The 496,834-nt window shown below is 43.5% G+C and overlaps 4 protein-coding genes and 1 long non-coding RNA gene across 10 annotated transcripts; 2 read left to right on the top strand and 3 right to left on the bottom strand.

Moving 5' to 3' along the window:
* Positions 1 to 24,548: 24,548 nt before the first annotated feature.
* On the bottom strand, positions 24,549 to 341,992 carry Maml2 (mastermind-like transcriptional coactivator 2). 2 transcript variants are annotated; one of them, XM_008765997.4, is made up of 5 exons: positions 341,492 to 341,992; positions 113,169 to 114,773; positions 36,570 to 36,773; positions 31,811 to 31,922; positions 24,549 to 28,450 (listed from the first exon to the last, which is right to left on the bottom strand). In XM_008765997.4, the coding sequence occupies exons 1-5, from the start codon at positions 341,990 to 341,992 to the stop codon at positions 27,441 to 27,443; spliced, it is 3,432 nt and encodes a 1,143-aa protein (XP_008764219.2). In that variant the 3' UTR covers positions 24,549 to 27,440. The 2 variants fall into 2 exon arrangements, with proteins under 2 accessions (XP_008764219.2, XP_038938154.1); XM_039082226.2 differs by lacking the exon at positions 341,492 to 341,992 and adding an exon at positions 245,507 to 245,637.
* LOC120094078 (uncharacterized) lies at positions 33,981 to 47,511 on the top strand. The gene is made up of 5 exons (XR_005487962.2): positions 33,981 to 35,484; positions 38,158 to 39,232; positions 40,039 to 40,124; positions 41,050 to 41,110; positions 45,758 to 47,511. It is a non-coding gene; the product is annotated as an uncharacterized LOC120094078 (long non-coding RNA).
* Positions 114,889 to 170,681, bottom strand: LOC134480140 (uncharacterized). Its single transcript, XM_063266368.1, has 2 exons — positions 130,195 to 170,681; positions 114,889 to 130,150 (listed from the first exon to the last, which is right to left on the bottom strand). Exon 1 carries the CDS (start codon positions 165,414 to 165,416, stop codon positions 164,301 to 164,303), a length of 1,116 nt encoding a protein of 371 aa, XP_063122438.1. The 5' UTR covers positions 165,417 to 170,681; the 3' UTR covers positions 114,889 to 130,150; positions 130,195 to 164,300.
* Ccdc82 (coiled-coil domain containing 82) lies at positions 229,464 to 385,179 on the bottom strand. Of its 5 annotated transcripts, XR_010053938.1 has the most exons (11): positions 385,035 to 385,132; positions 384,250 to 384,405; positions 382,969 to 383,052; positions 379,675 to 380,402; positions 379,100 to 379,292; positions 368,997 to 369,089; positions 364,326 to 364,450; positions 361,494 to 361,664; positions 356,837 to 357,022; positions 343,943 to 344,310; positions 342,791 to 343,284 (listed from the first exon to the last, which is right to left on the bottom strand). XR_010053938.1 is itself a non-coding variant. In XM_063265043.1 (10 exons), exons 4-10 carry the CDS (start codon positions 380,386 to 380,388, stop codon positions 344,281 to 344,283), a joined length of 1,512 nt encoding a protein of 503 aa, XP_063121113.1. In that variant the 5' UTR covers positions 380,389 to 380,402; positions 382,969 to 383,052; positions 384,250 to 384,405; positions 385,035 to 385,132; the 3' UTR covers positions 229,464 to 344,280. The 5 variants fall into 5 exon arrangements, 4 of the variants coding, with proteins under 4 accessions (XP_063121113.1, XP_006242581.1, NP_001007661.1 ...); XM_063265043.1 differs by having other exon boundaries at positions 229,464 to 344,310; XM_006242519.5 differs by lacking the exons at positions 342,791 to 343,284; positions 343,943 to 344,310 and adding an exon at positions 346,875 to 348,152 and having other exon boundaries at positions 385,035 to 385,179.
* A 588-nt stretch (positions 385,180 to 385,767) lies between these two features.
* On the top strand, positions 385,768 to 388,664 carry Jrkl (JRK-like). Its single transcript, NM_001108122.1, has one exon. It carries the CDS (start codon positions 385,768 to 385,770, stop codon positions 387,340 to 387,342), a length of 1,575 nt encoding a protein of 524 aa, NP_001101592.1. The 3' UTR covers positions 387,343 to 388,664.
* The last annotated feature ends 108,170 nt before the right edge of the window (positions 388,665 to 496,834 follow it).

Genomic DNA, 496,834 nt, shown 5'->3' with positions numbered 1-496,834 from the left:
TATGTGTTCAAAAAATTTCAGCCTATCCCACATCAAACAAGAGATGCTGCAATAATTTATGGTCTAGGCACATATGTAAAATGGTTAATTTTAAAGTTCTTCTCCAAAGTTAATTTCTAGTGTTTAACTTGCAGTGTTATTTCTCAAACTGCCTGTGGAGAAGACCATTAGGGTTTTAATTTCAATTATTAATCAATACTTTTAAAAATAGAAAAATCAATTGCTAACAAGCAAAATTTAAAACACTAACAGTATGCAAAAATATAAGGTTAGACTTCTTTCTAAAAGTATCTAGCACACTACTTCATGAAAAATTCACAAACATAAATACTCTTTCATTATATACTAGATGGCATTTTCATGATATAGACACTGGTTTTCTTTTTAAATCACTATTTAGATCTATAGGTGTGTAATCTACCAGCTTGTCAAAGGTGTTAGTTAGATTGCCAGAATCTAAATAAGGAAATAAGTGTCTTTTTTTTTTTTTTCGGAGCTGGGGACCGAACCCAGGGCCTTGCGCTTCCTAGGTAAGCGCTCTACCACTGAGCTAAATCCCCAGCCCCAGGAAATAAGTGTCTTTTGAGACAGTAATATGTTGAACTGTGAATGGAAAAGCATAGGGGTAGTAATATGTACTTCCCTCAAAACATAAACACAACCTTTAGAAATGTCAAGCATGCATGAACCTTTAAATTATAATCGCTACCCCCAATCTTGGATCTTATATCTCACAGTTTCAGTCAACTGCACTCAGCCATACTGAAAACACTGCCTGGAAAATTCCAGAATGGATACATTTTAAAGTACATGTTATCCTGACTAGCTGATGGAATCCCATGCTAACTTCTTCCTACAAGAACAAACACATCACTGGATAGTCACCTTGTAGCTATCTCCATTTTCAAATAGTCTCACAATATCACTACTTCAGTCCACGTGTTCAAGCAACCCTCAGAGAGTGGACCAGTGCTTCACCACAGTGTCTGTCACTCACGTCCATTTCATCATAGAGACATTACAGTGTATCATCACAAGAAGAATGGTTGTAGGCTACAGGGGTATGAGAAAGATCATATGTATTGTAGAATTTTCTAGATTAGCAATGCGATTTATTCAGCTTGACTGCAGCACATTAGTTACTTTTGCTGGGATCAAATTCCCGACAAAGCAATTGAAGGGAGAGGAACTTACAGTCCATTGTGGTGGGAAGGTGCAGTGCCAAGGAAGTGTTAGTGAACCCCAAAGACCAGCCTAGCAGCCTGATCCAATGCAACCACATCAGGGCCTTTATTCGAGCTAGCTTGGGCTCAGCCTACCACGGATATGCAGGACGGATTTGGTGGAGAGGAGCCCTTAATACGGGAAAAATTTTATAGAAAGCAGCAATTGGGGTGGGAGGGGGTGAGTGTGTCTAGCCTGGCAAGTATCTGATTGGAGAGCTCCTGTGGCCTTTAGCGTGATTGGCTGCTGCTGGTAGTCAAACCGTAGACTTAACTTCTGCTTCCCTCTGCATTGGTGGTTGTTAGGCAGGGGGCGGGCTTGTTGGGGATTAACCTGGAAATGCTGGATTTGTTGTAAGAGTTTAACCTGGAATCTTGTTGGGGTTAGCTTAGAAACTGGAGCTAAGCTCAGGGCTTGTTGGGGGGTAACTTGGAGACTGATGCCAGATACTGACCTATTAGTTTACTTGAGTTCAAATTCAGGTCAAGTTCTCTAAAATGGAGTCTGAACTAAAAAAATTTGGTCTCACAAAGGAACGGCAACAGGAACAACTTGAGAATGGGACTCCTCACCTTCTTACATCTGAGAGAAACCAGAGGCAAAGACGGAACAGGAAACAAACCAGGGCTCTAAGGTCCGATCCTAGGGACCCACTTCCCCCAGTGAGACTCCACCTCCTACAGGTTCATGAGGAACTAAGGAAGCAGTGTCAAAGGCAGCTGGGATGTGAGACCATCTTCAGGAAAAGATTATACCATGGACCAAGCCCCTGCAATTTCTGGCTAAGCCCTACTTTAGTTTGCACGACAAGAAGGCAGAGTATACGTGACTTGGGAGAACTAGAAGTGAGAGGGCTCCAGTCACTTCCTGTTAGAAGAGCTAAACAAGATTTAACTGGTTACCTAAATAAGACAGAGTTAGTGTTTAATCAACTTAATCCCCCACTAAACAAAGGCCCTCACACTTTCCAGAGGATTAGAACAAAACTTAGAGCCTCTAAAAGAAATGTCTGGGACATAATCCAAAATTGCTCCAAACACACTCTCAAAGGAAAAACAATCAAAAGAAGTTAAACTCCCAAGTCCGACATGTTGGAAGTACCAGGCTTCAAAGCAGCTGACATTACTAGGTCCACTGAAGTAAAAGAAAACACAATGATCCTCAGCAGAAAAGCACACGTTTTTAAAAATATAAAAATGTAGATATAAAATAATATATATATAATATAGTATGATATAAAAATATTGTAGTATAATAGTTGATGGAGGGTCTGTATTGTTGTGACAAAATGCCTTGATGTCAACAGAGCAAGGATAGCATTACATCACAGTTTTGAAGGTTTGATTCCGTCAAGACCAACTCTGTTGTTTCCACCAATGGTAGCTGGCAAAGAGCAGTGACAGTTAGGTCACATGACCACAGGCAGGGATCCAAATAAAGCTGCTCATGTCACAGAAGACAGGAAGCAAAGTGGACTGCAGAAAGGAGTCAGGGCAAGGCAGAGCCCCTCCTACCTCTCAGTGACCTAGTGTCCCAACTGGGCCCTCATCTCTTACTCTTGACCATCTCCTACTTGACACTGCCTCCCAACAATCTCATCATGTTAAGAATCCATGAAGGAACTAAACCACACATTATGTCAGACCTTTCATTATCCAATAATCCCTAAAGTAACCTTACAGACACAGCCAAGGATATGCTTTTTATCACAGATATATTATGATCCAAGATGAGATGATTATTCATCACAAGGCCAAGTATAGATTTTCTAGCATGCAGGAGAGCCTGGGTTCAATTCCCTGTACTGAATAAAACCCCTTTACAGTAGGGGATACTTATAACCTCTGGAAGTGAGGTCAGGAAGATCAGAGTTCAAGGTCATTCTCAACTACACAGGAATTTACAGACCATTCTAGGATATAGACTCAGCATCTACTACTTACTTACTAATCTATCTGTCTGTCTATCTGTCTATCTGTCTGTCTGTCTATCTGTCTATCCATCCATCCATCTATCCATAAACCCAACCACCCATCCGTCTACCTATTCATCTGTCTATCCATACACAGAGATAGACAGACACACACAGAGATACAGATCAGTGAGTGACCCTAGGGATGTGAGGAAGGAAATGACACATTGGTCAGCTTTTACTACATAGCTCGCACTGTGATACCAATCTCTGAATCTCAGAACGAGTTCACTGAGAATGTTTTGCTTCTCTCTGTAATTATTTGGCAGCTGCACATGTGCTGTGATTCTGCTCTATAACATATTTATGAGATACTAAATAAAGGAGTATCACTTACTGAGACATGACAAGTTCACCTTTCTCATGGCAGAATGAAGGGGTTCTTAAAACTTCTTGGATAGGAAATTCATCATTTCATTCATATTTTGGCATAAGAAGTATATTCCACCCTGGAAGAGGAAGACCTAATATAACCATGCCCAATGGACTGGAGCAGTAAAAAGTTTTGAATAAGTAGTCCACTCTCACACAATATTTTTCATAAGGAAGGCTTTTACCACCAGGAGAAACAGAGGCAAAATGTAAACATTGACTCAGATAAGGAAATAAATCAAAGAAAAATGTTATATTATATAAGCAACATGATTCAATGAGCAAAGTGAGGACTTGGGATGCTGCCACGAGAACTGATGCAGTTCTATAACAATGTGGGGATTGAGAAACAGACTGTCAAGGTTAAAGCCACGTGGCAAAGTGGTGCCCTGCCATACTTCCATTCCCACCTGTGCGGGAGTCTGACTGATGCAACTGAAGTCGTATCTAGATTCATATATTCAAAGAAGTCTGGAAAATGTATTTCTGCTTTCATCCTCTGCAGATTCAGAAAGAGTATATACAATACTGGGTACCAGGCCCTGTATCCACTCTGAGTCATTCCTTCCCCTACTCTACTTTCGTAAGCACCATCCTATTGATACTTCAAATTCCAAATAATAATGATATATGTTACCAGCCATAATTAAATTACTCCAGACACAGATAAAAACATACTTTCTAAAGAGGGCACGCTAGGTCCTAGGATCTGTATCTCTGAGTAGTATTTATTCCTTTTCTCCATAAATCAAAGTGGCAACATGATGCCCCAAGGAGATGAGATGGGATTGATTAATGATATTATTGAGTGATGAAAGAAAGCAGCCATACTATATAACACAGTAAGGAAAAGATACATGAAGCAAGTTGGAGTGTGTGTGTGTGTGTGTGTGTGTGTGTGTGTGTGTGTGTGTGTGTATACCTTCATATGTTTGTGCTCATGGAAGTCAACTTGAGTGTCAGCTCCCTCAGAGTCACACTGAGATTTTGTAAATTATTTGTGACTATTATGAAGGGTGTCGTTTCCCTAATTTCTCTCTCAGCCTGTTTATCCTTTGAGAAGAGGAAGGCTACTGATTTGTTTGAGTTAATTTTATATCCAGACACTTTGCTGAAGTTGTTTATCAACTATAGGAATTCTCTGGTGAAATTTTTGGGGTCACTTAAGTATACTATCATATCATCTGCAAATAGTGATATTTTGACTTCTTCCTTTCCAATTTGTATCCTTTTGACCTCCTTTTGTTGTCTAACTGCTCTGGTTAGAACTTGGAGTACTATAATGAATAGTTAGGGGGACTGTGGACAACATTGTCTTGTTCCTGATTTTAGTGGTGTTAAATTTTGTCAAATGCTTTTTTGGCATTTAATGAGATGATCATGTGTTTTTTTCCTTTGATTTTGTTTATACAGTGGACTACATTGATGGATTTCCATAAATTGAACCATCTCTGCATCCCTCAGATGATGCCTACTTGATCATGGTGAATAATCACTTTGATGTGTTCTTGGATTCGGCTTGCAAGAAGTTTATTGAGTATTTTTGCATCGATATTCATAAGGAAAATTGGTCTGAAATTCTCTTTCTTTGAAGGTCTTTGTGTGGTTTAGGTATAAGCATAACTGTGACTTCACAGAACTAACACTTCACAGGTAATGTTCCTTCTGTTTCTATTTTGTGGAATAGTTTGAAGAGTATTGGCATTAAGTCTTCATTGAAGGTCTGATAGAATTCTGCACTAAAACCATCTGACCCTGGGCTTTTTGTGGTTGGAAGACTGTTAATGACTGCTTCTATTTTTTTAGGGGTTATAGGACTGTTTAGATAGTTAATCTGATCCAGATTTAACTTTGGTACCTGGTATCTGTCTAGATTCATTTCCTTCAGATTTGTTGAGTGTTGTGGTTTGCCCTGGAGTTATCTGTATTTTGATGCCAATTCCACTGCTCCAAGGACAGCTGCCTAGTCACATACTCAGGACTCAGGTGACTTCTCCAGAACCTTCTCCCCATTGAATTTGTAAAATACAAGTGAGGGGCAGATACAGGATAGAAGGAGGCCTGTCATTGGATGAGATGGAAGGATGGGCAGGAGAGAAGTTTGAAGGAAGAGGAAGAGACTGGTAGAGAAAGGAGGAAGAGACAGGAGGGAGAGGGCGAGAAGCCAGGGCAGGTGATGTTAAGATTCTGCTCTGTGTATTTACAGGTTGTTATTAATGTTCTTAAGGGATGGATGGTACTGGGCTTTGTATGTTTAGGTAGGCAATTATATATTACCAATTGGGTCAAAGATTATTGTGTGTTCTTTTATGTGACAGTTTGAGTGTAGGAAAGTGTGCAGCGGCAGGAGACACTGGGCTGCTGTGGAGTTGGGATGTGTTTCCGCCAAGATACCTAGCAGATATCTTGGGGCACTGTGGTGCCGGACCAAGCAAGGTAAAAGACAACCATACTTTTTTATCTTTTATTATATTTTACAACAACAGTTGAGGGTTTTTGTAGTAGGATCTGATAATTTTTTTTTAATTTCCTTGGTTTCTGTTGTTATGGCTCCCTTTTCACTTTTGATTTTGTTAATTTGGATACTGTTTCTGTGCCCTCTGGTTAGCCTGGCTACGAGTTTATCTATCTTGTTGATTTTCTCAAAGAACGAGCTCCTGGTTTTGTTGATTCTTTGTATAGTTCTTTTTGTTTCTACTTGGTTGATTTCAACCCTGAGTTTGATTATTTCCTGTCATCTATTCCTCTTGGGTATATTTGTGTCTTTTTGTTCTAGAGCTTTCAGATGCACTGTTAAGCTGCTAGTGTATGCTCTCTCCAGTTTCTTTTTGAGGCACTCAGAGCTATGAGTTTTCCTCTTAGCACAGCTTTCATTGTGTTCCATTAGTTTGGGTATGTTGTGCCTTCATTTTCACTAAATTCTAAAGTCTTTAATTTCTTTCTTTATTTCTTCCCTGACCAATTTATCACTGAGTAGAGCATTGTCCAACTTCCATGTATTTGTGGGCTTTCTGTCATTTTTGTTGTTATTGAAGACCAGCTTCAGTCTGTGGTGATCTGATAGGATGCACGGGATAAATTCTATATTCTTGTATCTGTTGAGGCCTGTTTTTTGACCAATTATATAGTCAATTTTGGAGACGGTACCATGAGGTGCTGAGAAGAAGGTATATTCTTTTGTTTTAGGATGAAGTGTTAAATTCATTTGGTTCCTAACTTCTGTTAGTTTCACTGTGTCTCTGTTTAGTTTCTGTTTCAACGACCGTCCATTGATAAGAGTGGGGTGTTGAAGTTTCCCACTATTATTGTGTGAAGTGCAATGTGTGCTTTGAGCTTTAGTACAGTTTCTTTTATGAATGTGGTTGCCCTCGCATTTGAAGCATAGATATTCAGAATTGAGAGTTCATCTTGGTGGATTTTTCCTTTGATGAATATGAAATGTCCTTCACCATCTTTTTTGATAACTTTTGGTTGAAAGTTGAATTTATTTGATATTAGGATGGGGACTCCAGCTTGTTTCTTGGGACCCTTTGCTTAGAAAATAAAATAAAATAAAATAAAAAGCCTTTTACTCTGAGGTAGTGTCTGTCTTTGTCATTGAAGTGTGTTTCCTGTATCCAGAAAAATGCTAGGTCCTGTTTATATAGCCAGTCTGTTAGTCTATTATGTCTTTTTATTGGGGAATTGAGTTCATTGATGTTAAGAGATATTAAGGATCAGTGATTATTGCTTCCTGTTATTTTTGTCCTTAGATATGGGATTATGCTTTTGTGGCTATCTTCTTTGTTGAAAGAAAATAACTTCTGCTTTTTCTAGGGTGTAGTTTCCCTCCTTGTGTTGGAGTCTTCCATTTTTTATCCTTTGTAGAGATGGATTGGTGGAAATAAATTGCAGAAATAAATTTGGTTTTGTCATGGACCATCTTGGCTTTCCATCTATGTTAACTGAGAATTTTGCTGGGTATAGTAACCTGGGCTGGCATTTGTGTTTTCTTAGGGTCTGTATGACATCTGCCAGGAACTTCTGGCTTTTATAGTCTCTGGTGAGAAGTCTGGTGTAATTCTGATAGGTCTGCCTGCATATGTTACTTTTTTACTGCTTTTAATATTCTTTCTTTGTTCTGTGTATTTTGTGTTTTGATTATTATGTGACAGGAGGAATTTCTTTTCTGGTCCAATGTATTAGGGGTTCTGAAGGCTTTTTGTATTTTAACGGGTATCTCTTTCTTTAGGTTAGGGGACGTTTTCTTCTATACTTTTGTTAAAGATACTTATTGATCCTTTGATTTGGGAATCTTCTCTCTCTTCTATTATCTATAACCTTTGCTTTGATCTTCTTATTGTGTCCTTGATTTCCTGGATGTTTTGGGTTAGGAGCTTTTTGCATTTACATTTTCTTTGACTATTGTGTCAATGCTTTTCTACTCCTGAAATTCTCCCTTTTATATCTTTTATGTTGTCAGTGATGCTTGAGTCTATGACTCCTGATTTCTTAACTAGGTTTTCTATCTCCAGGGTTGTCTCTGTTTGTGGTTTCTTTATTGTTTCTATTTCCATTTTTAGATCCTGGATGGTTTTGTTCAATTTCTTCACCTGTTTGGTTGTATTTTCCTGTATTTCTTTAAGAGAGTTATTTATGTCCTTCTTAAGGTCCTTTATCATCATCATGAGGTGTGATTTTCAATCAGAATCTTGCTCTTCTGTTGTGTTTGGGTATTCATGGCTTGCTGTGTTGGGAGAACTGGGTTCTGATGATGCCAAATAGTCTTGGTTTCTGTTGTTTATGTTCTTGCTCTTGCCCCTCACCATCTGTTTATCTCGGATGTTAGCTGGCTTGCTGTCTCTGACTATAGTTTGTCCCTCCTGTGTGCCTGTGAGCCTGTGATCTTAGGTGTGCCAACATTTTTGGGAGACCAGCTTTCTCCAGGAGAGATTTGGATAGGAGAGCTGTGGCACAGGGGTGGCTCCAGGGCACAGATGGAAACCAGAAGGATCCTGTCCCCAGATGCTCTGTGGTTCCAGTTTCCTGTGGGCTCCAGGCAGCTCCCACTTGGGCCAGTAGTGCTGATCTCACCTGTGATCTTAGGTGTGTCAGCACTCCTAGGAGACCAGCTCTCCAGGCAGGATTTGGTACAGAGAGCCATGGCAAAGGTTAGCTCTGGGGCACAGATAAGAAACCGGAAGGATCCTCTGACTATTCTTCTTTATTTATTTTAATCAGCATATGTTAGTGGTATAAAACAATGGGTTTTCTGTTGACTTTTCATCTGTTTCCATCTACTCAAATCATGTGCATGTAAACACACGCATGTTCAAGTATGAGCATGAAGTAAAATGGCACATGTAAAGGCACTGAGTATCTGGCAAAAAACATTTATAACTAATTTATTTGCTAACACTGTTGGCTGCATTAAGATAGACATAATGTGGGGCAGACAGAAAGCAGATTAAGCATTGTTTTGGAATTACCTGAAGATTCCTGTGGGTATTTTTTTTTTATAAAAAGAGAACCCAGGTACATGTTAAACAATATTTAAAGACAGAACCACTTGACATGCATTTTATATGTTGTGTGTGTGTGTATAATGTTTTAAATCAGATACCATTCTGACAGATTTAAACAAAGAGTGTTTCTGTAACTCTTCTTCCTCTGCATCTTCCTACCCTTTGCTAACCCTATTTCTACCTTATGACCCATCCCCCACCCTCTGTCTTCCACCTATCACCCACCCCATGATCTTTTCATCTTTTATGATGTACATGTATTTTAGAGAAACACTCTTTCTGGCTTTAAATCCATTCATTTCATCTTCCCAGGTAATGCGATCTGTATGACTGTAATTTAATTGAGCAACGGCCATTTCTTGCATTGAGGAAGTGATTTATCCCAGTTTGATCCCAGTTACTAAACTCCACAGCTGTGCTAAGGCTGCCATCTTCCTTTGATTCATTAAAATGACTTTCACATTCACCGCCTCCTCATGACTTCTTGATATATTGCTCCAAGCACTGAGAAGTAGATAAAAGATTGCTTGCATATTGGGAAAGATGAATTTGTCCAGGAAGAGATTACATCTTGATATATTGTCATTGAATCTCTCGGAGAGTGTTATATGACCTGTCAAGCGTCGGTACCTGTTGTAAGTGTCTAACATTCGCTGCCTAATGCGCATTACATTTATGTGATGTGAGAAGCCTCGCATGTCTGTTACCACCAACAAAAATGAGTAAGAGCACACAGCAGTTACCTCTCTCTGACCTTAAATGAAGTTTCTTGTTTTGAGCTGAAAACTAATCAAAACACATATATCTTCACAAAAGGCTGAGATCAGTTTGAAACATTCAGAAATGAAGATAAAATTGAGTCAAAATAATCTAAAGCTTATTTTTGTTTCATTCTCTCTTGACACAACCAGAGACTGTGATATACCTTTGCTAACAATAATTCCATCCTTAATGCTCGAGTCTAACCAGATATCCCCTTCCTCCTGCCTACCTCGAGTATCCTGTTTAAAGTCTTCACATTCACTCTACACCCATTTACGTTTGTCTTTGTTACGCCTCCTGTAACCTATTGATGATATAATCAGTATATTATTATCTAGTGTTTATTATATCTTCGTATGAACTCTATTTGTATATAACAGAGCCTACCAACTTCGCCCACTAGTCTTTTCTAAGCATGTACAGGAGGCCATGGCATGAGATAGGAATTCAAGAAGATATTGGGATGAATGAATGGATGGATGTCATTCACAGTTTAACATGTTGATAGGGTTAGGTAATATTCATGAAAGTATGATCTAAGCACAAAGGTAGCATGTTTAATTTAAGTTCCTGAATAGCGTGTCTCATGTTAGAATGCACTCATGGGTCCTTCCTTTTCATGGAGTCTGGCCATGAGCAGGTCTCATTCTAGAATTCACACTCATTTCTTCACAGCGCTTTCACGACGTTCATAGCGATTTTAATCAGTTCAAAATATAACATCTGTGTGCTGAGATAAAGTAAAAAACCTGGCCAATCTTTGTATTGTATTCTAAAGACCTTTGAGCCTTGTTTAATCTCAGAGTTCAGGTTCTAGAATCACAACATTGTATTATTAAATACTGTTTTTTATATCCATAACATTTCAAGGCAAATTAATACTGATTTTAGAGTGCATGTGTATTTGTGTGTGGTGTCTATGCATATATGTAGACACATGTGTGTGAGTAGTTGTGGAGGCTCATGACAGGGTTTCTATGTTTTTCTTTATAGATCTCCAGTTGTTTTTATTGCTACAGCCAAAACTGAAGCTCGCCGATTGGCATAGCCTAGCTGGAAACTGCTCAAGGGATTCCTCTCCCACTGCCTCCCATGTGCTGGGCTTGGTTTATTAGCTGGGCTCCATTTCCCCTCTATCCCCCCAACATTCTCACTACTGCACAGCCAGCCTCTGTTCTCCAAACTTAAATTCCATCTAGAGTAAAACCTGACTCTGTGGTGGAAAGCTTCTCAGCAGGCCCCAGGGTCTGGGTTCAATCTCAACTAGGCAACTACAACAACCAAAGTCTATCTTCTTGGAGTGCCATTTGTATTATGAATGTCTTGACAAATTAATATAATGACTGTGAATCCAGATGGAATGTAGAAATTTGGGCTAACAATTATATATTTAGGAAATCTTAATACAACTTTTAACACAATAAATGAAATACTTGACCACATAAAGGAGGAGAGACACAAAGACTTTAAAAATCTAGTTCATAACATGCTGTGACTTTGTAACCTAAGCATCATTGTTAAGATCATGGGGTAGTTGACTTAAGCCTGACTCCACTATGTGTGCAGTACCCAGAAGATGGTCCAACCTCTCTCTGCATCAAAAGCAGTATAATATTCATCATAAAGCCTCCGGACACATTGTATGCTTCCAATAGTGTTTGTGACATGGAACACAGCATTTGTTGTGGTGGCAGTTAGTAGGTGGAAAAGCCCTCTGAATATAGACCCTCTCGTGTGTCACAAGACTAGTACACGAATGATGCTTAGTTAGGTGTCTGCTTAACATAAAACACCTTTCATATTGCTTAAATGGACTTTTATAGGTATGTATAGGCTCAAAGAATTTCAGTGTTGGGCAGAATGAATACTAAAGTCTTCTAAGGAAAGATGGAAGGATGAACTAGTGAAATGAGGAAACAAGTCTAGCTTCAGCTACCCAGGATGGGCAGTGCCTGAGCTTTTGCTCACACTGCTGCCAGGCACCTAACACGTTCCAGAGCAGAAGGAAATAATCAGTGATATATTTATGAATAAAAAGATCACACAAGAGCTTGAGAGATGGCTCAGCGGTTAAGAGCACCCGACTACTCTTCCAGAGGTCCTGAGTTCAATTCCCAGCAACCACATGGTGGCTCACAACCATCTGTAAAGAGATCCGATGCCCTCTTCTGGTGTATCTGAAGACAGCTACAGTGTAACAACCTCCATGTTATCCCTGGTGGGCAGTATAGGGGCTGTTTCAGCAAGAAGTGCAAGTAGATACCTCTGAAATGTCTTTCAACCTTCTCTGCATTCCCTGATGAGTGCCAATGACATCTGGTAGCATGAATGGCATCCTTAGAAATGAAAACTCTGCTGGCAGAAGAGAGGGAGGGCTTCATCCTGGTACATCTGGGCATGGTCAATGTGGAGAATGCCAGGTGAACATTATAAGCCTGTGCATTTAACTTGAATAGCCTATAATTACTCTATTTAGAAGGAATAAAACTCCCAGAGAGCATCCACCACTGCTGAAATGCTAAGGGTCAAGAGTTGAAATGGGTTTTGGTGGAGGTTTTGAATAACTCTTATCAGCACACCCATAGGTGACATGTTCCTTTAAGTTTACTATAGAATAAACAAACCACAGCCTTAAAGATAATTTAATATTAGATTCACTAGAGTTCCATATAACTTTTCTTAATACTTAATAGAGAACATCTACTTTGCTAAACATGCAGCCTCCACACCATTCTAACCTCACCTTTCACTATTTCTGTCACTATATGCAAACTTCATTTGCTGTTTACAGCTATTTCAAAGCTATATGCAAACTCAGTCTGCTTGGTATTTAATAAAACAGATCCCCTTTTATTCTTATGTGATATGAACAGGCCTAGCAGCTAGTTAATTTAAAATACAAAAGTAAAATTGGATAAGGAATAGAGTTACTTACATGTAATATGTAATACGTAATGTAAATGTTTCAATTCAAAACTTTCTTTTCAGTCAAAACTTATGAAGGCCATTATCCACTGTTGTGATTTTGTGAGGCTGTGTCCTTTCTTTCAGCTATGACTTTACTCTCTGGTTCTTGTGCGGGTCACTGTATAAGGCATTTTCTGTTATTCCCAAAACACAGGCTGCAGTAAAACGAATGCACACCCAAGACACTTTAAAGCAATCTGAGACACTAATGCAAATCTTCAATGATTGAAATATTGGTCTGATGCTATCTCCACCCCAATTTTCACATATATATCCGCTAGCACTTATAAATTATTTATTGTGAAACACATAACACATGCACAGCACATATGTGCTTCCTTCCCTGCTGAGTGAAAATTAAACATCTTAAAGGGATATCATACACTATTTTCAATACATATATAGAATTTTATCTTAAAATGGTGTGTGTGTGTGCGCGCGCGCGCGTGTGTGTGTTTGGTGTATTCATGTGTGATGTGACAACTGTGTGTGCCTATTCAAACACATGGAGACCAGAGGAAGATATTGGGTTTGTCCTGCTCTGTTACTTTTCTTCTTATGCTCCTGAGATAGGGTCTTTCACTGAACCTGGAGCCAGGCTTACAGCCAGTGAACCTCACTGGCCCTCCAGTGTCTGCTCTTCACAGTCCTAGGATTACAGATACAGGCGGTGCGGGGATCTGAACTCAGGTCTCATGCTTATGTAGCAAGTGCTGCTACCCAGGGAGCCATCTTTCTAGCCCCAAAGTGTAATTTCAATACCAGGTTTATCTATCTCCTCAAGAAGTTAGCATGTCTACACTTATAACCTTCCTCGTAGTTTTTGAGATGTACAACACATTACTATAATCTATAGTTATCCACTCAGAGCACCAGAAATCTGTATGCTTATCTGATTGCATCTTAATACCTTTGATCAGCCCTTTCCCACCCTCTTCAGCTCTCTCTGGCCTTGATGACTGCGATGACTAGTGCTGTCAACCTGTGGAATCTGGGAATATCTAGGCGAGAAGCTTCTAGGCATGCCTGTGAGAAACTCTCTCAGCTAGGCTTACGCAGGTGGGAAGACCCATCCTAAAAGTAGGCGGCACCATTCCATAGGTTTAGGTTCTGTACTGCATGAACAAGAGAAGGTAGGTTGAGCCCAGAGACCCATCAGTCTTTGCTTCCTGCTTCTAAGGCACCGTGACCCCAGCCACACCTTCCACTAGGATTTCTGTGCTGGGGGACTGTACTTTCCAGCTGTAGGCCAGGGCATGTTTCCACAGCAATAGGGAGCATGACTGATGCAGTACCACCCCCCTGTGCGCAGCCTTTATGAGACAACTTCTGAGAGCCCATATAGAAATGGGATCATGCAGTGCTTCTTTGTCTGGGCCTGGCTTATTTCACTCAACACAATGATCTCCATTCCCATCCACTATTTCAAACATCAAGATTCTGTTCCTTCCAAAGACAGAATAGTATTCTGCAGTGTCTATGGACCACATTCTCTTGATTCTTCCATTAGTATACGTCTCAATTGTTTCAAATTCTTGGCTATTGAGAAAAAACGTCTTTTCAACATGGTGTTTTCATTTCTTTGTGATACTGGAACACACGGTGTTTATTTTCATTCTCTGAGGACCACTCATGCTATTTCTATGGTGGAGTGCTACTTCACATTCCCCCCAAAGTGTGCAAGTGTCCCCCTTCTTCACGTCCCTGCACTCGTCGTTGTCGGCTTGGCAATCTCCATTCCTTTTGGGTAAGGTAACATCTCACTGTGGTTTGGGCTTCCATTTTCGCCCACGAATGTTTCATGTAGATGTTGGTTATTTGTCCCTTTTTACCCATTTTAACTTGGGTTGTTATATTTACTTCTCGCTGTTGAGGTTTTGGGGTTCTTCCTATGCTCTGGATATCAAGGTTAGATGTCTGTAGTCGGCCATATTTTCTCCCATTCTGTAGGATGGCTCCTGTCTGAGGGCTGTTTCCTTTGTTGTACTGAAGCTATCTTGTTCAACACAGTCACCCATATCTACTTTTATTTTTAATTTTATTTATTTTACATGTAACTTCAGTTTCCTCTCCTCCCAGTCCTCACTCCAGAGCTCCCTCAATCCACTTTCTCTTCAGAAAAGGGTTGGCTTCGATGGATATCAACCAGCGATGGCATGTCAAGTTACAGTAAGACTAGAAACCTCCCCTTTTATTAATGTTGGACAAAGCAACCCAGTAGGGGGAACAGGCCCCAGAGACAGGTATCAGAGTGAGAGACAACTCTTGCTTCCAGAAGATCAAGTTACACAACTGTAATATATGTGCAGACGGTCAGGGTCAGGCGCATGCATGCTCTCGGGTTGGCAGTTCAGTCCCTGTGAAGCCCACGCAGGCTCAGGTTAGTAGATTCTGTGGGTTTTCTTGTGGCATCCTTGACGCCTTTGGCCCCTATGATCCTTCTTCTCCCTCTTCCGAGGGATTCTCCAAGCTTCACCTAAGGTTTGACTGTGGGCCTCTGCTTCTATTTCCACCTGCTGCTGGGTGTCACCTCTCTGATGACAATTGGGGCAGACACCAATCTATGAGGATAGCAGTTTATCATTAGGAATCATTTCATTGACTTTATATTTTTATTTTTATTTTTTTGCCATTTGTGTTTGGTTCTATTGTGGAGCTCTGAGCTCTCCAGCCTCTGGCTCTGGACCCTCTGGGCAGTCAGCGTCATTGTGGGCTCTCTCTCGTGTCATGGGTCTCAAGCTGGACCAGTTATTGGTTGGCCACTCCCACAATTTCTGTATAACCTCTACCCCAGCACATCTTGTAGGCAGAATTGTTGGTCAAAGATTTTTGTGGCTGAGTTGGTGTCCTAGTCTCTCCACTGGAAGTCTTGCCTGGTTTAGGAGATGGCCAGTTCAGGCTCCGTATGCCCCATTGCTAGGAGTCATAGCTAGGGTTACTCTTACCGATTCCACCTACCTATTCTTACTATGGTTCTTCAGGACTCTTGTCCCCAGTTATCTTTGTCTATCACCATGTCACGAAATGCTTATATTTTCTTCTATGTAATTCCTAGTTTCAATTCTTTGATCCACTTTAACTGGCTTTCTTAACTGGTGGGAGTTATGAGTCTAGTTTGAGGACTCTGCAGTGGACACCCAATTTACTCAGCCATGTTCCCTGGCAACACTGCTCCTTACCCACTTCATGGTGATTGTGGATGTGTGGGCTTGCTTCTAGGAGCTGTTTCATCCGCTTGTGTCTGTTCATATATCAGCACCATGCTGTTTTGATCACGATATATTTGCAGAATGTTTTAAACTTAGGCAGTATAATGACCCTTGCTTTGCTCTTTTGCCTGAAGAGTTTTTCACGATTCCATATAAGTGCATAGGTTTGTCTGGTTCCATGAATGTTGTCATTGGTATCCTGATGGGAGCTACATTAAATCCGCAAGTCACTTTGGAGAGTAGGTATTTTTTAAAAAACAAAATTGCTATTTCGACACATGAAAGTGTGTGTGCATGTGTGTGTGTGTATGTGTATGTGTGTGTGTGTTTGTGTGTGTGTGCGTGTGTGTGTGTGTGGCCGTTCATGCGTCCTTTCTTTTTTTTTTTTTTTTTTTTTTTTTGAGCTGGGGACCGAACCCAGGGCTTTGCGCTTCCTAGGTAAGCGCTCTACCACTGAGCTAAATCCCCAGCCTCATGCGTCCTTTCTAATTTCTTTCCTCTCCTCTTCCTCTCTGCTCCTCCCCCCCTTCACCCTCCTCCTGTTTTATTTCTCTTTCTCTTCCCCCTCCTTCAGATTCTTGGCTCTTGAATAGAACGATATTTCATCAACATGGCAAGTTTTGCTTTTTGTCGGTCTCCCCGTTCACGTGGATCGTTGACTGGACAGTCCCTGAGGGCAGTGGGAGCCTACGGGGTTGGGGCGCTCAGAATCCCTGCGAGTACCCAGTGAATAACCACATGGAGACCAGCTGTCAGGAGGCAGATCGACTTATTTAGGGTAATTCAAGACTTATAAAATTTTGGGAGGCTGAGAAGGTCAGAGAAGGAGAAGCCCCACTAACAAAGGGAGTACCCCATTACATGCTGAGCTGCAGAAGGCTTTCTGATCAATGGTAGACTTTGACCCTGATTAGCAGAGTTTTCCCACAGTTTTTGTTTTTGTGACTCCTCCTCGTCCTTTCCTTTCTTCACACTGGGGATCGAAACTATCAAGCCCGTGCTAGGTCAGCGCTCTTCCACCCAGCTATCACGTAGCAGCGTCTCCCGATCGTTCCTGCTAGAATCAGCTGTCTCTAGCTGCATCTGCCTTGGGCCAGGAGTCTTCCTCAGTAATAGGTCACTCATGACAACGTGCCCTTGGGCCAAATTTAGCACTGTGCTGATCCTACTGCCTTTAGGTCGTGAGAGCCATAGTTACACTTACCCTGAGAGCTTGGGGACACTCTCTTTACAGTAGCGTGGTTGTGCCGATGGCCGTCCGGACTATCTCCTTATGTGGACGATAAATGTGGAGACAGACACTAAGCTGGAGGCGCCTGAGACCTAACACTTGCTGAGGGCTGCAGTCTGTTGAGGAGGACGCAGACCTCACTACCTAATGCGGCCACCAGTCTATGATCTCTACCTGTGAGCCCTGATCTGCATAAAAGGGCTTCAGTTTGTGACAGGGTTCTTGCCCCAGCAGGCTAGACTGAACTCCATGACAAAATCTTGGGTTGACTTTTGAGCGCTTCTCCCCAGCAGGTGGCGATATACTCTTTACTCTGGAGCCGAACCCTGGAGAAAGGGTGGTGGAAGAAGACTTTGGAGTTGCACTTGAGTTTCGGCTGCAGGAGCCTGCATGGTTGTGAAGGAGGGCAGGTGTGTCCCAGGCCTGCTTCGGGGCTAGGAGGAGCCTAGACACTGGTATGGAGTCAGGGTGCTTACCTAGCTCCAGATTTCACCCCAGGAGACCTGGTGCCAGGCTTCTGGTCTGCACCCTGGATTTCAGGATTTTGGTAAGGGATGGGATACTGCTTTTCCTTGAAGCTTTGTGGGAACTTTTGAGCCTTCTAAGAGGATTGGTGCTTATTTCTGTTTCAGGGGACACTTCACATACAGTTATTTTCACTTGGGATATTGCTTTTGGACATTTTCCTTTTAAATATATTTTTATCCTCTGAGATTTTATGTATACATACAAAATATTCCATCATATTTACCACACAGCCTTCTCCCTAACTCCTCCAAGATCCACTTCTACCCTCCCTCCCAACTTCAAATCTTTTTTCCCTTTCTCTTCCAGTTCCTCTTTCCTGCTCTCCCTCCCTCCCTCCTTCCCTCCCTCCCTATCTCTCACCCTCCTCCTCTTTCTCTCCACCTTCTCTCTGTTTCTCTATTCTTCCCTTCATTCTTCCTTCCCTTCTCTCTCTCTCTCTCTCCCTCTCTCTCTCTCTCTCTCTCTCTCTCTCTCTCTCTTCCTCCCTATGAGAGTCCACTGATGGAACGCAGACTCAAACTCACACGAATGTCTTGTGTTCGCCTGACTTCAAGGTGGGGTTTTCCCCTCTGTGATAGCAAGGATTGAATTTATTTTCACTGTCCTTAGATGGGATCATGTGAAGTAGCAGTCCTATTCCATTTTATGTAACAGTGATTGGTTTCCATGGGGAACCTTGATGTTATAGTTCCTGTCGGGAGCAAGTCCTACACAATGTTGCCTGTGCAGTTGCCAGGTGCACGTTTAAGGCCTCCTAAGCCCAACCGTGAGGAAAAACCAACACCCACACGTGCTTACCTCACACTCTGGCTTCCACTTCATCTCTGGGTTTGTCTTGTCTTTACTTCAGTGGTTGTGTTTGCAGACACCTTTGTTGTTGCTGCTATTTTTAGAACAACCTTTATTGAGGTATAAATTACACACCATAAAAATGTATCCCTGTAAAGAACACAATTCAAGTGGTACACGTTTTTAATTCCAGCACTGAGCAGAGGCAGGTAGATTTCTGAGTTCCTCCAGGTCAATCAGGAGTACACAGAGAAACCCTGTCTCAGGAAAAAGAAAGAAAGAAAGAAAGAAAGAAAGAAAGAAAGAAAGAAAGAAAGAAAGAAAGGAAGGAAGGAAGAAAGGAAGGAAGGAAGAAAGGAAGGAAGGAAGAAAGGAAGGAAGGAAGAAAGAAAGAAAGAAAGAAAGGAAGGAAGGAAGAAAGGAAGGAAGGAAGAAAGGAAGGAAGGAAGGAAGAAAAAGAAAGGCACTTTTCAGCCCGGCATGCCTTTCTCCCAGAAGAACACAATCCAGATAGTTCAGTGGGTAAAGTTCTTAGAAGCCAAGCTCAGGGTGCACACCTCCAGCCACAGTACTGGGGGCAGAGGCAGGGAGATCCTTGGGACCCGTGGGCCAGCCAGTCTCACTGGAGACCCAGTCCCAGTGAAAGACTCTACCGTACAAAATTATAATTCAGTGACTTTGAGTCTTTTTCAGACTTTTGCAACCTTTGTCACACAAGTCTAAGACATTTCCTCAAGAAACATCCGGAATCTACTTCCCAAAGACTGTTTTGGTTCTCTTGAATTGCTTTGGTATCTATCACAGGTTCGTTCGCCATAAACACAGGTTTTACTTCTATCCCTTGGTCTCTGCTTGTGTGATGTCATGTCATCTTTGTGTCTGTCTGTAGATTTTCAGTAAGTTTTATGTTTAAATCTAACTCTTTAATTATTTCTATTAGAAGGTGCTTCTATTATATGCCATCCTCATACGATTACAAGTCCAGGATGATGTCTTTACTCACAGCAGAACACTTCTGATAGAATTCAGAAGCATTTGGCTCAGCTATGTTCTCATGCCTCACAATACGCTAAGCCATAAAAATGCACCATCAGAGAAGTCTCCATGCAGCGGGAAGCAGGACAGAGTTCCGTTGAGGGCCCGGTGCTTGCCTTCCCATTGTTCTGCTCGGAGTTCCTTCTCAGACATCAGGATCTAGAGTTTATGGCTTTCATCTCCCTGGAGTCTGCACATTTTGGTTCATGGTCATTTACAACCACCTTCTCCTTTCAGCCTTCACTATAGCAGATACAACGCTAAGTACTTGCCACGCAGCCTCCCCCCAAAGATCCAAAAGACCACACAGCAGCCATGGCTGACTGGGTATATTTACACGAGTCTCTGGGTTCACCCAAATAAAAGGCAAAGGTTTTACAGACAACAGCACTTTTCCCTCTTCATAGTGTTTTCTTTTCCTCTTTTCTAGGTTGGAGCAGAGAGAGAGAGAGAGAGAGAGAGAGAGAGAGAGAGAGAGAGAGAGAGAGAGAGAGGGAGGGAGGGAGGGAGGGAGAGAGAGAGAGAGAGAGAGAGAGAGAGAGAGAGAGAGAGAGAGATTGATTTTCTCATGTAGCCCAGGCTGGCCTAGTCCTCAATATGGAGGTGAGGATGACCTTGAACTCCAGATCTTCCTGCCTCTGCTTCGAAGTGCTGAAGGTCAGACTTGGGGCTCCATGCAGCTAGGCAAGTATCTACCAACTGAACTCCTACATGAGCATCTTCCCTTCTACCTTGGGAACTGTAATGGCTTCTGACTTTGCTATGTCTGGGTAGTACCTCCCACACCCACTGTAGCTTTCGACCTGTCTGTCGTCTGAGCACCCAACTTCTTATATTAAAATCTCTCTGCCATCCAAACACAGAAGGAGTTTTATTTCCCTCAGTAGACTTTTTCTTTAAAGCTTGGGCGCCAAGTCTTAAGCTGAAGGTTACCACACCAAACCAGAGAAACAGAAATTCTGCCAGAAGATATGAGTGCAACTGGGAAGAACTCAGGCTTCATCCCGAGTATGGTGACAGTAACACCTAAGAGGACAGTCATTCCCATAGAAAAAGCTGGCTAGCATGCTCTGTAAGCAATGGGGAGGGGAGAGGCCCAGTGCCTTCCTTTGTTGGTTGTTATTGAAGGTGAAACCTTTTTTATTCTTGTTCAGGAGGATGGGGTTAATGTGTGTAGCCTTCTCATCTGTCTTACTGTTCTGTTACTGTGACAGAATGCCATGCTCCTTATAGCAAAAGGTTGATTCTAGAGGTTCTATGGTTGGTCCAGAGGTCGATTCTATGTTTCCAGAGGACACGGTAGGGCAGCACAGCAGGAAGTTCAGAGCTGCTATCCTCAACCATGAGCATGAAATAGAGGCAGTGGTGGAGACTTTAAATCTCAAAGCCCAATCCCAGTGACATTCTTCTGGCAAGGCCACACCTCCCACACCTCCTTCAAGCAGTGTCAACAACCGAGGTGCAAGTGTTTGATGCCTACAACTATGGTGGACATATTGTTCAAACCACATTTTCCAAGGAGAACTCTTCATTTTTCACTTACATACATGCCTGCCGTTACACTGCTGTTCAGGAATCTTTCGGGCTCAGGTCCCTGGTTCTTCCCAGGCTGGCAGAACAGTTTGCCTCAGGTGACCTGAGTTAGAAGGTGGATGCAGGAACCAGATGAGATTTGAAAGCTGTTCTGGCAGAAAGTAGAGCCGTCGAGATTATCAGTGAGACAGAAACTGGAAGTATGGGGAAAAGTATGAGTGGAAATGGGCAGCCAAAACCGAAAGCAAACATTTGGGATGTACGTGTTTTTGGTTGTTCATTTTGCTTTTCTGACAGGAAAACATTGGTCTTCCTTTGTGAGGTCACCCTTCTCTCTCTCAGTCCATGGGGTTTGCATAAGGTTAACACAACCTAGTTCAGGGGAGGAAGCAATCAGCTAGTGGGTGACCAGGATAGCTTTGTAAGAGAAGATTCCCAATTGTCGGGGTTGACTGATGCAAGGATGTAAATCTGGAGCTCCCAGCAGCCCATCAGGAAAGGAGTACAGTCAAGGCTGTAGCGGAGACACAGGAGTCAGAGGTGTCCAGTGTCCAGGGACCCCGTGGAGCTGCTGGATCAGTGAGGCCCCAGCACACGACTATCTTCTAGGAATTCCATGAGTGCCTCTCAGTAAATCCTTTTCTCTGAGCCTATGTGAGATGTGTTTACTTCCCTTCTCTTTATCTCTTGCACTGATAGATGCCTGTGGGAGGCATCTTTGTGTTCATGTAGAGTTGTTCATATACTGCCTCCCCTTCCTTCTCCCATGAAAGAATTGCAACCCCTATAAACTACATCCATGCATTGACTTACATCTCGGTACTAAAGAGTACTTGCGTCTCTCAAGAGGGAAACTTAATATACTATTTATATAGATGGAAGTCCTCTGTCCTGATTGCAGGCAGGTCAGGGATGGCAGCATATGGTTTCCAACGTGCTTTCTTAATTCTCATAGTGCAGGGTGTTACGTATATTGCTGCTTTGAATCAGACTGATTCTAGGGTGATCAGACCTATACAATGTCTGCTAAGGAACTTAGGAATGATACTTAAAAAACTTTTTTTTTTTAAAAATTAACCTCCAAAAGGCTAGTAGCTCAATTGGTAGAGTCAGCATGCACAAGGCTCCAGGTTCAATCCCTAGCACTGAGAAAACCTAGACATAATGGAGCATGCCCATAATCCCAGCTTTTGAGGAAGACGCATAAAGACCAGAAGTTCAAAGTTCAAAGTTATCCTCTGCTTGTACCCTAACTGGGTTACAGACTCAGAATGCAGCAGAGCAGACTAGAGTACAGTGAAATAGCTTACACGGTTATTGAAAACTCACAAATGTTTATACTACTTAACTCGTAGAGTTTACTACTTAGTATGTGTTGGTGAGTGACTGTCACATAGATGGGACTGAGAAGCACCTAGGACATTGGCAAAGTTTACCTGTAGGTGAGGATGTTGATGACAGGATGAGCAAGGATGGGGCTGGGAGGAGTAGGAGGAAGGCAGGCTGGGCGTTCTCCTCCTGAGCTTCCCGGCTGCCACTAGTGATCTGTGCTGCCCACAGCCCCTCCTCGCAGGTAGAAACTTGTCACTGTGAGCGCTACAGACCTTTCCTTCTTAAACTACGTCCTTGGGTGTTTTGTCATAGGGATAAGAAGTCCTTCTCCCTGGTACTGGGGTAAACTTTAAGTGATTCTGTGACGTCACAGGAAAATGCACATGACCTCCTACATATGCTTCAGACTTGGTCAGTGGCTAACGCTGTGGACATCTACACAGTCTTTCTGTTTGTCTGTGCCTCTAGCTGGCCTTCTTGAGATGCATTCTTCCTTATGACCCAACCTTGAAGGGGACGTTTGCTGTGTTGCAGGAACCTGACTGACAATCTGAAAGTTCCTTAAGAAGAATGCTCACTTTTTGGTGGACTCTTTAGTGTCATGAAACGAAAACAAATCGCATAGTTTTGGAGCTGGAATGTTCTGTTTCAATCTCAGCCATGCCCCCAACTTTCTCAGGTGATGAGACATACCTAGATATGAAACACATAGATATAACGTGGCCATCGTCGATAAGATGATAAAAGTCTGCCCTGCCTTCAGCATCCACCACAGGAAGAGCCTGCTGTCACCTGCACCCCCATTCCCACTCCCTCCTCTTCAGATCCCTTCTGAGGCTGGAAGCTGGAGTTCAGAGGTCCGTTCTGAACTGTGTGTGTCTCTCTGCTAATGTGTGTGCATAGTACTGATTCTTGTTTCTGTTGGTCTTGTTTTCCACCCAACCTTCCTGGTTCTTTGGGACCAGGCCGCATAAAATATCAATTTTGTTATGGTTCCATTGGTAAAGCTAGTGAACATAGCAGTATCATACACTTCCATTTTTGGCAGAGGGGAAAGGACATGGAACCTTACCAGCATAATTAGCGGGGGTGGGGTGGGGGCTAGGGGGTGGGGGTGGAGCATTTCTTTCTCTTTGCCACCTTGGTTCTGCTGAAGGCTGTGGAAATATGTATAGTCAGGTGTGTTTACTAAGCTCTGTGTTCACACAGCCTATGACCAATGCCACATATCAGGACAGACAAATGATCATGGTGCCTCAGAAGTAATCCTTGGCATTTAGTAGATGTTACATATATAAAATTTTATTATTTTATTTTTATGCCTGAGTGTGTATGTGTGCTTGCATGTGTGTGCATGGTGATGTGTCTGTGGGGGGTGCTCATGGATCTCTCTCTCTCTGTGTATGTGTGTGTGTGTGTGTGTGTGTGTGTGTGTGCGCATGCACGTGTGTGTGTGTGCCGCACTATGACATCAGATGTCATCATCAGGAACACTACTCACTTCTTTTCAGACAGGATCCCTCACTGGCCTGGAGCTTGGCAGTTAGGCTAGGCCGGCTGTCGCTGCTCCTCCATCAATAGTGTGCATCACCACACCCAGCTTTTTACGTGGGTACTGGAGACTGAAATTTCTCATTCTTTTACTGCGGTCTCTCTGCCATCCTAGCCGTCTGCCTGGCCCTGCATATATAATCTCAAGTGTAAATTAAGACACACGCTTTCTTAGTGAACAGATGACCGTTGGAAAGAGAGGAGTCTGCATTTTACTATTGTCTAAAGCTTCCTGCACCATACAGTTGTCTGGGGCCTGAGAGATGCCTTAGCATCTGAGAGTGGTAGTCACTATCTTTCAGAAGACCTGGGTTCAGTTCCCACAAAAGTTGGCTCATCATAGCCTGTGACTCCATCTCCAGGACATCCTCTAGCTTTGGCGGGCACCAGCACCCACAGATACATACCACACATACACATAATTTTAAAAAGAACAATTTGTGTAAATGAGCCCGTTACGGTTAACATTGGTTATCCTAACTGTAATCATGTTATTGGTGACTGACAGTACGACTTCACAGAAGAAAACCACTTGTGAATTGTTTTTAAACTATTTTTTTTTACACATGGAATTACACACAATACAAACTGCCTGTATTACAAGTTGAAATCTTTACATTCGTGGGTTCAGGACAGCAATGCAGGTGACATCAGCATTTCACGCAGTGACTCCATTCATTGGGCTGAACACAAAGCCAAGAAGTAATTATTTACCTACATTACTTTCTAGTCTCTTAATTAGAAGGAGGAGGAGGGGGAGGGGGAGGGGGAGGAGGGGAGAAGGAGAAGGAGAAGAAGGAGAAGGAGAAGGAGGAAAAGAAGGAGAAGAAGGAGAAGGAGGAGGAGGAGGAAAAGAAGGAGAAGAAAAAGAAACAACTCTTGCCTTCTCTGTTATATGTCAGAATGATAAACAATGTCAGGAATTAAGTGGTCTGGCACGTCTGTAAATGGGAGTTGGTATCCCAGTATCTCTTACGTTGTAGATCCTGAGGCCCTTACTGAGTTTGTCTATCAAATTGTCATTATCTCAGCTTTCAGGAAAATTACATCATCTTTGGTAATAGGCTGCCAACAAACAGAAAAACGACAGATCACACCACCCCTCCCCCAAAGAATCCTGTATTTTAGTGAATAGCTGAATAAATAGACATTAATTATGAAATTCACATTAAGATAGAAAGCCAACCGTTTTGTTTCCTTTGCCTCTTCAGTTGGACACCTGGACAGCTGCTGTAGAATGTCCTATTTGTGTTAGGGTGGGACGAGCTGAGTTACAAAGCTGGAGACTGAGAAGTGCTGCAGATATGTACAGCAATCTGGAGGAGTCACGAGATCATGGCGTTTATATATATATATACATTGTCCTTCCTCTCTTCTCTTCATGGGGAAACACTGTTTTGTATAATGGAGACACACAGTAGGACACATGCAGCAGGGACTGGTACAGTGTGCACAGTAGGATCACCAAATGAGACATGGGAACTGTGGGCTTACGGAAGGCTCTGAGCAGGAAAAGAAGGCGACCGGGGAGGGATGGGAACCTGGAATGCTTTCCGAGTGAGGTCTCAGGATACGCATTTACCTGACAAGCCTCTTGGTGGTTTTTTCAAAGTTTCCACTCAGTCACCTATGGTTTAAATGTGGAGCTAAAAATAAACCATCGTATTATACAAAACTCTGTATATTAGCATACAAAAGGTAACAATTTACTTTTTGTATAAAATATAACCTTTCGATAGTATATTTATTTCACATATGTATAAATATAATCCAAAGAATATGTTTTAAGTATTTCTACCAAAATATTCTTTACAAAAGTTTACAAAACAAGTAATTTATTAATATTTACAAACCAGCCCAGAAAAGATTCTGAGCCAGTAATATTGGTGCAGTGGGAAAGACAGAGCCCAAAGGCATCATAAAGATGGGAAGGGGATTTTGCAGAGCTTTAAAAAGAAAGTGTCCCTTTTCTGGACAGGTCTGTGAAGATTGGTTGCCTAGATGACTTGAAGTCAGTCACACTTGGTATTTTAGTGTGTGGATGTCTAACTCAAAGGTTGAGAGTAGTCTTTGTTTCTCTGGACTTAGGAAGGTGGTAGTGGTCTTTTAGAGCCCTATCAAACCTGGACACCTGCTCCACTCTGCAGTGTACATAGTAGTGGACACTGAGGCTCAGTGACCCAGACACATCCACTTTTGCTATAATACTCAGCCCTGAGGGAGGAAACCTGGGTAAGAAGGCCCAGCCACCATATGGCAAGGACTTACTGCATTGTGAATAGAGTGACTGAACAGAGACCACACTGGGCTCAGCTGCTCACCTAAGTCCACGTAGTGTGTCTAAGGAAGGCCTACATTGTCTGTCAGTTTCCTCTGAGCTCTGTGAAAGAGCTTTGTGCCCTCTCATGCCTCTCCCTGTTTCTTATCTCCAACCAGAACTGGATATTCTCTAATCTGATTCTAATTAACTCCTTCCTTCCTTCCTTCCTTCCTTCCTTCCTTCCTTCCTTCCTTCCTTCCTTCCTTCTTTCCTTAAAACCAGTCTCTGGCTACCAAAAAAATAGGACAAGACTCCATTTCACTCTGCTTGGGAACAAACCAGCGGCTAGCAACCACAGTGAGTGACATCGCTGGTTATCCTCAGCCATGTTTTTCTCCTACATGGGAAGGTTTAATGTTTTATTTTTTGAAGTGAAATTCCATGGAGGCAGTTGTGCACTGATATTTCCGTGTGATCAGGACCAGTCTTGGTTATCTACAAAAATTAGGAGGGAAGCCCCAGTCAGGTTGTAAGCCCTGCATTCCTGTTTTATCATGAGACATGGCACCCCACCAAAACACAAAACGTGGGAAAAATTACAAAAATGAGGAGTGCATCTAGGAAAAAAAATCAATTAATCTGCTGGATAGCTTCTAGGTTTTCTGGTGCTCTCTTTCGTAGGACACCTGTGGGTTACTCCAAACAACCATGGAACATTTTCATCTTTCCTGCAAGCTTTAGGACAAATAACCACAGAGAAGTCAAAGCGTATTTATCTACTAGGTGACAGCCGGTTGCCCGGTGCTTAGAACAAGCACCTCTCTACGACGTGGGATTGAAATAGGTCTCAAGTTCCATTGTACATCCTTCACTGAGAAAAGGAACTCGGGAAGACCATTTTACACAATTAATTACACATCAGCATCACAGTTGTGTTTGGATAAACTGCATAACACAATCCCGAAGTTCACGCAGGAAGAAAAACGATCTCAATGTTTCACTCTCAGGCTCAGGATTTTTAAAATCAAGCATGTGAACCAAAATGTTCACAACTGTGGCTCCTGCCGACCTTCTGTTTTGATGTCTGTAGTCCAGTTGGACATCAGCAGTTCGGCGTTACAGTATCCTCGGAAAACCCTGCTTGGAGCCTCCAGGCCACGGTCCTCCCACCTTAGGAATTGCTCCCCAGGATCTCATCGAGGTTGATGTCTTTCATCCAGTCGTCATTGCCGGGCTCCGTCTTCAATAAAGAATCGATGAAATCAGCATCACTGTTTAGGGCAGGGCCCATGCTGTCGCTCTGTTGGCTGAGGAAGTCAAAAGCTAAATCGCTGCCATGGTCGGGTCCTTGAAAAGCCCTAGAACTTTGGTTGGATGAAGGAAATGTGTTGGGTGTCAGGGACGGAGGCTGGTTGGCGCCTGTCCTCGGCGGATTCAATCCTGTCCCTGGTGGGTTCATATTAGACAGATTCTGGGTGGTCAGCTGATTGGGTCTGAGGTTCAAACCCCTGAGCGGACCCAAGGTTTGCCCATTTAATGTCTGGTTCATTTGGTTCACAGGTCTCATCTGTACTGCCGGCGTTAACTGGCTAGGGGGCGCCACTGCCCTCTGGGAGAATGGCTGGCTCCCTACTCCTGGTTGCAGTGACTGGTTTGGGGTATAGGCAGGTGTACTCGTTGGGAAGCGGACTCCTGTGGGTTTGAGGGCTTCCTGTTGTTTCCCTGTCACCTCTTGAGAAGCCCAGTTTGTTGCTGTCGTGCTGGCTGTGATCATGACAGTTGATGACCTCTGGGCTGTCATGCCTGCCAACCCGTGAGCCAGATTTGGCCTTAACTGCTGTGGACTGCCAGCAGGTCCAGCCCCAAAGGCGGCCGCATTGTTACCGGTACTTGCCCCCAAGGGAGGTGGCCGTGGCATCAGAGGGTTGTTCTGATTTGTTATCAGTTGAGTTGTATTTCTCTGTTGGGTCAGCTGGTTCATTGCTGAAGTGACACTGTAGGTGCCAGGCTGGTTACAAGGCAGGTTTCCATACATCCCTATGTTCTGAACTGTGGATAGCAATGGCATTCTCATGCCATGAGATGTAGACATGAGGCTGGAGTTCGAAGTTAAAATGGTGTGTGTTGAGACTGGGTTTGTCAACGCCTGGTTAGAGTTTAAACTCACGGAAGAGGGGCCACCTAAGATAGAGAAGAGAATCACAGTCATTCCTGACATATCAGCATCGCTTACCAAAGCCTGAACAACTTACCACCTCCAGAACTACTTTCATATGCAAGATAATATAGACAAAAACATATCAAACATACTGCAAAAAAAAAAAAAAAAAAAAAAAAAGAACAGAAGAGATTTGGGAGAAGGCATTGCCCTGAGCCACTCCTGGTTAAAAGTCAACACATTACAGAAAGCAGAGCGAAATAGAATGGCTCCATTTTACAGTTTTTATTTGTGTTCTGAAGTCACTGAGGTAATAATCAATCTTTTGTTTTGAATTATTTTTATTATGTTCCAAGTTCGAAGATTACAACTTTGGTTGGCTAGCTGTCATGAAATCCGGGTTACTCTTCACCCCAGTGTCGCGATGAGGAAGTGAAGGATAAATCCTCTTCATGGCTACCACACTAATATTCCTAACCCGTGACCTAGACAATCAAGATTAATTCTTTATCTGCATCGCCCTCTTTCAGGAAGCTGCTGTAAGTGGCTTTCCTGTATCCAAAGGGCGAACAAAGTCTCAGGAATCTGGACTTTGATGTAATCTGATCTGGTGATTATTTCCATATGGGAAGCCTGCTGGAGGATGCGCAGTTCCTAGGGCACTGCTGTGGAACACACCACCAGCCACCTTTGCTCATCTGTTCCCTGCTCCCATAATGGCCGCTAAGCCCCTGAGCCTTATATTTTCCTCAGGTTTCAGGCTGAGCCTGAAGCTCTGTTGGGAAGCTTTTCCTAATGTGTCTTGGTTTTTACGTCTGCCATTTTTCTGTTTGACCCTTCCACTGAGCACTCAGGTAATCCAGCAAGCCTTGAAAGGGTTACCAGTTAAACTGATGCCTGTCAACAACTAATCGGGGGTGGGGTGGGGGTGCAATAACTGAATCCCAAGTTGATGAACAGGATGGCTCCATTCAACAGACAGTGACTAATCCATGCAATGAGATATCCCTGGCTTAGTTAGGTTTGAGGTAACCCTGGGCAATCAGATTGTGAGCAAAAATGGAGGGGAGAAAAGTACCTTTAGATGACACATTCTGCAAGGGAAGACCTTTTCTCTTGTTTGTTTTACAGCTGTATTCCAAGTATAATGGTCGACAGAATTGTTGTTCAATTGAATTTTGAATGATTTAATGAAAGAGATTAATGAAGGACAAGGCCCAGAGAAAGATAATCCTGTGATAAAGATATTGAAACAGAAACACACACATGCACACACATGCACACATGCACATGTATGAAATAAGAGTAAAGAGCATGCCCACAAGTGACCCCTGCTGGTTGAAGATGATGCGTTATGAGGTATAACCCAAAAGACAGGGCCAAGGCAACACAGTAGCTTTGCAAAATGCATCCCTAAGCAGACCACATGTTCTTCCAGTGCAGGAAGAGTCTCTCCTACCTCCTCCCCCAAGATCCTCTATGATGCACTACACATCGGTATATGATGAGGCAAAATCAGATCGAGGGACTATGGATTTAAGCAATGCCATCTTTGCAGATGAAGATTTTTGTGGCAAGGGAATTTGTTCTGTGCAAGTAATGTGGGGGGAAAATAAGAAGTTTTAAAGCTAGAGTGCTACTCAATGGGAGAATGCTTCCCAAACACAAGACCCTGGGCTCAATCCCCTCCCAACCAAAACCATATTCCGCTGTCTCGTTAGAATGATACACCCTAAAAAGACATGTAAAGAAGGCAGGGTTTTTTTTTTTGTTTGTTTTGTTTTGCATTTTACATTTGATTACTTTTGTGTGCATTTGTGTATGTGTGTTGGGCATGGGAGTGCCACTACACACATGAAAGTCAGAAAAGTGTTTGTGGGAGGTGGTTCTCTCTTTCCAGTGTGGTCTATGAGGTAGACCATAAGTCATCAGGCTTGGCAGCAAGCTCCTTTACCCACTGAGCCATCTCGCTGGCCTGGAAAAGAGCATTTTAAAAGAACCAAAGCAGAGAGAATTTCCATAAAGCTTACAAAACAGCAGTTAAGATTTAGATGCCGCTAATGTGCAGTGGATGTAAGTAAGGACAGATTCTCTTTGTTCTTTACCCTGATATGATAGCCGGGGAAGAACTGTTTCCAGACAAACATTAAAATTTAAAGCAACATGAAGGGGGTTGCCTTGCTCTGCTGCTGCCTGTTTTGTTCTCAAAAGCACAGGAAGGGAAATATTCACTTGGGGTCAGCAATGATATGCAAAAGACCGCTCTCAGGAGAAGCATAGACTTTCCTTGGAAGGGGCCATTGGATGGGTGTCCTTGTCCTGTGCCTGTATTCCCCTCAGACAGAGCCTTGATATTTACAGCAATGTGGTCATGTGACAAAGCATGTACTATTGCGTTTTCTTGCTGATGGAAGCCCCATAGGAACACCTCTGGCCAGAGATAAAAGTGGGCAGAGGCCCCAGCAGACTGCTTCGAGAGGGGGCGTGGCTCCTCCAGGCATTTGCTAACCTGTTCTTCCTTCCTCTTCCTGCCTGGAAACAGATATGGAGGCTACTGCTGTGGTGGCTAAGGTGCAGGCCTCAGGATGGGAGCCACATGCTCAGGAGGCAGAAAGAAAACAGAAGCCTGTGCTCTGACGACACTGTTAAGACTCTAGGCTCCCATCCTGGGGATACAGAAGACAGATTTCACTGCAGGTCCTTACCGTCCATTTCCTTCTGAGAAACAGTGTGATTAAAAAGGTTGGTTCTGTGACTTAAACAGAATTCACCTTTGGTCAAGGAAGGCTTCATAAAACATGATCTGCCTTTTAATAATTCCTCGTTGGCAGGGTATATTGTCTTTGGACGAGAATACTTGGGGAGATGGGCTCAAAGGCTGTGCGAGAGAAGACTTTATGAAAGTTGCCAGCCGATGTTCTAGAAGGGAGATGTTTCTACTTGACCATCAAAGAACACGGCGGTTAGAAAATACTCAAATTTTTAAGGTTCTCACAAGAGATCATGTAAGCACGGAGCAAGGACAAGCAAGAACTCGCTAAAAGACTAAGTGTGTGTGTGTGTGTGTGTGTGTGTGTGTGTGTGTGTGTGTGTTTAGGATGATGGAATAAAGAATCTCATACTATAATCTGGGCTATCATGGAACTTACTATGTAGCCCAGGCTGAACTGGAACTCGTAGTGCTCCTCCTGCCTCAAGAGTGCTGTGAATACAGGTCTAAGCCATAACACTGACTTTTAAATGTTTGGATCTGAAAGCTAAGTGGGAGCTAGAGAAAGGTTTAGGGTAGATAAATCCTCTAAGACGGGGAAAGGAAATGGCGGAAGTAGAATCGTCTTCCTTTTTCACAGTCATGATTTGTATTTATTTCAAAGAACTCTTACCAGAATACTGAGCAGCTGGCTGCAGGCTGCCCGCATTTCTTCTTTGGTCTTTGTAGTCTGGGGGCGGTCTTGTCAGATGTCGGTTCATCTGATCCTGAGGGGAAAGTTTCTCCTTGAAAACACAAGTGAAAACATATTGAATTGAGCGAACACTTTTTCCGCTTAAAAAAATCTGCATGATGTTCAAAAAGGTAGAAGTATAAGAATAATGTTGTCTAAGCATGGCGGTGTATACCTGAGCTCCCAGTGCTTTGGAAGTAGCGGCAGGAAGACCACAAGCTCGAAGCAAGCCTAGGCTGTACGGTGAGGACTTGGTCGGAGGAACAGAGCGACTTCGCTGTGTGGGTTTCAGGTTATGCTTTATGTGGTGGTGTAAATTCAGAGACAGGACTTTGAGTTTGCATCACTTCCGGTGTGGAAGTTTCTGCTCCTTTATACACTTCCGCACCTGCCTTGTGCCCACTGAGCATGCTCCCTTCCTCCATTTTCTAAATTTCACTCCTAACTGAATGCCTGTGGGTTTGTTTTTTGTTGTAGCCTGTCTGATGAGCTTTCTTGTCTACTGACTATGGGAAATAGTTGGCCAGCCAGATAAACAGAGAACATCTGGGCTGTCAGTAATTTGATCTGGCCATTCTGCCAACTCGCTGTGGAAGAGGTATCCGGAGACTTGCTAACCGTTCAGCACCACAGACACAGGACTTCTCTACCTGCTCTTAGCCAATGTTTGAAGATAACGTGGTGGCTAATATCATTTAAAAGAGGACATGCAAGTTTCATTAGGTTAAGTAACTGGCCCAGGGTCACACAGAAATAACAACGGATACAAATTCCACAGTCAGGAACTCAGAATCTTTCATGCCACTGAATACAAAGACCTTCTCAGTGTCCTCTTTGAAAAGTACAGAAAGTTCCAGAACCAGCTTCCTTTAAATTTTTTTTTCCTAGTAAGTGAATTTGGGCAGTTGTCTCCTGAGGGCTGAGAACGACCCTATCACAAGACTTGGGCGTGGGTGACCTAGGTAAGTGGATTATTTTCCTAGATTGATGAGAGAGGCAGCTATTGCCCATTTGCAGGAGAGGATAACATTTAGTATTTATACTTGGGAGGGTCACATATTTACCTTGTTTGTTCTTAGAAAATATTACCAAGCAGCCTATTTTGTCTTAGTTTATCATGACATCACACTAACCCTGTGTGAGGTTGGCGATGAGACTTTGTTATATAGAAAACGAGAAAGTTCAGCTGTGCGCTTGCTATCAGCTCTGGACAGGGGTGACTGCTTCTTTTCTCTCTTGGTGCGCATTTGGGAACTTTCTAGAATTGCTTTAGTGTAATTCTGTTTGCACTCTAAAGCAATATCCATTTCTGAAGATAAGAATAATTGGCATAGGTAGAGACAGAAAACTGTAATTATAGGAAAGTCAATAAGTACAGAGAAAACTGTAATGGATGAGGCCATTAGCCAGAGCCAATGCTGCATTAGTGCCACCCAAACTCATAGCTCTGAATTTCCTAGTGGGATGTGTGTGTGCTGAGCGGGCAGGGAAGGGCCTTAAAATAACAACAAACCAAATTCATTTCTTGTTTCTAAGAAAAAATAAACTTGAAAGACTCATAGAGTGTTTTTGAACACCAAGTAGTTCATATAAAACACAATTTCGATGAGCTAAGTGTAAATGAATCAGAAACACATGGATTGCATTTTGTTTTAAAACAGGGGTTTACAAATTAAGGGAAAAAGTGGTCAGTGGGGAGTGGTTTTGTCTAAACCCTAACTGTTTAAGGAAGGACCTGGGGTCCTCCACCAACCCAGTGTGGCTATGAGCAAGCAACCTTGCTGTAAACATGTGTGTAAAGTGACAGTTTCAACTTTTAGGCCAAGAATGGGATTTGATGAAATCTCTTTTCCAAGAAGCATTTGTGCATTCGTGCGTGTGTATGTGTGTGTGTGTGTGTGTGTGTGTGTGTGTGTGTGTGTGTGAGAGAGAGAGAGAGAGAGAGAGAGAGAGAGAGAGAGAGTCTGTGTGTGAGGAGAATTAGTTCCTTGATTCCGAATCACGTACTAGATTTCAAATCCAGATTGACTTAATGTATCTTAAGCAACTGGCATTTTCTTTCTCCAACTGATCAGCCAATTTGCTCAAAGCCTTAGCATATAGATCTCTGGAAACCTGAGTTTCTTAAAACTCTGTTTTAAGGTACATAGATGCAGCACAGATGTGCAGATACAACGTATTCTTGCTGTGCTACAAGGTCAGAGCAGATTGGACTACAACACCGAACAGAAGAAGCTACAGCGAGGCTCCAGTCTAAACGCACACCTATTGTGGAAATCACCTCTGTGTCAAATGAACTTTTCATCACAGCCGGCCCAGTGTCTCTTGCTTCAGTGGTATCTGTCTTGCCCTTAGTCATAAAAGTGTAATATTTGGGAGGTTCTAGAATCTCTTTCAGAATCCCTGTATAAGGATGGATCCTTTTATTCTGTAGAACCTCAGCATGACGCCTGGCACACAGTAGGTTTACAATGTGTGTTCGTAATGATGATGATCACGGGAGTGAGTGTGTCCGGTCTCACTTTTTTTTTGTGCCTCACTGGTGGGAGAACAGTAGAGAGTAAGACTAAGGAACTTTTATGAGAAAACGCCTCTATTTAGGTGCCTGACTGGCCTTGCCAAGGCCTTGAATGACTACAAAGCGTATGCTAATGTAAAGGGGCATCAAAGACTGCTTCTTCCTGGATATGCTAAAAAGCATAGGCACCCTCAATGGCATCCAGACAAAGAGACGTGGACTGCTTTGTAAGGACCACAGAAAACGCGGCTCCGTTTTCATTCATCCTACCACTGCCCTTTGCACCTGTCCAGGGAGACTCGACAGGGCACCAGTGGGAGTCGGGCCAGCACCATCACCAGCTCCTCAAGAATGTGTGTGTCACTTTTAATCAGGGTCTTGTAAGGGAAGCAGAAAACCCGGAAACTCCACCGTGTAAAACTGATCAAATTTGCAGTGTCAATAGGAATAATAAAATCTTGCCAGTAAGTCAGTTGGAAATGATGCTTTCCTCCTCACCCTTGTTTCTAGACTATTCCGATTATAAAGATAAAAGACAGGGAGGATCAGGTTTGACCACAGATTTCAGACCCGGTAGTTAAGGGCTCACTTCCATATGCCACCTAAAGACTCCTGTGCTTGCTACATTGTTACTAGTTTGACGTGCGACTAACCAGTACAAGAAACCAGGGCTGCCTCCTTTGGTCTGCCCTCTGCTTAAAACTGTGGCTTCCACCGTTTCTATCAGAATGCTGTAGTCTTACCAGGTCAAAGCCAAATTTTACCTCATTTTGGGAGATGATTTGCCATATTTTCAAACTGGAGCTGGACAGTCTCTCCTACCAGCCTCTGTCTTTGGTTGGATACAAATCTGAACACAGTGTTACTTTTTTAAAAAGTGGCTGCTTTTTAGACAGTGTGACTTAGCAAGCTCCTTCCCCTGGCCTCCATGTCCTGCCCTTCTCCATCCCCGACCACACTCTATGCCTTGACAGAACGTGTGTCCTCTGTGTACCCGTGTCCTGAGTGTGCTACATCTTTGGATTGGGATGACATCCGCATCTCCACACCGGCCTACTCTTCCTCCAACTTCCTCTGCACCTTCTGATCCTTGGAGGTAACTTCTGCTCTGCATACATTTCTAGCAATTCCCACAGCACAGCATTTAAGCATACACTTTACAATAGCCTATTTATGTGATTTTTTTTCTTGTGATTTTCCTGTAGGAGGGTCCATTAGGACAACGAGAGGAGAAGGGGTTCTTTCCTTTGCAGCTTGTATCTTCATGGTCTTTCAGGATTCACTGACTATTCATAGTGTTTGTAACACCTGACATTTCTGGCTGTTTTAAAAAGTTCCTTGAATATAAAATGATTTAGTTCGTCTTCCACATCTTGCACTGTTGGGCTCGAACCCAGGACCTCAGGCGTACTAGGCAGATAGCCTCTCACTGAGCTGCACCGCCTGACCTTGCTCTCCCTTTTTCTGTATGTCTATTGACCCTGAACTGTTTGGCTTTGTCCCTTTGATTTCATTGGATGGGACAGGCTAACGGGAGAGGGTGCTGCAGTCTTAGGAAGCGGAGTTTGGGTTGATGTGTGTGCTGATGTCTAAGGATACAGAGGAATGGGCACATAAATATGGGACCAAGGCTCTGGTGGTGTTTGGGAAAAACAACCCTGTGGTTCTTAGGGGTCAGGCAAATATAGTGAAATGGAAATTTATTTAAAAACAGCTCCCATTCTGAGATGCTTTGCTTTTTGGGAAACCAAATCTTGGTGGTGAAACTCCATGCTGGCCTTTAAAACTTTCCTTTAAAACCCATTTACCTCTAAAAATCAGTTTGGAGTTGGGGTGATTAAAGTGCAGGTCACTATTTCCACCCCTTGAGACTGGGAACAACCGAGCTTTCCTCTGCTCCCTTCAAATGCCCTGCTGGCCACAAACATTCCTGAACTGGGCTGGGCTCGTCATCGAGGGCTGTGTACTTCCTTCCATATGCGTAGCAGCTGGTAAATCAGGCTTTCTCCTGCTCCCCTGCAGTTTAAATCCATACAGTTTAATGCCTGCTGGATTCACTCCACCCTCCCTGCTATCACGTAAGTAAATGAGTTGAACACGGCAAGAAACAGAAGGACAGGGGACACGTTATCCCTCCAGGGCCAACAAGTGTCCACAGTAGAAGTTCAGAGAAAGCTTTACCGCGTCAGCCAGCATCTGCTGCTGGAGGAGAAGTTGCTGCTTCTGCTCCATGGTTGGCCTCTGCAGGGTCTGTTTCTTCCCCATCATCTGCTGATTCAACAGGGACTGCTGGGAGTTCATGTAACCACTTCCAGTGTTTGGATTTGAGCAGGAGTTGGGACTTGGACTGGGGCCTGTGCTCTGGCCTACCACAGAGTGTTGATCCTGTGGAAGAGAGAGGAGGAGGGGAGCTACTGTGAATTAAATAAGACACGAGGAGTGCAAAGATGATAAGCTTAGATTCCAAATATTTTCATCCCCTCGGAAATCAAATTTGATTAGAAGGTTGGACATCTGGAGAATTGCTTTTGAACAGGCAGCAGAGCGGGAAGGAGAATGGTGGGCTTTGGACTCCTAGTAGTCTCCTCAGTCCAGAGGTGTTCATGGGACCTTAAAGAAAATATTCAGTCACACCCTCAACTTCTCTGAAGCAAAGGCATTAGAGAGTGGCAGCCATTTCTTTTCTCTCACAAGTCAGTGTGCATTTGTTATTTCTGACCCTACAATGAAAATGGAGTTTCCAACCATGTGTTTAAAGTTGGATAGACGTTCTGGACAGAAGGCAGGAGGCATTTGTCCTCTACTTAGAGACTCATTAATCCCACAGCAGTTTATGCCAAGGGGACACCCCATGCACTGACAGTGATGAAGAAAATATCGTCATGTATCAAATAATACTGGATATTGGGGAATTACCACTTTGATCTGAGGAATCCACCAGTTTTCAGGCATTGATACATTCATTATAAGAACCCTGCAGGGACAAGAGCTAAGCCCTCTGAGGTGTCATTATGTCCTACTAGAAGGACACCGAGAAGACTGGAAAACACAGTCTCCTTGCAGAATTCATATCTAACCAATGGTTGGAAAAAGCTCATATCACAGAGGTTAGGAATTGTAAGGCCAGCCTGGGTATAGTGAAATATTCTTGTCATTCCAACTCTCAGAAGGCGGAGGCAGGAGGACTATGGGTTCAAGGTCATCCTCTGATATATAACAAGTTCAAGGCCAACCTGGGATAGAGGAGGCAAAGTCTCAAAGTACAACACACAACAAACGAAAGATAGTAAAATCAAAATTTGGAAGTACATCAAGAATCTTCACCCACGAAAGATAGTGATCCGGGAGACAGGCTGCTTCACACACGTACCAGGCCGCTGTCATGATGCCTTTGGGAAACATGAAGTACAGAAGCAAAGCAGTTCAACTCTTACTCTCCAGGGTGATGGCAAAGGGCTTATGGCAGACTAAGACAGGAACTCACGATGCCTGAGTAGTTGGGGTGGTCCACCAGTCTTGGGACTTGCCTTCCCATTTATTCCATTAAAAACTGTGTTATCTACTAAGCCTTTTTATTTTTTAAGTAGAAAGCTGCCATTCTGATATCCATTGCAGTCAGAAACTGTATCTTAATAGCATATCAAACAGCAACCTTTGATCCACCAAGGGATCTAGAATAATTGTAAGGACAGCCACACACCAAAACTGCTTTACACCGTTTATCCAATCCTCCCACAAAAACGATCATGAACTAGTATTCTTATTTCAGCTTTGCAGATGAGGTCTCTGAGCTGAGGGAGACCTGGGAGCTGGAGGTGTGAACGTGGAGGAGGCTTTGGAGCCAGGCCAGTCTGACTGAAAGATGCCCCTCCCTGTCGAGGTACGGTGCTGCTCTAAGCTGAGGCGGTAAACATGGAAGATGGGATTTTGTATGAGCCATCTACCAATACAGCCATCTTCTCATGACATTCTCTCTACTTTAAATCCCCAGAAGTCATCTACCCCCATGTGTCTTAAAAGCCACTAGGAATGTGGACTTGAGGACAAGGGCTTGCGAGTCCCTGGCAGAGTGGAATAGAGAAACATCCATAGAGTTGATTGTCTTGGAAGGAAAGCAGGGTAGGAAATACTGGGGGCAGGGGGTGGGGGAGGGGAGGACTGATAAAGGAGACAGAAGCAGAGTCTGCTTGGGTGGGAGGAAGGAGGCAGGGTGGGAGGGGTGGGAGGACTATTGGAAGGGAAGGAATCAAGCAGGGACAACACTGGAAGCAGTACTTGTGCCTGTGCTCCATTTCAACCTCAACAGTCTTTTCTAAGATACAACCTGAAGCTTTGTGCAAGGCTTTGAGATAAAAAATATATTTCATGTTTAAAGGAAATGATGGGCAGACAGGTAGACAAAATTCCAAAGGACTTGTTTTATCTCCTTGCATGACAGTAGTGGACTTAAGCAGGAGCTCTGGGGTGTGGTGTGCCCATGCCATGCCCTGGTTCTAGCATTTATTAGGTGGGAGTCCAGAAGAAGTGAGTTCGCTTTCCTCATCTGTAAAATGGGAACAGGAAAAATGCATGCAGTACTGAGGCACCACATCACCAATGACCCTGACCATCAAATGGCTGCTCCAACGAATGGCTTTAACAATGGCCACTCATCGCTGTTAGTGCCATTTCAGGCGTGCATTTTTATTTTTATCTTTCCCCTTTGGAAGCAGATAAGTTAGCCGTGCAGGCCACTGCAAGCTGTTCTATGAAAACTTGACCAGACGCACAGAGTCCCTTTGGAACTGGGAGGGGACACACAGATCTACACCCTCAGCCAACACACGTGTCTACAAGCTACACGGGTAGGTGTCCATTCCCCAAGGCATGGTCCCTCATGCACGAACGCATCCACAGTACCAATCGGACTCAGAGTTACTAATAACCCAGAAAAGAGAGAACCCGAGGTTGGGAAGGACTGGGAGGCGTGAGGGGAAGCTGGAAGGAAGCAAAGGCTATCTAGGAGCAAACTACATTGCAGTAATATATGAAACTTCTAAAGAAGAAATAAAATATAATTTAAAAAATATCTACAAGAAAGGAGATGGACAGCGTGTTTAGTGTTGGCAGAACTGGTGAGCTTCAGAATGATTTCCAGAGAAATCTGGAACGACGCCCATCTCTGAGATTTAGAAAGGATGTGCATGCCAAGAAAACGCAGCTCTTTTTCTCTCTAATCAAGCAGATGGACTGTTCTAAACTTAGTTTCATTCCTAGACAATACCAAAAATATTCTAGGACCTTTTCCCCTAAAGTCTCAAGTGTTGTCCAAATTTGAAAGCAGTGCCGGAGTGGAGGCACATGTCCTGGTGTGGAAGAGAGAGAAATGCATTCTCTGGGAATTTTGTTGGTTTTTACCTTTGAACTTGCAGCCCACAGACCTTACCATGGTACTCTTACACACTCCTTCAGTTCGTGATTGAAGTCACTTTTAGCTGCTGTCATATTTTTTGCCCTTATGTTAGCTGTGAAACACAAGACACCTCCTTCACAGACATGCCTTCATTGCCAAGATGTTGTGCAAACTGCAGTACATAAAATATTTTGAAAGAAAAATATGCTCCAATGCATTGGCTCTGGTTTCCACATCCAGCCTCATTGCTACCCCCAGACTCAGCCATGGAGAGCTCAACACTGCAGACATCGACTGTTTCTTCCCCACCCAGGACAACTTTCCTCCTGGAAAATTGAACCGTGGTAAGGTTGGCTCATCCTTACCTTCCATGATTGTGTGTGTGTGTGTGTGTGTGTGTGTGTGTGTGTGTGTGCTTGCGTGACTGTGAATGACTCATGTCATTCCCACAGTGTGAGTGCTGAAGGCATGGAAAAGCCAAGGTTCTAGAGTAGCTGGAGTCAAAGATTGATTTGGTAACAAGTTTCAAACACACACCCGATTAAAATAGTTGAAGTACCTTTCGTTTATGTTTTTTCTTTCTGTTTTAAGTTCTAATGCTGTAATGTTTGATGCTAACCCACCCTGTCTTCATTTACATTTAGTATGTAGTCAAGTTTTCCTACCTGAGGTATGTATGTATGTTGAGATTATAGGTGTGCATTCCCTCATCCAACTTTAGAATACACACACACACACACACACACATGCACACACACAGAGAGAGACACACACATACACACATATACACATACACACATATACACATACACACAATACACACATACATATACACATACGCATATGCACATGCACATACACACAGACACGCACACACACACATAAACACATACACACATACACACAGACACACACTCATACACACAGACACACACAGACACATAGACACACACACACTCACTCACAGACACATACACACAGACACACACATACACACACACATGCACACACATATCCACACATATACACACACATCCATGTATACATATACATCCACACACACATCTACACAGACACGCACACACACACATGCACACATATCCACACAATACGTGCACACACATATATCCATACACACATCCACACACATACATGCACACACATACATCTACACACATACATGCACACACATACACACACACACACTTTCTACTCTAAGTTCTTTGCTAATGTAACTTAATTACTTTTCCCTCTCTCCTTTTCTCCCAGACAGCCCTCTCTACTCTACTTCAAAGTCCTGACCCTTTTCAGCATGTTATTGCATGCACAGGTATGTTTGATTATACATATATGCCTCTAAATGTAACCCGTTAGCTCCGTATAGTTTTACTTGTATGCATGTTTTCAGGGCAACTGTTTGTCACTGGACAAGGGATTGGTGTACTGTTCCCTGGGGAAGAGCACCTCTCCTACCCTCAGGTGTCCTCAGGTGCCCAGAGCTGTGGTGGTTGAGGCCTCAACTTAGAATATATATTTAATGAAACAGTTTGTATGAAAAGAATCTTCGGATCAAATGGAAGGGACAGAGGCTGGCAGGTGGATCTCAGTGTGTCGTGGCCAGTACGTGAGTAATGTCTCTAACAGATGCTACAAAAGAAGAACGATATGGTTAGTTATTGTGTTCTAATGTGAAACAAGGATTCTTCCTGTCATGGAGAACTGACTTCAGCCAGAGGTAGGAAGCTAGCGTATTAGACATGTCAGAAGACAGCAAAGAAAGGAATCTGCCAGTTCCTTGAGAGATATTTGATATGGTGTGGCTCATTGAATTTAGTCATTGTTAAAACAGTTTTATGAGCTGTACAGACACACAGCAGCTTTCACAAATGACTCCAAGCTTGTAAATAAATACCGTTCTCTTGTTACTTAAAGACTAGCTAGAGAAATGTGCTTGCTATTCTACACATCTGAATGAGATGGCTCTCTGTGTCTCTATTTAACAAGGAGGAGATTTAATGATTTTCCCCCTCACGAAACAAAGTCCTTAGAGTTCCTAGATGCCTCTGGGAGTATTTTGGGTGGTTTGACTACTCTTGCTTTTTCTTGGCTCCTGGAGCTAGACATCTGCAATTTGCAAAACAAATTCAAGGTAAAGTACCCAGCTGGGCAGGCCTGTACAGTACATGTCACGAGCTGGTTTGCTGTTCAATCTTTCTTCTCCTCTCCCTTCTGCATTCCCTGTCTAACCGCTCAACTGTTCCGCCAGGCTCTGCGACTTCAGCACCGTCTGCAGATAAAGCCATTTATTTATACCTCTGCCTGAGAGACGAACTGCCTGAGCTGATAAACCAGACCCTTCAAATCATTTATGCGGGGGTTTGCTTGGGGAGGCGGTGGAGGGCAGCTGGCGTGATTGAATGGCCCTCGTTTGACACAAGGACAATTGCTGCTGCAGAGGGATCTGTCAGGGATCTGCATCAGATGGAGTGAGGAAACCTAAGACATTTTTGTCTCTGGCTGGAGGCGTCAGGGCTCAGTTTCAAGGGTCCATAAATGACAGAGAGGTTGTTCCGCATCCCACTCGCCACCTTTTCTTAGTAAATAGAATGTCATCAGATTAGGATCCTGCACATTCACTTACACGTTGTCTGTAACTGCTTGTACATTAGAATGACAGAGTTCAAAGGCTGTGACTGAAACCCTGTGACCCAAATATATCTGCCCTTAACAGAACAAATCTGTTGGCTCTTTCCTGTTTATTTATGCTAGAAACTTTAATCTTTTGCATTAAATTGGGTGGGGTTTGCTTTAGGGAAGGGAGCCTGAAATTCTCGGAAGTAATTGGCAAACTAAATAAGGAATGCTATCATGGTATGTGTACCCATTAATGTCTTCCTGATTCCCCCCACCCCGCGCTGCCCCATCACCCATGGCGTCCATTGGGAATGGAAGGAACTTACAAAGTCCCTGTCCAACTCCACATTTTAGATGGAGATAGAACCCCCAATCCTTAAGGACTTCAGTTACACAGGGTCGCGTATCTGACTGAGAGAGGGAGGATGCATGTCTAAATCCTGAGAAATGTATTATATAAAATATTCACTGCCTGACAGACATGGCCAGTGGCTAAAAGCATGTACTGCTCTTGCAGAGGATCTGAATTCAGTTCCTCGTATACACATGGCTGTTGACAGTGACATGTTACTCCAGCTCCAGGGGACTGACACACTATTCTGGTCTCCATGTGCCATGTGTGCGCGCGCGCGCGCGCGCGCGCACACACACACACACACACACACACACACACACACACTTTAAAAGATGTAAAAGAGAAGATTCATTTGCTTACGAGATTTTTCATCTTGCCTGATAGAAGTGTGTGTGGGGGCCTTGGCATTGTCTCTAGGTATGGGGAGGATGGGGCCTTGGAGGTGGAATTTGATAAGGAAGGAAAAATGTTGTGATTGTAGCATTTTCCTCTGAGGTAGATCACCAGGTGGATGTGTTTCTTTACAGCACTCGCTCAGCAGGGAAAGTCTGAGCCTGCAATGTATATTCTCTCTGGTTCCACCAATGGAAATGAGGTTTTGTCCAGAAATTGCCTAATATTCAAGTCATCAGGACACTGTGTCTATTCTTAGGCTTTGGGGTGGACACCTATTATGGGTTGGCTGTGAGAGCCGTTCCATGAGGAGGCATCTCTGGGGTGGACTGTGGCCAAGAACAGAACATCAGTGGGTCAGGGCGGAGTGGGAAAAATGTACTCACTCAGAGCAAGGAACGAGACATTTTTCTTAAATGAGAAATTCTTCAGCTTTAGAAGGTTCTTTGTGGTGGACCTGAGATTTCTGCTCTGCAAGTTGGCCTTGAGTTCTTTGTCTCTAGGGCCAAATGTGCTATTGTATTATGATGCTCTGAGAAGATTGCATAAGGCTATCGATTCTGCCTCTCTTTCCATCTTCACAAGCGCACAGAGAAACCAACAACTTCGTCTTTTGTTTCAAGAGGTTTATAAATTCCCTAAATGTGTCCAGACCATCTTCAGACCTCAGCCTGTGAAGTTCACCCTCTGCTCATCAAAGATTTGTTTGTGAACATAATGATATGTCTTACAGACAGAACCGCCAGCCAGGGACTAGGTATTTAAATACAGAGCATATGGGGACATTCTCATTCAAACCATAATAATTCTATCTGTCTGGAACATTCATCTTCTGCTTCCCCCTCCCAGCCAGCTGAGGCTTCCTTTTCCTGGGCTCAGTTAAAAATGTCTATTAGGCAGTCCTCTCAGAGTCCCTAAGGTTGAAGGTCTGTGTCTGTGACAAATGGCACTAGCCCATGCCAGCCACAGCTTTTGTCAGTGCAAGAGCTCCATAGTCTATACCCATCTGTCTCCTAGCAACATACTTGGATGACTGAGGTACAGTAATCAGGATAGTGCTTGGGTATGGTGGACTCTCTGTGTATTAATGGTTCTTGATCTTAAAGATTTCCATGAAGGAACAAGAAAGCAGAGTAGAAACAAGGACAGACCTTCCTGTCAATGAGACACAGGTGTTGAAGTGCTAATCTCTTTGGGAGTGAGTAGGAAACCACAGTAGAGGAGAAAGTAAGTCAGGCAGGGAGCCACGTTCCCAATTCCAGTGTTTGCAAATGGGTGTGTTACCTCACAGAGCCCCCATGAGATGATGCTTCCAAGGGTGGGAGATCAGGAATTTCATGTTGTCACCAGCAATGACCACAGAGAGAATGGCAGTGCTGTGCAACCCAAAATATCCCATTAGCAGGTGACAGGGTTTGAGAGCTAGAGGTCACATATCAAAGGCTTGACATCTTGTTTAATCCCTACTATAACAATATTTTCATTATTGCTCCAAATTTAAATCAGAGGAGATAAGAATAAAGGAACTTGTTCTAAAAGGCAAAGAGAGAGGGAGAGAGAGAGAGAGAGAGAGAGAGAGAGAGAGAGAGAGAAAGAGAGAGTTTGTTAATACACAGAATGTTTAGAAAATATTCCCATGTCCTAAAAAGCAATTTGAAAGGTGGGCAGCAGACATAATGAGCTAAAATCCCCATTCAACTATCCAACAAGCTGTATGGGGTTAAAATGGTATTGGAAGATTTTTAAGACCAAGCAGCATGCAGTGAGTGGAGTATAGTTCAGTAGAGCACGCATCCAACTTCAGATTGGTACTAAGCTCTCTGCTTCAACTAACCCGGCCGTTAACAAACATTACTTAGCTATGTGACAGCACAGTAAGCGATGCAGGGTTTGTATTAACACTGTCGATACGCCAATGAGCAGTAACCACTCAGTCCCAGGCACTTATGGAACTAAGCATCATCAATACTGCTTCTACCAAATGAAAATGACCAGGAAGCAGTATTTCTGTGCAGTTTGATCGGTGGTAGACTGTATCTCATCAATGGTGTCGATGCCATCCCTTAAGTAATAGTGCCTTGTACGATTGCTGAGGGACTCCAGTAATATCATGTCAGTCAGAGCCTTTGCCTCCCAATGAATGTAACGTGTGTGTGTGTGTGTGTGTGTGTGTGTGTTTTCATTTTATGTGTCTAGTTGTCTGCTAGTATGGCTGTTTACTATGTACAAGCAGTACCAATGGAGGCCAGAAGGGGGCATTGCATTCCCTGGGACTAAGTTACAGGTCACTGTGAGCACCCTTAAGGGTGCTGGGAATCGATCCCAGTTGGTTGATGCTCTTAATTGCAGTGCCATCTCTTCAGCCTCATGGTTTCTGTTTGTTTGCGTGTTTTGTTTTCTTCTGTTTAGCTGGAGTCAGGCTGGTGTCAGACTCAGTAGGTAACTAAAGCAGACCTTGAACTCCTGGTCTGTCTGCTGCCACATCCTGGGTGCCAGGATTGCAGACTTGCGCCACCGTGCCCCGCTAACACAGGCAGTGTTAGCTGCGGCTGAATAACCCTCCAAAACTCACACTGAAACTTTATCCTCACGCAGGAATGAACAGGCAGGGCCTTTAAAGAGACTCTCCGAGCGCCTTCGAAGAGGAATCACCTCAGTCTATTCCACCTTCTCCCGTCTGCCTGGGAGGAAGAAGCCATTGATGAAAGAGGCCTCTGCAGATGCGGTGCTCGCACCCTGACTTTGGCTTTCTCAGGCTGCAGAATCCAGAGAACTGCTTTTCACAGACTTTGTAAGTGCCGGGGTCTGTGGTGTTTTAATATGCAGCACAGATGCACTCAGCGCTGAAGGAAAGCTAGCATTTATTTTTAACTCTTATCGACTTACAGTTTATATATACTTATACATAAGTACATTCTTCTTGGAGTAGGCCCCTGTGACCTATGGACCCAGTCAATAATGGGTTCTTTGTGACTTTTGGGACCTTATGCCCTCCAACTTTAAAGTGTGGAATTTAGATTATAATCTTAGTTCTAATCTGACCAAATAGTTGAAATTCCTTTTGTGTTTGGTCAAGTGAACAATACACACCACAGGAAGAAAACAATTCAATTCCTGTTTCTCAGCTGAGTCTAAAATATGGTTTAACAACTCAGCATGCAAAACCATAATCTCTTGCCTCTGTCATAATGAAATGAAGGCTTCAGGCCAGGTGGGGTAAAGGATGGGGTCTCAAAGTGTTCCTTATCTTCTGTAAATGAGTGGAAGCTTGCGATGAAAACACCGGAGAAATGTGTAGACTGAACGTCAGACATATTCACACGCATAAGTGTCAGAAAGCACAGTGCAAAATCGTGAAGCTCTGGTATAAGTTCACAAGTGATTCTGTAAGAAGGTCTATCTTTTCCTTAGTTCTGAGCAAAAGAAGAAAACAAAAAGGAAAAACAAAGGCAAAGAACAAACAAAAACAAAAACCCTTACAATTTCCTGGGACTAACTTCTAAGCCTTGATTCTCTGTTCTGTACCAAAATGTACAAAACAAATCTGAGCAAAGCCACTCCTTTTAAAAGAGAAACAGGAAATATCCAATGTCATATTCCGTTTAGTGCCTTGGAACTACAGAGTAGCAAGCAGTGTACACTGCCTGGTTAATGTCTTCAAACGACTTCGTGCTCTCTGACCTTTCTGAGAGTTTTCGAGCGCTTCATTGTAACGGCCACACGGGACTTTAGGAAGGAGCCATGTGCTCTCTGTAGTACACAGCACTGAAACGTTTGCTGGATTAGGATACAAGCCACTAAATGCTTCAGTTGGACTTCAAAAGAGCCCAGTTCTCCTTATGACTGTAAGGGAAAAATTTTTCAAAAGGGTGGGGATTTCTCTTGAATCAGTACCCAGAAAATTAGGCTACTTTCCAAATCTTATTTGTGTAAACTACACAAATACATTTTTATGTGGAAGGTACCACAGCAACGTTTCAGAAAAATGGTAACAGTAAATAAAAAAAATCTACTCTGAGAATGAGGCAGGTCAATGAGGTTTTGGCCTTACATTTTCTAGCTGTTTTGATTACATCAGCTGCACAAACGCCCACTCTGCAGTCACCTTGTAGCCACGACTGAGGAGAAGGGTAGTGAGGATGTTGAGAGAGATTTGCTGAGTAGTAGACTGAGGATCTCTCTCGGAGAGACATTATTTCACACTTGAAATTATTTGTCAAATAAGTCACAGGTGTTTGATTAAAAAAATTGAATAAACTTCACTTACAAGCTTTTTTGAAGTCCATGTGTTGAGAAAGTAACGTGTATATTGAATACCTTTAATCCAGTTACAAATACCCAGTGTCCCACCTTGGAGTGCCAGTTGTTAATCAATGCAAGAGCCCTGCTCGCCATGAGAGCCCTGCTCGCCATGAGAGCCCTGCTCTCCATGAGAGCCAGGGCTGTAAACTCCACAGTATGGATGGACAGGAACTTGGGAGCCCTGTTTCTCAGCAGTGTGGGTAGGGTGGTTGCACTGGGTTCTGTTACTTGTAACTGCGTACAGACTCTCGATTGGAACTCCAACTGGCCAGCTATCTTTGAATTGGGTAAACATTTGTGGCTTATTCTTCTAACTGCTGATCGGTCGAGCAGACAGGAGGAGATGGATATGTGGTGCAGTCTCCAGGGTTTAGATGGTCTTGTGCTTTCCAAAGCCATGTGGCACTTCTTAAGGGAGTACACACCCGGGTCCACTGCCACTCCTTAGTAGCTGCCTGACTCCAAATAACCGCTCCTCTAGTATACATCTAATATTTAAGTCAAGACTATGACTAAATTTGAGCCAATTGGATCCCTTTAGAACTGAAAAGTATTGCTAGTCAGCTATTCTGAGAAGGAAATGAGACAAAAGTTTAAAAACAACGGCTGGTCACATCCCCTGTAGGTTTAGCAGAGCTTGGGCCAAGCCTGAGGAATGCCACACCATTGGACACTATGCAGCTTGATATCAACTGCATATGCATATTGCAAAAGAAAAGAGATTTTTGAAAAGAATGTTTAAGTTGACAACATTGGCTTCTGTGTCTGCTTTGGTATCAGCAAGGCGCAGCTGGATCATCTCACCCGAGGGCCTGCTTTGCCTAATAGATTTTCAGTTCACTGTGCTCGTCTGACTCTCCCACGGCACTCACTTCTGCTTTTCTCCTATAGAAACCGCTTCTCCTACACCACGGAGGGGTCAGCGTTGTTTTTAAAAGTTGCTGCTTTCAAGGTTCCCGGCCAGCTTTAGCACTGTGTGATGCAGAGCCAGTCTCCGAGTATTTGGAGAGTTAATTAAACCTATGCGCTTTAATACAAAACTACACTGTTAGGCGTGGTGTTAAGGTGAGCTCTTAACTTACTGTGTTAGGGAAAGTAATTCAGCTGGTTACAGGTAAGTAAACAGCACCGGGCATGACAATGGTCGAGCCCGGGGACTGCTGTCCTTCTGCAGTGAGTGTCCTCCCCGTCCCAGTGCAGGTGAACGCTTCCACCCAGGGTCTCTGCTCTCTGTCTCCAGTGTGTCTCTGGCAGCTGGACTTACCGTCCTCTCCTTGGTGATTAGGATGCAGCTCCCGTCAGCACTTTGCCTTGTCCTTACACTGTAACCTGTATGGCTCATAAGAGCTGGTGGGGCAGTCACTGTTCGCACGGGAAAGCACGGTGTGAGTTAGGTGACCCCACCAATCGTGCTGTATTTGTCACTCATGAAGATCAGAAGGAGGCTCTTGGTATGTGGCGGATCTATTCAACGGTCAAATCCAATATTCCCAGAAACAGCCATTACACACACACTTACAAGCCTGCAAGCGTTCAGCGGCTGGGAGGGAAACACAGACTTTGATAGACACAGTTAGGGGAATCAGAAATGTGGTCAGTCACCAACGCGCATTTGTCACAGTAAGGGCAGGCTGTGGTGTTTCTATTTAAATGCAAATAATAGCTCACAGTGCTCTGTATAAAGTGATTTATTTTGATTCGTCTTCCAGTTCTCCTAAAGAGTTGAGCTGCTTCAAAATAGTGTTCAAGGACATGCGCTCAGGGACCAGCATCGCAAAATGGTCAAGCTCCTTCATGTAAATACCTGTGGTCAAGGCTAGGGAATCCGTCAGGCCTACCAAGATTAATGGAGCTTCCCGAAGAAGAGCGGGGACACAGGGTAGCATCAGGGTTGATCTATCCTCCGACAGCTCTAAGGTCTCAACCAGTTACGGCGCCCACCATCATGGCGCTTTTCTTAATTACGTCGTCATATTATAAGAGCAACAGATAATTATGGTCAGAAAAGAAAACTTTCTCCCCTTTTCTTTACTCATGGGTTGTATTTGAACATAGCCTCAATATAATGAACACTGCAAGGTTTACAGATCAAGAGTACTTTCCCAAGGAAAATGGATTCTATTCAGATACTTAAATGAAAAATGGATTTCTCTTGTTTGGAGGAGACACTGGGACTGCGGGATTTGCTGTCCCCAGCTCTGAGTCACTGTGATTACAGAATCTCCTTAGATGTTAAATGGAGAGCTGGTGGCCACCTGCAGAGCAGGCAGGGACAGGGAGTCCCCCAGACAGGCATTTTGGATGGGTTTTGAGGCCCAACCAGTTCTTACTCAGCTTTTCTGAGTTCACTGTAGTTGTGTTAAGGGAAGGGATGACACTTAGAGCTTTGACACTAACAGCTACAATCCAGCTAGAAAACACAATGTAAGTTCCATTTTACAGACTCATCAAGACAATGGTAGCCACGTTTATTTGTTGGAGGAAGGGGAGAGGGAGAGATGGAGAGAGAGAGACAGAGGGAGAGACATCACTCATCTGAAAGTCTCACCCACACTCTCTAGTCTATATCAATGCTTCCGCCAACACATAGATCTTAGATTAACGATACAATAATGCTTATAAAGATTCCATTAAAAACGCCATAGCTTTGTAAATCCACATCAACACAGAAGAATAATTATTTGAATTTTAAAATACTGCTTTCCTCCTTTAAAATGCATCTTGTTAGTGAAACGAAGTTTGTAAATGCCAGTGTAAAAGTCTACAAGCCAACTAATCAACAGTAAGATTATTTTTTCCCTTAACTTTAAAGAAAATGTCAAGAGAGACTCCGGCCTTTTATGGAACCTGGCAAGGAGGAATTTGGCTTGAAATTCACGATTCAGTTCTTATTGCTAAAAGGAACGGTGACATCAGCTTACATTTTGCTTTCTGAAAAGCCGTGTGTGGGCGTGTTTATGCGCTGTCTGTGTACTTCTGTGTACACTTTAGGAGTGTGTCTTTGTCCGTTCCTTTATAAATCACCTTGATCTATTATTTCACTTATTGTCAGTTTCCTAGAATTTGTGAAAAATTTCACGTCAACTAAGCCAAGCCTAGGGTTGGTCTTACTGTCCTTTCTCGGGCTCTGGATGCCGGGAGGGGATCTTCCCAAAGCCTCTTCCTCACCTCTAGCAGGCACTGTGCGTGCACTTTCAAGTTGCCCCACTGGGCAAAAGCACACTGAGCCTTCCAACCACTGAGGAGCGAATGCAATCTCATAGCAACAGACTCCAAACAGACCCTCGTTATAAATCTCGCGCAACCACCGAGTCTTTAGCCAGAACAAAGGTTGACAGTGATTAATCATTAAGTGGCTCCTTGTTCCCTGCTGCACGTGTGCCTCCAGTGGAGGCAGGCTGGCAGGTTTCCTGTCTCTGAGCTCTGCCTGAAGGGATCCCGGGCAGCCTGCTCTCAACCCTCATTTCCAATGCTGCGGGCATCGCAGTTGCTCTGTGCAGTGTCCTGGCTCTGGTGCTGAGCCTGGCAGACTCGGAACGGATACAGGGAGCCCCACAATAAGTTGTTCACTTCACATCTGCTTACTAGATTATGCTCAAGCACGGCTGAAGAAATCGATTAAACACCGTTTTCTAGAAACAACCTTGGAAGTCTGATCTCTTAACCTACCACCGATGAGTTGATACTCTTCAGACCTGTGGTTGGTGAATATGGCGGCCTTCAGTGATATTTCTATACGGAAACAGCTGGGAGGCTGATAAAAACATCATGCTTAAAAACAACGAAATAATTTTCAGGAACCCTCTTTCAAATATTCTTTTTCATAAGGCGGCTAAGTTGTAGGGTAAATAAGCCTCACGGTGAGTGGCCTCAGGTGATACAATGTTATAGTGACATTGTGGTCTCCTTTCTTTCTGAGTTTCTGGTCCTGGGCTTAGGCACTGTGGATCTGTCTTGCTAGGTCTTATGGGGACTTAAAGAATTGTTTGCCCTCACTTTTAACTCTGAGCTGGGAGTCAGGTGAGGCGGGACGATGGGTTACAAGATACAGTTTTCTAAAGGAGGAGGGACAAAGACTATAAAAATAATGACAAGAGCAAAAATGAGCAGTGACATTTGACTATGAAAGGAGTTGATCCCTGAGGACTCTCTAGGTCTATTCAGTTCTCTTTCCAAATGAACTGGAATGGACTGACAGATATACAGAAAAGGAAGGAGTTTTTAATACCTCCATCCCCACTGTGAAAGCTGAAACCCGACACTAAGCAGCAAGTATCAGCCGTGCACTTGGCCCTTGAGTACAGAGCTGTGATGTGACAAGACTGGTACCAGATCAAGCCAAGCTCCAGTGTGAACAGAGGAGGCACTCATGAGACCCACCCCTAACTGAGAAGCTTTGGGCAGGTCCTGGCTGCTGGGGGAGGGAGAGTCCCACTCTTCAAGGGTGTGGTCCCTCCTAAGTTGCTCATACTGTACTGAACGGCCCTGCGCACATGCGCACAGCCCTGCGCTCACGCACATGTGCATAGCCCTGGCTGAACTCAGTGACTTGTTAAGAAGGAAGAGGGAGAGAAGGGAGAAAAGGTGGTCTTAGGAGGCGCTGGAGGTCTGGGACAAGAGGGCCGCGTGGATAGGAGTCCAATCCATTGTTTCACATCTGAAATTGCTAAAAATATTTAACAAAAAAAAATTAAAGAAACCAAACAGAAGGGCTACGTGAATACTGGAAACTTGGGTAAGAGGGATCACAAGGTAGCCACAGACTCAGGAAAAGCGAAGGAGTCTAATGAAAAACCCTGCTCAGAAAGCAAACTTCTCTCAATCCAAGCCTCCCAAATCTACCTTTAAAACTAATATCCGAGAGCTTGGGCTGTGGGACAAACAAATAAACAAAACAGTGGGGGACTGTAGAAGGATGCAGTTAGGTTTCAATATGGTCATGGATGATATTTTAAAACCATCCAAGCTGGGTATTTTGAGTCAATTCAGTTTACTGTTTCATGTTGTAACTGGTGAAATATGTCTCTCTAGTTAAGGCAGATTGGCTTATGACCATACTTTAAAACAACGGTTGATTGATCTGATCTTCCTAGTCTTTTCCAACTAGCGCCCAAGGCTGGGTGTGGTGGTTAATCTTCAGGGTCAATTTAGGTAGACTTAGGATTACCATGCTGACACACCAGTAGGTATGTCTGTGTGGGTATCTCCACACAGTTGAACTGAGGAGGGAAGTCCCCAGGATAATGTGGGCAGTGCCATCCCATGCATTGCAGTTCTAGAGAAAATAGAAAGGAGAAAGGTTGCTGGGGACCAGCATTCATTCGTCTCTCTGTGCTCCCTGACTGTGAAGTACCCAGTGGCTCACAGTCTGGCTGTCATGCCTTGCCTGCTGTGATGGACCTTACACTCAAACACTGAGCCAAAAGAATCCTTTCCTGCCATAAACAGCTCTTGTCAGATGTAGTTTTAAATAACAATGAGAACAATTACAAACAGTGGCTTAAATCAGTCTTCAAACAAAGATATAGAGCAACCATGATGGAGACTCTGGAACTATGGTCAGCTAGCACAGAACATCAAAGCAAATTCTAAATCACAAGTAAGCAGATCTTGCCTTCAAATACTGGTTCACTTGAGCTGTTTATCCACAAGCGCTAATAATGGCTGTCACATGTCGGAGATTTACAGATTGGTTGCTACTGACACTTTGCAAATGATCACACTGCATGATCAATAAAGTCTATGAGCGATCCATTAGTGCTCCCTTTGCACAGATGAGAGAAGTGACACTTGAGATATTATTTCATTCACTTAGCAAACATCACATCAGAGATGCCAACACGGGCAACCCTGTGCTGGGGTAGAGCCCAGAGAGCTGTCTTGTAAGACAGGAGACAATAGAGTCCCTGTTGTCAAGCAGAGGACCTACATGACAGGAACATATCAGGGAATGCAGAAATATGAAGCCGTGTGATTGAATGACTGCAAATGCAGTCGGCATGCAGCCTGCCTTCCATACTGGAACACTGTAGCCCTAGGTGGATTGCTTTGCTTTTCCAAATCTTAGCTTCTTTATCAGTAAAGCTGAGGAGATCCTGAATCTCCAGGTAGCAGCAGAACAGTGTTTTCTTTTTCTTTTTCATCTTCTTTTGTGACACTGAGGTTGAGCCCAGGGTCTCGTGCTTCATGCTTCAGAGCAGAGCTATGTGTCCAATCATAGTAGCTGGCTTTTCTTTACTTTGTGAGTTCTTCTCTTTCTACCCTTCTTCACCCCTTTTCTTCCAGCCTTTCAATCCCCTGACACTAGATAAGAGAGAAAGGGGCTAGAGAGGAAGGGGAAGAGATCCCTGGACAAAGTCAGGGGCTTGAAAGGGGGTGAAGTTGTTAGACTCCTTCCGGCTGGCTAGGGGCATCAAGTTCTTTGGGGCATGTTTGAAGCCACAGTCATGCTGATGTAATCTTGGCTGCCACCCTCCATTTAGAAACCGAGTTGAATATACTACCTACAGATTTCTCTGCTAATACCCAGCAACAACGGGTAATGGCTTCATTGAGAGTCCTCTGGGTAGAACTCCAGCAACCACAAAGTTTTCTATTGACTACTTAGAGGCACACATGGAAAAGGTTTTGGAGGGAATCCGCTTGCTTCAGAACTAGCTCTTGGATTTTCTTTGGGCTAAGGTAAGACAACTTGCTAAGTCCTGGATATAAATTTCAGTCACCCGTTACACCAACTTCAGCAGCCAGATGCTAATGATAACGTGTAAGTGAAAGCAGATGCCTGGGTTGATAAGCTACTAGAAGCTGAAGGCACGGGCCGTGTTTAGGAGATGATATTTCTTATAGAATGTAATGTTGGTTCATCTTAAGTAGTCAAGCTGTTGTTTAAGACAACAGTCTGGGGCTGGTGACATGGCTCGGTGACAGAAGCCCTTGCTCCGAGGCTTAATGAGGTCAGTTAGATTCCAGAATCCCGCCTGGTGGAAGGAAAGACCCAGTTTCTGAATTATCTTTTAATTTCCACGTGTACCCCCTGCCTACCCTCAAATACAACAACAAAAGCCACCCACAAATAAATGGGAGAAAGAGAAGTCGAATTGCTAGAATGTAAATTTCTCTCCACAGTTGTGACAAAGGAACACAGACCATACCTGGTTCTTTATAAAGTTCTGTGCCACAGAGCACTCGTTAGTGAACAGATCTGTTTATGGCCAGGGATGGAGGGACAAGCCGGTGAACCTCTGGAGGAGGAGGCAGTTTGACTTGCAGATTAGTAAGGAGAAATGAACACAGTCAAGAAAGACTCTCCTCGAATCTCACTTCACCACCAAAGTCTGGCAAAGGCTAGCTAACCTTAGAAAGCTCTTCCCCAAGCACATGTGGGTAAAAGGCACATGCTACGGTGTCCTCTTCCATGCACCTTTTTTCTCTGCAGCAACTCCCGCCTGTCCCCAACTCCGGACTCTTCCGTGTGGTTCTGGTCTGATGCCTCCAGTCTTCCCAGCTGGAAATACATGACTCAGACTTATAAAGGCCTCCTTTTCCATATTAAAATCGTCTATCTTACAGCCAATTTCTCTTGCTTTGGGCCCATCGGTCTTGGCGCCTCAATCTTAGGGTGCACCACAGGAAGCACTTTATGATCTTGTTATAAGACAGAGTTTTATCTGATGGGTTTTGGTGAACAGGGCTGCTGGGGTTCAAACCACTGAGCTTCTGACAAACTCCCATGGATGTAAGTGCTGCTGCCCTGCAGAATACACTCAGGGAGTTGAGACACCAGGGGCTAAAACTGAGTGGATGAGCTTTGCCATGATGCCATGGGTATAACCACTTTCTAGGACTGTCTGTCTATATAAATCAACCAGAAAGGTGACCAAAATAGGACGTCTGGGAGAGCAGTCACAGCTCTAGTTTCTCTTATACTTTATTCCTCTTTGGTTCAGGTCAGCTTGAATGTTAAACTTTATTGTGCTGACTGAATTGCCACTCCTCTTGTCTGTCTGTCCCGGTGGTCTTCATGTCATGTCTCTGCCTGAAGCCCTGAACGCCTGTTACAGCGAGTGAATGTGCCCTAGTTTCCTGCCGTCCCCATCCTATCCTGATTCAGTACAGTTAAATGGGCCATGTGTACCCATGTCCCGAGCCATAACAGATGGCATCCTGGGATTAAGATACAGAGAGCAGAGGAGCTGTAGAAGGATTAGGCCTTTTCCCTCAGTGGGGAGGGCTGGCAGGGGATGGGGGGACCTGTTTGACAAGAGTCACTGGGCCCTGTCAGCGCATTGACAGTTGTTGGATTTACTTTCCCCTCACTGTCTCTTGACTCTTTGAAGTTCCCATGAAACTCCATAGAGGGAAGAACTCTAGAGTGAAGAGCTCAAAGGACCTCATTTGGAGTGCAGCTGTGTGACCTCAGATAGATCAATTAACCTCTCTGTGCCTATTTGCTCAGGTGTGAAATTAAACTGGGTATCTAATATTATCTACAATGAGGATGGCAGTGCCTCACAGGAATCTGAGGGAGGAGTGTTAGAAGAAGCTTTCAGCCTTTGGGAAAGGCTTAGCTAAATGAGGTCATATGGTGGTAAGAAGGAGGTTTGAAACCACGGGGAAGGGCTAGGCTGGTTAGTATTAACTTAACTCATGATTATAGTGTCTTTGTAGTCAACTAGAACCAGGCACCCATCACATCACAGATAAAGACTCACAAGATTGTGCAGAGAGCAGGGATACAGTTAGAGCTGCAGTTCACTCACTGAGGTAGGGAGTTCTGGAAAATCTAGGCTGGAGCACCCTGCAGAGGCTGGGCAGAATGCACTTATGCACTTGGGAGGACTCTCAGCTAATGAGGACACTGATGAGAGGTGCTCCACGCATATTCATGGGGCAGGTTTCCTTCAGTACTGCCCTCTTGGTCTGCAGCCAATGAGGCAGATCAGGTCGGCCCCAGATAGTAGATGACAGAGTTTTCCCTCTGGATGGGGTCGTTATTTGTGCATTTTGTCTTTGGGTAGTGTAGAAGCACCTGAAGAATGGTTTTATATTTGTTTCCGTGCACCCCCTCACCCCAGCACTCAAAGACAAGATGGAAAAGCCTGAACCACCGTCCTTCAGGGGATGGATTATACGGGCCCTCCCACCTGTGGAGCAGGATCTGTGGGGCTGTGATGGATAATCTCAGTTGTCAACAGGAGGAGAGCTAGAATCATCTAGGATTTGGGCACACTCCTGAGGGATTCTAGAATGATCCGTTCAGGTTCACTTTCTATATGATTTATTCAATTCAGGATCCCCCGCAGTGCACAGATCTCCCCACCTTAACCACCCCAGGCAATATTATCCCTCACCAACAGTGTGTCTGACCGCTTTTATCAAAACGGTAGAGAGCCTCTAAAATGGGCGACCAAGGAATTCTAGCTGACCGTATAAGCTTCCAAAAGAGGCCCTGGGGAGTGCACAGGCAGCCACTGGCCACAAGGCTGTTTCTTCTATCACTCACACTTGCAGGCACAGCCCATGCATGGCAGATAAGCCTTGAGCAGGGAGGAAGGTGAGAAGGCACAGAGGGGAAGTCGGCTTCCTAAACTGAGCTAACTGAGACGGAGGCCAGACTCACCTCTAACGTGGACCCGCCTCTCTCAGGAAATTGACAGATTAATTAAGCTGCCAATTCACTTGGTTATTCAGAGTTGAGAAGAAAAGACACAGGAAAGAGTGTAAAGAGTGGGAAGCCCAGCTATCAGAGGTGCCAACCACTGAGGCAAAGACAAGAGACAAGCTGCTTAAAGGAGATTTGCAGTCTGCAGAGGAAAGATAGCAGAAGGGGACTTCAGAGACATTGCGCTGACCTGGAGGAACTCTGCAGAGTGCAGTTCACCGTACCTGCCTTTATCCTTCAAATTGTAGCTCAAATGCCCCCTTCTCTGGTGGCCTTCCCAGTCCCTCAGTTAGGATGAGTCCTGCATCAGTGTCCCCAGCTTCTTCCCACGATGACATTCCTCAAAACTTTGCCCCCCATATTTCATTGTATTTTGTCCCCTTTAACCACTAAACTCCATTGGCTAGTTTTTTTGACTCCCACATCCTCGGTGGTCACCAAAGTATTCAGAATATAATGCACACTCAAATCTTTATAGAATGAATGAATGAGTACATAGTTAACACACGATATTTTTTCTTCTAAAAGAGAAAATTTTAGTACTTGGATTTTTTAAAATCTAGGCCATAGAATTAGAGTGGAGACAGGAGACAGGTTAGAGCGGTGGAGAGAGGAGACAGGTTAGAGCGGTGGAGAGAGGAGACAGGTTAGAGCGGCGGAGACAGGAGACAGGTTAGAACATCGGAGACAGGAAGAGAAAACATACGTGGAAGAGGGAGACTGTACCGTGACATTGGGAAAACGGCCTTAGTCACTGTGGGAGCAGTGCCTCCCAGGCTCACTCACATCAGCATTGCATTTCCATAGACTGCTAATACCTGGACCATCTCCTATTCATCACATGGAGGGCAGTATCTACTAGACTGATGGACTCTGAACACAACAGAAGAGAAATCCTCAAAGCCAAGGCCATGGTCTGTCCAAACTCCACTTATTGTATTCTAAGCATTTTTTAAAATTGAATTTTACATCTTTAAGTGGATCAATTTTTCATCCCAGTCTAAAGACTCTTGTCTGTTTCTGGAATCTGTAACATTTGCTAGGCAAGTGAAGAGTGAAGATATTTTTTTTTTAAAGATCAAGTAATGAAAAAGATCTCTCTGTTGAAGGACTGTGGATTTTCAAGTTGTTCCACATGAGACCGTTTCAGGAAATTACCTTTTAACTGGTTTTCGTCTTGTCTGTGCAGCACCTTTCCCCTGGTCAGGATGGACTGTGATCTAAGCGGTTGCTTTTATACCATAAAAATTCTGCTGGTCTAAGGACAATAGCCAGATTTCTAACGTTACATTCTGCGGACTCTGTCTACATGGGAGACCTTTTTTTTTTTTCTTTTTTTAGTTTCTAAAATGGGCCATAACTAAGACAAAACTGTTCTTTCCTGTGAGCATACTGTAGAGGATTACTTAGACGGTATAGTTTTCCAGCTAGAAGACACAGGTTAAGGATGGGATGAGAGAATAGCTCTCAGAAATGGACTGTGTTAGGAGGCATCGCTCTTATTCCTGGTCCTAGACTCACAGTGGATGGCAAACTCCTGCTGGCACTCATTCACTGGCTTAAGGCTCCTGCCTTCTGTTTTCAGTGGAAGCTTAGAGACTCGTGATGCAGCTGTGGGAAGGGAAGATTTCAGGGTAGAAGACAAGCTTGTAGATAAGAGCTCTATTAACCTGGCAGAAGGGAAGTCACTGTGAGCTTAAGGGTGGACAGGGCTAGGTCGTGAGCTCAAGGCCATCTTGGACTTTGTAGTGAGTCCAAGGCCATCCTGGGCTCTATGATGCATTAAAGATCATTCTGGACTATGTAGTGAGTTCAAGGCCAGCCTCAGCTACGTAGACAGTTCAAGACACCCCACCTCCCCATGTAAGAGAAGGAAGACGAAAGAAGTCAAAGAGTCACAACTAGATAACTCCACCTACAACAGAAAGGAGGCAGTGTGTGCTGATATGGTGATAGGACAACAAATTGTTATGTCTGTGTTTTCTAGAGCTCTGCAATTAATATTAGTAAACACTCTAAGATTCATAAAGAATAAATAAGGTCAGAAATAGCTCATATTTCCTAAAAAGGTAAAGTAAGAAGGGGATGCTTTTTGCCAGCATTTACAGTAGGAATCACTGTGATTTATAAATGTGAATCAGTTTTGAGAAAAAAATGAGTAGGTCACCATAATGGCAAAGAACCTACACTCCAGATATACAGTCATAAATATCAGGACAATTGTCACATGCAACTAAGGGAAGGGCAAATCCATGAGGGAAGAAGAGGATGTCAACACAGGCTGCTCTGATGAGCATCCATGCACCTCACTGAGCCCGGTGTACAATAAAAGCAGGACCCAAGGGCACCTGGAGCCCTTGGTGATGGTGTCAGAAGCACCATAGATCTCCTAGAATGATCCTGACTTTGACTTATGTCCTATAAGGGTCAACAGTAGAGGGTTACCATACAGTCTGTTCTCCCCCTTTCTGAACCCCACGATACTGCAAGTTGGGGAAACAGAGGTCATCAGAGATGAAGAATGGGTTTCGTTCTGGATCTGACACTCTCTGTGGCAGGGAGACAATGTTGACATGGCTTAGGGTTATCTGAAGTACTTAGCAAGATAATCTATGCCAAAAGCAAAGAGTCAGTCTTTTAAAAACCGGAGCTATTACCATTCATCTACCTTGTCCTCCACATTCTATTTCATAATGTTCCCTTTCTCTCTCTTAAGATATGACCTTGTGAAACGTTCAATCTATGAAACTTGTTAGTGTCCCTGTTCACACTGGTGTGTGTGTGTGTGTGTGTGTATGTGTGTGTGTGTGGTGTGTGTGTGGTGTGTGTGTGGTGTGTGTGTGGTGTGTGTGTGGTGTGTGTGTGGTGTGTGGTGTATGTGGTGTGTGTGGTGTGTGTGTATGTGTGTGTCTGTGTGTGTGTTGTGTGTGTGTGTGGTGTGTGGTGTGTGGTGTGTGTGTGTGTGTGGTGTGTACATGTGTTGTGTGTGTGGTGTGTGTGGTGTATGTGGTGTGTGTGGTGTGTGTGTGTGGTGTGTGTGTCTGTGTGTGTGTGTTGTGTGTGTGTGTGGTGTGTGGTGTGTGTGTGTGGTGTGTGGTGTGTGTGTGTGTGGTGTGTGTACATGTGTTGTGTGTGTGTGGTGTGTGTTGTGTGTGTGTGGGGGGTGTGTGGTGTGTGTGTGTGGTGTGTGTGCGTGTGGTGTGTGCGTGTGTTGTGTGTGTGTGTTGTGTGTGTGTTGTGTGTGTTGTGTGTGTGTGGTGTGTGTGTGGTGTGTGTGTGTGGTGTGTGTGGTGTGTGTGTGTGTGGTGTGTGGTGTGTGTGTGTGTGGTGTGTGGTGTGTGTGTGGTGTGTGTGTGTGGTGTGTGTGTGGTGTGTGTGTGTGTTGTGTGTGTGTTGTGTGTTGTGTGTGTTGTGTGTGTGTGTGTTGTGTGTGTGTGTGTGCATGTTCTACTTTCGTTGAAACTTCTAATTAGTGTTTTCAAAGCTGTGTAAAAGAAAAGAAAATGTAATACCAGTATCTTCACCGTGAAACATGTAAAGGCATCAGTGCGTCAGGGTGGGTGTCTGAAAGGGAAGAGTATTCGCTCCTTAACGGTTTTGATAACCAAAATGGTTCTTAGTGTTTTTTTTTCATAGAATATATCACTCAGGAAAAATTATAAAAATGTTCACTAAATAAAATGACTGCTTTGAACACAGACGGCAGCTGCTTAGTTTCTGTCCTAAATGGCATAGATCTTTGCACATTAGAATCCTCAGGTGCAGAAGTGCTCTCTGTGTACCTTAGTCCTCCTGTGCGTTTCATTTCCTCAGATTAAGAATGTCTGAGGTTGGGAGTAGTGATGTTCACTTATAATACAGGGACTTGGAGTGTGTGGCAGGAGGGTCTCATCCTAGGTCTCACAGTGAGACCCTGTCCCCAAATCCTACAAGAATAAGGACTAACTGGGCTACTCAAACAAGTAGGTAGGAAAATGAGATGGTGCAACATTGGAAGTCTGAAACTTTCTTATCAAGTTACCGTATGATCCACCATCCCGCCCTCATGTATTTCATTACCTACCTATGTAAAACAAAAATCTGTGCTCTCACAGCGCTCAAATTGGCAAACAACATGCACATCCTTAGGCTGGTGAATGGACCAAAGCTATACCACAGTCATACAGTAGAATATCTCCATACTAAAAAACACCGAGCCACTGGTATGTAAAAACACAGGCGTGAACTCCACGGAGTCTGTGTAATCACAGAAGCAGGCTACACACTCTCATTCCTGTTGTGCAGAATTCTACCCAATACTGTAGGAGTTAGAAGCCTGGCCAGTGGCCGAGGCCACATGATTGTGTAGCAGCATGGCGATGTTCTTGGTGTTGAGAGTGCTCTCTGCCTAGACTGTGCCTGTAGTTGCATATTTGTATAGGTGCCAATACTTGGGAAATGATATTCTCAAAAGGTGAACTTCACAGTATATAAATGACAGCAGTTCTAAAAGCAAGGGGATGCCCCTAAATTACTTACAAGCACATTCTACTTGTAAAGATAAAAATCAGTACGTGTTCTGCAAATGCTTTCTTCCACCTGCAAGGACTATGTCAGAGTAGCCTGGAGTGTTCTGCTGTTCAGTTTTGAGCTAACTTTTTCCATTCTTACCTGTGCTGAAGGCAGTTCTATCTATCTAACACCTTCCTGTACTATATTAGCCTACAGCCATCTCTCCATGGCCTTTCATTTTTTAGGTTGTAAGTTCTTGACATGGAGAAGTTTGCTCTCCCTTCCCCCACTCTTTCCTGCATGATATTAGCAATAAAAAGAAGGTTTGCTAATAGCTTCCAGGCTATGAGTCTGTGGGCTCCTTGAAGACAGGGACATGATCTTCAATGAAGTCAGTGCTCAAGAAGGGGTTTGAAACATGGGCCCCTGGGATTGTGACTGCAATTTCTGTTTTGGATGGTGTATGGGGAGAGGGACAACTAGGGGCGGGGCAGAGCTATGTCCTAGTAGAGACAACTGGACCACCTCTTAGAAACCCTGGTGACACAGGGCTGTGTCAGCCTCTGGCTTCTGCTGGCTGAGTCCCAACTCCTGTCATGAGTGTTATTCAGAGCACTTGGAAGGGAGATACTCAATTTGGATCCAGTTGGAATCACCAGCAGGGGATGGGCTACAGCACGGCAGGTTTCCGATTGTTTCTTAGGCTTGACACTGTTCCCAGAACCAAGGATGATGAAGGCTGCATTTGTTAAGCAGAACAGAGCACACTTTGCAAAGGGTTTAAGGCAGTTTTGCCTCCCTGTTATTCTTAGTCCTGCCCCTCCTGTGCTTGACCCTCTCCTGAATTTTCATTTCTTTGGGGAAGAGCAATATTTCTTTTGAGCTGTTTTTCTTAAATCAGACTAAGAATAACCACTTAATCTACTTTACTAGATGTATTTATAAACTCAGTGTAATAATTACAGTCAAATAATTCGAGTCCCCAAATGCCCTGTTGCTTAAGTAGCTTGGGGTTGGGGGCAGCGGATTGGTGGTTTTGGATCTATGACAGAATGATCACTTGGGAAGTCAGGGTTTTATCCTCTATCTGATGACTAACACACTAGCTCCAAGAAGTGGAGAGTCTGACTCCCATTGCCCTGTTCAGATAGCTGGAACTCATTAGTGCATGTGTGTATTCATGTGTGCATGCAAGTGAATGTGTTCCTGTGTGCATGTGTGCCTGCATGTGTGAGTGTTCCTGTGTGCATGTGTCTGTGTGTGTGTGTGAGCACATGTGTATGCTCATGTGTACATGTTTTCTGTTTTAAAACTTAGACAAATACATTTTAATTGAACTGTTTATAAGTTATTTCATTACTGGCACTACTTCTCGTTGAACACAAAAAGGTTTCATACAAAGTAGAAAAAGTCATAGGAAAAAAACCATAAAACTCCTCACAGGCACCCAGAATTCCATATGTCATTTTTGATACTTGTTAAACATTTAAGAATGCTTTAGGCATGATGAGAAAATGTAAAGGCTTGCCTAAGGGCACGGCGGATGATATTTGTTAGGATTGGACTTGGACTGTTGTGAATTTCCAGTCACATCCAGTCTAGTTAGAGTACCAGGTGAGCAGAGCTCATACACATTTTGATCTTAGGGCCAGTTCCTTCTGTTCATGTTTAACTACATGGACTTCAATATTTGCCCTGGGCAACAAGAGGGACTACAGCGTACCTAAAGGACTTAGTTAATTGGATTCTAAGTATTATCTGCCTTTTTGAATTGCTTGAGCCATCCTCAATGGCGGGGTTCTGCTTTAGGAGACTCTCACCACGAGTGATGGAGCTAAGACTTCAAGAAGTATCACCCAAGTTTCAGACATTATCACCCAGATAATCAGAAGAGTTTGCTTCACAGAATCATGTGCTAGCCAGCAAGGAGACCCAGGGTGCAGAACTGGGGAGACAAGCACACATAAGCCTCCGCCACTCCAGATCAGAGACAAGCAGCTTGGCAAAGTCCTGTGAATGTGCTTTGGGCATGCCCACTGTCTTGCGACAAACCTCTTTAGGAACAATGGGCTCTAGTGAAGAGAGCGAAATTCTCCCGTGGAAGGTGTGGATTCTATGGAAGACAGAGAGGCTGGGTCCCTAGTGTTAGAGCAGCTCAGGCTCTGTGTTGGCTGAAGTCACTGGGAAACAGCTACAGATGCACTTGTAGAGAAAACTGCAGCTAAGAATTTAGTAAAAGGCCACGAGGCCTCACAACACAGAATCACAGAAGACGATGCCTCCCCGCCCATTCTCTCCAGTGTCTGTGTTTCCTCAACACGAAGCTCTCAAAGACTCCATGTATCCATTAAGGAAATCTTTCTTTATCCAAGAGAGCTTGAGGGGTTTCATTTGTCCTGCAACCTAACAGAGAAATGCAAGGGAGAGAGATGAATTGGCATCAGAACACTCAGGATGGGCTGGGCAGGGATAGCTCAGTGGTAATGTGCTTGTCTGGCACCTGAGAGGTCCCAGGTTCAATCACAGCACTGCAAACAAAAGCTATGCTTGCTTTATGAAGCTATGTTGGAGTCACAAGTCTTCATTCTGTGACTTCAACATAGACTGGTGACTCTGAATAGGTTTTGTGGGCTCTCTGGTTTGCAGCTTTGCTGTCTATGTGCTGGTGTTAACAATGCAGGCTTCTCAGCAGTTCCACAGGTGGGTTAAATGTGGAAAGGGTCATGCAATGCGTGTGTGCAACCCAAGGAACCGTCAGAAAAAGGAACTGTCTGAATACAGTCATGAATCTGGTTGTGCTTAGGGTCCAAAATTTGGGCTGCTGAGACAGGAGAATCACAAATCCCTGGACTACCAAGGGAGACTTTGTCTTGAAACACAAACATAACAGAGGGCAGAAGGGTTTAAATAGGATGGAAGCAGAGAAATTGGGGAGGGGGAGGATAGGAGGAGGGTCCACCAAAACTAAGTATGTATGAAAATGCCACAAAGAAATTCACAAGGAAAAAAGCCACACACACACACACACACACACACACACACACACACACACACACATACACATGAAAGTGCCCTGAAAAAAAATCACCATAACAATTCTTTTTGCTTTAATACAACAGTACACTTATTTGAAGGATTTTATGGAAAATGTAGCTACTTCTCTGAGAGGATGCACATACAGCAATCAGGTAACTGACAGCAAATCTGTCATCAAATATGTGCCTCAAGCCCTGTTGCAGGACACATTCACTGGGGAAGCACACAAACATGGTAAAACTGTTGTGTGTGCGCTATGGCTACAGAAAAAAGAGGACATGTTGAGGCACCCTGGAGGGCATGCTGAAGCATCCTGGAAGGTTTAGTTCCTCTCATGTGGGGAGTAGTTAAGTACTGGCTGAACTTCGATACTTGTAGGGCAGCATTGACAGGGAGGACACAAGCATCACTCATTTCCCTGGGATGGACTGGGTCATGGTGGCAATGGTGGTGACCAAACAAGACCAGGAGAAGGTTTCAGGTGCCCATGACAAGGTTGGCAATAGTGGTAGCCTGTGGATTTTGGGTCTAATATGACCCCTTTCTTATTTTGCCGGTGAGTAGAGAATTTCATATCAAAATTCACGAATATTACCTAAGAAGTCCAGTTATAAACACAACACAGGCTGAGATGCTGAGGCATAAATCACAAAGCTGTAAGCCTCCAATATTTTGTCTGCCCTCAATTCCCCACAATGGTAATACACGTCTGACATTGCTACTTCCAGAGGTGTTTACCAACATTAAAGAGCTATCTTCCCACCTCTGTTCCCAGCACAGGGGACTGTAACTCTCAGCACAAAGCCGGGCCTTGGATAAATGAAAGCAGAGCAGATAATTTCGAATCTGATTCTGGGAATTTAATCAGAGCTCAGCACCAGCTAGGTTGCTCCTGCACTGTCACAGGGAGCCAAGGTACCTGGGTCCATGCCAGGGCTCACTGCCTGCCCAATTACCAGCTGCATGATGGGATATCTCTGCCCACAAACCAAACTTTGGCTTGTTTTTCTTCACAGCAACTGATGTCTCAGGAAAAATTGGCTTTGTAATTTCTGTTGCTTTTAAACCTGTAAAGCTAAATGACACACCCGTAATAACATAAGAATCATTGCTCTTTTCTCTTTTAAAATCACCAATGGCTACAGGATCTTTGGCTAAACTTTTCTAAATATCCAGATGTCCCATCTTGGCTGCCTCTCTCTTGTACACACATGCATTTAGAAGCAAAAGTACATTATACATGGTTGTAAGACAAGACTTTATTGGATAGCTGCTTACAAGTTTAGCTTTGCTTCTGAAGCATGCATCTGCATCTGTATACACTGGAAAGCAAAGAACCGATAAGCACTTAGAGTTCTTTAGTCAGGCAGCAAAGACCCATGAGCTGCAACTTCCCAGGCTTCAGGCTATTCTCAGTCATCTAGTGCAGGACAGTTTGCAGAGTACACACAAGATGGAAGAGACCAAAAATACCCAGCTAGAAACAGTTGCATAAATTCTTGCTCTCAGAGGGAGTGTGGCTCACTCCCGTGCAGTCCACCCACAGATCCCAGACACACAACCATTGAGATCTCTCTGGGCATTTGAACCTTGTTTTTCATTTATTGCAACTGTATAAACACACCCCTTCATATTATAACTCCCAATACTAACATGACAAAATATGCCAAGAGGCAGCTTGGTTAACAGTGTGAAGATTATTAGATTAAAACAAGTTGGTATGGGACTGTGTTAAAGACAGAGTAACCGAGTAAAGAGAAAGGTAAACAAAAAAATCTGTATTTTAGCTAAGAAGAACACTGGGACTGACTAATACCTAGATTTTACCAGTAAAACTATAAGCGTCTATTAATACCCAAGGATTTGTGCAATAGAAAAAAATAAAAGAATTCGAGGCGAGCAGTCTAAATTGAATTCTATGACATTCCACTGTCTCACCAGCAGCAATGTATGTTATAGCAAGAGAAAATAAAATGGGCTTTTAAAACTCATTTATTTATTTTATTGAGACTTGACAACGTCTATATTATACAGTGTATGACTGAACATACATACACTTACCTTTATAGCTGGTTGTGGAATTATTCATAGTGGGTATGCTCTAACTAGATTTTGTACTATTCAGTTCAGGACACATTGTCCTAAACACATACTAGAAAGTGCTGATCCGAGGAAAGTGTAAGATTTTAAAAGTGTAACTAAATCTTGGATAAATTCAACATTTAAGCTTGGTCCTTCAGTTATTCCTGGCTTTCTCTATTGTGCAGGTGACACAAGAGGCACCTCTGTTGCAGCTCTGAGGTCTCCTGCAGTATCCATATGAAATGCACACCCAGGCATGCTCCTGCCGCAGGGTGCTTGCCGCAGCTCCTACCTGCAGTGTTTTTCCCCTGGTCCTTACTCTGTATTCCTCCCAGCATTGACATGACAAGAGGATTTCTTTATATCCCGCCGTGAGCAGGAGACCATCATTATAAAGTGATTTGGGGGAGGTTCTATTGCCCCTTTTATCTCCCAAATAAGTGACACAGAGACCCAATACATTTATTAACAAACTTTAATCACCATAGCTGGGCGGATGCTCATCTATTCCAATGCTCTACGGCTGCCCACTTCCCAGCCACATGCCCCATCACTGGCCATCCTAGTCTTGCTCTGGATGCTCCTGCTCCCTCCGTGTCCTCACGCTGACTCCCCTGGCGACCTGCTCAAGGCAACTGCTCATGGGTCTATCTCCTGGCAAATCCTCTCTCTCTGGTTCTTACCACAGACCCCTTTCACTGAGACTGGAAGTTCTGCCCTGCTGTTGGCTGAATCAGCTTCTTATTAACCAGTCAGAGGTGATGGAAAACAGTTTTCACACAACATGGAGACACACGATGATTCAAGGATAGGAATACTGCCAGCCTCTGTACTGCAACCCCATCTCCGGGCACAGTGATCAGCATCTGGACCATGGCCCATGAATGCACAGTGCACACCACCATGCACACCTTCCAGCACATCCTCCTCCCACCCTCTGTCTTGCTCACTTGCTTTCAAACTAGCCCCCACATTTTGCATGCACGTCTCTATTAGCATATAGTCTCTCCTTCCCAAGGAAACGTGATAGCCCTGCAAAGACACGCATGCCTTCTTCACCCTCGCATACCCAGCGCTGAGAATAGTGCCTAGCATTTGGTAGGTGCTTGATAAGTCTACGTTGAATGAGTGAATGAATAAAAAGAATTCCTTGAGGATGTTATTCTCAAGTTCTGGGATTTATGGAGAAGATGGTATTTGAATCTAGGACTGAAGCTGCAACGCTTTCTAGCACAGAATCTAGGGTAAGAAAAAAAGGTTAAATTGGGCTGGGGAGATGGCTCAACTGGAAAAGTGCTGGCCACTCAAACATGGACTTAGGGTCCATCCTCAGCACACATGTAAAAAGCTGCCACGGTCGCATTTACCTGTAACCCAAGAGCTGGGGAGGCAGGGAAAGGAGGGAATATTGGGGTTCCTCATGCGTGCTAGCCCACCTGGCTTTATGTGGGTTCTGAGGACTCACACTCAGGTCGTCTTTCTCGTGCTTTACCCATGGAGTCATCTCCCCAGCCCAAGCTTGCCTCTCTGTGAAACCATTTCTCCATCTCTCTTTTCGTTACCGAAACCACAAAGCTCAGTTAAGCCCTGGATAATGCAATGCTCATTATCACCTAATTCTGAACATTCTGTAACCCAGGGGCAGCCTCCGATTTAGAGCTGGGTCCTTGGGTTTACAGGAAGACAGTTTTCCCTCAGACTGAGAGCTTATTACTTCACCCTCAGTTTGACCTTGGAAGAGAAAGGGAAGCAGACTGCACTGGCGTCCTTTTATGGGCAGGGACACAGGAAGTCAGGCGTAGATTAGCGTTCTAACAAATCTTGCTTTCTCCCGCAGAATCAGTGCAATGAGAAGAGACCATCGACACAGAGGTGCAAGCAGAATGCCCCCTCTGCCGAGAAACAGGAAAGTATTTCAAGGGACTGGGGCTGGAGGACCGGCTCCTCAGGTAAAACACACTAGCTTTGGCAGTTTGAGGAAGCTCCCTGGAACGCATACATTAAGAAAGACACTCAAGGTGGCTCATGTTTATCATGCTAGGAGAACATAGGACAATTGTGTGGACTACAGAAATCAGCAACAGAAAATGAGAGCGAGCCTGAATTAATAATGTGGCAGGCAAGAACTGACTCCGGGAAGTTGCTTTGTCATCTCTCCAGGAGTTCTGAGGCACACCTGTGTCCACACACACACACACACACACACACACACACACACACACACACTAAACACACACATATGTATGTTTTAAAAAGGAATGCCATAAAGAATCCGTGTAAAGTTCTTAAGTGGCAGCAAGGAAAATAAATGTTGCCACTTGGGTGGGACACAGAGGAAGAGCCACTGGGAGGCCAAATGGACTTTACTGGCCATTGGTGGGAGACAAGACTCTGGAATCTGTGTGCTGCACAGATGGTAAAGGAATTGGTGTGAAACACAGAAGGTTCCCCAGGCGAGGAAGAATAGAGTCGTGAGAAATCCCTCTAACTCCTGGGTAAAACAACAGACAGCATACAGATAATCAACTGTCTGGCTGAATACTCCGGGTGTGAAGAGGTGTCAGAGGGCGACTGTTGCACACACAACACTTTACGAAGCAGAAACAGCTCTGGGTGATGGAAGCAGATGCCTTCTTTCTAAGAACCCTGAGTCAAGGCAGTATTCAGATGAACCCAACCCTCTCAGGAATCCTCACAGGAAGAAAACAAAGGGACTTCCCACTGAGGCATGCAGATGGGGACTCTAATCATCTTTATAACTGTGGATTCTCTGTTTGACACACTATGCGTGTGTAAGCCACTCACTGTGGACTTGTAATAAGCAGCCAGAGGTGACCATCATTGTCTGAGAATGAGGAGATGAGGAAGCGGGATGGGGAATAAGGATGGATGTGGTGTCTGGAGGGAAGTTTCTGAAGTGATACTTTGTAGACGAGGAACACTTAGTTTTTGTTACAAGTCCAGGACAGTGTTGCTAGACAAGAGTTTGATAAGCAGTAGGATGCAAAGAATCTTCAATTCTAGAAATTCTGAGGTATCTGGCCGAGAGAGCCCTTCTCTACTGCAGAAGAGTTTCAGATGTCTGCATCAGGTTTTTGTGGGGTCTCACTGATGGCCTGGTTATCGCATGACTCACTCTCTCTCCCTTTCAGGCCTGCTGCCTGACCCATCGTCCACGGATTGTGGGCCGTTTGCATCCTCCCTTCCCTTTGCTCATCATGTAGTTACCAAGTATGTGCTGTGCTCCAGGCATTGAGCTAGGATTTGGAATTCTTTGGAGATTCTCCTCTCATGCCTTCGAAGACTGAGACCTCCCCCCCTACCAAGCATTTCTTTCTTGTTGCTAATAGCTAGTTTCAAAGAGAGATAGCCACCACCTGACAGCCTTCATTCCTGTGTATAAATACACCGGTGAGAGTTGCCCGATCGTACTGTACTATCTTTCTAATTGTTTTGGAAAGTAACCCAAAAGTGAAATCACAAATCAAAAGCTCACACACAAAACAAAAATGAAAAAAAGCTGCAAATGGGAAGCTTCTTTTGGGGTACAACAAGATTCTGTGATTCAGCTGAATTCATAGAGAGTGCACTGGTTCACAGAGCTAGCAAAATTCGCCAAGGATCCTCCCCTCCCCCATAGCCCAGATAACTGAAAGTGTTCACCAACTGAGCTACCCTTCTTGGACAGGCTTAAAGATGAATCAAAATTGAAACTGGTGACTCAGAGAAGTTTCTGGAGCAACCTAGTGTGAGAGTTTCCCCCAGTCAGCTCTTCCCCAGTCAACTCCCTTTCTTCTTTCCTCCTGTCTGCAAACTTCTCCTTTCCCTGTTTCTGAGAGTGTATTTGGTTTTACCAGGGGTTGGGCTTGGGCACAGCCCTGATTTAAGAAAGAACAGAACTGCTTCCTTCCTTGTACAGGTAGCACAGCTTGATGAGGGCACAGCTAGCTCTAGAGCTGTGGTGTGGAGAGAGGGGCAGGCAGGGGGTGGGTGGGGAGGGACAGGGGTGGGGGGGCAGGAGCACCCAGCCTGGTCAGCACAGCAGGGAGGCAGGGCCCAGGGGGAGCACATGCCCGAAGCTGTGCTGAAAGCTGGCAGAGCCCTGGGATGTGCAGGCATGTGTTAGTGCTCTTGTGAGGAGCTGGCAGAAAGAGGCCAGCTACAGGACAGGGCTGGAAGATTGTTTTGTTTTTAGAACTCAGGCTTAAAAATACATTTTTCTTTGTCAGCAAAATATTCTAGTTTCAAAACTATGAATGGTGCACTGCTTGTGCCAGAATAATGTTTTTCTTTTCACCTTGAATTCTGTAACTCACAGCCTCCCTTTTAATTGAGGGACTCAGACCCCAGCTTGTAGAGGACCCAGATGATGGCCCCGCTCCCTGAATGCTGGGCCGTCCCACCCTCCAGATTTGCACTAGCAAACAGTCATTCTGTTTACACGGGTGTGTGTGTGGGGAAAGTGTCCCTGGGGAGGACAGACAGAGGGACTCTGAGCACAAGTCCAACAAGCCCGGCTCCTTCCTTCCCTGGTTCCTTCCTCCACTACCCCTCCCCCATTTGTCTGTCTCCCAAAATCAATTGCAAAATATTGTCTAAATGAGAGAATCTTTGTAAGGGAAAATTTGGTGGAAAATGTGACACTCAGTAGCTGAAACGCCTATTTTGTCACATCCTGTCCATCCCCCACCCTCCTCAAATGCCCGAAAGGCCAAAAGGAACTCCACTTTAGAGCCTACACTAGTATTCTCTCTAAATGTCTAGCCCCCGTCCCTGATTTCATCAAGTAATGAAGGTATTAGGTTTTACTCTTGATAAAGAACCTTTAAACCGCGACAAAGGCTTTACAATGAAAAGATGGGGCGGGGGCTAGAAGAGGACCCCACGTGGCACCGTGTGTGTTCACTTCCTTCCTTGGTCACTGCTACTTCCCCTGGTGCCTGGCACAGGGATGGCACTTGATATCTAATAAAAAAAATGATAGTTGCTAGATGAAAAAAAATGCTTTCCCACCAAACACTCCTTTTCTAAATTTCCTTTCATTTTTGCTACTTAACTAATGCCCCTTCCAATTCAAAGTCTAGTCAGTTTTACCTCAAACTCCTGCTCTGCTACTGTGGTAGGAAACCCTGGACAACTCGTCTCCATCCCAGAGCCTCAGTTTCCCCACTTTGCAATAAGACTAAGAAACGAGGAGTCAAGCACTGAAGCTCATTCTTAGCTGAGCACGTGCTAAACATTGAAGCCATTGGCGGGCTCCTTTTCTTCATCCTGAGATGTCTCCATCAAGTACAGACAGAAGATTTGGTTAAATCATTAGTAATGTGGTATGAGAAGAATGAGTTGAGTCGTTCATGCCCATTTTAGAAAATGTTGACCTTTCGGGTACACAATTAGATAATCTGGGATCTTTCAGAGTTTCTTAACTCTTCTGAAAGGACTCCAACCTCATATCCTGCCTGGGACGACCTCAGCTCTCCATGATAACAGACCAACTGTCATTCGAAAAGGAGCCCCGCTTATTAGTGTGTGTGTGTGTGTGTGTGTGTGTGTGTGTGTGTGTACACATGTGCATGCATGTGCATGTGCAGGCCTATACCTACCATGATGCACATGTAGAGGTCAGAGGACAGCTTTTGGAAGTTTGTTCTCTCATTCCACTCAGGGGATTGAACTCAGGTCGCCAGGCTTAGCAGCAAGCACTTTTATCCTCTGAGCCAACTCACTGGGCCAGCGTCCCACATTTGAAAGGCTACTAAGTCATATACACACTGCATTCATATTATTTTACCTTATTTAATGGGCAAGTCAGATTAATTTCTGTAAGTTAATGGAAAACAATAAAATCTGGATTGAGAAATAAGAATGTATGGGGCGGGGAAAGTACTCTATAAAACAATACCGTCAAAGAAAACACAGTAAAGGCGTAAGTGGGTGGGTACTCTTTGATGTTTCAGGAGACAACATTTGGGAGGATGGCACTGTTCTGATGAAATCCATCCCATCTCTCTGAGAAAATGAGTCTTCTGCACTTTAACTTAATTCGGGCATCTAAATTATTTTAAATATATTTTTTGAACATGGAGGTCATTTTATTCATGTGGTTTATTTCCGAGAGAATGTGTTAGGGGCGCTGAAGGAAATGAAGCTAATTAAGATTTTATTGTGTTCACCTTCATAGGATAATTATATGATTGAGTGCATTTCTTCACGTTTCCTAAAGAAACAGTCATTTTTATCTGACGGAACTGGAGTGTGTTTTCTTTCTTACCTTGTCTGAGACGGGCGTGGATTCCGAGGGAGTGCACATTTATGCCTCCTGCAGGCAGCATGTCTAAGCCCCTCTACACCCCTCATGCAAGTCTTAACATTTACTTGACAAAAAAACTTCCTAACTTAGAGCTTCGCTTGCTAGTTTCCAATGCTTTCATGGCACAGAGAGCTGAATTAATCAGAAAGAAGTGGGAACGTGCTAGCCATGGTGGAAGGATTTAGTTTGATTTTTTCCATCTTGGCAGGAATACGCGTTCAAGAATGTTGTAAGTAGACCAAACATATAGTTGAAATTTTTGGAAAGGCTATTAGACCTTCCGTTACAATGAACCAGGGATGTGTCTAAGATCTCAAACGCTTCCCACCGATTTGGAACCTATTTAGCGTGTCTTCCAGATGGGTAATGAGTTGTAATTACTAGTTCCTTTAAAAGGGCTGTGACAAGAATGGTGACTCTGGAACCTCTATTTTCTTTACTTTTCTTTGTATTTTAGAATCTTTTTGGGAGAGGGTCATTCATATTATCAACTCCATTTCAGAAAAGGTTATAAAACGGGAGAAATTTTTCAGATGAAATGGAATTTGCTCTCTGTCTAATGTATATGTTCATCTAACCTTAGCACTCTTTCAGTGAGGCGCTCTCTCTCTCTCTCTCTTTCTCTCTCTCTCTCTCCCTCCCCCCCCCTTAGGAAAGTAACTAAACATAATTTTAAAAGCTAATGAGAAATCTTCTGTGCTTGCAGATGGGACACTTAGGGATGCTCTACTCCTAAACTGTTTCCCCAAGGCAGGATAGAACAATAACACCGGCCTCTAGCTTACACCATGTTGACCTACTTGTGACTGTACCACACACCTCTAGGGAATTCAGGTAGGGCTGGTAGCTACTGTGAAGTTTGGTTCCCACTGAGAAATAGGGTTAGTTTTTCTTTATTAACTTTGTGAGCCATACCTGTAATCCCATCACTTGTGAGGTTGAGTCGGGAGGATTACTGTGAATTTGAGGCTGGCCTGAGCTGCAAAGTGAAACCCTGTCTCAAAACAAACAAAATAATGGTAATTGTTGATGGTTAAACTGCATGCTGGGAAATGATTTGCTACGGACACGTGTTTCTATCACCTCGTGCATGTTTAGACGGTCAGATAATTTGCGCCTCTCATTTTGGGATTCTCGGCAAAACAAACAAACGACAGACAGAAAAGCCTCCTAACTATTCCTGAAGACACTCAGTGGCTAATAACAAGCACCAGGCAAGTGAGGACTTCTCCGAGTTTTGCACTAAGTCAATGGGATTCCAGCCAACAGCATTTGGCATTCATTTACACTCTATCAGAACAGTTAAATCCATCTTAGATCTTCTACTGGGATCCTTTCAACTTCCTAACATTTTGGTCTCATTTCATTTCCCTCTCCCCCTGCGGCGGCAGCAGCTAGAGAGGGGAGACTAACATGTTCTTTAGGAATGAGGCTCAGGATGAGCTCCTCTGTTCAAATCAAATAGAACAGTGGAAATGGAATTCCATTGTGTGTTTACGCACTTGGATTGGTGCTAAAGTCATTCTTAACCTGTGGGTCATGACCCCATGGGGGGGGGGTCACATCTCAGACAGATATCCATCCTGCATATCATATATTTACATTACAATTAGTAACAGTAGCAAAACTATCATTATGAAGTAGCAATGAAATAATTTTACGGTTGAGGTCACCACTACACGAGGAACTGTATTTAATGGTCATAGCATTGGAAAGCTTGAGACCCACCGTACAGGAGGGTCAGCTACTCTTGGGCTTTAGTGGTGAGACTGTTCATGCAAGGCTGATGTGAAGGGCAGGCACGGTGCCGAGTGTCACTGAATGTCACTCTTGGTTAACTGGCAAGCACAGCCGTATCTATGCCAGTCTACTTGTGGACATATCTGTGGAAGCTACAAGACGAAGATAGAATTCTTCCCAGGGGCTTTTGATGGCTTTCTCAGGTTTCAAATAACAGCTTAATCCAACAGACAAAGAGTTAACCAACCGGGGTTGGGGATTTAGCTCAGTGGTAGAGCGCTTGCCTAGCAAGCGGAAGGCCCTGGGTTCGGTCCCCAGCTCCGAAAAAAAGAGTTAACCAACCATCTTTCTGTTGGTGCTTAGCTTCTTAGTTAGTTTGCTCCAGAAACAGACAAAGATGATGTGTGTCAATTATGTTACTAGGCAACACTGACTGTGGCAAAACTGACCCCTCATTAGTAGAATACATTTGGATGGGGGACTACTATGCACTGTAAGTCCTGATAGGGAGATTATGCTTTGAACTTCCCTGTGTGCAGTAAGCCTCTACAGAACACGTAGAGGGGACTCTTCAAGGTATATCTCACAGGAGTTTTGACTGTGAGGCCTAACTTTCTTAAAAGTCAGGTCCTTCCCTTGCCTAATGCTAGCTTTATCCTCTGGCATAAGAACTTTCAGGGTTCTAACTACAGACGAGCATCTGATGTTTCTATGCTTGCCCTTCTAAGAAGGCTGGTGTCAAAGGTGGGAGCAGCAGTCTTGTGAATATAAACATTTACTTAAGCCCAGTGAATGGATACTGCAGATGGGTCAGTGTCTTGATTAGTATTGTGTTGCCTGTGAGGCAGTACTATTTGGGAAGGACCTTAAATGTTGAGATTTCTGTAGAGTTTTATCCACTAAGTTAAATTTATTCACCCATGCTAATGTGTATCCAGGGATCCACACAGGTACTCATTCATCCATATATTCATCCACCAGTCTATGAATCCATCCATCCATCCACCCACCCGTCCATCCATTCATCTATCCATGCACCTACCTGTTTGTCAAGCAACTAATTAGAACATACAATATACCCCAAACCATAGGATACTACATAGAAACAGTCAAGGCCTCTTTTTTCATACAGTCCTTGGAAGGAACAGAGTGTTACTAATAATAGCAGATAATACTTATCAATTGCAGATACTGTATTGAGAAATATATATATATACATATATATATATATATATATACATATACTCATTTAATTTTTGTCAAGAATCCTGTGAAGTAAGTCTTAATGTTTACATATTATAGCCCCTGAAGTTGAGGTATGGGGAAACTGCCTCAAAGTGGCCTGGGTGAGTTATCTATACCCGCACAGCTATCTAAGCTTGCTTTTTAATGTGCTGTGCTTTTAGCACAGGCTCACGCTACGGGAAGCCTCTGTGAATGCCCTTGTGCCAACTCTTTCTTATGGTACCACACTTCAATGTTTTAACAACATCAGGGAAACCAGGGAGGCACCAAAGGGTAGGAAAGCGGCAAGGTCTAACTGGGTATCAGTCCTGTGCCTCCATCCCCAAGAGAGAATTATAACTACTCTTCCTAAGTCCACCAGCATCCTTTTCTAGCTGTGAGGGGCTTAGCTCACCAAGCAGACGTGAGCTCTTTGGAATTTTATATTCATGCGATATATGTTAAGTGAGCACAACCTCACTTACATAAGCTTACTGTGTCCTAGGCACACTGTATGCAGGCACTGGGTGCAATATTTCTGTTTCTTGACCTATTGATTTTCATCGCTTGCACACACAGGTGTACACACACACACACACACACACACACACACACACACACATCTGGGGATGTAGCGCAGTGTAGAGTGGCTCAAGTGAACCCCTAGCTCAGTGTCTTACATTTCCTCCCTGTGGCTGAGGTACTCCAACAAAAGCAGCTCAGGGGAGAAAGGTTTTCTTTAACTAGCAGTTTTTCATTACAGACCATCACTGTGGGAAAAGTTAAAGCACCAGGAAACTGAAGTAGCTGGTCACATTACATATACCTCAGAAATGGAGAACAAGGATCAGTGTATGCACACCAGTGGTCACCTCTCTTTCTTTACTCTTCTGTAACCCAGGATTTTTCTGCACAGCAAATGGTTCCACTAACAATTAAGATGGCTTTCCTGTGTCAACAAATATAGTTAAGACAACTCTTCTGGGGTGCTCTCAAAGGCTAACTTAATATAACCATTTCTCACAGGTGTGTTCAGAAGCACACCTCCGAGTGTTCTATCATGCTCTGTGCCACAAAACAACAGCAGCAGCAAGCCTCCCTCAAACTACCAGAAAGACTTCTGTCCCACCATTATTCAGTGCAGTTTTTATGTGTCCATCAGGAGCATCTATCTGCTAAGTACCTGCCGAGAGGAACAGCCCAGAGGCATCACCGAGGACCAGGAGCAGGATTGAGGTCATTGGTACACTCATGGCAGACGTGGCAACACACACTGGAAACTTTCCATGTCTTAGAGTCCCCTCACCCCCCACTAAGAGATACACACCACACGGACATTGTCGGATGTTGAGAATTTGTTCCTACACAAGAAATTCCTCATTATTCACACTCAACAAGATATACTCACACAGAAGTAAGCAAGGTGGTCAGGAGTGGACCCCCTGTTTGCCATACTCTAGAACCTCAGGGATAGCTAACTGTCCCACCCTGCCCTTTTCCAGTGTTCCTGACCATGGCTCTGACCTGTGGCCCACTTAGTTCAAAGCTGCTTTGCATGACATCACATTGATAGTGAGGTAGAGCCATTTGAATCTTGTCTGGATGTGTGGTCTTAGATGCATTTCCCATGTTCTAAGTGTCTTCCATCACTTAAAAGAACGACAGTGCTGGCCACACTGACTTGCATGTCTGCTTGGGCCTCTCTGACACTCCAGCACCTATTTGACCCCTTGCTAAAAGATCTTATGAGATGGCTTTCTTCTCTGCTGTCCCTAGGATGGGGCTTGAAGCTGAATGTAATACAAGGTGGTTCCCAACAGAGCAAAGCAGAACTCCACACAGCTGTGTATTCTGATCAGCTGAGAACCCTGACTGAGCAGGTCCTGTGCTGATGTGAGCACAGGAAACCCATGAAGACAAACTGTCTTCCCTGAGGAAATCCAAGTCATTTATTGTTCAACTGACACAGAACACATTCATCCTTTCAATAAAACACAGAATGTTGATTCTAAAACTCTCATAAAAGAAGTGGTCACCACTTCCTCTAGCCTGGAGTTCTAAGATGTCTTACTCAATGAAAAAAACCACTGATGGCTACCAGAGGCTTCTCTGATGAGAGTTCTCCCAAAGAGGAAATGCTGATTATCTCAGAAGAGGAAGCAATATAAATAAACACAAAACAACATTGAGGTGCTGGGACACAATAAACTGCTCTGCTTGACTCTTCCCATCATCCAGGGCAGAAACAGGTTGGTCTCTGTGGCAAAGAATAGACCATCAGCTGTTGTGTATCCTGCCAAGAGCAGAGGGAGTTATTATAAATAATCACCAGCAGTATGTCCTTTGGGGCTGGGCAGTGTGTGTGTGTGTGTGTGTCCGTGTGTGTGTGTGTGCCCGTATGTGGTGTTATATGTGTGTGTGTGTGAGTGAGTGTGTTATGGTGTATGTATGTGAGTGTGTTATGGTGTGTCTGTGTATATATCTGTGTGTGTGTTATGGTGTGTGTGTTTATCTCTCTGTATATGTGTGTTTATATGTGTATATCTATGTGTGTGTGTATGTGTGTGTAATCTATGTGTGTGTGTATGTGTGTGTAATCTATGTGTGTGTGTATGTGTGAGTGTGTGTGTGTTATGATGTGTGTGTATATCTGTGTGTGTGTTATGGTGTGTGTGTTTATCTCTCTGTATATGTGTGTTTATATGTGTATATCTATGTGTGTGTGTATGTGTGAGTGTGTGTATGTTATGGTGTATGTGTATATCTGTGTGTGTGTTATGGTGTGTGTGTTTATCTCTCTGTATATGTGTGTTTATATGTGTATATCTATGTGTGTGTGTGTATGTGTGTGTGTGTATGTGTGTGTATGACATGGAGGGTGCCGGAGGGATGGAGATGCGGCCAACATGGCCGACGATGAGCTAGAAGAAGTTTTCCTGTGTAGTTATGTTCCTGTTACTTCATGGGTGCGATGACGTAATGCGCCTCCATTTGTAACCAGAGGGAAGAAATAAAGGGAGCATTCTCATTAACGGCGACATAGTAAGTCACGTGACATGCACTCAGTCCCGCCCCTTTCTTTCTGCATCTGCCTGGCATTTTGTCAACTCCTTGCCTCCTTTTGGGCATGTACATGTATTTTTAAAGTGGAAAACGAGACAGAGCTTGGTGCCCTCCTTATAAGGTCTCCTCGTGGAAGAAATGTATGGTGTTGACTTTACAACTTTATATCCTATTATAAGGTGCCTTTTAAAAGGAACTATATTATAGCAATATACAGGTCTCCCCACCCTTCCCGTGTCAGATCCCCCTCCCCAAGGGACTTTGTAGCCAGATGCAGGCTGTAGTTCTTCATTTCACCCTTCTGGCCATTCTTCGGAACATGGAGAAATAGCATTCTAGTCAAATCGAATCTAAGCTGGAACTCAACTCGGATATGTGTTAGAGGGATGCCACCTGGGGAAGACTATTAATCAGTGTCTTATATTTAAAACTCACTAGTGTGTGTGTGTGAGAGAGAGAGAGAGACAGAGAGAGAGAGAGAGACAGAGACAGAGAGACATACACACAGACACACACACACGCACACAGGGAGAGACAGAGAGACAGAGAGAGACACACAGAGAGACACAGAGAAGGAGACAGAGAGAGACAGAGAGACATACACACACACACACACACACACACACACACACACAGAGAGAGAGAGAGAGAGAGAGAGAGAGAGAGAGAGAGAGAGAGAGAGAGACTGCTTTGCTCTGTGAACCTGCAGTTTCCTGAGCTGGTGAGCCTGACTGGCTAGCAAGCTCCAGCCATCCATCTGCCTCTGCCCCCGCAGCCCTGGCACTGTGAGCGTGTGCCGCCATGCCTAGCTTTTCCTGTGGGTTCTAGCTCAGGTTTGTATGCTCCCTCCCATAGCAACCACCTTGCCAGCTAAACCATTTCCCTGGCTGTTTCCTTTTTTAATTACATTTTTGGTAGTTTACATTCAGTTTACACTTAATTACATTGAGTAGTTTACAAGAGGGGAGACGGAGTCTCCAAAACTTGAAATGATTTAGTCAGCCAGCTAAGGGAACCCAAGGCTGGGCCACGGCTTAACAGGTGTTCCAGCCGATATGACTACAATAAAAAACTCTAAGACAGGCCTCGGAAGGCATTCCTTATCATGGCTCCCTAACAAGCGAGCAGTGTGGAGAGCATGGGGTGTCAAGAGTTCAAGCCTCAGAGAAAGGTCCCTCAGAGGGGGAAACATCTGCTTAGGCTGTATTTATGTTTTCCACATGGTTTTGATTTTGTTTGCCCTTTAGGCCCACAGAAGCCCGTGCTCCCCCTCCACGTTCGCTCTCTCCATTTTTTCTTATATTGCCCCTAGCTTTAGTCTTAGAAGCTTTGAATTCGTCTTTGCGGAGTTACTCCCTCTTGCCACAGGGGCAGGAATCTTACCTGTGTTCTCATGCCTGCAAACTAAGTGTCAAGTTCGGGGATCTAACACTGAGCACAGATAGCAAGACAAGTTCTATTTTAATCACAAAATAAACTTCAAATATTGACACTCCTGAGGTTAGAGAGTTTCAAGCCTACCTGGGGACAGGGAAGTTATCAGGCTGTTCATTGTTAGGTTTTCTGGCCCTATAAATTTGGGTTGTAGTACCTTACATATCCAGCAGATGGCGTCTGCTCCAACACCGAAAAATTCCACTTACATGTTATGGCAAGTAGGGACTAGACACAGAAGCCTTTCTCTTCATTGACTTCTATACTCACTCCCTAGACAGGGCTTCTGGAACATTGAGGGTAAAAATGTACAGCTACTGCATGGTGAGAACCATTCTCTGTGCACGCCTGTGGGAGAACCGCAGTAGTCTAAAAGGGAAATACAGTCAGCCTGATGCATTCCCCCAGACAGACAACCACCACTTCCAGCTATTTTACTAAGTGAAGTAAGAGAGGAATCTCAGTGTCAGAGTGCGGTGTGTGTGCTGATTTCAAACCTTCCACGAAGGACAGACAGGCAGAGGAAGCACAGCGTAGTATCTTCAAAAGGAGCCAGCTCCTAGCTCCTCCAAGAAGCCAGGACGCAATCCCACGACAGAAGCCTCACGGAGCTTCGCCTTCTCACTTTGTGTGAGGAGACGATCCAGGATGCGATTGAATGACTTCTAATGTTTCGTGACACCTCTGCTCCATAGCTTTGTAAAGCTTACACATGAGTGCACGGACCCATATCCAGATGAACCAGGGCCCCCATCCTTTTGTGTCAAGCACAAAGAGGGAGGCGAGTGCAGCAGAGACAGAGACAAAGGAGCAGCCCGTGTAACCGAGCACTGAACATGATTTAAACAGCCAACTTAGTAAACATCAATTCTCGGGACGTGTTCTGTGAATTGGAGTCAAGCTCCAAAGGAAATGCAGGCTCACACTGAAAAGATCGCTTCTGCTAAAGACAATGCCAAGCTGCGTCTCCATGCGGTAAGTCATCTCCCTGAAAGATGCTGACAAGACAAAAGCCTCAGAGTGAAAAGGTGAAACCGGCTCTTTCGAAAAAGGGAGAAAGGAGCCGCGTTGTAGCTCCTTTGTTTAACACTCTGGTACCCATGTTTTGTATTGTCAGAGATCAGTGCGGCTTTGAGAAGAGAGAGGGCTTAGAGATGGGAAGAATGTGCAGCTTGCTGTGTGACTTTCTGTGAATCGCTTTACATCTCTGGGCATCAGTTTCTATCCTGGTTGTGTAAGAAGGTGGGAGCGAAGATTGCTGTGTTTTCCACATTGTTGTGACCAAGCTGCCTCCTCACTTTCTCACATGGTGACTGAGAGTCTTAAGACCGGGTGATAGGAGCTTTGAGAAGTGGGGACTGGTGTTGGCTCATCAAAATGGAACCGTGGGGAAGGCACTGCACATAAAACTATCTTGGAATCCTTTGAGCCTCTCATTTGTATGGCCCTCTCTTAGGGATAAAATAGAAGCTCTGGTGTGGAGGCCGAAGCCCCGGAAATGAATGCATTTTTGTCTTAAATGTTAACCTGAAAATAATGTGCATTTTGACTGTTTGCTTTTACATATACAGCAGGGTCTGAAGACCTTCCCAAGACGAGAATTTGGATCTGCCTGATGTCTCCTGCCTCAAAACACACTAGATTTCCTCAGAGGTGTGCGTCTAGAACATTCAAAGTGGATGGACCCTTAAGGCGGAGTGTATACAGAACCGGTAAAATGTATCTTTGACATCTTGACTTCTGGAGAAACACGTTTCCTTTGCTGATTTACAAGTCAGATTTGATTATGTTCCGGTTCTCATTTGCATAGGCTACCATCCACTCATACTATGTGGAGTCCTATGTGTGTGTGGGGGGTGCACAAAGCTCCCATTTAAAAAAGAAGAAAAAGAAAACAGAACGGACACTACAGACAAACTGCTTCTCCTGCAGTGCCCTTAGAGAGCCCTTCCCTGCTCCCAGCAAGGGTGCATGTATGCATCTACATCTTCAGAGCTCTACTGTGTGCTAGATACATCAGAGAAATGGGCTCATTCCATTAGACACCTGAAGTCTGTTGGAACTGGGAGGGACATTACAGAACCGACTAGAGTCACCCCTTCAGTTTACATATGAGGGACATGAATCTCATTGGTGTAAGGTTGGCAGAGGTCACCCAGGTGGTGGGATGATGCTATGCCATGATCCTTATTTTCCTTTATAATTCCCATGCCCAATCCAGGTACATGGTCATGGTTACTCTGGTCTCAGCATCTCTCTACTGTCCTGAATTATCTCTGTTTCTTCATCTCTCAGATTTGTGATTTTGCTTTTAAGATAGGGTCTCATGTAGCCCCACACTGGCCTTAAACTTTCTATGTCACTGAGGATGGCCTTGAACTTGTAATCCCCCTGCCTCCACCTCCCAAGTGCTGAGGTTGCAGGTTAACAAGCCCTGTTTATGTGAGGCAGGCACTCTACCAACCGATTTATAGCCCTCACCCTATAAATGAATTAAAGGAACTTTTTCTTTGAAGCTAACACTCCAGGAGAGACTTCCTGCCTGATTCAGGAACTTAGATTCCTTCTGGATTCAATGGGAGTCAGGATGACCTTGGTACTGAACATTCATCTTTCTACCACGTCTATTCAGCCTGCTGTCCACTCACTCGTTCATCCAAACATCTTTCTATGGTTCCACCTAAAGCCAATGACCTCAGAGGGTCGAGCCCTCATCTAGGTGCGGACAGACATGGAGCCAAACCTTTGACCTGACATCTCCTTAGAGACACCCCATACATCCCCAGAACACAAAGCAAAACTAACTTAGCTTGCTTTTAGCCTGTCCCGGCGTAAGCCCTCGCACACAACCAGGATCACTCTAGACAGCCACAGGGTCTTGGGTCGTGTTTTGCAGGTTCGTCTTTTTAATGTCGGGCAGTTGACAGTTCTGAGCATGGGCTTCCCTTTCTTCTAGCAAACCTTCTTGGTTCTTCTCACCAGCAGACTGAGGAACGGCACTGGAGAACTCACTGAATTCTGTCTCAAATGTGTGTCAGAGCTAGTGTGTTTTCAAGAAAGACAAGAGGTACAGTTTCCAGGGCTGTAATAGGTGGGTGTGGGGATAAACACACACACACACACACACACACACACACACACACACACCCAGACACACACAGACACACACACACACACACACACACACACACACACACACACACACCCACACACACTTTCTTGTGATTACTTCTGAACTTATGTGGATGCAGGGAGGACCAGGATGTGACAAGACTCTGAGGGAACTGGTTTGGGCTCCCATCAGCTTCAGCTGAGAGCCTTCCGTCATAACCCCAGAGTAGGAACAAAGCAAGGACAGCTATGTCCAGACATTACCAGAGCTACAGGCTGCCTCTGAAAGTGTCTTGTTCAAGCAGAACTCCGTTCTGCTCATGGGTATCTGCTAGAATTTGTCTGCTGGTCTTTGGAGTTACAGTGGAGGAATCCAGCTCTGATTACAGTGTTATCGTCTGCCAACGCCAGAACCAGCCTTCTTATAACAGGGTCTCTCACACGTTCCCAACAGCTCTGAGAAACAGATGCCACTAGCTCATGTTAGGGGACGTGCTCTGAGGCATAGGGAGTTTAGACAGTTCCGTTCAAGTAAGTCAGTGACTAGGGTTAGGACTTTGTCATCTACTGCACATGCCTGCTGTGTGGCTATTTCCTACAAATGGACACTCCCTTCTGGAAGAAAGAAGGAGAGACCTAAGACCCAGAAAGCTAACTAGAAAGGTCACAAGATCCACAATGTCCTGCCCAAGGTTCTAGAAGCAGCAGCCAATGGCTGAGGAAGAGAGACTTCCCCATGGAGTCAAGCAGGGAGCTGCAGAGGCTCAGGTTTCTGTGTTGTCGCCTGTGCTGGAATGGGCCTTTGGTGACTTGGAGGAGTCATCCATGCTCCTGTGAGTAACACTCGAAAACTCACGGGTTCTCTACTCCACACTCAGGCAGAAGCATATCTTAGTCTGTTACAGGGGCCCTGTCAGAAGAACAGTTTTCTGCTGTCTCCCCAGGAAGTCAAACAACTGTCCTAGATGACAGTTTTGTACAGCTGTGACTGAAATAGACGGGCGAGTTTCCTACTCATCTTAAACAGACTCCTGATAATAGCCCTAGGTTATAACTTGAAGGTTGCGCGAGTAGAGTCTGGATTTTAGCTCATTCCTTGTCTGTTTTCCAGCTTGGTTCAGATTTTTTTTTTTAAAAGCTCTTACTTCCATAATCCCTGTATATGGTTTATAGTGACTGGTAATGTCAGAGAAAGCAAAAACCAGGCCCATGTTATGAAATAAACAGCCAAGTAAGTGATTCTACTCATTTTCATGCATTCTAATAACATTTGTCAGTTGAAAGATAGAAATTTCCTAGTTGTCAGGGTCTTAAACACTGACAGTGAGGCAGGAGTCAGCTCACAGTAGGGTCAGCTCACAGTAGGGCCAGCTCACAGTAGGGAAAGCTCATAGTAAACTCAGCTCACAGTAGAGTCAGCTCATAGTAGGGTCAGCTCACAGTAGGGCCAGCTCACAGTAAACTCAGCTCACAGTAGAGTCAGCTCATAGTAGGGTCAGCTCACAGTAGGCCAGCTCATAGTAGGGCCAGTTCACAGTAGAGTCAGCTCACAGTAGGGCCAGTTTACAGTAGAGTCAGCTCACAGTAGGGTCAGCTCATGGTAGGGTCAGTTCACAGTAAAGCCAGCTCACAGTAGGGCCAGTTCACAGTAGGGCCAGCTCACAGTAGAACCAACTCACATGAGGCAGTGAGGGATAAGGATCCAGAGTGAAAGTCACACATTGCCCACTTACATTGCAATCAGGAGGAAGGTTAGGACCAAACAGTGAGACCAGGAGCACTGAGGATGAGAGACAAAGATGCCTGCATCTGACTGCAAGACAGCCAAGCTGACCTGGTAAGAGACAGACAGACTCAGAGGAGCAAGCTGTGATGACAGGCTCCCTCCTAGGGGAACATATGCTGGACACTATTGCTTGTTACATATTCTTGCCCTTAATATATTCCCTCTCATACAGTTATTGTAATAGAATAGGTTGTGCGTGAGAATGGTTTCTAACCATCTGCCTCATTTTAGGAATAGACCAGGATGGCAGCCATCTTAATGGCTCATGAGATGCCAGCAATGCTGCAAAAGGCAAGACCACACAGTATCTAAAGTCTAGTGGGTAATGGAGAGCAGCAGTTCCCAAAGCATGAGTCAGAGATGGGCAACGTGGGCTTCAACTGACTTGACTGGGTGCACAGCATGTGATTATCCCCGTAGCTTGGCTATGCTCATGCCTACAGCCTGCAGCTGGCTATGCTCATCCCTATAGCCTGCAGCTGGCTATGCTCATGCCTACAGCCTGCAGCTGGGCTACGCTCATGCCTACAGCCTGCAACCTCCATTGGGACAGCCTGTTGCAGTCCAGAGAATGAACCAGTCATAGAGAAGCCCTCAGTCTTTGTCCAGTTTCTGCCATTGCCCTGAACATCCCAGACAAAGGGAATTCAAAAGCTTCTGTCTCTCGGCAGCTCTTCCCACATAGGAGCTTCTCTCACTTTGCTCAGATTTCCACCTTTTCTGTGGCGATTCTTAACACAGCCTTTTCTTCATCTTCGCTTTCCATTGGTATAAGACAGCAGGCTTGGAGCTGCTGTCCCAGGTTGGTTGTTGATGACAATGTGTCCAGCATCTCAGGTCCTTGGGTCATATACAACTGGGCCATGAAAGGGCCTATCGCTCTCACACACACACACACAAAAAAATTCCATTAATAGAAAGTGGTCCCTGAGCCTGCACACCACAGAGAAAGGTCTGTGGAGAGACAGGATGATGCACAAGTGAGGGTAGTTTGTGTCTTTCACACTAACAGAAGGGGCTGCTGAAAGTCACTCCGGAAGCAGATGACAAATGACTGTGGTGGGCGGGGCTAAGCTGGGAGGGTGGGGCAGTATTTCACACATAGCATGACACAGAGCCAAGGATGATAGGAATGAAGAGCTTCCTGGGGCATTCAGCAGGTGGAAGCCACAAACTGGTGTGCTGAAGCCAGGTAAGAACTCTGTGTGCTGAAGTTTATCATGGTTTTGTAAGTGATCCCACCACAACAATGACACTTTTATATGTGCAATGACCGAGTCAACGCATGACTAAGTTTCCTGGCATGGCTCTACGTAGACAAAACAAGTCATTAAAGCTTTTGGAAAAAGCGAATAAACTTTATAGAATGATGACCCAGCAATGCCGCTGCTGTACATGGAATTCAGATGACCTGAAGCCTATTTTCCGTTACTTAATGTGGCTGCTTCCGTTCACAAATTTCGATTCCTACCTCTCCACCAGATCTGAGTCTTTCAGATTGTATGTCCTGAGTTTCAAAAGAAATTTGCAATGTTTACATTGTTGTCCAGGACAAAGTCACCCACACAATCATTTTGTGACTTTTGAACTAGTAACGAGGAAACAAAACAAACAAACAACAAGAACAACAAGTAAGCAAACAGAGAAACCCAAAGGAGAAAGAGGAGAAGTGAGAATGGTTCAGACTGAGGTTTCCTCTGAGCATCAATGGCTGTGACTCCTTAGAGCCGAGGCCCTTTCAGAAAGCTACAGCACCACAGTCAGAGCTGGCCCTCCTTGGGAGAACATCTTTGCTATTAAAACCACCTAAAGTTGAGGCCAAGTGTTTGTTTATTGGGTGTCTGTCTTGTGACTGGAACCAAGAGAAACTGTTTCTTTCAAAACATCGACAGAGCTGTCGGGCACCAAACAATGCAGCTGTTTATCGGAAAAACTGGACTTGCTTTTTTAAAATTAAGTTTACTTTGTGCATGTGTATCTATGTGTATGTGCACACATATGTGTAAAAGGCTAGAGGAGGACATGAAGTGTCCCCCTTCATTGTCCTCTCCCTATTCCCTTGAGAAAGCCTCTTCATTGTGCCTGGAGCTCATGGTTTTCTAGCTAAGCTGGTGGCCAGCCAACCCCACTGATTGTCCTGTCTCCCTTACCTCCGATGCTGGGATTGCAGACACCTGGGGACATAGAGGGATTTCCCTTGGGTGCTGGGGATCTGAACTTGGATCCTTATGTGGCATAGCAAGCATTTCCCCCTCTCAAGCCATTTCTCTAAGCCCCTAGAGCTTGCTTTTATGAGACAAAACTAAACTTTCAGTATCATGAAGAGGGAAACACAGACCACCACGAGTCTAATGAATCTGCAGTTCAATGAAGTTGGACTCTAAAGCCTCTCCCGAGTCACCCGTTTTTCTGCCTCTGAAATACTCAGAGCCATGTGGATGAGAGAAGCTGAGGAAGGGGCAGCTGTGCCCTATGTTTCTCTCAGGATTCTTGAACATGAAGCATTTGATCTTTAAGAGCTCATGACCAGTTTCCAAGAAAACACTCATATACAAGTTCATTTGGGACAGCCCTGCCCCAAGTGTGTAAAAACACAGGGCTACGGCTCTCAGTACTAGAACTGAGTAAAGGAGCAGTGTGCTTTAGTTGTTGTTCTACTCTCGGTTTCTGAATAAAGTGAGATTTCAACGTCTGGGTGAAGGTAGAAGTTCCCTCTCTTCTGTGAGCATGGGGCAGGCGAGTTCCCCTTTCTGAAAATGTCTCCAGAGAAAATACAAGCAGATACATACAATTCCATGCTAGAAGTATCGTTCAAATAGAACACCTGGAAGAGGTGTCGTTCTAGGGTGCAGGTGTCTGCTACTGGCTAGTTTTGATGTCAGAATGTGAGGAAGTTAAGGGCACAAATCGGGGGAGGTAGGGTCCAAGTCCTACAAGAGAAGCCATTTGCTTCCCAGGTAGAAATTCAGAGTTTCAAAAGGAAAAGTCTTTCAGACAAGGAATTTCCACTTTAGGCAGAACATACCTTCTTTTATCCCTGTTTTCCTCCTGGCCCCTTTCCTTTCCACCCCTTTTCTGTGCTAAAGCATCTCAAATTATTCCTAATTAATAAGTGTAATACAAAGAAGAGGTGGTCCAGATCATCTCCATCTTTCTAGAATGTCGACGAGAAACGTCTTTGCTCTCAGCCTGTCTGCTCCTCTGTCGCTCAGACGCTCGCAGCAGTAGCGCAGTATCCTGAGGGCAGATGGGCACTTTCTGATTGACTAACTGGTCTCTCCTGTGGTAAAAAGTAGTGCTGACTGGAAACAGCAGACCAGGATGTGCCCGCACGACAGGAATGTCTTCAGTTAGCATGGCTCTCAATTCCTGAAAACCCGCCATGTTCCCAATAAGGTGAACCAGGTGTTCTCCCCCAGCAAGGACCAACAAAAGAGGGAAGGAAAGTTCCACGTTCAGCATTATTTAAAGGAAAACTTCTATTCAAAAGGAAGATGACTAAATAATCACAGGTTTAGAAAGTTCCTTCTGCGTCGGTAATCTTCTCTTTCATAAATTTAATAAAATAGGGTAAAATGAACAGAAGCTTAGGGAGGGGTTGGAGTGGGGCAGGCTTGTACCACTTAAAGGGAACAGAGACGGACCGCACTGTGATATAGCTTTTGTAAGTAGCTCAATGGCACGATGCCCAGACACTAGGCCATTTTAACTGCTAATGCCATTGAGATGAGGTAGTATTTCCTGCGCTGTTTTAACTTTTCAATAAGCATCCAGACACGGCAGGGAAGCCCAGGTAAAAAGTTCACAGTTGGAGGGGGCGTATGCGTGCGTGCTCTGCATGCTCTCAAAACACAGCCGGTGGAAATGACCTTGTGAGAACTCGGAAGGGAACGGCACATGGAAATAATTTGAAACTTGCAGAACATGGGTTTTAGGGCCATGATAGGGTGGCAGAAATTTCCCTCAAAGGAATTCTGCAATAGGCAGCGGTGGGAGGAAGGGAGACGTAGCCCTAGTTATCCTTAAGTTGGGAGTCCTTTGTGAGTATGCTTGCTAATTCTGCTTACAGTACAATTACAGGAGTGCTGTTATCTTCATCCGAATTGTGCCCATAGCTGAGTAAACTAAGCCTACAGGCTGGATGGTCTGGGTGGGCTCATTTCCTTTGCAAACTTCTCACCCGTGTCTTTGAACCTAAGGGCATTGCTCTTCGTGGTTTTCTTTGCCTTGGCGACCCTTGGTGACCCTTCCCCACAACCCTTCGTCTTTTTTGTACTTAAGATGGTTAAGGCCTCAGTGCTAAGGTTGTTGCCTTACTCACCCGTATTGCATGGAAACCAAACATGATCGTGCTGCTTCCCCAACCTCATCCCCTGAAGAATGCCTTTTAGTGACTTCCTAGTAACTTAGGGAAAAACCCAAATTTACTTCATACAAAGTTTCCTAAAAAGGCTCCCACTCCTGTCCGCCATCCCTGTGTCTGTCTGTCCCTCATGTCTCACTGATCTCTCTCACCAGCACATTCCTGGTCTCCTTTCGGTCCTGGTCCATTCTGTTTTCTGCACATCTCCAGTCCTATCTGTCTGTCACTGGCATCTCCGAGGGCTTCCAATCTTAGGGACCCCTCTCTTGGTCCTCATGGTAATGCACCCCTTCCTAGCTAATGCTCCCGTCTCACAGTTCACCCTTCCTGTCTTCTTTCTTTTCCTGTCTGTCTTCTCTGATCAAGTGCAGGCTCTGGCAGGTCAGGGATGTCTCTGCCTTTTAGTCTACGCACCTACAGGGCTAGCAGCTACAAGGATGCTTGCGTCTCTTAGAGAAAAACACAATAATTTTTTTTTCAGCAAGTGAATGAACAGTTTCTATAACGGTAACCACATGGACCTCGCGCTGGCTCTGCCTCAGTCAAGGTAGAGGCTGCTTTATGGACAGCACACCACCAGATCTTCACAGTGGTTCCATTATGACCTGTAGTAATGTTGTTATTCCTGTTTGCACATAAAGATTTATCCACTTTACCTACTCAAAATGCCGGGATTTGAGTTTGCTGCATTTTCAAAAGCCTATGGCCTTTTCGGAACCTCATAATCTCTTAAGTAGTTATTCAATCGAGAAGAAAACAAGCCGAGTGGTGGTGCTGCGGCCTTTAATTCCGGCACCTGGGAAGCAGAGGCAGACAGATCTCTGAGTTCGAAGCCAACCTGGTCTACAGAATGCATTTCAGTACAGCAAGGGCTACACAGATAAACACTGTCTCAAAATAAACAAACAAACAAACTAACAACGAAACAAAAGGAGAACCACTTGGAAAAATCTTAGCTTCTTTCAACTTGTGAATCTCTTTCAAACTGTATTTGTTTTCAGTTCATGTTATTAGTTAGACTCCTAACTCCAATAAACAGATGTCTCTAAAGGCTGTCTCAATCCCCTCCCCCTTGTCTTATAATTTACCAAAGGCTCTCAATACTTCGAATGTGTCTGTCTGTCTGTCTCTTTCTGTCTATCTATCTGTCTCTCTGCGTCTCTCTCCCCCCCCCCGGGTGTGTGTGTGTGTGTGTGTGTGTGTGTGTGTGTGTGTGTGTGTGTGTGATTCGCTCAGTGTAGTTCTGTAATGGGTGTCTATGTTCTCAGTCAGATGGATGACAGCATAAGCTAGGTAGCCACTGATCAAGTCCAGCCTAGAAAATAATTTGTACCCCGGTCATGTCTACTCCAGAAAACACTGAGAGTCTATGAGAAGAGATGTTTGGTGGGACGTGGGTCTGACTTACTCTGCTGACTTGTATGAACACTAAAATAAAAAGTCACAGAGCAAATATTTAAAGGGTCCAGGCTTTGGCTGTCTGGTGTCTTCTAAGTCAAGTCTCTGGTCTGCCCTTGTAGTTTGTGCCATGGGGAAATCTCTGGCTCCCCCAGGGTTGATGTCCTGTTTTGTGTATAATCGTATTGGCTATTACATTTGTAGAAGGTAAGGTGGGGGACCGTGTGACACCTACCTTACCTTCTGTGTAATTTGTGTGAGAATTACCCTCCTTGTCCTTCATGTATTGTGATATGTGGCAATAATAGTATCTTCTTCAAGATAGTAATCTTTGTGAGGATTAAATGAATTGAGGCTGTAAAGTACGTGGGGCAGTGGCCAGCACAGCACAGTGTCTCCCTTGGCTTAAGTATCACTGTGCTCTTAGAACGTTTTGACTCTCCCACTCTTCACACAGTGTCTCGTATTTTATACACTCCACCATAGTTTATCGTTTCAGTTGAGTTCTAAGTGTGGACCAAAGTCCAGAGTTTAGAAATGATGAGAATTCATGCCTTAGACCACGAAGTCACCATCTCAACAGGGACTACATTCTTAAGAAACAGGAAGGAATGTTTTGTGTCACAGTGAACAGGAAATAGCTGTTTGTGTAACCTAAAGCATCTGCCTTTAAAAGTGGAAGATTTGGGAAATGCCGGATTTCATGCCTGACAGCTTTTAAATGCCTAATAACATTTTTTAAAGTATGTGAGCATGTGTGCATGCCTGTGGAAGCCAGAGGCTGACATCAGGGCCCCCCTCAATTATTCTTCACTTCCCTTTATGAGACAAGGTCTGCCTCTGATCCCAGAGCCCTCTAATTTGGAGTTACCTAGACTGGGCTGGCCAGCAAGCCCCAGGGATGGACGGTCCTCCTGTCTCCACCTCTCCAACACTGGGATTACAGGTGTGGGCCACCTTTGAAACTGAGTTCTAGGGGATTAAACACAGGTCCTCCTTTTTGTGCAGCAAAAATGAATAGGCAAAGCCACCTCCTTAGTCCCCTATGACATTTAAAAATTAAGCCCCAACAAAGTTACTAAAAAAATTGTCCTGCTTTTATGAAGCATTTATGCCAAACCTAAGATAACACACCCAGGATAGCAACTGGCATTAAATCTTAGGGCAAGGCAGGGAAAGGCATGCTAACACTTTCATAACCCACGTGTGCATCAGGTCTTATATATAGTCACCCATGTTTCTCCTTTGCTCTCACATCCACACAGGTGCCCACACTCAGTAAAGAAAATGAAGCGAAGAAGCTTAGCTTTATTGTTAGGTCCAAAGTTCTTCATGGGACAACAGAGAGACAGCCATCAAAAAGAACCACAATGCATTGCACCAGTATGTGTAAAGGGTCTCGTGTGATTTGGAGAAGTTGCCATTCATTATGAACTGCGATGTGCCAGGAGCTGTGGTAACTACTTAACATAAAAGGCATCGCTTAAGCCATATAATTACCACATGTGATTCTCATTTTACAGTGATGAATTCTGGAATGTAGGCGCTTTGATGACAACCACTCAGCTAGGGACTGACAAAGCCAGGATTTGAACCAAAGTCTGTCTGTCTGCAAAGTTGATGCAGTTGGAGACTCAAAGTTAGCTACTTGTGTCTGTGGTTTTGACCCAGATAGAAAGGAAGGTTGGTTAGCTTGGCCCTGGACTAACCATGATGCCTGACTCCACTCTATGTCCTCCCTTTCTTTTTCCAAAATATAAAAAGTAAACATAAAATAAGATTGAAGGCAAAAGTCAGCAACAAGGAATCAAATTGCCACTATCCCATTCAGAAGAGCTTGAAGAGAAGCAAGCGCCATGGCCCTGTTTTAGAAAACTGGCCCACAGGGAAAAGCAGGCCCCCTCCTCGGATATGCCGATAGCTGGCACTTTCTAGACCTTACTGTTGGTCATCAGTCCTAGTGGTAACAAGTGTGTACCTCCTGTCTCTATACACTGTGTATTGAAAGCTCACAGAGACTGGCACAAAGCTGAGTTCAGGAGGGACAGTAGCTCCTACAGCAGGAGTCGGTTAGCATCCCGATATTCACACAAGTCTCTGCTCATCTCTGAGTCCCTAAGAGTAACCAGTGTATGCTGTGATACAGGTGTATGTTGGAAGTCAGGCAGAAGGACCTGGCTTTTAAACGACCTGGACAAGGTGTACCTTATTTGACAAGAGACGCCCATTTTTAGACACAGCATATGCTCTTATTGATAACAGGCATAACGATATTTCCTCAGATAAATGTTGACCTTAACTGAGTCAAGATTCCACAAATCATTGGGACCAGACTTCTAGGAATGGACTCTGTTAGAGAGGATGGTGAAAAGTCTTGCGTTTATCCAATGAACATTGGTTAATCGGTAGCTATCTGCCAAACACCATCTGAGGTGCTGAGTATGTATTAGTATATAACCTTAAGAAGGAATTCCAGCAAGGGCAGATTGACATAAGCAAAACCATTTGTGAGCAGCATGCTCAAAGGAGGTAAGAGCTATGGAGAAGAATTAACCTAGATAACTGTGATACAGTGGTTCAGAAAGAATCAGAAAGACACAGGGTCTGAGTTGGACATATAGCTGGTGTATTCTGTGAAGGCATGCATGGTCAGGGAGTACAGTAGAAGGCAAGATGGGAGAGATGGGTTAGTGTGTGTGTGTGTGTGTGTGTGTGTGTGTGTGTGTGTGAGACAGACAGACAGATAGACAGAGACACAGACACAGAGAGACAGACACAGAGACAGACATAAAGACAGAGCTCATAGGCTGGTCTAGCTAAGATGGGGGCGTCTGGGGTTTTCTGTCTCTTCCTTTCCAATAGACATAGGCAGACTGGGATCACAGACACATGCTGTTGTTTCCAACTTTTATGTGGGTTCTGCATTTAAACTGAGCTGTCTAACCAGCCCTTCTTGCTTTGTTTTTAAAGCACCCTTTGACTTTATTGTTAGTAAACAAGATGTAGAATAGGAAAATTGCTTTAAGAAGGCCCAAGAGAAGAACTGTGTGTTTCCTGGAGTCTATGGAGTTCTCTGAGCAGCAAACACATTAATGTGGATGTCTGCTGAGAAAGCACATATTGACAATTGTGCCTCTTGTCTTAGATTTTAATTCAACCCCGTTGCATATTCCTCAAGAACAACTTCAGATACCTTACTTTGCAAACTCATGGTTTCAAGGTCCTTGTGACCTCTGTACAGACTTTTAGCATTTTCCCCTACTTTGCTGACTCGAGGGAGACAAAATCAAACATGCTCATAAACGGCCAAATGGATAAAAAATTTTCTCTTGAGAAAGGGGTAGTTTTATGAAGAAAATACCAGCAAAGTTAGGCTTTGAAAACAAAGACAAAACTAAAGAAATCCTTTTACCTACTGACTTTTCTGGCTGACCAAGTTTTCTCCTAGATGTAGTTAAATGTCAACAGAAGTGTCACTTGTTAATTGTATGAGCAGCCTGACTCATAATGAAAAGGCCTACGTCATTTCGGGAGGGGGATGTTTTGTTCTCAATCACATTGGTTCTTACAAGAACTCTCACTCAGCCATTGGCAGGAAGATGGTTTTTTCCTTGATGACTTTCTCCTTAACAGTAATTGACCTGGGTTGGTTTTCTTTGATGTTCTAGAAGCACTGACTTTTCAAAGGTACAGACAAGGCAGTCTATGACAATTCCTGCCCTGGCGCCTGCCTTACAGTGACAATGTTAAGCTCTGACACATGCAGACCCTTTCTGGAGAAGAAGACTAAATGCTGATGCCAATCTCAAGAAACTCAGCCATCTCTTTCCCTCCCACACCTTCTTCTCTCCTCTATTATTTTTATGTGACTTTTTCTTAAAGTTTATTTTATGATCTGGTTTTGAATGCAAGCACTAGACATGAGTCCACTCTTATGAAAGAGGACATAAAGCTAAATACTTTTAGTCATTCTGTCATTGTTTTTTGATTGTTTGTTTGAATGGTGGATAAGTACATAAAATATATTCAGTACTGAAATTTGTATTAAGAAGTTTCACAGTTTATGCGTTGAATGCCAATTCTAATTGTGTTCATTAAGCGGTATAGACCTTGAATCTGGCTAATTTTAGTGTGTGATGTTATTTTTTTATTTGCAGGTTTCTTTTAATAAAAAGGCTTATTAAACCATATCAAAACGTCCCTTTAAGGAAGATATTTGTTTGAAGTATCTCCATTCTTTAATTAAATAGGCAGAGAAAATTTCAGAGAAACCATATGTCCATTTTAGGAGATGTAAAAACGTACCGCTCAGGAGGCTGAGCGAGCCTGGGATACACGTTCAGACCCTGCCTAGAAAAAAAGTCGCGTTGCTTAGACCAGTAACAGCTGATTAATTCGGATCGTAGGTTCATCTTGCAACTGCAGGGTACACAGGATGTCAGATCAGTGCAAAGGGCAAGATGCAGTTCATTGTTTAACCTCGGGGTTGATGATGGTCTGTGACTTCATCGTTTACCTTCGTCTTCCCTCACTCACTCATCTGGTGTCCGTTACATCTGTGTTGCGTGTGTTGCTAAGACTTGACTTTACCTGTCAGGACAAGCTTCCTTTAGGCATTTACCTGAGGGTTCAGAGGCCCCCTGAATGGAGAGGGTGGGTAGAAGCTTGAGCTATACCGCTAGGTTATATTAATTATCCAGCCATATTTCAGAATAGTAGAGTCAGAATTTAACTCAGTCCTTAGGAGGTCTTCTTGTGGGTGGGGCCAATTGGGTTCTTTATGGAGAGCTTTATTATCAAGTCTATACAGGGTGATTGAACAGGAAGACCAGAGGGGCTGGCTTTGCCAGCATAGACACTGCCCCTTGGCAGTATTTTCAGGCCCACTCCTGACTGTGGGAGACCTAGGAAATGAAAGGCCTTATGAGAAGTAGTATAGCCCTTTGGAGCTGTAGATCTTGGTGCTTGACCAGTTAGAGTCTTAGGGCATCTTGCAATGGTGTCTGGTGAAGTTCTCTTCCCCGTGTCTGGGGAACTTTCAAGATCATATCCTCTAGGACAGTCAGGCCGCTGCTAGGAGCAGCACAACCCTGGGGTTCCCAAGTCAGAAGGCAGTGGGGAGAAGTGAGTGGGATTCTGATTTTGACGTTGTACATTTACATCTTTTGTTCCGATGTGTGGAAAAGACCGATAGGATTCTATTCGACCCTTTTTACTTCCCAGGCATCAAATCTTGTCTCCTCCATCCCCATTTGTCTCCAATTGTTAGTTTCTTTGTGGCTTCTCCTGTGTTTGCCTGACATCCAGAGTTGTATTAGACGAGTCTATCATGACACTTACACATGAAGAAGTGTCACTGGACACTTGAAGATTGTCAAGCAGTTATAGACTTTCTCAGCTCTTTGTTGGGTTTCGCAATTTCCAATCTCTACCACTAGGACAATTCTAGCTACAAAGTAAGGGCCACAGTTCTGTGCAGTTAAAGCCTCATATAGTGTCATTGGCCTGTGCAGCTGCCGAGGCCCAGCGTCCAGAGGCGCAGTACAGTGTAGGTGCGGCCAGCACTGACCTGGAGTAGGATCGCAGCCCTACGGAAGCTGTTTGTAAGTGAAAGGACTTCTCTGATGTATGTTAAAAGGAAGCAATACTTTTATTGGAAAGGATCTCCAAGACTCAGACTACCTCAGAACTTCTGAGCCTACATTTGAGCATTTTCATCTCTAAATAAGCCACTGTACTCCAACTGCCAGAGTTGAATACTGCAAGGAAGAAAAAGAAAGAGACAAAAGGGAGGGGATTTCCACAAGGCCTGTCTCATCGTAAAATGAGATTTACTACAAAACGAGCCCTAAAAGGGACCAGGAGTCCCATCTCAAGCCAAAGTGACTGTATTTAAAACGGTGGCTGTGGACACGCACTGCCAAAGGAAACAAGGAGGCAAGTCTGAAAGCCTTCAGCACGATTGGTTCCACTTCTTTCCCTCTCACTTGTGTCTCCAAGATTAAACTTGTCTCTCCGTGGCTCCATTTCAGTTAAGTACTTTTAGACCTCAGTCCAAACCTCTTCTCTTAGGATTTGGCTCAAAATATTGATAACCATAAATTTCCATATTTTATATCCAATCTGTGAGGACTTAAAAAAACTATTATGGAAACTAAATACAATCTTGAGGAACAGAATGTGTATTTGGTTTCCACAATGAAATCTGACTACAACATTAATACTCTCACAATACGTTACGTGAAGTGTGCTGTATTCTTTGTACTGTAAACTTTACACATCTATGTTTTGGGCAAAGCACATTAACTCAGCCTTGGTTTTTTAAAAAAAAGCCTATTGTTTTTGGTTACTTAGCTGGTAGTTCTGGTACCCTGTCTACAACGGTGTGGCGTGGGCAGAAGAGCCACACAGATCCCGCAATCTCCGAATGGTCTGCAGACCTGTTTCCAGGCTGAGGATGTTTTCCTGTGCTAGAGGGACTGAGTAACACTAGGTTCCTATAAACAACTTAACATGTACCTCAGTGGCTCAAAAAACACTCGTGTTCAAAGGCCGTCACTTATTCTGTGGCTAAATTTTCAACCTTTGAAAATGCTAATGAGTATCCCCCCTCCCCCGAAGTGGCAGTATGACTAGGCAGTAACTATTTTGATTTTTATTACGCTCACCTACAAAAATGGCATCTAGCTCTCCCGTCAGGAAGCGGAAGAGTGTGTTGGAGCACCCATTTTATGGCACCTTTAGACAAATCGAGGCAGAGTGGTAAACAGCTTGATGGAGACAGTTAATGGTGCTGAAGCCACATGGCCTTGAGAAGCTTAGATTTTCTAAACGTAGTGTCACATGACCTACACTCCCCACTGTGCCACCAAGCCCAGAGTTTACAGAAACTAAGTCCATGCTCTTTTCTTTTCGTAGAAAAAAATCTCTTGTTGACTGGTCCCATCACAGTCGTAATTGATATTTCAAAATGTAACTTCTCCCAAAGGACAAAAATTGAGAAAAATGATTTACCTCTTCAATAGACTCTGTCCTTTGCAAGGTTATTATATGTTCCTCCTGTAAAGGTCACAATGTCGGGTTCAAGGTCACTTAAGGTCATTAACCTTTCCACATACTCTATTTGGGATACTATACACTTCACAGACCCCCTTCTATGATTATTTATTTTTAATGCATACACGTGTGCATCATGTATGTACAGGTGCCCACAAAACCCAGAAGGAGGCGTCAGATCTAGCACTAAAGTCACAGGCAGTGTGAAGGCCCCTTTAAGTATGGTAAGTGCCCTTAACCACTGAGCCATCTTTTCAGCTCCCCTTCATCCCCCTCCCTTGAGTGTAGCTGTGACTAGAATCCAGGTCATCCTCAAAGTCCTCCTGCCTCAGCCTCCTGAATGCTGGGATTATGTGCATGTGTCATGGTACCTGGCTGGGCTCTCCATGGAGAGACATACCCTACAAGGCTATTGATGGTCCACTGTGGTAAAGATCTCCAATGGCTTCTCACTCTGGTACGCAAGCCAGAGTCCTCTATGTGAGCTTTCCTGTTATCTTTCTAAATGGTCTCTAATTGAATCAGCAGCCCCCCAGGGAACAGCCTTCACTTCCTTCTCACTGTCTGTCAGCCAAGCACACCAGGGGTGTTCAATAAGTAATGCTACCAGGAGCACAGCTCGGAGGAGTGGGGGGAGCACATTTGCTTTTGATTATTCCTTTGTGGTTAATCGAGAGTAGCAGGGATAGGCAAGGATATCAGCACCAAGAGAAACAACGGCCTGGCTCTTAAAGAGCGAACGCTCTTTACCCCTAAGCCAACTGTGGTCTTGCATTGAGTTCTGAAATTTAGATTTATAGAATTATTTATATAAATAGATTTCCCAAGAGGATACTCATAGTATTTTCTGTATTTCTCCTGACGCACTCAAGGTGAAACCTTCGCCTAGTGGTATTGATACTGTGTTATCTGTATTGGTACTGGCATTGGTAGCAAACATCAGACTTTAGGATTCTATTTCCTATTTGCAGGAGTCAGACACGCACCTAACATGGTCTCCATTTTGTTGCTGACGTACCTCCCCTTTGCAGTCCTTTAAGGAGGCTGTGCTTACAGGTGTTGCACGGCTTGGCAAACTGTAGATTGCCTTATCGTTACCCACAGACAAGGCAGGAGCTCTGCCTCGTTCATTTTAGTACCCTCCAGGCCCGGACACAAACCTCAGGGCTCCATCTATTATTGAACACTTATCTAAGTGCCTACGAAGTGGTGGGGATTGTGCTGGGGACTGGGGACTAGGGCTTGGGGGTGAAAATCATTCTGGAAGGGATGATGTAATAATGAGTGAGAAGAGCTGAGCCAGGGGAAGTCGGTTGGGGTGAATCTGTCTGACTGGCTTCCTGAGAGAACTGACGTTTACGGGGAAACCTGACAGAAGAGCAGGGCTTTCCCCTGGTTCTCTTTTTTTCTTATCCTATTACTGTAAAAGTGACTAGGTTTGTGACTGAGAACGGAATGATCAATATTATCTGCCTCAGTGGTCAAGGTGAAAACTGTCTCCACTCTCCTTAACTGGTGTTCAGGGATGGGGCACCTCCCATGGTAGAGACAGGTTAATTCTCCTGTGCTCATGAGAATGGTCAGCTTGGCTTGTGGGCCCTGTCTACCTTCAGAATCTCTGTGTTGATGCATTTTCTTGCCGGCCATACTGTGATGACGCCACATGGAAAGTGTTCGGCGAAGTCTTTGAAATACTCCCTGGGCTGAACCTTGGAGCCGATGGTGAGAGTTAAAAACATGGGTGTGAACCACGCACCCCTCATAAAGCATGAACTCAAACCCCAGTCACCACAGACACACTAGTAATCTTTCTTACTTGATTAACTATTTTCTGCCTGTAAAATTGTATATGGATTCCACGCAAGCAATGCTAGGGGCTGATTTCAACTGGTGGATGTGTGCACGTGCCTGTGTAGGCCTTATTCAGCTTGGCCAGGTTTATGTCTTGTGTCTTACACAGTCACAGTCAGCCATACTCACACACAGAAGGAGGGAAAGAGGAGAGAGAGAAAAGAGAGGATAGAGAGGGAGAAGGGGAGTGGGGTGAGAAGAGGGGAGGGAGGGAGGGGGAGAGAGAGAGACAGAGAGAGAGACAGAGGAGAGACAGAGAGACAGACAGGGGGCGGGGAGCGCTAAGCCCCCGGTCTTTGGAGATCCCTGCTTTAGCTTCTCACAGCCATTTCCTGCACTTGAGATGGGCTGCAGTCCCCGAGGGGACCTCGGTATCTGAATTTGGCAGAGAGCTGCATTCCCATGGAATTCAGGGCCGCCCTCACACCCCAAGGAGCAGCCTGGCAAGGTTCTCACATACTCGAGAGGTGCCATAGAGGGGTCTGCAGTCATCTGCAACTCGGAGGCTGCAGCCTGAGAGCCACATGAGTGTTCACCAGCCAGTTCCTCACTCACTGCTTGGCCGCATAAGAAATTCCTGGCAGCACTTAAACATCACAACTGTCGCACTGGGGCCTGGCCTTTGGGCCTGGAATCCATGTTGAGTTCGTGTCCATTTAGACATGGCCCTCTTTCAAACATTCAGAAAAAAAAATGTGGCAGAATTTAACAAGAACAGAACTGGACCCTTCTATTCTCCTTCACTCAAAAAACACTGACTGTTGCATAAAGAGGAAAGAAATGGAGCCCTTTGTGGCAACTGCTGACTTGGTCTGCCTCTGGAGCTGGTGACAGAAAAGTGGTCAGCCGTCTTATAAAGCATCAGTAAGCAGGGCAACAGCTGATCAGAAATGGACTTTTTGGCCCAGTTTTCCTTTCATTTCTCTCCTGGGATTTCTCTTCCTGCCTTTCCCTCTGTCTTCCTGCTCCCCTGCCTTTGTTCTGGCGTTACATATGCAGGGCTCCAGTCGAGCCATGCACACGGGCAAAGCCTCCCTGGGGCCATCTTGGCTGTGAGGTAACTGCTACTCTCTCAGGAGGGAGTGGTTCGGCTGATTGCGTTCAGGGATGTGGTGCATTGTCTATCTGGTTCCGTGGGCAGTTGAGTGCAGCGCGCCACGCTGCTGGGTCAGGTGACCGGTGTCTGCTGACTGTTCTTTTTATAGACTGTGGAAATACGGTGGAGGGCTCCAAACTCCTTAATCTCAACAAATACGATACACAAGAGCAGTCTGCCACACCACGCATGCTCCCTTTCCCACGGGGTGACGTGGGTGCCAAGCCGAGGTGGGTGTCCCTGCCCTGTGATTTCTACAGCGTCCTGTGCGCATCTGGAGCCCACGTTTCCCCCTATTCTAGAAATCTCCATTGCTCTAAAGAAACCAAGTTCTTATCTGCACCAAGGTTCTTAGATCAATCAATGTATACTGGGAAAAAAAATATCTTTGAACACTGAATATTTACAGTTCGCACTTTAAAATGTCACGGTCCTCTGAGTTAATGACATTTGTGTAGGGCTAGTCTGAGAACCCAGTTGACTTTCTTCATATGGTTTCTAGAGTAAAAGAATGTTTGGGGTGTGTCAGAATTTAGATAAGAATGAGCCTTTAATGTAAGCAGAGCCAGGTGGACTGCTGAGTTCGAGGCCACTCTGGCCTGCAGAAGGAGAAACCTTGTCTTAAAAACCCCTCAAATAAACGAAGAAACAAACAACAACAAAGCAAAACAAGAGGAAAGAATGACTTCAAAGTGAAGGCTGCTGGAGGGCAGGTATGAGGAGTCTCAGCTCAGAGTCAATGGCAGCACAGCAGCTAGGACACAGCAAACTCTCCCCTGCCAGGGCTTAATGAGAGTGTGAAGGAAGGGGTGGATGACATTCACTCCTTAAACAGAGCAGTTGATCCATTGTCCTTCATCTTTAAATGACCCTATGCTTCTTCTCGGTTTGCTACCCTGTTGTTTCCAAGAAGCCGATCAGTCAGACTTCAAGGCATGGGAGCCTGAGAGACTGGGTACTTCACTTCAGAGCAAAAATTATGCACCGTAGCTGCTCGGTCACTTCCTCCTCAGTAACCCTGGGTGTCCCTTAAGCAGGGCCAAATGTGCCCAATCTCAGTAAATGAACGGATCCTCACGGTCTCTCAGGAAGAACAGTAAGAGCGCTAGCAGGCCTTCCACTTAGAACCAGAGTAGCTGCAACTGACTAACACTTGAGAAATAGGAACTTGGGGAACGGTAAATCCTGAAATCTCTTTTAGAGACAATTTGGTTCCTGGATTTCATAGAAAAACGTGATCTAGAAATCTGATGAACACAGAATAGTTACTGCTTGAGTCAAAGCAAAACACGAATGTGTGCGTGCATGCACACACACACGCACACACACGCACATACACACATAAGCACATACACACACACATAAGCACATACATACACACACACACATAAGCACATACATACACACACATAAGCACTACATATACATACACACAGAAGCACATAACATACACACACAGACACACACACAGACACACACACACTCACACACACACACACACTCACACACACATAAGCACATACATACACACACAGACACACACACACGCGCACATGCACACGCACACACACACACTCACATAAGCACATACATACATATACATACACACACAGACACACATGCACATAGAGACATGCACACAAATACAGACAGATACATACACATACATATGCACACACAAACATACATATGCACACACATACATACACATGCCTACACATATACTCGCACACATGCTATAAGGAATCAGAGGGAGCAGTAGAAACAGCGATCATCTGACCCTGCATCACTGTTACGCCTGAGCTAACTCACAGGCAGAGATATGAGAAGATGTTTACAGGCCTTTTGGCTATAAGAAGCCATGTGTGGGACTCGGTGAAAATGAGACAAACATATCCAAGTCAGTTAGCAAGCTCCTCTGTTCTTGAAGTCTTTGTTAGGGGAAGCAACTGCTCTGGCTTTTTAGGAATGTCTCTCGGAGAGTGCACTGGGCACTCGATGCTCTGTAAGTGAGAATCATCATCGCTTCCTTCTCTGCTGTTTTGCATAATCTGCATCAATGAACCTGCAGCTACATACAGTCTATGCTAGGTCGTGTTTTGAGGCTTCAACTGTTTCTTTTTCCTTCCTTTTCAAAGTTTTACCTCAAATGAGCTATTACTTCTCTGCAGTCATCATTATTATCATTGTTATTGTTGTTGCTGTTGTTATTTTTTTGAGACAGATTTTCTCTGCATAGCCCTGGCTGCCCTGGAACTCACTGTGTAGACCAAGCTGGCCTTGAACTCGAGATCCACTCTCTGCTTCCAGAGTGCTGGGATAAAAGGTGTGTGCAGCACCACCTGGCAAGTTATTGAGAACTTTTTTTAATCTCGGTGTGTGTGTGTGTGTGTGTGTGTGTGTGTGTGTGTGTGTGTGTGTGTATGAGAGAGAGAGACAGACAGAGACAGAGTGGGAGAGAGACAGAGACAGAGAGAGTGGAGAGAGGAGAGAGAGAGAGAGAGAGAGAGAGAGAGAGAGAGAGAGAGAGAGAGAGAGATCTCGAAAAGGCCAGAAATGAATGCCAGGACCTCCGAGCTGGAGTGTCAGGTAGCTTTGACCTGCCTGATGTGGATGATGGGAGCTGAACTCCAGTACTCTGAAGAGATAACAAGCAGTGTATCCTTAACTACTGAGCCTTTCTTTCAGCGTTTTATTTCACTTTTAATTTTAAAATTATTTAAGTGCTGGGGCTCAAACTCAGGGTCTTTCACCTGACTACATGAGATCTCTAGCACTGAGCAGAAGCCCCAGCCTTGAGTTTTAACACTTACTTCTCCATTCCACATGCCCTGACCAGTGAGCCACCAGTAGTCACAGTCCACCAAAGTAAGGGTCAATTTAAAAGGCAGAAAAACTCCAGAGATCCAGAAACAGAGCATCCCACGGAGGAAATGCACACAGCGGTGCAGACCGTGGCAGGAAGTGGTAGCATTAGCTGTATCTGCTGGTCTAGAGAATACAGTCGGGGTATTGCTGGAGACCACGGGCTGCCAAAGAGATGCATGATGGGAGATAGTTTCAGCTCACAGGAGACTTGGCCAATTAGCAGAGATAACTGGAGCCCAGCCCCTGCCTCATCCCTAAAGAATATGAAGCAAGAGAGAATTGCTTATTGTCCAGATACTGTGGGGGAGGGAGACAGTAGTTGTAAAGGAGGTTGAAGATGGAGACCATTGCAGAAAAATACAACTAATCAAAATGCAGAAAGCAAATGACCAATGCGGCACCTGTCCACAATGGATGCATCTGCACTGCAACTCTTGCACCTAAGCCTCATGGAGCATTGTGGAAGAGGAGGTGGGGAGATTGTAAAAGCCAGGGAAACAGGAAGTTTGCTGTGAGACTGCGTTTCCTAGAACTGTCAGAGAAGCTATACTCATCAACATGGCTGCCTAAACAAGTCCTGAGCAAGGAGATACCAATAGAAGACATGATACTGTGGAAGGAAGAAATCCCACAGGGCCCCAGTCACAAAGAACCACAGGCAACTAAGGAATGCTGAGATCAGGAGAAATAGACTTCAGGAAGAACAAACTACTTGGTTATTGGATGCCAAGTAGCCAGCCTTCAAAACACACACACACACACACACACACACACACACACACACACACACACACACACGTAACATTATATCAACCAAGAGGTTGTAGTTAAATATTTCTAAAGGGATTTATGTAAGACAATAATTAAAGAGACAGAGGCTATGAATTTGAGAAAGGAGGTGGGGTTTGTCACAGAAAGGGTCCATAGGAGAACACGGAAGAGAAATAATGATGCAATTATATTTTAAATTTAATTAATTATATTTTAATTTCAAAATAAGACAAATATTTTTAAAAAGAAGGAAGGAATCTGAGGGAGAAATGAAATAGCCCACAGGGAACAGCGGCAGCGACAGAGGAGGGAGCGATGGCTGTGCAGTTGTACGATGACTGCTGACCTTCAGATCCTCATTCAAGGTGGAGTTGAGAGACACAAAGGATTGGTAAGAAGTGGGCTTTGAAGGAATTGGTTTGCCATGTCTAGAGATGGACTAAAAATACACCAGGCACTATATGCTGATGAAACAAGCCTTTCCCGGCTAGGGCTGGAGCCCCGCATTGGGGCGAGAGGCGGGGTATGGGGCTAATGGAGAGAATGGGGGTACATCTGAGTTAGCAGGCGCTGCCCAGACACAAGGCAACCGCGCATCACAGTCTCAGGCGCACGGTGAGATCTGTGCCGCTAACTCAAGCCCTTGGGAGTCCTCTAGACTGTAGCAGCTAGAGTGAGAACAAGTCTGAGTGACCTACCTGATGAAGGACACACCTGAGGCCTGGATATACAAACAACTGTTTGTTCTTTGGCTTCTCGTTGCCTTCAGTATGTCAGAAAACAATTGCCTAAAACAGTCCTGATAAAACTCTTTTAAATGGTACTTGGATATAGATGGGTTCAGCCTTCATTGAAAGCTCTCCTTCAGAATTTACACATCAGCTTAGCACGTGGGACAGATGAGAGGGGATGCTTTGGTTTCCTGGTCTGAAAACAGAAACTGGAAGGCTAAGGCTGTGGGTCGGGGCTTAAGGGTGACTCAGTGCGGAAGAAGATGCAACGGCCAGCTATCCGAACCTTCCGGAGACCAGGGTGTCATGTCTTCTATGAGAATAGGAGCCGTAAGTCAGGGACCTCTGGGTAGAGTTGGGTCCTACAGGGCTTTGGGATTTAATTTAAGAAATTAAAATTTATCCCAGGAAAATAAAGACATTTAGGTGTTTGTAAATAGCTGTCCCAACTACTACTTTAAATGCTCACGTTCTGGCAAGACCGGGAGGAAGCCGTATAGCATTTAGCAAGAAGGGAGATCGGCCAGAAAGTATTCAGGGTATGTGTGCCCATGGGCACAGTGCCTGAGCTTTGTGGGACAGGGTGCAGGCCTGGCAACTCCTCACCCTCGTGACTTTCCCTAACGTGGGTCATACCCCAGGGAGCATCTCTCGACCTCCGCCAATAAAGAGGCCATTGTCCATGCCTCCCTGCCTCTGTGCCTTCTGAGGGCTGCCTTGGGGGAAGTTTCAGGAACGTCTAGGCCAAACTTGCTAAATAATAAAGGCTGAAAGAGAATTGGAGGACCAAGGATGAGGACAGTTGGACAAGGACCCAGAGTGCAGTTGGGAAACACAGAGGCACGGCCCTCCTGTGGTACCCATGAAGTAAGCACTGCTTCACCCCCGAAGCACCAAGGAGGGCTGCCAGAGCTCCCTGCTTGCTACGGGTAGAGTTGAAATTCAGGTTCCAGTGCGAAGACAGTGAAAACAGTGCGGGGCTCCCTGTGATTCAGGAGGGATGGAATTCACGGATGAATAGGAAGAAAAAGAGGTCAGCTCCCTTACTTGCATCCCAGGGGAGTTTTGATTTTGTAGGTCACTCACAGGACAGCAGCTATTGGGTTTTCATTATACATGCCACTAGATTTATTTCCTGGAGAATACAATTCAAATTTACCCCACCAAGTTCCATCAGAATAGTCTAATTAGTGTGTTTAGATCTCTCTCTCTCTCTCTCTCTCTCTCTCTCTCTCTCTCTCTCTCTCCCTCCCTCCCTCCCTCCCTTCCCCTCCTTCCCCCTCCCTCCTTCCCTTCTTGTCTCTCTCCCTCCCTCTCTCCCTTCCCCTCCCCCCTCCCCTCCCCTTCCTCCCTCCCTCTCTCTTCTCTCCCTCCCCCCCACTCTGTGTGCGCACGTGCGTGCATGTGTGTGGGCACGTGCACGCATGCGTGTCTCTGTTGTGATGATGCACATATAAATCTGATTTTCCATGGTTAACATAAACAAACAAGAACAGTAAGATTACCAACTCATGTGACACCTCTCTCATCCCAACCAGGCTGAACATTTTTGCAGTTTTATTTCTAACTTCGAATGCTTTATTATAAAAACCTTCTAAGTCTCACATCTTTCTGTCTCTAACAAACCTTGATTGTGCAAATTCGCTGATTACTGCTCTGAATATATATTATATGTATGTTCCTTTTTTTTATTTCTTTGGATTTCACCAAAAGAAACCGAGAAGCCCTTCTAACAAATAAATAACAGCTGACCATTCATTAGAAAAGGCAAACCTATTTGGAATACGTGCTGCTTCATGAATGCACATCGCACTGACGTATCTGTCAGGTTTTCCACTAACCCTTTTGCATCTGCATCTTTAGGATCAAATCTATGTCTTAACCCTGCACCCTTTCTTTTCCAAGTTCAGAACTTGGTGTTCAACAGGCTGAATGACCCCCTAATGCATTAACCATTCCTGTGGATGCATGCCATTCACAGGGGCCTCCGAAAGAGAAGAATGACGCCATTTCCCTGACTGTGGAGTTGGGCTTGGCATATCATGAGTGAGTCAAGGCTGACATCCTTCCCTACTATGGTGTTTATTTCCTTATCAGTGCATATAGGAGTTGGTGTTCTGTGCTAATACACTCTGTTTGCCCTGAGCAAAAATGCCAGAATAATGTAATAAAACTGGGTGGAAATGGGGTACTCCACAGATAGACCTTGCTCTGTCGATGGGTAGACTAGCATGTTTAAGAAGAACCCTGGTGGCTTAGGCACATACTTGTACTTTGAGTCATGCAGGAGTATGAGGGGTCAGGATGAAGCGGTGCATACGTCCAGGGAGAATCTATGAAGCTGGTAGCTATTCAGCCTTCTTCCAAAAGCTCACCGATGGGGAGGACCATGCTGTCCTGGGAATTTAGGCTTAGTGCATGCTCAGAGGGTCCTCTAATCTTTAACCCCCAGTTTCTCATGTGCTGTAGGTGCTTGACACATGTTCACTACATGAGTTGATGAATTCAATTATAGTTTTTCTTATTGTAAAACTGGGAGTGAACAGATTCTTAAGTCCTGATGCATGAAGCAAAAAGACGAGCTTATTTTATTCACAATCTTTGCATTAAAAATTACACTGTGTGCCGAGGAGACAGTTCAGTTGGTAAAGGCTTTGCTGTGCCAGCACCAGGACTTGAGTTCGAATCCCAGAGCAAAAGTGCTTGGAATACTAGTGTTGTGGAAGTGGTGACAGGTGGGCCCCTCAGGCTTTCCTGCAAGCCAGCCTAGGGCAGGACAGTGCCTGAGGGAAAACACCAGGGATTGACCCCTGGCCTCTGAGTGCACGCACACTGGCACACATATCCCACACATGCACACACAACTGCTCTTTTGTCATCTTTATTTGAGATGTGGCTCATGAACCTCACAAGGAACCTAGCAACCAGAGCGGGATATATCTGTACTATGACAGAATAGCTCCTTTAAAATTTTACTTGATTATTTAGTTTTAAAAAAGCAAAACAGAAGTTCAGAGTTACTGACTCTAGACTTTGTTTTTTTCTTGGTGTTTCTTCTGTGTAGCCTGGCTGTCCTGAACCTTGCTCTGTAGACCAGGCTGGCCTTGAACTCAGGTCTGCCTGCCTCTGTCTCCCACATGCTGGGGCTAAAGGCGTGCACCACCACTGACCATCTCTACACGCCGTCCTTTCTCTAGCATCACACCCAGAACTGTGCCTGGCACACAGTAGGCATTCCGCATTTTTTGAATTCATGAATACATAAAATCAAGGTAGTGCCAACGTTCAGACTGAAGCAGATCTGAGTTTAACCTGGAAGTTTTGTCTCTGGACTTCTGGTGGGACAGACCAGGAGACTGAAGATGTCCATGGATTTGGAGAAGGCAAGGCAGTAAATTCTTCTGAAACTCTGAGAGTTTAAAGCACTTGCTCAGAATTACAGATAAAAATTCATTTTGTGTCTTGGTCTAAGCATTCACTTCATGAAGTATTAAAACCAATCGCTTTTGTAAATTTCAAAGATGAAATGAAAATGAAAACGTCAATGTTCTGGTCTCGCGCTGATAGCCCATTACTGGCCTGTATCAACCTTTTCCTTCTTGGCAAGATGTAGCCAAGGAACGTCATAACTGAAGCCACCAAATGGCCACAGGCCGTTGGAAGTAATCATGTAGCTTCTCTCCTGCCTTCTGTCTAGATTTCATGCCCTTTCCTCCCCTTTGGCCGTAGGCTCGTCTCCTCCTCTGGTCTCTATACTGATTGCTTCCTAGCTTTCCTAGGCTGTCGGCTTTTTAAATCTCTTCCTTCTCTAACCCCGTCTCATCCATTAACCCAGTTCCTGCTGCTGGCCCAGTTTGATGATCCTTCAGTAACTTGCAGCCTCCAGCATAGGCTTAGGTGTTATATTCTAGCAAACTTTGAATTCAAGATGATTTTTTTCCATTAAGAAAAGAGTTTTATCCGGTACAAAATTTCTATCCTTGTCTGTACCTTCATTGGCTAATAATGTTTAGAACTATTGACGGAATATGAGAGCTAAGCTGATTTCCTCGCCAGTGTTTGCTGCATCTTGAAAACAATTTTCTGGGTGTTCGGATTTAAGGCAATTACCCTAAGAAGGTGGGAAGGAGAGCCGGGTATTTGCTTGATTGACAGCAATGGTTGAAATGAAGGATCCTCTTGGCTAGGTGTGGGGAGTGAGTTGAGCTCTTAAGATTTGATTGAGGAACTTGGCTTTCTACTAAGGGGGAATGTATAAATCTGTGTTTCAGTCACAACAAACCATCCATTCACTGGCTGAATTCCCTCCTAGGAGTTTCAGACATGGAGAATTCTAAACCAAATATAGAATCCATTTGAGTTGCTTAGATCCAATGTTAGGACAGAAATATTCACACTTTCAGGCATCTGGCCATATGGCTTTGAAAAAGAATGCATTTTTAGTTCAACAGGGAATATCTTTTGGAAATAAAAAAACATTTGAGTGCTGATAAGCCAATACGTTGGGATGAACCATTCCATAGAAAGGCATTGGCTGCTGCGTATAAGAGACCTGTAGCCTGAAGTGCTCTCAGCCTGCCAGCCACTTCTTAAGGCTGCTGTTAAAAGATGAACGCTTTCTTGGCATACTCATTGCGATAGGTGGAAATGGTCTCGACCACTGGGAGGTGTTTTCTGATTTAGTGATCGGCATACATTGATGGGCTTGAGTTCTAGAAGCTGGGATAAAGATCCAGATACGTGTGCAGCCCATGGTACCAGCAGTGGGTCTAGACATAGGATGAAGGATGCTGGGGGTGGGAGCGCCATAGTTACATTTCCCCTGTGAAATGGGTATTTTCTTAGGCGCACAGTATTTATCATCAGGAAGCTCAAGGGTGGCACAGATTTTTAAAAAGTCCTTTTGTTAACAGCTCTGAAGGCTAGAAGTCAGAAACATTCTGTCCCACAAAGACCTTAACATTCTATACAGATTGTTTTACTAGGGATTAATACTAGGAAAAAGTTCCTTGACAGTCCTTACAATGATCTGCTGTGGCATTCACTTCCTAGGAAACCCTGCCCATGAGCTCTATTTCCTAGGGGTTGATCGTGCAACTCTGAAGCTGCCTCAGACTCCCAGCTCTGCTTTGATCACTTGAGTTTTGGAAGATGTTGAAACTTGTCTGTGCCTCAGTTCTCTGACCTGTATGATAGGACAGATTCCCTTATAAGAATTCAATGATGTACTTCAAGTCAAAGAGATGGAAGTCAGACTCTTTGTAGAGTAAGTCATCAGTACATGATATATATATCAGTACATGATATATATATATGATATTTTTATTTACATTTCAAATGTTATTCCCTTTCCTGGTTTCCTATCCATAAGCCCTCTATCCCATTCCCCTCCCCTTCTTCTTTAAGGGTGTTCCCCCTCCCTAACCATCCCACCCTCTACAACCATCCCCCCTTCCTGCCTCCCCATCCCGACATTCCCCTACACTGGGGGAGGGGTGTCCAACCTTGGCAGGACCAAGGGCTTCTCCTCCCATTAGTGCCCAACAAGGCCATCCTCTGCTACATATGCAGCTGGAGCCATGGGTCTGTCCATGTACAGTCTTTGGATAGTGGTTTAGTCCCTGGGAGCTCTGGTTGGTTGGCATTGTTGTTCTTGTGGGGTTGCATACCCCTTCAGCTCCTTCAGTCCTTTCTCTAATTCCTCCAACGGGGTCCCTGTTATCAGTTCAGTGGTTTGCTGCTAGTGTTCGCCTCTGTATTTGTTAGTATCTCATTGTTGGTGGTCCTCTCTGTAGAGTAAGTCATCGGTACATGTATTTATTACTATCTCACTGTTGCTTGTTTCCACGGTTGTAAATCTAGGTCAGAGAGACTGACCTGCTACACGTGTGTCGCAGTACTCTTTTATGTCTGCAGCACTATTTACATGTTAGAACTCACATCCCGTGTATAAATCTCAAGCTTCCTTTCCACAAGCGCTTGCACTGTTAAAGGGAACATTTTGATTATTTATGGCACTTTCTATGAGAATCTGAAGAATCCTCACTTATGATGTAGTCTGGATTGGGAATTGCCTTGCTCCATTCTCTGTACAAATCCAAAAACCCAGCAGATCCCGTTTTACCACCCGTGATCTACTCTTAGCTTGAAGGACCAACTGAGAGAGCTTCAGAAAGTTGCTTGAAAAGGCACAGCAAGGAGTATCCAGAGAGAATTTGAACCCGTGCTCGCCCAGAAAAAAATGCTTACATGTGTCATTGGAAGGACGTTTTATGATGTATTTTTTAAGTCATCTAAATTTTTTTATTTTATAAACAGACTATATGATTATTATGTCATATTAATGTTGTAAAATGTATACTTGTCTACCCAAATCCCCTCCATCTCTCATAATTAGAATGCATATGTGCACACACACACACACACACACACACACACACACACACACACACACACGGGGTGCTGAGAGGTTTTTACGTCTCTGGCTGTCACTCTGTGGCATTCCATCCTCTACCTCACAGCTTGCTCTCCTATGGTGACACACACCTACCAACAACATGAACAATGTAATATTCAAACATCCTCCCTCCCTCCCTCCCTCCCTCCCTTCCTTCTTTCCTTCCTCCCTTCCTCCCTCCCTCCCTCCCTTCCTTCCTCTCTCCCTCCCTCCCTCCCTCCCTCCCTCCCTCCCTCCCTCCCTTCCTTCCTTCCTTCCTTCCCTTCCTCCCTTCCTCCCTTCCTTCCTCCCTCCCTCCCTTCCTTCCTTCCCTTCCTCCCTCCCTCCCTTCCTTCCTCCCTCCCTCCCTTCCTCCCTTCCTTCTTTCCTTTCTTCCAGAAAGAGGTTCCTCTGTCAAGTTTCCCAGGGATCAGCTCTTACTCTGCAGTATGTGTTTTGTAAGAATAATACATTTCTTGACCCTGCTTGCCAGGTTAAAATTAAACCTCTATTTAATGTAAAACCAGAAGGCATAAAACAGCCGTGGATTTATTTTTATTAGTAGTAATTAGTCTGCTATATTCATGCTTATCTTTCCCAGTCGTATCATTTTATGGAAGTCACTCCTGATTTCCACTCACTGGGGAAGACCTTTGAGTCTGCCTGCCATTGCTTGTGTAGTATTAGAGTGCTTGACCCTGCCTCTAGATGGTGTCTGCAGATATTGGGCTGATGAACAGATTGAGAGCATGGAGTCAAGTGAGATCCTTCAAGGTGGCTGAGAACTAAACACAACAGTTAGTCACATCGGAGGCCGCTCTCAGTATCACCTCTAGCCTTATTCCAATGTGCAACCATAACCACAATGTCTTCACGGTAGCGCGAACCCAATGCATATCAATCTGATTTTCTGGTTGGACGAATGAACACCAAGCATATCAGGATATGACTGACAACTGGATATATCACCAAGGCAAGAACCACTGGTCATTACACAACCCAAAAGCAATGACAGTGTACAAGGACCCATTAGCGCTTGCTCTACGTGTACCAAGAGAATAGAGCCCCTGTGAGCCCACCAGGACAACTGGGTTTCTGGTATTAATCATGTCTCACCAAAAGCATAAGAGTATTCAAAGCACAATTACCAAACTAATCGCTGTGAGAGCTCTGGGGTGAAGTATTGGAGTCCTTACCTGTCTGTGCTGTTGAGTGACTTGATATCCCAGGCCAGCAATGGACTGATTCTGCATTTTCTGAAGCATGATCTTTTGCTGAAGTGGCAAGGGTGACCTTAGCAAAGGCTGGCTTGATAAAGCTTGGGTGGGTTGGGATGGTTGCTGCTGCTGCTGCTGCTGCTGCTGCTGCTGCTGCTGCTGCTGCTGTTGCTGCTGCTGTTGTTGCTGCTGAGCTGCCAGTGAACTCTGTGCCTGCTGCTGCTGCTGAGCTGCCAGTGAGCCTTGCTGCTGTTGCTGCTGCTGCTGCTGCTGCTGTTGCTGTTGCTGCTGCTGCTGCGACTGCGGCTGCAGCTGCGGCTGCTGCTGCTGGGTGTAATGCAGGAGAGAAGGCTTGCTCTGGGAAGGCATCTGCTGGTTTGCTTGATCTGAGTTAAAATGAAACAAAGGCTTGGTGTTGCCATGCCGGGGCTCCAAGGTCGGGTGTGGGTTGTTAATAAAGCCGCGACTGAGATCCTGGGGCTTTTGATGCAGAAGCACATCCAGGTGTCCCGTCTGGGCGGAGGGGCTGGCCTTGTACGTGTAATTGCCCGCTGCTTTGGACTGGTTGCTACTGCCAGTCACCCCAGGCATGGGCGATCCCTGTGGGCTGAATGGTTGCTGGCCAAAGGAAGGGCTGGGGATTTTTTCCTGTACAAATGCCCCTGGGGATGGCCCAGCAGAGGACTGCAAGGCTGGCCAGCTGGGAGGTGGCTGCTGCTGCTGCTGTTGTTGCTGCTGCTGCTGCTGCTGCTGCTGCTGCATCCGTACATGCTGCTGGCGGTTTGCAGCTATCTGCTTGAGCTGTTGAGCATGGGACACTTCTTGCCAGCTTGGCGGGGCCCTGCTTGCTCCTGATACTGTCTGAAGCTGAGGCTGACTCTGGGGAACTGTGGGGATTGGGGAAGAAGTGGAGAGTGCAGAGTTGGCCAAGGAAAATGCAGGGCCAGCTGATGGGGGCCTCAGCTGGGGAGAGCCTGGTGTCAAGCCGGGTGAATATTCGCTTTTGATAATGATCTTGTCCATGGGCAGGGAGGGTCTTGGTGTGCTCCTCTGGCTCTGCTGACCCAAGTCAATGCCAAACGGGTCGTCCTGCTTAATGGTAGCATTGATCATGTTCTCCAGCTCCAGGTCACTCATGGGAGGCACTGATATGTTGGTCAGTTCATTGAACAGTTCCTGCAGCTCAGGGTCCATCAGTTGATCTCCAGGGTCATCCCCAAACCTGTTAGTAAAAACACTCTCCTGCGTCAGTTGGTCATCCATGTGCTTACTGCAAGACAGGGTCTCCCCAGGTTCTTTCTTCACCTCTTTTAAACCCATGTTAAACAAGTTGTTGCCAGGAGAATGTGCAGAAGGTGGTAGAGCATTAGTCTTCCTCAGGGGTGCTTGATTCATGGGCAAGGGCCCTGGCATCATATGACTTTGTCCATTATTCACCGGGAGGGACCCCTGACCCGTCGAAAAGTTCTCCCCAACTCTGATCCTTTTGATGTCAAGAAATGAGCTGTCAGGGAAGCCATTGGGCCTCTTGCTGTTGGCAGGAGACAGGTTGACTATTTGTTTTCTTTTTAAAGAGCCCTGGAGCTGAAGGACAGAAAGGAAACAAAACAGACATGTTTAAGATTCCGATCTAATTGTACCTTTAAACAAGAGCAATGCTATACTTAATTTTTAAAAGTCATTGTAAAGGTATTATTCATTTTTATTTTATGTATACGGGTGCCTTTCTTTCATGTATGTCTGTGTACCACCTGAATGGCTTATATCAAAGGAGGCCAGAAGAGGGCATCAGATGCCCTGGAACTGGGGTCAATGCTGGTTGTGAGTCACATGATGGTGCTGAAAATTGAATCTAGGTCCTCCTGGAGAGTAGCCAGTGCTCTTAACCCCCGAGACGTCTTTATGGCTTCTAAGCTCAACTTTTAAACCTTTAATTAAAAAAAATCAACTTGATTATTTTTCTGTTGTTTTGGAGGCAGGATCTTATTATACCAGGTTGGTTTCAAAGTTTCTATGTACCTAAGGGTACCTTGGTTCTAGAGAGAGGAGTGTTCCTACCAGGAGCCACAACAAACATTCCATTGAACTGGAAGCTCGGACTTCCCCCTGGTTATTTTGGGCTTCTAATGTCCTTAAATGAACAGGCTAAGAAAGGAATAACAGTGTTAGGAGGGGTGATAGATCCGGATTACCATGGGGAAATTGGATTGCCTTTTCACAATGGAGGTAAGAAGGATTATGTCTGGAGTGCAGGAGATCCCTTAGGACATCTCTTGGTACTGCCATGTCCTGTGATTGAAGTCAATAAGAAACTACAACAGCCTAATCCAAGCAGGATGGCGAGGGATGCAGATCCATCAGGAATGAAGGTGTGGGTCACTCCTCCAGGAAAAGAGCCAAGACCTTGCAGAGGGTGGAGCAAATACAGAATGGGTAGTAGAGGAAGGTGGTTATAAATACCAGCTAAGGCCATGGAACCAGTTGCAGAAATGAGGATTATGAAGTACTATGAATGCTTCTGTCATATTTTGTTAATAACACATTTGTCTAACAATTTCTTTAACATCAATTGGTATTTAAGTTGAGATACTAAAAGAATGTTCCCAAGGGACATTGCCCCATTGCAAATTTACAAATGTGTTTGCTATTTGTATTGTCTCTGACCTGGATCGTGGCATGGAGATCTTGAGGCATAGTGGCTATGAATCCCAAGAATCTAAGACAAGGAGATCTCTGAGTTCAAGGTCATCTGGGACAAAGCAAGTCCCAGATCCAGGTGTTGTGGTACCCACCTTTAGTCTGGGACACACCTGCTGGAGACCTACGTAAGGACATTGGAAGAAGGAAGATTCTCTCGTCTTCACCTGCCTGCCTTGTGGGACTGAGCCACTGCTTGGACTTCCACACAGCTGCCGCAGATCATTGCTGGGGAGTTGGACTCAGACCGTGAGTCATCAGCCAATTCCCTTACTATATAGAGACCACCTGTAAGTGCTGTTACTCTAGAGAACCCTGACTAATACATGCTTTGACCTGCTTAGTAGCTGTGGTTACAGGTATCTAGCACCATGCCTAGTTTATATGGTGCTGGGGATCTAACCCAGCATATTAGGTGAGCATTCTACCAACTAGGTTACAGCTTCTGCCTTCAGCATCAAGTTTAAATATCTGCTCCCCCAGTGAGACCTAGCCTGGAATATAATGGAATACACAGGAGAAAATGAAATTAATTTCAAGGTTACAGCAATCCCCCTGATTGATTAATCTCCATGATTGGTTAATAGGGGAAAAATTCTTCTAACATGTAAGGAGTTATGACTTTTTTAAAAACTGGAATAAAGAAAAATGTCTCATGTGCGTGCACATAAAATGCTAGGGTAGCTACATACTCAGTGTGCTCACACTTTGACCAAGTTGGGAACACCAACAAATTTAAGGAAGCCCGAAATTTCTATCTTCTTTAATATTTCTTCCCAGGTTCAACCTTACCCTCTTTGGCGTCCTCTAAATAGGTTAGAACAGCTCTCTGTCCTCTATAACCCCATCTCTGTCTTCTGTAACCCCATCTCTGCATTGGGCCTGTGATGGCTCAGATGACAGGAAACGTCGCTGCCTTTTGCCACATCCAGGTTGTTTGCAGATCCTCTTCCTCACTTAAGATCTAGGATGTCTGGGCGCTTGCTATCCTTGGTCCCCTCATGCTGGAGGGACAGTGCTATGTGGGCAGGACTTATTAAATGAGACAGTCAAAGCGCAGGTTTCCTTGGAGACCTTTTTCTTCTGTTTCTATCTTTGTGAATGCTCTACAGTTGTGAAGAGACACCATGACCATAGCAACTCTTATAAAAGAAAGCATTTATTTGGGGGTTTGCTTATAGTTTCAGGGGGTTAGTCCATTATCATCATAGTGGGAAGCAGACATGGTGCTGAGAGCTTTGGATCCTGATCTGAAGGCAGCCAGGAGTTGCAGGAGAGAGAGAGAGAGAGAGAGAAGGGAGGTGACTGGAATGGGCTTTTGAAACCTAAAAGATTACTACTAAGTAGCACACGTCTTCCAACAAGGCCACACCTCTTGATCCTTCCCAAACACTTCCATTAACCAGGAACCAAGCATTCAAACACACGAGCCTATGTGAAAGTTGCCTTATTCAGACCAACTACACTCATTAGATCTTGTAACAAAACCAAGTTGTTGAAAAACAGTACTGCATATGTGTTATGAGAAAAGGTGCTGGGATCAGGCTGAGCCAAGCTTGCATTGCAATGCTGTGACCGACAATTTACCAGGCTTGTTTGAGCCTCCATTTCCCAAACTGAAAAAGTCTCATGGGATGGAGCTAGACAAGTCATATAAAAATTTCTCACAATGTTCACAGTATAACTCTACAACTATAGTTTATAAGAAAGTCCACGGCTTTCTGTTTTGCACATGTTCTGTGTATGTTTTGTGCATCTCCACAGCAACATATCTGTGCGGGTCACAGTGCCCAAGTGAACAGACTGAACTTTTGAACGACCATGCAGCCATACCAATAAATGTTTCAAAAGAATAAAGCGTTCATCATTGGTTCCCTGAGCCAATAGCTGCTTCATCTCTAAGGCAAGAGCTGTCTCCACCACGCTGTGGCCTCCACGGCTCTGCCCACAGACCCTAATGATTTAATGTCTACTCAAGGTAATTGTGAAGTAGCTGAGGTCGAAATGCTTTTCAGAAAGTCTTATTTCTCCTCTCCCTTCCCTTTCTTTTGAATATCTCTGAATCAAGCAAAGGGAATTCATAGTAGTGTATATACGTTCTATGCCAGGGATTTAAAACACGATAACTTTATTGCCCTGCATCTGCCTAACAGCTCATTAGATATACATTAGGCATGCAGTTTGCAGACCAGGGAACAAGGCTCTTAGGGCTAACACTTTTCCAGGTCAAACAGCTATTAAGTGTAGGTCTGGGTGGGCCCAAAGCCAACCATTTCCATCCTGTTATGTTTCAGCCAGTCAGTCTAGGATCAAGGTTTACCTGGCAGGAAGACGGCCAGTGGCAGCGAGCTCAGGGCTTCCTTAGACCTCAGGAAAAACGTGGTAGAATTGGGAACGTCACAGTGCAGGACTGAATGTGAACTGCATTCCTTGTCATGTTGCTCATCAAAATCTGTTCCAGCCACACACAGGTGGCATGTGACTGTGATGGAGGTGAGGTGCTGGTGGAGCAAGTGTGACCCTATCACAATGGCTGACTCTAGCATGAGAGCAACGTGACCCATGCTGGGCCGGGGGATCTCCCATTAAAACTGTAGCCTTGTGGGAAGTGAGGTCAGAGGCACAAGGCTAGCTGGGTAGTGATTTACCGAACCTGGGAGCTAGCTGTACAGGCACAGCAGACATAAGTTTTAGAGAGGCAGAAGCAGAGTGGAGAGATCTCTGTGTCACTCTGCAGGCTTTGATACTCTGGAGCGTCTTTATAGTGACCTCCTGACTGCTCAAGTTAGTGTGGATGAGACTCCTGTTACTAACCAAGCAATCTGACCCCGTCCTCCAGATGTCCAATCAGTTATGAACAGAATTCAGCCAAGGGTGGGGCTTCCCCATCCCTTTCTCTGCTCTCTGTCTTCTTTGCTCCCAGAAAAATGACAGCCTGTCACCAGCAGAGACCCCAGGTGTCCCTTGTCTGTCCTAGGGTAGCAAAGAGGCAGGAGCAGAATCGGCCACGTGGCTCGTGACTTACTTCAGCCACAGGCAGCATGTGAAGGGTCCTCCCCTTGTAAAGAACAATGGAATAATTCTTTTCTAGGCTAGTTTTCACCTTTGATTTATTTTCTACTGCTTTGAAAAAGCAAAAAACAGAAACCTACTAAAAACTCGTTCTGCCAGATTCTCCAGCTACTCTTCTCTAGGCCTGCACTTGATGTGGGATGCAGCCCATCCCGTACGTTCTCTGTGGGCCACCAGGGTTGCAGAAGCAGGCCCAGAAGGAACAATTGATACACTGGTTCTGGAAATTACAACACTACCCGTCATTTACTCAGGGCCTAAGTACCAGGCCTTGAGCTGAGCAAGCTCTTCCTCTAGGTAAATAAATCTTAGTGCTCCAACTCTTCCAAACAACACACATCGCTGTTCTTTCGCATTGCACACTTTCCCTCTTCTAGATGACAAAGGTGAGTTTAAAGACTGTGTAATATTGTGACTAGATCACACATTCAGTCAGCAATGAAGCCAGGAGCTCAAGCAAGTGCTTCCTCGGAGGAGTCAGAGATAAATACCACCTATATATGGATACTGAGGGGTCAGACACCTAGAGCTGTTCCTCACATCGACTCACTTTGCCAGTGTAGCCTAGAGATTTCACTTCTGTGCTCTACAAAAAGATTATCTTTGGGGTCATTTCCTGCCCAAGCCTAGAGAATAGTAAACACCAGGAGAGCGGGAATTGATGGTAGCCACTAACCATAGCTGAAGATACCTCAAGATGGGAATAGAAAAGGAGACGTGTAGCTCCATGGAGACAGAGAAATGCCATTAGAACCCCACTGAGGGTTAGGGATGCTGCTCATGGTAGAGTGAGCATGTAGCATGCAGACAGCCAGGTTCATTTCTACACACTCATGCATGCATGCACACACGCATACACACTCCAAACCTTAGGAGGCATGACACTATTGACAGATTTCTGGAGAGATTGTGTTGGAAATAGGCTGTATCCCATCTTCTAGAAGTTTCTAACCATAGCCATATCACCCCATCAAACACACAGATGTAGTAGACATGGATTGAACTACTGGGATCCTACAATCTAAATGACACTCAAAGCTCTTTAAAGAGCTTCTATTGCTGGAGTAAGATTCTTCCTCCAGACACATGGGTTTGAATTATGATATGGAGCCTCTAAACAGTTCCAGTCAGACACGGATGAGAACAGATGGACATCATCATTAAAACCTCAATGTGAAAGAGTTTGCCAATTTGCCAAAAGGAGAATCAAGACCTAAGAAAATGTGACTGAGAAGTGGGTGACCTGTAGTGAGGGTGTGGCTTTAAATGGAGAAGGGTAGAGGTCAGAATAGAGAAACTGAGAGCTACCTGGCTGTACCTTCTGCTAACTTGGGTGGCATGGGACAGGGGAGGGGAAGCATGTCCCGAGGTGCAGAGATGACAACAGGTTCTAGAAAGCAGTTCATTATGTTGACAAGTTGGACGAAGCATTTCCAAGATGCATCTGCTACTGAGGGCTGATAGATTCAGTACACAGGGTCACCATAGCCCTAATGCCCACTAAAACGTGTTAATTCATTTGACTATGGAAGAGAACAGTAAGCTTTGCAGCTGTATGAATGTTTTTGTATATCATGATTATTAGCATTCATTGTAAACTTGACAGAATCTAAAATCACCCAGGAGAGGAGCCTCTGACCATATAGATTATAAGAACTTTATGCAAACCTGTTGCAAAGTGAAATTTTAATTTTTTTCTTCAGGAAAGAAAGTGTTCTTTAAAATAAGAAAAAAATAATCATGAAAGGCTGTCATTAGATAAAAATGGCAAAATGAATGCCCATCTCCCCCATTCTCTTTCCCCTTCTCCCTTCCTGGTATTGCTGATGGTAGAACAGGTTGACCTGTGCATGCTGAGCAAGGGCCCCGCTCCTGAGGGCCAACCCCAGGCCTGTGTGCTTTCTGGACTGAGATTCCACTGAAGAGTCTCACGGAATCTTCTCCTGGAATTACTATTACATAGGTGTCGCAGTGCACCCTGGAGGCTGAGGCAGGGGAGTGTGAGGTTAATACCTGCCTACTCACTGAGACTCCCTTCTGAAACAGAAGCTAGCGATGCCAGGAAGCAGTGTGCCAGCACAGGCCAACTTGGCCTGCACTCTGCCTCCTGATTGTTGACGTAGTTGCCTTTTGGCCTTTACCATGTCTCGTCTGCACTGTTCTGGACACAGTGTGCAGAGGCAGTCGGGAAGAAAGAGCTGCAGGATGAAGATGCCCAGCACGTCCAGGGTAAGGACATCTGGGAACTCTTTAGGATGGACTGCAGGGAAAGAATGGTGCCATCATTGGTTAGAGGTTCATGGGGAAATCACATGTCAGTCTCGAAGCTTCATTATCCGAGAGAGAAGAGACAAGAGGTCACTTCACCAGTGAATGGATTTATTAACTACATAGAGAAAGCTCTAAGCCACATCCTGTCCTGTCACTCAAGGCTTAAAGGAGATACTGCCAAGGGCACCTTGAATTTTTCACAAGAAATTCAAAATTGCTATGCTGGTTGTGAGATGCTGTACTGAGTACACACACTGGCTGGTCATCTGAAGGGCTTCTTTGCAGTGTGGCCTTCCACACAACAAGTCTAGTCTGGTTTACATGAGAATCCTGACTTTCTTCTGTTAAGATCCAGCAGGCTCTTCAATCCCCCATCCCCGTTTCTCAGTCCTCTCTGAACGTCCCTTGCCTTTTGAGACATATGGCCTCTGCTGGGGTAGGCACAAGCCTGCTTAGGCTAGATAGAGTCTACAAGCAGTGACCTGTCATTCTTGGAGCTGCAGTGGTGGTACCAAGAGCGCTTATGGGGGACTGTGGCCCATCAGTAAACAGCTCTGTTTTAAACAGCTGTGCCCTACTCTTCCAAAGGCCTTGAAACATAAACTTCCTGGAGGGATTTGAAAGCGCCATGGTTGCACAATCCTCTGGTTTCTGTTTCTTCCCCTGCCCCCATCCTTTCCCACAAACTAAATGTACCCTTTGTCTCCTGTGCTGCCTTAGAAACAAGGGATGTACCTCACAAAGGTAACAATTCATTCCATAGGCCACAGTACCCCCAAGTAGATTCCTGTCCTCTCAACCAGGCATGCATGCAAGATCGAAATCTGAATCTGTAGCTGCCTGGAGGTGTGTGTGTGTGTGTGTGTGTGTGTGTGTGTGTGTGTGTGTGTGTGTTTTGCTTATCTGGGTCCCACCATCTGTGAGCTTCCCTTACAGCCCATTAGAGATGTGGTTGTTGCTAGAAATTAGGGATGATCTAGAAAGAGACTGGCCCAAACGATCACATATGACTTCTCATTGGTTATTCCAGTGAAGCGTTTGGGATCTTGGAACAATACATTGGAGCTAATCACAACTCTCAAGGCGAGAGCAATTCCCCCTGGTTTACATTTCCTCTTGCAAGTGTCACTTCCAAGTTTATCATCAGCAAGATCCTTTGCTGAAAGAGAGAAGAAACTGGAGGTTTGGGTCCTTTTCCACAGATTATGAAGCTCCCTTTCCTTCTTTGGCCTTATAGAACTATGGACTTTTTGTGGCTTAACGTTGCTGGATTGATTATGTCCAACCTGACTGTACGTTCTCTAAGCGTGGGCCTTGGGTCCAGGCCTTCACTGTGCATGTGCTTGCCGTGATGCTTGCTGTGGCTGAATTGCTTCCAAAAATAGCCATGTGCTTGTCTCAGTCCCCAGGACACTGACCCTTTTAGGCACTAAGTGTCAACTGACAAGAAGTCTGTAGCTGGGGGAGCTTTTTCACGCCCAGCGCACATCCACACACGTGTGAAGCCCTGAGAACTGGAGCCAAGAGGAAGATGAACATTACCAAAATGAGGCAAAACTGCAGGGAATGCGGCGATGGGCTCATGGCAATGGCACACCTCTGCGCTGATCCCAAGCTGGCACACAAGGCGGAGGCTCATTGTGACCGACTCCGTGCCAGGAGGAATGTACAGGAGCAACAAGGCACACTTTCTGTGCGAATTTTAGACACGGACTTTCACTCTTTTAAGAAAGACTGTGGGGTTTGTGTTGGTTGAAGGCTTTGCTGTTGCTAGACCAGGTGGGGAAAGCATACCAGATGTGCCTGGAAATTCTGTCCATAACTTTGGCCCTTAAGATTCAAGCTCCAAGACAGGATTTCAGTATATGCACACACACACACACACACACACACACACACACACACACACACACACATACACACATATTTATACATATAGGTTTCTGTATGTAAAACTCTCATGAGACATGCTATTTTGTACGCTAACTTTAAGATTAATTTTAAGATATTCGAAGTAGATATCTTTCCCACGTAGTCACCTACTACATTAAATAATGTCATTTCAGATCCAGTCCATGATAACGATATCCTCAGTCATCCCGGCTCGTCCCTGTAATCCCTGCAAGGACTTGACTTACAGGAGCCTTTCAGAGATGGACCCGCTGTGTTGAACACAGAAAAGAACACAACAGTCTATAAAGGCCCGAAGAAAAAAAAAAGAATAGCTGCTTTGTGCATGAAATACTTTATCCGTGACTCACTTTTTGCCCAAAATATATCGAAGTGAATCCAAAGTAAATGCTATGTCTAACATGCTGGCTGTGCTCCTAAAGCTCTAAATGTCCGTCTCAGCAGAATGCACAGTGCATTAAACATCATTAATCATAACACTGCTCTCTCCCACTTCACTTGGGGTCCAGCTCCACAGGGTTCTCTTCAAGGCTAGCTCACAGCATCCTGCTTCCCCTTCAACTCGTTGGCTCTGCTATGATGCTTTTAGCACTTTCTGCCTTGTATTGTTCTTGGCAACTGGTTCAGGTATGCGAGTTTTTTTCTTCAGTATGATTTCAAAAGTCAACAGGAGACAAGCTTCTCATGACTCTGCTAACCCACCCCAGCTCTAGCCCAGGGAAACGCTCACTGACTAATTGGTCATTAATGTTATTGGGCATCCAGTTGGCAGTGCATAGGGCATCTTCTCTGCCTAGGTTCATGAACGAAGCCTGCCTTTGGAAGCCTCACTGGCTGGTAGTGTTTCTTGTCCAGGTGTAGAGCGGTTACCTGCTATGGTACAGCCGAAAGGTTTCGGAGAAGAAGAGAAAGCACAGATGCTTCAAGAAGCTGCTGCTGCTTTGGTGGGAATTATACCTGTTCCAAAGTGTCGGCAAACATCCCCAAACTGGAGAGAACCAGTATTGTCTGTTCATTGTTTGGGGCTAAAGTGTGGCTATTGATATATTCCATGTTTTCAAAACACAGTATCAAAGCCTCTCTTAGCGTCACACCAGTCCTCTGCTCTTAGTAGCTTAGGGGATGACAGTAGGTCTTAAAAGTCCTTCCCTTCCCAGTTCCTGGCTCTACATCACACACCCCACCCCACCCCTTTTTCAAATTTTCTCCGCTCTCAGAACATTCCAAGGCCCTGACCTCCTACCTCATGTCTTCTTGACTTATGCAGCAACAAAAGGTGTGTCCTATTCAGAACAACATACAACCTTTGCCTTCCTCCCATTTCCTCTCCCTCCTTCCTCTCCCTTCCTCCTCCATTCTCCTTTGTGGTTCCTCCCTTCCCTGTCCCCTTCTGCCCTCCACCTCTTTTCTGTTTAATTCTAAGAATGGAAACAATCATTTCACTTTAGGTTCTCTGCATCCATCCCCTTCCCCTTGCTATGCACTTCCTCCCAGGACTCCCCTCTCTTGCCATAGCCAGCTCTTTCTCCTTTCATCTCTGAGGGTGGACCCCCAGCAGAGGTCTTCCTCAGGACTGCCTCATCTAAGGGCAGTCTGTCCGCAATTCCTTGCCGATTTCCTTTACAATATTTGTCATTTCAAATAACTCTACTAAGTAACTTCCATTTTTTTAATGTCTGTCTCTCATGTTATAAAATAACTCATAGGGAACGACTTAGAGGACACAGCTATTTTTTTGACCAGTGCATATTCTCTTTAGTGTGACTTAAAGAACTGCCAGGGAGAAGAGTGTTTAAAGCAAAAAGAAAAAAAAACAAAAAACAAAAAACAAAAACAACAACAACAACAACAAAAAAAACACTTATAGGAAACTTTGAGATGCTGAATGACATTCTGATGGTAGAAGGGGTTTTCTTTTCTCTTCGCTCACATGCCAGTATTTTCTCATTTTCCTGAACTGAATGCATATTGCTTATAAAGCAGACTGAAGTGTGTGGTCATTATGTATCTCTGCCCTTGTTAACCACACCCCACATTCCAGGGTGAAATGTTCTCAATCTAGAACATTCCACTTAGTCAGCCCCAGTAGAAAGGATCAAGGTGGACAGTGGGCTCAAGCTGAGTGCTTTAACTACTCGTTTAGCAATGGATAATTAAGACAAGGACTCCTCCTGCCCTATAGTCATGAGTATTTGAGGTGAGAGACTTGGCTACTCTGGTGCTTTTGAAGAATGGACCCCATAGGCTCATATGTTTGAATGCTTAGTTATAAGGAGTGGATTAGGAGGTGTGACCTTGTTGAAGGAAATGTGTCATTTCTTTGAGGTTTCAAAAGCCCATGCCAGGCTCTCTCCCACGCGCTCCCCCCCCCCCAAGTCAGGATGCAACTCTTAGCTATTCTCCAGCACCACACCTAACTGCCGCCATGCTCTCTGAGGTGATGGTGAGTGGACTAAGCCCCTGAAACTGCGAGCAAGGCACCAGTTAAATGCGTTCCCTTAAAAGAGTTTCCTTGATCAAGGCGTCTCTTCACAGCGACAGAACGGTGACTAAGACAGCTGGTCTCCTGTCTATGTCTCCTAAGACAGTCATCCTTAGTGACACACAGGAAGAGATGGAGAAAGCATGGCTCATCTACAGGATGTAGGAGAATGGAACTGACCCAGACAGCAAGGCAGGAAGAGAGAATAGACAGGCATGTGTGTGTGTGTGTGTGTGTGTGTGTGTGTGTGTGTGTGTCCAGCTTTCCAATACTTAGGGGGACTCAGTGATATCCCTATAATTTACCTTTCCACACTTGGTCACAGACACACTTTAGATCCTTAGTGTGGAGCCTTTTTATGACAGTGCCTGCTGCTTGCAGGAAACTCCTCCCATTAAAACAAAGGCAAAAACAAGCTAACAATTGCATTCAAATTAATGTTTTTATAGAATAAATAAAAAAAGCTAAGCACACACATTTATTTTGGTGTCCCTTTTAACTTTCCAAGTTATCCCAGCTCTTCTACAGCCTTTATGGAAGACGAACATTACTGATCAAGACTGTGACCTGTTCGCCTCAGCAGAGGTCTCTACATGTCTACATGACTATTGCACGGGAGATCCCGAGATTACAACGCCACCATTCTCCTCTCAGCGCCAAAGAACAATCTGGAAATGAACCTTCTATGGGAACTGTGTTTGGACAACTGACGATTGTAATGTGCAAACTGGTTTGGGAGCAATCACCCAGATACAGAGGCAAGACAAGCTCTTTAGGACCCTCAGGGCCAGGCTCATCGTTAGCTGGATCCTGTGAGAATGGAAGGCTGTGTTTAGAAGGTAGGTTGGCACACTCTCTGAGAGCTCCGAACATCGCCTTTGATGTTTCTTGGCATTGATGTTGTCACCCTCTTGAAAGTTTGGGAGAAATGTTTTTCTTATAGCAACTGTATCCAAGTTCAGTGTAGAGTGTTGATGTGTTTTCTCTGTTCTAAGCGTCAGTGAGAGGAGGAACTGAACCATAGGGACAGATGTTCTGACGGAGACCTCAGCTCTCCAGTCTGCTTCTTTTCACTTCAAAGACACGTCTGAGCGGGAGTCGCCTAATTGGTTCTATGAAACATGAAGAGGTTTGCAAAGGTACTTTGTTATGATCGAAACAAACAAACGAAACCCCCAAATCTGTACTTCAGGTAAGTTAGGTCTTTTAGACCAGAAAATGAGACCCACGAGCAGATAGAAAGCCGCTTTGTTTTCCAAAAAAATGCAAACTTTTTCTGGGAAAACACTACTTGTCATGTGTTCATGGGAAGTGTTTCTTGATCATCTAAACGACATTAAATGAGAGACAACGAAGCCTCCGTACTGCCTGCAGTAGAGGTATTTTTTGAGATGTTGTCTTATGGTGATACAAATGCCCTAGCTTTGATGTAACCTCCTCAGTCTGGTAATTACAGGATGGAAGTTGATTTCTGTACCTGACAGAGTCTAGCTCTTCATGTGTGGCCAGCTTCTTTGAAGAGGAAAGAAAAAAAATTAAAACCACCTATATTGAAAAATAAATCTTTTTAACGAGCGAAAATGAAACCAATTTTCTGTGTCAAAGCAGTAGGCCGGGAGTGCGAGGACAGTGAGGGTCAGCAGATGCTGCTGGGCTTCTTGAACTTGTCTCCACACAAGAACACAGTACAGTGCTTCTCCATGAAGTGTTTTGAAGATGAACGTGATTGAACCGAACTAGCTCCTCAGACCTCATTCTGCATCGTTCCTTAAATGAAAACTGCACCGTGTGTCCCTTGGTCTGCTTAACATATCTGGGGTACAACTTGGGAATCTTAGGATCCTCAAAAGTCCCCTAGCTGTTGCCTGTATTTGCCGTTTAGACGTGAGTGAGGCAGGAGGTACATCATCCACCACCACCACACAAACACACCAGCTTCCACCTTGTGAACTGAGGACTAAGGCCACTGGGAACACACACTTCTCCGCTGTTCCCTGTGTAATTAACATTGTACCCACTTGCTGCATTTCCGGAGGATAAAATGCCTCCTGTCCAGATCCCTCATCAAACCAGAGTCCTGCTCCCTGACTGCTGTGTTTGGTTTGCTAGCATCCAACCCCAGCCCACAGCTCTCTGGTGGGCGAGGAGATGCCCAGTGGAGAAGGGAGCTTGCACAAGCATGAAGACCTGAGCTTAGAGAGCCAGATGCATCTGTGCACATCTGTAAACCCAGTGCTGTAAGGGGCAGAGACAGGATGATTATTGTTGGGATTTGCTGGCTGCCAGATGAGAGAGAGAGAGAGAGAGAGAGAGAGAGAGAGAGAGAGAGAGAGAGAGAGAGATAGAGAGAGAGAGAGATAGAAGATATCCGGGAGATCTGGGAGATCCTGAGAGTGGAGAGTGTCGGAGCAGCGCACGTGGGTGTGCACACCTGACACACGGAATGCAAACACAGCTGTCTCCCTCCTAGAGCAGGTGTATGACCAGCATTCTGCTTTTCAGTCCCGCTGCCAATGTTTGACTTCCCTTGTGCGTTTAATATCTTGTAGTTACACTTGCTATTGTGTCTTTTTCAGTCCCCCAGCAAAGTATCATTTTGTCTTCTGATGCCCCTGGGGCAATTTACTGTTCTGGTTCAGAGCTCAAGCTAAGGCATCAGGGACTGGATTCAAGTCTTTACTCTTCTCTCCTCAACACTGACAATGGAGAGGCAACACGGTGGAGTTTGCTTATTCCCTCTTTTGCTTAGTTCGCCTGATCCATAACCAGGATAAAAACTTCAACTCGGTAGATGTATGAACAGACACTCAACTGTGACAATGTCTATAAAATTTACAGTTCACACTGTGGCAAATAATAGAATATTAATAAACATAAGTATGATAGTGTGATACCATAAAGATACAGCTAGTCCCTGCCAAGCCTCCAGCAAGAGGAGAAGGGCTGCAGGCTTGTATGTACACAGGTGGCTAATTATTTGATAAATTCCATATTCATAATGGAGTGTTCATAAGAACCAGACAGCCAGGACCTAGAGAGTGTTCGGTCAGCGAGTACTGGGGTAATCCGTAGAGGTTGGCAAGGCCAGGGAAGGCTAGAATTTCCCCTCCCTTTCTCTCCGAGAACTCCCATCCGGCTTGTGTATCAGCACCCTCTATAACAGCGTCTATAACAGGTTTGTATATATGCTTGTTGGGTTCTAATGAGCTACTCTATCTAGTAAATTAATAGAACCCTAGTTCAGAGTCAGATCATCTCAAAACCTAGCACACAATTTTAGTCTTGTGACTGGCATCTGAGGTGAGAGGTAGCCTTGTGGGTCTGAGAGCTTAGCCTGTGGTGACTGGTGTCAGCTCCAGGTGGATTTGGTTGGTACCATGTTTATCTAAGGATCCTTGGGTTGGAAACTTGCTCTGCTCCGTTAGCTAATGCTCTGGTGCGAAGAGATAATGGGATGCTGAGACAGAAACTAAGGTAGTTCTTCTGGGTAATCTTAGGAAGGGGTTGTGATGGAGAGAGAAAGCCTAGCTTTTACTGCTGGCTAAGTTCCACTCCACCTTGAATGTTCAGCCTCCAAAAGTGAGCTGGATACGCCACTCCATTTCTTTCTACATTACCCAGCCTTGAGTGTCTTGTTACAGAAATGAAAAATAGAGAAATACAGTTGGGGTGTGTGTGTGTGTGTGTGTGTGTGTGTGTGTGTGTGTGTGTGTAAAAACTCTCTCACATGTTTGGTGTTCAAAGTGTTCTGTGATCAGACTGGGGCAAACACTGTGGTTTTTCCTAACTTCACCATTCAGCTATTGTCTGTATGCAGCCTCTGAGTGTCTTTCTGAGGAGTGAGTAAACAGAGGGAAGGAGAGGGACAAATAGCACCGGTAGAGTGGTACTCCACGGATGGCTGTCTCAGTGAATCGGGGCTCCCTTATCCATAGCATAACCTGTGGTGGATTCTTGCAGTTCTCTACCTTGGTTTCTCCTCTTTAAAACGCACAGATGTGGCTCAGAGATAGAAAGTTGGACTAGCGTGCTTGAGGTCCCAGGGTCGATGCCTAGGATCTCCAAAAAGGAGAAATAACTACATAGTTATCATAAACTTAATGCAAAATTAAATTAATATATGTAAAGTTATTAAATAGCCTTTGGTACATAGAAATCTCCCAGCAGCACCAGCTACTATTATGGTTATACGTTCCTTTTGGCAACCTTGAGAAAGGTTATATATATGTGACAAAATATGATCCTAATAAAAGTTTCAGCAGTCGCTGGGGAGATGGTTCAGTCAGCAAAGAGCTCAGTCTGTGGGCCTGAGGACCAAATTTCATCCTCAGCACATATGTGAAAAAGCTGGGCACGGTGGTACTAGCTACGAGCGCCAGCTCTGTCTGTGGAGCAGCCGTGTCTAATTAGCGAGCTCCGGACCAGTGAGACCCTGGAGCTGCACCTGAGGCATTGCACGTTAGGTTTTCCTTTGCCTCCACATGCACAAGCACACACATGCATATGCCTCTCTGCCGTGCAGTGTGACCTACACACACACACACACACACACACACACACACACACACACACACACACACACACACACACACGGTGGCGGGGGAACTTGATAAATATTGCCTGGGCAATAGATTTTTTTTTCTGAATATTTAAAAGCCATGCTCTTTACCAAAGTGTATTCACTTGGGAGAAATTTGTACCTCAAACACGGGGTTATTTCCAGGGAAACACTGCAGCGACAAGGAGGCCCTCGGGGATTGTACAACAACAAAGTCTCAGTCAGGCCAGGCCTAGAATGATGGTGAGGAGTGAGCTCAAGAAGACGTAGGAAGGCTTCCGGGCTTAGAGACCATGTGAGAAAAGCATGAACACAGTGTTTCCAGCAGGGCAGTGACATGATCTGCTGTGGACGTTGTCTTTTTAGACAGTTGCTCTAATGGACTAATGTGTGCCATAGATGGGACAGTTTAGGCCCAAAGACCAGTGAAGTCTCAGCACTCAGGGAGAGTTAGAATGAGTCTTGAGCTAAGTTTCTGTGAGTGAACATTGTACTACCCCTGGGGATAAACACAGCAACCAGGAACTTAGTGAAGTGGTTAATTATATGTCAGATGTGTGTGTGTGTGTGTGTGTGTGTGTGTGTGTGTGTGTGTGTGTGTTGAAGGACAGAGAGAGAGAGAGAGAGAGAGAGAGAGAGAGAGAGAGAGAGAATCAATTAAGCCCAAATCCACGTTCTGGATTAGTGCCTAGATAGAAGTAGGTCTCATTCACTGAGGAAAAGAATGCAGGGAGAGGATTGTGTTTCATGACTACAGTGGGTGGCAGCCAGGCAAATGAGGAGCTCAAGGTCGGGCATGCTGAGTCTGAGATGCTGGTGGGGTGTGGAAGTGGCCGTATCCCTTTGCTGGCTAAATGTTTGGGATGGTTAGTCGGGAGAGAGCCCTGGATTCTTGATGAACAGAGTAGACTCACTGAAGGAGTGGCCACTGCTGAGAGGACAAATAGGAGAAGAGCAAAGGGGGTGGGGTGAAGCCAGGGACAGCAAAGGGATGGGTGAACCCGCGGCTGTGAACCAGAGACTCAAGGAGTGATGGGGGTTGAATCAGAGAGAGGAGATGAACAGCTGAAAGCATCAAGGTGAAAGAGAGCAGCCTCTCCAATAGTGCCCTGTCACCTGTGGCAAGGCCGAGCCCTGTGTGATGTGTGTACGCTTGGTAGTGATTAGGGGCTTAAGCTAAAAGCTTGACAGGAAAGAGCAGAGCGGCTGGAGGGACTAACAGGGAGGATGCTGTCTGGTCACTCCTCTTTAAAATATCCTCATCTGACTTGTACCCTCCTTGGCATTTGGAGGTAAACAGTTAAAATGTTCAGGTCCACGATCCTGTTATTCTGCCTAACTCCATCCCTTGATCTTATGCTCCCTCCTCCCACCTGTTACCTCCTCTTCTCTGGCACAGTAAGGGATATGAGATGCTGTAAGCCTTTCTTCAGACTCTAAGTGGAAGGCAAGAAACTTGCCTGGGTTCGGAGTAGATTGGTGGGGTGCTGGCATTAGCAATAGGGACTTGAACACCCGTCTGAAGCAGAAGAAACAAGCAAGAGGCCAAGCGATGAGAGACATGGACACCAAGAGATATAGGTCCTGAGCTCAGACATTGTTCTTGGTCAGGATTTATTCCTAAATGAGCAAAGGTATACAGCCAAATACTGTTTAGGGAACAAAAACCCACCCCAGGGGAGCCTCAAAAGAGTAATGGATGCCGTGGATGACTTCTGTGGAAATTTCTACAGCACATAGCTCTTTCAGAAACCAAGGGACAAGAAAAACCTGTTTCCAATAGTATTGTACCTGATCATAAAGACCAAAGGTATCAAGAAGCACCAGGATTGGGTCCAATCATTTGATAAATTAAGGTCACATATGGGAATTGCTTTTGACCTGACAGTTTTGTGCCACTGGATCAGAACCTATCATTTTCTCAGTCAAAGACAACATAATCAGATGGGGAACAATTTGACAACCCTTGATCTATCTTTGCATCAATTCAGATCACTCTCCATAATCTGAATTCACCCAGCTAGTGCACATCCATTCAGTTCTGGCTTTTTATATTTCTAAACTTTCAATGTCATTTAGCAGCATTATTTCCCCCACGAGAGCAAGTGCTACAGGTGTCGTATCCCTCGCTACAATCGGCGATAGAAAGAGAAGTGTTTTCTTTCTTTTTTCCCCTCCAAATGACCTTTATCCATCCCTAGCAAATTCATAGCTTTCTGACAGGCGACAATACGGTCAGAGGCAGACGTGATTTATCTTTGTATGTGGCTTCTCTGTGTGCACGTGTGTGTGAACGTTCCTCATCCCCATTGTCTGACTTCTTTTAACTGCGCTCTGATCTCTAATCACGGTTTGGAATCCACCCGAATTTTCCAGCTGTGGCAGCTGAAAAAGCTGACATCGAGGCACCGAGTTCTGAGTCACAGAGACTGAACTCTGCAGAGGAAATGGCACCTTTTCATTGGTGCGCAGATGAAAAGATGTTGAATGTGAGTTTTTTTTTTTAAACAAGATGCTGCATGCATGTAACCTCTCTGTGCTTGAGAACGACACTGCCTCATACGCTGGCCATCTCCTCCATAATTAAAGAAAGGGCTTTGAAAAGGAATAGATGTGTTTGATTTTTACAGAAAAACATTATTCTTGCAATTCAGAGCCCCCAGCTCTCTGTGCCCAGTAGCCAAGGCATGGAAATTGTTCATACAAATCTTTCAGGAGGCTCTCCGGACACATTTTTCTCTGAGGAAGAAAAAAAATTTAACTTCTTACAATTTTCCTTATGCGTCCATCACAAGTTTAGGTCTTTTTTCTTTTTTTCCCCCTTAAGAAGTTTCTATAGCAACAATGGCCCATCACAGAGGGCCATTCTATCCCTTGAGTATTTATAAATTCGGTTTCTGAAACCAGCAAGTCTCTCTGCTACATGGAAGGCAAAAGGAAAACATCAGTCTGTGGGTTGGAAAAGATTGGGTTAGGAGTGGTGTCAACAAGTGATTTCTAAAACATGGGAAAGCATGCAGAAAGCTGTCCTTCCATTTCCCGAAACAACTCAGGAAAAGGAGTTTGCTCAACCCCTAATTCCAGGCCGAAGTTCCCCACCGAGGGAAGTCAAGGCGGGAAGACAAGCTTGCTTGCTATTCCACACACCATGACCTCCACAGAAGGAATTCACTGCACAGCCAAAAGTTGCAAGAACCACAACGGATGCCGCTGCTGCTACCTGGCTTGTTGTCTGGCTTGCACTAAGCTTTCTTATGGTTCGGGACCACTGGGCTGGGCTGGTCAAGATAACCACCTGTAGATATCCCCAGGCAACCCGACCAGGCAATTCCTCAACTGAGGTTTTCCTTTCAGATGATTCCAGGGTACAGCAAGTTGACATGTACAAATAACCAGCACAGAAGCCATGTGGGTATATAGTCCTGGGGCTTACCCTAACCTAAAATGAACAGTAAGGAGGAAACAGGACCCTGGTGTTTCTAGATGTGGGCCTGAAGATCAGGCTTCTGATTAGAACTCAGTTACAGGGACCACTATGTGGACCAGAGTTTGCCATCTTCAGGAAGTGGCCTTGACCTCTCTGGTCTTGGGCTCTGGAGTCTGTCTACTGCCCGGCTTTGCTAGAAGCAGCTGGACCAAAGAGCTGAGTGTGTCACTCGTGTTCTTGTTTTCCCTCAAATGTCAATAGGAAAAATGCCGCACAAGCATGCTCAGAGGTCTGTCTGCAGTCTGTCAAACTGACCCTTAACATTATCCTGGGGAGTGAAGGAGATACAATGTGATACCCTAGAACTGAAGGAGGAAGCCAAAACACCCTTCTGGCCGTCTCTTACAGGGAGCTCCTGACCCTCACTTCGCTGCCTCCCCCTCCCACCATTATCACACGCCTCACGTGCGTGTGCTCTCCTCAACCCTTCCTCCCGTAATCTTAGCAGACTTAGAGGATAACCTGTTGTACATCCCCAAATTTGGTCCAACTCATTGATTTTGGTAACCTAAGGAGCATCCTGGGCCTAATGGGACGTGTTCTCTGACCAAAAACTAAGAGAGCCGAGCGCAAACGTGTCAGAGCCAGTGAGCCGGCTGCTGTGGAGAAGGCTGTTGTGTTCCTCTGTGGGTCTGACAGCTGAGGGAAAACTCTGTGCTCTGCACTGTGGGCACATTCTGTTTGAATCATGGAAAATCAGACAGCAGTGCCCAAAAATGCATAGTATCTGTGCTCTTCTTTTATGAATAGTCTAGGTCTTCCTTGCCGTTCCACAGTGCAAACTGAACCATGGCGTTTCTAGAAAATGAAGGGGACATGTGGGGTGGGGGCCAGGCAGCAGAGTACAACGGAAGTTCCTTAAAAGAAAAAAAGCCATATAAGCCATACGCTTCCTCCCCTCTCTTCCTGACAAGCCAGGGTCTCATGCTTGACACGCTGTGCAAAGCAAAGCCTACATGACGAGAGTGCCACCACCTGCATCGCTTGACTTTAGAGCATTAGTTACTTCAGGCCTGTACTCTAAAACACTTTCCTTGACTACTTAAGCCCTTAGGAAGACATATCAGCTTGTTAACTGTGAGCCTCTCATTCTTTCATGTAAAACTAAAACCCCAATTCTGAGGCAATTCTTCCCCTTCAACTGAACTCTTATTTCAGTCTCCCACCAGCTTTTCTGACGTGGCTTTGCTGCAAAGCTAGAATGTCATTGTAGATTGAGCCACTCAGCCTAAAATTAAAATTAAAATTAAAATTAAAAAAGAATTGATCACAGGCTGAAGAGATGGCTTAATGGTCAAGAGCTCTGATTGCTTCTGCAGAGGCTCTGAGTTCAGTTCCCAGACTCACACATGGTGGTTCACACTTCTCTGGTTTCCACAGGTACTAGGCAAACACACAGTGCACCTACATACATGTAAGCAACCCTCTCATGTATAAAACAAACATTAACAAATCCTGTTTTCGTTCTTTTCTTTTTGGGGTTTGGGTTTTGTGACAGTTTCTCTCTATGAAGTTCTGGTTGTCCTGGACCTTCCTGTATAGACCAGGCTAGCCTTGGAACTTGCTGTGTAGACCAGGCTGGCCTCACACTGAATTAACAAATCTAAGAAGTTGACAGACCATTTCAAGCGTTGTAATGTTCGAAAAAAACTAAATGAAATAGAGAGAGGGAGTACTGAAGCAGATCACTCTCTGTTCAGACTTTGCTCTGGGGCAAATGATTTTCCAGAGGGAGACTATTTGCCAGTCTTGGTGAGGACTCAGATTTTTAACTACTGGCATCTGGAGTCATCTTTCATTCTCATCATTCCCTCACCCTCCTCCTCTCCCCGCCCACACCTGACACTCCCATCAACCCATATGCTTTTGAAGCCATGATTCCAGCTCTCTGTGCCTTGGCCTTCTTGGCTTATCACCTCGAGCACTCACAGGTCCTTACGTTACAGATGACGTCTACAGTTGCCTGTGTTGATGTACAAGCCCTGAGTATTTTTAAATATTTATTCTTTCAGAATTTGGTCTCACACATATAATACACTTGGATCATAATCTCTTATCTTCTAGCCCCTCCTCCTCCCCCTCCCCTTCTTCCCAACAATGTCCGTGCTCTCTATGCCTTTCCTATCTGTTTAGTGTGGCCCACTACAGTTCCTAGGATTGCCTGCGTGAGCGTGGGTGGTAGGATTGTTCAGTTGGGCAAGGTCATCTCACCAGTGGCTACGCCACTAAAGAACATGATCTTGGTTCACACAGCAAGCACCCACTGCCTACATCTCCTCGGGGACGAGTGGGAGCTTATGGGGAAAGCCCCCAGATATTCTTAGAAATCAAGAGGTAACATCTAGAGTTTCACTAATCAGAAAGGCTCCCACCATGAAAAGGAATTGAGAATACTGGAGTTTTGACTGTTTCCTCTTGTCTTTACTGGATAGTGCTGGGGGTGAGGAACAGCTCAGTGGCAGATATGGGGGGTCCCATTCAGTGTCCTTGTCAAGATATGCAGGGCTAGGTTCATCCCCCAGCTAGCTTGACAAGGCTGAAGCACACCTTCAGGACAATACAGAGCCAGTGAGTCTGATCTTAAAATGGCAAAGCAGCAAATGGGAGGGGGGTGGAGCAGGCATGCGACAGGAGGTGGCACAAAAGCCATAGCTATTAGGATCCAAAGTGTAGCAGAAGCAGATGTATTATGGGAAATCCAGGTGTTCTATGACGTTCTGACTGGGGTCCATGGGCTCACAGGTAGGTCAGAACTAAACATTTTACTCAGGGGGTCGATAAGGTTGAAGTGGGGACATTTGCTTAACCACAGGCATCCTCCAAACAAGCATGGACCAGAAATTAAACAAAGTAGATGGGCAATGCGTGCGTCACATATTACCCTGGTGAAACCTGGCCCACACAAGCAACCTATAGGCACTAGCAACTATGTGTCAGACTATCCTATATAGAGAAGATTTTGTTCTCATAAACTGCAAGGCACACTCATGGCATCTACGGAGTCACTGGCATGGACTAGGACAGGATGACAATGGGTGACTATAAACATGTCTAGAAGTGATTGGTTCTTGGGGAAAATGCACAGTGCATTAAGGAGCAAGATTTAGTGGGGTGGTCAGAAAAACCTTCCTGGAGGCTGGGGTTTGGGGACAGGTGCCAGTCTGCAGAAAGGGCAGCTACAAGTTTGTCGGGCTTTGGGGGCTTGGGGCCTGGGGAGGCAGAACAGACTACTTGCTTTTCTTGCTGGAGGCCGATTGTACGTTTTGTCTCTCCGTATGCTGCTGTGAGAGCGCTTGAGGACATCTGTATTCTACATGCTTTTTATTCCTGGTCAGATTCTCTCTCTGTGAATGTATCTCTTTTGACTGGGTAGGTTTCTGACAGGTACTCGAGATACAGCATATGCCACCCTACGGGGATGAAAAGCCAGAGACGGCAGGCACTCTTGGGGAAGAGCCACACTGTAAAACACAATTCTTATTCATTTAGCCTCCCTTAAACTGGAGCAGGACCCTGCCAGCCAGCCCACAGCATAGTGTACCTTTCCTGTGTTCCATGCTGCCCTAACAGCATAGCAAGTAGGAGGTCCTGGCTTGTGTGTGCAATTTGGAGACAGGTTTTGTGCTCAGCTGCTAAGCCTTCTGGTGTTCAGCCATGGGGACATACGGTGCTGAACCCTCAGAATCTGTAGGATTGGGAGGAAGAAGGTGGAAAAAATAAAATGGGTTTCCAAATTGCTTTCACCCAGTGACTGACTCCTTTAGTTTGAATGCATTCTGCTTGGTAGGGTGTGGTACTGATCCCTAGGTTTATGGAAAGGAGAAGAGGCTTTCAGACTCAGCTTATCAGTGTTAGCCACTCAACAATGGCTGCGTCAAGGGCCTACTAAGTACAGCGTGCTGTGGTATTGTATAAGAGAAACACAGAGAAATAAACAGGGGAGGACTAATGAACTGTTTTTAGAAGAACAAAGGCAAAGCTGTCAGCAAGTAGTTTGTAAGTAATAACAATGTATGGTGAGCTGAACTGATAGCCATTCATCAAGGTATCTGAACAGATTGCATTGGCTGCAAAGGGTAAGGCCTAACCTTCACACATACGATAGCTCACAGACAATGTAGGATAAGCTTGAAGTAAGAGCAGATGTGAGAGCAGGGCATTCTAGAGGGAAGAGAATTCAGAGAAAATGAGGAATAAAAGAAAAGAAAAAAATAAACATCGGTGAGGTGTGGATTCAAGGCTAGTTCTGCAAGTTCCCTGACTTCACTGCCTGGCCATGGACTTACTGACGCCCCAGAGCATGCTCTAGCATTGGCGCATCTTCAGCAGGCACCTGAGCGAGGGACGAGAGCGGAGGAGTGCACGTAAACAAAGCTCGTGAAGAACAGTGGAACGTCTGTCTCCTCGCCGCCTTGACATCACGTCACCCTTCTCTTCGAGAAGCTAAGACTCTTAGAAATTAAGTGGTCTGAAAGCTTCCAGAATCCAACTACATCCTGTTGCCAAAATTACCTTTCACCAACAGCGAGTAAACTCTGTGATTGATGAATAACAAAAGTTATAATGAGTCTGGACAAGACCTAAGGAGGTTAGCCTAGGATGTCACCTTTTGCCAGTCCATCCATCCCAGAGAGACTCCCACTGTCTTCTAAAATTCATACCAGAGACTTCTACACTACTCTCACTATGCCAAGAATTAACATTGATGACTAAGAACTGCCATTATGTGTAACTCACCCAACAACTGTGAAATCTATGTTGTGAGACAGACTGTGTAAGTAGAGTTGAGTTACAGAGGATCCTCGAATGCAGGAGGTGAGCAGCCACCGTGGGATGACGGACAAGGTTTTGAATAATAAGGGTTCTAGGAAAGCACACTAAACTATGTGCTTCCGGGGGGGTTAAGGTTGACTTCTCTAGCTTAAGAGTCATGAGGCTAGCACACTGCCTAGTATGTGGATTAACTCCTTAAGAAAGGTCTGTTGTGCTGGGGAAGGCACAAAGGCTAGAAAGAAAATGGTGCAGAGGGATGGGCTCACAATGAGCAATGAAGGGACCTTGTCTATTGTGTCTGAAAGGACAATGTAAGGGTGATACAGTCAAACGTCCTTCCTCTCAAGTACTCCTGCTCCAGGACAAGTTCGTTTGATACATTCTTGCCCTTTTTCCAGATGGCCAGTCGGAGCCAAGGAGTAGACTTTCTGGTTTGCCCCTCTAGGTGGAACACTGTGTCCTCTCTTCTCCAGTGGTTTCTCCAGATCCAAAGGTCATCATCACTCTACGTTTTAAAACATTAATTTTAAGTTGTGTGTATTTGTGTTTTTCTCTGTGGAGGTATGTGCACAGGAATACAGGTGGCTGAGGAGGCCAGAAGATGACTTCAAATCCCCTGGCGTGGAGTTACAGGAAGCTTGAGTTGCCTGCAATGGGTGCTGTGGACTGAGCTTGGGCCCCCTCCAAGAGCAGAACATGCCTTTAACTGCTGAATCATCCTCCACCCCCGCTACTGGCTTTTAAACCTTAATGTTACCAGACTGATTCTTAGAACTATCCTGAGCTGTGGGGACTTCTTAGGCTGGGCGTGGTGAATAAGAGGCCTTAACTGGAGGTGGAGGCTGAGGGTGTGGCTTCCATAAGGCTCCTGAAGGGAGGTGGTTTTCCTGCTTTCTCTGAGTAGAACTGATGCAGTCACAAAGTCCCCAGGAGTGAGAATGGGATGCATAGGAGGCAGAGAGCTGGGCTGATTCTGAGGATGGCAGGGATGTAAGCCCAGAAAGGCCTGTGAGAGCAGGAAAAAACCTGGGAACAGACGCCCTTCTAAATGCACCAGACAGAACATGGGCTGCCAACACACTGTCTGTAGCTCTATTACACAGTTCCGAGTTAATCGCTTCTTTGAAATTCGCACATCAACCAGTTATGTAAGCTACCAGGTACAGCGGGCCACTCAGCGGGTGGCTTTTTCTTATCTCTCTTGTGTAATTAATCGGTTGTGATGGGTTCCACTATGCAATAGGTTTGTCTTGACTTCACAATGCCTCAGGAGCTCTACAGTGCCAGGATTACAGGTATCTGCCAGCACACCTAGCTCAGCTGGTTCTTTCTGGCAATTGACTTTTCTCCTAACACACACTTGTCTCTCTTACGGGACTTTGTGTGTGCCCTTCAAATTCGCTATAAGCTGTAACGACTTTATTTATCTATTAGTTGCATCTATTTCCATTGGAATACAAGTTCCTTCAGAAGACGTAGGCCCTGAATGCACTTACCATGGAGTCCCTACTGCCTATAACACTGCCTGGTGAACAGAAAGTGGTCCCATTTCCCCAAAGACTCACACCTTCTGCTGTGACTACACTGCAGCTGAGGGAAACCAGAGACCAAAATGGTGGTCGGTGTCCATGAAGATACTAAAGACGGGAGGTAGGATGGAGAGGAAAAGGACAGCACCCTCCCTGACGCAAAGATCCTTCTCCTCCATTTTCCCGAGAAGCTGGAAGCTCAGGTCCCTTACAGAATCCACCATGAAGCTGTCTGGCCTCTCTGTTCTCCTTTTCAACAAGCCTGGCCCCCAGTCCCTTAAGCACTTTGTTTCCTCCCTGCATCTAATTGCTCTTGGATAATTATATCATTAACTCTTTGTAATGAATAATAAAAAATAAATCACGTTGGTGGAGAGCCGTGAAGCAAGATGCCCGAGTGAGCAGTTCTCGGCACCATTCCTTTCCTTCTTTGTCCTCACTCCCTGCTTTCTTGTAACCCTCAGAATTAGAATGCCAGCCAAGTGGGGACACAGAACACAGATATTTAAAGTGTCCCTGGGTGACAATGATCTGTGAGGTTTGGAAATCACTGACCTAGAGGATCAGGATCCTCAGAGACCAACAGGGAAACAAACTACAAAGCACTCATGTTGACTTACTTCTTGCCTCTGAATTGCTCCAGGGAGAGCTTTCTGGCTCCTCAGTAATTTTAGGGCTGGTGCTATGATTTAGAATCCATAGGATGGGAGGATGAGGGGACGGATGTTAGCTGGGAGGGGCCCGCATTCATAACTAATGAGCAACCTGAGTTAGGGAAGTGGGAAGGAGAGCGTGGGTGCCACTCTAGAGCTCAGGCCAATCTATAAGGGAAAGATGGAGCCAGGCACAGGTTCCCTACACTAGCTCTGTAGAGATCCCAAGTCTTCTGTGAGGCCCTGGGAGAGCACGTCTTCCCAAATCACTCCCAGATAAGAAGGTCATGTCCACTGAGCATGGAGCCAGCTTCAGTGGTCTCAGATCTTTGTGAGAAATGAGCAGCCTTCCACGGCTGTCGGCATACGTGTGGTTTGTTTCTGACGACACATGGGAAATGTTCAACAGGCCAACAATTATGAGCTCTCTGCTACAAGGCAAGCCACCAAACAAGCTTCCTTCACTAATGGGAAGAAAAGCCGTGGGTTAGTCCGGAGTCTGTCGCTGGCTAAAGGTAAAAGTATTTAACAGGCACATATGCACATGTGTTGTTGGACCAAAATGACAGTGAGTATGTTCCAAGGAAGCACTGCCTTATTGTCTCACTTCCAGTTTAAATCTCAGCTTCTCACAGTCTCTTGTTAGTCACAGTGTCCTCATCCAGTGTATAATCATGACTGGTGGCCTCCACTCTACACACCGAGGTATTCTTCAGAAGAGACTGCTGAAGAAAGGAGGGAGACTGAGGTGCCCTTCATTTTGTCCTCAGTTCATATTCAGGTCTGCAGAGTATTTGACTGACTTAAAAGTGGCCTGTGAGGTGAGAATCCTGCCCTGGTTGCTGCTTGGACCAGCACTCTGTTTCTACAGACAGCCTTGCTTTGGCCTCCTGACTCCCACATTTCTCTGAATGTTAAGATGTCTTTACTAAAATGGAAGATAGTCTATGGAAAGATAATCTACAGGTTTGTGCCCTTCCTGTTCTCTTGGTGGCTCAGCAGGCAATGCTTAACTCTCCTCGTTTTTTTGAGAAGTAGATCTGAAAGCAAGAGGAGAAAAGGAGGCAAGGAAGAGAGTTGTCTAAGAAAGGAGGTAGGTGAAATGTGGATTTGGGGAATCGACAACTTTGTTTTTTGTTTTGTTTCTAAAGAAAGTGTAAGCATTCAGTCCTAAGAACTCGATCTCCTAGGCTACAGTAAACCATCGTATCTGTAGGCTCCACCTCTCACAAAGGATCCTGCAAACTCCAAAGCAGTGAATTGGGATTCTGTGCAGCAATGAGGGAAAGCACTCACAGGTTCTGGCCAGAAGGAAAGGATCAGTTCTCCTATTCTCTGTGTGCCCAGTGTCATACTCAGTGAAATGTGAGCTGAGATCTCAGCCAGGGCAGGGAAACCAGACCTCCAGGTCTGCATTATGCATAGTGATATCCCCCATGGCATCGTGCTGGCACAGTTGGTCCTATGGCCACTCACTTGCCTAATGGGTGTGATGCTTGAGAACTTCTGAAGGAGGCCACTCAGAGACCTGAGCTGACCCACAGGGAGCTGAGTTCATCCTGTCTAAATCACTCACTGCTAACGGCCTTGCCTTCTATTCTTGGACACGCTTGTGCACAAGGACAATCAAGGAAGATTTTGATATCCAAGATGGTGAGATAGATGCCCATTTCTGACTCTCATGATCTCTTAATGACCTCATGGCTGGAAGTAAACCCTTTCTGGGTTCTTGCTTCACTATACCAGTGCCAGTAGCTGTCCACCCCACAAAGTAGGGACAACGGTATTTTCCGAAGGCAATAAGAGAATTTATGTGAGTGGTATACATGCTCAAGAGACACTGAAAGTCTTTTCCTAGTAACCACATGTCTGCCAGCATCTGCACATGATTGACAACCTCTGAGTCTGGATGTTCCCTCATGTCCTGGTGTCTACTAAGAGTTCAGTGATGTTCTATGAACCAGGAGCAGAATTTACCCCTTGGCTGGGACATTCTCAATAGTCCACGTCACCCTGGTTCTGTGGCCATGTGTGATCCCTCCATATGTGCTCATGGCTTCCATCCTGAGGAGGGAAGACTGAATTCTAATATCGTGTCAATTTTAGAGCTTGGTTCACAGTAAGGCCTATAAGAGTGGCTGTGATTTTCTCCAGAATCACTCAGTGGAAAAGGGCAGATAAGGAAGAGTCACAGTGACCCTAATGAGCAGCCCTGATTTGGGCTGAGGAACAGTGTGCTACTCTGAGAAAGGGAGGGAGGATACCACATGCTTCACAGGTAAACACGGGATAGGAGTAACGTCATCAACTGTCACAATCCAGACATGACTGTTGTAATCCTATGGGCCGCTGATTCCCTCCCTACTAAGATGCAGGCAACCCTCCTTTCCTGTCCCTGAATCCCGGCATTTCTGTGTTGGACACTGAGTTAGGGTGGGGAGATAGGCCATGTCTGTCCTTGGTTGGAAGGAGGACTCTATAAACCAGTAATTATGCCATAGTGGGCCTCACACACAAGAACCATCCCCAGAAGAGTGGAAAGAACGTCCAATCTTGACTTTGTCTCTCAGGGAGTCAACTCCAGGTTGCTCCTCCCTAGAGTGTTGACAGTAACACATACTTTACTGAGCAAATATGTTTGAGCTCTTTTAAATGTTTACTGAGATAGGCCTTGGGGCAAAACTCAAGAGGACTCCATTGCCTTCTCCTTATCATTGTGATTGTTGTACACATTCGGCAAGAGGGGAGGAAAGAGAAGGGGGAGGGGGAGGGAGAGTGCACATCCGTGTGCACACACTAGTGGAAGGAAGAGGGAATGAAAGGTCACAGATCAAAGAGAATCATGTGGTGCCAGGAATCTCATGCAGAATCCCCCATGTTTCATAGGCGTCATTAAAGTATCAAGTCTGTAGGCAGCTTCCTCAGAAACTCCATTTTGGGTTCCTTTCCTCCTCTATGGCTCCTTTCCCTCTTCCAGTTCTCGGGAGAACAGGTGATGCTGATATTTGCCGGGTCCCATCCCTTTATTGGGCCCTGAACTCCCTGTCGCATGGGTCCATTCTCCTTAATTTATCAGTGCCTCTTGATAAAGCCTTCTGCTTGAGGCCATTAAGCAATGATTAAGGAAGAGATGGCCTCAGTAGCTTTTCTGAAGGAGGATAACGACTTGTCCTTAAATAACCCTAAAAAGTCACTGTTCCTACTGATTTCTAGGCATACAGTGAAGAAAGCAACTAACCAGAGAGGAGGAGGGATAGGTCCAGACAAACTTCATGGGTATTCGAGCAAAAGCCCCTCATCTATGACATGGTCTCAGCTACACTATGGAGAGCCTGTGTGAAAAATCACCCTACATCTCCAAATTTGCCTCTTGGGCATTGGTAGGGCAAGGGACATGGGACAGATGAGAACTAGGTGGCTGTGACTGGGGAAAGGCTCTGACCATAACTAGACCAATGTATTCCCTTTCCAGGTCATGTCTGCAGGTTGGAAGATGGAAGGCAAGGTCTCAGGACCCTGTGCTGGGTTATCATTCATGTTAAAGAAATCTAAGTAGATGGATAGTTTCTGCCTGCTCTCTATGGCAGGAGCAGTTTGCATTATTTACGACCCCCAGCAGCTCTTGGCATGTTACTAATGGTGACATTTGAGGCAGTGTGTAAAGGTCCTCCAGAGAGAGAGAGAGAGAGAGAGAGAGAGAGAGAGAGAGAGAGAGAGATACAGTGGGACCCTCAGTCATCTTTGCCTGTACATAGTTCAGAATGGGTTCTTGTATCATATTAGACCCAGAAATAAAATGAGTCTAGCCTTGAGACCAAAGAAGAAAATAATGAGTCCACGGCTTCTTTAAGGGACACCTTAAAGAAAGGTTGAGATCAAAGGGCTTAGGTCATGGTTGTGACTTCCCTGAAGGCAGACTTAGAGTAAGAATACTTTGTGTAGTCTGTGTGTAGTCCCCTTTCATTTGCGAAGTGTACAGGAATTTCCAATCTCATCACCCAGTGGGAATGCGGATTCTAGGCTCCCGCTGGGAAGCAGGAGGAGCCATCCTTCTGCTGCCATGCTGACTCCAGAGCTGTGCCTTTGGGGGACTAGCAGTGTCTATGGGGAATGAGCATCTGCAGTGTTCAGGGGTTTCTGTTGGGAGCTGGAAGACACCTAAGGGCTGTCTCTGTGCTCTAGGGATGTACAGTCCAGTTGCAAAGATAAACTGAGACAAGCATGGTTGTTCACGACCCTCTTGAGAGGCTGAGACAGGAGGATTACTGTAAATTTAATGCAGCAGGGCTATTTGATGAGTGAGGACCCACATAGCCTGGACTACACATTGAGACTCTGTCTCAAGAATAAAAAAGATGAAAATCACAGCAGCTGAGGGAACAGTAAGCAAGCAGAGTCAGCCTTCCAAAGGTGAGGCTTCTGGTGGGAGGCAGAGGCACGCACATCTGTGAGTCTGAGGCCAGCTTGTCCTACAGAGCTAGTTCCAGGTTAGCCAAGGCTACACAGGGAGACCCTATCTCACCAATATCCCAAAAGAAAGTAATTGAAAAGCTTTAGAGGCTGGAGAGATGGCTCAGTGGTTAAGAACAGTGATTTCCCAGAGGATCCAGGTTCAAATTCCAGCACCCATGTTCACATGGGTGCTCACAACTATAACTCTAGTTCCAGGGGAACTAACACCCTCTTCTGGTCTCTGTGGACACTGAAAATATGAGGACCACTGACACATATGACGCCAAAGCCCCAGACGCATAAACATTAAAAAATAATAAATCATAAATGAAGAAAAAAATTAAAAAAAGAAAACACTCGAAAGACTTTACATCAGTATTAAGCAGGTATATATTCCTTTGTCATTACTTCCTAGCCAGTATGGCTTATGATTGATATAGTGTTAGCCGTGAAGTACATATAAGCAATCTGAAGATGGCAAACTGTACAGAGGATTGCATAGGTTATGTAGAAGTGATATGCAAATGTCATGCCCCTTTCATCTAGGGAATTTGAGCACCTCTGGAGGTTGGTGCTTGCCTTGGGAGGGAAGGTCTGGAACCAATGTTCTTTGCACGCTGAGGAAAGAAACTGCACTCTACCAGGGGTCAGATGATGATTTTTTAAAAAGACTTTAAAGGTTTTGTTTATGAGTATATGTTTCTGTGAGTGTGCATATAGGTGCAGTGGTCCATAAATGCCAGAAGAGGGCGCTGGGTCCCCTGGAGCTGGAGTCACCCAATTGTACCCTGAGTGGGTACAATCCATTTAGTGTGGGCAGTGCACACTTACCCACTGGACCATCTCTCTAGCCCTGGGATTTTGTTTTAGAATGAAAATTAAAGATGGCTTCAGGCAGAATATTCTGCTTGAGTCAGACCTTGGAGATAAGAGGACAAGTATCTCAGATGGGCTAGACACACATTATACATACATACATACATACATACATACATACATACATACATACATACATTCAGTACCACAGAGCCTGTCTCACGGGCAAGGTTCTAAGGATGGAGGGGGAAGACTGAGCGCAGACACAGTCCCTCCCCTTAAGAGCTGAGAGTCTCACTGTGGTCCAGTTCAGTGTGTAATTAGCTGTTACCCTCAATGCTTGGGGAAGCAGCTGAGCCTGCTGATTAGGAAGAACCTCCCAGGAAAGACGCCATCGCGGTGGAGCCTGAAGGATTCCGATATGGGAGATGAGATGAGTGGTGGATCATGGTGCAGGATGGACACCAGCAAACTCACAAAGGAGGGTCAGGGACATGGATCTTAGGGTGAATGGTTCTGACACCACATGATGAGGTTGGCAGAGAGGTGACCAGACCCAGATGCCATAGAGACATTTTGTGGAAGCTGGGAGCTGCTGAGAAGCAACTGAGCTCAACAAGGGTGGATGAGGACAAGGGCTTCCCACTCTAGCAGGGGGTGGATGGAGAAAGAGGGTGGGGCAGTGCAGCCCATTGGTCACAGCAGGCTTGATGTACATACAGGCCGTCATACAGTGCCTGGTGTCTTGACAGCTGTGTGTTCCCATCTACAAAGTAGGGAGTTAGAAGCACTGCTTGTTAACTATTCTATGAAGTTAGCCCTGACAGGTACAAAGTTTCAGTAGGCAAATATGTCTAATTTTTGGTGATTTCTCTTTATCTGTTTAAAGTGGAGAGGTGAGGTTTCTTTCTTTGTTGTTGTTGTTGTTGTTGTTGTTGTTGTTGTTGTTTTCTTTTTGAATACTACTCAGAAAATCATGCTATCAGGTCAGCCTGTTGGTAAGGCCATAGGTTTCCCTTGAGGTGCCATTTCAGTGAATGCCCTGTAAACAGAAAGGCTTCTCTAGGTGGAATCGCACAGTGATGTTGGGCTCCTTATGAAAGGGTTCTGATAGGTGTTGTTTTCCTTTGGGGGTTTGCATTGCATGTTCATAGCTGAGATGGAAAGTTGCCATAGTTACCTGTGAGAACTGATAAACAGAGCAGTTACTGCTAAAAATCTATCTATCAAGGTCAGCTAGACATTTCCAATTGCTGCCAAATGATTTCCGCCCAGGGGAAGTTAATGAAATGTCGAAAAGAAGTTGAAAATAAGGTTACCGTGGACACACTTCGAGTATATTTATGTAACCAGCCATTTGCAAGTGGATCTTACCCGCTGGAAACCCCGCAGTACAAGGCATCTGGAGGGGAAGTTCAGAGTAACAACACATTTGGAGTTTGGCACTGATCACTGCCCTCAAATCCAGCCCTTCATTAACAGCTTCTGTAGAGTGCTAGTCCTCCTCCAGGGGCTACAAAAGCAGACCAAACCTTCCTCGTTAGAAACTTCCTTTCTCGGTCAGCTGTTCTTACTGACTTCCCATCCTGGGGGCCCTCTATTTTCACTGGCAGTGCTGACGGTGAGAGCAGAGCAGACCACTTGCCTTAGAGTGGTCCAAGAAGAGGAAGGGGAGACAGTCACCATCACATGACATCATCCTCAGCTCGGTGCTTGTGCAATTGTTACGTGCATACAGGTCACCTGGAGGTCTGGTTGACCCAGAGACTTTGATTCACAAGGTGTGGGGTGAGGCTACAATCTGATTCTAGAACATTCTCACGAGCTTTCCAAACTGCTGGCTCACAGGTCATGTCTTCGACGGCCAGGCCCCAGTTTCTCTCTTTATGTTGGAATCAAGTTCACTCTTCTTCGTGCTTGGTGCGCATTTGACTTTTCCCATTCACAAGGCTCTTAGAGCTTGGAAAGATGACTCCGCTCTCAGGCCCACCAGTGTGCAGCATAAGGGCTTCCTCAACATCTTTTTAAAGACCCACACTTTCATTTTACAATGACCACACCGAACAAACAATAGATCAGCAAACAAGCATTCAGGCGACATTTGGAGTGAGTGACATGTTTTGTCCCATGGCAAAATAGCATTGATCTTTGGCCCATAGAAAATGCTGGACACCTCTTTGTTCTATGAATTAAATTAAAGCAACACAACATATGTCTTAGCTTCTAACATTCTTCTGATAAAACATCAAGTTATACTTTAAGATTCCAGAAATATTTAATTGCTTTGAAAATCATACCTATTATATATTTGAAATCAACCAACCTTTTGTCCAAATATTATGACCTCGAGATTTTACTTGTCTGTAAGTTAACCTATATATATATTCTCCTCCAATTCTATTTGACATGTTATCAGTCTATTCCTGTGAATGGCAAGTAGCAATGCACTCAGCCAGGGTTGGTTTTATTTCCCCTCACTAGGAGAGGTCAATAGAATGGTTACTAAGATGTCATAAATACCATTGACTCCTATTTCTTCCTGTACCACTCAGGCATTAGGAGACTAAAGAGCAAACATTCTTTTTAGTTGAATTTTAGACCTCGGTAGCCATTAGCTCTAGAGGTCATGGACATTTATACAATGGCAAATATTGCACTGAAAAGTTATATATTTTATTTTATCACACCTTTACATCTGTGCCTATGAGTTAATCTGTATTAGCACATTTTAAAGAGAATGGAATGGAGACTGATGCTTGTTTTCTAAGCTGCCGGTTTGCAAGGTGAGTTCTTTTTGCTATTTATTTTATTTTTAACTTCTTAATACTGCGATCAGGGCCTTATGATATTTTTATGCTTGGGACAGAAATATAGCTGAAAAGCAGGAGATAACATACCACAATGTGCTTAATTAAAGGGCAGCTTTACTTACAGTTCCCGTAGCCTTTTCTCCCCTTTAGAAATTGCCTTGCTCTCTTTCTAACTCTGGAGGAGTGACTCTTCCGGTTCTCTGCTGCCTTCTCCATTTCTGACTGTGACAAGCTCCGCTGGATCAAAGCGGCCTTCAGCACATTGGCTTTCTTTGTCTGGTGCCCAGGGCTGAGGTTCGTGAAACACAGCGCAACAGTGCTTTTTCACCCCCGAGTTGGAGAGGGAGTGGCATTTTCCTGGCCTCTTCTACCACAGTGTCTATGAGAATCCCCCAGCCTGGGATTTCTGGGCCATTTTTAAGACAGACTTTCATGGGTCTCAGGCTGACCTTGGCCTGTATATGTAGTGGAGAATGAGCTTGAACTTTTTGTGCTGCTGCCTCCCTGCCTAGACTTACAGATATGTGTTTACCATGCCCCAGATAGAGGGTGCCGGAGAGCAAATCTACGTTTAGCCATACAACGCAAACGCTGCCAAATGGCCCTTTTGGCTGAATGCATCCTTTTGGATGTACCTGAAACCAAGTGGCCCCACTGGGTCAGGCAATGCAGAGCTCAGGAAGTTTCGATTTCTCGTTTTGTTTTGTTTGTTTCAAGACACAACATAGCTCTGGCCGAACTCACTGTGTGGCCTGGGCTGGACTCAGACTCAGGGATTGGGATTAAGCGCTGGGATTAAAGGCAAGCATCACTACTTAAGCTTGCTTAAGAGGCTTTGCGTTGCTCTTTCCTTCTTTGGATCTCAGAACAGAGGAACCATTTAACCGCCACAGCCACGGTCCAGATCACACTAAAGAGAGCCATAGACCCTGAGTCTGATTGCAGTAACTTTAACATTTTGTTGCCTAAATCATAACAGAACTAAATTTCAGTAACTAATATAGAATGAGAACCAGTTTATGACCAAAGTGTTACTGAACTCACTGAAACGTGGCATCCAAACACGTCCTCAGAGTCAGCTTTCTGACTCAGCACAGGAAGGGACCCAGGACTCATAGATGGACATCTTTTAAAAGAATCCAAGCCATACCGATCTGGGAATCTGTAAAGCAAGCTATGCCTTTTCTTTTTCCTCACCAACAGATCCCTCCTCTTCTCCTTGCAGAATGAGCCCTATAATTGCTTTAACTCACCACTTCCTTCTGACAGATACAGCTACATGTGTATGTGCAATGCACGCACGCACGCACACACACACACACACACACACACACACACACACACACACACACATACATAAACATGAGTCGGCTAACAACTGACAAGAAATTAAATATTTAAAGATGTTGCCGGTCCTGTAGCTATCACAAGAGCCCAGTTAGCATCTCATGTTGGAAGGAAACCCCCTGATTAGCTCTTTTCTACCTGCCCCCACTGCGCTTCCAAGTAAGGGAGTTTTAAACACACAGTGTTATTTCCAGCTTTCACATCCAATGTTGGGGGGAAGCAGACCTTGGTGAATTTTAAAGTTTCAGGGTTGATAGGCTAATTCCGGAATGGTACATATTTATTTTGCTTTTACATAAGAAAATGCAAGGATTTGATTCTCTTCGGACAGATGACACAGTTCATTTTCCCCTGATAATAGGGATATTTAAAAGTGCACGAGAGCCCACTTTCTGCTCCATTTCCTGTAAATAACTTTACACTCACTTCAAAGCTGACCTTTCACTCAGTTCAAAATTCATGTTGCTAAGAAGTTGCGGAGGGAGGAGTGAATCAGTGGGGGTGGGCATAAAATAACTGTATCGTGTTTTATTTACTTTGTCCTGAACACCTTTGAGGGTCTATAATTTCTGGGGATGTCCTGGCAGGCTGAGTGAAGTGTCTGCCAAAACTCACATCAGACTAGCGCCCTGTTATTTTTTTTCCACTGCTGTTTTAAAAAGTGCCTTTCCGGAAGCTTAGTTACAATAGTTCCCTCCCAGTATCATCAATTTTCCATGAGTTCAGGCAGGCCACAGCATAGATCTCAAATACACAGAAAATTCTACATGGAAACTGGCTTCCAAGGAGAGGAAATTTACATCTACCTACTACCACAGGAAATCTACGAGTTAAGTATAAAATACTAACCAGTGCGTTGTAGAATGAGATCAAGCTAGCCCTACTCACCAGGGGCAGAATTAAAATTATCGTGCACTTGCTTGGTTACTGGAGGGGACCTTTAAAAATAAGACACTCTTCTTTCTGGCCCTTGTTTAAAATTCTGATTCTCAACACTGAAATTTCTTACTATCTCTAACATGCCTGAACCCAAAAAAGCACATCCGAATGTTTTAGGGAAAATTTAATTCTATTCCCTTCTCAGCAAAGCCTTTGAATAAGAGGCCTAAGTCTACTTTAGTCTGTGTGTTTTGAGAACTGAAGACACATTTAGTGGGAGCCAAAAAGAGTTCCTTCACATATTCTAGGCTTTGGAATTCCTTTGTTTCTTGCTTCTCAGATGAGAGAAGATTAACAAGTATTGTGTTGTTAACAGACTCATTGGGCATTCAGGCTCCATTTTAATGTACTATGAATGAGCACAGTGTGTGTGGGGGTGGGGGTGGGGGAAGTCACGGGTAGAGAGAGGGGAGACAGAAGAAGAGCTTGGAGGAGTGGGAAGTGTGGATATTTGTGGTCAATATTAATCACCTAGATGAGAAATATCATTATAATTAATTTATAAAATTTCAGGGCTGGCAAGATGGCACATTAGTTAAGAACACATTCTGTTTTTGTAGAGGACCTGGTTTCCATTCCCAGCACCCACAGGATGGCTCCTAACTGGCTGTAACAACTTCAGTTCCTGGGATTCGATGCCCTTTTCTGGCCTCCGAGTGAACCAGGCATACATTCACATGTACACACAAAACAAATAAACCTTTAGCGAAAGAATGGAGCTAAACCTGAAATATTAAATGCATTGGTCTTTAGTATTTGACAGACACCTTTTTTTAAAAAAACATTAAAATCAAAAGAATCAAAGGCAATTTCTCCCCACGAAACTAACAGCTCCCAGAATTCCAATTCATCAATTGTCTTTATGGCTGGCAGGCCGTTGGTTTTCTGACATCTTATTTTTAAAGAGAATGGGTAGGGGATGGGTATGGTAACTGTGGTCTAACCTGGAAATAAGAAACCTTTCATACATCTCTGCTAATAAACAAGGGAGTGTCCCTTTTGTGTGACTTCAGAACCTTTACTGCCATCAAACAGGGCACATCCCAAGAGGTAAAATGAGGGAAGACAGAAGAAAAGGATTCTGGATTCCACTGAATACCAAGGACATCCATGTTTCTCGAGCCCATGGGAATGTGTTCCTCTGCCAACCTGTGCAAGTACTGGTCCCCACGTGGCCACCTGAGCTCATTAGGGTCTCTGCACCCAGTCTGGTGTTTCTGATGAAGGGCTGTGGTCAAGGGAGTTATTTACGGGGTCTGTAGAAGGGGGCACAGAATGACTGCTCTTTATCTTGTCTTCCAACGGGCTGCTCAGGAAATGTATGGAAAATCCATTGAAGAATGCCCAGCTCTAATGGTTGCTAATGGGAGATGTGAATGCTGTCCCACCCATTGCCCTACCCCTAAGTGGGCAGCCAGCCTCCAGGAGAAGATGAGTTCAGGGGAACTGGTGAAGAGTACTTGCTAGGTGACCTACCAGTGTCATAATGTACCGTCACTTGGAGACACATGAACCAAATGAACCTCTCGTCCACTGTCCAAGGAGGACCTCAAAAAGGGTTCTCTGATAGGAACCAGCAAGGTGCATGAACCCCTCAACCATGAATCTACCTGAAAAATTTAGAATTTACGTATTTAGTGTGTATATGTGCCTCTCTATGCACGTGCACTATTTGCATGCTGTTATCCTCAGAGGTCAGAAGAAGGCATAGGGTTTCCTCGACCTGGAACTATAGTCTGTTGTGAGCCATGGACGGAGACCCTGGGAATTGAACCGGAGTCTTCTGCAGCAGCAGCAAGTACTCTTAGCTGCTGACCTATCTTCCCAGCCTCTTCCTAGGATCGTCATCCTAACGTAGTGCTCCATCTGTCTGACCATGCCCCTTATCTTTACATAGGCCTCTTCTCAAAAAGCATGAAGTCAGCATACTCTTCTCGGCCACAGAGCGCTTCCAAGCAAGAGGTCACAACACACTCTAAAAGATAAACTCTCTTCAGTCTTTGTAAAATGGGACTGATAGATACACCATTTTATATGGCGACTTCCAATAGTCTTGAAATCAGTTCTTTAAAAAATTTGCACCTTTCAGAATCTAGGATGTTGTCTAATGTCCAGCTTCCTCCAAGGAACGTATGCCTCTCCCATGTGCTAACAAACTCTTCTCCATGAACGACCTAGCTTCCTTCCTGCTTCTTTGATAAAATACTCTGACTCAAAGCAACTTGGGGGAAGAAAGGGTTCCTTTAGTCCTGCAGGTTACAATGCATTCCTGAGGGAAGTCAAGGCAAGCCTGCTTGTTCTTCCACACAGTATTACCCCTGAACAAGGGACTTATTCATAGCCAAAGAAACGCAGCAGGAGCTGTGAAGGATGTGTGCTAACTTGTTGGAAGAGCAGTTTATACTCAAGTAGCTTCCTCACGCAGCCCAGGACAACCTGCCTGGTTATGTCATCACTCGCAAGGTGCTAGGTCTTCCCACATTAGCTAATAATCAAGATGACTCCGCCTCCCCCAGACATGTCTACAGTCTAAATAGTTCTTTTGGATGATGCTATACAAGTGGCTCTCAACCTGTGGTCACCACCCCTTGGAAGGGGGATCTAACGACCCTTTCACTGGAGTCATATATTCTACACATATTTTTATTAAAATTGATAACACTAGCAAAATTACAGTTATGAAGTAGAAACAACTTAATTTTATGGCTGGGGTCACCACAACTTGAGGAACTGTATTAAAGGGTCATAGCATTAGGAAGGTTGAGAAACACTGCTCTGGGTTGTACCTATTAAAGCTAAAAAGACAATATGTGCGTTTGCTGTCAACAGTATAACTTTATACAGACATCATATTTATTAGACCACATGTGCTCATATAATTCATCTAACAATTATCACTATAAATACTGGATTCAAAATATTTTCTTTCTCTTGGTATATATAGAGATAAAAACCAAACCAAACAAAATTCTTTCCAACAGCACTACGCTCTCTGACAAGAGTTGCAAGACTCTTACACAATTTTTCCTGATACCTCTTCCTTTTATCACCACATAATCATTTATTGTTTTGTTTTTATTAGAAGACAGCACAGAAGATTCTTCAGAGCTACTCCAGATGACAGCAGAGGCTAAAATGGTAGCAACTGCTCAAGCAGAGGCAAACATGATGGCCTTTGAAGCTCTCATCTCTGTTGTCTATTCCCACTCTTCCCACCCACATCCACTTTGCGATGCAATGAAGACCTGGGTATGTGGGCAGGTAATGACTACATAATTCTATAACTTCAAAATGAAACCCATTGAACTAAGAAAGCCGGGAAAACTTAAGTGAAAAACCTTGAGAACAACAAGTTCCTGGACCTCAGTCAGTTGCTCTGAGGCCCATCATGGGGGATGCTTCTCTTCTTTATGTGTTTAATTGCTTCCTGATTTCATGGATGACTTCATCCCCCTTGATTTCCTTTGGTTTTGTTACAAGTGCCTGGGCATTGGCATGGCTTATCTGGGGCTCCATTAGGCTCCTGGTAAACTAAAAAGCCAGGGTGGAGACAAGAAAAGCAACAGTCTATCTACCCTGTTCACAACAATTCCCATGTTCTTGCCTTGGGCTAATTTCATTATTATTTTTTAAATGTACATTGATGCTTTGCCACATCATGTGTGTGAGAGTGTCTGATCCCTTGGAATTGGGGTTACAGTTGTGAGCTGCCATGTGCATACTGGGAACTGAACCTGGGTCCTCTGGAAGACCTGCCAGTGATCTTAACCACTGAGCCATCTCTCTAGCCCTGCCTTGGATACCACTATTGAGAAATTATATATATATATTTTTTTCTTCTTTGCCATTCAATTCTCAGAAAGTTTAAAATCAACCCAGGTAAATGAGGGACAAATTATTCTGGAAACCATGAATCTCACTTCAGATGAGGAGCCGCTGAGATGGATCTAAGCCATTTGTTATGAGAAGATGGCTGGCAAAAGACAAGAGCTTTGGTTTTCCTGGAATTTCTTCTCTCTCTCTCTCTCTCTCTCTCTCTCTCTCTCTCTCTCTCTCCTTTTCTTTTACGAGACAGAGTTTCACTCATCATGTAACCCATCTGACCCAAACCTGTAATCCTCCTGTGCCCTGCTGCTGGTGCTAGAGTAACACTATGGTAGTTTCATTTCCTCTCTGGTACCTGACCACTTCATACACAAGATCCACATACGGTCATATGCAGAGTCCAGAACCTGCTGCACAGAGATAGTCAGGACTGGTCGAACCTGTGGGCTAAAGAGGTCAAAGGAACTTGCCTGGATTCATCTAGTGCAGGAAAGGCCACTTGATGGATAATAACAGAAGGAACACACGGTTTAGGACTTCTGATTCAGAATTAGTAGGTACAGAAGCAACAGATGAAAATACAGGGTGCTCAGCAAAATCTGAATTTCACAGATATAAATCAAGCAACACTGGCCCAGTTTTACTGTATTACTGATGATTTGTATTTTTATGGACAGGTATTCAAGAGTTGAAGCTAATACTAATATGTGGAAATATGGGGTAATAGCAACAGTGTTACTGTCTGGTGGGTACTTAGTTTTGGGTTAATATATGATGTTTTAAGAATATAAGTATGTACCATGAAGTATTTGGGGCATTTATACCCCAATAACACCACCACCAAATCTGGGTTATTTCTATGGTCAAGTATAATGGTTTGCCCTGGTTTTATTTGGACAATCATGCCAGGAGTCTAAGCAGCTGTCTGGAAGCACAGGTTATAAATTTGTCTGTGAGCAGACAGGCTCCCCCTACTCCATCCATCCTACATGAGTAGCTCTTGGTAGACTTTTGATTTGGTTTCTCTTCAGAATGGGGCTGACTTAAGTAAACCGGATAAGCCAGAGGAAGCCATTGACAGTTCACTTAACACGGGAGTCAAACGACATTCTGAGAACACTTATTCCTTGAGAAGAGGGCCAGGGTACAGTCTGAGCCACTGAAGGAAAGGAAAGGAGAAAGACCTTGGCCTTCATCCTGTCTTCTTCCCACAGTCTAAGACACAGCCAATTCACCTAGTGACCAAGGTCACCAGGGACAAAATAAGCAAATAAACACAACCATGAAACAGTGGAACTTGGGGCTTCTGCAGGGAGCCTGGGAGCTTCTTGACATTAGTGAGTGCAATAATATCACCAACGGTGCTGCCTCTGAGGGTGCAGGCAGGAACTACCGTCATAGCAACCTCCTACGGGCCTCGAGAAAGCTGGCCAACATGGCGGGAAAAACACGGTAAGTAGTCTAACAAGGTGTTCACTTAGTAAACATTTTCTCAAGACCTACTGTGTTAGCATGCCTTGTGGTAGACATGGCAAATGCTACAGTGAAAAGATACGGTACTGTATTATGTATCTCATGGTCTACATGGGAGACTAACAAATGTGTAATCACAGTGTGATGCCTCTGGGGTTCCAGCACATAGGCTGGGTACCTGCCTTTTCTTTGGCATGCTGGAGTAGGTTTCTTGGAGAGATGACTTCTGAACTACCGAAGACCCGCGAGATAATCCAGAGGTAATCATTTCTGTTACTGTGATAAAAGTGCTTGGACAACAATCAGTTCATCGTTTCTGAGAAGTCATAGCACCAGGGGGGTAATAGACCTGGTTACATCACATTCAGAATCATGGAGTGGGGAGATGAATCATATGTGTTCACTTTCTTGCTTGCTTGCTGACCTGTACTCAGCTCAAATGTCAAATCACTCTGATATGGGTCAAGACCTTCTGCTTTGGGAATGATGCTGCCCATACAGACTAGTCTCTCCGTATAAAGGTACTTCATTAAGACAACCCTCACAGACATGCCCACAGCCAAGTCACCACAGACAAACCCTAGTTCAGACTCCTCCCAACCGTGTCAAGTGGAAAGTGTTCGCATCATATAAAATTCTCCTAGATAATTTCTTTTGCGATTAATATGTTAATTTATTTTATGTGTATTTACACTGTTTTGCTTTTCTGTCTATCTATGTATCACATATGTGTCTGGTCCCTGCAAAGGGTCAAAGAAAACATAGGATTCCTTGGGGTTGGGGTTACCCAGCTGTGAGCTACCATGTGGGTACTGGTGATCAAAGCCAGGTCGTCCACAAGAGCAACAAGTACTCTTGGCTTCTGAGCCATCTCTCCAGCCCCAGCCCCTAGAGAGGTTCTATTTCCCCTGGGTGAAATCTGAAGAGGCTGGAGTGTACACCATTGTGTATGATGAGACCATTAGGTCATCTCGAGGCACTGCTGCCCTCTTGGCTATTTGTTCGTGTGACTGGAGCAAAGTCCACCCATTGCTTCAGCGGTGGGTTTGAAAACCCACACTGAGAAGATACTGGTGAAGCCTGAATAACAGGGCCCCCAGATCCAAGCAACTCCATTGAATGTAAGTTGCTGGCTTTACAAAGCAGAAGCTACTCTCCCTTTCAAAGCCCTCTCACAGCAAAGTGGGAACTGCATAGTCGAAGATGTGTAGGCCACCTCTCTTCACATCCTAGGGAAGAGCAGCCCAGTCAGTGCAGAGGCGGCTGTGTTGCTCCTCTCATAGCATCTCTAGGTCAGGTTTTGTAAAGATTTCTCTTCCTCTGGTCAGCATAGCCTCAAAATAATAGGTTTTGAATAAGAAAACAACTATTTTTTTCTATTTAATCTTAATAATAGGGTATTTCAGGTTTGTCTAATGAAAGCCAGACACTGATGATCTAATGTAATCAAACACTAGTTTTTGTGCAGAAAGAAATAGTAAAACAGAGTAGGGCCTCGTCTAAATACGACTCATACAGGATGGCAGCTAAATGGGAAAAAATAGCAGTAACCTTTTAAAACATTAATTTAAACTTTTATTGGAATGCAAAGGGTCTCTAGTGTTTGAAAGCAGCCATTGTCACCCTCTTTTATTTCAATAGAACCATGGCTTGAATAAAACTCGGCAGGGTGCGTGTTTTCTAAAGTCTGGCCATTAGCAGAGCGCTCACCACCATTTGCCAATAAGCCTTTATTTGGCAAAGTTTAAAACTGCTGACAAACGGGATTCTTCCTGTAGCCTGATAATATGGTTCAGCTAAATATGCCTAATTGGAAAAAGCTTCCAGGGCAGTCAAGAAGAGAAGAGTCGGATGGTCAGTCCTCCAAAAACAAAAAGGCATGTCAACCCTTGGTCATCTCTCAACAAATTCATTATGGGTTTTAGGTTGTAGAGACAGTGAGGGTATTCATAACGAGGGTATTCATAACGGTACATGGTTTTCTCCAAAGCTGCACGAATCTTTCATTTTTCATCTGGAGAAACTTGAGAGTTAGTGGGAAGGTTGGTCTTCAAAATTCTAATATTTGGGGACTGAGGAGGCAGCCCAGTTGGTGTAGTGCTTGCTCTGCAAGTGTCAGGTTCTGAGTTCAGATTCTCAGTACCCATGTAGAGAGACTGGGGTGGCATGGTATGCCTGTAATTTCAGAGCTAAAGAGTCCGGCACAGGACGATCCCCAGGCTCACCGGCCAGCCCCAGGTTCAGTGAGAGACCCTGCCTCAAAAAACAAGATGGAAAAGTGATTGGGAGAAACACTTGACATCAGTCTCTGCATTGCCCATGCACAGATGTATATGCAACGCACACGTACACAGACACAATCCTCCTCACAACCCCCCCAAACACACACACCAACACATATGCACACACACACAAACACACACAATCCTCCCCACAACCCCCCCAAACACACACACCAACACGTATGCACACACACACAAACACACACACAAATACACATGCACACACACCAACACGTATGCACACACACACAAACACACACACACAAATACACATGCACACACACACAAACACACATGCACACACACACACTTTTTTGTATATATCTTGTGCCTTTTAGACTCATAGAATGAGCATAGAGAGCACTTTCAAACTGGGGCGGAGGTTACTGTCCTGCCATTTAGTCATAATCTCCAGCTCCCTGTTGCTCCTCTAAAACCCACTCCTCTCTCGAATTACATTTCTTGGGGGTGGGGTGGGGTATTCTGTGAGCCTTGCTGTCTAATGACAGATGTGGAAACAGGAAGGCAGCTTCTATAGTGTATTGACACATTTTATTTCAAACACCTAACTGCACAACTGCCTTGGACTTCTTGTGAAGGAAGAAGACAGTCGCTGACGTGATGGGTTCCTGAGACCCGAGTCATTTTAGGTCTGAAGGACTGTGTAGAAAACGGATATGTGCTGCCAGTGTCAGCGGGGCAGGCCCTAGTAGGCTCGAGAAGGACGTTTCAGGAAGCGTGCTGTTAGGTGGATGCTGAGGAGCATGGTTGAAGGCCTCAAATCACATCCGATGACTGGACATCCCAGAGACAGAGCCTCACAGTATTGTGTAGGACCCTTCTTGAGAAAGAGAGAATCTGTCTACTGTGCATGAGCGTGAGTGCAGGGAGTGTTGGATGAGTCCTCCAGTAAGCCAAGACCAACACATGAGAAAGAGTGGGATGTAGGCTGGAGTGGAAGCAGTAAGACAGTGGCTTCCAGCCAGCGATGTGTGCAAGAATTAATCACGTCAGCTCCATAGATTTAAGGTCCTAGATGTCTCCACCACTCTACAGCTAGCCAACTGAGAAGACCTTGAGAGCCTCTGGCCCTGGGAGTGGACTTAGTAGTAGATTACCCAGCATGCATAACACCTTGGGTTCTCACAAAGCCACACACACCTGATGTTGAGTCTCCTCAAAGGCCCATGAGTTTGGTCCCCAATTATTGGGAGGTAACAGAACTTAGTAGGATGTCCTTGGAGGGAGTTGTGTGATCCCAGACTCTTCCTTCATCTCTTTAGCTACTGCAATCACAAGGTGCACAGTCTAGCAGTGCCATCCAGTTCACCCACAATGAGACTGAAGATCCCCATACGGACCAAGACATCTCAAACCCATTTTCTTAATAAAAAATGGACCAGCTCAGTTATTTGTTAGAGCAATGTTAAGCTGACTGACACAGTCTCTGCTCCCTTCCATGTACTTCACTTTAGGAGGGGAAACATAGTACTTATTTGCTGAGAATATTAGCCATTTTCATTGTGATTGGTAAGCACAGAATGATAAACTGGTTCTCAGTATCAAGAACATGTTTCATCCTATTTGTGTCATCTGACAGACTCAGGAGAGGAAGGTTTCTCCCCTAAAAGTTTGCAAAAGAAATTATGTGTGGGTCAAGCAGTGCTTTGGATGTGGAATTTGCCCCTAGGCTCGGGTATTTGAACCCTGGTTCTCCAGCTGCTGGTGTTGGCGAAGGCTGTAGAATCATTAGGAGGCGGTGCTTCTCTGCAGGAAATGGGTCACAGGGGAAAGGCCTTGTAACTCAGCCCCACTTCCTACTCACTTCTGCTTCCTGAGTGTGGACATGTGGTGACCAGCCAGCCTCTGGTTCCTGCTGCTGCACCTCTGCAGCCAGCTGCCCTGTCCTCCCTGCCAGGGTAGACGGTGTCCCCTGGAACTGGAAATAACCCACATCTCCCTTGAGTTGTTTTGGTCAGGGTATTTACTGCAGCAACAAGAAAGTAGCTACGGCAGCCTGTAGCCTTGGTTCATGCCGCTCTTCTTCAAGCCTGGGCAACGAGTTGCTTTCCTGAAAGGTGCTTGGCAGCACACGTCTCTAATGCCAGCACCTTGGAGGTGAAGCCAGCCTTGCTTTACAGAATAAGACCCTACCTCTGAAAAACAAGAAAAACAAATACACCAGAGAGCTCCATCTCCCATTTTCTTCTTCTAGAGAATGGCATGGAAAGGCAAAGTGTAATTCAGAGCAAGGCCTGCCTTTGTCGGCTTTCAGTAGAAGGCAGTCCTTAAATCATCATTTCTTGGTGCCCCATTAACCACATCAGTAATGGCCCTGGACATGCTTGTGGCATTTGATACAAATGATTTTCAAGAAATGTGAACATCTATCTCCTCACTGGATCCCTGAAGCAGGTCTGAGAACTATAGGAAGTGGTAGCTACTAGCCTGCATTTTAGCAAGCTGCAGTGGAGGCTTGGATAAGACATGCCCTGTCCAGGGCCAGGCCAGGGAACCAGCTTTGGCTAGAGCAAGGCCCTGTTTCCTGTTTTGTCCCTCGAGACCTTGAGTGAGACCAGGAGCGGCCAAATAGCTACCATCTCATTGCTAAACCCTGCACCAACTTGTGGACACTAGCCTCATTTGATTGCTCAAGATCTTTGGATGGGAAGCAAGTTGTATCATATCTCTGCTTTTTTCTCTCTTTACTCCTTTCCACTCACGTATTGACAGTGACAGGCCAGATAGCATGCTGCTGCTGCTGCTGCTGCTGCTGCTGCTGCTGCTGCTGCTGTGTGTGTGTGTGTGTGTGTGTGTTGTCTGTGTGTATGTGTGTGTGTGTGTGCATGTGTGTGTGGTGTGTGTGTGTATGTGTGTGTATGTGGTGTGTGTGTATATGTGTGGTGTGAGTGTATTTGAGTGTGTGTGTATGAGTATGTGTGACTGTGTGTGTGCGTGGTGTGTGTGTGTATGTGTGGTGTGTGTGTGGTGTGTGTGTGCGCGTGTGCATGTGTGTGTGTGGTGTGTATGTATGTGTGGTGTGTGTGTATGTGTGTGTATGTGTGGTGTTTGTGTGTGGTGTGTGTGTATGTGTGGTGTGTGTGTGGTGTGTGTGTTTGAGTGTGTTTGAGTGTGTGTGCGCGTGTGCATGTGTGTGTGTGGTGTGTATGTATGTGTGGTGTGTGTGTATGTGTGTATGTATGTGTGTTGTGTATGTGTGGTGTGTGTGTATGTGTGGTGTGTGTGTATGTGTGGTGTGTGTGTGTATGTGTGGTGTGTGTGTGTATGTGTGGTGTGAGTGTGCGTGCGTGTGTATGTGTGTTGTGTGTGTATGTGTGTGATGTGTGTGGTGTGTGTTTGAGTGTGTTTGAGTGTGTGTGTGTGTGTGTGTGTGTGTGTGTGTGTGTGTGTGTGTGTTTTAATGGAAGAGATGAGAAGCTAGGATAAGGCTGGGAATTTTCCACTGCCTGGCACAGTGGAGGGAACACTTGTCTAGGAGTCAGGACATGTAGGCTCCGGTTGTATCTCTTCCATCTGTTGCTTGCATAACCTATCTCTTGTTACTTTCAACCCTCCAACACCCAGTCTTTTAGCAAATCAGCGGGACAAGCATGATGAAATCATGATGTGTAAAGAGTTTTTAAAACTATCCACTTGCATGGAGATGGAGAAGATGCTACTGGAGAGAGCAGTTTGTCAGACACGTGTATGGTGATATACTGTTTAGTCACATGGAGTAATTTTCAGTCCATTCTCTTAACCTTCCTGTGAGGGGAAAGACTTGGATGTGTTAGAGACAGCCTTATAGACTAGGCGTCATAGTAATTCTACCACACTGAAGTCTGTAAGAAGGCTGTATGTTGTAGTACAGCTTGGGCTTCAAAGAAAATTTGCTTAAGATTTACATCATGTTCATTTTAGTATCATATAATTTCAGCTCACAGTGTTTGGATTATTATAAATATAAAACTTAAAGACAATTGTAATAACTAAGTGCTTACATTTATAACCAAAGAAATGACAGAAGTCATACTACAAAACTAACCCATTTTTAAAAATAGTGCTTTCTGTCCTATAAAATGGTCTATGTAATCATTATCCCAGGTACTTTCAAGTCTCAGAATGTCTGTTTATGGGTTTATTTTACATGGCAGAGATATAAACAGGCCTCCGAGGATTGCAGTGTGGAGAAATAAAGGTTGACTGCATGACCTTATGCACTTATTTTACAATTCTTACACTAACAGTTCTTCTCTCTCTATCCCAAATTCATGGTGGCCTCAGGAAATGATTCATGAATTCATTGATTACTTTAGCCAGGTCTGTATAAACTGTGTTGTTACTTGAAAATATGTCTTATTCTTCATGATGTTCACACGTGTGTCTGTTTGTGGGTATGTCTGAGTGCAGTGACTTTGGAGGCCCAAAGAGGGCATCAGACCCCCTGGAGATGGAGGTGCAGGAGGTTGTGAGCCACATGCCATGAGAGCTGGGAACCTGCCCCAGAGCATCTGAAAGAGCAGTGCGTGCTCTCAGGGCAGAGCCACCGCCGGCCCCCGTCATTTCATTTTGAAAGGAAAATCACAGACATGCATGTACGCTCTCCTGCTCCTTGGATTCTGCTCAAACCACCCTTGAGTAAATAGTGTTCCCAAGTAAACAGGCAGCAAGGGGAGCACAGGAGCTAAGAGATGAAGTAGGTTTTTGCACTCTGGTCTCATTGCCAAATCTATCAAGCACTTATTCTGGGGGTGTTGCCAGCCAAGAGCAAAACGTGTCTTTGAGGTGCTTGGATCTTATGTCTTCAAGAGACAGTTGCTTTTGCTGCACGACCTAGACAAGAAGGGTCTGGTGCACTCCCTCATGTCCCCTGCCACTCACAGAGAACTGTGAAAGGCTCGAAGCACAAGGCAAAGGAAGAGTAAAGTGCTCAGCGTTTTATCTCCGGCATTCCAGAGAGCTCGATCTCCTCTCAGGGCTGCTGCACATTCTTCTCTGCAGCACAGCTCATCTGTCATGGCCAGCCATGTTAAAAGGAGCGTTCTTCTCCTTTCTCCCCTAAGTATGTAATTATGAAGAACAAACCACGTTCCTGTTACTTTCTTTTCTTAGTCTTCCCAGGCTTGGCCTGTCTGTCTCCCCGGAACATAAAGAATTGTACTATTCCTTCATATCAATGATTTTCTTGGGGCCGTTGTTACAGATGAAACAGAGGGGGTGGTTTGGTTAGGAATGCAGCTCTGAAAAGCTCTGAGTATTTTGGGGCAAAACATCATCCTCTGATGTAAATGTAGAAACCCCAAGAGGAGTCTGTTAACACAATGCAAGGGGCAGCATGACACCTACTGTGATCCTTTCTGAAGGTCCTGTAGGTGTCAAGCCCTACTGTGATTTGAGGGTGTGAGACTATACTTGAATACTTCTTTCTGTTTAATATACTTTTCTCAATCGTACTTAAAGTAGAAAATTCCCTTCCTGTCTGAGGATTGCAATTCTTAAGACACATACAAAGTGCCAGGTAGGAAAAGGTGGAGAACTGTGTGTCTGTGTCTGTGCTTCTGTTTCTCTGTCTGTGGACATGTGCACATGCACCTGTGAGACATGATAGATTATTCATTCTATGAAGTGGTGTAGAAAACAAAGGTTGACAGAGTTGCAACCAACCTTTAAGTGCACTTCTATTATCATGAATGGGAGTAGCACCTCTTTTTATGAATGGGAGTATCCTCCCAGGCTAAAAGAATAGAAGAGTGGAAGAGTAGAAGAGTGGAAGAGTGGAAGAGAGGAAGAGTAGGAGAGAGGAAGAGTGGAAGAGTGGAAGAGAGGAAAAGAGGAAGAGTGGAAGAGTGGAAGAGTAGGAGAGAGGAAGAGTGGAAGAGTGGAAGAGAGGAAAAGAGGAAGAGTGGAAGAGTGGAAGAGTGGAAGAGTGGAAGAGAGGAAAAGAGGAAGAGTGGAAGAGAGGAAGAGTAGGAGAGAGGAAGAGTGGAAGAGAGGAAGAGTAGGAGAGAGGAAGAGTGGAAGAGTGGAAGAGAGGAAAAGAGGAAGAGTGGAAGAGTGGAAGAGTAGGAGAGAGGAAGAGTGGAAGAGTAGGAGAGTGGAAGAGTGGAAGAGTGGAAGAGAGGAAAAGAGGAAGAGTGGAAGAGTGGAAGAGTGGAAGAGAGGAAGAGAGGAAGAGTGGAAGAGAGGAAGAGTGGAAGAGTAGGAGAGTGGAAGAGTGGAAGAGTGGAAGAGAGGAAAAGAGGAAGAGTGGAAGAGTGGAAGAGTGGAAGAGTGGAAGAGAGGAAGAGAGGAAGAGTGGAAGAGAGGAAGAGTGGAAGAGTAGGAGAGTGGAAGAGTGGAAGAGTGGAAGAGAGGAAAAGAGGAAGAGTGGAAGAGTGGAAGAGTGGAAGAGTGGAAGAGAGGAAGAGAGGAAGAGTGGAAGAGTGGAAGAGAGGAAGAGAGGAAGAGTGGAAGAGAGGAAGAGTAGGAGAGAGGAAGAGTAGGAGAGAGGAAGAGTGGAAGAGTGGAAGAGAGGAAAAGAGGAAGAGTGGAAGAGAGGAAGAGTGGAAGAGAGGAAGAGTGGAAGAGTGGAAGAGTAGGAGAGAGGAAGAGTGGAAGAGAAGAAGAGTAGGGGAGAAGAAGAGTGGAAGAGAGGAAGAGTAGGAGAGAGGAAGAGTAGGAGAGAGGAAGAGTGGAAGAGTGGAAGAGAGGAAAAGAGGAAGAGTGGAAGAGTGGAAGAGTAGAAGAGAAGAGTTGAATAGTGGAAGAGTAGAGTCCAGGCCCGTGGGACGTGGATATGAAGCCTAACGTTTAGAGCAGGGCATCTCAGATCTCTTCCCTTTATGGTTTTCCTCTTGAAGACTCCATGCATCTCCCCGATACTGTGACATTGTCCTGACAATGGTATGGCAGGAGATCCTTAAAACTGAAGGACCGGGTTTTTCTCCATGTGGCTTTGTTCGCATCAGCTCTCCATGTCCTTTTTGTGCATCTGCATCCCTGCTGCTCTCTCCCTTTGTGCTACCTTTGCTTTGCCTGTCTTTATCTTGGTATTTACCTGTCTCTCAGCCATGACTTTAACTATTACCTCTATGCAAATAGCTCTCCAGGCATTGTAGGGCTGTCTTTTAAGTTGTTTAACACTTGTCTGACTTCTTCACAAAGGTATTTTGCTCCTTCACACTACCTCACACCAAATGTAGTTAAGGCCCTGTCCAAACATCTTTCTGCTTTGCTATGTCATTAGCAACGAGGAAATGGATGCCACTAGTTTCATAGCAGATAGTCTCCTGTCTTTCTCAACATTCAGTGTTCAATCAGGTTATCGTCACGTTTCTTCTATGTGGGGACAGTAGAGTCCAAAACATACAAAATGAAATCCTTTCCAGAAGCTCCGAGGTAGTGACTGGACCATAGCATATCATGTTATAATAGGAGACCTCACAGGATGTCGGTGGAGCATTTAGAAAGGATGCCTAACTCAGACCAGCAGCAGCAGGTTGTGGACAGAGGCACCAGGAGCGATTTCTGGTAACAGCACTCGACTTGGGATCAAGAGTTGTATGGATGCCATTCAGTCAGTGGAAGGACAATGGCATTAATATCTCAGGCAGAATCACCAGCAAGGCACAAAGCAGGATAGACAGCTTGGAAACCAGGGAACTGCCCAGGATGACTAGAACACAGAGAGTTAGGGTGTGTACACGCTCCCAGCAGACACTCCCAGAGCCTAAAGGTCTCATAATCATTCATAATGGGCCATACCCCTCATCCTGTTCAAGCCATATCAAGCCAGAAAATGTAACGGTCAGAAGTCCCTCAGCTTTGTTCACAGCTGCTACCCAAGTTCAGACCTGTTATATGCTTGATGGCGTCTAGGTAATTCTGCCTCCAGTGTCCAGGCTCTCTCACTCTAATTTATTCTGTCCCTGGGTATAAAACATTCTGAAACCTTTTCTACTCACTGACATCCTCTGTAGGCAACTGAGGAATGGGGGTTCTTAGGCCCCTTCCTAGGCCGACAGTATCCCCCAAAGCATCCTGTGTTACAGGCCTGATCCCCAGGATGTGAGCTTTGAGAGGGAGTTGGAACCTTTAGGAGGTTAAGGCTATCAAGGGTGCTTCAGGTCACTGGGTGTGTGCCCCTGAAAAGAGATAGTGGGCTCACTACCCCACCTACCCCAAATCTGATATGCCACCAGTAGTCCAAAGCAACAGACCCAACTAGTCATGGACTGAAACCTCCAAACTGTAAGCCCAAATGAATCTTTTCTTTTTTTTTTCTTTTCTTTCTTTTTTTTTTTTTTTGGTTCTTTTTTTCGGAGCTGGGGACTGAACCCAGGGCCTTGCGCTTCCTAGGTAAGCGCTCTACCACTGAGCTAAATCCCCAGCCCCCCAAATGAATCTTTTCTGCTCATAAGTTGATTATCTCAGGGATTTGTTACAGCACCAGAGAGCTGGACTAACAAAACACCAAATGCCAGAGAATACTGGGTTCTTTGCTGTTGATACTTATTTATCTGGCAATGCAGGAGAAGCCTTTGGGATTGGTTTAAAAGAAGAAATTGGAAGAAGTATGGAGAAACTGGTTAGAAAACTTCTAGAATGTCTTCTGTACAACATAACTATGATTCTGGTCCAGAATCTGCATTTTCACTAGAAAAGGAGCTCGCATAGAGTGTTAGCAAAAAACTAATAGAGTGTTATTTCCAGAAAGCCAACTGGCCCACAATGGTTCAAAGGCATAAAAACACAAATTTCTTTCAGTCATGAGATTCAAGCAGAGAGTCCTGGCCAGACATGGTGGTGCAAACTTTAATCCCAGCACTTGGGGGGCAGACATATGTAGATTCTGTGACATTGAGACCGGCCTGATTTACATACTGAGTTCCAGGACAGCCAGGGCTACATAGTGAGACCTTGTCTCAAACAAAACAAAACAAAACAAAACAAAACTGGGAAGAAAAGTAGAGTCCTTTGGTGACCTGTTTTACCCATGACCACTTAGGTTCCTCATGTTCAGCTGACCAGCTAGGCTCAGGTCAGTGAGTCACGTGTGCCCTGGGGACTGCTTAGGCTGGTGGCAGACCTTGGCATCATACACATGTGTTTTACAGTCATGTAGACTGTTATGGGATTAGGCAAGGAAGTCAAAGAGACCGGGTAGTGTGCTGTGGGATGAAAGGCCCCATAAGCGATCACTGACAGGGCGACACATGGAGCTATGAGGGTGAAGTCAAGTCGAGAGTGGGGCCTTGGGGAATTACTGATGGCAACAAAGAATCTGCCAGGAAGAGCTGTAGGCATCATGTGGGGCCTACCCACAAATAGCCTGTGTGATGGCATCTAGCAAAGTCGAAAGACAGGTCTGCCCCTGGAGCCAACATTCTGCCTAGTGGATCCCAGTTAGAGAAATGGAGGGTTAGGGTGCACTAAATCTGCCCTGCTTCCTCACTGTTTGGTGATGTCTGCATCTTGGACACCCTGTACCATGCTGGTACCCTGCTGAACTTAGGGTTTTGAGCAGTGTTGATACAATTAGGACTCTGGGGACTCTTGACAATGCACTGAACATAGTTTGCATGTTAACATCTTGACATCTTGAGGACCAGGGGCTGAACACTATGCTTTGTGTGTCCTCAGGAGTCCTGTGTCAAAGGTCTGGCTGCAGCCCTCGGCACTGCTGGAATCTTTTAAAAGGTATACTTAGTGAAAAGTCTGTTGGTCACCGGGAATGTGGCCTTGAAGGACACTGGGGACCCTATCTCTAGTCTTTTCTTTCCTCTGCTCTCAATTCCTGGTCATTGTTTTCTCTCCCTCTGGGCTGCTGTAACAGACACCAGCCCAAAGTAGAGGAAACAAAACTCAAGAGTATGAGCATAAACTTCTCTCTGCAAGGTGAGCTCAGGTGTTTGTTACAGCAGTGGAAAGCCGGTTGACTAAACCCGCGCCTGAGTTTTACAAACCCTTGGTGATCTGAGTTCAGATGAGAGTCTGAAAAAGACGGTTTTAAAGCTGAGCTTCGGTTTTCCCCACCTGTGCTAGGCACAGAGCTGCCACTGGCTCTTGATGCCCAACAAATAGATACCAAAATTCTCTCATCAAATCCCCCCCCTTTTTTTTTCAGTCTAACAGAACACTTTTTTTTTAACGATATGCTTGACTCTCTGGCTTTGCCTTGTGTGGGTCATTTGTTCTGTCTGCCTTTATCTTAGCAATCTGCTAGGTGGACCTGAAATGCTGAAATGTATCCATCCTCTCTTGAGAATCTTAAATATTCCTACAATTTCATTTTAGGTGGAAGAAAATACTGTGTGTTTTTGTCTGTGGTGGAAGAAGCTGGGCATAGTGGCCCACAACTCTTCTCCCAGACCGAGGTGGGATTTTAAGGTCAGCATGGACTACACAGTGCGTTCCAGGCCAGAGCTACATAGAAAGACTTGTCTATTGGCACCAGATGCATGAAGTGAGGACGTGACCGCCCCAAGGTGTGGTTGAGGAGAAGGTTTTTACTGTAGACACGAGGAGGAGCAGAGCCGAAGGCAGCTGGTAGAGTCCAGAGTAGGGAGAGAAAGTAGTGGATTAACATGGCCACTAGAATGGCCCTGGCCATGGCGGGAGGGGAGAACGAGGGGAGACTAGGAGAACAGTAAGACAAACAGGAGAGGGAGAAAGAGCGAGCAGAGAGAGGGCATGGCAGAAATGGTGGGGTTATGAGAAGCTGGGGGAAGGGAAGTCCATGAGCTGGAGAAGTTTTGAACAGGAGGTGGGTGGATGTGGAGGATGCCAGCATGGACTCTGTAAAAAATATTTGAGATGCTGACAACCTGAGGCCAATATATGCTTTGGTATGCTAGTAGACACCACAAATAGCCTTTTGTCACATACATATACATACTTACTCTGCATTTATTTGGTAATATCTAAAAATTATTCCCATTGGCTTTATAACAATGAATCTAAGAAACAGTTTCATAAAAAATAATCCTTCAGCTTCCCAAACATGTAACAGAGAAAACCAACTAGTCAATCCAACTTCTGTGCAAATGGCTACGGCTTAAGCCTGACAGCCTTTACGTATATAACACATCAGCACTAAACATCCCAGGTGAACAAACACGTTCTCTTTCCTCTCCCAGCTAAACAGAGGGAATGTGTGGTTAGCCATAAACCCGTCCCATCCGTCCTTCCCCTCCTGGTATCACATAAAATTCATTTCAGTTTCTGACACATGAGCATGCTAGTCAGAGCGACTCTTTAGAGTCACTTAGTGTAAAACAAGGAGGAACCCTGATGGGTGAAATAGGAATCTGCAGAGTTTCAGGTGAGGGAAGCTCATGTCCACAGAATGCTGATTGGGTCCAGGAAGGAGAGGAGAGTTGCTGGGAGAATACTGGATCAGTTTAACAACACAGCTTCAACCTGTCAGGGCATTCCTGGTAATCAGCTCTTAAGGACGAGCCCTCAGCTTGCCTGCCTGCCTGACCCTCTGTCTGCCTGCTTATATCACATGGGACAGACTCAGGGGAAACACATTCTCTCCAAAGGTGTAGGAACCAAGAGGGGAGACTGAGCTTTCAGTGATGGACTCTTTTGCACACAGCCAATATGCAGGGGAGTTTCAGCCACTGATTCTCCCAGCAGGAGACAGAACAGTTGGCAAGCTTCCCTGGAAGTTTGGACTCTAGTGGATCTTCTGCTTCTGTTTTTAGATTTTTTTTCTTGCATGAGTTCACAATGGGTTTAGAACAACAAGACATCTCTTAGCCTCAAATAGGGCTTCCATCCAGGCCTTAGCTTTCCTTTCCTCAGCAGCACAGTGACTGGTGGAATGGAAGGTCAGTGTGTGGTACAGGCCAAGGTCTGTGGAGTCAACCTGCTTAGATTTGAGTCTTTATCTCTGTCTCTTGCTAAGTGCATCTCTGGCACCCTGTTAAGACAAAGATGTCTATATGCTCTCCCTCTCTCTCTCCCTCTCCCTCTCCCTTTCTCTCTCCCCCTCTCTCCTTTTCTCTCCCTTTCTCTCCCTTTCTCTCTCTCCCTTCTCTTCCTCTCTCTCTTCCTCCCTCTCTCCCTCTCTTCCTCCCTCTCTCTCTGCCTCCCTCTCCCTCCCTCCTCCTCTCTCTCCCTCTCCCTCCCTCCTCCTCTCTCTCCCTCTCTACCCCTCTCTCTTCCTCCCTCTCTCCCTTTCTCTCTTCCTCCCTCTCTCCCTTTCTCTCTCCCTCTCTCTCTCCCTTTCTCTCTCTTCCTCCCTCTCTCCCTTTCTCCCTCTCTCTCCCTCTCTCTCTCCGTCTCTCTCTTCCTCTCTCTCTTTCTCTCTCTCTCCCTCTCTCTCCCTCTCTCTCTCTCCCTCTCTCTTCCTCTCTCTCTCCCTTTCTCCCCCCGCCCTCTCCCTCCCTCTCTCTCTCTCTCTCTCTCTCTCTCTCACACACACACACACACACACACACACACACACTTGACATGTGGAACCCCATGCGTTTCTTATCACTACTTCTAATTTTTAGAAGTGTTACATTGAATATTAATAAACGCTTTTGGAATCTGCTAAGATTTCTCACCAGAGGCAAAGCAAAGTACAAGCTTTGTGTTTTAGTTTCTTCATCAATAAGAGAAAGCTAAAAATAGTAACCATATTGCTTGATTGCCTCAAGGAAGAAGGGGACGACTCACACATAGACTTTACAACAATGCTTTGCAACAGACTTGAGCTCAGCCTGTCACTTTCTTGACTTCGTACATCTGGTCTTCCCACACCAGCAGAAGCAAAGTCTAACTCAGTGAGCCAAACGCACTGTAAGGACTTCAGTGGTGCAGGGTAGACATATGCCCCCCAAGAGTTCCAATTCAGTAAGTAGGGGAGAGCCTGAATGTTTGCATTTCTAACACTCTTCCATGCACACCCACAGAGAACATAATTGTACTGCTCCCGATCAGGACTTGGAGTTCCAACAAGTTACGCGTGTGATTAGTCCGAGCACACAGACTTGCTGTCAATGTAGCTGCTCATCCAAACACCCTCAGGCACCACTGCAAGGTTCTCTCGGAGAAATGCAGTCGGCTGCCAGTCCCTCTGCAGCTCTTCGTCTGCAGAGGAGGCTTTGCTCTAGGACTTGGAGTGTCTTGGTGGCCTGTGCTGACTCTGTGATGGATGCTTACGATAACAGTGAAGACGTTTCTGAGACACCCAACAACCAAGTCTTCCCAGGATTATCCGGCAGTGGCGGCGGCGAAAGTATAGTGTCTCAGGTCAGTTCAGTACAGGGGGCTACTACCAGAGGACGTCCCCCATCCTGGGTCTGCACTGAGCCAGGACAGTCACTCCCAATGCAGTGACAATGAAGACATAGTTAATGTTAATGCAGGATTACATGTGGACACAAGGACATGGAAAGAATGCTGAGACAAGCAGAGGACACTTTAATCTATCTGGCAGGCTCCAAGATTTCTTGGAGAAAAGATGCTTTTGAGAAAACTTGAGGTGAAATGATCCTTCTTTGCTCCTTAGGTTTACCACTATTCTCTGTGGTGACCTGGTGACCATTTGGGCCCTGGATGTATGCTGTCAACAGACTGTTGATTCTCCCTTTCTCACTGGGATCTTTATAGACTACCCTGGTTACATTAGAAGGGAATCCAGTTGCTACCTTAGATCTTTATTTTATGAATGAGATAATTGGAGAGTTGCTCTTTACTGGGCTCCTTTACAAAGTGTAACATAGGGTGGTCCTGCTGGGGGCTCAGAAAGGGTGCAGAGCAGTCAGATGGAGGATGGGAGGGCAGTCAGATGGAGGCATTAGACTCCTGAGAGGAAAATACTTCTGCTTCTGGGACTACTACCCACAGGAACCAGCATGGCCTTCTTGTTGATCCCTGAAAGCATTTTCTATCCTCAGACCTCATGTCTTCTTAGAGCCCATTTGTGTGTGTGTGTGTGTGTGTGTGTGTGTGTGTGTGTGTGTGTGAACCTGTACTCACACACATGTATATGGTGTGCAGGCCGGAGGTTGATATCAGTCGTCTCCCTCAATTACCCTTCCCTTTACTTTTTGAGACAGGGTCTCTCAGCAGACACAGAGCTCTTAATTATGCTCGGCTGGGTGGCCAGCAAACCTCAGGCAAACACAGATCTAGGGAGAGACCCAGATCCTCATGCAGTGTGACAAGGACGTTACTGAGTGATCCTGCTCCGTGCTTCCCACCGTCCATTTTCCTCCTAACGCCCAATATTCTAATAAGGAAACACGTGAGGAACTCTGGCTCACTAGAGCATCCTGGGCCAGTAAGTGTGGTTGCTACTGTCCATGTCGCCACGCACGATCTATCTACATAGATGCAGTTGCTCAGTGACAAATATTTCTGGCAGGTGACAGTTTCTCTGAGCCAGGGAGCGCAAAAGAATCATGAGCTCTCTACCTCACCCTGCTCTCTCTACAACCCTCTTGATTTGCAGGGCTGGTGAATTAAAACCCACCTGTCTCAACATTTCTAGCCCCATTTCCAGTGCTGGGCAGGAGGATTGCGGGAGGAGGAATAGTGGCTGTGATGCACAGAGAACCATCCCTGCAATGTGGCTCCTGTGTGTTGAGAAAACAGTGCATAAACAAGCTTGGAGGACCCGACCCAACAAGCACATTCACTCTGCTGCTCAAAACCTGCAGAGGAAACGGATTGTGCTGGCTGCTCCCCCGCCCCCTCTGGTTCCTATTTCCAGCTCATCGAAGAATTGGCCCCGGGCCTGTCTGCAACAGGAAATGCTCCTCCTTGGCTGACATGCCTCGCTTCTGTCACACAGGGCTTCCATATGTGCTCATGCTCCCGCTCTTCCCTGACCACACAGAGGCGACCGTCTTCCTCTGACCTCTCCGGTGCTTTTCTCACCCCTGGCACCTTGGATCAGACAGAGCTGTAACTGCCGCCTCCCTCTCCCCTCAGGCACTAAAGGTTCATTGAATTAGTCACTTGGACTTTCCACGGCTTAGCTTAAGGTCACTTGCTAAACTGTCAGCCAGGGAAAAGGCACCTCTGAGGACAGCCTCAGAGTCTCTGCCTCCTTGAGACTCTGGGAGTTTCCCCTCCCCCTGGATGGCTGCTTGTCACTCTCCTGAGGAAATACTAGGCAAGAGTGCCCTCCATGCCATCACTGAGGAGCTTAGCTCCCTGTGACAACTCATGCTTCCATCCCAACAAAGTGGGCAATTGCCTAAGCTCTGCGTGCTTCACTTTTTCCAGCTTGAAAAACAAAGGTACTCAGTTTCCTCACAGGGGTGACTTGAGGACATATTAACTAACCACTTGGAGAAAAACCACCTTAAGAGTTTAACCAGAGGGGGTGAAGGATGATTACCACTCATCCAGACATAGCAAGATCAAATCAAATCACAACAGCGGTGCTGCCTATGTTGTTGGAACCAAAAACCAAATTATCAATAGACTCGAGCCCACTCTCTTTACACCATGCTTCATCTCTGGGCTGGACACCTTCAGGATTATGAGGCAAGGCAAACAAAACACAACAGACTCCTAAATTTGCTGTTCTCTTGGCCCTGTGTCTGGCTTATAGTGGTGGGTGGACTCTATAATTACAGGGGTTGGTTGTAACATCCCCAGCCACATCTGATCCCTAGTCAGGGCAGGGAGCAACACAGGGTGAGGGAACAGCCAGTGGCTGGCTGAACACAGGGTTTAATTGTTTCCCATTAGAGCTTCCATGAGTCAGCTGAGGAGGAAGGTGTTAGAACAGCAGACCCTTACACGGCAAGACTGAAAAGACAGGAACAGTCCGCCTCATAGGTCTTTTGAAGTTGGTGTTTGGATAATCCAGTGATGTTTCAAAACTCTAGGAGTGAATGTTTCAGAGCCACAAATACAAGGAGTGTCACCTGGAGAGGAGTGAGAGGGTGTCCTTCTCCAAGATGATATCCAAAGCAAGAATTTTCCCAACACCCTCACATTACAGCCCACAGATTTGACCGCAAACTTACCCAGCGACCTTATACATACAGCGTGCGCGCACGCACACACACACACACACACACACACACACACACACTCACATGCACATGCAATCACACACATGCATATGCAATCACCCATGCACTGACACACACACACTGACACACATGCACTGACACACATGCACTCATACACACATGCAATCACACATACAGACATACTCACTGACACACACAGACACACAGACACACTCACATGCACATGCAATCACACACATGCATATGCAATCACCCATGCACTGACACACACACACAGACACACATGCACTGACACACATGCACTCATACACACATGCAATCACACACACAGACATACTCACTGACACACACAGACACACACACACACAGACACACTCACATGCACATGCAATCACACACATGCATATGCAATCACCCATGCACTGACACACACACACAGACACACATGCACTCATACACACATGCAATCACACACACAGACATACTCACTGACACACACAGACACACACACATACACACACCGACACACATGCACTCATACACACACACAATCACACACACAGACATACTCACTGACACACACAGACACACACACACATACACAATTTAGTTCATCACCTCATGGCTTCCACTAGTGGGGCGGAGGTACAGTGTGTGATGCGAATTTTCATGACAAACCTTGAAACTTTGTTAAAACACAGTCAGTCAGCTAGCTTGTCTCGTCCCCACTCCTGTCAACCAGAAAAAACAGCAGCATATGTGTCCAGAATGTACTGCAATAATTAAAACAGCTACTTTTAAAATATCTTGTGATTCCCAATTTGATTCTTGAAAGTAGCCGCATGTCTTTATCTCTAACTCCTCCTACCTTTACAACAGCCTCAGGCCCACTGATTTTCTACACAATTTAGGTCTAGACAGATGCGGCCTATGCATACGGCTTACAAAAGACTGCAGTGACTGGAAGGGAGGAGAAACCCTTTAGAAGCTGTCCACCTGCTGCTTGTTTCATTTGTGTTTGACAGTGTCTATAAGCTCAGTGCCTGCTAATTTAAGGTCATCTCCCTTCCTCTCCCCCTTCCTTGCCTTAAAGTTACCTATTTTGAGCTTCAGGGAGGGTGGTCCCTAATTCTTGTCTCCCATCCCTCTGTAATTCAGTTCAAGGAGAATCATCTATTGTGTTTCCAAGGCTGTGGTTTGGGTTTTCAAAAGAAGTATAAATTGCATTTCCTGTTTTCAAGGTATCCAAGGCCTGTGCGGGAAGATGAGCCTAAACAGAAAGTGCTTGCCTGAAAGAATATGGCAATCACTTAAAAAGAATAAAACAGACAAAGTGGGCATGCAGAGAGACAAACAAAGAGGACACAGAGAGACAGAGGGCACGCAGAGAGACGTGCTGTGGATCGTGATTCTTACAGTCTTCTTTGTATGTGCTGGTTTCCCTAACACAGTGGACGGGCAGGCCTGTTGTCTTTCTCCACATTGCTTTTGTTCATCCTCAGCTGACCGGATCCAGTACAGAGATGGACTCTGCCAGCCTGGCCCTGTCCAGGTTGGGCAATCTGTCCATGTTTCCCAGCATGACACGGAAGAAACCCAGAGCAATCTCGAATGCTCTCCAAGGTCAGTATGTGGTAAAGGTGCTAGGGAGAGTCCAGAGCCTCTGTGAGTCTCTACCAACGCCTCTGGAAACTAGCAGTGGGTAAGAAAGTGTTCCTGACACCACAGCAAATGTCCCTCAGCTACCCAAAGACAGTACTGACTGTAGTTTATACATATTTTTTATTTAGTGTGCATGCACGCTTGTGTGTGGGTGTGTATGCATGTATGTGTGTATGTGCATGTGTCTGTATGTAGAGACTAGAAAACAGCTCCTATGTGCTATTCCTTACTGACCTGGAACTTGCCAACGAGGCCAAGGGTCCACTGGACTCTGTCTCACCAGCTCTGGCATTACAAGTACACACCCAGATGCATGGGTTTTTGGACATGGGTTCTGGGATTTTGACTACACTTGCAAGCACATTTCTGTCTGAGCTACCCTCTCCCCTGCCCTGGAGTTTACGTTTTAGCTTTAGAGCGGAGTTGTCACCAGACTCCAGGGAGACTGGTGAGGAGCGAGGCTGTCCCATGGGGAAGTAGGTGGAGGCAGGCCTGTAGCTCACAGCTCCGCTCTCCTGCTCCAACCTACGAGAGCGATCCAAAGCACAGGTATAAAGAGCTGGTGCAGAGAAGTGACCGAGGCTTCGTTCTCCCAGGCTTCCCTTTCAGGAATGGAAACAAGATTTGGCTTGTTAGGAGAAGAAAGCCTGCTTTACGAGAATTGGTAACTGGTACGGGAGGAAAGTGTGAGAGTTCCGGAGGGCGTTTCTCTGACCATTTCCAGTCACCTTGGGAGCAAAGTGCCCCTTTCTTTTCCTGTTTATAAGAGGGTAGAGGCCTGCTCTTGGCTTCTTATGATCCACAGATTCGGAAAATATTGATTTTCATGGAATCCCTGAGGCTCTAGTGAAATTAACGTGATTTTCATAAATACAAGTTGTATCAGAGCTGTTGTCATAGAAACCGGAATGGAAAGAACAGCAGGAGTGTGAGCAGGAGAAACCTGTGGCCGGCGTTTGGGTTTGGACGGCATTGCTCTTGGATCCTACAGCTCCTGCCAAGTGGGTTCTTCTCAGCTCTGAAGCTGGTCATCCACTGTTGGGGGAGCCCTCCACAGCAAGATGCTAGTGTTGCACTGTCTGCTCCAAACACCTTCCCAGGCTAATTCACCGTGTGTCCTCTCTCTAGCCTTGTGTGAAGCCATGCCCAGTTCCTAGCCACGCCTTCATCTGTGTACCTCAAGCTCCAGGGAGCGTCTTAATTAAAGTTAGGGCTGGGCTAAGCCCTGGGCCAGCACCTCCTCTACAGAGAACCTCAAAACCTGAGCTGCTTCTAAGTTCCCAGAAATGGTGGCACTCACGTCTGCCAGTCTTTGCACCCCACTAGATCCTCTCCATTTGAAATACTATCCTATTCTGGGTGTATTGTGATTAATTGCACACAGCCTGTAGTATTTGTTGCCTTGAGTTCGATGAGGACGTATGTTTTAATAAACTTTGTACTGCTCTTTCCTGCCACAGCACTTTTCCCCATTGGAAGAAATCGATGAGTGCTTGCATGTCAAGTCAGCAGGAAGCCAGACAGGAGCAATGGGGTCTTTGGGGCCTACAAAGTCCTGGCACGATCATGTCGGTAGGACTTCACAGAGCCATTTATATCAAGGCAGGGGAGTAGCCCCTGATTCATTCTTTTTAAATCACCCTTCAGGTTGCCCTCTTCCTCCTCTCCTTCCTCCTCAGTCCCACACCTATACACATATACTTTAACACAGGGTCTGATGACTCCCAGGTGGGCCTCAAACTCACTATGTAGCTGGCAATGACCTTGCATTTCTTATCCTCCTGCCGCCACCTCCTGAGTTCTGGACCAGACTGTTGGTGAGTAGGTTGACTACGTCTGTTCTTCCAGTTGTAAGTTGAGGACTAACATTTCCCGAGTTAGAGATTTGTTTAGAAAATTCGGCACAATAATGATTATCTGGGTATCTCTGCGCTTAACACACAGTAGGGCCATGCGGCGGACCAAACATAGATAACAGCACACAGTGTGGTTTGACTTGACAACTCCTACTTGCTACCAGACTGCAAACAGTCACCCATTTGTCACTTTCAAGTTTTGACAGATACCTGTGGGGTAACTTGAGATGCACAGTACCATTTCCCCAACATCAGTGACCCCAAATTCTGCTGGGCAGATAAATCTCACATAATATAATGTCTCGAGTCCACAGGAAGTATGAACACCATTGAGAGAAGTCTCTGGAAACTGCATTGGTAAGTAGAGTGGGCAGCTTCCCTGGGGACCAGTCTCAGAGAGGACACCGCAAATTGGAACTTTCAGACCCCCAAACAGTAGGGATATGGTGGGGAAGTCAAAGGAATTCAACTTCCTCAGCCTCCCCCACACAAATCAATCGCAGAGGAAATGGGAATCGGAGGGAAAGGTTCCTTAGAATGCTTTCTATTTGTACCCAGTGACCTCACCTCATAAATCTCCCTGCCTCCTGGTGGGGCTTCTTGAGCAGAACCCCAGAGATGCTTTCCAGTCTCTTTATAGGTTCACTTTTGAGCCTGTGAGATGGATAGTGGAACCTTGGGTCTGGGGAAGGCAACACATAACGGGGAGGACACTGAGGAAGACCTTGGGGAAGACCTTGTGGTTGAGAAGCTGATTATCTAAGTAACTTCAAGCCACTGGAATTATTCCAGGAGATAAAAACACGACTATGAAGTTGATTCTATATTTTGCCTAGGATTGTGTTGTCCCTTGTTCGTGTGCCCTGTGTCCTGAGCTGCAGTCAATGAGCAGGCTGCTCATGTCTGATTTCACCCTTCATGCAGCATACCCAAGAATGGCTCACATGTTAGCCTTCTAAGCCTCTCCCGGCTTGCCCTGTCTCCTAAGTCACAGTTGCTACAGTGCGTGCCTTTCAATTTGCAAATGAGGAGTGTTAGATCTTGCAACAGGTACAGGAAAAAAAATCTGTAGCCTGAGATGTACCCTTTGGACCCTCAAAACGCCACTTCTTGTGTTATTAGCCAGACCTTCCTTTCAGCGTGACCTCAATGCATCGTAGGTTTCCTTTTTCCATTTGGTAAGAGGGGAAATAAATGAATGTACAGAGCATGTCCGTGACTGCACCACAGAGGAGGCTTTTGTTATCAATCTCATTTTTCTTGTTTTGCAACCAACATATCCAATTCATGCAAAATCAGTTTGACTCTTTTTTTTTATTATATATATTTTTTGCTTTCATAAGAGGCTCATAAAAGCAAGTCTTGGCAAATGTACGTGGTGCAAGCCAGAATTTTATAGGGCTAATAAAACACCCAGCCATGTTTAGAGCCTAGCTCTGGCACTCGCTGAGCTGTAGTGACTGCTCTGGGTACTGGGTTTTAGAAGATAAAGACCCTGTCTCCAGGGATCTTCTAGGTGAACCCAGGCAGGCACCCAGAACAAGAGAATCAGCAAAGGCTGATTCTAGGCTGCCTGAGATAAAAAACAAAACAAAACAAAACAAAACAACAACAACAACAAAAATGAAAACAAAACAACAAAAACCCAACCCTCAAGGTCTGGCACTGTTTAATAGCATCACCATTCTTCCCAGTCGGCCATGAGGAGCCCTGTTTCTCCAGCGATGTCATTGTGGAGCCTGGCTTGGATTAGTGTAATCCACAGCATGCAGGCCTCCTGGACTCCACCATTCCCTCTAGGGATGTGTGGCACTTACAGAACTCAGCTTTAGAAAGGCTGGCTGAAGCCCAGACTTCCCCACTCACAGTGCCAAGCAAACTTCACGTGATTCCCGCACCCTGGAGTGCACACAGTGAACGTCCCGTGGTTTAAAGCGATGCATAGAAATCTCTCCCGAAACCCACGCTGTCTCAGCAGTTGATGAATATGCTTCATTCCAAGCAAAGATTGGCAATTGTCAGCCCCTGACGACATGTGTGTTCCTTCCCCATTCCTCGTGAGGTGGGGAGCAGGTGCAGGCCCGGTAGGATCAAGAGGGCCCCATGCTACAAAGTCCTAGAGCTTTTTGCCGGAATGACTGAGATGCCAATTGCCTTTATGCCTGTACTGAACTCATCAAATCCATATTTTCAGAAACAATGAAATCTTGAATATCAACTATTCCCAACAAGAGGAAAAATGTGTGTAGACACAGTGGCAGTTGAGGTTAGAGGTGAGGTCTTTTAATTGACATAGAAACTTCTGTCTTCTCTAATCAACAAGAACTTCAGTTAAGAACTCCCATGACCTACACACCATGGCATTAGTGTAGAGATCCAAGGGCAACTTGTTAAAATCTGTTCTGTCTTTCTACCGTGTGGGTATCAAAGTCAGGTTGTCAGGATTGGCAGCAAGCACCTTTATCTTCTGAGCCACCTTGCTGGCCCATCTCTCTATTTTCCAAAGTGACTGTTGTGCTGTTATGGATGACATCCTGAAAACACGTTGCAAACATCAGTGAAGCAACAGGTAGGTTGGTTTTCAGTGCCAGAGCAGGAGAGAAACCCGTTTACGAATGGTCTGACCTCTGAAGAAGCACAGGATGTTCACAAATCCAAGCTGCACACACAGAGCAAAGCGCACCATATCACCTTCTTGCTGTGGTTACAACCTCCATAAATCCAGTTATAGGAGCAGAAGTTTAGAGCTGGAGGGAACTTCAAATACGGTTTTATTAGCTCTCACAGTGAGAGGTAAAGGAAACTCAGAGAGGATGTGAGGCTCCTAGCAGTCACAGCTACTCTTCTTTCCCCTTGCTCTCTTCTAACAAAGGTCTGGCACTGAGCATCTGCATAGCCCTTCTTATAGAATTACCAAGGAAATAGAAGATATCCTAAATTATTTCTTTAAGTGATAGCGTTTAGGACAGAGCCTGTCTTAGTTAGGATTTCTATTGCTGTGACAAAATACCGTGACCAGAGAGCAAGTAGGGAATGAAAGTGTTTGTTTGCCTCTCACTTCCACAGCATTATTCGTTATTGGAGAAAGGGCAGGAACTCAAAGCACGCAGGACTCTGAAGGCAGGAGCTGATGCAGCGGTCATAGAGGGGTACTGGCTTGCTTTCCCTGGCTTGCCCAGCCCACTTTCTTACAGAAGCCAGGACCACTAGCCCAGGGATGGCACCACTCACAATGGGCTGCCCCATAATTTATCACTAATTAAGACAATGCCTTACAACTGAGGCTTCTTTCTTTCTGAGGACTCAAGCTTGTGTTAAGTTGACACACAAAACCAGCCAGTACAGAGTCCCAAGCTCATTCTCCTTCCTTCCTTCCTTCCTTCCTTCCTTCCTTCCTTCCTTCCTTCCTTTCTTTCTTTCTTTCTTTCCTTCTTTCTTTCTCTTTGTATGTGGCAGCAAGCAAAGCCATATCTTTGCACATGGCAAAGAAATCAAAAAGAAGAGCTCTCAGAAACCCTGGAGCTGACAGACGGATCTCACAGGAGTTTGCCATGCATACTACTTAATAAGAAAAATGGTCTATAAGGGAAGATGGTGCTGCTGCACACCTTTAATCGCAGCACTTGGGAGGCAGAGGCAGGTGGGTCTCTGAGTCTCACACCAGCCCGGTCTACAGAGCGGAATCCAGGACAGCCAGAGTTACACAGAGAAACCCTGTCTCAAAAACAAACAGAAGACAAATGGTGTGGCACTTCATGATTAAAGCAAGCGCAGATGGGTAAGCTCTCCCACAGTGATGTAAGCCTTCCTATAGAACTGAGGGGCGGGGCTGCCCACCTTCCCACCGCCTCCTCAGAACCTGTGCAAGAGCTTCCTTAGTGTCCGACTTTCCAGAACTACCAAGGGCAAGAAGTCATACAAGCAACCTGTTTTCTTATTATAGAATAGCCCATAAACATCGTGGACATGTCGGAAAGTCCAAAATGAAAGTAGGCTTTCTATGCATGAGCTGCTATGTGCAAGTCTGGGGTTTCTTCAGATGTATCTTAGCCATGCTTCTCTCTCTCTCTCTCTCTCTCTCTCTCTCTCTCTCTCTCTCTCTCTCTCTCTCTCCCTCCCTCCGTCCCTCCCTTCCTCCTCACCCTGCCCCCCCACGATTCTTACAACAGGATTTCTCTGTGTAGTCCAGGCTGTCCTGGAACTCACTCTGAAGAGCAGTCTGGCCTAGAACTCACAGAGATCTGCCTGCCTCTACCTCCCAATTGCCGGGATTAAAGGTGTGCACTACCACCAACAGGGTGTATAGACAGTTTTCAAATCCTCTCTTCCTTTGTGCATTAAAGTTTATGAGGAACATTTGCTTTCTTAGTGGCTTTTACACATCTGCAACTAAATAAACTACCTGGAAGGTGGGTGAAACCCCCCCCAGCTCAGCCCTGGTCTTGGATATGGTAGGGTTGAAAGTGCACAGCTTGCAATGCATTTGCACAGACTCCTTTGAGGTCATACCTCTGAGCAATGTATCTTAAGAACAATGGCTGTTCCACAATGCCCCTTACAACAAGAAGTGACTGAGTTTTCCTAAGTGAGGAGAAGGTAGACAATAGAACTTTTCCATTTCTGTTGCTATAAATAAAACTATAATAAATAAATAAAACAGTTACAATATAACTGTTGTAAAAAGTAACAGTTTAATAACTATTTTAAAAGATTTTTAAAAATTTAATTTGCATACATCCATTCATGTATGTGATTCTTTGATTATTTTTTAATTATAAGTTTTAAAAAGGATAATTAGGTCAAGATCATAAACATCCTAATGGTGTTTGATACATATTGACAACTCATCCTCTGAGGTCACACACAGAATCACTTCCTCACATAGAGCACAAGAGTCTCACTTCCTTACATCCCAGATAACCCAGAGTAGGAATTTTCACCAGCTCAAATGGAGAAAACCAGCAGCTTAGGATTGCTTGCATTTCTTTCACATCAGTTGAAGTTGTCTATTTCTGCCTTATACTTATTTGGCAATCATGTGGTCTTGTAGACCATCATGTTCTAAGTAAGATATCTTTGCTTAAACATAACAGGTACAACACAAAAACATGGGGCACCAGTCACCTCAATGGTAGCCAAGTAGACATAGTATTGGTTCTCTCTCTCTCTCTCTCTCTCTCTCTCTCTCTCTCTCTCTCTTTTCTCTCTCCATCTCTCTTTGTCTGTTTGTTGGTTTCTCCCTCCCACCTTCTCTCCCTCTTTCCCTCACTCTCTCCCTCCCACCTTCTCTTTCTCTCTCTCCCTCCTTCTCTCCCACCTTCTCTTCCTCTCTCTCTCCCTCCTTCTCTTCCCCCCCCCTCTCTCTTTCTATCCTCACATTATGAGGAACTTTCTGGCTGTGGGAAGTCCCAGGGCAACTCCTACAATTACTGCAGAAATACAGTCTTGAAACTCCAAACGGGAACAGGTCAGTGTGTGCTAAAGCGAGCTCCATCAGAAACGGAAGGGCAGGCATGATTGTGTTTTTTAGTTAATTTTCAGAGTGGTCGCTTTATGATAGTGGAATGGTTTGGGGGTTTTCTGATTTGTTTTAAATGCAGGACTTGAACTCATGGCAATCCTTCTGCTGTAGTTCCAAATGCTGGGATCCCAGGTATGTGCACTGTACCTGGCTAAGAGCAATCCCTTTATCTAATCTGGTTTTGGTATGCACAGATATGGGCTGCTAGGTGTTCTTCACATAGGGAAAGCTGGAAGAAAGAAGATACAGGGGCATGTGTAGCTGCCTCGTGATCCTGACTGGCCCCACACAAGTCCTAAGGTCATACATAACCCAACAGCTGGAGCTGTGGTGGAGAGTGCTGGATTCTTGGACTCTGTGGTACTCAGTGCAGGGAAATATCATATGAATTTTTATAGGGGAAAGTGAATTTTTATAGGCGAAAGTGAGTTGATGATCAAGGCCTCTTACACACACACAGAGAGAGGGGGGGAGAGTGTCTGTTTTGCTTCTATCTATCTATCTATCTATCTATCTATCTATCTATCTATCTACTATCTATTTCATTTATCATCTTCCTGGTTAAAGACTATATGGTTAAAAAAATAAAACCCAAGTGGCATAGGTCTCATATGCTTAAGTGTGTTTTCAGAACTCCTAGAGAGCCTATAACAAATTCAATTCGTTCTCCTTAGTGATTCAGTACTTTTGGAATATGTCTTAGAACCTGCATTTCTACTAAGCAATGTGTTTATAAAGAAAGAAATTCTAGGCTTCAGGGATCTATTTTAAATGCCCTTCCTGATGAGGGCCCCACAACTACACATTGTTCCCAAGCAAAGACACTGAAGTGATTCTTTTGGATAAGGTATACCAGTATCCCCAAGACAGGGAGGGGAATGGAGCCCTTCGGATGTACTGTGTGGAGATCAGCTGCAGAATGCTGTGCTGGTAGGCACGGAGAAATAGTAAAAGAATGTGTGAGCAGTTCCCACCTGGGCTATTTCCCAAGAACTGGCAGTGCAGTCTCAGTGTCTGGGGTCCCTGGTGCTGTTAGTCAGGTTTAGGCTGCTCCATAAATGTCATGTTGGTTTAATATATTATTATGAATACATTATAAATTATATTGTGACACCCAATAGGCCACTGCCCTTCCAGGGAACTAGACACCACCCACTGGAAATCAGAAGGGTTTATGCCATTTCTCAAAGAGAAGAACGTTTATTCTGTCCTAACCACAGGATTAGCTTCCAAATGTCAGTCAATAGCAACACACCTGGAATTTTAAAGGTGTGGAGAGAGTTCCAGCTCTACCGTGCATCCTGAGCTCTCATAGGAATGAGAGAAGCAGGAAGGAAACAAAGGTTCGTTCTCTTCCCTCCTCGCTGCCTGCAGAAACCCACATGTCCTTCTAAGGCTGCAATGTCCCATTCACCAGGACAGAGTGCACAACCCTGGAGTGAGGGGTGCGATGACTTAAAACATTCTTTCTCATGTTACCAGCACAGAGCGCCTGGTTTTCTCCTTGCCACAGTTCTGGTGGTGCCGCAGAAGTGCTTGCCTTGCAACCACAGCGGCCTGAGTGAGGTCTCCAGTGTCCACATAAAATCAAAGCTGGTCCTGGAACCCTAGCACTGGGGAGGGAGACACAGGGAGCTCCCTATGGACTTACTAGCCAGCTAGTCTGGCTTGCTCGGTGATTGCCTGTCTACCAAGAGACTCTTTCCCAAAAACCAAGGTTGACAGTATAGATAGCAATGGAGGAATGGCACCCAGGGTTGTCATGTGACTACTGCTATTGCCGCTGTTACTACTACTATTACTACTACTACTACTACTACTACTACTACTACTACTATAACAACACACTAACACACACACATGCACACACACATGAACACATACATGAATACACACTAATACACACATGCACACACACAAACACACACATGAATAACACAGACACACACACACTAACACACATGCACACACACACCACTTTTGCTTCTGTGCTTCTAGCAGAGGGACAAGATGGATGAAAGAGAGAGAAAGTCAGACTCTCTTTCCATTTTGCTCAATGGGCAACAGCTTCACCTTTACTCCCCAGTTATTCTGCTGTGTATCATATCAAGAAAATGCTCACAGTGAAAGTACACTCTGGCAATGTCCTGACAGTATGCTTTTCTTTTTTTTTTCTTTTTTTTTTGTTCTTTTTTTCAGAGCTGGGGATCGAACCCAGGGCCTTGCGCTTCCTAGGTAAGCGCTCTACCACTGAGCTAAATCCCCAGCCCCGACAGTATGCTTTTCAAAGAATGGACATAAGCCCAGCACAATAGAGTCAGTTTCTCTGTCCCCCCCTCTCTCCTCCCCCCTCACACACATTGTGTAGCTACAATAGGTGGCCCCCATAGACTAGGGCTGGTAAGATGACTCAGTGGGCATTTATCACAAGCCTGATGACCTGAGTTTGATTCCCTGGACCCACATGGAGGAAACGAAAACTAATTTCTGATTTCACCTGTAGGCTAGAGCATGTGTGCACCCCTCAATGCAATAGCTAAATAAAGGCTAATTAAAGATTTCAAAGGATATTCCATCTAATTATTGGTTCCTTTTCCAGCCCTCCCAGTCTACCCTGTACCTCTAGTCTTCAGGCCTCCACACAACGCCTCTACAGTATTCCACGTTTTTCAAAGCAAATTAATGAAAAAATGTATACCTGAAGGGTAGTGCCTCTTCTGATGGTCTATGTCAGAGTGGGAGCAGTAAGACAGAAAATCGGCACTCCGTCGTTTAAAGGACAGAGTAAATAAAGCCTTAAAACCCTGCAAAGAGAGTCAAATCAGAACTCCTGACCCTACAATGACGTGAAGCCAATAGTGAGTGCAGGTGCCAAGGTGTGGGGAGGAGAAAGGACATCACGTATTCTCCAGCATGGGAGTGATAGCATCTCTCTGTGATGCCCTTGCTCGGGGTTTCCATCCCCAGAAGAAGCTTGGGAGAAAGGACAAACACTAATGTCTAAATCCGACAACCCCGGCTTTTATTGGTGCTCTGAAGGAGAGACTGTGCCTGTAGCAATCCATCATTTACTTATTGTGTACAAAGAGGTAGTTGGGTATTAAGTGCAGATTTGACCAAAATGCAACAGACAAAAAATCTCGAGAGCTTTATTCTACACAGAGATGTTTTCAGAGAGTGCAGACTGCATCTGAGGTTGGCCAAATCACTGGGGCCCCCGTAAGCAATGTTGAATGATTTGGAATGATAAAAATCTCAAAATAAGCCATCTCTCTCTCTCTCCATGGACACAGGTAAGTGTGTTTTTTTTTTAAATTGTTTTGATCAATCCTTCCCAAGGCATTGCTTTGCTCATCAGCAGAGAAACTGTGAGCAATGGACCTGGTTGTGCTGTGACAGTCACCTGACAAGGAAGCCTGCAGACGCGTCTGCTGGGAGGTGGGCTGAAGGCCATTTAACTTGGAAACTTGTCTTGATTGTTTCTAAAACAAAACAAGCAGCTCCTTTTCTGACACAGGAGTGGAAGGAGCAAGCCTGCTCTCCAGCTGACCTCTGCTTTGGTCCTCTCCCATGGGAAGGGTGTTTGTGTCTCATACTCCATTCTGAAACCTAGAGTAAAACTCCCCCGAATCTTTGCTTCAGTGTTCCCCTTGAGAACAATGAGAAGAAAAGCCAACGGTAGGAGTGGGCTAAAGGTCACATGAAGTAGAACATGTTAAAGACATTTACAATCCCAGAGAATGGGTGAGTTTTCGTTGCATGGCCTTCCACAACATGCTATGGATTTGTTCGGCTGGTTTTAATAATAATAGTTTAGAAAGGAGTGGTGGGAATGTTGTCCTGTGTGTACATGATGGAGTGAGTGACTCCTAGAAGAATTTAACACCAGTGGACAGATGGGAAACACCACTAAGTCCCTTTCATGTGATTCCCAGCCTCTCAGTATGGAGAACACCACAGGCTGAACTGGATCCGCGACACCTTTTCCAATGCATGTGCTTTTAGCCAGTTGTCATGGACGATAAGACTCTATTTTCTTTCTAACTTCCTTCCCTTTCTTTTACCCCAGCACAACAATTTTGGGCATTTACCAGCCATCTCTTGCCAGGTTCTCACCCATGCAAGCATACCCCCACCTTCCTTTTAGCCATGGGACTCTAGAGCCCAGGAGGATGATGGAGAAACGATTCCCAAAGCAATAGGACACATGCTGGAGCCATCAGCCTCACAAACGTTTCAGCTAGCGGGCTGGGGCAGAGAATGATTCTTACATCTGTACTGGGATGCTCAGTACAAGGGAAGAGAAACACCTTGGTGAAAATCCCCTGTAAACAACAGTTTTGAGAGAGGGGATGGTTTTCACTGGGATGCAGTTGCATTTATGTGAGTTATTTGAGCAGACTGTGAAAACCGGGAGAACAGGCTGGAGCTCAGAGCAGAACACAGATCTGGCTTGGAGAGCACAGGATTGAGAGCCATCTGTGCAGAGGTGGAGGTCTGACAGAGGGAGGAGGGAACTTAGGGCTGAGACCAGTGCTCATGGTATATCCTCTGTAAGGTGCTGAACCAGCTAGGGAGAGAGGTTGCTCAGGGAAGAGGAGGTGGATGGAGAGTGTCAGAAGTAGGGGAGGCACTGGAAAGGCAGGGGGAGCTGCCCTAGCATCTTCTTTTACTTTCTCCTCCAACTTCACAGCTCACTCCCCCTCTTTCTCTATCTCCTGTGATTTTCTGGTTAGAACTGATTCTCCTGGGAAAGACAGAGAACACATTCCTGGTTTGGGGTGGCCCTTTTACTTCTCAGAAATACTTTCCTGCCACCTGGGTCTCTTTAGGATAAGAGATAGAAGACCAATGGTGCCTGGACTGCGACACAATGTGCACAGTGCTAACTTGAAGTACAAGGGACTGTCAAGGGAGAAGTGTGGGAGTAGGAGGAGGCAGCCAGTAAAGGCCACATGATGCCATGGACAGAGCACATAGGGTTAGAAAGCTGATGAATGGAGAGGAAAACACCCAAGGTATGCTTGCTTTTTCTGCCCTGACAAGCTCAAACCAGTTGATCTTCTACATGAGAACTTTCCTAGGATACTACACTATAGTCCACAGTGATTTCTCCTCTGGAATCCAGTCAGCAACTTAGATATCAGTCTTTTACTTTCTTATTTAAGTAATCCAATCCCCCCGTGAAGCAGTTTCTTGGAGAAAAGGGACCATGTCATACACACCTGGGACATGCACACAGGTCAGAACATGCTTAATTGATAACTTGGATTGAATACCTCTCATGACACCAAGCCCATTCAGCTCTCTTGCTACTGTTTCTTTCTGACAGTGGATTTGTTTAAACAAATGTCTTGATTAGACCTTTGGATAGAGTGATATTTATTAGTGGGTTCCCAAACCCTACAGGGCTGCTTGGTACTCACTAATCAGCACTTCCAAGCTCTTTGGAAAACACAGGGCAAAGCAGATCTTTCTAGAATGTTATACAAGCAAGCCTGAACAAGGAAACAAGGAAAACGAGAGGGAAAGATGGCTCGAGCTCCTGGGGCTGACATTTCCTTAACGCAAGCTCTCTACTAACTACCACAAGGGGATGCTTATTTTATGAGTCTTGCATGCACCTTCATTTCTTCCTCCCCTGCTTCTTTTGTGACCCAGAAAAAATTTTACCATCCTTGCAAGAATAAAGGCATGTCAGGTTTTCCTAAGTCGGCGATGCTCTTCCTCATCGGGGAAATGGAATCTAAATTAAACTTTGTTCTGCAAGTTAAAAACATCTCAAATTCAAGCCAACAAAAATGTCTCTGGCTCTACTTGAATTGTATTTGTTTTTTTCATGCCATGCAAAACAAACTACAGTAGCAGCCCCTGCAGAAAGCGGAGTGCAGACAGTCTTTGTCTGTGACTTAGAGACTCAGGGGAGTCCCGGCTTTCCCCCTAGCTCCCTCTACTTCAGTAGCAGTGGCCCCTAGTGCACGAGGGGAACCGGAAGCCCATTTCTCATGCTGGGACTTGTGTTCTAGGTTGTGCAAGTCCCATATCCTACCACCCACTGTCAACAAACACAGGCTGTCCCAATTCATATCACCTACCATTGGAGAAGGGGGGAGCACAGGAAAAGCAACGTGCCTCACTTTGCATAATATTTTGCGTTCATATGCACGCCTGAACATGTGAATGTGTGCAAGGAGATGCCAGGGCACACGTCAGTGGACAACCCTGAGTGTGGATCTTCACCGTCCACCTCGTTCGGGAAAGGCTCTATTGTCATTTGTTCTTGTAGGCCAGGCTAGCTGGCCTGTCAGCTCCTGGGTATTCTGCTTCTGCCTCGTATCTTGCTGTAGAGTGCTGGGGTTATAGACATGGCTATTGCTTTCAAAACAGAACTCAGGTCCTCATACCTATGTAGCAAGTCCATTATACATTGAGCCACACAGACCTCACCCCCAGCATGGTGCTGAGTCACAATTTATACACAATCACAAGTGGCCTCAACTTTACTCCTTATTCCTATCCAGTGAGGCAGCTTGCTAACTTTGGGAAAACTGAGATTTCACTGATGGAAACAAGGTTCTGATATCATGAGCCATTGCTCAGTGTCCTGGTATTATATGTTCCTCCTAATCACAACACTCTCTCAAAATTCAAACATTTGATCAGGAGCCTGGGGGGTAAATAAGAGGGACACAAATGTCACATATCTGGGAAGAAAGTTTAGAAGATTCTCGAAATCCCCCTCCACCCCCAACAGAAGAGAAGGGAGAAAACAGTTGCTGGAGTGGAGACTCTGAACAGTCAACTTGGAGGAAGTGAGATGTTGGGATTGTGGATCTGTCTGCAAACTGTAGAGAACTCCAGGACTGCAATCTCATGGAGCTGTCACACACGTTGGGGTGGGCTTTCTGCTGATACAGCTGCCTTTGAGTTATCCCTGATCCATGTAAATAACTCCTCACCCCTGCTCCTGGTAGTAACTGCAGTAAAAACTCATTGGCTTGCCAATTTCGATATTGGCGCAAGTGTTACTTTGGTCTGTCATGAGCTCCATTTTGGGGGTGAGTAGATTTGTGGTTATCGCAACTGCCCAAGAAAGATCTGTCACACAACACGTGTCAAAGCCTAGACTTGAAGCCAGGTTCAACTCCCTGGGAAACTGACCTTTGCTTGCCTCCATGATGACTCCACACAGGTGATAGCTTAATATTTACTATAACTCATATTTATGGAATGACGTATTTCAAGGTTTAATTCAGAAAGTGAATATATCATTAATTACTGAATGCTTATTGAAATATACTGGATGGCATGCCGTGTGTGTGTGTGTGTGTGTATCTATCTATCTATCTATCTATCTATCTATCTATCTATCTATCTCACAATTCTAAAGACATGGAAGGAGCAAAATTAGCCTTGAGGCACTAAGACATGGCTCAGTAGGTGAAGTGTCTGCTGTGCAAATGTGAGGACCTGAGTTTGATTCCCCAGCACATGTGTGAAAATATGGGGATAGCAGAATATATCTGTAATCCCAAAGCTGGGGAATGGAGGCACGAGAGTCTCCTGGGCATCTCAGGTCAACCAGTGTAGCAGAATTAGTGGGGCCAGGCTCAGTGAAAAACCTTGTCCCAAAAACCCAACTGGAGTTTGATTGATATGGACCTCTGGACTTCTCATGCACTGTGCGCATGTGCAATACTCCCAAGCAAGCACTCCTGAACTCACAGACGGACACACACACATGCACAGATCAAACTGTGGCTCTCTGAGGATGCCTGTGAGAAGTCAGAAGTGAGGTCATATGAGCTGTACTCAGGAAAAGGGCATTTGTGGAAATGTCTCACAAAGTCCTAAACCATCGGGGAGTAGGAAGGAAGTAGCTATCCACACTGAGGCTGCATGAGTGAATTAGTCATGTTAATCCACACAGGGCTTACATGGGCCTTAGAGAATGTGATTGTCATGATATTGATAGGCGGGGGTTCCTGTCAACGACTGTTTGCCCCAAAGACATAGGAGGCGGAGAAAACGATGATTGAGCGCACTGTGTGCCAAGGTTATATCCTATAATGCAGACTGAAATTGCAGAGATGGGAGAGGAAAACGTTCCTGTCTATAACGGACTTACAACCTAAGGAATAAGCACTCACAGCTCTATTGCAGGCCACACAGAGCCGAGGACACCAGAGTTACATATGTAAAACTGATTCAGAAACACAGCACCGGGCTGTCATTTTACCGAAAGGCTCTCCAGATATACCGTTGCTTTAATGCTTGATCCAGCCATAAAACTGAAGTCGCCGCCAAACTGCACGGTGTTCTCAATTATGAGAGTTCAGCTGTCAGTGGCGGTGGCAGGAGGCCCTTTGAGGATTATGAGTCATTACCTAGGCCGTGATATTAAATGGGGGAAATGTTATAATGGAATGTGACTGTCAATTTTCAGGGGCACTGCGGTCCCCTGGGAACTGAACTGCATCCCAACAGGACAGGAATGACATGGGGAGAGAAGCAGAGAGGCTGGTGATATGTGAGTTCATTTTTCTCTCCCAACTCATGCAGTAATGAGGGATTTTTTTTTATCTGAAATAGCATTAGGAATATTTGAAGACAACCATCCAGGTGACAGGTCAGTGCTAAAGCTACAAGGTGTGTAGATGCTAATCCCCAAATTCTGCCAGGGTGGGGAGATGGGTTTTAATTTGGGCCTGAGGCTTCCAAGGCCATAAAATAGGCCTAGAAATAATACACGCCTTTTAGAAAGGAGAGTCCAGAATGTGAGATCTGTTTCTATTACCTTAGAATATCTTTGTGCGCATTGGGAACATTTAACCTGAGATTATCAGTAACCCAAAGCCCATTTCTTTAAAAGTGTATACAGGGAACAATGAAGGAGTAAGGGATGGGAGAGAAAAGAACATTTCAGACAGGAAACATTGTTTGGGAATAATTACTACCCTTGTATTGAAGGAAGTGGGGAAAACCCAAATATTCCGAGACCTTGGTTTCACTTTGTGTGTGTGTGTGTGTGTGTGTGTGTGTGTGTGTGTATATGTATGTGTGTACGTGTGTGTATGTGTGTATATGTATGTGTGTACGTGTGTGTATGTGTGTATATGTGTATATGTGTATATGTATGTGTATGTGTAGTTATGTATATGCTTAGGTATGTGTGTATGTGTGTGTATGTGTGTGTATGTGTGTATATGTGTGTATGTGTGTATATGTATGTATGTGTGTATGTGTGTATGTGTGTATATGTATATGTATATGTATATGTATATGTATATGTATATGTATATGTATATGTATATGTATATGTATATGTATATGTATATGTATATGTGTGCACACATGTGTATGCTTCGTTGTATATGATATGTCTGTGTCTATTTCTTTGTGTTTAAGTAGAAGCCTCATCTGATATGCAATTTAAAATGCTGATGAGGCCCAGAATTGTGATTGCTCCAAATTAAAGAAAAATAAATGACACTATTGAAGTAGGCTTCTTTTATGGGGATTTTTATTTTTCTCCTCTTTTTGCTGACATGCTAGACTAGGACATCAAAACCTATAGACATTGTGGGCAAAAGTTCAAGGTGCTTAGAAGACCAATGGGAGACATCGGTGGGCCTGTGCAATTCTACCAGACAGGGTTAGAGGGGGATCAAAGACACACCACTGTACTCAGGGATACTTGGAGGTCGCTGCCACTATCAGGGCACTTTCCCCATCAGTGAAGTGTTTCCCATGCCTGTGGAGCAGAATCAAGCAGAAGTGACATGACAAAGTGAACCCCACCTCTGTGAAACCACTCTGACATCCGTCAGATGGCAGAGTCAGTGGTGGGATAAATAGTTTTGGTTTGAAAAGTAAAATTTATCTCAGTGAGTTTTCAGGGATGACTAGTGCAGTAAGCCATCAGCGTCTGAGAAACATCAGAGGCCCTAGTGAATGTTGGCAAATGGCTGCAGGAGTGCTTTCCCTGTGAGAGGACAGTGGAGGCCCCCAGTCAGCAGCTGGAGGTGCCTCCCACAAGCCCAAAGACAAGGAGACATGAAGCCAGCTTTAATCAAGTCTGATTGTAGGAAACATGAAACACACCAGTTACAACAAGGTTTCTTATTAATCACCACCAGCATTCTGAGAGGTAAGTGTCAATTGTCCCTTGTGCCTCTCTGGCACAAGGTTTGGGGTGTATGGTACCCAGTTTTGATGTGAACTCTAACACAGGTTCGATTTTAGGAAGAACAGGAGGACTGGAGGGATTTCTAAGCAACACAAGCTCTTACAGAATGACAAGCCATGAAACTGCATGGAATTCTAACTAACACTCTTCTGAACAAAGAACCCACTTTTAATAATTGTTGTCCAAAGGAATGATCATCTTTCCAGGACTGCGGGCAGTACATGTGCCTGAATTTGAGTAGACGGCACCCAGAAAAAGGCATTGTCTGCTTTTGTCCCGGAGCACTTAAGTCTGTGTGTCTGCCACGTCAGTACTGTTTTGCCTAACGTTTTATTTCTGCCCAGCAACAGGGCACTGCATGTTGTGACAATGACCTTACCTTTAAAATAAAATGTCTGGCTCACCAGGGCTCATTAAAACTAGACACGCCAACTGCTATCCTTCCATCTACAGAGACAATTGGTTCAGACATCCAAAGAGAAGGCTGAATAGATGTTACAGAAGCCAAGAGGGAGACTAAAGTCAGGTCAAGTGATAGTCATGAAAAAAGCTAGAGCTCAAGGTCCTTTCCCTTCTTGGTTTGGTTTGTTTGCCTCTCATTGGCTTTGCCTCCCAGTGCTTATCCTTATTTCTTTAACCCCTTACTAACTTCAGGATGACTGCATCATCCTACAGGAGCCTACATAGAGAAAAGAACCTGCAGCAATGACCAGGACACAGACCCTTGCTCCATCTACAGCTGGATTGTGACTTTGGACAAGTCACATGCCTGCTCTGTGCCTCCAGAAGTCAAGTGATGTTTCAGGTGTTTGAGGGCTCAAAACAATAATTAAAAGCAAAATTCTAGGGCAAGTGAGGAAGTCTAGTTGATAAAGTGACTGCTGTGTAAATGGGAAAGTCTTGGCTTCTGCCACTCATAGACAAGCTGTGCACTGCAGCATATGTCTAACCCCAGCATTGGGAGGCAGAGACAGGCAGATCTCTGTAGTCCATTGGCCATCCAGGGCAGCTAGGTCCATGAACTCCAGATTCTGGAGAGACCCTGTCTCAAAATTAAGGTAGAAGATATTCAAGGAAAATCCTTAATGTTGATCTCTGGCTTTCACATACGAACTGATGCACACACGCACATGCCCCTACAAACATACACAGACCACACACACACACACACACACACACACACACACACACACACACACACACACACCACCTTTCTCCTTTGCCATCCTGTTCTTTCTTCCACTTCTCTTTCTCTTCCATGCCTTCTGGTCTCTTACAGATCAATCTTTGCTTCTTTTGATGTCCTTGTCCTTTAGTCTCAGAGACATCTCGTAGTTGTCTTAGACAACAACTAAGACCCCGTGTCTTTGAGGAGCAAGGGTTTGAGTCCTCTCTTGAGATAACACTCAGCAAGAGATGAGGTGAGCCATGTAGAGATGCCTCAGAAAGTAGTTGACTATCTAGTGTGGGCCGGAGAGCTATGGAAAAAGAAACAGTTGCTGCAAGAAAGTGGCATAGTCCATTCTTAAAGGACCAGGACAGCAATACCTACCTTATACACTCCTCTTGGTCTTGTTACAGTGTGACTTGGTCACTTCACTGCTTGAGGTGTTCACCTCTGTGTCCTCTCTCCTCAGAGTCACAGCATTTGCTTTCTCTGATCAATGGCGGAGAGTGCACAGGATGCTATGTGACATCCAAGGCTGCTCTAGAAAGCACACGATGGTGTTCAGCCAACAGCTTCACTGAAAATCCTAGGCAACACCAACAGGCAACAGTGAGTGCCTTCAAGTGACTGTAGCTCCAAGACTTCTGTGCCCCACCAGAAGCCAAGTGGAGCCAACTCACACCTACAACCTGCCCAGATTATGGGCTCAAAGCAAAAATAAATGCTGTCGTTGCTCTAAGGCACATGTGTTGAGGTAGGATGTTATGCAGTTACAGCATTTTGTGCTTCTGCTGTCTATTGAAACTGCTCTGAGGAGCAAATGCTTGGCTAGAACGTTTACCAGGCTTGTGGTTAATACTGGAATTTAAGGCAGAATCTACACAAGATTACTTTGTCTCATTCTTGTCAATGCTTTGCGTTCTGAGGGGTAACTAGGAGGTGGCCAACCTCCAGATCAGGATTGTATTTACAACAATATACATTTCCCATTTTTTTGGTTGGATCTATACAAACATCAGCTGGTACATTCCACATGACAAGTGAATTTTAGGTATGTAAAACTTTCATGTCTGAGACTTCCCTTCTCTCTCTTCTGTCCTTACCTTACCATATGATCATAACATGTTAAGAACAAGGCAACAACACAAAGAACTGTACCTCTCAGCCAAGCATCAAGACAGAGCTCACACCACTTGGAGGAATGATTACTGAAACTAAATTTATGTATGACGGCCTTTCTTACTAAGTGACAAGCTGATGGTCATGTGGGACTGGCACATTCCAGTCTGAGGGAAGCATAGTTAAGCTGCTAGGAAAAGAGCTGCTAGGATCTGGACTGGAGAGAGGGCTCAGTGGTTAAGAGCACTGACTGCTCTTCCAGAGGTCCTGAGTTCAATTCCCAGCAACCACACGGTGGCTCACAACCATCTGTAATGAGATCTGATGCCCTCTTCTGGTGTGTGAAGACAGTTACACTGTACTCATATATAAAATAATAATTGATGATGATGACGATGACGATGATGATGATGGTGACAGCAGCATGGGATCTGTGACCACTAGTCACTCTCCATGCCTGTTCTCAGCCATCTTCTCATGACATCCCAAGAAAGTACTATCTAATTCAAGTAAAGGATCGAAATATTCTCTTATAAATTTCTTAAAGTCAATTATGGGCCGTCTTATTCATATTCTTTTCAGTGGTTAGGATTTATGATATCTTCCCCAGTGGGTGGAGTGGTGGAAGGAAGGAGTGTGTACTGACCATATGTACAAGACCTGGCTTTTGTTTTGAGTTTTTACAGATTTATTTTTATTTTATGTGTGCGAGTGTTTTGACTGCATGTATGACTATTCCACATGCACGCTGGCTGCCCTCAGAGGCCAAAGCAGGTGTTGGTTCCCTCTGAGCTGAGGTTAGAGCTGGCTGTGGGCTGCCCTGTTGGTGCTGAGAACAAAGCCCTGGGCCTCTGCAGGAACAGTAAGCTCTCTCAGCTGCTGAACTCTCCCTACAGACCTGACTTGAGTTAATTACACTCACATTCTCAAGTTTCTCTTGTGTTTCTCTACGCAACTCATTTTTTGTTTCAACAACACAGAATCTGAGCTCTGCCTTAGCTACCTGTCTGTTCATTTAATAGCCGTTAAAGTGCTTTGTTACGTCTATAAACATCTGAGTAAGGGGTCTCAGGATTAAAGCATTAACTATATGAAATTCTACTTATTCCTCGTCCAGACCTTCCTCATTTAACAGATGTCTGAGGGAAGCCTACTGTGCGTCACGCCCTTTGCTTCTGCAGCTGGGCACTTCCTCCTTCGGTCGATTCCCTTCCCCACAAACTCATCTCCTTTCTCACTAGCATACTTCCCTCCTTGTACAAACCCCAAAGCAGATCACTGCGGCTGCAAGCTGGTTCCTGTTGGCTAATGTTTTCTAAGCACAGAGCAGAGCTGGTTCTCTCCGGTACAACACTGCATCGCATCCTTGCTGTAACTCCATTAAGCAAATGCCTGTATTTTCCCTTGATAAATGAGAACACTCAAGGTCAAAGTCACTAAGTAGCCTGCCTAAGACCAGAGGGAGGAAGAGGGTGAAGGTGGGGCCCAGACCTGCAGCAGACTCTAAGACTAAGGTTTGCTCTCTGAGCTCCCGTCCCCACGTATTGTCTCTTGACGGTTTAAAAACAAAAACCAAAACAGCAAAGCAAAACAAAACCTAAAACCTAAAAAGAGGGTTTTTTCAGGATTTTCTTTTGGCACCAAATCATTTGATATTTGTCAGCACCTCTGAAAAAAAAAAAAACTGTCCTGACGAAAATGTGGAAGTCCAGAAGGATGCTTCAGTAGGTAGAGGTGTGACTGCCTGATGACCTCAGTACTGGGGCCTACCGGACGGGAGGGAGGAGCAAGGGCCAGAGCTGTCTGTCCACCACGTGTATGCCATGGGGTGTGTCCCCACCCAACCCCAGATATCTCTGCCTCTCCCGTCTCTCTCTCTGTCTCCCTCTCTCCTCCTTCTCCCTCTCTCCCTCTCTCCCTCCCTCTCTCTCCCCTTCCCCCCCCCTCACACACACACACACACATCTAACAACACAGACACCCAGACGTCTAACATACACACAGACACATAGAGACATATACGCACATACATACAGAGAGACAAACACGCACACACAAACATATACACAGCAACAGCCAGAGATACAGACACACACAGACATACACATAGAGACACATACACACACATACACACACAGAATCACACACACAAACATGACACAAGGAGGTATACACACACACAGATTCACAGACATCACACACAAGAGAGAAACACACACAGAATCACACACATCACACACAGACATAACACACAGACACACACACACAGACACACACACACACACACTAAAAATTCTTTTAAAGAAAAAAATTGAGGTTTACAATCTTGCTTCGGTGTCCTTATCTGTGTTATTGGACCAACTGACACCCTGAATTCTATCTGCCATGTGAAGATTCTTCCCATGTGATTTAGTGAGGACGATGAGGTAAAGCACCTAAGAAGTGTCTCACAGAAGCAGTCTGCCTGGTTCAGTAGGTACCAAGCTCAAGGAAGGCCCCCACCTCCTATCCCCCGGGGTCTTCTGGTTGCATGAAATTGTCAGAAACAATGGGGCTTGGAGAAGTGGGGTGGTGGTGGTGGTGGCAGTGAACTGTTAAAGCCCAGTGCTCTCACACAGATGAGCCAGGTGTCCCACTGCAGGCTTCTCCCCAGGCGCCTTTCCCAGTCTGTTTATACAGGTGCTACCTCTGAGGAAGGTCTGCCGCATTCATGTCGGAGCCCTAGCTCTTCCATGGAAAAGCAGCTGTCAGGGAATTTGCTGCTGTCTGGCAGGAAGCACTCCAAGCTGGCTACCCAGCTTTCCCTTCCAGTCTTAGATACTGGTTTGATGTAGAAAACAAGATAGGCGCTGCAGGTCTGAAGCCCTCGTGCCTCCTGGGAGTTTGTGAGAAAGGCAGGAAGGCCAGTGTCACCCAAGCCCACTGAGTGAGGAGTGGAGTTTAACAAGGCTTTCGGATGGTTTGCATGCTAGTGCTTCCTGGTCCTCCAACTTGAATGAGTGCTTGGCATCTAGAACCTTGGAGATGCTCCGAGACTCCTCCTTCTCGTCTTTATTTTGGTGTCTTTCTAGGTCTTAAAACTCACACGTGTTTGCTCATGTGCTCTCATTTAGAGAGTGTAAGTGCACTACGGACAGTCTTATTACACTGTACCAGATGCCCCAGCCCAGGCGTCCCCTGAAATCATTTTAAAGGTGCAGATCCTCCGCCTCTTCCCAGACCTATGTGAGCAGAATCTGTATTTCTAACAAGGCTGATCAGTCATGTGTACATGGTAGTGTGTATAGTCCAGATGGATGGACCACACGAACTCCTTCTTTCTGAGAGATGACAATCTATTTTCCTCACTTCAATAAGTGGCAGTACCATGTACCAGGGAAAGTTATACAACAATATAGTATAATTAGGTCTTGCCCCTAAATTAACTATATATTAACTTTTACAAATTGCTTGTCAGATTGCTAAAGGCCCCTTTAGGGCCTGTATTAGGAAAGTGGTTGGGGACAGAGAAAGGAGCTGACTATATGCGGGCTGTGGGTGCTCGAGGCTGCACTAAGCCTTTCACATTTGTCCTTCATTGCCACAAACCCACTGTGTAAGAACATCTGACAGTTATCGCTTCTCGGCCTTTTGGCTAAGATCAAGTGTAGAACATCTGACAGTTGAAAACTGGGTGCAGAGAGGCCCGAGTCATTCGCCTAAGGTCACACAGTGGTTGAGAGTCAGAGTGGCGGCAATCTGAACTCATAGTACCTGGTTTCAGAGCTTGAGGATTGAAGGCCGTAGAAGACACTATAAACACACACATCACAAGCCCAGCCCCACAGGACAAAAGTGGCAGATGCAAAAAACCTCGAAGGTTGATATCCCCGATTTAAAAAGGTGACTCGAACGAACAAAGGTAACACACAGCCAGAGGCCAGCCTGTGTGCAGCCATGGTCTGTGTTCAAGCTTCTGACGTGGGAAAGAACCTTGAGCCTTACCCATGTTCTCTGGGAACCTGATGCTTCTGTGTATTCATCGCCTTCCCTTCCTTTACATGTGCATGTGACAGCCCAGCCTTCCCTTCCCTTACATGTGCATGTGACAGCCCCGAAAGATAATCTACCAAGGAGAGCGCATAACAGCTGGTTAATAAAAGCTACTGCTGTTTTAGTCACTGTCAATCAGATAAAAATTTCAAGTCACTGTTTCTCTGACTCTTGAATGAACCATTGACTATGACTATTTCGTACTGACTCGATGTGTCATACACAGTTCAAAACATTTGTATTTTTAAGTGGATGAGGTAATAAACAAAAGAACAAAGAGAGAAATATAGATATTGTCTGGGAAGTACATATTTCAATTCCCAAAGTTCCTAAGATTGTTATTTGCATTTTTCTGTCTGTCTCTGTCTCTCTCAGTCTCTCTCTCTCTCTTTCTCTCTCTCTCTCTCTTTCTCTCTCTCCCTCTCTCTCTCTCTCTCTGTGTGTGTGTGTGTGTGTGTAGGTACACAGATCATGGTGTATATGTGGAGGTCAGAGGACAGCTTGAGGAAAACAGTTTTCTACTGTTATGTGAGCTCTGGGATTTGAACTCATGTCATCAGCGGCAAGCTCCCTTTCTCACCAAGACATCTTAAAGGCCTAAGAATTTTCAAGTTGTAGTGTTTTGCATAGGAATGGCTCCAGCCACTGCCCTTTCAGTTCTGAGATGGTTCCTACAGGCCGTGAAGCAAAGTTTGTCTTGATCCCAGCATAGCTCGTGCTGCTAAACTCGACAGGCACTCAGTCTGACACTCACGTGTCAGAGCTCTCCCCCCCCCCCCTCTGTTTAAGTGAAGTTGTTTCGATTCTAGTTTGGAAATATGCTCTTGGTAACTGATGTCCTCACTGCAATGCCTTCTCTTTAAAGTCCTTGCTGGAAAGTTCAGGAAAGGGTCTTCACTGGTCTGGGAATCTCTTAGATTTAGGAGAAGAAATTGAGCGAAGATGCCCAACTGTGTGCTCAGAAGCAAGCGTATGTTTAAAACTTTGGCTTTCTCTTGTAATGCCAATTTAAAGTCTGATTTTAGAAGCCCCTTAAGCTTTTCCATGCATATCTGGTTTTGTCTAAATAATAACTAGGAAGACAACAAATATTACCCTGCCTCCATCCTTCTCCCATGACCCAGATGCTTAGGCAGTCTTTCCCTCCCTGGGGGTGTGACTTTAGAGTGCTATTTTATTGACTCATAATTAAGAACTTCTGATGGGAAAACCAGTCAGCAGGCACGAATGGCCTGGTGGCCTGGGGGCGGGGGTGTCCCACCATCAGAAGTGGGAGTCGTTTTTATTATGGCCAGAGCAGTGTGCAGGGTTGAAGAGCCTTCCAGAAGACCTTCTCAAAACGTTAAACCCTCTGCACGAACTTTATGCCTTTTTGAGGAAGTCAACCCCTCTTCTTTCCTGCCCCTTATCTCTTTAAGTCAGAGTGAGTGAGTGTAGGAGTGAGTGAAGTCATAAGTGGGAGGGGCCGGCAATGGAAATTTGGTGGCAAACACAGAGCGTGGGTAGAAAGGAAACACACACGTGAAACATATTGAGAGGAAAAGGTTACAAGGCCGCTGTCTAAGAGAAGCATGGAGACCGTGCTCCTGTGTTCAACATTAAAAAGTCTACTAAACCAACAAGGAGAGAGTTTCAAACACCGGAAGAAACCCGCCCCCCATGAGAAACAATTACTACCCTTTTAACCGAACAAACATTCTTGGAATTCAGTCGCATCTTATTAGCAGAGAAGATTCAGGTTCAGTGCTAGGCACTGAATGTTTTCCACATCTGGTTCCACTCATGGAAATGAGCACTCAGACACTGTTATTCTCCTGACATATCTAGTTTAATACACGAGGCAATGCCCTGCTTGCTGCCCTGCGGTATGGTTTGACGAGAGATTGGTAATGCATATAAAATGGATTTCCATTATCCGATTAAAGGATCTAATCCAGTCTTCTTATTGAGTTAGATTTTTTATTTTTAAAGTGAAATGAGGAGCCGTTTGGCACAGCACAAGTTTTGGGCTCATCATTTGCTACCTACAAGATCTTTATGTATTGTTTTTAGTGTTTTCAATTACCATGAGTTACTCCTGAGAGAAAGCAGACTTTTAAAAGCTCATTTAAAATGGACGTTTTAAATTCTCCTGTGAAATCATAACTGAGCTTTAGACATTATTGCGGGACGGACAAGAAAGGAAAGTGGCCCCTCTCACTGTGACTAATTTCAGATAATTGAAAACCTACAGCTTTGAAATTGGGACTCAACTGTGAGCATGTGACAATAAGCTCCTTTTCCTCTGATAGATCGACTAATTCCTGTCATATCTAGGCACAAGCATCCTGTGGATATAGCACTGTTGGCTATGGCTCTTCAGTGTGCTTGCTGTGTTCACTGTCCTTGTTGGCTACTCTGCTTCTGTTGTTCAGAGGTCCTTACATCTGCGGGAACTGATTCTTCTTTCAGGAGTGAACCCTCCACAAGGGGAGAGAGATGTAAAGATTGGTGTCTGGGTCTTTACATTTTCATTCAACTGGCTCCATTTGTTTTCTTTTTTATTATGTAAAAATGTGAAAGGTAATGGAAAGAAATTTTCTACTGAAGGTCAGCAGGCTAAGATTGCATATGATAAAGGCTAAAGATTGCAAGTTACAAGAGGATGTTAAATATAAAAAAAACATTTTAACATATTTTCTTCATCTCTTTTCTCAAGGAAATGATTCCCCATTGGAGAATTGTTAAAAGGAAATAAAAGAATACATGAATGAATTTCTTGGTATCCATGTGTTGTACACAGATGCACACAAAGGGCAGAGGTTGGAGTTGTGTGTCTTCCTCTATCCTTCTTTATATCATCATTATCTTTATTATTTGAGCTGGAGTCTCTCTCCTGGATCTCCCATCCTCAGCTGGGTTGGTTGGGCAGCAAGCCTCAGGGATTGATCTGTCTCAGGGTCCCAGTGCTGGGATGACAGGCATGTGTCTCCATGGCTAGCTTTCATGTGGTTGTTGGGGACCTGAACTCACATCCTCCTGCTTTTGTGACAAGCACTGTCCTAGATGGCTCATCTCCTTAGTCCTCAGATGAAGCTGCCTTAAAATGGAACATTCATTGTTAATCTTCAGTGATGAATCAAGTCTATACAATCCTAACATAAAAGATAGAGATATTGTATGTGCTGGAGTAAGGTGGTCAGAAAGGGAAGAAAGACGAATTGTGTCAGGCACAAATCTGTATCCTCAGATTTATCTCACAAAAGCCTACTTAGCCGCCCCCAATCAGGAGTCCATTTCTGAGAAAATTTAATGAATCTATCCAAGGCTAGACCATCGCTGAAGAAAAGAGTGAACTTTGAAGTCCAGATTTTCCTGATCACCATGATCTGGCCACCTGCTCAGGTGGATTTCCAGAGCCATTCGTAGAGGAATGCAGCCCCCCAGGACCTTTGTCACAGAGCTGATCTTCTCTGCATCTTGTTAAATAACTTATACCAATAACTTTGTAAAAAATTATAAAATCAAGCTTAATAAATTCACCATGCATACAGATCAATGAAAAATATGTGGAGAAAGTGAATCAGAATAAAAATGATCTTCCCAAGCTGGAACACTGAACCAGTCATACAATGACAAAGTGTACATGCTAAGTCCTGCTAAGTCCTGCACTTGGATGCCAATTATCAATGGTAGGAAAAAACAATCCAGTTTGCAGAAAGACAGTCTAGAGAGGCATTATATGTGAGTGAATGTAAGTGGGTTCAAGTCATCAATACCCTGGCAAAGGGCTCTTTGGAAAGAGACAATGGTTTATTCAACATTAATATTAAGCCCAGCCAATCATAGGCAGCTGCCAAGATGACTGAAGTTATTTGAAGCTTTGGTTATGTGGATAACTCCCCTCTACTATATTCTTGTCAGACTCTACTGGCAGCTTACTGTTTAGATTTGTCCATCGTCTTTAGAGGGGGTTGAAGGGCATGCCTTCCTATATGGGAGTTGTTCTAATATCAGAAAAATAGGCTTAGATCGAGAGTTAATGTCACAGGGACACGGATTCCCTAAAAGCACAATGATCTCGCCATGCTCCCATCCATCAAAAGAATGTGTGATGTAAGGGGGTGGTGGACTGGAGAGGAAACACTCAGGGATTTTATAACCTTACCCCTGGCCTTTCACCTACTGTCTTGCTGGCTTAGCTGAGCTATTCAGAGAACACTGCTTTCAAAAGAGCAGGAAGGCTTTTCTGTTGGAAGACCACTCCAGCTACACTTAGCCTTCAAGTTACCTGGAAGCAGAGAAAGCCACCGTATGAAGGGCAGGCGGGTCGTCCACCCTGGGATGGCCTTTGCTTAGGATGTGTGCCAGCTCGAATCATCAATGGCAACTACATGGCCTGATGACTATGAGTCATGAAGACCTGGCTGGCTTTAGACAGGCCATCTGACCCTGCCTTTGTGAGCATCTAAATGGAGTTATTTTAAAATCAAATTCTAGTGGAACATGTGCCTTAGACTAATTTACCAGAACGTGAACTCCAGGAATCACATCTAGTACGTGCTATTAATACTCAGGTGAGTGTTTCCGGGACCATTCTATTCATCCTCTGCTCTGATGATCTCCTATGGATGGAATGATCTCCAGAGAATGGAATTAGTGAGGCATTGCGCTTCCCCAACTAAAAAGACAACGTCGAATTTGATCATTTCACAGAGAACTGTGTTAAAGGCATGCTGATGGATCGCTTTGTAAACTATCCTCTTTCCATAACATCTTCAGACACAGAGAAACAAGAAACAACTACTAAATACCCAATCCTTTATCTTCAGAACCATAGGCAAATCAGCAATATAGTCACTCATTCCAAATTAGAGGGGACCCTCCTGTAAGAAGGCAGAAATCTCCCTTTGAAGAGCAAGGTGACTTATGTTTCCCCTTATTTTTTATCTTACTGTTTAGGAGATGGAGGAAGTAGATTTGATCTCGAATTAACTTGAACTAACTGCGCTTCCCATTTTCAGTGCCTTCGTTTACTTCATCTTGTGAAACACAACAAAACAGCTGACAGATTTTGTGTGTGTGTGTGTGTGTGTGTGTGTGTGTGTGTGTGTGTGCACGTGCACATGTGCTGGTGTATGCATGCAGATGCACATGTATTTGGGCGTGAATGTATGTGGAGAACAGAAGTAGACATCAAGCATTGTTCCTAGTTCTCTCTGCCTTCTTTCTTGAGACAGGGTCTCACTTTCCACACAGCTCACCAGTTCAGCTGAACTGGCCCGCCGGTCAGTGAGCTCCAGGGATCTTCCTGCCTCCACTCCTTCCAAAGTCCGTTTTTCATATGTAACGTGTCTGGCTTTTATAGACACAGCATAGCAAGCATTTTAATGACTGAGTCTCCCCTCCCCTTCCCTCCCCTCCCCTCCCCTCCCCTCCTCTCTCCTCCCCTCTTTGCTCCTTTCTTACTATCTAGAGCACACAGGAGAGAGAAAACCCAGCAGGGGTGTATTTAGGCTTCTTGTGTTCTGGACCTTTGTTTGTTTGTTTGACTTTGTTCTTGCTTGTGTACATGGAGCCCAGGGACAAATATGGGTTCTTTCATCAAGACGACAAACAATATAGAATTGGCTTAAAAAGAAAAAAAAAAAACCAAAATGGTAGCAGAAGAAATGGTGGAAAGTCAGGAGGTCTGTTCCAGCAGCTACAGCGTGTCCACGCAGACACTGAACTGGGGACTGTGGTGACATTAGGTAGGCATTTAACTAGGCCGGTTGTGTTATCTTATTAATGGTTTGGTTCAATCCAAGCTTGAGAACCTGAGTTCTGCACCCAGAACCATGTTTTAAAAGGCTGGGTACCCCAGTTTCTGTTTGCTACTTCAGAGCTCAGGAGATGGGGGCACATTAGGGTTTGCTGGCCAGTCTGTGAACAGTCAAGTAGGTAAGCTCAAATTCAGAGACCCTGTTTCAAAAAACAAGGGGGAGAGAGAAAGAGAGGGAGGGAGGAAGGGAGGGAGGGAGGGGAGGAGGAGGAAGAGGAAGAGGAGGAGGAGGAGGAGGAGGACGAGGACAAGAACGAGGAGGACACACACACACACACAAATACACACACACCCCACAACAAAAATGTCTGTCTACTTCCTTGAAGTCTGTTCCTAGGCAGTCAAAGTGATGGTGAGTTTACGGAATTCTCTAGCCCAGCTTGGACCCCAACAGCTGCATTTCTGTCTCATTCTGTGAGAGCATGCAGCAAGCCATCCTAATGCACGGTGGCGCACAGCAAGCAGGGAATAGTTTTCCTGACTGAAGTCACCTGTTCTCTTTCCCCGACAGCTAGGGTTGAGCGACATAAAAATCTAGAAAATGCACACGTTCCCCCAAATCTCTTTCTTCGGTGTCGTCGCTTTTTGTTGTTCACAGAAGCTCAATGCCCCTCTTCCGAATGTGAAACTCCCTGGGGAAAGGAACTTCCTCAGGAAGGAAGCACGGACCATATTCTGGGGTTCAGCTCATCCCTCTGCCCCCCGTCTCCCCTTTCCTGACGTTTAGAGCCATGCTGACAAATAGGCAAGCTCAGACTCACCCACAAAAGGATTGAGAGTATCCAATCACTAGGACCCTGTGCATGCACTCTTGGAAAACACATTCAAGTGCTCAGACCTGGAGTTGTTTCTTCCCGAATGCTGTTGTGCAGACAGATGAAATTAGGAAAGCGCGTTTGTAGTGCGGATGTGCAGACCAACCTACAGACTCCCCGCCCTTCTGCCACGTTTGCCCTCCCCTTGCAGGTGGTTCTGTCTGCTGTCCTGATGTCTAATAGAACCACGTCCAGATGGGAAAGGAAGACAAGGCTTACCTAGTACTCACGAGACCCTAGACTGACGCCTCTAGAACTAAAGAAAACGGAGGGGAAGGAGAGTGTCTTTGCAAAGTACGCTCAAAGCTTCCTCCCCGGGTTTCTATCTCTGCTCAGGGGTGCAGGAAGCCATCTCGAATGTGACAGAGTGCCACAGCAGGGCTGAACACCTCCCCAAGAACACAGGAGAACATACAGTATACAGGAGTATATAGGAGCAAGCCTCTGTCCTGCAGCCTCAGTGCCCCCATCCCAGCATGGACTTTCTGTGCCTTTCAGGCTCTGTTTACCCAAGAAAACATTGGTAACTGCTCCTTCCAGACCCTCAGGCAGAAAGCAGAGACAGAAGAGCAGAGTGTGGCTAGCTAAGAGCCAAGAAAAGGAGGCAGAACTCAAGCCAAGACAACATCCAGGACCTGTGCACAATGCAGAGCCCTCGGCCCTGTGACATTCCCAGAGGCGCAGCAACAGGAGAGGTCAGACACTAGCACTGAAGGATGAGCTTGCCGAGTCGACTTCAAAATAATATTCTGATTGCTAATCTACTATGGACGCAACAAAGCTCTGTGCTCTACCATCCTTCCTGTCTGCCTGGTGGACAATAGGTCACAAAGCATTAATCTCTCTCTCTCTCTCTCTCTCTCTCTCTCTCTCTCTCTCTCTCTCTCCCCAACCCCACCACCAAAGTAAATAGGTTAATGATTAAATGAGAAAAAGCAGGGGAGGGGTTCCGTTTGGAAAGCCCAACTGCTCCCGTTGTATTGGTCAGGAGACTCCAAGCCTTCTGAACATCTAGACCTTGAAAATGTCCAGTCCCACCATACATACACCTATAACAAAGAAACAGACTGAGCATTAAAATAATCGATTAACTAAAAGCAAGAACAGCAAATGTAAGTGAACAGTGACTGTGGTTAATCCACTCTGTGCACGCAATACTGCCCTATGCTTTTCTGACACAAATAATGGAGGTCCGTGAGCTTCCCTGCGCACTTAGGAAAATAAAAACTTCATGTTGTTTACTCGGATGCTTTTCCTTCTAGCAAAGCTTCGTTGTTTCAAACCAGATAGAGAAGATGATGCCACGTTTAAAGTGCACTTTTAAAGTTTCAAGATGAGCACCGTGGTGTTGCACAACCGCAGGCCCCCACACACTTAGGGCAGTGCTGTGCCGTTTATGTGGTTGACAACTTTCTGATAGTCTGTGGATACCAGGTAAGGAAACCAAAGCAACCAAATGCCTGTGGGATCTGGCCCCTGAAGTCCACCATGGGCAGCGCAAGTGTGCAACAGTGTGGCCACTCAAGGGAGGCTGCAGACGAGAGACTGTTATGATGAGCTGGCCCCAGGGGATTCCACAGCAACTGCAGCATTGCTGTTGGAGCCCTGGAACCAGAACCTCGGCTCCTAGGCCAAAGTTACTCTTGTGCTAATCTGCAAAGAGAGGCATTCCTGTCTGTCTATAATGTCTGTAGTCCATGTAGCCAGATAGAATTAGAAGTTAAATGCAGTTAGGCTCTGACTTCTCAATCCGTGTAAAATCCCTCTTCTTCCACCCTTTAAACCCTCTCTATTTTTTTCTCCCTGCGCATTTTTCTATAGCCCAGTGTTTTCCTGGTTTTCAATAGGGTCCAATATATGTGAATTTAAGTTGGTGTGTTCTTGTAGCTGTGGTATTGACGTCGCTTCCACAGCTGTGGGATGAGATGTAGCAGGAAATAAATGGTATTAGGTATTTGAGAGCAGGAGGTTTTTCCAGTCTTTGTAAAAATCTCTCCAAGAAGAGATTGAGGAGGGAGGCTGACAGGGAGGCTTCAAAGGGTGCTTAGCTCCCACCGTGTACACCCCAGAGGCCAAAGCTGCGTCAGACAAATTCTGCTCCCACTGTGGTGAAGATGCAGAGACTTCCCACTGTCTGAAATTCACCCTCAATTCTCAAGAACAGATAATAAAAACCAAACGAGATTTATGTCCAGGGACACATTACCCATAATGTATATACCAAGAAGCCTCTTGCTTTGACATAACTAATTTTGAATAATAGGAAGTAAATCTGGGCCAATTTATGTAGCCGTAAATCCAGTCTGAGCAATCCTGGCCTCCATTAACACAGCTACTATTTCAGCTCTGCCCCAGCCATTGCTTTCACTCTTTGTGGACTCTGACACAAGGCACGTCAAGGAGGAGAGCAATTCCTTTACGGGCCTCAGTCTCCACAGTGCATGAAGAACATGAAGGAGTGGACAGGGTTGCCTTCCAATCTCATACTTTTCCCTCCATCGAATCTTCCTCTCCTCTATTTGCTGATGTCTGCACATTATTTAAAATACCAATATTTCTATTGCCAGTTAAGGAGCTTGTGGCTGGGAGTGTGCCTGCCCCTACCTGCAGGAGCTTATTGTCTAAGGGCAGGTAAGCGATTGCAGCAAGTGTTGTAAGGAGGATAGTATCAGAAGTCATAAGGGCCATCTGCCTCCCGAGGGGCTGGGACCAAAGGCCCCAGAGAGGACACAAGGGCAGGTGTTGTGTAGAAGTGGATCAGAAAGACAATGTGCTGGAAAGTTCCAGAAGAAGGTCGGTGCCTGGGGTAAGGGGATTGTTTTTGTAGAGCTGGAGTGAGCAAAGTTCCAGGTCAGGAGATGTTGAAAGGATTCGTCCAGGAAACGTGGGGAGCTATTCTGTATTTTAAAAGCTTACCAATGTCTACGTGGAGGGAAGTCTGGAGAAATAAGACCAGAATCAGAAAGATATGACGTTGACTGACCCTACAGCCATCCCTGCTCTGGGGGCGGTTTCCTCCTCATCAGAGCGATCACCGGACCTAGGAATTGCTCTGAGCATGCCGTAGAAGAGGGGACAGTGAAGGCCTTTTTCTATCAGCTGGGAACATCCAGAAGAGCTCTTTCAACACATGAGATGTTTTCTAAGAAAGGTGGACATTTTCAGCTAAATGCCGTTAATTTCTTACCTGTTCCTCGCACGATGGGGTCCACTCAGACAGAGTCTGTAGGAGGCCTACAGTCTTCAGGCCATCCTGCAATTTCCCCCTGGGTTTACTAGTTCTGCATTTCTTTTGTTATTGCTTTGCTTTTCAAGGCAAGGTTTCTCTGTGTAGACCTGGCTGTCCAGAAACTTGTAAGCCTGGAGCTTACAGAGATCCACCTGCTCCTGCCTCCCGAGTCTTGGGATTAAAGGACTACACTACCACTGCCTCTTAGAGTGTTCCAGGAGATACATGTTACTTCCCATGGTGCGACTGATAGCTTATCTTGGAAATAGGAAGGACACTGGCAGAATTCCTGAAAGACAGAATTCCCATGAGTCATGTCACTTGACTTTTGGTTGGTCACAAATGTACTCAAAATAAAGCCAAATTTCCTATCATCTGTAGTGAGGGTGACCATGTCTCTAAGGTTTACAAGGAAGTGCTCTGCATAGCTTTTGGAAACGTCCTAAGGGGGGGCCATGGTCTCTGCTTAGGATATTGATGGACGCACCTTCCTGGTTAAGTCTCCAATTGTATTTTTGTCCCATGTCACAGAAACCACACAGCCACAGGAGGAAAGAACGTAGGTCCCTGACCATATAGCATCTCCCTCTTCTTGACCTTGGTATTTTTTTTTTTGTGTAAGAAAAAAAAATTGGCACTTAAGTCATTTAGCCTGCTTCTGCTTCTCAGTTCCTATTGTTGTCAGGCATAACTCTGACTAATACACATGAACACACACACACGCACACACACACACACACACACACACACACACACACACACACACACACCCCACAGAGATGTTTTTCAGCCTTTTCTCCCTTGGGCTAATGTTGAGCATACCTCTCTGGAATGCTTTGTCTAAAATCTTCACAGAAAGACTTAGTCCCCAAAGTAAATGAGCTGTGAGGCCTCGTACTGGGGCCCCACTCTCCAAGAATTTGTCCCTCTCCGAGGCTCAGGCAGCAGGGCCTTCAGGCTGGGCACCTATGAGCAACTGTGATAAAACCGAGTACTTTCTGGTCACTGTGTAGCTTTGTTCTGAGGAAGCGTGAGGGGAAACAGGTCTGTGATAACTGTCATTCCAGGAACTTGCCAGTCCTGATGTCCAAGAGCATGCTGCCTCCTCTCATTCTGGTTTCCCCTACAGCTCCCCATGGCTGGCTACCCCAATGAGCACAGCCTTGCTAATCCACTCTGCTCAGCCCAACAGGTTTCTGTTGACTCGCATGAACACACATCTCGGGAATGGTGGCACATTAACAGGCGGGATGCCAAAACCACGCTTTCTACATAAGATGAATAAAAGAAGGAGTACAAAAGTCCCTCTGTGCTTCGCCAATTTGGACCAACGCCAAAATGAAGACCAACCATTTTATTAAGTAGGGTTCACCTAGTTCTATAGGAAAGGGAACTAGGTGAACTCACAAAGCAAACATCATTGAAATCTGAAGATAAAGAGAAAGGGGGCACAGCTGGGAATCAGCTGGGGTGAAAGAAAAGTATGAACGGCGCATATGAGCCCGAGACAGACGGTTATTATGGCCTGCCAGGCAGGAAGAACATTAGTTTGAGCAGGTGACAGATTAGTTACAATGGGAATGTAAACATGACCCCCTTTTATGACTGCCCATAAGTCTTTCTCATATACTCCTTAGCATACTTCAGGTCTAGATAAGTGTGCATTGCTGTGGCCAAGGGCATCCACAGCTGAGATCCGCATAGCCCCCAGAAAGCATGGATAAATCTCTTCTAAGATTCTAAGTTCATTTCTGGAGTTAGATCCCATTGTGAGCGTGATCTCTCTCACTAGTAACTACAGCCAATTCATTCTTGATCGCCTGCTTCTCCGTGAGGAATGGATGGAATTTCTCTGGGGACTTGTCCTGGGGCTAAGTGCAAAACAACTGCAAAAGCAAATGGAGGGGCTGAAATCTCATCACAGAAAGACGTTCTCCATCAGTGACCCTCAGGACAGTCACTCTGCGGCCTAGGTGTTCAGATGTTACCGTGCCTCCCTCACTCTGCCATCTGTTCCAGTGTCCTGCGAGGCACTTCTGGACTTTCTTCCTATGAGTTATCATCTGCAGATATGCAGGGTACATGAAGGGAGGGGGAAAGAAGAGACACCGGAAGAGCTTCATGGATCTGACAGGAAAGAGAGCCCCAGGGAGCCAGCAGTCAGAGGGAAAGGGTCCCTTCCTCATATGTCACAGAAGAGACGATTGTCTTCAATTGTACGTGACAGAAACACCCTAGATAATTAACTGAGCCTCTGAGCTTGTTTGGTTTTAAGATTTGAACACAAATATTGCATATGGTTACAACAACATTTTTTTTAAAAATAAGATCAAGGCTCAGTAAATAAACCCCTTGCTGAAGAAGCCTGAGGACTTAGGCCCAGATTCCTAACACTCACGTGGCTGCCTGCAAACTGTAATCCAGTGCTAGAGACCCTGTCTCTCTCAGAAAAGCAAACAAAACAAAATGTAGGAAGTGATTGGTGAAGCCGCACATCTTCCTCAGGCCTCCACACGCACCCACATACATGTGCACGCGCTGCCCTTCTAAAAGACTGTTTTGTTTTTTTCTGAGAGATTTTTTTTAAAAACAGAAAACCAGGTAGAAATCCCACTTATCACATGGACTCTGAAGTACAATGGAAATGGTTTTCATGGATTAATTCTTCAAAGAAATGGTTTGTAACTTCCTGTCATAAACACTTGATGCTACTTGATGGTTCTGTGAAGCATTTCTGCCATGTGAGCTAGATCCTTATTTTTTTTTTTTAGATCCTTATAATGAGAAGTAGATGTATGTGTGTTCAGGAATAACAGGAGGGGGAAGAGAGAGGGAGGAGGAGGAGAGGAGGAAGGGGAGGAGGAGGAAGAGGAGGAGGAGGAGGCAGAAGAGGTGGAAGAGGAGGAGGAGGAAGAGGAGGAAGGGGAGGAAGAGAAGGAGGAGGAGGAGCAGCAGCAGCAGCAGCAAGAGGAGGAGGAGGGGGAGGAGGAGGAGGAGGTCTAACTGCCTAAAGAAATGTGTCTTCTGATATAACATCTTTCCAGGTCCCAGGTCTACAGTCTATTTAGATTAGGATACAATCGCTCAAAGCTTAGGATTTTATTCAGTGTACATCAAACTCTGATAGTGTAAGAGTTACTCTGGATGAATGGCCCTCATCGCAGATGTTACTCGTAGTTAAACAGTTAAAATTATTTGTGAATATATCAGGTACCTGTGAATATAAAAATTTGTATCGATCAAGTGAAGAAACGGAGAATGCTCACAAAAGAACCTGGACAATTGTCCAGTGTAGTCAAAGTTAGCGAGGAGGGGGACGTGGGGGCTCTGTGTTCTGCCATTGTGGGTGAGTTCCACCCAACAAGTTACGGAACAGATCTTTACTTTCCTTAGCAGCATCAGGAACGTGCAGAAGGGACAGCCTAGCTGACATTGCTTTAAAGAATGTACTAATTTCATCCATGTAGTACACTATAGTTCTTCAAAGAGTGTAAAAGCCAGAGGTCAGGCAGGTGAACGTACGCTGCCTTTGAGCAAAGTGCTAGAGGGTGCCCCCTTCCCTGTAGGATGTGCAATCCCAAAGCGAATTTCTAATAGAGAACTCGGGACCTAATAGAAATCCAATACACATTCACAGAAAGAACAAGCCTGCGTGGCCTTTATGATCACTTGTAAGGACGGTGGGAAGCACACGCTTTAGGCGCAGCAGTGCGGACACGCATCCTGGACTGCTCACTTAATCATTGCGTAGTAACCGAAGGCCCAGAGAGGCTTGGCTGTGTTTCGGGAACTTGGGGTTCATCAGGCGGCTTCATGGCTCTTGCACATACATTTACGACGAAGACCTGAATTAATGTTTAACCGCCCCTAAAGGGTGGACATTTTAGAGATGCTTTAAGCAGTTTCGCCCTGAGTGAAACTGGTCGAGTGGTTATCTCACTTCCTGCTAGCTCTGGAGAAGAATGTAACAAGTCCTATCAGCTCAGACCCAAAGCATGTGCAAAGGGTTGATCACCGTCAGACAGTCCCATGCTTCTTAAGCTGCGTTCAGAGTTCTCCAGTGTCTAGACTTCATTTGCTTAGACTCCAATAAGCCAGCCAACCGCTGCAAGCAGCACGTTAAATGAAGGAAGGGAGAGGCAGAACGCATTCTGCCACTCGGGAGCGTAGTCGCCACACAATCACAGCGAGTACAAAAGGAAACAAATAGCCTAACCGACACGCAGTTCAAAGGCATGATGACCCCTTGGCGAATGCGGAACATGGGACTTGGAGATGAACTGAGAAGGGTTAGCCCACACAGGGCCTGACTGGTTACACCGTTTACCAAGACTCAGCATGCTTCTTGTCCATAACACGAGTGCAAAAATACATTTTAAATGAAGTCATTTCCCATTCTTCTGCTGTACTCCTAAGTACTCTGACAGAAAACAGATGTACTACTCAAATGTTTATAGTTTGTGGAGGAGTTAAGGACTTAACTATCCAGGTATAGGAGAACCTCAGATTGTGAGGCTAACAGTGTAATCCCTGTCACCACCTTTGGACCTGACTGTCTGGGATGGAAGTGGGAGGTGAGATTGTGAAATGAGAAGAGAGAGGTGGCACTAACTCTGTGAGAGGAGCAAGAGGCTTCTGGAAGGAGAAAGTGAAGAAGTGTACAAGGACAAACAGAAGGGGAAGTGACATGTGTTCCGGCCCCACTATGCCATTGAGACATGCCAGTCACTCCGTGTGTCCTAAGTACCTACTGGGCCAGCCTGGGCCTAGCCAGGGACTGAAAGGGAGAACCATATTGATTCCCCCAAACTGTCTGGAAGCCCACACGCTAACAGAGTCTGCAAGACACAGTGCTTCAGGCAACACCTGCAGCAGACCTGTGAGGAAGTAAACCCCAAGCAAAGAGCATCACGGAGGGGCCTTCTGAAAGAAACCCTCTCTGTCGGCACCATAACAAAGGGCCCTGGATTTGGGGCTGGTGATTCTATTGATGTGTTTATATAGATAAGAGCACATACATTAAGAGATTTGGCAAAGTCTTCACATGCTTGCTTCCCATGCTTCTTTCTAAATCACAAGTCATGTCAGAAATGTCTCGGAACTCTATTCGAGTTCATGGATGCCCTGCATAAGAGGGAGGAATAATTTCCCTTCATATAGGGGAAGGAGTGGGGGGAAGGGAAGAGGGGCAAAGGGAGAGGGAGAGGGAGAGAGGGAGAGGGAGAGGGAGAGGGAGAGGGAGAGGGAGAGGGAGACAGAGGGAGAGGGAGAGAGGGAGAGGGAGAGGGAGACAGAGGGAGAGGGAGAGAGGGACAGGAAGAGGGGGAGAGGGAGAGGTAGAGGGAGACAGAGGGAGAGGGAGAGAGGGAGAGGGGGAGAGGAAGAGGGAGAGGGAGAGAGAGAGAGGGAGAGGGAGAGGGACAGGGACAGGGACAGGGACAGGGACAGGGACAGGGACAGGGACAGGGACAGGGACAGGGACAATGAAGAGCCAGGTCTGCTGGCTGTAGCCAGGATGCCCCTTGGAGGCCTTGCATGCTCTAGAATAATTGTGACTGTTATATTAAATCAGCTCCCCCATCATTATTCTACAACATCTAATTTTTAAAAATATTTATGTGAATGTGTGAATGCTTGACGTGTGTATGTCTACCATATGTGTACAGTGCCCGTGAAGGCCAGAAAGGGCCTTGGGTCCCCTGGAACTTGAGTAAGTGCCTGATGAGGGGACCAGGAACTGAACTGGGTTTCCCTGAAAGAACAGCAAACGCTCTCAGGGCCTGGGACACCTCCCCAGCCTCAGCATCTCACTGTTTGATCCCATGTTTCTCACAACAATTAGAGGACATCCTTTGACCCCCCTCAGTGCAGTTCTGACAGGATAGGAGTGCAGATCCTTGTCCGTGCTCCTCAGTAGGACACTTCAGTGACATGAGTTTCTCTTGTTCTTGTCTGTACTTTCCTGGTGTGATTTCATTTCCTGTAATGTGTGAATTTTACAGGGTGATGTCAGTGTGGTGAAACACAAAGCCATCTGGTTGCCACATAACTGAGTGCTCTGATTTGCTATTTCTTAGAAAATTTCTTCAGTGGCCTACCTGGTGCCGTGTACTGTTTGCTTCTAAGCTTCCAGAGGACTTTCTGTTTTCTTTTTTAAAGTGGTTTTATTTATTTATTTATATGAGTACACAGTAGCAGTCTTCAGACACACCAGAAGAGGGCATCAGATCCCATTACAGATGGTTGTGAACCACCATGTGGTTGCTGGGAATTGAACTCGGGACCTCTGGAAGAGTAGACAGTGCTCTTAACCACTGAGCCATCCCTCCAGCCCCCCGAGAACTTTCACAGAGAAACTTCACCTCAAACACTGAGTTACTTCTCCAAGGCTGTGAATGAATTCCTAGGGTTCCTGCCCTCACCTCAAAGGACACCTGGTTTACTTCATATCCTCCCAAAGGCTTGGAAGCTCTGTTTCCAGTCAGTGTCTGTGGTGTAGTAAACTTTATGTGGTACGTTTGGGAGAGAAGTCTAAGGATGATGTAGTCTTCTCTTCCATACACTTCATCTGAGTTTTATTGAATATGGCCAATTTTAGCTGGTAAAGACTGGGTTCCCATATACAAGAGAAAGGGATCCCTCTAAACTCAGGAAAAAGTGCGATGGTGTGATTTCTGTGCCATCAACTACAGCTGATGAGCGCTAGGATGATCCTTCCAACCTGTAACACATCGCTGCTTCTTCTTGCTTAGAGGCTGATGTGTGAGAACATGCATTACCATAATCCTTCTCTTCTCCCTCAGAGGTCAAACTCCTGCCTGCAGAGTTACTAATCAAAGCCCCCATTCTGTTTCAGGACGCAGATAGCTGATGTTAGGGTGTTGATCCTTGGAAGAGAACATTTGCACCATCTGATTTCAGACTCTTGACTACAATGTGCACATGCCCCGCCCCATGAAAACATCATGAGCAGACTTCTGTGCTCTTTCAGGAAAACAGGGTCTTCCTACATACTCAAAGAGAAACCGGAATGTTTGCTAACACCAACTCTGAGCATGGACTTTTGGTTGTAAATGCTACCTTGATTCCTCCATTCCATGGAGTTGTTTTTCTTTGTTGAGCAGATTTAACGAGTCTTTCTTTAAAACAGTTCCTTAACGTTTTAAAATGGCTTGTGAACATAGAAAACACGTTTGGTTTATACACACACTATTAAAAGTGAGATTCTTTAGAGGAAAACAGGGTAATTGTGCTGAGAGATCAGAAGTGAAACAAGAGAAAAGCAAGTGGGTTTTGTTGGGAAGTTATTCTGCTGGAGACGAAGCAGCCAGAGGGCACCAGGACCCCGTGGGCACTGGGAGATCCAAATCACGCTGCACTCTCTGGATGTAACGTCAGAAGGCATACGTGTCTGTTTATTCTTACCTGCAAAGTCCACCCACAGAGACAAAAAGGTAAGAAACTAAGAGTCAACTTGGGTGTGGACTTGGGGGCAACTTTTAAATTCAGAATATTCTTTATCAAATGCTTGGAGAAAATTCTGATGGAAAACCAAGAGAAATCAGATAGTTTTAAACCAATCTTTTGAGAACATTATTTTTTTAAATAAAAGAAAGATAAACATGGTATATAACCATAATGTGGTAGAAGGGTCTTAAGAAGGGAGGGGTAGGTGTCGCCAGTCTCCTGGACAGTAAATTCGAATGCTCTTTCAAGATGATTAAGAGAAGAGGTTGGTATTGTGACCCCTTCACTTTCACAGAGAGCTTTGCCGTGGCCTCTGTGGAAGAGCCTGAGGCTCTCCTCTGTATCTGGCTCTTGAAAGGTGTAGCCTTGGGGTGTGTGCTCTGAGTCCAGCTTTCTGCAGTGTGACACTGAGCTGCACAGTTGCTGCTTCCATTATTTGCAAGCCGAGCTTTTGAACCCTTTAAAGGTTTGCAGGCCATAACTCAGGGTGATGTTAAAACTACCATTAGAATGTTGGGCACTGAGCTAAGGAGACTCATTCGGGGATCTGCCTAGAAAGCTTGAACACTGACATCTGGAAACTCAGCACTCTCATTGAAGTGCAAGTGTAACAGACTATGCCTGTCACACCAGTTCTTTGAGCAGAGACATGAGAGAATCCTTGAAGCTCACACATCAGCCAGCCTAGTCAAATCCAGGAGCTTGAGGTTCAGTGAGAGATTGGAAAGATAAATGCAGAGACATAGGAAAGGCAGCTCTGCCGTCCTCACAGACATATACACATACATGTGCCCACATTATATGTACATGTGCATATAACCACACTAAAAAGTGTACACCACATATACACCACAGTGCACCAGACACACAAACCCACACATACAATATATACCATACACACAGGTACACACATACACACACATCACATACATAGCACATACACACAGCACACATACACACACACACCACATACACGCACACACCACATACACACATACTACCACACTGCACACCACACTACAGACATACACATATCACATACATATAGCACACCACACACGTGCATACATATCACACTATATAAACCACACAGACCACAGCACTACACATACACACAAACATACACTTACTCATCCACCCTCACCCACACAAACCACACACACACACACACACACACACACACACAGATTTAGGTACTGTCGGTCTCAGCCTTTGGGTCTAGTGGTTTGTGGTTTATGCTCATAATCCTGCACTGGGTTGATAACTTGTGGTCACTCTAGTGCTCCGGCTATGTCATTAACTAAAGTCAGTTATCAAATACTTCGGCAACAGTCAAGCTCTCCCCAGTTACCTGTTCTGCCTGTTCAAGTCCCAGCCGTGAGGGAAGTTGTGTTGTGGGATGTGGGAGATGCCCATGCCTTGCTGCTCTGCCTGCTGCTCATGCCCTGGGGTCAGCAGTGTCCTTAAAGGAGGAGCAGGGCTTGGAGCTCCTTTACTGGGTGCTGTTTGACTCTGCCCTTTAATGAAGTGTCCAGGCAAGCATGCCCGTGGCTGTGAGCAGATTGAGGATCCTGTGGGAATGCAACTCACACTCTGTGGACCAATCACAAGGTACCATGTGAAGAAGGCACTCTACCGAAGGGCGATGGCCCGGCCTGTGTAAACATATATGGCTGTCTCTAAGACACTGCTCGGTTACAAAGCCAACAAAGGACATGTTTTAAGCCCTGATTTCCTCTCCAGGAAATGGTGTATGCTCAGAAAGGAAGCTGCCTTCCTGTTTTCTCCATACGGATATTCTTACAAGGCTTTTCTAACTCCCAAATTGAGTCTTCCATCACACAAAGAAGTGCGGCTCAGGACCGGGCCACAGGTTTCACTACAGTAATTACGAAGTTGAGATTTACTTTCTCCAACTCATAGAAGTATTCTTGATTAATTTTCTACCCTTTATGTGGTGAGGCCGTATTCAGTACCTAGATAGGACACTGGCTAACTGGCTGGGGTCAGTCTGCCTTTCTTAGCACAAATACATCAACTCCCACTTTTCCAATTACAAAAGCCACTTGACAGGCCACCTGTTTTTTATTATTTCAGTTTTGTGATACAAACCCAGTATGTCTGGCAGCAAAGAATGAAGTTAATTCAGGAACATTTTGTACATTTTCTGTTCTAAGGATTTAGCACTGACTTCTTGGATTATTAGGAAACGTTGGGGAATGGGTCTTGGCTTTATGGGAGTTTGTGGCAGAGTTTTTGTTTCTGTCTCACCTGGAGACACTCGAGGCCATAGACACTAAAGCAGAGGAGCTGCACCAAGATGGCCATTCAAACGCACCGGGCTTTGAGCTAGGTAACAGTTGCTCTTTGTTCTTCTTGGATATGTCACACTCCTCTGTGTGTCACCAAGTGTCAACCACCTGTAACTCTACATTTTCAAAGCGTGGAGGCCAGTTATGACAGAGTCATGAAGGGGCTTGTTTATGCAGTAGGCCTCCTACCTTGGCCTGTGCCACTCAAGTCAGAGAGGAGCCTGGAAAAGGGTGTTTTCAGTCTGATCCAGCTTGATTACTACAGAGACCTAAGTGGTTAGAGACGTTTACTTGCTAGTGAAAAACGGCCAGACCCAACGTCTCTAAGGGACACAACATCAAGACCCAAGATATTTTATGATGAGAGACCTTAGATCACTAGAATCTCATGTGGAGGCAGCTAGCACTCTCCTCAAAGACCACGGACAGAATAACAACCTCCTCTACCCTGAAATGGACTTTTTGGCAGGCTGCATCCTATAGGAAATGAATGTGTGTGTGTGTGTGTGTGTGTGTGTGTGTGTGTGTGTGTGTACATGCACACATTTATTCATGCATATGTGTAGAAAGTAGATTACCAAACCAATTTCTAGATACAGTATGCTTGCTGGCTTGATGTGCCTTTGGACACAGAGACACCCAAGAGGTATCTGGATTTGGAGGTTAAGCGAACAATTCTAATTATAAAAGATAGACTTAAGAGTCAGTGTCAGGGCTGGGAGATGGCTCAGTTGGCAAAATTCTTGTCATGTGAGCATGAGCTTGGGGTTCTGTAATCCCCATGCTGGGGAGGCAGAGACAGGAGGACCTCTGGGGCTTGCTGGCCAGTAAGCCTAGCATAATTAGGGGCTTCTAGGTTCAATGAGAGACCCTGTCTCAAAATGAAGATGGCCTCCCCTGAGGAATAACACCTAAGATTAATGTCTGGCCTCCACAGTGGCTCGCACACGCACATTAGTGGAAAGGGGAATGAAGTTGGGCTCTAACCCGGAAAACGTTGCTGACATATTAGTGATAGGTTACAAGGTCACAAAGCAGTCTAAATGGTCACTACTGAGAAGAATCCAATGTCAAGCTCAAGGTCAGATTTCTAGGCAAATGGATGATGGGAAGAAATCCTAACGGGTTAAGTCAGTCTGGGAGGCAAAGCAGAAGAGTTGTTGGCCAAGAGCAGTAGGGAACCTTCTGTCTGCAGGTGGGGCAGCCAGCAAGGAGTTAACCCTGCTTTCACAGTCTCCATGAAGAGTGGTGACAGAAAGACAATAGCCCCCCCGTGACAGAGGTGGCAGAAGACAGGAAGTAGAAAGGAACAAGACAGTAGATAGTTCATGGATGACTCATCATCATGAAACCAAGAATCAGCAACAAAACTTCCTTCTGACTCAAGGGGGCGGGGCAAGAGTTAATGAACTACAAAAAAAGAAAGAAAAAGAAGAAAAGAAAAGAATAGAAAAGAAGAGAAAACTTTCCCATAGCTGTGGGAAATAATGCTAGCAACAGCTAGGTTGAAAGCTGTGGGCTCACTGCTTGGTAGAACACAGAAGGATTTGTTGATGGGTGAGCTGGTGGGTAAGACGTCTAGCAAACCAAAGTCCCAGTTTGCTCATCTTATACAGCAGAAGGGTGACGACAACTCTTCGAATCTGCCCAGCCCAACTGTGCCAAGCTCTTGTTGGGTCCTCAGAAGCACCAAGTGATACAGAATTATTTTCAGTCTACGCCACAGAGGATGTAGATAAGAGGTAGGCACTCCAGAAACTCATCCACACAATCCACACAGGTGACTAGTCACGCATCTATGTTTCAAAGTTGTGCTTTTATTATCTCTGAAGCTCCCATTGGGATTCCTGGAGCTACCAGAGCCCTTAACTGCTCTTTAAAAAGAAGTCATTTACTTTTAAAATTCATGTGTGTGCTGTGTGCCTGCAAGAGTTAGCTTGTATGTGCATGTGTACCCATGGAGGTCAGCAGCATTAAGTATCCTGGAGCTGTCTGATGTGGATGCTGGGAGCCAACCTGTGTTTTCTGAAAGAGCAATGTGAGTGCTTACCCACTGAGCCATCTCTCTAGCGCCAGGTAACTTAAATATTCCCCATTTCGTTCTTAACACGAGACTATGAGGGAAGCCTGAGAGTGGTGGCTGCCACCTCCACAGCAGGCCTGGAAGTTTAGCCTTGCTTATAAGCACAGGGCTGGCCCCGAGGAAACTCAGAGTTCACATTTCCTAATTTAACTTTACTTTATGGCCTTTAAAAGGTCTGCATTAGCAAACATTAACTCTGTGACCAAAATTAATGTCTCAGAAAGGCACTACTGTTACTCTTAAAACTGAATAAAATATTTATTCTTTCTAGAAATCCCAACGCCACTGAAGTAAATCATCGAGATGCTGCCCTTGGAAGAGTAGGCGGGAGTTACAGTTCAGACCTCTAGAAAGTTGCTGCTTTCCCCTCATCTGACTAGTTAATCTTCCTGGGAACAGGCTGATATTTACTCATCCCAAGAGGGTGTGGAATTGTCTGGACTCCAGAAGATTCCAAGGATAGAGTAAGTTCTGAGCTGCTCATCACCACAGGAAGAAAATCGCCAGCGCTCTCTGCAGAGGGCCGCTCCTTCTCTTGTGCTTAAACTGACACAATGTTACATGAGTTCAAATTAAGGAAAGGCTGTCGAGAATGCCTTCTTCTCTGTAAGAAGATTGTTGGGTCCTGGGATAAGATGTAAAGAAATATTTCGTAGTCTCCAGTCAGAATCACATGGGTTAATAATGTACTCAGGGGCTTCACAAAGATACCTCAGATGAAGTGACAAAGATATCCAACTGAAAATTCAAATTCTTTTCATTCCTTGTCTTCTAACAGAGACAATTATAATATATAAATCTATGTATATAGATAGCATTTACTATTTATGAATGTATTAAACACTCAGACATAGTTACAGAGAGGGAAGGGAGGGAGACTGTCAGAGAGAGGACATACGTGCACAATGGAGGTATTTGCATCTTGTTTTCTTGGCAGTGCTCAGAGTTTCATGTAATGCAACATATGTGTAGTATAAGAGATTGAACAATAGAGACTTAAAGTTAGGAAACAGCTTTCCTAACAGGAGCCTTTGGAACTGTGCCCAGCTTACTCAGTAAACAGACAGGACAGATGAGACATGTGCCCCCAAAACCCTATTTGCTTAAGATGTGTGCCTGTGCATGTGTACTGTAGCACACACGTGATCAGAGGACAACTCTAATGACTCAGGTGTCTCCTGCCAGGTGGGTTCCGGGGACTGAACTTTGGCTGACAATCTTGGTAGCCAGCGCCTGCTATCTGATAAGTAGCCTGCTGGGCTGAAGCATACCTTAAAGTCAAGAACAAGAGTCCTCGAATGCAACTCCCAGCATTTCTATTTGTATCTCACTAAACCTTCTCTGGGCATCAGGATATAACACAAACACACACATAAACACACAGCCTCACTCACACATACACACAAACATATACTCATACACATTACATTAACATATATATATATGTACACCCATATACACATACACACATACATTCAGTCGCATACACATACATTCATATACATATATTACACACTCAAATACACATGCACATGTGCACATAACGAAGTGCACATGCACATAGTACACACTTATGCATACTTGTACATACAGGTATACATACATACACATACCATGCCATATATATATATATATATATATATATATATATATATATCCCACATGCACATCAAACAAATGCACACACACATACACATAAACACATACACACACATCCAACACACACACACACACACACACACATATACACACACACACTTAAGAAGTGGAGGAACCTCAGGTAGCACACACCTTTAATTCCAGCACTGAAGAGGTTGAGGCAGGCAGATCTCTGACTTAGAGGCCAGCCTGGTCTACACAATAGGTTTCAGGATAGTCAAGGCTACATAGAGAAATCCATTCTTAAAATAAGAAGGAGGAGGAGGAGGAGGAAGAAGAGGAGGAAGAGGAGGAGGAGGGGGAGGGAGAGGAAGGAAAGAAGTGGAGGGAACCCCACTAACCTCTCTGGATTTCTGTAAGAACTATGACAAAGTGACATTGGAATCATTAGTTCCTATTTATCTCAAGTGGCTTCTTACCCTTTTGTAACAGAAGACAACAAAATAAAGAACTTCTGCTGCTCTTGGTGAGCTGAGAGCTCAGGTCCAAGGCAGAGGCTTAAATGAGCAGGCGACTCCAGGACCCTGGATGCTGTACTGTAGCCTTCCAGTTGAGACTCACTCACCGCGGAACATGCTGTGCGCTCTGCACTTGCCTTCAGGTCCTGGGCCAAGTTCGTCATCTCAAATAGCAGCAGTTGGCTACCCACACTACCCTCTGCAGGCGGCCGAGCCTCAGTAGAAACTGTCCAGTGGCCGATGCTAGAAAACCAATTTTCATCTCTAAGTTCTTAATTGTATCCATTCATAAAATAAAATAAAGTAAAAATCAAAGTGCGTGTCTTGCCTTTTCATGGGAGCTGACATTCTGAGCTCAGGTTGGTTGGGAAGTATTAACAGAAGATTTAGGAGAAGCATGGAGGGCTGCTTTGGAGATGAAGTAGCAGGGAAAGGGTTCCCTACACAAAGATGAGGATTGCAGTTAGGGACCCAGCAACCACACCAAAACGGGGCAAGGCACACTGTGTGCCTGTGTACTGCAGGCAAAGCCAGGAGGAGTCCTGAGGTCTGCATACCACACAGTCTAGCCAGCTAGTGAGCTCAGGTGGAGACTCTGTGTTTTAAAAATATAGAACAATAATAATGTGAAAAGCAATGGAGGAAGACCTCTGTATGTGAACTCCTGACTACACACATGCACACACGTGCACACATGCACACACACACACACACACACACACACACACACACACACACACACACACACACACGTACCAGAAAGGGGAGAAAAGGAGAGGTGGGGTGGGAAAGGAGAGAAAGCAAAAGAGACAGACAGACAGACAAACAGACAGAGATGGAGTCAGAAACAAAGGGATGAGGAAGGTCTTCTTACAGAAGTCTACCCCTACTAGACCCCTCACTTTTTTGCTTAGCCTCCCAAATGAAACAAATTATCACAGAAGAGGTGCATTTTTCTACGTTTCTTTGTTTATGCCTGTGGAGAAAGTACAAGCTGCATACCTGCTCACCGCCAGGAAGCCACGAACCATCTGTGTGGAGAGTGAATGGACCACTTAAGTTAGCACACAACTGGAAGGGTAAGGGAGGTGCTGGGAGGCAATGTGCCAACCTAGAAACAAACGAGGGGACTGCACACACCCCAAGGTGCCTGAATGGATGAGGAGCTTCAGAGTCCTGGCCCAAGTATCCCCTCCCTCACACCTCACAGGGAGCTATGTGATATGTGCGTGTGTGTGCATGCGTGTGTAGCTCTAAGACCAGAAAGGACCAATGGTTTGTTCTGTGTGAGGCAGAAAGGTAGAGGCAGATGGCCCTGTGCACGCTTCACTGGGTAAGCAACCAGAGTTTGGCCACCACCTGTGTGTGGCTTCTGAGTCCCTTCCTTTCCCACACCCACCCCTGAGGACAGTCCCCACCCCTGAGCACAGTCCCCACCACCGCTCTGCCGCTTTGGTGTCTGCTGCTGTCTTCTCTCCATTGCCTGCTCTCTCTCCCCTTTGAATGTGTCCTCCATCTACTCAGATGGGCTCATCCAGCACAGAGACCGCAGAGCCACGGGGTGTGTCAGTGAAGGTGCAGTGAGAATGCTTTCCACCCTTCCAGGGTCAGGCCCCAAAGGAACCCAAACACTTTTCACAATTACTCATAATTAAGCATAACATGTAGAAGGTGCTGGGGCACAAGCCGTTTAGAGCTAAGGTATGTTCTGAGTCAGATTTCACACTGAATTTCTAAAGACATCTTTAATCCCCTCTTAGCAGAGCCATGTGTGTCTGTCCGTGGACTGCACAGATGTTTAAGGCTGCTGAGAGAATCTTCTCAGGGGTGCTTAGACCAAAGGAGGCATAGAGCAGGACTTCCCCTGCTTTTAGCTGATGCCCTACACTTACAAGTGGTCTGTCTATATCCCAACTGCGCCCTGACGTCAAGACAGCTGGTGATCCTCCTTGAGAACAAGACTCCAACTTTAATACCATGGTCAAAGCACACCCCAAATCCCCCCCTCCTCCATGAATCTGCCTCTCTGGCTTGCTAGAGAAATGTGCTTGTCCTTTCCTCAACTGTTAGAATTGTCACTAGTGATATTGTGTATGCGTATGCATATCTCTTTCTCTCTCTCTCTCTCACACACACACACACACACACAAACACACACACACCACATGCAGAGAGGGGGGGAGGTGGTGTGTGGTATAGTATGTGTGTGGTGTATGATGTGTGTATGTACGTTGTATGTATATATGTATGGTATGTGTGTGGTATGTATGGATATAAATGTGTTTATGTGTGGTATGTATTAGAGTGTGTGCATATGTGTATTGTACATTTGTATGTGGTATATATACATGTAAACCGTGAAATGCATACAGTACATTTTAGCAAAATTTGCCCAGGAAGATTAAAACTGTTTTAGTTATTATAAACCACTTAGGTTTGTGAGACTCTGGTATTGTGTGTGCAGTATTAGGGTGGTGTGTATGTGTGTGTGTGTGTGTGTGTGTGTGTGTGTGTGTGTGTGTGTGTACTCACTGTCTTCTGACCTGTGCACTCCTCCTGCACAGTCTCCTGACTGCTTGTATCACAGGGAAGGCATCATTACTTTAGCTCTAGTGATGCTGTTGAAGCTGAAATTTTGTTATTTTGAAATTCTATACATGTCTGGTGGTGGTAGTGGTGGTGGTGGTATGTCTGTCTGTCTGTCTGTGGTCTCTAGTATCCTTTCTGTGTTCTATACCCTGGCAGGGAATGTAGGTTGGTGACACACTCCAGAACATTCATTATTAGAAGTGCTTGATCACCCCAGTGCATTAAATTCATTCACTTATGAAAATGAAAGTCCGAAAAAGACAGTCTGTTCTAAAGGTACATGGAGCTCACTGAGAAGGCAAAGCAGGGAAGATATGGAATCCAGTGCTCCACGCTTTCTCATGGAGGGCACAGGGCAAGGGTTGCAGCAGAAGGGAGGCACGCGGTGTGGGTAGGAGGTTTTCAGGATGGAGGGAGGTCAGGTCGGTGTGATATTTTAAAAATTTATCACTGGTAGACGTGTGTGCGTGCGTGTGTGTGTGCGTGCGTGTGCTGAACATGAGTGTGTGAGTGTAGCAGCCAAAGAAGGATGTCAGGAATCCTCCTCTCTCATTCTCCGTCCTCACCCTGTAAGATCTTCAACAGGAAATTTGCCTTTTAGCTCTGCTGCCAGGCCAAGTGAGTTCTAGGGATCTGCCTGCCACTGTCCCTTCCCCATGCCCTCATCCCCTCCCCCTCCCCCAGTGATGGGAGTGGATGCATAGGCATCCCCACCTGGCTCTTTTCATGACTTTTAGATTTGAACTCAGGTCCTCATCCTCACACAGCACTTTTACCTACCAGGCCACCTCCGTAGTGGAATATTTGAATCGAGTATTCAAGAAAAACGAAGGCCTATTTGGGAGGCAAAGGCTGTGGAGAATTCTACCAAACACAGCGGCTGAGTAAAAGCAAAGAGAAGCCACGAAGCAAAGTGCTAGAGATTCTAAGGCCAAAGGAAGCCAGAGGACGTTTGAACAGCAGAGCGGTGTCAAGCGAAGAGCCAGGCTAACAGGCTCTCAGTAACAGTCTTAGGCAATCATTTCCCCCACGTGTATTCCATGCTCCATTGTTGCTCCTATCCGATGCAACGAGCATTTGCTCAGCCATTTTATAATCCATCACGTGCAACACTGACACCATGGACTGTCCGTGAAGGAAAGTCGGGATGCTCACTCACTCGTCCGCGTTTACTACCAACCTCACAAATGCCCGATGCAGGGCTCTTCTGAAGAGCCCCACGGCAGAACATGGAGTCAGTGCCCCCATGTAGTGACAGGCATGTCACTGTTCTTGATGCCATCACACAATGTCCCCACTAGAGTATGGCTCAGATCTGCCAGGGACCATACAATGAAATCCCACCCTTGTCCAGAGATTCACCAAGAGAGAATTGCAGCATATTTCTTCCCTTCTGGGGACTTCTGTGTCCCTGTTCCCTCCCTACCTCGCAAATGCAATCTTTAAGTTATTCTTCTGAAAAGGAGAAGAAACAAGGTGAGTGCAGAGAAGACGTCTGAGGTGGGTGAGGGCGTATGAGAGCTCGCAAACTTCTTAGTGCTTGCAGAACTGAAACTGTCTCCCCTGGACGGGACGGAGCACCTTCTGAGAGCCACCATCTGGTTCATATGTGTGACTAACCTCCATTAATTTATGAATCATTTCCCCAACTGTGCATTCTTACAACCGCTAACCCTGTGTAATTCAGTAGATTTCAGTAAAACTTGCCCAGGAAGATTAAAACCGTTTTAGTGAGTATAAACCATGTAGGTTTGTCAGACACTGATAATCTATGGGCCCTGTGACCTGGACCATTTGTGTCTAACTGTGATTTAATGTCCCTCTGCCCCCATTTGCAGCCCCCATTTCGCATTTCAGGGTTGCTGGTTCTTTCTTACCAAGAGACTACAGGCAAACTGACCATTAAGTAGGTGGATATATTTGCTTTCTGTTTAGGGGTGCCTGGTTTAAGTCCCAGTTCTTTGAAATAAAAAAGCATCAGGAAACACTCCTGAGTATGTCTTTGCCTTCCTTCCCTGCCTGTCAGTGACAGGAGGCAGCTGTGACCCAGGCTTTGACTTGGTTTAAAGGCTGATATTTGACTCCAGCTTCTAAACAGTCATCATTCTTATGATTCAGTCCTCGGCACTGTGCCTCCTTCGTGAACCCCACTTAACTGTCACTGTTAATGGGGGAATTACCTCACAAGCCAGTTTCCAGTACACCCGTTCGTATCCCCAGGGTGTGTGGCATGCATGCATTTTTATCAAAACGTAAAGCAAGTGACTTATGTGGGTTAACTGTGACTAGTATTTTAAGGTCAGGGTTTCTTAAACGAATATTTAAGACATTAAAGAAAACAGGTATTTTGTCAGTTTCCCCAAGGATTTTTGTGATGTAATTTCTCCTGCCTCAGTTTGGCACACATTATTACATGAGAGTGGACCACACAGAGGATACATTCCCTTCTATTGGATGAAAGTTAAATGCCTTATAACAAAAGAATATTTATATATAGCAAATAAACTCAGATCTCACCATTTTCCCCCTCTAATCCTTGCCTGGGTTGGGTCGCCATATAATATGTAAGGGCCTAATTAAGTTTTAAATAAATAATTATTATCAGCCATAAGTATATACTATGCAATATTTGAGGCATAATTTATTAAAATATTACTAATCGCGTCTGTGAGACTGAAATCCAGCTGAGCTTCCTCTATCATACTTGCTTACTCTGGCCATCCAACATCTGGGACACTGAATGGTGCTCCGAACTGCATTGCCTCCAATTTATGGGTCTGTGCAACCCCTGACGGGCTACTTTTCCCTGGGGTGTATATATAGTGGCGATGTCCCACAGGCTGCTCCTGGGGGCCCCTGTGGAGCCATGTGGCTCAGAGTCCAATGGAACCAGACACTGAAGACAGCCAACCCCTCTGTTAAGGTTTCTGAGGAGATTTAAGGCAGCACAACATCCTCCACAAGTGCGTGCTCAACAGACTTTTATTGAAAACTCAGATGCTCACGGTACCATCTAAGGTGAATGTGAAGATAATAAAATATCATAAAAGGTATTCCTCTGCTGTCCACAAAACACACCATCCTTCAGAGGCCCTGCCACACCATTTGCTTGCAGGGGCTCTGGTAATTTCCCCAGAAGTTAGCCAGCCTTCCTTAATTTACCAAGGGAAACTGTAGATGGTGGCACTTACAGCATTGCTCTGGAGTCAGAACAACTCTGGTACCAGCAGCTTCTGTGCCTCTGGGCTCTCTATCCATCCTTCACTCAAATGAGATCAATAAATTCTGCTTCCAATGCTGAGATAACCACGTCCGATAGTTGCTTTCCATTGTCAACTTTTAGAATCGCCCAAGAGATTCACCTCTAGGAGTATCTGTGAGGAGGGTTCCAGAAAGGTTTAATGAAGGAGGGAAGGTCCACATTGAATGTGGGCAGCACCCCCATGGCTTAGGGGCTCAAGCTGAACAAAACAGGAAAGAGGAGAAAGCAAGCAGAGGACCCACATTGATCTCTCTTTCTGACTGCAGAAGCAATTCGTGCAACAGTTTCAGGTCCCCATCACCATCTTTCTGCCACTCTTCCCCCATCAAGGCAGCCCATTCGCCAAATGTGTGAACCAACATTAACCCACCCTTCCTTCCTTCCTTCCTTCCTTCCTTCCTTCCTTCCTTCCTTCCTTCCTTCCTTCCTTCCTCCCTCCCTCCCTTCCTTCCCTAAGTTGCCTTTGTCTGGTATTCTGTAACAGTAGGAAGGAAAGTAACTAATGTAACTGTCATGAAAAACTTACCAAACTAACTGATGGTAAGCCGCTACCACCATTATGATGCTGTTGTCATCTCTCCACAGTGTTTAACAGAACATACTACAAAGAGGGCCTGAGAGCTAGCAGAAGCTCCAGGTTCCCAACAGCCCACAGAGAAAAGCATCACCCTGCCTCCCTCAGCAGTAACAACTTCGTCTGCTACTCCTCTACTCCCCTCTCCTCCCTCACACCTACAGATGTATGAGTCTCTCCACTACAGCCTGCAATAGGATGTATGATACCGCCTTTGGTGAGTGCTAAGAGTTGAATTAGCAAACTTTGTCTTCAAGGCAAAATAGAAATGAGATGGTCTTCAGGAGTACGTGTGAGTTTAAGGTTGAGGAATACTGTGATTTTGTTAATATCCGGACATGTCAATAAGGCTATTAGGATCATGTTTATCCACTGCAGTCTGCGCTGTTTGTTTTCGAAACATCATTTGAAATTCCCTTAGGTAAAAGTGAAAGGAAAACCCTGCCCTCTACCCCGTTGCCCTTGTATGACATCATAAAACATTTGTGTTCTAGGAGTCTCTGCCCACAGTGTTGAGTCAGGTCGTAGTGCCTTCTTCATAAGTGACAGTTGCTCAGTATCTGTGGGCCCAGTCAATACACAGCAGGAGTTTCCTGAACATGGAAGTGATGTACTGGCCTGCCAGGCAGAATCTTTGTGGGTTTTTCCCTCCCTGCAGACTGTAGTGACTTTCTTTAAAGCAGGCGTTCACAGTGAAAAATAAGAATTTATGGCAATGCTGTTCAGAGTGCCAGCTCTGGAAAGTGATGGGATAAACTAAAGGGGTTTGGGGAGTCTGCAGTTTCCCATTATTTAGTCTTAAGGCAGTTCATCGACTTGGTTGTGTGACACTCTGTCTCCCCTGCTTGTTGACTGGGAACAGCAAGTGCATCAAGACTCAGAGATGGCTCTGGCCTTTCTGTCTCTGAGATGGCTTCATGGACAAATCCCCGTTTTTACAGTCCTTCAGCATGACCCAAATGTCTTACTTCCTCCGTCATTCTGGAAACAGTGTAGCACTGAGAGGACCAGGCTGCACTGAAATTAGAGATCCCACTCCTTTCGCATTATTCCTGAGACAGCAAATGAGATTGTTTTAACTACACAGATAAACCCCGAATGGCCTGCTTTGTTGTTGTTTTCCTGAGACAGGGTTTCTCTGTGTAGCCCTGGTTGTCTTGGAACTCACTCTGTAGACCAGGCTGGCCTTGAACTCAGAAATCCACTTGCCTCTGCCTCCGTAGTGCTGGGATTAAAGGTGTGTGCCTTCAAGCCTGGATGACTATGAACTACGTAAGGAGCCACATGAAAATCACTGTTGCGATCTTGCCTTCCCCTTAGCACTTGGAAGATATGAGTGGTGGTTCTGTCCAACTATCTACTCATTTTAGCGTTCTATGGTCCTGCTTTTTCTACCAAAGGTTTCTAGCCTCAGAAATATTCAGTGTTAATGGAGAACAGCTAAAAGTTTGCCTTGTTTGTAGATGCAACCAGAAGTCAATCCACCAGAGCCTGGCCACCTCAGCAGCCGGGTGACTACACTACCAGACTGTCTTTCATGTGCTGCTCTGCCCCACTGGCTGCCTCTCTGTTCAGGCTCCACCCTCTCTCATCCCACTTTCTGTTTCTCCTTAGCAGACTTTCACTTGGACCCACATGAGGCTTTTCTTGTTGTTGTTTCTGATAGAGCCTGGTGACATTCTTAAAAGTGGACAATTTCACAGTGAAGAGTGTTCCCAAGACAATATGTTCAACTGGTAACTTCCCACAACCCCCAGCTCAAACGAGCATGTAGCAGACTGCAGACTGGTCCTCATTCACAGCGCTCCTCTTGGGGAATGTGTCTTCTCCTAGAGAGAGCTGTGTGTTTCTTCAAGAGGCATAAAACACAGTTATGAGGAGTTTAGCCACATGGGCACCCTCAAATCTCCCTCGTGAGCAGCACTGTAAGCCTCCTGCTGAAGCCTTCTGCTGTTCCCTAGCTCCCTGGAAACCAGGATGCCTTACCCTAGCTTGGGAAGGTTCTTTGTGATTGCCACAATGACTGTGTCAAAGGATTGGTGTAGATGTGCATTCGTGGGGGTCGGGGTAAGGCACTGGTCGTGGAAGCCTGTGGGTAAGAAAATGGCTGATGAATCAGATTGTCAAGTCTTTGCTCTCAGCACAAGGGGCAAGGATAAGGTATCATTTCTCAGCTATGCCGAGCTTCTAGTCCACTGTTCCTTTTACTTTCTAATCTGTGATCCGGATGTACAACCTGGAGGCCTATGTTCCCACCAGGTGCTTGCTGTGGCCCAGGACTTTACAAGGCAGAGCAAGTCCTTGTATCCCAAAGTTAATCACATGTAGGTCTATGAGAGGCAGTGTAACGAAAGTACACTAGATTTGTTAGTTTGCTTAGGTTAAAAAATATGCAATGACAAGATTAAATTCCAAAGAATTGTGTTTCACTTCGTTGAAATTACCTTTTGTTTGATGTTTTGTATATAGTAGTGACACTTTGGATTGTACTTCCCATTTTACAGAAAATTATAGGCTTAAGAAAAATGCAAGCATAAGGAATAATTTTCTTTTTCATGCTTGTCTGATTTGTGCTTTGCAGTGAGAGTATACTGAAGCTGCGTATGTTGTGAATAAAACTGTATTTTACTTATTTGTATGTAGTAGCACAGACTGTGCCCAGGGCTTCTGTATGCTAGGGAAGGGCTCCGCCCTACGCTAAATTTCCAGTTCACATCTTACTTTGAATATTTTACACTGAGAAGTTTACATCATTTCTGTGAACAGAAAACAAGATGTATATTCATTATGGATTTGTTAGAAATGAAGATTAAGCATGAGCTGCGGGGGGGTTAAAAGCTCTCGCGGCTCTTGAGGAGGAGCTTTTCCGGGTCCAGGTCTGATAGTCACACTCAGTTCTAACTGCTGTCTGGGGGATCTGACGCCATCGTCTGGCCTTTTAGGGCACTGCACTCATGTGCACATGTCCCCACTTGGAGAGACAGACACACAGACATAAAAATGACTCTTTTAAAGGTACAGACTGATTACTATTACTCTAATTGTAAGTGGCTTAATTTTATCACTCATGGAAATATCAACAACTCAATCAGGTAACCTATCCATGCACATAATAGTAGGTCCCTTCACCATAGTCATCGGGAGCTTTCTGTGTATATTCTGTTTTTCTCATCGTGGGTGTGAGTTTCTCCAGGTAGGGTGAAAAAGCACCCTTTACTTAAGTATGTGTTTGTCTGATTTATACCTCTTTACTCACTACCTATATGATATTGGACGGTTAGAGGCAGACTTGCCCAGAATTCCCTTCCTTTTTAAAGCAACAGTAGCACTGTTCCCAAACTCTTTCCTAAGCACAACTGCTTTAGATGCAACCAAAGTGGATTTCTCCAGAGACTTTCTCTCAAGTGGAACTTGGTTTACAGACAGGAATAAAAGAATAAGAAACACAAACATAAAATCGAGCTTCCCCCTTGGTGTTTTGTTTTGTTTGTCTGTTTGTTTTTGTTTTTTTAATGTCCCACTCCTTAGTATGGAAGTTGGTTCAGCTACAAAGGCCTGAGTCTCTTATCCCTGAGACAGACATGAAAGCATCTTTACCCATAAAGCCAGTGAGGACTACAGGTGACTCATGTGATAGGCTCGGAGACAGTAAGCAGGAAGTAATTCCTAAGTATTAATCTGTTCATTTCTCATGGACTACGCTCTAGTAACGACGGCTCAGGTTATGCCTTACATCACTGAAGATGCTCTAATGAGTCCATTCTTGAAGTCCTGCCCCCTCCAGCTTCACTATGGTTTCCACAGGAAACCTACACTTCCTAGCTCCATAGCTTTACTTCCAAGTGCCAGCTATTGGATGGACAGCCTCTTCCAAGCTGGCTTCAAACAGTGCCCCGCCCCTGTCAAGATGGCCTCCCAACCTCTGCCTTTAGTGGTCATTCCTTCTTTGGCTCACATAGCGCTGCTCTGTCATTCTGTCACTCAGAGGTGAGCCTCACGCACAGCTCTATGTACGAGCACTTGCCCACCTCCTAGCACTGTCCGCTTCTTCCCGATGGATGGTGACATTTTTTAACCTCTGCTCACATCTGAATTTAGCATAGAACATATGACATAGTACAGAGAAGATGCGGCCACTTGTTTTAAATCTGCATTTGTTGACCCTAGTTCAGGGAGCAAAAAGAAAAGTACAAAGCAGAACCAGGTCATTCTATGAAACTAACGATTCTTTTTTCTTTCTCAAGATCCTACGCGTCTTGGTTTTGTTTCCTTTCCAAATGGCATCGTGCATATTGGAAGCCATTTTGTTAATTTCCAGGAAGAGTACTTTGTTTTAAAAGCTCCTCTCATTGACAAACTGAACGCTGTGAAACACTGAGCCACTACGTAAATGCCTTGGACGAATTTCAATATTTACATATTCTAGTGATTCCCGAGGCCCACAAATTCTTTGCTGCCTCTCCTTTCAGACAGTAAAAACTCACTACCTTTTCCCCAGATGCTCAGGAACAGAAATGATGGTTTGCCAGGAGGAAAACCTGGTCATAAAGGGCAGGGATCCTTCCTGGGTTGCTTACTGTACATGGGCCAGCCATTTGCTGAGGATCCTGCCACTGGCCACCTAAGTTAATTGTGGCGGCCAGTCTTCCAGTCTCACTCAACCTTTCTTTCGGTAGCAGCCTCTGCAGATGGCTTCACTGTGGCCTCAGGAATCAGGTGAGGTAAGGTCGTCTGCCACATGGTGACAATTTGGGACTTAAGTGTTGTTTGCAATAGCACTAAGACAGGCCCATAGTATACGGTGAACATTCTCCCTGCAGGCAGCCACAATTTTTAATCCATGATCAGAAAGCACTGAAATTAGGACAAAAACCAAGCTGGTGGTCAAGAAACTGTGAACTGAAGCCACCTCACGTGACAGAAGTGCCCCTGCCAGTCTTTCTCTCAATAATATATTTAGCAAATGCTTATTAGTCTCCACCGGCCCTAAGATACAGTTCATGTTTCAAGTGTTTCCCATCTGAGTGGCCTTGGCCCATCTTACACACTGGACAGTGTGAGGCTTGGGGTCACTTTGGGGCATGCTTATCATGAGAAAAGTTTCTAAGAACTGATTTCTATAATGGAATATGGGTTTGAGTGGGACTTGAGAAAAGGCTGAGGGTTAATTACTGTTTTAACAGGTAGGGTCTCAAACACCGTGAGGCTTGATAGTTTTAGGCTTTTAAGTAGAAAGGCAGTGGGTCTCGGGGTGCTAGATGACTGGAATCCTGTGAAGTGGCCTGTCTGCCTGTGAAGGCAATCAGTGTCAATAACACGGCCCTTAGGATGAAGGACAGTGACACTAATGGTAAGAAAAATATTCCACCAGTAAAACATCCCCTAATTAACACTAATCTGTTCCCTGGAAAAGCTGCTTGAGAGGGAAGAGATTTTCTCCCCGCATGCCAAACTGCTAAGCAGTAATTTGGAAATTTTTCCATTTAGTTTCAAGGAATATTAAAAAGCTCCACCAAGCAAGAATTAAAAATGAATCTATTACCAATCTCATATATTAAAAATATGGTCCTTTCCAGGCAATGCTAATTCCTAATCGAGCACATTGGCTAAAATCAACGCAATCTCGCTATCATCAGAACTGACATTTATTGTCCTTCTTTTCCTTTATCATAAAATGCATCAACTCAAGTACTGGGCTGCACGCAATGCGGTGGCAAATGTGGACCTTGCTTCCCTAAACCCTCTCAGTAAAAATCATATGGAAATCGGGAGAAAGCAAACATTCAGAGTTCATTAGATGGGCTGGGAAGACCGCAGACTCAGTAATGTGTGGCCTTTGACAAACGTTTCATCCTTTGAATGTTTTGTTTGCTCGCAGTAAAGTTGTAATAACAGCAGGACTGCCCATGTTATCTTGCCCTATGTGAGAAACACCTTTGGCTGTGTTAGCATTAGTTTTAAGCAGGCACAGGAAGATGATATAAGCACATTGTTATATCATCTTCCTTCGTCAGCAAGTGAGCTCTTTAAAAGCTCAGTTCTCAAATTATTGTTATTATTGTTGTTGTTGTTGTTGTTGTTATTGTTATTATCTTCAGGCTACTAGACGGACGGTCTCAGGGAGTCTTTCTTCTGACAGGATTCTGGAAAGCCTATTGGTCACCTTCGGCCTGGCTCCTCCCACTGGCATCGGTTTCTTTGAGCCATTCCCTCCATCGTCCTCCGGTGAATTCTTATTTTCCTGCCTATGGCTCTGAGCAGGCTTTAATGTATGTTTGCTTTTCTGCTTTGCCAAAGCAAACGGGGTTCCCGGGATCAGATAGCTTCTCTTACTGCCGGGGCAGAAGAACATGGAAAACCGTTTCTCTTCCCTCGCTTCCATTGCTGTTCCCAGAACAGCCCTGTACCTCTGACTTCTGCCTCTGGATGACTTCCTGCTCCAATTGGCAGAGTTCAGTAAGACAGGGATCGCTACTCTCACTCCTGCCCCGCATAGGACATTTCAGGTTTGTGGACAACCATGGACATTAAAAAACCCCTCACACTAAGCGAGGCTTTCAAGGGCTTGCTTAGTCATCTGGACCAGCCAGACCAAACCAGACCAGACCAGACCAGACCAGACAAGCCTAATTCTCATAAAGGTCTTGGCTCCTGGACCCTCATGTGTTCATCAAGTCCTAACAGTGTGACCATGAATTCCATTGAGGTGAAGCAGCTGCTGGCTGGCTGCGGGTGGGGGTGTGGTGTGGGGCACGGTCTAGCCATTCACGAGCAATTTGGAAGTCTGCTGATATGGGCACCCCAGGAGCCAGGCTCTTTTATGTAACTATGTTCTTGTATTTGCTTGTAAAGTTGTCTTTCATAGTTTTTAAATGTATTAATTATTTTCTGAAAATACAGCGACTTCTGTTGAAAAATAAAAAGTTCTTTATTCTCAAACCTCCAAAGGTGGAGCGTCATGGGGCAAGCTATAGAAATAAAGACCTTTTTAGTCAGCTCAGGGCTTAAATGAAGTAAAAAGGAAAGGCAGTTTCTCGACAGAAAAAAAATGCAACAAAGACTTTACTTCTTACTAAATATCTTAAGAATGTCTGAACAAAAACATCTCGAATCTAACTATTGCCAGGATTTCTCAGATAAGTAAGGAGAGGAGGAAAATTTGTCTCAATCCAAAGCACCAAGAAATCATGGATGGCAAAAAGGGACAATTCATAATGAATACACCTGAGGGGACACACCAAAATCCTGTCCCAGATGTATCGCTGAGGCAAACGGCTGTTTTCTGTTTAATCTTGCTTGGGTCAGTTGTGTACACTAGTTCAGCTCTCCTCCGGGAAGTCCTGCACACTCGGGGGGCTTCCAGGGGCCCTTGCTGTCCCCCACTGTACTTGGCTGGATGAACATCAGGCACCACCTGTCTGTCCTGTCATAATGCGTTGTTTCTGCTGTGAGCTGGTCCTTCTCAGGCTCACCTGTAAGTCCCCTAACTACCGACTGACTAACTCAACTAACCCATGAACGCTTCCTTCAAAGCAACTAGGAATGGACTTTAAAATGAGTGCTTCTTTTCAGGACCAGAAACAACAACAGCAACAGCAGCAGCAACAGCAGCAACAACAACAATGACAACAACAACAACGATGACAGCAACAACAACGACAACAATGACGATGACAGCAACAACAATGATGACAGCAACAACAATGACGACAGCAACAACAATGACGACAGCAACAGCAACAACAATGACGACAGCAACAACAACAACAATGATGACAGCAACAGCAACAACAACAATGACAACAACAACAATGATGACAGCAACAACAATGACGACAACAACAACAACAACAATGACGACAGCAACAGCAACAACAATGACGACAGCAACAACAACAACAATGATGACAGCAACAGCAACAACAACAATGACAACAACAACATCAACAACAATGACAACAACAACGACAATGACAGCAACAACAATGACAACAATGACGATGACAGCAACAACAATGATGACAGCAACAGCAACAATGACAACAACAACGACGATGACAGCAACAACAATGACGACAGCAACAACAACAACAATGACGACAGCAACAACAACAATGACGACAGCAACAACAGCAACAACAATGACAACAACAACGATGATGACAGCAACAACAATGACAACAGCAACAACAACAACAATGACTACAGCAACAGCAACAACAATGACAACAGCAACAACAACAATGATGACAGCAACAGCAACAACAACAATGACAACAACAACAACATCAACAACAACAATGACAACAACAACGACAATGACAGCAACAACAATAATGACAACAATGACGATGACAGCAACAACAATGATGACAGCAACAACAATGACGACAGCAACAGCAACAGCAACAACAACAATGACAACAACAACAGCAACAATGACAACAATAACGACGATGACAGCAACAACAATGACAACAGCAAAAACAACGACAACAACAACAACAGCAGCAACAGCAATAACGACGCAGTCTTCAGTCAGACATTCTCAATTATTTAGCTGTCCGTATCTGTGTCTGGAAGCCGTCGTAGACTCTGCTGGCTGCAGAGAAAGCTGGCTGCTTGGTGTCTACTTTCACTTAACGTTCTGCTTTGCGAAATCACAGATGGATATCAAAGGCAGGAAGGTGGGTGTAGACACAAGAAACAGAAGTTTATTTGCAGAATTTTGATGTCCTAGAAGCAGAGGAACCTTTTCTTAACCGGAGAAGAATCGTATGGAGGATGCGGAGGCTATTTTTATCAGCAGTTAGCACATTTTCAGAACTGTTATCCCCAACAGAATAACCTGAAAATCGAAAAGGCTTTTCTAAAACAGTGTTTGTTTCATCAAATGTGGACTGTTTGATGAAAAACCCCACAGATATGAATACTCTCCAGTCCCGTTTTTAGAAGGTGAATCCTAGGCCGCTTGGAATGGAGATCCTATGGATAGGCAGTTAACTGCTGGGACAGTTTGTCCCGACTTTGATAGGAAATGGTTAAAACTTCAACAGCTATGCAAATGTTCCAGGTTTATAATAAAAAAACTGAAATTCATTATCTGTTTACAGACGTATTTTTTCTTCTCAAATATTTATATATATTTCTATAGCTTCTCCATTTAAATGTTGGACTTCATTCAGTGCTCTTCTAAGGGACTGCACGTATTATGTTCTCTTTCTTTAAAATGTGTTTAAATTCTGCTTACTTACTTGTGTGTGTGGAGGGGATTGGGGACATGCATATGGATGTCAGAGGAGAAGTGTGGGATTCTTGCTTCTACCATGGGGGTCCCAGGAATTAAACGGAGGCCATTAGGCTGGGTGGGAAGAGCCTTTATCCTCTGAGTCATCTGGCTGGCCTTATGGTCTGTAATGGTTTACATGTTTATTTTCAAGTTTTAAAAAGGAGTCAATGAAGCACAGGGAAGGGAGGTTGTACATGAACTTCTTCATAGCTTCTATGCAGAGATGGAAACAGGAAATGGACAAATGAATAGGCAGAGATGGGCTTGAGGTTAGTATATATGGCCTCTGTATCTCCCTGATTTCCAAGGATAGCCCACATTACATTGTGCTGGTTCCTTTTTGGCTGATAGGAAACATATACCCTGCCACTCTCGGTTCTGTGATGGTCTCTGTGAAAGCCTCGCCTCTTGCTTATAGGGCCTTGTCACGGGTTACTACATTCTCTCCGCATTTCCATTCAGTGTTCTCATGGTCACGTGAGTTAGCTGAGCACCAAACTGTGTTCCCATGCAAGTTGGGAAATAGTGAACTATGTGTCATTCCAAACTCAGACAGGGCATGCAGACTCAATAATTCAGTAGACAGAGTTGAAAAATTAACCAATGTTTTAATGACCTCAGCTGTTATGTAAGGTAATATACAAGCCAAACAATATAAATACAAGGAATTAAACTATGATATGTCTCTCCACATTAAAAAACTTACCAACTCCCAGGTCAAATTTACTTTTTATTTTTATTTATTTATTTATTTATTATTTATTTATTTATTGCCATCTGTACCCTACTGTCTGTCCCCAAGACAGCATGCAAACCACTTGATTAAATTTGTTTTAAACAGCTTTTTTTTTTCGGAGCTGGGGAGCGAACCCAGGGCCTTGCGCTTGCTAGGCAAGCACTCTACCACTGAGCTAAATCCCCAATCCCTAAACAGCTTTTTAATATATATACATATGTATATACATTATATTATATATTCCCCCAAGGAAAGAGACTCTTCCTCATCTCTCAGTTCCTAGCTTTAATAAGACTGGAACCTGATCGATTCTAAATAAGTTGATTTCTGGAATATGAAACAGATAATTGTTTGTGGCATATATGTCATTGACTTTCCACTAGAGCCATTGAGTAGTACTTACTATAGGAATCTGAGGAAGGCAACAGTCAGAACTACCCTGAAGACTTTGGAAAGATAGATTTGAGATGGCCATAAATGCAAGAGCCGATATCTTGAAAACGAAAGTCAACTGAGAGGGTCTAGGGAGATGGCCCAGTTGTTAAGTGCTTGAGGACCTGAGTTGAGATGCCAGCACCCACATAAAAGGTTAGGCACCATGGCGTGCCTATAACCCCACATCTGGTGAGTCAAAAACAGGCTGATTTCCAAGTTTGTTGACCAGATGATCCAGCAGAAGTAGTGAGTTCCAAGTTACTGAGGAACTCTGTCTCAAAAAATAAAGTGGAGAACAACCAAGGAAGACACCCAGTAGAGACCCAACAATGACCTCTGCTCTCCACACACACTCCTGTACTCATATGCATACTGTACAGACACAGTCCTCTTGTACACATACACAGAAACACACCAACCGAGAATAAGACCAGACCAACAACTAACTAATCAACTGCATTTCAAACCCCTACGAAGTAAAATCTGTGAGACTTGAGAAGATCATGAGATCGCAGGATGGGCCAGACAATAATGTCTGCACCTTCTCTGAGAGAGCAAACATTTTAGGAAGTGCTAGCCACCGTCCACTCCCTCCTGCCGAGAGACGGAATCTCTCGTAGTAGGTATATCTTAGGTTCTTATTTTTTGAGCATTCAAATCACTTGACTACCGACTCGACTCAATGCTTCCCAAGAGTGCTAGTGGCTGCAGTGGATACACGTAGCTGACTTACAGACATATGAAGTAGTAACGGGAGGTCAGAGATGCCTCATTCCACTGGACAACCATGCTTCCTAATGAGAGCTGATAAATGTTTGTGAGCCTGCTTGACGGAGCAATGATCCAGCCATTGTGTTTGTGGATCTAAAGACCAGAGTCTTACTTTAGCATATCCTTGCCTGTGGGAGCGCATGGTCCTCTCTAAAATATCCATCACTTCCTGGCCATGACCCATGAGCCTTCTCTTCAGAAGGCTGTATGGATTAACACTGTGCTCTACACCACTTGAGAGAGACCCAAGATAACATATAATTAGGTGAGGGATATTTGGCATAAACTGAAAGTACTACAGAAATTTCAAGAGGGTGACGAGCTGTGTGGTAGGGCAGCTTCTTAATGGCGTGTGGACCTAGGGAGGGTCTGACTCTGGTGCCAGAGAAGCTGGGCAGAAATCAAGGGAGGGCCTGGACCTGACGAGAAGGGAGCCACAGTGCTTGCTCATGCTACTGGAACACCAGAATTATAGATCAGATCAACAAGTCGTTTGTGTTCTGTGTCCTTCAGAATAACACCTGGGGATTGAGAAGGAGAAACAGACCTTCTAAGTATTAATAGAACACAACACAGAACCAGGTATCTAGTGTAGGATGTGTACTAACCTTTGAATTATCTTCCTCTTAAGACAAACGAATGCTGCCCTCTATTCAATGAAAACACTTACACAAATCTGTAAGGCAAATGGAAGGAAAAGCAGCACTTGCCGTTGAGTGCAGGCAAGTCTGAGTACTAGGTGAGACTGTTACACTGGATTTGCTCTGAAAACCATCAGGATGGTAAGGTGGTAAGCTTTGCCATGGCTAATTCCTAGTTATGGAAATTAATGTTTTCACTCAAATACTCTCCAGAAATCGTCAGAGAGATATGAAGAGTTTTCAACAAATCAGTGTTGACATGGAAGAAAGTTAACACTTACAGGCTTTTCCTGTCTGTAGCAACAACTGGGCACAGGAGAAATCAAGCAAGAGATAGACGAGAACTAAGCTATTTTCTTCCAGACAGATCATGAGGTCTCCTTGTCTGTCGTGTGGTATCTAGTAGATGCAAAGGAGTGACGCAAGGAGAAGAGCATAGAGTGATGCGTAAGGGAATTCGGGACAGAGCCATCATCTTGCAGTGACCCTGGACAGGTATGCAAAGCTTGATCTCCAGCCTCTGCCCACGTCTTGCCTCAGTCAGCACTGTCTTTGCTAGTTCTCTGCCATCTTCCTTTCCTCCATTTAATCTTGTTTCTGGTTTAAGACCAGCAAACCTATGTAGTTCCTACAGGACCATTTGTTTTCAATGCCATTGCTTTAAGGGGCACATCTGGAGGAATTAGACACTGCACTGCAGACTTCCTTTAGTGAAACTGTTCTAACTCCCATATCCTTTTGGGAACCAAACCTGTTTCAGCATGCAGTTGTAATGAGGAAGGAGATCTTCATTCTAGGGCGGTTACTGCTGTTTCTGTGGGTATGTCCTCTGACTTGCCTCCTCGAAGTTATCTCTTCTCTGCCTCCTTTTTCTTCTATCTCAGTAACACACACACACACACACACACACACACACACACACACACACACACACACACACCTGCATGCTTATGTTTGAAAACTTAACAAAGCCACCTAAAACCTTTATGATCTATGAACAATTTTGCACAGTAATATACATTTAGAGCATCTTTGATCTGTTTCCATTTCTTATTGCTGGTCAGCCACAAAGCTCTTGTAATTTTTTTTAAAACAGTGGTCAGTATTCTGATTTTAAAGTCATAGCTAAGTTAACAATAACAGTGGTTGTAGGGTGTCTCTGTAGTGAGTGGCCATGTCCCAGAGATGTATGGAAAACACAACCACTCCATATGTAACTAGAACAAGAGTATCAGGAGGACAATCCTGAAGAATGACTCTTCAATATTTGAAAATCCTCCTGAACAATCTTTTCTTGAGAAAGCTATAAAAAGAGTCAGTTTTGCCTGAGTCAGAGCAATTTCTCTAACAGCATCCTCCAGAGCTATGAAAAATTGGCATTCTCTGTGACAGATAAAATTTGGAACTTGGCTTATAAAGCCTCCCAAGATGTCTGCACTCATTTTCTCCATTAGATCTGGAGGAAAGGTTATCACCAACTTTGGCCATCAATGGGTTTGTAAATAAAGTTTTCTTGTGACCTGAACATAAATATTCTTTTTTAAAAATTTATTTTATTTACATGAGTACACCATAGCTGTTTTCAGACACGCTGAAGAGGGCATCTGATCCCATTAGAGATGGTTATGAGCCATCATGTGGTTGCTGGGAATTGAACTCAGCACCCCTGGAAGAGCAGTCAGCACTCTTAACCACTGAGCCATCCCTCCAGCCCTAACATACATATTCTTTTGTTTACACATTGTCTATTGTTGTTCTGTGGCTTTAAGAGTAGACCTGGATTGGCCTGGTCACATGCACACAATTTCTAACATATTTACAGTCTTGTTCCTTTTACTGCAAGTTTGTTGTCCTTTGACCTGTAAAGATTCCCTTCTTCCATCTGGCCTTCTGACTAACAACATAAGGATGTCTAGGTTGTGAACTCACTCTGCTCTCTTTGTAAACTTCTGTAAGACCTGAGTAAGAGGTTGATTTCCTTAGCTTAACTTCCTGTTTGCAAAGCACAGGAAGTTGGTTAAGGTGATCCCCTATTCCTTGTTCAGTTCTTTCTAAATTTCTGGGTTCTAAGGAGAACGAGACCTCTCTTTGTCATGCTGTTTATAACCAGGGATGCGTACAAATTCAAAAAGACTTTCCACAAAACAATTCAAGTCTTCTTTTGTATTCATCAACCAAGCAACCTGTTATGGCTGTGCTGCAGGCTGCAAATGTGCTGCGGAGACCACGTCAGATGCACAACTGGTTCGCACGTCCCTACCTTAGACACCGTACCTCGCTTATGCCAGACAGATGAATGCTGTTCTCTGTAGGGTTGTTAAAGTGGAATGAGTGCCTGACCACCTCTGTGGTGCTAGGGCACTAGCAGAAATGACAGGAGTGCCACATTCAAAGGGCACTTTTGTGTTCCTGACAGAGACAAAACTCCTTTGCCTTAATAGGACTGGGTTTCTTTCTGTCAAAAACTTCAGTATCATTGGCATATCCTGCACAGTATAATTCCTTCATTAGACACTTAGCATAACCCCGGATGAAAGAAGTGTCAGTATGGGAAGAATAATCTTGTTTCCCAAATCCCCACAACAGCTGGTGGATCCTTCGCTAGCTGCTGCCTTGACAGAATAAAAGATGTGAGAGGTTATGTTATCTTAAAAATGAAATCAGGAAGATGGCAGAAAATTCACTAGACCTCAATGGTAATAGCTATGATTTTAAACCCTGAAGTCCTATCGTCTTTAAAGTAAACATTTCTCTTACACATTCTTTCTTCCTGATAAAGAAAGGAGAATGTTATCAAGTCTTATAACCAGAAAGGATTGGTCTTTAATTTCCATAGCAGGAGATTTTAGTTTCGAAGGCGCTTACATAGAATGTAGAAGGCATGGTGAGCACCCTTCACTTTAAAACATTCTATTTCAAACCAGAAAGAAGCGGCTTTCACGTGGAGCATCTTTTCCCTAAGCACCTGACAGCACACTGCACACCTACCACACATTCTTGAGCTTGTGCAGGGACCTGTGCTCTCCCTGTGTGCTTTTCCTTGCGAGGAAAAGACGTACCATCATTCATGTCTGCTTGATCATCTTCCCAAATACCAAGAACAATACTACCCCACCCCTGACTCTGCAACCTCTGAACTGGATACTAACATTTTTCAGACTATGCACGAGCCAACAGGGATTCTCAGAAAAAGGAAATCTGCAATGGGAGCGTCAGCAGAGGAGCAGCCTGGCACCGATTCCCCGAGCCTGGCTCTGTCTGAGCCCTCCCCACCAGTGCCTATATTCGTAGGACTTTACCTTCTCTCCTGCCAGATAGACTTCTCCTCATCCTTTCAGTCCCATGTCTGATCCACTCCTCGGTAGCCTTTGAATGCTTGGAGGGTAGTGGGACTCGTAAAAGCCAGTGGTTTGTTTGGAAAGTCTTCCTGGATGACCTCAGCCTATGTTGTTCTCTACCTTCCTGAAGTCCTTTGAGGCTTACTGCATAACCCAGACAATTAACACCTTATTATCCTTGGCTCTGACTGCCTGCAACACACACACACACACACACACACACACACACACACACACACACACTTCTTTTTGATAATTATTTCACATGAGTTAGTTTCCTCTCTCTAATTAAACTGTCAGCTTCTTGTGAATGGAACCATCTTTCCTACGTACATAGTAACAACCAATACTTTTTCCTTTTTCCTCAATAAATGGAAGTTTCCCTATGACATTCACAGAGATCATTTGTTAGTTGTGGCTTGGTGCTGCCTATGCCACCATAGGTTAGTTCTAAACCTGTGGATCAGAACAGTAACAGGGCAGAAAAGCCTCAACCTTCCGGTGAGAAATTTAAAAATTAAATAAAATAAAAAAGGAATATCCAGATTCAGGACAGTGGTTTGGAAATTACTTGCATAACAGGATGTCTAAGTATTTAAAGGGGACTTAAATAAACAAGAAGAAAACACACACATACTCACAAAAATATTCATACTAACATACACATAAACACACATAACTCACAAACACTCACACACAAACATACACATACAGACACACGCTCACAAATACAAATACACATACACACTTGCACACAAACACACACTCACACACCACATTTACTTCTATGTCAATGTACATTTAGAATACTGTGAAATTTACCTAATAGATCAAGTAAAGGCCAGAATGAAGGCCAAATAAAACGATGTATCATTTCATTGATAAAACAGTTGTGTGTTGGATGGGCTTGTGCACATAGCAGATTTGGAAAATGACACACGAGTTTACAACACATACAATCTCTTCACAGCTCCCAGATTTACATAGTTTATGCTTTGCTCAATACTTAGAACGTCCCTGAAATGAGAAGAATCTGTTAAGCTCATGGTTATTTCAAGAAACATTTTTGTTTGAATACAACCCAAGAACTCAAACATCTGTTGTAACTAGGAACATCAACTGAGTTCACTTACTTTATTGATAAAATTTGGGAAATTGCTCAATATCCTGCTTTGTTCTGCTCATACAAACACAGCCTGATGCTTTCCATGCCACCAAATTAGTGCCTAAGTGGTTGAAGTAACATGAGAGCTTTTTTTTTTTTTTTTTATACATATGCCACCAGTGTTCTACAGAGAATTAGAACTAAAGCACGCAGCTCTGGGGAAAAGCAATTAGTTCAGAGCTGTAGTACTTTAGCCAGAGGCTTCACTAATAGGGAAGAGACAATAAAACTGTATTGATACCATCCCAGACTGTGATTTAAGTGTCTTACTGGCTCACCTCACATCTGAACTTCACGAAGGGCTCGCACAAAGGAATGGGACAATGTTCAGTATGTCAGACACAGAGCAAACCCAGTCCTGTGGAACTTGTGTTATGTTTCAAGATAACACATTCTTTACTTCCAAGGGAGAGATTTTTTCTTTTTCTGTAAGTGACTAACCTCTGGAAACAAATCGTGAGACCAGAGAAAAAGAACCCAATTTCAAATGAAATCTCTGCTCTAAGTCAGAGGCTGTGCTGTCCCCATGGGAGGCTTGCCATGACCACTGTGACTGTCACTATTCCAAAGTCCCTCACAAAGAAGGCTCAGTTCAACTCCTGGATCAACGATTCCCACCCTTTCTCATGATTCCCACCTTCCCATGATTCATTTACTTCCCTCCAAGACTCTGTAGCCATCAGTGCTGCAGACAGAACCCTGTTACAGATTTGATATCTACTAGAGAGTGCGTTAATATTAATGAGCAGAAAGGTTGCTAAAAAAAATTAGGCAGGAAGTGTATGAGCTCACATGGTAGGAAGAGCTGTTCTGGCAAAGAATGTGTTCACAAGGTGAGGTGAGTATTATCAAGCCATTAACAGTGGATGGAGTCACTTCGAATAGAGAATTGAGCAAAAAGGATGTTTAAAGGACGGCTTCTGAAGAGTTGTTATCTGAAGCAGCTAAATACGTAGCAGTGTTGCCTTCAGAGTTTGGGGAAAAAAAGAGAGAATGAAAATAGGTTTGGTCAAAATTCCAGTTAAAAGTGTCAAGACTGTCACTAGGATTGGGCCAAAGCAGAAAAGACTCACTAGCCATGGGAAGGAGCCACTGGATCTACACCCAATATGCAAACCCTACTAACATTTTAAAATCAGAATCAAACCATTGGGCACTTATTCTCCCATACTGGAACCCAATGGTGCAGGCGCAACTCAATACTTTGGGCTGCCACACAACAAGCGCTGCCTGGTCTGCTGGCTGACTAGCAGATACAGTGAGTTTGAACGGTTTACTACCTGGAAGTAGACAAACAAGCCAGACTAGAGCCTGTTCTCCCCAATCCCGAGTAGTGTACGCCCAGGAGGATATAGCAGGGAAATGTTAGCCCGTCCTATTGGAGATTGCCAATGTTGGGGGCAGCATTGGTTTTCTAAAGTTGCTTGCCTCAGGAAGGCTATTAGGGGCCAATTCAAAGCATATGGGTATTTGGGTCAATTTCAAAGAAAGGGCAGATTTCTAATACAAGATTAAGAATATCCAGAGTTTAGGTTTCCCCAAAAGCAGAATAGAATATGACTGGAATATGACTCTTCTTTGTGGTTCGTAGTTTATGTATTACCAAATGGAAATTAACGTATCTTGAGTTTATTTTGTTTCTAAGTTCAAAACTATGAGTCACTTGAGGAACAAGGAATCCTAGCTGTAAATTTTAGGGCTGCTGTTTACTATCTGTCCACTTGGCACTTTCCGGGGAAACCTGTGTTTGGCCAAAAGGAAATAGAATAAAAGCAGCAATCTCCCAGGAGGGATGTAGTCGTGTTACCTAGGAGAATGGATGGCAGTGATGGTTTGTTGGTAACTTTCAGCATGCTCCATGCCCCACGTTCTGGCCTATACTCTAACTCCAATGTGTGTAGAATCATCCTCCAAACTAAATGGCCTCTCCTGAGAGCAGAAGTGGACATAAGGCATTTCCAGAGAACACACACACACACGCACACTCACACACACACTCACACACACTTACACACTCACTCACACACATTCACACACACTCACACACACTCACACACTCACACACCCACACACTCACCCACACACACTCACCCACACTCACACACTCACTCACACACACATTCACACACACACACTCACACACACACTTACACACTCACTCACACACACATTCACACACATTCACACACACTCACACACACACTCACACACACTCACACACCCACACACTCACCCACACACACTCACACACACTCACACACTCACTCACACACACACATTCACACACACACACACACACAAACACACACACTAGCAAACTCGGTTTGTTTTTCATAGCATTAGGAAAAACCAATGATCTGTCCGTGAATGTATTCAGTGAAGTTAGTGTTATTTCTGCAATGCTTTGGCGCAGCTCAATTTTAAGTGCAATTACCACATTATAATCTTGGCAAGACCTGCTGTTCCAAACAATTCTCTGATGTACGAATGAGTCTTCCTCCAAATGAAAACTGCCAACGAAAGGGTGCTATTATATTATATAAAAATGAAAAATCTCAGAGTAAGTATAAATTTTATTTCAAGAGCATACACTATATACACACAAACTTTGAAAAAAGTTATAATTAAGATGTCTGATTCTCCTAGAATAGCACACTAATGTGTAATAACTCACTGTGGAGCACGCAGGCATCCTGGATCAAACAGTGTCTCCCCACACAATGAACGAGAGACACTGTTAGACTCTATATATGAGGTATTTGGGCAAACCTTTCAGACTATGAAAGATAAACACTGCATGTAATGTAATCAGAGGATTCTGGAACCTCTAGTCTTTAAGAGGTAAGGTTGTCATGAAGTTCAGGCTTGCCAATGGTTTCCAATATTCTTAGTAGTCTTATCAGTTCTGGGTCCCACTAGTACCATTCATTGTTCAACATAAAAGAGGTCTTGCTCTAGCTGAGTGGCTTACTCTGAAAGGCTGACTTACGAGACTGTATTTTATTGTCTACTAGGTGGTCCTTCTGGGCAGATAAGTATATGGCTTCTCTTTCCAACATCTACTGGGAAACACTCGGAAGCAGTGTGGGAGGTTGATGAGCTCCTTTGCAGTGGTTCCCAACATGGGTGATCTTGGCTCATTCCCTTTAGGACACATTTGCAGGCATTGTTTGAAGACTCTTATTGGAGCAGAGGACATACTAGTTCTTAGTGGTTATAGTGCAGAGATACCACCAAACGCCACACATACAAAATGTATCTACTTCAAAAGGTCCCTAGTACAAGCATAAGAAATCGGCAGGTCCTGGCTGCCTGAGTCCAAGACCCACGGACAGCCACTGTCACAGAAGGACCTTGGAGCAGCATAATCCAAACCCTTTACTTCCTCTTGTGATCTCATAAGAGCTACTGGATAAAATGAGCAGGGCCCCTTGGTTGGTTTTAGGATGAGTTGTTAAACCTGTTTAAATTCTAGTTTTCTGTTCTATGACTTAAAAAAATATGCAAGTGTCCTGCTGGTTTCAGCTAGTTTGATCTATTTTTAGGTATATTTTGGTTCAGGTATAGTATTAATACTTGGCTTTTGTTCAGTTTAGTGTTTGACAAATTAGTGGGATGCTGGTTTTTGGTGTGGCTTTGCAGTGGTGCCTGGGCGGGGGTGATCGGAGCAGAAAGCCAAGGATGTCAGGGCTCTCCACTTTCTGTTGCTTGGTTGAAAGTAATAATACTTAAAATGTAAGCAGCTTCTTGCTGGCTGGCATGATGGTGCAGCGGACAAAGGCACTTGGTGTGCAAGCTTGGAAACTTGAGTTCAGTCGCTGGAAGGCGGAAGGAGAACCAACTCCATAATGTTGTCTGACTTTTATATACATACTAAGGCATGTATATGTCTCTCTCTCTCTCTCTCTCTCTCTCTCTCTCTCTCTCTCTCTCTCACACACACACACACACACACACACACACACACACACACACACTGATTTTTAAAAATTCAAGCAGTTCACTTGACACTTTTCTTATGTAAAGGTTCGGCAGTCCCAATGCTTTGAACTAGCTCCCCCTGCCCCCCGAAGCTTTTTACTTGTGGACACAAAAGAACAACAACAAAAGAAAAAAACTGAAAATAATTTAAAGAGTCTTTAAAATCTCCAGAGATTTAAAAATGCCCATACCCCTATTTTGCAATAGTTCTTGTTGTGAAATCATCCAACTGAAAACCGGAGGAGTGGGGAGGGCGGATTGTAGTGACAAGATTTCCTTAAGGCTGTAAACAAACCAAAAGTGTTAAGAGAAAGAAACAGAAGTGGCTGATCTCATCACAGAACAGGGAAAACATTTTGGAGCTGCCTTATAGGTACAGCTCAAAGCTGGTTACATTCCTAAAACTTCAGTCTCTGCGAGCTGAAGCATCCCAGCCCACTCAGATCACGAGAGCCATCTGCACCTGCTCACAAAACAGTTTAAAGAAGGAAGAAAGTAGGCATCAAGCATTTTAATGTAAACAGACAAAGAGCTGGTTTCTGGTACACAGGCTGCAGACAGGAGAAGAGAAGGAACTCGAGCAAGAAAAGCTATCACGATTTTTCGAACTACCAAAAGTGAAGGTCTAAACTCGGCCCAGGGCTACTCGTGTCCTGCTATGCGGGGTGATTGCTTGTACTGGCTGCACAGTTAAAAGCCAGCGGACAAACTTCAATTACATGTTTTTAATTTTTCTTTTATGTAGCTCAGGGTTGAATGAATTACTGGCAGGAACTTTTAACCCAGGAATTCAGTCAAATGCTCCTTCTTTGTCAGAGCTGCTGTGTGCCTACACACACACACACACACACACACACACACACAGAGAGAGAGAGAGAGAGAGAGAGAGAGAGAGAGATACAGTCACAGACAGACATACACACATAGACACAGATAGACACACATAGACACCCAAACACAGACAGACAGACGTATACAGACACACAGTCACCTTCAGACAGACACACAGACATGCAGTCACATATATAAACAAACAGACACACAGATACACACAGAGACATATGGTCACACACAGACACAGTCACACACAGAGACATACAGACATACATAGTCAAAGTCACACACAGTCATAGCCACACACAAGCACAGTCATATACACAGACACAGTCACATACAGACACACAGTCACACACACACACACACACACACACACACATGCATGCACGCACACAGTATGGCACGCAGTCACAAACTCATCCATACTTTCTGACCCTCTGGTTAGACTAACAAGCTAAACCTGAGATCTCCATTGCAAAAGTTTCACTCTCTTGAACACACACTGGCTCCCAGCGGAGTTTATTTAATGTATTTTTAATAGCTTCCTTGTACTCCTCTCTGCCTTTCCGCTTCTCAATTCTGGAAAGCATCAAGCTGACAAAAGAAGACATATTTAAATTGTGGATCTTTGCAGGACTGAGCAGCCAGCCAGCCAATGGGAAGGCAGTATGCAGCAGTGGGGAGGGGCCAGTGGGCATAGGCTCTGGCTTCCAAAAAGGCACTCCGTCTGGTCTAAGCATCTGAGCTACGGTCCTCTGGGCCTCGTGGGGGCAGGGCTCAAGTTCAACATCATTTTTGGCATTGCCACAGGGCAGACTTCAGCTGTGCTGCTAAGTTGTCAGGTCTTCTCTGCCACAGGCTGTTTCCACTCTTCAAACTAGGAAGGCCTAGTCTGGGGCCAGCCACTTGGGAAGCAGGAAGAGCCTTTAAAAGCCTCCTGTGAGTCTTTCCTTTTTTTTGGATTTCTCTGGGAAACTGAGGTCAAGGCAGATTTTAGGTCCCTGGGACCTTCATTTAGAACTTGTGCTGGCTTGTCACCCTGAGAATTCTAGAGCAAATATTAATGAGACCGGTGCTACCTACTGCTCTACCCAGAAACCTGGAGTTGCCACACTACAGAAAACATGTCTGCTTATTTGAGAGTTATAAACAATTTAAGTCACACAGAGAAATGGCACTCTAACCAGATGCCATAACTCTACAACCAGGTATATTATAATGACGCGTTAAGATGTCATAGCTGGTTCTGGCAGTACTGACCAGCGGTAACAAAGGCTCTGGTTATGAGACTTTTCATAATCTTGTGGGCAGAAAGTCTTGAGCTGCAGTGATTGAAAAATACAATTGTCCCCAAGATCCAACCAGCAGTACATCGATGAACAAGTTTTATGGTTAGTCACTCACAGTTACATCAACAGTGAAGAAGGCACAGCTGACACCTTTCCATGTGCCATTCTTAAAGCAATGTCTGTAGTCGTGAGTGCAGCTAAGCTGCTTTGTGCACCCAGCCACCTGCCCAGGTACTCTTTGAATCTGCGATTGAAAGGCAAACACCACACACACACACACACACACACACACACACACACACACACACACGTATTTTTAAATATGCTGTCAGACTCAACGGCTGGGCACTTCTAGTGCTCTGTCTGCTGCCCTAGGCCCAGGGGTGAAGTGGCCACTGTCCACTTACTCGAAATCTCTGGTTGGCTCTACCTTTGCAGTTCCTGCATCCATTCATATCCCAACGCTCCATGATGATTTCCCTTCTCCTCCACCTTGTGTCCTAGCCCGAGCAACTCTAAGGGTCTCGCCCCAACTCCTTTTGCCATTGGCTGCTGGCGTCTTTATTGATGGATAAAAAACCAGTTGGGGACAGGACCTTTAGCATGCAGATTCCCAGGTGAATTAAAGCATCAGAATGTCGGACAAACATCCTTCGCATCTGTTCTTTTGTCTTTACAACCCTGTGTAGAACTACATACCTCAGAAACAGAAATTAATTGTGTTGTTGATTTACTATAGTCCAGAGAGTTAGCAGGTAGAAAAAGCTACAACTTGAACTCAGAACTAGAACTCTCGAAGCATACACACTATCCATGACTGCCTGTCCACCATCCACCATGCACACCACTTAACTCCCCATGACATTCATTCATTGATCCATCATCCATCCGCTGCCTGTCCACCTGCCATCCCAGTTTCCTCCCTTCCCACCCCTTCCTCTGTCAAATGCCTATTATTTGGAAATACACTAAAGGAAAAGAGATCATATGCACACACACACACACACACACACACACACACACACACACACACCGCACTACAATCATCGATTCCATCCAGGAATATAACGTACTCGTGTAAAATGTCAGCTAGTAAGTGAGGTCATTGACACACACCTACTACACTAGGAATGATCCGTGGACACCGACATAACATGTGGTTGGTAAGACTGAGCAACAACACATCCAATGTCCCTTTACATACGAAACTATCCATAGACCCTCCCAAAGGATCAAGGATTCCTTGAATTTTCCAAAGAATTCATAAGAACAAAACAAACAGCAAATAAATACCCACCGACCCACCCGACCCCCAAAAGCAAATTTTCTAACAATTTTCCCAAAAAGAATGCAGAGTGCCAACGAGACTCCCAACATCTACAGTCCTCGTTGAGGTGATGTGCCAGTGAATTCTGACGTTACTTTTAGTGTGGATCCTGAGTGTGATCCTGGGTACTCTTTTCGGTAAACCCCAATCAATGGATTCTCACATTGAGGTTGTACTCGGAATGGATCGCACTAGTATGAGCTGACTTTGGCATCTGTAGGTTTACGGCAGTCTGACCTGACTCAGACTATGTCTGTCCTCAACTCAACATCATACCCAATTTCTGGCTTTTCAGGGTCAATGAAGTTACAAGAGCTTGGCATGGAGCTGGTGGTACTCTACACCATGAAGTATGGTATAGTAGAAAAGTACATACATCAGGGGCCATGTACTAGAGATTTGTGAAAGAGACCCAAAGGTAAACACATCCCACGAAATGCCAGGACAGAGGCCCCTAGAAGAGTGATAGTTTTATAAAGTGCCCTGCCTCCAACACACACACAAAACATCTCCTCACTTTCTTGGCAGACGTTTGCTCATTCTTGGAGTTCTGAGCCCCATAATGCAGTTTGATCAACAGTGGCTGACATACATAACAGTGGTTCCACAAAGTGACATCCTGGCCCTTTCAGTTTATAAAATTACACTCTGTGGTGCTTGTACAGGGTGAACTCCGGCAGTCCTCAGCTCCATCCCTGTTTTTAAGGGCTGTGACTTGATAAAGTGATGTTAAAATCTAAAGGTCAGAGAGCATCGTACACAAAACCGTGAGGTTTTGATCTCACATCCCGTGACAGGCCTAGACACGTACAAAACACCGCAGAAATTTGGTATGGAATAATTGGTGCTGTCTTGGTTGTCATAGAAGCAGAGAAGGGAAGGTATATGCTCTGCCTCCTGAACGCTGCTACTGCTCCTTGTGAGGACCTACCACTGGTGTTTTCCACACTACCCTCTTCCTGCTTTACTTGATATCCATTTGCTACCACAGCCCGCAGGCTTCATCAGAGAAACTTCTTCTGTTTTAAACAATGGGTGGTGGTTATTGTAGAGATGTATAACTGATCAAAGTTCTGAGAATAAGTACTTGTTAAGTTCTAAGTCCGAACCAGGACATTGATATCATCCTGTCCAAATGCCAGGGAGCGCTGTGGAAGAAGGGTGGACACAAGGCAGGAGTTGAAGGATGAGGAGGAGTGCTGTGAAATATGGTCGTCTGGAAGTGACACTGTGAAGTCAAAAATCTGTGTTACATGTATGAGACCCACACATCGATACTATAGCATAGATGGGAGAAGGGCTCATTAGATTCTCACCCCTAGTTGAGGAAATACTAATAGTTAGTGGCTACTGGGTGAGGCAGAATCATTTACATCAGCATTATAACTATGGTAAGTTGCCCGCACTCCAGTGAATGCTCCTACACCTCCTTTCTTGCACCAATCTTAGTTAAACTTAGCGGGCTCCACCCCACTCCGTCTCTCTCTCACACACACTTCCTAAGAAGAAGGGTTAAGTGAGTAGGGGAAATGGGAGTGAATGTGTTAAATATATTATTACATTCATGTATAAAATGGTTAAAAAAAATAAATGAAAAATATTTTTAAAAGTCCCCCTGTGAGCTGTTAGTTCCAAAAAATGATCCTGGGTACAGTATGGGTTAAGCACCCAGTCCCTTTCATGTAAAGCCAGTGAGAAAATTCCTTGAATTTGAAAGTTCAAATAGAGGCAAATATATCACAATTATTTGATGGGAAGCAATGAACTTGGCCCACACGTTCAGCAGAGAGGGCTCCGACTGAGCTTTCTGTAGTGAAAAGTGCAGGACTGTGGCTTTCACATGGATTGGCCAACATGACATATATCACCTGCCCCGAGGACACTTGTGGAAAAGCTCAGAAGTTGTCTATTAAGCACAAAGAACTGCTGCCCTCAGACCACCACCCTCACAGACTCCCTGTCCTGTCTCAGTTTCTAACTCCAGTGAAACAAGGGCATGATTTATACCCAGCCTCTCTTCTTTTCATGTGTAGCCTGATCAAAGGAATAATTATACAGAGAGGAATTTTGCAGACAAAAACTGCGTGTGATCCTCCTTACATAAGGACCTCAGTGTGTGGCTGGAAACCCTCTGATTTATTCTGTTGACTGGCAGCTTCAGGTTACAGGCGGAGAGCAAAAGGCCCTCATTAACATCTTCTGAGCTTCCCCAAGTGGGACGCCGGCTCTGCACATCCACTTTATAGATCAGATTTGGAACATGCCAAAGTAATTAATCAGTGTTTGACTTGTGAGGAGAAAGAGGGGGCCGAATACAGCTTGTCATACTGGCCTGGGAGAAGGAGCTTCAGAACTAGCTGAGTAGAAGTCTAAGACAGCAGTAGCGGCCTAACAAACAAGGTTGCTGTGTTTTTAAAGAATTCCGAAAACCCTTATTTAGCATCTCATACTCACTCTCAACAAACTTGCAGAAAACCTAGGTGAGAAAGGACAAACTCACACTTCCCACCAGGAAGGGGCTTCCTTTTGTTGTTGATATTTTGTTTGGTTTTCGCTGGAGCCATAGATTAAAGTCATCCTATAAACCCAGCTTTGTCCACACTGCAGGTCCCTCCCTGCTGCCCCTGTCGTGATAGCTGGAAGTGGCTAAAGAAAAACTCTCACACGGAATGCTCAGCCTCATTTTAAATTCTGACCAGTTACTTCCAGTGGACCATTGGTTTTACACCAAGCCTAGCGCTTGTTTCTGTTGACTGCATCCTCCTGCCCTGCAACTATCATATAATGGCTTCTTCTCGCCTCAAGCTTTCAGCAAGTTTTGTTCTCTATTGCTTGATGAACTTGACTCCTGTTTCATTAAGAAAATAAAGACGTGGACCTCCAATACCCTTCTACAAACACACTTGACCGAAACACTGCTTATACCTGTTTGTTCGTTTGTGTATTCTTGTTTTTTTGTTTTTTCCAATTTTGGAGACTCAATACTAGAGGATACTGGAAATTGAGTTAGCCCAAGTAGAGATGCTGTGTTTGTGAAGAATGTAGTGGGTTTTGAAAATTGAATGACGCGATGACTAGAGTCTTCTATGGCTGCATGCTTTGTAGCCACTGCACGTTTTAATCTGTAAGTGGTGGGTTAAAAAACACTAAATTAATTCTCCACTTTTAATCTTAAAAAGTATTACATTTATCGATTGGTTTCTTTCTTTCTTAAAGTGTGTGAGTGTGTGTGTGTGTGTGTGTGTGTGTGTGTGTGTGGGCGTGTGTGTGTATGTGTAGGAAGTGTGTGTATGTGTAGGGAGTGTGTGCGTATGTGTGTGTAAGGTGTTTGTGTGTGTTTGTGTGTGTGTGTAGGGAGTGTATGTGTGTGTGTAGAGAATGTGTGTATGTGTAGGGAGTGTGTGTGTGTGTATGTCTTGGGTGTGTGTGTGTATGTGTAGGCAGTGTGTGTATGTGTAGGGAGTGTGTGTGTATGTGTGTGTGTAAGGTGTTTGTGTGTGTGTGTGTGTGTAGGGAGTGTACACATGTGGCACTCTGTGCATGTGGAGATCAAAGGATAGTTTGGAATCAGTTCCCTCTTTCTATATGTGGGTTTCATGTTGAACTCTGGTCATAAGGCTTGATGACCAGCACCTCTACTCAGTGAGCCATTGGTCTTTGGTTTTTGATATGATTGTTACAAATTGAAGTAATGTAGAGGTAGGTGTGGCGGCATAGTCCTGTAATCAAGCACTTGGAGATAGGTGAGGAATTTCAAGTCATTCTTGTATACTATCCTAGTTTTTATTTCTGTTACTGTGCAAAAATATCCTGAGAAAAAAAAGCATCTTTGGGAAGACAGGGTTTATTTTAGCTCACAACTCTAGACTGCAATCCATCTTGAAACAACCAATCATACCACATCCAAAGTCAAGGGCAGAGAGAAATGAGTACACACATGCTACTAGTGTTTAGCTAACTGTTTCTACTTTCATCCAGTCCAGGACCCAGAGCCCAGGGAATCGTGCCACCAATGGGTCTTGGGTCTTTCCACATCAACGAATGTTACCAAGACAATCCACTTCAGACTCGTTCACAGGCCAACTTGATCAGACAATCCCTGATTGTGACTCTAAGTGATTCTAGGTTGTGTCAAATTGACCATTTTAATTGACTATCATGGTTACATAAAATTCAAGATCAGACTGAGTCCCTGTCTCAAAAAAAAATGAGACAAAAGCACCACAGATTGAATTATATCTGCTGCTCCACTATGCTTCTGTTGGAGTGTGCTGGTGCCTGAGGCCTTATCTGAGACAAAACATCTCTCCCTGGGCATTCAAACCCCTCCCTCTTCTATTCCACGACCACCCAGCAGCAATTCCCTTCCTTTTCTCATCCTTCATCTTTGTGAACCACCACTATTCCCTACATACGTGATGCTGTGTCTTTGTTTGTTTGGGGAGACAACATTTCACTCTGCAGCTTAACTTGGCTTCTAATTCATAGTTATCCTCCTGTTTCAGCCTCACAACTACTGAAATTCCAAGTATGTACCAGAATACCTGCATACCCTCTCCCCTGTGTCTCTCTCTCTCTGTCTTTCTGTCTGTCTGTGTGTTTCTCTCTCTCTCTCTCTCTCTCTCTCTCTCTCTCTCTCTCTCTCTCTCTCTCTCTCAATCTCACGACCATATATTGTTATTCAGTTGATATCTCATTGCTGTAGAGTGTAACTCCTTAAAAATATCTCTACTTACTGCCTCTACACCTTTTCTTTTGCCATTGTGGACATTTTACGCTGGAATGAATGCAGTGTATGTTAGGCAGAGACTAACCACCACTGCCCCAGTCCTCCTCTTTTACCGCTTCCAAGTTCACTCAGTGCCTAGCAGTCCACCTGAGCAGCTCTTCAAGGCACTGTGTGCTGGAGGCAGAGCACGGGAGCCAGTTGCTGAATATTTCGGAAAGGCAGCAGCCAACAGTGGGTTGAAATCTACTGGGATATGCACGTTGAAATTCTGGACTTGGTAATTAGGATTAGGATCTCGTGGTTATTTGTTTCCATGGCATCAGCTTGCCATCCGGTCACTGATGGATGGAAAGCCACCAAAGGCCTATCACATGTCAACATCAGATCACAGCTCACTTAGTTCCCTCGCAACACCGACCTAGGTGAGTTCTCCCTCGTGCCTTTGCACTGCCTATTGAAGCATCTCCCTTGTGATTACTGGATAATCCCCGTACCTCTTGCTAGCTCTATTTTGTCTTCCTGACATGCATACATAGGAGAGCATCACTGCTTAGCCCCAACGCCTCTTTTTTTATGCACCTCTTGTTGTTTCCACTGATTCTTACACCTTCGGTGCTCAAGTGTAGACTTCCAGCCAGGCTTTGCCCATGAGTGAATGGCAGCTCATGTTTCTCCATTTCTACAAGACATCAACACCTGACTTACTAATAGGCCATTCAAACTCTAGTTCAAGATGAAATTCCCAATTCTACCTGTCCTGCAGACACCAAACATTCTCCAGGGATACTTTCCAGCTTACCGAAACAGCAAGCATGCCTCACCGGGCCACAGAATTTGAGCTTTTCTTAACTCTGTACTTTTTTTTTGACACTGCACAGCTAACTCCTAGGCAATTCTGTGGGTTCTGTGTTGGAAATACAGCCACAGCTTGCTTCTCAACTCCTATCATGCCTGATTGGCTCCAAGCAGCCATTAATTTTCAACTCAGATACTGCAACAAACTCTTAATATATTGCAGGACCCAGAGTAATCCCTTAAAAATGTAACACAGATCTTTTTCTGCTTCTATTCAAAACACTTTAATTGCTTCCTGTCTTACTTAGCACAAGAGAGAATGTTTCCAGGCTCTGCAAAGTCCTGCCAGGCCATCTTTCACCCTCCCAACTTCATCTCCCACCACAGTCAGCCCATAGTCAAGGCCCCTGCACTGTGACAAAGATGCCCTGACCCAGAGGCCTCAGCACAGGCCGTTTCTTACCTGAGAACTCACTCCTTTCCTGAATGGTCTCAGGGCTTATTCTCTCCTTAGGGCCTGCAGGAAACAAATCCCTTCCCTTCTGTGCCCTGCCCCCTCAGATGACACAGTGGATGCTTGGTCATTTGTGTGTTTATTTGTTTGATTATTATTTTCTATATACACCTGTTTTATCTGTGCATGTAGACATGTGTGTGTGTGCACGCACGTGTGCGCACGCGCATGTGCTCACTTGTGCCTTGAGGCCAGAAGTCAATCTCAGGTGTCTTCTTTATTGCTTTCTACCTTATTTTTTGAGATAGGTTGCTCACTGACTGACTTGTGCTGGTCAGCGAGCTCCTGGGAGGCTCCTGTCTGCCTTCCCAGTGCCAGGGTCATAGGCACATGCCACCATACCTACCTTCAGTACGTGACTATGAGCGGTACAAATTCAGGTCCCCATGCTTGTGTGGCGAGCACTTTACTGAACGATCTCTCTGGCCCTGAGTCTGTGTGTCTTCTGTTCTCCAGGCTCGGCAGACAGACTGGTTCTCATGGCTGTGACGACCCAGTACTGCTGAGAGTTCCTGATGCCCAGCAAGACCTCATCAGTGTTGATGGGTGAGTGGGATGAGTACCATGGACCACAGAACAGGAAAAGCCAACTGTCACTTTACCAGACATATCTTAAGTGGCCAGGTGTTCAACTTCTCTGCAAGGCTGTCTTTATGCAGAAATCCACACTAAGGGATGCCCGAGGACCGGCACAGTAGTCACATGTCTCTTCATTCAGACCCAAGAGATGTTTTTGGTGCTGTCATAGAACCTTTCCTTCTTCAGCTGTGACCCATGTGTGTCCATTTTGAGACAGAGTCTCGTGATCACACTTGAATGGGTGGCTCACTCGCCGAGACCTCCCGAGTGTTGGGGTTACTGGCATGTGACACCATGCCCTTATCTATTTTTTAAGATAGTTTTATTACTGTTGTTATTACTATTTCTGTGGGGAAGGAGATTGGACTCAAGGTCTCATGGATGATCAGCAAGGATTCCACCACTGAGAAACCTCTTCAGATTTTCATACCCTTTGTTTTAATATCTTCAGCGGGGGATTTCTTCAACGAGGTGCTCCTATGGGGAGTATATTGAAGGAGCAGTTCTGACTTAACTGGCTTCATCCCCTGGGACTTGGCTCTGGCCGACTTGTGGAATGGCACAGAGAGCTGGAGGCAGGATAAAGCACAACAAGACAGAACCCAGGGCTGTAGACAATCACTGTCACCATCACTAAAGTATTCTTTGCAAATTACATGCAGGAGTCACTGATCCTAACCTAAACGCTGTGTCTGTCCAATCTCTGGTCTTACCAAAAACCCCAAGGCTGACATTGCCCAGTGAAACTGGGTCCCCAATTATTTTTCTGTTTGACTAAAAATAGAAGGGGTACACAGGATTCTTTCATAGCAGGGTGAGAGTTCCATTTCTGAGCTTCCTTCAAGCACTTGCTGTGGCCACAGTTCATTTTACCTGTTTCTTTGAGTTGCTGCATAGATTAGCTAGCTGGGAGTATGTGACAACAATCCCCTTCAAACCTCAGCCATCTTAGAGGGTATTAAAAGTCCTACTCAGGGTGGAAATGGTACAGAAAGTTGGGTAGAAAGAAAGAATCTTGTTACTACAAACCAAACAAACCCTTAGTAAGCAGAATATGACGGTTTATGACTATACTTCCACAATTCAAGAGGCTAAGGCAGGAGGATGACTGTGAGTTCCAAGCTAGCCTATGCTAGATAGTGAGTTCTATGATATCCAGGGCCACATAGTGAGAACCTGGCTCAAAAAGCAACCACAACCACCAGAAAACAACAACAACAAAAACAAACTAAAAACAAACAAACAAACAAAATATTTAAAAATACCAAAAGGAAATAAAACAAAACCTAACAAAATCAACCCTCTAAACCAAAATACTTTGAGCACAGGTGTGGTTCAATTTAGTCTAGTGATATTAAAACCTGAGTTTCTACATCACATACGGCCCACTTTTGTAACCTGTCCAGGGCTGTGAGAAGGCTCAGCAAGTAACGGCAGTTGCCTGTTAAGTCTTGTGTAGCCCATATATCCAGAAATGAGCTCAAGTTGACTATAGGAGAATTTTCTAGTGGGTAGATAAAAGCCAGTATGGTGGTTAGAAGGACGGCTGCATAGGCTCGTACATTTGAATGTCACCAGGAAGTAACATTATTTGAAAGGGTTAAAAGGACCAGGAGTATGGCCTTGTGGGAGAAAGTATGTTACTGGGGGGTGGATATGGGAGGTTTCAAAATGCATGCCAAACTTACAGTCTCTCTCTCTCTCTCTCTCTCTCACACACACACACACACACACACACACACGCACGCACACACCACACTAAATAAATAAATAAATAAACGTGTGAAAAACTTAAAATATCAATTTTTTTCTAATCACTGAGCTTCTCAAACTTAACTGAGAGACCCTGAAATGCTTTTGCATACTGTTCCAGATTGCATTGTGTGTGGAAATGAGCTGACCAGTTAGTTCACCCACATCCACTCCAAAGCTTCCTTTAGTTTCTGAGACAATTCAAGAAAAGCTGGTTTTGATTTTCTAAATCTTTTGATTTGTAGAGTTAAGGGGGAAAGAAAAAGAAAAAGAAAAAAAAAATCAATGCTAAGATAACTATTGGAAGCCATCTGACCTATGCTGAGTTAAAATGCCAAATGTCAAAGAATCTAGAAATTAAACTGACCTCAGATTAAAAACCCCCTTTCTTCCCTCCAGTGCAAGAGGAATTATGAATCCACATAAACAAGGCATTTCCATATGTAGACCTCAGGTCTTGTCATTTACTAAAAGCAGGTGAAAGGTCTCCTCCGCCTCTCCTCCTCATCTCCAAGGGGATGGCTAACTGGTGTTCAGTTAAATACTGTCTCTTCCAAATACCTTGACTGGATTGGGCAGGGTTGGGGTGGATGTTTAAGGTAGCACATGACATCAAACCTGAAATGTGCCTGAAGGCTTCAAGGCTCATTTCATACCAACTTTTTGTCCATTGAGAGAGAAGGCCTAGCGTTCAGACCTTATAATTTTTTCCAGAAAAAAAAAAAAAAGACTCCTAAGCCTATGTTTTAAAGGACTTATATTGTCTGACAACGAGGAGTAAATCCTCCCACTGGATCTATGGTGTACCTCCCAGTCGGCTAACAGTTTTGTTAACCTCATCTTGTTTCATTGCTGGCTGATTTACAGTTGTATGGAACCGTGTGGTGCCCGGATGGCTACGTAGGATGCTGTGTGCAGAGACAGGCAGCTTTCCTCTGTGAATGTCACTAGTACTTAGGTTTGCTCGTCCCGATCTCTCCACCCATAGTGTTCATTACCCAGGATACTCAAGGGATCGATGACAATCTTTGAAAGGCATAGAGAATGAGCATGGCAGAGAGATGAGGCAGGAGGATCAGAGGTCAAGGTCAAGGTCATCTTTAGGAACTTAGCAAGTCTGAGGCTAGCCTGAGCCACACACCTCTCTCAAAACAAACAAACAAACAAACAAACAAACAAACAAACAGCAAACATTCAGACCGGGGATATTAGGATCAATGCAACATGTTGAGAGAATTTCTTAGACATTGCTTTTAAGGGATAAAAACTTCCCTGGGGATTCTGAGATAATTTCAATTTAGGTTGTAGTTAGATTCCTGTAAAACCCACAGGAAAGTGATTTCAAAGTTCAGTTGTGGCAAAGCCACACGAAGGCAAGAATAATCATGAGAGACTTTCACTGGAGATAAAATTCTACTAACTCTATGTGGACACAGATAGCACTTTCTAGAAGGAGTTCTGAAGACACACACACACACACACACACACACACACACACACACCCCACTGCGGTAGCAGCACAAAACATCCTTTGTTGCCGGACGTGAGAAAAACACACTTGTTTCTAAAAAAAGCTATAGGAAGGAAGTGGAAGGGCCTCGGGGTGCGGGGGAGAGCAAAGGAATGCATACTGGTTCCTTCAGACACATTCGGAGAGGCATGGCTCTTAGCAGGGTAGGAGGTCAGTAAGTGCAGTCAAATCTGTGGGGCTAACTCCTTCCTAACCTACAGTTGTGTTCTCAGCCAAACAGCGCTGAAAACCCCAACAGATGTCGTATTGTTGTTCTGGCATTGACTTGCCCCACGTTAAAAAAAATAATCTTTAAAAAAAATCAAAATCAAAGGAATGCAAACACCTGCATTTGATTCTAATTTTATACATCTCCAAACAGCTGAGGTTCCCAAAGGAGACTCACGAGGAAGAGGAAGCCCAGAGCGAAGACAGCGAAGACAGCGAAGACAGGGTTCCTGCATAAAATGGGAAATGTGTCTTCAAGGATAAGCTGAGGCCTCTGTCTAAAACAGACAGGGGTATGCTGTCTCCCTGAAGTTGTCCAGTGTCTCACTGTGTTAAGGATAGAGTGGGATGGATACCCAGACCTTCACGACTAGACGTAGCTCCCGTGGGAGATCCTAGTGACTGAAGGCTAAGTGATGCCTAGCACTGCAGAAGTGGAGGGCCTCAGAGCCACAGCTTTCCCCGTGTGGATGTGAAAGTCTTGTGTGAAGTGAGGAAGCCGGAAAGCGGAGTCAAATGTCATTTGTGTCCCCAAAGCCCCTCTCTGCTTGCTGCTACTTCTCTCCGGTTCTTTGCTGTTTGGCCTGTGTTCTGGCCAGGGAGGAACAGGAAGATATTCACCAGGGATTCCTGGGACTCTGAGCTTTTCTGAAAATGGACAGAGCATGGTACATTTCCCTCTTCCTCCTGCCTGAATGGGTGTCTGTGCTTGGGGCCAGGCCCTTTCTGGGTGAGGGGGAGGGCAAAACCACAGACTGGGAGGGGGGGATGGGGCATGGGGCATGGGGGATGGGGGATGGGGAGTAGAAAGAATGAAGGCTGAGGGGTTGGGGATTTATCTCAGTGGTAGAGCACTTGCCTAGCAAGTGCAAGGCTCTGGGTTCGGTCCCCAGCTCCGAAAAAAAAGGAAACAAACAACCAAAAAAAAAAAAAAAAAAAGAATGAAGACTGAGGCTGGACCTGGGTTGACCTAAATGTGTTCTAACACTAGAGTGTTTCGGACTTTTTGGTTTGTGTCATACATTTCCCCTTCTAGTCTAATCTAAATAAGACAGACTTTCTGTTATTTGCACACAAACACAAACAAAACGCATTTGAAAGCAGATAGAGCTGTGAATCGAGCCTGCAAGTCAGAAATGGGTGCCTGAGCTCAGGCACAGACTCCACACTTTCCCTTCAGCCCTCTCTGCTGTCTTTGCAGAGGCCCTCCTGGCCTACATCCTCATGTTCCCTGCAGGCCCAGGGCTGTGTTCCGCCTCCCATCTGAAGGCACACTCTCCTTACCCTTCCAAGCTCAGCCGAGTTAGGACCTCCCTAGGAAACCTTTCCTGGCCTCTGCTTAACATCCACAGTCGGTTCTTCTGCCACGTGTCCCCAGGAACTTGTATTTGTCCCCTGTAGCTTTATCGTGGTTACAAACAAGTTTTGATGCTTGCCTTTCCATGTGACCCGGTGTTACCGCAGGCATGTGAGCTGTGATTCTGATCGTGCAGAGTGGATGGCTAATAAATATGTATTAAATAAATGAGGACAGGCAGACATTCCTCACTGTACACTAACCAACGAAGCGAGCTGACGCTGACAGTAACTCAGTCCTCCAACGCCTGAGACTACCCAGGAAGAGCAGCTGAGAGTGCACACTGACTATGCTATGTGCTACAGTTCTCACCACGGACATGCGGGAAGAGGAGGCAGAACCCAGAGCAGCCTGAGAAGACGGGATATACCACATAGAAAGAAGGGAATGCTTCTGGTCCAAAGGTGGTGTCAAACTCAGGTTCAGCAAATTATTGCAAGAAGAAAACCATGAGCGGCACGAGGAAAACTGCAATAGAAGCAGGATTACCTTGAAAAATGTAAACTCCAGTTGTCAAAACACAGACACGGTGCAGAGTTTTCTGATTCCGGGTCACACACTGAACATTTTGAGAGGCCATTCTGTGGGAAAACATTTCCAATTGTGCAGTGTAGTTGTAGAAGAATCTTGGAATTTATACAAACTTTGTTTTCACGCCAAATTTCCAGGAGGCCTTTTATTCCCTTAAGGGAGAGATAACTGGCTTGTATCACTGCTTAATATCACGGCTCTCTACAACTGGGAGCATTCTTCCAGCGCCCTGAAGGTAATCTTTGTTTGCTTTAGCCGAGACAGGGTCCCATTATGTAGCTCTGGGCTGGCCTGGAACTTGCTACGCAGACCAGAACTAACAGAGACCCACCTGCCTCTGCCTCCTGTGTGCTAGGATTAAAGTCTGCACCACCGAGTCCAGCTGAGGTCTATCTGTTTATACTCTTTTTCCTCCAGCGGGCAGCAGATTCTCCAGGAGGAATCTGGTGATCTCTTAAGAGCCTCACTGCCAAGCACTGTTCAGGCTTACAGTGCGAGTTCACTGTGTGCTTTCTGCAAGTAGACAAGAGGCAGATGCCTCTCAGGCATTCAGCAAATGTGCATTGAGTGGAATCCTTGATGTGCAATGTGGGATGACTTCTCTCTCAAGATATTTGTTCAGGCATCATCACAACGGTGTCTACCATCTGAGAAATTCTTTGTTGTTAAGATAAATGAGAGGGGGACCTTTGGCTTTTTGGGACGGTGTCAACTGAAATGGGAACCTCCCCTTTTTCATGCAAGGGCTACTCATAACTTAAGTCTTTTATTTACTCTTAAATATTTAAAATTATTTGTACGCTTGTGCGTGTACAGCTATGTCTGTGCTCATGTTTGCGGATGGTTTGGAGGCCAAGAGGGCATCCGATTCACTGGAACTGGAGGTTATATACAGGTGGTTGTAAGGCTGCCTGATGGGATTCTCAGAGTGGAACTCCAGTGCTCTGTGGGAGCAGCAAGTGCTCTTAACCAATAACTTCTTCAGCTCCTTAAACTTGAAATTTAAAAAATTCTATGTCATTCCTCTGCCCACAAGCTGGATGACTCTTTTCCTTCTTCTTGGAAGGTGTTAGCATTCTGTCTAAGCTCCACCCCCACAGTTACCTGGCAATAGCCAGGTATGCTCTGCCCAAGATTACCTGGCAACAGCCAGGTATGCCTGACACTATAAAAGGGGCTGCTTGCCCCTTGATCTTGCTCTTCCCCTCTTCCCCTTGACCCTTCTCTCCCCTTTCCTCTCCTCCCTTCCCTCTACCTGCTCACGGCCAGCCTTTACTCCTCCCTTCCCCTCCCCTCCCCTCTCCTCTCCTCTCCTCTTCCTAGTCTCGTCCTCTCATTAAATCTTTCCACATGGAACCATGTTGGCCTGGTGTGCTTTGTCTGGACCTGATTTCTACCCCAACAGCAGGTCTTGGGGTTCTTGGAGTGTAAGCAAGGAGGAAGTGAGGAGGCAGAAGGAGGTACATGCTAGATGAACAGTAAGAGACAGACAAATGAGCCAAGAGACAACAGAGGGGGGATGAGGAGAAGAGGGCACTACGGAAACAGCAAAATCACAGTCCCGTCCGTCTCTTCCGTTCCCGTGACTCTCATACTGCTGCTTCTGACCAAAGTGCTTATGTAGCCCTCTACCTGGGCCTGCATTTAGAGCTAATTATCTCGTATCCTCACCAGGATTCTCTTTGTGAGCCTTGATACCTACTGGGTCCTGGTCGCTAACATCATTGGTTACCAGAAAGTACAGTAGCACAGACGTGTGAGCAACTGCACAATGAAGGGAAACACCGTCAATTTTCATATTTACAGAAAACGAAACTTCCTTCGTGCGCATGGTTATCTGCCTACTTCATAACCACCTCATTTTAATCCTGTAGAGTACTAATTAAACATGTGTGGCCATGTCCTCGGGTACGTGAGTAGAGTCACCCTGACATGGTTAAAACTGTAACAAAAATATATTAATGGCGAGAAAAGAGATGACTCGAAAACTGTGGCTTAGTTTTTGTAGTGCCCAAAGCAGAATGAAACTGAAAGGGGCCACTTGAAGGAACTTTCATGTGTTTAAAAGCCACATCCTGTTGTTATCTGAAGCCCAAGGCAGAGAAGCAAGGATGCGACCGTCCTCACTAGCCACCGAGTTGTGATTCTCTGTACACATCACCAGAGACAGAATTTCCTTCACCTGCCAGCAAGCGCCCCAGGTGCCACCACTGCCTAGTCCAATTTTTGGGAGCAAACATTCAAGACACAGAATACAGTGGTCAAACTTAGAGGCCTGGGAAGTGAACAGGCTTGACCCCAGCTAAGTCTCCCATGAACCAAGGGGCCATCTGACTAGTGCCTAAAGCAATGAGCAAAAATGCCAGGCCAGGTAGGGCTAGCAAGAAAAGAACGGCATGAAATACCTGATGTCAGTTTCTTGTCATTTACTTATTTAGTTCAAACACCCTTTGTACAGGGACTCATAAAAGTCAAGGACTGGTCAGGTAGAAGGGAAAAGGGTGAAATTTTTTGTTTGTTTGTTGTTAGGCATAAATATCAAACAAATCAAAACCTGGAGGTCTCCCAGAGAGCTCCAAAGTGGGAAACCGAGCAGGAAGCTCTGTCGTGCAAATAGTTGCTGCTTGCTTTTTCCAGCTGTGTCTTGAAGTTCCTCCTTTATCCAGCTTCCCTACCCACCAGGTCTTCCTAAAGGCTACCTGCAGTCTAATTAATTTCCTAAGAAAAAAATGGCCCATTCAAAATGTTAGACCAACTGAGTCTTCTTTTCCTCAGATGGTCTCCCCCAGCCCTTCTGAAGAGTATGTGTTGATAGACTACAGGGAACAGATCGAGATTATTTCTCTGACTATGTTTACCCCTTGAACTCTAGTTAGCCTTGCTAGGGTGGGAAGCCGGGCCAAGGATTCTGAGGAACTCTTCTCCAAAGCCTCCTTCCCACTGACACTTTAAAGTGAGAATTGTGGAGAGTAGGGTGGGAAACTGGTCTCCATCTGGAAGTGCTTACAGCCCATGGTGTCTTTAGCTGCAGTTGTTTGTCTAGAGTTTCCCCTTAGGAAGCATCTTGCTTTTCTCCAGTGAGCAGACCTAAGACAACTGTTTGCAAATCCATTTCATGTCTCAGTACAGAGGCTCCTTCATGCTAAGCCAGGCAGAAGTCAGCCATGAGTCATACAGTCTTTCCACACACACAACATCAGACCCAGTTCAAGGAGAAAGTTTGACTGTAACCACCAGCGTACCTTCTCAGGTCAGGGAATAGTCATCAAATCTAGCTTCTATGTGAAAGGCTTCAACATCTCTTTATAAAATCTCAGTATTGCCATCCCTGAAAAGTCTTTGTGGAAGACAGGTTTGAGGTCAACACAAGGTGTTTCCAATCCTTTTAGAGTTCAATATAAAAAGTTATCTGGGGGCTAGTGAGCATGCTGGGTGACTAAGTGTGCTTAATGCCAGCCCTGGCAACCTGAGCTTGATCCCCAGAACCTACATGTCAGAGGAGACAGCTGACCATCACAAGTTGTCATCTGACTTCCACACAGGTGCAGTGGCATGTGCCCACCTCCTCTCTCACATAAGAAATAAGTGTAATTTTAAGTTATTGATTAAAAATGACTTATGAATTAAGACATACTTTGACACACTTTAAAGATGAAGACACGTGTGCTCCTGTGTGCACCCCCATCTGTGTGTGGTGTACATGTGTGCAGGGAATACATTTGAAATGTGTATAAGGGCTTGTCATAGCTTGAATGTGATATTAGGTGTCTACCTGGACTGTCTTCTATTTTGTTTATTGAAACAAGGTCTCTTGCAAGGCCTGCAGCTTACCAATTTCCGGTTGTTGTTGTTGTTACATCTGTCTTTGACTCTTATTACTGAGTTACAAGTGGTCACCTCTGCCCAGTTATTTTCACATGGTTTTGGGGAGGTAAAATCTGATCCTCATACTTGAGTACCAATTGTATTACCTGCTGAGCTATCTTCCCAACCACACAGTCATGTTCAGGCAAGGTAGAAAAGGTTACAGACATTGAAGAGTGAGCTTGTTCAGTAACAAAGGCTATAATCTCAGGGATTTTCCAATCATGTCCCTAGGGTCAGCACTGTGGGTAGGTTTGATCTCCTGCAAATAGTCACTCTGTGTTGAAAGAAGGGAGAGGAGGGCAAAACAGCAGCCTGGAGAGATCTTAGCTGAAAAGATAAAAGGCCCAGGGATTGCCTCCAGCTGGGTTTGCACAGGAGACCCAGCCAGGCCTCAGGTCACACTTCAGTGAGAGCACAGGGTCCTGGGTCTCAGCACACCCACTCTTGGCCTCTTCTTTGATGATCTCTTTTGCATAAGTTTCTCCAAAACACCTTTCCCAACCTCCTTGGCTATTGGAATGGAGGTGTGGCAGAGTTTGGTCAATGAGATGCATGTCTGACTGGGGAAGGGTGTGCTTCTGGGAAAACTTGAGCTTTCTCAACAAAAGGAACAAATGTGTGGATCCCAGATTCTCCCTTCCTACTGTTTGAATGCTGGTGTGGTCCCTGGAGGTTCAAAAACCAAGAGATAAATTACAGGATACTGACAGGAGACATTGCCCTTAATACTTTCAATTACTAGATGAATGTCAAAAGTAAGCTATTTCCAGGAATGTGGTGGGGTAAGGAGCAACCCATGTATAACTCAAACATTGTTAGTTTGTATTCTTATTCTGTTATTTGTAGCAAATTCAAAATTAACTCATCAGAAGTATCATTTCGAATGAGAAATGCCAGCTGGGCATGGTGGCTCACAGCTATAGTCTCAATACTCGGAAGGCTGAGGTAGGAGAATTGACATGAATTTGAGATTCAGCCTTGGCTACATAGTGAATTCCAGGACAGATGGGACTACAATATGAAACCCTGTCTCCAATAAGAGCAATGGTAACAGAAAAAAAAGTATTTTTAAAACATTATTTGTAGAGAGGGTAGCTTTGCAAAACTCAGTAAAACTGAAATCCATAAGCAACGTTCCATGGTTGGGAAGCCAAAGGCAGGGGCAGTGCCACAAGTTCAAATCCACTCTGATTTAAATCTTGAGTTCAAACCCAGAGAGGGTCATATTCTAAGGTTCTGTCTTAAAAAGTGAAAAAGGAAGGAAGGAAGGAAGGAAGGAAGGAAGGAAGGAAGGAAGGAAGGAGAATAGCCACATGAAAGTTAAGCCAATTTAGTGCCAGAGAATTTCATCATTTATTTCAAATTTTATACCCGCACACATAGCATCATACCTGCATCCATTGTTTCAAGTGGTTTATTGATATAAAGAAAAAGACACATACAGTTATAAGTCATAACTGTATTCATTAACTGTTCACAGTTCAAGTTCCAACATATTTTTATGTGTGTGTATGTATGCGTGTAAGTGTGTGTGTGTGTGTGTGTGTGTGTGTGTGTGTGTGTGTATAGCAGCCACAGGACAATCTTGAGTGTCTTTCATCAGGTTCTCCACCTTGTGTTTTGAAACAGGGTCTAACAGTCTTGAAGTTTACCTAGTAGGCTAGGATGACTGACCAGCAAGCCCCAAAAGCCCCCTTGTTTCTTTCTTCCCAGACTGGGATTGTAATCTCGATCCACTATGCCTGACTGAAAAGTCCACTCTAGAGACTGAACACGGGTCTTTGTGTTTACAGTTAATGGACCATGCTATTTCCCCAGTTCTCTGTGTGTGTCTGAATGCCATCTTAATCCTTTCCATTCATTCTCTCTCTCTCTCTGTTTTTTCACTTATGTGTACCTCTGTATAGCTGGACCCTCTGCAGAGGCCAGAAGAGGAGGTTGAATTCACTAGAGGTGGGGTTGCAAGTGGTTGTGAGCTGTCCAACATGGGTGCTGGGAACCCAACTTGGATCATCTCAAATAAGAGGATGTGCTTTTTACTGTGGATCCATTTCTGCAGCCCTAACACCTTGTTTTTTATTTACTCAAGGAGCACCAAGTTTTCATATATACTGGCTGCCAGTGCCATGATTTCATGTTTGTGTGTGTGTGTGTGTGTGTGTGTGTGTGTGTGTGTGTGTGTTTCGGAACTCAGCTGTTTTTAGTCCTGTCTTCTTTGAGTAAACTAAAGGATTTGTGTTTACTGTGCATACATGTCTCTGCTAATCTCTCTTGGAAAGGCTCGATGGAAATCATTATCAGAGTCTCTTACTTTAAACTCCTCCCCAGTAGTTCAGGAAAAGTTTGTCCATCATAGATATGGCATCAAAACGGATGCCTCTGATTGGATCTGAGTCGCTTACTTTCCCCGTGTGTAGGCGTCCTAACATTTTAATAATTGTGATTTATGCAGCTTTTCTTTTATTCCAAGTCAATAAAAATGTTCTCCAAAATCCTACGTTTAATTCTGGTATGTCTGGAATACATTGCCTGTGGCTGGGGCAAGTAGGAGTGAGCTCTGTGAGAAAGGACAACAGCGCTTATTAATGTTTCAATGCCAACAAAGCCATTTACAAGGCAAGATAAAACAAACTGGGGTAAACACACTGAATCAAAAGAAGGTTAACAGCATTACAACTCCAGCAACTTACCAGCACTGTTAGTCACTATTATGTCATCAGGCTGATATGTTCAGCACTGCTCAAATGTTTCTCAATCAGAATCCGTCCACGCACCTTACAAAGCACCAAACTACAAATGAATCACACACACTAAGTACCGTAAGGGGCATTCAGGTGTCTGTCATAAAGACTGAGGAGCCCAGAACTTGCAGTCCCCAAGCTGATGACATTTCCCCCCACGAAGTAAAGCTGAAATGTTCTGAAAGAAAGACAAGGTGGGGTGGGCTTAGCTGTTTCCCTGTGTGCTCTAGGCATAGGGGAAATGGCCTTTGTACCTGAGCGCTGGCTCTACAGGCATGTAAAAGTTCATGTGGGCATAGGGATGCATGGAGTGCTCAAAGAGGCTGGCATCATTGAAAGAGCACCCCTAGTTAGAGTCAAGAAATTTGAATGCATTTTTTAATCTTTTTCTTAAGAAAAATAGGTGTGCAGACCGTGTATGGCATAGTCTCTTCTAGACTTTTTGATGCTCTCATGGAAGATCTGTAACATTTTTGTATTTTGAAATATTTTTCTTGGGGCTTTTGGGAAGAAAAGCTGGAAAAAAAGTTGTAGAAATTTCTCTACCATAAGTGCTAATTATAATTAATTCAAAGAAGAGACCCCCACCATCTGAACTGAGGCCAAGGGCCCATGGGTGTCTCCTGCCTGGGCTCTTGTGTGACATTTGCTCACAGCAGCTTGTGTTCACCCACGTTTGGAGCCTCCTGAGTCTTAGCCCAGTGCAGAGTTTGCTTGTAAAGCTCCCTCACAGAGAAAGCTGCTGCAGGCGTAGTAGGATGAGCTAGCAAGTGTGGGGCCTCTCAGATCACCCTTTACAAGACACAGACCCCGACTCAGCCACTCAGCTGGAAACTCTGTTTCATGCAGCCGGAAGCAGACAGATCTCCAAATCAATATCTACCACTGGCTGGAGTGCACACTGGTGTGTAAGGAGCCCGTTCTAACACAATCTGCAACCGTGTGCCCAAGCGCAAGCCGTTTACATCCTTTTAGCTTACTTTAGCCATCTTGTAATCCTTCCTCACCCATTCCACCCTGGTACTTTGAATTTGTAGCTTGTAAACAACAGTGTACAAATTACACTAGCCAATGAAATATGGCAGGGACCGTGGCAGCAGACCCCTTACTACACAGAAAAGTATGATATTGTTACAAATTGTCACTTTGAATATTTGCAGGAGTAGACATCATACGCCACTGATATTTCTGCTACAGGAAGCAACACTCTGGTCTTGCAATACTTCATACACTAAAAAATTCCCATTTTTTGCTTTAGATGAACTGCGTTCTTTCAGGAGAGGAGTTTGAAGAGACAGGCCTTCTCCAACCCCTGCCTCCTTTTCAAATGGCTGACACAGGGCCAAGACTTAATATTTATGCTGTTATACTAACCTAAGAAGTTCTCTCTCTCTCTCTCTCTCTCTCTCTCTCTCTCTCTCTCTCTCTCTCTCTCTGTGCTGTATGTGTATGTATGTATTCCAGAATGTGTGTGCATATATATGCATGTGGAGGTCAGAGGACAGGGAGCCCAGTATCTCTGTGCCCTCTCCTTCACAGTGTAGAGATTACAAATGTATACCCCACCCCATTGCCAGCATTTTTTGACTCAGGGTTCTGGGATCAAACTTAGATATTCCTTGGGAGGTGGACACCTGTCTCAAGCCCTATCTGCTCTTAAACCTACCGTCAAGAGGGCTCATGACACAGCAGACAGAGACAGCTTTAGAAGTAGGCAAGCTGCAGAGTAGGCCAAGTCATGCTGGAGTCACCTGCTTACTGCATGATGGTATCTGTCCCTTTACTTCATGGAGGAGGGTTGGGCTAGTCAGAGAATGGGATGGAGAGACAGCAAATATCTCTTTGTAAATGACTCCTGGCAGGGGCTTAAACTTTCAAGCGAATGACCAAATAAACCAAGGATGAGACTGCACAGAGCTTAAGCAGGCACAGAGAGAGCCACGCTCCTGGCAAGATACATAGACGCATGAGGACCAGAGCCCGTGCAACCAGGGAAGACCCTCTTGCCAGGGCTAAGCTGGACATCTGCAGGATGGCTATGTGCTTAGCAACGAGCATTAATGAACAGTACCTGAAAACATTCCACAAGTTCCTAACACTAACAGCATCTGAATACAGACTGGCTTAGGGACAAGTCCAATGGCTGTCGTGACCTGGATAAAAGGCTTGTGGCAGGTATGGTTCTCCTGTGTAATCTCACATGTGTGGAAAACGGTAAGAAATGGCCCATTTGGCAACAAATGCACCAGCTACTGGACCTCGGTAAGAAGTGTGTGGTTTGGTAGAAACAGAGCTTGGAGTTTGTGCAGAGCCGAGGGCTTCAGAGTGGGGAAACTCTTGAATGTGGTTTAAAGAATCCTAAGACACTAGGAAAATCATGTCTCCATTAAATAAAATTTCTGCTCCATATATTAACATTGACCCATTAACAAACAAAGGAGAGGAAATATATGATTACAGATGCTTAATTCAGCCAAAACAAACACAGCCTGTCCACTTCAGCAATGTGGACTTGCTCAGTTTTTAATTAGGAGGATGGGGGTCACACAGGAAAAAAAGAAAGGCAGTCTCTCTTTAGTAGCCTCGAAGCAACCAAAAAGTAAAACTTAAGCTAGAAATGTAATCACCTTCTGCCAAACACACACAAGACTGGCTTCCCTTCACGTTTGAGGCCACTATTAGCTGGCTGGTACTGCCCAGAGGGAGAAACCCCAGTCAGGTCACACATGGCGGGGACCTAGAGGACTGCTCAGCCTTCCCTTCCCTGGCACCATTGCCCTGTGACTAGCTTGAGCTAGTCTCACCTTAGGCTGGGGCCTGAGGCTGCTTCTGATTATGGAGGGATTGTCTCTCAAACGTGGTGGGAGGTAAACCCAGTCTCTGGAGAAGATGCATTGGGGGTGGGGCTGTCTTTTACACGTCTCAGCCTCTGCGCGGGCCCACTCAGCCCACCCCCGTGTTGTTCTCTTAGGCTGGCTAGAACAAAGTGACAGTTTTCCTACATGAAGAGCATCTGGTGAATCAGTTTGAGATGGGATTCCATGGTGACTCTAGGAAGAAGGTGGTGACTGTCAGCAGGGCACCATCTTTGTGCGTCAGGACCCAGGATGCCCGCATGCTTTATGATGGGGTGTGGGTATCTCATTTAACTTTCCCTTTTCCCTCCTACCACAGCCCTGCAACTTTCAAAGGAGATGAACATATTTCCTACTTGTGGGGTTCCAAGAAACAAACCTTTGAAAACTAAGAAGACAGAGGAGGGAAGCGTGCGTATGCAAATAGAGCTGGATTTGAATACCAATGCATTTGGATTGGATAGCCAGCCAAACACTAAAGAGTATCTAGGAAAGTGGTATCACGATGTGTTTCATGGACCACAGTGATGATGCTTTCTTTGTCTTGCTTATTTTGCATGTGTATGGGTATGTGTGCACTCGTGCAGAAGCATGTCTGACTGTGCATGCACATGGGGATCTGAGGCAGACATCACTCTCCACCTTATCACTGAGGCAAGGTCCCCAGTTGAACATGGCTTTCTCCCTGCCTGTGTCTTCCATTTTCAAGCTCTGGAATCACAGGCGGAGTGCCACAACCACCTAGCATTTACATGGACGTGACACTGGGGATTTGAACCCGGGTCCTCATGCTTGTGCAGCAAGTATAAGATCTGCTAAGCCAGCTCCCCAATCTGTCTCTGCCACTCCACTGCCCCTCCTCGACTGCTGCAGAGAATCATAGATGCAGAAACTACTCGGAGTACTTAAAAAGAAGAAAAAAAGACAATTGTGAGAACATTGTTGGGTGTCTTTGTCCTGGGAATTTCACAGCAGGTGAAACAGACCGGCCTTCGTTTTAGGTCTTTACAGCCTGGATCTGTGACTACTCCGGGGACTCCTGCCATCCCCGTGAGCCTTGCCACTCTCCATCTGCTGCTTCAGCTCCCCGTCCAGCTTCAAGGGACTTGCACAGTGGCTACCGAAGGGACCAAGGTTAACTATTTCCTTCGGCCTTCCCAATAAACAACCCAGCCAAACGTCTGCATTGACTTCACGTTTTCTTGAAACGCGCTGGGCCCCGCTTCTGTTACAACCTCAGTTTTGCTTGCCATTCCTCCCAAGTCTCTTTTGCAGGGGTTCCTCTCTGCGTGCTTTTTTTTTATTAAGCTCTAACTATTGAGTACCCTCTATCTCAGAGGCTTTGCATTGAGAATGCTGGCTTTCAGTCACACCTATGGCACTGTTGACAGACAGATTTCCCTGTGAACTAGCTATATTCCCTGACTTCCAGACACACAAATACCAGCAGCTTCTCTTAGATGTCCCAGGCCTACCAGGGTCAGCCGTGAGCCCCACTCTTTCCCCCAGCTCCTCCTCAGCCCAGTCTTTCTAGTTGCTCTAGTGAAGACGTGGGGCCAGCTAGTTCCACTTTACAGCCTCACAACCTAGCCATTAAAGTCACGGTTGTTTCTAAGTTAGCCCACACTACAGCAAACCACGCCAACATGCTCTTCTAGACTCCACCACCTCTCATCATGATGTGCCACACTGTCTGGTCTCCTTTAATGCCCTGACCTCTCTCCTCTTCAGTCATTTCTAACAATGGCTAGACGTTCATCCTTCAGCCAGCAGATGCTGCTTAAATCCACCCTAGGCCTCATTCAGATTAAAGAGCAAAGGCAGAACTATAGGATCCACTTTGGCTCTAGAACATTCCAGGAATTCTCCTGTCTTGAAACTTTACACGCTGCTCAGCCTGCCTGGGTTCTCTTTCTGTTGGTCACCCTCCCTTACCTTCCTCAAGTCCAAGATCAAATGTCTCTTCTTAATGGGCTCTAAGGCCCTCCTCTTTCACAATGACCTTCCCCAATTGCCTAGCTGACCCTGTATGAGATCCTGTGATCTTTATTTTGATTTTTTTTTCTCACAGGACTCAAGTGAGACAAGAATAGATTTTTGTTTGATGGATACACACGTCTCTAAACCAAGAATGGTATCCTATGCCCGTAATGTCAGAGCTCTGGAGGCAGAGAAGGGAAGGCTGCCAATCAAAGCCAATCGAGGCTACTCAGAGAAAATCTATCTCAAACACAAGCACACACAACAAATTAATAATAAAAAATGTGTCCGTTTCATATGTCCGGTTCACAGTGCCTGCGCAATAAGTAGTTATTGAGTGGATTGATGCCTCTAAAAGTGTTTTAAGTCTGTTTGACATGTGTTATCAAACCCATTGGCTGGCACAGCTAGACACAATACTCTTGTCATTTTGTAAAATCTGGCCTTACCCTGGTCAGAATTTTCACACAGCTTTCAAAATTTATTTGGTCAACTGCCAGAACCTTAAACATTTTAAGAAAGTGTGCCAGATTATGATCTGAAAAACCAAACAACAACAGTCAGTGTTTAAACATCTTCCAAGTAAAATGTCAGCATCAGGCCTCAGAGTCAGAGACCATGGACTTGGCTATGAGAGTTTGCAAAAGCTGGAAACACAAGCAGGCTCTGGAAATCAGCAAACACCAGCATTTGGCCTTAAAATGATTTAACACACGCGCGCATGCTCTCGTGGGCGCGCGTGCGTGTACACACACACACACACACACACACACACACACACACACACTCACACACACAGCCCCATGCCTTTGGAATGCAGCGCTGAAAGTTTGCTCCAAAACAGACTCATTTACTTAACATTATTCTGACGCCTGCTCTTCCCTGAGCTGCACAGTGAAGCCGTTTAAGCCCCCTCAGCTTGGATGACTGTCTTTGCCCTGTAATCAGGGACTAAAGTGAAGTCAGGACACCCCTACCTTTCTGGGTTTTGACAGTTTGCTCTGACCCCTGGAGATGGCTGCACGTGCAAATGTTAGTACACATCTGCCCAGCATTCCGTTGCAGTGAGACCATCCCTGTTTTGCTTTTTTGCTCAGCAAATACTTTCTCCATCCCTTACTGTGGGATACGGAGCTCTGGTTTACTTGTTTTTTTTTTTTTCCTTGACTCTCTCAATGAAGAAAGTTTCTGTGGAAAGCTGATCACATGAACAGCTGTTACCATGGAAACAAGAGGACAGTCACAATGGGAAGTGGCATCCCATGCACAGAGAAAGTGTGGCATTACTTAGCACAGCAATGAAACAGTCAGGCCTGAGTCTGGAGGTCAACACAAGTTTGTCTCTCTTTTGTGACCTTGAATCTCCCCACGTATTGGCACCCCACTGGCAAATGTTTGGGAAGGATAGTATATTTATTTTTGAAAAAAATAATTAAATAGTGAAATTAGATTAAGAGAAACCATATTTCCTGAACTTTATCCCTAGCCCCAAACAGTAATTTCATGTAAATGACGGAGCAATTTACTTTCACTTGCCCAAAGAAGATGGCTGCTAAGTTTGGAGAGAGCTTCTTTGCATTCTTCCTTTCCCTTGGTTCACTTCCCTTTGTTTTTCCTTTCTCTTGAAGTGTTTTCCATATGACTAATCAGAAAACAGTGACGTAAATTCCGGAGTGAGAGAGCTAACCTGGGAGCCAGATTATGCCCTGTACAAACTGGGTAACGAGGCGACCAATTGCTGTGAGCCTCTTGCTCTTGCAGAGTGTGGGTGACCTCGTCAGCACCACATGAGCTAACTCGCAGGACACTTGTAACGGAGCAAGGACACAGAGTTAATATCAAGTCTGTGACAAGAGGAGGACACTTACTTTTTAACCATGGAGGTTAAACTATTTCACGTAAGCGGGACCGGGCCATATGTTTATAAGTAAAGTCCAGCACATGGGTGCTTGAGACCAAAGAGTTGGGTGCCATGCTCAGCTCCAAGAATACCAAACCTCCCTGAGCTACATGAGACCTCATGTGCTATGTTTATCTACTGAATTTTTTGAACTGTTGTCAGGGTCAAATTCTCAGGTTTACATTTTTATAAAGCATACTTCGGTTTTATTGTAGGATAGTATCATCCATTTTCCTACTTTTATCTTCGATTCAGAATGCTCAGTATTTTATTTATTCTTAGTTCTCTCTCTCTCTCTCTCTCTCTCTCTCTCTCTCTCTCTCTCTCTCCTCTCTTCTCTCTTTCTCCATCCCCCCATCCCCCTGGTTTTCTCTGTGTCTAGTAATAGTCCGATATATTTCCTGGAACTCACTCTGTAGACCAGGCTGGCCTTGAACTCAGAGATCTGCCTGCCTCCACCTTCTGAGTGCTGGGAGTAAATGTATTCATCACCATTGCCTGGTTTTAGTTCTCCTTTAAAATATTTTCATTTGTTTTCCTATTTGTTTTGTACAGATGCACATTACCATGTCTGGGTTTATCTAGGTTCCAGAAACTGGAGTGTAAGTCCTCAGTAAACTGTAAGTTTGTGTGGTAAGCACTTTACCCACTGAGCCATCTTCTTGGACCGTCTGTCACCTTTATTAGTTGTATAATATTCCACCGTGTGATGCTGACTGAGGTCCTAAATATGTACTTAGTGGGTGTTTAGATTGCATCCCCCCTTAATACTGTTACAAAAATGCAGCAGAGACCGACTTTCACACTCAAGTCCCTTAACAAAAATGGCTGACACCGTAACCGATGAGCTAGTTCCCAGATATCACCTCCTTTTTGCAGCTTTATTCTGACACTGGGGAGAGTCTTGCTTCCTTGTTGGTACACGCAGGCTGTGTGATAAAAGACTGAGGTTGCATCAGTGCCCTCACAGGTTTAATTCCTCTAAGCTGGGACCTGGAGGAGTGTGGAAAAGCCACTGCTGGGTTAGTTTGCACATATCTGTCACATGAATTCTTCTTCTACAAAAGTGTTTCCTCATGCTACCCATCAATAGAAATGCTTTCCTTTCATTCTCTATCCGTCTGTCTGGTCAACTATCTAATAGAATCAGAGTCACAAAAATGAGTAGTATCATTAATGCTTAGCCCACAGAAAAGCCCACTTCCAACACCCAACAAAGTATATGTCTTCAGAAATAGAGCTCAGCAATGACCGAGAAATGTCTAGGTGGTGAGCAGGTTAGAGATTTACCCTGTTCCAGTCAGAGGTGAGCAGGAACATCAGCTTTCAAGTCATCACACATGCCTGAGAAGACGGGATGAATCATGGCTTTGGAAATAGACTCGGCAAATCTTCAAGGGAAAAGGAGGACATTTTAGTGAAGTGGCCACCATGGGCTTCCTGGTCCGTTCCTCTTTTCTAGGGAGAGCAGTTAATGCAGTGGTAACTGCCATGGAAAAGACCACTGCTTCTGCTCAACTTGGTGTTTCCCACTCTGTATGGATGGTCTTTGCCTAGAGAGAGCGCTACACGAATTGTTTCCTGTGTGTAGCCATAGCCTGTGTTTTTAATGCTTATAAAACAGAAAGTGACTGGGAGCTGCTTCAAAGAGAAGCCGAGAATGATGCCTTGGGGCTGTGCTACACTAGACCAGGATCCATCAAGTCAAGTTCTAGTAGAACAAAATTTCCTATTGGGATTGCTGGAGTTAAATGGACTCACACATTTAAACATGTATCTCTTTGAAAATCCTGATGGAGTTGGTGTGGTTTGGGAAATGGTTACAAAATAGCAGACAGAAAGGGCAAACAGAAGCCTGACTCTCCATCTCCATGATTACCTCTCCCGGTTCCTACCTTGTAAACAAGGGTTCCAATTTCTCAAGTTTAAAACAGAAGTGCTAACTCCCTGCTCCGTGCAGTTACAGTACAAAGATAAATGCTGTGAGCATGATTTATTCACAGGAGGAGCACGACATTTCAGCCACGTTTAAGGTGTAGTGAAGCAGAGTGCAGCCTCGCACTCAAAGCAGCAGCCGTGCTGTGGGGAAAGCTCTGTTAGGGGAGATGGGGTGTAGGTTCAGTTATCTGAGCGATGTCACATCGTAAGACTCTCTGGTGTCACGATAGTACAAAAAAGTCTCTCTCAGTGATTGTTGAGAAGAGACTTGTGGAGGATGCATATGTGTGTGTGCGCATGTGCATGTGTGTGTTTGCGGGTGTGCATGCATAGGTGAATGTCCGTGCATGTGTGTGTGCATGTGTGTGTGTGTGCATAGGTGAATGTGTGTGCATGTCTGTGCATGTGTGAGTGTGTATACATGTACATGCATAGGTGAATGTGTATGCATGTATGTATGTGCAGTGAGGGTATATGCATGCATGTATGTGTGTGCAGTGAGGGTGTATGCATGTATGTACATGTGTGTGTGCATGTGTGACTGTGTATGTATATGTGTATACAATGTGGGGAGTGTGCATGTGTGTACATGTTTTTGTGCATGTGGGTGCATGTGTAAGTGTGTGTACATATGTGAGTGTGTGCGTAGCTGTGTGTATTTGCAGGTGTATGTTAAGGTACGTATGCATGAGTGTGAATGGAAGATGTACTATGGGGGTGGTGTGTGAGAATATCAGTGATTCTCAGTTTTCCTAATGCTGCAAACCTTTAATACAGTTCCTCATGTTGTGGTGGACGCTTCCCCCTGAACCACAAAATTATTTTCACTGCTACTTCACAACTACTGTGGATTTGCTACTGTTGTGAAATGTGATGTAAGTATTTTTGGAGACAGAGGTTTGACGAAGGGGTTGTGACTCCCAGGTCAAGAATCAACAGCATACACGGTAATGTGAGCTTTGTAAATGCAGGGTATACGTGCACATGCATGCGTGACGGATACATCACTGTGCGTCTGTAGGGGTAGGTCATGCGCATGCTCATATGAGTGTGTGTAGATATGGGTGCAGGTGCAGGTGCTCCTGTGCCGGTAGAGAATGCATGGTATATACCTTACCATGTATTGTAACAGATTCATAACCGCTGTGACTGAAATAACTTGACATGGAATGAAGGGTGTCTTGAGCAGAGCCAAGTCTGGAAGGACTAACTTGGTAGACAGAAAAATCAGCAAGACCAACATGAACGCTCTGGCATTCCATGTGCTGCCCCTGCTGCCGCCTGCTGAAGAGCTCTGCTCGCTTCCTTGTGTCTTTGATTCTGATGCTCAGGACAGTGATTCTCAATTCAGGGGCCTCACCAGGGTCCCCAGGAGCCCTGCTGAGCTAGGTAAGTTCCTCAGCATGTCACACAGCAGGTTAGGGGGGTCTCCCGTGTGTAACTGCTCCCACCGGAGACCCTGGGAGACCCTGCTCTAGTGAGAAGCCCAGGTTCCTGACAATCTAATCAGAGGTAAAGGTAGTCCCAGCTCTTCAATGTCATAGGGAAGGAAATCTGGAGGAACTGACCCCATTGTATATAGAACTAACGTTCTGGCTAAGCCTGCGTTGCAACTGCCAGTGCGAAGTAAGTTAATCTCTGCACATGTTTTGTGCTCTGGAAAAGGGACATTTTCCAAGTGATTTTTCTGTGGCTGGCCACTATGTAAGTGCATCAGAGTGGGTCATCCCCGTGAGGAGCTTACAGAGGAGCAAAGTGGACAGCCCAGCAGTCAGTTGTCATTAGAACTCATCGTGTGTTGGGGGATGGTAAGACCTTATCACCAGGTGAGTAACTTAAAGGGGCAAATTGTAAAACTGCGTCTTCACATCCTCATAAGATGGCCAGGATTCATGGGGTACTGAAGGGTGTATAGGAGTTTGTTAAGCAGAAGCTGAAAGGGTTTTCTGTGACGAGGGAGCAGCACAGAAGCATTGAGTTGCCAGTTACTTGGTCCCATACTGCCACATCACTGTGCTGACACACTTTCCTGAGAATGTTGAACATATCATGAAATCACATTAGAAAGACCACTTGGCAGTCACACACTGGTGAGAATGTGCAGAAGGACAGGTCACTGATGAGATATTTTTTGTAGCATGAAAACTAAGAAAATATGAGCTCTGGAGGGACATGGGTAGCAGTGGGACTGAGAGAAACAATAGGACTGGGATCTTTAAGATGATATTGGAAGTGTGCAGTTTTATTTACAGAGTGAGTGGGAAGGAGAGACCTGGTTAGGAGGAGAGACCCGTTCATCAGCGTATGGAACTCAGGAGAAAGAGCAGATAATAGCTTACTGCGACCGGAAACTAGTTTGCTCATGTGTGTCCCCAGCTGATATGGCCTCTCGGCAGTTGAGTGTGTAAGTTTAGAAAAGATTTAAAACCCTGGGCTTAGAGGAAGGAAGTCACCCATATATCAGCAGAGAATGAGAAACTCCATTGAAAGCTGCTGTGGGCACCGTTTTCATTATAAAGGGGAGGCCTTACACGAAGGCACTTCCTCTGATGCGTAGTCTTTTGCCATATGCAATGTATAAATTTGCTTTCTGCCTCTGTAATGACCTACGTTATACACAGAAGATCAAAGGAGATGCTGTAGGCTACAGTTTTACAAAGCATGCCAGGAGGTGGAGGAAGGGGAGAGAGCTATGTATAAGTTTCTCAAGGCATAGCCAAGGGCTAGAGTGGAGTGTTGGTGGGACTCGCCCTCTTCCAGTATGGCATTGTCTCATCTTATGGATGTGGCATTCTCTGGACAACCCCCTCTGCCCCAACAGTCCTGACCCATCTGCATATCAGTACTAAGAGGACCAGCTGCCTCCGGCCCTCCTCATACAGTCATAACCAACAGAGTGAGGGCTTTCCAGGTGAGCCAAGAGCTTAAAATGGACTTCTGCATCTCAGGAGAAAACAAACAAAATAACTCCAGCAGAGTAATAGATTCTACAGCAAGCCCAAGCGCTCATGTCTCTTGTTGAGTAAATGTTTTATATGCCTGCAACTTTACCACAGGATCAGGCCTAAATAAATCTAGTGTGTACAAAATATACTTATAAACAAATCCATGGAGAGCCTAACCCCCTTCTGCCCATAACAGACACGCGTCCACAATTGATCTTTCATTCCAGGCGTGAAGTACTGTGAAGTTTTGACTAAGTCACATTCAGGTCATGGGCTTACCAGACAACCGTAGGAATGCAAATGTGGTGTAGTCGGGTCATAGAGCAAAGTGAAGACAGTAAAGTCAGTATATGTGTCACTGTGACTGGCCCGGCGTCGCTCACGGAAAGAGGCCGTAGTCTAAAGTTAAGTTTTAAACAAGACTTGAGAAGAGCATAATGGGCTGTTGATTATTTCTTCCACTTCAACTCACAGTAGTTTGTTCCCTGATGGATAAGAATCCGTAGTTCTTGAAATATATCAAATTTCTTCCATTCAGTGCCTAGAGTAGCCTCCCTCCCTCCCTGCCTTTCTCCCGCTATTTCACCTCTTTCCTTCCTTCTTTCTTCCCCCCTTCTGTATTTCTCCTTTCTTCCTCCCCTCCTCCCCCTGCCAGGCTTTTCTCTCTTCCTCATCCCAGGTTTAACAGGCCCAGCAGTTTGTTTTACTTTTGTATCTTCCACTTTCCATCCCCTGCCTAGGTGTCAGGAGTGCTCCTGTGCAGTCAGAACTTGTAGCTGAAAGGATTTGGGTGGCCACGACGCTTTTGGGCTCTACCTCACCCATGCCAGAGTCTTCTCTGCCTCCAAACCAAGCCATCTCCTTACTCAGAGCACCTTGCAGTGCATGGCACATTGTTCTGCTTTCAACATGAACTAGGACACCATTTTGGGTCACTGTGGGTGGATCTTTCCTTCTGCTGTGAATTTGTGCCTCAATACCACAGTACCTACAGTGTCTTTGTCACTTAGAAAGACGCTTCTCTCTCTCTCTCTCTCTCTCTCTCTCTCTCTCTCTCTCTCTCTCTCTCTCCCCTCTCTCTCTCCCTCCCTCTACTCTCTCTCTCTCCCTCCCTCTCTCCCTCTACTCTCTCTCTCTCCCTCCCTCTCTCCCTCTACTCTCTCTCTCTCCCTCCCTCTCTCCCTCTACTCTCTCTCTCTCTCTCTCTCTCTCGTGAGGAAGGTAGGAGCAAGTTTTCAGAGACAGCTTTAAATGTGGTGAGCACACGAAGAAGCGATATTAACACGAAAATTGGATGTGGTCCACACATGCAGCACGTACAATATTGAGATTACTTAGTAACCCCAAAGAAGGCAGCAGTAGCTGTGTTCTGTCATGTGGAGACGACACAGAATGATTCCTGCACAGAGCCAGTCCTCAGCCACTTCTTGCCTCCCCTCCGCTCCTAATCTGCTCAGATGTGAGCAAACAGCTGTTCGGTGCTTTTCCTGCCATGATGAATGGTATCCTCTTTCGAGCTGTGAGCCCGAGTAAACATCTTCTCCCTTAAGTCTCCTCTTGTCAGGTCGAAGCAGTAAGACAGTAACAGATACAGGCGTTAGTACTGACTTTTGCCTTGAAAAAGGACACATCTCCAGCTTAAGACCTCTAGAGATAATGAGACAACAAACTACCGTCTGACAAAGCAAATCAGAACTCCACAACAGGCACGCATATTTGCGGTAGGGAGTAGCCCCCACAGAGGATTTCACAGAGCAAGAGGGTTTGGGCCGGAATCCCCTTGCCTCAAGCAGTTTGAATTGCTAGAAATTAACTTTCAATTTGAAAACTCATTTCAAATACAACTGTTCGCTGATTTTATCCATCAGGCGAAACAAAACATGTTACAGCTCACGCTTACAGATCGGCCAAGTCACGTGCTCCGGACCAAAGATGACGGCTACCATCTTCCTGATCTTTAGCCTCTCTAATCCCGGCCCTCTGTGAGTGACAGCGTCTCTGTTTCTTAGATGACAAGCTTTTCAAGCTGTTTCAGAAACAGTTGACAATCTGTTTCAAATGACAGCCTCACAGGAACTAGTGGGGTTTCTTGATTCAGAATTTAGACAATGTTAGATAGCATTTCCCTATGATCATGCTGAATTTAGTAATGCAAAACTAAATGACCTAAAAAAAAGTATACATTTCAGAAGGAACTATGACTTTATTCATGAACATTAGTAAATAAATCTTCAACAGTTGGAACATGAGTTTGGCACCTCCTACCCCTCCTCATTCACTCCAGCTTTAAAACACGCACTTGAGAACTGTCTTCCCTACAGTCTCCTTTAAAGGCCACACTGTAGCAGACAATTTGATGGCTGCATTTTTCCATATATGATGCCAGGGACTAGAAACAAGCGAGATAGTTTCTTATATGATATAATTGTTTCCATTAAAAACTCAGGAAAGCAGGAACCAATCCATCAACGGCGGCAAACAAACGGTTGTGCAACGCACAAGCTTTAACTTTAGATCAGATAAAATTCAAAGCTAATGCTGCCTTAAACCCAAATGGTGGTGACTGCCATGGTGTGGGGTGTCTTTTCCTGCTCTCTGCTCATCTTTCTTTCCTATTTATTCCTTTCTCTCCTGTCCTTTCCATTCTTCGTCTTTCAGTCCCTTTGCCCCTTCTCTCTGTTTCCTTTCTCTCTGCCCACTGCAGACTTATTAGCCTCTTTATCAGCCTTTCTATCCGAGTATGATCATAGTCCTCCTTGTCTGTTTGGATCTCACATCGCTTTATTAACTGGACACCAAGGAAAAGCGCTCATGTCGGTCTCTCCCCTTGGCTGTGTGAGTGCAGCAGTTCTCTGTATGGTCCATGAGAGAAAGCACTTGCCCTGGGTGAGAGGAGGAGTAATCAAGAAGCCATGAGATGCCTTAGATCCCAGTGTCTAAGTGTGGTTACTGTGTGCGGTTACAGTATGTGTTTTAAAGAGAGAAGTAACACCAGAGAATGGCTCCGTTTGCTCTTGAAAAACGAAGATTATGGAGTTCGAGCTTCCTTCTGGAGATATCTAAAAGTGTGGGAACTGTGGTCCAGGCTCCTGTGCTACAGAACTAGAGAAGCATGAACCTGTGAGGCACAGGGGCCACCAACATCTGTCCTCTAGGTTCCAGCATCCTGCTGGCTTCAGAAGTGTGTGGCCCCACCATTCCTGATGGAGCCTAGTGCACTCCAATTTAGTCCTGTTTCTTTTATACCCCCAAGTTCTCCTTCCTCTAGACTTGCCTATTCATTTCTAGCTGAAAAATTAATTTCTTACTGTAATCTAAGGGAAAGTTATTATGGTTTTTAGCTAGCTCCCAGAGGCATTAAAACTGTTGAGAATTTTCTAAAAGGTCTGCCTCTGCTCCGGTATCTTCTGTGGGACCCTAAGTGCCTTCTACCCTCAAAGCTTTCCTGGAATTACCTGGTTTTCCCTCTCACAGGCATACTCAGCCTGTGGGCTGTGGGCTGTGGGCTGCGTGTCCCAGAGTAGATGCCACGTTCATGGATAACAACATTAACAGTGTCAGGTCCCAGTATTCACACGCTGCACACATGTGGCTCCTCCTGACATTGCCCTTGGAGATTCACCTCCTCATATGTCCCTGTAGCATCTGAGTGTACATAATGACACGTTTTTAATGTGACTACCGGTCAAAGTAGAACCATTTTTCTGCCTGTATGATCAAAATGTAGCCATTTCATAATACTGTGCTAGTTTTCATTTTCTATCCCCAACAATATCACTCTAGAAGGCATGCGTGTGGCTCCAATTCTTAATTTGATAAAAGAATTTTTTGAGACAGGGTGGCACCCCACAGACCTGTCTCGCCTGGTATTCACTACATAACCCAGGCTGGTCTCAAACTTATAACAATCCTCCTCCCGTCTTTGCTAGGCAAGTGCTAGGATAACAGGTGTGAGTCGCCATGCCAGCTCGGGTAAATTTTAATTCATTTCCCCTGAACTGAGTCCTTTAGAGTTCTAAGGCTGTTTGTTTCCAACATCTCAATTGGTGTCTCACCTGCTAATACTCTGTGTGCCACATAGTCCTTACCAACCTTCGGCCCATTGCCCTCCTAATGGTCCATCTCTTTCCATGATCTCACCTCACATAGGAGCAAACTTCTTGCTCTCAAAAACTTGTCTACACATGAACCTTCTCAATAAATGCAGAGTTTCTTCTGGATTCTGAGAATTCACACCATTCAGATCTCGCAATGTGACCATGAGGGTCCGGGGAGACAGTTCTCTGGACAAAGCACTTACCATGCAGATGTGACAGCCCAGGGTTTGCTCCCAGGGCTCTTGGGAAGCTGAGTGTAGTAGTTCATCTGCAATCCTAGCATCCTACACGAGCAGACGCACAGTGCCCAGGGTCTCGGGAGAGCTGGCTGTGTGTAAGCAGAGGTGCTCAAAGGGAGACTCTATCAAATAAGGCGGAAGGCAGACACCAACACCTGCGGTTTTCCTCGCACATGCATGATGCAGTACACTGGTGCACACAAGCATGATAAGGAAATAAAGCAGAAGCACCCACAGCATCCTGCAGTGAGTTCTGTTTACAAGTAGAGCTCTTCCTATGTACAGCCAGAAATCTGGTAGGAAGGCAGCATAGTTATGACTATTAACATTCACGATCATGCAATAACAAAAGAACGACAGTCTTCATGTTGCTTTATAAAATCTCCATGATTATTTTTCCTTCATCAATATCAAGGAGGGGGGTAAGCCTCACAATCAAGTGTGTGCCTAACATCAATGAGATGCTAGGATAAGTACACACACACACACACACACACACACACACACACACACACAGGCACAGGCACATACACATGCATATACACACATACACAGACACACAGGCATACACACCACACACAGAGGCACACACACAACTCAGTTCCTTGAGTTGCTGACTACAACCCATTCTGTAATAATAGCAACAAACATTTGCTCAGAGTCAGGCATCCTCTAAACCCCGTAAATTGATCTCATTCCCATTATGGGACTAATGCCACATGGATTTATGAAATCACTATGTATGTGGCTGTGTTTATTCTCCTATTTTAAAAAGGAGACCCATACAGATGTAGAACTTGCTCAGAGGGGCCAGTGAGGCAGCTCAGTGGGTAAGGATCAAGCCAGATGACCTGAGTTCAAGACCATGTAGTGGAAGGAAAGACCAGATTACTGCAAGCTGTCTTCTAGCCTCCATCACGTGTACTGTGGCATGTGTGTATTTACACACACACACACACACACACACACAAACACACACACACACTCACACACACATACACTAACTGTAAAACAGTTTTGTTTGCATTTCTATTTTATTTATGTCTCAAATATCTGTTTTTGTGTTTATCTCTTTACTGGGACCATGCATCCACCAAGGGAAGAAGAAATTTGTGTTTTAACTTGCTATTCTCAGCCTGTAAAATGAGCCTGGAATCTGGCAAACTTCAGGCACTTGGTAGCTATCCCTTTTTTTGGAAATTTCTTTTAAGTTTTTTATTACTCTTTAAGATGAGCATCCACCATTATGGTGTTTTTTAGACATATCTGTTCTTATTGGTCCTCTCTGATTTCTGGTGCTGGGAAAAACATGCCTGAGGAAATAAAGAAAACTAGCTTTTGTTTTGCCTCAGCTTCCAAGTTTAACCTTCCCCTCAGTCAATCTTTGCTTCCTGTGTGCCAGGAATACGAAGACCTCACAGTAAGTGCACAAAGAGCTCAGCAGAAAGATACGAATGGGGCTTCCAACGGCAGAGAGTATCGCCATCAAGTAGTTCCCTAGAAAGGCCTCAGTCAACCTGAGCTGAAGTGAAGACCACAGCTCTCTTAAATGCATTTGATTAACGACATCTGCTAACCTTCTTTGTAACAATGGACCATAGCCAGACTATGTGTGTGTGTGCGTGTGTGCGTGTGTGTGTGTGTGTGTGTGTGTGTGTGTGTGTATTATTTCCTGAAGAGAAGCTGATGTCAACTGAGAGGCCCTTTAGGGAAAATTCATCTGAAACCCCTGTGGAGGATGTAAGTGGGGATTACTGAATGCCTATATATACTTAGCTCTTTGGATGGGATAATTATTTTGGAAGCAAAGTTCAAATTTCATGCCTCACCAGTGGCCAGAGTCTTTCTGGTGGTTCTTTGACAAGGCAACCCAGGAAAAAAAACAGCTAAGAAAAGTTAATGTCATATAAGCACATCATGGAAACACACTCTATTTTGATTTTTGTCTTCTTTTTAGTAAGATAAACATTTTCTTAATGTACAGTGGGTCTGCTTGTTTGTGAACTGCAGTCTCATACCTAGCTCTGGCGGCCCAGTCCTTCCCATTTCTACACTTCCGCCTCCCAGGGCAGGAGTTACAGACATGCACCCACCATGTCTAGTGTGGAGTTATTTTAAATATAAAGACTGTGAAGATTCTGATGGATGACCTTGTGTAGATGACTTTAGAGTAATTAAGTACAAAACAGAGCCTAACTCCTCATCCACCCCGAGTGGGAGAACCAAGTGTCTGAGTCCTCTTTCAATGGTCTCGGCATCCACATGCTCTTCTCGTAGCTCTGATGACTTTGACTCTGTGAGGAGTGCAAATGGCTAAAATGTGGAGGGAAACCAAGCCTCGGTGCCTCACCCAGAGTGTGAGGAAGGAAGGGCTTATCAGCTGAGTCACCAAGGCACTGGAGACACTGAACCCTGCAGCTCTGAAGCTGACCAGAGCTGCATCCGGGTGCATATCTCTCTGTGCTGGTGAAATATTTACACTGGACATTATAAATCTGAGTGACAAATCTGGGAAACCACCTGAAAAGCCACAGGAAATATTCTATCCTTATTCAATATGGCAATACTTTATGGCAAAAGGAGAATACAAACAAAAGAATTGAAGGCTCAGAGTAAATGTGCTGTGTGTGTGTGTGTGTGTGTGTGTGTGTGTGTGTGCGTGTGTATGTTCCTGTGTGTTATGTTCCTGTGTGTGCTTGTGAATATGTTCCTATGTGTTCTAGTGTGTGTGTGTGTGTACGTGTTTGTGCATGTGTGTGTGTGTATGTTCCACTGTGTGTGTATGTATGTGTGTGTGCATGTGTACATATGTCTCATGTGTTCCTGTGTACATGTGTGTGTGTGTGTTCCTGTGTATTTCTGTGTGTGTGAGAGCCTGTGATCGAGTGTGTGCTAGTGTATGCAAGTGCCCATGCCCATGCTTGCCTGCTGAGGCCGGAAGAGGACACTGGGCATTGCTCTATCTACTGCCCTCTGCCTTTCCCCTCGAAGCAGGGGATCTCAGTGAATCTGGAGCTTCGATTACGCTGGAGGTTAGTGAGCTCTGGCGTTTGCTCGTCACTGTTTCCCACAGCAAGGTTATAGGCACATGTAGTCATGCCTGGTTTTTCCCTTTAGTGTGGGTTGTAGGGATGCTACCTCTGGTCCTCACAGTGCTTGGAGCACTGCTACCAACTGAGCCGCCTTCCCACAGCTACAATCCAGGACCAGGAGACTGTAACATTGAGTGGTTTGCAGGTTAATTGGCTACCATCGGGAATGAGGTAGAAAGCACACACACACACACACACACGTTCCAACTGGCTCCATAACCTAAACCCAACCTTGTAATATATAATGTGTCACCACCACTGTACACATCCACACTGTACACAGCCACACGGTACACATCCACACTGCACACAGCCACACTGTACACAGCCACACTGTACACATCCACACTGCACACATCCACACTGCACACAGCCACACGGTACACATCCACACTGCACACAGCCACACTGTACACAGCCACACTGTACACAGCCACACTGCACACATCCACACTGCACACATCCACACTGCACACAGCCACACTGTACACAGCCACACTGTACACAGCCACACTGTACACAGCCACACTGCACACATCCACACTGTACACATCCACACTGTACACAGCCACACTGTACACATCCACACTGTACACATCCACACTGCACACATCCACACTGCACACAGCCACACTGTACACAGCCACACTGTACACATCCACACTGCACACATCCACACTGTACACATCCACACTGCACACATCCACACTGTACACATCCACACTGTACACATCCACACTGCACACATCCACACTGTACACATCCACACTTTACACATCCACACTGCACACAGTCACACTGTACACATCCACACTGTACACATCCACATTGTACACAGCCACACTGTACACAGCCACACTGTACACAGCCACACTGCACACATCCACACTGTACACAGCCACACTGTACACATCCACACTGTACACAGCCACACTGTACACAGCCACACAGCCACACTGTACACAGCCACACTGTACACATCCACACTGTACACATCCACACTGTACACATCCACACTGCACAGTCACACTGTACACATCCACACTGTACACATCCACATTGTACACAGCCACACTGTACACAGCCACACTGTACACAGCCACACTGCACACATCCACACTGTACACAGCCACACTGTACACATCCACACTGTACACAGCCACACTGTACACATCCACACTGTACACAGCCACACAGCCACACTGTACACAGCCACACTGTACACATCCACATTGTACACAGCCACACTGTACACAGCCACACTGTACACATCCACACTGTACACATCCACACTGTACACAGCCACACTGCACACAGCCACACTGCACACAGCCACACTGTACACAGCCACACTATACACATCCACACTGTACACATCCACACTGTGCACAGCCACACTGCACACAGCCACACTGCACACAACCACACTGTACACATCCACACTGCACACAGCCACACTGTACACAGCCACACTGCACACAACCTGGCTCCTCGCTGGACACATGCATGGATGTAATCAAGTCATAGGCTGCCGAAGAGACCGCACAAACATTTTGGTCTTAGAAATTTAGTTTTAATTAGTTTCATAAAGTTTGGCAAAACCCCAAAGGTATTTTAAAATTCTATACCTACAAGTAGATGTAATTTTAGCACAGTGATACCTAAACACAAAGTCAATAATTGAAAGGAAAATGCATGCCGTCTGCTAAAAACCAAGCCAACATACTAAATTCTCAGCACAAGTAATTTTGTGTTTTTTCCTAACTTCATGGATGTGGCAGGGTATGTAAGGTTGGAGAGATGTTGGTAGGAAAATGGCTACGATAGGGTTTGGGTCTGCTTCATTTACTAAGTAGCCCTGTGACCATGACTTTGTTTTAGACCTTTAATCTCAAAAGGCAGAAAACACTGGGAGAGGCCAGAGCATGCATATCAAACCTGGCTTTCTAAGACCAGAGCTGAGAGGAACAGTGCTCTGTGTAGAGAACTTTTTCTGTACAGAGCTGAAGTAGTAGAGGTGCCGTTGTGTAGCTCCTGGTCTGTCTGTTAGCCGTGAAGCACAACTGCACCAGTACATAATTAGCCAGCTGGCAAAATCAAAGAGGATACACAGGGTTGAGTACCGTGGAGTGCTCTTCCATTCACAGGGAATCCCAACGACCTCGGCAGAGAGTATATGGCAGAGGACGATGCTTCCAGATTTGAAACGCAGTGCTCACGGTTCTAATTCGCATCCTGCCACCCTCGTCAGCGGGCTCCCCGGTGTCTCTAGATGCATCCGTCTTAAGTGCTGTGATATATTGCCAAGCCTCAGACATCTCTGGGTATTTAAATTCTTAATAGCTAATAGATGTAACCAGCTTGGGATGGTTTGGAGGGAATTTATGAAGAAGAAGTAGAATGGGGAGCTGTGTAGGATTGGCTTTTGGCAGAGTGTGGTTTATTTGGCATCTTGTATTTCTTCCCTATTTCTAGCATGTCTGTAAATAGAAACAACGGACATCCACAGCCTCCTTTCTTTGGTTACTTTCAAACACTTTTATAACCAAATATCTAGGTTTTATTTTCACATATAAGAGTACTTAAAATGTTCGGAAGGAATCAGACCACAGATGCTAATTAAATTAATAATTACAATCGGTGAAAATTAAGGCCTCTGACCCTTCCTACTTTCCTGACACTTTGGGAGCAGTTCATTTTCCTTCCTTGGGCAGAGCATGGCCGCCAACTCCCCCTGGGCCACCCCTCCCTGACAGGTGGTACCCATTTTGTCTTACAGGGTATGTGGCCACTTCAGCCCTCCTGGTGGATTCAGACACACCGGGAACACTTGCTTTCCTCACTCTCAGGCAATATCTGACTTCTGAGGGATTTGCTGAGACTCTTTCAACCCAGCAGAGAACCATCTGATTTAGCACTCTGCTGCAGAAAATGGCATCCCAGTGCCTGGAAGAGATGGCGAGGAGAACTCGGCTCATTAAATACCAATTGGCAAAGCTGCTGGTACCAATGTTAGCACGACTGCCAAAGGCCGCCAGTCTGCTTCTGTCCCGTTTCTTCTACAAGACTGAAAACGAGCACAGTCTACCCACTCGGACGGCCAACTGTCAGATCAGGGAGCAGGTAGGACAGCAAGCTCCTCAGGTCTGCTTCACCCAAGGTCACTAGAACCATGCACACCCTTCACCCACAAGTGTGTTGCAAAGCCTAATGAGATGTTTGGATAAAGAAAACTGCAAATACTTAATATTTATGAGTCCTAACTGCTGACTTTCCTTTCATGGCCTGGATGGAGTTTTGGGAAGTGTTGTTACTCACTTCTCGAAGAATATCTTCTCTGCATTCCACATAGTGTCTCTTCATCTCCGAGTCACTATTATTATTAAGTAGAGCACTGCACTGAATCACGCTCAAGGTAGGGTGATGTTCTCAGGACTCTAGGAACACCTGTATGCTAACACTGTCCCTCCAAAGTCCAATGTGTATGACACATGACCTGTGTGGACTGCCATGTGCAAATTGACCTTGTAGACCACATCTGCGCTTGCATCAAATGTAGCTAAGCTAGTTCCTTTCTCCTGTGTAGAAATTTCCTTTTCATTTGGGTCACCATTCACAGCCACACTTAGGACAATCTGATTCTTTCCCAGGAACACTCTCATTTTCCTATTCCTCTGTTCTTTCCAGCGCATGATGGGTGACTATCGTGATGGCAATAGATACATTCATAAATAAGTATGCCCTTTAAGCAGTGTAGTGTCTGTTTATGGGTCTGTATTAGAAAAGTGAGTGGAGCATGGAATCAAGTTTTGTGAAAGGCAGAGGTAAATGACTAAGAAGGTGAATGCCTAAGAGTCAGGATAGAGGCAGAAGACCCATCATTGTTTATGTGTGTTCCAGTTTGCCTTGGATGAATTTTACTCCAGCAATATGGCTGCTCTGGCAAGGGATTACATCCAAAGATCTTCTAGGTCTATCCAACCAGAATGCAGACAGTATGATCTACCTGGAACACAGACACACTCTTTGTACATACCTTTTATTCCTAACAATGAAGGTAAGGTTAGTTTGTAGAAGAAGTCATGTTTGAAAGTAATGTCTAATTGAGGGGCAGACAAAGTGTCTAGTCAGAGAAAGATTTGACAGAATGACTCAGAGATAGGATACACTAATACTCACGAGAACAGCACAGGAAGGAGAGGCTACTTAGGCGCATCTCAGGGAGACAAGTGTGGGGGGGGGGCAGTTTTAGCCAGACAGTTTTACAAACACAGCTTATAGAGTGAACAAGCTAGACATGGGTGAAGACAGAATAAGACAGAGAATGATAAGGAGCCAGAAGACCAGAACATACCGCCAAACTTAGTATGAAGCCAGGCAGAACAATTCTGGCAGAAGCAGAGAGAAGCCACATAGAATCAGTCAGCTTGGAAGATTAAATTGTATAGAAGCTAAAAGCTTTCCGACTTTGGCTTAGGGATAGAGCAGAAAGAGAAACTCTCTGAGCTCTGTCAAGCCATAGATTCACAAAGCTGGATAGAGTTCTCATCTTTTCCTCTGAGGAAATAAAAACATTTACACTTCGCATTTGATTTCTTCAAGTCTTTCTAATGGAAAGCAAAATATCTCATGTAGATTACACTTAAAAAAGTTCTCTGTTACTTAGGAAGACATTTTTTATGTGTATAAATGTTTGATCTGCACGTATGTATATGTTTCACATTTGTTCCATGTGCCTCAAGGAGGTTAGGAGAATGAATCAGATCCCCTAGGTTAGGAGTTACAGGAGGTCACCATGTGAGTCTGGGAACAGAAGCCAGGCCTCCTCAGAAAAGCAATAAGTACTCTTAACTGCTGACGTCTCTTCAGCCCCAGAGGGACATTTTTAAGGAACTGTCAAGTCATGTGCCCCTTCAAAGCAATTTCTAATGAAAATGGCTCTGTTTTCTTTGCAAAACACAACTGCCTACATTTTCACTATCAGAGTATTTCTAAATAAGCTTTCTGCCTGCTCCCTGAGAATGGTGGGTGTACAGAAGTCTTAAACTTTAAAATCTATTTATTCAATGTAACCATGAGCCCAGGCAGACTAAGAAAACAAAAACAAAGTAACCAGATGATATAAAATCATGTTATATCTTCAGAATCTTTCAGTGTATAAGTAATTTTCTCTGGTCTTTCATGTGCTGAAAGGGAGTGAGGCTATAGGGCTCTATTTCTGGGCATCTGAAGTACATTAAGTCATTCAACTCCTGTGATGCATATTAAGATAATAACTATTAAAATGTCAAAGGCTTTACTGAATGAGATGGTTGGAAGCACAGTAAACTAAAAGAAAATAGCAACAGTAACAACAGCAAAATACCAATCCTGAGGATTCCAGAAGCAGAGACCCTTAGAAAGGTCAGATGGGAGGACCAGACACAGCCTATTGCCTTCAGGCAGTAAGGAGAGCAACAACCTTTTAGATATCACACAATTCTCATGGCAGCCATCTTAATGACCCAAGGAAGTTAAAATCACACATGAACAGGCAGATAGATTCAGGTTCTCAATGAAAAACAGAAGCCCTAAAAATCCAAGAGTTGCAGGAAAGCAAACTAGATAAAGACCCGGTGAATTTTCTATGGCTCAAACACCCAGTGTCTGACCTGCTGGTGATAGGTTAAATCGTTTCTCACCCCTTTGTTTAACCTTGGCTGATGAGGCCAAAGCTGACTATTCATCTGCAGCTAGTTAATAAATGCTGAAGACCCAAATTACTCTGGAGAGAGACCATGAATTTTAAGCATTATTTTCAGAAGTGGCTTAGGTTTCATCTTTAAACAGCCTTTCAAAGGGCCAGTATGTTGGTTCTTGATTATCTCTGCCCCAAAGCAATTCTGTTCACTAGACATAAGTTCACATTAAGGAAAATTCAGACGAATGCTCAGCTTAAATACTTTCCTTCTGCAAACAGTGCTGGCTCCAGGGACACATTACAAACAGCCACGATTAGGAAATTTCTTCCCTTTAGAACAAAAATATTCCCGTATCAAAGGTAAGCCATGGTAAGAAAATATCACACCGACTTTTCAAATGTGCTTCATCGTGTAGTTCTACAGATGTCGGGCATCACTCACAGCCACCAGGGTAGGGGAGATACTCTGTGAATGACCTGACATGGAGAACTCTCTCCTCAGTGTTCTCAGAGTCTAGACAAGAACAGTCTCTTCCAGAGTCAACAGTGCCGGTATTTGCTGGACCTCTCACGGTCTGCTTGTGAGCATATGTTATCTTCCACATATGTAGTCTGGATTATGAAACAGTACCATCACCATCATTTCACAGATAGGAGAAAAAATAAGCTTGGGAAAGATAAAACTTTGTTCTCTCTTGCAAAACTATTCTAAGGCAGCCTGGAATTTTGGGAGGTGGGGTTTCTGGTTTCAAAGCTCAATGCATTTAAAGTGTTCACCACGAAAATTTACTAGGATGTAAAGTATTTGGAACGTTAATTCTGTTCCCTTGGGCCAAGAATATTCAATTCAATGAAACGACCACAAAGTCAACAGGAGAACACAGTTCAGACTTTCTCCCAGATGGAGAAGTATATCTTCCAAGGACCTCGTTCTACTCAAATATGGTCAGACACCTTTCCACCTAAATCCAGTTAATGACACATAAATGAAAGCCTTATTAGGTTGGGAATTAAGTTTGAAATATGAAAATTTCGTTTCTATTAATAATTCACTTTTGCAATAGCCTGAGTTTTGTTGAAAACAGTGATATTTTAAGAAAGTTTAAAGAGCAATAAAAAGCCACAGGTCAATAAATTCTCCATTAAAATGGAGATGGCAGGGCTAAGATGTTTTTCTACATATAGGAACACAGAAATGAACTGTCATTTTTCAAACTCCTAAGTCCAGATGCACATCAAGTATACCAGGGACTTCTTTCTGCATGCACAAGCGGGTGGAGCTGTGAGCGGGAAGCTATGTCTGCCCTGCTGACCACTAAGAGTGCTCTCGACCACCAGGCTCTGAGAACCGAATGCCCCGTCATCTGGAATGTTTCATAGCAAGAGGCTCAGAAGCCCACATCATTACTTAACCTGGTGGCACAATAGTAATTTAAAAATGTAGCCATGTGATTTAATATAATCCCAACCGAGTATTAAACTAAATTGTGGCTCAATCAAATTACTACTGCTAAATCTCATGCACTTTCCTTCTCTCTCTCTCTCCTTTGTCTTTCCCCTCTCCTCCTCCTGTTCTTCCTCTTGCTCCTCTTCCTCATCCATCAATGAACACACACTGTAAAAGTGCTCAATGGGGCTGTTAAAACTAGATCCGAATGCTGGGATGCCATTGCTAATGCTTGGGTAAACTTCTGGCCATTCTTCTGTAATGCACTGAGGTTTTGTTTGTCTGTTTGATTCTTTTGGTAGGTTTCACACTCCCCTAGACTCTGGCTTTCAAACTTAATTCTTTACCATAACTCACATTTTACAGTCCACCCATTAGACCCAGTGTCCACACAGACACAAACGTCCCACTGAAATTCAGAAAATATTAATTTCCAGGGATGTTCCTAGGGTGGCTGCATAGTGAGAATAAAATTAATGTAGAAGGCAGATTGGCTGTTAAACTCCAAAGGATGTTTGAAGACAGTGCATGCAGGAAACCTACTGACTGCCGCACCTCAGCAAACAGAGAAAAGTGCCTTGGGTTGGTGCCAAGGAAAGCGCCAAGGTGAGCCAGTCAGTCCTTGAACAATCAAAGGACACTGTATCACATTCACTCGACAAATTGGAAAACTGAGGCTAAGTAGACACACCACCTCGTTTGCTCAGACTCTCGGGGCCCAGAAGAGTCATTGTGCAGTCTGAATCCTCACTATGGCTCTCTGCTGACCATGTCAAGGCAGTGAGTGTCTACAGAGAGCTGTGCACACAGTGTCTCGTCTGTACACACGATAGACACAGGGAGCTGCTGACTTGAGTAATTTACCAAGTGTCTCAAGCCAAAGCTTGAGGTTGGGCTGGACCCAGACTGGAGAAGGGAAAATGGGGAGAATAAAGACCCTAGGGGTGCTTTCAATGTTTTCACTCGAATTTTAACTTAGGCCCGGGACTGTGGCCCAACTGGCAGAGTACTTGCCTAGCATGCATGAAGCTCTGGGTTTGGTCCCCAGCACTGTATAAACTGGGCCTGGTGACACAAACTTGTGACCCACGTTACTGGAGAAGTAGAGATTAATTAGAAGTTCAGTGTCATCCTCAACTATGTAACAAGTTCCAAGCCAGCCTCTGTGGCCAGATGTATAAGGTTTCATCTCGTGGATTAATCCCCTGACTCTGGGTGGGAGGAAGCTCCATGGTACAGCTCTTGCCTAGTGTGTGAGTCCCTGGCCAGGAAAGATAACAGACAAACAAAAATCCTGTAATACAATTCACGACTTTGCCAAAATTAGCTGTTTTGTTAGTGGTTATAAAATGATGATTTTTTTTAAAAAAAACTGTTCCCTCTATTTTTAGAACCTAAAAATCATTTGTAAAGAATTTTCTACTTATCTGGAATGCGTGTATACATGGAAACAGTGTTGCTGAAGGAAATGAAGAGAAATAACTCAGATTTTCTGTTATTGCCAATTTTCAGATTAATAATTGTATAAACAATAAAATGTTTTCTTTCCTTCCTTCCTTTCTTCTTTCTCTCTTTTCTGATTTTGAGGTAGGGTCTCACTGTGTAGTTCTGGTTGTCCTGAAACTTTGTAAGTCAGGCTGTCCTAGACCTCGTAGAGATCTGTGCCTCCTGAGTGCTGAGATTAAAGGAATGTGTCCCCATGCCCTGTGGGTTTTATTTTCTAAGATGTTTGGTTTTGATATATTTGGTGTGTTCTGATAGTACCCACTCGTCCTGCTAGTCTGATTCTGTGTCTTCAGTCTTGTGCCTTATTTCTGTGCTGCTTTTAGAGGATTCTACTGGCCTGACGCTTCCTTGCTCCCCAGAACACAAGTGACCCTTGTTCAGAAAACTGCAAGAGAAAGTGCCAGGGAAGATAGCTCCACTGCTAGCTGTCAGGCCTGGGTAAAATGGATTTACCACTAAGAAGAGAAGGGAAGAATCAAAAACTGACATGAGGTGAAGATGGGATGTCTATAATGGAGGAACAGGAGCTTCTGGAGAACACAGTGAGACCTTAGTTCAAATTAACAAAAAAAGAAGAACAAAAGAAAGAAGGAAGGAGGGAGGAAGAGAGGAAGGAAGGAAAGACAGACAAAAACAGAGGTAGATGGAACACTGAGTATCTGACTGGGCATTCAAGTACTGGGCACTTTGAGGGGATGCTACAGTTGTGCATGAGGAGGTCCTAGGTTGAATGTTGTATTTCTTTTGGCAGTGTTTATCTGTGCTGGCGATGGCCATAGCTGGGAAGAAGAAAGGCCTAAGCAAGATTCCCATGTGTGGAAGGGTGCAGACATGACAGACAACCGTGGCAAAGGTGGCCAGAAGCAAAGGCTCTTCAGTGCATATTTCAGGGGTTGGGTGGTGGTGCAGGCAATCTGCTGCTAGGTCATAAGGAAGTCTGGTGAACCCCAACATGATTAGGAAATGACATCTACATCTATCTAGTTCAGTGCCACGACTTCTTACTTTCTTTTCTCTCTTGTTTTGGTTTTTAATGTCTCAGTAGTGTGCTGTGAGAGATTGAATCAAATAGAGAATCTGAACGCGATTCTGGAAATTCACTACTAAATGCATTGGGAAGAGAGGTGGAGGCAGCTGCAAGTGTGTTAACTAGCAATCCGGGTGCTGGGCGGTGGCTCGGTGGGTAAAGTACTTGCTATGAAAGTTTAGATCCCCAGTGCCCATAGAAAATCTGGGCACGACGGCAACAAAGCCACACCTTCTAATAGTGCCTCTCTGTGTGAGCATTCCAATAAGTGAATCTATGAGGCCATAGCTATTCAAACCACCATTCACATCCACACACACCCACAGATACACACAGGCAAACACATGTACACACACACACATAAATATACATACCCACACATGCACATGATTATAGTAATGCACACACACACATGCACACACCACATACATACAGGTACAAACACACAAACACCCACATGAACATACACACACACACACATGCACACATACACACATACACACAGACACATAAACACACAGAGAACATGGCCATCAAACTCTGAAGTCTACTGTAAACCCATGAGGACACTCTCTTGAAGCTCCCTCCCACCATCCTGGGCTCCCAGGGGATTTATCCTATCAGCTGAGGCTCCCAGGGTCTGCCTTACTTAAGAAATTGTTGCCTCCCTTTTGTCTGAGGGTCTCAACACACAGGTATGCATTACAGACAGTGAGGGAGAGCATTTTCATGGAGAACAAAAGAAGGGGAGATAGTTCTTCACAGGGAATCACCATTGCACCGGAGCCTGGAGGTGAAGGCAGCCCAGGGAAACAGGGTGTGAGGACATTTATTTACAATGGAAAAGAGTTTTAGTGCACCATGGAAAGGCTGGAAGGGAAGTCAGCAAAAGTGAGATAAGAGGCTGGCGAGAGGGAGGATCCCTGTATCAGGTGACATCATAAGAGGGTTCATGACCCCAGAAGCTCTGGCCATTGAGTCAGACAGGAAGAGGGCTGATGATGACTGCCGAAAGACCAGCAAGATATTTTCACAGACTCTGTGGAAAACATGGACAGGGCGTAAGGCTAGTTCTTAGATCTGTTGTCACCACTGGGTTTTTAGACATCTTATCAAAACCACTAAGCCTTAGTTTCCTCATCTGTCCAATGGAAATAATAGTCACCCTATCAGATTATTTTGAAGTTATAATGCTCAACTGTTTAGCTCATCTCTGGTCAACGGTAAGCATTCATAATTGTTAATATATTATAACTATCTTTATGCTTTTCAATGAACCTCTTGGCATAATAAATTTTAATATCAACTGATTAAAGGTCCTGGGAGTGTGTGTGGTGGTGGTGGTGGTAAGAGCCTTGTATACTTATATTTAGTTGGTAAATATAAATAAGAGTGAAAACAATTCCCTCACAACTGCCAAACAGGTGGTGAAATTCCATCCCACAGAGGCAGAAACATCTTGAGAGTAGCCTCCACTACACGGCAAGATCACAGCGCAAATGTTTATAAACAATAAGCATTCAGTTTCTTAGCAAGAAAACAAATATTTCTCTTCTATCATTACACCTATAATTTGTTTTTTTGTTTGTTTGTTTATTTGTTTGTTTTTTGTCAACAAGATTGGAACAGTAGGGAAAGTGGATGGAGCACAAAGGACCTGAAATTGGGAGGCCCAGAGAGTAGCATGGGGCCGGAGAAAAAGGGCTTCTTCACATGTTCAGCCAGTGTGCCTGCCCCTCCCCAGCTTTGTCCCAGCTCTGCGAGTAACTTCCTTGAGGTTGTTGATAGATTCCAGAGCAGAGCCACTGTTCACACAGACTCCAGTTACTTCAACCATGGCAGCCTATGGGACACGTGGTAAAGCAGAATGCCTCTTGGGACTTGGATGATCCGTGATGAATTGACTTGAACAAACATGATTTTTCTCAGGATTATTCCCTGAATTTTATAGGAATACATATATAACAAGTGCTCCTTGTGAATGTATATTTACCCAACTGGTTCTTATACGATACATATCTTAAGTGATTTAAATTAATTTACAGCTTACACACAATAGCAGAAGATGTAGGAATGAGTCAGAAGCAGGAAAAATCTTCCAGTCACTTTGTGAGTTGTGTTTCTTGGAGTCACGCTCAGATAATGCATTTGAGTGCTAACACTTTCACGTACACAGATTAACAACTCTGTCAGAGGAAATCTAAGTGGAACCATGACGCACACAATTTTACAATTGTTATCACCTGCCAATGTGTCTAACTTAGCAACTCCTTGTTGCCTACAGCCATCAAGAAACCATTGTAACCCCATTCCTTATACCTTGCAGCCTTTATTTAGTGGTCTGTACAAGGAGGTCTGCATGCTACCTTCTCACACGCTACCTTATTAAATCCTTATAATAGCCCCATGGGGTATTTTTATTATTAAGCCCTTTCTATTTAGGCAGGGTATGAATCTATGCTGATGTTTCACTTCATGGTGTTGTCTAGTACATTAACATGGTTTCTACCCATGCACACCCACATTGACTGTGGATCACAAAGACAGAACTCGTTCTACCATGGGTTGTACATCTGCTGTGCCTTGCTCAGCATCTATGCATCCCTGTTTCCAGAGAGGAGCCCACTCTGGTGTGTGGCTGTCAATCAGTGTGGCTTCCTGTGCTGACAACCAAGTGAGCACTTTCTCCTGGAGGCACCCTGAGGCAGCATCTCCTACCAGAACAGGCAGCCTTGCTCTGGGTCTTTCCTTTCTCTACATTTGATTATTCAGACTGTTCAATTCTCTGCCATTGTGTCCTTGTAATGAATTATTTCTCTCATCTGCCAAAGGCTGTATGTATGACTTGCCACCAGCTAAAGCACGGATGCACACCATCACTGCATGAACATTCTTGCCTGTATGTGTGGCTGCCCGGGACAGCCAGTCCATCTTCTCCCATAGCATGTAAGGCTCACACACCTATTATCATAAGCAGCTCCACAATGCTTATTATTTTTGCACATATCACTTTTTCCATATTTTGGATTCTTTCCTCTGAAAGATTCCCAGAAGTGAAGTTACTAAGGCAAAGGGCACAGATATTATTATAGCTCTTGAAAGATATTGCCAAAATGCTTTCTAGACAGACTCTGCCAACCTTTAATGAATTCAAGGGCTCTTAAATGCCTGGTAAACATTGACCGTTCATGTAGTTGTGGCGTTCTGCTGCTCACGTTTCCTGACTCTGCTTGAAAGAATGAAGCCGGCGACTCACACCTTCCACAGGCGACAGCACCTCCTTCTCAGGCATCTGAATCATTTCCCCAAATGGTGGTTTGTTTATGCATTAGCATTATAGAAAATTCACATAATTTACCAATACGTAAGTTGATCGAAGTATCATGTAATGTCAGAATATCAGATGTCTTTTCCCACGCCAGCCTTTGCAGAATTAGAGTCACCTCTTCCACAGAGACAGTCGCCTATGGACCAGACCACAGAGGAAGACGGGGAGAAACCATGTTCTGCGAGTTTTGCTGAGGTCTGTTATCCACAAATAGCAGTTGAGATAGCCCCTTGCAACAGCACTGGTTTGTTCCAGTGTGTGTGTGTGTGTGTGTGTGTGTGTGTGTGTGTGTGTGTAGGCAAGGTGTGAAGGTCAGAGGTCAATTTGCTGGAGTTAGTTCTCTCTTTTTATGATGTGGATTGCAGGCACTGAACTTAGGTTGTCAGACTTGGTGGCAAGGGCCTTTGCCAGCTGAGCCATCTTGGAGTCCTAAAACTTCTTACACAAAAGGGGAAAGGTCTATTATTTTCCTCCTTTGAACTCTTCTAAGGCCAAGGGTCTGTCTGAGAAATAATGATTGTATAAGCAAATCAGACTCCAGATGAGGCCAGATGAGGCAGAACATAAGTTATGAACTGAGTGTCCCACAGGAACAGAGCCAAACACCCAAGTACAAATGGTACCCAAACAGGTTGGACATGAGGCCCTAAGATTACCTGGTGCCTGAAGAATCTCCATGACTCCTTTCTCACCCTAAGCTGCTTGGGTTGGTACAGCACCATGGTAATGGACCTCTGCCCAGAGTATCTGAGAAAACAAAAACAAACCAAACCAAACCAGGGAACTACTGTTCCAGGTCAACACTCCCACCAGTAAATGTGTGCACAGTTCTTGTGTATGGAGAAACAGTTTTGGAGACGCAGATCAGTCTACACATCTACTTCTCTTCCAATCAGGAATCAAATAACACAGCTTTGAATCGCAAGCCTGCCTTAGTCTGATCTCAGGAGAGGGCTGGTTATGCTGAAGTTCAGCACTCCCTCCTGCTCCTCAAAATGAGAAGTCAGGTTAACTTCCATCACACTTAGATTTCTAGAAAAAGTCTAGAGTCTTCTCGACACTGGGATCCACATGTTTCTGGGTTACATAGGAAGCTCTGAATGTCCACTGCGGGCAGATGGCCATTGAAAGATTTTAAGCAGGGACATACACAAAAAGTTATATTTTAGAAATGTAACTGGCCAAAGAGTGGAAGACAGGTGGAGGAGAGAGGTCAGCTTGGAAGAGTTGCAATAGTTAAAATGCAAATGAGCTGAGGTGGACCTAGCAAGTGAGAGGTGGCTCTCCCTGGGCTGAAGGAGCTCAAGGATCCTCAAAGAGAAAAAAAGGAAGCAGCCAACCACTGAATGCTGTGTGCACTGTTACACATTAGGCTGTTTTTGCTTTTACTTAAGAAGCTACTGACTCAACCAGTTTTTGCAAATTCCAAAGTTCTGAAAGTTACAATTCCCTGGGCTGAGAATAACATCCCAAAATATCATTATTAAGTCAAGAAATCCTCATTTACCAAGAGGGAAATAGGGTTGTACCATTTGTAACAACTTCTTGATGCAAAAACAGAGGTCTGCGGCCAAAGAAGACCACTTCCACCCATTCAGAAGCAATTTTGTATAATTCTCTTAAATTAAAACCACTGCATTTTAAAACAACATGGGGACAATGAAAATATCAGAAGTTGCCAAAAGCTAGAGGGCAAAGAGGCATGGGCAGGGAGAGTTCACGGGGTTTGGAGTACTGAAGAGATTCTACAATGCCACAACTGAGGGTACAGTTGTATAGCTATAAAACCTCACAGATTATACATGTATGTAGAGAAGTGGTAACATGTCAGCCCAGGTTCAGTAACCCCGGTACATGGACAGCCTGGTGCAGGGTACTGATGATGCTGTAGCCCATGCATGTGTGTGTATGAGTGCGGGGACTGAATACAGCTCTAAACATAAGCTGTCTCCATGGCAAACATCGATTGAACTTTAATTGCTTGTAAGGACAAGCAATATTTATCCTGTATAAAATAAACTTGAAAGTCTACTAAATGAGAGAAACCTGTTAAATATGTAACCCACCAATGGATGGGCCATTTCTCCAGGGCCCTGGGTGACCTCTAAGTTGCTAGCCAGTCATCTCGCCCACGAAGGGGACATGTTGCCTGTTAGAAAAAGTTTCCACAACTTTCTTGGTTAACTCTTCTGAATATTACCAGAACTTGGAAATCCAATCCCTGAAAGTTAAGGGAGATGAAAACATCTGTCTCTGGGCAAAAGCTGTCCCTTGCAGGTCAAACTGGGTGAAAGAAAATAGCCAACCTGGCAACCAAGTGAACCGACAAAGCAGCAAACCCTGCGGAAGGAGATCCCAAGGCATCAGGTCTGCTCCCACAGAACGAACTTTAAAGGTCCCGTGGAGAGCTTGTCCCAGTATTTTAGCGCATGAAACATGACTCTCTTTATGTGTACTCAGATCCTGTAAGTTTGTAAGTACATTCTGGAGAAAATGGAGCCCTTTCCTTGAAGCTTTGCATTGACCGTGCCCTCCCCGGCCCACAGTGTTGAAGGGGAAGGGTGAGTATGCTGGTATCTGTTTGAGGCTAGAAAGGACAACTGTGAACTTCTCTCTTTCTCCAAGAATTCTCTGGAATGGATGAGAACTCTTCAAAAGACTGGGCTCCAAGAGAACTTCTAGGCAATGTCTACGGGCACAGAGCACAGTGGAGTCCTGATCTGGACCTGAAGGGCTGAGAGGACTGCTGCTACAGGGGGGCCTTGATTATCTGAAAGAGCAACACAGTTCACGAAGCTCCAAAACTTTCTTTTATGTAAACTTAGATATGAAATTTTTACATGAAGAAATCTCCCGCTTTCAGTAATGGTTGATGATGCATGCAGACTTGATCAGGTTAGATCAGGTTCTGGGTTAAATCAGAAGGTCAAATGTCCAACTCCCCTGCATCAGCAGAAGTCCAGAAGAGCCAGTCTAGAGACTCTATTTGAAAGATACCGTCTTGATCAATTAATTTTTTTCACACTAAAGCAGTTGATCCAGTGAACATGTGCCGGATGGAGATCAGGTGGGAATTATGGGTGGAGTGGTTATCTGACAGCATTGTAATCTTTACCAGGGTTCTTTATATGTACATAGTTTTGCTTCTTTGTGGGTGTGGGCACGAGGAATTGACTTGGTTCTCCTCCAAAACTAAAGGGCTGATCCCATAGATCACCAAAATGCTGGATCTGCCGATAACTGCTGAGCCTAAATAAAGCAAACACCCATTCTTCGTCGGGTCCTGGTCTGAGAGCCATCCTGCGCTTTGTGACTACATAGGATCTGTTCTGTGCACTCCCTCAGCTCACTCATGGTGCTGTAATAAGTCACAGAAGCTTGGCATCTCGCCCAACAAAACACAAACTCTCCTGAAGTCCTGAGCTTTCCCATGGCAACATCACAGTCACCAACACAGCAAACAATTGCTCTGCTCCCCACTCCTGCTCCCCCTTGCCAGCAGCGCAGGATATCACCATGGCCGCCCAGAGAACAGGGCTAATTACCATATATGAAAGGACATAGTGCTGTGGATCCGCTCACCCTCAGCACTGAACTTAAAGTGAGATCAAAGCAGGATAAGCTTGGAGAGTTTTCCTTATGCTTCCACTCTGAAAGAAGAGCGAGGAGCTGTGTGTAAAGTATATTCCGAAGGATTAATGGTCTCGCTGCCCGGATTACCAAGTGGCCCTGGCTCAACCACAACCTTCATACAAAACTCCCATTCACATCCAGCCCAGGGGCTCCGCACAGCCTGAGGGAGAGCCATCTTAAAGCTGCAGCTCCCATACATGCCTGAGTCTGCAAAGTTGGAACCGCTTTCAGCCAGCTGTGTCTCCAACAGGAATGGCAGGTCTGCTCTGGGGCAAGGTGCTTCAGTAGCAGGCTGGGTGGCATCTCCTTTATACCCTCCTTTTAGATTTGACTGGTATCCTTGAGGCGACTCATATAAAGTGTCTGTTTCCCTCAAATTCCCCACAATGCTAATCTCTCCTACAGTAATCTGACTTCTGTCCACTCATTACAATGATCTACAAAGCACAGGGAAACAAATGACTGTGACTCATAGGTAGGTGGGATTTATGGGTGGGCATAAGGTCACATTTCTTGTAATTTTTAAGTTTTGATTGTCTCCCCTCTGGAGTTGTGGCAAAAACTCTCCACACCATCACAGAGGACGCTGGCCTTTTTGCAGTTGTAGACTCAGCATTTATACAGTGCTGTAGAAAAATGTAGGAACGCCTGACATCAGAATTGAACTCAGCCTTGATGGCATGCCATTTGAAGAGAGTTGGGGTGTTACTGGATATAAAAAAAAGTATAGTATACTAATTGAAGGTGATATCTTAAACCAGGAGGGGAGTAGAATCCAGGGGTTTGCTAAACCGTAGCAGAATTCTGGAGTGGAATGGAAGCCTTTCAAACAGACATATGGGCAACTGGTATGCCACTCAAGACTCTATGTATTTAAATGCTAGCCATCAAGGTCTGTTTCAGTGACAATTTAAATTATTGTGTCATATCCTTGCAAGGCTCCAGGGACTTGGACCTGACTGAGGTGGCGAGAGAATGGAGAAAGACAAACGTATAGATACACAGAAATAGCTAAGGTTTGGGTGACTGGAGTCTCTGATAGGAAAACCACAGCCTTTTCTCTCTCCAAAAAGCTCACTGTGTTTATTTTATACAGTTGAACAGGAGTCAAAGTTTTATCATACAGCCGATAAAAGAGGCGGGGTTATTACATATACATAAACAGGGAGGTAGGGCTATACAGCAGAGCAAAGCGATGGCTTAGCTAATCTCAGTAGGAGCAGTCTCTTTAGGGGACCATTTCTGGAGGAGAATGCTATGGTGAACATTTTCTACACTCCATCAACATCTGCACATGGACAAAAGGAAGGCTTTGCCATTTCTCTGAGCCTTAGAAGGGGAAGGCTTTGCCATTTTCCCATGAGTCCAAGGCTAGAGTCCTTGACTTGGCATGAACACGTTAAGAGCACACACTCACTTAGGCTTCCTATGCTGACTAGTATGATATCATTCTAAGTGCTGGCATCAGCTTTTCAACCTCATAGCAGATTGTACTGTATTCTCCATTATCCAATCATTCCCCTAAACAATCAGTGTAACTACGGGAGGCTTTAACCGAAACCTACTTTGGACATAAAAATGTTAAATTAATGAACAAAGGCATGAGTTAGAAGTGTTCAATGTTCTCAGAAGACATGTCTCAAAACCATTTCCATGAATAATACCTAGTCACTTGATTTAGCTAAAATCTAAAGAAAGGAGTCTCCATGGGGGAAGCCTTGGTGTTGTGTTATTTTGGTTTATTTTTGAAGTACGTTTGCTTTGTTTCCTCCAGGTCCTTAATAGAACCTAAAATCTTTGAGGTCAGAGATCACATCCGTACCATGCTGCCTTACACATAATAGACATGGAGCAAACACTTAGGAGATGAAAGATTCTCATTTGTGCGCAGTTCAGGGAAGCACGTATGTTCTGCGTGCTTCTGCTCTGTGTACTTCTGTCCAAACACGAAGACGTCAGAACAAAGGCAGAAGAGATGGCTCGGAAGTTAAAAGTGTCTGCTGCCCTTACAGATGACCAGATTTCGGTTCCCAGCACTCATGCCCAATGGCTAACATCCACCTAGAACTCTAGTTCCAGGCAGTCCAGTGCCCACTTCCGGCTTCCACAGGTACCTGTACTCATGGGCATACACCTCAATTCATACACACGCAAATAAAGCAAACAAGATAATTCACTGAATAACTGAATTAAAATAAGTGAAATAAAATAAGTGAAATAAAAATTATTGGCCAAATTAATCAAAACAGAGCTAAAAAGAGGAAAAGAAAAAGAACCAAGTGTCCTTAGTGGTGTCTCCTGGCAAAGTGTTGAAAGTTCTGGACAAATGTTTTCAGCCTTTTGGAGCAAATGACTCCCACAGAGGTGAGTAATTCAATTCTGTCTGATGTTCAGATCGGAAGGCCTCTGGATTTTAGTACTCGATAATGCAGTCACACTCTGAGGCCAAGGCTCCAAAATCACCCCCAGTTTAACCCCACAGATGTGATTTCATAGAAAGACTCCAGTAACTGCAAGCTTTTAGTTTACCATATACTATTTTGTCCGCAGCTATATTTATTCAGTGTTACCTATGACCAGGTCATTTGCAGGGACAGCTGCATCTAGCCTAGTTTTAAGACCTTGGAATCTATCGTGAAAGAAAGGGATGGTATAGTGATGACGGTGATATCTAACATTACTAGGTACCATCTCCACCTTCCCACAGAATCTTCCCAGCAACACTGCTGTGAGGCAGGCCCTAGTATACATCGCTTGATGGAAAGAGAAGTTGAGCCTTTGGATGAAATTACTTCCCCGAGTTGTTCAATTAAAAGTGAATCTTAGATTCTTAAAGACTTGTCTATTTTTATTTTATGCATATAAAGTGTTCTGCTTGCATGTATGTATGTATGTGTACCGCATGTGTACCTGGTACCCAAGGAGGCCAGAGAGGGCATTATGAGCCAACATGTGGTTGCTGGGAACTGGACACATCTCCCTAGGTCTGACACTCTGCATTCCAATACTCATGTTTGTAGCAGTTTTGATATTCTGTCTACCGCGTAGATAATGTACAAGACTCTTTAAGTTTCCAAACTGTATGAGGAAAAACATCAAGATTACTTATTATCATATTTAGAGCCCAGAAGTCATATCAATGGCTCAGTTTATTCTGTAATTATGTCTGAAAGAAAATTCCACTCTGAAAAAATAGCACTAACTCATATTGTCTCAAAAATTAAAGATTTACTAAGTAATCTAAAACTCGGAATGTAAAAGTCAGCTACTTAGGAGAGATAAATATATGAATATAACCTTTGAGATTAATTTTCACAAGAAAGTGCCATGGTGACCCCATTTTGTTAGCTTTATTACCTTGGGCATGATTAGCGCATGCCAAACCTCACCCAATGTGACCTGAAACTGCCAGAACAAATGGGATCCCAAAACCATCATTCAAGCAGTCACAGTGCCCTACATGAGTTAGGGATGCTCAGTATTGAAGGAAAAAAGGCATTGTGACCCTATTCACCAAGCACACATTTATGGATAGCTTCTCTAATAAGCAAATTACTAAAGCAAGAGCATGTAACACTCTCCTTTCTTGTTCTTAAGTTGGCAATATGATTATCCCTGTAGCTTTTGTAACACACTATCTTATATACTATGAAAATGCTGGGACGGGTCATGTATGGAGTCTCAGGATGGGAGAGCTAGTCCTTAGAAGGCTGAAACAAGAGAATTAGAAGTTCAAGGCACTTTTGGGCTACATAGAGAGATGTTCTAACAAGAAAACACTGGACTAAAGGATCCATCGATTTGACCTTTTTTTGCTCTGTCTAAGTCAATCTGGTTCACTTTCGTGTAAAGAAGCTATCTCTAGTGTCTGATCGCCCATGGTTGTTACAGCAACCAACCAAGTAAGCAAACTGTAAGCTATAAGTTGCTATGCAAGTTTATGAGACTTACAAAATGTAGTTTTACAATATCATTATGTAGATGGAGAGGCACACATTAACTCTATAATAGTACAGTAGCAGTAAACAAACCAAGAAACCTGGTCAATCTAATGGCTAACACTTACAGACTTCTGCTATCTCTGAGTAATAAGTTAAATACTTTATAGGACTCATCTTGCTCAACTCCACTTCTTTGTGCATCACCCCATTTGTACACGAGGAAGCTATATGTATCAGAGGGATTACACAATTTTGTCCAAGTGTCACGAGTTCATGCTAAAAGGCAGGCAAACACTCAAATCCTGGACCTGGTGGCTTTTAATAATTCCATTCTGTCTCAGTATATTTATACGCCTTAGGAAATTATGGAAATCTATTCACAGCCTGTCCCAGAGTCATAGGAACAAAGGAAGAAACTGAACTAGAGGAAGAAACAAACGCCCACACAATTTACTGTAATTCTTTTGTATGAACCAAGAAGTAATGGGATTATCAAAGGTATCAATGTGAAGTTTCTATGAGACCTATACGTGACTCAGATTATCTTCAACCTTGAACATCGATCACTCCCAAACTCTCAAAGCATAACCTGAAGAAAACATCTCCATGATGGAGAAGGTATCAGGGGTAGCAAGGGTTGAGGAACATTGCTAGACAGCTCAGTGTCTATCCACGATTCCCGAAGCTGAGCTCAGCTGTGATGTGTGTTGACGTTTTCAAATTCCATGTGGAAGGTCTTCAAATTCTGCTTGTAGAATGGGGCTAAGGAACGGATGGATCGATGCACACCAGACTTAAAAGCCTTGGCATCCAACTTGCTTAGATTTGGATTTACCATGAAGTAAAGTGCATAGGGACAGTTTCCTGTTTAATCACTCAATGAGAATACTAATAATTTGTAGTTAAGAAACTGAGTGTGTAGATAAATGAGTGTTACACTAGATACTTTTTTGAACATCAGCTTGACCTCACACCCATCAAATCACCATTATCTCTGTTTTGGGTGTGATTGAGCCTAGAGTACAGATGTTTTGTAAAACCATAATTCCTGACTACCAAATTACAGATACAGGGTCAAAACAGAAATAGAACTCCAAAGGTCGCCAACGTCAACACCTACCCCGAGAAACTTAAAAATGAAAATCCCAATCCCTCACCCTGATATAGAGGGGACAGTAATGGGTGTTCTAGTGACTTACCCATAATGCCAAGGTTCCCTGGGACACTGCTCTATCCACTAACTCAATACATTTCCCTTTCATACTCCTCTCCTCAGGCAAGGCCCTCCACATGAAATCTCCATTTCTTTGTGTTTGTAAGTATGTGTTGCAGTCGGGGTATGTATGCTTGTGTCTGTAATTATGTGTTTCTGTGGGTGTATGTTTGTGTGTAAGTGCATGTTGCTATGGTCTATCCTCATGTGTGTATGCTTGTGTTGCTGTGGGTGTATGCTTGTGTATGTGTGCAGTGTGTGTGGGGGTGTGTGTATGTGTGTGCATGTGTGCAGTGTGTGTGTATGTGTGTGTATGTGTGTGCATGTGTGCAGTGTGTGTGTGTATGTGTGTGCATGTGTGCAGTGTGTGTGTATGTGTGTGTATGTGTGTGCATGTGTGCAGTGTGTGTGTGTATGTGTGTGCATGTGTGCAGTGTGTGTGTATGTGTGTGTATGTGTGTGTGTATGTGTGTATGTGTGCAGTGTGGGTGTGTATGTGTGTGTATGTATGCAGTGTGTGCGTGTGTGTGCGTGTGTGTATGTGTGTGTATATGTGTGTGTGTGTGCAGTGTGTGTGTGGGTGTGTGTATGTGTGCAGTGTGGGTGTGTATGTGTGTGTATGTGTGCAGTGTGTCTGTGTGTGTGTGTGGGTGTGTATGTGTGTATGTATGCAGTGTGTGTGTATGCGTGTGTGTGTATGTGTGTGTATATGTGTGTGCGTGTGTGTATGTGTGTGTGTGTGCAGTGTGTCTGTGTGGGGGGGGCTGTGTATGTGTGTGTATGTATGCAGTGTGTGTGTGTGTGCGTGTGTATGTGTATGTGTATGTGTGTGCGTGTGTGTGAGTGTGTGAGTGTGTGTATGTGTGTGTGTGTGCAGTGTGTGAGTGTCTGTGTATGTGTGTGTATGTGTGTGTGTGTGCCAGCTGGACTGAGTTTCAGGTGCTTCATTCTTCATCTTATGTTTGAGGCAAGATCTCTCAGTAAACCTGCAGCTTACTAGTTGGCCAGGCTGTGCGGCTAGTGAACCCCTGGGGTTCTCCTGCCCCCTTCGTCCCAGGGTTGAGATTAGGTACACAGTGCCATTCTTGGCTTTAGGTACAGATACAGGGGTGAACTCAGATCCTCATGCATGTACAGTGAGTTCTGTCCTGGCTAAGCCATCTCCATGGCCCCCAGTGTTTCTATTTTTAAATTTTGTTTGCTGAATCCCTTGGGAGATACCGGGTTACAGAAAAAGAAAGGGGGGATGAGGATGTAGCTTAGAGGTAGGAGGCATGCACAGTGTGCACAGGGCCCTGGATTCACTCTCCAATACTACTAGCATGGTATATATAATAGCATTACTGATTCAATTATGTAAATAAAGAAAAGGGAAACATCTCAGGTGAAGTGCCTAAAGCAAGGGGAATTTTCTAAGGTCTCCTAAGGCTAGTTGTGCTGAAATCTTGCTTAAACCTAACCTCAGCTGATAAGATTTAAAGATGGAAAATTCGAATGAAAATGAGGCAGGAGTCAAAGGTGGCCTCTTAGCCTGTGGCCCCCAGCTGAGCCCTGCAGCTGCTGTTTATAAATCTGCTGCCTCCTAGGCTGTGCCACTAAGGTTCTTCTGGACAATACGTTCAGCTCTCAGTGGTTTGGCAGTATTTTAAGTCAGCTCAATATCCCCTCTCCTAATAAGAACAAGACAAACTTGTTTAACATTTCCTCATACCACAGATTTTTTTCAGCAGGCCTCACCCACTCCCAGACAATAACAACATCCTTCCTGTGGGTTGGTGACCAGCTCTGCATCTGAGAGGTACAATAGGCTTTTTACACAGTGGCATTGCCACCTCCTTCCCTTTGTTTCAATTCCTTCTAGGTTAACCTGAAACACAGGGAAGCAGGAGTAGTCTACTTTCCTTGTTTTCCAGAGTAGTTGAACTCTTCCTGCCTCCCTTTTCCAAGGTGCCTTCCCATTCCTGCTTGAGTCAACCACCATTCCATTTTCTACCTAGGAGATAACTTAGTCTACTTTTATCCTCAGAACAGAATAAATATTTGGTGCAGAAAAAACAGCTTTGTCTTCATTGAACCCAGAGACACTGTTGCCATGGGAGTGTCAGGGGAGACCATGTTCCATTGGGGTCCTCTCAGTCCTGACTACCAGCTAGAGGACTTACAAAGCCAGCTCATGACACAACAGCCAGAAAGGAAGTGCATTCTACACCCACACTTTAGTAAGTTAAACAGAGCAACAGGTGTTGACTGTAAAAGTTGAAGTTCTAGTAGGCACTAGGGATGCTTCTGAAACCCTACAGTGGGGCCTGTAATTAAAGCTCATCTGTCGAAGCTGCTTTCTTCAGTTCTAGAGAGTGCACTAACGAAGAGGTTCTCAGTCAGACAGACTTCATGCCCAGAGAGTGCTGGCAGATTCGACCTGCCATGGTGCTCATGGTTAGATGTGTGAACACAGTATTTATTCAAAGGGTGAAAGAGAAACGGGGGAAGAGATGGTGGGGGTTGGGGGCAGTTGTCCTTCTTAATCTCAAAGGCTGGAAATGGTGCCTCCAAGAATCCCTAAGCAATTGGTCTGGTTGCCTATAAAACACATTCCTATTTCGCCTAATTTATTTCACACATGTTTTCACTCTCTCTAGGGATTGGATTTCCCATGTGTTTTTTGCAGTTATCTTACTGCTATCTTCTTTCAAACTTTAAACTTAATTAGTTCTTGTGTCCTGGGATCCTAGGCCTGTTCATAGACTCTTTGATGCTTTGGTCTTGTTGGCCTCAGAGATTCTAAGACACTTGGTTTGACCTCCTGAAGCTTTCAATCACCCAGTTTCATTGGTCAGCTTGGTGCAGTTTCCTCCTCCCCATCCTCAATACGGCTCAGCAGAGAAGAGGGCAATCTGCTCTGTCCTCACAGGCATTTGGTGCTGAGTCTGAGTATGGCTACCCAGCTTGTCCTCCGTCCCTTGGCAGGAGGGCAGGCTGTGAGCAACTCTTCTCTCTGTAAGCTTCAGTCCATACAGCCCAACTTCACATTTGATTTCTTCTCTGGCCAGTGGGTGATGTCAACTGTGAAGGTCGCCAGAAGAAACAGACTCCCGTGTGCAGCTTTCCTATCCCAGGGACCAGGTTCTGTTGTCACTCAGGCTCACATTCTTCATCAGTAATTCAGAAAAGAACAGACTAAAACCAAGGGACGGCGTGGCCCCTGACTTAGTTTGGACAGATAGAGCAGTGTGTATTCTATCGAATATTACAGAAAGATGAGTTTATTTCAGAAAGCAGAGTCCTGCGGTTCCTTCTGGAGTAGAGCAAGCTGGGTTGTTGGTGCAGTCGCTCATAAGCAGCCGATATGTTCTAAACCCTGTGTATACCTCAGGCACATCGCTGGAGATCACAGGGTGGAGTTTATGTGCTGAAAGGAACACCACCAAAGTAGGGACATAGACAATGAAAGTTGTAGTGCCATGGTTTAAAGAAAGAGGGTGGGAGAAAGACAAAGAGACAGAAGGGAAACCCTACAGAAGAGATATTTAGGGACTGGGGCTTTTGTTTGAGATGACACATCTGACAGTATGTGGCAGCTGGCCATGTGGTATATGTGGTGTGTGTGTGTGTGTGTGTGTGTGTGTGTGTGTGTGTGTGTGCGTGTGTGTGTGTGTGTGTGGTATGTGTAGTGTGTGTGGTGTGGGGAGTAAAGGGATCTATGCAAAGAAAGAAGGGTCCTGACTCACTTGAGAGTTACATGACCCACTTGAGGCTAGCAATCTATAGTTGCTGAGAATGGGGGAGTGCGAAGGAAGCAGAGCAAGGTTCCTAGATGTAGAAAAAAGAAATCCCATCTACCAGGGAGCTGGAGGCCGGAGGATCACAAGTTCAAGGCCTATCTAGGATACAAAGCAAGGGCATAGAAGCTTGACCAACTTAGTGAGACCCTGTCACAAATGATAAAGTCTAACAAGTGGCCTGGGGATGGAGCTTGGGGGTAGGGAGCTTGCTTAGTATGTGTGCTTACCATTGTGGGTAGTGGGTTCAAATCCCAGCATCCAATCACCAATCCTCTTAAAGGAGACAGAGTCTAGTATTCCTAGTACTCACAGGCCTTACTGGCTTGGTAGGATATCATGTTTACTGTACGTCAGACATTAGGATTCTGTGAGGGTTGTCAGCAGATATATGGTGAGCACAGTCTTATCTAAGAAGGCAACTGGTGCTGATATTTTTGGAAGGTACTAGAAGGGAGATGGACATGATACACCCAACCAGTGAATCAGGGAGTTAGGAACAGATTTGCAATAGGTCAACCCCAAAAGCCTTCAAGCCACAGCTTAGAGATGGAGCTGAGACAATGGCCCCAAACATAGAAGGCAGTGAGAAGGCCACACCTGGTGGACAACCAGTAACGCTTAAGAGTTAAGTGCTTGGGACCTTGGTATTCTTATCCGCTCAAATCCCCCTCTGGTTTCACTTGTCCTTCAGCTTCGGGCCTGCATTCCACAGATATTCCCAGGTGCCCTGTCCCTGCATGCATTCTGAAATGATGTCTGGGAGAGTAGTAAATTGTTCCATTCCTGTCACACAAGAAGCTGCTGGGGTTTCCACAGAATGGGGCCCGCACCTTGCCTAATCTTACTTTGGTGGCTCACAAAGCATGGGGAAATCACCGAGAAGAACCGATGGCTTCGTGACAACCACGGTGTGGTGCTGTTAAAGCTAAAGGTCTCCACTCAGACCTAAAATGACTAAGCCAAAGTGAGTGACAAACCTCCCAAGTCTGAGTTTCCCTACAACCTGGCTCTCCAAATTTGAATGAGGAAAGAATCTGCTGTCGGAATACCACTCCAGAGCTTCTGACCCCAGATTCTCAGGGGGCACCCAGACTGTTAAGCACATTTCTCACCCGTGAGACACTCAATAATGGCTGATGAATGGAAGATACGGACTCTATAAAGATATTTTCCCAATTAAAAAAATCCATATTCTGACCTGATTAATTTAGAAAATTTGAAGAGCATAAAAGCAAAAGAGCAGTATTTCCTAGGGTGTTGTTTTGAAATGTATTGTCCTGTGTTTTATGGTCTCACAGACAGATGATTTTCCATTCTATACACACATAAGCTTGTATAGGTCAAGAAATGGCTGCCTCTCCTAGTACTGCAACCAACTAGACCATGTTAGCCTGACTGTAAAACATCCCTTCCCCTGTTAGCCCTTCCAGTCATATTTTAGAAAGGCCATCATTTTAAACCAACCCGGACTCCACTGGAAATGTTACATTTGTTCAAATCTTTAGATGGCTCAAGGGATTGTAGGTTTCCAATGTATACATTTCCTGCCCTACAAAGGCTGGTGAAATCAGGGTGTGTGTGAGAGATGCACAGAGCTTCCAAACATCAGGTATCTTCAAATATCATGCCACATACCCCCACGGAAAGATCCCGGCCTTCTGGAGTGTTACACTCTTTCTGAGGTTTCTAGAGTCCTTCTATCCTCACTGGCAGTTCCTCCAATGTGTCATTCCAAAGAAGAAAAAGATAGAGCTTAGTACAGAGCTGGGGTTACTCAGGCTCAAGAAGGCTAGGTGCTGCCCTGGGGAGAGTGAGAGATGTTCTGTCTCCAGTATGAAACCTGACAAAAGGAGACAGACACTCCTGACTGACTAGCATGTGTCCTGTTCCTCTCCAGAGCCTTTGTACCTACTTCCATCCCACCCTCGAGCCGTATTAGCCACACACACAATATAAACTCCAATAAGAAGCCAGCAGGTAGATTTTGGAGCATATTAGGACTTAAGGACTAGAGAGAGGCCACTGTAGGAAGGGAGGACTCTGGCCAGCATCCCCTAGGAAACAAAGATCTCTTGCCCACAACTGTGTAGGTGAAGTTCGAAACAGTCTCCATGCTCAGTCAAACTTTCAGGTGACTGCAGCCCTAGAAAGTGTCTGGGTTGCAACCCAATAATCTATCCTGGACTAGTCCTGACCAATAAAACAGCTCCTCAATTCATGAACCTCAGAAATTGTGTAGGACAATAAGTATGAGCTATGTAGCAATAGATAATGACACGGCTAACAAATTCTGTTAATGTGTCAACTGGAATTTGACTTTTGAACAACAACAAATCTTGGTGTCAGAGTATTTTGAGAGCTCAACTTTATAATTTCTTCCTCCTAAAAGCTCTAAAAACACCTGACATGTTTTTACAGTCTGCTATGGCATCTACTCCTTTGCTACTCTTGAATAGTCATGCCCATGTGTATCTCAGATGGTCAAATCTGCCCTAACCCACTCCCAAAGAGAAAAGCCATCTTTTCTTTCCAGGAAAAAGTTTCCTGTTGACAATTGACATTTTGATTCTACTTTAAATGTTTATAACTCAAGCTCTATAGTCAAGGAAACACCATAACCCCCAAATGAAAATAACTAGATACCTTTTGTATTGACATAATTATCAGGAAGGCCATGGGCAAACCAAACTCCATACACGGAAGTCTAGCCCTTAGAAGAAATCAGTTGAGATTTTCAAACTTGGTAAAATACCTAAAGTGATACCAAAAAAGGAGAAGGAAGAAGAGGAGAGGAAGGGGAGAAACAAGATCAAGAAGCAGCTACCATGCAAAGAACAGTGATTAGTAGGGAATGTTAGGTGCTCCTGAAGAAGTGTCAGTTACCTCCCTATGACTGGCAAAGAGAAGAGAGTTCCACAAACTAGGTAAGACTGCCCAGATATCATGGGTGCTTTGTGGATTAGGCTATGTCTAGGAAATACTCTGTGTCCAATTTTGTTTAATTGCCCACAGGAATTCCCTTATCTTGATTGCAATTTGTATTGTCCATATACTCGTGGGAATGTGGGGCCAACCACTGGAGCATAGTCAACCTCCCAAGAGCCACACCTGTAAAGAAAATCAACTCTGTCCTCTAGAGCAGTGGTTATCAACCTTCTGAATGCTGTGATCCTTTAGTATAGTTCCTCATGGTGTGGTGACCCCCAACCATAAAATTATTTCTATTGCTACTTCATAACTGCTACTTCATAATTCTGATACTGTTATGAATCATGGTGTATTTATTTTCAGATGGTCTGAGGTAACCCTCATAAAAGGGTCATTCAATGCCCAATGGGGCCCATGACCCACAGGTTGAAAAACCATTGATCTAGACGCCATCAACTGTCCACAGAGCCTCGATTAGATGCGGGGCTCATGAACCCCTTTGTGCTCCAAGCTAGAGTGCTGAGTGAGTTAACTAGATGTGGGGGGAATTAAGTGGAGGTGTTTGGGTTAATTGTGATGAAAACTACTATAATAAATTCTCAAAGGATTAATAAAATGCATTTTAAAAAAATAAATAGTTGCACATTGTCAAAAGGGGAGACAGAATGAAGTAGAACACGTTCCTTGCTTTATTGGCTGATTTATGCCTCTTGCCATTTAATGCCCCATAGCAAGCTAATGATGGAGCACAGTCAATGGTGTGGCAGCGCATTGGAAGGCTAAGAAAAAGGACACTTTTATGCACTACCTCAGCTCCAAAGTAACTTTGTCTAACATCCCCAAGAGTACCATTCTAGTCAATCCCTAGAGTTCCTTTGATGAGTGCTCCTGACAGCTCCAGGAAGAAGCACATTGTTGTTTCCAGGGAAGACGTCCCATAGAACAGCCCAACTATTGCATAAGCAGATTGAACTTATGGGCAGAATGGACCACTCCCATCTGGGGCTTGGCTGTGTTATTCTTCTTTCCTTATCCATCTTCTGTGATGGTCTTCAATTCATTAATTCTTCAATTAGAAGGGGGACAAGAGAAGGAGGGAGGGAAGGACAGTGTGTGTGTGTGTGTGTGTGTGTGTGTGTGTGTGTGTGTGTACATACATGTTCCTATAAGTGTAATGTGGGCTGGCTCAGAAACTTCCAAGAATCTTCCTGTCCTCACCTCCTATCACACTGAAGGGACACTGGGGTGGGATTATGAATTCAAGCTGCTGTATCTGGCTTTACCTGGGTTCTAAGAATTCCAAATCAGGGTTTTCATGATTGCATGGCAGGCACTTTAACTCTCTGAGCCTTCTCTCCCGGTTCCACATGTCTGAATTTCTTCTTCCTGGAAAATCAGCTACCTAACTTGACCAAATGCCTACACCAAGAAGAATGTTCTTATCTTTGGAAGCATTTAAGAAGGAGAGACATTTGAAAGCCAGGCCAGGAAGCATGGTAATAGACCTTGCATTACACAACGACGACGACTGTAAAGCAAACAGGTTCAGAGCACAGTCATCTGGGAGACAGAATATCTGAGAACCATATGCTGGCCTGTGTTCATGCTTCTCTTCCCGTGATGCAAGGAGGAAAGCATCGTTTTACTGGAGGGGTAAAATCAACACTGAAGCCACGAGTGTTCCAAAGAGATCCAAACAGAAGAGATACACTTGTTCCTCAATTTGATGGCTTCCAGGCCAACTTACCTGCTCAGTGAGTGGCTGCCCATGGTGGAGAGTCATGACCCCAGCAAAAACACAGTGACCTTATACATGACCATAGACAAACTCTGAGGGTATGTGTCCTCCAATGCGCCAGCTTTGGTGAAAAGCTAACACCGAGGAAAGCTGGTGTTCCTCCTGTGATGAGTACAAGAATTTGCCTAACATTGCACTCAGAATCTTAAATCACAAGAGGAAAAAGCCAGAATCTAACCTCTTAATATTTAAATTCCTGAATCTCCCACTCTAAGCCATAAGTCACAATCTCCTCAAACGATTAAGATACATGTTTGGTTACCCTACATTTCTTAAAGGGATCAAAATAATAGGTATGTGTTGCTATAAAAATATAAAAAATAGGGGGCTGGGGATTTAGCTCAGTGGTAGAGCGCTTACCTAGGAAGCGCAAGGCCCTGGGTTTAGTCCCCAGCTCCGGAAAAAAAAAATATATATATAATACAAAAGTATATGGTTGTCTTTTATCCCCCACTAGGTCCAGCACCGCAGTGCCCCCAATATATCTGCTAGATATCTTGGCGGAAACACATCCCAACTCCACGCCACACACTTTCCTACACTCAAACCATAAACATACAAAGCCCAGTACCATCCATCCCTTAAGAACATTAATAACAACCTTGTAAATACACAGAGCAGAATCTTAACATCACCTGCCATGGCTTCCCTCCCTCTCCCTCTCTCTTCTCCTCCCATAACAGTCTCCTCCTCTTCCTTCAAACTTCTCTCCCACCCATCCTTCCTTCTCCTCCAATGACAGGCCTCCTTCTATCCTGTACCTGCCCCTCACCTGTATTGTACAAATTCAATGGGGAGAAGGTTCTGGTGAAGTCACCTGAGTCCTGAGCACGTGACTAGGTAGCTGTCCTTGGAGCAGTGGAATTAGCATCAACATACAGATAACTCCAGGGCATTGTATGTTTAGGTGGGCAATTATAACTTACCAATTGGGTCAAAGGTTATTGTGGTGTGTGTTCTTTTATGTGACGGTTTGAGTGTAGGAAAGTGTGCGGCAGCAGGAGACACTGGGCTGCCGCGGAGCTGGGATGTGTTTCTTGCATGGAAACCTCTTGGGAACTAGATAGGTAGAGAGATTGCTGCCAGGCTCAGAGAGAGGCCTTCAGCAGTGTGATAGGGGATGGAGTAGAGCTGATGAGATGCTTTGCTGACTGAGAATTAAGATATCCAACAGATATCTTGGGGCACTGGTAAAAGACAACCATATTTTATTTTTTATATTTTTACAACAACAGGTATGTGTGCAATACTCTTTCCTTTTCCAAATCCTATGTATTATTCTGTGAGGGCCTCAGATATCAACAGTCCCCCAATGTCCATGGATGGAATGATGAGAGTTTGGGATCCTGGTTAAGGACTTCTAATGGAACAAGAAAAGTCTTTAGAACTTAAATACATCTATAGAATGTTTTTTATTATAAATACACATGATCTCAAAGGCGTAAGTGGTTTACAAAGTCAACCAGATTGACGTCTTTGAGTAGGTCCAATCATTTAAACATATGCAGGACATACCACCCCCACCCCCATGCATGTTTGATTGGCATTTGTCAGAGTAAAATGATCCAGTGGATTAATTTCTCTGTCCCCCCTTAAATTAGCAATATGACTAGACCATCAAATTAAGCAACCAAACACAAATCCCTTCCTTTTCTTCTTCCTTCCTTCCGTTCTTTCTTTCTTTCTTTCTTTCTTTCTTTCTTTCTTTCTTTCTTTCTTCCTTCCTTCCTTCCTTCCTTCCTTTCTTTCTGAGATCATGTATTTTTGAGTTAGACAAGTGGAAAATAACAATCCCGGAGGCCAAGCTTTTATTTTTTTTAATTTTTTCATCATAACAACTTTTCAACAGTTAAACCACTTCAGTAAATATGAGTAAAGAGACAGAGAGCCTAGTCACAACACATGTTTACAACTAAGTCAGAGACTCTTAAAAATAGGGTGTTTGATGGTCCACTGCCAAGATAGGAACTCCAGCAGCCTGGGGTGCCAGCTAATAAGAACAGTCCGTGTGCTGATGTCCCAGGAAAAAGCTTCAAGCCAGTCCTCCAACATTCACTAAGAAGGTCCTCACACTGACAGGGAAAGGCACTATTTAAATGCAGAGGTAAGGTGAGAGGGCAGGAAGGCTGCAAGTGTGAGAGGCCAAGCACAAGAAACTGTTAACTGGGGCTCTAATCTGCAGAAGAGAACAGACTTGGGGACAACTAGTTTTCTAGAAAACAGGGCAATGGTGCCCAGATAGATAATACAACAGACAAAGAAGACCCGGGCTTAGGGAACCAGGCACAAAACAAGGTACATTTGGTTTCAGTTCAGATTCCTGATACTGGAATGAGCAGAACACAGACTGGGAACCAACTCCACATTTCCTCCTAGAGCTTGCTGCTCTGGACAACAAGCTCACTACTCCAGAATTCCTAGGATTCTCCTTCCTCCACCCCAAGCCTTGACTTCTGGTTCTTGAGGCCTTGGAGCACTTTGGGAATCTGGCAAAACCATGGAGTGGACTCACATTGCACATGCATGTAAGCCACATTATAGAACTTTGCATTCTGTACGGAGTAACTTGGAAACTCAAGAAGCTAAATTTCCTGCACAAGAAGAGCTCCCGACAGGAATGGTGGGGGAGCTGCATTCTTTTCCTCTCCATTCCTGAGCCTGAGGGCAGGACTTAGACACAACAACAGATTTACTGAGAAGTGTTATGGAAGCTTATAGCAAGATCCAATTCCCAAAAGAAAACTCCAAGGATGACTCTTATGTTCTGGGCTTTGTGTGCACCATTTCCACCCTTTTTGTGGCTACCCCCATCCAAAGAACAACTCTTTCAGATCGTACACAACGGAGATGGTGTCTGCGGGGTTTTCATGTGTGAGGATCTGGAGTGATCTGGTTGTGAGTTGTGGGGGGAAGAAGGGTGTCCACACCACACTTGCGAAATAGAGACCGCACTATCTGTGAGGACCACAAGGTGAAGGCGATGCATTTCTGAGCATAAACTCGTTTTCTAAATGGATTGTAACCTCCCTGCAGCATAATCAGGCCTCGAATCATTCCTCCGCAGGAATTAACATTTCATCTGGAATGTGCATTGAAGATACCCCTGAGCATAAAGAACCTATCCCAGGGACCAGCCATGCCCATGGGGCCGGTGCGGATTATGACTCAGCATCGCTCTTCCCGGTGAGCACACGTTTTATTTCAGAATCCTTCACAGGCCTTCCAGGTGGCTGTAGAAACCTATCCCAGAATGCAAGCCAAGGCTTATCTGTCATTCATGGACTCTACATGTTCCAGCACTTTCCGAGGCTTAGCAAACAAGAGACTGGCAACTTTCTCAGATATAACCTTAGGCATCCTTCTGAGCTGCATCTGCAGCTAGGATGACTCTTGTGTCCAACCAGCATGGGATTGCAAATACTTTGTTGCACTTGCTTACAAACTCAGGCCTGGATCAGACATGAGCTGGAGTCTGAGGACACCAGCCTGAGTGTCTTCTACACACAGCAAGGGCACTGATCGGAGGTAATGGGCCTCCAGCAGCTAGCAACAGTTCAAATTTTTATTGTACCACTCCTCAGCCCTCACCTCTATTTCTTTATCTGCCAAATGGGGATAATGTCAAGGTTTAAGTACAGGGAAATGAATTAATACTTCAAAAACATCTATAACGGTGTCTGACAAATTCAACACATGATGTGATTTTAAAAAGCGTGCTGTATTGAAAGGTCATGGCACAGAACCGCTCACTCTGTGCATACACCACAGTTGAAGGGGTTGTGATGCTCGAAAAAGCTGGGAATAGTGGCCCACAGCTTGAATCTCAGCACTTGGGAAGCAGAAGCAAGTGAATCTCTGTGAGTTTGAGGCCAGACCTGCCTATGTAGTGAGTTCCAGGACAGCCAGGCCTACATCATGAGACCATGACTAAAAAAAACCCAACCAACAAAGAGAGTGCCTGTGAGGCTGCTGACTTGGCCCTGTCAGTCATAAGGCCTGAGTTCAGTCCCCAGAATCTGCATACAAAAAGCCAGGGTAGGTAATATGTGTTTGATTATCACTGGGGAAGGAGAGACAGGAGACTTCCTTGCGGCTCTCTGGCCAGTTAGCTTAGGTACTTGGTGAGTTCCAGGGAGTAAAAGATCATGTCTTGAAACAGCAAACAGACACACATAAACAAGCAAAGAAGATGGATAGCACTTGAGAACCCCAGCGGAGACATCCTCTGGCCCCAACATATATAGAGACCCACGTACCTACATATACATATATGCAAGCATTCACACATATACACAAAAGTTTGTGTTTGTGTATTTGTCAGTATTGTTCAACATCTGCTGAATGATGCCTGCCAGATGTCTGACACTACAGGGGAACTTTAATTGGAGATAAATATATCTTTACCTCCATCAAAAATGTCACTGATTAAAATCCCCTACCATTTTCTTTCGGTAAAAGAAAACATTCATCAACTTAAAGAAATGTATTCTCCACTTGTGTCTGAAAAGTCTCTTCTAAGCAGATAGCTGCAGATCTCTCCTTTAAGTCCCATCCAAGATATTACTCAAAAAAGAGTAACAGAAAGGAGAAGAGCTTACAGATCAGGTGTGATCCCTATGAAGAACCATAGAGACTCTCCTTTGAGGCCTCACTTTACAGGACTCTGCAGCCCTTCTCCACGACCCTGATACTGGGCTCCTTGGAGTCGTAAGAAACAGCAGCTAAGTGTTTACTTTCATAAATTAAACCACACTCCCACCATGACTTTTTTTTTCACAAATTGATGATTGAAATAAGAAAATGGAAAGTAAGAATAAGAAAAGAAGACCCCTTTCCAGCCTCCTTTATTTTAGTTTGGACTCCAACACCCTCACTCCATTCATGACTGCCATTCCTTTTAGAAGAGTCATCGGCTTCACGTTCTGTGTGGGTGAGCTTGTGAAGAGCGTCACTGGCCCAGTCTAGCTGCAAATGCAGTTAAGGATTTGTAACCCGACTTCCTGGAGGTCACTGCCAGTGTGCCCTGTAGCGGACTACAGGCTTGCAGGCTTAGCACAAACAGGTCTAAGCCCTTTCCACTTGTCTGGAAAGCCAGCTCTGCAGAGAACATGTGGAGACGATGTGTGAACCTGCCATCCACACACAGCACAGCTGGGATTTAACAGTATTGTCCCTCAACTTCTCCAAGTCTGTTTCCCATTTGTACAGTGCAAATAGCTGTACTGACAGCTCAGTGATAGCACCGGGTTTCTGTGAGGAAAAGGTGGATGCTACCCATGTCAGGTACCGCTATTATTACAGTTGGCGCTTCTGAATGCTTCCTGACAGATGGCTATGCCATATCCCCCAGTGTTCCTGGTGCTAATTTTCTAACCATAGCTTTTCTGATTCTATTTTTTCTTCTCTCTTCTTTTCCCTCTTTCCCCCTTTTCTTTATTCCCTTTCCTTTCCTTTCCTTTCCTTTCCTTTCCTTTCCTTCCCTTCCCTTTCCTTTCCTTTCCATTCCTTCCCTTTCCTTGTCACTTTCCCTTCCCTTTTTCTATCATTCCTTCCTTTCCTTTGTCAATTCTGAGGATCAAACTCAGGTCCTTAACACTGGCCAAAGATCAACACTCCACCCAGTGTTTCCGTTCTCAAGCAGGATGGCATTCTCCACTAAAGGAACCGCCAGCATTTTCTCTACAGTTCTTGACCCTCGGTGATTTTTTGGTAGAAGGACTGCAGCAGCTCTAAGGCACCAAAGCCTCACTAACAGCATTTCCCACAAACTAGTGAAAGCAGAACCAGGGCTGAGCCAGGAAGACTGGTGGGCAGAGCTGCTATGCCGAAACGAGCAAAGAGAGAGAACTCTTAGGGCAGACATTTTCTTGTGGCTCTCACTTTGCAGAGTGCTTCTCAGATTGGCTTTCCTTTAATTAACCGAGATATGTCTTCAACTGAGGAGCACGTGTTGTGCATTGCCAGTCACATTTGTCATGCTCCTTCCCTATTTTAAGCTGTAAACTCCATCCAATGAGAAATTTGGACTGAGGCCCCAGCACATAAGTACTCAACATCTACACCATCCCCCTTCCTTACACCAACACTGTCCTCTCCGAAGAGACATGAGTAGAATTTGAACCTGAGAAAAAATTTAAGACATTAGCGACCCTCTGAATCTTTCAAAAACATCCTGTTTTTAATCACATTAATACACTCTCTCCCTCCAACCCTCTATCCTAGGTATGTTAAATGTATAATTAAATATGTAGGACCTTGGCATAATCTCTTCTCCTTTTCTTCTTCTCCCATTTGAAAGCTAGATATGATAACTACAGGTTGCAAACCAACAATCCGGCAACTGATTGAACAGATATTTACTGCTAGCTCCAGGACTTTAAGGGCCTGGGATGATTGTTGTAAACAAGACTGTCATGGCCCCTGGTCTCATGGAGTTTATAGTCCCACTGGGGAAAGAGAAGAAACACAGAAAACAGGAGTTCAGATAATGATAAAATAAATTTCATGCTAAAAGTTATGAAGAAAATAAAAACTATGAGGCGAAAAGATGCAGGAATTAGGGAGCCAGCCATACACACACTCTTTTAAGCAGTCGCTGAGGTCTAGCCAGGAAGTGATGCTAGAGCTCACTTTTGTATGACACGAATAATTCAGCAGGCAGAGTACTGCGGAGCCAGATCCAACCAGGCGCTGGAGACATGGTGACTAGCCTAAGAGAACTACAGTGGTAGAAGCCTGGACCAGCCTACAAGTTTCCTGTCACTCTAGCTATTTCCTAGTTTCTATAAATCAGTATGATTTTGCTTTGAACTGTTTTGTTTTGTATTGTCTTTTGCAGGAATTTTTAAAATACTCGTTGATGCATTTCTTTGTTTCTAATTTTCTCTGAGAATCACTCTCACAGCCACATAGTAAAAACAATTATTCTGAGTGAAGTATGTGTCATGCATGGTGTGTGTGTGTGTGTGTGTGTGTGTGTGTGTGTGTGTGTGTTGCCCATTGTCTGTGCATATGCTGCATGTGTGTTGCATGTGTGCATGTGTGTTATGTGCGTGTTGTGTGTGTAGTGTGTGTGTGTATGTGTGTGGTGTGTGTATGTACTGTGGTGTGCATGTGCAGGCATGATGGGGACTTTGGATGCATTTTCTCAGCAAAGGTAAGGCAGAAGAAATGCAACTTAATACACTTCACTTTAGGCACCGAGAGCGAAAAGTCACATTGCACAGCATAACGCCAAGATATTTTCATCTAAAAAACCCTAACAAAGGAAATTCCACGCCATTTAGAGGCAACTGGGGGAAAAAGTCACTATCTTTGTGACACCAACCTAACAGACAATGAAGCCCTTCAATGAACACTATGACAACCTCGACCAAAGGAGGCTTTGCTTCACGCCAGTTACTTCTTGCTTTGTTAAGAAAATGCACCCAGCTGTTCTGGAGCCTCAGACATAATCCACTGACCCCCAAGATACTGAGAGTCATAGGATGCCGAAGAGCTGGGCTCTAGTTGCTTCTAGAGAGAGGGAGGGCGAGGTGTGTGTCAAGAATTCCTCTCTAACATTAGGGAAAATGTTTCCTTTGTTGGTGTGTTGGAGCATATCTTGCTTTTTTCTTCTTTCCAGTTCTATTAAATCCCTAAACAGAGTCGAGTTTTCAGGGCTTAGGGCTGCCCTGGGGAAATAGGTGATTATGCTCTCTGCTTAGGGCTTTAGTGATAAGGAAAAAAATAGCAATGGGCTGAATCCCATCCCCCAAGCCAATTTCTCTGACTGTCTTTTATAGTCTCCCTTTAAAGAGGAAACATATTTTACAGATGAAGTGGTGACAAGGATAGAATCCCGTCCATCAGTCTGCACTTCTCAATTGTTGTGTGTCTCTGAGGGAGAGACAAACAGATGGAGGGACTGATGTGTGCACTCGAACACCCGTCAGCTCCTGAGAAGGAAGGCCCCACATTTCATTTCATATTCTGCATGACATGCTATCATCTCACGGTGGTACTGGTGGTACTGGTGGTACTCAGCTCCGGGATCCTCAGTACTCTGCAGAAATGCAGTGAGTACAGTTGATAGGTGTGGAGTTGGGAAACCAGGGCTCCAGCAGCAAACAAATTGAACAAAGTACTTCTCCCTGTCTGCCCTGCCTAAGACACCCTGGGCTAAGCACCCTGCACTAAGCTAAGCACCCTGCACTAAGCACTGCTGGGCTCTGCCCTCCTGACATGGAGCTTGACGCTAAGGTTACTTTGGACTCTCTTTACCAACATCTTTTTTTTAAAACAAATAATAACCATCTTTATTAACTCTTTTTTAAATTGTTCCTCAATAAAAACAATTCTGAAGATACTAAAGTCTAAGAAATAAAATGCATCTAGGCAGGGAGTATTCAAAAGTGTATCACTGAAGCAGGCCTCAGTGGTAACCAAAGCCACCTACCAGGTCTTCTTATTGTTTTAATGATAATGACAGTAATAATCATAGCAATAACAATAGAAGTCAATGCCAATGCCGTGAAGAAGGTCTTTAAGTTTCACCGCTAGTTGGCATCCATGCTTTCCAGGCTAGACTGTTACCGCACCATGAATACAGGCAGCATGTAGGGCTAATATGATAGCACTCAGCCTTCCCTTCATTTGTGTACTCATGTATTGTGAAGGTTAAAATAAGGCATGCAGGCAGACTGGGGTAATTTCCTACAGAGAAGCAAGTGGAAATCGAGAAGAATGTTTTTAAAGACGGGATTTGTTTCTTCCCTGTATTCTGTCCCAGCTCACCAAGTCCTCAGTGACCTCCAGGATCGAATGCAATTACATCGGCCGTATATATTTGCTATGCTGTTTGAGTCTCCCAAGGGCAGCATAACAGTAAGAGGGAGTGACATCTTTATGAGGTTAACCCTTTTCTATTTTAAGAGTAGACTACCGAAGGCAGATGTGACCCCTGGAGCGGAACAAGAATGCTGGAAATCTGGGAGTTAGGAGGAATGAGAGGCCATCCTCCAGAAGGAGGGAAAAAACGATGTTCCAAAGAACAGTCAGCTAGGGAAGCCCAGGGGAACCTGTATGCATATGATAGGAAAGCAGGGTGTCAAAGGACAGGTGAGGTAAGCATACCTGTGCCATGAGCCTTGCACTGTGCTGACCACCTGCTCAGTTTCCTGGTTTCAAGTGTTATCTAATTTAACTCACAACCTTTTGAGGGGTGTAATATTATCTTAAAGTAATGTGTCCTCAAAAGCATGGATAAATCCAGCAGCCATTGCCCTATACTGGTTTCCAGCCCTGATTCAGTCAACCTTCCTGACATTATAAGGCACCCCAAACTTAGTGTCTCAGTGCAGCCAAGCAGAATTTCTCATGTTTTTTCTAGCAGGTCTGGTTTTTCTAGCAGGTCGTGCTGAGGGAATGCTGGGAGGACGGGGGTTTGGTCACTCAAGGACAGTGGTGCTCTTGCAAAAGAGGCACTTTGCCTTCTCTGCATGTGGATATGCAGTCTCCTGCCTAGGCCCAACTTCTTGGGTCTCTGTTCCAAGAGGACTTCAAGGACAGCCTCAGACATGGCAGATGTCATTCTTGTCACTTAGAATTGGTTAAAGCAAGTCACGAGGTCACATAGTTAGACGGAGGAAACAGCAACCATTCTTTTTACAAATGGGAAAGAACCACTGGAAAGACCTACGCGAGACCGAGGGTATTGTATGATCACTTAACACCCACCCTAAAGAAAGGTTTCCAGTCCCATGCTGCTGCTGCCAACAGAATTTCAATGTTTATGACAAGTTTTACTGCTACCTTTTTCATGGTTTATAAAGTTATCTTGATAAACAACACTTCATGTAGCCTTAAACGGATGCGAAAAGCCCTGTGTTTTCCTCTATCTCTAATGTTGTTGTTAGTGTTTTGTGTTTTAATGGGCTTTAATTTCTTCATCTAGAGTTCGGTCTGTTTCCTCTGCAGGCTCATACAGGTCTATAAATTGTAGCCTAGCGGCCTATTTTTAGAGCTACATGAACTAGCTCTCTGGGGGGACAGGCAGGGTGGAGATGGGATAAAACAGGGAAGAACAGAGCTTCTGCTAGTAGCGCACTCCCTTGCATGTTGTGAGAGCAGGATTTAGGGGAGAGACATAAGGAAACCCCTTCCATGTGGGCACGTAATCCCGCATCATCTGGCTGCCTCTCTAGCCATTTCCATTTATTATATGTTAAGCAGCATACGACAGCCTTATACCAGGGATTACAGCCTGAGTCTTTGCTCTGAGGGCTTCTGGATCCAGTTAGACAAAACAACTCCCCGTATCACACTCTCACATGAACTGAGAAGACAGCAAGTGAAAAGGCTCCCCAGCCAGTGTGTTCCTGCGGGAAATGCTTGGCTGGGGCTCTCTCAGAAAGATATTGTTGCCTGGCCTATGGAAGATCAGGTTCCCAAGGAGAAAACCAATGTTTAATTTAGCACAAAGACAGCTCAGACTTTCTCTCTGGGGGACTGAGCTTGCAAACAGATCCGCGTGCACAGGCTCTAACCCAGCAGAGGAAGCACTCTTTGCTGCAATGCTTGGGACTTGGACCCAAACTTTGACTCAAGTGTAGCTTCTGTTGCTGTGAGGAGGGCTGCCGCTCTTTCCTGTTTGTGCTCGTGTCTATATGCTGGGCTTTCTCCATGCTGCTGTGAGACTAGAATGGGATAATAGTAGCAGACATGTTTGGCTGTGTCTAAATTACACGGTGTTGTGCGGCAATCAGACATGCCAAGCGTAGCTGGTTTAGCTCTTAGGTAAACCATGGCTATAACCAAAAATTGGACTGGTCATTAGCTTATCCTAAGAATGCTTTAACTTTTATAGTTTAGATTCTAGAGATCCCCTGAATGAGCAAGCTTAGGTATACTAAGTCCAGCCATCACCATCCCAAAGGCCCAGCACAGCTTACCCTGATCTGCTTACACTCTACTTCTTGGTATCCTACTTGGTTGTCGTGACTTTAACTATTTCGGATTGCTCTGCGTGTCCTGAGATCTGCTAGCACACTTCTGCTTTAACTTCATGTGACTAAGAAGGAACCTATGTTCGTGAGGGGCTCATGAAGACGTGCAGGCTACATATGCCATCTACTTTGCTTTTGGGGATAAAGTTTCTCACTGGAACTCACCATGTGAGCTAGAGATCTGGCCAGTGAGTTTTTGGGATTCTCCTCTCCAGCAGGAGAACCGCAGTGCGGCTGCTGGGGTACAGAACTCAGGTCTTCATGCTTGTGCAGTGAGAATTTTACCAACTGAGCCATCTCGTTAGCCTCAACTTTTTTTTCTTAAGCCAGGTAATGAGCTTTCTGCTCAAATCCATTAGGAGTACCTGAAAAAGTATTGAAGAACAAGGGATTCACTGTGTTGGGCTTTCCATGGGAGAGACCTGTTAGTGTGTAGGGTAAGAGCCACTAATGGAACTCAGCCTTGTTTCTGGCAGAAGGGAAAGTTAAAAACCACAATGATAACGATTCCATGTCCCACAGAGACCTGTCAGGATGACTCAGGAAACAAGAACAACACTAAAAATAAGAATAAAACAAAACAAACCCATCTGAGTTTGATGTTGCATTCTGTAAGCATAGTTATCTTACAGAAAAGTAACTGGGGTCCCAGCTTACATAATAACAGGATCAGACAATCAGGACACATGGCGTTGACCACATTCTTCTGCCTTAGAAGCAGGAAACCATCCTTGCATGTATATCATCCACCAAAGAGCCGGGGCGTTCTTTCCTTTGTCATCGTTTCTGCATCAGCCCCCGACCCCCCGACCCCCACGCCCCACCCCCCACCCCTCGCTCAGGCTAAGAGCTGCCAGAACTAAACTTGCTTTGACATTTTGGCAACAACTTTTTTTTTTAATGTTCCTTACAGAAAGGCACAGGTTAGGAGGCACTGAGCAAAGAGAATGTTCAAATGTTCAAAACCAGGAGCTGCATCAGGACAGAGAAGTGTGAATGTGAACTGCTCAAGGTTGGGTTGAGGGCCGGTTCATGCTGCCTGTTTACTTGCATACAGAGGTAACGAATTTCTTGACAAGAATCTGCTTGCGGAAGCACAAATTCTCCTCAGCAAAGGCCTTCGAACCATCTTTTTTTTTTTTTTTAACTCTGGGACAGGATTTTTAGAACTATTTGCTAATTCGAATTAAAAATTTAGTGAAATTGTTAAGTTTAGGCTAGTCCCTTCAAAGGACTCGAAATCTTGGTAGGCAATTGAAATAACTCATTTGCTCACTAAATATGCCCTCTTCCGGCATAATGGAGACTCAGAATGTACGCTAGAAGCACACAGCCAAGAAGGTAACTCCAGTCAAGTTTGGAACTGAGACCAATGCACTGTTCAGTCTTTCTCTCAACGACTCAAGAGGATGCTAACTACATCCAACCAACAAAGAAATGGAGCCAAGACGATGATGCCAACTGAAGCAGAGAGGGGAACAGTGACACAGGACCCTGCGCTAACCTCAGCAAACACTGAACGTCTCTCGCACTCCCGGATGTGGAAGCTTCCGTGAGCTTCTTCACGCATGTCTTTCCTCAGACGAGTACTAACAGTCACATTCTACTGCGGCTCTCCTTGGTGCTGCACATTTGACTCATTTAATAAAGACCTGGTGTTTAGTTAGTTCTGTTATCATTATTTCTAAGGATATGGAGGCAGGAGATTTTAACCGAGTTAACCAGGAAGACACAACATGGTTGAGTTAAACCTGGGCCATCTTACCCTAGATCCCAAGTTCATCTTAACTGCTCTGTTAACTTCCCTCCTTCAGTCATCCAACCTTAACATTTGATTTTCAACCCCATTCACACACCTTTAACAAGTTCTAAGGGGAAAACTATCTATAATTGCTTGTTTCTGTAGACCTAGCATTGTGCATGCCACAGAATAGTGAGTTTCCTTAAACTCCAGAAAACACCCAGTTCCACATTCTGATGTATGATTTCTAAGCCTCTGCTCAAATCATGAAGAAGCAAGAACTATCGTGTGTGTGTGTGTGTGTGTGTGTGTGCGCGCGCGCGCGTGTTCACAAGTGCATTCATGCTGAGACTGGCTCATTGTCATCTCTGCTCCCTCAGTGGTTTGACTGACTATGCTGGCCTCTGGCTTTCCTCAGCTCTCATACAGCATTATGTAAACTTTCTCTTCAGGCTGCTGTTGTCTCACATCTGTCCCTTACTGTCAGCCAGAATGGTCAGAGACGATAGAGACAGACCTCTTACTGGAAGTAGCCCACGGAGCCCAGCCTTGCTGTGAATCAGAGAGGGGGGGTTACTGGCTTGCCTCGGTTGTTCCTTCTCTATACCCTGTAAAAGAGGGCTGAATGGAGGACAGTGTTGAACTCTAAGGTATCAACAAAGACCCATCTGTATTGAACTCTAAGCCACCTATCTGTATTGAAATCAAGTACATTGCAACTGTTATCCCTAATCCTGTCTTGTAAAATTTTTTGAATGCTTCTTTTAATCAACAAGATCTTTTCAAACCAGGGTACACAACAATTCAGCTCCTGGAGGAATCTACCTGCTTATGAGGAGAGCACAGCTCACTGACAGGACAGACCTTGCATGCAGCTAGAGGCCCGGGGAAGTCTGGAGAGGGGTGGGGCTTGAGCTCTAGTTCTTTCAGTTTCTCTTCGCATCTAGCCAGCGAGCTTTGAAAAGGCTCTGCTCTGAAGGCCGTGTGTGCCGTGCATGTAACTCACGATGGATGGAGAAGTGTGTAAACAGCAAAGCATTAAGCAGCCTTGGGGACTTGAGGCTCGTAGAACAGAGCACTTAGGCTGTGTGCCCTGAGAAGAGGCTGCTGAAGGGAAAGGCAATGCTTGCCTTCAAGCACATGAAGGATTAGTGTTGCTTCATAGCTCTGGCCTCCTCTGCTCCTGCCTGGCTCCATATTTGACCAGGCTCTCATGACACTGCTGGCATTTTCAGTGTGTTCCTGAACCCCACATTTCCCTGCACTGCTTACTCAACCACACACTTCCCTGCTCTAGCTCCTAAATATTTAACTTTTATGGCTGCCCACATGCCTGCAGTCCACACCTCATCTCATGCTTAGTGTCTGTGTCCCTCACAGGCCCCGAGGCTAGTCATATTCTTTGTAAGATTTTCCCTGGCCTAGATTTGAAACTCTTTCTCACCCAGTTTTCATGTTTCGTTTACTTTCTGTGTTCAGCACCATGTTATTTTGGTTAATAATACTAGCTATACTAGCCTGGAACTGTTATTGTTGTTGGACCTATGAGACAGAGTTGCACATTGTACCTCAGGCTATCCTGGAACTGTTTAATGTAGCTCAGGCTATCCTGGAACTGTTTAATGTAGCCCAGGCTAGCCTGGAAACTGTTTAATGTAGCCCAGGCTAGCCTGGAACTGTTTAATGTAGCTCAGGCTGGCTTCACACTCCTGGTAACCCTCCACTGCCTTGGCCTCTGTTTGCTGGAATTTCAGGCATGAGCCATCATGCCTATCTTAGTGTTAGGGTCCTCGTCTCTAATCCAGGACAAATGCCACCCATTTAACCTGGTGTGCTGGGGGTGCTGTGAAGCATGTAGAGGGAGCTCCCTGGGTTCTTTGGGTCTGTTTCCCTCAGTTTTAGGCCATTGGGAAAGCTAGGAAGTTCTGTTGTCCCATCACCAGGCAGGCAGAGATCCTCCACTGGACTGAGGGCAGTTGTGTCCTCAGCATGCCAGGGGAGATCCTCCTTTGGAGCGAAGGCAGCAAGGCTGTGTCCTTAGCCACATTCCTTTATTCTCCCACAGAGCTTGCTGGAGTGTGAAGGGAATTAGCATGAAAATGAAGGAGGAGGCATTTAGAGTTGTTTTCATTAAACATGGATGGCCTTGTCTGTGAATGCTGAACACACGCAAGGGGCTGGGACGAAGGAGGCAGTGGGGGAGAATCCACTCAGAAAGTCTGGGTCTGTGTGCACAGAAAAACGGGGTGGTTGTTTTTTAAGTTTTAGAATTACTGCCAGTTGTTCTTTTTTTTTTTTAAATGAAATAAAAATGCTAAGAGTCAAAATGAACGATAAAATTTAGAAAACACTTAGCCATGCTCACAACCCTAGTGATATTTAATTGCTGTGTCTAAGAATGTTTGAGAATTGCCCCTCCCCCAACCTTAACAACTTAGCGCTTAAACTTGTTTAGAGGTAGAGAGAAGCCAGTCAGAGAAAAACCTTGATGAGTGTTTTGAGCATGAATTGGTGAGTAGTACTTAGTAATCGAAGTGTTTCCTAGAAAGCACCGACTGCTGTAGGAAACGCAGAGTACCGGGGTATGCATGACGTCACTCTGACGTTAGCGCATGCTTTCTGACAGTATTTGAAAGAACACGTGTCCCGGGCTCTCTCTCCACTGCGGCCTTATTTTACTTGTGTGAGGTGGAGAGGCCCTAAAACTCTGCCATTATTGCTTCGTCCTAGAGCAGCGAAACAAAATGGGTCTGTTCTGAAGGAAAGGGTGGCTGCATAAATAAATAATATAAACAGTCTCCTCCCAGCGAGACTTTTCACGTAGACCCCTAGCCCCAGACTTCCAGATGTGCCCTTCTCTCCCTGTGCAGCCCTGAAACCCTGAGTTGGTCCACTGGATGCTTCCAAGACACCTGGGGACTTGGGCAATTATTTAACTGGTTTGACTTTCTTAAACTAAGAACTGGCATTTAAGAATGCTGTTGGCAAAATATTTAACTTTTCTATCCCAATTGTGTAAACAACTTCTCTAATAATCCTTAGACACTCTGGGGGGACATACCTTGCCAAAGCTTGTCGGGTCCATGCAGAGATATAAAGGGTACATTTGAAAGACACCTCAGTTGTCACAGCAAGGCCCACTTTGAGTAGTGTTCCCTGAGTCTTCAGAGATATGTAAATACACAGCTATTTTGGCTTTCTCCTGACAGCCCTGGTTTCACAAGGCCGGTCCCTCTGTTTAGAATAAAAGGGATTTTACCACTTAAAATAGACAAGGGAAAGCCGAGAAGATCCTGTGAATCACGGAGAAGCTGCAGTCATCCCCAGTGCTCAGCAGCAGCATTGCTGGGAATGCTTCTGGCTTGTTTTACTTTTTCCCCCAGTGCCTATCCCTAAAGCACTCATTGATCCATGTGCTTTCCGGCACGAGCTGATCTCTGTGTGGCAGATGACTACCCAGTGCCTTCCTCTGTCATCTAGCAGGTTAGTGACCAGGCACCAAAGCAAGGGATGAGCTCCTGCTCTGGTCCTTTCCCCCATAGCACATTAGAGAAAAGATAACGGCTGAAGCAGAAGGTGGCTTGAGACCACTCATCTGCCCAGCCTAGCGACAGGAGTCCATGCCACGGAAAAAGAGTGTGTCTCAGGCAAGAGGGAAAGATTAATAATTATCATGGATATGCTAACCTAACAGCTCCATAAACCAGTGGTTATTGAGTTTCACGGATCATTTGAAGACTCAGACAAACTTCAACAGAACGTAGTTTAGTGGTAAAGCCATCTCTGAGTAGCTAGAAAGGTGTCAGAGCCCCACAGTCCCAGCCCTCTGTGAGGCCCTGTGTTTGCAGTCTCTACAGAAATGGGGCTTCCCCTCAACTGGAGCTAAATGAAGAAACTGGCTGAGCAAGGGTAGCAGAATTAGGCTCTCAAGTGGACAGAATTAGAACTGACTTAGAGGTTCTTCTTGCATTGTTCTTCACACTCAGGCTATTAAAGAGTCCGGACAGTATATCCTCTTTGCATAGAACACCCCTCAGAAACAAGCTTATCCCTCTGAGCAGAAGCTGTCCTGTCACCTTTCTTTGGGAAGCAGTACTGACGATGCCCAAGGCACTGCCGCACAGCGCGTGCTGGTTACAGAACTTCACCAGGGTACACCACGTGTATTTTAACTTAAGTGATCAATACTTTCCCCTTCTCCAAAGGGCGTTTGCAGGCACTTATAGCATACACATTAGCCAGCAAAGTGTTACACTCAACACAGCCAGACCACATAAATCTGCCTATGCAATAACATTAAGAATTCTGACACGCAATCTCGGCGGAGGTCCTCTGAGATTATTAACATCGCTCTCAACACGAGAGGTGTCTGAGCAAAGTGAGAGTCTCTGGACGAGACGCTTGAATGTCTGGTCCTTCTCCCCTCTAGACAGCAGCAGCAGTAGCTTTAGGCAGAACTTGCCTCTCAGAGCAGAGTAGCATGGGAAGAAACAGAGCCTCACATGGAAAAGTTTAAGTACAGAGGGCGACCCAGTAACTACAAAAGGGTGTCAGTGCAACCCTTGGGATACCACACAGGCTAATCTAGGGGTGAGCATGAGAACGGAGACGTCACCTCCTCACCTAACGTACACTAACCCCCGCCACCCCTGGCTTCATGCCTACACTCAGGGAGGGTATTCCAGCTAGAGGCTATCTCAGACTTGGTTGGTCGGAGGGAGAGAGAAAAGTGAGTCCCTGGGAAAGGGTGGCACAGCAAACACCTTCAGCTTTTGCAACTGCAAACTGTTTAGTGGAGAAAGGCCAGACACCATGCCTTTGTTCTCTGACACCTCAGGCAAGGCTACGAACATACGTAAAGTTACAAGAACCACTGAAGCTGGTTTCATTTTGCATCCTGTAACACTCCAGTGAAAGAGAACTTTATCAACTTTCCTCCCAATGGGACAGAAGCAAAAACCAAGGAGGGCCTTGGGGGAAATGAGGAGGCTGGGAGGGAGAGCCGCAGGAAAAGTCCACCCTGTGGGCTCCTCTAGGCTTGGCACCCAGGGCAGATCAGGCTTCCCCTCTGGGGTTGGCCAGGGTGCCTGGCTCTCGGAATCATCCCCAGAAGCACTCACCAGGAGACTCTGAAGCACACAAAGCCACATTATTGGGAGACTTGCAGACAGATTATAAATTTACTGGGGACAATCAAGGCATTTAGTTACTTTTGGCTGCAGATGCTGGTGACACGCACATGCACACAAACCTCATTCTTCCCCCTCTTTCTTCTCCCCAGCACCCCTCTTTCAGAAGACAAACTTCCCCTTAGCTGGGAATTCCAGGGAGAAGTGAGGATGGAGCAGGTGGGCAAGAGAGGAATACAGGCCTAGAAACGAATACAAACTGAATAGTTTCATTCAAGGATAAAGCCCAGGCCAGTTTAATTATAGACAGCAGTTTCATCTGGATCTGGGGGACCCAGAGTCACAGTTCTAGGTGGCCCAAGGAAAAACGTTTGCCTTCTGGGGAGGAAGAACAGAAAGCTCTGGGAACTATGGGAATCACCACAGACGAAGGACATGGGGAGAGCAGCCAGGAAGAAGCAGTGGGCCGGCTGGAACAGGCCCTCTCCTCCTCAGGAGCTTCTTAGTGCCATCCCTCCTTGGGGCTTTCTGGATGTTTTGGGGCTTCCATGCCCATGATCTGTCGGGTGTCTCTCATCAGGCTTGGCTTAGGCTGACTGCAGTTGTCCCGGGAGCAGTCACAGAACCTCTTAGCTTAGCGGGAGAAGCCTGTGGGCTTGGCTTCCTACTTCTGCTGAAAGGCTCATGGCAGAGCAGTGTGTGGGAAGCCTGAACACTACAAGCAGGGGGTCACCTGACCAAGACTGATGACTCAAAGCTCTTTGCTCTGTGTGGCGTGTGTGCTTGGGGGTGGGGGTTGTTGTCTGAGCCTCTGAGGAAGCACTTCCAGTCAGAAAATTACTCAGGCTTTAGGGTTTGGTGTGCTGTTACCAGTAGGGACTAAAGACAAGGTGCTTCCTAGAACTACGGTAAACAGTCGTCAGTCTCTTCCACAAGTGCTGGGACATCCCAGCCTTAATTGGAGGGTCCAGAATAAAGACTGAATTGGGGCCTGTGGTGGGAGCCTATGAGAATCCTGGTAGTCCTCTTCCCAAGCTTTCCTGCAGTATCTGTCTGTGAGGTATTTTCCTCATGTTTTTGTTTAAAACTGTGGGAACACCTATGTAATAGTCAATCACAGACACCCCTTAACTCCAGGGAAAGGTCACAGAAGGGGAAGGGGCATGGAGCAAGATGAACAGGTCATCTGAACTAAGTTCCTGTCAAGTAAAGAATGTCTTCCTGGGCCTAATCAGAGCCAGTATGTAAAGCAGCAGGGTTCTCAAGGGTTTCCCAGCTGTAAGGTCTTCTTTCACAAACTAGACTGTGAGCCTCTGGAGAACCCAGGCTCTTACCTCTCGAGGAACACCCTTTGGGTGTAGGACAATGACAATGAGCAAGCCCTGGTGGCTTTGACAGTGAGAGCTTACAACCACATTCGCATACCCAGCGGCTTTTGAGCGACTGCTATCTTGGCCTTCTTCATGGCCATCCAGTCCATACGAGGCCAAGACAGCCACCACCTTCGCAAAAGGCCACATGACTACAGCCAGAATCATAGGAGAAAACCAGGTGCCTTACCGCAAGCAGGGCTGAGTTCCGCTGGTCCCCCGGGGTCGAAGCTGGCGGCTGCTGCTCTCGGTTTATCCCACCGTTATCATTACTGGTCAGCCGGTGCTGCTGATGGTGATGGTGATAGTCTGGTGGAGGTGGTGGGGCTGTGCTTGCTGCCTGGGAGGCCACAGGAGGGGCGGTAGGGGGCGGTGGAGGGGCTGTGGTGGTGGCAGTCGTGGCTGTAGCCTTAGCATGTTTGCTAGCCTTCCTTGCCCCCTGGCCATGCTGGACCAGGCTAAGAAGCTGCATGGTGCTTTCCCTTTCTCGGTCTGAGCTCTCAGCCCTACCACGTTCATAGCGTCCTTCACAGCTCAGGTGGTGCTGTCGGCAGACAGCAATGCGAGCCCGCAGGCGTTCCACAATGGCACTGTGCACTCTCGGGGTGACTGAACCCCCTCCAAGGAGCCCCGCCCCAGAAGCCCCCCCCAACCCTCCTGCGGGGGCCTGCGGGGGCGCTGTGTCCCCCATCTTGTTGGACACAATGATTACTGCCTCTGGTGTGGTGAGGTGCAAGAGGCTGGTGTTGGCTATTGCGGGCAAAGCGGGTTTCAGTGTTCAGGGCCACATGAATAGAGGTCTTCTGAGGGTGGGGAGAGAGTGGAGAAGGTGTGGGGGAGGGGTCTTCAGAGAGTGGGGAGGCAGTGGAGAAGGTGTGGGGGAGGGGAGCGAGTAACAACAGGGTGGGGAGAAAGATTAGAAACCAATTGGAGAGAGGAAGTTGGAAACAAACCCTGATCAACTTACTCTAATTGCATTTGACAGCTCAGGAGAAGTTGGACAGAGTTGGTAGATTTTTTTTTCTCCCCTACCAGGCTGACAAGAGCCTCTAGGTACTTAGTAAACACAAAGTCTGGGGGACCGTTCAAGAATTCAGGGATTGTCAAGGAAGAAGCAGAAGCACATAGCAAAAGGAATCAGAAGAGTCATTAATAGAGATCCGGGCTCCCCCTCACCTCGCTTTTTCGGGAAATTATTTATAGGGGTGTTTCTGCAGAGAAACACATTTCTCCCGGGGGCTATGAACCGGCAGCCTTCACTTTTACTCAGGTTAAAAAATAAACAACAGGACTGTTTCCCAAGGCTTCTGAAGTCATGTTCAAACTGTGCGAAATCCAGGAAGACTATGTTGGTTTCTCCGTCCCTTTCTCTCCCTCCGGTGTTGGTGCTTTCTCCTTCTTGGGGGTAGAGTAGGATGCAGTCTTCTCCCCAAAGAAGACAGCTTTTCAGTCTTAACAACGTCTGTAATTGGACTTCAGAACCATGCTCTTTTCTTCAAGCTAATCCAATCACCGGCAAAAATCCCGATCCCCTCTTAGGTTTCTTAGTCTTAAATGAAAGCAGGCTCAAGTGGCTGGCTACCGAGAGAGCTCCTTCAACACATTTCCCCCTTTCCCACTTAATTTTAATTCCTCACCCCCCACTTCTATTCTAACACAGTATCAAGAGAGACAAAGTCTTCCGAGAGTAATTTACAAACGATGGTCAAACTTACAAACTTCCAGCAAATTGCACCGAGTCATGTCCAGCCACTTTTCTGTCCACTTTTGTACATTCCACGCCGGGCCAGTGCCTCAGAGGGTCTGGACTCCCAAAGGCAATGTGGCTCTATCTCTTGTAATGCTTCGCGTTATAGATTGGGGGGGGGGGAGAAGAAAAAAAGTCGCTTGTATTTTCCTTTCTCTTTCAGGTCCCTTCCGAGCGCTTTCCTGACACCGACTCCCGCTCCTCGGACTCACGGCGAAACACAGGCTTTCATTGTGCTGCGATACGAGAGGGAGAGAAAGAGAGAGAGAGAGAGTGAGTGAGACAGAGGGAGAGAGGGAGCCAGCAGGCTGCAGATGGGGGAGGAGGGCGGGAGCTCCGGCTCCCTGGTGGAAGGCTGGTGCCGCTGCTCCAGTGAGTAATCGCAGCCAGGCGCCGGGGAACGGAGTGCAGAGGCCTCCCAGTGGCTGAAGAGGCAAACCCTCCGGAACAGCATCTCTCTAGGCTGGCTCTGGCCTCAGCCTCAGCCTGGGTGCTGGGGTGGGGGGAAGATTGGGGAAATTCCCCAGTCTCCTCGTAAGTGTTCGAGCAGCTCTCAATGCTGAAGAAACTCCCAGTCAGGGACTGTATTTTTCCCCTTCCAGGCTCGCAGTCCGCCCTCCTGAGGATATGATTTTCGCTTTTCAATAAGCTGTAAACGACACCACTGAGCACCCCAACAAGAGCTGGGTGAGCCTAGAGTAAAAGCTCATTAGCACGGTGAGGAAGTTGGTCAGTGATTGCTGTGAGGTGCAGAGAGGGAAGTCCACCGCTGGCTGTCTCCTAAAGGGACCCATTGGTGGAGGCCAGAGAGTTTGGGCAACAGGCTGGGTGGTGATGGAGCAAATAAATCATCGGGGATAAATAAACGTTTTATAAGACTGATATTGTCATTACCTCGAGGAAGGAAAAAAATTTCTTTTCCTTTGAAAAGTCAACAAATACAAGGTGTATTGTCCGTGGCAGTTTGGTTGTCAAACTAATGTGCCACGTGATTTCAAGAACATTCATAACAACCAAAACAAAAAAAATAGCTTTTGATTTCTTATCTTCATATCTTCATATGATGTAGCTTGTAAAATACTCAAGCAGACTGGACAAATCTGTGTGTTTATCAATTACGGAGAATAAACTAAGATGTGCACAGTATTAGAAGTCAGGACCAACAAAAACTCGAGTTGTTTGGATCTGAGGTCTCCAGACACAAAGCTTCATTCACTTGAGCGACTAGAATTTCAGCAGGACGATCCTGCTTCAAACGTGAGCTGTGGGTAGAAGCAAACAAAATTCAGGTAATAAGCTCGAATTGTGACTGCTTTTAGCTGCTGAGGCATCTCTTCAACCCCCACCTCTCTGTAATTTTGACAGGAGCATAAATTAGAGCTTGAGAAACAAGATTTCAACAGACAGGTTTCGCTACTACATTCCAGCATGTAAGACACTGCTCTAAAAGCTAGGATCAAGTCTTGAGTGTCTTTTGTATGAATGTAAAAATGTGTATATATATATATATATATATATATATATATATATATATATATATATATATATATATATATATATATATATGCACATACCTGTAGTGCCGTGCTCACTTAGTCCAGATGAGTGTTAGGTCCCCTGGAACTGGAATTATAGTTGTGAGCCATCACATGAGTTCTGTGAACTGAACCCAGGTCCTCTGCAGGACCAGCAATTGTTCTTGACTGCTGAGCCATCTCTCCAGTCTCCTTTTATGCACATTTACCTGTATGCATACCAGCCATTTACATCCAATCATGCATATCATCTTTATTATTTATTTTAGAAATCAGCAACTAAAGTCCAGCATTTCACATGTCATCCCCATCAATACTCAAACATTCCTGGAAATGCATATTATTAGCTTTATCCAGTTCCTCATTTAGAGAATGAGGACTTTTCAAGATGACATTTTTCACATCATATATTTAGGAAGGATGAGACCAGGACTTTCCAGAGCCAGGTTCTCTTAACCACAGGATTGACGCTTTAACCTTGTGTGAGGAGCACTGCAAGCAGGCCTAACTCAAGAGATGCACCACTGACTATTCTGGAGTCTAAGCAGGTCCAATCCTATCCAAAGAACGAGTGTCTGGCACAAAATACCTGAACAGGAGAACAGACAAGTCAGGAAACTGTTAATACACCCGGCTACTCATAAAAGAATTATTTCTCGCAGGTGACAAGACATACTTTAGAGATCCTTGGCTTCCTCTTTCCTCGGCCGTCTTTTCCACAAGTCACCGCCACCCTGGCACCCATACTCAGATTCACTTCTCCTCAGAGTCGGCTTTGCTTCCCTCAGATATTGCCCCCTTCATCTCTACCTTTTGGACCTGCCTTCATTTTTGTTTTCTGGAAATGAGTTATGGGGCAGCACTCTATGTGTCAGGTAGCTCTGAACTGCAGTAGACATGTGACAGAAATGTTTGCTTCACCTCACCTCAGCATCTTTGCAACTTCCTTCCTTCCTTCCCTCCCTCCCTCCCCTGCTTTCCTTCCTTTCTTCCTCCCTTCCTTCCTTCCTTCCTCCCCTCCCCTGCTTTCCTTCCTTCCTTCCCTCCTCCTCTCCCCTGCTTTCCTTTCTTCCTTCCTTCCTCCCCTCCCCTGCTTTCCTTCCCTCCTCCCCTCCCCTGCTTTCCTTTCTTCCTTCCCTCCTCCCCTCCCCTGCTTTCCTTTCTTCCTTCCCTCCCCTCCCCTGCTTTCCTTTCTTCCTTCCCTCCTCCCCTCCCCTGCTTTCCTTCCTTCCCTCCCTCCCCTGCTTTCCTTCCTTCCTTCCCTCCTCCCCTCCTCTGCTTTCTTTCCTTCCTTCCCTCTCCTGCTTTCCTTTCTTCCTTCCTTCCTCCCCTCCCCTGCTTTCCTTCCTTCCTTCCTCCCCTCCCCTGCTTTCCTTTCTTCCTTAATTCCTCCCCTCCCCTGCTTTCCTTCCTTCCTTCCTTCCCTCCTCCCCTCCCCTGCTTTCCTTCCTTCCTTCCCTCCCCCTCCCCTGCTTTCCTTTCTTCCTTCCTGCCCTCCCCTGCTTTCCTTCCTTCCCTACTCCCCTCCCCTGCTTTCCTTCCTTCCTTCCCTCCCTCTCCTGCTTTCCTTTCTTCCTTCCTTCCTCCCCTCCCCTGCTTTCCTTCCTTCCTTCCCTCCCTCTCCTGCTTTCCTTTCTTCCTTCCTTCCTCCCCTCCCCTGCTTTCCTTTCTTCCTTCCTGCCTTCCCCTGCTTTCCTTTCTTCCTTAATTCCTCCCCTCCCCTGCTTTCCTTCCTTCCTTCCTTCCCTCCTCCCCTCCCCTGCTTTCCTTCCTTCCTTCCCTCCCCCTCCCCTGCTTTCCTTTCTTCCTTCCTGCCCTCCCCTGCTTTCCTTCCTTCCTTCCCTCCTCCCCTCCCCTGTTTTCCTTCCTTCCTTCCCTCCTCCCCTCCCCTGCTTTCCTTCCTTCCTTCCCTCCTCCCCTCCCCTGCTTTCCTTCCTTCCCTCCCCCTCCCCTGCTTTCCTTTCTTCCTTCCTTCCCTCCCCTCCCTTGCTTTCCTTCCTTCCTTCCCTCCTCCCCTCCCCTGCTTTCCTTCCTTCCTTCCTTCCTTCTAGCTTGAAAACCCAATAGGAATAATTATAGAAATGTAGTGAAGAAATACAAACTCATCTCCATGTAAGGATTTGATAAAATGTTGTCTTATGTAATATTCATGGAGGCACATGTCATGAATTACACAATACATGAAGCCACCTAAATTTAATCAACACTTTCAGTAGAAACAAACAAAAGCAAATAAAATGCTATAGAAGAACAGGTCTCATATTTAAGAATTAAAGATACAGAATACACACTTAGTCTTTAAAACCATTTTACTTTATTGCATTAGGAAAAAATTAGGATGTGCAAAGTAAGAGAGGCACAAAAATAAGCCTTCCAAGTATTTTTGGTTGAACTTGTCTCTTGAGATTGTCAGACTAGAACATATACATACAGACATACATAGAGAAAGTTATGATTAAAAATCTAATACACCTTAATTTTTAATGTATTGCAGATAAAACTGTAAAGAAACAAGAAAGAACATTATAGAGAATTAAAATATATATCAAGAAGTTCTTCCTGAACGTGAGAATTGAAAGACCCTGGGGACGAGCCATCTATTATTAGGGAAACTTTAGCAGAAGGAAATACCTCTCCACCTGGAGTGGATCGCCATGGTCTCATTCTGAGGCTAGGACACTGAATGCATGGTGGTCTGAAGCTTCTTCATAATTCACAATTGAGGAAATATTACAGATATTTATTACTGAAGATTATTTAATACTGCCAAGGGGTACAAGAATACATACATAGAGGTATAAATATACACATGCATATATACTGTGGATGTGAAGGTGCATGTGTGGTTGCTCAAATGTGTGGGCACATGAACATTTGTGTTTGCATGCATCTTGAGCTCAGAGGATGGATAGCCTTGGTCATTCACAAGCATCACCCATTCTTGTTTTCTCAGACAGTGTCTCTCACTGATGAGACACCCATAGGCTGGATACCTGACCAACAAGCCTCAAGGATCTGCCTCATCTTCGCCTCCCAGTGTGGGGATTACAAGTACATGCCATCATGTCTGGCTTTTATTTTAAATATGGTTTGGGGAACTGAACTCAGGTCCTTGTGTTCATAAGGCAATTACTACACTTAATAATAATACACTTAATAAAGCAAGCCATCTTTAGGACAGTCCAAATATATTGTAACACAGCCTATTTCTACTAAACTGACAGAACATGACAGCACATTCATCTGCTGGTCATGTGTGGGAAAAGAATAACCACATGACCAAAACAGACTGAGGGACTTCTGAACCACAAAGCTGATGTTCTCCATGAAAATCTATGACTGTTATTAGGCTTTGCTGTGGCATTTCATAAAGATTGAGTGGGCACATACACGAGATATTTTGCTATGAAGATACAACCAATGATACATGACACAGAGAAAAAAAACTCATGATCTTCACATTTACAGAAATTTATAAAATCTCCTCTGAAGGAAGCATGCTATAATTTAAACTTCTCATCTTGAAAATAATCCGCAGAATTTAGATACTCCTCCAGTTGACCATGTTTCTGCATATACAACAGAAAAATTAGTCATTTTAGTCACAATAGCAAATAAGACAGACTTTATAGCTACTAAACACATGTCCTATAGTAATTGGGAACACAAATCACTTAGATATAAATAGAAGCACTTCTAACTTACAAAGGGCTGGGAAGAAATCAAATAGTAGCATTATTAATTTCATACCTCTTGTAAGTTATAATTGGAAATCATAGCATAAATATAATTCAAGAGTTAATCCAACACATATTTGTGGAACAGATGTGTATGTATGTGAACAATTTCCTACTGTTGACTGTTGAAGGGGTAGAACTTTTAAAAGATGCTTTCCCCATCCCTAAGTTAAGACACTCACAGCAACCAGTACCAGTGTGTGAGGGTCAGAAGAGAAACCATGGCTAGTTGAGCTGACCTGGGAAGTCGTGACATTAAAGTTGTTTCAGACAAAAATACTTGATAGGCAACATTAGTGGCAAAGTGACGCTCCCCCAGCCCAGGAGGTTAAAAGTTCATTTAACAGTACCATGACAAGGAGGCATAGGATTTGGTAATAATCTGATGTTTTCTGAGAGAAAGAGGACTGAATCAAAGAAATCTAGGTTGAAGAATAAAAATAATGAGACACTAGGTTAGGATAGATTAGGATTGGACAGGCAATATGATGCTGTCAAAGATCTAGGAGCAGGGAATTCACCTTATTTGAAGTACATGTTCAGAAAGTTAGCTAGCTACTTATAGCTGTCTGGCAGTGAGTTAGGAATCTGTGGTGACAAATTAAACAATGAGGACTCAAACCTGTGGGGCACAAATGGAAATGGAGGGGAAAGCATAGGGTGGAGCACGTTAAGAGATGCATTAAAGGTACCCCGGAAACTCCAAGGTGAAAGAGTACAAGAATAATGGGAGGCAGGCAGGGCTCTCAGAGGCAGAGCAGTGAGCAGAGATGATGCATGAGTTCACATTTAGACACAGAGTTCAAGTATTTATATCAGTTGAGGACACTAAATTATTTAATGGTTTCCTGATCTGGTTTATGAACTCTGAGAGAAGATCTCAATGGCCTGAATTCTGTGATGACAAGGATTCATGGGAGGCAATATGAACACTGTATTTTCATCCTAGGCAAGGCCATGAAGCCCATTTTCATAACCTCAAGATCTGTGATTGCAGCACATCCCCAAGAAAGAAGGAAGAAGAGAACAAGACAGAAAATGGTCTGTTAGCATAGGCCACACAGAGTTCAGTTGGTTTTAGTATATGCAAATAAAATTCATTATGACCTACACCTTAAAAGATTGGCTGTTTTAGGCTTATTATTTTTACCTTTATATTGTTATACTCAACTAGTTCTAAAATTTATTTTGGAAAATTCGGATGTACCTCAGTACACTAAGAGAAGGAAACAACAATCTTGGCTTGCTTACATACCAGCTAACGGCAGTTGATCACTTTCTAATTCCAGGCCCTAAAGTGTGCCACAATTCACATGATCGAAGCCCCAGCATCGCTTAGCTCCTATTTTCTAGAGGAGCAACAGACTTGGAGAGATGGAGTGACTTGCTTTCACATTCCACTGCTAGTCAGCCAGGGCAAGTATTTAAATGCATGCTTTCAGCCTTTATAGGATGCTGTTTTGAGTTTTAAATGGCAGGGGTGGGGTGACAGCTGTTCTGAGAAAAAAATGAAAACCACAGAAGGGAAAGTGAAATGGAGGAAAGGTCATTAGGACCACTCTGCCATTTCCTCTGCCTGAAGATGCTCCTCAGAGCCTTTGGGAAGTCTGGGCCTTACTTTAATAGGGAAGAGCACTTTCATGTGGTACCAGACGGGCATTCTGACAAGAACATTCCAGATCCTGGAAATGGGGTAGGGGAAAGTAGTCTGATTTCTTTCTTTCAGGATCAAATGAGACCAACAGAAAGGAAGGATCTGCTGAGGGAGCTTAGAGAGCCTGAGCACGACCAGTTCAACAGGAACTTTTAAGCTACAGTCCTCCATCTTTAATTTACTTAAGAGTCCGTTTATTTTTTTAGATTTTAGCTATTTAATGTCCTCAACAAGGAGTTTCATTTAATTTGTTTAGGTAAAGCCAGGAACTTTGTATTTTTTCCCACCAATTTCTAGATTAGCTTGACATAGGTGGAGCTGTGTGTGTGTGTGTGTGGGTGTGTGTGTGTATGTGTGTGTGTGTGTTATATTGAAATATATTGAAATATTTTATATATATATTTCATATATCTTCAAGACAGTGTTTTTCTGTGTATCCCTGGCTATCCCAGAACTTACTCTGTAGACCAGGCTGGCATAGAACTTATAGAGATCTGCCTGTCTCTGCCTCCCAAGTGCTAGAAATCAAGGCATGCACACAACACCACCTAGCTAGTGTAATATTTTGAGAAATACCAACTTCAAGTGTAGAAGAAGAAGAATAAAAGAAAAATGTTGAAAGAAGGAAAAATGAAAAGACTCATTGAGGGAACTATCTCATAATTTGAAGTTCTTATTTAATACATTGTAAATTATTTTAAATACAACTGTAAAACAGAATTGATACTTCTTTGTATGTATTCAGGTAGGTGTGTGTGTGTGTGTGTGTGTGTGTGTGTGTGTGTGTGTGTGTGCACCAGAGGTTGATCTGGGGTATCTTCCTTAGCTGCTCTCAACCCTGTCTTTAGAGCCAAAGTCTCTGATTGAATCTGTTACTCACATATTTGTATGGCCAGCAAACCCCAGGGTTCCTCCTGTCTCTGCTTTCTTAGAAGCCATATGATACTGCACCTGATTTCTAAGGTGGTGTTGGGATCAAATTGAGGTTCTCATGCTTGTGTGGCAAAGCACTTTAGTTACTGAACCATCTCCCTAGCCCTCTGACTTACTATCTTCTCTTCCCAGAATCTATGCTTCTATCAACCAATCAATTGTCTACTCCAGGAAAGCCTATCACCACGTGTAATGAAAAAGAACTGTTGCGGCACATTAGAGTGTTTGAGAACTGCTGTTGTTTGCCCTGAAGTTATCTGTATTTTGATGCTAATTCCACTGCCCCAAGGACTGCTGCCTAGCCACATACTCAGAACTCAGGTGACTTCACCAGAACTATCTCCCCCATTGAATTTATAAAGTTCAGGTGAGGCAGGTACAGGATAGGAGGAGGCCTGTCATTGGAGGAGAAGGAAGGATGGGTGGGAGAGAAGTTTGAAGGAAGAGGAGGAGACTAGAGGAGAAAGGAGAAGACAGGACAGAGGAGAGGGTGAGAAGCCATGGCAGGTGATTTTAAGATTCTGTTCTGTGTATTTACAGGTTATTAATGTTCCTAAGGGATGGATGGTACCGGGCTTTGTATGTTTAAGTGGGCAATTATATCTTATCAATTGGATCTAAGATTATTGTGTTGTGTGTTCTTTTATGTGAGGGTTTGAGTGTAGGAAAGTGTGTGGCTGGGATGTGTTTCCGTTCCGCCAAGATATCAAGCAGATATCTTGGGGCACCGTGGTGTGGACCTAGCGAGGTAAAAGACCACAATACTTTTTTTATTTTTTATATTTTTACAACAGAGAACTGTATGTATGTTTATGAACTTTGGTTTAATTATGCTTTCCCTCTCATGTATTCTTATAGTAAAGCTAGCTTGATGGCCCTTGACTATTAGACTGAAAGAAGATTCTAGCACAGTTATCAGGAGGTGAAACAAGAATGAAGTTTAGCTGGAAGATCTTTAGTCTTTGGCCAAACAAACTGAGAAATCCTGCAAGAATAGAAGAAAATGCTTAGAAGAGACAGGTAAGGAGGAGAGTGTCAAACACAAGCAGGGAGTGGAGATAACAGCTTGTGCAAGACAAGAGGACAATGTGACATCCTGGGATATGGGAACAGCCAGAGCCACTGAGATACATATTTAAGCACAGCCAGCCCAGGTACTCTGAGAGAAGACTAAATGTAGAGATGTGACTGACTACAGCCAAAAAAGTACATGTGTCACAAATACACACAGTGCTGTCTCACTCAAAGGGACAGCAAGGCTGAGAAATGTCAGAGGATTTGACAAATTCTGAAGTTTTATCACAACACAAAAAGGCAATATATGTGTTTATGCTGGAATATAAACCCTCTGGTTTCTAGGGGATCTTTTGAAAAAGTCTATAAAGAAATATTTTCAAATTAAAATATTTTTTCAAAAGTTGAAAATTCAAGACAAAATGAAGCTCTTTGCTGCCTTTTTGTAAAAAAGTGCTGCCTGCTTTAAGCATTATGTCTTATTCCTTTAGCACCTAACATTAAATATTACTTTTGATGGAGAGAGAATGTGAGGTTAGTTTTCTGTCATCTTGGTAGGCTGAAGTCATCTGAAACAGAAATTCCCAATTCCTGAGAAAATGAGCCCATAAAACCTACCTGTGAACAATTCTGTAGTGAACTTTTTTTTTTAATTATAGAGTGATGTGGGAGGGCCCAGCTTACCTCTGGGCAGGTGGTCCTGAATGGAATAAGAAAGCAGGTTAGGCCCACCATGGAGAGCAAGCTGGTCAGTAGTGCTCCTCCATTTCCTCCGCACCAGCTTCTGCCTTAGTTCCAGCCCCACTCAGTGATGGACTGTGTGGTAGACTTGCAAGATGAGCTAAACCCTTTCTCCCCAAGTTGCTTTAGGTCATGTGTTCATCAAAGCACTGAGCAGCAGCTAAGACAGAAGGGTCTGTGAGGTTTGTAGATTATTCTGGCCTTTGAACTTTGGAAACACTGAGTGTTCAGAGCTCAGTGAGTAGACTGTTCTGTAGGAAACTGGATGGGTGCTGAGAGCAATGCAGATGATGAAGGCCTGGGTTGTGATGTTTCAGAAGGAAGTTGGCAAGTCCCTTAAAGATTCTGTCAGGGCCATTAGATATTCTGAATTAAGAATGTGTGGTTCTGCTCAGCTGGGCCCGAGGAATCAGTAGGGATATCAAGATTTCTGATCTTTTGAAATGAAACCTTCAGTCATGGGACAATGGATACTGGTCACCTGGGTTGAAGAACTGTGATTGAAACTAGCATCACTGAGGTGCAGTCTTGTAGAAAGTGTTTACTCAGGGCCAGACCACAGAAGATTAGTCCAAAGGGACCAAGGGGGTACCTTTTACTGGTAGCCAAACTTGGTAATGTACAGGAGTCACACAGATGGTACTGTTTTGAAGACATGAAGGGGTCATGTAACATACATGGAGGAGTCTGGAAAATGTTGAGAGCAATGTAGAGCAAAGCCACAGTTGAGGCTTTGTACTCGAAAGACTACTGATGAAGGTTCACTTCAGTTGCAGTAGAAGCCCCAGGATTAAAGGAGAGGATGGAAAGGAGATGAGGCTTGGTACCATGTGGCAGAGTAAAGAGTCCCTGAAGAGCCCAGGAGAGGATATTGGCAAAGGTAGACTTCTGTTACTTTAGAGTTCCCACCATATTGGAGATGGCAATACCATGGGATGACCACCAAGGAGAGAATCAAGTCTAGGGTAGAGATGACCAGAATCTAAGAGACAAGCTGTGTATATTGTAGATGGCTGTTCAAGCCCTTTGGAATGCAGATCATGAGTCTCAGGAATCTGACAATAAGCTGTACACTGATGGACTTTGGTTTTGCTTTGGTTTGATATACTCTGGTTCTCTCTTGGAATAAGAAGGCATATGTGGTGGTTTGAATATGCTTGGTCCAGGGAGTGACACTATTTAGGGGTGTGGTCTTGTTGGAGTAGATGTAGCTTTGTTGGAGAAAGTATGTCATTATGGGTGTGGGCTTTATGACCCTTGTCCTAGCTGCTTGGAAGCCAGTCTTTAAGCAGCCTTTAGATGAAGATGTAGAATTCTCAGCTTCTCCTGAACCATGCCTGCCTGAATGCTGCCTACCTTGATGTTAATGGACTGAACCTCTGAACCTATAAGTCAGCTCCAAATAAATGTCCTTATAAGAGTTGCTTTGGTCATGGTGTCTGTTTCCAGCAGTAAAACCCTAACTAAAACAGTATGTAACTGATTTTTTATTTTATCAAAACCTACAGTAAGAGACTGGAATTTAAAAAAAAAGAAAAACAACTTTGATACTTTAGAGAAAGTAGTATTTTAGGAAAATTGAACTTTTAGTGTTTACATTTTTAAAGACTATGGAATTCTTTTTTTTTTTTTTCTTTTTTTCCAGAGCTGGGGACAGAACCCAGGGCCTTGCGCTTGCTAGCCAAGCGCTCTACCACTGAGCTAAATCCCCAACCCTGACTATGGAATTCTTACAAGTTGGAATTGTGATATTAATATTATGCAATTTTGGGGGTAAATAAGAAAGAAACGTTTTAATAGTTATGTATTTGTGTTTCAAGTTGACAAGGAACTGATTCTGTTCGTTAGTTTTATACCAACTTGACAGAAACTGGAGTCATTTGGTGAAAGGGAGTCTGAGTTGGGAAAACACTTCCATGAGACGGGCCTACAGACAAGTCTATAGACAGACTCTATAGACAGACAAGTCTATAGACAGACTCTATAGACAGACAAGTCTATAGACAGACTCTATAGACAGACAAGTCTATAGACAGACTCTATAGACAGACAAGTCTATAGACAGACTCTATAGACAGACAAGTCTATAGACAGACTCTATAGACAGACAAGTCTATAGAGTGCTTTTCTAGTTTGAAAGAGACGTGGACCCAGCTCATGGAGGGTGGAGTTCCTGAATGGCATAAGAAAGTAGGCTTAGCAACATCGAGAGTAAGCCAGTAAGCAGTGCTCCTTCATGGCATCTGCTTCTATTCTTTCTGCCATGTTTCTGCTTTGACTTCCCTCAGAGATGAGTGTAATCTGAGAACTGCAAGCTGAAGTAAACCATTTCTCCCTTAGATGCTTTTGGTCATAGTGTTTTATCCTAGTAATAGAAGCCTAACTAAGAGAGCATAATTTTACTTCCTTTCCTTAAGAATGTTTTAATTTTATATTTCATTAATGAGCCTAAACTTTGTTAAGGATACTCTAACATACATGGAAATACCCTGCAAGCAGTTGAAAGCTTTCCACATATGAATATGTGTAATTATTACATATAGTACATGCACAATGCACTGGGGCTATAGCTGAGTGGTACAGCGCCTTTCTAGCATCCACGAAGCATAGGGTTCAACCTCAGGTACTACAAAAGTGGAGAAAGGAACACATTTATAAATGTGGTGTGCTAATAGATTTTCTAATTCCATTAATGAGATGGTATCTCTTAAAGGCATCACAAAAAACACTTAAGAAGTTCAGTGTCTCAGAAAATGAAGTCAGGCTTACTAGCCAGCAAAAAGCATAGGTGGAATGGGGAGAAGTGCCCGTGTAGTAGAGAAGCAAAGTAAAATGTAAACTTCTGAAGAAAGTGAAAGGAGAGATAGGCAAGGTTACTGGAGGGAGGGCTGAGGTAGATTAACTGTCCAAAGGGCAGAAACCATGATGTCTTCTTTAGAGCGATCTCTCTAATGAACAGGAGAGGCCCTGAGATGGGCCTGTGCAGCTGCTCCTGTCTCTGTGGTCATAAAAGTTTACTTGCTGTGTTCTCCTGCCTCACTTTTGCTCTTTACAGATTCCCTATTCTACAACCCAGACAAAAGATAGCAAGTCAGATTCTTCGGTTTCTTTTCTTTGCAGGATGAAATACATAATTGATCCAAATTTTCTGAGTAATTTCTATTTGCTTCTTTTTGTGTATCCACAGGACCAAATCTGTTTTAGAAAACTACTATCATGAGGATTCTTTCCCTAGTTCTAAGGGCTCTGTGAGCAGAGCAGAGTTTCTGAGCTGCCAGGATCTGATGGATGCACCAGACTCTTCAGAATGCTCACTTTATTCCTGACATCAAATTCAGTGACTATCAAGGTACAGGGAAGCCAAAGTAGGTTTCCCAGCCTGAAGTTTCAGTGCTCCGTTCCATATCCAGTCACAGTGCCAACCACTCAGCCCCAGGTCCTCAAGAAGGGGATGTGGCTGTATTAGAATTGATGATGAGGACCCTTTCCTCAGACTGACAGCAGATGCTTCTTGAGTTTTAGGCCAAAGGGATTAAAGAAGAAAGCAGACAAGCAAAGGTGAGTCCTGTACTTTGTCCCCCCACCCCAATCTGCACCCAACACCACACATGGAATATAATAGTTGACATTGGTTCCCAGTTTGACAGAACCTAGAATTATCTAGGAGACAAGTCTCTGGGAATGCCTTTGAGGGATAATGTAGGTTAATCAAGGTTGAAGAGTCACCCTATAAGTAGGTGCCATGATTTTCTCCACTTGGTTCCTGGACTACATAAAGAGAAAACTAGTTGAGCAGAATTAATCTATTTGCTTCTGAAAGAAAACCAGCTATGTCAAAGTCTTTCTCACCATGTTAGACTAATAGTACATACCTGCAAGCCAAAATAACCATCCTTCTTTTAAGATATTTCTGTCATGGTATTTTATCACAGCAACAGGAAAAGTAACTTAATATACAATAAGGCTTACACACACATATGACAAAGAACAGAGACCCTTTGTCAATATTATTGTTCAATACAATCTACACAATGTGGTGAGAGCACTCATCGGGGCATCTATTCAAAACAGAACACTGATAAACATGGAGGGAACAGGCGGCAGAAGAGGAAACGTAAGAACAGCCACACTTAAGCCTTCAGACACTGCAGAACAAGGCAGCCTACAACCTTACCTTTCTAATCCAGCCACTTTTTTTTAACTGACAGAAGAGTCTCTTTACTGTATCTTTGACCTGTTCATCTCCAACTTCTTTTGTGTATGCAATGGAGCAACAGTCTTGGTATAGTTTGAATTTAAAATGCTTTAGTTTATGATAAATTTTGGTCCGTTCAGCACAAATTCTGCCAACAATAAACACCTACATTGAGAAATAAATGTCATTACCTCAAATAAAGTATATATACATATATTTATATGATTTCAGATTTTCAGATTTCCCTTAATGGTACAATCTAAAGCATGCATTTTTTAACTTGATTAAATATATATATATATACACATATATATATATATATATATATATACACACACACACACACAAATGATGCCTTTATCTTTTCGTATACAATTAGTCAACCAAATCTGTGCATCTACTATGCTTCCAGTTTTAGGCTCATGGCTAGAGCACAGTGACCATTCACCTGTGTTAGGGAGCTTAACACCTTAGGAGAAAGACGACTGATTGTAAAACTCTGAAGATGCTACCACGTGAGCACTCAGGTGCTTAGGTTGTAACCAAGGTGTCTCAGCAGGGAGAGAGGGTCACCTAAACCAACACAGACAGGAGAGTGATCAAGCCCATGTTTCTTTGTGTGCATGAGCAAGAAGACAATGCCAGGAACCATTCCTCACTGCTCCTTTTTTATTTGACACAGCATGTCTCACTAGCCGGGAGCTTCCCAATCAGGCAAAGCTCGCCAGGTTTGTTTGACTTAATTATTTGCTTTTAGTGGATGCTGGAATTTGACTTCCAGCCCTCATGCCTGCTATTGTCTATTGACTGAGCCACCATCCCAGGGTCTGTCTGCCAGTGGTACTTGCAGTCCTGAAAACAGTTATCTGAGTTTGGGAATAAAGAGAAAAACTGCTTGTGAGGCATAAAGATGGACACACAGAAAAGCAAGAGAAAGCATGCAGAGCATGGCATGTATACACGGTCTATGTTTCAAATGCCCAGATTATGAGAGATTTGTAAATATGGAACACTCTTACACCAGTGTTAAGCCAAACATAAAGTAAAAATGTTCTTTGCATGTATGCATATTTTTGGCTTCACTTAATGTGTTGTGTATAAATCAGACATATTAACATTTTACTGTGTGCTTTGATTATATGTGGACTTTTAGGATTCTATGATGCATATCTGTGAAATCAGTTTAAGACCATTTCTCTGTCATGTTTTGACGGTTATATTTTATTACATATCTAAAGTGGAAGCCAACATCACCCTAATGATAAAATTAAATATATCTTGATTCATATTTTGCATACTTTATCGAAAATTCACCAGAATGGGCTCCAGACATCACAGCATGATCATATCATGTGAGAACCTGAGGACAGAAATGCTTCCCTATTTAAAAAAAAACTACAAGAATATAACCCGCAGTCTGCAAATCATCAAAGTTGATGACTAGTGAAGCCCCAGTTGTCATGACAGTGATGGAATCAGGTTATATGTTTAATGCCTTCCTAATTTAAGTATTTGTCTCTATGCTCAAGAGCACCAGTTCAGTATAAGCTAAATGATTTTTAATAGGCATTTATGCCATGTTTTTATGAAGCCACAATGAGAAAAGATACGGAGATGATGATGATGATGTGCAGAAAAGTAACAGGGCAGGAGTGTACTGTCAAAAAAGCATCCAAGGTATGTACTGATCGCTGCATAGCAGCTGGGCTTAACACACGTTTAAGTGACGCATTTTGGACACTTCATCATGTCCTGTGACTTCTTCTGAACAAGCATTTATTCCTCTGAGATGGAGCACTCAAAAACAGAGCAAAGAAACCATGTTACCTAAGTCTAACACACAGTGTTTACTGGAGCTGCAGACAAGAACACGGATGAGTCAAAGGCAAGCTGGAAGGCCCGCCCAGCACAGGTGACAACTCATTCACAACTGTATTCCTAATGTTCCCTGTACAATGAACGGAGAGTCACTCCGACCATCCACCCATCACCCCACCACCCTTTCCTTCTACTCTGGTAACCGTTTCTGTATCTATTGCTTTGGGGAAGGGGTCTTATGAATGTGTTTCTTTCATGTACTAAGTTTGATATAAAACTTGCTCTTCTCCTTCAAGGAGGGAATGTTCTTGTGGCCCAAGGCCTCTCAGCCAACATAACACTGCTGAAACTAAACTACTCATTCCGTGAATTGGCAAATCCATCTTCTGTCAAAGTGTATCCTTTCTTTCAAATAAGCTAATCTCTGGCAAGTCAGGCAAAAGAAAATTATCAATAAATAGTACTTCACTACACCCTCAGAAAGAGCCTAGTGAAGCCTAGGCTTTCCTTTTATATAACTATAGGCACAATCACAAAGTAGAGAAACTGCTTTCTGAATAACCCGAGGGCAGTGGGCAGAGGTGCGGACAGTCTCTTTAAGCCCCAAAATATAAATACATCCATGTTTTACTTTCTTTGCAGGCACTGACACAGTAGTTCCATAGGATAGAAAATAACTTTAGTAAACGTTCCTTTCTTCTCTTCCCCCCTCCCCACGAACAATCTTTACTAAAAGACTTGAATATAAAGGCTAGCTGGGGTAGCAGGTATGTAAAGTGTGAAGCAGAGTCTGAGGAAATAGTTCTTTCTTCAAATAAAATTTAAGCGCTCGCAAAATTTTTGGACAAATATACATTGTTTATTTAAATACTGGTGCTTAGATTGGAGGGAAGATAAATAGAACTCTGACTCATTTTAATAACTTGATCCATTTGTCACATTCAAAATAACTCCACCCTTTTAGAAACACTAATCAAGACTTAAAGAGACATACACTAAATTCACACAGTGTATTTAAAAAAACCTACAAACATATAACCTGAAGTCTGAAAATCATTCCAGTTGATGACTAGTGAAGCCCCAGGTGTCATGACAGTGATGGAATCAGGTTATATGTTTAATGGAAACCACTGAATTCTATGCCAAAACAATGACAACAGCAAAAAGTGTTAAAGTGATTTCCTTAAATTGGTTCTGTGTTGTGTTAATTTGTGAGTTAATGAAAATAAAATAATTTTACTTTTAAAGATAAAATTGAAGAAATTTTACTTCACCTTGCATCATTTCAAAACAGACATATAAGTACTAGTGACAACATTATCTGAATGACACTATATCCTGCCGCACACTCTTTTGTAGCGGACTCTCATGTCACTATTCTAATGTCTTCCACCAAGTGTCCCCACGTTGTGCCTCCTTCTTAGTAATAATGCTTCAGGGAACATTGTGATCATGTCATTTGCTTTATTGAATTGACATTCATAGGGTAAAGTCATAGCGACTACGGTGACTCTAGCAGTGTAGTCAACAGTATTTGAAAACTACACCAGACCCTTCTTCCTCTGGAAATCTTACTTTTCATAAGCCTTCAAACTTTTAAGCTATGTTGGTCAGATTGTCTTTCAACAAGTGATTTAAAAATATTTTGGTAATTTATAAGCTATCAATCTGAATATTAAGTGGTTTTAGTTGTATGTTCTTAAGTTGAGAATGAACATTTTTCTAAGTACTTATAAATCCAACTCCCAAGACTAAAACTTCTAAATGAGTCTTCCTGTCTTTATTGTATTGCTTAGAGCATTCTGGTCAACTGTTGCCCAACAGTACCCTGAATCATACTTTCCAATAAGTCGTATTTCCTCCACTTTAATAATGGAAGATTTAGCAACAATTTGAGGTCTGTGTGTCATCCAAACACATATCCTAGAAAGACATGCAGTGTCACTAGAGGAAGTGCTCAATGTATTTACAAATGCACCCTCCTTACAAGGTTGAAAACTCGGATTCTATACTTTTTATGAATTCACATTATACTGTCCCACTCTTATCTATTAACTATTTTAAAAAATTGGGGTTTTTGTTCGTTTGTTTGAGCTGCAGTTTCTCTGTGTAGCCCTGGCTGTCCTGGAACTAGCTCTGTAGACCAAGCAGCTTATGCCTGCTTCTTTCTACCTCCTGAGTACCGGGATTAACATTGTGTACCACAATTATGCCTAGCAATTACTTATTCTTGAAATTATTTTTCTATGCTCAAATTTAACAGTATCTTAATCAGGTAAATAATTGCTCTAGATACTGACAAACCATATATTGTCTAAATTGAAGTACAATGCTCTCTGAACTCTCTCACTGTAAGATAAACAGGCATCTCCAATTATTTACCTATAAACTATTAATTTGAGTGCTACCTGACACAAGGGTTTGACCTGGGTCATATTCTTCTTTGAACTTCAAAGGCAGCCCTGCTCCTCTCTTGCCTAAGTAACAATCCTCACCACTCCCATCCTATAATAAGACTTAGAGATTAAAAATAAGTACTGATTTCATCTCACTGAATTAGGGGTGAATATGCAGGTCAAACACATTTTTTACCTTCAAAAATTGAACCCTGGGGTTAGGGGTGTGTGTTTGCTTAGCAAACTGAGACCCTAGGCTTAATATCAGTGGCATACTAAAAAAAAGAATGAAAATCAAATGTACCAGATTTCCTTGTATTCTTTTCTTTGTAGTATTTCCTTTGTTCATGAGAATTATTTAGAGGACAAGCTATATAGCTTGAGTTTTATAAACAGCAAAGGCAGAAATTAGCAAAAGGTACCTGCTTGTCACGTGACATGAAGTCATCTGTCTCCATCGTCCGGGTGTTATATAACTTTCCTGAGAGACGCACTGAGAATTTACAGTAGCGATGCAGCCCACAAGCCTGGCAGCCACAGTTCTCGGGGCTCTTCCAGTGGATGCTTAAGTCAGAGTAGCTTTCAACCCGCTCCTGACAACAATGAGATATAAGAAGATTAAGTCAAATATAAATGTTTCCAAATTAGAACTCGTTTTCGACAGCACTGGAAAGAAATACAAGAACCAAAGACATTTCTTACTTTACGAAGGTATTTTTAAATTGAAAAAATTATTAACCTTGGCAATAAAAAAAGGTCAAGAGAAACAAGTAGTTTCATTTATCTCTTTACTTAAAATTACTACCAACTAGTATTTCCAATAGGCTTCAATTCACTTCTATTCTATAGTCTCATCTCTAATTATTATCAATGAGTTATTAAGTAAAGTAGGAAAATGAGCAACAAAATATCAGGATAAGTGAAATTGGAGTTTAGTTAAGGTAGTTAAAATTTGAGAAAGTTGGGGTTGGGGATTTAGCTCAGTGGTAGAGTGCTTGCCTAGGAAGCGCAAGGCCCTGGGTTCAGTCCCCAGCTCCGAAAAAAAGAACCAAAAAAAAAAAAAAATTGAGAAAGTTACATTCACTATTCAGGGCATGAGTTAAATCACATTTCCCTGAAAACATTCTGGAAATAACTTCATCCTCCTGTAGGGACCTGATTTGTCATGTGAAAATAAGCATCTTGAAATTACTAATGTTCCATGTCCAGCACTGATGGATCATCTAGTGACTGATTATCAATGAGCAGAGCATGTGAGAAACCCTGGTCTGCACAAGCAAACTACGTTAGCAAAGAAGCCACTTACATATGAGTAATCATGCTTGTCCTCAGCCTGTGCTAGTCACTACTGTTCCATTAGCAGTGTGTTTTAATAACACACTTGAATGAACACACTGAATATATTGCCAGCGAGGTTCCTAATCCACATTCTTCCCCTACACCAATCTGGATGGTACACTGATCCTTTTCATATTGTATGATCAACAGCACTGGTCTGACTTACCTGTCACAGTCTTCAAACTTCACAGCATGTCACTAATAGACTAAGACCCAGACTAGTGCTCTTCCCTCTTGCCTCCCTGCTTCTGTGTGCTGTGCAGCACACTGTGATGAAAGCTCCAACAGCTTGGCTTCCTGAGGGACTACAGTGAGCAGAACAGACTCTACATGGAAGTGAGATAGACACTCTTCTGGGTCACATCAGTGAGCTTTCTTCATGTTACTACTGTACCCTAAGATCTTCCTGGATCATCTATCTCATAATTCTGTGTACCCTGTTATTCCACTGTGGGTTTTCTAAATTCACCATAACCTGCCAGTGTGGCCAAGCATAATATATCATAGACCCAAGAGTCTTGGACTCCTCTAAATCCTGGCCTGTGAAATTACTAACTGTGGAACTTTACATTCTGAGTTACACTTTCTTCACTGCGAAATGGAGGAGAGAGTAGCTCTTTCCTTTTGGACTTATAAAATATATTTCACATGTAAATCATTTGTCAAATGTTAAATGATCTTTATTTTTTATTTTTTATTTTTTTTACATCTGGGGAATAAATTGGGGATCTAGCAGTGTTAAAAATCTAGAAATAAAAAGACATATATCGTAGTTCTAAATTCAAGCCATCATTGAACTTAAAATCTTAGAGTTTATAGCCCTGATTGTTCCCCAAACTGAAGCATTTCTTATCGTCAGGCATACTTCATGTTGAAGGGTTCTTGATGAACCTCAATCTTCTGAAGTAAAGGAGTATAGAAGTTAATTTAAGTGCTAGGGAGATTTTAAGGAATTTGAATGTATTATTTACCATGTTTCCTCTTATTAATCACTAGAGAATAGAATGTTAAGGCTGGGATACCTTTAACTATCACATAGTTCGTGCTCTGCCATTAGATACACTAAAATACAAATCTGGAGGATAAAATATAAGCCTGTAATTCCAATTTTAAAATGTTAAAAAATACCCAAACTACTAGAATTATAAAATGGAAAGTTAGAGAATGACGTAAGTCAGTGTTTTCCACACTGTTTTATGGAAAACAAACATCCTAAGCAGGACCCTAGTTGATGGCTCATGGTTAACTGTTGTCACATATGCCTGAGTTTGATTCCAGGAACCTACAGTGGAAGGAAAAAAACCAGCTCCTGAAAGTTTTCCCCTTCCACAGTGGGCTGTGGCATGAAAGGGTCCTCATTCATGCACACCATATACGTTTATACAGCCTTCAAACATATACACACTGTAAACTACTTAAAAGCAGTAGAAGGAATAACAGGCGTCTCACAAGAAGCAGCCTCATGGACACACTACTTTGGGAGATACTGCTGTCTAAACCCCTGTCTTGAAAACTTGAGATAAAAATTCATAAATTAGTGCTCAGAAAATTACTCCAATACAGATGCTGGACAAGTTAAACACTGTTTCCTTCAAACTTCTTTGTCTATGTGGCTTTCTTCTCTGAAAGAAAAGCCACATAGACAAAGAAGTTTGAAAGAAACATCTTATAAGATAGTCTCATTTTAAAACAGGCTAAGCCCTAGAGATGTTCAGAATATTTCAAACCATTTAATTATTAAAGACATTAGTGTGGATACTTAAAATAATTAAAGCCTTTAGACGAGACTAAAATGTTATTATTCAACAAAGCAGAAAGCCTGCACTTCAGAAAATGACTCCATCTGGGTGGATGTGGAATCTTGAGAAGGCCATTGTCCCCATGCTTGTATCAGAGGTAAAAGCCAAACTCTATACCTTATATTGCTCTCTCCACCGACTTCTAGAGACTAAACTCTCCAGACGGGGTTGAATAAAGCGATCATCCAAGTAATGAAGAGATGTCAACATATCTTGTGCATAGGATTTCTTCCTCTTGCCAGCTGTGAGCAAATGAACCAAAACAATAGAACACTTGAAATACTGAATCAACTGAACACTGTGCTTGAATTCTAGAAAAATGGCTGGATAGCTGAACCTGTTTTAAATTAATGAATACTTAATGAAATAAAAGCTTCATTTCATGGAAGCTCAGGGGCAGTGAAACAGGGCAGTTTCTGTCATCCTTCACAGTCCTCAGACTTTCTCATCCTCACTACATATATCAAATAACACAAGGAGCCACATGAACAAGCTGGCACACAACATGTAGCTCTTCCTTTAAAACCAACTTGCATGGCCGCTGATTTACTGATCACATTTTAAGGAGCTCTGTGGCTGGTTCCATCCATGCATCCACCATGAACCTTGCCAACACAGTGGAAACATCTTTTCTGCCGTGTCTTTCCCCTTATTTCCTCAGAGAACACCAGTTACTTTTGCTTTCCTAATTTGATTAGTATTTTGTTCTCAATTTACACATATTTGTCATGGCCTGTGATGGACCTTTTTGCTCTCTTCAGGAATTTCCAAGTGAATTTAGTTAACAAACTTCTCATGTTTTATTAAGTCACTACAGATTTAAAGACTAGATGATAAATCAAGTGCCCCTCTTTTCACTCTCTCCTCCTTTGCTGCCTTCTCCCCTCACTGCTGACTCACTGCATTATAATGACAGTTTGTCTTCCTAGTTGTTCTTAAATGGTCCTACCTCTTACTATGGCCCTGAGCATACAACAGATATAGGTATTTGTGTCCTGGTAGGGTTTTGTCAACTTGACACATAACTATCTAGGTACATGATGATATAAGAAAGTAGGCTTAGCAAACATGGAAAGTAAGCCAGTAAGCAGAACTCCTCTATGACCTTTGTTTGAATTATTGCCTTTAGGTCTTGCTTTGAGTTCCTGCCTTGGCCTCCCTCAGTGGACTATGACCTAGTATATATAAGCCAGTAAACACTCTCCTGCAAGTTGCCTTTGGTAGGTAGTTTATTGTAGTAATATAAAGCAAACTAACACATACATTGGTAGCATTAGTAGAATATTTTTGTGCTAGAACTGGTCATGTTGTTTTGGAAGGATTATAGAGATGTTTGGGCTGGACAAGAGCTTAATGGGCTGTTCTGCAGGGTCCTGAAAGATAAGAATGCTGAGAGTAATATAGACAACGGGGGCCTGGTTTGTGAAGTTTCAGTTAAGTATAGACTCTATTGGGGCTGTTTGAATAATGCTTTGAATTAGGAATCTGCAGTGGTGGTCCGTTGGGGGCTGTAAAAAAGAGACCAGCAGTACTGAGGTGCAGTCTTCTGGGAAGCATTTCGTTAGGCTCGGAACACAGATGTGGTCTGAGGGGGGCCAAGGGTGTACCATGTGCAGGTAGCCAAAGTGAATGACAGGCAGGAGTCACAGAGGCAATACTAGTTTTGAAGGCATGAAGGAGTCATAGAGGGAAGTGGAGGCTTGGCACCATGTGGCACTGGGAAGAGTCCTTGAAGACAGCCAAGGAGAGGCTACTGGCAAAGATACAGACCTGTTACTGCAGAGCCTCCAGCACACTGGTGAAGCCAGTGCCATAGGATGACCACCAGAATAGCTACTATAGAATAGAGCCAGCCTGAGCCTAGGAGACAGGCTGTGTGTACTGAGGGTAATAGAGCCAGAGAACAATAGCCTTTCAACCCCATTGGAGCCCAGAAAATCATGAGTCCCAGAAGTCTGACACTGAACTTTATTTAAACTGGTGGACCTTGGTACTGCTATTATTTAGTTGTGAATACTCTCTGGTTCTTCTCTTGGAGAAAGAAAATATTTGACTTGTCTTTTGATTTTGATTTTACACAGCTTAGAGACTTTGGACTTTTAGAGAGGCTTTGAATTTTGAGAGAGACTTTAAATGTTTTAAAAAGACTGAACTTAGAGTATTTGAATTTGTAAACAATGTAGGGCGTTTAAAAGCTAGAATTAATTCTTTTTTAAAATAATATGAAAGCTTGTAGGTAAACAAGAAAGGGAGGGTCTGGTGTAGAGGGTTTGGCCTAATGCTGCTTGAATTCTAATGTTAATTTTTGACCCCAAAGCTGCTTATACAAGTGTCTCCACATAGCTTCTGGGAACCTGCCCCTAGTTGGCTTTGATTGGTAAATAAAAATGCCAATAGCCAATAGCTGGGAAGGACAGACAGAGGCAGGTTTTTGGAATTTCCCAGGCTTGGGACCAGGAGAGAGGAGAAAGGAGAAGTGAGATCAACCATGTCCAGAGAGTGTGGAGGGAGGAGAGTGCAGGACAGAGAAGCATGGCCGCCATGTGAAGGACAGGGAGAGCACTTGGCTCAGTTGGGCAACCCTCCGGGACCAGAGTAGCCAAGCTGGACATAGAATTAGTTAGTAATAACTTGGAATTAACTGCGTGGAGGTTAGGCAGTGGCCCAGCTATTGAGCTGTCTAAGGCATATTAAAATTAAAGGCTGTGTGTTTGTCTAGAGTATTGAAGCAGGCACTGAACCTGCTGCAGGGGTTTATTAATTAGCAATATAATTCAACATTGGTGTAGCAGAAATGTACTGGTGTATCAAACTGATAAGGGGCCAATTGTCCTGGCTGGTATTTGTCAACTTGACACAAAACTAGACATATGTAGGGAGAAGGAAACTCAAATGAGAAAATACTTTCATCAGACTGCCTATAGGTAAATCTCTACGGGCATTTTCTTGATTAATAATGAAAGTGGGAAGGCCTAGCTCATTGTGGGTAGTGCTACCCCTGGGCAGGTAGTCCTGTGCTATATAAGAGAGTAAGCCAAGCAACCCAGTAAGCAACACTCTTCTATGTCCTTTGCGTTGGTTCCTGCCTCCAAGTCCCTGCCTTGGCTTCCCTCAAACTGTGACCCAGTATACACAAACCAAATAAATCTTTATTTCCCATATTGCTTTTGGTCAGTACTTTTATCACAGAAATATAAAGCAAACTAATACCTTCACCTTACTCATTGTTTCTGTTTAAAAGCTACTTCTTCATTACATTCTTTGACCGGTCTATGCAGTCTCCATATACTCCTATTTGTACATATATTACAGTTTACCTGTCTATCTGCTCTGGCTAGATGTAAACTTAATCCAAGTTAGAGTCATCTAGGAAGAGGGACTTAACCCAACTTAACCCAAGTTAGAGCCATCTAGGAAGAGGGGCTCTCAGCTGAGAAGATTATAACACTTGCCTAGGCAAGTCTGCAGTACAATTTCTTAATCAGTGATTGATTTAGGAGGACCTGCCCATTGTTGGTGGGGCAAACCCTGGACAGGTGGTATAGTCCTGGGGTATATAAGAAAGCTGACTGAGCAGGCCATGGGTAATAAGCCAGTACTAAGTAGTCTCTATGCTTTGCTTCAGTTCTTGCATTAAGGTTTCTGACCTAACTTCCATCAGTGAGGGAGTGTGACCTGAGTTATAAACTGAAATAAACTCTCTCCTATTTAAGTTGCTTTGGGTCATGGTGATTTATCTCAGCAATAGAAAGCCTACCTAAGACTCTGTCTGCCTGTCTGTCTGTGTGTTGTCTGCATGCATGCCTGCCTATCTATCTGTCTGTCTGTCTGTCTATCTATCTATCTATCTATCTATCTATCTATCTATCTATCTATTATCTATCTATCTACCTATCTATCTGACATCTATCTAATAGATACTAGCTTCTCTTATTATTGTTAAATTCTGTACTTATATTTCCACAGAGGTACAATCTAGTTTTAGTTTCACATATTATGCTATCTACTTATTTACTCAGTGTCTGTTGATTCATTCTAAGCCACAAAAGGTAGAAATCTAATGTCTTGAAGTCATTACTAATCCTCAAATAATGCCTAGATCACAGATGGCATTTAAAAATCATTTTCCTATAACTTATTAATAAAAATCTTACTTAAGTACTCATAGGTATTCAGCACAAAATATATTCTATTAAATGTCAGTGTCTGTGCTGTGTCTGTTTAAAGTTTAATTTCTTATACTCTGGTAAGGCAAGGAAGTAGAGGTCCATTGACATAAGAGTTCACATGTATGGGTACAACCATACTCAGGATGAGACTGGTAAGAGTGAGGCAATGAAAAGTATTCACAGCTTTCACATCAAAAAGATTCTGTACACTTACCTAGACTATCTGTAATTTAAAAAAAATAGAATTACATTCTGATGGAGAACAGAATGGACCAAGGCACAAAAGCAGAGAACAGCATGTGTCTTTTGGTAAGTAAGTGATAAAGAACACGAATGCTGAGGCACCCTTATGCTTTAGGGGCGCATGTTTTATATTCTACAATTTACTGTAGACACTATGGGAGCAACGACTTGTCATATACTTGCCATCTATGTATCTCAAATAATATTAGCAAGCCATTCATGTGAGTGCACTTATAGAGCATTTATTTCAGAAGGAACAACTGGTAAGATTTAGGAATGGTTTGTCTTGGCTTAGTTCCATCCAGTTTCAAAAGCTATTTAGGGAAATTAAAAACAAAACAAACAAAAAAAAGTTTCAGGGATACTATGAACTTACCATACAAAGTTTCCAGAAAAGATCCATCAAAAGCATTGATCAGAAGAGCCTTCACAACTCTTTCAAAGTGAGTGTAATGGTCACTAAAAGAATCTGAAATTAATTTAAAGCAATTATTAGGACATAGCTAAGAAACTGTTATAAGTATCACAAAGTTCACTCCTGAATCTAAAATGTTTCCAGACAGATTTCCTAAGGGAAAATTCTTCAGAGAACACAGAGATACACCCTGTGAAAAATCAAAATAATCCACATCCACTTGAAATTAATTATCAACTACAGTGAATGAAAAAGGCAAGCGAGCCTCCCAAGTGGACTGGTTAATATGCTTTAGCCTATAATGGGCTACACATGGTGTGGTCCAGGGAACTGCTACTCAATGAAAGCTCAGTGGGCATGACAGCCCCATTCTCCTTTACAGGGTCACAGATGTAGGATTTTCAACACTGCTTTAAGGAGCTGTGCCTTCTCCTTCCCACACTCTGCCTACAATGCCATTATATTCTCTGTAACCCACACTCAGACATGAGCTTATCCTGGTGACAGGCAAGGCACTGCTGCTGTTCCTGTGACTCTGGGACTACACCTTACTATGGGCCATGGAAATGTTCTCTAGAAAATCCTCCCTCCCATGACTCAAATGGTCATCAAAGAATACTTGCTTTGCTGGAGGTGCGTATGAACTATGACTGGAAATGTGGAAGATATTTAGCTAGGGCCTGAAGAAAAAAGTAGGATATACCTTTAGAAATGATAAATGGATTGGGATTTTTCTTTCCAGCAGACAGAATGGACTGAACACAGAGAGGCCGTTGTACTTCTGTTTGCTAAAAAAGGACTGTGTAAGGTTTTGATGCCTTCAGGAAAATTTCAAGTCTCTACTCCTTCCATGGAGTTGCTAAAGTGCTTTCCACTAGGTCTTAGACTTTAGAGGACCTATCACCATTGAAAATTCCAAGAGGTCACAAAAAACCACACATGGTATGCACTCACTGATAAGTGGATATTAGCCCAAACAATTACCCAAGATACAATCCACAGACCACATGAAACTCAAGAAGAAGGACGACCAAAGTGCAGATACTTCTTAAAAGGGGGAATAAAAATATTCATAGGAGGAGATATGGAGACAAAGTTTGGAGAAGAGACTGAAGGAATTACCACTCAAAGCCTGCCCCACCTGGGGATCCAGCCCATATACATACAGCCATCAAACCCAGACAATATTGCTGATGCCAAGAAACGTATGCTGACAGGGGCCTGATGTAGCTGTCTCCTGAGAGGCTCAGCCAGAGCCTGACAAATACAGAGGTGAATGCTAGCAGCAAACCATTGAACTGAGAACAGGGTCCCCAGTGGAGAAGTCAGAGAAAGGTTTGAAGGAGCTGAAGGGGCTTGCAACCCCATAAGAACAACAATACTAACCAACCAGAGCTCCCAGGAAATAAACCACTACCCAAAGAGTACACATGGACAGACCCAAGGCCCCAGTTGTATATGTAGCAGAGGATGGCCTTGTTGGGCATCAATGGGAGGAGAATCCTTGGTTCTGCTGGACCTCCCAGTGTAGGGGAATGTCTGGGCAGGAAGGGAGGGAGGTAGTTGGGGAGGGGAAATGCCCCTCATAGAAGAAGGAGGAGAGAGGATGGAATAATCCAAGGGGAAGACTGTACACACACGTACACACACACACACACACACACACACACACACACACACAAATCAGTAGCTTTTAATTGAAAGTAAAATGCAGTAATACTTCAAAAGAATTCCCTTCTGACTAGACTTTCATCAAATGTTGATATAGTAAAGAGTTGGTAAATAATTTTGAGTTAAATTCATCCAAACCCCATATACCTCTTTTCAAATTAAAAGGAAAAGCTCTTCTGGAGATTATTAAGAGGCATGTTGGGAAAAAGTTTAACTCACTCACATTGGGACTCACTTTTGGGACCATCAGGCAAATGAAATGGAGCTTTTTTCCCCTCACTGAACATTCTAATCTTGAAAGTCCTGATAGTCAGTGTTACTCACTGGCCATGAAATTTTAAGAGCTGCAGCAACATTTCAAAGGCTTGGGAAGTTCTTCAGGGATAAGAGGAAAGGCAAGGACAGAGGTCCACATCTCTTGGGTGTTTTAGTTCCTAACCACACTATCTTTCTCCTAACCATGCTCATAAGAATCTCCCTAGAAAGAAGGTTCTGGTGTCACTGTATTTGACTGAATGGGTGGGCAGTACTGGAATAATGTTCTGGTATCTCCAACTGAAAAAAATCACACAGCTGAGAGAATAGATACCAGGCGTCACCCAAAACACTTATGTGTATTGCATCACTTCTAAAGGGCTAACTGAAGAAATACTTTACCCCTAGTTTATTTTCAGCAGGGAAAACTGAGGGATGATGGAAGTTTTCCTACGGTCTTATAGCTAAATGGTAGGCGTCTCCGGCTGTGTCCTCCAGTCTTTGTGCTCATGTTCCCTGCACAGGTGATAGATTTGGTATTTGTTTTCAGACAGAGTTGACTTGAGAATTGGATAATATAAAGCTCCATTTTCTCACCTAGTAGGAAAAGGTCCCTAAGACCACAGACAAACGGAAGAGACAGAACGAGGTTTGGGCTCAGGATTCTTCCAGGACTAGTTCTAATCCCTACATGGAATGAATGTCTATGGAATAGTTGTGGAGATTTAGTTAATCCCCCAAACCCCATTCGTTTCTTGTTGTTTGGTAAAACTGAGGTTTGCACACAGGGTCTCCTGCATGCTATGCATGTACTCTATTATAGACCATGGCTCCAGTCCTTCATGACCATTTCAATGTGCAAAGGATAAAAGGTCAAACTTGTTATTATGATTTTATTTTTCTCAGGTAGCAATCAATCCCCCATGTTCCATTTGATGTCTCAGTAGCCTGTTGATTTCCCTGTATCCTCACATCTGCTGAGACTTTGCTCAGCACCATGTGTCCTTCCTACTGATCTTGATGTTTTCTCATGTCAGTTCTGCCCTGTTGTACTTATTTCAACTAAATGATAACTTTTTATATCTTAGAGTGAAAAGATCCTTCCAGCTACTATTTTTATTCAAAGTTTACTTTATCCTCATGAATTTGTTCCTCTAAGTGAATGTCAAAAACTAAGTTTAGAAGGAAGCCTTCTGGTGGTGTATCTAGTACTGTGTACAGTACTTTCAGACCATCCATGACTCCCCCTTACTTAGGTTGCCTTCCTTATTTCACAGAAAGTGTTTCTCTAGTTACAAAGCCAGTCAAGTTTTTACATTTGGGCTTAGGAACTACATTTTGTTGTCAGTGTGGAAGGAATTTTCCTTAATTCTATCATGTAAGTATTTACTTCTAGTGTGCAAGGAGCTAATTGAGCTTTGTGTGTTCATTATTATTTTGGCCACATTTCTGAGATCTTTTACTAATTTGAAAACAGCTTCTCTTGGATAGCCGTGGAGGATGAGCCTCCTACAATACCATAGAGCTGGAGATGTACTATTAATAGGTTCTGATGACATTATTTCGGCTATCTTTTCCAAACCTGGTCTTGCTAGCACTAAATTTATTTCAAGGAGCAAGAGAAAGCTTATTAATACTTCTCTAGGAAGAAGTGCATAGCTTGGTTGGTTTATGGAGTTAAAGCACACACTTAGCATGAGGAGTGAAGGCAGAGTAGGAACTGTCTTTTTAACAGTTCCTCATCACAGATGCATGCACATAGGGAAAGAAGAATCTGGGTAGAAAACTACAGCCAGAAATTCAGCATACAGTACTGGTCTTAAACTACTCATATTCTTTCCCTTATCATCTGAATCACTGCTTAAGCCAGAAACTTATTGTTTGTGGCTATACGCACATGATGACACATAAATATGTCATCATCCCAGGTGCAAACGTCTTTTCCATGCCAGCTCTCCTTTATCTACTCCACAATAAACTTAGCCTAAGCAGGAATTTTTTCCCAACATGGACAATGGGGTTAGTGTAGTTTATATAGTTTTTGTTCTTCTCTAAAACCAAACTGAATAAATCAGAGGCATCCCCATGAAGGGTCAAAATGAAGGTTGAGGGTCAGCTGTCCATCAGCCCACTTTGGTTCTGCCTGTCTCCTCTACAGTCACTGAAATGTTTCAGCACATCAAAGGACGTATCAAGTGTCTACTGCATCCAAGGGAAACAACAGTAATAGGAGGTGGGAAATAATGTGTAAACCCCTTAAATATACATAATCTGGATTGGGAATTGAAATTAAAGCCCAGTTCTCCTCCCCCCACAACCTCCCTCACACACATATATACACACAGACACAGACACACAGATAGACACACACACACACATACACACACACACACACACACACACACACACACACACACACACACACACACACGGACTACTCTTAATCAGAGACCATTCATCTGTAGTTTCGTTTTGTTTTTACATCTTCGCACACTGCTCAAGAACATCTGAAGTAGGAAACCTTTCTGTCCCTTCCATTTCATAAAGAGCATCTCTAGTGTTTCATTATAAATAATGTTGGTTCTCACTAGAAAATATGGCTCTGTAAACAAGAAGGGTTCCTACTGGCAATTTTAAAAACCTTACCCTTTAAAAATATGTATATTGAATGCAATAAAACAGTTTTCAGGCTCCTTTTTGATGTACTGATAGAATTATATGAACTGCTATATGGTCACTAAGTTGATTATTCTTTTGCTCTAAATTGCCAGTATTGTAATGATGCAGTGCTTGTCTGAAATGTATTCTTTTTAACTTCTACTATGCAGTTTTGTCTAAACATATGATAGCACAGCATGCTAAAAAGATAATGCAACATTTACCATCCACTTAACAGTGTTTTTGTTTTTTCTAACCATGCACATGTGAACTATGCAGGTCTAGTATATAATGAGCAAATACCTGCCCTTTAACCTTTCTGTATCTTTCATGGAAACTGCAGTCTGTAAGTATAAACAGATGTTTACAAGGCGGATGAAAAGAGATGAAGACTTGATTGTCACATTTTCATCATGAAGGAAGAAGCTAGTTGTTCTGAAGTGGAGTAGATGTAACTCTTGACCAAATGACAGGTGATGAGGAAATGACAAATGTCCTCCTGTTGTTCCCTAGTCTTTACTGATTGACAATCCACTCTCATTTTTGAGACAGGATTTCATCATGTAGCCCTGGCTGGACTGGAACTTGCTATATAGCCCAGGCTTGCCTTGAATTCAGAGATCTACCAGTCTCTGCCTACTAGTACTGATATTAAAGGTGTGCACCACAATTGATGATCAATTTCGATTTTCAGCTGTATGCTGAATGCAGAATTAGGAGCTCCAAATTGCGCTTAGTATGAATTGTAGAAGTTAGCAGCATAAATCTGGAAATACCACTTCAGTATTTACTTAAACCAAGTCACAAAGGGGTATTCACTGTTCATCATAGAGACTATTGGTTAATGAGAAAAATTTCTCAATGTATAATATTAACTTACAGCAACCTTTATAACTTCATTCCTTGGCTTAACACTGCTTAAATTTTGTCAAGCTCACTGGACATAAAATTGATAAATTAAAACTGTTCATTTCATAATACACATAAACTCTAAATTTTTGTTTTATCAGCTCTGACATTTACAAAACTGTAGTTATGATTGGCATTTATCTCAGTCTATAAGATCCAGACATTTTTAGATACTATGTTTTTTTTAAATTACCTACCCAACCACAATGTGTTCCTATAAAGTGTCATAAAGACTAGGGATGGTAGCCCAGGACTACAATCCTTGAATTTTTTGAGACTGAACCTCAGGTTTGGCTTGCGATCAGGCTGGGCACTATGTACAGTGAGCTCTAGGGCAGCTCTAGGGTAGCCTAGGCAACAATATAAAATCCTATCTTAAATTAAATAAGAAGAAATTAAAAAGAAAAAGATAAATGGATAGAAATACAACAAAGAGGGAATATAGTTAAACATCTAGTCTTTTCTTTCAGAAATCAGATACTTATTTCATTGGGCTTTTTTTATATGCCAAAAAATATATTTTTTTGATGTCCAGTTCTGATAAATGCGTGAAATTATCTACCCACCCTGACTACAGTTGATCTACTACTCTAACTCTTTTACAATATATCTTACTTAGTGTTCTACTTATTGAGCTCAAGATGTCTAAAAGATAATCATACAAACATACTCCCAAGTTGATGAAAATTTGGACCTTATCTCAGGAGAAATCTTGCCTGAAGTTAATTATTAGGGAGTTTTTGCCTATATACTAGGCCTAAGTCGTGGCAAACTTCCCTAAGTACAAGCAAAATGAAGGCAGTTGATGAGTCCTTGGATATACAAAAGATGAGTGGTGAAGTGGGAAAAGATGAGTGCAATAATACAAAGGAAAGACAGGGGAGAGTTGTAATACAGAAGCTACAAAAGAAGAGCATTCAGGAAGTGATAGTGACCAACCACAGCAAAGCAGCATTGGGTTAACATAAGAAACGAAGAATGTGTTGGTAGGCAGAGGTTACCCAGTGTCGGTGTTTACAGGAAACAAATAGAAAGAGAATAGTGGCTCACAGAACATGTCAACTCAAGAGAGGAAGAACAAGAATATTGTTACCAGTTGAGCAAACACAGCCTGTTGAATAAGACTACTGCAAGTACAGAACACACAAAATAAAACAGATTGCATAGAAAGTGAGATACAAAGCCTTGAGTTAAAGATATTTAATATTAAACGATATTTAATATTAAAAGTAAACCCAGCACTCTCTAGAATTTATTCAAGTGAGATACACTCATGTTCATAGAAAATCCTGAACACAAATGTTTATTAGTTTTATTTCCAATTACTAAAATATGGAAACAAGATGCTTTTCAACACGTGAGTGCATAAACTGTGGCAAATCCATACAATGCATTTTTACTTAGCAATGAAAATAAACGAGCTATGGCATTCTGTTTAGCCATGGGGAAAAACTCAAATGCATAGTTGGGTGAAGAAACCAATAGGAAAATTTACATGCTGTGGTGTTCTTAATTCTGTGACATTCTTAAAATGTTAAAACTATGGCAACAAAGCAGAATAAGTGGTTTCCTCTGGGTTTCTATGAGGAAAAGATGAGGATGTAAATTTATTACTTTACACATTGCTGTAATTAAATATTTGACAAGAAGTAAGCTAAGGCAGGAAGGATTTACTTTGGCTAGCTGTCTCAGGGTGTAGTTCATGACTGCAAGAACAGCTTGCAGCTGTGTAGGCAGAGGCATGGGGCTGCTTATGTCACAGCGAAGCAGTGAAGGGAAAGTTGAGAGAAGAGCCAGAAGCAGAGTCTGAGCTGTGACTCCTACAACCTGCTCCCTAGGAACTCGCCTTGCCTTCCGGCTGTGTACCACCACCTACGGTTTCACAGCACCCCCAACACTGCCACCACCAGTGTCCACGTAGTCAAATACACAAGTCTGCATAGAACATCCCATAAACCATAACAACAGATAAAGAACATTTTAGGACACTGAAATTACTATGGTAGGTATAGGTCACTAGACAGTTGTCAAAATCCACAGAAGGTACAAGACAAAAGGAGGGCTCTAATGTGAACTATGAATTAGTTTAATGTATCAAGACAGTATCATCAATTATATCATTTGTAACAAACATATCAAACCAGTGTAAGACATCAATAACAAAGAAAAATGGAGGTGAATGAGGAATGACAGCTCTAATTTTCATTCAACATTTCTCTAATTCCCAAACTGCCATTAAAATACAGTAAGCAGAAAGGAGTAGGTAGGGAAGGAACTAGAAGTAGTTTACATACACTGGTCTTGCACTTATTTGATGCAGTCTATATAAAGAATCCATAATGATGGTATATCTTCTAATTGAGTATTCTTATGATGGAAATACCCGAGTGGCAAGTGAACCTGCTGATTCAAGAAAGTTAGGGTTAACTTGGAAATGCCTCTCTTTCTTCCTTAATTTGCCAAGTTTCTTAAAGCAGGAATCATTTGTCAGCCTACGGTTTCATTAGAAGTTGTAGGATATAAGTCAAACTCATCCTTAATTTTGTTATACAAAATGTTATACTTGCTAAAATAATTATTGAGGAAGAATCTATTCTTTAATATATCAACCTCTTTCTGTGAGTTGTAAAACATCAGGATAACAATCTTTGAACTTACGTACAATTATAGGGATCAAATTTGTGATATGTATATTGAAATGTACCCTTACTTCTCAAATTCTTTTATCTATAATTTTATTAATTACACACACACACACACACACACACACACAGAGAGAGAGAGAGAGAGAGAGAGACAGAGAGAGAGACAGAGAAAGAGAGACAGAGAGAGAGTAAGAGAGAGACAGAGACAGAGAATTTTCTATTTTTGGTAGGCTTCATTGTGTAAAATTCAAAAACCCTGATAAAAAACAGTAATTTTAGAGTAACTATGCTGTCTAATGTCTATTTAAAGATACCAGTAGATCCCCACAGTTATCAATATTAAAATACATTTTTTCTGATATTTTCACTGCTTGTGCAAAGTACAAATGGCAAAACAGCTGCCCCTCACAAAAAGCAGATCACTGGCATCAAACAACTAACAATGATGGCAGTCACCACAGTGAGGCTCTGGTGATAAAAAATTATCTATTTACCTAGGCATACCCTTGATGAAACAGCAAAACTGACCACTCTCATTAATTTTAATGTGTACATCCTTTAGTACTCTGTTGGAAAAACTTCTACTGCATACCAAAACAGAATGGTGGTTTCTGAGGAAAATTCATCCATGCAACTGTTATAACTGGGGTAATGTTTCATGTGTCATGAAGCAAACATTTTCTCTTCAAAGGACAATGACAAGTTGAATAATATTTGTCAAATGTTTTCTCAAGAAGGAACAAGCAATCCTGTCAAAACTTTAATTATAACTTATTGTGTTGGACGCCAATAAATAAAGCCAGTTTTTAAGTAGAAATCACAGTTTTGAAAAACTTGTATGAAGTGCATACGATAGCTTCTCAATATTATAAGACTATTCTGATGCAACCAACATATTAACAGATGTTAATTAAAATACAGTGATATATGTGAAAATATGGAGTATCTATGTAGTTCAGTAAAACAGTATTTTTGAAATGACCAATGTCCTGTAATAAAATCAGGTATGGGTAAAATAGCCAATTAAATGCAAGCTTGCCAATGGGTTGTACTATGAGTGTTCAAAGTTCTCTGTGTGGTTTCAGCTTCCATAGGACCATAAGCCTTCAGAAAATTATCATTGGTCAAACTTTTGTATATTAACATTATCTGATAAGAATATCCACAATTATTTTGGAAACAGTAGAAAAATGTTCTTCCCTTTTCCAGCTGCATATTAGTGTGAGGCAAAACTGTCTTGTGCACTCCAACAACAACACAACATTACAACAGACTGAAAGCAGCCTAGACACAAGAAGCCAGCTGCCCTCTAGTAAGATCAACAATAAAGATCTCTAAGGGGCAGGAGAGGTGGCTAAGTGACTCACAGTGCTTATTGCTTTTGCAGAGAACAGGGTCAGGTTCCCAGTACCCACATCAGGAGGCTTACAACTGCCTTATCCCATGCCAGGGATTCCAATGCCCTCTTGCTTCTTGATGCAAGCATATAGTGAGCATAAACTCACACAGGTACACATACATACATGTAAACTTAAAACATATCTTCAAAAGTACTTCAAAGTATGTAAAACAATGGCAGTTGCCCCCCCTTTGGAACCAGTTATTTGCCATAAAATGTTACCATAAAATATATTTTCTAATGATATATTAATTAATAAATATGTTTTAAATTGTATTTACAGTGGTAAATAATGATAAAGTTAGCCTGATGAAAGTAAATGCTTGTCTGCTGGGGGTCAATAGTATAAAAGGGAAATGAATTCCTGCAATCTTTGGAATAAACTCATACTGTTGAATGTAAAATACCCAAACATAAAACTACAGTTCCTAATCAAATAAATGATTTACAAGATGATATTAATAAGTTTTGATGCATTATATAATGATTTGAACAAGGCAGAAACCTTGTCTTTATATTTAACTTACAAAGAGAATTTTGTTTTACTAATTTCAGTTGTGATGTAGTCAGATTTTCTCCTTGATTTTTATTCTCTTCATCAGCTTCCTCATCTCCTACTACAAAATCATCAATCATGTAATCATCTTCATTTTCAGCATCTCCGTAATCATCATCGTCCTCATCCTCATCAGTGCTTGAACAAGAGTCCTTTTCAGAGCTCTAATTAAATGAAAAGAAATGTCAGTAAATATTGTGCCTTTAAAACAGCCAGCATGGCTTTAAAATTAAATCTGAAAGAAAAAAAAGCATACATTTTAAAGTTAAATACTGAACTTTTAAGACTGAAGAACTATAAATTTTGGCTATGTTTGGGAAAATGTTTAAATTAAACATTAAGAATGGGAAAGATACCACAGAACAACAAAGGAGAGTGGGGCTAACAGCAAAATGTTATTATTAAATACATTACAACATTCAGGGATGCTTATTTTAAAATTCTAGCCTTATTGAAAATAGAATAGAGTCAGGTCAGTACTTTAATGTTTATAGAACCTACTTTTAAGTAAAAATTCAACAATAAAATGAACAAAATAAAACACACCTCACAATTTCTACCACTATTGTGTCTCTGTTTCTGGCGTGATCTTTCGCAGAGTTCCTGTAGCTTTTGGTGGTATTCTCTCTTTCGAGCAGCTGGTGATTTCTCAGGAGTTTCTCGCTCCATTTCCAATGAAGAACATTCATCCTCGACCACCCTGCGTGGGTGCTTAGCACTTGCTTTTCTAACTAGGATATCACTGTCATCGCTTTCATCACTGTCATACATCACAGAGGACAGCCTTTTTCTTTTTCCTGGCTTGATGCATTCATCTTCCACATCCTCCTCTAGGACTTGTCCAGTGAGTTTGTTGTGATGACCCTCTGCTTGACCTGGGTGAGCTTCATCATCTGGTAAGTCATTATGTTTGGTTTTGTTCATTTCTTCTTCATCTGCTGAACTACTGCTGGTATTCATATGACATTTACTGTTGCTTCTCTCACTTTCAACTTTGATTAAGTTAAGCTCTGTTTCCTTTTCTGGTATTTCATTAATACCAGAGTCCTTGCTAATATCAAGCTTTCCATCACTGTCAATACTTTCCCCACCATCAAGGTCTTCATCACTGCCAATTTCCTCGTCACTATCAAGCTCTTCGTCACTATCAAATAACTGTGAGACACTTCTCTTAGTCCGACGCCAATCGACTCGAGATTTTTGCTCTGGTACTTGGGTTTTAGAATTTTTTCTTGTTTCGTGCCTTCTAGCATGTACCATTTTCACTTAAGCTTCTATAAAATAAAGTTATTAGGGACATAACAGTGACAACCAGGTTACATCAATGAATACAAGGTACACATTAGTTTAGATTCATTAGTTCACAAAGGCAAAATCACATCAGATACTGGAGTTAAAAAAAATTACAGAACAGTTAATATTCAAATAATTAATTGAACAACTATCAATTTTTGAATACCTTTTCTTAATTATGCTGTGCTGAAAAGAATACACAGAAAAATCATGGTCTTGTATCCTTTAGAAAACTGTATTGAGCTCAGTCAAGCATACAAAGATAATTAAGAAAAATTAAAGTAGTCAGTGTTAATAATAAAAATAAAGTTATAGAAATGTCAAGATAAAGATTAGTAAGGCAGTTAGTTCACCAAAATAATTTCAGACAAGTTAGTGTGGTGCATATGAAACTGGTGCTGATATGACCATACTATACTTAGTTAGCAAGTATCATGGAAAAGGGATAGACGGTTTCTAGCAGGAGCAAGAGAAGAAGAGAAAACAATGAAATTACAAAGAAAATGGCTTGGAAAGTGGCTTAGTGGGTCAACTGTTTGCCATGAAAGCATGAAGACCTGGGTTAAGATCTCCATCACACACATGAAAACTGGCTATGGCAGTGCACACACAACCCAGAAGGGGACAGAGACAGGTGAATATTAAGTGGTGGCTTCTTGGTCTGTTAGTCCAACTGAAATGGCAAGTTCTAGAGTTAGTGCAAAATCTTGTTTCAAAAAATAATGTCAAGAAACAATTGAGTAAGATATCTCTACCTCTACCACTGGTTTCCACAAATACCTGCATTGGCAAGCCGACTCACACGCATTGCACATATGTGCTCAACACACACATACATGGAATTACAAAGATGATTCATCCTCAGGCAAAGAAGGATTTAATTCAGAACAGAAATAAAATGAAATTTTAAAGCTCCATCAAGTTACATGGACAAAGTTACAATACAGGAATTGATATGAAACAGAGATGACAATACAGTGCTGAGAGATAACCTATCTGATAAGACTGAAGCCTCTACATTCCTTATCGAAGTGGAAATGGAGTCATACTACACTTAGAAAGTATAAAAATCCAATAACATAGTCAAATGAAAAATGGTAAAGCAGCACATATTACAAGGAAGAAAAATCAAAGTTGTCAGTTCATGAAATTTTTAAAGTATATTTCACTAAACTTATCACAAGCATGTACTAAATTACAAACAGGTAAGATAACTAGAAATTTAATAACACATATGTACTTTTGTGGTTGCCAAGGAACAGAAGTAGAATCACAAAGTAATATGACCTCATAATACATGTATAGGAGCTTATAAAAATTATTATGACAATATTCTACAATAGCCCATATTTGTTGTCTTTCTACTCATAATAATATAAAAGGATAAAGCAATAGTATAACCTTAAAACAAAAATAACCTGTGAAGCTTAAAGAAAAAGAAATGTTTATAAAATAAAGATTAACTGTCATGGATAATACTAAAAAAGTGTGTAACTATGAAGGTAGTATCAAAGCTACAAAGTCAAAAATTTTAAGCAATGTTGGCATTGCTGGACCAAATTTATAGTGTTCCAAAATTACTACTTGGAAGAGGAAAGTGTATCATTCATTTAATTGTACTAATCCTGGTATGGTTATGAGGTAGTATGTCTCCCTATAATGGTAACTTTTCATATAAAATCAGAACAGCAGAAATTATAAGGTTATACACTAAAAAAATGATCTGTATAGCATAGGCTGAAATATAGCTTTGTGATAATATCTGCTATAGGATATAATTAATGTAAGCATAATAGTAAGTAACGCATCAGTAAACCAATGGCCTATTTGAATTATACTTGGTTATAATCTACATACGGGTTATATTAAAGCCAAAAAGATAAAAACAAGAGAGATGAATAATGAAAATTACCTTACAAACACTCCTAGATTATTCTTCAAAGCATGCCTTTTGTATACCCCACTGTTTTCTAATATTTCACCTAATTTCAACAGTTTCAGAACAATTTTTCTTTTTTTAAACACCAGAGTAAGCAGGCAGCTTATGTCTGGAAGTCATATAGTAAAGAAATATTTAAGCACATATAATTTTTCATAAGCCAATTTTGTACATGTGCAGCACACAGTTATGGCTTTCTAGGACACTTGTTTGAATTGAGAGAAAGAGTAAAAATCCTTCAATAAAAAGACAAATATAGTTTTATTAGATACATGAAAGTAAATATGGACAGTAAGAAATATTAAAGTGAAAGATAATTTTCTTTTAGTACACAAAACAAATTCACATACATGAGATTGCTCTTTAAAAACTAAAATATGCCCAAAGCACATTTATTTCACTGGGTAATGTTTAGGACATTGGAAATAATTAAGATTATCATACTATCAAGACATATGACTGTACATAATGATGGCATAAAAGCAATCCACCTCTACTTAAAACTGATCAGTATACGTTCCTATTTACTTTTAAACCTTGATGAGGAAGATAGTGTTAATCTTCATATATAAATATTAAGACAAGGACACAGAGTTTAAATGACTTACCGAAGATCACAAAGCTTGCTAGTGACAGAGCAGGGATTAGAAACCAGGTCTCCTGATTCCCCGTCCAAGGCTACGCAGTAACTGCTGGTAATAGCATATGTACAGGTAGTAAAAATTAACACTTTAAAGTAGTATTTTATCTCTTATTCATGCTAAATTTTAGTTTTGTAAAATAATCATCAAAATGGTGAGCATTAACAAACATGCTTTCTAAACATTATGTAACTGAATGGAAGTGCACATGGGTTATCAGAAATGTTTGAAAATCATCCATTGGGGAAGAAAAAAATGTGCAGAAAAGATGGGAAGCGTAGACCTCCCTCTACTGTTTCTTCGATGACATCAAAACTGAAAATTAAAGAAAGAAACCTTGGCAGGGTCCAAAGCAAAAATTTCCATGGTAAAACCGCAGACTTTGACCATTTTAGAAGGTATATTTTATTTAAGTTAATAAAGTTTCATTTGGCCAAATGCACATTTGCCAGGGCTTCTGCCCTATTTAAAAAGTCATTCCCATCAATAAGGTAAAATAAACCTGTTAACAAAAGGGAGGTTTTGAATGTGGTTAGCTCTTCTTTTTAAATTGTGCATATCTTTACTAAATTATCTGGGGAGGGAAGAATGGCAGAGGAAAAAGATGAGTGATCTTAGGGACAAAAATGAGAAAATGAAGTCAAGGGAAAAGAAGGCACTGTGTTGATGCTATTTGAATCTCTTATCAGAAGAAACATTTTCTTTTCCTAATCAAGAAACCAACCTAGAAGTCCCCTACTTGCCCTACAAACAATGTAGGAAGATGATATAGCTACTCAGCTCAGATTTGAAGTACAAATCCTGTACTATTTTTGAAAATTCTATCAGGAGGAATTAATTTATGAAATTTGTAAAAACATGAACTCTCCTTTAAGTTTTCTTTTATATGGTGGAGGGGAAATGTTATAAACCAAAGAGTTATTGGACATTTATCAAAATGCCAGCACATGTTCTGGTGCAGGGGTACTACTAGAAGAAATAAACGCAGTCTCTGCTCCCAAGGAACTCACAATCTTATGAAATTACTTGGGACATCCAAACCAAACCGGGAAATAAAGGATTTGAGGGCTACATGCATGATTCTGTTTAAAATTGTATTACAATTATAGAATGGGTCCTGCCAGCCTTGTATCCAGGATAACTAGATCGTTCAATAGCATCCGTGACGAGGGATGTGACTCCCTAAATCCAGCAGGGAGGACCAAATGGAAGAAAAAAGAAATCAGGATTACATTCGTGATTACCAACCTGGCTCTCTCTGGGACTCACTCCCCAGATACAGGAAGTGGGTGCTGAGGCCTCCAAAATGGAGGGACTGGTGTTGATAGAAGCAGGAACCTTTGATACAGCTTCACCAAGACCGCGCATGAGCTGTAGAAGGGCTGTGTACCCACTGATAAGGGTCTGGAAAGACAAGAAACAGGAACGGGTTGTGCACTCAGGGGAATGCAGAGAAATTCCCAGGAGGGTCTGTGCACAGATAAGGGTCCCAGGAAACAGCTGAGGAGACATCCACGGAGCGCTGTGCCCCTACAGGCAGGGTTTGAGACACCCGTGGAGCTGTGATCCCACAGTCAGGGTCTGAGGAGACACCCGTGGAGCTGTGCTCCTTCCTACAGTCAGTCAGGGTCTGAGGAGACACCCGTGGAGCTGTGCTCCTTCCTACAGTCAGGGTCTGAGGAGACACCCGTGGAACTGTGCTCCCACAGGCAGGGTCTGAGGAAACACCCGTGGAGCTGTGCTCCTTCCTTTAGTCAGGGTTTGAGGAGACAGCGGTGGAGCTATGCTTCCACAGACAGGGTCTGAAGGGACACCCATGGGCCCCTTCCTGCGTCCGTGACGCACAGCTAAGAGGTGTCGGGTCGCAACACTGAGAGCGCCGACCGCTCCCCTTCTTGTCGCAAGACGCCGCCTAGGCTCTGCGAAATGTTGGGCGTCTCCCCCTCCCCACCACTACACTAATTATCAGACTGGGAGCAGCCGGGAGAGAATTCCCGCCAGAAACCCGCAGGCAGTCATCCTCTAGCTCTCACCTTTCAAAGCGCCTCCGTCTTTGCCTCCGCCTCCCCTCCCGCCTCCTCCCAGCCGCGCTCCCGCCTTCTCCCATCCCGCCTCCCGCTCTCGCCCCTGCCTCTGCCCCGCCCCGTGTCTGCCTCCTCCCCGTCCGGCCTCCACCTCCGCCTCCGCCCAGGTTCCCTAGGCACCATGTCCCTCCCACTTTCCGGGAAAAGCCGGAAGTTCCGCCTCCAGGCGGAGCAGGGGCGGGGCCGAGGCGCGGGATCTGAGGCGCGGCTTCCGGGAGCGCGTGCAGAGGGAGGAGCGGTTGCGTCGCCGCTGTTGGGGAGCCGCAGAGGTGGGAGAGCGGCTTGGGGCTCACGGGGCGGGAGGACGGAGCAGGCTGGGCCCAGGGTGACGGCTGGATAGCGGGTGGAGGAGCCGGTAGGCCTCACCCTGAGGAAGGGGAGCCCAGCTTCCTTCCGCTCTCCGCTAACTTTGGGGTGTGGCAGTTAGTGAAGGGCCTGTATCCCGGGCCTGGGCTGGAGCGAGAACCGCGGTCTTGGCAGTACTAAATCACAAGTCTGTAGTCCCGATTATCCGCGAGGATGTGAGGCTTCCCCAGCCTCACTTCTGGTAAAGGCCTGCCCCGCAAATTTCCTGTCACCTTCTGCCTTGCCCTTGCCAGCCCAGCGTCAGTTCTGCAGAGGCTGAAACAGGTCGAGTGTTTGTAAGGATTGCCACAGTGTGATTGAGTTCCAGACTCTCACCATGTCAGGGAAACGGAAGCGTGTGGTATTGACTATTAAAGATAAACTTGATATAATAAAGAAACTCGAAGATGGAGGCTCTTCCAAGCAACTGGCGGTGATTTATGGAATTGGTGAAACAACAGTCAGGGATATAAGAAAAAATAAGGAAAAGATCATAACTTATGCAAGCAGCTCTGATTCCACAAGTCTTCTGGCCAAGAGAAAGTCTATGAAGCCGTCCATGTATGAGGAACTAGACAGAGCAATGTTAGAATGGTTCAATCAGCAGAGAGCTAAAGGGAATCCCATATCTGGACCAATTTGTGCCAAACGGGCAGAGTTCTTTTTCTACGCTTTGGGAATGGATGGCGATTTTAACCCTTCTGCTGGTTGGTTAACACGCTTTAAGCAGCGACACAGCATTAGAGAGATTAACATTAGAAATGAACGATTAAATGGAGATGAGACTGCTGTGGAAGAATTTTGTAACCACTTTAGAGATTTTATCGAACAGGAAAATCTGCAGCCAGAACAGATCTACAATGCAGATGAGACTGGACTCTTTTGGAAGTGCCTCCCTTCCAGGACTGCAGTAGTTAAAGGTAAATGTACTGTCCCTGGGCACAACTCCGGTGAAGAAAGGATCACCGTTATGTGTTGCACCAATGCAACAGGCTTGCACAAACTTAAGCTCTGTGTTGTGGGAAAAGCAAGGAAACCTCGTTCCTTCAAGTCAACGGACACCTTCAACCTGCCTGTCTCGTATTTCAGCCAGAAAGGTGCATGGATGGATCTCTCCATTTTCCGACAATGGTTTGATAAGATTTTTGTGCCTCAGGTTCGAGAGTACTTAAAATCTAAAGGCTTGCAGGAAAAAGCAGTGCTCTTGCTGGATAATTCCCCAACACATCCAAATGAAAATGTCCTGAGGTCAGATGATGGTCAAATATTTGCTAAATATTTACCACCCAATGTAGCTTCATTGATTCAACCCTTGGGTCAGGGAGTCATAGCAACCATGAAAAGAAACTATCGTGCAGGTCTTCTTCATAACAATTTGGAAGAAGGTAATGACCTGAAATCATTCTGGAAGAAGCTGACTCTGTTGGATGCACTTTATGAAATAGCAATGGCATGGAACTTCGTAAAGCCAGTTACTATCAGCAGAGCTTGGAAACAGATTCTTCCTGCCATGGAGGAAAAAGAAGGCTTGGACTTTGATGAAGAAGATATTTCTGGTGCTACTGTGGCTACCATTTTACAGCATACCAAAGGACTGGAAAATGTGACTCCTGAAAGTTTGGAAAAGTGGCTGGAGATTGACAGTACTGAGCCAGGGTATGAAGTCTTAACGGATAGTGAAATCATCAGAAGAGCCCAAGGCCAGACAGATGAATCTAGTGAAAATGATGAGGAAGGAATTGAACTGATTCCAGAGAAACACATAAATCACACAACTGCTCTCCAATGGACTGAGAATTTATTAGATTATCTAGAACAGCAAGGTGATATGATTCTACCTGACAGACTGGTAATACGTAAACTTAGAGCCACCATCAGAAATAAACAGAAAATGACAAACCCAAGTCAATAACAGCATTTGAATTTTATCATTGTTATGATAATTATACTTGTGACACTTTGCAGTGTGGTCTAATTTTGTATGTGTTATACATTATCAAACATAATCCTATGAAGTACATATCCAAAGTATATCCAAAGTGGTCTAAGGGTTATGTGTTTCATTATGTGTCTTATCTCCTTATTTGTTAAAACAGAACTACTTCTGTGTGTATATAAATGACTCACATATTTGCTTCTGTGACTTAGTGATCTCCTCTCTAGGAGTGGCATTCCTTATATTTTCTAGCTTTAAAAGTTAGATACAGATTGAGCACTTTCCTCAGTTCCTTTGCTTGAATTTTGAGGACTGCAATAGCAATCTTTCCTTGTGCTAACCACATTAAATCGTTGTCTGGTTTTTGTTTTTGTATAGGCTGAGACTTAAATAATTAGATTTTAGGATGATATATAATAATATAAAATGAAATTCAATAACAATGGTGGAAATCTATGAATTATAGAAATAGAATAATATCTGTTTTTTTACATTTTTTTGGTGGGTGGGAAAGATGATTATGGAAGTGAATTATGTATACATAGTTACTTTAAATGAGAGAAACTGGAAAGCTGATTTTTGGGAGATATCAGTTAATTTGAAGGAAACTGGGTATTACAAATTTGGGAAACAATGGGTTATTTATACAAATAAAAAAAATCTGGTCTTTTTTTAGAGTTGAATAACGGTATAGAATTATTTATTTACTTAATTTTTCATATTTTTTAATTATTACATGTAATATCACTCCCACTAATATTTGGGAAACATTTGAAATTTGAAAATTAATTTTTTTACTGAGTCTTTAGAAATATCTATAACTTGAAAACCTTTTGTCATATTTGGCTGATTTTATTTGATATGAAAAAATAAAGTTTTTATTTTAGATAATTCATGTTTGTTTTCTGTTTTTTGAAGAAAGAACAAATAACTGGGAAGTGCTAGGTGCAAACAATTAATTTTTTTTTGACACAAAAAGGAATTCTGTAATTTGTCCTAAGAATTTTGACAGATTTTCTTAGTTCTGCTTATCTAAGATATTGAAAATAGTTTGCATATGTTACAATTACTATAATTTAAGAGAAAAGTATTTTTATTATAGCATGTCTGAGCTCAAAACTTATTAAAAAGCAGAATTGATCACAGTTTTGAATGTTTTATTTTTTCATTGGGATGTCTTGGGATTCTAAAACTTTTAAAGAGATTTTTTATCCTTCTGTTCTGTTATGTTATATATGTATGTGTATGTGTCTAGATTTTTCAAAGTACTACTTTATGATAAAAAGTATTTAAAATTGTGTTTGTTTAATTCAGTGTCTAAGGGAAGAAAAACATTAGAAGTAAACATGGGTATTGAATTAGAGCACTGATTAGTTAAATTGCTAATGAAACTTTTTTTATAAAATGAAAATATACACTTTAAAGCCTCTTTGTTCTTTTTTACTTAGTTTTTGTGTGTGCGTGAAGTGCAATGGTATCATTGCCACCTAGTGGTCAGGTCACCCTTACTGTTGAACTGCTTGGTTAATTTTTAACAACATCTAGTAAAAGGTTCACTATGTCCTTGAGGGTCAATTTTTTGAGTATTTTAGACTGTGAAGCTGCTCTTCTTTGGTTTGCAGCTATTTGTTCTCTGACATTTGCAAACTGGTAAGCTAGTAATTCTGTATTGGTCTGAATGCTAAATTTTAACAGCTACCAATTCTTGAATGCTGTGTTCTAAGTTATGCATTTTTTATTATTTAGTTCTCTAAATGTGAATTTGATGGAAGCTGTTATATTGTCTCTTACTTAAGCTTTTATATTGTTACTTGCTCCAGTAAGAATTTAAGCTCAAGCGTTTGACTTCAATCAATCTAGCTAAACTCTTATTCTTTCCCTGTCTTCTGTATTTATTATTTACTGTCACGTGAATTTTTCTTATCTGTTTCCCAGAACACTGGTGGTAACCATTGCTTTTTTCCTCTGTTTTTTTATGAGATTTGTCTTCCTCTCTATTCTGTAGTGCTGCTGTTATCTTTTTACATCAGTCATAGCATTTGAAGCTTGGATATTCTGTTTTTTGATTTCTGGGTCACAATGCTTAGTGAGAATTATTTCTTACTCCAATCTAGTTAAAGCCAACATTGGCAAAATGAACAGTTTGCATGCAGATTTCTTTTAAGTTCATTGGCCTATCTTGAAGGAAATAGAGTCAGCATAATATCAGCAAGGAAGTCTTGCTAGGCCAAAGATATTGAAAATCATTAGTGTGGGAAGCACCATGTAGAATCAACATTGGAGAAAACAGGATTGTCAGTGATGCCTGGTCACCTAGAATGCTGTAGTGAGAATAGTCAAACAACTTATGATCCTTTGCTATTATGTTAGCCAGCCTCCACCTGAATCTCCCCGATATCCTAAGCACTGTATAGGACCTAATCCTGAGCTTTTGACTCTCAGTGAATAGAACCCTATGAAAGGAACCTGTGTCCTTAGCATCCTCTACCAGTAGTATATATCTTTATGCTTATCAGAGATGTTTCCTCTAACCCTGAGCTCTGTGTATTAGTAGAACTTATTACTACAAAGGTCATAGGTGCTTTGCTAGGAAGTTTCTATGTAGCTATGCCCAAGGCTTTATTGGGATAAATGTCGTGTGGACAATTTTCTAAAGTTTTACTATGTGTAAATGTGTCAGAAAAATAAATCATGAGGTGAGACTCTGGAGGTTTTGACCCAGTGCCTGAAAAGATAGAACCGACTTGAGTATCATTCTTCACCTCACACCGATTTTCCCTCTGCCAGGCTTGCAGGGTCCTTCACACATTACTACTGAAGGCAGGTGGGCATGGATACATTTACATCCGAACAGATCAAAATAAGCTCCAAGTGAGACAAGATGGGAGAAAGTAGAGGATGTAATTAAAGGGAAAGAAGAAAATGTGCGGAGGAATGTGGCCTATGACGGCTTGCATTTTACAATGTGTTCGTTTCAGCATGCCAGACCTGGGGTTACTGGTTTGTGCTGCTGGGTCTTACAGGGAATGTTGAGTCAGTGCCAAGTTAAATGCCTTTGACCACTCATTGGTCACAACTGAGATAATTTTAAAAGTTGTTTGAGGAGCTGGAAAGATGGCTCAGAGGTTAAGAGCACTAGCTGCTCTTCCAGAGGTCAAAGGTTCAAGTTCCAGCACCCATGTGGCAGCTCACAACTGTCTTAACTCCTGTTCCAGGGCATCAACACCTCTCACATACATACATACATACATACATACATACATACAGTCGAATCAGTCATGTACTTAAAAATAAAATTAATTTTAAAAAAAGTTATTCAAACTGCATTTGCCCTTGAAGTCATGAGTCTTTAGTTCTCGAATCCTGTTGTCATCACCTTAATGAACACACATTTGACTGCCTGTTGAAACTTGGTTCTTGTCTCTTGTCCTGCAAATCTTTCTGTTGATATTGCTGACTAAGTATTCCTTTAAAAAAGTGTTCAGCACAAAACTTCTTAAATATCTCATAGCCAGAAACTTTCAGGAAAATAGATTTACTTTGAGAAGTTATATGAGAAATGAGTTACTTTTGTGAGAGATTTGGGCTTTTAGGGAAAGTGGCAGTGAGAAAAATAGAATTTTTTGAGCTTAAATCTAATGACTCAAAAAGTCAATGAATAGATGCATAAAACTGGCAGGCCTATTGTGTGTAAGATAGTGTAGTAGGGGCTGGAGAGATGTTAGCATTAGACCATTTACTGCTATTTCAGAGGACCCGGGTTTGCTCCCAAGACCTACATGATAGCCTACAACTGTCGCCAACAACAGTTGTAGGGGACCCAGTGGTATCTTTTGGCTTTTTCAGGTTCCTGCATGCACACAATATATAGAAACTCAAATAGGCATAAACACATACATAAGAGTAATAAAATGTTTTCAAATATATGTATGTAAAAGAATCATAAAATCAGGGTAGAAAAGCAACACATTTGAAAGGACAACCTGGTTCTATGTGAATTCACACAAAATAGCTGAAATAGTGTGACATTCACTATGTAAAGAAAACAAGATAGATTTGACTTCTTGACTGGTTTCTATTCTGCATACTCTCTGCTTTGTGTTATTAGTTTTGCTACTCATGGATGACTTCATCTTTCTATAGGACCTAGTCATTCAATTTTCAAAAGTTCACATGTAAAACTTCAGCTGAGGAGTAGGATTCTTGATGTTGTGTGAGTCCCGATACTTAGTTCACTCTTCAGCGCCTAACCCCCTTAAAAGATCCAAACATAACACTTTTAAGGCCAACTATACTCCTTAGAGATGCATTTCTGTTAGCCTTGTCAAAATCAGTCAGTGTTCCACAGTGCTTAGCCTCACACAACCACATGCCATCATCACAAGTAGGGGGATCTGGCAGTTACTTCATCACTGACACCTAATGCAATAATTCTGTTTAGGCCACAGACTTAAGAATTGTCATGGATTAATTTGTTTCTTTGGTTTCTTAATACTGGGCTTGGTCTAGACATCAAGCACTATCGGATCAGTGCTTTGTGAAATATGATGTAAGTGATTATAGAATTGTGAAGAAACTATTGTATCCTATATATAAGGTATGTTCTATCATATGTAAGGTACATGAATGCCTGCATTCAGAAACTGTACAGTAGAGAGGGAACAGTAACAATGGAGAACAAAATCTTACATGTTAAAAGAGTACAAATGAAAGACTAACTTTGATATGACAGACACAAGGTTAATTCTGCTAGAAGGTGAAGTGAACAAATGAATAATAGTCCTTGATGTTATCTGAGTCTCATAGTATTTTCATGGATAGTTGCTCAGTGTCTAGGAGGCAAAAAAAGAGAGTACTTGTTTGGAGAATGAAAAAAAATCTTAGTGTAGTATGAACTGCAAGAATGAGTTGCTCTGTTTAATTGAAAGTCTAAGCAGTGCTTTGCAATTCAGTCAAACTTCCTTCCAACTGTTGGCACTTGTCTTAGTTAAGGTCTTACTGCTGTGAACAGACACCGTGACCAAGGCAACTCTTATACAAACAACATTTAATTGGGGCTGGCTTACAGGTTCAGAGGTTCAGTCCATTATCACCAAAGTGGGAACGTGGCAGTGTCCAGGCAGGCATGGTGCAGCAGGAACTGAGAGTTCTACATCTTCATCCAAAGGCAAACAGGAAAAGAGTAGCTTCCAGGCAGCTAGGAAGAAGTTCTTAAAGCCTGAGCCCACAGTACTACTCCAAGGCTACCCCTCCAAATAGTGCCACTCCCTGTGCCAAACCACTACAGCACTCTAGGAGATTATTTGCAAGACCTATACAAGTCCCAATTTTCTGGAACATTCTCTAGCTCTCTTCTGCCTGCACTTATTTGCTGAGTTCATGTCTTCTTCCTTTCTGCAAGCATTTGCCAAACATAGGAAGGGACAGTAAACATTAATTTTCTGTCTTACACTAGTTATTTCCTCTGGAGCAGATCTCTATCTCTGTCTCTGTCTCTCTCTCTGTCTCTCTTCTGTCTCTCTGTCTCTGTCTCTGTCTCTGTCTCTGTCTCTCTCTCTCTCTGTGTGTATGTGTGTGTGTGTGTGTGTGTGTGTGTGTGTGTGTGTGTGTGTGTGTGTTGGGATATACTCCACTGTGGCTGTGCTTGTGAAAGTCAGAGGTTAACAATGGGATAGCATCTATCACTACATGCTTTTTGAGACAGGGTCTCTCCCTGAGCCTGAACTCCCCATTTCTTATAGACTAGCGGGCCAATGAACCCCTAGGATCCTTATGTTTCTGTCTCCCAGCACTGGAGCTATAGGCGTATGCTATTATACTTGGATTTTTACATGACCTTAAGTGAGATCCCATGCTTATCCCCTGAGCCATTGCTCCAGACCCTAGATAGACCTTCTCGACCTCAGTAGTAGTCCAGTTAGGTAATGCTGTGTACTGCAGCACTCCTAGAAACCTCTCTGAACCCTGCTAACCACCTTTTCTCTGCTGCTGTTCTGACCAAACAAATAGTGCTGCAGACACTGCCAAGTGTTCCAGAGGGCTCACAGTGTCCCATCTCAGGTTGCTTTCCCTAGGCACACGGGTTACTTTCCAGGTTACTGAAAATGATATCTGTGTTTAAATCACCTCCTCCTGCCCACCATCTGATGGTTATTTCTGGGGTGTCTGTTTCTTCTAACTTTGTGCTTACTAATAATAGGTTTTCCTCATGGTAGCATTGCACTTCAAGATGCTAATTCCTTGATTTGTGCAACTTGTAATGAAACAAACATACTATAAGTTTAGCACAATTCTTTTTTTTTTCTTGTAAGGTTTGGCCAGAATGTGACTTTTAAGTGAATCATAATTCATACTGTTTGATCTTGTGATTTTTTTTTGCATCTTCTAAGCCATTAGGTTTCTTTGTGTGAAGTTAGCACATAATACAAGAAAATATGAGAAATACACAGTCACTTCTTTTTTCCAAGAAATTAGGATTAAACTAGGATCTTGCATTTACTAGGCGAGTCCTCAGACCTCACTCTCTTCCTTCCTTTCCTCAGCAGCTATGTATTAGTAGAAACCAGTTGTGTGGGATGGATACAGGGCTGGGAATGGGCTGGACGATGGGCTCCCCAGCCAGTCAGCGGCTCTGCGCAGACGGACACGTTTATCCAATAGCAGGGGAAAGCAAATGCTTTGGTGAGCAAATAGCACTTTTTGAAATCGAGAATAATTATTCTCGCAGAATCGCTCATAGGTCTTTTACGAATGATCAGTATGGATCTTTTCAGAGAATTTGATCTAGGATAACTTTTTTTTAATTCCCAGGTATCCTAATTGTCTTTGAGATAATTTGCAGGGTATCCGAATAGAAAATACAGGAATGAGAATAATGGGTTCCTGTGGTGTAGCATTAAACTGAGGCTTTGTATAAAGAAACAAGACAACTAGATATGTGCACTAGCCTGTAAGTCTCACTTGCTCTTCACTTTGAGATGGTGTCATGTTCTGTCACCTTATGTGCCTTTGAACTAGCAGTCTTCCTGCCCTCACCTCTCCAGGAGGTTACAGGAGCCTGTTACAACTCACAACTGAGATCTTCTTGAGACTCCATATCCAGCTGGGGAGAGTGGACAGTTTTATTCCAAACATAGATATCTGTCTCTTCTGTCCAGAGCCCTGGGTTTTTGAACTGTGGTTTTTCTGTACTCTATGGTCTTGCACACAGTTTTTCAGGTTCATTTTTATTTTCATGGTGCAGCAGATGGTGCCCATGGTGCTACATGCTGTTCCTGACCTATTTCCCAACCCCCCAGTTTATTTTCTGGTATTTTCTTTTACACCACTACTGTAAGTGGTGTGTTTCTATATTTAAATCCCAATCACTCATCTCTGGAATAGATGAAAATAATTAAAATTTGAATATTGACTTTTATCTTGAACCCTACTATTACCAAATCAAACATGACTTCTAATAGTTGTTACTTTTTAATCGAGTCTTTGAAATCTCCTACTAAACCTGCCATGTCATTTATGAACAAAAGAAGTTGGATTTCTTGCTACTCCAGTATGTGCAAGTCTTCCCCATCTGCTCCCCAGGGGCCGAATTTTTTTCCTTTACATAATTAAAACAGAGAAGAATTGACAGGCTTTAAACCCACAAGTAACTGGATTTGAACATTATTTTGAGGACTGCTTTATAGTGATGACGACAGCTGTCCTTGCTAAATGCAGCATGAACATGTAGGCTTCGGTTGACTTTGAGGATACCAGCAGCGGACAGATTAACATTTCAGTTCTGTGAGACCATGGCTGGTATATAAATTTGATAAGCACCAAAGAACCAAAGATGGGGTCAGAAAAGCAAGTCCCTCAAGGGAGAATGTAAGAAGACTTCTGATAACATCAAATGAGTTTATAGAAAGAAAATGACAGCTATTGCATATGATGCTAATGGGATTCAGGAAGGCTATTGACTGTGAGACTCAGTTCACTAAAGGGATGAGAGGTGCCCGTGATTTGACAGGGCACCAGCTGTTGCAAAAGGTCCCTTTCCCAATAGGATGGCCAATGTTGCCTATATGAGAGGGCCATGCAGGATGGCAGGAGACACAATATTGAATCATGAGTTGGTTAGTGTTTTACTAGCTTGAAGATTTTTTTCTTTAGTGAATGATGAGAAGCAATGGAGGGCTAAAATGCCCGGATGCTGCCAGTCTTCCAACCATGATGATATGGGCTGAACCTCTGAAGCTGTAAGCCAACCCCAATCAAACATTTGCCCTCATAAGAGTGACCATGGTCATGGTGTCTCTTCACAGAAGTTGAACCCTAGGACTAACTCCTAGTCCCTTTCAATAGGAATATATAGTCAGTACAGTACAGACCTATAGCCAGTCAGACCACGTATGGAACCAATAAGCTCATGTGTTCTATGCAGTGGGGTAGTACTGCAGATGACAATGCGTCCTCACTCCCATTGACACTTAAATCTTTTCAGCTCCTTGCCCCCTTTGGGGATGTCTGAGAGTGAGAAGGCCCAATGACTTCTGGAGAGTAATACACTATCAAGACCTAAGTGACTTGTACACAGCCTGTGGTGTTTAACATAGCTCCCTGGAGGAAATGGTTGAAAATAAATGGGATTATTATTATTATTATTATTATTATTATCATTATTATTATCATTATTATTATTTATTATGTATTTTAGCAGTCATGGCAATTGTTTGTAAGATCTCCTTAGGTGCTGAATTCCAAATGCTTGGAAAAGGCAGTAGTAAGTCTTTATAGATAATGCACCTCTTCTGTGAAAGGTGATAATCTTTAGGGTTTTTTCAGTATGGAAAAGTAGCATAAGGGGAAAACAAGAACAGAAAGGACAGCGCTATTGAAGTGTTACCTAGAGAGTGTAGGTGGACTCTCTGACTCCTGAGGCTGTATTTGTGAAGGAGACACAGTTTCATGGAGTGACAGATATTGAGGCACTCAGAATCTCCTTACAGAAGACTTGCAGTTACCTACCTCAGAGAACTGCCCTTCCCCCACTAAAAACAGGCAAGTGTGCACAGCCTGCAGACAATCACAAAAACTTAAAAATTATTATCTTTGTTGCAGTTTCTTGTTGAATTCTTTCTTGTTAACAGTTTTAATTCTAGCTTCATTTGGAAGCGTGGATGATCTTGAAGTCTTAATTTTTGATAAAGAAAACCGGAGTAATGATTCTGGAAGATTTGAAACACACAACAAAGCAGCGTCTACCGAACACGGTAAATGGACTGTGCCTGCCACCTTGTGGTCAATTAGAACATTGCCTGCTTAAACAAAATGAGCTGTATTTAAATGTAAGGGTCCTTCTGTGTAAAAACATAATGATTGTGGGAACAAGAGAGTGTAGTCACACAGCAAATTAAACTTTCAATTTCTCGACCCATTGAATTTAAAATGTATGCTGAAGTTCTTGCATGGGAGTTCCATTAGAAAGGAGCCTTGTGCCCCTGCGTCTGAGACACCGCCAGAACCCGAAGGGACCAACCAGATAAACAGTTCTCTGCACCCAAATCCCGTGGGAGGGAGAGCTAAACCTTCAGAGAGGCAGACACGCCTGGGAAACCAGAAGAGACTGCACTCTGCCCACATTACTTATTCCAGAGGAAAACACCAAACGCCATCTGGAACCCTGGTGCACGGAAGCTCCCGGAAAGGGCGGCACAGATATTCCTGGTTGCTGCCCCCGAGGAGAGCTCATAAGCAACACCCCATGAGCAAACTTGAGCCTCGGGACCACAGGTAAGACAAACCTTCCTACTCCAAGCGACCTGCCTGGTGAACTCAAGACACAGGCCCACAGGAACAACTGAAGACCTGTGGATAGGAAAAACTACATGCCCGAAAGCAGAACACTCTGTTCCCATAACTGTCTTAAAGAAAACAGGAAAACAGGTCTACAGCACTCCTGACACACAGGCTTATAGGACAGTCTAGCCACTGTCAGAAATAGCAGAACAAAGTAACACTAGAGACAATCTGATGGCGAGAGGCAAGCGCAGGAACCCAAGCAACAGAAACCAAGACTACATGGCATCATCGGAGCCCAATTTTCCCACCAAAGCAAACACGGAATATCCAAACACACCAGAAAAGCAAGATCTACATTCAGCATACATACAGCCCTGGATATAGAAAACCAAAGGAAGAGACAAGGAGCCATAGATACAAGCATCACCAACAGAATACAAGAGATAGAAGAGAGAATCTCAGGAACAGAAGATTCCATAGAAATCATCGACTCAACTGTCAAAGATAATGTAAAGCAGAAAAAGCTACTGGTCCAAAACATACAGGAAATCCAGAACTCAGTGAGAAGATCAAACCTAAGGATAATAGGTATAGAAGAGAGTGAAGACTCCCAGCTCAAAGGACCAGTAAATACCTTCAACAAAATCATAGAAGAAAACTTCCCTAACCTAAAGAAAGAGATACCCATAAGCATACAAGAAGCTACAGAACTCCAAGTAGATTGGACTAGAAAAGAAACTCCTCCCGCCACATAATAGTCAAAACACCAAATGCACAAAATAAAAAAAGAATATTAAAAGCAGTAAGGGAAAAAGGTCAAGTAACATATATAGGCAGACCTATCAGAATCACACCAGACTTTTCGCCAGAGACTATGAAAGCCAGAAGATCCTGGACAGATGTCATACAGACCTTAAGAGAACACAAATGCCAGCCCAGGTTACTGTACCCTGCAAAACTCTCAATTAACATAGATGGAGAAACTAAGATATTCCATGACAAAACCAAATTTACACAATATCTTTCTACAAATCCAGCGCTACAAAGGATAATAAATGGTAAAGCCCAACATAAGGAGGCAAGCTACACCCTAGAAAAAGCAAGAAACTAATCATCTTGGCAACAAAACAAAGAGAAGAAAAGCACACAAATATAACCTCACATCCAAATATGAATATAACAGGAAGCAATAATCACTATTCCTTAATATCTCTCAACATCAATGGTCTCAACTCCCCAATAAAAAGACATAGATTAACAAACTGGATACGCAATGAGGACCCTGCATTCTGCTGCCTACAGGAAACCCACCTCAGAGACAAAGACAGACACTACCTCAGAGTGAAAGGCTGGAAAACAACTTTCCAAGCAAATGGTTGGAAGAAGTAAGCTGGAGTAGCCACTCTAATATCAAATAAAATCAATTTTCAACTAAAAGTCATCAAAAAAGATAAGGAAGGACACTTCGTATTCATCAAAGGAAAAATCCACCAAGATGAACTCTCAATCCTAAATATCTATGCCCCAAATACAAGGGCACCTACATACGTAAAAGAAACCTTACTAAAGCTCAAAACACACATTGCACCTCACACAATAATAGTAGGAGATTTCAACACCCCACTCTCATCAATGGACAGATCATGGAAACAGGAACTAAACAGAGACGTAGACAGACTAAGAGAAGTCATGAACCAAATGGACTTAACGGATATTTATAGAACATTTTATCCTAAAGCAAAAGGATATACATTCTTCTCAGCTCCTCATGGTACTTTCTCCAAAATTGACCATATAATTGGTCAAAAAATGGGCCTCAACAGGTACAGAAAGATAGATATAATCCCATACGTGCTACCAGACCACCACAGCCTAAAGCTGGTCTTCAATAAAAATAAGGGAAGAATGCCCACATATACGTGGAAGTTGAACAATGCTCTACTCAATGATAACCTGGTCAAGGAAGAAATAAAGAAAGAAATTAAAGACTTTTTAGAATTTAATGAAAATGAAGGTACAATATACCCAAACTTTTGGGACACAATGAAAGCTGTGCTAAGAGGAAAACTCATAGCGCTGAGTGCCTGCAGAAAGAAACAGGAAAGAGCATATGTCAGCAGCTTGACAGCACACCTAAAAGCTCTAGAACAAAAAGAAGCAAATACACCCAGGAGGAGTAGAAGGCAGGAAATAATCAAACTCAGAGCTGAAATCAACCAAGTAGAAACAAAAAGGACCATAGAAAGAATCAACAGAACCAAAAGTTGGTTCTTTGAGAAAGTCAACAAGATAGATTAAACCCTTAGCCAGACTAACGAGAGGACACAGAGAGTGTGTCCAAATTAACAAAATCAGAAATGAAAAGGGCGACATGACAACAGAATCAGAGGAAATTCAAAAAATCATCAGATCTTACTATAAAAGCCTATATTCAACAAAACTTGAAAATCTGCAGGAAATGGACAATTTCCTAGACAGATCCCAGGTACCAAAGTTAAATCAGGAACACATAAACCATTTAAACAACCCCATAACTCCTAAGGAAATAGAAGCAGTCATTAAAGGTCTCCCAACCAAAAAGAGCCCAGGACCAGATGGGTTTAGTGCAGAATTCTATCAGACCTTCATAGAAGACCTCATACCAATACTATCCAAATTATTCCACAAAATTGAAACAGATGGATCACTACCGAATTCCTTCTATGAAGCCACAATTACTCTTATACCTAAACCACACAAAGACCCAACAAAGAAAGAGAACTTCAGACCAATTTCCCTTATGAATATTGATGCAAAAATACTCAATAAAATTCTGGAAAACCGAATCCAAGAGCAGATCAAAACAATCATCCACCATGATCAAGTAGGCTTCATCCCAGGCATGCAGGGATGGTTTAATATACGGAAAACCACCAACGTGATCCATTATATAAACAAACTGAAAGAACAAAACCACATGATCATTTCATTAGATGCTGAGAAAGCATTTGACAAAATTCAACACCACTTCATGATAAAAGTCCTGGAAAGAATAGGAATTCAAGGCCCATACCTAAACATAGTAAAAGCCATACACAGCAAACCAGTTGCTAACATTAAACTAAATGGAGAGAAACTTGAAACAATCCCACTAAAATCAGGGACTAGACAAGGCTGCCCACTCTCTCCCTACTTATTCAATATAGTTCTTGAAGTTCTAGCCAGAGCAATCAGACAACAAAAGGAGATCAAGGGGATACAGATTGGAAAAGAAGAAGTCAAAATATCACTATTTGCAGATGATATGATAGTATATTTAAGTGATCCCAAAAGTTCCACCAGAGAACTACTAAAGCTGATAAACAACTTCAGCAAAGTGGCTGGGTATAAAATTAACTCAAATAAATCAGTAGCCTTCCTCTACACAAAAGAGAAAGAAGCCATGAAAGAAATTAGTGAAACCCTTTATAATAGACCCAAATAATAAAAAGTACCTCGGTGTGACTTTAACAAAGCAAGTAAAAGATCTGTACAATAAGAACTTCAAGACTCTGAAGAAAGAAATTGGAGAAGACCTCAGAAGATGGAAAGATCTCCCATGCTCATGGATTGGCAGGATTAATATAGTAAAAATGGCCATTTTACCTAAAGCGATCTACAGATTCAATGCAATTCCCATCAAAATACCAATCCAATTCTTCAAAGAGTTAGAACAATTTGCAAATTCATCTGGAATAACAAAAAACCCAGGATAGCTAAAACTATCCTCAACAATAAAAGGACTTCAGGGGGAATCACTATCCCCGAACTCAAGCAGTATTACAGAGCAATAGTGATAAAAACTGCATGATATTGGTACAGAGACAGACAGGTAGACCAATGGAACAGAATTGAAGACCCAGAAATGAACCCACACACCTATGGGCACTTGATTTTTGACAAAGGAGCCAAAACCATCCAATGGAAAAAAGATAGCATTTTCAGCAAATGGTGCTGGTTCAACTGGAGGGCAACATGTAGAAGAATGCAGATCGATCCATGCTTATCACCCTGTACAAAGCTTAAGTCCAAGTGGATCAAGGACCTCCACATCAAACCAGACACACTCAAACTAATAGAAGAAAAACTAGGGAAGCATCTGGAACACATGGGCACTGGAGAAAATTTCCTGAACAAAACACCAATGGCGTATGCTCTAAGATCAAGAATCAACAAATGGGATCTCATAAAACTGCAAAGCTTCTGTAAGGCAAAGGACACTGTGGTTAGGACAAAACGGCAACCAACAGATTGGGAAAAGATCTTTACCAATCCTACAACAGATAGAGGCCTTATATCCAAAATATACAAAGAACACAAGAAGTTAGACCGCAGGGAGACAAATAACCCTAATAAAAAATGGGGTTCAGAGCTAAACAAAGAATTCACAGCTGAGGAATGTCGAATGGCTGAGAAACACCTAAAGAAATGTTCAACATCTTTAGTCATAAGGGAAATGCAAATCAAAACAACCCTGAGATTTCACCTCACACCAGTGAGAATGGCTAAGATCAAAAACTCAGGTGACAGCAGATGCTGGCAAGGATGTGGAGAAAGAGGAACACTCCTCCATTGTTGGTGGGATTGCAGACTGGTACAACCATTCTGGAAATCAGTCTGGAGGTTCCTCAGAAAATTGGACATTGAACTGCCTGAGGATCCAGCTATACCTCTCTTGGGCATATACCCAAAAGATGCCCCAACATATAAAAGAGACACGTGCTCCACTATGTTCATAGCAGCCTTATTTATAATAGCCAGAAGCTGGAAAGAACCCAGATGCCCTTCAACAGAGGAATGGATACAGAAAATGTGGTACATCTACACAATGGAATATTACTCAGCTATCAAAAACAATGACTTTATGAAATTCGTAGGCAAATGGTTGGAACTGGAAAATATCATCCTGAGTGAGGTAACCCAATCACAGAAAAACACACATGGTACGCACTCATTGATAAGTGCCTATTAGCCCAAATGCTTGAATTACCCTAGATGCCTAGAACACATGAAACTCAAGACGGATGATCAAAATGTGAATGCTTCACTCCTTCTTTAGAAGGGGAACAAGAATACCCTTGGCAGGGAATAGAGAGGCAAAGATTAAAACAGACACAGAAGGAACACCCATTCAGAGCCTGCCCCACATGTGGCCCATACATATACATCCACCAAATTTGATAAGATGGATGAAGCAAAGAAGTGCAGGCTGACAGGAGCCGGATGTAGATCTCTCCTTAGAGACTCAGGCGAATGCCAGCAACAAACCAATGAACTGAGAACAGGACATCTGTTGAAGGAATCAGAGAAAGAACTGGAATAGTTTGAGGGGGCTCGAGACCCCATATGAACAACAATGCCAAGCAACCAGAGCTTCCAGGGACTAAGCCACTACCTAAAGACTATCCATGGACTGACCCTGGACTCTGACCTCATAGGTAGCAATGAATATCCTAGTAAGAGCACCAGTGGAAGGGGAAGCCCTGGGTCCTGCTAAGACTGAACCCCCAGTGAACGTGATTGTTGGGGGGAGGGCGGCAATGGGGGGAGGATGGGGAGGGGAACACCCGTAAGAAGGGGAGGGGGAGGGGTTAGGCGGATGTTGGCTCGGAAACCGGGAAAGGGAAAAACAATCAAAATGTAAATAAGAAATACTCAAGTTAATAAAAAAAAATTTAAAAAAAGAAAGAAAAAGAAAGGAGCCTTGTAATACTTAGCTGCTCCCAAGAGCTCAGTGATGAATGACCCCTATGTTTGGAATCCAAGGCTCATTCTGATAGTGAGACCCTCCTTGTCACTTCTTGCACTTTTCCATACAATTAAAAGCATAGATCTGAGGTACCATCCAACCATTGCCAACAATGGCAGCCCTGTCACTCTGGGCTCTTTCTGACTGTCTGTCTAGACGGGGTATAAGAGGTCTAACAGACAATTTCCTAAGAATGCAAATGTGGTCTTTGTTCCATATTTCTTACAATTTTAAGCCATTGGTTTGTTTCTTTGCCATAGAAAGTCGTGCTTTGCAGTCTGTCTGAGCTTTGTCACCGAGTAGGTAGGAGCAAGCATTCCCAGTTCCTAGGCACCAAGTGTCTAAACTCAACTAAAGTGGAGGTGTATGCATACATACAGAAATCATACTAAAATTAAGGTGGTGTTTGGGTGGCTTTGAATAGTGTATGCATTTAATATGTGCATATACTTAATGGGTGCATATGCATGTATTCAGTGAAACTGTCCGGAGGGACAAAGGGCAATGGGGAGGATAGAACAAAGTAAGGGTAGGGGTCTGGAGGGGATGTGCTCAACTTGTAGCTCACACCTGCAGGGAGGTTAACCTCTGAAAAGAAGAGAAGCAGCAGAAAGAGAAGACTGGTCAGAACCCCACAGCAGCCAGCAGATGATGACACCAGCCTGTTAAGACCACGTGACTCTAGTCCGAGAACAATGGTGCTCTGGCATTCCAGGGCTGCCCTATTTCCAGTCTAGTGACCCCTGCCCTGACCCCTGGAAGAAAGCCAACACCAGGAGGGTCTCTGTTCAATGTGTTTTATCTGCTTCCTTTGTTTTGTTGAAGTGGCAACACTGAAGTTTTTCCTAGAAATGGGAGGTCGTAAGAACTCGAGGTTCCACTTCACTGGGAAGCTGACCATGAACTGTGGACACAGACACTGGACACTCCGGCACCTGCAGGTATGTGCTCCAGCTTCTTGGGCCTCAAACTCTCTGCGAAGTCATGAAAATATACTTCCTATTTTCTAATAAAGAGTGCCAACCCAATTCTGCAGGCTACCGAGTGAGAAACGCAAATACCAACTTAACCATAAAGTATTTGTCTGCACTCTCTCCTTTCTGCGAAAGTGTCCTGGGGCAATGGTGCTGCAAAGCCTGAAGGAGTAACCAACCAGGATCTGATTGGATTCCAGACCTGCTCCATGAGAGGGACTTCATACTGCATGGACGACCAGGAACCAGGGACCTAGGGTAAAGCCAGACACTACAGGTCTAAAACAAAACAACAACAAAAAGCTAACAATAAAGTGACTCTTTTTTTTTTTTTTTGGTTCTTTTTTTTCGGAGCTGGGGACCGAACCCAGGGCCTTGCGCTTCCTAGGCAAGCGCTCTAACCACTGAGCTAAATCCCCAACCCCATAAAGTGACTCTTAATGACACTCTGCTATGGTAACAAATACAGAAACCCAGCCAGACATCACTCTGTCTGTCTGTCTCTGTCTGTCTCTGTCTCTGTCTCTCTCTCTGTCTCTCTGTCTCTGTCTCTGTCTCTGTCTCTCTCTCTCTCTCTCTCTCTCTCTCTCTCTCTCTCTCTCTCTCACACACACACACACACACACACACACACACACCCAGCACGTATAAGGGGACTTTGGAACATATGGCTTTAAATGGAATGTCCCCACCATATCGCTTTCCTTAGAGCTAATGTAACCCTTAGGAAGAGGAGACAGAAAGGGTATGAGAGCCAGAGATGCTGAAAAATATCTGGTGAACAAGAGCTTCTAAATCAATTGAGCATAGTTTATATGAACTTACAAAGACTGAAGCAGCAAGCACCAGTCTGTATCAGGTCCCCTGTGTATATATTTTGGGCTTCATTTAGTTTTTGTATGGAACTCCTGAGTGTATGAGAGAATGGGTCTCTGATTCTTGTGCCTACCCTTGGAGCTCTTTTTACTTTTGTCGTTTTGCCTTGTCTAACTTGGATGTGATTTTTTGTTTTAATTTATTATATCTTATTTTATTACGTTCTGTTATCTCTTAGAAGCCTGTTCTTTTCTAGTGAGACACAATGGGAGTGAATCTGGATGAGAGGGGAGGTGGGGAGGCACTGGGAGAAGTAGAGGGAAGGGAAACCAACTAGGATATGTTCTATAAGAAAATAATTTGTTTTTAATAAAGGGGGAGACTTATTACAATCAAAAGAATACCTATCTAAAAACCAAACCAAACCAAATCTCCTAAACCAAGAAAACAAAACTAAACCAAGAAAGTGAATATGAATATACTTATAAAAAGACCATTTATAGAGTATTACCCAGGGATGTTTAGAATTGAAATGCCAGTGTATATATATGATAGGGCAGAGACAGACCTAAGTGGTGATGACGAGAATTAATTGTCTAAGTATGTTTTTAGACACTGGTAAACCTAGCATATGAGAGCCTGAGGCGGAAGGATTTTAACTTGATGCTGCCTAGTGAGAGTGTGCCTTAGAAGAAACCGCTGCCAATTTCGGGAGAGACAAGAAAGAGCTGTAATCTCACTTGCACTTCTACAGAAAATCAGATCTACCCGGCCCAATGTGTGTGGGGAACCAGTGCATATTCATGCTGCTCACAGAGGATTCTCTCTAAGAAATTATTTTCATTAAGAATGAGAAGAGTAGGGTGGAGAGATGGACCAGTGAATAAAGGTAGCTGCTACAATGACTGAGGACCTGAGTTCAATCTCTGAGAAGACATAGTGGAAGAAAAGAAGTGACTACCAAAAGTTGTTCTCTGACTTCCACATGCACACACACAATCCACATGCACATATCACACATGCAGGCATACATACAATGCACACCCTACACACATCTACATATATGCACATACAATACCAATCCCCACACACCTGAACATATGCACACACAATGTACTCCCACATATATATATATATATATAAGTACACATGCACACATAATAAACACCCCCCACATGTATGCATGTGCACATACAATGCACAATCCCCACATGCATATATACATGCACACATACAAAATGAACCCCACACACATATACAAGTACCCATGCACACACAATCCTACACAACAAATAAAACACAAGCACATACATTTGCACACACAAAACGAATACCTCCATACACATACATATACATGCAGACACACAATGCACACCTCCTACACACATGTACACATGTACACACACAACTCACACCCAACACACATGTACACATGCATACACAGTGCCTAACTACACACACATGTACATACACAATACATATCCCCAACACTCATATGTACACATAAACACAATGCCTAACCCCACACACATACATGTGTGCACATAAAATAAGTAAAAATTAATATTATAAGAAACAAAACAAGGTACACACACATACACACACACACACACACACACGCGCACACACACACACACATTTCTGATCTTTCCAAGACTTTTACCATGAAGGGGTGTTGAATTTTGTCAAGTGCTTTCTCAGCATCTAATGAGATGATTATATGTTTTTTTTCTTTGAGTTTGTTTATATACTGGAATACATTAATATATTTCTGTATATTGAACCATCCCTGCATCCCTGGGATGAAGCCCACTTGATCATGATGGATGATCGTTTTGATGTCTTCTTGGATTCAGTTTGCGAGAATGTTATTGAGTATTTGGGCATTGATATTCATAAGGGAAATTGGTCTGAAGTTCTCTTTCTTTGTTGGGTCTTTGTGTGGTTTAGGTGACAATAGATGCCGGCAAGGATGTGAAGAAAGAGGAACACTTCTCCACTGTTGGTTGTGTTTTCCTGTAATTCTTTAAGGGATTATTGTGTTTCTTCTCTAAGGGCTTCTACCTGTTTACCTGTGTTGTCCTGTATTTCTTTAAGGGAGTTATTTATGTCCTTGTTAAAGTCATCTAACACCATCATGAGATATTATCTTAAATCAGGGTATACAAAACTTGTGGGAGAACTGGGTTCTGATGATGCCAAGTGGCCTTGGCTTCTGTTGCTTAGGTTCTTACCTATGCCTCTCGACATCTGGTTACCTCTGGTGTTAGCTGGTCTTGCTGTCTCTGTCAGTGGCTTACCCTCCTGTAAGCTTGTTTGTCAGCACTCCTGGGAGACCAGCTCTCTTCCTGCAGGATTTGGGTACAAAGAGCTGTGGACTGGGTCAGTTCCAGGTGCAGATGGAAACCAGAAAGATCCTGTCCCATGCTGCTCCTCCGTTCCTGTGTCCTGAGGGCTCCAGACAGGTCCCTCTGAGCAGAACTGGTGGTCTCACCTGTGCTCTCAGATGTGTCAGCACTCCTGGGAGACTAGGTCTCTCCCAGTGGGATGTAGGTACAGAGAGCTGTGGCACAGGGCCAGCTCCAGGCACAGGGACCCTGATTTTTCTAAAGGATACACATTCCATAGGTGTGGGTTGCAACTGTGTCTAATGTGTCCCTGTAGAAGTTATAGTCCTGTTCTTTCTTATAGCCCCATGCTCCCGGACATAAGTCTCAGACTCAAAACATACTTACAAATACCTTGGCCATATAAGTAGGCTCTTCTCTGATTAGTTATAACCTAAAATAACCCATTTATTTTAATATGCATTCTGCCATGTGGCTGGTTTCTTGTGCTCAGGTACACATGTCCATCTCCTCACACCTTCCTGAACCAATATCTAGCCTGGCTCTATCCTAGAATTCTTTCTCCTCCCAGATGACCCGCCTTCCATTTCCTGCTTAAGCCATAGGCCCTAGACCTTTTTTAAAAAAGATCTATTTTATTTATTTTATATAAGTACACACTCATTGACTTAAGTCATACCAGAAGAGGGCTTCGGATCCCATTACAGATGGTTGTGAGCCACCATGTGGTTGCTGGGAATTGAACTCAGGACCTCTGGAAGAGCAGTCAGTGCTCTTAACCACTGAGCCATCTCTCCAGCCTCCAGGCCCTAGACTTTTTAATTGACACATGATACATCCATATACTATACAAGGTATTCTCTCCACAATTCCACTTTTTAGTCCAATAAAAAAATTTTTCTTTCAGATATAAATTGAATACAATTGTAACAATTATGAAAACTATGAGGTATGATATACATTTAGAGTCCATGATATTTGACAGCTTTAGAAAATATTCTATCATCTATCCTATTTCGGTGTGCTTAGTTTTTTTTTTTTTACTTAATTAAATTTTTACCCCAATTTGCATTATCATCCTAAAAAGATCTTCTTAGACCTAGAACATTTTCTTAAATTCCAAGGAACTTATGCTTGTAGTAAGACTATGACTATCTAGTCTTTAATCCCATCAGAGACCTGAGAAGGAATAAATACCTGAATAGGCAGAAAGTGTTGGATTGCAGCTTCCAAAACTTATAGAAGTGAGAGAAACATTCCCAAGCGTTGAGATCAAAGCCAAGAGTTTATTTATGTAGTAACTATATACCCTTGAAAATGTTTATATCAAATTTTATTTCTTTATCCTTCCTTTAGAGATTATTATATATGTGGGTTTATTTATCTTACCTCTTTATCTCTTAATTTAATATCCTTTTCTGTATTCAATTTTATTCAAATTCCCTTCCATTTATTGTATAAATATATTCCCAAATATATTCAAAATAAATATATATTTATATTGAATAAATATATATTCAAATATAAATATATGCAAGTAAAATTGCATCTCTTTAGAGGTTTTGCCTTGGGTTTATATGTCATGAACTAGGGTGAGATATAACCAGTTCTCCTGTGAGAGCCCACATTTAAAGAGACAGTTGCTCAAAGTAGTATTGATATCCTATCCCATTGGTGGTAGCAAGCCCCCAATCCAGGCCACTGTAAATAATACCATTGCCTGTAAGTGTGTCCAGCTGGATACTATGATGGCATATCACATTTAGAACTCAATGGCATTAATCATTTGTCTTTTAAAATCTAAAACAATATCATAACATGTGTATTTATTTATTTATTTATCTGCTCTGACAAAAAGCATTTGTATTATGTAGCTAATAATTAAAGTACAATACAGTTAATAAGATTAACAGTATTATTTTTTATTTTTGTGGCCAGTGGTCTCTGGATTTCTTACACTAATGAGCAGTGTATATCTTTCCTAGGCAAAATATTTTTTTTCTATTTCTATTTCTTTATCTTTTTTTTTTATTAACTTGAGTATTTCTTATATACATTTCGAGTGTTATTCCCTTTCCCGGTTTCCGGGCAAACATCCCCCTAATCCCTCCCCCTCCCCTTCTTTATGGGTGTTCCCCTCCCCATCCTCCCCCCATTGCCGCCCTCCCCACAACAATCTAGTTCACTGGGGGTTCAGTCTTAGCAGGACCCAGGGCTTCCCCTTCCACTGGTGCTCTTACTAGGATATTCATTGCTACCTATGAGGTCAGAGTCCAGGGTCAGTCCATGTATAGTCTTTAGGTAGTGGCTTAGTCCCTGGAAGCTCTGGTTGCTTGGCATTGTTGTTCATATGGGGTCTCGAGCCCCTTCAAGCTCTTCCAGTTCTTTTTCGATTCCTTCAACGGGGGTCCTATTCTCAGTTCAGTGATTTGCTGCTGGCATTCGCCTCTGTATTTGCTGTATTCTGGCTGTGTCTCTCAGGAGAGATCTACATCCGGCTCCTGTCGGCCTGCACTTCTTTGCTTCATCCATCTTGTCTAATCGGATGGCTGTATATGTATGGGCCACATGTGGGGCAGGCTCTGAATGGGTGTTCCTTCTGTCTCTGTTTTAATCTTTGCCTCTCTATTCCCTGCCAAGGGTATTCTTGTTCCCCTTCTAAAGAAGGAGTGAAGCATTCACATTTTGGTCATCCGTCTTGAGTTTCATGTGTTCTAGGCATCTAGGGTAATTCAACCATTTGGGCTAATAGCCACTTATCAATGAGTGCGTACCATGTGTGTTTTTCTGTGATTGGGTTACCTCACTCAGGATGATATTTTCCAGTTCCAACCATTTGCCTACGAATTTCATAAAGTCATTGTTTTTGATAGCTGAGTAATATTCCATTGTGTAGATGTACCACATTTTCTGTATCCATTCCTCTGTTGAAGGGCATCTGGGTTCTTTCCAGCTTCTGGCTATTATAAATAAGGCTGCGATGAACATAGTGGAACACGTGTCTTTTTTATATGTTGGGGCATCTTTTGGGTATATGCCCAAAAGAGGTATAGCGGGATCCTCAGGCAGTTCAATGTCCAATTTTCTGAGGAACCTCCAGAATGATTTCCAGAATGGTTGTGCCAGTCTGCAATCCCACCAACAATGGAGGAGTGTTCCTCTTTCTCCACATCCTCGCCAGCATGTGCTGCCACCTGAGTTTTTGATCTTAGCCATTCTCACTGGTGTGAGGTGAAATCTCAGGGGTGTTTTGATTTGCATTTCCCTTATGACTAAAGATGTTGAACATTTCTTTAGGTGTTTCTCAGCCATTCGACATTCCTCAGCTGTGAATTCTTTGTTTAGCTCTGAACCCCATTTTTTAATAGGGTTATTTGTCTCCCTGCAGTCTAACTTCTTGAGTTCTTTGTATATTTTGGATATAAGGCCTCTATCTGTTGTAGGATTGGTAAAGATCTTTTCCCAATCTGTTGGTTGCCGTTTTGTCCTAACCACAGTGTCCTTTGCCTTACAGAAGCTTTGCAGTTTTATGAGATCCCATTTGTCGATTCTTGATCTTAGAGCATAAGCCATTGGTGTTTTGTTCAGGAAATTTTCTCCAGTGCCCATGTGTTCCAGATGCTTCCCTAGTTTTTCTTCTATTAGTTTGAGTGTATCTGGTTTGATGTGGAGGTCCTTGATCCACTTGGACTTAAGCTTTGTACAGGGTGATAAGCATGGATCAATCTGCATTCTTCTACATGTTGACCTCCAGTTGAACCAGCACCATTTGCTGAAAATGCTATCTTTTTTCCATTGGATGGTTTTGGCTCCTTTGTCAAAAATCAAGGGGCAAAATATTTTTTGTTTTTTGTTTTTTTTTTTTTTTTTTTTTTTTTGGTTCTTTTTTTCAGAGCTCGGGACCGAACCCAGGGCCTTGCGCTTCCTAGGCAAGCGGTCTATCACTGAGCTAAATCCCCAACCCCGGCAAAATATTTTTAAAGCCAACATTTCAACATTAGCTTGAAATTATAAACATATCTTATGTGGATATAATAAGATATTTACATCTTTATATAAATTTAAGATTGATGTGCATTCATTATTAAATTACTGAGGGTGTTTCTAATTATTTTTAAGCAAAAAACTATGTAGTACTTTTAAGAAAAAAATATGTTATTTTGAATCCCAGACTGTTGTTTGCAAGCGGCTGTGCTATGAGCAGAGGGTCTTGCTCTGACTTTATTGTGTTGTGAGAGCCCCTAGGTCATTCTGCTGTCCAGGTTCTGACCAGTCCTGGACTACTGTCTGGGGGCTCCTGTCTGAAGACAATCTCAAGCCCATGTGTCCTGTCATGCTTAGAACCTCTGGCCTCCCCATTTTCTGAAAGGAGCGGGCCTTGGCAGGATGGGGTGGAGCCTTCACTTCTTCCCAACCCTCTGCCGGAGCTCCTGCAGGGGCACTCAGTGCCTCTGCAATCTTATTGTTGCTTGTGTATAGCTTTTAGCCTTCAGGTGTATGGACCTGAGCTGGGCTGTTGGGCCCATGATAGGTTGGCACGCTTTTCCACTTGCTATGTGCTATTTACAGGCCTCTGCTCTCACTAGCAGCAACTTTCTAATAAAAAAGGCCTTCTGAAAAGAGTTTTAAAGCACCACTGCTGGTGCTGCTTCTGCTTCTGCCTCTGTCTCTGCCTCTGTCTCTGCCTCTGCCTCTGCCTCTGCCTCTGCCTCTGCCTCTGCCTCTGCCTCTGCCTCTGCCTCTGCCTCTGCCTCTGCCTCTGCCTCTGCCTCTGCCTCTGCCTCTGCCTCTGATTCTGCCTCTGCCTCTGCCTCTGCCTCTGCCTCTGCCTCTGCCTCTGCTTCTGCTTCTGCTTCTGGTACGTCGTCGTCGTCGTCGTCGTCGTCGTCCTCCTCCTCCTCCTCTTCCTCCTCCTCCTCCTCCTCCTCCTCCTCCTCTTCCTCCTCCTCCTCCTCCTCCTCCTCCTCCTCTTCCTCCTCCTCCTCTTCCTCCTCCTCCTCTTCCTCCTCCTCCTCCTCTTCCTCTTCCTCCTCCTCCTCTTCTTTTTTCTTCCTCCTCTCCTCCTCTTTTCTTAAAGAGACAGAATGGGTACCACTATCCAGAAAGTCGTTTCAGGTTAGTTTGGTTCTACGCAGTAGTTGGGTGCCATCTATAGAAGTTACAGTCCTGTTCTTCCTCCCAGACCCATGCTCCCAGAAATAAGACTTAGACTCAAAATATATTTGCAAATGCATTGACCATATAGCTAGGCTCTTCTCTGACTAGATCATAACTTAACATAACCCATTTATTTTAATCTACGTTCTGTCACATGACTGGTTACCCATGCTTTGTCGTCCGGATCGATCTCTCGCCAGGCTTTATTCCAGATTTCTTTCTTCTCCTCAATGTACCCCCACCCCATTTCCTGCCTAAACCATAGGCTATTGGTTCCTTAATTGACAAGTGATGCCTACACACACACACACACACACACACACACACACACACACACACACACTACAAGTCTCCACTCATCTTCTCTTCTCAGTCACATGGATGGACACATGACTCTAAACCCCATAGTTAGGCTCCTTCAGAGCCTTTTCAGAAGACAGTGCTTCACACCTGCCACTGTACTTTGGTGAGTTGTGAAGCTTGGGGCTCTGGGCACCCCATTCCTGTAACAGAGACAGATAATCACAGCTGTGCATGTCACTAGTTCTGGGACACGCTCGAGTTATTTCAGTAGTATTCACCAAGTAAGTGAGAAATATTCTACCATGTAAACAAGACTCTGTCATGGGCCGTCAAGCATCCCACCTAAGTTTACACAAGCTTTAGATTGACTGCTGCCACCATAAGTTGATAGGAGTCTGAGAATTGCTTAGAAGTGGAGAAGTCCCAGGGCCTTCCTGGGCAGGCTTGACCGTCTTTAATAACCTCTCACGTTGTTGTTGGGTTAATTGAGGAGCCTCATTAGCTTGCAATCAATGACAGACACTATACTGAGTGGTAACCCTAAAGTGTGAACTCTGTCCCTGAAGTCCCTGTCTCCAAGCAACAGAAGTTAGTTTCTTCTGGCTTCAGGCGTATGCTCAAGCCCTTTATTTTCATCCTTACCTGAAAGTTATAAACTGGGGCGAGATGTAGATTTCACTTAGCAAATGCGTACTTTTTTCTTTTTTAACAACGAGGGACATGGCTCCTTCCCACTGCCATTCTGAAGTCACCCTCAGCAGAAGCTTTAAAAAGTTGGAATGCATAAGTATTTTCAACAGTTGCTTAGCTGTGTGTACAGTGCCAGCCAATACTTTAGAATTGAACTGGATCCTTAAAATTGCGAGGAGATTGAGTCTGACCATTGGGCATTGATTTCTTTTCCTTTTATGAGCCACAATATTACATTTTTAAATAATCTTTTTCTTTTGAGTTCTGGAAAGCCCTTTACAGCGTTTGTTTCTGATAATTTCTGATAAAGTAGATTGTGTACAGAAATCTAATGACATAGACATTATTTTTAAAATTTCAGGTATAACCTACCTTTGTTAGGAAGGAGGAAAACTGAAGCAGGAATTTAAGTGAAATGGATCAATTAGAAATAAACTATCAGGAGGCAAGCAGTGCACTCACAGCGGTTTCATAATAAATCATGGCTTTTATGAAAACCATCTTTGACTTTGTTTTCTTTGCCAATGTCTTAACTTCACATTGGAAATGATCTCTTGTGATTACAGCGAGCAGTACAGCTGAGGGGAAAACATACTTTAGGAAATCTCAAAATCTCTTATAAACTGTTAGTATAAGAAAAAATATTAAGGAAAACAAGGATTTAGGTAAAGACAGGATCCATTCAGAGAATCATTATCTTATTTTAGTATTCTATTGGAAGGCAATGAATTTATTTAAAAGCACACATTTCATTTCTATACCTGCCACAAATTTAGTAGTTTTAAAAAGCTCATTTATGTCCACAGTTCTCTGAGGGCAGAAGTCCAGCCTTGCTATGGTTCTGTCCTCTGTCCTGGCTCTCACAGAGTGAAGTCAGAGTGCTAGCAATTTTGGGGTGCTTTCCTGAGGTATATGGGAACCCTTACTTCCAAGTGCATTCTGGCTGCTTAAAGAATTCACTCTTCCATAGTTGAAGGACTGAGGTCCCCACTGATCTTTTGTCTTTCAGTTTGGGATGTTGTAGGCTCCTGGTTGCAAGGATATGACTCCTTCTACCTGCAAAGTGAACAGCAGGGACGCTTTTCTCATTGAACTCCCTCTACCGGGAAGAAATAAGCCTCAGTGGGCTGAGTAGCTCATAGCTGGTGAGGATTCTCCTATTGTCTCCATGTTGCCTGGTTTAGACTACGTCTGCACAGTCCCTCACAGCAGCACTTCTGTCAGTGTTTGAACAACCATAAGAATCTTAGAACTGTCTCGGGACTCTGTTTCCCACAGCAGTGAAAAGCACCATAACGAAATGTTTTAAAAACCCACTTACAAATACAATTCCTCATTCAAAAAGATGAACTAGACGTTTTGACACTATTTTAAGAGGGAGTCAGATCTCTCCTGTTTGAATCCTGATGCACCTCTGGTCTCTCAGGATGTCGAATCTCAACACCAAGTAACAACACCATGTGGCTGTTATGCCGGTTCCTTTCCAAGACATCCATACTGCTGCCCTCACCACAGCAGGACTGCTGCAAACACCACAACCTCACATGCAACATCGAATCCCTCTGTCAGCTCCTGGCCAGCAGCAACATAAACTTTGAGTGCCTGTGTTAGGAAAGACTAGGAGCCTGTGACTACAACCTATTCATCCATCTAAGGCCCTATAAGCACGGAGAGTCTTATGTGTTGGTTATTTTTAACAACACATATAGTGTTGGCTCCTTGCCAGGGAATGCCATAAATAAGATACTGCCTCTGTCAGGGGCTGTCTTTTACTGCCAGGCCTTCTTCCTCAAAGACAGAATACATAGTTCCAGTAGCCCACTGCACTCCAGCTCTCTTTACCTCTCCCGAGGCAGATGCAGATGCTCCATGTTCTGCTGTCTCCATCATCTGCTTTCGTCATTTCTGAGTTTAATATACCTTCTATGAAGGAATCACACAGAAGCCCTCTCCAAGGCTGAATGACAGCTTGCTTCGGGGAGCGCAGTGCCCCAGAGAATGTTCAGAACACTGTTTCTGTTCATTAATTAAATGTTAAATCAGGCGCCCTAACTGCTGAGGAATGTGGAGAACTTTGTACAACAGTTACATTCCTCCTTAGGGATCCTCCCGGTGTAGGGTCATCCAGTGCCCAGAGATTCATTCATTCTGGAGTTAAGCTTATTACCTGTCAATATTCCATGATGGGCTCCGCCTCAGTGGTGAGTTGAGAAGGGCTTGTCTGGTGCACCCTAGCTATTTGGCCCAGAGCCACAAGATCTTAAACCTGTCCTGTTGCCTCAATCAGAAGTCAGAAGGACGTGTGGCTGTGTGTGAGGATTCCAGTATCAGACATGGCAGGTCCAGGGCTAGGCCTGCTCAACCACTTCTGTCCCTGGGCTCAAACTGACATGGAGCTGGGTCAGTACACGAGGGTCTTTGATTTTCTAAACAGACACAAAATCTAATCTGTTCTCTCCGGCACCAGGACCTCCCACTTTGGTCCAAGCCATCAAACTTCTCTTGGGTGGGTCATTGTAAAACCTTTTGTCACTGGCTTCTGTCCTATGTCTCCTCATTCAGTAGTCACTCTGTATTCATGCTAGCATGAAACATCAGAAACTGACCCTTGTCATCATTCTGCTGTGATTCCTCGGAGGCAATGAGTTCTCATTTGATTCTGTGTAGAAATGAAATTCCTTATGGTGACCCATGAATCTTTCATTCTCTGTGCTCCCAATAATTCTCAGACACATTTGCAGCTTGCTCGGCTCATGGACCAGTATAGTCCTCACTGTTGCTTAAATGTGTGAGGCTTGTTTTCTCTTTAAGGTCTTTTGTTTTCTTACACATGTCTTTTGTTTGGAATCCTATTCCTCCAGATGTGCATTACATCGTTGTATCTCTGCACAGTAGTTATCGTTTTAAAGAGGTGCACATTGAATGCCCCACTCACTCCTGAATGTGATTTACATTTTCCCCAGTGTTTATTTTCCACAGTTCTTACAATAAGGTCCACACACTGTGCATTTCACTTATTTCTTTCATCTATAAGATATTTGTTTCCCTTACGAGGTATAGAACTACAGGATAATTGGCTGTTTCTTTTTTGATGTGTTTGAAGTGTCCTGGACAGCACCTGCTGCCTCCTAGAGGGCTGGGCAATATCTGTTAAACATTTGAATCCAAATAGAAGTAAGTGTTAAACAAAGGAAGACAAAAGGAAAGGCAAACCTGATGTCAGCTTAGCTTAACAGCTGGTATTCATAAAGCGGAATGTGGAGTTTCAGAGACCGTGAGGATGAATGGAGCAGGCTCAGTGCAGTAAAATGTGCTCATAGCGAACCAAAGTACCATTAGAACCAGTCAGTTTCCCATCTGTCTTTCCAGGTGTATGTAGAGACGCCGGCAATAACCATGTACTCCCTCAGCACCTGATCATAGCTGTTAAATATTTGACACATCATCAGCCCTGCAAGCCTCCAAACTTAGATCTGGGGCTGCAGAGACAGCTTGGTTTAAGGTGAGAGCATGGCCCACACCAGCATAGCCATTCGGAACCCAGGACTCATGCAAAACCCTGGATCTCAGTTCAGGGAGAGATCCTGTCTCAAGGAAACCGGGAGAGTAGGATAGAGCAGAATGCCCAGAGACCTCTTCTGGCCTCTCTATACACACAAAGGTGAGCATAGGTATGTGCCCACCCGTATACACATACACAACATTCACACATTAAAATAACTGGTTCTAATGATATCATACTTAAACATATAAGCACATACACAACACAGACTCAGACACACAGACACACACACAGAGACACATACAGACACAGATGCACAGACTCGCACACATACAGAGAGAGAGAGAGAAAGAGAGAGAAACAGAGAGAGAGAGAGACAGACAGACAGACAGACACACACACACACACACACACACACACACACAGATGAACAAACTCACACCCCCCCCAAACAAAAAACAAACCAAATCAACCCAAAACAAAAAAAAAAAACAAAACGAAAACAAACTCACGTCTATCTGTGAGGGAAACATGAAAGGAATGATTACCCCTGTTGCATTTTGAGTTTGTGCAGACACAGTGTGTTCTTACTCTGTCACTCTGTATCTATGTGGCTTTGGGAGGTCGTTATTTCGACCTGAAGCTTCTAATTTCCTCTCATACATAGTGGGCAATATTACTTTCTAAAATGATCCTAAATACTAGCCATAAGTTGGTGGCAGTGTTTAACAAGCAGTAGATGCCACTTCTGTCACTGTTTTTGAATGTACATTTGGCTTAATTTAGTCTTGTGTGTGTTGTGTTCCACAAAAGCCACATGCAATAAATTCACTAACTTCTACTGTGACTGTGTTTGGGATTGGTGTCCAAAGTCTGCTCTTGAACACCACAAAGGGGTAGATGTCCCTAACACACGAGAAGATTCCTCACCAGCATCTGTGTCATCCAGTGCCTTGACTTTGAACTTCTCATCTTCCATTATCACAACAAACACTTTTTATAGCGTAAGCTATACAGTTTGTGTAATGTGGTTAACACGATCTAAACTGATTGAAACACTGTCTTGTGAAGTCTCAGAGAGTGGACATTTAGATAAACCTTCAATTGCAGTCATTGTCCGAGATTATAGGAAGGCAAGTTCTGAATCCTGGAGGCAGAGCCCTCTTGGGGATTATTTCAAAATAATAAGGCTCATTTTCAAGGTAGTTTTTATTAGCATATATTCATTATATACAACAATGGGTTTCATTGTACCATTTTGATACTATGTATATAATGAACTCTGATTATTCTTACTGTCCCCTGTTGTCCTTTTTTGTACTCCTTCTAGTTCCCTGGTCTCTGTTTCCCTAAAATGTGTCCCCTTCACTTTCTTATCTTTTGTTAAAATCTTAACGGCACATATAACAATGTGGTGGTTTAAATCTGAAGTATCCCCCACAGGTTTATGTATTTTGATATTTGCTCCCCAGTTGGCGGGGGTGTTTGGGGAGGTCATGGACCCTTAGGGGGTGGGGCCTTGCTAGAGGAAGTGCATCAGTTTGAAAGACTTTGAGTTTTGTAGCATTGCTCCATTTCCTGTTTCTCTCTCTCTTCACTTCCCTGTGTAGTAGACATGCACTCGGCAAGCTTTCTGTTCCTGTCACCATGCTGTGCCTTCCCTGTGGAAGAACACTGTCCCTCTGGAACCAAAAGCTAAACTAGAGCTGCTCTTCCATAAGCTGCCATTGGTCATGGTATTTTCATCACAGCAATAGGAAAGAAATTAGTACAGAGAGGAAACATGATCTTTAGCTTTCTGAGTCTTTACCTATCTGGTGGTATGGTTTTATGTCTTTGAGGAATTTCCATACTAATTTTGATGATAGTTGGACACATTTTTATTCCCCCTATGTTTTTAAGAATGTTTTCTAAGGGAGGGCTGCTTTTCTGGAAGAGCTCTGACTCCTGCTAGAATCTGAGGAGGAGGAACAAGTGGTGGCCTGGGCACAAAAACTAATGAGAAGTGAACCAAGTCCCCAGTACTTTGAATCAACCCCAATTTAAGGAAGTCACATATAATTGCTATGCTCCCCTTATGGCCTTCTTGTTGGGGAAAAAGAAACACCAGTGCCTGCATAACAATGGCCCCAGCACCCAGCCCCAGCAGGAGCCAGGGAGTGGCCTGGCTTCTTTGTATCTTTAGCTATGAAACACTCATGCTCAGAAAACTGTGTAGTCTTCAAGAATAAGACCCAATGCCATTGCATATTAAAATAGTTGTCTCGTAATGTTAGTGCATGTTATCATGTATAAAGATTTTGTGTATATTGGTAGATTTAGGGATTGGTTGTTTAACAGAATGTCTAGCAGACTAAAACCCTCTTAAATGTCACTGAGAGATTTATACTATTTTCCTGGAAGTCCTTCCAAAATGCCTGTCCTTCAGGCCTATGTCATGGTTCTTAGTGTGTGGGTTTTCCTTTTTTTACTACAGGTGCATTGATTGTTTAGTATCAATAGTATTCCAGTAGCTTAAGGGATTTATCCTCCGAATTGTATATTGTCACTTCTTTTGCTTGGGTAGCTAAATGCCTGAATCTGCCCTAATTAGAATTGACTCTTGGAGTTAACAAAGGACTACAGGCTAAACGATGATGCACACAAAGTGCTAACTTAGGTTTTCCAAGAGTCAATATTTGTTCCATTTTGTTTATGACAATTCCCTTCAAGTCTTTTTCAGACATAAATGATTCTTTAAAAAAAATTCAAGGAACAAAAAGCACCAAAAATATCATTACCGCACCATTAAAAATTCATTTAAACCCATTCACTCCAGTTAACATCCTTCTTTTGAGAAGTTTGAACTCCCTGATGGTATTCAGTAGACATTTTAAGAAGACTAACCACTGGTCACATGGTGGTGTACTAGGTAAGCCCAGGATAACAAGGCACAGACCTCAGCCTTTTTGCAGATTAGCAATAGAATTGTGAGACCAATCGAAGTCTGATGAAAGGACCACAAGCTCACGAAGGTCTACAGTACAATGGTGGGTACAACTCACTGTAGCTGTGGGGCATCGTGGCAATTTTCTTAACTTTATGATATTTGACTATGGAAAGAGACTTACACCAGAGAGTAGGGCAAGGTGAGGAGTTTCCAGTGCTGTGGACCGAGGAACATTGTGTTTAAAGGTCTGAGGTAGTAGCATGGATTAGGAACCTGGATGTTTACTGGATATAGAACAGTGGCTTAGGCCAGACCAGGAGACATTTCGCATCATATTCCTGGGAAGTTAGATGAAGACGCATGTATGCTCGCCCAAGTAGAATGTTGTGCTGCTTGCTGTCCTTCAGAGAGTTCAGTTGGAATTCGTGGAACTACCCACTTAACCTTCCCTTATTTGCTCTCCACCCTGTGTTCAGATGTCGGATGGTACTACAGTCGTAGATGCTCACTCTTCCCTTTCAATGTTATATATCAAATATCCAACAGTGGAATGGACACTACAGTAACGTGTGCAGTTCCTCTTCCTTTGTGATTGATAGCCAGGGCTTTATGCGTTACTTGGGTCCAAGGCCAAAGTCAATGATGTGGTTGCTGAGCACTGAAATCATCAGCATTCCTTGGCTGTTTGTCCCCTAGGGCTAGTATCACTGCTTATCCTTAATTTAAACTCTCCTGGGACCCAGTGAAAACAGCTTCAATATTCCCACCAGGACTACCAGTTTATTCATGGAAACTTCCTTCAGAGTGCCTGCCTCATTGTTTGTATTGATCCAAAGCTCTCAAATAGAGCAAAACAACTACCGAATTTCAAACGGATTCCCCCTCATAAGAATCACTTTAGAAATACTCAAGTAAGGTGCTAGCAAGATGGCTCAGATGCCCATGGAGAAGGCTGGAGTTCCCTCTACAGCACCGACACTGGGCATTCACAATCACTTATACATCAGTTCCGGGGCATCTGGCACCCTCACCTGGCCTTTGCACATACACGCATGCCTGTTTACACACCCAAATGTACACACATATATGAGTCATTATTTGGAGTCTCTAGCATGATGCTACCTTTGGGATAATAAATTTAATAAACAGTTGTCCTACTTCACAAACCTCTTGCTGTTTTAACTGGAGAGAATTGACAACCTTAGGTCGTGGACAAAGAGTCAACTTTTGGTTTTGCCAAAAACATTAATAACCTCCAGTCCAGTTCCCAATCGATTTCTTATTCTCATTTGAGACATCATGTGAGTAATATTTACTGTCCACATTTCTGTTGTCATTCTGAACCAACTTCTAGAACCACCCACTAAGCTCAGATTATAGCTTTCTAACTTGCGCCTTTAAGCTTTTTCAAACCTCCTCCCAGCACCCACCATTTCCTAGATGTGTGAACCACATAGCTGGGTAGTTGTGACAGTGATTCCTCTCCTTGGTACAGATTTGCTGTGTTATACCAGTTTGTTGTGGGGTCAAAGTAAGTAGAGGGATTTCCTTCAGCTCCCATCTTCACAGTTCTTACTCTGTTGTATCAGGGAAGGAGATATGGGTCAAGAGAGTAGCCCTCTCAGGGGGGATGCGGTGTCTGAGTCAGCAGGCCTCTTCTTTTCCCTCCGTCTTTCCATCTGGTCCCTAGCCTAAGTGATGGTGATGTTTGTGTTCAGGGATAGTCTTATAAATTCTCTCTGGAAATGGCTTCTCATATATACTCATGACTGGCTGCACTAATCCTCCATATGAGTCCCAATTCAGTCAAATTGACAGCCAAGATTCCCCGGCATAGAGACAGATTAAGTTTAACTTGATTTAAACATTACAGGGTGTGAATATTTCTAAATACCACACAGTACCACATCGATACCATGTGTTAATTAAAAGTATAAAGGAAAAGAGAAATTTAAGCTTAAGAATGATTTATCTTTTAAAATCATGTGTGTGCATATATGTATGTGTACCCAGATAGATACCTGTGGAGGTCAGAAGTGGGCATAGGGTCCTGTGGAGCTGGAGTCACAGGATGTTGCGAGCCCCTTGATGTGGGTCCTCTAGAAAGAACACTAAGGATCCTTAATAGCTAACATCTCTCCATCTCCAAAGGAAATTGACTGAAACTTATAGATGATAAAGAGCGCCCAGATCTAGCTCTATCCTTGTGGTTAGCAGCTCGTGTGCCTGTTGCCTGTGGAGCTTAGAAGAGGGTGTTGGAAACCCTGGAATGGGAGTTACAGCTGGTTGTGAGCTTCTGTGAGGGGACTGGGAACCAAATCTAATGTTTTAACTGCTGAACCATCTTTTCAGCCCAATAAAACCTTAAAACTCACAGTAATTTAAAGTTAGTTGTCAGTGAATATTCGGAACGGTGAATAGGTATTTAGATAACTGATCACCACCTATCAATGCAAGCGGAATGTCTTCTATAGTGCCTTGACACCGCCTGGCTCAGGTGTGTTCCGGTCTAGAAAGTACTTTTTTAAACGTTCTTTCTTACTAAATGCAGCCTTTGATAATCTCAGCGTTGCTGCCGGGAGAGGAAGGAAGACAATTATGCTGACAGTACTCACAGAGCCAAGCCCTACCCCAGCGGTCCTATTGCCATGATAAGGATCTGGCCTCTGCTGGTCTGTACTTCCTGTGTTCCGGTTGCCTCCTGGTTTCTGATGGCTCTCCCAAGTATTTGTTGGTTGTTTCTATTAGTTTATGGTAACCAAAAATGCAGGTCTTATATATTGTATGGAGGAAAATGTGGAGGATCATTCATTCTTGGTCAAGTTACTATTTAGATGTTTACAGTGTAGATAAATTCTAACACTTTCTTTAAAGCTGTTTTTTTCCGAGAATTAGATTGCTTTTAACATTGAAGGCACGTGTGCTGAGTTCTGCAGAGACACAGCAGAAAGTATGTGCGCGAATGTGCATTCAGAGGCCAGGGGTCAGAGGCCAGAGGTGAAAGTCAAGTGCCTTCTGCTACTGCTCCTCACCTCACGGTTTGAGACAGGATCCGAGACTGAACCTGGAACTCACTGTCAAGAGTGGCTGGCCAAAGAACTTCAGGATCCATCTGCCTGTCACCGTCCCGCTTAGGGCAGGGTTCCAGTGCAAGTCTGTCATCCAGCTTGAACACAGATCTTCATGTTTATAAAGCAGGCACTTGAGTGGCTGAGCTAAATAAAATAACCACACTTTCAAGAAAGAAAGTTTTCCCAGGAGCTGCTGGTTTGCAGACACATTTCCTTTATGGAAAGCTGGAAATTGCTCCGTTTTCATATTTTGGTAAAATTCACCAGGCTTAAGAGGGAATTGTTTGAGGGTAGAGATGTTTCACCCAGTGGGGTGTAGGTTAGACTGCTTCTTCCTTCCCTGACAAAAAGCCCCTGGCCCCTTTTTATAGAGCTGAGACATGAGTTGAGGCCTTTCATAGCTCAGAGAGGTCACAGGAGATAGAAATAGAGATACAGAGATAGGTATGTATGTATGTATGTATGTATGTATGTATGTATGTATGTATGTAGATAGGTAGGTAGGTAGGTAGGTAGATAGATAGATAGAACTAGATAAAGGCATAGGATACGTAGATAGAACACATAGAAACATAGGATACATAAGACAAGATTTCAGTTGAGTGGGTGGAGTCTGCCAGGCGAAGGAACAAGTCCTGGCAAGACCAGACCCATCCAGATTATCAGTGCTAGAGAGGGAGGAGGGGAGGAAGAGGGAGTAGACAGGAGGAAGGGGGAGGAAGGGGACTCCATCCGAATATTAGAGCAGGTGATTCTAAACTTGAATGCTTTTATCGTTCAGTGAAGACATTTCTTTTGGGAATATAGGAACATTTTAAGAAACTTTCTATGTGACTTGCATTCTAGATGTGTAGAGAGAAAAAAAGGAAAGTCAGATTTTTAAGCTAAGGCACCAGACTTGTTTTCTAACAGTTTCTGAAGTCTCACCGAAGCAGTCATATCTGAAATGAGATTTGAGGGAGAAAGGAAAGTGTGGTGTTTGAAAACAATCCATACCTATACAATAAAGCTTCAATGACTTTACAATTCCAACACTTTAATAGAAGGCCTCACCCTGCAGTCCCTGCATGGGATAAGATCCGCAGTCTTCTTAATGGGATTTTAGGAAAAAAAAAAAAAAAAAAAAAAAAAAAGAGGCGCCCGCATCAGCCATATATCCCCCAGTAGAGGGCTCTGCAAACCCACACATCCATGGCAAGGTCCCAGTGGTGACACCCATTTTCATCGCCATGGAGATTCTTAATTAACACATGCCATCGGATTTTCACTGATAAGTAAGCTGGGGTGGCTGCGACCTTCACTAATAAACTGTGTAATCATTTTGGAAATATTAAGAGTTAGAAACTGCTTAGATTTTTCTTCTTGATATTGCACTGACCTGTGATCAATACAAACAAAATCTAAATTGCAAATTATTCAAGCTCTTGCCCCAGAGCAAAATTTTATTCCTTTCTAAAAAAACAAAATCGAATATATGTTTTTGATAGTTCCAGACAATCAAAACTAATATCTATTACTTTTATGTGAAGAGAATTGAACTGCTTGATACTTTTCAAATAAACGCATTTGGGACACAGGAAAAGGTGTATTAAGATGTTATGGATAATTCTCTAAAAATCCAACTTCTCCCATTCCAGAGACCTGGTTAAAAAAGCCAAACGCAGACTCGTGCGTGAATTCTGGATTTATTGTTTAGCATCAAGCTATAGTAACCACTAGAGGGTGCTCTCGACTCTGTTATCTTTCTGAAACCTTCAGGCAGCAGGGCTCCTCTTAGAATGGAAACAGTGCATTTAACTGAAGTCTGGGATTGTTTAGGAGTGATCAGAAACACCCCATAATACTGGACAGACTTGTTAAGTTGTGTGTGTGTGTCTGTCTGTCTGCCTGCCTGCCTACCTGCCTACCTGCCTATCTCTATCATATATCTTCCTCCTTCTTTCCTTTCTTTTTTCTTTCTCAAAGCAAAGTAAGGAACTAAGAAACTGCATGCTTCTTTCAATATATTTTTACTTCCCCAGTGGTTTTATTGATCACTTTAATACCGGATGATGTTTCATAGCTAAGCCAGTGAGTAGATTTGATTCTTATATTTTCTTTGCTCAATGATGAATGAATAATTAATGTTATAAAAATTCTTGCTTCTGGGGCTGAGGGAGAAACTTAGTCATTAAAGTGTTTGCCTGTGTTTGACACCTAGAACCCACATGAACACACCTGGTGTCGTGGCACAGGAGTATCCCTGGGGTTTGTTGGGTATCAAGCCTAAGTCAGTTGAGGAACTCCAGGCCAACAAGAGACCTCTGAGAGCATGTGGATGGTCTTCCCAAGGTAGACATTTGTTGTCAGCGACAGGTTTGAATAAGTGTTTATCTTCATACACACAAACACATGCACGGACAAACACGTAATTCTGGTTCTTGCTGTACTTCTCTAGGGTTGGTCTGGTGCGTCTCCAACTCCAAGAGTTTTTTTTTTTTTTTTTTTTTTTGTGTACCTTTTCAGTAAAGTGCATGGTAGGTTGTATTGTTTGAAAATATTGATTATATGTTCTCCTTGACGAGGAGGAAATTCTTACCCACTGTTGTGTGATACTTTCTGTGGAGTTGATAGCATTCTAAATGAACTCTTCCTTACCCACACTTCTGTTAGTGACCCTAACAGCCTATTAGTTCACCAACTGGACTTTGGTGCAGTCACTTCTTTTGTCTTTTATGGATCACTCTCTGGGGTGATTAAATGTGTGTGTGTGTGTGTGTGTGTGTGTGTGTGTGTGTGTGTGTGTGATGTTGCATTTTCTCAGGAAAAGTCTTCCATACAACATCATGTTGAACATGTCGGATGTTGCACATACATGTACACGCATGGTGGAATGTATGAAGAGGTAGCAATGGGTCTTCATGGAGAGGCCTTAAGTATGACGCAATGCCTTCTTCTCATCTCTTCTTGCACACAAGTGCACGCCATGCTCCGTGATTAATCTTATAGCTACGTAGCAATTACCAACATGCTTCGTGGGCAAGGAACTATTTATCATCAGAAAGCACTAGAGTTTTAAGGCTGCTTTTTATGTGGCAGGCTAATACAGACATTGGGGTGAGGAGGTGGGATGAGTTGTAGGTGCTGAGAAAGCCGTTTGGAAACTGAGAAAGGAGATAAGCTTGTCCGCTTTTCTGAGCAGCTGTTGCCTGGGAGGCAGATGCTTCACTGGAGACGTCTCTACTTTGGCTGGGCGGCTACTTGAAAGAGTATTACCAGTGTGACTTTCTGGGACTCCCTAAGTATGATAAGCTTTTAAAAAATAAATGTGGGGGCTGGAGAGATGGCTCAGCGGTTAAGAGCACTGACTGCTCTTCCAGAGGTCCTGAGTTCAATTCCCAGCAACCACATGGTGGTTTGTGAACATCAGTAGTGGGATCTGACACCCTTTCCTTGTATGTCTGAAACAGCTACAGTGCACTCATATACAGAAAATAAATAAGTCTTTAAGAAGTGGAAGGAGAGTGCTTGTGAGATATAAAATATTGACCTCCTATGTCATATTTCAAAAATAAGACTTTTAGTTTTCAGTCAACGGTAAAAGAGAGAAGTGGTTTCAGCCAAAGTCACCAAATGGCACAATCATGGTGAAATTACAATTTTGACCCCACCATCTGAAGACACAAGTCTAGCACAGCTGGTTCGGCCTCCATTGCTTTTTGTTGAAAAGGTTTTGCTTATTTTCATTTTAAATTGTGTGTTTGTCTGTGTGTTGTGGACCTGAGTGAGTGCAGTGCCCAAGGAAGCGAGAAGAGGGTATTGTATCTCCCAGAGAAGGAGTTGTAGACCATGGTAAGCTGCTAGACAGGAATGTGAGCTCTCTGCGAGTGCACGGAGCCGCCAGTGCCAGCTCTCACCAGCTCTCACGGGCTCTCAGTGTACCGAGCCACCTCTCCAGCTCTCACCGGCTCTCATCGCTTTAATTAAATATAAGGAAGACACGTGTGCAGGGCTTAGGGCACAGCCTGATTAGCCAAGCACTTGTCTCGCCACACAAAAACCATGACTTTCATCTTCGCACCTGGAATTTTCAGGTTGCGTTCGAAATCTGAGTGCATATGCCAAATAAAATGTGTTACCTCTACTTAAATAAATGTTTGCTCATGCTAAAACTTCCAACACAGGTAACTTGAAATCAGACAATTCTATAAAATAATAAAAGATTAGTGGTGTTGGCTCACAATACACTTCTAGTGAGAACTATGGATACCTTGAACGGAGCATACCTTGAATAATGTTAGTTTGTATTCTCAACTGAACATCCAGGCAGAGTTTGGGAGGTTATTACACATGTGTTTTGAATCATTTTTAAAGTATCCAGAATGTGAAATAATGGATCAGATCAAACAAGTTTTAATATATATTAATGTCCCTTTATACATAATTTTGTGTTTGTGGTTTCAATTGTTTGGAGTCAACTGAATTGCAGAAATATAAAATATAAAATTTCAGAAATAAATAATTCATAAGTTTTAAAGTTTCAGTTCCTTTTTGTAGAATTGTCTTTCAATTTCAAATTTATTCTGTTGGAAGTTTTTCCTTCTATTAAAAATAGTATTTCACCTCTCTCTACTACTCCCAGGTCCTCCCCAACTTCCCTCCCATATGGATTCACCCTGTTTCTGTCCCTCACTAGAAAACAGTCAGGCTTCTAAAGAATTATAGTATGGTATGATATGATGTCATATGATATGGTGTAATAAGATGATATGGTATGGTGTGTGATATGACACGATGTGATGTGATATAATATGATATGATATGATGTGATATGATAAGACATGATATGATAAGATATGGTATAACAATACAAAACTAATACATTGGAACAGGAAACAAACGAGCGGAAGGAAAAGGCAGAGACCCATTTGTTCATACACTCAGGAATCCCATAGAACACCAAACTGGAAACAGAAAGGACCTGCAGGGTAAAAAGAGATAAATTTATTTTAGTAAAAATAAAAATGAGGCAAAATTAAAACCGAGAAATAAAGAGAAAAATTCCTGGCACTATGTTATGAGACAAGGAACCTCCAACGATAGCTTTGAGTTTGTTTTCTGTTGGCCATCTAGTGCTGGGCACACAGACTACCCTTAAGTGCTTTGTCTCCCCAGTGAGACTCCCCTGGAGAAAACCAAATGTTCATTTGCATGTGCTTGTTAGTCGGAGATGGCTGCTGGGTTAGGGAAGGGGCATGGGTCCACTTCACCTTTCAGTCATGGACCCCATCTGGCACAGAGCCACAGAGGCCCTGTGCACGCTGCCATAGTTTCTGTGAGTTCGTGTGTGTGTCCATCCTGCTCATTGAGAGGGCCTTGTCTGCTTGGTGTCCACCTCCCTTCTGGCTCGTACGCTCTGTCTACCTCCATGTCTGCAGGGTTTCCTGGGTCTTGGAGAAGGGGGTTTGATGGAGACATCCCGTTTATGGCTGCATGTTCCAAGATCTCTCTTTCTGTGCATAATGTCTGGCTGTAGGTCTCTGTATTTGTTCCCATTTGCTTCAGGAGAAAGCATCAAAGCTGCTCTGATGATGGTGAGCAGCGGTATAGCAGAATGTCATTCGGGGTCTCCCCCTCATCCACCGTCCGGTCCCGTCCCGTCCCCCACTTCCCGAGCACTTGCTTTTCTATCAAGTTTCAGGTTCTTGGTCACCAAGCAATGTCAGGTGTGGGTTCCATCTCCTAGACTGGGCCTTAAATTTTGTCAGCTATCGGTTGGTTACTCCCACAGTTTCATTTCACCCTTGCACTAACTTACGTTGTATGTGGTTGGGTTGGTGTTTACGTTTCTCCTTCGGTGGCATGCAGAGTACCTTCCTGTACCAAAGACATCAGTGGTGAAGATTCTGTGTAGACACTAGCTCCAGTGCTCCATGTTCAAGAAGTTTCATAAGTGTTGTTTTTAAAAAATGGGACCTTGCTGTCAGTTTGTGGAGACCCACGATGTTGGCAAGAGCCTGAATTGTTTATGAGTTTAGATATAACCCAGGTCCCACTTTGCTTGGTAATAAGAGATATCCAGTTGGGGTTCTTTCTCCCCTGTTATTTGCGGATTTCCTTTAGATCACCTCCATGTATGTATATATTTTTGGAAGCTTGTATTGTATTAGGTTTCCATGCTACCCCACAAATGACTCAACTTTAGTTGTCTCTCTCTGTATTGCCATCATCATCTCTTGTTTCTTCCCTGCCAAACTCGATTCTCCTGTTCCAGACCCCCATCTTCTTTAATCATCTATTCTATTTCCTTTTCCAAGGAGACAGATCTCTGTGGTTTTATAGATTGTAGCTTGGCTACCACTGACTTAACAGCTAAGATCCACATAGAAGCAAATTATGTTTCTGGGTCTGGGTTACTTCACTTAGGTTGATTTTTTTTCCTAGTTCTATGCACTTGCCTATGAATTTCATGATTTCTTTTTCTTAAATGACAGAGTAATATTCTATCTTGTAAATGTAGCACATTCATTTATCCATTTATCTGTTGAGGGACATCTAGATTGTTTCTATTTTCTCACTTATGAATAGAGCAGCAATGAACATAAAGAAGCAAGTGCCCCTGTGGTTGGATGAAGCATCCTTAAGAGGCTATGCCAAATACTGATAGAGCTGGATCTTGAAATAGACCAATCCCCATCTTCCTGAGGAACCACCGCACTGATTTATTTCCATTGTGGCTATCCAAATTTGCAGTCCTAGCAGCAATGACTGAGTCTTCCTTTGCCAATATGAGCTGTCATTTGTTTTATTGATCTTTGCTATTCTGATGGGTATAAGATGAAATCTGAGTAGTTTTGATTTGCATTTCTCTGATGATGCAGAATATTAAACATAAGTGCTTCTCAGCATGTGCGTTTCCTCTTTTGAGAACTCTCTGTTTAGATCTGTGCTCCATTTTCAATTGGCTTTTTCTTTTCTTGCTATCTAGCTTTGGAGATATTTGTATATTGTGGGTATTAGAGCTCAACTGTGTAGCATATTGCTTTCTATGAATGATGCTGTCCTTTGCTGCACTGAAGCTTCTTAGTTTCATGAGGTCCCATTTTTTTTTAATTGTTGATCTTAGTGCCTGTGGAATGGTGTTCTGTTCAGAAAGTCTTTTTCTGTGTCAATGAGTTCAAGGCCATTTCACACTTTATCGATCAGAGTATGTGGTCTTATGTTAAGGTATTTGATGTATTTGGAGTTGAGTTTTATACAAGCTTGAGTATAGACGTATTTGGATTCTTTTGTGGGAAACCATCTAGTTTTACCAGCACCGTTTGTTGATGATGCTATTTCTTTTGTCCATTGTGTGTTTGTGGCATCTTTATAAAAAGTCATGTGTTGATAGGTGTGCAGAATTCTATCTGGATCTGTAATTTGATTTCATTGACTGGCATGTTTGTTTTTATTACTGTATCTCTGTCTTGGGTCTTTTTTATGCTTTGGATATCAGGGTAACTGTGTCTTCATAAAACAAATTGGTGTTCTTTATGTTTCTATTTTGTGGAATAACTTGTGGAGTATATTGGCAGTAATTCCTCTTTGAAATTCTGGTAGAATTCTATGCTGATCCCTCTGGTCCTTGGCTTTTTGTATACTTTTAATGACTGCTCTTGTTTCAGTAGGGGTTGTAGGTCTGTTTACACTGATCTTGAGTTAACTTGATAAGTGCTATCTATTGAGAACACTATTCATTTCTTTTAGCTTTTCCAATTTGGTGGAGTACAGGTTTTTAAAGTGTGTTCTTACCATTCTCTGGATTCTTTGGTGTCTGTTTTGGTGTCTGCCTTTTTTTAATCTCTCAGTTTGTTAATTTGGGTGTTCTTCCTCTGCCTTAATTGGGTTAAGTGTCAACCATTAATTTTCTCAAAGAACCAACTCTTTTCTTTCATGATTCTTTATATTGTTTGTTTATGTTTGTTGTTATATTGATTTCAACCTTAGTTTGATTATTTCTTACTTTCAATCCTCTTCGGGTATCATTTTTATTCTTTTTGTTCCAGACTTTTAAGGTGTCATGTGAAGTTACTAGAAGGTAATCTCTCCATTTTTTAAAAAATGGAGGCACTTAATGCTATCAATTTGCTTCACAGAACTGCCTTCATTGTGTCACATAAACCTGAAATATTGTGTGTTCATTTTCATGCAATTCTAGAGAGTCTTAGTTCTTGACATATTTTTCAGTTGTTAGTGAGTTGCTCTGTTTCCATGAGTCTGTAAGCTTCCCACTGTTTCTGTTGTTGATACTGAGCTTTTGACCATGGTGACCACCATGGTACTGTGTAGGCTGTTATTTCGGTTTTCTTGTATCTCGTAAGACTTTGCATCCTAGTATGTGGCCAATTTTAGAGAAAATTCTACGAGGTGCTGAGAAGGTATATTGTTTCCTGTTTGTGTAAAATATTTTGGAAATATCTGTTAGGTCCAGTTGATTCTTTTCTTTTCTTTTCTTTTCTTTTCTTTTCTTTTCTTTTCTTTTCCTTCCTTCCTTCCTTCCTTTTCTGTCTGTCTTCCTTCCTTCCTTCCTTCCTTCCTTCCTTCCTTCCTCCCTCCCTCCCTCCCCCCCCCCCCTCTCTCTCTCTCTCTCTCTCTCTCTCTCTCTTTCTTCCCTTTCTTTTTCCCCTTTCCTTCCTTTTTTCTGCCAGCATAATATTCTTATCGATTCTTATCTTATCATAATGCAGCCTGATCACACTTGCTTCCCAGTCTTTCCAAACCCTTCTGTCCTCCCCCAACCAAAAAGAAGAAAAACACACACCAAGTCTAATCTGTGTTGCCATACACCCACGGGAGCATGGGCGAATTGCCGGTAGTCGGCCCTTTAAAGAAAACCGAGTCTTTCTTCCACCCCACCAGAAACTGTCAACTGTGAAGAGCTACACTTCAGCATCCCAAACACAGTTTTTAAGAGCAAAAAGGCTTTTTGAAGTCCTTGTTTTGTGCTTCAGCTTTGTTGCAATTCTTAGGGCCTGCCATGATAGGGTTGCTGGGCTCCCGTGGAAACTCATTATCGTGACTGTTATAGTTTGTGTTTTTATACTGGCATCTAGGCATCTGAAATATTGGGAAGCTAGTAATTCTAGGTGCTGACATCTGGTCTTGTCTTTGTTGGGTGAGTGTTTTATTCCTTGGTTCCTGTTGCCCTCTCCTCTTCTTATGTGACTATTGTAGCTGTGTGTTGCCTGGTAGGGAATTGAGGAATTCTATATATGGCCACTGGCAGCTCTTGGCAACATGTATTTCTAGGTATTGGGGGCTGACATTTAGGAATATGGAGGTAGTAGGAGGGGTGAGGGAAGGTGGGAGGAAAGCAGGGTGTTCCACAAAGATCATCTCAGTTCCATGAGTGGGGCCTAAGTATGTGGTGAGGCCCCAGCAGGTAGCTTGCTACAGAGCTGAGGATAAGCCCAAGGATTAGATTTGGAGAAGCAGAGGTAGAGTGAGTCTGAAGCTTGCCTGTCTGGTCCTCTGGCCTCCTTGCTTCTCTTGTGTACTTGCTTGGTGTGGTGATGATTCTGGGGAATTCCTGCTGGAGTTAGGGGCTGGGATAACAGGAAGAATTGGCAGGAAGGTTGGAGAGGAAGGTAGGTGTGATCCACAGGATATTTGAGGAGAGAAGAGGGAAACACCACAGCAGGTGGTCTACTCCAGAGATGGTGGTAAGACCTAGGGATTGGGTGTAAAGGAGAGGTGAAGATCTGTAGTTAGCCTACCTGCTTCCCTGGCCATAGTACGTTAGAAGTTTTAACATGAGAAAATATTTAAATGAAGTAATGTGTTTTATTTGGCTTATGAAATAAAATTTCAAATGCACCCTGAAAGTTTCATCTTCTTAGGGGTAGCAGGTACATAGTTGAAGGCCCTGCTTGCTTGGCAAGTACTTTTCAGTTCTGTTTGGATATCCACTCTGTGCATGTTAACTTCTGCTAGTCATTCAGCAGACACTTTGCTTATCGCATTGACTGACTGTCACGATACTGCTGTGCTTATGTTAAAGTAATCTTTATGCTTCTTAACAACGGCTCCAGAGCGTAAGAACGGCAACTCTGGCATTGTGTGCATGGCGTGAAGCTTTTCTTCTAAGTAAAAAGGTGGAAGTTTTCAACTTAAGAACAAAGCACCATACCCTGAGGTTGTGAAGATCTGTACTAGAGATGAATCTTCTGAGAACTCATGAAGAGGTAGAGTTAAGCACATGTGTGTTTCGCTGTAACACCGCAAACTGGCATGGTGGTAAGTGCTTAGTTAAAGTGGAAAGACATTAGAGTTTGATCTGCCTGCGCTTTCAGGTACAGAGTGTGCTCTAGCCTGGGCTTTCAGGATTCTGCTATCTATTTTAGAGTGTACTTGCTGCATGAGGAGGATTACTGTATACTGTGAGGACCATCTGTAAGCTAGATGTGCTCTATCAACATTGAATGCATTACCTAGGAAGGTCAGTTTATAATTACTTGTTGACCTCTAAGTGGTGATTCTCACACAGCAGGGACAGCATCCCATCTGTGACATGACTACTGGCACAGTAGGGACATTTGCAAGTATTTCTTTCCATTACAAATGAGAATGGATTCAAGATTATTCCTATAAAAATGCTGGGGTGGCTTTCATTCTGACTGCTTTAGCTTATTTGGAAAATTACTATGTTTTATTAGCTTGTATGGGTGTGTATATGTATGAACATTTGAGTGCCATACCATGTATGTGAAAGTCAGGAAACAACTTTTGGGAGTTGGGTCTCCCCTTCCATCATGTGGGTTCTGAGAATTGAATTTAGGCCATCAGGCTTGGCAGCAGACATTTTTACCAGCTCCTACAATTGCCTGCTTACATGGGAGAAATGTGTAGAGATAAAGTACAGTGCCTCAGTAAACATACAGAACCTCAGGCTGAGTTTGGTTTTGCTCAGATCATAGGCTGAGACGTGTATTGACATACGAATGCATGTCTTGTGAATACAGAGCAGAGGCAGATAAAATTTCTATGAAACACCATGAACACTGATGCGGTCTCTAGTGGCATGTAAACGTACAGTTACTCCAGTTCAAAATAAGGATAGGTAGAGCTAGGAGTAACCTAAAAACATCAGGATCATTGCACAAAACTTTTCCCACCGGGATCAATGTAAATCTTATTTGAAAAAAAAAAAAAGCAGGGCCTTTGAGATGTATTTCCATTGGTCCTGTAGTGGCCTAATATACATGAATCCCTGAGTTTGAATCCCAGCACAAGGGAGGTAGAGGCAGGAGAATCAGAAGCTCATGGTTATCCTCAACTATATAGTGAACTTGAGGCCAATCTGGGACACAGGGGACAATGTCAAACATTGTAAAACTTCACCCGCTTTCTAATAGCATAGGAATAGTCCAAAGATCAAGGTTTCTTTGGTCTTGGACACTTCAGGAACAGTGACGATTTGGGTGAGGATCCTACAGTGACGATTTGGGTGAGGATCCTACAGTGACGGTTTGGGTGATGATCCTACAGTGACGATTTGGGTGAGGATCCTACAGTGACGGTTTGGGTGAGGATCCTACAGTGACGGTTTGGGTGAGGATCCTACAGTGACGGTTTGGGTGAGGATATTTGTTGTGGAGAGCCCTGGTGCTGTTTGTATTTTGATGCTAGCTGCTTCCCCAAGAGGGGTTGCCTGTGACCCTTCTCCTAATGAGTAAAAGTTTCAGGGGACCAATCACTGGATGAGGAGTAGGTGGGAGGTCCGGGTTGGAGAGCAGAAGAGGAGGACTTGCCTGGAGATGGCGTGGATTCAAAAATGTAGGTAGAGGAGCCCCTCCCCCCGTTTCAGGTGGCAAAACCGTTGGGATCAACGGTGTTTTCCTTCACGCTGTGACCCAACTGAGTTCCAGAGAAAGGTACGGCCGGGCACCCCAGCCAGCCATGGGAATTTGGATGCGTGGGGCTGGTGAGGCAACGACCCTCCATGGGAACTTAGTAAGTTGGGTCAGAGAGTCTCCACAAGATGAGAACGAACAGGCCTGGCAGTTCCCTGAGGAGATAGCATGGGTGCTTGGAGGCTGTGGAGTTAGCATGGGATGGTACATTTCTTATTTAACGCAACAGATACTATAGTGATGATTTGGTGAGGATCCTACTAAGTGCGGTAGACTGGCATAGCTATGGGCTCTATGTTATCACTGGCATTATCAGATGTGGTCCAACCAGGGCCAGATAAATGAATGAGTGGCTACTTGTGGGTCACGCAGGAAGTGACTTCAACAATCTTCGTCATGTTCTGCTTCTTGCCTCACACTGTGCCATTCTTCTGTGCCAGATCTGGAACGGAACCTGATTAGTGCTCCGGTATACCCATCCCCACGGGGCTCTGCCAGGATCGCTTCTTCCTACTCTCCAGGATGTAAGTGCTGATTGATCCTTTCACGTTCTTCTCTTTTCTATGATGCCCGATGGCTCCCCCTGGCACAACTTAACTCCATTCCTACACTTTAGCTCCATTCTCTTATATATTTCTCACTTTGTACTATTGCTATCTGTTTAGGAAATGTGGGGATCTAGAGGCCAGTATCCAAGATTTATTTATCTTTGTATCTCTACCAGAACGCCCTGTACTGAACGGCCCTTGATAAAAGCCACTCTTGAAGAAGAGAGAAATTGTAGAACAACTACAGGGGCAGAGATGGCAGTAGGTAGCTGCCAAGACATATTTTAAATATTACGAAGACTTAGCTAGGGTGACTGCTGACTGCAGTGACCTCAGGAGCAATATTGCTTGCAGTCTTAGGTGCTAAATGACCTTAGTGCAGAGGGAGTGCTCTTCTTCATCTGAGATGTTCAGCTGTTGCTGGCAGTGAGTGTATGTCCACCTGTCCTCTGGGCTTAACTTATCTTCTGACTTGACTTGCATTGAGAGCTTGATATCCCCCCTTCTCCCTTTCCATCTCAGTCTCCTTCTCCACCCCCCCCCCCCCGTGTATGTGTGTGTGTAGACATGTGTGAAGCCCAAGGGTCAACCTTAGGTGTTATTTGATTCTGTCAACATTGTTTTTCTGAGACAACGACTCTTCCTGACTTAGAATTTACTGATTCAGCTAGAATAACTGCTGGAAAAGCCCCCGAGAGCCAGGGAACTCCTGTGTCTGCCTCCCGGTGAGTGCACCACTACATCTGGAATCTTATCACGGTTCTGGGGTGGAACTTAGCTATTCTCCTCCTTGCTTACAAGCATCTTAGCAACTGAGCTCCCTCCTTGAGACACATCCCTGCATCTCATCTCCTTCCTTGAGACAATCTCTCTGGTAAGACCTGATCTTCACAGTATTCTCCAATCTTACCAATTGAACTCCCTCCATCACATCTCCTTCCTTGAGACACTCTTACTCTTGGCAATCTCCTTAGTAAGATGTATTCTCCTTCACAGCATTCTTCCTGGAACAGAACTTGTTTCCTTAGCTGCCACTATTGAGAGGAAAGGCCAATCCATCCCCTATTCACAGTGATACCAAAAGTATACCATTGGGCATATACAAATAAGAGGACACATGGGGACTTAGACATAGAGAGTTGGCTTTGAGCTGGTTTGGCCAGGAAGAAGTAGAGACTTCACACTGGTTCCTGCTAACCCCACAGTCACAGCCTGTGAACTGTATGACCAGGTTTATGCCCCCAGAACACAAATCTTTGGTTGGTTGATTGCAAGATAAAGGGCTGGCAGTGTTAACATAACTGTCTATATCTTGATAGCTCTTTAGGGACTCTCTGAAAAGCCCCACACAGAGTGGCAATTTGAACCTTTTACCTCAAAGTATACTTTGACGTTCACTGCCAGGTCCCAGAGTCCCTTATAGATATTATCTGAGAATTTTAAAAGCAATTACATATGATTATTACTAAGGAGAAAGGTATATTCTCATGCTATCTCATTTTTAAAAGACAAGGACAAGAATTTACGTAAGAAAAAGTAGTTAAAGGTCATAAAAATTCATCACAAACCAGGTTAGACAAACCAAGCTTGTTGCTTGGGTTCAGACACATGGACTTTGGACATCAGGGGATAGATTATGAGTTTTGAAATGAAGGAATGATGATACGGGCATATTTCTTATGTAGGGTTAAAAATAGAAAGTGTTGCCATCAGCCATCAATTAGTGCTCGAGTGCTGAGGTCAGGGGACAGATCTGGAGGAGTCAGCTCCGCTTGTTTTCTCCTTGATCTCACCAGGTAAGCATGAGCCTCTGTTCCCTATGTTCTGGGCTGTCCCTTAACTGCTGGGCTACCGTGCTGTTGGGTGAATTTTATTGTTTGCTTTTACTTGTTAACCTCAGACTATAAATAGATTCCCCAGAAGTCAGGGCTCTGAGAATAGCAATGACGGGCATTTTCTCAGGGGGAATGAAAATATTCTAGAGGCTTTTATGCAGGTATTTTAAATTAGTTAAAACTTTGTCCTCATATTCTACATGACAGTAGTATGTCCCTCCTAATGTATTGTTAATGCTACTGTTCATCATTTAACCTTACCCAGATACTATGCCACTCTATGTGGAGATATTTCTGTTGCCACATCTCGTGGGACAGGGACATTAGAACAGGCTTCTAATGCTTAGTGGTCCTGTAATGTATATAGTAGTCCCCTTACAAACTGCAATTATTTGACTCAAATGTTTGCAGTACTCAGTTTGTGTAATCTTCATTTATAATATGGATTTATATAATATACACAGTTACACATAGGCATGCACAAACATATACAATATACATACAGATATTCCTAAACATACAGACACATATATTCATACATACATACACACATAAATACAGATAAAACTCATTATTATAATCTATGTAATATACATAAAATTATGAGGATATAATAGTAGGCTCATCCCGCTTATAACCCTTAATATGTCTAAGGTGTGACTTCATGTTTTGTTTCCCAAAACTTGCAAAGACTCCACACACTGGAGGCAGAGCTCCAGTGTTCTGTGGCATACTGGTTAGCCAGTCTAGCCTACTTGATGACTTTCAGGCCCGTGAGAGACTCTGTCTTTAAAAAGGCAGATTGGTAGAATGACTGACTCTTAAGGTTGGGTGTTGCTTCTGCATGCACATATCTGCATCGCCATACATCTCTTCTCTCAGAACATGTATGTGCACACGTATGAACATACACATGCATGTTTACATGTGTGAAGGTGGGTAGGCATGCATGTGTTTGCGCCCCCCCTCCACCTCTGAGCAGGTCTACTCTCCTTGTCAATTAGAAAATAAAGAGATTTTGTGATCATTTCTAGTTCTTTGGTCCACTTTTGATCTGGATTTTCAGCACTTATGTCCCTATAAAGATTGATTCTATTACTACACACAGTTAAAGCTTCTTTGCTGTCTCTAGGCTCTGGTATTGAAGCAGGCTGGCGATAACAGGCTGATGTGTTCATGTGGTCTAGGCTGCTTTAAGACTTCAATGCTAATTCTGTGTTTACTTACTGTTCGTAGCAACTATTAATGGAGAAATGAGAGGGAAACATTGGTTTCTTTTAAAGCTAACATCTAGTGCTGCAGTCCCCCTGTGCTGTGATTTTGCCTTTAAATGTAATCTCACAACAGCTGTAATGGCAAATTAGTTTCTTCCTATTAGTCAAGTGATTATACAGCAGTCAGAACTGAGTGCACACACTATTAGGTTGTTAATTATATTTGTGAATGTCACAGCCCACTTCATCTTCCTTCAGGACTCCTCAAGATGGGATGGCTTTCTTCCCAAAAGGCAAGTTTTCCTGATGTTTAAATATGAATACCTTGATGGAGCTTCTTAATGTCAGGCTCAGAGGTGAACAGATGCCAGAGAAGCATTTAAGTTCCTCGTTTGGTAGGCCTTGGTTAGAACCCAGGTAAATACTGGGCCACATTCACAGCTGACAGCAGTAGTTTGGTGAAGGCTACTCATTTGGCTTGTCCATGGCCTCTGCTTACGTTTTAGAGCTTTGGACCCCTGCTATTTCCTTGTCATAACAAAAATCAAATAATAAGAAATTGGCAGTGATTCAGTGATCAAATTTAGAGGAAATTTATTCAACCCTACAGAGATAACTACAAAGGAACTGGTTGCTCCTGCTCTTTCTAGAGAACAGTATGGTAAAAGTAAATATTTTATTAGATTTGCTTTACATGGTACTTCCTTGCTGTATGGTTCACACTGTACTTTGTTTATAATGCAGCTTGCTATTGTGTAAAGTTAATTATTTTTAGTTAATGAATATTTATTAGGAGCCTGCCATGTTCTTCAGTGAATAGCAACTCTGCGAAGCAGAAGCTAGAGAAATAGCCTGGCCTACACCTCTGCGTATCAGCAGGAGAACTGTGTGACGTGGAGTAAATGCCTAAGCTCTAAAGTCAGGTAGATGTGTGTTCAGGACCCAGGATTTGCAGGCGTGTGACCTTGGAGTGTCTCTGAGCATGGGCTTCAATGTCATTGAAGTAAAGTCTTTATATAGTAAGTGATCTGTCCTTCCAATGTGATAAATGCTCTAACCACCATAGATTCCAATTTCCCTATTGAGACATAGGCTGAATATTATCATGATTTAAGACTTTTAGCAGAATGGTGTGGACCATAATAACTGGTCACCTAACTGAAGACCAGCATGGTCACCACTGCTATAATCTGCCTTATGTCACTATTATATCATTGTATCATAACCATCATATCACAATGTAACATTACATCATCATCTTCATCACACTGTTGCTATTGAATATTATCACCATCATGATCGTCATGATCATCACCACCATCATTACATCATCACCATTATATACCATGGTGGTCATCATCATCATCAACATCATTGCCATGGTATCATTACATCACCAGTATCGTGTATCACAATCCCTGACATCACCACCACCATCATTACATCATCGCATACTCATCATTATGTCTTCTGTATCATGTATCACCATCACCCTCAACATCACCATCATTATGAGAATGAGAAAGTAAACACTCCCTCACTAGAGGTTCATTCAGAGACTAATTGGCTTCTTTTATACTGGTGTCTATAATAGTCATTGAACTACATCACATTTATCTGTATTCCTTTGTGATGTTATGAATAACATTCTGCTGGTTAGGATTTCTGAAATGTAGCAACCAGGCAGCTAATATTTGCAGGATAGAAGCACCTTCAACACAATGTAGGCCAGCTTACCTCCTCTGGGAATAAAGGAGGCTGACATCTGATCCCAATTAACTTACTATAACTAAGTCCAAAATCGTCTGCTTTAAAATGTGTTTGTTCCGCTCAGTATCATAGTTGCCCCCTTTAAGCCCTCTCTAAATTCTACATATTTTCCTTGAATTAATGCAGTCACACATCCCAGAAACGCTGCATGAATTCTCCACATGGCCTCTTCTCTTGCTTGTGCATCCCGGGGTCACTATTTGCTTTCTCACCGGCCACAAGCCTGTTCTTGACACCTGTGTAGCTGGAGGTCAGCGATGTCTGCATACCTCTTTGGGATTCCATAATTTCTGCTGTTTCTGATCCTGAACTCTCACCCACTGCTTGTCACTTCAGAATACACTTTAACACAGCGTAAAGTTCTTACTCTTGTTTGCTTCCTCTGCTAACAGGGTCATTTGGAAATCTAATTGTATCTTCTCAGGGTGAGGGACTCACCTTCCCTCCTACTCCTCAAGGCCACATTGCCTGTGGGTGTGTTGAAAAGCCCTTTCTTCCCCCACTAAGTAATGGGACAAACTTCTAAGAAGCTTCAGGCCCAGTCTGGTGTTCTGCATGAATCAGAACTATAAACTGTGCATGAGTTTTATATTTCAGATCTATAAGGTTATTGAAATAAAAGATCTCAAATAAAAGCCCTCTTTTGAGCTTTGCGGCTGTATGTGTTTCCTATGTCTCAGGTCAGGATGGTTCTTCATATCAACTGAACACCTATCATTTTGGACAGGTATGCCCAGGCTGGTCCTTTGAATGAAGGGTATCTCGGTTGCATACAACTTAAAGTGCCTTACTCTTCAAACAGAAAGGGAGAAAAACTCTGCAAAGTCCCCAGAAGAATGTTGTAAAAGCTGTATCTCAAGTATTTTATTCTTGAGAAGTTAAAAGGTTTCCAATGAATGACCTATGCAGTCTTTTTTTATTAGTAGTTATTGTTAATTTAATTAAACTTACCTATCTTATTTTCCTACCTCAATTCTATATTTAATAATAACAAAACTTATTAGAACACTTCTAAAATTTTAGCCTTCTAGCTTTCTAAAATAGTAGGTATAAAAGCAGTCTTGGAGGCTGGAGAGATGGCTTCAGTATCTTATCTTAGTAGGTAAGAGCTCTTGCTGTGCAAGTATGATATTCTGGAGTCAGATGTCCAATATGACACAGAAGAGACAAGTATGTCTTCTTGTGCCTGTAACCTGAGTGCTGTGGGAGTGGGTAGGGGTGGCTCATGTGGTGGGGGGTTGCTGACTGCCAACTTCCTGAGGGTCAGTGAAAGGAAGGCGAGCTTCAGATTCAGTGAGAGACATCATCTGTGTAGAGAGCAATAGGGAACACCCGATGTCCTCTAGCATATGCAGGGTATACACCCCTTCACACTTGTCCCATGCACACACATCACAATACACACAAACACAAGCACACTCGCAGAGCAGTCTAAGTTGAAGAGCAATTAATGGTAGTGATACTGTAGAATGTCACTTGCTAGTATAAACCATGCCTTCCTTTACACTTGCCCCATGCACACACATCACAATACACACAAACACAAGCACGCTCACAAAGCAGTCTAAATTGAAGAGCAACCAATGGTAGTGACACTGTAGAATGTTACTAGTATAAACCATGCCTTCCTCTTGAGTGGTAGAAAGGATGTATAAGCAGAGCTGGCTGCCTTGGCACACACCTTCTGGCCAGAGTGGAACTGTAAGCTCCAGGCCAAGCTAGATCACAGTGCAAGGCTCTGTTTCAAAAAACGAGAGACATAAGCTGGGCATGATGAGTTTCACACCTGTAATTCTCGCACTTAGGAGGATGAATCAGGAGGATGGCAAGGCCCTGGGTTTGGTCCCCAGCTCCGGAAAAAAAGAAAAGAAAAAAAAAAAGCTCACTGGGCTACACAGTGTGAGACAAGCCTAGGCTGTCTCCGCCTTATAAGCACATATAAGTAGGATCAAACTAAAGGCTCCTTTCTTTCCTTCTGTTTGAAAATTTCATCCCTCCTCTACTGGCTTTGCATGTGCTGGTCATGACTACACATAATCATTCCAAATTGTTATTACAAATGACAACAATGACTCTACAAAATAAATCAGCAAAACAGGAAGTCTCCACAGAGAGCTTTGCATGATTTTGGTTTCTAAACATAGAACAAACCATAGCACGTAGGTTTGCTAGCTTCTTGCTAGAAATAAATGAACATCAAAAGAATATTTTGAGGCAGCTTGCCTATACAATGCAGAATGTGACTTTGGGTGTGTACTTTGTGAGTTGTCTCTTGGTATCTTACATAGTTTACTCCAGCTTCGCAGGAACTTGCGTTTTGTGTAGAAGCTTATGAGAACATTTGTTCTGGATGGCATGCCAAAGTGTGCTACAAACTCACAAATTTTTCCAGCTGAGAACTGATTGCTTCTTTCTTAGTTTGAAAGTAAATTGCACATAGTTCAGTGTCCGCCTGCCACAATCATAGTCCTGTTAGGAGAGCTCTATCACCAGCTCAGTTTGCTCCTGTCTCTGTGGAAGCAGTGATCATATTTCCTCCCTGTCTTCCTCACTTCTAGTGTTTGTCCCAGGGGCTTGAGCTCATTAAGTATACAATAAATATCGGTCCAGTTGATTTGCATTGAGGATTGATGCATTAATGCATGTTAAATCCCTTATTAAGACACTCGCCACATGAGAGACAATGAGATTATTTGTGTCATGGTTTGTAGAGTAGGAAGACTAATAGAAGTAGAAGGGTGTGGTCTTTTTTAGAGAGCCAACACAAGATGAGAGTACAATTTTTTACTTAAAATTTTGCTGGTAGTTATTAATGCAGAATTTTCCACTAAATCTTTTATAAGACAAAGGTGAAAAAATCAAAACTCAATAGCAACATGGAAAGCAAAGGTTCATAGAAAAAATTCAAAATCTGGGACTAAGTTACTCTCAGGAAGATGACGATACTCCTGTAAGTTGGATAGGATACAAGTGAGGGATGTTTGCACAGTGTCTACCAGGTAAGGTCTCTAGCAGCCAGATACCAGGTAGTCTTTCTCTGCATAATTTGATCCTAATATCACCATGAGAACTTTAGGCTCTCGGGCTGTTTGCATGGTGTCATTATGTGTTGACAGTTTATCCTCAGTCTGCAGCTCATTGCCCCAAGAAAGCTGTGGCATTTACGTGCCACATTCCAACCCACATGTATGTCCCAGAGTGGGAGGAATAGACCGTCTCCTTACATGTGGATTTCCATCAGGGAAGGAGATCTCCTCCAGCCTCCAGCCCATGTCCCCGTCTTGGCCTTGCTTGGAACTGAGTCACGTGAGCACTTGCTACTGCCATCCCTTCCAAAAGTAAGCAGACTTTTCAAAGGAGTCACGGTGGATAATATTACTAATATGACGGGAGTTAGGTTCACTGTGAGAGAAATCACTGGAGTTGTCTGTGAAGCATTTCTATGCCATGTACATTGAGGTGAGAGGATGTACCCTGAATGTCATTGGCACCGTTCCACAGGCTGATATCCTGGACTGAATAAAAAGCAGAGGGTGAACTGAGCACCGGTCTTTATTCCTGTCTGTTTCCTGATTAGAGATGTAATGTGACCAGCTGCTTCAAGCTCTCAGGGAGAGACTTCTCTGCCATGGTGTACCCCAAAGTGTAACCAAAACAAACCCTTATTTTAAAAACACTTTAAGTGTGTGTGTGTGTTTGTGTGTGTGTATGTTTGTGTGTGTGTGTGTGTGTGTGTGTGCTCCTTCATGAGTGTGTGTACATCACGTCAGTGTAGTTGCATCCCTTGGAACTGGAGTTACAAGCAGTCGGGAGCCACTTTATGTGGGTGCTGGGAACTAAACCTGACTCCTCTGGAGGTTAATACATTGACCTTCTCTCCAGACCCAAACTCTTTCTTCTTTAAGTCGCTTCTGCTAGGTGTTTTTGTCATGGCAACTGAAAAAATAACTAATGCTGGGGTAGAGGCGTACAGTCACACAGACATATACAATCATGTGGACGTGAATATGGCTGAGGTGCAAACACCCAAAAGTTTGTGTCATGAAGCTAGAGAGAAAACAGTGGTGTCTGTGCTTGTTTGAGACAGCAATGTTAGAGAATGCTTCTTCCCCACCCTGAAGCCTCTACCTCAGTAGACAGAGTAGATGAAGACCATCGGCCAAGTCAGCCATGTTTTTCTGTTACCAAGATATACTGTTTTAGGCAGTTTTCTGATTCACCTATATCTCTGTACTTCTATTGGATACTTTTCTACTTTTTAAGACTGCAAGTCCAAGAAGACAACATTGCACGATCTGGCAGGGATGCTCTGTGTTTTGAGAAACACCATTATCTACAAATAAAAGACTGGCTGGAAATGGTTCATTTTATTCTCAAGATGATGGCTTTTATTTATTAGAGCATCAAGCTGTGGCATTACTGAAAGTCTCATATTTTGATGATTAAAACAAATGTCAGCAGGGATAAGGGCATGCTACGTGCTAGAACTGGATCCACATGGGACACATTAGTGTGTCTAGTACTAATATTTGAGAAGGTAATATTATGATAATGATAATGTATTTTCATTGCACATATTAATGAGTTTCTGACATTTCCATACACACACATATTGTGATTTCCCTCAATTACCCTTCTTTCTCCTTCCTTCCTGCCCCCCATATCCGCCTACTTCTCCATAGGACTTTCTCTATCAATTCAGGCTTTCTTTCCTTTTTAAAATTTTGGTTCAACATGTGAGAGAAAAGTTGTGGTAATCGTTTGGAGTTTTTTACTTAGCACCATCCACCTTTTTGCACATGATGTGATTTTGTTCTTTGAAGCTGAATGATTCTTCCTTGTGTATAGCTCATCTGTTTCTTATCTCCTCATCTTTTTCTTATCTCCTCATCCTTTGGCAGGTGACTCCATAGCATGGCCATGGCAAACATTGCAGTCCTTTTACTTATTTATTTATAGATATTTAGATAGGCTGTTAATTTAGATATGTCTTCCCTAGGCTGACCTTCTTTCCTTTTAATTTAAAACTAGGAATGTTTAGCTGGGTCATATGACAGTTCTCTTTTTAATTAGAATACGGTTTGATCAAAGAACATACAATTAATAGTAAATGGATTCAGTAACATCTTTGAGCCCTTTCCATGGTCTGTGGTTATATCCTATTTCAGTAAGGCAAAGGAGTAAAATATGGGTATTATTTATAAATCCAACAGAGCAAGGGGAAGGCAGTAATATACTAACATTAGGAAACATCAGACCTTTGAGAATGATCTTTGATAGGTAAAGAATAATTCCAATACTTACTCTCTATTATGTAGTACTCGACATGAGTAATCACGAGAAGAGAGCAGCAATTATTAGTAAAAGTAGGTGAAGGTAGAGAGTAGCTGTGTAAGGAAACAAGCACTGGATGCCACCTTCCCAGGCATACCAGGCTGTCAGGGTTTCCTTCAGTGGTGATCTTTGCTTCCTTCCATTTCCTTGACAGTAGAAGGAAATCTGTGTAATGTTCGGTACTACACAGCTGAGATTAGTTGATTCACTTATTTCAGTGAAGTGTAACACAAATAAGGAAGCTCAAACATTACCACTTTTGGTAGATTTCAGAAGGGTAATGTAAGCATGGAAATGTGAATGTGCATGTGTACCATAAGTTGTCCCCGACTTTCACTGCCTTTCTCCTGAAATTTCGATATTTCTTCATTGATTTTGAATTTATTATCTAGTGTGTATGTGTCCATCTCAGGTGTGCGTGTACACGCCACAGCACATGTGTGGAAGCTCCTCTTTCAAACTCAGGTCTCAGGCTTGGCAGCAAGCACCTTCACCTGCTGCACCATCTTTCTGCCCTAAGATTATTTCTTGCTCAAGTTGTGCTTCCTGTACACATCACAAGGAAGAGCTCTACAGATGTGTTTCCACGCTGCTGGTATTTGGAGCCTCCAGTATCTGGGGCATTTCCAGTCATTATGGAAGACAGCAAATGCCCTTTGGATGGATAGCAAAGCCTATTAAATGTTCTGCCTCAGAAGTGATTCGTGTTACTTTTATTAATGCCTCATTTACCAGATTGGGTTTAATAGCCACACCAACCAGGAGCAAGACAGGCACTGTGAGCGAAAGGCAGGCGACTGGAAATATACAGTGACCATCACTCAAGATAACCATACTCTATTTGGGTGTAGATATTTGCTTGATTATGTCTTACAACCAATGTATTTTCTCTCTCAACCTTTTATAGAAAATATAAAATTTCCAGCAAGTCTTAGCAGCAAATTTAAGCTCAAGTTCTTTGGGTAATTTGAGGTGATTTAAATTGTAGAGCAGAACCATAGGGATTTCTCTGTTAGGTTTAGATGTGAGCCTTCTTCAGTCATACATCTTTGAACTAGAGTCATGACCCCATCTGACACACAACAATGGGGAAGGAGTAACCACTGTGGCTTGGAAATGGAAAACAAGTAAGATTCTTGGAATTTATGGATTCACAGTAGTTATAAAATTCCAAGGTTGGCTGATCCATGGACTTCTTAGCTTAGTCCTGGTTCTATCATAGGAGCATTCTAGTCTGTTGCTTGTTGTGGTCCATATTCTGCCCTCTTTCCTCCCATGTGAAGTGGGGATTAAAGAATATGCTTTGTCTTGGATTGGACTGCTTCTCAAATGGTTTCCTACACAGAGGCAGATGCCCAAGAGTCACTTGTCAGTCTTGGAGAATCAGCACTTTCTAGTTCTCCTCCATCTCCCCCTCCCCATCTCTCTCCCCCGTCTCACTCTCCCACATCTCCCCCATGCTCCTCCTTCTCTTCCTCCACTTCTTGTCTTTATGTGATCCTGATTGTTTGTTTGGTTGATTTGTTTGGCGTCTTTTGGTTGTTGTTACTTCTCAGATTCTTTTTCATTTGTTTATTTGAGTCACCTCCATTTGGCAACAGACACAATATGCGTGTGTGTGAAAATGTACTCATATGTGCATGTTCACACAGTTTTGACTTTGAGGTAAAGACATATTTTTAGTTTTCTTCTTGGTTTCCTTATAGAGTACTTTTGACCAAATCAAAGGATTTACTGGGTTTCTTTTCTTTCTTTCTTTTTTCCGGAGCTGGGGACCGAACCCAGGGCCTTGCGCTTGCTAGTCAAGCGCTCTTCCACTGAGCTAAATCCCCAACCCCTGGTTTCTTCTCAATTTATTCAGAAAACTGCAACAAAAACATTAAGGACTTACCCTCAATTTACCACATGTATGAAACTAGGTTTTCTTAGAGTTTGTCTCTTAGAATAAATCTTAGTTTTATCCTTCCTAGTTTGCAGTTGAGAAACATTTGCATCCTGTACTTCTACACATCCTGATATATGCTTTTCATGCTATGCTGGCTTCTTGATGGACCTGGTTTATTCCCATCCTACTCTTCCTTTTAAATACAGTGCATGGTACAATAAACATCCACTGTGGCTAATGTTCCAGTCAGGTGCTGGCCATTCCCAGAAACACACATTTGTTAGGTGTGAGACCTGCCTTTAAATTTTCATAGTCAGCATTTTGTTGATGTTTAATGGCTATCTCTTGAGGGAAAAAACAAAACCCCAAATGTCATGATTTATAATGCTTCCTAATTTCATTGGTATAATTTCTCCTGCTATGGCAGATCCAAGTTACCACCCTGATATCATAAAACACAGAGTTTTGCAGAGATTCTGTTCGTGCTCTTGGATATAAGCCAGGTCCTGTATTCCACTAGACTCTAGGTGACAGTTTTACCAAGCGCTTGCCCATTCTTAGTGTAACATGCCAGCTCCCTATCTTACAGCATGCTGCCCACCTCAAAGCCACGCTACACATTTTATCTTTATTTTATGTCAACACCATACTTCTTGGTACCATTTTCAGTATTAGAATGGACTATATTATGCTACAGCAATAAACAAAGATATACTTTTAATAGTTTGAAAAGGAAAGCTGCATTTTCCACTTACACAACCAAGCTTATCATGGTACAGAGTGTCAGTGAGTCACCACTGGGAATGATGGAAATCGCAGGTCAGAAAGGTATGGAACTGACAATTAAATAAGTCGTTCGCACAAGTGATTACGCCACCTCCAATCATCAGCCATAACAGCCTGCAAGACTGCAGAGAGTGTAGGATGTCTGGATCTAGTTACCATGTGCCTAGAAGGCAGAAGGCAGACATCCTTTTGTAAACACTAACAACCATTACAACTCCCTAAAAGAGATGCCTTGGGCAGCACAACTTGCCAAATGACCTGAAAACATCTCTCCCTCCCTGGTCTTCTCTTCTTCATTCGCTGAGGAAGACTTCAATCAGCAAAACTCAGAAAATATCCAATGACTGTAATGCTTTACCAAAGTCTTCTCATCATGATCCAATAAAGATTTTGCACTATTCATGCAGTAACTGTCTAAAATACTATAAGCAGTATGATAGCTAGTGCTTAAATACATGCACACTTATGCACAGATTCACAACACACATGAGGGAAATAAAGTAACTGTTAAGATAGAAGTGTTGAGAGTCTTTTTCAATCATTTATAAAGTTTACTCTTTGGCAGTTGCTTTCTGATTATTGTTACATCTCCTCTTTTTTCTTCTATCTCTATCAAGCTTTATCCCGAAAGAGTCCTCAGTGTCTTTTTTCAGTGTTAAAATTAAGTATGATTTTTCACAGCAATTTCCACCTTTTTCTGACTATCCATACTAATGACATCTTGCTTGTGTTACTAGCATAAAAGGGACACATCAAGAACCTTCTCTTTTATTTTCTCCATCATTTTACTATGACTTCATTCATATGAAAATTTTCTTCCTAATGTTTATTGTTTATATTGATGTCATTTTCAGTAGCAGAGGGCTGTACATGTTTATCCATTTGTGCTCCTTTAGAAGTGCGTAGGCCATGCCAGGAGGTGGACTGACTATTGGGCACCAAGAGTGCCCAGAAAAACATCAGCTAAACATCTTCAATTCTGGTTTTCCTTGTCCTACAATCAATCTAGAAAAAAAGCAGTCATTTCTTTTCACATTTTCTTTAAACTATAGAACAAACCTCTCTTTAATCTTCTCAGCTTCTACTTGAGTTTATTCTCCTCACCCACAAAGGGTGAATCTGAGGACTAATTTTAGGAGGTTGTGTCATTGGCCTAGAGTTCCCTGAGCACAGGAGGAAAGGCGTCCCTCGTTTCCACAGTCTCCACAATCCAACTGCAAACCTGGATGGTGTATAGAATGTCTTGGCGTTCTCCAGTTCACGGTCAGTTGGGTATAGGGCTCCTAGACCCCAGAAGACCATGGTGTGCTAGATAAACAAATAAAATGCCAGTGCAGCCTAATACTTCCTCCATTTTAGAAATGAAAATGCCCAAAGGTCTAGGCAAAAATCTACCTCTGAGTCACATTCCTAGCCCAGGTAACACAGTATGCAAAGCTTTTGCAAAAGAGACCACATGGTGAGACAGGAAGCCAGAGACTGGGGAGGGACAAGGTTTTCTCTTTTAATAACTCTTACAGTAATAACCTAGTCCAGCAAACCTGCAATCCTGTGAGCTTCCACTGGCCCATTGACAAGGGTTGGGCCCCATGGCCTCTGTTTCTATCCATGGAGCCATCTAGCTGGTCCTCTGAGCTGTTTTCTTGCCACTGCCTTTCTCCTGTGTCCCCATGTTTATAAATTAGGAAGATGACCTTTAAAGAGATTGATCTTTTCTTCTTTCTATGTCGAGTTGCAGAAAGGTTTCCCTGACAAACATCATTCTCTCCTGGCATATGTCTGAGCCCCCTTGGTGTTCTTACCCTTTATATTTAAGGCTGTCAATAAACAAGTGACTTTTATATTGATATTTTTGCCTGATGAGTATAGGTTACACAACTATTCATATTTGTTTCATTCACATCAGCAATCCTCAGATCTGGAGTATTATTGGCACATGGTGGAGGTTTATCTACAGTTCTAAAGAGAATAAATTATCTGCTGAGCTCCTATGGTCCTCTAAAGTGAGCTCACTAGGTTATGCAGTCTTGTAATGATGCGGTTGCTTCTATGAATGTATCCACCGATGATGGCCGTATAGCCTCACCATTCTTGAGGGAAGGCTCATATCAGCACTTGGCTGAGCTTTTTAGACCCATAATTTGTAGCACATACTTCATGAAACCAATGAAGCAATGGAGGAATATGCGAAATTATTATTGAGACTTTCTAGTATCTGAATTTAGAATGTGTCTTGGCACAAGAAAGCAAATCGGATGAATGCTCCTTATGTCTTGCATCTCACCAAAACCTGTTAGGCTTACTGATATGTTGCAAGCAAAAATTAATGATCATGTCATAGTGTTGTTTACCAATAGGCTTTCATATGCTGTTATTAACAATATAAGGTGGGAAATTGTGTCAAACACACCTAAATCCTGTTCCATGGCAGGCTTATAAAATTTGATTTCAATTAAATATCTTGGGGCACATTTGTGTCACGAGCATTTGGCAAGCTGCCTTAAATGTTGCTATGGTGTATAGCACAGGTTAGCTGTCGTTCTAGTCTTTAAAAGCCCTAGGGCAAAGTACCAATATGAAATATTAGACATTCTTAATGAAGCTCTCTGAGTTTACTATGCTTGAAATCTGATCATCAACAAGTATTCCTCTCTTTAGTATTAGTGATTGATTTTTAATTAAGACACCTAAACCACTTCATGTGTCTAACCAACTTCATTGATTTGATTTCTGCTCACAGGTGAGAGTTGTCCACTTATATATCATGGTTTCTGAGTTCAAAGTACTGTGCTATGCACCTGTGGCTGGATGCTTTCAGACCGGACCACCGGCAACACCATTTCCTGAAGTTAGATCTCAAAGTCAAAGAGGAGTTTGTTCAGCATGTTCTGCTGTCATCAATATGCAAATGTCCATTCCCACTAGGGGAAGTTATTGCATATGATCCACAAACATATCAGGTCTTGAAATTCTTTTTTTCTGACAGAGCTATTGATTAATGGTCCATAAAATACATTCATGAAAATGTTCTTAGACAATGTCCTATAACCATCACTACTTGATACATTTTTATGATAAATATCACTTGGCTCTTCAGTTTTCTACAATTGTTTTAAAAGAAAAAGTTCAAGCCTGTAAAATATGGATGCAACATAATAATAAATATTTACACACAACATCAAGATTTGAAGTTGAATCTTTACTTTTTCTCCTTTGAGAAAGCTACAAAGCACAGGGCTCCTTGAAGAGTCCAGAATCTGCTACATCAAAGAGAAATGCTACATACCATGCTAAAAATGACAATCAACCAGAAAGCTTAAGTAAATAACAGCACTATATCACATCATCCAGTTACTGTTTAAAGTTTATTCAGGTATTTCCTAATGTGTCTTGTAGCTGCTTAGAAAGTCTAGAATACCATTAAGATGCACTTCTGAGTGTATGTGGGTGTATGTTCATTATATATATATATATATATATTATATATGTGTGTGTGTGTATGTTTGTGTGTGTTGATTTGTTTTTGTTTTCTTTTTTACACTTTTTCTCTGTCCTTGGCTTTTGAAGAGATCCAGTCTTGTAGGCTGTCCATTTCGTCTAGCTGTTTTCTTTACTGTGCCGATTAACTTTATCCTTACTCTTCTCCTCGAAGTCGATATAGAATTGTGATGAGACACCAGATAAACACTTTGACAAGACAGATTGACAGAGGATGATGTGTATCTCATGGCCTATTCTTTTCAGAGGCATAGGGCATCAGATGGTTCTTTTATTTGTCATGTGTTTGATCTTCCAGTTAAGTAGGTAGCTCTCAGAAGTCTGATATGCAAAATCATAATTTTTCTTTATAAAATTTAAATGACGCATTGTATAATTTATCAGAACTTTTGAATGTCTTTTCTTAGCCACATTTTTTTTCTTTTTTTTTTTTTTTCGGAGCTGGGGACCGAACCCAGGGCCTTGCGCTTCCTAGGTAAGCGCTCTACCACTGAGCTAAATCCCCAGCCCCAGTCTTAGCCACATTTTTATCACTGCTTTTAGTATTCATTGATAAGACTAACTTAAATCAAATATTACATTGGTTAAAGTAAGTATTCAGTTTTCAAACTTTATTTTGTGGACATTTATTAGCATTCATATTTCTGTGGTGACATTACAGCTGGTGTGACTGCCATCTGACCTAAGTTGGAATAATAGAATGACATAGAGTACCAGGTAAACAAATTGACACTTTTGGCAGCTTTATGACAGTTCAAAAAAGAATAAAAACTTTTCAGAAAGAGAGGGCCATCCATAAAGAAAGGAAGGAACACACGTGCATGTGCGCGCGCACAAACACACACACACACACACACACACACACACACACACACACACACACAGAGCAGGGAGAGAGAGAGAGCCAGACAGAGAGAGCGAGAGAGAGAGAGAGAGAGAGAGAGAGAGAGAGAGAGAGAGAGAGAGATTCTTCGTAAGATTACCTTTTAGAGAAGGTCCCTGGAAAGGAGCCAGTAGACCAAGATACCTTATCTACTGGCCTATAATGTCCCATTTCCTGTTGGCACACAGCTCCTGTTTTTCTTGTGTTTCCTATTATCTAATAGCTTTGTTTCCTGTGGATGCATAACTCCTTCCTGTATTTTCTTGTAGTTTTTTGGATTAGGAGGCATAGCTTGCTCGGGTTGAGCAGAACTTAGTATATAATCTCCAATACCCAATCCTATGGTTCTCTATTCAGCTCATGCCCCAGAGTTTCTATAATTTCACAAATTGTGCCACTGAATGAAATGTTAAAATACACAAGACTGTGGAGGATGTTTTCCATATAAGCCGTAACATGGTGCCTGAGACATAGGAATCAAGAGCTTTGAGGCAGTCAAAGATAGGGTATTCAGTTCTATATACAAGGTTCAGGCAAATAACATCTGACCCATGTGCTGAGATTAATGAGGAACAGTTAATAAAGTAACATTTCAGTTTCCTGAGCCAGGACAAGCTACACCTGTAAGCCCCATTGTCCTCATCGTCATAGTCTTCATCGTCATCATCTTCATCCTCCTCCTCCTCTCCCTCCTCTTCCTCCTCCTCCCCCCACCTCCTCCTCCTCCGCAATAGAGCATATCTATGTGGTGAGAGATGTTTATGGGTCAACAGATGGAACTCGAAGGATATAGACAATATTTCAACCTTTGTGAGGACAGAGCTGGTGAACGGCTCTTCCAACTCAAGATTTCTCTGATGTAAAAATACATACTCTGTAAAAAAAAAAGATACTTTTTCCTCTCATAGAAACCTTACTTGATAAATTTTATTTATTGAGGGAATGAACTAGCGAACGGGATAATGGATTAATGAGGGAGGCAGACTCAGAGGATTCATTCTGAAGTTTTGGTCTTAAAATGCAAAAGTAAATTTCACTTTCTTTGCTTTACTAATGCCTATCAATGGTGTGAGATCTCATTATTGTATTTCTAGAAAAAGTGATCAATGAGAACACTGTACCAGAGGACTCTCACTGGGACTTCTGTGCTGACCACATTACTTAGCGAATGCTAACAGCAGAACTTGAGGGTATTTACTGAATGTACCGAAGTCAACACATCAAAGCAACGGAAGCTGATAGAGGAGCAGCTCTCTGGTAACCTTGCCATTGTGGGCTCTAAAAAAGCTTTTGTCCACCACGGGGCTCTGTAACTTAAAAAGTAATTCAAAGCATAACAATAGTTAACCTCAGAGACCTTTGCATATCTCTCCAGGGTTTGTGTTTTTAACTGCAGTGCAGTGTGGAAGGAGGAATTTTGTCTTGAATTCAGCATGAACCTACCAAAACCCCAGCTTTGCTCCTTAGCTGTCATACCATCTAGGAGGATGACTTGAAATCTTTAGAATTCTTGTTTTTCTTGTTAACCAGGCCAATCTCTCTCTTTTTTTCAATAGTGTGTCAAAAAAAGTAAAATTTTTATTTCATGTGTCTTATAGATCCTGTATAAAATGTTTATGGTAATTCCTTGGGGAAATAGTAGTTGGTTCATCCATGTGAATAGCCATGCTCCTAGGAGTTGAGGAAATGGGCCAGTTAGGTATGGAAGCATAGGTTCTGATGCTTAGAACCCATGTAAAAGAGCCAGAGGTGGTTCTTTCTGTCTAACTTATGGCAGTGCAGGAAGCGATGAGAGGATCCCTAGAGCCCATAACCAGACCATCTAGACAAGCACTGAGAGTATGGGGTTCAGTGAGAGATGATGTTTCAACAGATAAAATGCCAACTAATTGAGGAAGGCAGTAGACATTGACTGCTGGCCCCCATATGAGCACATACACTATACATAAACAAAAGTTAACACAAAAAATCAAGATGGTGTTTATTTCATCTTATTATTTTTCCTGCTTTATGAAAACTTTTAGAAAATTGCCGATGCTATCCTACAATTGATCATTGTAGAATCATTTTCAATAACATCTGCTGTTGTAGCTTGGTTTCTGTTGCTGTGATGAAACACTGATCAAAAGCAATTTAGGAAGGGAAAGGTTTATTTCAGCTTACAAATTATTGTCCACCACTGAGGGAACCCAGAACACAAGGTCTAGATAAGAGCTGAAGGAGAGAGTATGGAGGAAAAGTATTTATTGGCTTGATCTCCTGCCTTGCTCAGAATGCTTTCTTAGACATCTCTGACCTCAGGCCTTGTAGTCAGAGACCCGCAGCGGTATGGGTCCTCCTGCCAGGAGAGGGTAGCCTGGAGTTCCTTCCTAGACTGATTTTCCTGTTGGATAATGTTAGCTTGAGTAAAGACTGATTTGGAGGGAGGAATAAGCTCATGGGAGATATGCAAGTCAGCTACAAGGTATTTGGCATAGCCACTGGGGTAAATTTTGCCCATGACTCTGATTCGCCAACGTTCATCCCATGGATCGCTGATGGAAAGCTTCAAGTGAGTTTTAAGGTTGACGAGCATAGTGCCGCCTTGGCTGGTGGATTCCATTCTGCAGCTCCAATATCTGCAACCTCCATACGTGGAGACCTCCTGGAGACACCTGTGCTTCTGTAAGGAAAGCAGAGGGAAGGGCTGGGGGTAGTGGAGATGGAGTCTGGGTGTAGAGGGATCTCAATCCTGGTCTGACATCCTTCAAGTGGGCAGTCCTGGGTTCCTGTAACTTTGTTGTATCTGTTACAGGTTTTCCTAATGTAGAATCTCCAGTGATACGTGTTGGAATGCTAGGGAGAGGCTGGGCAGTGGCAGAGTTAGCATGAAGAATGATGAAAACAGCCATAAGAACAGAGGAGAGGGGGCTCGTGGAGACCACATGGCCTGGGCAGCAGTTGCCAGGTCATATGTGTCCTTCCAGGAGATCTCCTTGTCCCTCTGGATGTGGTGTTTCCTCTGCCTCCTCCTCTTCTTCTGTCCTTGATCTGCCAGTGAAAGGCGGGCCATCTTCTTGGTTGGTGGGGTTGTGTCAGACATTTCTGGCAGGAACCCAGATAGGCTTAGGCTGGACCTGTGGAAAAACACAAGCAAACCCCTTCCTGGTTGTAAGGAGGGGGTCTGGTCCCTTCCAAATTCCATCCAAAGGATCTCACCATCGTACTAGGAGTAGACGGGGTTAATTTTGGTGTGTGCCAATGGAGGCTGATGGGGGGATTTTGGAGGTTTTGTAGATGTTAAATATGTTTAGAGAGTCAGAGCCATCATTAGTAGTATATTAGGGAAGTAGGTGGTTGCCTTGTTTTAGAAGTTGGGCTTTTGGGGGTTTGATGTATTCTTTCTATTATTTCTTGGCCCTGAGGGTTGTGGGGAATCCCTGTATGGTGGGGAATTTCCCAACATGTGCAGAAGGTTTTGATTGAGAGCTAGTGAAGGCAGGGGCATTATCAGTTTTTATCTGTTGAGGAATGCCCATGACGGCAAAGGTGGAGAGCATATGGTGAATTAACCTTTAGAGTTTTCACCTGTTTGGGCTGTGGCCCATATAAAATGGGAGTATGTGTCTATAGTGACAAATACATATTTCTGTCTACTGAATTGGGGAATATGAGTGATATTAATTTGCCATAAGGTATTGGATTTGAGGCCTCAGGGATTGGTGCCCATCGTTTGTAAAGCTGGGGTGGTAATGAGGGATGCACAAGAGGAACGTGTTTTTATTATCCTTTGAAGTTGAGCAAGGGGGGGCGTGGGGGAAGCGGGCATAAAGCCCTTTATATTTGTGTGTGTGAATGAATGGAATTGGTATGCCTGCTCAGTGGAAGCCATGAATATCCCTGTTGAGGCAGTTTGGTCAGTGAGTACATTTCCCTCAGATATAGGACCTGGCAGGGGACTGTGAGATCTGACATGCTGGATGTAGATGGGGGAGGCTCTTTTCTGTAGGAGGGTGGAAACCTATATGAGTAGAGGGGAGAGTGGGTTGGCTTCTAGTTTGATGAAGGATCTTGACAACCAGGGGAGCACATTTACAGCATATTCACTGTCTGAAAAGAGGTTAAGGGGGCCTTTGACTTCTTTTAGGGTTAAATAGATGGCATATAATTTTTTATACTGGGGGAGTGATGGGGCAGTTCTATGAATCAGAGGATAGGGAGATCATCCTCAGGGAAGTAGTATGTCACTGCTGCAGCTCCCCTCTTTCCCCCAGTGGTAAATATTGAGAGGGCTTCCGCTATGGGTCCTTCTGAGAATAGTTCAGGGGGCAGCCATTGCAGCAGAGGGAGTGCAGTGGCTCACTTTTTGTTAATATAATGGTTGTACATCTGTCCTGGTAATCTTTTTTTTTTTTAATTAACTTGAGTATTTCTTATATACATTTCGAGTGTTATTCCCTTTCCCAGTTTCTGGGCAAAAATCCCCCTCCCCCCTCCCCCCTCCCCTTCCTTATGGGTATTCCCCTCCCAACCCTCCCCCCCATTGCCGCCCTCCCCCCAACAGTCTAGTTCACTGGGGGTTCAGTCTTAGCAGGACCCAGGGCTTCCCCTTCCACTGGTGCTCTTACTAGGATATTCATTGCTACCTATGGGGTCAGAGTCCAGGGTCAGTCCATGTATAGTCTTTAGGTAGTGGCTTAGTCCCTGGAAGCTCTGGTTGCTTGGCATTGTTGTACATATGGGGTCTCGAGCCCCTTCAAGCTCTTCCAGTTCTTTCTCTGATTCCTTCAGCGGGGGTTCTATTCTCAGTTCAGTGGTTTGCTGCTGGCATTTGCCTCTGTATTTGCTGTATTCTGGCTGTGTCTCTCAGGAGCGATCTATATCCAGCTCCTGTCGGCCTGCACTTCTTTGCTTCATCCATCTTGTCTAATTGGGTGGCTGTATACGTATGGGCCACATGTGGGGCAGGCTCTGAATGGGTGTTACTTCAGTCTCTGTTTTAATCTTTGCCTCTCTCTTCCCTGCCAAGGGTATTCTTGTTCCCCTTTTAAAGAAGGCGTGAAACATTCACATTTTGATCATCCGTCTTGAGTTTCATTTGTTCTAGGGATCTAGGGTAATTCAAGCATTTGGGCAAATAGCCACTTATCAATGAATGCATACCATGTATGTCTTTCTGTGATTGGGTTAGCTCACTCAGAATGATATTTTCCAGTTCCAACCATTTCCCTACGAATTTCATAAAGCCGTTGTTTTTGATAGCTGAGTAATATTCCATTGTGTAGATGTACCACATTTTCTGTATCCATTCCTCTGTTGAAGGGCATCTGGGTTCTTTCCAGCTTCTGGCTATTATAAATAAGGCTGCGATGAACATAGTGGAGCACGTGTCTCTTTTATATGTTGAGGCATCTTTTGGGTATATGCCCAAGAGAGGTATAGCTGGATCCTCAGGCAGTTCAATGTCCAATTTTCTGAGGAACCTCCAGACTGATTTCCAGAATGGTTGTACCAGTCTGCAATCCCACCAACAATGGAGGAGTGTTCCTCTATCTCCGCATCCTCGCCAGCATCTGCTGTCACCTGAGTTTTTGATCTTAGCCATTCTCACTGGTGTGAGGTGAAATCTCAGAGTTGTTTTGATTTGCATTTCCCTTATGACTAAAGATGTTGAACATTTCTTTAGGTGTTTCTCAGCCATTCGGCATTCCTCGGCTGTGAATTGTTTGTTTAGCTCTGAACCCCATTTTTTATTAGGGTTATTTGTCTCCCTGCGGTCTAACTTCTTGAGTTCTTTGTATATTTTGGATATAAGGCCTCTCTCTATCTGTTGTAGGATTGGTAAAGATCTTTTCCCAATCAGTTGGTTGCCGTTTTGTCCTAACCACAGTGTCCTTTGCCTTACAGAAGCTTTGCAGTTTTATGAGATCCCATTGATTCTTGATCTTAGAGCATAAGCCATTGGTGTTTTGTTCAGGAAATTTTTTCCAGTGCCCATGTGTTCCAGATGCTTCCCTAGTTTTTCTTCTATTAGTTTGAGTGTGTCTGGTTTGATGTGGAGGTCCTTGATCCACTTGGACTTAAGCTTTGTACAGGGTGATAAGCATGGATCGATCTGCATTCTTCTACATATTGACCTCCAGTTGAACCAGCACCATTTGCTGAAAATGCTATCTTTTTTGCATTGGATGGTTTTGGCTCCTTTGTCAAAAAATCAAGTGACCATAGGTGTGTGGGTTCATTTCTGGGTCTTCAATTCTATTCCATTGGTCTATCTGTCTGTCTCTGTACCAATACCATGCAGTTTTTATCACTATTGCTCTGTAATACTGCTTGAGTTCAGGGATAGTGACTCCCCCTGAAGTCCTTTTATTGTTGAGGATAGTTTTAGCTATCCTGGGTTTTTTGTTATTCCAGATGAATTTGCAAATTGTCTGTCTAACTCTTTGAAGAATTGGATTGGTATTTTGATGGGGATTGCATTGAATCTGTAGATCGCTTTTGGTAAAATGGCCATTTTTACTATATTGATCCTGCCAATCCATGAGCATGGGAGATCTTTCCATCTTCTAAGGTCTTCTTCAATTTCTTTCTTCAGTGTCTTGAAGTTCTTATTGTACACATCTTTTACTTGCTTGGTTAAAGTCACACCGAGGTACTTTATATTATTTGGGTCTATTATGAAGGGTGTCGTTTCCCTAATTTCTTTCTTAGCTTGTTTCTCTTTTGTGTAGAGGAAGGCTACTCATTTGAGTTAATTTTATACCCAGCCACTTTGTTGAAGTTGTTTATCAGCTTTAGTAGTTCTCTGGTGGAACTTTAGGGATCACTTAAATATACTATCATCTGCAAATAGTGATATTTTGACTTCTTCTTTACCAATCTGTATCCCCTTGAGTTCCTTTTGTTGTCTGATTGCTCTGGCTAGAACTTCAAGAACTATATTGAATAAGTAGGGAGAGAGTGCGCAGCCTTGTCTAGTCCCTGATTTTAGTGGGATTGCTTCAAGTTTCTCTCCATTTAGTTTAATGTTAGCAACTGGTTTGCTGTATATGGCTTTTACTATGTTTAGGTATGGGCCTTGAATTCCTATTCTTTCCAGGACCTTTATCATGAAGGGGTGTTGAATTTTGTCAAATGCTTTCTCAGCATCTAATGAAATGATCATGTGGTTTTGTTCTTTCAGTTTGTTTATATAATGGATCACGTTAATGGTTTTCCGTATATTAAACCATCCCTGCATGCCTGGGATGAAGCCTACTTGATCATGGTGGATGATTGTTTTGATGTGCTCTTGGATTCGGTTTGCCAGAATTTTATTGAGTATTTTTGCGTCGATATTCATAAGGGAAATTGGTCTGAAGTTCTCTTTCTTTGTTGGGTCTTTGTGTGGTTTAGGTATAAGAGTAATTGTGGCTTCATAGAAGGAATTCGGTAGGGCTCCATCTGTTTCAATTTTGTGGAATAGTTTGGATAATATTGGTATGAGGTCTTCTATGAAGGTCTGATAGAATTCTGCACTAAACCCATCTGGACCTGGGCTCTTTTTGGTTGGGAGACCTTTAATGACTGCTTCTATTTCCTTAGGAGTTATGGGGTTGTTTAACTGGTTTATCTGTTCCTGATTTAACTTCGGTACCTGGTATCTGTCTAGGAAATTGTCCATTTCCTGCAGATTTTCAAGTTTTGTTGAATATAGGGTTTTATAGTAAGATCTGATGATTTTTTGAATTTCCTCTGAATCTGTAGTTATGTTTCCCTTTTCATTTCTGATTTTGTTAATTTGGACACACTCTCTGTGTCCTCTCGTTAGTCTGGCTAAGGGTTTATCTATCTTGTTGATTTTCTCAAAGAACCAACTTTTGGTTCTGTTGATTCTTTCTATGGTCCTTTTTGTTTCTACTTGGTTAATTTAGGTCTGAGTTTGATTATTTCCTGCCTTCTACTCCTCCTGGGTGTATTTGCTTCTTTTTGTTCTAGAGCTTTTAGGTGTGCTGTCAAGCTGCTGACATATGCTCTTTCCTGTTTCTTTCTGCAGGCACTCAGCGCTATGAATTTTCCTCTTAGCACAGCTTTCATTGTGTCCCATAAGTTTGGGTATGTTGTACCTTCATTTTCATTAAATTCTAAAAAGTCTTTAATTTCTTTCTTTATTTCTTCCTTGACCCGGTTATCATTGAGTAGAGCATTGTTCAATTTCCACGTATATGTGGGCATTCTTCCCTTATTGTTATTGAAGACCAGTTTTAGGCCGTTGTGGTCTGATAGCACGCATGGCATTATTTCTATCTTTCTGTACCTGTTGCGGCCCGTTTTTTGACCAATTATATGGTCAATTTTGGAGAAAGTACCATGAGGAGCTGAGAAGAAGGTATATCCTTTTGCTTTAGGATAGAATGTTCTATAAATATCTGTTAAGTCCATTTGGCTCATGACTTCTCTTAGTCTGTCTACGTCTCTGTTTAATTTCTGTTTCCATGATCTGTCCATTGATGAGAGTGGGGTGTTGAAATCTCCTACTATTATTGTATGAGGTGCAATGTGTGTTTTGAGCTTTAGTAAGGTTTCTTTTACGTATGTAGGTGCCCTTGTATTTGGGGCATAGATATTTAGGATTGAGAGTTCATCTTGGTGGATTTTTCCTTTGATGAATATGAAGTGTCCTTCCTTATCTTTTTTGATGGCTGTTAGTTGAAAATTGATTTTATCTGATATTAGAATGGCAACTCCAGCTTGCTTCTTCCGACCATTTGCTTGGAAAGTTGTTTTCCAGCCTTTCACTCTGAGGTAGTGTCTGTCTTTGTCTCTGAGGTGTGTTTCCTGTAGGCAGCAGAATGCAGGGTCCTCGTTGTGTATCCAGTATGTTAGTCTATGTCTCTTTATTGGGGAGTTGAGGCCATTGATGTTGAGAGATGTTAAGGAATAGTGATTATTGCTTCCTGTCGTATTCATATTTGGATGTGAGGTTATGTTTGTGTGCTTTTCTTCTCTTTGTTTTGTTGCCAAGATGATTAGTTTCTTGCTTCTTCTAGGGTATAGCTTGTCTTTTTATGTTGGGCTTTACCGTTTATTATCCTTTGTAGTGCTGGATTTGTAGAAAGATATTGTGTAAATTTGTTTTTGTCATGGAATATCTTGGTTTCTCCATCTATGTTAATTGAGAGTTTTGCAGGATACAGTAACCTGGGCTGGCATTTGTGTTCTCTTAGGGTCTGTATGACATCTGTCCAGGATTTTCTGGCCTTCATAGTTTCTGGCGAAAAGTCTGGTGTGATTCTGATAGGTCTGCCTTTATATGTTACTTGACCTTTTCCCCTTACTGCTTTTAATATTCTTTCTTTATTTTGTGCGTTTGGTGTTTTGACTATTATGTGACAGGAGGTGTTTCTTTTCTGGTCCAATCTATTTGGAGTTCTGTAGGCTTCTTGTATGCCTATGGGTATCTCTTTTTTTAGGTTAGGGAAGTTTTCTTCTATGATTTTGTTGAAGATATTTACTGGTCCTTTGAGCTGGGAGTCTTCACTCTCTTCTATACCTATTATCCTTAGGTTTGATCTTCTCATTGAGTCCTGGATTTCCTGTATGTTTTGGACCAGTACCTTTTCCTGCTTTACATTATCTTTGACAGTTGAGTCAATGATTTCTATGGAATCTTCTGCTCCCGAGATTCTCTCTTCCATCTCCTGTATTCTGTTGGTGAAGCTTGTATCTACAGCTCCTTGTCTCTTCTTTTGGTTTTCTATATCCAGGGTTGTTTCCATGTGTTCTTTCTTGATTGCTTCTATTTCCATTTTTAATTCCTTCAACTGTTTGATTGTGTTTTCCTGGAATTCTTTCAGGGATTTTTGTGTCTCCTCTCTATGGGCTTCTACTTGTTTAATTATGTTTTCCTGGAATTCTTTAAGGCATTTTTGTGATTCCTCTCTGTAGGCTTCTGCTTGTTCTCTAAGGGAGTTCTTCACGTCTTTCTTGAAGTCCTCCAGCATCATGATCAAATATGATTTTGAAACTAGATCTTGCTTTTCTGGTATGTTTGGATACTCCATGTTTGTTTTGGTGGGAGAATTGGGCTCAGATGGTGCCATGTAGTCTTGGTTCCTGTTGCTTGGGTTCCTGCGCTTGCCTCTCGCCATCAGATTATCTCTAGTGTTACTTTGTTCTGCTATTTCTGACAGTGACTAGACTGCCCTATAAGCCTGTGTGTCAGGAGTGCTGTAGACCTGTTTTCCTGTTTTCTTTCAGCCTCTTATGGCGACAGAGTGTTCTGCTTTCGGGCGTGTAGTTTTCCTTCTCTACAGGTCTTCAGCTGTTCCTGTGGGCCTGTGTCTTGAGTTCACCAGACAGGTCACTTGCAGCAGAAAAGTTGGTCTTACCTGTGGTCCCGAGGCTCAAGTTTGCTCTCGGGGTGCTGCCCAAGAGCTCTCCATGGCAGCAGCAATCAGGAAGATCTGTGCGGCCGTTTCCGGGAGCTTCAGTGCACCAGGGTTCCAGATGGCGTTTGGTGTTTTCCTCTGGCGTCCGCGATGTGTATGCAGAGTGCAGTCTCTTCTGGTTTCCCAGGCGTGTGTGCCTCTCTGAGGGTTTAGCTCTCCCTCCCACGGGATTTGGGTGCAGAGAACTGTTTATCTGTTCTGTTTCCTTCAGGTTCCGGAGGTGTCTCAGGCAGGGGTCCTGCCGCTCCTGGGCCCTCCCCCACGGGAGCCCAGAGGCCTTATAAAGTTTCCTCTTGGGCCAGGGATGTGGGCAGGGGTGGGCAGTGTTGGTGGTCTCTTCCGCTCTGCAGCCTCAGGAGTGCCCACCTGACCAGGCGGTCGGGTCTCTCTCCCACGGTGTCTGGGAGCAGAGAGCTGCTGCAGGCCGGGATCCGCGGGTGTGGGACTCCCGGTAAACACAGGAGGTGCCCGGTCCTAGAGGAATTCTGCCTCTGTGTGTCCCGAGATCACCAGACAGGTCTCTTGCAGCAGAAAAGTTGGTCTTACCTGTGGTCCCGAGGCTCAAGTTTGCTCGCGGGGTGCTGCCCAAGAGCTCTCCATGGCAGCAGCAACCAGGAAGATCTGTGCCGCCGTTTCCGGGAGCTTCAGTGCACCAGGGTTCCAGATGGCGTTTGGTGTTTTCCTCTGGCGTCCGCGATGTGTATGCAGAGTGCAGTCTCTTCTGGTTTCCCAGGCGTGTCTGCCTCTCTGAGGGTTTAGCTCTCCCTCCCACGGGATTTGGGTGCAGAGAACTGTTTATCCGTTCTGTTTCCTTCAGGTTCCGGAGGTGTCTCAGACGCAGTGGTCCTGCCTGTCCTGGGAATCTTATTAATCTGATAGCAAAGTAGGAGTGATTTCTGATCAGCCACTGAATGTCAGAGAGGGAAAAGGGGGTGACAAGAATGCCAGGTATTTTCCTAGGGTTTGCAGGGCTCTATCCTTGCCAGTTTTAATCATGCTGATGAGTGCATTTAAAGTTCAGGGTGCACTACCCATTGGGGTATGGAGCCATTCCATCACCCCTTGATGTTGGTATAGGGTTCCTATAAGTGTAGGGGAGGAGTTAAAGATAAGGAGCTGTATGGGTATTGCTGGGTTATATCTAGCAAGAGCCATATCTTTTAGGGCTACATTGACAGAATTTAGAGCTCAGATTGCTTCCAGAGACAATGTTCTTGGGGACGAGGGCCTTCTAACTCCTTTTAGGAGGTTAAAGAGAGCTTGAAGGGTGCTTGTGGGAAGGGGGAACCAGGGTCAAAGCCAATTGAGCTTGCCGAAAAATCTCTGGAGGGAGGCAAGAGGTATTAGCTGGTCCTTAAGCTGGGAAGGGGAGGTGGAAGTGTCTCCCCATATTAATATATCACCCATATAGTGGTATATATTGAGTTCTTTGTCTAAATAGGGTTTTAATGTAGTGGCCACAGCCTACTGGCAAATGGTTGGACTGTTAGCCATTCCCTGTGGGAGGGTAGACCATTCATATTGTGGGACTGTTAATGGAGGGTACTGAGAATCCAAAGCATTTGCAGTCTTGGGGGTGGAGAGGGATGGAGAAAAAGCAGTCTTTTATATCTATTGCTAATAGGAGTATATTGGCAGGGATGGCTGAGACATGGCACAGCCCTCTTTGAGGAGAGCCCCAGACTCCCATGGTTTTGTTAATTGCCCTCCAATCCTGTAATAATTTCCATCCTCCTGAGCTCCTTTTTATAGAGAACACGGGTGTTCTATGGACTGTGGGAGGGGGGTGTGTGTTGTAGCACCAGCTGTTATACCCGCTGTGTGAGGGCTTGATAGAGGTCACTGTGGGACCCAGATAGCTTCATTGGAGAAAATCAAGGCAGGGTGTATTAAAACTAACAGTGGCCCCTAGAATTGGGGGTGATTTGAGGGAGGGTTTTTTAGGGTCTCCTTGAGTATTACTTTCTTTATAGGTAATATCGTCTATCTTAATGTGGTCTCTTTCTGGTTGAGTGGTAAGAACTACCTCTAAGGCTTTTAAGATATCTCTCCCTAGAAAATTGGTGGCTACTTGAGCCACCAGGGGGCAGATGAGGCCAGTAGCTCCATCCAGGTCTTCCCACCTATAGGCCTGTTTGGTAATGAATGCATGCGTACAAGGTACTTCCTATGCCTAGGAGCTGGGGCCCAGGGATCAGTTCCCAGTCACTTGGGGTCTATTGCTGTCTTAAAATTGTCCCATCTGTTCCAGTATCAATAAGACACTTGAATGGTTTATTATTTATTTTAACGGTTAATTTGGGGTGGGAGATTTCTGAGATGCTGGACCCCCATAAGACTTCTATGGGAGTAGTTGTCCCTCTTACTGTCAGGGCTGAGGGCCACCCTGTCTGAAGTTAAAAGGCTCCAGTGGCTCACCATCCTTATTATAGAGAGTGGTATAGTATCTCCTCCAGTGAGCATTGCACACATGCGGTGCACAGACTTACATGGGGGCTTTTAAAACACCTTTATTAACAAGTAATAAAGTTATAGAACTAAAGAACAACATGTTTGAATCTTGAAAATTATAGAGAAGAGTTTTAAAGTTTTACAGATACACTTCACTTATTTTGCATACACAACTTATTTCCACTAATTTTTCTTTTATACTTTATTTATTTTTATGTGCCTTGATGTTTTGCCTGTGTGTTTGTCTGTGTGAGAGTGTCGGATCCTCTGGAACTGAAGTTCCAGACAGCCTTGACTGAATTGAGCCCCAGTCCTCTGGAAGAGCATCCAGTGCTCCCAACTGATCCAGCTCTCCAGTCCTCCGCTAATTTTTCTCATGACCATTATTCATCAGGATTCTTCCTTCCCAATTTTTGTCATAGTGTGAAGTGGCTCTGCTCTTGAAGCCCAGCTCTCCTCTCTGCCAGATGGATTCAGGCGCATCTGGGAGGCTTGCTAAGGATAGGTATTCTAGGAAGAGAGAATGAACATCCCTGTGCAGAATCTTAGTCAAAGACAGGAAGGACAGACAGACAGACAGACAACTAATTCAATATGCTTGCCCCAAAGGTAAAAACCAGAGTCCCTATACTAGGGATACTGAAGGGTCAATGTGGGAGGAAACAGATGGATTGTGGATGAGACTGAAACAGAAGTGGCAGAGTGACATCAGTGAGTTTGTAGCTTGAGGAGAGGAGAGCCACGGCTGTCTCAAGAGCAAGCAATAACACTTGAGGATGAGGTGCAGGCTGTGGTGGAGAGAAGCTTCCCTAATATTCTGTACCAGCTCTTTACTGAGCTCCCTACAAGAACTGAAAATTATTGTCCATCTAAGCTTGCTTATGGCATCGTGAGGCTTGCCACACGTGAGGATGGGCAGGTTTTGGGGTTGAACTGTGTCCATGGGTATCAGCAAGCTGAATGGTGATAGAGCAGGCAGAATTCACAAGGGCATACGGGATCCCTTGGACGGAAGGAGATGGAAACAGACGTACCAAAGCGCAGGAGGAAAGACTTGTCATCTCTCTCTCTCACTCTTCAGTCTTCGCGATCAGGGTGATGTGAATCATTTACATTTTGTGTCACCATTTGTTGTGAACGTTTGTGGTTTCGAGTGCTGGTTTGTATTTATTTTGAGACAGAATGTTTAACACACCTTGCTTAGTGTATTTAGAATAGCTAAAGATCAAATGAACTATTTAGCTTTCATGAAATAAGGTGACCAATGAAGCCACAAAACTGTGTGGCAGAGAATAAAGGATCTTCTAGGGTCACACCAAGGTGTGAACACGCGGGACATTGCAAATATTGGCTTATTTCATGTATTCTAGTCCCTCCAGATGAGTCAATCAGTTAAGCTTCCTGTCACCCAGTTTGCAATCTTAGAGGAAGATCATGTCCCCAGAATCATGAGAGCATGCGCGCTGCATATCTTTGCTTTGTTTATAAATTGCTGTCTACCCTCCTGAGAAAATGCTTGCTAGAAAAGTCTTTTTAGAAAGCAGTTCATTTCTTTCCCCAAATTGTTTGAAGAACATTGTTTCTGGATTTCACAATGCCCGAAATATATTTCCCTTGCCACACAGGAAGAACTTTGTTTCTCACTTTGAGTGTGTGTGTGTGTAGCTGTTATGAGTTTGAGGTAAGATGCATGTGAAATGTTTGGGTGTTTGGCAGATGTAATGTACCTATCATGATTGAAAACAGACAAGAACCTCATTTTTCAGACCGCTCAGTGTTCTGTATAAAGCATTTTGACCTATACCATCAATTTAGAATTACAGTGCTCCACACTGAAATTCACTAAAAGTTTGCAAGTCCAGAAAAAACTCTTTTAATGCCTTTCTTCTTTACTAGAAGTAAAGTTTAGATGCACCTTTTCTGGGGATTTCTCTCCAAATGGTTATAATTAGCTGAGTAGGATGAAAAATGTTTGTTGATTGATAACTGCTGCTGTACTGAAGATGAGGACTATGCAACTCACAGATGACCCTCAGTCCTATGTTACTATGATCACATTTACAAAACTATCCTAGCCTTGTAGATAGAAGACCAATCACTTAGTACCTGATACTTGCCTCTTCCTCCCCTGACTGGTCTTCATCCTCTTGTGCCAGGAGCATGGTATTGCCAGTGGGGCACATTCTGAAATCTAAGAGAAAATGGTGGATTTTTTTTTTTACATAGTTTGTGTTTGGTAGAATATTTGTGTGATGTTCAGTCGGTTCTGAGTATGGGCAAGATTTTGTCAGATATTAGAACATGTGTGGGTTCTAATTAGCACTCTCTATGTCAGCTTGTCCTAGATAAGGTCAGGAAAATGAACAGCTAGAGATCATAAGGTCTTATTCAGCCTTTTGTGGTGCTTAGTGTGTGGGGTGTGCGGTGGGAAAAAGACAGTTTGAGGAGAAAAAGTCAGAATCAGACTAGGAGTTAATATTCTCAAATATGAGGCTGGTTGTTGTGATAAAAATTTAAAAGGGGTGGAGCTGGTTCCCATGTACCCTGGCGGTCACTAGTTCTGGCTCCCATAGGCCATTGGAACTATCGCTAATTTATCTCAGATTAGTATCTCTCCCAGCAGCTCTCTGCTAGCCACAAACTCTCTGGTTCCAGCTACCCAGTAAAATCAGGGCTCTAGAAGTCCAGCAGTGGCTGGCCTATTGAGGCTTCCTGCCACGGACTCTGCCCACACTCCCAGCAACTGTACCCTGGTAGTTAAAGTCTAAACTCCCAACTACCCGGTAAAATTAAGACTCAACAAACTGTAACCCAACAATCAGATATATATCTTAATTCACAATACATCCACACAATAAACTTACAACCAGTTGATAAGGATATAAACTGCCCATGTAGATAAGTTGGCCTACAGAAATGCATCTGAGCTACCTTGGCAATTCAAGACCACCTGGATCTGGGTCATCTTTCCCTGTCTCGGTCTTGATTCTCCTTCCTTCTCTTTCTCTCCCACCTTACAGAAGCTTTGTCCTCGCCTTATTGTTTTTACTGTCCAGTCGTGGCCTTGACCTAACTTGTCTGCCCTCACCTGCATAATGACGTCACCCTGCAGCTGGTCTCACTGACATCTGTCAATGCTCCTCTCTTCCCACTATTGTGGTTTTCAGAAGAACACATGATCACATGCACACTATACCTCAAAGATTTAAATGGTAATCCATAAAGGAATACTAACGTTTGTAAAATAAAAAATATATTTAGCAGAGTGTTAATCTTAAAAGGGCTTAAAAATGAAAGAATTATAGCTACTTCCTAAAATTGAAATATTTTCTTTTAAAAAAGTACTTTACACCCTCTCACATATACATATTCAGGCAACACACCAATGCACATAAAATTGAATAAAAATCTTATTTAAAAATGTACTTTTATTATTTGATATTATAATGTACCATTTCCCGTTTTCCCCCCTTCTTCCAAATCCTCCCACCGTTCCTCCTTCCAAATCCATGTCTCTGTCATCATTAACTGTCGGTATCGGACAACCACATGGTGCATTCTTCTTTGGGGAAGACAGTTTCTCCTGCTTTCAGAGTCCCTTAGGTGCCCTTAGCTCTCTGTGTAGAGATGAGGCTTTGTTGCCTTTGCCTCCACTCTGACATTTCTGTGGTTGTCCTTACTCAGCTCATGTTTAGGCAGCCATGTTGGCGATATTTTTATGGGTGTAGCTTCTGATTACCAGAAAACCCAGTCTTACAGCAAATTCTTCGGTCCTCTGGCCCTTAAGAATCTTCCTACCCCTTTTCACAATGTTTCCTGAGCCTTAAGTGTAGGTGTGCTTGGTAGATTTACCTGTAGGAACTGGGCTCCACGACTCTACATTCTGACTGGTTGAGTTTTCTGTAATGTTCTCTGTCTGTTGCAAAGGGACATTTCGTTGATTGTGGGAGTGGACTACACTTATCTGTGGGTATGAGGACAAACATTTAGAACATACGTAGGGACTGTACAGGTTGTAAAGTGGTGATTCAAGGTTTTCTCCCAATACCTTATATGCACAGCAATGTGAAAAGATGCTCTCACTACCACAGATTTTAACATCTCAGGTTAGAGAACATTCTGTGGGAAGAAAGCACTACAGTGTAAAAGATGAGCTTTTTCCTACCCACCCTTGCTCTGAATAATGACACAGAGACATATTTATTTATTAACTATAAGCTTTAGGTACAATAGGTGGGCAGATTTTAAGCTATTCTAATCCAACAATACTGTGCTGGCCCCCTTCCTGCAGTGTGGCCATTACCTGCTATTGCCTGTTCATCTCTTTATTTAACAAACAAGGAAGTGATGGAGAACAATGTTTACAGAATACTGAGTCAGGAGATGCTTCATAATATTGCTAATAGCAAAGTCTGGACGGCAGCCAGATCTCTGCCAGTACACAGTGTGCAAGCACGTCCTCCACATCGCCCCCTTTTATCCAAGGTTCTTTCTCTTACAATAATAGACTATATACAATAAGCACAATTACGAAAACTATCGGGTAAGGATTGTTTTCACAATGTCTAGTTCGCTCGTATTTGGCACACTTGGAGAAAGTACTTTATTCTACCTTGGTGAGTTCAAAGTTCTATACTTCTCAATTTCTCTTATAACTTGCATTAATCAGCACAATATACCTTTTTAGACCTTACATTATAAGCCTATATTCTAAACAACTTAAGCTTTTGTGTGAGACTCTAACTATGCAGTCTTCAACCCCATCAGAGCCCTGAAAAGGAGTAAATGTTACCTGAGTGTGCAGGAGACTGAGAAGCAGCAGCCTCTGAAACTGGAAATGGCTGGCTTTATGGCTATCTGGACAGTCACCCGAGGTCTCTCTATGACATTGGAGCATCATCTTTGGTCTTCTGGCACAGTATAAGGCAGAGGATTTGTGAAACAGGAATATTGAAGGACTTGTATAAATGGGCTCAGCGGTCGACTTCCTTTGTGTCCCGCTTGTTCCCAGCTTGGGCAGCTTTCTGTCAGCAGTAGAAGCTAGAGCTTTGAAGTAGAATAGGGGTGCTGCCAGGAACAGTCCTATCTCACTGTCAGGAAAGTACTTTATTCATAAAACATCTTTAAATGCCATATCCTGTAGATCTCTGAGGTTTTTGAAGACCACTTATCTACGTATAGTATATCCGAATAGGTAAACATTACTTGTGTCTAGCTATCTACCATCTGTTTAACTTTGAAAGCATCTGTAAGAGGCAAAATAAAGCTTATTTCTGTAATTAACTAAAACAGTTCCTAATATGCCTGCAAGTTTGATTGACTGACTACTAACTTTCATTTCTTAATTATCCTGTAATAGTAGCTTTCAAAAGCTATTTTACATTTTCTTATTGGTTATTTTCTTTATTTACATTTCAAAACTTGTCACCCTTCCTGGTTTCCCCTCCTTGGCAAACCTCCATCGCATCCCCCTGCCTCTGAGGGTGCTCCCTTACTCTTACCTCCATCCCCACCTCACCTCCCTAGCATCCCTATACACTGGGGGCATTGAGACTCCACAGGACCAAGGGCCTCCCCATTCCATTAATGCCAGACAAGATAGTTCTCTGCTACATATATAGCTGGAGCCATTAGTCCCTCCATGTGTACTCTTTGGTTGGTAATTTAGTCCTGGGAGCTATGGCGGGGGAGAGGGAATGTGGTTAGTTGATATTGTTGTTCTTCCTACAGTGTTGCAATTCTCTTCAGCTCCTTCAGTCCCTTCCCTAACTCTTCCATTGGGGTCCCTGGTTGGCGGCAAGCATCCTCATCTGTATCAGTCAGGCACTGGCAGAGCTTCTAGGTTCCTGTTAGCAAGTGCTTCTTGGCATCGGCAATAGTGTCTGGGTTTGGTGTCTGCAGGTGGGATGGATCCCAAGGCAGGAGTGGTCTCTGGATGTTTTTTCCTTCAATCTCTGCTCTCCTCTTTGTTCCTGCATTTCCTTTATACAGGAACAATTCTGGGTTAAAATTTTTGAGATGAGTGGGTGGCCTCATCCCTCAACTGGCGGCCACGCCTATCCTGGATATGGTCTCTACCGGTTCTCTCTCCCCTTTATTGGGTAACTCAGCTAATGTCATCCCCGTGGGTTCTGGGAACCTCTTGCTTCTCTGGCATCTGGAATTTTCTAGTAGCTAACCCCATTTCCTCATCTTCCACTGCTTCATACCTCTGTTCAATTTCCTGGCCTGTTGTACTTCTCCCCTGTAGCCTTCCTTACCTGATCCTTCCCCTCTTACTTCTCCCCTTCCTCTCTCCAAGTGAACACATACCATATGTGTTCTTTTGTGACTGGATTACCTCACTCAAGAAGATATTTTCTAGTTCCACAGGCAAATATAAAATACCTTCGTATGACTAACCAAACAAGTTAAAGATCTGTATGACAAGAACTTCAAGTTTCTGAAGAAAGAAATAAAAGAAGACCCTCAGAAGATGGAAAGAACTCCCATGTTCAGAAATCATCAGGATTAATATAGTAAAAATGGCCATCTTACCAAAAGCAATCTACAGATTCAATGTAATCCCCATCAAAATTCCAACTTAATTCTTCTCAGAGATAGAAAAAGCAATTCTCAAATTCATCTGGAATAACAAAAAAACTGGGATAGTGAAAACTATTCTCAATAATAAGAGAACTTTTGGAGAAATCCCCATCCCTGATCTCAAACTATACTACAGAGCAATAGTGATAAAAACTGCGTAATATTGGTACTGAGACAGACGGGTAGAATGGAATCGAACTAAAGACCCAGAATTAAACCCACACATCTATGGTCACATGATCTTTGACAAAGAAGCCAAAACTATCCAGTGGAAAAGAGACAGCATTTACAACAAATGGTGCTGGTTTAAGTGGTGGTCAGCATATAATCTAGAGAAAGTGGGAAAGAAACTTGATCACATTGGCACAGGGGAAATTTTTCTGAACAGAACACCAGTGGCTCAGGCTCTAAGATCAACTATAGACAAATGGGATTTCATAAAATCAAAAAGCTTTTGTAGGGCAAAGGACTCTGTCAATAGGACAAAATGGCTACCTACAGACTGGGAAAAGATCTTTACTACCCCTACATCCGATAGAGGGCTAGTATCCAATATATACAAAGAGCCCAAGAAGTTAGACTTCAGAGAACCAAATAAACTTATTATAAATGAGGTACAGAGCTAAGCAAAGAATTTTCAACTGAGGAATCTCGAATGACCAAATTTAGGAATTTCACCTAAAGAAATGTTCAACATCTTTAGTCATAAGGGAAATGCAAATCAAAACAACTCTGAGATTTCACCTCACACCAGTGAGAATGGCTAAGATCAAAAACTCAAATGACAGCAGATGCTGGTGAGGATGTGGAGAAAGAGAAACACTCCTCCATTGTTGGTGGAATTGCAAGCTGGTTTTAAATTGCTGAGTAGTACTCCATTGTGTAGATGTACCACATTTTCTGTATCTATTCCTCTGTTGAAGGGCATCTGGGTTCTTTCCAGCTTCTGGCTATTATAAATAAGGCTGCTATGAACATAGTGGAGCACGTGTCTTTGTTATATATTGTAACTTTTTTTGGGTATATAACCAGGACAGGTATAGCTGGGTTCTCAGGCAGTACTATATCTAATATTCTGGGGAACTGCTAGACTGATCTTCAGTGTGGTTGTACAGGTTCCAACATATAACAAGAACACATGCTTGTACACTACAAGCTGAAACAGTCTGTGAGGTTGGACGATTTTAGCTTTGAAGTTATCTTGGATGCAGTGACTGAGGCAGTCTGTGAGGCTGGGTCACCTGGGCTACTTGTCTTATCGTCATTGATTACTGGTCCTTTTGTTCTGGAAACATACAATTTTAAATGTAATATATAGTTCTGCATTAGCACATGTATGGGATGCGCAGTGTGCACAGATCAGGTAAAGATGATTTTCTGCTCCGTTTGAGCAGGTGAAAGGTATCAAACTTTGTAAGTCAGTATGTATTGTATTACCCAGCAGTAACATAAATATTCACCCATGCCAGGTGGAAGAATGCCATATAAGAAATGAGGACTCTGTAGCCAGTCAGATAAACTGGCTACCCAGACAATTTTATGTCTTAGCCAGCCTCAGAGCTGTTCCTAAGCAGAGGAATCAGTATACATCATCTGTTTTTGTTTTTGTTTTGTTTTGCTTTGCTTTTTTTGTTCCTTTTTGTTTCTTCCTTTGTTTCCACAGCCAAGATTTTCAAAAGATCTCCCTGGGTCAAATCTAACCTTTATTAATTTTGATAGAATAGGTAGGTTTTTCTTCTCCTGTTGAAACAAAGACAAAACCTCTCCCCCAACACATTTTCTCCCTTCCATTCTGAAGTTAAGACATCCGTAAAATAAATAGGTTGGTTTAATTCAGCAGTTTCATTAATAATCCGATGTCTTTCAACAGCTGTTGTTTTTGTTTTTTGCTCATTAGTATTTAAAATATTTAAAGTCAATAAAGCATTTTGTAATCTATCTTTTGAGGGTCATTGTTATCCCTTTCTACTTATTAAGTATTTCTTTGAAAGTATAGTTAGATCTTTTTACATGTTTGACCTGTAGAATTTTAAGGCATATCTGTAACATGTTCTATGCCATAATATCTAAAAAAAAAAAGTTGCATTCTTCTGGATACATATGTATCCAGCTTTAATCTGCAAAGGCATTTTTAAGATAGCAATCACTTCTAATAACTGTGCAAACTTAAGAATTTTCTATCCTTTTAGGAATTCAAGGCAAAAATCCATTGGAATTCTGAATGTATTTATGGTATGATACACATATTTTAATTTTCCAAACTGAAGAACATAAGCTATTGCATGTCATTGCTCTAAGATGGCAACCAGCATAATATTTATTCTTCACTCACCATACAGACCTTCATCTAGTCATTGATCCTTGGCAATATAAATATAATCTCTAGTCTGATTATGTTAGTTTATAGCTGAAGCCTCTTTTACATTCTTATGGGCTGCCATTCTGTAATCTCATCACAAGGTGGAGCTCTAGGTTCCAGATTGGATTACTCTGAGGATCCCTTATTCTAATTTAAAGAATCCTCTAATCTCTCATTCAGTAATAATGTAATCAAAGCCTATGTATTCAAAAATTGTAGAAAAAATGATGTTCTAGAAAATACATAATAAAAACCTTATCTGATTTTCATAATGTATTTTGATCATTTGCAATATTTACAGTATTTTACAATATTTTTGTTCTATTAATTTGGCTTCTCATTTTAAATAGCTACTAGAATATAACTGACTACATAATTGTACATTTTATATACATATATAATGTAATATATTATATATCTTAATATATAATTAAGTTTAAACTAGTATTTATAAAAAGAAATGAAACCAGTAAAACTTGTAAATATTAAAAACATAATAAAAACAAAAATATGTATTCCTGTAGTCACCACCATAATCAATAAATATTTTATTTATTTTTTTGTTTTTGTAAAAGTTTTACATAACGGAACAAATTATAATCTTATTTATACCCATTTTCTCTTTCAACTAACTTTCCTGGATCATCATAAAAGATTCCTCTGCCAACTTTATGCTTTCTTTTTTCACTTCTTTGATAACCTATTGGGTCCAGTGAATACCGTTCATATGTACATGGGCAACAACTGGGATAATTCTCCCACTGAAACTCAGCGTGATCTGACTAACGAAATCTCTCACTGTGTTCTCATTTATGTTTCCTTTCCTGGGTTCCCTTTCACGGTTTGAGAATTGTCAGGGATGTTATGAGAATCATACCTATTTTTAGTCAGACCTTCAGGTTATGCAAACTTTTGCCATTATAAATAAAACACTACTCAACTGCTTTTAATTTGGGCATGTGTTTTTATTTTTCCCAATTAAATACCTAGTCTGGGAAATGGGAAGCCTATGGTCAAAGTGATCATGACTAACTGCTAAGTATTTTGTGCTAACTCCATGCGTCGAGCTCAAGTTGCTCTACAATCATTCACTAAATACCGGTGGTATGTAATGGTACTGGATGCCAGGGAATGATACGGAAATTAAATTGGAAACAAATGAAGAATCTCGTAGGTGGAACTTGTCAGAGCTGGAGGTCAGCAATGGGTAAGCTGGGTCTCAGGAAATATGGAACCATAGTGTAGACATTGGGCGGGGACGCAGAGAAGCTTTCATGTGTGAAGGTGGGTGCTGTTCAGTATTTCTGTCTGTTCAAAATTGGATATAGGAAGGGTACGACTATTAGGCGAAGGAACAGGGTAAGCTGGGTCGGTCAAGTGGAATCCTGAATGACACACTCCAGACTTTTGTGTGACTGTGACACCTGGAAGAAACAAAACATGATTTCTTTGGCTTATGGTTTGAGAGGGCACAGTTCATGTTTGTTTTCTTGTGCTTGTACAGGACACCACCACAGCAGTTTGCAGTGTGTGGCAGAGGAGAGCTGGTCACCTCATGGCTAATTCACATCAGAAACTCAGAAGGGAGTAAACATGGGACAAGATACTTCATGAACTTGCCTTGTGAGACAGTGCTAACACCAGCTATTTCCCTCCACCTAGTTTCCAGTCTCCTCAAACAGCGCCACCTGCTGGACAAGCCTGCAAACCACATGTCTCCCAGAGTATTTATTGAACAGGTGGACAAGCGTCGTTGTTAGTGATGCCTTTGCTCCCTCACTGCCAGAGGTAGGTGTTTACAATTGTTTGCTGATTTCCTTGGCAAGTGCCTTGTCCATGTCCACAGCATATATTCTTTTAGACCTTATGTGTGTTTTATGTCATTTCTGCTGTGTTGTGAGCTAGTAGGGTCTTGGCGCTTCATTGCCCGCAGTTCCTGACACTTATTAGGACATTAGAAAAATAGAGTTTATACAAAAATGAAGAAATGAATGGCGATGAATGAAAAAGTTCATGAAAAAGTCCTTATCACAGACCTATGGAACCGTTTTTGTAAAGGCACATTAGAAATGAGTATTTCTCTACCATCCCTGGGTCAGGCATACAATTTTCTTATGAGCCTGATTTATTAATTTCAATTGTTTTTATGATCAATACTGATTTCACGGCCTCATTGACTCTGGAGAGAGCTGCATGGATGACTGAGGTAGTCGAAATGAATAGATCCAATGTGCTGTGGAGTCCTTAATTTTCTGGTAAAATTGGTCTTAGGATTGCAGTACTGAAAAGATTGCTTTGCTTAAGAGAAGCTAGGAATCTTTATATCTTTTGAGCTACCTATTTTGTCCATATATTGATAATGCATTTTTTAATGAGTGTTTTCTGTCATGCCATATCTCATAAAATTTTATTGTCTTCACAATCTTCATTTGTACATGGTTAAATAGCCCAAAAGTCCGCCTTTATGAAAACATGGTAATTTGCTCTGATAATAAATGTATTTATCTCATTACCTATTCACTTTTTAATGATAAAATGAATACATAATGGGAAAGGAAGTCTGAAAAATAAGGAAAATAGTTAAGAAAAATGGGGGGGGGGACCACAAGCAATTTATGAATGGCATGGGATCTTTATCATTAGTCAACTGCAATTAGAGAGCAACAATCCGTTATACAAACCACACACTTCTGAGGATGAGAGGACACGGCAGATAATCCTGCCAGCACAACAGGTGGTGTGGGAGTTGTCCCAGACAGAGAGAAAGATTATCTTCCTAGTTAAAATGCTCTCTCCAAAGCCTTTAATTTAGGTTATTATCATTTCATATTTCTGCCATCTAGGATGCTAATTAATAGGTCTAGAAACCTCTTTTTAGCTCCTTAAGATTTAAAAAAATGCTTCCCAGGATACTTTCGTAATTTGAGAAATATTGTAGTATATCAAAGGAAAAATACTACTTCAAACTGTGTAGTAGTCAGAACGCCATGAAGACATGGTGAGCTAAGTTGTTTCGGTGTTTTGGTCCTTTCCCCATGTATGTTACAAATCGATGGCTTGTGGTTGGCTAGAATGCCTAAGATAGACTGGAGCATGGACACTGGAGTTCAGATCTCACACACCCAAGTATAAAGCTGGGCCCAGACACACATAGCCAGTGTGACCCTGGGAGTAAATGCTGTGGGCTTTGTGGCAGACAGGGTGATCATGGGGCAAGCTGAAGAAGTCTAGCTGAAAATAGATAGAATTCCAGGTTCACTGAGTCTGCAGGCCATAATAAAGAGGAGAACTGAAATGTTACTCTGGCTTCCACACGGTGTAAAATTAGCTTTTAGTAACTGTTGTCTCCAAGGCTTACTGTCAGTCTGCTAACTAATCCTGGAAGCTTCTAGTCTCTGTATATCTTATCTAGGCCTAGAGTGTTTCAGCTTCTGAGTCTTGCTACTGAATAAGCTCACTGTTTCTAGTTCTTTCTAAACTCTTGTTTGGGTGGTTCACCTCAGCTGTCCTGCCTCAAACTCTTCTCTAAGCTGACTGGTTCAATCTGACTGTGACTCTGACTTACTTTCTCTCTCTCTCTCTCTCTCTCTCTCTCTCTCTCTCTCTCTCTCTCTCTCTCTCATAAATTGGCCTCATACTAACTTTGGCAGTCTGCTCTAATCTTCTGGGTTCTTTTCATTCTCCTGCCACTCAGCTAGGCGTCACTTTCAAACACGCAGCTTCCTCCTACAAACTAATGTTAACTTAATTGGCATTAAAGGTGTGTACAAAGGCTGTGTCTGTATTCCAGGCAGAGGGATCAAAGGCGTGTGTATAATCACATACCCTGCAACAGCATAGTCCTTATCCCTCCCCACAAGGATAACTAGATCAAAACATGTATAATAGACGTAGTAAGAAAATAAAATTAAATCCAAGAAAAAACAAAAGAAAGTGAGAGATGCCATGAACGGGAAAGTGAGATACGTTGGACGCCTGTGAGATATTTTTCCCCAATGTGTCTGTGTCCCCCTCTTGACCGAATTCGAAGGCAGCTACGCTCCCCACTACACCAACACAGCATTCTTGACTAAACTGGAAGAGTAGAACTGTCTTCCCATGTCTAGATAACTCATTCTTTTTAAAAATGAATTAGAATTTCTTTACATGCTGACTAACTCACAGGTGCTGTTGGCTGCTGGCACTTAAGCTCCTTTGGGACTGGGGTTGGAGATGATATTGAGGTAGATATTACCAGGACAGACTCATGAATTGGACTTGAGGGCTCAGGACATTAAGAGTGTGTGAATTCAGCACGCATCCACGCAGGATGCATTAGCGATGCAATGTCTGTTAGATATTCATATTCTCCTTTGCTTTTGGGTTTGTTTAACAATTTTATTCTTTCCTAAATTGTTCGTTGTCTGAGTATAAACTACCTTCTTTGGGGAGAGAGCTTTGGGAGTCTTTCGAGTTTTTCTATTTCTGTGCACAGCTTGTGATCCTGATCTTGCTTTTGAGGTATTTAAAAATGTTGTAGAATCTCTTTTTAAAAAGCAATTTGAGTTTTATTGATCTGCAGAGCTTTGGTTTCTAATGCGCAGACAGACATTTAACTGGTTTGTGGTAATGTTTCAGAATGAGGCAGCTCAGGAGTTATTAGGGAGAGAGCTGAGTTTCATGTCGGTCTGTTGTGCGATTGTGGGTTGGTAAGGATGCACGTGTCACGCTGTGCTCCTATCTCCCTAACGTTTGTATGAACATTAAGGGTATTTACCCTTTTCATTCATTGTATACACATTTGAGAGGATGACCACATGGCTAGAGGAGGAGTTGCAGACATAAAGAGGAGATGCCTCCCACAACATAGCTTGTACTCTAGCAGAGAAGAGATATGGAATATATACTAGTAAAATATGCACGATTTTATGGGCCTGTAGAACCTTCTAAAGGAAGGCTCGAGTGTTTTTAAATCTGAAGCGAGAGTGTTAGCCTGTCAAGGCTCCTAACTGAATAATTCATGGAGTTGTCTCTGCCTCACTTACTCAAATTCTCTTTTTTTATTAGTATCTACATCATGAGGGGGGGTGATTATGAGTCTTAGATGATTTTCAAAACGTGCTCAGCCTGGTCAGATTCTATAAATACAGCTCATGAGGATCTCTGCTGTCATTCTTGTGTACCGTTCAGTTTCACGGAACAGAGTGAAAAGAGCACTGGATAGGTAGCTCTAAGACATAAGAAGGGGCTAGCAAGAGGGCCCCGCAGCTATAGTTGCTCACCGCCTGGCCTGACAACTCAGACTCTACTACTGGAGTCCATATGATGGAAGGACAGAAATGGCTCCTGCAAGCGATCTTCTGACCTTAATACACATACTAGTTTATATAGCTTCAGCCTCTCTGCCCCTAACACATGTAAAAATGTTTTGATCGTCCCCCCAATCTCTGCTATATTTCCTAAAATTACTGGCTTTCCTGAGAGGTAAGCATGAATTCAGGGTTACCCGTTAAGCTCACTTGCTGGGGATTTTTCTGCAGGAGAAGAACAGGGAAATGATCATGATTCTGTCCCCTTCTCTTTTGGGAACTTGCTTTTTTCATAGCATCCTATGTTCTTTTACTTTTAAACTTTTATTTTTCTTGGATATATTATTTATTTACATTTCAAATATTATTTCCTTTGCCCCTCTCCCACACCCTCTCCCCCACTTCCCTCTGCTTCTGTGAGGATACTCCCACTCCCACCCATCCATTACCACCTCAATACCCCGCATTCCCTTACAATGGGCAAGCAAGCCTTCACAGGACCAAGAGCTTCTCCTCCTATTGATGCTGGGCAATGCCATCCTCTGCAACATATGTGACTGGAGCCATGAGTCCCTCCATGTGTACTCACTGGGTAGTGGTTTAGTCCCTGGGAGCTCTGGTGGAGTCTGGTTGGTTGATATTGTTGTTCTTCCTATGGGGTTGCAACCCCCTTAAACTCCTTCAGTCCTTTCTCTAACTCCTCCACTGGGGTCCCCTTGTTCAGCCCAAAGGTTAGCTGCAAGCATCCTCATCTGTTTCAGTAGGGCTGTGGTAGAGCCTCTCAGGAGACACTCATATCTGGATCCTGTCAACAAGCACTTCTTGGAATCAGCAGTAGTGACTGGGTTTGGTGGCTGCACATGGGATGCAGATGGGATGGATCCGCAGGCGGGGCAGTCTCTGGATGGCCTCTCCTCAGTTTCTGCTTCACTCTTTCCCCTGTATTTCCTCCTGTAAGTATTTTGTTCTCCCTTCCAAGAAGAATGAAGCATCCACACTTTGGTCTTCCTTTTACTGAACTTCATGTGGTCTGTGGATTGTATCTTGGGTATTCCAAGGTTTGGGCTAACATCCACTTGTCAGTGGGTGCACACCACGTGTGTTCTTTTCTGACTGGGTTACCTCACTCAGGATGATATTTTCTAGTTCCATCCACTTGCCTAAGAATTTCATGTAGTCATTGTTTTTAATAGGGACATCTGGGTTCTTTCCAGCTTCTGGCTATTATAAATAAGGCTGCTAGGAACATAGTGGAGCACGTGTTCTTGTTATATACTGGAGCATATTTTGGGTGTATGCTCAGGAGAGGTATAGCTGGATCCTCAGGCAGTTCAATGTCCAACTTTCTGAGGAACCTCCAGACTGATTTCCAGAATGGTTTTACCAGTCTGCAATCCCACCAACAATGGAGGAGTGTTCCTCTTTCTCCGCATCCTCGCCAGCATTTGCTGTCACCTGAGTCTTTGATCTTAGCCATTCTGACTGGTGTGAGGTGGTTTCTCAGAGTTGTTTAGATTTACATTTCCCTGATGACTAAGGATATTGAACATTTCTTCAGGCACTTCATCATTCAATATTCCTCAGTTGAGAATACTTATGTTTAGCTCCATACGCCATTTTTTAATAGGATTATTTGTTTCTTTGGAGTCTCACTTCTTGAGTTCATTATATATATTAGATATTAGTCCTCTATCAGATGTAGGATTGGTAAAATACTTTTCCCAATTTGTTGGTTACCATTTTGTCCTAATAACAGTGTCCTTTGCCATAAAGAAGCTTTGCAGTTTTATGAGGTCCCATTTGTCGATTCTTGATCTTAGAACATAAGCCATTGGTGGTCTGTCCAGAAAATTTTTCTCCTCTTCCTATGTGTTCAAGGCTCTTCCCCACCTTCTCTTCTATTAGTTTGAGTGCATCTGGTTTTATGTGGAGGTCTTAGATCCACTTGGACTTGAGCTTTGTACAAGGAGATAAGAATGGGTCAATTTGCATTCATCTATATGCTGACCTCCAGTTGAACCAGCACCATTTGTTAAAAATGCTGTTTTTTCTCCATTGGATAGTTTTGGCTTCTTTGTCACAGATCAAGTGACCATAGGTGTGTGGGATCATTTCTCAGTCTTCAATTGTAATCCATTGATCTACCTGCCTGCTTCTGTACCAATACCATATAGTTTTTTTTTATCATGATTGCTCTGTAATACAGCTTCAAAATCCAAATGAATTTGCAAATTGCTCTTTCTAATTAACTGACGAACTGAATTGGAGTTTTGATGGGGATTGCATTGAATCTGTAGATTGCTATCAGTTAGATGGACATTTTTACTATATTAATCCTGCCAATTATGACCATGGGAGGACTTTCTATCTTCTGAGATTTTCTTCAGATTCTTTCTTCAGAGACTTAATTTTTTTGTCATACAGATCTTTTACTTGCTTGGTTAGAGTCACACCAAGGCATGTTATATTATTTGTGGCTATCGTGAAGTGTATCTGGTTCTATAATTTCTTTCTCAGCCTGTTCATCTTTTGAGTAGAGGAAGGCTACCGATTTCTTTGAGTTAATTTTGTATTTGGCCACTTTGCTGAAGTTGTTTATCAGGTTTAGGAGTTCTCTGGTGGAATTTTTGGGGTCGCTTAAGTATACTATCATATTGTCTGCAAATAGTGATATTTTGACCTCTTCTTTTCCAACTTGTATTCCTTTGACCTGTTTTTGTTGTCTAATTGCTCTCACTAGGACTTTGAGGACTATATTGAATAAATAGGGAGAGAGTGGGCAGCTATCTCTAGTCCCTGATTTCAGTGGGATTGCTTCAAGTTTCTTTCCATTTAGTTTAATGTTGGCTACTTATTCACTGTATATTGTTTTTACTATGTTTATGTATGAGTCTTGAGTTCCTGATGTTTACAAGACTTTTATTGTGAAGGGGTATTGAACTTTGTCAAGTGCTGTCTCAGCTTATAATGGGATGATCATGTCATTTTTTTCCCTTGAGTTTGTTTATATAGTGGATTACATTGATGGGTTTTTCATTTATTGAACCCTCCGTGCATCCCTGGGATGAAGCCTACTTGATCATGTTGAATAATTGTTTTAATGTGTTCTTAGATTCAGTTTGCAAGAATTTATTGAGTATTTTTGCATTGATACTCACGAAAGAAATTGGTCTGAAGTTCTCTTTCTTTGTTGAGTCTTTGTGTGGTTTAGGTATAAGTGTAATTGTGGATTCAAAGAATGAATTGAGTAGTGTTTCTTCTGTTTCTATTTTGTGGAATAGTTTGAAGAGTATTGGTATTAGGTCTTTTTTGAAGGTCTGATAGAATTCTGCACTAAACCTATCTGGTCCTGGGCTTTATTTTTGGTTGGGAGACTTTTGATGACTGCTTGTATTTCTTTAAGGGTTATGTGACTGTTTAGATGGTTTATCTGATCCTGATTTAACTTTAGTACCTGTTCTCTGTCTAGAAAATTGTCCATTTTCTCCAGATTATCCAGTTTTGTTGAGTATAGGCTTTTGTTGTAGTGTCTGATAATTTTTTTAATTTCCTCAGTTTCTGTTGTTGTGTTCTCCCTTTTCATTTCTGATCTTATTAATATGGATACTGTCTCTCTCCCCTCTGACTGGTCTTGTGAAAGGTTTATCTATCTTATGGCCTTTCTCAAAGAAACCAGCTCTTGGTTTTATTCTTTGTATAGTTTTTTTTCTTGTTGTTGTTTCAAATTGGTTTATATCAGCTCTGAGTTTGATTATTTCCTGCTGTCCTCCTCTTGGGTGAATTTGCTCCTTTCTGTTCTAGAAATTTCAGGTCTGCTGTCAAGCTGTTAAGTGTATGCTAGCTCCAAATTTTTTTTTTTTTGGAGGTACTCAGAGCTATGTGTTTTTCTCTTAGCACTGCTTTGATTGTATCTCATAATTTTGGGTATGGTGTGCTTTCATTTTCACTAAATTCTAAAAAGTCTTTAATTTCTTTATTTCTTCCTTGGTGAAATTGTCATTGCATAGAGTGTTGTTCAGTCTCCATGTGTATGTGGGTTTTCTGTTGTTTTTGTTGTTATCAAAGACCAGCCTTAGTCCATCATGATCTGATGGGATGCATGGGGCTATTTCACTCCCCTTGTATCTATTGAGGCCTGTTTTGTGACCAATTATGGTTTTGTGACCAATTATGGTTTTGTGACCAAATATGGTCAATTTTGGAGAAGGAACCGTGAGGTGCTGAGAAGTTATGTTCTTTTGTTTTAAGATGAAATGTTTTATAGATGTCTGTTAAATCATAACATGTTTGTTTCACTGTGTCTCTGTTTATTTTCTGTTTTCATGTCAGTTTATTGATGAGAGTGGGTGTCGAAGTCTCCTACTATTATTGTATGTGGTGCAGTATATGCTTTGAGGTTTAGTAAAGTTTCACTTATGAATGTGGGTACCCTTGCATTTGGAACGTAAATATTCAGGATTGAGAGTTCACGTTGCTGGATTTTTCCTTTGATGAGTATGAAGTGTCCCTCCTTATCTTTTTTGATAACGTCTGGTTGAAAGTAGAATGGCTACTCCAGCTTGTTTCTTGGTACCATTTGTTGGAAAAAATTTTCCCAGCCCTTTATTCTTAGGTAGTGTCTGTCTTCGACACTGAGGTGCGAATCCTGTATGCAGCAAAATGAAAATGCTGGGTCCTCTTTATGTATCCAGTCTGTTAGTCTATGTCTTTTTATTGGGGAATTGACTCTATTGATGTTAAGAGATATTAAGGAATAGTGGCTGTTGTTTCCTGTTATTTTTGTTGTTAGAGGTGGACTTACGTTTGTGTGTCTCTCTTCTTTGGGGCTTGTTGAAAGAGGATCACTTTCTTGCTTTTTTCTAGGGTGTAGTTTCCCTCCTTGTGTTGGAGTTTTCCATCTATTTCCATACTATAGGAATATTCCTATTTTTGTAGGGCTGGGTTTATGTGTCAATATTGTATAAATTTTGTTTTGTCATGGAATATCTTGCTTTCTCCATCTATGAGTTTTGTTGGATGTAGTAGCCTGGGCTGGCATTTGTGTTCTCTTAGGGTCTGTATGGCATCTGCCCAGGATCTTCTGGTTTTCACAGTCTCTGGTGAGAAGTCTGGTCTGATTCTGATAGGTCTGCCTTTATATGTTACTTGACCCTTTCCCCTTACTGATTTTAATATTCTTTCTTTGTTTTGTGCATTTGGTGTTTTGACTATTATGTGACAGAAGGAGTTTCTTTTCTGGTCCAGTCTATTTGGAGTTCTGTAGGCTTCTTGTATGTTTATGGGCATCTCTTTCTTTAGGTTAGGGAAGTTTTCTTCTATAATTTTGTTTAAGATACTTACTGGCCCTTTAAGTTGGGAGTCTTCACTCTCTTCTATACTGGTTATCCTTAGCTTTAGTCTTTTCATGATGTCCTGGATTTCCTGGATGCTTTGTGTTAGGACTTTTTGCATTTTGCATTTTGCATTTTCTTTGACTATTTGTGTCAATGTTTTCTATGATATTTTCTGTCCCTAAGATTCTCACTTCAATCTCTTGTATTCTGTTGGTGATGCTCACATCTATGCCTCCTGATTTCTTTCTTAGGTTTTCTATCTCCAGGGTTATCTCCCTTTGTCATTTCTTCAATGTTTCTATTACCATTTTAAGATCCTGGGTGGTTTTGTTCAATTCCTTTACCTGTTTGGTTGTGTTTTCCTATAATTTTTAAAGGAATTTTTGTGTTTCTTTTTTAAGGGCTTCTACTTGTTTACCTGTGTTCTCCTATATTTCTTTAAGGGAGTTATTTATGTCCTCCTTAAAGTCCTCTATCATCATCATGAGATGTGATTTCAAATTCAAACTTTGCTTTTTTGGTGTGTTGGGATATCCAGTATTTTCTGTGGTGGGAGAACTGGGTTCTGATGATTCTAAGTAGTCTTCATTTCTGTTGCTTAGGTTCTTGTGCTTGCCTTTTGTCATCTGATTATCTCTCATGTTAGTTGGTCTTGTTGTCTCTTTCTGGAGCTTGTCCTTCCTCTGGCTCTGTGAGCCTGTTAGCTTATGATTGGACAGTCAATGGAGAGAAAGTGGGGTCACACCTGTGGGCTGTGGGCTTAAGAGGGTGAGGGCTCCAGGCAGACCAACCCTCTGCGGGAAGATTTTGTGTCCAAGGGCTGTGGGACAGCCCCAGCTCTGGAAGCAAATATAGTCCAGAAGGGTCCCATCCTAGGCTGCCCTGCATCTCCAGGGTCCTGTGCACTGCTGTCGGGTCTCTCATTAGATAGTCAATGGAGAGAAAGTGGGGTCTTACCTGTGGACTTAGGAGGGAGAGCACTCCTGGCAGACCATCTTTCTGCAGGCAGGTCTTGTTTTTGATGGTTTTGGGACAGACCCAGCTCTGGGTGCAGATGGAGACTGGAAGGGCAGCATCCTATTTTCAATGTGTTACATGGAATGCTAGTAAGTTCAGCAAGCTGCTGAATGTGGACAAACTTGAAAGCATAGTCTTTTTGGGAAATATCAGAAATGCATCAAGATTTAGTCTTAGTTACTTAATCTTCATAATCTATATATTTTTAATACTTCAAAAAGCAAGTCTTAGAGCTTCATTAAGCAATGATCATTTTAACTTTAGAAGCAGGTTAATCTTAAAATGATACTTTATGATGTATATTTTTGATTAATATTTCTGTTTCTGTATTTCTTTTTCCTTGAGAATTTCATACATATATACAATTCAATATGATTGTGCCTACCCTCATCCCTCCCTGTAATCCATCACAGCCCACTTCCTAGTGAAGCTTATTTATTTATTTTTTTAGGTTTCTTTTCACACCACATTAGGTTGTAGATAAAGCACTGTTCTCCAATTTAGGGGAAAGTTTGTGAAAGTGTCCCTGTTCATTGAATATGTACTACAACTTTATAACTAAGAGTGGAGTACTACATGATCAGGACCCCAGATAATCACATTTTGTGGTCATTTAAAGTGAGTAATTTGAGTAGAGTTTAGCCATGGGATGACTTGAAAAGTTGTGCCCAGTGCTAATAAAGCAATAATAAAGCAATATGGCAGACCACAGTGCTCAGTCCTAATAGCTGTTAGAAACAGTTTGCAAGGAAAGCTCCTGAGAGGAACAGAGTTTATGCAACATCAGTCAGCTAATCTATGGCTGTGTCAAGGAACTAATGTCTTAATCACATTTTCCCCTGGCCTATGATTGGCTAGCAGTTCCATTGAGTGAATGCAATAGAAAGTCACAGTCATGAGGACCATTTGATGTGAACGTTTTTTTTTTTTGTTTTTTTGTTTTTTTTTGTCTTTTTGTCTTTTGTTTGTTTTAACTATGGTGACTCCCTTGACTTCTGGAAGAAATCTCCATCTCTGTCTCCACCTCTATATCTTCTGCTGCTCAGAGTCTAAGGATGGTTGTTTGCCTGAGATGTGACTGTAGAATAACCTTGCTTTGCCCACCTTCCCCTTGGAATTAGCAGATAGTGAGTGCTACACGATTTTCATAGAAACAAGGACGTCATGGTGATGTACACCTGGATATGAAATTTATCTTCATGTAAATAATTCTAAAGAGAGCCTTCTGTAAGTGTAGCATTCTAAATCTCAGAACAGTCATTCTTACCACCTGATTAAAGTTAGCTCATATATTGTGAAATATTTCTATCTCAGGTCTTAAGTTTCTAGAGAGATCACAAGGTTAGTGATAGATCTTACCATAGTGTGGCTCAGAAGTGTGTGAGAAGTGTGTGTTCTGTGTCCCTGTGTGCATGATCTACTTTTCATGATATTTTTGTAAGCCCATTAACTTTGATTTGCAAGAGAGTTTGGTGAATTAGACCCACTACATAATACCTGTACTTTCCATTATAATTCTAACTTTTTCCTGAGATAATTTATTATCTGCCCCTTTATTCATTTTGACAGTTCCTCTTTGGACTATTTCCAGTTTCTACACATTTCTAAAAGCAAAGCTTAACTATGACTAAAGGGCTATTCTGGGAAATCATTACTTAAAGAAAAACTGTTAAAGCATTTAAAAGTTTAAAAATGGCTACATAGTTGTTAAAAATGAAACGTTCCCCATCTCATAGTGCTGATAGTGTAGTTGCCCTAAATTAAATTACATCGGATGAGAACATAAAACCTTGAATGGAAGTCATGCATAACAGGACCCAAAAAAAGAAACCTCTGTTAAGAGCATTTGACTGCAGTTACCACAATTAAAAGTGTAAGGTGAAAGAATGTCTCTTACATTGATCACCAAAAACCCTTCTTGCTTCAGGAAGCTGAGATGCTAGAACAGGCATGATTCCCAAAATAGTTCAGATACTCCATTATGCTAAGATCTAAGAGTTTACATGTGAAAAGTCTACATCACTGTCTATGGAAAGAAGAAATGTTTAACATGCTATCAAAGTAACTTTAATGGAAATCTCTGTTTTACTTGCTAGAATAACTTAGAAGTAGAATACCATTTTCTTTTTATTGATTGATATATTGATTTGCGTTTGTTTACAACCTTACTTAATCCTAAAGCCCATTGGCTTTCCAAAACAATATTATTGACAATTTTCTAGCAATGGGCTACTATGCCAGGAAAGCCTTGCATTGCCATAGATAGCATATCTAAAATATTTTGTTATTTTTCATATGAATTCTCAATAGCTCATTTGAATATAACTGAAGCCTATATGTACATAGCCTTTAGTACATAACTAAAGATAATGTTCAAAACAAAACAGAGGATATAGCTTGTTTGACATAATACTTTGCAGCTTACATGGAAACCTTAGGTTTGATCTTAATTGTATAAAACTGACCTTGTTAGTGGCACATGTCAGTAATCCTAGCACACAGAAGATAAGGCAGGGGGTCAGAAGTTCAAAGGGATTCCCAGCTATGCAACAAGGTTAAAGTCATCTTGGGATGCAAGAGACCCTGTCCTAGAAAACAATCAATAAACAATCCACAAGAATGTAGAAAACAGCCCCTTCCCCTTCCGCGTGGTCTTTTCTGCTACCACTCCAGAAGATGCTATAACCTGAGGCATACCAGGAGACCCTCTGCACTCAGAGCATTTGGTAAGAACATTCCTGAAGTTCCACACCTGCCGCTGGGTACCCACCATTCCCAAAACACCTACCTACTGAATACCTTCTGCCTGGTCCTTTCTGCTGGCCAGAGTGCTAGCTAGTCTTCTCCCCAGAAGACACCATATCCTGAGGCATACCAGAAGAACCATTGCACTCAGAGCATTTGATACCACATCCTGAGACATCCTAGGAGATCTGCTGCACCCAGGACACCAAAGCTGGAAGCATTCAAGGAGTGCCTCTAAACACAGGGCAACTGGATAACTGACACCACAGTCTGAAGAACCCTGGGGGACTGTGACATTCGGGGCAACTGACCCAAAAGACTGAAAGCCTCCCTGGAGTTTGGCTGCACACAATGCAACAGAAACCACAGTCTATAGCACCCTGCCCCCCACCACAGCCCTGGAGAACAACTTCACACAGGACAACAGTTTGATTGCTTCTCTGAAGACTCAACAGTCTGAAGGCCTCCAAGAAGATCTACTGCAGTGAGGGAAACAAATCAGAAGCTTTTCTGCCTCTATAAAAACCTCCAATTGGAAGGCCCTGCAGGAGGTCTGCTACAGCAAGGTCACAAGCCAACCAGGAGAACTGTAGCAACCTAGGGCAAAAAAGGCAAACTCCAGACAGAATCACCCAGACCAGCAAATATAAGAGACAACCAAATGGCAAGAGGCAAGTGCAAAACATAAGCAAAAGAAGCAAATATATGTGGGCATCATTAGAACCCAGTTCTCCCACCACAGCAAACCCTGAATACACCAACACACCTGAAAATCAGGAAGCTACCTGAATTCCTATCTAATAAAGATAATGAGTCTTTTAAGGAGTATATAAATAACTCGCTGAAAGAAATACAGGAAAACACAGGTAAACAGGTAGAAGCCCTTAAAGAGGAAACAAATAAATCCCTTAAAGAAATATAGGAAAACACAAACAGTTGAAGAAATTGCATAAAGCAGTTGAAGACCTAAAAGGGAAAGTAGAAACAATAAAGAAACACAAATAGAGGCAAACCTGGAAGTGGAAAACTTAGGACAGAGGTCAGGAATTACAGATGTAAGTATCACCAACAGAATACAAGAGATAGAATAGAGAATCTCAGGTGCAGAAGATATCGTAGAAGAGATTGACACAACTGTCAAAGAAAATTCAAAACATAAAAAACCCCTAACCCAAAACATCCAGGAAATACAGGACACAATGAAAAGAACAAATCTAAGAATAATTGGAATAGAGGAGAAGGAAGATTCCCAGCAAAAAAGGACCTGAAAATGTCATCAACAAAATCATAGAAGAAAACTTCTCAACCTAAAGAAGGAGATAGCCTTAACAGTACAAGAAGCCTATAGAACACCAAACAAATGGGACCAGAAAAGAAATTCCTCTAGTTAGATAAAAATCAAAACACTAAACACACAGAACAAAGAAAGAATATTAAAAGCTGCAAGGGCCAAGGGCCCAGTAACATGCAAAGGTAGACCTATCAGAATTACACCAAACTTTTCAACAGAGACTTTCAAAGCCAGAAAAGAGCCTGGTCAGAGGTCATGCAGACTCTAAGAGAACACAAATGCCAGCTCCAGTTACTATACCCAGCAAAACTCTCAATCAACATAGATGGAGAAACAAAATGTTCCAGGACAAAACCAAATTCAAACAGTATCTATCTACCAATCCAGCCCTACAGAGGATCCTAGAAGGAAAACTCCAATACAAGGAAGGTACCTACTCCAATAAAAGGACAATTTATTAACCATCTCACAATAAAGTCAAAAGAAGAAAGCAATAAGCACATAAAGCAACATACAAAAACAAATATAATAGGAACTAACAGCATCTGTAACTATTAATGGACTCAACTCACCTATAAAAAGACATAAACTAGCAGACTGGATACACAAACAAGATCCAGCATTTTGCTTCATTCAAGAAATACAGCTTGATAACAGAGACAGACACTATCTCAGAGTAAAACTATGGAAAAAGTTCTTCCAAGCAAATGGTCCCAAGAAACAAGCTGGAGTTGCCAATCCTAATATTCAGTCAAGTAGACTTTCAATCAAAACACTTCATCAAAGGAAAAATCCACCAAGAGAAAGTCTCAATCCTGAACATTTATGCCCCAAATATAAGGATACCCACATTCATAAAAGAAACTTTACAAAAGCTCAAAACACACAGTGAACCCCACACAATAATAATGGGAGACTTCAACACCTCACTCTCATGAATGAACAGGTCATTGAGACAGAAACTAAACAGAGACACAGTGAAACTAAGAGGTTGTGAACCAAAAGGATTTAACAAATACCCTACAGAACATTTCACCCTAAAACAAAAGAATATATCTTCTTTTCAGCACCTCATGGTACTTTCTCTAAAACTGACCATAAATTGGTCACAAAACAACCCTCAACCAGTACAAGAAGATTGAAGTAATCCTATGAATCCTATCAGACCATCATGGCCTAAGGCTAGTCTTCAATAATAACAAAAGCAATAGAAATTCCACAACTCTCTACACAATGACAGTCACGTTTTGTGACAAGGCTCAAGGAGTCACTCAAGACACGAGGAATTAGGGTTAAAAAGAGGATCTAAAGACGTTTCTGAACTTCGTAGAAGATATATGCCCCTGGTGTCCCTGGGAAGGAACAATTGATCAGAAAAGGTGGCTCAGAGTTGGAGATTGTTTCAAAGACTATTATGAGGTTCTTGGTCCTGAGAAAATTCCAGTCACTGCCTTCAGTTATTGGTCTCTTACTAATGACATCCTTAGAACTTCCCCGGAATGACTGGACCTTCAGCACTTTGTCATGGAGGGAGAGCATTCACTGACAGAAAGTTCGTTGAGGGAGCTTGCCTCTCTCCTGTCACCCGCTGACCTTATCTCAGGAGAGGAGTCAGTCTCTGGCATTAAGTCACCTTCCCTGCCAGTCATTATTAACATGGAGAGTCCCTTTGATCCTACCCCTCTAGACTCATCTCCACTGAAAAGATTATATCCAATGCCCCATCCAATACATTAGAATACCAACCCAATAGGCAACTTTATCCTTCTCTTCAAAACTTAGGCAATGGTGGTATTTTTTCCTCCAGAGGAGGAGGCAAAATCAGAGGAGGGAGCTGCCCGTTTTGAGTCAAAAGCGGCCACTATTACTCAGACAGAATTACTCAGAGCCCTTCAAGATTTAGAGACAGCATTTACAGAGCTGACACCCTCACATCGTCCCTGGCTTAAAGCTGCAGGCCAGGGTAAAACTCAAGACAAGAAGCATAAAGTTTTAGCCTTTCCTCTCTCCCGATGGAGTGGTTTTAAAGTCTCTAGAGGCCCCTCTACCCAAGGTACCCTAGAGGAGGAAGAAGATTTGGTTACAGACAGTGATTCTGAGGAAGAGGCAGAGTTTCACCCCGATTCACAGGAGCCAGGAGATACCTCCGCTCCCACAGTGGCTAGCTCTGTGCCCTGCACTATCCCTACCAGCCCCGAGATTTCAAAATATTAGAAAAGCTCAAAACAGTGGTATCAAATTATGGCCCTGTAGCCCCCTTCACATTGGCACTCTTAGAATCCTCTACTGAGGGATGGCTCATAAGAGTTTTCACAGCTCGCTGGAGCCACGCTCTCAGGCGGAGACTTTGTGCTTTGGAAATCAGAAATGGCTGAAGCCGCAAAAGAAATTGAAACTAAAAACCGTGTATGTCCAGATACCAGGTCATGGGCAGCAAAAAGATCCTTGGCGAACTGCCCTTTAATACTCTAGAGGCTCAGATGCTATTTTCTCCTGGTCTTTTGGCTCAAGTCTGTCAGGAGTGCCTGACAGCCTGGAAGAGATTGCCTCCTTAGTCTGCCTTTTCTTCCGCGCTCACTAAGGTGCTCCAGGGAGCTGATGAACCAAACAATTCTTTTGTCAGCCATTTGACCGAGACAGTGGAGCGCTTATTTGGTGTCCAAGAGCCTGAAAATCCCTTTATTAAACAGTTAGCATTTGAAAATGCCAATCCCACTTGCTAGGATATTCTTAAACACCACCGGTCAAAGCCTCTGGTGGAGTACTTACGCCTCTGAGCAGGGGCGGGAACAAGCCACATGATTGTTTAGCTATCGGAGCTGCTCTTCAAAGGGTGGGCTTAAATAATTCTCAAAAAAAAAAAGGGCTTTAACTGCAAACAAGTCATTTGATGTGAGAATGCCCCCACCCTCACCAAAGTAAAAGACCTCCAATTGAGGGACAGAGGAATGCTCCCCCATAAGGGCTCCGCCTTTGATGGTTGCCAGAAAGACTCATAAAGACCATTAACCCATCTATGTCCAGGATGGAGCCGCCATATCCTCTTGAGACTCATCTCTTTTTCTCTTCCAAATGCTGCTCCAGAAAAAGATCCTTATAATCCTGCTGTTGGCAAAGGTGACCTCCATCACTCACTACCCCAAGCCCAAGTACCCTAATAATTTGCTTACCATTTTATTACCCTCCATTTTAAGACCACTAGTAGGACTGTTTTTGATTATCTCTTTTGGCCCTTGGGCTCTTAATAGATTTGCAGGTTTCATAAGTGACAAATAGATGCTTTATCAGCTAAACCCACATAGATTCATTATCATAGATTGGCTATGGAGGGTCAGGAAGCACAGGATGAAGACACTAACTCATCTGGGGTACTCCCCCATCCCATCTCCACCCAACCCAAGAAAGGGCATTTCTGCCCCAGGACCAAATAAGGGGAGGCTTCCCAGGCCCTCTGCCTTCTTGGTGGCAGAGCTCCTTCTACTTTGCTAAGGGATGTGAAATGAAACACTGCAAGGGGATGCTTTTGTCATAAGTACAAAGCTCCTGGGCCCACTGAGGGACAAGCCTGACTACATGGATGATTGATGGAGATCATCTGTGTTTTTTCTTCTGATGTCATTTGTGGGATCCCTGATTAGTATTTTGCCTTTGGTTACACTGGGACCCATGATTTTTCAACAAGCTCATGGCTTTTATTAGACAACAAATCGAGACCATTTGGGCTAGGCCGATGCAGGTCCACTGTCATTGCGTTGAGATAAATAATCTAGGTGTGTTCTTTGCTATCAACCACCTCCCCTGTGAGCTGAACTGGACAGTCAATGACGGGTAAGAGAGCAACATTCTCTGACCATTTGAGGCCTAAGACAGGAGGGCCGCCATAAGCTGCTGCCTTATCCAATGACGGGCCTAGAGAAATAAGAATGGCTTGCTCCAACCTAAGACAGACGCAGTTCCCGAGGGGCTCTCTCATGGCTTGAAGTCCTGCCCAGGGCCATCTGGCCTGCCTATGTCTTTCTTTGCCTGAGCTAGCTGTTTTTCACTTCAAGGGCCCTTGTATCCAAGCAACATATGTGGCAGTTAGCACCAGCCAAGAATATTGGAGGTCAGGTCTCTATCCATGCCCTAGCAAAGAGCTTTTACCACCACAGTCCTTCTAAGTAAAGAAATTGGGGGAGATGTTGGGGGAAGCCTCAAGATGGTGGAAGCAGCCTTCATGTTAAAAAGCAATTCTATTTTAGCCTTATGTTAGAACAGGAGCAATAGCCTTATGTTAGATCAAAGCAGCCATACCTAAGCCTTCACTGCAGTTCTGCTTGAATTCAATAGATAGAATAAATCTGGTTGTCAGGTCACTTAGCACCAGTGGTCAGGCACTGGTCATCAGGTCACTAAGCAACCCACTCTACTGTTCCCCCCACTGGCCAATTTATCCAGCCAACATTCTGATCATTGAGCCAGGTCCATTCCTTTGTGGTTACCTAACCCCTCCCTTGCTTCTTGCTTCTACCAGTATATCTTCTGCTTGAGAAAATTGTCAGTTTGATCAGACTTCTTGACTTGCTGTCTGTTCTTTGCGTCTATTGTCCCCTATATTCTCCTAGGTGGACTCCAGAGCCTGGTTGACTGCCCTGCAGGAAAGGGTACAATATGATCAAATAATCTTCATTCCAGGGACACAAGGCTGGTTCAATATATGAAAATCTATTAATGTAATCCAGGATATAAACAAATTCAAAGGAAAAAAATCACATGATTATCTTCTTAGATGCAGAAAAAGCATTTGGCAAAATACAACATCCTTTCATGTTAAAAGTATTGGAGAGATCAGGAATTCAAGGCCTATACCTTAATATAATAAAAAGCAATATACCTCAAGCCAATAGCCAGCATCAAGCTAAATGGAGAGAAACTTGAAGTAATCCCACTAAAATTTGGGACAAGACAAGGATGCCAATTCTCCCCATATCTGTTCAATATAGTACTCAAAAGTGTTACCTAGAACAGTAAGGCAACAAAAAGAGATAAAGATACAACTTAGCAAAGAAGAAATAAAGGTATCCCTATTTGCAGATGTAATGATAGTATATATAAGTGACCCCAAAAATTCTTCCAGAGAACTTCTCCAGTTGATAAACAATTTTGGCAAAGGATATAAAATTTACATTCAGGATCAGAGGTGAGGAGGCCACAACACCTGCCCCAGTACCTAGAGTAACTAGGTACCTCAGCATCCGGGGACACAGGAACTCCTGCCCAGCCAGGGGCAAGGATACTTTCTGGTCTGAACCAGTGCCCTGAGCAGACCTTGGTTATTGGCTCCACACCAAGTACCACAACACCCAGATGAAGCCAGACTCCCAGGGGCTCTAACACACCCAGGATCAGAGGTGCTCTGTTTTGTCCAGGATCATAGGATTACAGGATCAGAAGATCACAGGATCAGAGGATCACTCACAGAGAAAACTCAACTCCCAGGAGATCAGACAGAACCAGGATCTCAGGAGAGATAGACTACAGTCAGAGACAGCAAGGGCAGGTAACACTAGAGATAACCAGATGGTGAGAAGTTACACAGAACAAAGCAACAGAACATAGGCACAAGAACATAGGCACAAGAACATAAGCAACAGAAACTAAAGCTATTTGGCATCATTGGAACCCAGTTCTCCCACTACAGCAAATACTGGACATTCCAACACACCTAAAAAGCAAGATTTGAATTTAAAATCATATCTTATGGTGATAGAGGACTTTAAGAAGGATAGGTAAACAAGTAGAAGCCCTTAAAGAGGAAACACAAAAGTCCCTTAAAGAATTACCGGAAAACACAACCAAACAGATGAAGGAATTGAACAAAACCATCTAGGATCTAAAAATGAAAATAGAAACAATAAAGAAATGACAAAGGGAGACAACCCCCGAGATAGAAAACCTAGGAAAGAGATCAGGAGTCATAGATGTATCACCAACAAAATACAAGAGATTGAAGAGAAAATCTTAGGGACAGAAGATACCATAGAAAACATTGACACAATAATCAAAGAAAATGCAAAAATGCAAAAAGCTCCTAACAAAAACATCCAGGAAATCCAGGACACTATGAGAAGACCAAGGCTAAGGATAACTCGTATAGAAGAGAATAAAGGGCCAGTAAATATCTTCAACAAAATTATAGAAGAAAACTTCCCTAACCTAAAGAAAGAGATACCCATGAAATACAAGAAGCCTACAGAACTCCAAATAGACTGGATCAGAAAAGGAACACCTTCTGTCACATAATAATCAAAACAACAAATTCAGAAAACAAAGAATATTAAAAGCAGTAAGGGAAAATGGTTATGTAACTGATAAAGGCAGACCTATTAGAATTACACCAGACTTCTCACCAGAGACTGAGAAAGCCAGAAGATCTTGGGCAGATGTCATACAGACCCTAAGAGAAAACAAATGCCCGCCCAGACTACTATATTCGGCAAAATTCAATTACCATAGATAGAGAAAACAAGATATACTGTGAGAAAACAAAATTTACACAATATTGTCACATAAACCCAGCCCTACGAAGATAGGAATATTCCTATAATATGGAAATAGATGGAAAACTCCAACACAAGGAGGGAAACTACACCCTAGAAAAAGCAAGAAAGAAATACGCCCAAGAGGAGTAGACAGCAGGAAATAATCAAACTCTGAGCTGAAATCAACCAAGTAGAAACAAAAAGAACTATACAAAGAGTCAAAAAAAAAAAAAAAAAAAACCAGGAGCTGGTTCTTTGAAAAAAATCAACAAGATAGATAAACCCTTAGCTGCACTAACTGGAGGGCACAGAGACAGTATTCAAATTAACACAATCAGAAATGAAAAGGGAGACATAACAATGAAACTGAAGAAAGTAAAAAAAAAAATTATCAGATGCTACTACAAAAGCCTATACTGAACAAAACTAGAAAATCTGGAGGAAATGGAGAATTTTCTAGACAGATACCAGGTACTAAATTTAAATCAGGATCAGAAAAACCA

The sequence above is a fragment of the Rattus norvegicus genome, chromosome 8 (assembly GCF_036323735.1).
Source record: "Rattus norvegicus strain BN/NHsdMcwi chromosome 8, GRCr8, whole genome shotgun sequence".
Classification (NCBI taxonomy): Eukaryota; Metazoa; Chordata; class Mammalia; order Rodentia; family Muridae; genus Rattus; species Rattus norvegicus.
This window is presented reverse-complemented; position numbering and strand designations above follow the sequence as displayed.

Coding starts and splice junctions, on each gene's coding strand:
- LOC134480140 (XM_063266368.1), bottom strand. CDS start 165,416: ATGCATGGAGTCTTCAAGAGGAAAACCATAAAGGGAAGAGATCTGAGA.
- Maml2 (XM_008765997.4), bottom strand. CDS start 341,992: ATGGGGGACACAGCGCCCCCGCAGGCCCCCGCAGGAGGGTTGGGGGGG. Junction 114,774..341,491: donor GGAACTCAGCCCTGCTTGCG/GTAAGGCACCTG, acceptor TCTGTCCTTCAG/CTCCAGGGCTCTTTAAAAAG. Junction 36,774..113,168: donor TCACTCAACAGCACAGACAG/GTAAGGACTCCA, acceptor TCTCTTCCACAG/GATCAACACTCTGTGGTAGG.
- Ccdc82 (XM_006242519.5), bottom strand. CDS start 380,388: ATGGTACATGCTAGAAGGCACGAAACAAGAAAAAATTCTAAAACCCAA. Junction 379,293..379,674: donor ATAGTGGTAGAAATTGTGAG/GTGTGTTTTATT, acceptor TCATTTAATTAG/AGCTCTGAAAAGGACTCTTG. Junction 364,451..368,996: donor TTTTCTGGAAACTTTGTATG/GTAAGTTCATAG, acceptor ATTTGCTCACAG/CTGGCAAGAGGAAGAAATCC.
- Jrkl (NM_001108122.1), top strand. CDS start 385,768: ATGTCAGGGAAACGGAAGCGTGTGGTATTGACTATTAAAGATAAACTT.